At 54.9% G+C, this 542,318-nt stretch overlaps 29 protein-coding genes and 1 long non-coding RNA gene across 95 annotated transcripts in view; 21 read left to right on the forward strand and 9 right to left on the reverse strand.

Moving 5' to 3' along the window:
- Nucleotides 1-1,072: 1,072 nt before the first annotated feature.
- Nucleotides 1,073-17,896, reverse strand: SBK1 (SH3 domain binding kinase 1). 2 transcript variants are annotated; one of them, XM_088174605.1, is made up of 4 exons: nucleotides 17,222-17,896; nucleotides 4,536-4,738; nucleotides 4,243-4,445; nucleotides 1,073-3,630 (listed from the first exon to the last, which is right to left on the reverse strand). In XM_088174605.1, exons 1-4 carry the CDS (start codon nucleotides 17,359-17,361, stop codon nucleotides 2,848-2,850), a joined length of 1,329 nt encoding a protein of 442 aa, XP_088030731.1. In that variant the 5' UTR covers nucleotides 17,362-17,896; the 3' UTR covers nucleotides 1,073-2,847. The 2 variants fall into 2 exon arrangements, with proteins under 2 accessions (XP_088030731.1, XP_014744024.1); XM_014888538.2 differs by lacking the exon at nucleotides 17,222-17,896 and adding an exon at nucleotides 9,470-10,350.
- Nucleotides 17,897-25,593: 7,697 nt separating this feature from the next.
- XPO6 (exportin 6) lies at nucleotides 25,594-82,897 on the forward strand. Of its 2 annotated transcripts, none has more exons than XM_088174607.1 (24): nucleotides 25,594-25,838; nucleotides 41,201-41,291; nucleotides 42,899-43,011; nucleotides 45,757-45,954; nucleotides 48,344-48,503; nucleotides 48,882-48,959; nucleotides 55,027-55,480; nucleotides 58,572-58,698; nucleotides 59,757-59,866; nucleotides 62,072-62,180; nucleotides 63,492-63,581; nucleotides 65,536-65,605; nucleotides 67,031-67,190; nucleotides 69,848-69,940; nucleotides 71,144-71,288; nucleotides 71,951-72,097; nucleotides 73,230-73,419; nucleotides 74,045-74,200; nucleotides 75,357-75,471; nucleotides 76,022-76,193; nucleotides 76,689-76,850; nucleotides 79,395-79,493; nucleotides 80,728-80,958; nucleotides 82,220-82,897. In XM_088174607.1, the coding sequence occupies exons 1-24, from the start codon at nucleotides 25,836-25,838 to the stop codon at nucleotides 82,319-82,321; spliced, it is 3,375 nt and encodes a 1,124-aa protein (XP_088030733.1). In that variant the 5' UTR covers nucleotides 25,594-25,835; the 3' UTR covers nucleotides 82,322-82,897. The 2 variants fall into 2 exon arrangements, with proteins under 2 accessions (XP_088030733.1, XP_088030732.1); XM_088174606.1 differs by having other exon boundaries at nucleotides 25,600-25,838; nucleotides 63,489-63,581.
- A 2,540-nt stretch (nucleotides 82,898-85,437) lies between these two features.
- Nucleotides 85,438-87,405, forward strand: LOC106860623 (nucleoside diphosphate kinase D, mitochondrial-like). Its single transcript, XM_014888536.2, has 5 exons — nucleotides 85,438-85,540; nucleotides 86,669-86,799; nucleotides 86,894-86,995; nucleotides 87,067-87,167; nucleotides 87,231-87,405. Exons 1-5 carry the CDS (start codon nucleotides 85,453-85,455, stop codon nucleotides 87,349-87,351), a joined length of 543 nt encoding a protein of 180 aa, XP_014744022.1. The 5' UTR covers nucleotides 85,438-85,452; the 3' UTR covers nucleotides 87,352-87,405.
- A 1,068-nt stretch (nucleotides 87,406-88,473) lies between these two features.
- Nucleotides 88,474-94,694, forward strand: DECR2 (2,4-dienoyl-CoA reductase 2). 2 transcript variants are annotated; one of them, XM_014888489.2, is made up of 9 exons: nucleotides 88,474-88,595; nucleotides 88,671-88,739; nucleotides 89,111-89,162; nucleotides 90,170-90,305; nucleotides 90,611-90,735; nucleotides 91,231-91,324; nucleotides 91,578-91,682; nucleotides 92,624-92,812; nucleotides 93,687-94,694. In XM_014888489.2, exons 1-9 carry the CDS (start codon nucleotides 88,498-88,500, stop codon nucleotides 93,719-93,721), a joined length of 903 nt encoding a protein of 300 aa, XP_014743975.1. In that variant the 5' UTR covers nucleotides 88,474-88,497; the 3' UTR covers nucleotides 93,722-94,694. The 2 variants fall into 2 exon arrangements, with proteins under 2 accessions (XP_014743975.1, XP_088030784.1); XM_088174658.1 differs by having other exon boundaries at nucleotides 88,479-88,595; nucleotides 92,624-92,841.
- A 2,237-nt stretch (nucleotides 94,695-96,931) lies between these two features.
- RAB11FIP3 (RAB11 family interacting protein 3) lies at nucleotides 96,932-173,068 on the forward strand. Of its 4 annotated transcripts, XM_088174644.1 has the most exons (15): nucleotides 96,932-97,441; nucleotides 116,924-117,017; nucleotides 133,423-133,514; nucleotides 145,738-145,925; nucleotides 150,627-150,800; nucleotides 155,015-155,149; nucleotides 158,667-158,702; nucleotides 161,521-161,614; nucleotides 163,040-163,143; nucleotides 165,209-165,349; nucleotides 166,186-166,267; nucleotides 167,924-168,061; nucleotides 169,522-169,677; nucleotides 170,002-170,142; nucleotides 170,857-173,068. In XM_088174644.1, exons 1-15 carry the CDS (start codon nucleotides 96,947-96,949, stop codon nucleotides 170,968-170,970), a joined length of 2,184 nt encoding a protein of 727 aa, XP_088030770.1. In that variant the 5' UTR covers nucleotides 96,932-96,946; the 3' UTR covers nucleotides 170,971-173,068. The 4 variants fall into 4 exon arrangements, with proteins under 4 accessions (XP_088030770.1, XP_014744006.2, XP_088030773.1 ...); XM_014888520.2 differs by lacking the exon at nucleotides 155,015-155,149; XM_088174647.1 differs by lacking the exons at nucleotides 96,932-97,441; nucleotides 116,924-117,017 and adding an exon at nucleotides 132,988-133,318.
- Nucleotides 173,069-176,464: 3,396 nt separating this feature from the next.
- On the forward strand, nucleotides 176,465-187,395 carry SEPTIN12 (septin 12). The gene is made up of 11 exons (XM_014888490.2): nucleotides 176,465-176,567; nucleotides 178,871-179,854; nucleotides 184,514-184,720; nucleotides 185,243-185,371; nucleotides 185,527-185,608; nucleotides 185,704-185,841; nucleotides 186,177-186,294; nucleotides 186,372-186,467; nucleotides 186,590-186,686; nucleotides 186,886-186,937; nucleotides 187,042-187,395. The coding sequence occupies exons 1-11, from the start codon at nucleotides 176,465-176,467 to the stop codon at nucleotides 187,184-187,186; spliced, it is 2,151 nt and encodes a 716-aa protein (XP_014743976.2). The 3' UTR covers nucleotides 187,187-187,395.
- Nucleotides 187,396-187,539: 144 nt separating this feature from the next.
- Nucleotides 187,540-189,272, forward strand: LOC106860618 (myeloid-associated differentiation marker-like). Of its 2 annotated transcripts, XM_088174659.1 has the most exons (2): nucleotides 187,540-188,692; nucleotides 188,864-189,272. In XM_088174659.1, exons 1-2 carry the CDS (start codon nucleotides 188,151-188,153, stop codon nucleotides 189,015-189,017), a joined length of 696 nt encoding a protein of 231 aa, XP_088030785.1. In that variant the 5' UTR covers nucleotides 187,540-188,150; the 3' UTR covers nucleotides 189,018-189,272. The 2 variants fall into 2 exon arrangements, with proteins under 2 accessions (XP_088030785.1, XP_014744016.1); XM_014888530.2 differs by having other exon boundaries at nucleotides 188,025-189,272.
- Nucleotides 189,273-192,355: 3,083 nt separating this feature from the next.
- LOC106860616 (cytoplasmic phosphatidylinositol transfer protein 1-like) lies at nucleotides 192,356-198,095 on the forward strand. 2 transcript variants are annotated; one of them, XM_014888527.2, is made up of 9 exons: nucleotides 192,356-192,501; nucleotides 193,464-193,612; nucleotides 195,185-195,273; nucleotides 195,439-195,446; nucleotides 195,741-195,812; nucleotides 195,892-195,987; nucleotides 196,073-196,228; nucleotides 196,303-196,366; nucleotides 197,232-198,095. In XM_014888527.2, the coding sequence occupies exons 1-9, from the start codon at nucleotides 192,454-192,456 to the stop codon at nucleotides 197,495-197,497; spliced, it is 948 nt and encodes a 315-aa protein (XP_014744013.1). In that variant the 5' UTR covers nucleotides 192,356-192,453; the 3' UTR covers nucleotides 197,498-198,095. The 2 variants fall into 2 exon arrangements, with proteins under 2 accessions (XP_014744013.1, XP_014744014.1); XM_014888528.2 differs by lacking the exon at nucleotides 197,232-198,095 and adding an exon at nucleotides 196,774-197,109.
- MSS51 (MSS51 mitochondrial translational activator) lies at nucleotides 198,061-200,984 on the reverse strand. Its single transcript, XM_014888523.2, has 6 exons — nucleotides 200,692-200,984; nucleotides 200,248-200,403; nucleotides 199,895-200,019; nucleotides 199,183-199,746; nucleotides 198,619-198,712; nucleotides 198,061-198,545 (listed from the first exon to the last, which is right to left on the reverse strand). Exons 1-6 carry the CDS (start codon nucleotides 200,982-200,984, stop codon nucleotides 198,272-198,274), a joined length of 1,506 nt encoding a protein of 501 aa, XP_014744009.2. The 3' UTR covers nucleotides 198,061-198,271.
- A 719-nt stretch (nucleotides 200,985-201,703) lies between these two features.
- Nucleotides 201,704-226,316, forward strand: CFAP70 (cilia and flagella associated protein 70). 5 transcript variants are annotated; one of them, XM_088174639.1, is made up of 27 exons: nucleotides 201,704-201,830; nucleotides 202,632-202,746; nucleotides 204,981-205,167; nucleotides 205,464-205,559; nucleotides 205,886-205,965; nucleotides 207,003-207,176; nucleotides 207,575-207,757; nucleotides 208,168-208,259; nucleotides 209,296-209,395; nucleotides 210,421-210,555; nucleotides 212,385-212,519; nucleotides 213,583-213,674; nucleotides 215,311-215,371; nucleotides 216,573-216,752; nucleotides 217,344-217,475; nucleotides 218,296-218,421; nucleotides 218,931-219,064; nucleotides 219,162-219,277; nucleotides 219,411-219,572; nucleotides 220,428-220,517; nucleotides 221,190-221,278; nucleotides 222,184-222,339; nucleotides 223,668-223,829; nucleotides 224,001-224,090; nucleotides 225,070-225,171; nucleotides 225,955-226,002; nucleotides 226,203-226,316. In XM_088174639.1, exons 2-27 carry the CDS (start codon nucleotides 202,636-202,638, stop codon nucleotides 226,281-226,283), a joined length of 3,114 nt encoding a protein of 1,037 aa, XP_088030765.1. In that variant the 5' UTR covers nucleotides 201,704-201,830; nucleotides 202,632-202,635; the 3' UTR covers nucleotides 226,284-226,316. The 5 variants fall into 5 exon arrangements, with proteins under 5 accessions (XP_088030765.1, XP_088030767.1, XP_088030768.1 ...); XM_088174641.1 differs by having other exon boundaries at nucleotides 213,586-213,674; XM_088174640.1 differs by having other exon boundaries at nucleotides 201,765-201,876.
- Nucleotides 226,317-226,458: 142 nt separating this feature from the next.
- Nucleotides 226,459-259,076, forward strand: WDR90 (WD repeat domain 90). Of its 13 annotated transcripts, none has more exons than XR_015807269.1 (42): nucleotides 226,973-227,099; nucleotides 227,835-227,926; nucleotides 228,010-228,186; nucleotides 228,464-228,581; nucleotides 229,756-229,926; nucleotides 231,103-231,226; nucleotides 231,545-231,612; nucleotides 231,707-231,816; nucleotides 232,896-233,126; nucleotides 233,775-233,843; nucleotides 234,791-234,901; nucleotides 234,982-235,127; nucleotides 235,380-235,437; nucleotides 236,615-236,733; nucleotides 237,122-237,283; nucleotides 237,962-238,089; nucleotides 239,359-239,475; nucleotides 239,977-240,212; nucleotides 240,601-240,740; nucleotides 241,240-241,370; nucleotides 242,988-243,118; nucleotides 243,497-243,664; nucleotides 243,938-244,066; nucleotides 244,569-244,718; nucleotides 244,801-244,838; nucleotides 245,224-245,339; nucleotides 245,737-245,916; nucleotides 246,883-246,983; nucleotides 247,874-247,976; nucleotides 248,592-248,713; nucleotides 249,462-249,621; nucleotides 250,836-251,026; nucleotides 251,269-251,437; nucleotides 251,865-251,976; nucleotides 252,839-253,010; nucleotides 254,333-254,455; nucleotides 254,542-254,728; nucleotides 255,162-255,292; nucleotides 256,242-256,385; nucleotides 257,452-257,571; nucleotides 258,025-258,480; nucleotides 258,533-258,639. XR_015807269.1 is itself a non-coding variant. In XM_088174633.1 (42 exons), exons 1-42 carry the CDS (start codon nucleotides 227,018-227,020, stop codon nucleotides 258,850-258,852), a joined length of 5,580 nt encoding a protein of 1,859 aa, XP_088030759.1. In that variant the 5' UTR covers nucleotides 226,974-227,017; the 3' UTR covers nucleotides 258,853-259,076. The 13 variants fall into 13 exon arrangements, 11 of the variants coding, with proteins under 11 accessions (XP_088030760.1, XP_088030758.1, XP_088030764.1 ...); XM_088174633.1 differs by lacking the exon at nucleotides 258,533-258,639 and adding an exon at nucleotides 258,695-259,076 and having other exon boundaries at nucleotides 226,974-227,099; nucleotides 258,025-258,109; XM_088174634.1 differs by lacking the exon at nucleotides 226,973-227,099 and adding an exon at nucleotides 226,459-226,496 and having other exon boundaries at nucleotides 258,025-258,661.
- Nucleotides 259,077-259,165: 89 nt separating this feature from the next.
- On the forward strand, nucleotides 259,166-272,313 carry RHOT2 (ras homolog family member T2). Of its 3 annotated transcripts, none has more exons than XM_014888516.2 (19): nucleotides 259,166-259,237; nucleotides 259,539-259,597; nucleotides 260,475-260,556; nucleotides 260,642-260,685; nucleotides 261,908-261,961; nucleotides 262,317-262,369; nucleotides 263,034-263,142; nucleotides 263,528-263,629; nucleotides 264,228-264,326; nucleotides 264,725-264,833; nucleotides 265,099-265,219; nucleotides 266,248-266,332; nucleotides 267,382-267,527; nucleotides 267,608-267,708; nucleotides 267,780-267,910; nucleotides 268,316-268,396; nucleotides 268,550-268,672; nucleotides 268,820-269,022; nucleotides 270,588-272,313. In XM_014888516.2, the coding sequence occupies exons 1-19, from the start codon at nucleotides 259,201-259,203 to the stop codon at nucleotides 270,703-270,705; spliced, it is 1,857 nt and encodes a 618-aa protein (XP_014744002.1). In that variant the 5' UTR covers nucleotides 259,166-259,200; the 3' UTR covers nucleotides 270,706-272,313. The 3 variants fall into 3 exon arrangements, with proteins under 3 accessions (XP_014744002.1, XP_088030735.1, XP_088030736.1); XM_088174609.1 differs by having other exon boundaries at nucleotides 259,168-259,237; nucleotides 259,544-259,597; XM_088174610.1 differs by lacking the exon at nucleotides 262,317-262,369 and having other exon boundaries at nucleotides 259,170-259,237.
- A 2,219-nt stretch (nucleotides 272,314-274,532) lies between these two features.
- On the forward strand, nucleotides 274,533-279,935 carry RHBDL1 (rhomboid like 1). 2 transcript variants are annotated; one of them, XM_088174611.1, is made up of 8 exons: nucleotides 274,533-274,628; nucleotides 276,581-276,739; nucleotides 276,985-277,209; nucleotides 277,622-277,770; nucleotides 277,858-277,970; nucleotides 278,192-278,292; nucleotides 278,703-278,916; nucleotides 278,994-279,935. In XM_088174611.1, the coding sequence occupies exons 1-8, from the start codon at nucleotides 274,590-274,592 to the stop codon at nucleotides 279,263-279,265; spliced, it is 1,272 nt and encodes a 423-aa protein (XP_088030737.1). In that variant the 5' UTR covers nucleotides 274,533-274,589; the 3' UTR covers nucleotides 279,266-279,935. The 2 variants fall into 2 exon arrangements, with proteins under 2 accessions (XP_088030737.1, XP_014744010.1); XM_014888524.2 differs by having other exon boundaries at nucleotides 278,856-278,916.
- Nucleotides 279,936-280,798: 863 nt separating this feature from the next.
- On the forward strand, nucleotides 280,799-284,737 carry STUB1 (STIP1 homology and U-box containing protein 1). The gene is made up of 7 exons (XM_014888529.2): nucleotides 280,799-281,045; nucleotides 281,986-282,184; nucleotides 282,292-282,457; nucleotides 282,592-282,682; nucleotides 283,171-283,227; nucleotides 283,344-283,460; nucleotides 283,826-284,737. The coding sequence occupies exons 1-7, from the start codon at nucleotides 280,860-280,862 to the stop codon at nucleotides 283,949-283,951; spliced, it is 942 nt and encodes a 313-aa protein (XP_014744015.1). The 5' UTR covers nucleotides 280,799-280,859; the 3' UTR covers nucleotides 283,952-284,737.
- A 105-nt stretch (nucleotides 284,738-284,842) lies between these two features.
- On the reverse strand, nucleotides 284,843-286,735 carry JMJD8 (jumonji domain containing 8). 2 transcript variants are annotated; one of them, XM_088174618.1, is made up of 9 exons: nucleotides 286,606-286,735; nucleotides 286,446-286,529; nucleotides 286,129-286,177; nucleotides 285,933-286,029; nucleotides 285,795-285,863; nucleotides 285,607-285,726; nucleotides 285,449-285,516; nucleotides 285,157-285,291; nucleotides 284,843-285,083 (listed from the first exon to the last, which is right to left on the reverse strand). In XM_088174618.1, the coding sequence occupies exons 1-9, from the start codon at nucleotides 286,704-286,706 to the stop codon at nucleotides 285,003-285,005; spliced, it is 804 nt and encodes a 267-aa protein (XP_088030744.1). In that variant the 5' UTR covers nucleotides 286,707-286,735; the 3' UTR covers nucleotides 284,843-285,002. The 2 variants fall into 2 exon arrangements, with proteins under 2 accessions (XP_088030744.1, XP_088030745.1); XM_088174619.1 differs by lacking the exons at nucleotides 286,446-286,529; nucleotides 286,606-286,735 and having other exon boundaries at nucleotides 285,157-285,359; nucleotides 286,129-286,294.
- Nucleotides 286,736-286,956: 221 nt separating this feature from the next.
- WDR24 (WD repeat domain 24) lies at nucleotides 286,957-294,925 on the reverse strand. 6 transcript variants are annotated; one of them, XM_088174617.1, is made up of 10 exons: nucleotides 294,814-294,925; nucleotides 293,251-294,056; nucleotides 292,719-292,896; nucleotides 291,284-291,959; nucleotides 291,095-291,210; nucleotides 289,184-289,305; nucleotides 288,778-288,882; nucleotides 288,365-288,702; nucleotides 287,467-287,651; nucleotides 286,957-287,349 (listed from the first exon to the last, which is right to left on the reverse strand). In XM_088174617.1, exons 2-10 carry the CDS (start codon nucleotides 293,729-293,731, stop codon nucleotides 287,181-287,183), a joined length of 2,370 nt encoding a protein of 789 aa, XP_088030743.1. In that variant the 5' UTR covers nucleotides 293,732-294,056; nucleotides 294,814-294,925; the 3' UTR covers nucleotides 286,957-287,180. The 6 variants fall into 6 exon arrangements, with proteins under 6 accessions (XP_088030743.1, XP_088030740.1, XP_088030742.1 ...); XM_088174614.1 differs by having other exon boundaries at nucleotides 293,251-294,172; nucleotides 294,814-294,921; XM_088174616.1 differs by having other exon boundaries at nucleotides 293,251-294,106; nucleotides 294,814-294,911.
- Nucleotides 294,926-296,444: 1,519 nt separating this feature from the next.
- On the reverse strand, nucleotides 296,445-310,121 carry FBXL16 (F-box and leucine rich repeat protein 16). Of its 2 annotated transcripts, none has more exons than XM_088174620.1 (6): nucleotides 309,986-310,121; nucleotides 300,943-301,653; nucleotides 299,642-299,988; nucleotides 299,234-299,318; nucleotides 298,617-298,680; nucleotides 296,445-297,848 (listed from the first exon to the last, which is right to left on the reverse strand). In XM_088174620.1, exons 2-6 carry the CDS (start codon nucleotides 301,636-301,638, stop codon nucleotides 297,700-297,702), a joined length of 1,341 nt encoding a protein of 446 aa, XP_088030746.1. In that variant the 5' UTR covers nucleotides 301,639-301,653; nucleotides 309,986-310,121; the 3' UTR covers nucleotides 296,445-297,699. The 2 variants fall into 2 exon arrangements, with proteins under 2 accessions (XP_088030746.1, XP_014744003.1); XM_014888517.2 differs by having other exon boundaries at nucleotides 299,642-300,150.
- A 6,713-nt stretch (nucleotides 310,122-316,834) lies between these two features.
- On the forward strand, nucleotides 316,835-321,316 carry METRN (meteorin, glial cell differentiation regulator). Its single transcript, XM_014888531.2, has 4 exons — nucleotides 316,835-316,964; nucleotides 317,985-318,406; nucleotides 318,525-318,584; nucleotides 319,120-321,316. The coding sequence occupies exons 1-4, from the start codon at nucleotides 316,879-316,881 to the stop codon at nucleotides 319,434-319,436; spliced, it is 885 nt and encodes a 294-aa protein (XP_014744017.1). The 5' UTR covers nucleotides 316,835-316,878; the 3' UTR covers nucleotides 319,437-321,316.
- Nucleotides 321,317-326,746: 5,430 nt separating this feature from the next.
- Nucleotides 326,747-329,366, forward strand: ANTKMT (adenine nucleotide translocase lysine methyltransferase). The gene is made up of 5 exons (XM_014888532.2): nucleotides 326,747-326,942; nucleotides 327,016-327,120; nucleotides 327,673-327,813; nucleotides 328,291-328,341; nucleotides 328,901-329,366. The coding sequence occupies exons 1-5, from the start codon at nucleotides 326,769-326,771 to the stop codon at nucleotides 329,087-329,089; spliced, it is 660 nt and encodes a 219-aa protein (XP_014744018.1). The 5' UTR covers nucleotides 326,747-326,768; the 3' UTR covers nucleotides 329,090-329,366.
- On the reverse strand, nucleotides 329,253-344,169 carry CCDC78 (coiled-coil domain containing 78). 12 transcript variants are annotated; one of them, XR_015807267.1, is made up of 16 exons: nucleotides 344,013-344,169; nucleotides 343,650-343,778; nucleotides 343,396-343,482; nucleotides 343,001-343,180; nucleotides 338,990-339,133; nucleotides 338,860-338,913; nucleotides 338,110-338,198; nucleotides 337,333-337,411; nucleotides 336,777-336,902; nucleotides 335,854-336,065; nucleotides 335,158-335,329; nucleotides 334,243-334,286; nucleotides 332,577-332,643; nucleotides 331,195-331,295; nucleotides 330,103-330,251; nucleotides 329,304-329,472 (listed from the first exon to the last, which is right to left on the reverse strand). XR_015807267.1 is itself a non-coding variant. In XM_088174622.1 (15 exons), exons 1-15 carry the CDS (start codon nucleotides 344,043-344,045, stop codon nucleotides 329,253-329,255), a joined length of 1,734 nt encoding a protein of 577 aa, XP_088030748.1. In that variant the 5' UTR covers nucleotides 344,046-344,169. The 12 variants fall into 12 exon arrangements, 9 of the variants coding, with proteins under 9 accessions (XP_088030748.1, XP_088030747.1, XP_088030749.1 ...); XR_015807266.1 differs by having other exon boundaries at nucleotides 329,304-330,010; XM_088174622.1 differs by lacking the exon at nucleotides 330,103-330,251 and having other exon boundaries at nucleotides 329,253-329,472; nucleotides 338,860-338,910.
- A 6,315-nt stretch (nucleotides 344,170-350,484) lies between these two features.
- On the forward strand, nucleotides 350,485-353,337 carry IGFALS (insulin like growth factor binding protein acid labile subunit). Its single transcript, XM_014888494.2, has 2 exons — nucleotides 350,485-350,500; nucleotides 351,032-353,337. The coding sequence occupies exons 1-2, from the start codon at nucleotides 350,485-350,487 to the stop codon at nucleotides 352,840-352,842; spliced, it is 1,827 nt and encodes a 608-aa protein (XP_014743980.1). The 3' UTR covers nucleotides 352,843-353,337.
- An 884-nt stretch (nucleotides 353,338-354,221) lies between these two features.
- On the reverse strand, nucleotides 354,222-359,162 carry NUBP2 (NUBP iron-sulfur cluster assembly factor 2, cytosolic). Its single transcript, XM_088174660.1, has 7 exons — nucleotides 359,031-359,162; nucleotides 357,608-357,726; nucleotides 356,524-356,722; nucleotides 356,137-356,291; nucleotides 355,863-355,973; nucleotides 355,491-355,560; nucleotides 354,222-354,927 (listed from the first exon to the last, which is right to left on the reverse strand). Exons 1-7 carry the CDS (start codon nucleotides 359,062-359,064, stop codon nucleotides 354,785-354,787), a joined length of 831 nt encoding a protein of 276 aa, XP_088030786.1. The 5' UTR covers nucleotides 359,065-359,162; the 3' UTR covers nucleotides 354,222-354,784.
- Nucleotides 359,163-359,347: 185 nt separating this feature from the next.
- SPSB3 (splA/ryanodine receptor domain and SOCS box containing 3) lies at nucleotides 359,348-369,689 on the forward strand. 9 transcript variants are annotated; one of them, XM_088174648.1, is made up of 8 exons: nucleotides 359,419-359,484; nucleotides 359,616-359,811; nucleotides 361,547-361,680; nucleotides 363,700-363,877; nucleotides 364,494-364,681; nucleotides 367,242-367,344; nucleotides 368,285-368,410; nucleotides 368,647-369,689. In XM_088174648.1, exons 1-8 carry the CDS (start codon nucleotides 359,428-359,430, stop codon nucleotides 368,991-368,993), a joined length of 1,329 nt encoding a protein of 442 aa, XP_088030774.1. In that variant the 5' UTR covers nucleotides 359,419-359,427; the 3' UTR covers nucleotides 368,994-369,689. The 9 variants fall into 9 exon arrangements, with proteins under 9 accessions (XP_088030775.1, XP_088030776.1, XP_088030778.1 ...); XM_088174654.1 differs by lacking the exon at nucleotides 359,616-359,811 and adding an exon at nucleotides 361,204-361,285 and having other exon boundaries at nucleotides 359,424-359,449; XM_088174656.1 differs by having other exon boundaries at nucleotides 359,425-359,484; nucleotides 363,697-363,877.
- An 8,069-nt stretch (nucleotides 369,690-377,758) lies between these two features.
- NME3 (NME/NM23 nucleoside diphosphate kinase 3) lies at nucleotides 377,759-382,864 on the forward strand. The gene is made up of 5 exons (XM_014888533.2): nucleotides 377,759-377,881; nucleotides 378,193-378,323; nucleotides 378,722-378,823; nucleotides 379,283-379,395; nucleotides 380,780-382,864. The coding sequence occupies exons 1-5, from the start codon at nucleotides 377,773-377,775 to the stop codon at nucleotides 380,895-380,897; spliced, it is 573 nt and encodes a 190-aa protein (XP_014744019.2). The 5' UTR covers nucleotides 377,759-377,772; the 3' UTR covers nucleotides 380,898-382,864.
- Nucleotides 382,865-385,694: 2,830 nt separating this feature from the next.
- Nucleotides 385,695-419,426, forward strand: UBN1 (ubinuclein 1). Of its 9 annotated transcripts, XR_015807271.1 has the most exons (19): nucleotides 385,695-385,773; nucleotides 386,286-386,701; nucleotides 388,311-388,397; nucleotides 389,270-389,365; nucleotides 389,906-390,040; nucleotides 390,477-390,580; nucleotides 391,695-392,133; nucleotides 395,201-395,271; nucleotides 397,201-397,330; nucleotides 397,474-397,592; nucleotides 398,052-398,174; nucleotides 399,037-399,180; nucleotides 401,953-402,003; nucleotides 403,289-403,331; nucleotides 403,647-404,873; nucleotides 406,635-406,887; nucleotides 407,191-407,280; nucleotides 418,218-418,352; nucleotides 419,306-419,426. XR_015807271.1 is itself a non-coding variant. In XM_088174665.1 (18 exons), exons 2-18 carry the CDS (start codon nucleotides 386,462-386,464, stop codon nucleotides 418,244-418,246), a joined length of 3,381 nt encoding a protein of 1,126 aa, XP_088030791.1. In that variant the 5' UTR covers nucleotides 385,695-385,773; nucleotides 386,286-386,461; the 3' UTR covers nucleotides 418,247-418,648. The 9 variants fall into 9 exon arrangements, 8 of the variants coding, with proteins under 8 accessions (XP_088030791.1, XP_088030789.1, XP_088030793.1 ...); XM_088174665.1 differs by lacking the exon at nucleotides 419,306-419,426 and having other exon boundaries at nucleotides 418,218-418,648; XM_088174663.1 differs by lacking the exons at nucleotides 418,218-418,352; nucleotides 419,306-419,426 and adding an exon at nucleotides 410,255-412,658.
- On the reverse strand, nucleotides 413,344-440,261 carry PPL (periplakin). The gene is made up of 22 exons (XM_014888506.2): nucleotides 440,173-440,261; nucleotides 430,656-430,755; nucleotides 429,872-430,026; nucleotides 429,284-429,404; nucleotides 428,667-428,792; nucleotides 428,329-428,370; nucleotides 428,053-428,214; nucleotides 427,540-427,647; nucleotides 426,947-427,042; nucleotides 425,861-425,983; nucleotides 424,833-424,979; nucleotides 423,962-424,113; nucleotides 423,339-423,436; nucleotides 422,924-423,081; nucleotides 421,872-422,050; nucleotides 421,631-421,769; nucleotides 420,139-420,332; nucleotides 419,696-419,846; nucleotides 419,325-419,408; nucleotides 418,641-418,757; nucleotides 417,951-418,043; nucleotides 413,344-416,885 (listed from the first exon to the last, which is right to left on the reverse strand). Exons 1-22 carry the CDS (start codon nucleotides 440,232-440,234, stop codon nucleotides 414,201-414,203), a joined length of 5,292 nt encoding a protein of 1,763 aa, XP_014743992.1. The 5' UTR covers nucleotides 440,235-440,261; the 3' UTR covers nucleotides 413,344-414,200.
- LOC148221926 (uncharacterized) lies at nucleotides 425,951-435,507 on the forward strand. The gene is made up of 5 exons (XR_015807272.1): nucleotides 425,951-427,003; nucleotides 427,630-427,661; nucleotides 427,774-427,865; nucleotides 432,579-432,735; nucleotides 433,274-435,507. It is a non-coding gene; the product is annotated as an uncharacterized LOC148221926 (long non-coding RNA).
- Nucleotides 440,262-447,900: 7,639 nt separating the features above from the next.
- On the forward strand, nucleotides 447,901-494,065 carry LOC106860604 (syntaxin-binding protein 4-like). Of its 2 annotated transcripts, none has more exons than XM_014888505.2 (23): nucleotides 447,901-447,968; nucleotides 457,778-457,851; nucleotides 463,177-463,272; nucleotides 464,058-464,127; nucleotides 465,117-465,191; nucleotides 473,393-473,478; nucleotides 474,197-474,299; nucleotides 476,801-476,815; nucleotides 476,959-477,100; nucleotides 477,290-477,396; nucleotides 478,150-478,303; nucleotides 479,856-479,928; nucleotides 482,776-482,873; nucleotides 484,488-484,584; nucleotides 486,545-486,672; nucleotides 487,163-487,255; nucleotides 487,746-487,811; nucleotides 487,907-488,095; nucleotides 488,545-488,661; nucleotides 489,764-489,813; nucleotides 490,642-490,772; nucleotides 492,030-492,087; nucleotides 492,849-494,065. In XM_014888505.2, the coding sequence occupies exons 1-23, from the start codon at nucleotides 447,901-447,903 to the stop codon at nucleotides 492,949-492,951; spliced, it is 2,193 nt and encodes a 730-aa protein (XP_014743991.1). In that variant the 3' UTR covers nucleotides 492,952-494,065. The 2 variants fall into 2 exon arrangements, with proteins under 2 accessions (XP_014743991.1, XP_088030251.1); XM_088174125.1 differs by lacking the exon at nucleotides 447,901-447,968 and adding an exon at nucleotides 456,167-456,228.
- Nucleotides 494,066-499,787: 5,722 nt separating this feature from the next.
- SEC14L5 (SEC14 like lipid binding 5) lies at nucleotides 499,788-539,143 on the forward strand. Of its 4 annotated transcripts, XM_088174671.1 has the most exons (18): nucleotides 499,819-499,850; nucleotides 503,237-503,314; nucleotides 503,577-503,682; nucleotides 505,487-505,562; nucleotides 519,233-519,382; nucleotides 519,482-519,613; nucleotides 521,699-521,827; nucleotides 522,572-522,782; nucleotides 524,408-524,520; nucleotides 528,973-529,162; nucleotides 529,430-529,518; nucleotides 529,916-529,986; nucleotides 530,591-530,762; nucleotides 531,410-531,544; nucleotides 531,920-532,057; nucleotides 532,776-533,021; nucleotides 533,882-534,060; nucleotides 535,055-539,143. In XM_088174671.1, exons 4-18 carry the CDS (start codon nucleotides 505,500-505,502, stop codon nucleotides 535,158-535,160), a joined length of 2,124 nt encoding a protein of 707 aa, XP_088030797.1. In that variant the 5' UTR covers nucleotides 499,819-499,850; nucleotides 503,237-503,314; nucleotides 503,577-503,682; nucleotides 505,487-505,499; the 3' UTR covers nucleotides 535,161-539,143. The 4 variants fall into 4 exon arrangements, with proteins under 4 accessions (XP_088030798.1, XP_014744042.2, XP_088030797.1 ...); XM_014888556.2 differs by lacking the exon at nucleotides 503,237-503,314 and having other exon boundaries at nucleotides 499,790-499,850; XM_088174670.1 differs by lacking the exon at nucleotides 499,819-499,850 and having other exon boundaries at nucleotides 500,364-503,314.
- Nucleotides 539,144-539,449: 306 nt separating this feature from the next.
- NAGPA (N-acetylglucosamine-1-phosphodiester alpha-N-acetylglucosaminidase) overlaps nucleotides 539,450-542,318 on the reverse strand; it is a 10,192-nt gene continuing 7,323 nt past the window's right edge. Inside the window, exons 9-11 of the mRNA XM_088174673.1 lie at nucleotides 541,621-541,752; nucleotides 541,410-541,464; nucleotides 539,450-540,879 (exon numbers count right to left, since the gene is read on the reverse strand). Coding sequence (XP_088030799.1) covers nucleotides 540,627-540,879; nucleotides 541,410-541,464; nucleotides 541,621-541,752 — 440 coding nt within the window. The 3' untranslated portion in view covers nucleotides 539,450-540,626. The remainder of the gene's footprint in view (nucleotides 540,880-541,409; nucleotides 541,465-541,620; nucleotides 541,753-542,318) is intronic.

The following is a 542,318-nucleotide window of genomic DNA, read 5'->3' on the forward strand; positions in this document are numbered from 1 at the left end:
CAGGTGACACCTTTGCCGGGCAGGTGACACCTCTGCCCTGCGGGTGGTGGCTTGGCAAACTTTAGCTCCGCTTTTTGTGGCTGAAGCTTTTGCCTGGAGACAAGCAGCTCCTGCCCCTCCGGCGCTGCCGGGCTCGCAGCATCCCGACCTTGCCGGGATAAAATTAGCCCCGTTTCACTTTGGATTAAAGGCAGCTCCGCTGGAGCCGCGCGAACGCTTCGGCTCGGAGACGTCAAATGGCAGCGATCCCTTTTTTGTCTGGATCGGGGAGGGGAGAGTCCTGCCAGCCAGCGCCTGGTGACAATGACATTGATTTCCTAGACCTCTCGGGGTGGCCAAATCTGTATTTTTAGCCGGGGAAGAGAAAAATACGAATCACGTGTCAGAGCAATGCTTTCCCTGTCGTGGTGGGAAGGAAGGAGCCGGGAGCCGTCGCTGCTGGAGCAGGGGATGAGCAGGACTCGCTGCCCGGTCCCCGGAGCGGGGCTGGGGATGCACCAGGGCTGCTGCACTGCCTGGGCTTCATCCATCCCCGCCCTGCCCCAGCCGTGCCCCGCACAGCCCTGGCCTCCTGCAGTGGGGTCCCCACTCCCAAAGGATCCCGTCCATCCCCTCCGCATCCCCTGGGGCCATTTATCTTCCGGGGCAGGCGCTGCCTTCATCTCTGCTTCCCTGCCACCGCCGCCTCCTCCTCCTCGCTCTCCCCCACCCTGCTCTCATTTCCCCAAGAAGACTTTAATGAAATCTGCCCTTAATTAAATCCACATTCATTTGCATAATTACCAGGAAATTGAAATTAGCCTGCGGACGTGGCTGGAATACATTCGGCATCAGGCAGCCCTGGCTGTTCGGAGGGGGCTGCACCGAGGGCTGCTGGGTGCCCCCCACCCATGAGTGCTGCTCCCCACATCCCTTCTCTCCCTTTCCCGGGATGGCCATGGTGACAGGGGGAAAGTGGAGGGACAGCCACTCCCGAGGCCACGGCAGGGCAGAGGCCGCGCCCTCCACCCCCGCACGAGCAGCATCACGTTTCCTTCAGTTAATAATTAAAAAAAAAAAGTCGTCACCGCCATTGAGAAATTTTTTGTTGCTTTTATAACTATGTATTTTGTATTTTTTTATGGTTTCAGTTGTGGTTTTTTTAAATCCTTTTCAACAGTGACAAACTGAGGTAACGTCTGTGACACTACAGCCTCTCCTACGGGAAGAAGGTCCGAAACCCGACAGCTGAGGGAACTGGAAATAAAAACCTGACAACCTACGGACACAGCGACCTCGACGGGGACAGAAATCACACCGAGCACCCCCTGGGACACACCCCGGGCGGTGCCACCGAGCCCTCCCGGGGCACCCGGGATCCCTTATCTACATTATTGCACGAAAGATCGAGGACATCGAGGGACCTAAGGCAAAGAGGAGTAAAACCGGTGCCTAGCTCTCTACGTGGGGCAATGCTACGTCTAACGCCGGGCCCGGGGGGTGCCGGGGACGGGGGCACGGCGGGGGCTGGGGGCGGCCCCTGCTCTGTAAACTGCTGCTGCTGCTGCTGGAAAGCGTTATAGCCCTTTGTGGGGAATTGGGGCACCGGGGCGGCCCCACGGCACCCACCCCGTGGGAGGGAAGCCCGAACCACAGCAGGGTGCTCCTGCCTTGGGGTGCCCCCACAGCTTCCCCACCGCCGCGGTGGGGTGAGCTCCCCGCTCTGCTGGGTGCCCAGATCCAGGAGGGAAGGTGGGACCTCCACACACACCCGAGGACCTTGTCACTAAGGGGCCACCAGTGGCTGCTGCCACCACGCCGCAGCCAGCCCCGGCAGGGTCTATCCCGCTGCCGCTTCCCCGGCAGCCCCAGGGGAGGGTGACAGCTTTGGGGAAGGGGTGACAGCAAGGAGGGGTGATGGGGACAGCACAGAGAAGCGGGCGGGCCCGCGGGAGGCCACTCGGAGCTCCCTGCCCTGCTCCCGGGCTGTGCAGGCCAGCCTGGGGGGCACCGCTGCCACCTCCTCCCGTCCCTGGGTACAAAGGGGCTGCAGGGGGACCACGGGGACGCCAGCACGGCAGAGCCAGCCCGGCCCCGAGCATCCAACCTGCGGGATGGCGGCACCGCGCCCGCCGGGCACAGCCCCGAGCGCAGCTCCGACCAGAGGGACCCATTCCTGGCAGGGCCTGAGCCGGGCGGGACAGGGGGACAGGGGCTGCCAGTGGCAGTGGCTGGGACACACAGACACACAGACAGGGACACTTGCTACATCAATGGCTGCCAGCACCTCCCACGGCAGGGAGGCAGCCGGGGCTGCCGGGGGTCCGGGGCTGCCGGCAACCCCCCGGCTCCCCGTCACCCACCTCCCCATCCCCTCCCGGTCCCCAGCAGTGCGGCAGGGACCAGAGGAAGAGGGCAAATCACCACCCACCCAAACCTCCCCAAAGGCCTCCTCCACGGTGCAGGGTCATCGGCCTTCCCGCTCCCCGGACAGGGGTGGAGCAGGGGGTGGGGGCAGAGCCAGTGGGGCACCCACCACCCATTGCCCCCGACTTTTCCTCCCCGTACTGGGAGAGCCCTCCCCGTACGGCCACGCTGGGGAGAGCCTGGGGGGAGCAGCACAGCCGTGGCAGGGCTGTGGGTGCCCCTGGCCTCGCCCAGGAGGGACGGGGGGGATCGGCATCCTCGGCGCTACAGAGCGCAACCAGTTCTGTCCTTTTCCTCTTCGATTGTGTTTCTTTTCCTTTTTCTTTTTTTTTTTCTTCTTTCGGAAACCCAGAGCCCGGTCCCGACTCGTGCCACCACCAGGATGCGCTCCCCCATCCCTGTCCCCGGGGCGGGGGCTCGGGGCGGGTCGCGCAGCCGCCGTCACACGCAGATCTCTATTGCTGTGGCCAGGACCATCTGCCCCTTGCCCTTGTCCTGCCGTCCGTCTGTCCTGCTCGCCGTGCCCGGGGCGGCTGCGCCGGGCTCGGGGCCGCGGGCTCCGCTCCCCTCGGTCAGGACGGTCCTCTTGAGCGGGGCGGGGGTGCAGGAGCCGCCGGGCTCGTGGCAGTGGGGCCCGGCCGGGAGCTTGTCCCTGGCGTGCTTGCGGGAGCGGTAGGAGGGCCGGCACCGCACCTCGGCCATGAGGTCGCACTTGATGAAGTAGAAAACGTCCTTGACGGGGCAGCGCTTCTCGGGGTCGAGGGCCAGCAGGCGCTGGAACATGCGCAGGGCGCTGTCCGTGAAGCGCCGCCACTGCGAGGGCAGCCCCGCCAGCCGCCCCTTCTGCCACCGCACGAACTCCTCGAAGAAGGCGTCGGACGCCACCGCCGCCTCCCAGGGGAAGTTCCCGGTGAGGACGCAGAAGATGAGCACCCCGAAAGCCCAGACGTCGATGCTGGTGTCCACGGCGAAGCCCTCGGCGCGGCCGGCCTGGCACACCTCGGGCGCCGTGTAGGGGATGGTGCCGCTGATGCGCTTGACCCGGCAGCCCACCTTGCGGGTCATGCCGAAATCCGCCAGCTTGACGCGGCGGCAATCGCGGTCGAAGAGCAGCACGTTCTCCGGTTTGATGTCCCGGTGCACCAGGCTCTTGCTGTGCATGTAGTCGAGGGCCAGGCCCAGCTGCTGCACGCAGCGCTTCACCAGCTCCTCGGGGAGCCCCACCTGCGGGGGGACACGGTGTCAGTCACCTGCCGTGAGCCCTGTGGGGTACACCCAGCCCTGTGGGGTACACCCAGCCCTGTGGGGTGCACCCAGCCCTGTGGGGTACCACCAGCCCGGGCACCCACATCTCTGGTCTGAAGGTCATGGGTGCTTTTATTAGGTAAGTAGGGGATGGTGGTGGGTCCTGAGCCACCCAAGGGATGAGTGGTGGGTGTCAGGCTCCCCACAGGATGATTTGGGTTGGAAGGGACCTTAAGGATTGTCCAGTTCCAACCCCCGCCCTGGGCAGGGACATCTCCCACTGTCCCAGGCTGCTCCAAGCCCCATCCAACCTGACTCTGGACACTTCCAGGGATGGGGCAGCCACAACTTCCCCAGAAGAAGGGTGATGGGTCTGAGCAGATCCTAAAGACAGGTGATGGATCTTAGGCCACCCAGGGGAAGGGTGATGGGTCCCACACCTGTTTGCAGGTGCTTGTGGTCAAGCTCAGCCCAGACAGAGGTGCCCAGTCCCTGCACCTGCACCCCCTCCCACATGGGCACAAAGCATTCCCAGCACCCCCTGAGCCCTCACATCCCACAGAGGCTCCCAGGGAGCTGCTGGGGTCCCACCTGAGGCGGGATGATGTCGAAGAGGTCCCCACCAGGGGCGTACTCCTGAGCGAAGACGTAGCAGTCCTCGGTCTCGAAGACCACGTCGAAGACCTTGATGATGAAGGGGCTGGAGGAGAGCGTGTTGGTGATGCTGAATTCCCGCAGGAAGTTCTTCAGCTTCGTCTTGCTCTTGTTGACGAACTTCAGGGCCATCTTGGTGCCTGTGGAGGGCAGGGAACAGGAGTGAGCCCGGGGCGGGGACAGAGCGGGTCCCCCGCTCCCAGCACCGCTCCCAGCCCCGCTCCCCTCACCTGTGCTTTTGTGGGACACCAGGTCCACCTTGCCGTAGGTGCCCTTGCCGAGCTCACGGATGAGGTCATAGTGCTTGGTGATGTCGGTGCCCGAGAGGGTGCGGATGGCCAGGGACTGCATGTCCTCGGTGATCAGGGGCACCCCGCAGCAGCCCAGCTTGCGCGACGGCTCCTGCTCAATCGAGCCCGCGCTCATGGTGGCGCTGCAAGGCAGAGGTGGCACTGCTTCCGTGGGGGCTGCAGAGCCATTGTGTCCCATCCCATCCCATCCCATCCCATCCCATCCCATCCCATCCCATCCCCAGGGCTGCAACCACGGCTCCTGAGCAGCCCCCACCCCTCTATACCCCGGGGCCACCAACCCCAGTGGCTCTGGAGGGGATGCTCCAGCCTCCGTGGGGGATGTTTGGGGTAAAAGGGAGGGCTTCAGGCATGGCAGAGACAGGGACAGGAGAAAGGGACACGGACACACAGGGACACACACATGGACACATTTTCTCGGGCCTGGTGTGTTCACAGCCACAGTGCAGGACAGGAGCTAAGGCCTTTTGGGGTCCCCTCTGCTGCTGTGTCCCCAGTGGGGACCTCAAGAGCCAGCCCTGTCCAGTCCTGAGCCCCTCCAGAGCTGAACCTCACAGCAACCAGGGCTGCCTGATGTATTCTAGCTCCAGAGCAGAACCAGGGCCGTGCCCAGGCACCAGAGGGGACACAATGGCTCTGCAGCAAACCCCTCCCTCACATCTCTCCCAACATCCAAGTCCCATCCAACCTGGCCTTGGACACTGCCAGGGATCCAGGGGCAGCCACAGCTTCTCTGGGCACCCTGTGCAGGGCCTGCCCACCCTCCCAGGGAACAATTCCTTCCCAATATCCCATCCAGCCCTGTCCTCTGACAGTGGAAGCCATTCCCTGTGTCCTTTCATTCCAGATCCTTGTCCCAAGTCCTTCTACAGCTCTCCTGGAGCCCCTTTAGACACTGAAACGAGCTTTAAGGTCTCCCCAGTCTTCTCTTTTCCAGGCTGTGCAATCCAAATTCTCTCAGCTTTTTCTCACAGCAGAGGTGTTCCATCCCAATAATCATCACTGTGGCCTCCTCTGGACTTGTTCCAACATATCCATGTCTTTCCTGTGCTGAGGACCAACAGCTGGATGCAGCATTCCTGGTGGGATCTCACCAAAGCAGAGCAGAGGCAGGCCCAGCCAGCACCAACATTCCTCACTCCCAACAAACCAGGGATGGTTTTCTCCTCACTCTGACCATTCCCACGAGAAGATCCAAGCTCGGAGTCGCCCACCACACCACCACAGCAGTGAAACCACCCCAGCATCTCCTCTGATGTCTTCAGGGCACTGCCTCACCCTCCATCACTGCACAAGCACAAACCCTGGGCAGGCAGGGACGTGGAGGGCTGCAGGTGGGTGAGGATGGACAGAGAGAGCTCAGGTGGTGCCCATGGGCTCAGACCCACACAGGAGCTGTGACAGCAACCCCAAATGGTGCCAGACACCCCACAAAGGACCTGCAGCACCCCACGGTCAGGATCCCACACAAGGATCCTCCCAGCCCCTTCCCAATAAGGCTGAGTTGGATCTCCAACTTTTCCTTCCTTCCTTCCTTCCTTCCTTCCTTCCTTCCTTCCTTCCTTCCTTCCTTCCTTCCTTCCTTCCTTCCTTCCTTCCTTCCTTCCTTCCTTCCTTCCTTCCTTCCTTCCTTCCTTCCTTCCTTCCTTCCTTCCTTCCTTCCTTCCTTCCTTCCTTCCTTCCTTCCTTCCTTCCTTCCTTCCTTCCTTCCTTCCTTCCTTCCTTCCTTCCCCCCACCGTGCTGCCTGTCATCCCAAACCAAAGCTCAGCTTCTTCACTTATTATAGTTATATTTTTTCCCTGGGAAGTTGGGGAAAAAATAGAAAAGGAACTTCAACATCATGATGTTCCAAAAATGTAACAGTTTGACTCATAAGATCTCCGAAGCAGCTCATCTCCATAGTGTTTCATTGGCCCCTTGGCAGAGGAGCACCATCTCAGTGTCTGGGTGCTGGAGGTGGAGGTGGATCAGCAGCAGCTCGCTGGGAACAGCCCCCAGCATCCTGCACGAAGAATTCCGGCTACGCTTGGATTTACGATTGCGCTCATCAATGTCCCTTAATTAACCGGCGTTGAAATGCAATTATTCAAGTTGGGAAGGCTGGGTTTGAGGAAAAACCCCGCTGGTTGGATGGGAGAGAGGAGAGGGAGGACTGGCAGCTTGTGGAAGTGCTCTCCAAGTCAAGGGCTGTTTGTTTTTCCCCTTGGCTCAGCCTGTTGGGGTTTCCAGGTGTCTCCTTCCCAAGCAGCAACCGAGGAACATCACGGGAAGCAGGGGTGCCAAGTCAGGTCCCGTGCTGCGGCGTGGGCTGGCACAGCTGGCACCGGGATGTGCTGCCAGGGATTGGGATGTGCTGGGATCCTGCCGCAGTGCCACGGCCAGCTCCGAGCAACAATCCTGCCTCGTCAGGGCTGGCGGGAACACGGGGCCACCACCGATCCCAGGAGAAGCCAAACAGCAGCAGCGACCGAAATACCGACGTGCCGAGGCCAAGGAAAGTGTAAACGCAGAAGTTTTCATTAAAAATTGAAAGGCTTTTGAAAACATGTTGGGTTTGACGTGAGCAGCGAAGCGGGGCAGCAGCAGGAGGCAGCGAGAGCTCGGTTCCAGCTCCGTGCACTCCCAGGGACAGCAGGGATGGGGAACAGCAGGACATGGAGGGATGGCAGTGCCAGTGTGGCAGCAGATGCCACCAGCTTGGCCTGGCCGGGGTTGAGGTCCCACATCCTTCTGCAGCCGGGCCAGTGACACCGAGGAGCACCTGGGCAGCCACATCAGGTCACTCCAGAGCCAGAACGGGGCTTTTTCCCAGCACCCCAACTCCTCTCCCGCCCCAAAACCCTGGCAGAGTCAGCACCATGTCCGAAGGAACACAAACACACCATTCCAGCTCAGTTCCAGGCGTTGCTGAAGGAGCTTTCCCAAGCAGGGAGGGAGGATGAGCATCCCATCCGAGTCCCGGCAAAGCCCCCCCGGGCTCAGGATCCCGGAGTTGCTGTGGCTGCTGCTGCCACGTGGCCCCGGGACCTGCCGCTCGCCACAGGCGGTTCCTGCCGTCATCTCCGCATCCCGAGCCATTTCTCCTACTATTCAGACTAAAATTGTTCTGTGTTTAAGCTTCAGAACCGTTTATCTCATTGAGTGAGGAGGATAATCCACCCACCTCTTCCTTGCTCCCTGGCAGGTATTTATAGGCAGCCGCTCGTCTCCCGTCGGCAGCTGCCGCTCCTCTTCCCAAACCTGCCGGCTCCATCCCCAGCGCCGTGGAGCACATCCCGGAAGGACATTATCCCATTTCCACAGCCCAGCATCCTGCCAGGAGCCGAGGCTGGCACCGACAATCCTGCCCCAGCGCCGTTCCCTGCTGGAGGATGCTTTGCCCTGCTCTGCATCCCGCTCCGCCGCACGCCCAGCCCTGGGCACATCGGCTCTGCCGATAACTAATTGCAAACTCATTAGGAGCTCATTGAGAGGAGCAGAGGCCGCCCGGGAGAGTTGCCCCAGGCTCCCGCAGAGGAGGCTGCTGGAGCAGCGGCTGCTTGGAAATTAAGAGGGAAAAAGGGGAAAAAAAAATCCCTCTGGCCACATCAGAGTCTGACAGAAAAACAACCCGGTTATTGAGGGAGGCTACAGGAAAAGGGTTTGGGCTGAGCCTGATGCACGGGTGAGCACCAGGGGCTGCGACTCGCACCATGGGCTGTTCTGAGGCAAGGAATTTGGAAAATTAAGGGAAAATCTACGCAGGGCAGGGTTCTGCAAAACCCAGATTCCTCTTTAAAGAGGGGAGCAATGTGAAATGCAGCAGTGGGATGGGCACAGGCCCACACTGCTCTGTCCCTGCACTTGGCAGAGCTTTGATCTTTCTCCATTCCCATCCCCAAACCTGCAGTTATGAGCAGGTAACACCGACTCCCACCCGAGCCCAGCAGGCTGGAGGCCAGGACATCCCTCAGGAGGGACCTCCCTCCCTCCACACCCCAACCAGCTTCCAAACCTGCCCTGTTTCCCCTAAACAACACACTGAGCCAGCAAAGTCACGCCCTGGGCCCTGCCAGAGCCGTCCCCTCTCCCAGTTCTCCACATGCCAGCACCACCCTGGTGTCACTGGAACGAGGGGCCAGTGGTGCCTTGGCCATGCCTCACGTTGAGCTGCTGCCTCGCAGGGCCCCACTCCATTTCCAGCCCCTGCCACCTCCATTCCTGCCTGACCCCATTCCAGGGACATCCTCTCCTCTTCCGTGCCGCTGGGACCCGCACACCAGATATGAGCTGTGCTTCCCAGGGGCTGTGGCACGCTGGAGCCCAGGGAGGGCTCGCAAAGGCACCTTGGCCTAACGAGGACAACGTGGCTGTGGGGGCAGGACAGGAATCGCACCAAGGCTCGGAGCCACCAGCACCCACCATGGCCAGGCAGCCTCCAGCCAGGCCGGCCACCACCTCCCACCTCACCCAAAGCAGCAGAACAGGCACAGGGAAAGGGCTCCTGCATCCACGTGCCACCCCAGGACCATCCAAAGGCACTCAGGACAAGCCCAGTGTGTCCAGGAGGTGGCTGGTCACACATGGCACAGGGACATCGGCTGCTGGCAGTGCTTTGGGGACAGCCCCTCTGCCAGCATCCTGCAGCCCAGGAGGAGCAGCCACCTCAAAGAGGCCATGAGTGGGGCACATCTCCACGTCCAGCTGGCTCCACAGCAGTGGGACAGCGCTGGGAAACGCTGGAGCACCACGGACACCACCGGAACCAGCACCAAACCTCCACCGAAGCACCCGCAGCAACTGGGACTCCCCAGTGCCCCCAGTTTAGGACTGAATTGGCACTGAATTCCAAGTTATCCAGCAATTCTCATACCAGCTCCTTGCCTAGACCAGAGCAGCCTGCTCGGCAGCAGGATTGTCTTCGGCAAAGCCAATGAGCGCCCAGCCAGGCACGGGCTCCCAGTCGCAGGAGCTGCTCTCCCAGTGCAGATGTTCCAGCTGTAGGGCAGGTCAGGCCCTGTCACACCCATCCGTGGTGTCCCCCGCTGCCCGATCCATCTCCCATGCCGCCCAGCAGCCTGTGACAAGCTTCCTTGGTCCCAGGATTCAGGTTTCACAGACCAATTCGGAAAGAGCAAACAAAGCAGTGCCAGGAGTCTCCCCGGGGAGGCACCGCTCCTCCTTCCTGCCACCGCTCCCTGTGCCCTCCGCACTGTTCTCCCGGCGCTGCCAGCAGGATTTTCCCTGCCCTCATCCGCACGGGGCTGTCTCTGTCCATCGGCCCCAGTGACAGGACCTTGGCTGCCTTTCAGTGCTTCGGCCTCCCGGGGTTTTGCAGCCGAGCAGGATGGCTTCGTTAGGACCTCAGCTCCTCCAGCGTGCAGCTCCTCCCGCCTTCGCCGCCAGCACCGGGGATTTATGATTACTTCATTGTTTGATTGGTTTCATCAGCCTGTCATCATCTCCCTCCCAAAACTCTTCCGCCAGCGCCGGCAGCACTGCACGGTTGGGATCTGCAAAGACAAACGCCCCGAGCGGCACCTGCCCGAGCCCACGGCCCCGCTCGCTCCTGGCGACAACAGGGACACGTCCCTCTGCCACAAAACCCAGTCCTGACTCCACTCCAAGGGCTTTATGTGCCCCGTGCAGCCCGGGCATCGCCCCTGCCGACTGGGATGCTCCCAGGAAGGAGGATGCTCCCAGCTCTGCCATGGTCTCCTCCCGCAGACCCCGGGCTCGGTGACACGGTGACACGGTGACACCGGGCGGGTCGGGAGCTTGGCACACGGACACCCAGCTCTGACCTCCGCCTCCCGTGGGTCCAGGGCAGAGCGGTGCCGAGGCCGGGCCACCCTGTCCCCGGTCCCCGAGCTGTGCTGGGGCTCCTGGCTGGCGTCGCCCGCCCGCGGCCACGGCGGCAGCGAGGCCGGAGCTGCAGGAAAGTGGGTCACGCTCCCCCTTCCCCGCTGCACCGGGGACACGCCGGGGTGCGATGGAGACCGGCCCCGCAGCCGCGGCCAGGGGACAGCAGGGGACAGCAGGAGACAGCAAGGCAGGTGAAAGGGGAGATAGGAGAGGTGATGAGGGGACACAAGGAGACAGGAGGTGAAAGGATGCGAGGGGAGACAAGGAGAGATGACGAGGGGAGATGACACGGGGAGATGACGAGGGGACAAGAGAGGACACGATGAGGAGAGACAATGAGGGGAAGCGAGGGGAGATGATGGACGGGGCATGAGGGGAGATGACAAGAGGACATGAGGGAACATGAGGAGAGGTAATAGGGAATACAGGAAGCTGGGTAATAGGGAATACAGGGGGTGAGGCAGCATGAGGGGAAGCAAGGGGAGATGAGATGGGGAGGCGATGAGGGAACACGAGGGGACACAATGAGGGGACACGAGGGGACATGGCCTGAGCTGCCCCCGAGGCCGCCTCTCCCTGCTCTCCCCTTCCCCTGTTCCCAGGTCAGCGCACCCTTCCAGACACCCCCAAACCCGCCGGGAGCTCCCAGGGACCAGCCCCGCGGCCCCAGCAGCGCTCGGTGTCACTCACGCCCCACTGTCCCTGTCCCTCCCCCTCGCTCCCCCGCCGTACCGGGGCCGCCCGGGGCGCAGGTGCCACCGGCCGCAGGAGAGACCCGGGGCGGGGAGGCCGATCCCGGGGGCAGCGCCCGCACCGCGCGGTGCCCACCCCGCTCCATTCATCCCGGAGCGCCGCTGCTACCGGGATGGGGGTTTTGTCCCCTCCCCGCGCCGTGCGGGCAAACAAAGGGCGGCCTCGGTACCGGGCGGGCAGCGCCTCCCGCATGCCCATCCCCGCACCCCCATCCACGTATCCTCATCCCCGCACCCCCATCCCCGCACCGCTGCCTTACCGGAGGGGCGAGCCGCCGCCGCGCCCCGTCCCCGGCGGGAGAGGAGCCGCCGCCGCCGCCGCCGCCGCCGCGCTCCGCCCGCCCCGCCGGGCTCCTCATGCCGCGGCCCCGCCGCCGCCGGAGGAGCGGAGGGAGCGGAGGGAGCGGAGGGAGCGGAGGGAGCGGAGCGCGGCGCCCCCCGCAGCCCCCGGCAGCGCCCGCCCCGCGCCGCGCTCCGCCCGCACCGGCACCGGCGCCGCCCCGGGGAGGGAGCGCGGAGCGGGAGGAGCGGGAGGAGAGGGGGGGCTCCGCCGCCGGCCCCGCGGGGATGGGGGGATGCGGAATGAGCGATGCGGGATGCGGGGCGCTGCTTGTCCCCACCCTCCCGATGTAGCCGGGGGGAGTCGGTGCGGGAGCAGCCCAGGAAAAAGGCGGGTCGGGGTTGAGCATCCCCCTCCCTGCCCGGTGCGGAGCTCCGGTACCGCGGGTTCGGCTCGGAGCAGATCAAGGCGCTGGGGACAATGGGGATGGGAACGGTGCCCTGCAGGGGGTGGTGGCTTCACACCCTACCCCACCCGAGGACCCCGACTTGGAGCATCCGGGGGTCACCAGCACTGTGCAGCCGGAATGCCAAAGCACAGGTCCCTGTCCTGCTGCTTCCCTGGGCCCTGCTGTCCTTGAGCCCTTCGAGACTCTGCTCCCGCTCCTTTGGCACAAGTGATGCCCCCGTGGTGTGGATGATGCCCACCCTAGGTCAAGAAATGGTTTGGGTTAGAAGGGACCTTCAGGATAATCTTGTTCCAACCTCCGGCATGGGACACCTTCCACCATCCCAGGCTGCTCGAAGCCCCATCCAACACGGATGTCCTGGACATGTCCAGGGATGGGGCAGCCACAGCTTCTCTGGGCAACCTGAGCCACCATGGCACAGGTGATGGCCACCATGGCACAGACAGCCCCCCAAAATGCTGCTCCTCAATGTATGCAGGACATGTGTCTTCCTTTGTGGCTCATGAATGGTGGGAACATCCAGGCCAAGCCAGGGAATGCCAGATGAAACAAAGACATCACAGGGGCTTCCCTTCAGGTGCCTTAAATTTGGCAACACTTTCAGCAAGTGATGCCAGAGCTGGGCACCAGGAGCTCTCAGGCACCTCCGGCCTGGGGCACAGTGACAGCTCTCCCGGAGGAAGGTAAGGGGTTGGTCGGCACCGTGCTCCCTCGTGGAGCATCCCTGGGCACACCTCGTCTTCCCGGATTTTCTTCTGTGCCCACCAAGGCCAAACAGGGATGTTTTACACAGGCCAGGATTTGCTTGGGGACTTCCTTGTCTCTCAGCTGGGTGCCAGGTCCCTTCGCTCCCGCGATGTCACTTTAAGAGGACCCACAGTCCTGGGGCTGCCCCACCCTCCGAGGGGGACAACGGGCTGTTCCCACACACCAGCTGTGCCCACTCCGCTGGGACCGCGGCCGTCCCACTGCCCCTGCGGCCCCACAGAGCGGGGAGGGCCGGGGAGCCATCGGCACTGACTCACGGATGGCTCCGCTGCGCTCGCACTGAGGATGCGGAGCAATTAAATCTTTTCATGAATGACTTTAAGGCAAGAGGCTGAATCACACTCCGACACTCCGCTTCAATTTGTGCCGGCATCGGCTGTGCCACTGTCACCCTCCTCCCGCCCGGCAGCCCCCGGAGGGGCGGCTGCGGCTCCCGGGGCCGGTCCCCTCCATCCCCCCCGGTTCCTGCCACAGCTCCCGGCTCCTAAGGCTGGGATGCTCCAAGTATGGCTGATTCCCACCGGGGTGGAGGCATCGGAATGAGACTGGGAGGAGAAATGCTGGAGAGCGCAGTGACCCGGCCGGCCGGGGTGGGCTGGGTGGGGCTGGCGGTGCTCGGAGAGGGGGCTGGGGCAGGGCAGGAGAGCATCTGAGGCGTGAAGGCGAAAGAGGAAAACCATGGGAGACGGGCAGAGCTGGGGCCTCTCTGTGTCACTGCAGCAGCAGACAGGGGCCAGGGAAAGCCGCAGCCGCTCCATGGGCCGCTAGGGATGTGGTGGCTCCAGCCTCGCCCCTTCCCGAGGCCACTCGCCCCCGTGTCCCCTGCTTGTCCTTGCGGTGCCATCCTGGCTCCCGCAGCTCCTGCTCGCCGCGTTCCGAGCGGCTCCTCCGAGCTCTCTGTCAACTCTCTCCCTATTTATAGCTCGGGGCTGTTTCTAGGTCAGGCGGGAGGTGCTGCTGCCCGGGGAGCCGGCCCAGGAACCACGGGGGGGGCTGCAGGGACAGTGTCACACGCCCCACACCTGGGTCAGCTCCCTGTGTCACCATCTTGGTGCTGTGCACAGGGACTGAGCTGGCACTGGGACCAGCTGGGCCTGGCAAGGCTTCGTGGGGCTCAGCAGGGCTGTGTGGGGCTCCTTGGGGCTCTGTGGACTCCATGGGACTGTGTGGGGCTCCATGGGACTGTGTGGGGCTCCATGGGGGCTCAGCGGGGCTGTGTGGGGTTCCATGGGGCTGTGTGGGGTTCCATGGGTCTCCATGGGGCTCAGCAGGGCTCCCTGAGCTTTTGTGGAAGCCCACGTGGCTCTTTGGGGATCTGTGGGGCTCCCTAAGGATCTGTGGGGCTCCTCAGAGCTTGTCAGGCCTCCGTGGGGCTCAGCAGAGTTCCGTGTGACTCCCGGGGGTTCCATGGGGCTCCGTGGGGTCCCTCTGGGGCATCCCTGCCCCTCGGTGGCACGTGGGTGACACGCACACTGAGCCATAGTAACACCAGTTGTACCAGGGAGAGCCTGCACTGAGCTCGTGGTCTTCAAAGCACTCCCGGAATATTAATAACTAATTAAGATTAACGAGATGAAAGGAGCCAGATCAAACATGTTTATCACCTCGTGCAATCCCAAACCGTGCGAAGAGCCCCCGCCTCCCCGAGGGACCACGAGTGTCCCTGGGATTTGTGCTCGGAAAGGGAATATCCGGCTCGTGCCTTGGGATGCGCTTGGACAGCGTGGGCAGCGGGAAATGACCTGGAAATCCCCAAACATTCCCAGCGTGCCAAATCCCCTCGGCATGGAGCGAGAAGGTCGCTTGTCCCTTCGCCACCGCATGGTCAGAGCGGGAGCCGAGGGGCTGAGCCCCACACGGGCCGGGGTCCCACGGCCACCCGCGCCTGTGGCGCTCGGGTGACAGGAGCCAAACCTGCCGGGGATGCTGCGGGGATGCTGGGAAGGAGCAGCGCTGGGAAGGAGGGAGGGAAGGCGGGAGCGGAGCACGCCGGGAGCCGCAGCACGGGCGGAGGGGACCCGCTCCCCCCGGGGGGCTCCGGCGTGTCCCGCCTGCGGGGCCAGCACCCCCGGGGCAGCCCGGGGAACACAGCCCTCGTCCCCTCGGTCCCTGGGGACAGAGCCCATCCCCAGGGGATGGCGATTCCCAGGGGAAGGGGTGGTGGGAGCTGGTTCCCGGAGAGCGGGGCGAGGGGCTCAGACCCCCCCCAGCTCGGTGTCCCCCCCGTGCCCCTGCTGCCATCGCGAGCGGTGACAGCTGGCAAGAGATTCCCAGTATTCACAGAATTCACAGAATTCCCGGTGGCTGCTCTCAAGGTCAGGAAGGGGAGGACCCGGGAGCCGCGGGACAGCCCCGCTGGTGATGGACACACACCGAGCCCCGCCAGCGACCCTCGGGGGCTGCCCCGGCCCAGAGCCCGTCCCGGGCTCCCGGGGCTGGCAGGGACCGAGCAGCCCGGCGGGGACACAGCGCCCCAAGGGATGAATCCCCTGGCCGGGACTGGGGCAGCACCGGCCGCGTTCGGGATCTTGGGAATGGTGCTGAGCCTGGAGCACAATGAGGCTGTTCAGGCACTGGGATGGAACGGGACAGGAGCGGGCTCTTTGGGATGGGCTGCTTGGGAAAAGAAGCAGAACGGGTTTCTTCGAGGGGAAGGAGAGACTGAACTGGGGGCACGGGGAGAGCCACGGGGCCCGCCCTGGCACCCCGGTACCCCAAGAGCAGCCGGCACCGCCCGCCCGCCGCCTCCGCTCGCTGCCCGTTCTCCTGGCACCATCTAGAGGCTGCGGGGACGGGCATGGGGTGACAGAGAGACACGGGGGGACAGACGCGGGGGGACGGGGACAGACACGGGCGGACTGACATAGCGGGAAAGACGCGAGGACAGACAAGAGGGGACAGAGAGGGGAGAGACACGGGGAGCAGATGTTGGGGGGGCAAACATGAAGGGACAAACACATCGGGACAGACATGGGGGACAGACACACTGCCACAGCGCCCACGCGTGCTGGCACAGGGGGCAGGACCAGGGCCGGGAGCCAGGGCGGTGACAGAGCAGGGAGCAGTTCTGGCAGCACCTCCCGTCACCCCGACGAGCCCCTCCGGTGGGGCTGTGCTGGAGGTGACAGGCGATGGCAGCTGCGTCCCCACGGTATGGGGACAGACTGAGGGACAAGCTGGTGACAACAGGGGGGCGTTCAGGGACCGGACACACACACCCACACACACTCCAGTGCAGCCCACCTTGAAGTAGGGCAGGACAGGGAGAAGCCTCTGGGCACAAGCCATGGCTGTCCGTCCCTCGCCGTCCCCCGAGCAGGGAGGCGGGACCCTGGGCCACCACACTGCCACCCCGGGTGCTCCCCCCCGGCTGAAAATGCCAAACGATGCCACCTGTGGCTTGACAGAGGCTGGATGCCACTGGCCAGCTCCGAGCCCGGGCTGGGCTGTGGGACAGGAGCCCTGGGAATTCTGTGTGCCTCCCCAGCCACCAGCACCCACACCCAGGCCCTCTCCATCCCTGGTACCCCCGTTCCCCCACCTGAGCACTGATTCGAGGGAACTGAGGCTCCAAAAACTCGTAATTTACACCAAAACAATTCTTACATCTTCCTGCAACCCAGGTGGAAGGACAGACTGCCCGGATTGATCCAGCTGATGGCCCTGAGGCCCCCCAGACCTCGCTGGGGACAGTCAGAGCCTGGAGGGCTCCTGGCTGGGGCAGGCAGGGGCTCTGCTGGGGGCTGGCAGCGTGGAACAGGAGCCGGCAGTGGCTCAGTGCCACGGAGGAGCAGTTGGGCACAACATGTGCCAGCATTCACACCTCGCATCCTGCCGGCTGCCCGGCTAATTCCGGCACCGCCACATTCTCCTTGGCTGTCGCTCAGCAGCGCCGATGGGAGAGGAGATTTCGGGAAAGGGGGAGCCGAGTGCCGGTGCTGCTGCCCAGGGGGACAGGCCTCGGGGACCCTCGTGGCTCTCCTTGTGGACCCCCCAACTGCACTGGGCCCCCGGCCCCAGCCAGGCAGCGAGGAGCAAAGACTGCCCAGGACCCTGCTCAGGTGAGCAGGGATGGGTGGGATGGCTCCAGGATGGACCGGGGGTGGTTCTGGGATGGCTTCGGGGGGGCCGTGGGCGCACACGCTGCTGCCCACTGCTCCTATGGGCACAGCAGCAGCGCTGAGCTGGCACTGCACGGCACGGCACGGCACGGCACGGCATGCCCAGCGGGTTCCCTGGAGAGCTGCTGCCAGGGAAGCACATCCCGGCAGGACACACGTGCTGTGCTCTGCGCGCAGCTCTCCCGGCACAGCACCGGGCTCCAGACTCCCCTGGATGCGCCTGCTCCCAAGGAAACTTTGGCACGGCCCGTGCCCGCACTGTCCCCCAGCCCGGCTCGGTGTCCCGCTCCCGGTCCGTGCCCTCCCGGGGACTCATGGCGTGTCCCCACCAGCGCTCTGCCCCCACCGGGGCTGTCCCGAGTTGTGGCACTGACCTGTGCAGGTGCAGGGGCTGCAGCTCCTCTTTCTGGAAGCAGACGAAGCAGAAGGAATCCATCGCTCAGGTCCGGTGGCCACCGCGCCCGGGCGAGGGCGACCGCAGGGCAGGCAGTGCCGGAGGGATGTTGGCATCTTCCTCGCCAGTGCCGGCGGTGGCCGGAGGCTCACGCTGGCCCTGCCGGGGCCATGGTGTCGGGGAGCCCGTCACACGGCCGGCACCGGCCGCTGCCCGGGCACGGAGGCAGCTCCGGGCTGTGCCATGTCCCGCGTCCCCCTCTCGCCGGGGCCAGCGATGCCCGGTGCCACCCCGGCACCCATCGTGCTGCCCGGCCGGTGGCACTGCCAGTCCTCAGGGGTTGCGAGCAGCGACCTGGGATGGCATCACCAGCACCGGGGGTCCGGCAGGGCGGGCCGAGGCACCGGCCAGGCCCCGCGATGCTTCAGAGGCCGTGGGGAGCGGCTGCCCCGGGGCACCGGACAGTGCCAATGCCGCGGTGACCGAAAGTGTCCCCTGCAGCAGGTGGGGTCTGACAGCATCCAGCGCGGTCTGGCAGGGTCTGCAGGGCTCCGGCAGGGTCCGGCAGCCCAACACACCACGGAGGGGGAAAGTTGTGCCGTCGTGGAGCGGCGGCTCCGCGGGGCTCGTCTCACCGGCAGAGCAGCCGCTCGCTCTGACAGCTAAAGCAGCGTGCGAGTATTAATAGCTGCCGACTCCCGCGGCGAGGCTGCGAGTTAACTCCTCCAATGCCGCCTGCCCGGCCTCCAGCACCGCTGCCCGCTGCTGCCTCCGGGCTCGCCAGCACGGGCTGAGACCGAGCAAACTCAGCCCGCCCGCCCGGGACACCGCGAGTCAGCGAGGAGCCCGTGCTCTGTCCCCCAGGGCTCTGTCCCACATGCCCAGGCTCTGGTCAGCCTTGGCACAGGGGACATGGCACAGTTAGGGGGGAATCTCTTAGCCTGGGTGCTCGTGGGTGGCCCGTGGCTGTGGAGGAGGTGGCGTCGGAGCCATGCCCTCTGCATGGGCACGGTGGGACAGGGCACGGGACAGGAGCACCACGGTGACCTCTGAGGGGTGTCCGTGCCCCACCGCATTATCCCTGCCCCACAGCATTGTCCCTTTGCCCCTTGATGAGTGTCCCTGCCCCACAGCAGTGTCCCTTTGCCCCTTGATGGACCATTGCTGCAGGCAATGTCCAGCTGCACCAGGGGGACAGGGAGGCCACGCTGGGTCAGGAGCTCCCAAATTCACATGGCCCTGACATGTCACTGTTCCCCATTGGGACCGGCTCAGGGACCAACACGCGTCCCCCAGGTCCTTGGGACTGAACTCTGGTCCTGCACCCAGTGTCCTGGGACAGGAGCAAAAGCCTTGTCCTTGGGGAGCTGGAGCAGAACAGGGAGAGGTTTCCCCAGCCTGTCCTTGGGCTTCGTCATCTCTCGCCCTGAATTATTCAGTGAGTGGCTCTGCCTGTGGCGTCTGCTCCGGCCACACCCCCGCTAATGGCAGAAATCGATGGCTTTTTAATTCCTCATGGCCAGAAAGCTCCTGGCTGTGCTGCTTTGGGTCCTGTCCCCCCAGGAGACTCTGATGATCCCAATTTTATCTCACAGAATCTTGGAATTCCAGAACGGTTTGGGTTGGAAGAAACTTTAAAACACATTTTGTTCCATCCCCTGCCATGGGCAGGGACACCTCCCACTGTCCCAGGCTGCTCCAAGCCCTGTCCAGCCTGGCCTTGGACACTGCCAGGGATCCAGGGGCAGCCACAGCTTCTCTGGGCACCCTGTGCCAGGGCCTGCCCACCCTCCCAGGGAACAATTCCTTCCCAATATCCCATCCATCCCTGCCCTCTGGCAGTGGGAAGCCATTCCCTGTGTCCTGTTCCTCCATCCCTTGCCCCCAGTCCCTCTGCAGCTCTCCTGGAGCCCCTTTAGGCCCTGGAAGGGGCTCTGAGGTGTCCCTGGAGCCTTCTCTTCTCCAGGTGAGCACCCCCAGCTCTCCCAGCCTGGCTCCGCTGGGGCTGTGCAGGGTGTTTGCAATGATCCTCTTTCCATGCTGGTCCTTGGGTGCTGGGAGAAGAAGCATCAGCATCCCCCAGGCCTGGCACTGAGGGAGGCCATGTGATCAGGTCCCCCAGATCCCCTGGTCCCCTGGCATCCACCCAGGCACCCACTCACCAGAAACATGCTGCAGGAGCAACAAAAATGTTAAAATTTAATGCCTTGGCTAATGGGCTGAGCAGAGTGGAGCAGAAACCTGGAGGAAAAGGGAAGAGGATGAGAGTGCCCAGGCCTGGAGAGCCCCTAAAGGCTTCCCCTCCACCCTCTGTGTCCTGGGAAAAGAGGACACCTGGCTTGGCTTATGGGATCCTCCTGCCTCACTAAATAAAATCCCACCACAATACTGGACCAAGTTGCCAGTCACAAATCCCTGTGAGTCCTGGTGGATCCCCACAGGATCTCCTGGTGAGGGACAGGGCCCTCAGGATGAGAGCTTGCCCATGGGAACCCAGGTTCCATCATCATCCTCCTCCAGCACCACCTGCACCTCTGCTGGTATCCCACCAAACCATGGGATACTGAGAGCAGGGAGAGGCACAGAAGGGCAGGGCAGGACATCCTGCTGTGCTCTGGGTGGATCTGAGATCTGGGAGGAAGGTTGGGACAGACTGAACTTTGTGTAAATTCAAAAGAAGCCACAGCCTGAACAAGTCTTTTCTCCCTGCCTGCAAGAGAGGGGAGAGAGAGAACTGTCCTGGCTTCCTCCTGCTCCTCTGGCTCTGGAGCTCTTGGAAGAGGTGGTTGGGACACTGGGATGAATTTCTGGGGGTCCCTTTCAAACACTCTCCACACATCAGCCCCACGAGGCCTGGCTGAAGCTTGGCCTTGCTGTGCTCCCCATCCAGGTGTCCTTTGGAGATCTTCTCCTGTCCCATGGGCTCCTTCAGCCCCAGGCTGGGAGCAGCCACTCTTCAAAGGGAATTGGGAAGCCATTCCCAAGGGTATAATCAGTGCCAAAATCCCAGCATGAATCACAGTCCCAGATGAATCCCAGTGGGGTGTGGAGCAGAGCAGGAGTGGAGGCAGGGAGACCTGGCCAGGACCAGTGGTGGCCACAAAGCCACAAAGGTCCCTCACCCACCACGGGCACCCTGGATGGCCCTGCCCAGCCCGCCCAGCACAGGGATGTGGGATGGGGTGGGATTCCAGCCCAGCTAAACACCCCTCACCCCTGGGACACCAGGCTGGGGGTGCCTGTGTGCCCCCCACACCAAGGCAGGACACAGACCCATTCCAGGGAAGAGCTCCCTGCCCCCAGGCTCTGCTGGGTTTATTTCATTAATTATCCACATTTGTACTTTCCTCAGGAATTTGTACTCAGGAATTTTTACCTGCTGGGTTTTTACAGCTTGCTAAATAAGCAAATTCCTTGCCAAGGAACTTGGGAGACGTGGGGAGCGGTGGGGCTTTGTGGACAAAACTTTTCCAAGCTGCTTTATTGGACTTATAAAACACAGTTTAACCCTTTTCATCAAATTGCTTTGCATGAGGTGGCAGGGCAGTAAAATGCTCATTTCTCCATGGCATTCCCAATGAGTTACAGCTCGGTTTGTGGCAGGAACAATAAAGGAGATGGGAACAGAGGGGAGGGATGTGAGGGAAGCACAGCCAGCTGCTGGGTTGGCGTGAGGCTCAGACTCACCCTGAGGGCAAAACCCAAAAGCTGCAAAACGGGAATAAAGCAATTAAATGTGATGAATATTTGAATGTGGGATTGAAGGGGCTGGAATCAAGGCTGGAGCAGTGCAGGAGGCTTGGAGAACAGGCATTTCAGTGCCTGCTTGTAATAAAAATTGAGAGATAAACCATGTGGTAACAAATTATTTTCACAAATCCTGTTCCCTTCATCTCCCCAAACAGCTGTTCAGTTCCATGGCATTTCCATTCCTTTTTTTTTTTTTTTAAACATAAAGTTACTAAATAATTTTTTTAAGAAAGGGGATAGATGGCTCCTCCTACCTGGGGTTGGCCCAAGCACAGTCCAAGCACTGCTGTTCCCTCTCTAGGGATGGAGGAGCCCCAAATTGAAATGAGAGCTGGCACAGTCACTGGTTTGGGGAATTGTTGATTTTTTTTAAGAAACAGCACTTCCAACAATGGGATAAAACAGGCCTGGGGCCTGGCATGGCCACATTCCCAGGACAGGCTCCTCCTCATGCTCCAGTGATGCTGGAGGCTAGTGTGGAATTCCCACTTGGGTTTTTCATGGATCAGTAACAACAGGAGGTCCCTGATGGGGCTGTGTGAGGCCTGGTGTTTGCTGTGTGAGGCACAAGGACGCTGGGGACACCTTGATGTGTCTGCAGGGGACCAGGAAGGAAGATGGGCACAGACCTTTTATAAAGGCCTGGAGGGACAGGACACAGGGAATGGCTTCCCACTGCCAGAGGGCAGGGCTGGATGGGATATTGGGAAGGAATTGTTCCCTGGGAGGGTGGGCAGGCCCTGGCACAGGGTGCCCAGAGAAGCTGTGGCTGCCCCTGGATCCCTGGCAGTGTCCAAGGCCAGGCTGGACAGGGCTTGGAGCAGCCTGGGACAGGGGAAGGTGTCCATGGACATGGCAGGGGTGGCACTGGATGGGCTTTAAGGTCTTTCTGCTCCAAACCATTCCACGCTTTATGATTCCTTTACCTTGGGACAGATGTTTCTAAAGCAAAGGTTTGCAAAACTCAGCCTCACATCCCTGAAAGCTGTTCCACATCCTTGGCCTTTGCAGGGAAGGTGGAATAAAGGAGAATTTCCCTGTAGGGACCCAGCATTTTGGCATCTTTAGGTTCCCATCAGCTGCTCCGTGCCTGTGGATCTCTCCCTCCTCATCCCACAGACCTGGAGCCGCTTTTCTTTTGGAAACCCCAAAAAAGCCCACCCAACCCCCCCAGTGGTGGAAGCAGCAGGTCCCCTGGCTGGGGAGGCTCAGAGATCCCTGTCCCCACTGTCCCTGCTCCTCGAGCACGTGTCTGCACACAGCCCTGCCGGGATGACAAACGGTGCTAATGAGATTATCCTTTTAATGATCACCATGGTAACGAGCCCGGCAGCGGCACATCCCACTGGGAGCCCTGCTGAGGTGCTGAATCCAGCCTGGGATCAGCACAGACACCCCTCGGCTCAGCAGGACAGGGTGGAGAGGGCTTGGAGTGGCTTTGGAGCAGTCAGAGGAGTTTTGGAGAAGCCGGAGGAGTTCTGGAAGTGTGAAAGAGATTTTGGATGTATTAGAGAGGTTTTGGAGGTGTTGGAGTGGTTTTGGAGGCACCTGAGGGTTTAGGTGCTATTGGCAATACTGGGGAAGTTTTGGAGGGGGTTTGGTGCAGTCAGAGGAGTTTTGGAAAAGCCAGAGGAGTTCTGGAGGTGTTGGAAAGGTTTTGGAGACATCGGAGGATTTTGGTGGTGTTGGGAACATTGAGGAAGTTTTGGAGGAGGTTTAGAGGTGGCAGAGGAGTTTTGGAGAAGCCAGAGGAATTCTGGAGGTGTTGGAGAGATTTTGGAAGTGTTTGAGAGGTTTTGGAGGCACCTGAGGATTTAGGTGCTATTGGGAATATTGGGGAAGTTTTGGAGAGGGTTTGGAGCAATCAGAGGAGTTTTGGAGAAGCCAGAGGAGTTCTGGAGGTGTTGGAGAGGTTTTAGAGGTGTTGGAGAGGTCTTGGAGGCATCTGAGTGTTTTGGTGGTGTAGGAAACATTGCAGAAATTTTGAAGAGGTTCTGGAGATGCTGGAGTGGGTTTTGGGAGGATTTTGGAGATTTTGAGAGGTGTTTGAGGGGTTTTGGAGATGTTGGGGACGTTGAAGGGGGTTTGGAGAGGTTCTGGAGACGTTGAGGAGACTTTGGGGAGTTTTCAGGGATTTTGGAGGTGTCAGAGGGATTTTGGAGGTGTCAGAGGGATTTTGGAAGTGTTAAAGGGATTTTCAAAAAGTTCTGGAGGAGTCAGAGGGGTTTGAAGGAGTTGGAGGGGTTTTGTAGGCAATAGAAGGTTTTTGGGTGTGGTGGAAATTCTGCAGAAGTCTGGAGGTGTTGGAGAAGTTTGGAAGGTGCTGAAGATATTTTGGAAATGTTGGAAGATATTTGGAGGTGTTTGCAAGATTTGGAAGGTGAGAGATTTTAGAGGCATTGGAGGGGTTTGGAGGGTGTTGGATGGATTTGGGAAGTTCCAGTGAGGTTTTAGAGATCTTGGAGTGATTTGGGGAAGGCTGGAGAGGTTTTGCAGGTGCTCAAGGGGTTTTGAAGGTCTTGAGACCTGAGATTTTGAGGGTGTTGGAGGGTTTTGGAGGAGTCAGAGAAGTTTTGGAGGCATTGGAATGGTTAAAAATATTGGAGAGATTTTGGAGAGGTACTGGAGATGTCAGAGAGATTTTGGGGAGTTTGGAGAGGGTTTGAAGGTGTTAGAGAAGCTTTGGAGACATTTTGGAGAGTTTGCGGGGGTTTTGGAGAGGTTTTGGAGGTGATGGAGAGGTTTGGGAGTAGATGGAGAGGTTCTGGAGGGGTTGGCATGTGTTGCAGGGCATTTTGGAGGTTTTGGGGAGGTTTGGAGGTTTGGGGGATGTTTGGAGGTTTTGGGGAGGTTTTGGGGTGATGCAGAGGCAGGTTTTGGAGATGTTTGGAGGTTTTAGGGAGGTTTGGAGGTTTTGGGGAGGTTTGGAGGTTTTGGAGATCTTTGGAGGTTTTGGAGATCTTTGGAGGTTTTTGGGAGGTTTGGAGGTTTTGGAGATGTTTGGAGGTTTGGAGGTTTTGAGGAGGTTTGGTAGTTTTGGGGAGGTTTGGAGGTTTGGGGGATGTTTGGAGGTTTTGGGGAGGTTTGGAGGTTTGGGGGATGTTTGGAGGTTTTGGGGAGGTTTGGAGGTTTGGGGGATGTTTGGAGGTTTTGGGGAGGTTTGGAGGTTTTGGGGATGTTTGGAGGTTTTGGGGATGTTTGGGGGTGATGCAAAGGCAGGTTTTGGAGCCGGGGTTTTCCCTGATCCATTGGCACATCCAGGCCGTGTCTCCTCACCTGCTCCTCCCTGGGCACTTGCACCACCCTGCCTGGCCCAGGAGCAGCATTTTCCCTGGAGGGATGAGCAGGACTGGGGCCAGCTGGGGTCAGTGCTCTGCTGAGAGCGTGGAAATAAAATCCTCCGTGACGGAAAATCCTCCTGGAGACCCCACGGGGCCGCTCAGCCCTAAGCTCCTAGTGGAGCCCTGGGGACAGCTCCAGCCCCACAGATGGTTTATTCCCCCTCCTCCCGGTGTTTAATCCTCTAAAGGAAGTGCCAGCCTTTGCAATGTCCCCACAGGGCTGTTGTCCCCTCTAAAGCTCGTTAAGCTGCCAGGCTGAGTCACCTCTCGTCACTGCAGGTGCCACAGGAATTTGGGAACCATGAGGCATACTCTGATCTGTATCAGCCTCACTGGTTTGGAGTTCCAGTGGTTCCCAGCTTCTTGATTTTTTGAGGGGGCACCTAGGAACTGGATTTCAGTTTTCAGTTCTCCTAACATTAATCCCCTGGATTAATGGATCTGGATCTCCCCACTAATGTCTTTGCTCCTGGCCAGGTCAGGCAATGGAAAACTGATGGCCACAAAGAGCTCCAGGCTGAGGCAAACCCGGGACATGGCAATAGCCAAAGGATTCCATGCCAAGAAGCTTTGTCGTCCCTGCTGAGGAGGGCTGGATGGGCTGGGGATTTGCCTTGTCCTGGCTCATTTAATTACTAAATTAAAAAAAGCCAGGACCCACACCCGGAGCCCTGGTAACTCTTCAGGGGGCAGGAGCCAGGAGGCAGCACCGGCAGCACCAGGGTCGAAGCCCAGGGCCAGATCCAGGGCCAGCTTCGGCTCCAGCTGCAGGCTCAGGTCCGGGCCACGGCCCAGGCCTGGGTCCCAGCCCTTTCCCTTTCCCTTTCCCTTTCCCTTTCCCTTTCCCTTTCCCTTTCCCTTTCCCTTTCCCTCCCTTCCCCCGGATCCCATCCCAAGCCACACCCACAAGGGGGCGTATCCATCAGTAGCCACGCCCACAAAGGCACAGCCCAATCACCTCCCATTTCCTGCCGCGCGGGAAAACGCCTCCTGCGCATGCGCAGTGCTGTGGGGCGGGGCCAGGCGCAGCTCCTGCCGTGCCCTTCCCTCAGCGCCCCGCGAGGTGCCGCGCCCTTCTCCAAGATGGCGGCGGGCAGCGCGCTGTGCCGAGCTGCGCATGCGCGGAAGACGCTGCCCCGGCTCTGATTGGCTGCGGACGCCGGTGAGCGCTTCCGGTGGGAGGGCGGGGCGGGCCCGGGATGCGCCTGGCGTAGCCCCGGCACCGACACCGGCCCTGGACCCGCGCGGGCCGCGCCGCCCGCCGCTCCTGCCCCTCCTCCACCCGTCCTCCCGCGGCCCTGCCCAGCGCCCCGGGGCTCCCCGTCCCGCCGGCCGGGGGAGGCCCGGGGGCTGGGTGCCGGTAGCTCTCCGGTGTCGGTGGCTTCGCGGCCGGCGGGGCTCGCCGGTGCATGGGCGGGGAGGCCCCGCCGGGCACCGCCGGCCATGAGATGAGCACAGCGTGGCGCCCTGCCTAGAGCCGCCCCGGGGCTGCCGCGGCCATGGTGAGTTGGGGAGCCGGCGGGGACGGCAGGGATGGAAGGAAGGGGGATTGTCCCTCGGGGCCCGGGACACCGGAGCCTGGGGAACTGCGGGGTGAGGGGGCCGCTGCATCCCCCGAGCCACCGCAGTCACAGGATGTGAAAAGCCGGGAAGGCACAAATTCCTCCTGGGAGCGTTGGTGCCGGGGGGTGTCGGGAATTACAGGTTAATGGCGTTACAAGCGGCGAGGGTGCTGAGGGGGTGCCCAGAGAAGCTGTGGCTGCCCCTGGAAGTGTGCAAGGCCAGCTTGGACCGGGCTTGGAGCAGCCTGGGACAGTGGAAGGTGTTCCTGGACGTGGCAGGGGGTGGAACGGGATGAACTTCAAGGTCCCTTTTAACGCAAACCATTTCGTGATTAAGATTCCCCGGAGCCAGCTGTGGGCTTGCCCCCACGGCCTCCAGTTGTGCCTTGGATAAGCTGTAGGAATGACCTGGATTCTTTTCTGTGCTGGAGAGAGACATCGGCCTTCAGCTGCCTCCCCGCAGTGCCATCCGGGGCCACCGGCACACACGGGGACAGGGACAGCCCGCTCTGATTTGCACAATCCCCTCCTCCTCTCGATAGAAGCCGGAGGAGAGGTCTCTGATCCCTTGGGTGCCTGCAGAGCCGGGCTGGCAGGGCTGGGAGGTGGGAATTGCCTCCAGGGGACCGGGGTGCCGCTCACTGTCACCATCCCAGAAATGCTGTTCTTGTTTTCCCCTTCTACCCACAGGGAGACCTTGTATCCCAATATTTCTTGGGATAACAAAGGGAAGTCACAAACGTGACCTTTGCAGGTGGGCAGGGAGTGGGGACACGCTTCCAGCAGTCCTGGATCTGCTCCTGGGACTGTCACCCAGAGTCCCACTGAGCACGGGCTGGAGTTTCTGGCCTAGTTCTCACCTCTTTCTATCTTAGCCTGCCTTAGGTGATGTAGGATCAGGCTTTGCACCCTTTTTCTCCCAGAATTTGGGATTCTAGTTGTGAATTTCTACACCCAAGAGCTGAGATAATCACATCTGCTCACTGTGTGATGTGCTCCTTGGTGTTTTATTGAAACTTTGCTCTCTGTAGCCCCTTTGTTGAGCTTCATTAGTCCCTTGGAGAGGCTTTGCTGCTCCATCTGGGATGTGCTGGGGTGGGACATGGTCTCCTCAGTAAATATTGGTAGTATTTTATGGCAGGTGTGTGGCTGGGGGTGCTCAGGGTGGGCTCCTGATGTGTCTGCCACGTGTCCCAGCTCTTTGTGGGTTTGGCTTCAGGCAAAGGGTGACACTTTTGAGGTGGATTCTTCTTAGTGAACACCCCAGGTTCAAAAAGGTGAATAAATGGTTTGCAGGATTTGGTCGGCCAAGGTGTGCACTTCACATTGCTGGTCGCAAAAGGGACTCGTTCATTCTTCCCTGTGGACACACACACATTTATCCTCCTCAATCACCTCTTGTTTTCTTCTTCTTTTCCCTTGGGCATTCACTGTTTGGCTCAGCCACAAATCCTGCCTGTGGAAGTTGAGAAGCAGTCCCTGGGCTGTGCTGCAGGATTTACTGTTGTAACTCATCATGTGACTCCTGTGCAAGATTTTCCTTCTGTTCCATTTCCCTGGAGCCTGCAGATGGGCATGTTCTGCTGCTAGTGCACCCTCCTTCCCGGAAACAGTTGGGAAAGTGTGAAGATGGGCTGCTGGAAGGCACACAGGGAACAAATAAAACATAATTAAACTCTGCTCCAGAATAACAGGCTGCTGAGAGCAGATTTTCCTTAGTGGGGTTGTATTGGGTTGATATGGAAAGGAATGAGCAGGGATGAATTAGAGCTTGATTAACTGGGCAGGAATTTTGGGAGGAAGTTGGGATGGCAGGAGGGAATGCAGTGATGCACAGTGAGATCAGGCACTGCAAATGTTGTAGAACAAGTGTAGAAGTGGGCTTAGTTACCACTCATGGCTCAGAAATCTTAATGCCACTCAAAAATTGGGTTCAGAGGAAGCTTTAGTCATTCTTTGCTTTCAGAGGTGTTTGCAGAGAGCTCTGTGTGGTGGTTCTTGGGGCTGCTCTGCTGTGTGTCAGTAGTGCTTGTGCAGTGTCCACTTTGGGGCTTGCTGAGGGAAAGGTGGTGGGCATGCTGTGGTGTCTCTGTAGGGAAATCAGGATATTGCAAAATCCAGGTGGGTTTCTGTGGAGTTCATCTCTAAACACACAGAGCACATCCAGCTTCAAGCTTTTCTTCCACAGACCATAAATTATTACATTATTTCCTCCTCACCTTTTAGGATCCTTTTAGAGGATTTTATGAACACCTTCCAAGTAAATATTGATCATAGAGCTGTCCTTGAAGGGATTTATTTTCTGTCCAAGTAAGCCGTGTCTCTGTCTCATCACTCTTTCCTTCACCTTTGTTCCTTGCATAGTGAAGATGAACCATCTTTGGAGCCCTGAGAGCTCAGCTGGGACCTCCTGAGCAAACCACTCACCTGGGAATTGCGTTTGCAGCTTCCATATGAGGCTGGAATTTCAGTGATTGCCTCCTAGGAAATACATTCTTCAGTTATGTGGGATTTGTGTCCTGCCAACAACTAAAACAGCCTAGGAACAGGGACTTCCAGGAAATGCTGCTGTGTGAGGTTTGGGATGCAGGGATGCTGAAGAACTGCAGCCAAGCTTCTCCCAGAACAAATCACACTTCCCTCAGGTTATCCCTGGGCTCCCAGGCGAGCAGACAATGGAAGTGGCAGGCCAGCTCCAGGGAGTCTCGTGTCCCTGTTGTGTGTGAGGCACAGGGAGCTGCTGAAATGGGAGCAGGCAGTGGGCGTCTGCAGCTTGGATGTTTCTGACTTTCCCACAGCAGCATCCTGCCTTTTATTCCATAGCCTCTCTCAGCACCTTCCTGTTTTGTAGCAGTAAGTGCTGTCGTTTTCTTGTGCCTGAAGCTGCCTGCTGATGGTTGAAGCCTTTCATCCAGGAAGGAGTGCACAGTGTGTGTGGATTGCAGCAGGTCCTGCCAGGTAGGGCTGGTGAGCCCTGGGTTATCCTGGTGCTCGTGGTTGCCAAGGAGCTCCTGCTCAATTACCAGAATAGCTCCTGTTTATTCTGTGTCAGCCTTGCTGAGCTGCTGGCCCTGACGCTGGGAGCCAGAGCCGCTTTGGGGAGCGTTCCTGCTGTGTGCAGGTGACCTAGGACATTGTGACAGGAGGGAGCAGCAGCTTCGTGCTCCTGCAGAGCCCATTGGCCTGGCTGTCCCATCACCCTGGGGACACTCGGGCCTCATGCAGGCTGTGCTGCCTGTCCCTGGCACAGGGGAGCCCATGGGTGCTGTGCTGCTGTCCCTGGCACAGGGGAGCCCAGGGGTGCTGTGCTGCCTGTCCCTGGCACAGGGGAGCTCAGGGGTGCAGTGCTGGGAGGAGATGGGGAGGCTGCTGCTGCTGCCCAGGCAGGAAGTGCTGGCACTGGTGAGGTGGGCTCAGCTTCACAGCAGGGTTTTGGGATGAAGAGGGAGCTGAGGGTGTTGTCCCCTCCCTGTGTCCCCCAGCAGTGCCAGCTGAGGTGCAGCATCAAAACTACACCCCTAAGGCTGAGGTTCTGTCTGCTCTCAGTGCATCCCCTTCATGTGCAGTTAAAATAAAAGCAAACCCTTTGTAGAACCCTCCTGACTCAATCAGCTGCTGAGCAGAGAAACCAGAGAGTAGGAACTCGGAAGTTCCGGCCTCAGCTCCAACATCTGGCTTCCTTTTTTGGCCAGCAAGTCATATTGTGACTTTGTGTGCCCCCCAGTTATGTCCCTTCTATTAAATCATCAAACTGGAGATGGTGATTAATGCTGGGGAACTTTCCTATCTCTGCAGCAAGGCCTGGGTAGCTCTGGAGATGAATCAGGAATGGGAACTGTGGCAGGAGAGCTGATCTCTGCTCGGATGCTTCCTCCAAAAGCAGAGCTTTTTCTCAGAAGAAAACAGCTCATTTAGCATAATGGTTGCACATGATCCCTTTCAGGACCTATAATAATTCCAATACATCCATATTTCAAAGACCTGGGTAGCTAAATGTAGGCTGCAGAAGGACTAAAAGCTATCAAGACAAAATTGTTGAGCCTCCAGGTTCACTAAACGAGCTTGAAAGGCTCATTTGCACTGGCTGTTGCTGATGGATGGGTGCTGCTGGTTGTAATTATTTCAGCAGAAAAGCATTAAAATCTGGCAGGTACCACAAAGCTCCTGCCATGGGGTTCAGTGCTGTGCAGAGATCACTCCAAGCACGGAGACCCAAAAACTCCAAGAACTTTGGGTTCAGTTGGGTGAATTAATTGCACATTGTTAGGTGGTGTCATTTAGGAACTAAGTAGCTGCTGTTAGTGTGGCATTTATACATTATTGTATGCAAAGTGGAAGGAAATGTAGCTTTGAGGTGTATGGGCTGATAGCTGTGTGGTAGAATGTGCCCTAAAATCCTTCCAAATCATTATCCTCTATCAGACAGCAGATATTTCCTCCTAGGAACTATAATTGTATTTGGGTCACTGCTGCTTTCTCTGCATCCCAGGTGTCAACATGACAACCTTCTTTGAGAGAAAGAAAAGGTGTTTGCTGCTTTGTTTTATCAAAAGAAAATGTTTAGACTCCCTTTTATATAGAATAATTTTTGGAATCCCATTTCCAACATTTATGAAGTATGCAGCATGTGCCTGTTCTCCGTTGAAGGCCTCATTGTTCCAACCAAAATGTAAATATTAATATTTTGGTAGAGAAAAAGCAATTGGATTTTTCCCTTCTGATTCTGATGGTCAAGGACTTTCCTACTCATCCAGGCACCCCCTGGGGTTTATTTGTGGGTTCTGTGTCCTCTGGAATTTTGGGATGATGCAGCTTCTCCTGGCCTAAGAAGCACCTACACCTTAGGGTGAAGCAATTCTTTTCCAGTCTTACCTTCCCTCCACACACATTTGATTTCTTTCTCTATCCTCTCTTTTCTGTTTACATTCAGGATACTTTCACTCCACCAGAGCTATTCCAGGCTCTTCTAGCAACACCACAAATTCCTTATGTTTTTTCCCCCCTGACCTTTCTCCTATGTGGATCATGCCCAGAATTCCATTTCTTCTCCCATTTCCAATCCTTTGCATTCATGCTCTAAATTATCTTTTATTTGTTCCAGCATCTCCAAGCTTGTGGCTGGATCTCTGTGTGTATTTTTAGCATTTTGACTTAATATTTTATTAGGGCTTTAATTGCAGTGTGGAGTTCTGCCCAAGAGGGACTGTCCTGGTTCCTTTTTGTCCCCTCTTTGGAGAAAGGAGTGTGCTCATCTGTTTTGTGTGCTGGCTTGTCAGGATGCCAAAGCCAGCACTGGATGCAGCTTTGCAGAGGGGAATGGAGGGTTTTTTTCCCTTTGGAGAGATGTTTTGCCTGAAAAATCTGTGTTGTGCTCAGCTGGTTCCCTGCTGCTTCATTGAGTAAGAACAGAGCAGGTTTCTTCTGCATTGCAATTCCACCTTTTCTATGGGATGAAGAGCAGTTTTTTCCATGCAAATTGGGCTCAGTGGTTTCCCTGGTGTTTAAAATCAGGGTCTGGAGAGGATACAGCAAAGCCAGCTACCTGGCATGGCTGCATTTGTAGTTCCTCATCCCATCCCTAATCCTATGGATATGGGGGATAAAACTGTGTTTTCTACAGTTCCTTGGCTTTCTTTTTGCAAGTGTGAAGGAAACCAAGGGAAAGACAAAGTGATCCATGACCTGTAGCCTGTGATGTAGAAATGTGAGGTCAGTGCTCAGGAGGCAATTCCTGCTGCCAGTCATGGCTGGGGGCTGCACCTGCCATTCCTCTGATCCCAGGAGGGGAGGATTGCTGGCTTTGGGATTGGGGAAAAGGCAGCTTTGGCTTTCAAAAGCTGCTTTTTCCTGTTTTCTGCTGGTGCTTGATGGAGCTGGTTGGGTCATGGTGACCCTTTGGGTCCTTCAGGGCAAATATCCCCACACTGAGCAGAGCCCCCTGTTGTGGGCAGGGAGCCTGGAACCTTCCCAGGGATTGGACACCCTGGGTGTTCCAGAGCTGCAGGGTGAGCAGCAAAATGCAGTTGTGAAATCCCCCAAAGTGCAGAAACATTGCAGATGTCAACATCTTGTTTTTCTTTAATTGGACTGGATGTTCTCCCTGCGTGAGCTGTCCTTTGAAAAACATTTTAATTACCAAAAATCTTAGTTACTCCCATGGTGTTGCCCATAGGAGTTCCATTACACACTCTTAAATGCCCAACACAAGCTCTGATGCTCTTGCCAGGAATAAAATTTAGAGTATCACAATCTTTATTTTATTTTCTTTGACAAGGGATGAGGGTCTGAAAATTCCATATTTTCGTGTAGTATAGTCACACCTCCTTGGAAACCAGGCCTGGCTGCTGTAATGTATTGGATAAGGTGCAATCCTGCCCCCAAGTTTGCCCTAAACCTTGCACTTTGTGTAGCCAGGTGTTGGGACAGTTTTTCCCCATGGTAATGGGCTTAATCCTGCCAAGCAGAAGTGAATGTTGGAGAAAAGTCAGCAGCATTTCCTTGCTGGAGCTGCATCTGAGTAGAGGTGCCCCTTTGAGAAATATGCTGAATAATTGTTTTTTTTCTTACATTTACTTTCTTTTTTTGCTTGCCCTGGTGCTTCCCATTTCCAGCTCTGCATATGTGCATAAATCCAGAGACTCCTTCACTTGGGGCTACAAACAACTGTGATTCAGAGCCTTTCCTGGGTATTATTGGGACTTGTCTGGAGGCTGAGATAAATAAGGGTTTATTTGCAGCTCTGCTGACAGTGAAGGATTTGAGAAGTGTTTTTAAAAATCTCTTCATGCATCTTGGACTCCTTAGAGCTGCTACACAACCATGCCAGGTTCTTCACTATTGTCACCGGGGCATTTTCTTTCCTTGTCTTCTCTCTGGTCAAAGGAGCTGCTGCGTTTGTACAAGGGGGAGGAACAAGGGTTTGGCATTTTTAGGTCACATTTTCACTTGTAAGAGCATGGAGAGTGTCCTCTGTAGGAAGAGTCATTATAACCACAGGATGTGGAGCTGCTGGAGAGAGCCCAGGGGAGCCCATGGAGATGTCCCAAGGGCTGGAGCCCCTCTGCTCTGGAGCCAGGCTGGGAGAGCTGGGGGTGCTCACCTGGAGAAGAGAAGGCTCCAGGGACACCTCAGAGCCCCTTCCAGGGCCTAAAGGGACTCCAGGAGAGCTGCAGAGGGACTGGGGACAAGGGATGGAGGGACAGGACACAGGGAATGTCTTCCCAGTGCCAGAGGGCAGGGCTGGATGGGATATTGGGAAGGAATTGTTCCCTGGCAGGGTGGGCAGGCCCTGGCACAGGGTGCCCAGAGAAGCTGTGGCTGTCCCTGGACCCCTGGCAGTGCCCAAGGCCAGGCTGGACAGGGATTGGAGCAGCCTGGGACAGTGGGAGGCGTCCCTGCCCGTGGCTGGGGTGGCACTGGATGAGCTTTAAGGTCTTTCTGCTCCAAACCACTCCATGACTCTGTGATAGGTGTGGGGTTTTTAAACATAGTTCAGCTAAGGAGGCTGCACTGGGTACAGTGTAAGTTCATTTACTCTGCTGCTCATCTCTTGATTTCTGGACCATTGGGGTAAGATGATGGTGTTTCTCTTAAAATCTTTTACAAATACTTTTTATAAGGATTTTTTTTATTCCCTTCACAAATACTTTCCTCACCAACATAGTCATTTCCAAAGGATTCATTGGGATCTGTTTTCCACCTGCCTGTTTGGAATTTGGGTTACTTCACCTAAACCTCTGGCAAAAGTGTTGTCTCCGAGTGAGTGAAGCTGCATTTGGGGCAGTCCTGGTTTGTTTATGTAGAGAAAAGGGAAGAGATTTGTTCCTTGTGCCCTGGTCCTGAGGCTCCTGCACAATCATTGCCTTTCAGGGAAGGGTGGGATCTCCCTGCAAGGGGTCACAGGCTGGTTTGGAGTGTGGGGCATCCTGGGCAAAGGGAGAGTGAAGTGAAAGGAATAATGCAGCTTCAGAGCAGTGAGTTTCTAGACTTCACTGAGGGAATTTAAGTTAATTCTGAACTGAGACAAGCAGAGTCACCAAGCACGGTTTTAACTTCTGGAAGCAGCTCCTGCCCAGCACCCTTGGCAGATGCTCAGCTGTGTCTGTCTGAAGAGCAGATTTTGTTTGGCTGGTTTTGCTGATAACTTTTCATTTTGTAGGTTATCGTCGATGGCTTAAAAAGTGGTGGTCAGCAGCTGAGAACTGACTGAGCCAAGTGTCGCTGAGAAAAGTCTGACATTTGTGGCTGAATGGTCAGGTTTAAGTTGCAAGTCCAAAGAGTGACTCCAGAGCCAGCTCTGCCTGCTGTGCTTTAGTGATTGGCAGGATATTGATGTTGAGAAATCTGCTTTAGGTGCTTCTGTGCTTCTCAGCTGTGTATTGTTATTTTAGCAACCGCTTGTTTGGGAAAATACTGTGTTGCTGAGCCCTTTCCAGCAGCTAAACCACAAGAAATCAATTAGGAAGTCAGCAGCACGTGAGCTGCTCCTTTCCTGGGCGTCAGGGACCCAGAAATTGCTCTTGGGCTCATCTTCAGCAAGCGTGCCTTGAAACACCACTGTGCCTAAATCACCCTTTGTTTATTCCAGCCTGCTGGGATTGTTTTATTCCTTTGCCGCGTTTCTAAGAGAATTCCGAGGTGCTGAAGCCACTTGGAACTGCTGGGTGGAGGACACACTGCCTGCTGGGCTTGGTTATGTGGGTTAAGAGTTACTGGGTTAGAAAGAATCACACTCAGACACTTGAGCCTGTTAATCAAAGTTCAACCTTCAAACCTGATGCCTGGTTAACTGAATCTGCCTGTCCAAGAGGGTTTAAGAAATCAGATCCCTTGGGTATTGAAAAAGGTGCTGATTACTCGTGGAGCAGGCAGTGTTCCAGGTAAGATGATCTCCGGTGCAGAAATCAGGTTGGCACTGCTGGCTCTCCATGGCCTGTTCCACACAGCACTGCTCAGCCTGTGTCCTACCGAGTCCTTAGCTGGTATTTAAATTAAACACTGATTCCTGAAGGGGCAACTTATCCAGGCAGGAGGGCTTTGAGCAGCTCTGGAGCTGGCCCTGACCCCAGGGACGTGGAGAGGAGCGAGGTGCCTTTGCTCCTCTGCTGGTTGCCTTGAGGCACAACAGCAATCCGTGGCTTTTATCCCACAATTGAAGCAAAAAAATCCACTGTAACGAGCTTGCAAAATCTCCGTGGTGTTCGTGTTGTGCTGGAGTCGCGGTCTCTGAAATGAGCGAGCCAGGAGAGGGCTCAGCTCTGCAGCCAGAGCTGTTCTGCCATGGCCCCGGGAGCTGAGCTGTGCTGGGAGCACCGGGGGCCCCAGTCTGCTTTCGGTTCTTGAAACCACAAAAACAGCTCTGAAGTGCAAGAAGGAAACTGAGAATGAAGGCCGAGGCCTGTCCTGATAGCATCAGCACAGCACTGCTGGGGAGCACGGATGCTGTGGCTCCTCGTGTCACAGCTCTGGTAAGGGACCCTGGCAATGAGGGTGACCCCCACATTCTACACTTATTGGTGGAAAGGATTCAATATAATGAGTAACTCTGCTTTGGAGCTCCCAGCTCTGCCTCCCTTTAGTATTTGCTTATCTTTTCTGGAGGATGTGTTGGGTGTCCTACAACTTTTTTTAAAAACACATCATAATTCTGCTTTTCTTGTTAAAAACAATAGTGCACTCCTTCCGTGAATTTTACTGCCCTGAGTAACCCAGGGCTGTCCCAGGGGTTCTTCAGGTTTTTGTGACCCACAAGCTTTCTGAGAGGGTGATTTGTAATTTACCTGTTCATTACCATGTTGTGTTAGAGCTGGGCAGGGAGGGGCTCTGAAAGACGCCCTGCTAATCCTTCAGTGAGTAAATTACTACCTCAGTACATGGAGATGTTAGTGTTGTTAATACTCACAGTACATATGTGCATCATTAAGTTAGGCTTGACTATAAATAATCGAGAAAGAAGAAAATTCAGCAGCTGGAGTGGAGTTGTTTGTATTTTTAGGTGTGTGACTGTGCTGTTAATTAATTGCACAACACTGGAAGCAGAAGGCTCCGAGGTGGAAGAGGCTGGGACATAGCAATTAGCAACGACAGGGTGATGATGAGTTATTTTATACAGGTGCTGTGGATTTCTTGTTTCTTGTCTGTTTTTTTTAACCCTGTGCACTGGCTTGTTGGTGGCATTGTAGCAATTCCAGCTGGGAATTTTTCCATCAGCCAAGATTTTCGTCGTGTGCTCCCCTGCAGTCCCCCCTCTCCTGGAAGAGCTGGTAGACATAGCTGGTAGTGATTTTAACAGATAAATGTGATAAAATCGGAATGCTGATAACTGGGAGGAGGCTGGGCTGTGCTGGGCTGTGTGTCTTGCACTGGCAATGGCAGGAGAGGGGAGTGGGTGGGATTGGGATGAGGATGGAGAGGCAGGCTCCAGAAAGTGAGGAAGCTGCAGAGGGATCTGTGCTTGCTGTCAGTGCAGGGTGTGGGGGCTCAGTGTGCTGGGAGGTGTTAAACACAGCAGCAGCAGGGGCTGCACAGGGACTGCAGGCAGGGATGGACCGGGTGGGCGTTCAATTCCAACCAGGATGGGTGCAGGGGGTGGGAACAGCTCCCCAGCACAACTCCTGTCTTTAAATAAAGAGTAGAGATGCACAAGGCAGGGTTTGATCCGCTGTGAGGGGTGCAGCAGAGCCAGGGCTTTTCCTCCCTGCCCCTGGAGGAGGTGTTGGGAGCTTGTGTGGTGTAAAATCCATCTTTCCACATCAGGAACGTGCTCCAGCGCTGCCTGAAGGATGAAGTCACCTCTGTAACATTGCAGCTGCAATTAACATCTTACTAAAAAAAGCTCTGGAGAGGGAATGCCTTAAATTTGTCTTGGAGTGATATCCATTTGCAAACACATTAGGGAAAAGCTGAACCTAACCCTTCTCTTAGTTGTCATCAGCCCGAGTTGCAGTATTTAGAGCATTGTTTGTGTGATGGATGCTCTAAAGGCAAACACTACAAAGTTAACAGCTTGTGTTTTTATGGCAAAGCAGTAGAGAAAAGCTCTCCCCTCAACAAAACAATCCCTTCGGAGAGCATATAATGAAATTAAAAAAAAGAGGAAGTGAACTCTAAATGAAAGCACTTGTGGAGAAAATGGCTTTAGAAAGCACTTCCATGTCTTGCAGAATGAGCAGGTGCTTTTTTAAAGGCTGTGGTTGTGTTTGGTGATATGCAAACTAAAATTAGCACTGTATCTGCTCTTCAAGTGCATGTGCAGTGTCTAAACTGCAGCCCAAGGATCGCTGCTCTGTTGTTTGCTGGAGCTGGATGAGTAACTCGTTCTACCCCAGTGCTTTAGTCACAGTCTGCATCTGAGCTTGTCATGGAGTCAGCAGCAGGGTACAAAGATTTTGCTTCTCCAGAGCCTCACTGAAGTGCAGCTGCAATATTGAACAGCCTGAAATGCAGGAGCTTGGCAGCTTTTTTTTTTTTTTCTCCTAATCAGCAGAAATCAGTTAATGACTCATATGGTTTAAAATAACTGGAGGATAGCCCTGAAATCAGCTGGGGGGGGGTGGGTCCTTCTCGCGGTGATTTGATGGATGGAGAATGTTGTTGGAAGTGCAGGTTCTTGGTAGCAAATCTTGTGTTTTCTGTCAGGAAAAGGAGCTGTTGGAGCTCATTTTCCTGGTTGGAGGAGGGCACAGAGGGTTGGAGTCCAGAGATAACTGGAATGAGTAAGCAGCTCCACCCCTTATCTGATAGTGGTGTGAAACACCTTTAGCAAACTGCTGAGGGGACACACGATGGGAAGGACACAGGTTGACAGTGGCTCTCTCCCACCCTGACCCACAGCAAGATCAGATGGGGCAGTTCCAGGAGGAGCAGAGCTGGAGCTGAGCTGCTGCTTGCCTGCTCTGTGTGCTGTGGACACAGCTCAGCACTTAGAGACACCTATTTTGGGGACAGTCACCTGTGCCACCCCTCCCAGAGATGCTATTCTGACCCAAAATTCCAGCTCAAAGTATGGATGTGCTGCTGGACCACGGGAATCTGCAGCTGTGGCTGTGTTAGATTTAGCCCTGCTTGCTTTCACCTCTCACTGCCTTGTTCCCCTAAGGGAGCTGTGACAAGGACATCACCTTTGGCCACAGGATCTGCTGAATTTGGCAGGCAGGACCCTCCCTGTGGGTCAGAGCTCAGCCAGGGTGTTGAGGCGGTGGAGCAGGAGTGGATGGTGACGTGGCACATCTTATCTCCTCTGCTTTTTGTGAGCTGCAGAGTTTTCACGGGGAAAAGCTCATGTTACCTGCTCTGCAAGCAGGACTTGAAGAACTGAATAGATTTTCTTCTAATGGATGGCAGAGGAGAGAAATGGTATTTTCTGATGTTTGATCTAGCCCTGGGAGGCGCTAGGGGTGAGAGGGGTCAGGTTTGACTTCTGAAAGAAAGTGGGAAGTGTTTCTGTTTCAGTAGTTGCATATTTGGTAATGCCTCATGGAGATGAGGCAAACTGCCAGCCCTGACACAGAAAACTGGGATGGATTCTGTTACTGATGGCCCACACTTTCCTTGAAATCCTTGGAATATAAAATCTGTGCACGAGCCAGAATTTCAGACCAGAACCTGAACTCAGCACTGCTGTTCCTGCCTGTCCTTCTCCTCAATGCAGAGTAAGCAGGGAGCCCTAAAAGAAAGCAAACTGCTTGTTACCATGAGACTAACACTAGGAAATATTCCAGGTGTTCCAAACAGCTGGATTTTTATTGGAGTCTCACTAACCAACTTCCCAGGTGTGTGGGTCCAGGTGCAGCTCTGCAGAGCATGTGACCTCCTTGTCTCAGTGCCACCTTACCAGAGCCTTGCTGGGCAGCTGGGGGATGACCACGTGCCCCCAGGATCTGGGGAACTTGAGCAATACCCAAAGGCAGCAGCAAATGCAGGTCCTTGGTGAATCCAGCCTGGAGTTAGAAGGGGATCCTGAACTGGGCTTTGGTTACCTCACACAATTTTTCCTTTGGCCAAACCTCCCAAAGAGCCACAAGAAGTCAAACGAGGAGAGCACAATCTTGGAGGTCCCACTTGAGTGGCCTTGAGTGCTCTCCAGCCTGGGCTTTTTTTTTTTGTTTTTTTGGAAGAAATCCTCGTGTTGTGCTCTCTGGTTTCTTTTCTTTCCTGCTTTTCACATGTTGAGCATCGTGATCATGGTGTTCTGCTTTGGAAGATTAACTTTGGAAGATTAACTAAGGAATAGGATCTTCCAAATCTCAGTGCTGAAGTCAGTGGAGGACAAGGCAGATGCTCAAGATTTATAAGAACTCCATAATTTATTTCCAGAAGCAGGACATAAATCTTGAATCTTGGAAGAAATGTATTTATGTCAACTGCTCTTGCTGAAGAAGGATTGAATTAAGTATCCAAAGATGTCTGAGCCCCTCCACCCTATGAAGGACCAAGAGTTTTCCATGGATTGAGGTGATCTTGGTATTGGATGGTAGAAGGTGGAGTGGGAGAGCAATGCTGCTCTTGGAGGAATTTGCATCAAATTGAAATTGGAAACTCATCTTTGGGGGTTTGGCATCAGAAACTGCTGCTGAGACTCACTCTGTGTTGAGCAGCAGAGAAGGAAAGTGCAAGGATTCAGGAAAATCCTGGATTTGTATGTGTGGGTCTACTTGGGAGGAGCTTAGGAAAACTTAGCTCCCACAAATAGCAGTGTGGCCCTATCCTAAGTGATGAAGGACTCCACTTTGTCAGATATTTCTTTTTAAAGTGAGGCTTTTATCCACAGAGGTGCTGTTATCTGGGAATGGAGACTGGCAGGAGGCTGGTCTGTGGCTGAAGGGAAGTTTGCAGCCCAAGCAGAAATGGATTAAAGCTGGAAACTTGAGCTGCAAATGTGGCTCTGCTTGAATTATTGGTTGTTTTAAGCCAATTTCCCACTACCAATATCTCTTGCTAAAATTGTCCTTGATTTCTAGAGGAGGGCTTTAAAAAGCAAGGAGAAAAGGAAAAAGCAGGGCAGGAAGAGGAAAGGTAGGATGGAATCCAGTATTCCTTTGTAAATGGAAATGTTTGGTGTCCTGCAGAGCATCCATTCCCAGCTGCTGGACAGCAGAGCCCTCAGTGTGGAGCTGTTGGTGTTCTGGGGCTTTATCCCTGAGGAGGGGCTCCTGCTGCCTGGCCCTTGGGAAAACTGCAGTGCATGGCAATGGGGATTAGCAGAAATCTGGAGTGTTCCTGCAGGATTTCTCTCATGCTCTTCTCTGCAGGAGACTGCCAGGCACAGCTTTTGTTTCTGCTTTAGGGTTTTTGTTGTGGCAGAAATTTCAGTTTTTTTAAATGTTTACTTTGTTCCTGTGCTTGAAGGTCTGGGCTTGAATCTTGATGCATTTATTATTGATAGCATGGGTTGAAAACATTGGAGACACAGCTATGGCATGGTCTGTGCTGCAGGAGGGCTGCTTCCAAGGCTGTTACCTTGCCAGAATAAAATCATCCCAACTCCAGAGCACTCCAGAACTACAGCTGGATGCTAATCTTGATCATTTCTTTAGGACTTAAAACTATAACTAATGATTTCCAAAAATAAAACCTAAATTTGGGGGGACAGGGGGAGGGGTGCTGTTCTTCTCAAATCAGAATTGCTGAATACTGGTATATTGCTTTTTAGAGTGTTGGAAATTCCTTAATTTTTCAAACTTCCTGAGCAGCTGGATGGCACCAAAGCAAAGACAGGAAGAGGTGTCAGGGGTCACAGGATCATGGAATTGAGGTTGGGAAAGACCTCCAGGAGCACCAAATCCAACCTGTGACTGATCCCCAGCCCAGAGCACTGGGTGCCACATCCAGCTCCTCCTTGGACACCTCCAGGGATGGGGACTCTGCCACCCACCTGAGCAGCCCATGGCAATATCTGATCACCTTTCTGGGAAGAAATTCCTCCTGATGGCCAGGAGAAATCCTCCCAAAGCTTCCCATGATAAGATATTTATGATCTCTAAACATCTGGCAACATCTTTACTCGAACTTGCTGTCTTTGTGAGAATTATTTACTGCCTTAAAATTCCTGAATGCCATCCAAATAAAGGAATTTTGTTGTGTTCTTGTCCTTATTAATGGAGCTGAGAAAATGGTCCTTCATGCCCAAAGCTTTCACTTGCAGTGGACAAATCCTGCTGCTCCTTGACACCAGTGAGCAATTTGAGTTCCCAGTTGCTTGCCCTGCTCATGTTGGATTTTGGTGCATCTGTGATGTTCTAATGCCACCCTCCTGTGTCAGAGTGGCAATGAGTTTTATCTCTTTCCTTCCTTGTCATTCCCAGGCATCAGAAGAGGCCTCACTGCGGGCTCTGGAGAGTCTGATGACAGAGTTCTTCCACAATTGCACAACAAATGAGAGGAAACGTGAGATAGGTGAGTTCCTGCTCCTTCCAGGGCTGCCCTGGGTGCTGGGGACTGGTTGTGTTCTGGCTGTGCCTGCACTGAACTGGATCTTCCCCTCTCCTGCTTAGGTGGGAACTGGAAGGAAAAGTTTCCATAGCTGGGGTTCCAGGGAATCAGTGCTGCTCCTGTGGATGATAAACCAGTGCATTTTCCTCTGTTCACTGTTGGGTTTTATGTCCTGGGAAACCTGTGCCTGGAGATGGAGCACAACTTCAGCATTAGGAATGCAGGGCAAGGCTGTCCCAGTTCTTGTGGAATGACAAGCAGGAATAACAGCAATTCCCTTTGGGTGGGGTGATTAAATATGTCCTGAAAGGCAGCAGAGGTGCTGCCAGGTGCTCTGGGAGAGCTGCTTGTGCTGGTAGTGATTGTCAAGAGGCAGATTCCTTTTATTCCCAAACAGCCACAGGGATGCTCTGAGGGCTGGAGCCCCTCTGGAGCCAGGCTGGGAGAGCTGGGGGTGCTCACCTGGAGAAGGCTCCAGGGACACCTTGGAGACCCTTCCAGGGCCTAAAGGGGCTCCAGGAGAGCTGGAGAGGGACTGGGGACAAGGGATGGAGGGACAGGACACAAGGAATGGCTTCCCACTGCCAGAGGGCAGGGCTGGATGGGATATTGGGAAGGAATTGTTCCCTGGAGGGTGGGCAGGCCCTGGCACAGGGTGCCCAGAGAAGCTGTGGCTGTCCCTGGATCCCTGGCAGTGTCCAAGGCCAGGCTGGACAGGGCTTGGAGCAGCCTGGGACAGTGGGAGGTGTCCCTGCCCATGGCTGGGGTGAGTTGGGTTAAGCTTTAGGGTCTCTTCCAACCCCAGACTATTCTGGGGTTGTTCTGTTTCTACCATCTCGTGCCAAAAGTGTGATCAGCATGAAAGACTTGTCCCAGAAATCCTGTAAAAGACACAACACAAGGTTTTTGTTGTATTTTCTGATGGTGATCTCCTGCTGTGGAAAAGGTATCCCTCATTTTCCTGCTTGAATTGCAGGAAAGAAAACAACTGATTAAGTCTTAAATTTGCTTAGCCTGTGAAGCAGCCCTTGTGGCTTTTCTCTTTGTCACATTGTCACCTCTTGAGAGATGACCAGATCCTGCCCTGAGCATTCAGGGGGGTTTGTGACACCCTGAACTTCCACCACGTCAGCAGCTCTTGGAGCTGCATTGAAAGCAGGTGGGTTTAGAACCCTGTGATCTGAGTGCTCCTCTTCTCACAGTGACCTGAAATCCCAACATAGATAAAATAACAATGCTCATAATGCAATTGCTGTGTGATTTGCTTTAATATTCACCTCTTATCTGCTGCAGTATTTATGTCAAAACTGATTCTAAAATGACACATCTGTTTTGTTTGCATTAAAGCCTGTTGTTACATTGCTTTAAACACTGTAGAATGGGATTTTATTATATTTTTTGCCCTCCTCCAGGTTGAGTCATTCCCTGAACACAGGGTCTCTTCCCTGCTCAGTTGCTGTGCTATCACTATACATTGTTATGGCTTTGTTTACAGCTAATATTTTACATCAAAATCAAATTAAAACTGAACTACATTTTAAAGTAATAATTTCCTTTTATGTTTTTTGCAGAGGAGCTTTTAAATAACTTTGCCCAGCAGATAGGAGCCTGGAGATTCTGCCTGTACTTCCTGTCCAGCACAAGGAATGATTATGTGATGATGTACAGCCTGACAGTGTTTGAGGTGAGGGCTGAGCTCAGTGCATTCTCTGCCTGCTGCAGTTTTATCTGGCAATCGATTTTTTGGGGGGGAAATGTTTGTCTGAAATGGAATCCCTGGTAAGTACAGTGATAAAGGATGCTTTTATTGCTCTCTGCCAGAGAGGTTGCTTAATGGCAGGCACAGAGTGGGAGAATATGAATCTTTGTACACAAATTGAAGAATTCATTTCCTGGCATCTCTAAGCACAAATTACCTCCAGTTTCAGAGGCAGCTTGAGTTTCTGCACGATGCTTTTAAGGGTGTTATTGCTTTTATGCTGTTTTTATGATCAGAAATATGGGGGTGATTACCTGCTCCTGGCTCCTGCAGGCTCTGAGTGCTGAGAGGAAAGGCAAACTTGCTTTTATTTTTCAGATATTTTGTAGTTGTGGTTGGTGCTCTTGAGCTAAATCCTGCCAACTTGTGCTGGTTGGAGCAGTGAGGTCTCTCTTAGCCACATCCCACTCTTCACCTACTTATCAAAACAAAATTTGGGTTAAAAGCCTTGATATTGATCTGTGTGTCTGCTGGAATAAGCAGAAGTGTTCTGTGCACATCTCTGTTGTGTCCCTGATTTCTCAGTGAGCAGTGTCTGTCCCTGAGGGTGTGCTGGGCTGTGGTCGATGTCACACCTCAGTCTGGGCCATTGGTGGCCTCTGTGTTCTGTTCTTGGCTGGGTGGGCACTGAGCTGTACCCCTAAATCAGAGGGGGTTTAGCCTTCACACTGAGCCACTTTGTGGATAAAATGCATGTTTAGATAAAAACTCTGCTCTTAAAGTTGTGTTGTTTTTACAAAGTATCCACATCATCATTGATTTCTTCTCTCAAATATTCATTTTACTTATTAAGAATTGCAGAGGACTCCATCTGCAAATTGAATCTGATTTACCTTCCCCTCAAAAAGGGGTGACCATGGCAAGTGGCATGGGAATTTTTCCTGCTCAGGGGATGGTGTCCCACTGATTTTCCTGACAAGCAAAACAAGTGCAGGGCCAGGAGGTGGTTTCAGTGATCCTTGGGATCAATCTGTGTGGGTCCTCCTAGCTCAGGACATTTTATTTGGAGTAATAAATATTTTATTAATTCAGGAGTTTGGTTACTGAGCCTTTACTTCCCTGGAGGGGGAAAAAGTGGCACTGAAAAACGTAATTATGGCCAGAATAAAGAAATCACTGTGCAAGTGCAGAGGGAAGGACAGGAGTCCCCAGCCCAGCTGGGAGATGAGGATCTCTCCATGGAGGAGCTTGAGTTCCCAAAATTAACTGGTCCTCAGTTAACTGTCCCAGTCTGCAGCTTCCCCACCTATCCCTGGGTGCTGGATCAGTCCAGGGGGTGAGCACAGGGATCATTCCCCAAACTGCCCAAGGACATGGATTTCCCAAACTGCTTAGGAAGTTAGCAGTGGATTTAGAATAAAACTTCTGACCCCCTTCCAGATGAATTGTTTTCACCTCCTGCTTTTTGAAAAAGAAAAAATCTTCCCAAAAGCATTTATAGGGAGAAAGCTGCTACTGGCAGGTGGGAGAACAAAACACAGTGGGCATGAAGAGATGGATGTTAAAGCTAAAATATCTTCCAGTTTTATTGGGATTCTGGACTTGCATCAAGGAACCCTCAGCTGGTTGGGCCATTGTTTCCAAGCAGTACTTGTGGATTTTCTCTGCTAGAAAACACCAAAAACAACTTCTCTGAGGAATTTCTGTATAAATATCCTTGTGTAGCTCTTCACTGGGAGCTGGTGTCTCTGTGCAGTACACCCTACTGTGGATTGCATCTCTTTGACCATACATCATCTTCCAGTTTTGGATGTTTGAGGTTTCTTCCAAGCCAAGCCAGGCTATGATTGTGATCTCCAGCATTCTCTTTCTCCAGGCTGAGTCCTGCAGATGGGCACAGACATTGCCTCAGCCTCCTCTCTGGGCTATCCCAAGAGATTCAGCTCCTAATGCTCCAGAGCCCTAAATGGGATCAGGGCAGGGCAGCAATTTGCAACTCTGCTTTCTTTTGGATTTTGTCTGACTTTAAGTGGACTAAAAGCTTTCTGTGCAAGTGGTGCCTTGTCACTGCCAGGCAGTGCCTGCTCCAGTGACCTTCCAGCTCAGCTTCAGGAGACCTGGGCGCCATCAGAGGCAGGGAAAACCAAACCAAACCTCCTCCCCTGCTTTTCTTTTCCTGCTTCATCCAAGGCTGTGCTTCCCCCTTTAGAGGGGAAATCCTCAGTGCCCAGGGTTAAAAGGTAGAGGAAAGGGTTCTGTGCCTGCCACTGTAGTTCTGCTTAACCCAAAACCAGTTAAACCAGTAACTTCTGCTCCATTGTGGCACTGCCAGTCCTGGGCCATGAGATGCAGCAGCTCTGCCAGATACTCTGTCCCTGCTTTATGTTGTTCAGCCTAAAGGGGCTCCAGGAGAGCTGCAGAGGGACTGGGGACAAGGGATGGAGGGACAGGACACAGGGAATGGCTTCCCAGTGCCAGAGGGCAGGGCTGGATGGGATATTGGGAAGGAATTGTTCCCTGGCAGGGTGGGCAGGCCCTGGATCCCTGGCAGTGTCCAGGGCCAGCTTGGATGGGACTTGGAGTAGCTTGGGACAGTGGGAGGTGTCCCTGACCAGAGCAAGGGGTTGGAACAGGATGATTTTTAAGGTCCCTTCCCACCCAAACCACTCTGAGATTCCAGATTCTCTGTGTCCAAGATGAGCTCATTTGGGATGTCCATTGCTTTTCCAGAACCTGATCAATAAGATGTGGCTGGGGGTCCCATCCCAGGACAAGATGGAGATCAGGAGCTGCCTGCCCAAGCTGCTGCTGGCTCACCACAAAACTCTGCCTTACTTCATCAGGAACAAACTCTGCAAAGTCATCGTGGACATCGGCCGCCAAGACTGGCCCATGTTCTACCACGACTTCTTCACCAACATCCTGCAGGTGAGAAGTCTGTCCATGAATGAAGCCAGGTTTTCCCTTAAAAACATTATTTTCTTTCCTTGAGTAGGGATTTCTTTTGAGGAAGATTAAATTGTAAGTGTTGCTTTGTAAATTCCTTTTTAATTTTGTCATAACTCTCAACTTTTTCCATGTGACGTTTTCTCTCAAAGTGTTTTGAGGAATGAACAATACTGTGCCACAAGTACTCACTTTGAATTTAAAATATTATGGGCTAGCCCTTGAAAATACAAGGAGTATGGGTTGTTCTTGAAACAAAAAAGAAGTCAATAAATTATGGATGTGTCACTGATTCTCAAAAGGGCAGTTTTTCAATGGAGGATGTTGCAGGTTTTTTACCCAACGACCAAAGACACCCCAAAATCTCTGGTACCTCATCAATAGGGTCACTAATGGGATGTTGTTGGGGTGTTTAGGAGGGCTCCTGCTGGAAAGCTCAGCTGTGAACTGAGGATCCTGACTTAATCCATGTTATTAGCTGGAATGTTGGTTGCAACTCAGCATCCTTAGAGGGAATCCTGAGCTGGTGCAAACCTCTTTTTGTTGGAGTATTTTGTCTCCAGTTCCCTTTAAATTGTTCCTAATTGGCTTAAAGAGGCTGAGTGTAAACTGAAGTGCTGCACAGGCTTTTTCTGCTGACATAATTACATGATTTGAATGCAGCAAAGCCCACGGCCAAGCCACAAGGCAGTTATTTAAATCCAAGTCCCCGAGTGGCAGGAGTTTATTTGTTAAGGCAAATGGATCTAGTATTAATTGCAAAATTTAAAAAAATCCTATCTTGGCTTCAGAGCTCATCACTTGGCTGGTGTAATCACTTTTCTGACTGTTCTGGAGTGGGACATGCTGCAGGTTTTGCCTCAGTTATCAATTTGATAAGAAATATTTGGAAATAACTCATGTGGAGTTTTGCCTCTCATTTCACCTGGATCTGAGCTGAAAGGCAGCCTGAGCTCTTCTGGCCTTTCTTGCACTCTGGGGTTATCTTAAGGGATTGCAGAGCTCACTTGAGGAATCTATTTTCTCTTAAGCCTCTCCTTGTGAGCTCAGCAGTGGAAGAAAACGTTTCCATAAATTAATTTATGTGGCAGACACATTCCTAAAATGTTCAGAGAAAGTGGAAGAAAAACAGTAATGCTGAATTCCAGGGCCTCAACAGAAGGAAGAGAAGCACAGGAGCAGAATGATTTGCTGTTAGAATTGCAGATGAGCTCTGTCTCAGGACTTTTTTCTGAGATCATTTGCAGCATGTTCTTTGTTCTTCAGCATTAAATTGTATCCCAGTAGTATGAGTAGTCTCTAAACCTTTTACTGAACCACTGGAGGGGTGGAGAAGAAAGGTAAATTGGGATATTATATTGTCATTATGCAAAGCCAGTAACTCTACATAAAGTACTGCTTCCTTAGAGGTATAAAATTTGTTTAGCCTGACTGAGGTACCAGTGGCTGGTATTGTTAAAACTCCCTGGGTTTGTCAGAAAATACCCTGAGAGATGATTTTTCAGTCCCTTCACAATTTACCAGCAAGTTGGGTGTTTCATTGAGCTCTTTGCCATCTGCTCCTGTGTCTGGGACTTCCTTTACAGAAGCAAAGATAAGAGCTTTTGGATGGGCTATTTTCTCCCAAAATATTTCAGCAAACTCTGTGTTTTTAGCAGTGTTAACTCAGCCCGGCTCTCCTTTGGAGGGTCAGGGGATCAGTAGCAAAGTCAGCCTGCATTACAGAATTATGGCTTCAAGGATTACTTGTAGCAACTGGGATTGGCTTTGGACATTTTTCTCCCAGAGGGGGCAGAGCATAAATCACTTTGGATGTGTCTGGGCAGCAGGGAAGAGCAGTGCTGTCCTTCAGCTGGAAACAAAACTTTGTCCCACTCGAAGAAGTCTTCAATATCCCAGTGGCTGGTGAAGGCACAAGTCAGCTTTTTGTCCAGTCCTGTTCCAGCATGGGGCAGAAGTTCCTCTTTTTGGGGGAAATGCAATTTCCAGTGTGAGATCCAGTACAGGTGCAAGGGGAGGTCACATCCCTCAGCTATGGCCTGGTGGCTCCTGGCTGCAGCCTTTGGGCCATGTGGGATTTTTGGGGAAGCTGCTGGGCTGAGGTGCTGAGGTGGTCCTGGGCAGGGCTGAGGGCAGAGGATGCAGCAAACAGAAGGGACAGGCTGTTCCTGTGACCGTGCAAGGACATTATGAAACCCCGAGGATTCCCATGGGGCCCGAGCTGTTGCGACACCAGAGATTCACGTCTGGGGAAACGGAACCTATTTGTGGGAACTCCTCGGCGGGGAGGTTGTTGTAAACTGTGAGTGGTGTTGCTAATCCCTGTGTGTCAGTGAATGTTGTCATCACTCTGCTCTCCTGTCCCCCTCAGCTGATCCAGTCTCCTGTGACCACTCCCCTGGGGCTCATCATGCTGAAGACCACGTCGGAGGAGCTGGCGTGTCCCCGCGAGGACCTGAGCGTGGCGCGCAAGGAGGAGCTGCGCAAGCTGCTGCTGGACCAGGTGCAGACCGTGCTGGGGCTCCTCACAGGTACGAGTCACACTGTGCCACCCTTGTGTCACTGCCAGCGCTGTGTCCCCTCACCAGCCACAGCTGCTGCTGGGCTGCCACTCCTGGCACTCAGTGGAGCAAAATGGGGATAATGGGGTGGGAGCACTCAGCTCTGCCCTGCAGCATTTGGGTTAAGTTAATATGAACCGACTGGTGGAGCAGAGCAGCTGCTGAGCTGCCTCCATGAAGAGGGGTGGAAATTGTCTTCTCTTAGTGACCAAAGCCATTATGGAGTGTTTCTGCCCCTCTCAGAGCACTCGAGGTCTGTTCTGCCAAAGTTCTCCTGCAGTCTGTGCTGTGTTTGTTGGATCAGTGTGGCTTTGAGAAGGCACTTCTGAAAGGTCTCTCTTTGGCCAGGTATTTTGGAGAGCATCTGGGATAAGCACAGTGCTACTGCTGCCACTCCACCACCGTCCCCGACCTCAGGAGAAAGTGGTAAGGAAAAGCTACAAGATGGATTTCCATGTGCTTAAACCTGCAGTATCAAACACAGATTCCTTCCTTTACTGTCTTAACCTCTCCTAATAGCCCTTTCCCAGAGCTTTTCACAGGCCAACAAATTCCTGATTGGAAAGAAAAACCCTACATGAAGAAACAAATTCCAATGTGGGGACACCCCACTGCAAATGTCATTAAATTGTAGCCATAGAGCTCCTTGTTGTCCTCAGATGGCAGAAACCTCCCTGAAGTTTCAGTGCAAAATCCTCTAATGACAGTGAATTAAAATCATGGCATTGTTAAGGTTGGAAGATCTCACTGAAGTCATCAAGTCCAGCTGTTATTCCAACACTGCCAAGGCCACCACTAACCCGTGTCCCCAGCTGCCACATATGCAAGGCTTTGAAATCCTCTCAGGGATGGTGACCCCACCATGCCCTGGGCAGCTGTGCCAGGGCCTGACCACCCTTGTATGAAAATTTTTTCCAAATACCCAACCTAAACCTCTCCTGGCACAGCTCGAGGCCATTTCCTGTCCCTGTTCCCTGGAGCAGAGTCCGACCCCCCGGCTGTCCCCTCCTGTCAGGGAGTTGTGCAGAGCCAGAAGGTTCCCCCTGAGCCTCCTTTTCTCCAGACTGAGCCCCTTTCCCAGCTCCCTCAGCCTGTCCTGGTGCTCCAGCCCCTTCCCCAGCTCTGGTCCCTTCCCTGGACACGCTCCAGCCCCTCAGTGTTGTGAGTAGCTCAGAACTGGACACAGGACTGGAGGTGCCTCAGCAGTGACAGCACAGGGGACAGTCCCTGTCCTGGTCCTGCTGTCACCCCAGTGCTGCTCCAGGCCAGGTGCCATTGCCCTCTTGCCCACCTGGGCACACGTTTCCTCTGAGCAACTTTTCAACCCCTCTTCCCCAAGCCTGTGGCCTTGCATGGGGTTGGCATTGTCTCCTGAATTCAGCTGTTGGCACATCAAAGCCAGTGGAGCAAAACTGAATCCTAGCTGGGAAAAAGAAAATAAAGGTAGCCAAGTCTCTGTGAAATGGAACAGGGTGCCCAGAGCAGCTGTGGCTGCTCCTGGATCCCTGGAAGTGTCCAAGGCCAGGCTGGAGAGGGCTTGGAGCCACCTGGAATAGTGGAAGGTGTCCCTGCCCATGGCAGGGGTGGAACTGGATGAGCTCTAAGGTCCCTTCCAACCCAAACTGTTCTGTGATTATGAAAGTTTGTTTTCTATCTATTCCTGCTAGACTTCTGTGTGAGTGCTTGGCTGATGTTAACCCATTTACATCTCTTTCTTAGCTGCCTCTGAAATGGAGAACAGTTTTCTGTCCTTGTCCTTGGCACACATTTCCTTGTCCCTGGGACCTTGAACAGTTCCCTGAGAGCTGCAGATCATTTCCTTGTGGCCAGATTGCACCAGGCAGCTCCAGACTGCTGCCTCTGATAAGCTGTTGGCAGTGTTTTGCTTAGTGCTAAACCTTTCACATTGAAGTTTGAGCAGCACTTCCAAGTGCTCCTTTCCTGTCATAGAAGAGCTTAAGATACTTCTGTATTTATATACAAACCACAGAGTTTAATGGGAAGAAATATTCCTTTGGGTTGGCAGGGGGAGAGTGGATTTTGCTGTAGCTGGGAAGAGTTTGGACAGGAAATATTTACAGAAAAGATCAAAGCTTCTGGTGTCAATTGTCAAGGATGGTGCTGGGGGAGGGCACTGGTGGAACAAATTCTGGGCTGGCTGTCGTGGAAGCCTCTTGGGTGTCCTCAGTCCCCTGGGGCTTGTGCTGAGGCAGCTTTCGTCCACCTGTGTGCTCACCTCGTGACTTGGGATCATATTTCCCAAACTGGAAGTCAGCTGCAATTCTGTGCTGGGCTTTTCCTTTCTCCCCTTTCAGGGAAAACAAACAAACTTCACACAGTGTTTTTTCAAGATAATTGCTAAGAACCAGGACCACACCAGCAGTGCCTTTAGAAGTTTCATTTTGCCTGTGCAAACTTGTTTGTGTGAAACTCTCTCAGTTTTATTTTTCTATGCTGTGTCTTTACTGTCTCCATGTTAAAACCAGCTGTGCTTCCACTTCTTGAAGTCACAGAATCACTAAGGTTGGAAAAGACTTTGAGATTGAGTGCAGCCATTAACCAGCACTGCCAGAGGCACACTAAACCATGTCCCCAAGTGCCACATCCACGTGGCTTTTGGACATTTCCAGACATGGTAATTCCACCACTTCCAAATGGAGCACCAGGTGCTTTCCTCTGATCCACTGCTTGCTCATTTTGTGTTCCCTGAGATTCAGTTCCTGTGTACTGGAGATGTACTTGAATGTTTTCATTGCTTAAGTGAGGCCACCACCCTTTACTCTTTGCATTCAGGTGAGATTAAAGGTGTTCCAAGAGGCAAAACAAGCTCCTGAGTCTCCATAAATGTTTAATATCCTCCATCAGAGCCCAAATCTCTTTAGAAACTTGGAAAACCTCTGCTTCCTATTTTTCATTTGCACAGGGAAGTGGAGTGAAATGGTTACTTGCAAGTCTTGCATAGATTTTAAATAGTACTTGAAGACAACATTAAACTAATTTCTCATATCACTAAAGCAAAGGAACTCTGATAATGTCCCAGGCTGGACAACATTAGAGTTATTGCCGTGGTGTAGGATTTACTCAGCAACAGTGTCAGTCTCCAAATGTTGTCTTTGCACGATTTATAGCACATTTCCTGATGAATCCCTTCCTAGGAATATTCACTCACCTATGGCAAACAAATGAGTGGTAGAATTATTAGTGGCTGCTCTCCTGCTGCAGAGCCAGTCACTGGGAGTTTTCTCCTTTGCCATGAATGCAGCTGATGCTGGAAATTTGTCACCTGTTTGCAAAGACACTGAAAATCCCTGAACCTCAGAGCTTCAGTGATTGAACTGCGTGCAGAGCACTTGAACAAACTGCTGTGAGTTACAGGAATGTAATTGAGAGTTTCTGGTGTGGATGGATTAAAAGATGAGAATCTTTAATTCTCATTGATTTTTGTGGAGTTGGCTGAACTGAATGTTTAAAAGAATAACAATAGTTGGGGTTGGAAGGGATCTTAAAGCCCATCCAGTTCCAACCCCCCTGCCACGGGCAGGGACACCTTCCACTGTCCCAGGCTGCTCCAAGCCCTGTCCAGCCTGGCCTTGGGCACTGCCAGGGATCCAGGGGCAGCCACAGCTTCTCTGGGCACCCTGTGCCAGGGCCTGCCCACCCTCCCAGGGAACAATTCCTGCCCAATATCCCATCCAGCCCTGCCCTCTGCCAGTGGAAGCCATTCCCTGTGTCCTGTCCCTCCATCCCTTGTCCCCAGTCCCTCTGCAGCTCTCCTGGAGTCCCTTTAGGCCCTGGAAGGGGCTCTGAGGTGTCCCTGGAGCCTTCTCTTCTCCAGGTGAGCACCCCCAGCTCTCCCAGCCTGGCTCCAGAGGGGCTCCAGCCCTTGGAGCATCTCCATGGGCTCCTCCAGACTCTCTCCAGCAGCTCCACGTCCTTCCCGTGCTGGGCCCCAGGGCTGGGGCAGCTCTGCAGGTGAGGTCTCACCTGAGGGGGCAGAGGGGCAGAATCCCCCCCTCCTGCTGCCCACCCTGGGGCTCAGCCCAGCACAGGGGGGGTTCTGGGTGCTCACAGCCAGGCCATGTCCAGCTGTCACCCCCAACACCCCAAATCTTCCCTCAGAGCTGCTCTCAGTCTATTCCCTGCCCAGCCTGGACTGGTGCTTGGGATTGCCCCGGTGCACTTGACCTTGTTGAGCTTCAGGGGGTCTGTTAAAGCACAGTCTGAGCTGTCCAGGTGTGAATGTCCCCTCAGGGGGTTCAGTGCTAAGAATGAAGGGCAGGATTGTCTTGCTCAGCCATAGCCACGTGATGCCTTCAGTTTCTAGAGTGCAGGAGAAAGAAGCAATGATAAGACTTGGCAGGGAATTATGAATTTAGTGATGTAAGACATCAATCTTGGTAAAAAATGAAGCCTTAGGAGGGATGTGTTCATCACTCAGGCTCTTGTGTACATTGGAAGTAGCTCAGTAAATCATAGCTGTTATTTTGGCACTGCTGGTGTGTCAGGATGTTACACTTCCATAAAAAAATCACTCAGATTCTCCAAGAACTTCAGATTCTGTAGCACAGCAAGTGCCAGATTTTTAAAGGTGAAGAGGTTATTAAAGATGAAGAGAAGTGCATTGCACAACCTGGGGAAGGTGAATGGTTTTGCAGCAGGTGGAAGCCTGGGGATTGTGGGCAGCATCTGTGGGAAAGGCAGCCTGGCTGGGGCTGGCCCTTGGGTTCCAGAAGCTTTTGAGGAAGCAAAGACCATCAGGGTTAAGGGAGTCCCCGGGTTGTTGGTGGCTTGGTTAGGGGTGGGAGATGAAAGGTGAGTGCATGTGGTCCCCTCTTGCTGTGCGTTCACCCTGGACTAGGCAGGATTAACTTTAGAGCTTCTCCACATCATTGGAATTCACAGCAGCAGCAGTCAGCAATAATTCCCTGCTGTGCTGCTCTGGGGAGCCAAGGCTCACCTGCACCTTGAGTGGTGGCTGCAGTTCTGCTCTCTCACTGTCAGTGGGTGCAGAGGAGCAATGAAAGCTTTGTAGAAGGGCACTAAAGGTGATGGAGGGATGTGAATGGCTTCCCTGTAAGTAACAACTGAAGTAAAACCTTTCTGTCAAAGAAAGTGAGCAGGAGCTGTGTTAGAAGCCTGACATAAAGAAAGTGAAAGCAGGGTTTATTTCCGTTCCCTGTTTGGGTAGAAAGTGAAACCAGGAGCTGGCATACCCCAAACAAAGCAGCTTCATGGGGAAGCTGTGGAACTCTGTCACGAGATATTGCAAATATTAACTTTATATTGCTTTGGTTGGAGGCTGGAGAAGGTCATGGAAGATAAATCCTGAGGCTGTGTCAGATTTTTTAGACTCCACCTTTCTTGGGAAGCCTTTGTTGTGTGGTTGGGAGCCTGGGGGATGTGATCTGTGCCTGCCATGGCATTTCTCCCTGGGAAGTGGTGCTGCCCTGAGTGAGCTCTTTGGTGTGACTGGGAGCATCATCAGAAGTGTCACAGGCCAGCAGAAGACTGCCACCTTCAGCATAACAGGGATGTGCCAAGATTACATCAAGGATGCTCAGTCTTGTGGGGGGATGAATTTTATAATAAATTCCTAAAATACACCCCATGCTATTGTATTTTCTGAAATACCAGGAGAACCCTGCCTGGTCAGGCCAGAAGGGTTGTGTGAGGCTAATTCCTGAGTACAGAAATCACCAGTTCCTCTCACACAAATAACCTGCTGAATCACAGGATGTTCTGAGTTGGAAGGGATCCACAAGGATGGTCAGAGTCCAGCTGGGCTGGGCAGCTGGGGGTTCATGCCCTGCCTTGTTGGATCCCACGAACCTTGGGCTTTTGAGCTTTCTGTGCTTTCTGGCACTGACCCCCTGGAGAACACTGCTTTTGACCTGAGGCCTTGGAGAAGGCTTCTAAATATGAGTGGTGAATTTAAAATCACAGGTGTGTAGTTAAATAGAAGTGTGTGATTTCACATGGTAAAGGGTTTTAAATTTGAGGTTTTTATAGTATGGTAATAGGTATGGGACAAGATGGAGGGTTTTTGGGTGGTGTCTCTTTCAATGTTCATCTTCCTTCTTCATGGGTTTCAGGCAGTAGTTTCTGGTTGGTCAGTCAGTGTCACAGTGAGGGTCATGGGAACTTAGTTATTGGGTTAAAAGGATAAATAATAGAGGTGTTAATTCTCTATTGGGCTGTTTAGCTTTAAGACACCTTGTAGCAGCTGGATTCATCTCCATTTTGCTCACTTCTGGCTGGTAGCTAGAAGTGCTGCTGAAGATAAGATTTAACAAACAACCAAGCCCGAACACGAGAAAATCCATTTCCTTTGTGTATTTGTTAATGCTGGCTCTGAGTGAAGGCAGAGGAGACAAAGCACTGATTAATGGTGCAAACTCCCCTCGCTGTCACACCGCTGTCACACCGCTGTCACACCGCTGTCACACCGCTGTCACACCGCTGTCACACCGCCTGACCCCCCTCTCTCCCCCAGGTGACCTCTTGAGTAGCCTCCTGCAGAGCCCCAGCGCAGCCAAGCTGCTGAACCAGCCCATCCCCATCCTGGACACAGACAGTGAATACATCTGCTCCCTGGCTCTGGAGTGCCTGGCACACCTGTTCAGCTGGATCCCCCTGTCCACCAGCATCACCCCGTCCCTGCTCACCACCATCTTCCACTTCGCGCGCTTCGGCTGCGACACCCGCGCCCGCAAGATGTCATCGGTGAACGGCAGCAGCCACACGGCACTGCTGGGCCAGGAGCGGGGCCGCCTGGGGGTGCTGGCCATGGCCTGCATCAACGAACTCATGTCCAAGAACTGTGTGCCCATGGAGTTCGAGGAGTACCTGCTCCGCATGTTCCAGCAGACTTTCTACCTCCTGCAGAAGATCACCAAGGAGAACAACGCGCACACGGTCAAGAGCCGGCTCGAGGAGCTGGATGAGAGGTGGGGAATCCTTCAGGCTTCCTCTGAAGGGATCTGGGTTTGTTTTGGGGTCGTGCATGGTGTGTCTGGTGGCCTTTTTATTTCAGAGTACTGAGGAGGGCAGCCAGGCACAGAGGTGGGTGTGCCCAGGTAAGGGCTCGGTGCTGGCCCAGGTTTGTGCTCCTCGCTGTCCCTTCCCTCCCCTGTCCCTGTTTGTTGCTGTTTGACTGCAGGTCTGAGGTGGCACCAGAGCTGAACCTATTGTCACAGAAGGCACTGCAGTGTCCCCTCTGGTCAGTATCCGAGAGTGGGGACACAACCTGTGAGTCATGACTTGGGAGAAAATAGCAGAAAACAACTGAAACAGAGAAAACGGCTTCCTACCCTTCATTGAGCCATGGCCATTTCTGATTTTTTTATTTTTTTTTTTTTAAATTTATTTTTAAACAGTACCCAGCATAGCTTGGGGAGCTCTCTTCAGTGGTGAATGGCTCCACTTCCAAGGCTCTCCATAAGCTTGGCTGAAGGCAGCAGGGAAGCAGCAGCACCTTGGGAAGCTGTGTATTCTCATTTTCCAGGGTGTTAGTGCCACCTTTTGTTCCCTAGGACAGCTCCACCCTCTTATGTCAGATATTCCTACTTGCAGGGGACAAAGTGAGACTCCTCTTGGTGTTTTGTTGAGTGGCTAAGCCTGGGTGTTGGCAGGGTGGTGACTTGGTGCTGCCTCATGTCACAGGGCTGCTGACAGTGGCAGAGAGGTTGTAACTGTGTGAAAGTGCTGAGTATTTACTATGGGTACACAAGGGTGGAAATCAATTTCCACTCAGGAGAAAAAAACACGTAGCAAAAAAGCTGTGGGTCCATTTGTAGAATTCTGATGCAGAATTCTCCTTTTCTATATCCTTTGATAAAGGTGTAGCTTTGGGGTGGTAAATCCAGACTCACAGGGAATTCTACTGCTTATTTTTTGCTAGCTCTGACTTGTGTTACTCTAGAAATGAGATGTGTGAGAATGTGCCACCTTTGCCTACAAGGCACAGAGAGCCAGGAGTTCCCCTCTGGATTTCAGAAAAGCTCTCCTGGAAACCCACAATCCCAATCCCTTATTGAACTGTTCTTTCTTTTATGGACAAAATCAAGCAGCCTTTGGGACCAGCCTTCAGTGGAGGCTCTGGAGCTGTGCTGGCCTGGGCAGAGGTGGAGTTGCCATTCCATGACACTCCTCAGACCTGTTATCCACAGGGACTGTTGGTGTCTGGAGTTGGGAGACCCCCCCTTTCTTCATTACTAAGGTCTGAAATAGGGATGGAACCAAGATCTCCTGGAGACTGGAGAAGTCCAGCTGGCTTCTGGGGGAGTGGAGCTTTCTTTTCTCCTTGTCTTCTCTGTGGAAAAGGCCATGAGGATTTTCCTTTTGTCACTTAAGGGCACAGCTGTACTTTTTGTGTCCAAAACTAAAGGACTTAGTGCATGGAAGTGTCATCCTGGCTTTCCTGAAGGAAAGGGGCACTGAAGGAATCCCCTTCAGTAGCTGGGTGTGCTCAGAACCTGCAGGCCCTGAAGTCCTTCCTTGCCTTCCTCTTGTGCTGCTGGTTATTTTTGTTCTGTTAAAAATCAGTCTGAACATTTTGAAACTGCCAGACTAGTCCAAGAAAGAGTAATTTCAAATTGCCTTTTGCTTCTTTTGTGTCTGGCTTTGAAGATCCCAAAATATGGGAAGGATGGTGAGGGTCCAGGCAGTGGCTCAGTAGTTGGAGAAGGGGGCTGGGGGCCAAGGAAGAATTTCACTGGTCTCAGGTCAAAGCCTATTTAGAAAATAAAAATTAAAAGGATGGAGGTGTTTGAATCTGGACTTATTTTTAAAATTTTTTTCACCTGGCTTTGATTTTGAAGTGTTTGATCTGTGCTCAGGTGTGCTCAGTGATCTCCTGTCAAGTAGGCAGTGCCAAATAAAGAAGGAACTTCATCTTTTTTGCATGTTCAAAGCAGTGTGTGGTTTTGAAGGCTCACAACAGCCCCCAGTGCTGCAGCTCTGACAGCTGGCAGTGCTGCTGGTCGTGAGGGAGTTCTTGTTAGAAAGAGTGGGGATTCCCAAAAAAACCCCCACAAATCCCCAGAGTTTGTAGCAGTGCAGGGCAGGCAGTACAGTAAAACCAGGCTGCTCATGCTTGTCTGAAACTCTGCTGAGCCCAACTTTTTATTCAAAATACAAACTTTCAGTGGTTTGGTGCATTTCAGAGCTCTGGGCGTGGGGGAAGGCTGGAATTGCCTGTGTGTGATGTGTGTGTGGTGCTGCCACCCCTCCTGTGGCTGATGGAGTGTTTAACTCTTGCTGCACAGATGGAGCTGGAGATGGTTTTTAACCCTGCAGAAGCTCGTGCTGTGCTTGTGTTCCCCAGTAAATCTCACCCCACTGGGGGTTTTTTTGCCATTTTCCCCTCAAGAACTGTCCCTGCTGCACCAAGGTCGTGCTGTGGCTGCAGTCCCTGAAGATTTGGTGGCAGGCTCCTTTTGGGAACTACACTTTGTACATTCCCTGAGGAGCCCCATGCTTTGTAGGAAAATTTCTCTTTCATTTCCCAGTCAGTCCCTGGGCTCAGCTCAGAATGGAGCTGATCTCCACTGCAGGAGGAATTTTCCTTTCCAGCTCTCAGCTCCCTGGCTCTCCCACCCCCTCCTGTAAGTGTAACCCCTCTGTTGCTGATTCCTGAGTTCACTTCTTGCTTCCAGCTGAATTCCTCGGGGGCACAGTTCATTTCACTAATCCTGTCTCCATCAGTACAGTGACCTTTGCTATCAAATTATTTCTCCAGGGTGGAGGGGGTTGTGTTTATTTGCAGGCCTGGTTGAACTCGATATTTGTCTGAATATTGAAGTTGCTTTTGACTAGATTGTCTTTTCTGCTGTTTCAGGTGTTAATGGAGTGAAGGGTTGCCCATCCTGTAGGTAATCATTGCAGGGCTTTATATTTTAATTATTCTACTGATGGTTAATTGTAACTTTGCTTTGAATGAGAAGATTTAGAGTGGCTTTTATCACTATTTCACTGAAATTGCTTTGCCTTGGGGCACTTTTCCTGTTTTTTCTCAGTGTTTTCTCCTTTCCCTTGTAGCTACATTGAGAAATTCACAGATTTCCTCCGTCTCTTTGTGAGTGTCCACCTACGAAGGATCGAGTCCTACTCCCAGTTCCCCGTGGTTGAATTCCTGGCCCTGTTGTTCAAATACACTTTTCATCAGGTACAGCTCCACATCCTCGTTTTTCCCAATCTGTTCTGTTGTTCTTGTTTGCCCCAGTCAACCCAAAAAAAAGAGCATTTAACTGGATCTTACTGGCACTTCCCACTGGTGCTGGGGACTTGGAAATGGCTTCATGTGCTCTTGGATTTAGCTGGAGCCAGAGGTCACAGGTGGTTACCCTGCAACAACAACTTATCTGATGTTTCACTTTGCTTCTGCTTTAATTTTTTTTTTCTAGTCCTTGGAATGGACAATGTGTGGAAATGTCTCTCAGACTTGCTTGGTTTGTGCTTGGGGATGCTGTTCTTTGTCCTCAATCTGTGGCTTTCTTGTAGCTTTTAGTTTTTGTATTAAAAAGCCCAAGCCCTGTGGCTTTAGGTTGGTTTTACCTTGCTGTAGAAGCTGTCAGTGCAACTCAGCCCCAGCAACACAGGAATAATGACAAGGAAACAGCTTTTTATTATCATAGATAGAATCATGGAATGGTTTGGATTGGAAGGAAACTTGAAGATCATTTCATTCCAACCCCCTGCCATGGGCAGGGACACCTCCCACTGTCCCAGGCTGCTCCAAGCCCTGTCCAGCCTGGCCTTGGACACTGCCAGGGATCCAGGGGCAGCCACAGCTTCTCTGGGCACCCTGTGCCAGGGCCTGCCCACCCTGCCAGGGAACAATTCCTTCCCAATATCCCATCCATCCCTGCCCTCTGGCAGTGGGAAGCCATTCCCTGTGTCCTGTCCCTCCATCCCTTGTCCCCAGTCCCTCTCCAGCTCTCCTGGAGCTCCTTTAGGCCCTGGAATGCTCTAAGCTGGTGTAGCAAGCCATGAGATGGGTTAATGCTGAGACCAACCTCATAATTCCTGGGTTCCTGCCCTTGTACAAAAGCTCTTGCTCATCTTTTGGCAGCTCTGAATCTCTCCAGTGACATCCTAGAACTGTTTCAGTAAAGCAAGCAGCTCTTCCCATGGATTAAAGTGGATGTTACCTCCTGTTTTCAGTGTGTGAAATCCATCTTGCCATAGCTTGTGGTACTCATTGGGAATTTTGGTGTTTTTCAGCCTACACATGAAGGTTACTTTTCTTGCTTGGACATCTGGACACTCTTCTTGGACTATCTGACCAGCAAAATCAAAAGTCGCCTGGCAGACAAAGAAGCAGTGCTCAACAGGTGAGGGCTGGGGTGGGACAGCCTGGAACCATGGAATGGGTTGGGGTGGATGGACCTTAAAACTCATCTCATCTCACCCCTGCCATGTCCAGGGTCACCTCCCACTGTCCCAGGCTGCTCCAAGCCCTGTCCAGCCTGGCCTTGGACACTGCCAGGGATCCAGGGGCAGCCACAGCTTCTCTGGGCACCCTGTGCCAGGGCCTGCCCACCCTCCCAGGGAAGAATTTTTTTCCTATAGCAGCAAAGAGACTTTGTGGTCAACTTGGAAGAGCTGTGAGAAATAAGCTACTGTTTACAGCAGCTTCATGTGTGGTTGAGTCCTTTGTTTTTCTAAAATCATGAAGTATAAAAAGCATAAAGCTCAGTGTTTCACACTGATTCACAAGAATTCAGGCTGAGCAGGTTTGGGTAGACAAACTGTCACTTACATATGTTGTGTGTGAACCTTGCAGGCAGAGGAAGGAAGCTTTGTAGTCTAAAATAGAACTGAAGCACATTTTAGCACAAATTAGAGGAGGAAACTACAACCCAAGTTGCTTACTTAGTGCTCACATAGCTCATACAACTAATTAATGAATTAGGAAACAAAGTTTATTTAATTAGGATTTTAAATTTCCTCTTTAAATAGAGAGTGTAATTCTGAGAAACACAGATGAGACTGGAAGTCAAAAGTTGCACTTGGTTACTGCTGTGTTTATTAGTTACAACAGTGGTTGGCAGCTCTTCCTTGGCAGATGCTGACCCTAAAGGGGTGGATTTTGTTTCAGAAAAGTCTCTTTGCTGCCACTTTAAAAATCTGCTGAATATCCTGGTGAGTTGTTTGGGTTTTTGAGGTTTAAAAGCACCATGGTTTGTGTATTATCTAGTTTTTCTAAAAGTGCAGACTGAATATTCTTTCCCTTCAGCACCATGAAAAGCTGCAGTTGGTTTTTAAAAGCCATCCTGGCATCATAACCACAAGGAAAAGTGGAACTACTGTAGAGCAGACAGCTCCTCCTTTCAGCATGGGAACTGTGGGGTTTGAATTTCTCAAGAAGTAGATTTTTTGGGTTGGAACTTCATTATTTGCTCCCGTGCCTGTCTAACACACGTGTGGTCTTGGTGGAGAAAATTGTAACAAAAAGTTGTCTCTAGGTCTGTCAGACTACAAAATCATCAATAAAGCTCGTGAGTGGTTGGGGCTGTGCTGTTTTCAGAGCTGCCTGTCCTCAGTGGCAGCTCTGACATCTCCAGGTCCCTGCACACCCTGAGCCGTGGGAACTCTGAGCTGGGCAGTCTGGGGGTGGTTACATCACAGGGGCACCGATGACATTTCCTGTTCTGTGGTTCAGAAACTCTGCATTTTGTACATAATGCCACTTTTATCACTGGAGAAGTTGCCAAATCCAAGGTTACACCACCTTGCCCAGAGCTTGCAGCTGTCCTGGCTGGTGGCACAGCTGACTGTCACATCTGACACTTGGCTTGCGTCAAGCTCTGCGTCTGTTACTCTTTTTGGTTTTTTTTGCCTGTTTTTCCAACCTGATTTTCCCTAGAAAAAAACAGGATTTTTTAATGAGACCCCAACTGTTTTGAGAAGGTTTTTCAAGGAAAAATCAGACTAACCCTGCTGGAAATTGCTGAAGTTTGGTGCTGTGGCAGCAGGAGTGATTGTTCTGCTGAGTTTGCAGCTTGGCATTATTTCTGTGGTGTGCTCTGTGCCAGCTCCCTGGCTCCCAGAGGTGCAGGGATATTTCAGTGACACACCTTCAGTGTTACAATGAGAGCAGGAAAGGGGCTGGCTTTGTTTCAGGGGAGAAGGGCCTGAATTTCAGTGTGGGGAAGGAGAGAGCAGCACAGACAGGCTCAGGGTCCCACCTGGGACAGCAACGACTGCCCTGGTTCCTCTGTTCCTCATTCAGTGCCCAGGCTCCAAGAGGCTCTTGGTGCCTCCTGTTTGTGGATACCTGGTTTTGTTCCTGGCAAGCTGCTCCTGCTTTTCCTGTTTTGAACTTTGGGGCTGTTTCTGGTGCTGACAATCCTCCCTTTCCCTTCCAGGGGCAGAGTATTGGGTATTGCCAAGGCTGTTTCCTTACAGGTACCTCGTGACCTGAAATGAGCTGATACCTTGAATGCCAGGAGCTGCTTGGTGCAACTGTTGTGTTTTAGATTTCCTTTGCTGGAAGGGTTTTACCCAGCTCTTTGTGTGTGTTCTGGTGGCTGCAGGTACGAAGATGCCTTGGTTCTGTTGCTGACAGAGGTGTTGAACCGGATCCAGTTCAGGTATAACCAGGCACAGCTGGAGGAGCTGGATGACGAGACCCTGGATGATGATGTAAGGAGCAGAGCTGGGCAGCACAGCTTGCACTGCTGACACCTGGAGTGGCTTTTCCAGAGCTTGAACTTGGGAGTATGGGCTAAACAGCTGCTTCTCCCCTCCCTTCTGTGGGGGGTCTGAGCTGTAAAACAGCTTCAGATGCTTTTCACAAAAAGCCACACTGAAGATCTAACCTTTGGGTTGAACTTGGTTCTTACTGGGGGGAAAATTTATATCCTTATGTTCTGATTGTCAGAGGTATTAAGTGTCCATGTCATTCCTTTGGAATTGAAAGTGTTTAATTAGTTTGGAATTAATTTGCTGGTCACTTGGGAATTTTAATGCTAAAATATCTCTGAAGCAAAAGGTTGAAGCTGTGTATTGTTGGTACTTGTGTTTAAGTTTATTTCTCCTAAGTTGGCATTGCTAAAAATCATCTTGAAGCTGATAAATGTCGAAGTGGAGTAAGTGGCCAAAATGGGTGGGGCCAGAGCTCTGGAAGGACAGGTCAGCTGTCAGGGGGTAGGTGAAGGAGCAGAGGGAATTTCACCACGAATGGGATCAGACAGATTTTTAAATTCTGGGGTGTTGAGGTCTGGTCACATCACAGCTTCTGAGCTTGACAGCAGCACCATTTCATAAGCAAAATTAATTATTTTCTTGATTCATTTGACACTTGTGTCATCTGGATAATTAGCTGTCATACCTCTGTAAAGACCGTGTTGGTGTTTGGATGCCTTTCCATGGTGATAGTAATGTCACAAATAAGGATATAAATTTTCTAAAGCAGTCCTGATGAAGTTATTCTTATGCTTCCAAAACAGGGTGGCAGATGATAATGATACTTGCAAGACTTTAAGCTTTTGGTATAAAACTTGAAAAGAGTTTTAGTTCATGATTTAAGGACAAAATTAAGTCAGGATATGGTGCTGTTGATTCTGTTGCTGTGTGTATTTCTTGTTCTATTTTTACCTTGTCATATTAATGGCAGGTTTGGGCTGTGATGGTAACAGGCAGCTTCTTTCTCAGTCACCTGTGTAGCTGAGCATGGAGTCTTTTAGTGTTAAAATAATTGTTTAATTCATCTATCAAGTTATTGCCACTCTTTCCCCTCCCTTCTCCTGCGCTGTCCCCCCAGTTTTATCAATTCTGTATGAAAACAGAATGAATCCTATATAAAAACAAATCCGAGTGGAATGTTCCAAGTTCCATTTCTCTAAGGTGCTGCTTTGGGGGGTGGTTTTCTCCCTCCTTTCCCAGTGTCCCAAAAGCTGTGTGCTCCCCTGGGAAGGGCTGTGCTCACCCCAGTGTCCCCTTGGTTTGCAGCAGCAGACGGAGTGGCAGCGGTACTTACGCCAGAGCCTGGAAGTGGTGGCCAAAGTCATGGAGCTCCTGCCAACTCACGCCTTCTCCACACTTGTAAGTCCTTCCCCAGCCCCAAATGCCACGTGGAATGAGCAGCAACTGCTGAAGACTTTTTTTTTAATAGATGCCCCAGTGCCAAAAAGAAGTAGGGAAATTTGGGGTTGGATGCAAAACTTGGCAAGGGGAGATGAGAAATTGAAGAGAAAAAATTGGTTTTTTGGCTTCGTTGCATTTCTTGGTGTGTTTTGGAGAGAGTGCTTCTGTCCAGCTTGGTGGACACTCTTGAGAAATTCCCACATCTCAAAGTGTAAACATTTGGCAGCAACCCCTCTGTGCAGTTTGTCTTGGCCTTTATCTCGGAGGCAGGGCTGTGAATTGGGCAGATAAGTGTCATTATTAGGGCTTTAAAGAGAGTAGAATCTTTATTTTAATTAGAGGCTAGATAAAAATGCTGGAAAGAGGCCTTGGGCTTTTGGGAAGCAGATTTGACCTGGATAAGTGCTTCTCTTCAGCTGTTGTCACTGCCTTTGGGGGTGTAAAAGTTGTCCGGATTTGTAGCATCATAACAATTTTGGGGAGGAGATCTTGAGGATAGAAATGTAGCCCAGAATTCAGAGCAGTCCAGGTGGGGTTTTCCTGGGTGAGGAAGCAGAGAAAGAACAGCAGTGGATTAATCCTACTGGGAACACTGCACACCTCGACCTCTGGATTGTATTCCCAAGAAGCAGAGAAAACTGGGCTGCTGCAGAGGCAGAAGATGCCTGACCTGAAGTGCATTTGCAATTGCTATTTTTCCTGAAGCAGAGAAGCAGAAGCCTGTCACTAGAAGGAGGGAACAAAAGCAGAGGCTGCTGTGCAGCTTTGGTGTGAGTCAGCAGGAGGCACCAAGGAGTGGAGCAGTGTTTCAGGGAGCAGATGGATCAGATGGAGCAGAGCATGTGGCTTCCTTGGAGTAACACATTCCCATGAGGAAGGCTCTGTGGTTTTTTAAACTCCCCTCAGGCAGTTATGCAAAGACACTGCACTGTTAATTAGGCACAGCATGTTGGATGCAGAGTAGGGAGTGTTTTCCTGAGCTCTGCATTGTTCCTTCTTGTGGACTGGGGAATGTGGGAGGCTCTCAAGCAGTTCCCTGTGCTTTTCCCAGTGGCTGCAGGGCTGGTGGGTGCAGTGGTTAGTTTAGGAGTTTTAGCAGTGGCAAATAATGAAAGCAGTGGGCAGCAGCTGCCATTGCTCCATCCCAGGCTGGGCAAGGAAAGGCTACAGCTCCTTAAGCTCATGGGTGAGAGAACTTCCATAAAACCAACCACCAATTTCAACCATTTTCCCCAAAAGAAATTAAACAGAGCTGTGCCAGGCTGATTGGGTTGAGGAATATTCCTCAGCTGAAGGATGAGCAGGAGCTGGCATGTTTGCTGTCACTGCTGAGTGATGGAGCTGGGCTGACACTCTGCTCCCACACTGGGGTGCATGAGGACTGTGGTGTTTATTCCTTTGGCTGTTTTCCCCATGGAATTTTAGCTGCTGCAGCCTACAGCTTGCTGGCAGAGTGCTGCATTGCTTCCCTTCTGTACCCTGGTAGAGGCACTGAAGCAACTTTCTGGTTAAATAATATTTTGGGAGATTTTTAAGTATCACCTTTTGAGAAGGTGAGGGGGGTGAGCACAGATCTCCTGCACTTCAGACTCTGCCACTCCTCTGCTCCTTGGCCTGGGCTGTACCTCCAGCTGTGCCCCCATTTCCACTGCCAGACCATTCTCTTGTCAGGCTGATTGCTGGGGTTAGAGGCAGAGGAGAGCTGCCACAGGGAAGTGATTTTTGTTTTCCTGACAGCTGTCAGGACCTGGGAAGTTGTGGGATGCAGGATCAGCCCAGAGCCCATCCTGCCCTTCCTCCAAATGTCTGTCTGAAGGCAGTGGGGAGAAATGAGAGAACTCTGCTCTGGCAGAGCAGTCAGTAGTTGGGTCTGCCAAGCCCCAGGATCACAATCAGTTTTTCTCTCTTGCAGTTTCCCGTTCTGCAGGATAACCTGGAAGTGTATCTGGGGCTCCAGCAGTTCGTGGTCACTTCAGGAACAGGTAATAAGCACCCCCTACCACTGCTCCTCCCTCTGTCATCACTGCAAAACCTCTCTAGATGTGCTTTGGTATTGATTTTTCTATATTCAGTTGATCAGAACCTGTGTGGTGTCTTATGGCTCAGGAGTTAAACTCCAGCAGCAGACAAATCTTATAATGTGATTTATTCTTACTGGCTTGGTTCTCCCCTTGTTCTGGTGTTTGAAATGAAGATACCAGAAGTGTTAAGACAGGTGTGCAGCACCAAATGCTACAGCTCCTTCCTGAGAAACAAGGGAAGCAATAATAGGGAGATCTGCCTGAGGGGAGGTTGTGGTAATACTGAAATTCCCTGATGTGACCAGGAAAGCAATCTGTCACATTTGCAACACTGCTGGACATGGCAGAATGGTGACTGTTGTATAGCCAGTTCTAGAAAAAATATTCCCAGTTTCAGGATCATTTCAGCCCTAGGATAAGCAATGTGTAGAGGTTTAGTGCAGTGGCACCAGCCTGTGTTAGGAGCTGTCCTGGGGGCTGGATCAGCAGCTCAGCTGCAGCTCTGGATTGAGCCCTGGGTGGTGGCACAGAATCCCAGAATGGATTGGGTTGGAAGAGACCAGGAGTGAGCCTCTGATCCAACTTCCTGCCCATCCCAGAGCACGTGGCACAGGATGGTGTGTTTGTATTGATGGCACAAAATGGAGAGGTTGTTGCTGAAAGCTTGAGCTGAGATGAAATACAGTCAGTGGAAAGAAAATCTGATTTTCTTCAAAAGGTGGTGTTGCAGAACATACTTGCTTTTTTAGTAGAAGCTCTGGAATGTTTGAGCCTAGGTATCCACACCTGAGCAGCAGGAGGATTGTGTGGGGCTGGAAAATCTCCTTAGCAGATTGTTTCTTGTGCCTGAGAAATACAGAAGTGCACAACACACCTCACATCAGAAGTGAAGTCACAAATTCTCTGTCCCAAATCTGCTGCTGGATCACTGGAACTGTAGCCAGCAGAGGGAGTGTGGAAAACTGCCTTCTCCATGTGGAAAACCACCTTCTCCAGAGCTGGGAATGCTCCTGATGGCAGCAGAAAACAGAAGGGCTTCTGTTTGTGCAGGAATTACACCATGCAGAAGGAAATAAAGGTGTAGAAGGCTGAAATAGTCACTGACATCTTCATCAACCTTTGCAGTGTTGTCAGAAGAGCTGAGATTTCTTTCCAGGCTCGAGTGCTGCCATCTGACCTGTGACCCAGTGCCAAGCTAATTTCAGAATTCTTGTCATGTAATTAGAATAAACTTTACATTTCCTGTCACTTTGTCACAGGCTTCCCATCCCCAAGAGCTGCAGGGATCCATCAGAGCTGGGGAGTTTTTCCCTTGCACGAGCAGGAATTCCCAGCTCTGGGGGCAGCTGCAGAGAAAACTGATGTGTGGCTGTGGTGTCACTGCAGGTCACAGGCTGAACATCACAGCAGAGAATGACTGCAGGAGGCTGCACTGCTCCCTGAGGGACCTGAGCTCGCTGCTGCAGGCCGTGGGCCGCCTGGCCGAGTACTTCACTGGGGACGTGTTTGCTGCCAGGTTCAACGATGCCCTCACCGTGGTGGAGAGGTGGGTACTGGACTGGCACAGCTCTGTCCAGGCAGACTGGACTGGCATCACCACCAGCTCTTTATTAGAAAGCTTTTCATGCCTTCTTTCAGTGGCCTTCTGACAACTCTGACTCCTTCTCCACACAGCTCTGACTCCTCCTCTCCTCTCTGCATGACTGACTAAACCCCAGCCTGTCCCTTTCCTGTCCCCCTTACCCTGACTGTCCCTCACACAACCACATGTCCCTTCCTCCTCACAGCACAGCCAGCACACTCCATCCCAAACTACAGCAGACTCTCAAGCCCCAACACAAACTACAACCTGTGGCCAGCTACCCCAAATAGCACCCAAACTCATTGGGCAGGCACAGATGTTTCCACTCCTCAGCAATCAGTATAGGTGTAATTCATCAAGAGAATTACCTCCTGTACTATCCTTTCAGCCTGTCTTCCCACAGGGTACAGCTGTATTAGCAACTCCAAATATTAGTGCTTATGTTCTTTTTTCTTCTGCCTTCACTCAGAGTCAGGATTGAAGCATGAGAGATGGATTTTTGTGTTGGGACTCAGTTGTTTATTAGTTCTTATCTATAGTACAGAGAGTTTTACAGCACTTCTAGCTAACAAGCTAAAAGCAAGAAAATGTCAGTGTATCTCACTAGTTACAAGGCCTTTTAAAGGCTAACTATCCAATTAAAAGCTAACAACATCTATGTTATTTATACTTTTGCCTCAATGACCAAACACCTGTGACCAGCACTGCAGTACCTTCAATCCAATTTACAAAGTTCCACCTAAAACTAAGATGAAGAAGGAACAAAAAGGAAGAAGAGACAATATCCCAGAACCTCCAGCTTGTCCCATGCCTATTACTGTGTTCTAAAACCCCAAATTCCAAACCTTTCACCATGTGATATTCACACTTCTAATTCAAACTACACCCAGTGATTCTAACTCCATCACCCAATTTTGGAAGCCTTCTCCAAGGCCTCAAGTCAAAAGCAGTGTTCTTTTGAGGGTCAGTGTCAGAAAGCACAGGAAGTTCAAAACTCCCAACCTTCAGGGTTCCAACACAGCTGATGCCTTAAGTTTTACATTTCATATTTTCTAGATTCTGTACTGCATTGGTGTGTGACTCTGAACTTCATATAAAGTGTTAGCAATTTCCCTCACAGTTCAGGCACACAAAACAATCCTTTTCCAGCCCCAGAATCAAGGCCACGCTGCAGTTTCAGCCCCAAAAATGCAAACAGCAGCGAATTGAGGAGAGAATCTGGGAGGATGGGACTGCAGAACCTGGAGCTGGGACTGGGCAAGGAACTCCAATATGGAAATGGATCAAAACTTAGAAAAGTGTGAAAACCATTTTAGGTCCATCTTGGGTGTAGCCACAGCAGGCTCCTGTGCTGCCCAAGGTGTATCCTTTAAAGGCCTTTTCATAAATCCCTGCTTCATTCCTTTAACACTGTCCAGCCTCTGTTCCAGGGAGCCTCTTTAGGCATCACAGCTGCTGTCACCTCTGCAGGCACAGTGACAAACAGGGCTTCTTTCTGCCTCCCCTTGGCCTGAGGACATTGAGGTGTAAGGAATTTGATGGCCAAAATGTGGATTATAAAGCCAACAGTGTGTGCTGGGCCGAGCCCCAGTGTGGGCACCAGGAGTTGGGGTTCTGCCCCCTGCACCTCTGCTCAGGTGAGACCTCACCTGCACAGCTGCCCCAGCCCTGGGGCCCAGCACAGGAAGGATGTGGAGCTGCTGGAGAGAGTCTGGAGGAGCCCATGGAGATGCTCCAAGGGCTGGAGCCCCTCTGTTCTAGAGCCAGGCTGGGATTTGGATTGTTTCAACCTGGAAAAGAAACAGCTCAGGGGTGACTTGATTACCCCTTCCAGTAACTGAAGGAGCCATCAGGAAAGATGGAGAGAGACCATTTACAATGGTCTGGAGTGCCAGGACAGGGGAAGTGGCTTCCCACTGGCAGAGGGCAGGGCTGGATGGGATATTGGGAAGGAATTGTTCCCTGGGAGGGTGGGCAGGCCCTGGCACAGGGTGCCCAGAGAAGCTGTGGCTGCCCCTGGATCCCTGGCAGTGTCCAAGGCCAGGCTGGACAGGGCTTGGAGCAGCCTGGGACAGTAGGAGGTGTCCCTGCCCATGGCAGGGGTGGAATGAGATAAATTCAATCACTTGAAAACATTGAGGGACTTGTGTTCCAGCATCTGCATTTGTGAGGCAATTAAATAACACATAGAGTTTGACTGGAGTTGTATCTTTCAAAACACTAAATCACCAAAAGCTCCTTTGACTTTGTGATCTTCAAGGTCTTTTCCAGCCTGGATAACTCCATGATTCTTCTCTTAAATGAAAATACCTGTAAAAGCTGAAAGGGCAAACATTTTATTCTTCCTCTCCAAGATACTTAATTAGCACATGGTTACAAATGGCAGAATTTCAGGCCTTTACCTAGGTTTTGTGTTTTCATTTCTGTGCAGGGCCATCTGACTTGCTCCATTTTATCCCAAACAGTACAGTAGGCTCTGAATTATTTCAAGCTGAATGGTCAAAATCTCATTTGTGTATTAGCTAAATATTGACCTAGACTGGGGAAGAGCTGCACTAGACCAGATGCTGGAGCAGATTTGTACAATCTCTTTGCACTGCCACGTGGTTTTGCCCCTCCAGGTTGGTGAAGGTGACGTTGTATGGATCCCAAATCAAACTGTACAACATCGAGACTGCCGTCCCCTCCGTGCTGAAACCCGACCTCATCGATGTGTGAGTGTGGGGTGCCCCAAACTGGGCACTCCCAGGGTGGGGAAGGCTTGGATCTCCTGCATCTGCTGCTCAGACCCCTCCTTGGCACATATTGAGAAACAGCCTCTCCAGCTGTTGGCAGCTCCCCAAGAAAACACCTTTTTTCAGCTGATGAAAGTCATGGCTGCTGCCAGTATTTTAGATCAGTCTTTCCTCTAATGGAAGTACCCAAGTCATTTATGGGAAAACATGTTTGTGCTGAAAAGGAAAAATGTCCCTTAAATCAGCTCTGAGAGCAAACTGGGATTGTGCCCTGTGCTGGTGGCTGTAAAAGCAGGGTAATTAATGAGGAAATAAGTGTTACAACAGTGATATTTTAAAGAAATGGATCCACTGTGGAGTGTGTAGTTTATTTATAAATCCAATTGATGGATTTTTTGCTACCGAAGGCAGATCTGTGCCTCAGGTAAAAGAGGTTTTTCCCAGTTGAGGGTTTCAAATCCTTGTCTTCCAAGACAAACATAAGCCTGGCAGCTGTGCAAGTCATTTCTGGGACAAACAACTGCCTGCCATCCAGGCACTGACATTGTGTGAAATCTTGGTGCTGCTGGTCACACATCACCTCTGGGACAGATTTTAAGGGACCCTCCCTTGCTGAGGCTGTGCAGCACAAACCTGTTCCCAGTTCTGTGAGCAGAATTTAAGGTTTGAACACTTGTTCTGGTTTGGAATTGCACCTTCAGCAGGTCCTTGAAGACACCCTCTAGATTTTATCATATCACTGTTTAACTAATGGGATTTCTCCTATCAGTCCCAAGTTAATGGCGCTGAAATTTGTGCAGGTGATGTTTTAATGGTTTTTCTGGTTTACAGTAATTGGGGAGGTGTTTTCCATGATCTGTCAGCAAGGATTCACCCTTTTCCCTGTCCCTGAAGAAACCTGTGATCCATTTTCTAATGCTTGCCTGAGAAAGCAACACTGTCACACATTTGGGGGACACCTGAAATGTCCTGGCTCAATCTTCACGTGATAAAAGTGTGATTATGAAGTGTGGTTACAGTCAAGCACCAGCTGGTGATAACTTGGCTTTATCAATTCACACCTTTATCTTGGTGGGTCCCAAAAAGCAGTGGGGATTTTTAACAAACCACGCTGCCAGATTTGCCCAAAACACCACTCCTGTGTGCCATTATGGTGCTGACTGTGTCCCCTGCTGTCCCCAGGCACGCCCAGTCGCTGGCAGCCCTGCAGGCCTACGCTCACTGGCTGGCCCAGTTCTACAGCGAGGTGCACCGGCAGAACCCCGAGCAGTTCATCTCCCTGGTGTCCACGGCGCTGGAGGCCATCACCCCCCTCATCAGCTCCAAGGTACTGCCCCCCTGGCTCCCCTGGGGGCTGGGGGCTGCACTCTGCTCAGCTGGGACAGGCTGGGAGCTGGGGCTGCATCCCAGATCCACGGGAAGTGTCCTGACAGTACTGGGGCTCAGGCTAAGCATAAGCAGCTGAAAGGCTTTTAAACCCAGACTAATGCTTTTATGGCTTGAAAGCAGGGGAGTCTCTCTCATGGTATTAAGGGAATTCAGCTATTTGGTTGACAAATAAATCATAGAATTGTTTAGGAAAAGCTCTGTAAGATTGAGTCCAATCATTCCTCCAGTACTGCCAAGGCCACCACTGACCCATGTCCCCAAATGCCATATTTCCACAGCTTTTAGACCCCTCCAGAGATGGGGACTCCACCACTGCCTGACCACTCTTCCCATGAAGAACTTTTCTCAAAATCCAATCTAAACCTCCCCTGTCCCAGCTTGAGGCCGTTTCCTCATCCTGTCCCTTTTCCCTGGGAGCAGAGCCTGACCCCCCCCGGCTACACCTCCCCAGGTCCTGGCAGCTCAGTGAACTGTCCCTGGCTGTGTGTGCAGAGCCTGACCCCCTCTGGGTGCAGCCCCAGGTCCTGGCAGCTCAGTGAGCTGACCCTGGCTGTGTGTGCTGGTGGGACTGGGCAGCCTGACCTCCCCTCTGTGTCTCAGGTGCAGGAGAAGTTGCTGCTCTCTGCGTGCCACCTGCTGGTGTCCCTGGCCACCACGGTGCGCCCAGTGTTCCTGATCAGCATCCCAGCCGTGCAGAAAGTGTTCAACAGGATCACTGACACCTCTGCCCAGCGCCTCCCCGACAAGGTCAGTGGGCCCAGAGCTGTCTCACCTGGCAATCAGCTGTCCTTGGGTGCCTCAGGTGGTGAGGGGTAACCTCAACAATCGAGTGGAGAGGCAGCAATCATCTTTGTATTGTGGATATCCACAAATTACAGTGATACTGTTTGTAATTAATGATCTGTTTCGAGGAAAAAACACAATTGCACCTCTTAGATCTGATGAGTTTCTCATTTGTTGACACCGTCCCCAGTTCTGCATCATCTTTGCAGTACAGGCACGTTGATTCTGACCTACACAAAGAGTTTTTTGTGAAACTCAAGTGTTTATGTTGCAGAAGCAATGTAAATAATATAAATACTTTCCATTTATAGCACTAAAAGCCACAGTGCTGGGATATGATTGTGTTGTGTGCTGGCAGGGAAGCACAAAGTGCTGCACAAGGGCAGAAGCTCAGGGTGTAAACCAGACAAGGAGTAATGAAAGTAAAATCGTCTTTGTTTTTATAAACACCAGAGATTTACTGCTGCAAGGAAGAGCTGACAGAGCTGGGAGCTGCTTCCAGGCCTTAAATCCTGGAGCTTTGCTTCTCTCTCTCTTTGCAGAGCTGTAGTTTTCACTTGAGCTCGTGTTCTGCAGTTGAACAGTGAGCACTGTTGGTGTCTTGGACGGCCATAAAATGTCACTTCACTCCAGGCTTGTGCTCTAGCAAAAATTCACTCAGAAAAAAAGTTAAAACTTTGTCTCTGCTTAATGTTGCCCAGAGAAGCTATAGCTGCCCCATCCCTAGAAGTGTCCAAGGCCAGGCTGGACTGATCTGCTGGAAGCCTATGGCAGGGAGTTGGAACTATGTGACCTTTAGAGTCCCTTCAACCCAAACCATTCCAAGCTTCAATGGTTCTGCTGTCAGTCCAGCCCTGGTGCTCTGTGGGCCCTTGTAGGTGGCTTTCTGTTCCCATATCTCATAGTGGGTACCAGGAGCTCAGGTGTTGGGTGTTTTGGGAGCTGCAATCCATCCTCAGTGTGCAAGCAGCTCTGCAGAGCCCATCCAGAGCCTCTGACACATCAGAGATGTGCGGTACACCATGAGCTTTAACCTCCCTTCCCACCCAAGCCATCCCATGACTCTTCCCATGGCTGTGATTCCTGTCCCTCCCAGGCCCAGGTGCTGGTGTGCAGGGCTCTGTCCAACGTGCTGCTGCTGCCCTGGCCCAACCTGCCCGAGAGTGAGCAGCAGTGGGCCGTGCGCTCCACCAACCACGCCAGCCTCGTGTCCGCCCTCACCAGGGACTACCGCCAGCTCAAGGCCACGGCCAGCCTGCCCCAGAGGAAGGTGCAGCTGGAGGACAGTAAGTGCCAGTGTCCTGCTCACTCCTGCTGCTCTGGGAGTGTCATTCAGCTGATCTGCCAGTAATTATTTTGGCCGAGAAACCGTTTTGCGTACGGGGAGAAAGGAGCAGGTTGTGTTTTCCTTCTGTTTTTTAGAGGCTTTGCTGCTCTGTACAGGGCACTCTCATCCCAGGTCACCTGTAAACTCTTCCATTAAAGTGCTGTCTTCCTAAGGAAGGTGGGATCAGGGTTGGGATAACAAGGATTGCATTGGGAATACTGAACAGCCTCGTGGTGTAGTAGTAGAAATACTGGCTGGAAGCAGCGTTAATGAAGATTGTGGTTGTAAAAAATGAAGGGGGAAAATCAGAATTCATTCCAGACTTGGGAAGTATTGGGGAGGGTTTGTTTATATAGGAGGAATGCAAGGAAACTCTTTGCAGGGTAACTGCTGTATATGCTTTGGGCCTGGTGTTGGGTGATTTTTTTTTTTTTTCATTGAGGATCACTTTAGAAATCATTCAGAAATCTGCAATGTCATACATCAGTTGTTTTAATTACTCTGTGTGTGAGCTTAATTCCTCTTCCTCTTACCTGTGAGCAGTTTTGATACATGCAAGAAGCATCACTCCTCTTGTTTTGCAGCCAAAGTGATCATCCACCAGACACTGAGCGTTCTGGAAGACATTGTAGAAAGTGTCTCTGGAGAATCCACCAAGTCCCGGCAGATCTGTTATCAGTCGCTGCAAGAATCCGTGCAGGTCTCACTAGCCCTCTTCCCAGCTTTCATTCATCAGTCAGGTATAACCTCAGGCCAGGGGTCATGCTGTGAGTAGCTTTCTGAGCTCCTGGTAACACCCAGAGCAGCAGCACAGAGTTGTGGTGTGGGTGTGGAGTGTGTGGGTTTGCTGGGAGAGCTGGGCTGAACCACAGCAGGGAAGGGACATCCCTGCCAGCCAGGATCCAGGCAGGATTGTCTCGGTTTCAAAGAGCAGCTGGTCCTGAGCACAAAAAAAAAAAAAAGCTTTAACATAGCCTCTCTGGCTGTATTCGCCATTTACATTCTCTGCAGAAGCTTGAAGACTAAGAGGAATAGTTGTCATCAGATTGGGTCAAATGATGTGAGATTTGGGGATTTTTTTCCCTGAGATGGAACCAGGACTGCCACTTGGCAGCCTTGTGACCAGCAGCTTGTATTTTGGGTCACATCAGGGTGCTTCCTCTTGTGCCACTTGGAGCTGGATGGGATTTTCTCAGTGTTGGGGGTTGAGGGGAGACAAAAGCAGTGAAATGCAGAGGATCCAAGCAGCAGCAAAGGTGCTGTGACTCTAGGGAGCTGTTGTGCTCAGAACAGGCTGGCAGCCTCATCAATAGCAATTTTTTGGCTATCAAAGGCTGTGTGATGAGGGAAGAGTTGAGCAGCTCCAGCTTGGTTATCCAGTCTTTATTGGCATGGAGGAAGGATCAGCTGGGTGCTGATCAGCTCACTGCATCACCACGTGCTCACTTCTGAAGATAGAAGGGTCTTCTCAGTTCCTGCCAAGAAAACAAGCTGGATTCTGTCTCCTCCACCCCGAGCTGTGTGGGTGTTTTGGATTTCCTGGCGTTTCCTGTTAACCCTGTGTGAGCAGTGAGAACTGGAGATGGGCCTGGAGCTGCCCCTGAGCTTTCTCCCAGCACTCTGAGCACACTGAGGCTCTGCTGGCAGGACTGTGGTTGTTCTGAGGGGTTGGGTGCTTGTCACCCCTGGCAGGTTTTGGAAGGGGATGAACAATCTTGAAGCCCTGTAGGAACCAGCTGATGGTTTCAGTCTCTCAGACAACCCTGTTGGTAAATTCCCAAGAGTAAATGGAGTTCCCTGAACAGGAGGAGCAAACTTCAGACTGAAACATAAAAGACTTACTGATGCACTTGGATGTTTCCTTAACATGTTCTTTTTGCTTTTCTTTTCTCTTAGATGTGACAGATGAGATGCTGAGCTTCTTCCTCACCCTGTTCCAAGGCCTGAGGGTGCAGATGGGAGTGCCTTTCACTGAGCAGATCATACAGACCTTCCTGAACATGTTCACCAGGTACTGCCCAGCACTGGTCACTTCTTTCTTACCCCTCAGGATGGTTTATTTTAGGAGCTGCTCAGCCAGTTGGTCCTTGTCCCTAAAGTGGGCTGTTTCCAGCCTTTGTGGCCAGACTTTTGTCACATCCCAGGGCTGAATCTGAGGAAAACACTTCCAAGTCTAGAGAGCCCCAGTGCATGCTCATCAGTCGTACCTGCCATTGTGAATTCCAGCTCTCCCACAGACTTTCTGGCTGTGTGAGGTGTTGAACTGGACTCTCCCATTCCCTCTTAGCTCCTGCCCAAGGGCTGAGAGTGTCCCCTCACTCATCTTTTGTTGGTGAGGGGGATCTGTCAACCCTCAGTCACAACCTCTATGAAGCCTTCTGTGGCTTCATGTACTTTGCCAGCATTAACTGAGCATTTTAGAGGCATCACCTATTTTCCAGTAAACCAGGTGAGCCCTTTGGATCTCTGGGAATGTTCCTGATGCCTTTTTGTGTCCTGAGGAGCAGCTGGCAGAGCCTTTGGATCTCTGGGAATGTTCCTAATGTCTGTTTGTGTTCCAGGGAGCAGCTGGCAGAGAGCATCCTCCACGAGGGCAGCACTGGCTGCCGGGTGGTGGAGAAGTTCCTGAAGATCCTGCAGGTGGTGGTGCAGGAGCCAGGCCAGGTGTTCAAACCCTTCCTGCCCAGTGTGATCTCGCTGTGCATGGAGCAGGTGTACCCCATCATTGCAGAGGTAGGGCAGCTCTCCAAGGGGAAGGGAAAAGGAAAGGAAACAGGAAAGGATAGGATTGCTGGGGAGGTGGCAGCAGTGAAGCTTTGACTTTCCAAGAGCTGCAAGTGTGGAGGGTAAACACTCTGTGAGGGAGTTGTCAGTGGGATTGGAAGCAGGGTAGGTGGAGGATTTTGTCAGGGATTTCAAGAGAAGCTAAGATTAGGGAGGTGGTCACAGCAGGAGGTACAACTCAGAGTCAGTGATGTGATTTCAGCACAACCCTACAGCTGCTGGGTCTGGTGCTGCCTTAGAAGTGCTTTGATGTTTGGCTGCAAAGCAGTGGATGGGTGGGACCCAGGGTTTGGGGTGGGATCCCAGCAGAGGAGCCTGCCCTGGGCCTGCTCTGGGCCTGCCCTGGGCCTGACCTGAGCCTGCCCTGGGCCTGCTCTGGGCCTGACCTGAGCCTGCCCTGGGCCTACTTTGGGCCTGCCCTGAGCTCTGTCCCCTCTCCTGCAGCGCTCATCCCCTGATGTGAAAGCAGAGCTGTTTGAGCTGCTCTTCCGGGTCCTGCACCACAACTGGAGGTACTTCTTCAAATCCAGTGTGCTGGCCAGTGTCCAGAGGGGAGTGGCAGAGGAGCAGATGGAGAATGAAGCCCAGTTCAGTGCCATCATGCAGGTAACTCACCCCTTCCCACCATTGCCCAGAACCTGTCCTGCAGGGGAGCTCATGCTGCTTGGGGCAGTGTGTTAAACATGGAATCACAGAATCATCCAGGCTGGAAAGGCCCTGTGAGATTGGGTCCAATCATTCCCCCAGCACTGCCAAGGCCACCACTAAAACATGTCTCCAAGTGCCACATCCACATGGCTTTTAAATCCCTGCAGGGATGGGGATCCCACCACTGCCCTGGGCAGCTGTGTCAGTGCCTGACCACCTTTCCCATGAAGAAATTTTCCCAATATCCAATCTGTCTTGGCACAATTTGAGGCTGTTCCCTCTCATCCTGTCCCTGTTCCCTGGGAGCAGAGCCCGACCCCCCCGGCTGCCCCCTCCTGTCAGGGAGTTGTGCAGAGCCAGAAGGTTCCCCCTGAGCCTCCTTTTCTCCAGGCTGAGCCCCTTTCCCAGCTCCCTCAGCCTCTCCTGGTGCTCCAGCCCCTTCCCCAGCTCTGTTCCATTCCCTGGACACGCTCCAGCCCCTCAGTGTTTTTATTCTTGAGGATCCCACATGGGCACATGTGGGTGATGGGTTTAGATGAGTCTTGAGTGAGGTTTTCCCTCCCAAAACAGATGAAAATGAGAGTTGCTGAGGAGTGACCCAGCTGCTGAGCTCACAAGGCACAGAGCCATGCAGGCATGAGGAAGGAATGTTAATTCCTTGGCAAGCCTTATCCTGCAATAAAAATACATTTACTGCCACTGACCCTTTTAATTCTGAGTGTTGTGATTGGCACTGGGGAGAGCTGCCAGTGCAGGGAAGTTTTCCTGAGTGTCTTTTGCTTTCCCTGGACTTGTTGGGTGCTGTACCACTGGCCCTGGGAAGGGAAGGGTCAGTGGGGTAACACCTGACAAACTTTGGCCTGGAGAATAGAGAATCATGGAATGGTTTGGGTTGAAGGGACCTGAAAACCCATCTAGTTCCACCCCTGCCATGTCCAGGGACACCTCCCACTGTCCCAGGCTGCTCCAAGCCCTGTCCAGCCTGGCCTTGGACACTGCCAGGGATCCAGGGGCAGCCACAGCTTCTCTGGGCACCCTGTGCCAGGGCCTGCCCACCCTCCCAGGGAACAATTCCTTCCCAATATCCCATCCAGCCCTGCCCTCTGGCAGTGGGAAGCCATTCCCTGTGTCCTGTCCCTCCATCCCTTGTCCCCAGTCCCTCTCCAGCTCTCCTGGAGCCCCTTTAGGCCCTGGAAGGCAGGGACAGCGTGTGCACAGAGCCAGCTCCAACCTTCCCAGGTTGAGACATTGGAATTTTTAAGAATGACTGTGTTCCATGTGTTACCTCAGTCAGAACTGGCCAGATGAGTTCCCTTGCAATTCCTAGATCACCTTAAACTGCAGGTGAGAGGACTTTGGGAGAGTTTCCCCATTGTGGAGTGCCTGGAGAAACTGGGTCCCCTATGGTGCACATGTGGAGAGGGAACTCTTGCACTGACATCAAGTGGGTCATGTTCCTCTCTGGCCTTGCCTTTTGGTGTGAATGAAGCCCAGGCTGGTTCCTGTGCAGGGCTGTCCAAGCATCTCTCTCACCTGTAGCTGTGTAACACTTCCAAATTCTTGAATGCCTCATTCTGGAAGATGTTGATGTTATAATCTCAGTTCAGGCTGGGTGACAATAATGCACTGCTTGTTTTACTCCTTGGCTCTTGTTGCTCTGATACAAAACTCTTATTTCATGTTCTGTAAGTGTTCCCACAGTCAGTTCTTTGTGTGAGTGATATTAATAGTTTGTATGCTGATTTCCACCTGAGATCTAAGGCCAGAACTGACTCAGTCTTGATGGGATCTGGGTCATTTTTGTCCATTTGACAATAAATGGGTCATGTGGGAGAATAAACTCTTCTGTTCACAATGCCTTGAAGGGGAACTGTTAAAATCCTGCTGCCTGTCTCTGTACAGAGCTGACCTCATCCACTTTCATCCCCTGTACAGTGTTTTGGAGGTGTTCAGGGTGGAAAAGATGTTTGATCACACACTGTGCAGCCCTGCCAGAGCAGCTCAGGCTCCAGCAGGTTTTGTTCTGGGCTCTTCACTGCACAGGCTCCCAGGGCCCATCTCCAAATCCTAGATCAGGGCAGTGACCTTGGGCCCCTGGCTGAGGCTGAGGGCCCACGCTGGGGTGTGTCCTGTCTGTTCCCCCTTGCTGTGGTGCTTTAGGTGACATCCCTGAGGAGCAGCCCTGCCCTTCCTGAGCAGCCTGCCTGCCCAGGGAGCTGGGCTCAGCATCCCTGGCCCTCTCCAGTGCCAGCTTGCTCTGCCTGTTCTCAGTGCACCCAGCTTAGCAGCTGCTCTGCAGGAATATGCCCATGTTCCCACCAAAATGTCATTGCCATGGATCTGGTGGCAGCACAGATTTGAACAACTGCCTGTCTCGTTATCTTGCTGCACTGAGGCTCCCAGGGGTTTGTGCTGGTGTCAGGCTGAAGATGCTGCTGTTCTGCCTGGCAGGTCTGAGGTTTGTGGTGGTCTCCATCCCCTTCCACTGTGCTTTGTTCCCAGGCATTTGGCCAGTCTTTCCTGCAGCCTGACATTCACCTGTTCAAGCAGAACCTCTTCTACCTGGAGACACTGAACACGAAGCAGAAGCTGTACCACAAGGTGAGTCCTGCCTGAGCCTGTGCTCTCTGTGCATGGGAAGAGCTGGGAGCTGTCCTGGGACTGGTTTTAAACTACTCAGAAGCCCAGGTCAGGATATGGGGGTTTTGTGCCACAGCCTTTGGGTGGTTGCCTTGCTCCAGGTGGTTGAAATGGAGTTACCACCCCCCTGATACTGGGAACTGGGAATGGGAGGGATCCTAGCTCCAGTCAAACAAAGCCTGGATGTGTTCCCTTTTCTGACAGTGAGGGAAAGCACAGAACACACAGTGGCAGTGAGGTGAGTCTGGGGAAGCAGGAATTTGGATCATCAGGGGGACAGTGAGTGCCTCCAGCATTCCCACCTGGGCAGCTGCAGGTATCTGCTGTTCCCAGCTCACTGCCACCTGGGAGTCTCCATCTCTCTTTGAACCCATCCCCCAGGCCCTGTAACCTACCCTTGAAGGATTAAATCTGGAACCCAGGGAATCTGGTCAGCCTGGGAAGGCAGAGCTTTCAGTTTCTCACCTGTGGTCACACCTGAAGGGCAGCCCTTTGTGTTCACAGGTGCCTGGGACAGACTTCTGGCCACATTCCCTGGTTCCCAAGAGCACTGTGCAGGGTACACCTGGCTGGAATTGGGGTGGGACTTGATGCTAGTGGCTTTGCCAATGCTTAAAACTTGGGTCAGAGCATGGAATCAAGGAATGATTTGGGCTGGATGGGACTGGAAAGCTGATTTTTACCCCCCTGCCATGGGCAGGGACACCTTCTCCTATCCCAGGCTGTTCCAAGCCCCATCCAACCTGGCCTTGGACACTCCCAGGGATCCAGGGGCAGCCACAGCTGCTGTGGGCACCCTGTGCCAGGGCCTGCCCACCCTCCCAGGGAACAATTCCTTCCCAGGAACCCTGCCCTCTGGCAATGGAAGCCATTCCCTGTGTCCTGTCCCTCCATCCCTTGTCCCAGGTCCCTCTCCAGCTCTCTATGAGCCCCTTTAGGCCCTGGAAGGGGCTCTGAGGTGTCCCTGAAACTCCAAACCATGAGGTAAGGGTGGCCAAGTTCAATGTTAACTTTCAAGCTGATACTAACTGAGCTTATTTTAGCAATTTTTGATCTGCCTTGGCTTAGAAAATCATCTCAGTGCTCAGCAGAGTTTGCAGATGCCGCTGAAGCTTTGGCTGCTCTGTCCTTGCTGGATCTGTGTTCCTGTGGAAGGAGTGAGGTCCCCTAACCCTGTGCCCCTCTCCCTGTGCAGAAGATCTTCAGGACCACGATGCTGTTCCAGTTTGTGAACGTGCTGCTGCAGGTGCTGGTGCACAAGTCCCACGACCTGCTGCAGGAGGAGATCGGCATTGCCACCTACAACATGGCCTCGGTGGACTTCGATGGCTTCTACTCCGCCTTCCTGCCCGAGTTCCTGGCCAGCTGTGATGGTGTGGACTCCAACCAGAAGAACGTGCTGGGGAGGAATTTCAAAATGGACAGGGTAAGGAGGGGACCTGCAGCATTGTGGTGCTCTCAGGATGCTCAGTGCTCCCCCAGAGCAGGCTGGCAGGCAGCTGGGAATGTCTCCACAGTGCCTTTTGTTCCCAACACTTCCCTGCTCAGCAATCCCCAGCCAGGGATTCCTCACTGCAGGTAGCAGAGCTGCTGTCTCACCCCTCAGGCTGCAGGATGCTGGGGCAGTCAGGGAATGTTTCCTGGAGGAAGTTTTCCTTGGAGTGAAAACACTGCCATTGTTTTCCCGTGTAGGATACTCGGGTGCTTGGTTAAATCTCACTCCAGCTGATGGCCAGATGTTCTTGAGGGTTACAGTAAGGACAACAGCAGAGTACCTGCAAAGGCTCACAATTCCTGCAAACCCCTCGTGTATGGGAAGGAAATTTGTGGAATATCTGGCTTCCATTTACTGAGGGTTGTCCATTGAGTGCTCCCTGTCCTGAGGATAGGGATGGGAATTTGAGACCAAGAGTGAGGAGCGGAATGGAACCCTGGGGGAATTAGGAATTACTTGGCTCTAGAAGGCAACTGCTCTTCAGGAATATCAGCCCTTGTTAGGAATTGTGTGACACCCAGGAACCTTGGCAGGAGGACAGCAAGGAAATAGTGCTGCATCTGACCATGGAGCCAGGCTGGGAGAGCTGGGAGTGCTCACCGGGAGGAGAGAGAGATCCAGGGACACCTCAGAGCCCCTTCCAGGGCCTAAAGGAGCTCCAGGAGAGCTGCAGAGGGACTGGGGACAAGGGATGGAGGGACAGGACACAGGGAATGGCTTCCCACTGCCAGAGGGCAGGGATAGATGGGATATTGGGAAGGAATTGTTCCCTGGGAGGGTGGGCAGGCCCTGGCACAGGGTGCCCAGAGAAGCTGTGGCTGCCCCTGGATCCCTGGCAGTGTCCAAGGCCAGGTTGGACAGGGCTTGGAGCAGCCTGGGACAGTGGAAGGTGTCCCTGCCCATGGCAGGAAGTCGAACTGCATGAGTTTTAAGGCCCTTCCCAACCCAGATCATTCCATGATTCCATGGCCATTCCTCTTGGGCCTCACTGCACAATGAGAAGCTGGAGATGGGAGCAGAGCCTGGATCACTGCAGTCAGCTCAGAATCCATCTCTGCCCCAGAAACTGCAGTTCCCTGTGCTCAGACCGAGTCAGGATGGATCTGTTGATGTGTGAACCCCCTCTGGGTGCGTGCCCCTCTCTGTCACCCCCGTGTGAGGCCGTTCCCAGCTGTTGTTGTCTCCCTTGCAGGACCTGCCCTCGTTCACACAGAACGTGCACAGGCTGGTGAACGACCTGCGCTATTACAGACTGTGCAACGACAGCCTGCCCCCGGGCACTGTGAAGTTGTAGTGACTGCCCTGGGCTCCTGCTGCCCCTCGGCAGGGAGCACAGCCGTGTTTCGGTTTGCCACCGCCCCCTGTCCCCCCGGGCCGGGTCCTGCCCTGGATTCACCGCTCCACCGCTTCCTTTGAGTTCTCCCTGCCCAGCCCGAGGCCGCAGCTGGAGCCAGCAGGATGTGTCTTAATGCCCACCCCGGGCATCCCGACTGCTGGGAAATCCCTCTCCCGGGGCTTTCCCTCTGCTCCTGTAGCACTTTGTTGCATCTGGAGGTGTCTGGAGAGATCATGTCCGTATCAAACACGAGGCAGAAGCGCCAAAGACCACTTCAGACATTCGTACCTTCGTGTCATTCCACCTTCCTGCCCCGCCCAGCTCTCGGAGGAGGAGTCTCCTGACGTTGGGACTGGTTTGGCACTTCTGTCACTCCCTTTGTTTTTAAATTGCCTTGAAAACCTCCCCGATGTTGGCGGGGATTTAGAGACTTTTTTTGGGGTTTTTTTTTTAAACGTTTTCTCATCATTCCATTGTGATACTAAAACAACATGCTTAATGGGAATAAAGTGCTTACTTTGTTGTTTTAAATAACTCGGGGCTGGGTTAGTTTCCCTCTAGGTCGTTCTGTAAATGAACACGCAGTGATCCACAGCTTTTCCCAGGATCAGGAATGAGGAGCAGTCAACAAGGATCCCAGCAAGTCCAGCAGCTCCTGGAAAGTGCAGATCAATGGTGGCTGTTTCTTCTGCTGTCTCCTCATTGTTTTCCTCATATATTTTCTGTCACATGTTGTGGTGATCCATTGGTTCCCTCCAGCACACTTATCTGAATCGATCATGAAGTGCCTGCAGGAAGAAATCCCCCATTCCCAGGGAGCCTGGAGCTGAAGTTCACCCTCTGACCAGTGACCCAATAGTGGCACCAGACACCAGGCAGGCAGGACCAGACTGTGTGGGGCTTGTGGATCTCTGATCCTGCAGCTGGGAAGGATTTCTTTTCCCTGAGGTCTCTGGTCAGGAAGCAGTATTAAATCAGTCTTAATTTTTATATAGATCAAATTTGAGAGAAACTTCTTACAAGGGCATGGAGTGACAGGAAAGGGGCAAATGGCCTTAGGCTGAATGAAGTCAGGGCTGGATGGGATATTGAGAAGGAATTGTTTCCTGGAGGGTGGGCAGGCCCTGGCACAGGGTGCTCAGAGAAGCTGTGGCTGCCCCTGGATCCCTGGCAGTGTCCAAGGCCAGGTTGGACAGGGCTTGGAGCAGCCTGGGATGGTGGAAGGTGTCCCTGCCCCTGGCAGGGGGTGGAATGCTTCCTTTAAGGTCCCTTCTAACCCAAACCATTCCATGGTTCTGTGAAATCAGTCTTAATTCCCTGTGGTTAAGTGGGCAGCTGAAATGGCAGGAACAACACCAGGCACTGGGAAGGGAACACTCCTGGAGATGTTCTAGGAATGTTTGGAGATGTGGGTGTGATGTGGCTGCACCTGGACAGCTGGGAGGTGTCAGGGGTAAGCTGGAGTGTGGCAGCACTCACTCTATGGTTCCTTGGATTCAGTTTTGTGGACAAGGCCCCTCGCTGTGCACGTTTGTCACTGGGGGATGACAGATGCTGTTTGGATAATCTGTGCAATCCCTGCATCCAGGCTCTGACTGCGGTTGGATGTTTGGGCTCCCTGCCCTGGAGCAGAGTCCAAATGCCCAGGATCTGCCTCACCTGCTCCAGCCCATGCAGGAGAAGGAAGGTGAAGGAAGAGGGGAAGGAGGTGGGTGATGATCTGTGCCCAGCCTTCCTGGAATAACACTTGGAGTGCCACTGTCTGCACATGACACTGGGACTCTTTATTGTTCCTGCTGGTAACTGGGTGCATGAACAGCCAGTGCAGGGTCCAGACCTGGTCCTGCAGCCTGGCCCTGCTCCTGAGCACTGTCAGCAGCTCTGCCCTGCCCTGAGCTGCCCTGGGGGACACTGGAAGCTGGCAGCCACCTCCTCCACCAGTTCCCTGTCTGTGGCTCCCTTTGGAGCTGGGCTGAAGGGATTTCATCCCAGCACAGCTTTCCAGGCTCATACTTCTCTTTCTTTGCTTGACAGAAGGTGAAAATCCAAGTTTTCCCCTTGGTCAGTGCAGCTGCCAGATGCCTGAAGTCCAGGCTCCAATCTGCTACCCCTTGTCCTAAAACCTCTTTCCCCTTTGCCACCCTTCTGTCCCATTCCCTCTGGCCTGGCAGACCCTGGAAAGGGGCCTTTCCCCAGTCCCTTGTTTGGGGGCACAAAATCTCTTTTCCACCACCTGTTGAATCCATTTGCCCTGGGCTGTTTTTTGCCATGATGCTGAGCACAGCAGGTCCCCAGAGCCCCCAGGCTCTGGCAGGTGTTCTGTGCCCTGCACTCCCTGTGCCTTGGGAAAGCAGGGTGGTAACAGGGAGAGTGGAATCAAACCCAGCCCTCAGTTTCTTCCTGTGTGTGCCTTAGGATACTCCTCAGTCCTTCAAATCAGCACAGATTTGGGAAACAGACTCAAAGTAACCAGGGTCTTCCATGAACTTGTCAAGCTGCTCTCCCACGAGGTGTCTCTGAGTGCATGGGAAGCCCAGGAAAGAGTGATTTCCCAGCCTGGGGTCTGGAATGGAGCTTGGAGAAGTGATCAGAGGTGCTCCCACCTGGGCAGTTCCTCTGCCCCAAGGGTCTTGCAGCCCTTCCCCAGCACCTGCTGTGTCCAGGGCAGGTCTGTGCCCCACAGGGGACACTGCCCTGGCTGCTCCCGGGGCTGGGGATTCCCTTGTGCCCAGCTCAGCCTGGCATGGACTGACCCGGCCTCTCCCTGCCTGGTGAATCGAGGGCAAAGCACGAGGCAGGTTTTGGCTCCTGGCAGGGCCTGGCTCCCCTCGGGATGGGTGTGGGCTGTGCTCCCACCCTGGCAGGGCTTGGGAATCCAAAGTGGGATGTTCGGTGTCAGGATGCTCCATGCTGGAATGCTCTGGATGGGGAGGATGCTCCATCCCGGCATATCCCGAGCAGGCGCGGCCCGGCCCGGCCCCAGCAGCTACTTTAAGGGGAGGGACGGAGCCTGAGCCGTCCCCGGGCTCGGCCGGGCCCTTAAAGCCTCCGCAGACCGAGCGAGCCCGGTACGACCCGCCGGGGCCGCCATGGGCTCCCTGGGGCGCTGCCTGGCCCGGAGCCTCCCGCGGGGGCAGCCGGGCCTGAGCCCCCCCGGGCCCCGCTGCTACGGCTCCGGTGAGACACGGCCCCGTCCCTGTCCTGCCCCTGGGGACCCTGTCCCCTCCCTCGTCCTGCCCCTAGGGACCCTGTCCCCACCCCTGCTCCGGAGAACCCGGTCCCCATCCCTGGGATCCTTCAGCCCCTTCCCCGTCCTGCCCCTGGGGACCCTTTCCCCATCCCGTCCCAGTCCCCTGCTTGTGCTGTCCCTCAGAGCTGCTGTTCCCATCCTGTCCCCGCGGTGCCTCATCCCCTCGCAGTGTCCCCGTCCCTCCATCCCGGGGGGTGGCGGCTCACGGGCTCCTGTCACCCTTTGCGGAGGGAGTCGGTGCCAGGCTCTGCTGTCCCGGGATGGGACAGGGGCCGGCGCTGCCGCTCCCTGAAGGTCCCAAGGGGTTCAGTGTCCCCAGGACTGTGGCGGGGGGACCCGGGTGCTGTCCAGGGAGGACAGGGCATGACCCTGGCAAAGCCGAGCCGTGTTCAGCAGTGCCCGGGGACGCGGGTGAGCTCATGGGCTCGGTTTATCCGGCTCTGTCCCCGCCAGCTCTGGGGCCACCCGGCCTCGCAGCCCGGGACGGGTCCCCGAAGCCTGGGATTGCAGTGAAGTGTCCTCCCTCTTCCTTCCCTTCCTTCCTGTCCCCTCTGTCCCTGCAGCGGACGGGATGCGCTGTCCCTTGGGGGCTTCTGTCCCCTCCTGCGGCGCAGCCGTGGCGGGCTGGGACCCTGCTGTCCCCGGGGTGACAGCGGGGCCGGACCCTGCGTCCATGGCCATGGATTTTCCTCTCCAGCAGCGGAGAGCTGTGCCCGGGACCCTCGGGCGGCGGGAAGAGTCCCCAGCACCAGGACACGGCACAGACATCCCTGGCTTATTAAAGGCTCTTTCCTGGCCACGGACATGTCCCCAACACCCACCAGGGCTTTGTGGCACGTCCCTTGGGACGCCACCAGCCTGAGAGGCACAGCTTGTCCAGGGAACAGGGGATGGGATGGGGACAGGGCTGGGGACAGCGATGGGAACGGGTTCCCATGGGCAGCCTCGGGGCCGTGGTGCCGCGGGGACAGCCCGGGGCTCTCCTGGCGCCGTGCCCGTGTGTGGCGGGGTCCTGTGTCCCGCGGCGGTGACAGTGACCCGCGGGCCCCGCGCAGCGCCCCCGGCCCTGCAGGAGAAGACGCTGGTGGTGGCCAAGCCGGACGCGCTGCAGCGGCGGCTGCTGGGGGACATCATCCAGCGCTTCGAGCGCCGCGGCTTCAAACTGGTGGCCATGAAGCTGCTCCAGGTACCGGGCCCGGCGGGGAACGGGGAGCCGGGAGCGGGGGTGGGCGGGGGACACTGCCCGGGTGTCACTGTCACTGTCACCACTGCTGCCTCAGGCGGACCGGAGGCTCGTGGACCAGCACTACGAGCAGCTGCGGCTGAAGCCCTTCTACCCCGCGCTCGTCGCGTACATGACCTCGGGGCCGGTGGTGGCCATGGTGAGGGGACAGTTCGGGGGTCCCGGGGGGATCGCGGGGGCGCAGGGGACTCAGCCGTCCCTGTTCCGCAGGTGTGGGAGGGATACAACGTGGTGCGGTGCATACGGGCCATGGTCGGGGACAGCAGCACTGTGGGGACCATCCGGGGAGACCTCAGCGTGCACATCACCAGGTAGGGCCGCGTGGGGCGGGACCCCAGGGCCGTGGCACTGTCCCCATCCCTGTCCCCTCACAGGAACCTGGTCCATGCCAGTGACTCCGTGGAGACGGCCCAGCGAGAGATTGGCTTCTGGTTCCAGCGGGATGAGCTGGTGGCCTGGGACAGCAGGGACAGGGACAACATCTACGGGCTCTAGGGTCGGAGCCCGGCCAGGGGCACCCCCCGACCCCAATAAACCCGGGTACCTCCAGCTCTGACTCTGGTCTCCTCCCTTGGATGTCACCAGCAAGTGCTGGGGGCTCTGGGAAGCACTGGGATGTCCCCAGAGGTCACTGGGGTGGTGCTGGGGGCTCTGGGTGGCACTGGGATGGTACTGAGCAGCCCTAGAAGGCACCGGGCTGTCCCTGGGGTGTACTGGGGCTGTATTGGGAAGCTCTAGGATGTTACTGGTACATCCGTGGAAGGTACTGGTTAGTACTGGGAAGCTCTGTGAGGCACTGGGATGTCCCTGGGAGCACTGGGGTAGTACTGGGAGACTCTGAGAAGCTCTGGGTGTCCATGGACTGTTTCTGGGGGGGCACTGGATCGGTACTGGGAAGCTCTGCGAGAAACTGGGATAGTACTGGGAAGCTCTGGGATGAACTGGGATGCCTCTAGGAGCACTGAGGCAGTGCTGGGAAGCTCGGGAAGACCCTGGGATGTCCCTGGGAGCACTGGGACAGCACTGGGAGCACTGGGACAGCACTGGGCTGTGCCTGCGGGGGCTCTACAGGTGACTGGAAGAGACCAGGGTGGGATCTGAGCTGTAAAACTGGGGGCTCCGTGCGACACTGGGACACCGCTGGGTGGCACTGGGACACCACTGAGAGGCAGTGAGATGCCACTGTGAAGCACTGAGACACCACTGGGTGGCACTGGGGGCTGTGGGACACTACGGAAGGCCCTGGGACGCCACTGGCACAGTGGATATCACTGGTATAATCACTGGGACAACACTGGTATATCACTGGAAGCACCGGGACAGCTCTGGGACAGTACTGGGACAGTACTGGGAGCGCTGGGACAGCACTGGGACAGCATTGGGAGCACTGAGACAGCTCTGAGACAGTACTGGGAGCTCCGGGACAGTACTGGGAGCGCTGGAAGCACGGGGAGAGCACTGGGACAGCGCTGGGAGATCACTGGGAGCACTGGGACAGCTCTGGGATCTCCAGACAGCTCCAGCCGCCCCCGCTGCAGTTCCCGCCGTGGCCGCTCAGTGTCGCTGTGTCCCGGGGCGCTCCCGTTGCCAGGTGACGGCGGCGTTGCCCGCGCAGGCGCAGTGAGCAGCGCCCGCCCCGCCATGGCCGAGGCCGCCATGGCCGCGCGGGTGCCCCCGGACGAGGACGGGGATGAGTGTCTGCCCCAGTACCGGCACCTGCTCAGCCCCGACCTGCTCGCGTGAGTCCCGGCGCTCCAGGGTCCAGCCGGGTCGCCTCCCCGGGGCCCGGCTCTGACCGTGTCTCTGTCCCACAGGGGCCAGGTGGCCTTCATCACCGGCGGCGGCTCCGGCATCGGCTTCCGCATCGCCGAGATCTTCATGAGGTGCGGGAGCCCCTGCGCTGGGACAGACCCTTCCTTCCCTTTTTCTTTCCCCCGTTCCCTTCTTCTCTTCCCTTCTTTTCCCTCCCTTCTCTTCTTTTCCCACACTTTCCTCCTCTTCACCCTCCTTCTCTTCTCTTTCCCACCGTCCCATCCCTTTCCCCGCTGCGGTGCCAGGCCCTGGAAGAGCCGGGATGTGCAGCCGAGGGCGGCAGAGCCCTCAGGGAGGCTCCGGGCAGGGCTCTGGCTCTCCCCGTCCGCGTCCTGCGGGCTTGGAGCCGCAGCAATTCCTGCAAGGAACCCCCGAACTCCTCCTGGTGATCCCGAGGTGCTGCTGAGGAGCCCGGCCCTTCTCACCTGCCCCTTCCCTGCAGGCACGGCTGCCGGACCGTCATTGCCAGCAGGAACCTGCAGCGAGTGTCCGAGGTGAGTCCGGACAGCTGCGAGCCCCGAAATCCTTCTGCTCTCTCCCGGTGGAACTGGGAGCCCTGGGAATAGTGCAGTAGGTGGAATGGCTTCCCAGTGCTTCCCAGCCCTGGGCACTCCGGCAGGGTGGGTGTGGGTTTGGAGGGCTGCACCCACAGCAACTCTAGCATGGCTCAGTTAACCTGGAACGTGCTTTGTGGGGGCTGTTCCACCATCATCATGGCTTTTTGTGGGGGAGGGAGACAGAAATGAGGGAGGTTTGTCAGCAGGGCAGAGCCCAAGGTTGGACTGAAACCTCAGCGTGCAGTAGGAGCTGAGCCCAGGGGCTGTGTGGCTTGAGGTTGGTTGCACAAGTACCCTGTGTGTGTTTTGGGGCAGAGGCGAGGGTGCAGGTGTGCTTGGCTGCCATTTCCCACTCCCTCATGCTCACGTGCCAGAAGAAGCTGCAATGCTCAGCAGGTTTTTAGTCCTCAGGGGTCAGAGTCTTCTGAGGCCACAGAATCTGCAGTCCAGGCTCTAGCTGCTCATGCACCCGTGTGTTGTTGGGGTTCAAAACCTCTCACAAAGCCCAAAACAAAAGCTGGAGCAGCTCTGAGTGTTGTGTGGAGTTGCTCCTGAGCTCGTGTGTCCCCTGTGCTTAATTCCTTGGGGAAAATCTTACTCTTAATGAGCCATAGGGGTGGCTTGTGACAAACCCTGATCTGCAGAGCTGGTCTGTCTCACAGCCTGACACCCGGCTTCTCTTTCTTTGCCCTTTTGCCCACTGACTTTTTGGATCTAAAGGGCAATTATGCCTGGGGTCATGCCAAAAATGCCTTGCTGGGGTCCAACCTTTGTACTTGCCCTGCAGAGATGTTGCCTGGGATGTGCTGTGTCCATGGCAGCCCGTGCAGGTGACTGGGCTGAGCCAGCTGTGGCTGAGATACAGCATGCAGGAGCTTTCCTTGGCTACCCCAGGGATAGTAGGCTGCACCCAGGCTCTCTCAAGTCTCTTTTTGCTCCTTCAGGCTTCGAAAAAGCTGGTGGCAGCCACGGGGCAGCAGTGCCTGCCCCTGTCCATGGATGTCCGGCAGCCCCAGACCATCGTGGCCGCGGTGGATGAGGCGCTGAAGGAGTTCAAGAGGATTGACATCCTCATTAATGGTGAGGATGGAGAGGGCAGGGCAGGGTTTGGGCTCACTGCTGGGCAGGGTGTGTTCCTGCACAGGCATCCCTGGGGGCACAGAGGGAGCAGAGGTCTGTGTGTGATCCGTGGCCATCCCTGTTTGCCTGGGTGTGCATCATCCCTGCTCCCCTTATGCTGCAGGGCACCCAGAGCCACCAGTTTATCCCTTACCAGGCCTGTGTCCATGTGCTCTCTGGCATGCAGACATTATCCCTCACCCTCCTTGGCACAGAAGGGCCCTGACATCTCTCCCAGCCCTGTCCTGCCTGTCTCTGTGGTTCAGGTGCTGCAGGGAACTTCCTGTGCCCAGCCAGTGCCCTGTCCTTCAACGCCTTCAAGACAGTGATAGACATCGACACCATGGGCACCTTCAACACCTCCAAAGTCCTTTTTGAGAAATATTTCCGGGTAAGTGGCATGGAGCCAGGGGACTCTGAGGAGAGGGTCTGGTGAGCAGGGGGTAGTGTCAAACCACACTGTGCTCCTGGGCAAATCAGGGAAGTGCAAGGACCCAGAGCCTCCCTGCACAGATCCACTCTGTTCCCTTCCAGGGATCCCAGCCCTGAACTGGGGATCCTCCTGTCCCTTGCCCTGGGGCTTTGTGCTGTTGCAGCACCTTTCCATGCTCTGCCACCTGGAGAAGCTGTGATCTCCTGCCCCTTTCCCAGCTCTGCCACTTTGCCTTGGCCTTTCCTTCTGCCCTGCATGTCCCACCTCTCCAGCAGGACCCCGCTGACTGCCCCCCCTCTGAGATTCAGTGGGTAGAGCTGCCCCAGTGATGGCTTGGCAGTGCCCATGGGTGTCTGTCCCTCCAAGCCCAGCTCTCCTGTCCCTCAGAGCCCTCTGTGTCCGTTTGTGCTGCTCCCTGCCTAACTCCACATCTCCTTTCCTTTCCTTCCCCAGGACCACGGTGGGGTCATCGTTAACATCACGGCGACCCTGAGCTACCGAGGGCAGGCCCTGCAGGTGCATGCTGGAGCTGCCAAGGCTGCCATAGGTACCTCAACACACCCTGCTGGGGCCAGGAAAGAAGCCAGTTCTTCCTAAATACTGGGATGAGAAGATGCCTTGTGGGGGGGGCAAGCGTGAATCAGTGTGTTACTGCATGCCTGGGTTTGGGATGAGGCTCTTCTCCCCTCCAGGGCCCTTTGCTCTCAGCCAGACTGTTCTGCAGCATTTTTTCCCCCTCAGAAGAAGTTGCTGGGATGGCTCTGCTCCCGTTTCTCACTGCTGTTACAATCTCTCCCCAGATGCCATGACCCGTCACCTCGCAGTGGAGTGGGGACCCAACAACATCCGTGTGAACAGCCTGGCCCCCGGCCCCATCACGGGCACCGAGGGCTTCCGACGCCTGGGTGAGGCAGCCTGGGCTCCCTGCCATGGCACTGCCCTGCTGCCATTCCCTGGGAGGGGACTGGGAGGGACCCCCAGTGCCACACAGCTCCTGGGGGGTGGCTGCTGGACACGGCTGTGCTGTGGCTTGGCTGGCCCAGCACTGTGGGAACATTCCCACATCCCTGGTAGCTCCCAGGGCTCTGTTTTGGCGTCAGGTTAGGCTCTCTGATGCCATGATGGAATGTGCTCCCCCAAAACACAGCCCTGCCTGAGGGGTTGGCTCCTGTAGTCCATCAGCAGAGTTCTGCTGCAGCTGCAGAGGATGGGAAAGAGCTGGAGCTCTTAGAGTGGGTCCAGAAGCCATGGAGATACTCCAAGGGCTGGAGCCCCTCTGCTCTGGAGCCACAGAGACCTCAGAGCCCCTTCCAGGGACTAAAGGGGCTCCCTTGGGATAAGGGATGGAGGGACAGGACACAGGGAATGGCCTCCCACCACCAGAGGGCAGCGCTAAATGGGATATTGGGAAGGAATTCCTGGTTGTGAGGGTGGGCAGGCCCTGGCACAGGGTGCCCAGAGAAGCTGTGGCTGCCCCTGGATCCCTGGGAGTGCCCAGGGCCAGATTGGACAGGACTTAGAGCAGCCTGGGCTAGTGGAAGGTGTCCCTGTCCATGGCAGGGGAGTAGAAGGAGAGATCCCTTCCAAACCTAAGCATTCCATAATTCCATGGTTCTAAAGTTATTGAGGTCCTGTCTGAGCTTGCTATGTAAATACAAAATCCCTGCTGGGCTTGAGCTCCCTTCCTTTAAATCTTCCCAGGTTTTTATCACAGGGCTGTGCCAGGATCTCATCCCAGTTTCCTGGAGCACTCAGCCAGCCCCATGGCAGTGCTGCAGTGCCTGGCCGGCCATGGTGGTGGACAGTCCTCCCATGGTCCAAACTGACTCTTTCCTGCTCCTTTTAGGTGGGAGATTTGCCGAGAAATCCGACCAGTTCTCCGTGATCCCGCTGCAGCGCGCGGGGAACAAGACGGAGATCGCGCACAGCACCCTGTACCTGGCCAGCCCCCTCTCGTCCTACGTCACCGGCACCACCCTGGTCGTGGATGGTGGGAGCTGGCTCACCTCCCCCAACAGCTTCTCTGCCTTGCTGGGTATTGCCTCCTCCTCTGCTAAACTCTAGGTGACTGCATTTCCCCCTCGTGGGATGGAAGCAGGGCTTCTCAGGGAAACTTTGCTTTTTCCGGGGGCACAGGGCACAGGTCCCATGAGGAGCAGCTGAGGGAGCTGGGGAAGGGGCTCAGCCTGGAGAAAAGGAGGCTCAGGGGGAACCTTCTGGCTCTGCACAACTCCCTGACAGGAGGGGACAGCCGGGGGGGATCGGGCACTGCTCCCAGGGAACAGGGACAGGACAAGGAGAAACTGCCTCAAGTTGTGCCAGGGGAGGTTTAGGTTGGGTCTTGGGGAAATTTCTTCACAGAAAGGGTGGTCAGGCCCTGGCACAGCTGCCCAGGGCAGTGATGGAGTCACCATCTCTGGGAGGATTTAAAAGTCGTGTGGATGTGGCACTTGGGGACATGGGTTAGTGGTGGCCTTGGCAGTGCTGTTGAGCAGTTGGGTTTGATGGTCTTAGAGGGCTTTTCCAACTTCAATAATGATTCTTAGCCATAATTCTCCTGGGGCATGGCATGGACATGTCCGTGTGGACAGTCCTGGGGATCAATTGGGACGAGCAGAACTTGCTGGATTTTCCCTTGGAGCCTGGCTTGTGACATGGTGTCTTTTGGATGCTTGTCCAGACACCTCTGAGATTCCCCCAAAGCAGCATGATGCCCATTTTCTGTGCCCCAGCAGCAGGATTGAGCACAAAGAATGCCAAGAGCCTCTTCCTTTCATGAATTCCTGCAGCCTGGCAGGGGAAGGGCTCTCCTGCCTTCCTCTCCTCCCTGCCCGTGTCCCACCTGGCAGCCTCCATGAGCTGGGCAGGTCCCAGCAGGGCTCTGTCCCCACCTCCTCCCTCTCTTGCAGATGTCTGGGCTGCAGGAGCAAACCAACCCCAGTGATGGACAGCGTGGGACTGACCAATGGACAGATGTGACCTGGGACAATGAGGGGGACATCTCCCAGAGCCAGTGCTCACAGCCACAGCCTCTCCTCGGCCAGTGGTGGCAGTGGTGACACTACCAGCCCCCTGTTTGCCTGGGGGACACAGCTCTGGGGGTGCCCACCCCCAGCCTATGCCATTGCTGCCTTCTGAGCTGGTGTGGCTGTGGGTGCAGAGACAGCATGGAGGGCTGAGATGGTCAGTGTCTCTTTGTGGCTCCCTCCAAGCTGCTCTTGTGGCCTCTCCCAAGCCTCAAGCAGTTCCACCAATGGATACCCATCCTCTTAGTCCCCTCTCCCCTATCTGAGCCTGAGAACTGCCCAGGACCCCCAGCAGCAGCTCCTTTTGGGGAGGGGGAGCAGCTCAGCCCACCTGGGGTCGGGGTCACCCAGTATGATGGTCCCAGATCTGCCTTGGCAACTTTTGGAGGGGAATCTCTGGCAGCGGGAGGTGGCTGTGTCCCCAAGGGGTCCTGGGTGGGACAGAAGTCCTGAGAGGCTGCCAGGGCTGTAGCTGGGATGCCCCTCTCCAGGGAGCAGAGGGGGTGTGAGGACCACAGCACTGCAGGTGTCCAGTGGTCTGTGCACACCCATCTGTCTGTCACAGCAGTGTCACACTGCCTCCTTGCAGGCACTCTAGCTGAGGGTAAGAGAAGGGCTAGAACTGGAATCCAGTCCTTGCCTCCTGCTGGGCTGCAGGAGCCACAGTGGGGCTGCTCGGATGGTGCTGCTGGAGCCAGCTCTGTCCCTGGTGCTGGTGCCCCAGGGGACATAGGCTGCTCCTGTGCACCCTCTCTCTGCTGCTGGTAGCTTTTAGGCTCACCATGGATGCCATGAAGCTTGTTCTCCTACTTAATTGTATTTCCTACTTGATTGTAGATTTGCCAGGTTTTGCTCCTTCCTCCAGGCCACAAATAAAGAACTTGCCCCTGAGCAGTGATGCCTCTCTCTGCTGCATGAGCACCAGTGCCAAGCTCAGCAGACTGGTCCTGGTGGTCCAAACTGGGCCCTGAGGGAGGGGGGAGAGCCACTGCTCCCACTGCCAGAGCCTCGTGTGGCTCCAGTCCCTAGCTTTGTGGTGCCCCAGTGCTCCCGGCCCACGGGGCTTGGGGACCTGCCAGCTCCTCAGCCCCAGTGGCTCTGGGGAGGTGCTGAGGGCTCTGGTGAGAGACTCAGGCCTTAAGAGGGATGGGGATGTGGGACTTGGGCTGGGATCTGGGTACTGTCCTGGGGCTCCTGGGATTTGGCTCCTGGCACAATTCCTGGGTTACAGGGTGTGTTTTCTCCTGGAGAAGGTGCTTGTGTGATGTGTGTTAGCCCTTGTCTCTAACCTGCATCCCTGTTCTGGGAGGCTCCACGGATTTCACAGTTCAACCATGACCAGGTGGCTTGGGCTCTGTGGCCACTGCAGGACGAGGGAGCTGAGCTTGGCCATGTGCTTCCAGCACCAGGGGAAGGACAGAGCTCCGGGCCCAGCCTTGGCATGGCCTGGAGCTGCAGGAACCCATCCAGGGGCACAGAGCTGCCCCTCACAGCACCAGGCTGGCACCTCCAGCCCTGCAGGCACCTTGTTGTCCTGCCAGTGCCATCCACGCAGGACCCCTGGCTGCCTGAGCTGTCTGGAAAGTGGGAACTGTATTGCCCAGGGGATTTTGCAGGGAATGGTTTGGGCAATGTCACCGTGCAGCTGTGCTTCCCCTGTGGGACTGACAAGTCCCTGCTCACCTTGAGGAATGGCTGTGATGAGGATTTGGAGCAGAGGTTTCCATCCTTCCCAGCGCTGGACTGGCTGGACAGGGGTGACATCCTCTCTGGGATGCTGAGTGTGCTGGGGACACACTGTGGCCCAACCAGGCAGATCCTGAGATGTCACACACATCCATGGCCTGGGCAGGGTCACTGGGGCCAGGGATGCTCTTGCTCATCAAATTTGCTGCTAATTATACCCAGGGGCTGTAATTCCACCCGCTGGGCCAGCTCATGGGTGTGCTAGCAGGGTCATCCCAGTGCTGCAGCAGAAACTGCAGGTGCACCGAGCCTGCAGGGCCCCAAACACGGGCATTAATTATTTCATTGACGTGGTCCCAGGGGTGTCCTGGTGCTCAGTTCCCCCCTGGAGCAGCCCCACTAGGATTGGGGGTCCTGGAACACAGCTCATCTCCTGAAGGGGATTTGGGGTTCCACTGCACAGTTTATACCTGGAGCAGCTGGGTGGTCCTGTTGCACAGCTCCCCTCCACAGGGGGTTGGGATCCCAGAGTGTGGTTTGGGCTCCCAGAGCACAATTTGGGTTTGGGATGCTGGAGTATGGTTTGGGATTCTAGAGCACAGTTTGGGGTCCCAGAGCACGGTTTGGGTTTTGATCCTGGAGCATGGTTTGGGACGCTGGAGCATGGTTTGGGTTTAGGATGCTGGAGCATGGTTTGGGTTTGGGCTCCCAGACCACGGTTTGGGATCCTGGAGCACAGTTTGGGTTTGGGACCCTGGAGCATAGTTTGGGTTTAGGATGCCGGAGCATGGTTTGGGTTTGGGGTCCCGGAGCACGGTTTGGGTTTGGGGTCCCGGAGCACGGTTTGGGTTTGGGATGCCGGAGCATGGTTTGGGTTTGGGGTCCCGGAGCACGGTTTGGGTTTGGGGTCCCGGAGCACGGTTTCTCAGCAGGAGTTTTGGGGTTCCCATTCACGGTGCCCCCTGGTCCCACGTGCTCGCGCTCCGCCCGGCCCCGCCGGCCCCGCCCCCGCCGCGCGCGAGCCGGGAGGGGGCGTGGCCTCGGACGGGCTCGCGCCGCGGAGGGGCGGGGCAAACCGAACGGGCAGGCGAGTGACGTCACCGCCCCGGCTACTGCGGCGGCGGCCGGGCTGGATCTGCCGGTTCTCCGCGGGCAGCCCCGGAGCGGCGGCGCGGGCGGGCGGCCGGCGGGGTTGTATCTCGGCACCGCCGCTGTCTCCTCCATCCCCGGTCCCGGCAGGACCCGCGGCCCCGGCGCTCGCAGCCGCCGCTCCCCGGGCGGGGCGGGACCGGCGGGGCCGCCCCCGGTGTCGGCGGGCGGGGCCGGAGCTCCTCGCACAAAGCCGTGAGTGCCGCGGGGACCGCACCGGCACCGGCACCGCCCCGATGTGAGCGGGGCATGGCCGCGGGGCATGGCCCGGGGCGGGCGGCAGCGGGCGCGGAGCGCCGGCGGTGAAGATGGAGCCGCGTCCGCCTGGGACCGAGCCCCCGCTGCCCCGGGGGCCGGGACCGGGGCCCGAGCCAGAGCTGGAACCGGAGCCGGAGCTGGACCTAGAACCGGAACCGGAGCCAGAGCTGGAACCAGAACCAAAGCTGGAACGGGAGCCGGACCTGGAACGGGAGCCGGACCTGGAACCGGAGCCGGACCTGGAACAGGAGCCGGAGCAGGAACCGGAGCTGGATCTGGAACAGGAGGCGGACCTGGACCCCGAGCCGGAGCCGGAGCTGGATCTGGAGCTCTGGGCACTTGAGGCCGCCGCTCCCGGCGCGGAGCCGCCGCCCTGGTGCCCGGGGGAGGCCGCGGACAGCCCGGGCCCGGGGGGCCCCGCCGAGCCCCCGGCGGAGGAGGAGCCGCGCCTCCGCCCGGTCTTCGACGCCCTGGACCGCGACGGCGATGGCTTCGTGCGCGTGGAGGAGTTCGTGCAGTTCGCCACGGCCTACGGCGCCGAGCAGGTGAGTGCCGGGCACCGGGCACGGACACCGCACCTGCCCACCGCTGCTGGCTCCGGGCCCGGCCACCGCGGGCGGCGGCACCGCTTGGTGTCCGGTGATGGACCCGCCCGAGGGTGATGGGGATGGTGGCTCCTGTCCGGGTCCGGTCCTTTGACAGCGGCAGTGTCCCCAAGGACAGCGCTGGCATCGCCGTGGCCCCGGGTGAAGGGCACGGGCGGCCCGAGCGGCTCCCCCCGCCCCGGGAGGAACCGGAGCCGCCGCGTTCGGGGCAGCAGCACCGCGGCGGTGCCGCCGGGAGCCGGCGGCTCTTTGTTCTCCATCGCTGCCGCCTCGGGGTTTGCTGAGCAGCGGGGACATCCCGGGCTGTGCCGCTGCGCCGTGCACCCCTTGCTGGCACCGAACTGGCCGTGGGTCACCTCCAGAACGGGGAGCATCCCTGCCATGGCAGGGGTTTGGAATGAGGTGATCCATAAGGGCCTTTCCATCCCAGACCATTCCCTGGTTCTCTGCTACCTCGCTTATCAGGGTTTGACAGTCTGAACGGGTATTTTTTCCCCCCTTTCTGCTGCTGTTCCCTGGCGAGCCGGTGTTCCCCTGCAGCAGATCAGAGGCGATGTAATTTGAAGCTTCCTGGGCTGACCCAAAATGGAGCAAGCTCCGGCAGCGCTCGCCAGGGGATGGAGATGAATTTGTTGGTGTTTCATGCATTGACCTGGGCTGGCATCGCTACCAGGAAAAGAAGATTTCTTTTTTTAAGGCGTGCAGGTATTGCTGTGAAGTTTCCCTGTGCCTGCCCAGATCTGCTCTCGTTCTCCATCCGTGGCTGCTGCCCGGGTATTTAAGTGCCATGACAAAGCAAATCATGTGTGAAGGAGGCTTTTGGTGGAGGAGGGCTTTTTATCCCTATCCTCGTGCTAGAAACACCCCTCAAAGATAAAAGAAAGGTATTTATTGTAGAAAAATAGCCCTGCAAAGTGGAGCCAGAGAACTTCTTTGTGTTGCTGGTGAGGGCACTGTGTGTGCTGAGGGTCTCAAGGTGTGAGCACAGGTACCTCGGCTGCACCTGCCTGTGCCACAGAGAGGCTTTATTCCTGAATCCTCTGTTCTGCCTGTCCTGCTGTGGGCCAGGCTCCCTGTGCCACCGCCGTGTCCCCCCGCTGTCCCCAGCAGGAGCAGGCGGTCCAGGGCGGCTCCTGGCTCCTGCACACGGTGCCACCTCCCCGGGGGACGCTTTGCCTTCGTGTCCCCTGGCGTGGAGCAGCCCAAGGACGTGGGAAATGGGGACAGGAGGTGGCGTGTGCATGGCAGGGGACGTGGCAGGTGGCTCTGGGCTGGGTGGCTCAGCCCAGCAGCGCCCGGTGCTGGCGTGGGGATGGTGCCAGAGCTCCAGAGGGGCCTCACTGAGCCTGGAAAACACTCTGAGACCTTGGCCTGGGCACTGGCTGTGGGCTGTTAAGGTCACTCCAAAGCTCAGGAGAGGTTCCCTGGAGGTTTTGTGCCCCTGGATAGCGTCTGTCTGTCTGTATGGATCCATCTGGGAAGGATCCCTGTTCCATCCTGCTGAGCACAGCTAATGCTGCCTGTGCTGCCATAAATGATGCTTTGAAAACCCATTTCTCTTCAGCAAGAGGCTGGTACAGGCAGCTCTTGGCATGCAGGACAGCTGGGTGCTGGTACAGCACCTTGGGGAGGTTGGTGTGGCAGTGCCCGAGCCAACAGCCCTGGGCAGTCCAGGGGACTGGCAGAGGAGGAAAGGTGATGTGTGTGTGTGCAAGAGGACCTGGTGTGAGTCTGCAGCTGAGAAAAGACCAGGGCACATGGAGGGAGGAGGAGAAGGGGTTGGTGATTGGGTCTGTAAGCTCCTGGCAGATCATGGAATCACAGAATATCCTGAATGGGACGGGTCCCACAAGGATCGTCCAGTCCAACTCATGTTCCTGCACAGACACCCCAACAATCCCACCCTGGGCATCCCTGGCAGCGCTGTCCAAACACTCCTGGAGCTCTGGCAGCCTCGGGCCATGCCCATTCCCATTCCCAGCACCCTCTGGGGAAGAATCTTTCCCTGATATCCGACCTAAATCCCCCCGATGTGTGGAGTAATAAAGGGAGGAGTTCTGGGGAAGTTCCTTGACCTATTTTGTGTGAAGCAGCTGGAACTTTTGGAAAGCAGTGATCCAGCTCAGGTGGAAGTTACAGGGGAGGAACAGCCCTGGTGGGTAAAACAGTGACTAAATGAGACCCTCAAGGTGTAAATAAAGGCTGTGCCACAACCAGAACTAGGCTGCTCTGAGAGAGGGGTCGAGGTTTGATGGCTGGCTGGATAATCAAAAAGGGCATTTAATGAGGAACAAATTCCAGCCCTCTTGCTGGAGGTACCTGCTTCCTTTTTTCCTCCCCTCCTGCCTGCTGTCCACAGGGGTGGGTTCATAGTGGTGGAACAAATGGCTAAATTTAAGCATGACAAGCAGCTGATTCCTGGGGCTGGAGAGGGCTGAAGGGTTAAGGAGAGCCTGTGTGTGTGTGTGTGTATCCACATGGATGAGGAGCTGGAGAGCAGCAAGTGTTGTCTTTAGCGCTCAGTCAAACACCAGAGGCATTCATGGGCTGCTGAGTGAGCGCTGTCAGCTCGTTTGGCTGCAACAATTATTAGCTAAATGTCACAGGGAAGGCACCAGCTGGCATTTATTCCATAAACACCATGGGATTGTGGATTTCTAGTCGGATGAATTGGGTATTTTTCTCTCCGTGGGGGGATAAAAAATGGGATTGGGACGGGGTTTTTCTTAGAGCAGCTTGGGGTGTTGGAAGGCTGACTGGGAGAGCTCTGTGGTTGTGGTGCTGGCATGAGGAAGAGATCAAGGCCAAGATAAAGGCAGTGTGATTTGATCTGCAGTGATAACAATTGATAAGGATTGAGGCTCTTGCCTGAACCTTCATCTTCCAAGGGGTGATGAGGGGATGGTGCTGGGGGTGACACTGAGCCAGGCACAGCTTTGGGATGGTCCTGTCAGTCTCTCCCGGGAGGATGTTTGTCCAACGTGGATTGTTTTGCCACTTGAAAGGCTCCCATGGGCCCCGATATGCTCCATGGATTTACAAACAAGATGTGGGACAGAAAGGTCTTGAGGACAGCCTGACTTTCCTTGAGAACAACTTGATTTTTCATCCAGGACCCCTGGACTGCTCCCAAACCACCTGGGAGGCAGCTGCCAGTGGTGTTGTGTTTTTATTGTCTCCTTCCTCCCCCTTTTCCCTGCATTTCTCTGGGCTCTGATGCTCCCTGGTGCCACTGGCTGGGACAGAAGGCTGGAGTAAGATTGGCTTAAATAGCGAGCAGGGAGGTGGGGACACACTTGATGTCACTTTATTGTCACCTTGTAAAGCAGGAGGGGCTGTGTCTTGCACTTCTGGGAGTTGCACAGAACCTAAGGCCATTGTGGAACCACTTTTGGTTTAAATTTTTATTTCAAAATTTATTTTTACATGTCTTGCCTGCTGTATCCTTGCGTTGTGGCTGTCTGGCTGAGGTGACAGAGCCCGAGGCTTTTCTCCCTGGATTCATTTCCAGCAGGCTCAGAGGAGAATGGATTGTTTGTAAGGCTGAGGACAAGCGTTCTGCTGGCACCTTGGGTTGTTTTTCCTTTTTTGTTTTGATCTAACAGACAATTGGAGAAGGAAGAGCCTCTTGCACCACATGATCTCACTGCCTTGGGTCAATTAAGAGAAATCCCAGAGTTTGTCTAACTCACTTCCAAAGGCTCCTGTTCTGAGGGATCTTCAGCCTTTTTTTCCCCTCTCGATGATCAGTTTGAGCTTCATTTCAGTGTCATTTGTTTTGCTTTCTTTAACATTTTTATCCCTCAATACCTGTCCTGCCACCACATTGGCTCATCCTCAGCTGAGCTCTCCATATTCAGTTTTTAGCTTTCCCTCTGGGCATGTTTTCTGAAGGTTTTTATCGGGTTTGTTGTACTTTTCCCAGCACTTTTTCAGCCTCTTGGAATGGGGTGCCCAGCCTGAGCTGAGAGCTGTGGAACAAATCCCATTTTGGGGCTGGCAGGGATCATTGCAGACAGCAGCTGCAAAGAATCCTGGAGTTGGTTTTTATTTTTGAGTAAAACAATCTGAAAATCTGACAGTCTCTGCAATGAAGTCTGGAGAGTGTCAAACTGCAGCTTTGTAGTGGTTCCCCGCTGTGGTGATGGCAGGCTGGCTTTTCCTGCTCCCCTCTGGTGGATCCCTTGGGGAGTGTGTACCTGGATCCAGGATCCTCCTCCTTCCATCTCCCTTGGTGATGCTGACCTTGCATCTGATTTTGGATGTTCTCCCTCTTCCCCTTGGTTTTCTCCACTTCCCTGTGAAATCTAATGATCTCTGTCATGAGGAAACCCAAATTTTATTTTTTTTCATTTTCTGATGGTTTTCCCCCAGTCTGAACAGAGGAGATGCTGGTTTTATGAAGAGATTTCTAAAATTATCTATCGTGGTTTCACAGGCGAGTGAGGCTTAAATTGTCTCCAACTGTGTTGCTGCTGCTGTACCTTCCAGAGGCTTTAATTGCTGCTTAACTTCATAGAATATCCTGGCTTGGAAGGATCATCAAGCCCAGCTCCTGGAATTTGGTTCCTGCTGTGGAGAGGGGCTGGGATGGCACTGGGGGATGCTCGGGGTGTGCAGGAGGTGCCCGTGGACATCCCTGTGTGCTTTGGAACAGCAACAAATCTGAAATATTTTGCTTGCTTTGACCAAAGGCCCAGTTTTTTCCCCCCAAATAAAACCATGGCAGGGAATATGTGGATTTTGGGAGATTGGGTGGGAGCCTTTTCCTCTCTTCCTCCCTCCTCTCCTCCCTCTTCAAAGGGCTTTTACCACCATCAATAAATAACAGTTCTGTGTGTTCCAGGAGCTCCAAGACAGGAGTTTTTCTTTCTCCCTCAGAGAGGAAAACGCTTCCAAGCCAACATATTTTGTGTAATTTTGGGCGAGGTAGTGGCTGGATTGCAAATTCCATTTTCAGCTCACTTGATTCACTTATAAATATCCCCAAAGACTCCAAGGAAGAGACGATTCCTGTGCTCCTGGGTTTGTTCAGCTGCTCCTGCTCAGGTTTGACTTTAAGCTCCTGGGAGGCCTCCTGGGAATGGTGGGGAGGGCTGGGAGCAGATCAGACCCGGGCAGAGCTCTCTGCTGATGTGTTTGTGGCTGGGATCACATGCATGGATGGCTTATCCCAGTGGGATGGAGCCTGGCAGGACTGTGAATGCTCAAAGGCAGGGTTTGTCTGTGTGGGCTGGGAGGAGGGTGGTGCTGGTAATTTTATCCCAGCTACCAGTTTATTAAATCAACCTTTTTATTCTGCCTTGCTCCTTCGGGTTAAGAGTGCAGTGAATGCAGAGTGGGATGTGGATTTTTGGGAGAGGGACTCTGGAAAAGGGCCTGGAGGGACAGGACACAGGGAATGGCTTCCCACTGCCAGAGGGCAGGGATGGATGGGATATTGGGAAGGAATTGTTCCCTGGGAGGGTGGGCAGGCCCTGGCACAGGGTGCCCAGAGAAGCTGTGGCTGCCCCTGGATCCCTGGCAGTGTCCAAGGTGATGTTGGAGCACTCTGGGACAGTGGGAGGTGTCCCTGCCCATGGCAGGGGTGGCACTGGATGGGATTTAGGGTCTCTTCCAATCCAAACCAGTCTGGGGTTCTGTGATTTGTTTTGGTCAAGGTTAGTTGTGTTCCTCTGGAATTTGAGTTCATTCCTGCAAATAAAGAGCCATTGGTTAGCAGGGAAGGCAGAAGCAGCAATCCCACCTGTCAGATGCTGTGGGTAGGGGAGCAAACCTGGGGTGTCCAGGCTGTGGGGGGTGGGTGCAGCACCAGTGAAGGGCTCAGCTGGTACTGGGTGGGCACTGCCCCAGGCGGGGACAGGAGCCCCAGCAGCAGAAAAGGGACATGTCGGGGCTGTCAGTGTTGGGGTGGAAAGACTTAAGCCCATCCCATTCCACCCCTGCCATGTCCAGGGACACCTCCCACTATTCCAGAATGCAGCAAACCCTGTCCAGCCTGGCCTTGGACACTGCCAGGGGCAGCCACAGCTTCTCTGGGCACCCTGTGCCAGGGCCTGCCCACCCTCCCAGGGCAGAATCTGTCCCTAATATCCAATGTAACTCTCTCTTTTCTGTTCAAACCCATTCCCCCTTGTCCTGTCACTGTCTGCCTGTGCAAAAGTCATTCTCCCTCTCTTTTTATAAACCCCCTTTAAATACTGAGAGAAGAAAGGTGGATTCACAAGAAGCTTCCTCTCAGGGCGAGGGTATTTCCTAGGGCTGTGATTGATTAAAATTGGATTGGGGTCATCGTAATTAACTGATTGGAGTATGATAGTGCACCAGAACACAGGGCTCATTTCGAGCTGCTCTTGCCCACTGAGCCCTCTCCCAAAGCATTCCCAAGCTGCTGATACCATTATGTAACTCAGCCCAGACAGTAATTGATAATCATTACAATTGCCCATAGAATTCCTCCCCACTTTATTCCTGTTTGACTTTCGTTTGCTGCTCATTGTCAGAGGAATGATCTGCTTGGAACCCAGGGGCTTTGAATTTTTAATTCCTGGCTTTGGAATTTTGCAAAACAAATGACTTCCTTTTAGGCTCAGCCTGCTTGGGCAGGGAGAGCTGCTTCTGCTGGGCCACCCTCAGCGTCCCCTCTGCCATAGGACCAACATTTTTCCAGCTCTGTGGAGCTGCTGGCAGTGAACCATGGCTTGCTTCTCCCTGTTCCTCATGCCTGGCTCCATTTCTTCATAATTCCTGCGTGGTTTCCTGGCCTGGCACCCCAGGGGGGAGCAGTGCTGGCCTTTCCCTCTGTGGTTGTGTAAATTCAGGCACCCGTGGAAAATGGAGGTACAAAGCTGCCAGACTGGTTCTGCTGGGCTGAGGATCAGGGAGGCACTGGGGTTGGAAAGGAGTTTGAGTCCAACTGTTCCAACATTGCCAAGGCCACCACTGAAACGTGTCCCCAAGTGCCACATCCACGTTTTTTGAGCACTTGCGGGGATGGGGACTCCACCCCTGCCCTGAGCAGCTGTGCTGGTGTCTGACCACCCTGGCTGTGAGCACTGGCTCTGGGAGATGTCCCCCGCATTGTCCCAGGTCACATCTGTCCATTGGTCAGTCCCACGCTGTCCATCACTGGGGTTGGTTTGCTCCTGCAGCCCAGACATCTGCAAGAGAGGGAGGAGGTGGGGACAGAGCCCTGCTGGGACCTGCCCAGCTCATGGAGGCTGCCAGGTGGGACACGGGCAGGGAGGAGAGGAAGGCAGGAGAGCCCTTCCCCTGCCAGGCTGCAGGAATTCATGAAAGGAAGAGGCTCTTGGCATTCTTTGTGCTCAATCCTGCTGCTGGGGCACAGAAAATGGGCATCATGCTGCTTTGGGGGAATCTCAGAGGTGTCTGGAGAAGCATCCAAAAGACACCATGTCACAAGCCAGGCTCCAAGGGAAAATCCAGCAAGTTCTGCTCGTCCCAATTGATCCCCAGGACTGTCCACACGGACATGTCCATGCCATGCCCCAGGAGAATCATGGTTAAGAATCATTATTGAAGTTGGAAAAGCCCTCTAAGACCATCAAACCCAACTGCTCAACAGCACTGCCAAGGCCACCACTAACCCATGTCCCCAAGTGCCACATCCACACGGCTTTTAAATCCTCCCAGAGATGGTGACTCCACCACTGCCCTGGGCAGCTGTGCCAGGGCCTGACCACCCTTTCTGTGAAGAAATTTCCCCAATACCCAACCTAAACCTCCCCTGGCACAACTTGAGGCAGTTTCTCCTTGTCCTGTCCCTGTTCCCTGGGAGCAGAGCCTGACCCCCACCACCTGTCCCCTCCTGTCAGGGAGTTGTGCAGATCCAGAAGGTTCCCCCTGAGCCTCCTTTTCTCCAGGCTGAGCCCCTTTCCCAGCTCCCTCAGCCTCTCCTGGTGCTCCAGCCCCTTCCCCAGCTCTGGTCCCTTCCCTCCAGCCCCTCAGGGTTTGTTTTGTTTTAGGGGTCCAGGCCTGGCCCTGCCCTGGGGGTGCCCCAGCGGGGGCTGATCCCAGGCCCTGCTCCCACGGTGGCAGCACAGAGAGGGAATCTGCCCCTGGGGAATTGTGCATTTTGTACCTGCAGTGCCAAAAGCATTCCCAGCTCCTGTCAGAGTGCAGTCCTTGCTCTCAGGGTGCACTGAGCTGCTCCTGATGAGGTTTTTTGGGCCATTGGAACCAGCCCAGTCTGCAGGGCACCAGCCACAGGGGGAGAAACACCAGGGGTCTCATCAGGCTGCTCTCAGAATCACTGGCTGTTCATATCCTTGTGTCTGTGCTTTGGATCTTCCAATACTTGGGTGGGAAGGGACCTAAAAGCCCATCCAGTGCCACCCCCTGCCATGTCCATGGACACCTCCCACTGTCCCAGGCTGCTCCAAGCCCTGTCCAGCCTGGCCTTGGACACTGCCAGGGATCCAGGGGCAGCCACAGCTTCTCTGGGCACCCTGTGCCAGGGCCTGCCCACCCTCCCAGGGAACAATTCCTTCCCAATATCCCATCCAGCCCTGCCCTCTGGCACTGGGAAGCCATTCCCTGTGTCCTGTCCCTCCATCCCTTGTCCCCAGTCCCTCTCCAGCTCTCCTGGAGCCCCTTTAGGCCCTGGAAGGGGCTCTGAGGTGTCCCTGGAGCCTTCTCTTCTCCAGGTGAGCACCCCCAGCTCTCCCAGCCTGGCTCCAGAGTGGCTCCAGCCCTTGGCACATCTCTATGGGCTCCCCTGGAATGACTCCAGCTCCACATCCTTATGTTGGAGACCCTTGATGTGCTTGGTAGCAGGAAGACACCTCCAGGCTGAAAGAGAGCTCTGTATTACCAGGGCAGTCACAGTTCCTATCAGTGGTACCTGGCATCAGCCTTGTTCTGGGATCCCAAAACTTCCAATTCCAAGGAATAGCCCTGAAGATGCCCTGGAGCAGTGGAAATGCCAGCCTGGGCTTTCTGCATGCCTCAGAGCTCTGCAGAAATGGTCTCTTCATCCCAAATTTTGGGTTGTGATGAGGCTTCCCTTTCCCTGCAGAGCTTTTGCTGGAGTTGGTGTGGGACAGAGTAAGTTATTAATTAGTTATTAATTAAAGTTGTGGGGGGAGGGAAGAGGAGGGGACCTGCCCAAGGAGAGCCATGGGGACAATTCCTCCCAAAATGTCACTAGTGCTGAGCTGGAGTGCTTGGTGTTGGCTCCATGGGGAGAGCAGCTGGAAAATCCCAAATCCCTGTGAGTGGGGGTGGAGCCTGCCCTGGCACACAGCTCTCCTGCTTTTGGGGCTGGACTGGGCTTTTCCTCCAGGGACCTGAGGATGTGAGAGCCTCAGTGGGTCAGGGATGGGGCTCCACCACTGCTGGCACGAGGCTTCCTTCTGGCTGTGGGGTTGGTCCAGGCACTTTATTCCTGATTTTGGTCAGGGTTTTATCCCTCTCTAGGGAGAAAACTGCTCTTAGAGCAGGGATTTGTGGAGGCTGCTGTGGAAAGAGGCTGCAGGCTGCTGGAACCATCCAGCTCCTTCCAGTGCAACAGCAAATCCCCTTTTCCTAGGAATGCCAGTGACTAAACTGCCTTTGCTCCCTGTTAGCACATTCTGTGATTCTGTTGAAGCTGAAGCACTCAGGGACGTGAGTCCCTGAATGATGGGAATTTGTTTTCTGGATGAAATGACATCAATTCCTGAGATCCTTTGTGTGTCCTGGCGTGTCCCAGCTCCACATGGCATGGGCTGGTGACAGCTCTGGGGTGTCCTGTGGAGCTGTCACTGTCCCAAGGGTGGGTACAGCTTTGTTCCCAGGCTGAATGTCCCTCTGTTTGACAACGGCCTCGAAGTGTCCCAATTTATTTCTTTTTAATAACACATTGTAGTTTTCCAGAGGAAAGAGCTCCTGCTCCCCCTGTGCCATGTCCTGTGGTGTTAGGTTGTGTTTGAGTCACTGCTGCTGCTGGAAGGGCTTTTCAGCTGCAGGCTGCTCCTGCTTCCTCCCCTGCCCTGAGGAGGAGGAGGAGGAGGAAAGCCAGAGGAGAGGACCTGGTGCTGGGAGCTGCGTCATCTGGCAAGGCTGACTGTGGAAAATCCATTTGCCAGAGTCCAATAGGAAGCTGGGCTCCAGCAAAATGTGCAGGAAGTCAAAAGAGCCCAAACCAACATTCTTTAGAGAGAAGAAGCTGTTGGGGACAGGAAGCAAAGGGTGAGGGCTGCTGTGGGCACAGGGCATGGAGCTGGGCTGGGAGCCACGTGGTGCTCCTCAGTCCCACATTCCCAAACAAATAGAGCAAGAAATGAGGGGCTGTGCTTGCAGAAGGTGGATCTGTCCTGAAAGTCTCCTAATGGGGAAATAACATTGAGTCTCACCTTGGCTTTAGAAGCTGATCAGGTTTTCATCACTGCCTGTGGCTGGGGAGGGATGGAGAGGCAGCTGTTGCCTCTCTTTTGCCTGGCCACATTCTTTATTTTTTCCAAGGGAGTGGCTGTTCTTCACCCTGCTCACTGTGTGTGCCTGAGGAGTTTACAGCTGGGAGGAAAAACACAATTTGGATATCCTTGTGGAATTTTTTCCCTGTGCTTGCTAAATGGATGCAGCAACCAGCTAATGCTCTCCTGGCTGCTTGGCACTCTGGGACTACTGTCCTGGCAGGAGCACTGCAGGGAGGATGCAAAGAGCAGAGGGAAGGTTTGTGGGGAATTTTGGAAGCTTTGAACAGGGGAGTGCTGGAGGTCTTGGTGTGGAATAGGAGCATTCTGGAGACCTTGGTTTGGAACAGGAGGGTTCTTGATGTGCACCAGGGAATTCTCTTGTACCCTGAGCTGCACCTGCAGGCTGTGTGGAGCATCCATCCCATGCTGGCCTGGTGGGTGACAGCCCAGAGCAGAGATGTGTGTCCCTGTGCAGGGCAGGGACTTGGCTGCCAGCCTGGCAGACACCTGCAGAGCCAGGGAGCAATTCCAGGCCTCTTGCTGCTCCCCTGCCTGGAGGAGGTGCTGAGGAGCATTGGGGTTCTTGGGCTGCTGTGGTGATGCCTTCATGCCCAGTGCTTACAGTCACTGAGGTTCTGGGCTTCCCAAACTATGCGTGGCATCTCAGCCTCTTCTCCCTTGCTCCAGGAATCTACCTCTGAGCCTTTGATCCGTTCTGGGCTCTTTTTCCCCCCTCTGGCATGTCTGCTCTCTGTCCTTCACACAAACAGCCCTTCTGGAGCTGCCTGAAGGGGTGCCAAAAGGAGGGGAATACCTTGAAGCAGCTCTAAAAAAATAAATAAGTCTTTATGCTTCTGGTCTCTGGTTCAGGCTTGTTTGTGTCTCAGTTTTGCCAGGGTGGCAGGCACGGTGGGGCTGGGCCAGGCAGGTTCCTTCTCTCCTGTTCAGCTGCTCGTGTTTGCCACTCCCCTGGACTTCACCTGTGCTGCCCCAGAAGCTCCTTGTGCCCACCAGATTCCCAGCATTTACCAGCTGAGAGTGCAGCGCTGTGCCCCCAGCACAGGAAGGATGTGGAGCTGGAGTCATTCCAGAGGAGCCCATGGAGAAGCTCCAGGGCTGGAGCCCCTCTGCTCTGGAGCCAGGCTGGGAGAGCTGGGGGTGCTCACCTGGAGAAGAGAAGGCTCCAGGGACACCTCAGAGCCCCTTCCAGGGCCTAAAGGGGCTCCAGGAGAGCTGGAGAGGGACTGGGGACAAGGCATGGAGGGACAGGACACAGGGAATGGCTTCCCAGTGCCAGAGGGCAGGGCTGGATGGGATATTGGGAAGGAATTGTTCCCTGGGAGGGTGGGCAGGCCCTGGCACAGGGTGCCCAGAGAAGCTGTGGCTGCCCCTGGATCCCTGGCAGTGCCCAAGGCCAGGCTGGACAGGGCTGGGAGCAGCCTGGGACAGTGGGAGGTGTCCATGGACATGGCAGGGGTGGCACTGGATGGACTTTCATGTCCTTTCCACCCAAACCACTCTGGGATTCTGTGACTCTAATCCTGTTGTAGGGGTTACAGCCTGTACACTGCTTTGGGGAGGCTGAGTGTGCCAAGCCAGTGAGAGGATTTCATCTGGGATGTGCCATGGAGGTTTTGCACTGCTTTCCAGCCTGGAGAGGGGAGCACAGGGAAGCAAACACCAAAATCCTGGATTTCTAAGCCTCTGTAACCACACAGCCCCAGCACACAAACGCCTGGCTTTGCTGCAGGGCACTTTGCACGGAGCCACACCAGCAAAACATTCAGCATCTTAAAATGCCAAATCCTTGGTATGTGACCTCCTGGTGTGTTTTATTGTGTTTTTTATTCAGATCAGCTCCAAAGCCTGGGAGGGTCCGTGTCCCTGTTCTGCAGGGCACAACCCGGGGTGGCTCAGTGGTGGCACCTGGCTCTTCCCCCAGGGTAGCCCCATCCTCCACCGAGCTGCGTGTTTTATCTAAGCAGGCACTAAACCTTTTTTTCTTTCTTGCTTTAACCCGGCCTCCTGCCACTGAGCTGTGTTTGGAAGGGTGAGAACAGGTTTCCCTTGTCATCAGCAGAACAAAAGCTAGAAACAAAAGCTTGGAGGGTGGAAGAAGAACCCTCTTCAAGTTCTTTAAACAAATAAATGTTTACAGTAGAGCATGGTGGCTGCTGAAGCCTTTGAGCACTTAGGGAGCAACAGGAAACCTGGAACACTTGAGCCAAACAATTAAATTTGGATTAAAACCATCTCAGCGTAACTTATATTCCTGTTAATGTTTCCAAACCATCCTTGAAGTTGTTTGTTTAAATATGTTTTTATGCTTCAGTGGCAACAATTGAGGGATAATTTGGAAATGTCACACTTGGCATTTGAGAACACACTTAAATACCACAAATTGAGGCTCCTGAAGCCCTGGTGAGCACAGAGATGTTCCTGCCTCCAGATATCCTCGGAGTTGGTGGGGTTAGTCCAAAAAGCTCCTGTACAGACCAGAGGAATTTCCACCAGCAGGTAAAATACCCCAAAATTCTGGATGTGAGTGATGCAGGTGATGATGTCAGCTCCACACTCGGCACCAGGGCCTGGCTGGATCTGTTTGTCCTGGTTTCTTGTGGCTGTGGGCAGGAAGGATGTGGGTCCTTGGGCTTTTTTGGCTGCCAACTCTTTAAAACATATTCTGGCTTTTTTTTTTTTTTTTTCTGCTTCCTGGTGAATTTTGAGTGTTTGAAGGAAAGTCTTTTCCTCTGCAGGTTCCTGATGTGTGGAGGGGATCTGGTCCTGAGCATCAGCTTTGGGCTGGTTCTGGTTCTTGGCTCACAGATGGTTTGGAGATCTCTTCCTTCCCCTTCCAAAAGGGGACAATGGGAGTTTGCTGGGGAGGGAATTCTCTCCTGTCCATTCTGTATTTACATCTCTGCCCTCCGGCATTTCCTGCAGAAGGAGCCTGGTGACCCTGGGAGGGTTTGGGTCAGAGTCAGGAGGGCAGGACTGCCCCAAGGAGGTGATGTACAGCAAAAGCTGTGGCAGGCTCAGAAGCTTTTCTCTTGGATTAACGGGAAAAGGAGGATTTGGGTAGGAAAGTGGGTATGTTACATGGCAAGGATCTGGTCTTCGTGGGAAAAAGATCTCTCTTCCCCTTGGGAACTTGCTCACTTTGTTCCTTCTCTGTGTTGCTTTGTGGGTGATCTCTCTCCCATTCCTCTGCTTTTAATACTTGCAGGCTTATCCTTACAATAATTCTTCTTTATTCCTCCTAAATACAGGAGGTTTATTCCCTTTTTACCTTAAACAGTGGCTTTGATTGTTTCTTCTGTGGCAGGAAAAGATGAGAACAAACCGGGCTGAGGCTTCCTTTGTCTCCTTCTCAGGAAAGTGTCTGGATCCTTAATTTCCAGTCCCAGGCTGGTCCCAGAGGCCGTGCAGTGCTGGAGCCTCGGGATGAAGGGAGGGGAGGGATGAGCTGATCTCTGGGCAAGATTAGGGAGGGATGTTGCAGAAAACATCTTTACCAGGGACCTTTAACTAGAGACCTGAGCAGGCAGGATCTGCCTGCTGAGCTCCTCCTGGAGCTTTGGGAAAGGCTGGGACAGCAAAATCCTGGCAGCAGCCCCGGGTCAGCGCTGCCACTTGTGAAATAAATAATGCAGTTCTTGCACTGCTTACTCACAATTGGCCAGGGCTGCTCCCTGTAATGAGATCCACCCCTCGGGGGTGTTTTAAAGGTTACTTAATTAGGTGTAATTGCAGCAGAATAGAAACCTGCTTTGAGGTTCTGAGCGCTTTGTGGAGTGCCAGCTCCTTCAGCAAGTTGGGGAGTGAGATGTTATAAACAGGGCTGGAGCCAGAGCGGTGCTGAGTTCTCATCCTGCCCTGGGCCTGCCTGTTTGTGGTGCTGGAGGCTGCTCCTGCCCCGGGCAATGGGGCAGCTGTGCTCCCTGTCCCAGCAGCAGCGTCAGGCTGTGCTCACATTGTTGGCTGGGAATGCTCTCTCAGCACCCAGCACGGGGGATGTGCTCTTAGCCCAGACAAACGCTGCATTAGCAGGGATCAGTTCGTTTCAGCTGATCCCACTGCAGCCCGTGGATTTAGGCAGAGTGGGGTCTAAAGGGAGCTCTCTGGGGGCAGCACGGCCCCTTGGGTTTGGCTGCAGCAGCTCCAACAGTTCCAGCACGTTTCCCAAAGGTGAAAAAAGGATACTCAGACTTCTGTCATCAGCATTTAAAAATATTAGACATTTTCCTTTGAAAGGATTGGTTTAGCCCTGAGAGGCAAGGTGGGTTTTTAGGGACAGGTGAGTGCTTTGGCTCATCCCCTTGTGTTAAACAGGGAGGGTGGAGGTGCTGCATCCACCTTTGTGGACCCATGGGAGGTTTTATCCAACGTGTTCTCACTGGGATGAATTCCTGTGGGCCACTCCAGGCCACACACCTGGCTAAGAGAGAGGAGAGCAGCTGCTGTGAGCCCTCCCTGCACTTCTAATTGCTAAAAAATCCCTCAGTTTGGCACTTCTGCCAATGTTGTGCTTGTCCTTCTCTCTGCTGAGTTCAGGGATTGTCTCACAATTCTGCTACCCCCAAACATACAGGAGCAGATCTGGGCTTCTGGCAGTCAGGAGAGAGTAATTAAAGTGACATGAGAGGTACTTGGATTTTCATGTCCCCTTTCAGACAAGCAGGATTCCTCCTTCCCCCTTTCCTTCCCCCTTTCCTTCTCCAGGAGTTCCTGGTGGGAACTGCAGCCCATTTGCTCAGGTATTTGGGGTCTTTATCAGGAGCATTTGTTTCTCCTCTTTGCCTCCTTTGGATTTGCCCCCAGAGTCTGTGTAGGGTTGATTTTATTCCCAGGGCAGGCCATGGAAGCACCATCCCTGTGAGATCCCACCTGATCTGATGATCTGAGCTCCACCAGCTCTTCTTGGGGGGGTCCCTGACTGCTGTGGCCACTAGAAATCTCCCACCCTCCTTCACCTTCCAAAGAATGGCTTTTTGGAAGCTGGTTCAGCCCTCAGAATATGAGGGAAAACTGCTGGAAGGCTCAGGGGTTGCAGGGGGTGTTGCCTGCCCAGCACAGCCCTGAATTCCTTCAGGGTCACACCTAAAACGTGCACTATGGATATTTTGTCCTGCTGAATCCATCTGCTGTGTGGTGGAGACGTGGAGCATCCATAAGGATAAAGAGGAGAGGCCTAGAGCTTCCTTTTCCTGCAACCTGCTGAGCAGGGAATTCACAGCTGGGGAATTCTTCACCTCTGTGGGAAACTTCTAGTGCAGGGCTGCCAAGCCTTTGTGTGTGAATTTGAGTTTGGAGCTGTCACTGTTGGACATTGCTGAGCTGAGTACAGTGCATCAAAGCAAAGAAATGATTTGTGCCCTGAGGAGCCCCCATGGCATCACAGTCTGGGGCTCTGGGGTGGTTTTGCTTTTTGGCAGCAAAATCGTTGGGTTTTGGAAGGTGAAACACCCTGGAGTGTGCAGAGGTCTTGGATACAGGGGATGTGGGAGTGGGGATGCTGCAAGGAGTTCTGGTTGTGTTGTTGAGGTGCCAGGTGACCTCCCCTCCTTGTCCCCATCTGTTCCAGGTCCTTTTTTCCAGGAGGAATCCCTTGGTCCTGGCGCTGTCCCTGGCACAGGGGTGCCCAGAGCTCCCTTGGCACTTGTCACCCCCAGCTGTGCTCCTGCTGCCCGTGGCTGTGCTCAGCTCCAGGCAGCCTGGCTGGCTTCAAGCAGTTTAAACCTCTCACTTTCCACCAGGATTTAAGTCAGCTACTTAAACCACGTCATCCTCTTTTCACTCTTTAATGCTCTGTGTTTCAGCTGCTTGGCTCCAAGGAGGGTTTGTAACCAGCCACAGACACACACAGGAAGCAAAACCTTTATTTTAAGTATTTCTTGCTGGCCAGAAGCAGGACTGTGGCTTCTATCTCGTGGGTTAAGCTTGGTGTTCAGTTTGCTGGAGTGTTCCTGTTTGGAGTTGTGCCAGCAGGAGTGTGGTGGGAGCTGCTGCACTCAGGCTTCAGCTAAAACCCTCAAATCTGTGACTTCAGAACTGCTCACATTTATTGGATGAACCTAAAGCACTTGGAGCCACAATGCTGGTGGTTTTCCCAGCTGCTCTGATAAGATACTGGGTTTAGCCCAGTCATCAAAGTGAAGAAAATGATCCCAGGCTGCTCCAAGCCCTGTCCAGCCTGGCCTTGGACACTGCCAGGGATCCAGGGGCAGCCACAGCTTCTCTGGGCACCCTGTGCCAGGGCCTGCCCACCCTGCCAGGGAACAATTCCTTCCCAATATCCCATCCAGCCCTGCCCTCTGGCAGTGGGAAGCCATTCCCTGTGTCCTGTCCCTCCATGCCTTGTCCCCAGTCCCTCTCCAGCTCTCCTGGAGCTCCTTTAGGCCCTGGAAGGGGCTCTGAGGTGTCCCTGGATCCTTCTCTTCTCCAGGTGAGCACCCCCAGCTCTCCCAGCCTGGCTGCAGAGGGGCTCCAGCTCCATTGCTGGGTCATGCTCGGTGAGAGGAGCAGTCCAGGGGCTGTGGGGACCAGGCAGGCACAGCAAATATTCTTATTTTCTGTACTGTGGGTTCTTCAGAGTGTCAGCAGCCACTCACACTCAGCCTGGTGGTGGTGTCTCAACTGGTGATGGTGATTTTAAGCCTGGACAGCAAATACAGACAGGTTTGGATCAGCTCAAACTCCTTCACAGTGTGGCTGCCATTGTTTGCATCCATAGTGTCTGGGTTGGGAAGTTTTCAGAACCATTTCCCCTCATCTCCCCCTGCCCACAGCCCAATTTAAATACAGAAATGGCTCTTTTGCATGGAGCAGATACTTCCCTGTGTGTCCTGCCCTAGCACTGGGGTGGGTGAGGTGCCCTGCTGTGGCATTGGCAAGAGGGTCTGCAGCCCTCTGTGGTCCTGAGGAGCTGAAAACCACAGAAACTGCAATTTAGAGTGTGTCATGCTAATCCCTTACAGGCTTATCAAGTCTGATTAAATGTCACTTGCCTTTCTGTTATCTCTGTACACAGATAACAAATTAAGTGACAGCTTTTGAACTCCAGGCAGCTGCCAGATGCATTAACTGGAACCGACACATTCCAAGAGTTGTTTTTATTAGTCTAAAATACCTTTGTTTAACATACAAGGAACCTGACTCACCCAAGATGATGAGTGTCATGTGAGTTTAGGAGGTTTGTCTGCCAAAAAAAGTGCTCTAGAAAACTGGAGAAGGTGCTTGTGTTGTCTTCTCCCATTCACAGAATCTCAGGTTAGCTTGGAAAAGAGCTCTGAGATCATCGAGTCCATCCTGTGACCCATCCCCAGCCCAGAGCAGAGTGCCACATCCAGGCTTTCCTTGGACACCTCCAGGGATGGGGACTCCAAACCTCTCTGGGCAGCCCCTGCCAATGCCTGACCATCCTTTCTGGGAAAAAATTCCTCCTGAGGTCCAGCTTGAGCTGGAGTCATGTGGCAGGTGGGCAAAGCTGTGTCCTGAGGGGGGTTTGGATTTCCTCCAGAGGCACAGCCTGGAATTCAGTGACAGGACCTGAGGGAACGGCTGGAGCTGTGCCAGGGGAGGTTTAGGATGGATTTTAGGAAAAGGTTCTTCCCCAGAGGGTGCTGGGCACAGCCCCGAGGCTGCCAGAGCTCCAGGAGTGTTTGGGCAGGGATGTCCAGGGTGGGATTTGGGGGTGTCTGTGCCAGGGCTTGGACTGGATGATCCTGGTGGGTCCCTTCCCACTCAGGATGTTTTGTGATTCCAAGGTTTTATGGTCTCAACCCTGTGGGTTCCTCCATGCCAGTGGAATTTTTGCTGCTCCTGTGGGCATATGGGATGAGCAAAGCACATGGACACACGGGTGAACAGCTCTAAGGGTGCTGTAGATGTGATTTTCCTGTAGAAACACACACCTGGCTTTTAGAAAACCAAACAGAGCTCAAACCAAGCCCCCAGTGCTGCTGCAGGGTGAGCAGGGCAGCTCTGAGCTCCATGGCTGGGCTGGGGGCTGAGTCTCCTTTGACACCTGAGCTTTCCTGCCATGAAAGGAGAGGTTTGGTGATTCACCAGCTCCTTCCCCAAGAACAAACTGAAACCCCAGTGAGTCAAAAGAGCTGCACAAATCCAGCCCTGGAGACTCCCTCCTGTGCATCAGGAACAGGAGGAGGAGGATGTATGGCAGGGTGAGGCAGCTTTGGAGTGTGGGGCTCACCCTGCAATTCCTCTCTCACCTCACCAGCTTCCTGCTGGGATTGTTCCCCAGCTGAAGGATGTGCAAAAATAGACAAAGGTGCCTCAAAAGCTCTTAAAAGGAAGGAGAAATGTCTGGTTGTCTGAGCTTGAGAAGCATCTGGTGTAAAGGATTTTCTGCTCGTGGCAGACTGGAAGGAAGGAACCAAAGGCACCTTTTTGAGACCCTTTGGGCTCTGTGTTTTTGCTCTGTTTCTTTTTGGAGATCCCAGAGCATCCTCAGCAGGTGTCAGAGTGCCCCTTGCTCCATGTGAGTGCTGCTCCAGCACCCCCAGCCCAACCCTGGCCAGCTGACGTGATTCCCTCCCCTTCAGGCATTGTCTAATTGGGAAAATGTTTCAATTATACAGCCTAAATGTGTAACATGGAGCAGTTCATTATCACTGAATCCCCTTAATTGGGCCCTCCTACCAGGCAGCCTATTACAGAGTTTCCCAATTAAGACAGGACCTCTTTAAAACCCATAAAAATAAACGAATCCCTGGCAAGGCAGGCTCATGTTACAGGAGATGCTGTCCAAAATGCTGCTTCAAGGCTAAGCAATAGTTTCAACACCAACCAAGTCCTAATTAACCCCTTTATATTGATGACTTATTCCCTTCAGGGAGAACAGACACAGTTTGGGGGCAGCTCAAGAAATTCACTGGTTTTTGCTCCAGTCTTTCTGATAAAGAGGAGGAAGTTGTTTCCAAGGTGTTTGTGTGCTGTTTCCTGCAAGGATTCCATAGGTAATGCTGCTTTTTTTTGGTTGCAGGTAAAGGACCTAACAAAATACCTGGATCCCAGTGGATTGGGAGTTATCAGCTTTGAAGATTTCCATCGGGGGATCAGAGCCATCAAAAATGGAGGTGAGTGTCCTGCTGTGCTCTGAGTGAGGATGGGGACAGGCCAAATTTTACACCACACTTGAGCTGAGAAGCTGCTTGGGGAAAATCATCTGGGTTTGGTTTTCTGAGAGTTATTGCTCTGTGCTCGTGGAGGGGAAGGGGGAGAGGTTGGGGGCATTTCATAAGGGTTGAAAAAGGTGCTACAGCAGTGCTGGTGGTGGTTCCATGTTTTGTTGTTTTGTTTATCAGGAAAGTTCTTTCCTACAAAGAAACATCACTGGGAAATCCCTTCTGCTCTGGTGTCTCCCACCTGTGTTTTTGGGGGTTGTTGCTCTGATGGAGTAGCTGCCATGCTGCTGGCTGAAACATCTTCCAAACACTGGCACTGAGCATGGAATCATGGAATGGTTTGGGTTGGAGGGGGCCTTGAACACTCATCTCATACCACCCCCTGCCATGGGAAGGGATGCCTTCCACTGGAATGGAAATCACCATGCATTTACCAATGTATTGATGAATTTACCAATGCATTTATAACCTTCACTCCAGCTGTTTGGAGGATCAACATGCTCAGATGGTTTTTAGCAAGCAGCACATTAAACCAGAACTTTGAACTCCCTGACTAGAGTCAGGATGATCAAACAGACCAGTGCCAGTCCCCACGTGGCCCCTGGGGGCTCCTTGCATGTGTTTCCAGAGCAGTAGCTTGGTGAAATGTGAAGTATCTTTCTGGCTGTTTTCCACCTCTTTGCTGCAGAAAAGGTGTTGTTTTTTCAGTTTGGGATTTCTCTCAGTGGCAGAGGGTCATTTTGGGCCAGGCATGTTGTTATGGGCAGGGTGTGAGAAATCTGGGAGGCTCCCTGCTGAGCTGCTGGAGTTCTCAGTGTGCAAATGTGAATTATCATCCTTGCACAATATCAGCTTTGCTCAGAGATGCTTATGTGGGATTTCAGCCCTGCTCAGTGTGCCCTGCACACAGAGTGTGCTGCAAAGATGGCAAAGAACCATCCTTCCCATACAAACCGTGCTGCTCCAGGAGTAAAAACCCCTCAAAGCAAGGTTTTCTCCTTTTCTTCTGTTACTTGTCCATCCCTCCTCCTTCTCCCCAGTTCCACCCCCACTTTATTTATTTATTTACCATGAGGCTGAGGAGCCAGAGAAGCTGTGGCTGCCCCTGGATCCCTGGCAGTGTCCAAGGCCAGGTTGGACAGGGCTTGGAGCAGCCTGGGATTGTGGGAGGTGTTGGGGTTGGAATGGGATCAGCTTTGAGCTCCCTTCCCACCCAAACCACTCCAGCATTATTTGAGCTCAGGACTGCAGTGTTTTATGGCAGCTCCCAAGTTTCCTGGTGTAGCCTGACCAATTCCCAGCTGCCAGGAAGCAGGAGGAACTGCAGCACACTATTAATTTGTAATAAATTGCCATTGGAGTAGAGCGTTTGTGAAAGCCCAGGCTCATGTTTCTCCTCAATAATTCATCACTTTGGTATTGTGTTCTATTAATTGAATGGGAAAAGCAGATCCAGGCAAAGCTTTTAGGGTCTCTATTTATTAAATTTGAAAGAGATTGATATGTGTTTATTACAGTGGTTAGGAAGGGCTGAGCTCTCTAACAACACATGGCATTAAATGGTTATAAAAGAAGCCCAGGACAGGGAGCAGAGGAGGTTCTTTGAGTCTCACAGCTGAGCATTGCTCACATTTGAAGGGATCTGAAGGATTTGCTGCTGCTCTTGAGACAGTCAATATTGATCATCCCTTTGTAACCAAAGCAGAGGTCATGCTGCTGCTGGGTGTCCCTTTTAACGTGGTTTGTTAATTAGCCAGGCCTATTTTTAGCCAGGGAACTCTCTGTTGGATTTCTTGGTGCTCTATAATTCTTGGGTCACTCACAGAAGTGAGAGCTGGTGTCAGCTTGGACCTTCTGGTGTGTGTGTTAAATGCAGGGTTTATTTCTGAGGATGTTCCACTCCTCTCCCTCTCCCCTCTCTGGAGAATTCCCTTAGGAGAGCAGCTGGGATTTACCTCGAGCCTGGCAAACCGAAGGTGCAGTTACAAGCCCAGCCCAAATTTCCTCCATCAGCTGCATTTCTCACAAGTGCTTTGGTGTCCACTTGGCCTTTCCATGCAGGATGCTGAGCTCCCTGTCCTGTCCCTGTGCCTTGTCCCCCTGCCTGAGGAACAGGCTGATCCTGGGCTCCTGGTGCTTGTTCTGCCTCCAGCGTGGAGCAAGAGCCACTGGAGCTCTCACACAAAGCCCCAGTGCCATGGGCCAGCTCTGCTCTGTGCCTGGCCACGTTGTGAGGGGCAGAGCAAAGCCATTTGGATTTGAGGCTTTAAGGAAAGGTTTTATGTTGGGAAAGATAAGGATTTGATAGGAAGGTTTTATAGATATGTATGTATAACAGAAAGATTTTTGAATGTAGAATTTGAAGAAGGAATAGAAATGAAAGTAAGGAAGAAAAGAATTGGTGAGCTAGTTTTACTGGATAGCTAAGAAGCTAAAGGGTAAAATGAGTTGGAAGGGATTTTTATGACTTAGAGCACAGGATAAATTTACCTCAAACAAAAGATGTTTTTACCAAGCAAAAAGATTTTCTTCACAAGCAAACAAGAAAGCCAATGTTGCAAGTAGAAAAAAGATCTCAAAATTTTCCACTGCAAGAAAACAGAAAAACAACTTCCAGCTTAAACTGTAACATACTAACCTTTTGTAATTAGAAAATAGTAGCATGAACATGGTAATGTTAGTAGTTATGATAGGCTATAGGTAATAGTAAAAGTATTGATCTGTTGCCATGTTTTAAGATGATCTGCAATGAAAAGTAAATAATGCATTGTAACCAGAACTAGAGTGGCTTCAGACGAACCCACAGCTGTGGCTGAGAGCTGTAGGTTAGGCTCTTGTCACCCATTGTCACCGTGAATTGCTGCATCATTTAGATACAATAAACAGCATTTTAAAGAGCCACCTGGAGCCCCACATCCCTCCTTTCAGCTCCTTACAGTTGTAGCCACTCGTGGCTGCCTTCTGCCCTCCCCATAGTGCAGGCTGGATGGGGAAGCGTGGTTCTCATGGATGGATTTCTGCCTGCAGTGTGCATGGCCAAGGAATGCTTCCAGAGGGTTTCCCTGCTGTGGGAAGTGCTGGCCTGTGGCTCTCAGGTGGCTGAGCTCTGCTCTCAGGCCTGGGGACTGTGGGGACAGAGGTGCTGCTGGGACAGGTTCAGCTCCTGCTGTGTCCCAGCCCTTCCTGCTCCTGGCTGCTGGGATCCCCTGCTCCACAAGGAGTGGCTTCCCTGCTTTTAAAATCCGTGTGAATGGTGCCTGAGTGACTGGCCAGTCTGCACAGCAAAGGGGGAAATGTGGATCCAACACTGGCAGCGTGTCAGGGGGCATAAATAACTCTGAAAAGTGAAATTTTACAGCCTTGGATTGTAAAACTTGAGAAACTGATAATGGAGGGAAGGCAGTAATGAAGGAGAGTATGATACTTGAAAAAGGTGGTTTTTGAGGCCTGGAGAATTCTTAGCCAGAGGAAGACCTGGTGCATCTGGCTCCCATCAGTGAGATCCAAGGGAAAAGAAACGGGGGGGAGCCAGTGTGAGTGCTGCAGCCATCACAGTGAGGAGGATCTCCTCAGGGAGAAACAGGAACCAGGGATTGCATCCCAGCCTTGGAAAGCTCAGGAGTGAGGAGCCTGTTTGGGTGGCAAGGAGCTGCCCTGGGATGGGGTCTGGAATCACAAGCTGAGGTGCCTGGACCAAGGAGCAGCTCTGCTCCTGTGTCCTGGATGCAGAACAGCTGCAGGGGGAGGTTGGTGGCAAACGTGGAGGATGGGCTGGATGAGCCACAGCTGGATGCAGGCACACAACCAGGCCTGTGCTCACGAGCAGATTCCTTCCCTTGTCATGGTATTAAAAGCCTTTTGAGCTTCATATTTTCTCTAGGGGTCTCTCAGCAGGACTGAGAGCAACTCACAAGGATTGGGAACAAGTTGTTCACACACATCCTTGGAGCTAAAACATCTGTAACATCTGTCTTCCAGGGAGCAGCCCGCTGGGAAGGGGCTCTGGGAGGTGCCCTTGCACACAGGGGGATTGCTGGAGGTGTCAGCCAGTTTAAGGGACCTCTGTGCCAGGCAGGGAAAGGTGCATTCCTGAACTCCCAGCTTCATCCACCCCTTCTGCCTCGGCTTCTGATCCCCGAACAAAGGAGCCCCTGTGCACTGAGAACAGACAGAGCATCCACTGAAGAGGGATGGATGTGTCCAGGAGCTCAGGGGAGGGCCCAAGGATGGAAATAGTAACTCTTTTTTTTATTATTGTTTATTTTTAAATGCTTCAACTAAAAGCCCTTTGGATTTGGGGAGGTGGAAAATTCAGTTTGAGAGTTAACACCCAAACCTGGAAGCTCTAAGAGAATTCCTGTTTGCAAGGATGAAGACCTGGGAGACCCCTGGCAGTGCCAGCTTTGGAGGAGCTGGATCAGGAATCCACTGTGCCAAAGGAAAGATGCTCCAGGGGCTGAATAAGAGGCTTGGAGCAGGAGGAGCACCTTCAGCTCCCCAGAGGCACTGGAGGCTGGCTGGAGGGAAAAGTGTGGAGCTGGGAAGCTGGAGCAGACAGGGCAGGATGCTGAATAGCAAATCCAGGGCTGGGAGGGTCAGGCTGTGGCTCTGCCCTGTGTGGGAGCAATACACCATTCCTAATTGGAACTGGCAGCAGTGGGAATTGCCATGGGGATGAGCCTTTGTGGGGCTGCAGCTCTGTGATCCCAGGAGCATCCCTGGGAGGATCTCAGGGGGTGTTTCCAGGGTGTGTCCAGAAAGGTTGGTGAGCTCCTGGCAGCTGAATGTCAGCTGGGAATTTCCTGAGATGAATCAGGAAAATCATACCCAGCCCTTGTCCAAATGGAGGATGTGAATTTTGTACCTTAAAGGCTTAGAGCCAGGACCAAAACCAGGTCTGAGGGGTTATCCCACGTGCAGGCTGGTTCCACATTCCCTGCTCCCACTGCTCTGGCTCAGATGCCACTCAGTGCCACTGCTGGGCAGCACGTGGTGGCTGGGATGGCCCTGGGAGAGCCAGGCTGGCTGTCCTGGTGACCTGGATCCCGCTGGCTCCACAGGGCATTCCAAGGTGTTGGATATCCCATCAGGTAACCCCCGTTTGCTTTGTATGGAGGCTTTTTCCCTCCTCTGTAGGATCTGCATTGCAGATGGCTTTTGCTACGCAAAAGGAAAGCTTCCCTTGCCCAGGGATAATTCCAGAAGCCAAAGCTTGCATTCCCTTCCTCTCCCAGCCCCGTGGTTATTTCTGGGGCTGGCTGTGTGCATCCTCAGCACTCTGTGCCCCACCTGGCTGCTGGAAATGCCGTGGGTTTGCACAGGCCACTGCTGACACCCGAGTGCTCCTCAGCGGGGGTGGCCAGGCCCTATTGAATATTCCAGGCGTTTGCTTTTGAAAAGGAAAGCCTTGCCCAAGGCTCAGCAGATGGAAGCAGAGCTCGTGTGCACGTTTGACTAAACTCGGTGAGTATCTGGCACCGCTCTGAGCTCTTCCTACGTTCCCCTCGGATCTGCTGATCCCTGGATTCGTGCAGCACTGCTGCAGTGGAGCCCTTCCCGCTGCTCCTGCCTGCTCCTGCCCCTGGGGGAACCATCATCCACAGGGACACAGCTCCTTGGATGGCTGGAGGTAGGACAGATGCCTCTTTGTGTACAGCTGGTGTGCAGGGAATGGGGGCTGCTGTGAATGGGAAATCAAGATTGATTCATGAGCGAGAATAAAACCCAAATTGCTCTCATTATGTCTTCTGCTTTTTTTTTTTTTTTTTTGCCTTTGCATCTTGCTCTGCTCTGGCAGATCCATATGGATGTGCTGTATATGCTGCTGGTGGGGATAAGGACTTTAGGAAGATGAGTGTTAATTCTGCCTCTGAAAGGAGTGGAGATTTAAATGGTTCTTTAAAATTTATGTGGATGCTTGAAAAAAATATAATCCCTGTGCTGTTCTTGGGAGCTCAGGGTTCTGCTCATGGGTTCTGTGGTGCAGGAGGATGATTGTAGCACCAGGATTGTGCTTGTCAAGTTTGGGGTCCATGTGCTTGTCTGTGCCCCCTTCTGCCAGGGACAGGAGCAGCCAAGGCTTTCTTGGAATTAATTTAGATTTTTTTTCCCTTGAAATAGTGGTGCTTGGAGGGTTGTATTGGAAACCACTGGGCCTGTCAATAAAAATTTGTGAGGGCTTTACTGGGGTTCTTTAGCCTGGAGAAAAGGAGGCTCAGGGGGAACCTTTTGGCTCTGCACAACTCCCTGACAGGGGGGTCAGCCAGGGTGGTCAGGCTCTGCTCCCAGGGACAGGATGAGAGGAAATGGCCTCAAGCTGTGCCAGGGGAGGTTTAGGTTGGACATCAGGAGGAATTCCCTCATGGAAATGGTGGCCAGGCATTGGAGGGGGCAGCTTAGGTGGGTGTTGTAGTCCCCATCTCTGGATGTGGCACTCAGTGCTCTGGGCTGGTGACAAGGTGGATGCTGGGCACAGATTTGACTTGATGATCTCAAAGTTCTTTCCAGACTCAGTGAATCTGGGATTCTGGGATTCTGTTGAGTCTGTGTAACTCTGTGCTCACAGGGAATGGGGAATTAGGAGCATGAGGGATGGAGCTGAGCTGCTTTGGGGGTGCTCTGTGGTCACAAGGACCTGGGGTCTGTCTCCAGCCCTCTCCTGACAGGAGGGTTGGGTGTACCCAGGGCACAGAGACCCCTCTGTGAGGGGCTGATCCCCTGTGTGGAGATGCAAACAGCAGGAGAACTAAGCAGGTGTGAATCCAGCCCAGCTGGAGGCTGTTCCAGGGAAGGGCAGGACACAGGTTCAGCCCCAGGGTGGAGGCACTGAGGTGGCCCAGTGTCCTTGGAGAAGAAAAGTCCATCTTCTGCTCCCAGGAGCCCCAAAAAGCTCCTGTGTGTGTGGAGAACTTTCTCTGCAGCTGTGCAGCCCCCAGGATCCAGCAGGTCCTGGCTGCAGACCTCTTCCCCATGGCAGTGTGAGCAGGGAGGCTTGGATGAGCAGGGGTCATTTTTTGTTCCCTTTGGAAGCTGGAACACAGATCCCACAGATCACACTGTTCTTGAGCTCTCTTAAGTCACTGTTTCTGCTGTAAAACAGACATGGAATCATTTAGGTTGGAAAAATCCTTTAGAATCATTGAATCCAACCATTAATGCACTCAATCTAATAACAATATACTCAATAGCAATAACAATATACTCAATATAATAATCTGATAACATTGGATGCTGATGGGGAGGGGCCACTTGTGGCTCAGCTGAGCAGTTTTCTCCCAGACATTTCTCTTTTGATTTCCATAAACACTTGTTTGTGTTGAATTGATCAATGTGGCAGCCGGGTGAAGGGTGACAAGGGGAGGGGAGAGGCTGCTCTGCTCCGGGTGCTCCGTGGCTCAGAGGGAGCTGTGCTTCCCAAAAGCAGCCTGGCAGATGACATACTGCATTGACCTACTTTTGGGAGAGGCACTGAAGTGTTGGGAGAGCTGTGTCTGTAGGCAGCTCCGGGATGAGAACAGCAAGGAATGGCTCAAACACGCTGCTGGAAAACTGCTGTGAAGGCTGCACAGCTCTGGGGAGTGGGAGATTGGCATGGGAATCTCTGCCGCTCTGAGAATTCCTTCTTTAGGAATATCTCCCCCCTGCTTTGGAGCAGGAATATACCAGTATACCTGAGAAATCTGGAGGAGTATGCCTGGGAAATCTGGCTGTGTCCAGTCACCGTCGTGGAGTGAAACAAGTCTGAAATGCTGAGGGAATTCTGGTTCAAAGCTGGGATTAAAGCTGGGATCAAATCCCCAGAGAATCACTGTTGGTTCAGCATTCCTTGGGAGGGAAAAGCATTGCTGTGCAGCCAGATCTCCTGGAAATCAAAGCTAATTCCAGAGCGCAGAGACTTCCATGTGTCGTGAAGTGAAGGAAACCTGTCGTGGCTTTTTGACCCACCTGATAAAGACAAATCTGATGCCCAAAAGAAAGGAAATTTTCGTGGGAAAGGAGGATAAAACCCACTACAGGGACTACCTGTTTTCCCAGGAAGATGAAAATAGGGAGCAGTGCTTTATTGGAGCTTTGGAGCAGTTCTTAGCATGCTATGATGACTAAAGAGAAAACAGAGGCAGGTTCTGTTAAATAACATTTCTCCTCTTCTATCTGCTGCTTCTGTTTTTCCATTGCAGGATTCCCTTTCTGGGCCGTGCTGTTTTCCTCCACATCTGGTGCTGGGAATGCTCTTTGGGCTTGACTGCGGTTTGGGGAGTGCGTGGGAGGAGGCTGGGCTGGGCTGGGCTGGTGGCTCCACGTGGGTGTGAGAGGTGTTTCTGTCTTGTTTCCATCTTGTTTCCTGCCTGTTGTGCTGTCTCAGGTTTGGATGTAGTCCACAGTGAGGGGTTGTCAATGCTTGCATCAGCCTGGGAAGGTGGGGAGTGTGTCCTTCCTCCTGAGCAGGAGCACCTGGACAGGGATCAGGAGATCCCTGCCCCAGCTTGGCTGAAGGAAAGTGGAGCCCAGCGCCCTGCAGAGCTGGCAGCTCGTTTCTCCTGAGGAATCCAGTCAATCCGGAGTTATTAACGAAGGGATAATTACTCACTGAGGACTTCTGCTCCTCCCTGGCGGCTCTGTCACAGCCTGGGGGCTGTTGACTGCACTGGGTGACCTGGCACCCCGGTGACGCTCTGACAGGTTGATGTTTTTCTCCAGAGCGTTTCCTTGGACAGGAGAGGCTGTGTGTGATGTGGATTTCCTGGGAAATCAGTGCTCATTGTGGTGGTTGAGCAGCAGGTGGGATGGTTCAAGTGGGCATGCACACATTGGGAAAAAACCAATTTTCCCAATTCTCTCGTGTTCTGGCTGAGCTCAGCTCACATTCTCTCACTCCCATTCTGCCTGTCCTGGGCTGCTCCATGTATCCCTCCATGTCTTCCTCCTTCACCATGGTCTTTTCAAGTTCTTACAGTCCAAACTGCTCCTGTAAATCACTGGGTACTTTATTCCTCCTTAGAACAGGAAGGACTTCTGCTCACGAGGCAATAGGAATTTTTATTAATGTAGTTAATAATTACAGAGAGCTCAGCAGAGATGATGTGACAGCTTCTAATAAAAACACCCGTGATGAGGAACTGGGCAATGGCTTGTTTGGACCTCGTTTCCATGTTTGGAATTGATGATCTTGGAGGTTTTCTCCAACCTGAGCCATTCTGTTTGTCACCTCTCAGCCCCTCAGTGCCTTCCTGAGCACTCCCCCTGCTCCTTCCCCTGCAGGGGAGTGGTCAGGCACAAATAATAGCTGGAAAAAGGATCAAAACCCAGTTTTACAGGATCCCCCTCCATGATTTTATTTTGGGTGGTGTTTCCTATCCAGAAGCCAGTTGGAGCAAAAGCACTTCAAAGAATGCATCTCCCCTCTCCTTCAGTGACAAGTGGGACATGGTTTGGCTCTGTTTCCGAGGGATTTTCTGGCAGTGTTGGAGTTAGGGGGACAAGCAGGGAAGGGGTTCAAATGTGCCATCAGGAGCATTTTCCTGCTACTCTGCATAGCTTTTAAGGGATTTTGGAGGACTGGGACTCCAAACTGCCCTAGTATGGCCAAGCAGCAGGAGGGCACAGGGGTTGCTCAACCCTCCCTGTAGCACACAGGACATCTTTGAGCAGCACAATCATCATTTCCAGGAGATGGCTCAGAACTGTGGAACACCACCTTGAGGACAATTCTTCCTGCAGATGTAGTTTAGTGCCTCTCTTCTTATGTATTTCCTGTCCCCAGTTTCCCCTGAACTCAGGCTGGGTTCTGGTTATGACCTAGAGGGCAAGTCTGTGATCAGAGGCTTTATAAATTACTTTATAAATAATTTCTATTGGTGATTTTGCAGCTCTGTTGTTGAGGTTGGAGCCTAGGCTGGAGCAGGGGGTGTCTGTAGTCCCTGCCCAGGCTCACAGCTCTCCTGTCCATCATGTCTTTTCCAGAGGCAGGTGGGTGGTTCTGATCCAAACCACTTCCCAGGGCTCAGTGACAGCTTTGGTCAGCTTTTGGTGTGGCTAGCGGAGGGCAGAAATGGCAAGTGAGACCTGACTGACAAATAGTAATGCCTGCATGTTGGTGGAAGTGCTATAATTGTTGAAAGTGTTTCCTTTAATCTCTGTGGGTCTGGAAGCTGTGCCTGGACCCACACAGGCATTGCTGTGATAATGAAATTCAGCCATAAGAACATCATGAACATTTCCTAGGCCTGGGCTGGAAATTGAGCTAGGGAGGGTTGAACTGGGTTTAGTCTTATCCTGATTTCTCCATGTGGGAGCTTTGAGCTGAAAGGCTGAAGCCTTCAGGGTGGGATGGTGGCAGCCACTGAGTCCCAGCCTGTGGAACTGCCTGGTTTCTGCCTCTGTTATTTGGGGTGTCACAACCTCTGGTCCATTTGAGCTCCTGAGTCAGGGCTCTCTTTAGTTTTATTTTGCTTGTGGGACAATCTTATCTAAAAGGTGCCACTCGTCCTCTGTGAACTCCGAGGTGTGGAGCATCTCAAGGAGTTTCTGCTTCAGGGTTCTCAAACCCTTGACAGGAGAGTGGCCACTGGGTGTCCCCAGGGCTGTGTCAGCACTGATGTGCTCCTGGAAGCTGACTTGGGACGTTCTGCTGGTTCATCATTCCATGAGCTCCTTCAAGAGGTGCTGCCTCAGTGTCTCCACAGACAGGGAGTTCAGGGACATGAGGTAATGCTGAGCTTTGCAGTGCTGGGTTAATGGTTGGACTCGATGATCTTGGAGCTTTTCCAGCATTAATGATTCTATGATCTCTGTCTAAAAAATACAGCTTAGTTTCCAGAAGTGCAGAGATTTGGAAGTAGAAGGAGTGAAGGGTCTGGAGGACATCAGGAGGTCTCCTCACCAGCAGCAAGTTTTGGAGGCTCAGTCTCTCCATCAGAAAGGAGCTGTAAGCCACTTTCTGGTGGCCATGGCCAGCACCTCGTTTTCCACACCTCCAGCAGCAAGCCTTTGTTCCTGCCTGGCACAAACCTGCAGGAGTCTGAGCTGGTCTTGGTGACTGGCACACACTGAAAAGACCACTCAGATTGCTGGGAATTAATAATGAGATCCCATGTATTAAACTCAGCACAAACTCCAGATGTTAAACTCAGCACAAACTCCAGGTGTTAAACTCGGCACAAACTCCAGATGTTAAACTGAGCACAAATTCCAGGTGTCAGTGGTGGCCTCCTGGTCCATCTCTGGGGCAGAGGCAGCGATGCTCAGGGCCTCTGAGATGAAGGGAAGGCAGCTGGATTTGTGCTTCCAAAGGGCTTGGATGCCATGAAGTGAATTCCTTTCCTGATGGTTTTCCATGTGTGTCTGAAGGAGGCTGCAGGGCCTGTGCCACAGGAAAGGGATCAAAGGAATGTGTGATGAGCCCCAGCCTGTGAGCAGTGATGCTCAGGAAATGAGGGACTGCTGAAGAGCATTAGCCAGGGTTGTGTAAGCAACCTTAATTCTGCCACTGCCTCTCTGGGAGCCTGGGCTGCTGCTTGCTCCATCCCCTGTGGCTTTTTGGGTTGGAAAATGATAGTTTTCAGTAAGTGCTCCTGCTCCTTTGGCCCATCTCTGGGGGAAGATGAGCTATGGAGAAAGCAGACAGCAGAAAGCTGCTGTTCTATGGAAGCATCAGATTATAAATGTACTCCTGGGCCACTTTGGGGAAGGAAAAGGTGGGTGAGTGGGATTGGGGCTGGCTTTACCCCACAGGGATCACACCACACGAGGCCCTGAGCTGCCTCTGGAAATATTGGATAGTGCCTTCCCCTGTGCAGGATCCTCCTGAATTCCTGCAACTTTTAAATACTTGGCTGTGTGTCTCTTGTTTTCCAGCAGCATTCCCAGTAAGGCAGCTGGGTTTATATCACTTGTTCTCCCTTAAGCCAACCAGAACTTTGTCCTGCTCATTTTTGGGGTCTATTTCATTCTGTGCCATTCAGGCAGGTTCCAAGCCTTATTCCCACACTGAAAAATGCAGGTCCCATAATCCATCCTGGTGGAATCACTCGGAGTTGGAGGCTCTGTGGCTTGCAGCAGTGTGTACAGTGTGTTGGCAGATGACTTCAATGCTCCTGAAAAGCTGTTTTTCTAGGTCACTCCTATATGAAGCTGATGAAACTGGCTCTGTGTGACCCATGTGCCACAGCCCTTCACTCAAGGTGCCTTTCCACAGCAATCCTGCCTTCTGGAAGCAGGTTTTAGAATCTATTTCAGGAGCTTTATCCCAGAACTGCTTTTCCTGAGGGTTCCTGGGAGAGCCCAGGTGACTCTGGCACACCTGAGAGCTCTGAAGCCTAACAAGATATGGGAGAGCCCATGGAATTATGTAGGTTGAGAGCAACCATTCCCCCAGCACTGCCAAGGCCACCACTGACCCATGTCCCCAAGTGCCACATCCACATGGCTTTTAAATGGTGGCTTCCAGTGACAGGACAAGAGGAAACAGCCTCGAGTTGTGCCAGGGGAGGTTTAGGTTGGATATTGGGAATATCCCTTCATGGGAAGGGTCAGGCCCTGGCACAGCTGCCCAGAGCAGTGGTGGAGTCACCATCTCTGCAGGGATTTTAAAACCATGTGGATGTGGCACCTGGGGACATGGGTTAGTGGTGGCCTTGGCAGTGCGGGGGGAGCAGTTGGATGTGATGACCTTAGAGGCTTTTCCAACCTGAATGATTCCATGATTCTGTGATGGTTTAGCAGTAAAGCTGCCTGGAAGGTCTCTCAGAGTCTGAGTTTTACCTTGAAGGTTTTTGTATGTTTATGGATGTGACTGGACTGGCAGTGGGAGTGATGGATAGAGCTGGAAGTGCAGGAGAAGCTGGTCATGGACACTCAGAGGACAAAAGGCAGTCCCTGGTGCCACCCCCAGCACTGGGCAAAAGCTTGGGTTTGAGCAGAGCAGGGCAGAGGTGACTGCAAGGGTTGTGACCACATCAGCTCTCAGTGAGGAAGAAGGAAAGAGAAATCAGGGATGGGTGTAAGCAAGGAAAGGCTGTTTGTGCTGTGAGGGGCAGGGAGAAGGGGATGTGAAGCAGAGCAGGGCTCAGCTGGGACTTGACTTTGATGTGCAGGGGGGAGAGCAGAGAACATGAGGGTCTGAGCTCAGCCTGTGCCATGGATTGGGGCTGTTCAGTGCTGCTGCTGGTGGCCCAAAGCCATGCCAGCTCTGCTCCTGCTATGGGGGGAGCAAACCTCTCCAGCTGTCACCACGTGGCTCCCTCTGCACCTGGGGACAGTGCTCTCCACATGGAGAGTGCCACTCCACACCTAAGGGCTTCGGGTTTTTGGCTCCCAGGTTTTTTTGGCTCTTTTGGCCAGGAATTTGCAAGCTTAATGCAGGCTATTGTGCTGGCAGACTTGCAGGCAGGCTCTCCATGGCAACTCTCCCTATACACAAAGCACCATATGGCTTTTTTTGGAGGAGGAGGGAATGAATCCAGCAGAAAAGTCAACCTTTGTTTGTGGTGCTGTTTGTCTTTGCTCTCTGTGACCATGGGGAGGTGGAAACATGGAATGCTGGCTCCTGGGCATGGCTTGTGCTGGCCATGCCACCACGAGGGTGCAGGTGACCTCTCAGATGGCCTTTCCTGGATTTTTACACTGGAATTTGCTGTGAAAATAAACCCATCATACACAGAGACCCCCCTCTCTGGGCCGGGCTCTCTGCACACGGATGGAGCAACAAGGATCCCCTTCATCCCCACCATGTTCATTTCCTGAAGGGCTGGGAAGGTTCCAGAGCCCTGGTTTGGGCAGGAGGCAGGTGATGGATGGCAGGAGCTGCCTGTGCCTGTGCTCTGCCCACACTCTATACCCCGATTCCAAAGAGAAGCTTTCACTTGCCTGCAAATCCTCCCTTTTCAAGCCCCTCTGGAAGGAATGAGAAGAATAAATATCTTTATCTGTGTCTGTAGAAGTGTAGGAAGTGTTTGTGTGTCTGCTTGGAGGGGGAGGAAAAGAAATGATGTCGGAATAAGAAGGGAGAAGCCTGTGCCTTTGGGATGTGGTTCCAGGGGCTGCTGTGGGTGCCAGCAGGATCACTGGAGATGGCCTGGAGCTGGCCACTGCCTGGCTGTGCTGGCTGGCAGGAGAGGTGGCTGCCTGTCCCCTCTGGGGGTGTGACACAAGTTGCCTTCCAGGAGCACTGTTTGGTTTTGGTTTTGCCCCCAGACGTGGCACTCACTGAGGTGAGCAGTCACTGTCCCCATCCCCTCCCTGCTGGCAGCCAGGAGTCTCAAATCCCAGATAAGTCTCAAATCCCTGCACCAGGGATAATTAGTGGGAAAACTCCTCCTGATTGTAGGCTCAGGCTCACAAATGGAGCTGTGCAGGTGGGGACAGAGGGACATTTGAGGAGAGGGACAATGCTATCTTCAGAATATAGGATCATAAAGGTTGGAAAAGACCTCCAGGGTCATCAAGATCCTCCTGTGCTCCCCCAATAGTCAGAGCAGGAGGTGGCCTTGCCCTGAGGGGGTGCCCAGGCAGCATTTCCAGGTGTATCCCAAAGCCCTGCTCTGGCTCAGCAGCTGGAAGAGAGCTCAGAGCAGCTCCACTGCTGGTGCCATAGTGGGACAGCAGTGGGATATTGAAGTCCTAAGCTGTGAGCAAGAGCACCTTCCCCCTGCTGGAGCAATTTGGGTCATTCCTGGGGTGGATTCACAGCCTGACCCAGGCCCAGGTGAGGGGAGGGATCATTTCTTGGTGCCACATGTTCAACTTCTCCCACCCCAGGGACCCCCTCTGGTTGGTGGCTGCAGCATCTCCTGGGTGCCCACCTGTGTCTGCATTTCATGGCCAGCTGAGAGGCCCTGGGGGTGGTGTTTGGGTGGGAGGTGTTGCTGCAGACCTGAGTCCTCAGTTCATCCTGTGGCCTAATTAGGGATTCTCAGAATGCTGTGGATTGGAGGAGACTGTAAAGTTCATCTCATTCCATGTCCAGGGTCACCTCCCACTGTCCCAGGCTGCTCCAAGCCCTGTCCAGCCTGGCCTTGGGCACTGCCAGGGATCCAGGGGCAGCCACAGCTTCTCTGGGCACCCTGTGCCAGGGCCTGCCCACCCTGCCAGGGAACAATTCCTTCCCAATATCCCATCCAGCCCTGTCCCCTGGCAGTGGGAAGCCATTCCCTGTGTCCTGTCCCTCCATCCCTTGTCCCCAGTCCCTCTGCAGCTCTCCTGGAGCCCCTTTAGGCCCTGGAAGGGGCTCTGAGGTGTCCCTGGAGCCTTCTCTTCTCCAGGTGAGCACCCCCAGTGCCTTGACCAACCCCTAATCCCTTGACCTTTTACCAGATGTAGGAAATTATCATAATGTGATTCCTTAATGAAAAATGGCCTTTCTTGATACCTGGAGAGGGCCCCAAAGCCGGAGCTCCCCAGTGCCTCTGGATGAGGCTGGCACTGTCCCATCTGGGCAGCTGCAGCAGGACAAACCTGTGCCGCTTTGGGGGGCTCTGAAGGGCACAGAAAGGTGTCACCTGTCTCTCCCCAAATCCTTGTGCATCCCCTGGGAGCACGGCCGGGTGTCTCCTGCTGCTCCCAGCCCGGTTCCCGGGCAGCAGGCAGGCCCGGTGCCGCAGCCATGGCAGCCCCATGGTGTGGGCTCGATGTTTATATCGGGCCTGCAGCAGCGCTCCTGGGCCCGTGCTTCCAGCCCGGGATCCGGATCGGGGATTCTCCCTTCCCTCAGGGAGCACAGGGAACTCCCGCTCCTCTCCTCGCTGGAAGGGCCGGGAGCGCTGCTGCAGCCGGGCTTTGGGTGGGAGGAGGAATTCATTTGGAGGAACTCTTGCTGCAAACCTCCTGTTTTTCACCCATGCTCCTGATGTGTGCGGCCAGGGGAGGAGCAGGCACTGAGGAGCTGCAGCCTGCCTGCCTTCCCCTTCCTTCCTTCCTTCCTTCCTTCCTTCCTTCCTTCCTGGAATCCTTCCTTCCTTCCTGGAATCCTTCCCCTTCCTTCCCCTGCCTTCCTTCCCCCGTTCCCATGGCACTTGGCTGTCACACACACATCCCCTGCATTCCCTGCCCACAGCGGGATTAAAGCCTTCTGGGAGAAGAATGAGAGGATGCAGAGAGCAGAGATAGGGAAGAAGCCGGGGAAAGGAATGGAGGGCGTGGAGGGGTAGGGATGATGGAGCAGCAAGGGGCCTTGTAGGATCTGTGGCAGATCAGGGAGAAGCTGCAGCCATTGCCTTCCAGCCCTGGAGCAAGGCCCTTCCTGAGGGCTGCAGGCACCAGTGTGTGCTCACACAAGTTCTGTCATGTCTCCCAAACCCACCCTTGGCCTGAGGGTGCAGATTTCCCTCTCAGTGATGGCAGCCTGTGTTTTTTCCCCCTGCAGACCCTGACAGCCAGCTGTATGATATGGGATATACCCCCGAGGAGGAAGCCCCAGCCTGCCCCGATGAGTTTGATGACTTCGTCACGTTTGAGGCAAGTATGAGCTCGGGTCATTCCCAGAAATGTTGGCTGCATGTGGAGTGGGATTTGGGCATGGAGGAGAGGGGAGTTTGCTGTGACTGGGCTCAGGGATGCTTAACATGTAAAGACAAATTCAGTGTCTGCCTGACACTGAACCTGCACCAAGCATTTGGTGCTGTTGAAGTTAAAATTGGTGTTGATAAAAGTGGAAGAGCAGAGCACAGTGCCCTGGGTGGAAAGGGAGCCCCTTTCTGTGGTGACACATCAGTGACACAGGAAGGGGACCTGCTGCTCTTGGGTTTGTCTTCTGCTGGAGTTTCTGAGCCTGGAAAACCTGAGCTTGGTTTTGAGACGTAGCCAGGAGCCTACCTGAGAGGCACAGCAGAGCAGTGGGATGTTGACATTTGCTGCTGGTAGGTCAGTAAAAGGCAGAGCAGAGGACAAAAAGGATAAAAATTTACATTTTCTCTCTATTCTTGGGCTTGAGGAAAGCTGTTTCTCGGATTTGGGTTGTTTTCCTGTAGTTAAAGCCTCCATGCCTTGGTTCCCTCCTGCATTCCTTACCACAAGAGCACGTTGCAGCAGTGATCCTGCTGTTCCCAGCTGGAAAGAGAGACCTCTTGTCTGTGTCTGGGTGTTTTGGGCTTGGCTTGGAAAGCTTCACCCATTCCTGCTCTGTGCCTTCCCGCCTGGAGCAGGACGTGCTGCAGGTGCCTTGGGAGCAAAAGGATGTCTGGGTTCCTGTCCCATGTGGGGTCTGAATCACTTCCCTCTGCTTTTTCTTTTCCAAACTTCCCTCTTCAGCACTGGGACACTTGTGTCTTGGTAGCCTGGATGTTTTCAGGGTTGTCCTGTGCAGGACCAGGAGTCAGGCTCTGATGCTTGTGGATCCCTTCCCACTCAGGATATTTATGATTCTCTGTGATTTTTATCACACTACTTGTTGCTGGCAATGAGACTCCCGAACTGCTTCGTATTTGCATGCAAATATTTTTATTCATATCTGTGTGTATTTTTGCTTGATATAGTCTGTAGTATATCACTTTGGCCTTGTGATTTCTTGATAAAAGGTTAATGATATCTTGGGTGTTGGGCAGCTGGTCCTAAAATCATGGGATGATTTGGGTTGAAGGGACCTTAAAGCTCATCCAGTGCCACCCCCTGCCGTGGGGTGACACCTTCCACTGTCCCACATCACTCCCAGCCCCATCCCACCTGGCCTTGGACACTTCGAGGGATAGGGCAGCCACAGCTTCTCCAGGCAAGGCTGAATATTGGTTTATTTTTCCTTATTAAAAGGTAGTTACAAGCCCCAGGAATAGCTGGGGAGAAGTGGGACAGGAGAGCAGGCAGGGAGATGGATTTCCATGTTTTTTAAGTGGTGCAGGGTCACAGATGTGCATTTTAACGCTGGACTGAGCAGTGTGGAGGCTGTGACAGGCAAAGGCTTTCACTTTTTGCTCCTCACACCTGTGTCAAGGGACCATCTTGCCTGAAATTCTGAGCGAGGATGTTTTCCAAGGGCTAATTTAACATAGATGAGCTCTGTCAGCGCTGGGAGCTATTCTGGGCACCAATACCAACAAGGCAGGTGTGTGCCCCTCTGGGATGAAATACGTCTGCTGCTGGGCCAGCCTTTCCTTGAAAAGACAAGGTGACCCAAAGGAAAAACGTGATGAGTTCTGAAATCTCCTTTTCCAAAAGATCTAAGTGGATTTTTATACTGAATTCAGTGTAGTCATCTAAAGGACAGCTCTGCGTTTAAATGCTGGGGAAGAATTATCCTTGTTGTCTTGGATACATGATTCGAAATAATTTCCAGCCTGCCAGGATTTCGTAGAGGTTCAGCAAATGAGAACATGCTCGAGAAATACCACTCAGCCTTGGGAGTGTAAAAATAAACTGGAGTCTTGGAGTGAGGGGGTTTTTGTTCTCTTCAGGCTGGAGCTGTGAGCTCCCAACGTGCCTTTTATCCCACACGTCCTGGAAAGCTGGAGCTGGCCCAGGGAGGGAGAAGCTGTGGTACAAAGCATCCTGCTGGGAGCAGCAAAGGTGTGTTCCTCACAGGAGCACTGGGAAAAGAGCTCCAGCAAACCCTTCTTCCTTAGGTGCAGCAGGATATCAACAAGGCAGAGAACAGAATAAACAGCCATTCCCAATATCTGTATTCCATCTTGCTTGGATTCTCCAGAAGAGATGAGGGGGGAAAAAAATCACTTTTCAAAGTGAAATGTGGAGGCTTGTGGAGACCCTTGAGCCTGTCAGGGGAATGCCCTGGAAAAGTCTGGCACAGGCTTCGAGAATGCCTCACTTGTCTGAAATGAGACAGAGGCTTCCCCCACGGTGCCCTACAGCACTACGTTAATTTTCCTCTATTCCCTGTAGGTCACTGCCCTTCTCCCTGTCCTTGTGCCACCCCTGTTCCCTCAGACCATTGGCCCCTGACCCCATACTTAACCTGGGACACTGCACTGATTTCTGTATTTTGTCCCTGGGCTTCTTCAGCGTGGCTTTGCAATAAACCTTGCTGGAACTCTATAGAAGAACCTTTCCATCTTTCTTTGCTGACCTGTCTGTGAATTTAGTGACTGTCTGTACATATCCAAGTGGCTTTTTCAGAAGATGCTGGGAGAGGCAGCAGCAATCACCATCCAGTTCCATGCTGCTACAGTGAAGACATCACCTTTCCTCAGGGTAAACCTCTCACTGCACCAAGCAGCAGTTTGGGCTCTGGGATATCCCTGTGTCAGGCCTGGGAAGATGCTGCACCAGGACACTTAGCTGAACACCCCCCAAAACACAACTGGGACACCTCAGGCACCTGGTGAGCCCCTCTGGCTGTGGCAGGGCCGTGGGGTGAAGTGGCACAGCTGGGATTTCTCCTCCCCTGTCACATCAGAGCAGAAGGAGTTGCTGCATTTGCAGAAGTGCTGGGAGCAGCTGTGGTTATTGGAGTGGAGCACTGGCTGTGGTCCCTCTTAAACAGCCCATAATCCCAGTGGCTGGAGTGCTCAGCTCTTCCAGGTGCTGGGGTCTGACAGGGGCTTTTCTCCTCAGTGTTTGTTCCAACAACTGTAAACAAGTGCTCTAAGCAGTGTCCAGGAAAATGTCTTATCTTTGTTAATGAGGTTACTCTGCTGATGACTCATGTCCTCTTGTGGTGACCTTCATCAGGAGAGCTCAGCATCCATGGGAAACCCTGAGAGCTCAGAACTGGGGACTTGCACCCAGTGTTTGCTCTCCAGAGAGAACCACCAACACCTGCTTCCTCCAGGAAAAGGGGACAAGGTGTGAACTCAGGAATTTGTAATGTTGGATACTCCCCCAGTCCAGCCTCTGGTGTGGCTCTGGGTGTGCCGTGGATCTCCTGGCTCCTGCTGCACCATTGCAGGGGTGTCCAGCAGGCAGGGCTGTCTGTTGAGGTGCTTCCAAAGGGGATTTCTGCTCCCATGGCTCCACTGGGACAGCAGCTTCTGCAGCCACGTGGCTTCTTGTGCTCCAGCTGAGTTTGCAGGGGACTCATCCCAATCCCTCCAGCTCTTGTGTCACACATTCAAGAGGAACCTCATCCCTGTGCACCCAGCAGGAAGCACAGCATCACCTGCTGGGATCACCTCCCATGTGTTCCTCCTGCCCCAGGGGGATGTGTGATGGTTGCTGGGTGAGAAGCCACCAGAAACTAATGACAGCCTTCCTGCTGTGTCAGAGTCACACTGAAGGGAGCTTGGAGCTTTTCCATCTGGACACCTGAGCCCTGTTTTCCCCCAGGCTGGGCTGGCACAGCTTGACTGCCTGGAAGGTGGGAGTTCTCCTTGCCTCCCTTGTGAGCTCCTGTGGAGCTCATGACTCAGTGCTGAGGCACAGGACTCGTTTGGAATGCTCTGGGGAGCATGGAGGGGAATTTGGAGTTAGTTTTTTTGGGATCATGGAATCATGAAAGCTGGAAAAGACCTCCAAGCTCAACCATCAGCCCAGCACCACTGGGATACCGGCTGTGCTAGGGTGAGGGCTCTGCCCCTCTGCTCTGCTCCTGGGGCAGGTGACCCCCTTGGGCAATACAGAGTAGGAAGGATGACTCTGAGAAAGGAAAACAAGGCATGAAAATGCTGGGATTAGGCTGGAATGTGCATGGAGAAGTAAAACATTAAGTGGGCTGGAGGAGAGGCAGATCCAGTGCTCTGTAAAAGATGCCTGAGAGCACCATAAATACCCCAAAAAGGGATTTTTAGCTCTGGGAATTGGTGTTTTGGGCCAGCAAGGTCAGAGGAAGGCTCTGGTTGAGCTCTGCAGGACAGGGTGGCCATAAATGCTGCGGATACAGTGCCTTGTGCAGGGCTGTTGCCATCTGCTGGGCAGCTGCTGTGGCTCCTCTTGGAAGCAGCCAGGGAAGCACATTCTGCACAGGCACAGGAGGGAATTTGGCTTTCCCTGGAAGCCTTCACCTGCCCAGGCACGTCCCCTCTGGCTATTTGTCTAGCAGGGAGGAGTGGGGAGGAAAATGGGAGTTGGGCAGGTCCCAAGTTTTGAGTATTTTGGGAGTAGGAGCTGCTCCTGGCTCTCCCAGCCTGCCTGCCTACAGGTGCAGCTGGGAGAGCTCCAGCCCAGAGTATTCTGTGACATTCTGTGCAACACTGAGCAGCAGCTTAAAGGCCAGCACATCACCTCTGTGAAACTTTAACTCTGTTAAAGCCATGCTGAGCAATTGAATTTAAGGCTTTTTTGAGAGCAGAAATCAGAGTGAGGCCATTGAAATCCACCTTGCTGGGTTTCTCCAGCTACTCAGAGCTTCTGCACAGGGGACCAGGGGCTTGCAGGGCCCCAGCTGTGTGTTATAACACAGGAGCACGTGGGGACCGGAGCTGGGCTGTGCTGGAGCTGCTCCCAGAGGTGTCACTGTCACTCCTCGTGCCTTGTGTTTGCAGGGAGCCCACGTGGGGTGGGTGTAGGAGGCTGCTGGAGGCTCCTTGTGTCCCCTCCTGGTAGCCCTGTGGACCTTCTGAGCTCTCCTTTCCTAGTACAGAATTCCCAGGAGGATACCTGCCTTCCCAAAGGCAGAGCTGAGCCTGGTGAGCTCAGAGCGTTTGGGAGGGCCTTGCTTTGCAATCTGTGGCATTTTAGATTATAGAAATGGAGTTTTAGATTATAGAAATGGGAAGTAGTGTTCCTGTTATAGGAATTGGAACCCTATTTCCTCCTCTGCCTCTCCCCACAGCACTGTTAGCACAAGGTGCATGTCTGGCAGAGGCCAGCCAGGCTGAAAGGATGGGGTTGAGCTTTGTAACTTCATCTGAGCTGTCCAAGGGGCTCAAAGCACCAGGACCCACCTGGGTTCAGCTGTTCCCTGGCTGTCCTAACCCAGGGGGGAAGGTCTGGTGGTTGGAATGGGGACATGAAGGTGAGAACTCAGGTTTTCTGTACCAGTGCCATTCTCACCTTCTGGAATGGCCTCAGGGGGCCTGTGGTCACAGGGCTGACCTGAAAACACCATGAATGAAATGGTCACAAATCCCTCTCCAGGGGCTGGCTGCTGGAATTGGGGATAATTCTGTCCTGAACAGCTGGTGGAGTTGAAATCCTGCAGGTGGCTGGAGCTGCAGGGCTGTGGAATGTCACAGATGCAGTGCAGTGTCTGTTCACCTGTCCTTGGGGAAGCACATGGAGCCCTGAGCAATGTCCCCATTGTCCCTAAAGCCTTTCTGCTCCCCTCCACCGAGAGACAAAGGGCCATGAGCCCTCTGGACAGTCCCATATTAGCCTTGTATTCACAGAATCCTGGAATGGTTTGGGTTAGAAGGGACATAAAAGCACATCCTATCCCATCCCACCCCTGCCATGGATAGGGACACCTCCCACTGTCCCAGGCTGCTCCAAGCCCTGTCCAGCCTGGCCTTGGGCACTGCCAGGGATCCAGGGGCAGCCACAGCTTCTCTGGGCACCCTGTGCCAGGGCCTGCCCACCCTCCCAGGGAACAATTCCTTCCCAATATCCCATCCATCCCTGCCTTCTGGCACTGGGAAGCCATTCCCTGTGTCCTGTCCCTCCATTCCTTGTCCCCAGTCCCTCTCCAGCTCTCCTGGAGCCCCTTTAGGCCCTGGAAGGGCTCTGAGGTGTCCCTGGAGCCTTCTCTTCTCCAGGTGAGCACCCCCAGCTCTCCCAGCCTGGCTCCAGAGCAGAGGGGCTCCAACTCTCTCAAATCAGTGATAATTTGATATCTTAAAGCCAGAAAATAATAAGGAAATTAATTTATTGTGTTGACTCCAAACTGTGTAGAGGGAAGGATGGGTGTGTAATGGGACAGGGATGTCACTGAAGGCAGGACCCAAGTGCAGGGCTACAGTGAGAAATTTCTCTTGCTGGTCAGAAAAAATCTGAGTTGAAGTGTTTGCCCTGTAGGAAATAAGCTGGAAGGAGTTTGGAAAACAAAGTCCTTGGAGCCTTATCTTGAACCACAAGCACTGGGAACATGGGAAATGGGCTGTGGGACACCAGGAAGGACCAGGAGGGGAGGGGGGCAGCAGTGCAAGCAGAGCTGTCTCAATAAGAGTTTGAGAAGTAAAATTGGCGTTTGGGGTTTCCTAATTAGTTTTAGTGTCTGCTTTTGGGCTCTCCTGGGAATTTCAGATGCTCTCTGAGGTTTTGAGGCACAAGCAGAGGAGCAGAAGGGCTGTGACCTGCTCTGAGGAGGAGCAGATGCAGGCAGAGCTCGGGTTAAAGCATAACTCCTTCCTGCCGTGCTCCGAGCAGGAATCTGGGCTGGCCTGGCTCGGCTCGGGAGGTCAGTGCTTATCGAGGACAGGACACTTCAGGCAGTGCTGCTGAGCAGTGGCTTCTGCTCACAGCTCTGCACGGCAGCAAGGACAACCCAGAGGAAAGGGAAAAACCTGCTTTGGGAAGGTAATGGAAGGAAATCAGCGTGTTTATGCTGGGTAGGCAGGGCTGAGGGAGCTTGAAATACATGAGGTTTCTGCGGAGAGGAGACAGAAAACCAGACGAACCCTCAAAACCTGGGGGTGTGAGTGGTGCCGAGGGCTGCCATGGGGAAGGGAAAATCCCATGGATCAGCTCTGCTGGGCTGCTGTCTGCAGGGCTGAGAGCTCACAGGGTGCCATTGGGGTGTTTGTAAACCTTCTTTGGGGTCAATATTGTCACTGCCTGCCAGAGATCACCCTCTGAGTCACCAAATTGCTTCTGACCTGCCCCTGGTGTGCAATCCAAGCTTTATTCATCCCTCTGTTTCTGGCTATAAGGAAGGAATTTGTCATTTAACGCTTAATTATTCACCAGAAGCACCAGGAAGGCTGAGATAAACCTCGCCAGGTCGACTTCGGATTCAGCCTTTTTATTTGGGGATGGATTCTTGGGAATCGTGAGCACCTGGAGCGGGACTGGGGCTCCCAGGACGTGCTTTTATTTTGGAATTCAGGGGAGCGGGAGGAGGCTGCGGTCACACGGCAGGGAAGTGTGCGGAGCTCCTGCTCCTTATCGGGAACAAAAGGAGCTCTGTTGGGACTCAGCAGATCTCTCCTTAAGCCTCCCCTGGACTTTGCTTCCCTCCTGCCTCACAGAAGCAGCTCCCGGAGCTGGATCTGCCTCTGGACAGGATGTCTCCACAGGTGGGTTTTTGACATAAAACAAAGGATTGGATTTCCAGAGGGATCGTGTTCAGCCCTGGAGGTGCCGGCAAGGGGCAGCTTGGGAATTCACCTGACTTTTACATGGGCAGATCCACCTGGTTTTTTACGTGAGAATGGTTTAGATTAAAAGAGGAGAGATTTAGATGGGATATTGGGAAGGAATTGTTCCCTGGGAGGGTGGGCAGGCCCTGGCACAGGGTGCCCAGAGAAGCTGTGGCTGCCCCTGGATCCCTGGCAGTGTCCAAGGCCAGGCTGGACAGGGCTTGGAGCAGCCTGGGACAGTGGAATGTGTCCCTGCCCATGGCAGGGGGGTTGGAACTGGGTGAAATTTTAATGTCCCTTCTAACCCAAACCATTCCAAGATTCTGTGATTCCATGGGCTGTGGTGTAACTTCACTCTGCTCTCTGCCTGGGGGAGTTGGCTCAGCAGGAACAATGCCTGCTGGTTTTTGGGGTGCTGGGGACAGTGTGCATGGTGTGGTGTTTTGTGAGTTGGTTTTGGGTTTGTTTTTTGGGCCGGGTGAGTGTTTTCAGATTGCCCCAAGAGGTGCAGCACGTTTCTCTTGCCCAGCCTTGAGAGGGGTGATGGTGACAACCCGAACTGTAGGAGCTGAGTTGTGGAAGTCACCTTCACCCAGGGCTGAGCTCCCTGGCTTCCCTGAAAAGCTGCCATTGCTATGTGGGAAGAGGGCAATACTGGGACACAGAGGTGGCAGTCCCCAAAGTGGCATTCCAGAGGCTGAGCTGCCCTGGGGTGTTCCAGGGCTTTGGGGGCAGCTGCATTAATGTGGGACTACAAACACAGCTGTGTCCCTTCTCCCTGGCTCCCAGCCTGGCACTGTCACCAGGGTGTCCTTTGGAGGGGGATTTTTGTAGCTGATCTGTCTCCATCCTGTGCACAGTCAGGGCTGGATTCTTCAGAAACAGGCTGACACTGCTGAGAAAACAGAGTTGTTTTTCCTTTTCCTTGTCACTCTCCTCCCCTCCTAACCTTCTGAGTGTTTGTGTTCAAGGACAGCAGAGCTTTGGGATGCCAGGACAGTTTCAGGGACAGCCCTGGCTGGAAGGAACCTCCCTGGGAGCCAGACTTTGCTCTCCTTTCCAAGGCAACGCCTTGGCAGAGCTTGTGCTGAAGCTTCTGTCCCTGGCAGATCAAAGCTGAGCCTGTCCCTGCCTGGGCCTTGCAGGTGATTCCCAAGAGTCCTTCTCCTCACACTGCAGCAGCTTTTTTTAAATCCATATGGTTTTATAGCACTTTAAAACATCCCATTAAGTAATCTTTACTCCCATATATCATCAGATGCCTGAATGGATGAGCTGCTGCTGCAAAAGGCTCCTAAGGCACCTCACCACCTCACCTGTCCCATCAGGGCATGTGACATCATCCCAGTGCTGATTGCACCATTGATTTCCTTTCAGAAGCAGGAGTGTTCACCTGAGCCCTCAAATCCCTGGAGTTTACCTGAGCAGCCAGAGGTGTCTCCAGGTGACCCCATGTCCTGTCAGCCAGGTGTGGCTCTGGGGAAATACCTGCTGCAGGAGCTGGATTTGGGATTGGGAACCTCCATCAAGCCCTGATCCTGTTCCAGCTCAGAACTCTGCGTGTGCCTGAGTCTCAGTTTGAATGTCTGAGGTTTGCCTGAAGCACCTCAGGGCGTGTTTTATTCCATAAAAATTTAAAATGCACTGATTATGGTGACACCAACCCCACTCTGAATGTGGCACAGATATTCCTGGCAAGTCCCCTGGGGTGATTGTAGCCCAGCCTGGCTATCCTGAGCTTATGGATGTTTTTAAGTGTATTTGGCTTTTTTTAAGCTGGAAAAAATGTTTACTCTCTGCTCACAGGAGGGCAAGGCTGGCTGAAGGAGAGCTGGGGCAGGGGGGTTTGAAGGGTCAGTGCACAAACCAGCTGCCCAAAAGGCCATAAATAAGAACTTTCTGTACCCACACACGTGCCCAGGGATAGAGATTTGGCTCTGATAGGCATTTGGCAATACCTGGACCCCCTTGGTTTGCCTATCTCCTCCTGGCATCTCTTCTTGAGGTTTAGTTACTGATTCTGTGATGAAATGTGCAGCAGAGTTCTCCACGCTCGTGCTCAGGAGGACTTTGTTACAGTTTCAGCTGCTTCTTAAATCATTGTCCACACAGGTTTCATTTTAATAGGGCTCTCTTGCTTTAGAAACCTCATCTAGGCTGGTATCACAAAGGAAAAATACAATTTTTAGATAATAAATTGATGCATCTATTTGGTGTGGCTGAAGGACAATGGTTGATGTGCTCCTACTCCAAAAGGATTGCTCCCAAATCCAGCCTGTCCATGCATGTATTTCCCATAAATAAAGTGTTTTGGAACAATTTGATGGAGAAATCATGGAATCATGGAATGATTTGGGTTGGAAGGGACCTTAAAGGTCCTCTTGTTCCAGTATCTGACTAAGGGCACTGTTCAGCTCCTGGTTTGCTTCATGTTGAGGGGGTCAGCAGTAACCACAGCAGGGTTTTTAATCAAATTACTTGTGAGTAATTTGGGAGCGTTTGGAGTTTTTTTGGCTGCTTTCAGTAGTTGTGTTTACTCTGTGCTTATTATAATACTTCAGTTTGCTCATTATAATACTTGAACATATGCTTAAACTAAGCTTTTCCAGTGAGAAACGGGAGGGGGTTGGTATTTTAAAAGCAGCCTTTATTTTGTAGTGTGCAAGCAAAATTCTTTCCAGTTTGGCATGAAATCTTTTACAATCAGGGAGGGGAATGTGCAGGTGGGGGTGGCTGCTGTCACCTTTTGGGCTCTCTCTGTGACCAAGCCAAGGCAGGTCAAGCCTCTGCTTCCCCTTGTCCCTCCTGCTGGAGCATTAATGGTGTTTCTAGAAAGTGCAGCATAAATCCAGTAAAGCACTTAAGGAAGTCCCAGCTTTAGGTGTGTAAGTGGTTTCGGTGGATTTGTGCTTTTTTAAGTGGGTGGGGGCTTTAGAGGCTTTTGTTTCTCTCTCTAAGACTGGCACAGGCTGTGCCCTGCTGGAGTTCACTGGAACAGCCCCTGCCTTCAGGCTCCAGCTCTGTGCAGGTTTGTGTTGTGTTTAACTTCGGGGTGGTGTCCTGGAGGTGCTGCTGTCCACAAGCCAGGAGGAAGCTGAGCCAAGAGGAGCTCCTGGGTCCATCCTGCTGAGTGTGGTGGGCACAGGGAGAGCAAGGCTGGGCTGGACTGAGTCACTTGGCTGCTCCCAGTGGCCATGTGGAGTGGGAATTGCTGTTATCAGCTCTCTCTCCATCCCTTCGAGGTTTTCTATCCCTTTTTGCCCCTGGAAGTGTCCAAGGCTGGGCTGGATGGGCCTTGGAGCAACCTGGGATAGTGTAATAGGCAGGGAGTGGAATGAGGGTTTTAAAGTCCCTTCCAACCCAAACCACTCTATGATTTTTCTGAATACAGTGCTTTGATAAGCATAATTTTCTCCAAAATCCTTGGGAAAAGCCCTGAAAGCTGTTCTGTGTACCCTGGCAGAAGAAAAGGGTTTTGCCTCAGTCGTGCCTGCGTTCACACTGCTGCTCTTTTGCTGTGCTGGAGGGGCAGCTGAGCACGTGGGAGCCCACCAGGTGACCTTCAGGGGGAGCAGATGGCTTTCCATGAGCAGCTCTTCACATGGAGGCCGGGCAGGAGGGCTCCCTCTCCTCTGCCCAACCCCTCTGGTGACAGGGGAGCAGCTGGAGCTCAGCATCAGCACTGGCAGATCCCAAAATTCCTTGATTTGCTCTAAGTCGTGCTGGGGAAATCCCCAAATCTTAGGAAAGGGGCTGGCACTGTGAGGGGTAACAAGAGCTTTGGCTTTTGGGGGGGGTTCTGCTGCTGCTCCCATGGTTCTCCAGACATCAGCATCAGAAGGGATTGATGTCCCTGCCCCTGTGTAGGAGCAAACAGGCAGGACTGAAGCTGAGCACCTGCCTGGGGGTGCAGAACTGTGAGGAAAACACAGTTCTTGCTCATATCACAGTCTCTTAAAACCCAAACCCTGCTGCTTTCCCAGAGCCTGCTCAGTGATGGATTTGAGATGCTGCTCCAGCTGAAGTGAGGAGATTTGAGTCTCTGCAAATCCAAAGCTGTGATGAAGATTTAGAAACAGTTTATTTGCTGTTGAGGGATGGAAGGTTTTACCAGACTGGGCAAAAAAAAGGTGCTCCAAGGGCTAATTGGGAGTTTTGAACGGTGTTTTTTGCAGGAAATTCAGATTAATAACATGTCCTCTTGGAATGGGGTGGAGGAAAGCAGCACTGATGGGAATTGCAGAGTCAGTGGTGGGTAATCCCTCCTGCCCATACCAAATCCATCCTGGCTCACAACAAAACCTCCCTCCAACTCTTATTTAGTCCCTATTTTTGTGATGTGCTTCCCAAGCCCTGCAAAGGCTGAGGTGCACCCCGTGGTGCCCAAGGAGCAGTACCTGGGGCTGGGGTGATTCCAGAGGTTGGATTTCTGTGCTCAGGAATACAACACAGCCAAAATTCCCTTCCTCATCCCTGTTTTGTCCCGCTCTGCCACGAATCCACGCAGCTGTAGGATCTTATTGCTTTGCTTCTTGTGATTTATTTTTTTTTTTAACCAGGCAAATGAGGTGACTGACAGTGCCTACATGGGCTCAGAGAGCACCTACAGTGAGTGTGAGACCTTCACAGATGAGGACACCAGCACCCTGGTCCAGCACGAGATGCACGACGAGGTGGAGACCGACAGCGCCATCGACTCCACCGTGCACTCGGAATTCACAGATCCCATCGAGGAGCCGGAGCATGGGTGAGTGGGAACAGCCAGGAGCAAACCCCCCATGCAGGGCAGGCAGTGAGGATTGAGGGACACACAGCCTGAGGGGTTCACATCCAGCGGGCTCGGTTTGTCTTGCTGGAACTTGGGTTGTTCTTTGTGTTTGTAACGTGCGAGACCAAAATAGCTCTTCTGGGGGAATAACGAGAATAATTAGGCTGGTTTGTGTAGGCTGGTTTGGAGCCCAGCCTGGCAATCTCTTTGAGTTAATCGTTGCTTGCCTTGGGAGATCTTCTGTACCCTCATTAGCATCTTTAACCTCTAAAATAACTTCTCAGGTGATCCAAACACCTGAAAGACTTGCAGTTTTTAATCTATCACTTAAGCCAGAAACACAACATATAATTTTCCAGTCAGGAGGGGAACTCGTTCTATTTTTGTTTTCCCTAAAAACATGCATGTGCCCTTTGATGTGCAACCACCTCCTGTAATAACTGGTTTGAAACCTCTGCCTGGAGCACAGAAATGTGAGCCAAGATCTCCTTCCTCGGGTCTGAACCGCTGCTGGCGAAACTGCTCCTGGGCCCACCCCATTTTTGGAGGAAAAGTGGGGTTTGGGGTGAAACTGGGATGCTGGCAGGCAGGAAGGCAGGGAAGACCTCCTTTAGGATCAGAATCCCAGAATGGTTTGGGCTGGAAGGGGTCTTAAAGCTCATCTCATTCCACCCTCTGCCATGGGCAGGGACACCTTCCACTATCCCAGGTTTCTCCAAGCCACAACCTGGACACATCCAGGACTGGGGCAGCCACAGCTTCCCTGGAAAATCCGTGCCAGTGCCAGGTTACTGCCCCAAGAACACCAATCTGCACCAAAACCTCTGGAATCATCTTTGCTTAAGGTCTGTAAGACACAGGATGAGTTTTGTCCCAAAGCACAAGGCCCGGGGTTGGTGCTCCAGGGAGTGCTTACAGCTCCCCCTGCTTTTTGGGAGCACCAGGCTTCCCTCCCACCCCAAAATCCCGTTGAGGATGTGGGAGAGGCAGCGAGCAGTGCTGCCCCCGGGGCTGAAAGGGTGCTGTGGATTAGAGCAGAAATGGGATTATCCAGCTCGGCTCTTCTCTCCCCAGCACGCCCAGCTCAGTGAGAGTTAAATTGGGAGATAATCAGCTGTGAGCTCCTGTCACCAGCACAGGGTCCCTGCAGGGGTCATGGCAGCCTGTGTGCCGCTGGGGACAGCAGCCTGCTTCGGATTCACCTGCCTGTAGGTACAGAACTCTGCGTGGGGAAATGGGGTTTGTGAGATCAGCTGGTTCCTGCTGCTTGCCAAGCGTGGGGTGAACAGGACAGGAAGGACAGGCTTGTTGGAAAGAGTTCAGAGGAAGCCATGGGGATGCTCCAAGGACTGGAGCCCCTCTGCTCTGGAAGAGCTGGGGGTGCTCACCTGGAGAAGAGAAGGCTCCAGGGACACCTCAGAGCCCCTTCCAGGGCCTAAAGGGGCTCCAGGAGAGCTGCAGAGGGACTGGGGGCAAGGGATGGAGGGACAGGACACAGGGAATGGCTTCCCAGTGCCAGAGGGCAGGGATGGATGGGATATTGGGAAGGAATTGTTCCCTGGGAGGGTGGGCAGGCCCTGGCACAGGGTGCCCAGAGAAGCTGTGGCTGCCCCTGGACCCCTGGCAGTGTCCAAGGCCAGGCTGGACAGGGCTTGGAGCAGCCTGGGACAGTGGGAGGTGTCCCTGTCCCTGGCAGGGGGTGGCACTGGATGGGCTTTAAGGCTTCCTTCCAACCCAAACCATCCTGGGATTCCCTGCTACCCCAGGTGTGGTCTTGGGAAGGTTGGATGTCCTTTGGCTTCTCTGTCCAAGCACAGTGGGGCCTGTTCCCAGATTGTTAAATGTGTGCAAATTCCAGGGAGCCAAAAACTTAATTTGATTTATACATTTGAAAGGTTTGAAATGGGAGCCTGTGGGAGTGCTGAGGGCTGGTTTTGGTACCATCAGACCCCACACACCTCTGGTGCCCAGGGACAGCCAGGGAGGGAGTACAGCTCCCTGAGAGCAGATGCTGGGCTGAATCAGCTTCAACATCACTTCTCAGGAGCTCTCAGAGCTCAACATAGCTGAAATGATTTGAGTTTTAAGGTTGTTTAGGCTATGTGTACTAAAGATTAGTTGGACTCTGGATCCTGAAACTGCCTGAGCCTCAGGATGGGAATAGGAAATAAAATTTACTGCCCGAAGCATCCAGGTTGAGGATTTCCAGGTGCCTGATCAGATCTGTTTCTGTACAGTGCTTATCAAACCACAGCCCCAAATTTAGAATTCTGGGCTTGGGTTCTGCTTCTGAATTAACAATTCCACCCCCTGGCTTCTATTCCTGGAGAGATTTCCGCTGCTTTTGGTGAGGGTCTGACTCACCACAGGGATGGACGGGTTCTGGTGGATCCCACTGTGGAATATTGGTGCTTCCCAAGGGCATGAGGGGGATGTGCAGATGTCCACAAGCTGGGCTGGATTTATTTGTGGTTAAATAGAGATCTGGAGGGCTGACATGTTTTTATTAGCGGGATAAGGGAAAATCCTTCAGATGGAGCAGGTTTTTGTCATAAATGGCTTATCTGTAATCTTTTTTTTCTTTCTGGTTTAGTCCAGCAATCTGCTCATACCCCATTTCCCTCTCCTAGCAAGTGCATGGAGATAAGGGCCTAGCCAATACCAATTTCTGTAATAAGGCAATGTATTATGATTTTTAATGTTGAATTAAGGAGAGCAGATCGTTGTTAAATCCCCTAAAACACAGCCCTGTGGCTCATGGCCCCCTGGCCACATTCACAGCCTGGTTGTGGCAAATCCCTCCTGCCTTTTCTCCAGCTTAATTTGAAAACTTCCAGAGTCCTGGGCAGGAAAGGGGGCTTGGCTTGGTGGGCAGGCCCTGGCACAGGGTGCCCAGAGAAGCTGTGGCTGCCCCTGGATCCCTGGCAGTGTCCAAGGCCAGGCTGGACAGGGCTTGGAGCAGCCTGGGATGGTGGGAGGTGTCCCTGCTATGGCAGGGGGTGGCACTGGACGGGCTTTGGGGTCTCTTCCAAGCCAGGCCATTCCAGGATTCTGTGGCTCCATGCCATGGAAAGACTCTTCCAGGGACAATGACTGCTGAGCTGTGTCCTCTCAGGAGCAAGGGACATCCCAGGAGTTGTGCTGGGTGTGTTCAGGCTTTGCACCAAGGCTTAACACACTTCTGGGTCTGGTGTTAAAAGCAGATGGAGCAGCATTCCTCACTCCAGGATTGTGACACACAGAGTTTTCCCAGCAGGAGCAGGGAAAGGGTTCCTTTGTCTTGCTGGGGGTCTGTCCCAGCTGCCTGAGCCCACCCCTCCCCACACCAATCCCCCCTGGGGTTATGGGGTTAAAGCCCAGGCCCTTGAGAGGATTAGGCAGCAGCAAGTGTGAGCCTGGCACGGGCTGCCATGGAACTCACAGCATTTAGGATGTGGCTGGGACATGCCCAACTCTTTCTCTGCCATGCCAATTACAGAAGTTGATATTTTAGTTGAGCAAGGGCTTGTCACCAACCCCAGGCACTGTCCTGCAAGTCTGAGTGCCCCCAAATCCTGTGTTGCAGCTGTCAATAGAAAAACTTGGTTTATTAGGGGAAAAGCATCACCATAAACTTCCCAGTGGTGCCTGGGCTGTTTCTGTCCTGTCCTGCTCTGCCAAAATGAAACACATCACCTGGTGGGGTGGGCTGGACACCAAGGAACCCATCCAGATGGACAGGAAAAGAGAATATAACAAAGAGTTCATGAGTTGAGATAAGGACAGGGAGAAATCACTCATCAAACACCATCACGGGCAAAACAGACTCGAAATGGAAATACTAATTGAATTTATCACTGACAAAATCAGAGCAGGATAATGAGAAGTAAAATCAGACCTTAAAAACACCTCCACCCCCCATCAGAGTCCTTCCCCTGCCCCAGTGTCTCCTTGCACAGGAGACAGCTCTCCATGAACCTCTCCCATGGGCAATGGGCAATGATTCTCCTGTGTGTCACTCTTCTGTGGGGTCACTCCTTCAGGCACAGCCTGGGGCCCCACTGGCTCACAAATCTCACCAGGACCCTGTCCCAGCATGGGCTCCTCTCTCCATGGATTCACAGACCCCTGCCAGACCCTGTCCCAGCACAGCTTCCCAGGGGCTCACAGCCCCTCTCAGGCACCCCTGGGCTCCTCCAGGGGCTGCAGGTGCATCTCTGCACCTCCCTGCCCTCCATGGGCTGCAGGGACACAGCTGCCTCCCCTCGGGCTTCCCCACAGAATCTCAGGGTCCTGCCAGGATCCTCGGGGCAGTCTCAGCTCTGGTGCCCAGAGCAGCTCTCACCCCTGCCCTGCCCTGTTCCTCCCCAGGGTTCTCACCCCACTCTTCTCTGCACTCAGTTCAGCTGCCCCATCACTTTTTGGTGTTTTCCCTCTCAAATCTGTTATCCCAGAGGTGCCCCCGCCATTCCTGATGGACCCAACCTCAGCCAGCAGCGAGTCCATTTTGGAGCTACCAGGGATGGGCTCTGCTGGACATGGGGGGCGCTTCCAGCAGCTTCTCACAGAGCCCAACACTCCCGTGCCAAGTGCTGGGCACACAAACCCAACGCTCCTGGCAGGAGGACGTCCAGGATGTCCAGGATGCAATGCAAGGCTGCTGTGGCTCCCCCCTCTAACATCTGCCTTCTGTTCCCACAGATCCCATCCCCACGAGCTGGCCCTGGGCTCGGAGCTCGGCCACTCCATCGTCACCGTCATCAGCGGGGAGGAGCATTTCGAGGATTACGGGGAGGGGAACGAGGCCGACCTGTTCCCAGACCCTTTGTGTAATGGGGAAAGCAGCTTTGGCAGCTCCTCCTTCCTCTCTCCCAGGTAATGCCCGGCCCTGGTGCTGCTTCATTCTCCTCTGTGGGGTTTCTCTGGGATTTGCCAGACATGGCACCTGGCAAGCTCTGCTTACAACGGGATAATGGGCTTGGAAGTGGAAGAGGAATTTCCCCCCGAGTGTTTCCTTTCCCTGGTCAGTGCCTGTGCTGCTGACACCCAGCAGGAGGTGGAAGAGCTGTCTGCATTTCCAGCATCACATTCCCACTGCTGTTAGGGATGAACCTCCCAGGAGAGAAAAACCACCTGCAGCTTTACTCCTGATCCTGCAGGATGACTCTTATCTTTTTTTCTCTTTTATTATTTTGGGCTTTGATGCAATGTTTGGTTGGATTTGCACGAGCTGCAGCAGCATTCCTTCTCTAGGGATGTGTAGAGCAGGAAGTAGGCTGTAGCATTTCCTCCTTGCTTTAGGGTCTGAAACCAGGAAAAAATCCATTTTCCAGCCTGAGCAGGGCGGGCTGAGGATCTGGTATGGTGGTACAAACCCCTTCAATACTTACTTTCTAAAGAAAATAAGTAAAAGCTGGAATATCATCCAGTGCTGCAGCCCACAAAGTGTCTGGGATGCCAGGGAACACTGGGAATGTGTTCCTGCATTGGAAGCAGATCTCTGCACAGGGCAGGAGTGATCCCTGCCAGCCACACACTCATGCTAAAGACAAAAATACATTTCTTTCTCTTTGGAATGACACATTTGTGCCTTTCTGCAGCCATATAAATTTCTTAAAACTTCTTTTTTTTCCTGTCTTCCTGCTTTCTCCCAGCTTCTCAAACCCTTCACAGAGTTTGGACAAATCTGGTTGCAGAAGAGCAGAAGAGCAGGTCAGGGCTCATATTTTTTTCGCCCGTGCAGCAGAAGTGTTGGAGGTGTTAATTGCAAATAGGAGAGTTGCTATAAAGAATTCCCAACGTTTTCCTTTAGGAAAGCTGCAGTGGGAAGGGCACAGTGTCTGATCCATGCTTGTCCTTGGCTTGCTCTGTGCAGGAGTGTAAGGCTGCCTGTGCTGCTGCTGTGGCATAGGAAGAACTCTGTGATTAAAAGCCAGCCTTGGTGTTCATTTTTCCTTGAGGATGAGCTGCCAGCCTCATCCAGAAGGCTCCTGGCAAGAAAATACCCAGCTAAAGGAGCTTTTCAATCACTTAAACTTTTTCTTTAACATCAGGCCAGAGCTCCCAGTTTGCCCACGCTCCCAGTGTTCCAACCTTGCTCTGCCAGGGCACCATCCCTCCTGCTCTGTCTCTGGACCTGATCCACCCCTTATCCCATCTTCCCTGTGCTGGGAGGGGCTCGTTGGGCACGTGGCCACACAGGTTGTGGTGCTTTGTGCTGGAGACTCTCTGCTGGGGCTTGCTGGGGAGGCAGGCTGGAGATAAACCCTGCAAACTGGAGTCAGGAATGTGGAGCTGTTGGAGCTGGAGGATTTCCTCATGCCTCTCACATCTAGCCTGCCCCTGGATGATTGCTCTGTGTGTGGAGTCCTTCCCTAAACATTCCCTGAGTCTGTGCAGCTCTTCTGACCTTGGATAGGAAGGGACAGGACACAGGGAATGGCTTCCCACTGCCAGAGGGCAGGGCTGGATGGGATATTGGGAAGGAATTGTTCCCTGGCAGGGTGGGCAGGCCCTGGCACAGGGTGCCCAGAGAAGCTGTGGCTGCCCCTGGATCCCTGGCAGTGTCCAAGGCCAGGCTGGACAGGGCTGGGAGCAGCCTGGGACAGTGGGAGGTGTCCCTGCCCATGGCAGGGGTGGGATGGGATGAGCTCTAATGTCCTTTCCCTCTCAAACCATTCCATGCCTGAGCAGCCCCAGTGTGTTTAAACAGACATGAAGGGGCCACAGGCTGTCCTGGTTCAGGCTGAATGGGTTTTTTGGTTGTATTTTGAATACAAAGAACTGCATCACTTGTAAAGGGCCCCATGCTACTCTAGTAGTAGAGTCTCTAAATGGAAATAATTTCTGGAAATTCTCCTGCCACAACTCCAGAAGATGAACATAAACCCCAAGAGCCTTCAGGGAACACTGTGGGGTGCAGTGCTTCCCTGCCCAGTCCTTGTCTGTTTGTTTGTGATCCCTCCTCTTGAGTCTTCCTTTGCATATCCATCCAGTAGGAAAAGCCTCTTTGCAGCTCTCAGTGGGAAATGAAAGGAAAAGCTCCTTGTGCCCATCCCAGCCACCAGGAAGCACCAAGGACCTGTGGAAGACAAACGTTGCTCCAGGAGATGCAGGGAGGCACAGGAAGACTCTGTGTTGTAGAAGCACAGAATCTGCTGAGCTGGAAGGGACCCATCAGGATCCTGGAGTGGGTGGGGACACCCCAGGGCTGAGTTCTCACCCACTCCATGGGCAGGGGGCCAGGGCAGCCACAGGCCCGGAGGATCTGCACACACCCCGGGAGCTGCCAGGCTGGCCTGGGGCTTTCCTCCACACTTCTCTTCTCATTTTGATTAATGCTGGTTAAATTTGGGTTCCCACCTGGCCCAGGCTGCACCACCTGGGAAGGGAATGCTCCCAAGAGCCCCAGAAAAGGGACATCCCTTCCCCCAGGTGCCACACAGCTGCTGTCACCTCCTCCTTGCACAAACCCTGAGCCACCGACCTGTCTGCTGCTGGGAAAAGATTATCCCGGGCCAGGCCTGCCCTGAGGGGTAGGGGGAATGGTTTTCAATTGATTTTTTTTTTTTTCCAGGAATGGGAAGAGATGATAATTTGGCGTTTGCTGGTGTCCAGCCTGTCTGAGGGGGCTGGGAAATACTGTACAGACAGCACAGCCCCCAGGCCTGACCCTGGGGTGGGGCTGAGCCAGGGGACCCTCGGGGTGTCCCAGCTCTGCACATGCCCCAGGCCAGGAGCTGCTGGTGGGTTTTTGTGTCCAGGGATTCTCTGCCCCTTCCAGTGCCTCTTGGGTTTATCTTGCTTGTGTTTGCTCACACCTTTACCTGTCTGTCTTATTGAACTGCTTGGGTTTTTCACTTTTTAACCTTTCTTTGATTCACGTCCGTGGCTTCCAGAAGCACATTTTCCTACAGGAAGGATTGGTGGAATCTGGCCCCAAATTAACACAGACGTTTTGTTGCTCAGAATCCCCTCTGTCCTGCCCAAGTGTCTCCCAGCTTCCCAAACTGTGAAAGTCCCACAGACCCCCATGCCCCTTCCCAAATTGCATTCCCTGCAGGAAATCAGCACTGCTGCTTTGCAGAAGAGAGGGGTTAAACTGTACCTGTCCATTTAATCTGGGTTTAAAAGCTGTTTGCAGTGAAAATCTGACTCTGTGTATTACCAAGGTGGGTCTGCAGCAGTACAGCTGCTCTACTTTTAAAGCATCCCATTGAAAAATGGGACACTGACCAAAGGATCACAGAATCCCCCAATATCCTGAGTGGGAATAGACCCATCAGGATCATCCATCCAGTCCATCCCCTGGCCCTGCACAGAAACCCCAACAATCCCATCCTGTGCACCCCTGGTGCCCAAACACTCCTGGAGCTCTGGCAGCCTCGGGGCTGTGCCCATTCTCTGGGGAGCCTGGGCAGTGCCCAGCACCCTCTGGGGAAGAACCTTTTGCTAAAATCCAGCCTAAACCCCCCCCTTAGATTCAGCCCTAGCTCACAGCTCCCAGTCCTGCAGTGTGCAAGTTCATTCTGCACTTGCTGAGGCAAACCAGGAGCCTCCTGGGACAGGTTGCCTGGAAAATTCTGTTGGAAAATGAACTTTGCAGTGGTGTAGGTTTGTGGGAAGCACTTACCTCACCTGCCCTGGGCTCTTGGGGATTGAGATTGGCTCAGGGGTTTGGAAATGTGGGCCAAGCTCAACTGCTGGGACTCTCTGGGAGTAAGGTGATGGAAGTGTTGCTAATTATCAACTATATAAATTCTATTGAGCTATTACAAATTATCAATTAACTACATATTGTTATAAACCATTCAAAATCAGAAATTATCCCTATATTATTAGAAATTCTATATCCACATATATTAGAAATTATCCATATATTATTATAAGCTACTCCACACTGGCTTTAATTTGACTTCAAAAATCATGGTGGGAGGCGACTCCAACCTGCCTTGCCTTTTTAATTCCAATTTCATACCTCCCACCAAAACTCCCCCTACCTTGAGGGGACCCTCAGCTTGTGGAAGCCACGGCTGCAGCTGCTCCCTGTGCATTCTGTGCTGCTGACATGACCCTTGTGATCTCTCTAGCACCAATCCGCTCGCTGCGAAACTGCACAGCATTCTCGCAGATGAAGCTTTTGAGTTTTACTGTAGCCAGTGCCACAAACAAATCAACCGCCTCGAGGATCTTTCTGCTCGCCTGAATGATCTTGAAATGAATAGGTAACCGTGTGCATGGCCAGGGCAGCCTGGGGATGATGTTCTGCCTGGGAAGGCTCTCCTTGTCTGGAACAGCTTTTCCCTGGTTCTGTGCTGCTGGAGAGAGGGTGGGGAGAGGGGATGAGTTTCACCCGGGAGCCTCTGCAGGTGCTCGAGGTGCTGGAAGGGTGAGCAGGAGGTGCCTTTAATGCAGGCCCTGTGTAACAGTGGTGGGATTTTGCACCATTAATCAGTGCTTTGTCTCTTCTGCCTTCACTCAGAGCCAGGATTAAAAAACACATGAAGGAAATGGATTTTCTCGTGTTCAGGCTTGGTTGTTTGTTAAATCTTATCAAAAGTACAGAAAGTTCAGCAGCACTTCTAACTACCAGCCAGAAGTGAGCAAAATGGAGATGAATCCAGCTGCTACAAGGTCTCTTGAAGCTAAACAGTCCAATAGAGAATTAACACCTCTATTATTTATCCTTTTAACCCAATAACTAAGTTCCCATGACCCTCACTGTGACACTGACTGACCAACCAGAAACTACTGCCTGAAACCCATGAAGAAGAAGATGAACACTGAAAGAGACACCACCCCAAATCCTCCATCTTGTCCCATACCTATTACCATACTATAAAAACCTCAAATTTAAAACCCTTTACCATGTGAAATCACACACTTCTATTTAACTACACACCTGTCATTTTAAATTCATCACTCAAATTTAGAAGCCTTCTCCAAGGCCTCAGGTCAAAAGCAGTGTTCTCCAGGGGGTCAGTGCCAGAAAGCACAGAAAGCTCAAAACCCCCAGGTTTGTGGGATCCAGCAGCACTGGGGGCTGGCAGGCAAGGAGAGCGTTCCCTGCCCTTTGCATGCCTGTGCATGGTGGGTTCCATGGGAGCTGTGTACAGTATTTCTGTCACCAAGGAAAGACTGGGAATGCTCTGGAAGGGCAGGAACAGCCTGAAGGCATCAGCCTGCTCCACAGGGCTTGGGAGCAGTAAAATGTTGTTTCACCCAGCTTCACCCACAGCCTGCCCACCTTGGTGTCACCATGGGCTGGGGAGATGTGACAGACACCAAGAATGTCAGGAGATTCTGAATGGCACTTTGGCACTTTGGAGGTCTCTGGATGTGTTGTCCGACAAGTGGGAGGATTTTTGCCTGTTGGTTTGTTCATTTAGAGCTGGTTGCAGCCCTCTAGGTGGAAGGATGGTGGCATTGGTGATAAATCTTTCTTCTCATGGCTGTTGTGGCTATTCAGACCTGGTTTTTGGTCATGCTCTTGGTCTCTGTCTGTCTATCCTTTGCAGGGACAGTGTGATCTGAGAGCTCTCCTGGTCTATGGGAGGAAAACTGGAAAACAAATAGGAGCTTGAATTTAATTATTTTTAATGAAAAAAAAAAGGTCTCTCCTTTTATTTTTCTTGGTTAAATAGTTGTCTTTGCTGTTGGAGGCTTTGAGGGTCAATGATGGGTCTCAGGTTATGCAGGCATTAAGGAGAACACTGGTTTTCCCTGGAAGCCCCACTCCATTTCAGGTTTTCTCCACCACATCTACCTGCACAGCTGACCTAAGCCCTCAGAGCCTCTGTGATGGGTGGGATCTCCTGTGGAGCTTCTCTGTCCTCTGGTCATGGTGGGAGTTCCATAGACTTTGATTTGCCCTTTGTGAGTAAGTGCAATTCCTCCATCTGAGTTCTGGGTTTCCCAAGTACAAATTTTCTGGGAATATGTTCCAAAGGCCTGTGTGGAAGGGGCAGTGCCCTCTCTCTGTGTGCTGTGGATGGGAGGTGTCCTGTGCAGCGTGTGGGACATGCAGGACCTGCTGCTCCTCCCTGCAGCACCACTGATGTGAGGCCTTCAGAGCAGGGGAGGAGTCCTGGAGCAGCAGGAACTGCACCAAAATCTGGGACAAGCCTGAAGACACCTCCTCCAGGGGATTCTGGCAGCTGGGATGAAGCCCAAAGCACCCCAGAACAGCCTCACTCATGAAAGCTGTGGGCACACAGTGTTTTATCCTTGGAATAAACTGGGGAGCTGCTCCCAGCATTGGGGTGCTGCTTCCTGAACCCACAGCATGGGAAAGCAGGGAAGAATCCTCCAGGAGTTTGGGGTGAAGTGTTTTGTGCCTCTGCTTTGTTCCAGTGCCCTTGCTGGTGTCTCAGCCTTTGGACACTGCAGGTGCCGTCGCTTCCCCAGGAGATTTTTCCAGAGGAAAATATTTTTCCCTGCAGTGCTGGGGCCATTGCTCACAATTCCTGGCAAACAGCAGGGCCTGACCTCCTCCCCTTGGGTGCTGAGCAGCCTTGAAGCCCAGCCAGCAGCAGCCCTTGTTCTCCCTGGAAATGTGGGATTTGAGGATGCACTTTGACCCGGGGCTGGTCATCCTGGCAACACCCCCAGTCAGGTTTGGGGGTTGCTTTACAAAGTAAATTGTCCTCAGCTATTTTTAATCCCTCCTTCGAAGAACTCATGTTGCAGCTTCAGGCAGGAGTGGACTTCCAGATGATTTTATTTGGTTTTTATTTTTCCTAAAACTGAGCTAAGCATCAGGGAATGCAGTTGCTGCTTCTTGGATTGGAGCTGTTCCTGCTGCCATCACTGAGTGAGGATTTGGTGTGGCCTGGTGGCATCTTGTGACACCAGCACGGGTGGAAGATGAGGAGTGACATCCAAGCCCTGCCACTTCCCCAGCACCAGTTACAACCAGAAGACTGGAAGGAGCATCTCGGCAAGGAGCTGGTTCTGGAAAAGTCTGATTTTTCTCAGCAGGGAGAGCCTGCAGCCTGTCCCCTGAGGGTGGGACACGGTGACACAGCCCTTGGCTGCTTATCCTGTGATGACACTGATCCCTGACCGCTGTGGTATGGTGGCAGCTGGCTCAGACATGGATCCAAGGAGTGATCTCCATCAGTTTTCAGTGAAGAGGAGAGAGAGCTCGTCCCCCTCCCCAGCCACTGCAGCAATGCTGTGCTCAAAATCCAGACAGGGACACCACCAACAGCTCCTAAAGCCTCTGAGCTCCCTGATCTGGAGCCCAGCTCTGGGATGGTGGCTGTGGAAGGGCAGAAGGATGGATTGATCCAGTGGGATCATGGTGGTGGCAAGGGCAGAGGGATGGCTGTGCCCGTGTGTCTGTGGGAGCTCTGGGGTGGCAGGGGAGGCCTGGGGTGCTGTGGGGTGCAGGACATGTGGCTCAGTCTGCCATCAGCACCGGGCTGGAGCCCCCCCAGCCTCCCTGCTATTCTTAGCTTTTTCCTTGGGGATCGGTTTTCAGGCAGGGATCAGCAGGAGAGCAGAGCGTGGCAGGGGGCAGTGAGCTCTCCTGCAGCTTCTTCCATGTGCTTTGTTATTCCTTGTTATTAAACACAGGAGTGGCCCCTCTCCTGCCCTTTCCAGGGGTTTGGGGGTGCATGCCAAGGGCGCTCCCTGCCACAGCAAAGGATGTGCCCTGGAGTCCCTGCAGTTTCCTGTTTCCCTGGCTCTCCACTGTCAGCTTTTCTAACTCTTTCCTGTTTTTTCTTCATTTTACAGCCCAAATAAAAGACTCTCCAGCAAGAAGGTGGCAAGGTAAGCTCATACTCCTGTTGTTGCTTGCTTGATCCGTGTGAGCTGCTGGCTCCGTGGAAGGAAAACTCAGAACAAGCTTGGGAGAGTTGCATTTCAGGATATATTCCCTAGTGCTGGGGAAAAGTGGGATTAATTCTGGTATCTTTATTCTGGATTGGGGATTTCTTGCTCGTGCCCACAGCTGGAGGCTGCTGGCAGCCTGATTCTTTCTAGGAAAAAATGGGGGGCTTTTGTCAGGCTCTGTCATGCCAGTGCCATAGCAGGGGCACATGGAGGAGGGAAGGAGTCTCCAGAAGGACATATCCCTCTGGGATGTCCTTTCCCAGTATCACCATGTCTGCAGAGTTCTACAGACCAGACCAGTCAGTATCCCCACCTGGAGGGATTCTCCAGCACCCCAAAAATTCCAGCTGCCTTAGACAGCTCTTGGTCCTGTTTTACTTTAACTCCGTGTCACCCTCAGCACTTGGCTTTGTGGGAGCAGCTCCCCCTGTTCAGTCAGGGGCTCTGGGATACCTGGGTGGGCTGCAGGTAACTCTGCTTGAATGGTTTAGCCCTGGTTTAAGCCCAGGTTTAATGCTGTGCTGCTCTGTCCTGCACAGTCACCTTTTCCGTGTGGGCATTGTGATCCCTGACTGCACAGGGATATTGGCTATATTGGATATATTGGATATATGGGCTATATTGGCTATATTGGATATATTGGATATATTTGCTGTATGGGATATATTGGATATATTGGCTATATTGGATATATCCGGGCAGTTTGCTGTGGATCTCTGGAGCAGAGGGTCCTTCCCTCCCCTCTCAATGTCACCCTTCTCTCCCAGCTCCCCCATCTCTCCTGTTCCCATGCCATCATGATTTTAAGGATAAAGTGACTCTTACCTACACTGTTCTGCCTCTGCCATGTTCAGGAGGGAGATTTCCCTCTCCACTTGTTGGATTTCTCCTTGCTGGTTTCCCAGCAGGACGGGGGCACTGGAGGAACAGGCAGCTCAGTTTGGGAATGTTCCTGTTCCTGACACTCTCTCTGCTCCCTGTGCTGACCAGAGCAGCTCCCCTGCACCTCTTCCTCCCACTGTGCTCTCACATCTTTCCTTTCTCCATTTTTCCTGCACTCAGCAATCTCCCCTGGCACAGTTCTCCCTCCTGGAAAGGAAGCAGATCCTTGATATTACATTTCCTACTTCCACTCATCTTACTTTCTAGAGCTTTGTTAAAAACACTGGCAGGAAGGAGGGCTGAGGGGAGCAGCCTGTCCCCAGGTTTCCTGTTTTAGGACTCACTTTTGTCCCGTGCCTGGCACAGATAATTTTGTGAGGATTTGAGTTGAACTTTTGGGAAAGGAGATAGATGCCTGTCTTATGGGGGACTGAGCTCTCCTGGGCCGTTGTTGTTCTGAGGCAGGGATGTGTGGGCTTGGGTAAATATTAGTTAATTCAAGAGCAGTCGGGTTTGGTTTGTGATAAGGAGGGAGATAACAGGGTTTTGCCGAGCCAGATCCTTAAACTCAGCCCAGAGCAAGTCCTTTATTGCAGATACTGTAATTAGTGAATAATCCCAAAACATTTGCTTTTAGAAAATTGATTTTATTTTGGTAAGGGCTCTTTCCTCATTTCTGTTACCCAGCTCGTGCCAAGAAATCTCAGCTGCTTAAGCCCTGTTGTGCTTGGCACGATTTAAATGACAAATGTGCCTGAGACTTTAAAATCTAAATATAAACTGAGGGTGAGGATGCAAAATCAGGCTGTGGTCTCTTGGTAAATGCCAGTTGTGCTTAGTGAGTCCTGGCATGAATACACTGTGTAGTGGGAGGAATTCGAGAGCCAATGGTACAAATTCCTCGGAAAAACTGAGGTTTAAAGTGACCTCTGTGCTTTTGTCATCCATCCCCTGCTCAAAGCAGCAGAGCAGAGTGTTCTCCTCCTGCCTGGGCTCCCAGGGCAGCTCCAGAGCTGATCCCAGCCCAGCTCAGCTCCAGCCCTTCCACCCAGCTCAGGGGCTGAGCACTGGGACAAACCTCGAGTCCTGGGGTCAGGTCTGGGCCCCTCGTGACAAAACAGACCCGGAGGGGCTGGAGCGTGTCCAGGGGAGGGACCAGAGCTGGGGAAGGGGCTGGAGCACCAGGAGAGGCTGAGGGAGCTGGGAAAGGGGCTCAGCCTGGAGAAAAGGAGGCTCAGGGGGAACCTTCTGGCTCTGCACAACTCCCTGACAGGAGGGGACAGCCGGGGGGATCGGGCTCTGCTCCCAGGGAACACACCCCCTCTCCAGAGCAGCTCCCAGCCGTGCCGAGGGTGAAGCCCCTGCCAGCGTGTCCTTTAACTTGTCACAAAGCCAGGACACCGCTGTCCCCAGGCCTCGTTAATGATTAGCTCACCCTGGGCCGGGGGCTCGCAGCAGCCTCAGGGGGCTTTGCCCCTTCCCTCCCTGACACCCCCACTTCTTGCCAGCCTTATCAGCCCCGGGAGTACTCTGGCCTTTGCTGGATAACCCACGGCCTTGGGACGGGGCTAAGGGAAGAAAGTGGGAAGAGGGAGCTCTTATCTCTTCCCATTCCAAAGAGCAAGAGCAATGATCCCGGTGTGAAGTCCCAGGAGCATGTCCACGTCTGCTGGCGCTCCGAGGATTTCCCGGGAGAGCTCTGCGGTGAGGGGACATGCGGCATTCCCGGTGCTGATCAACCCCTTTGGCAGAGGCCGAGGGGGGCGGGCGGTGTCACCTGGTGTCACCTGGTGTCACCTGGTGCCAGCATGGTGCCGGTGCTGGCGCTGATGCCGGTGCTGCTGTGGGTCGGGGTGGTTTGTCTCCGTTTCAGGCAGCTGCACCAGACGAGCTCGCTGGCAGTGGGGGTGATGGAGGAACCCTACAGGGACAGCCTGGACTGCACCGACGAGGACATCACCGACAAGGTGAGGGCTCCTTGCCTCCTTGCCTCGGCCTGGCCATCGGGATTAAGCTGATTTTGGCTGAGTTTTTTGAGATGTGGAGAGGAAAGGGTCACAGGGTGAGGTGGGAGCGGTGCTGTCTGTGTCACCCTGCAGGATCCAGTGCCTTGCAGTGCTCCCAGGCAGGATCAGGCTGAAGCTCCTCTCTGCAGATGGGACATGGGAATCTCTCCCCATGCAGGGGATGGAGGAGGAGAGCACTCCAGGTGCTGTGCAGGGTCAGGAGGTGACTCTGGATCCTCCTCTGGGAGCAGTGGCTTCCCCCAGAGTGCTGGGAGGAGGAATGGGCCGTTCACAAGCAGCATTTTCACTTCTCCTTCACACAAGAAGATGTTCTCAGGTTCTGCTTTTCTGAGCCAACCCACCCAATATGAAACAGAAACTTCCTCTCTTTGGCACACTCTCATGCAGTCAGAGCTGATTTTGTGCTGGTGCTGATGGTTTTTCCTGGGGTGTTACAAGAAAAAAGTTGTAGGATAAGATGGGAGCACAGGAAGGATTTTGTTTGAGTATCCCTAATTAAAAAACAGGGAGAAGAAACTATGGGAAAGAAGCTAAGATTGTATAAATGTCTACTGAAGTCCTGAAACCCCTTGGAAATGGCTTTTTAACTCTGGAATCAGAGAATGTCCTGAGGAGCTGTGTGTGAAAGAGAAATGTGTATGTGTGTGGCTGCACTTGGAAATAACTAGAATGCAGGGAAGACCTTTAAAAAAATAAATAAAAATCAACATGGAAGTTGAGTAAAATAGTTGGGTTCCTTAAGGCATTTGATTTGGGAAACCTTTGATGGAAAATGCACTGCTGGGAAAGGCCTTGTGTGTCTGTAGGGCATCTTTAATACTCCCATGTCTCCTGCTCTTCTCCCAGAGCCAGAGTTTGGCTTTTCCAGACATGGTCCTCATTTCTTCTCCCCCAGGATTATTTTATATGGAATTTGAATGAATTAAATGCAAATACAGCTGAAATAAACCCTGTACAGTTACGGGGAGAAAATCCTCAGCTCTGGTCCTTCCCTACCAGCTGGCACTGATCCCTCCATCTGTAAATTCAGGGTTCCCATCCTGTTCCAGGCAATGGGGAGTTCTCCAGCCTCAAGGCTGCACATGGAACTCTGGAGATCCACCAGGATCTTTCCCTCTAGACTCCCTTTAGGATGCCATCAGGAAAGGGTTGAAGAAAGGAAAGAGTGAAGTGTTTGACCCTAAACTGGTACATGGGAGTCACCAAAACCCGGGAAACTGGGGTGGAAAAGGATCTTTTAAAGGATGCTTTGAATCAAGGCATGACTTCCCAATTCCAGTGGAAGCTCTCCTTGTTTAGGGATGTTGTGGGGGGCTGCTCTGGGTTTGAGGATGCCCTGAGGCTGATCCCTGTCCCTGCTGGCAGGTGGTGTTCCTGGAGAAGCGGGTGACAGAGCTGGAGAAGGACACGGCTGCCAACGGGGAGCAGCACAGCCGCCTCCGGCAGGAGAACCTGCAGCTGGTGCACAGGTAAGGGCCTCACCTGGGCAGCCTCTGCCCCTCCACTGCTTCAGCTCCCTTCCCAAACCCAACCCACAGCCCTTACCAGGGATACTGACTCCATCCCAGCTGAGAACAGGACACAGTGACATGGAGATTTTATATTTTATGTGCTTCAGTTCTCTGGAGCTCCAGGACTTGTTTTTTTGGTGATTTTTATGTATGGGTTTTAATTGCTGGAGCTGTGCCAGGGGAGGTTTAGGTTGGATATCAGGAAAGGTTCTTCCCCAGAGGGTGCTGGGCACTGCCCAGGCTCCCCAGGGAATGGGCACGGCCCCGAGGCTGCCAGAGCTCCAGGAGTGTTTGGACATCAGGGATGCCCAGGATGGGATTGTTGAGGTGTCTTTGCAGGGCTGGGAGTTGAAATCCATGATCCTTGTGGCTCCCTTTCCATGGTTTGTTGTTGTTGTTGTTTGATTGTTTTGTTTTGTTTTGGTTTGTTTTTTAATGTGCTTCCTTGCTCCATGTGTGCCTCCCAAAAGGTCTCTGGAACTCTGGGTCTTGGCTTTTTAAAATATGTTTATATGTATATTTATTCTTATATTTTTTTTTGTGTTTACTATCTTTTCCTGCCCCATATGCCCCTTCCAAATGGCCTCTGGAGTTCCCAGGCTTCCCTCCTGCTGGATCCTGGCCAGGGTGCAGCCCTTTGGATCCCACATGATGTAATCCCTGTGTGTGCTAATCTGCCAGGCTCGTCTCTCCCAGCATATCTTTACCCTGAGCAGATAAACCCAGCACAGTTTATCTATAGGGCTGTAATACTGTTAAATAACAGTCCTGTCAGGGAACTGAGCCACTCAAACAAAGGTTTCCCTAAGCCCTGATAAACTTAGGAGCAAGGGAAATGTTTTCACTTCAGCAGCTTGGCCTGGAAGTGTCGCTGGCTCTGGGTGAGCTCAGTGCTGGGGGGGAGTGGGATCAGCTGGGAAAAACCTTCTCTGGGCAAAGGCATTGCATAAATTCCATCCCTGGAGTGCTCATGGCCAAGTTGGACAGGGCTTGGAGCAACCTGGGATAGTGGAGCCAGGCTGGGGGTGCTCACCTGGAGAAGAGAAGGCTCCAGGGACACCTCAGAGCCCTTCCAGGGCCTAAAGGGGCTCCAGGAGAACTGGAGAGGGACTGGGGACAAGGGATGGAGGGACAGGACACAGGAAATGGCTTCCCACTGCCAGAGGGCAGGGCTGGATGGGATATTGGGAAGGAATTGTTCCCTGGCAGGGTGGGCAGGCCCTGGCACAGGGTGCCCAGAGAAGCTGTGGCTGCCCCTGGATCCCTGGCAGTGTCCAAGGCCAGGCTGGACAGGGCTTGGAGCAGCCTGGGACAGTGGGAGGTGTCCCTGCCCATGGCAGGGCTGGAATGGGATGAGCTTTAAGGTCCTTCCCAGCCCAAACCATTGTGAGATTCTGTGATCTGCAGTTCTGCTGACACAGGGAAGGGTGACTTGCAGATCTCTTATTTTTTGTTGGGATCACAAGAGAATGAAAAGAAGGATTGAGGCTGTTGCCTTTTCTCTGAGCAATGAGACCAGTTCATGCTGGGAACAGCTAAAGGAGGATTTCTGTGCCATGGCCTCTGCAGGTGGAACCACAACCCTGGGATTTATGTTTGGATCAGATGTTCTTAAAAGTCTTTTCCAACCTCAGTGACTGAGATTTCCATTAAGAGATGTGTATGTGTGTGGCTACATTTGGAAATAATTCTAATGCATAGAAGACATTTAAAAATAATTTAAAATAATTAAAAATTAACTTCTTTCCCAAGCTGGAAATTGAATAACATGCTCATGTTCCTTAAGGCGTCTGACTTAGGAAACCTTTGATGGAAAAGATGCTGCTTCTCCCACTGGGATGCAGTGAAGCTGCTTGAGCTGGTGATTGGTGTATTTTCTTGTTCTATTTTACCATCTGCTTCTCCCAGCTCACCTGAGGAGTGGAAAAGGGACTGGGAAAAGTCTGGTCCCTCCCTGGGGATGGCAGCCTGCTCCTGTGGGCCTCAGGAAAGTTTCATCTCCTCTTTATTCTCCTCTCTGCAGAGCAAACGCGCTGGAGGAGCAGCTGAAGGAGCAGGAGCTGAGGGCTGACCAGACCCTGCTGGAGGAGATCAAGAAGCAGAGGGAGCTGCTCAGCAAAATGGAGAGGGAGAAGAGCATTGAGATTGAGAACCTGCAGGCCAGGTGGGGCTGGGGGTGGCAGCTGTCCTGGAGCCACCCCAGAGTCTGTGCACAGGCAGCCTTGGGGGGACACAGGGAGGCAGGCAGGGAGTTTTTAATTGATGCAAAGTGTGACTAAAGTCATCACAAACCCTGAGTTTTGGTTATTTCCACCTTTGGCTCACAGACCTAATCTTGGATTCTTTATTTGAGCTGCTCTGATGCATTTTAAGTTCAGCTTCCATCCTTTATCCATGTGCCTGCCCTGCAGCATGGGTGAAGAGTGGATTTATTAATTTTATTAATGCTTCTTCCCATAAATGACTCCTTGGAGTACTTTTAATGCCCAAATGTTTTCCACCTTGATGGAAACGGGCAAATACCTGGGAAAGAAGAATCCTCCAGAAAGGCAGAGTGTCCCAACCAGGGTGTTTTGTGCTGCTGTTGGGTTCCAAAGGAACAGGTGGGCTGGGAGAGGTGTCAGTTATTTGACAGGGTTTTTCCATTTTCCAGCTTTCCCAGAATTTTTGCTGTTGTTCATCCCTTGCAGTCCATGGAAGATGATAACAGTGGGGTTATACCTGGGAATGCAAAGCCAAAGCCCTCTCTGACCCCCTGTTCTGTTGTCTCTGCTGCTGAGGCTTGTCCAGGGACTGGAAAGACCCCTGGAATAAGGAATAGCACTGATGGATGTCAGGATTGGGTGGATGTCCCTCTGTTTCCCCTGGCAGCAGAAATATCTCAGGGTTTGCCTTGAACAGGTGAATCCCTGCTGGCTTCCCTTTGGTTTAATATTCCTGGGGATGTTTTCTCCCACTCGTGGGATGCTGGGATGAGCCTCACACCCATTCCCTTTGCAGGCTGCAGCAGCTGGATGATGAGAACAGCGAGCTGAGGTCCTGTGTGCCCTGTCTGAGAGCCAACATCGAGAGGCTTGAGGAGGTGAGGCCAGGGGGTGCCTGCTTTTGGGGTGAAATTCTGCCTTTGGGATGCATTTCCATGAACATGAGGTTCATTTAATGTAACAAACCAGTTGCTTCCACTTTCCAGTTGCTGCAGACCCCACCGTGGTCAGCACTATCCCACACAGTTATCCTTGCAGTTTCCCACCGTTCAGCCTGGAGGCTGGGAATAAACCCCCGATAAATCTCTCTGTGGCTGCTCCAGAGGGGACTCGTGCCCTCTTGTGGAAGCTGGTCCCTATCCCTGTCCCCATCCCTGTGGCCAGTCCAGTGCAGGGGAGGAGGAGGAGGAGCAGGGATGCTCCATCTCCATGTCCTGGGATTTGTGAGTTGGCTCTTCAAAGATCTGTGTCACCTCCCAGCCCCTCTCACTGTCACCCTGCTCGGGATCCAAGGCTCCTCCTCGGGGGCTCCCTGAGGGATGGGCAAGAGCCTCATCTTTAGGGATAGTGTGAGTTACAGGTGGGGCACCTGGAACAGGGGCTGCATTTTGTCTCTGCCAAGCTTGGGGCAGAATTAAGGTTAAAATTGAACTGAAATCAAACCTCCTTACCCAGCTGAAGGGCCTGAGGCATTTTATCCGTGTTTAATCCCACGGGAAAGCACTGCAGCTCCATCCCTCCTGATGTGGTTTTCAACTGCCAGGACCTTGTGAGCACAGCTGAGGCTGGGGGCAGGAAAACCCCAGTGGCTCTGAGGATAATTTCCCTGCCTTGGTGTCTTTCAGCCATGGGAAGTTGGTTTTGATCCATGCAGAGCCTTTCTCTTCTCCACAGTGAATGGGATGAAGGAGGAGCAAGAGGTGCAGTCACTGCCCCTCCCTGCCCAGGAGAAGCCTGGCTCATGAACTGCTCTCCTGTCCAGTGCCCAAAAATCAGGATTTTGTTGTCAATGTTGCCCTTCCTGCTGGTGTGGTGCCTTTGGTGCTGCTCCATGGAGCAGGAAACCCCTGAGGCAGCATCTGGAGCTCCCCCATGGAGCTGTTCCTCACCCCTGCGTGCCATGGGCCGTCCATCACCAGCACTGGAGGGGTCTTGTGGCATTTGTGGAGCTCTGAAAGCCAAACCCTTTGCCATGGGACTGGAAGCTGTGAGCCCAGGGCAGGGGAAGCTGGTCTCAGGCAGAAGGTGCTGCTCTAGGGGCTGTTGGCATCTTCACCTGCATCCCAAACACTGAGCCAAGGCTTTGGGGAGGAGAAGGGAACAGAGCTGGGCTGTGTGTTTTACATCCCAGCTTGAGCTGGTCTATTCCTTCTTGGATCAGCCCTCAATTAAAACCTTTCATATCCGAAACCAAGAGGGAGGTAAAGATCTCAGATTCAGGACTTTGCTGAAATCCACACATAAGGAGCTTTATGATTTAATGTCTCTCCTTGGCCTGGAGCCCCCGTGCTGGCCCCAGTCCCTCCCAGCCCATCCCATGCCAACATCATGCTTCCCAGAAAACGACAAAAACGTGGATATTGGTGTGGATTTACTCTGGAGCCATCCTGCCTCGCTCAGTGCTGCCAAAGCCCGGGCCTGGCACCCTGAGCAGATGAGATCCCAGCAGGCAGAGCCTCCTCGTGTGTCAGGACAGGAGCATTCCCTGCTGAGCCAGCCCTGGCCTCTCACTGTGGCTCCTCCTGTCCCTGCAGGAAAAGCAGAAGCTGCTGGATGAGATCGAGGACCTCACTGTGCAGCTCACAGAGGAGCAGGAGAAAAAGAGGAAGATGGGGGACAAGCTGAGTCAGGAGAGGCACCAGTTCCAAAAGGAGAAGGAGTCGACACAGGAGGTGAGTGGAGTCTGGGCTTGCCACAGCCCTGTCCCCAAAATGTGAGAATGTGGCCTTGGCAGCCTCTCCAGGAATGGGGGACTGGAGCAGTGAGTGCTGCCTGGGCCCAGCAGCTGAGCTGCAGCACCTCAGTCACTTCTGCTGCTCTGAAATTCATCCAGCATTGTCCCTGCAAGGGGGCTGTGCCACCCTGGCCCCTTCCCTTCCTGCCTGGAAGGAGCAGTGGCACATGGGGCCAGCAGGCAGGAGAGGGGGGGTGAGGCTGGGGGTGAGAGCTGAGTGCTTGGGAGCAGGATCACACCCTCCCAGTCCTCCCAGCATCTGTGCCTGCTGATTGCAGCTGGAGGCCCAAGCAGGGCTGGCTGTGGTGGCAGGAAAGGAGCCTTGGGCCCAAAGTGGAATCAGTTGTCACTATAGTGTCACTGAGGATGAGGAGGGGACCCAACCCTGCAGCCAGAGGGAGCTGGATGGGGAGGGCCCCACATTGCTGGGGGGTCTGTGCTGCTGCAGACCCAAACCCAGCATCTTTGGCCCTCCAGTAAGGTCCTTCCAGGGCTGTGCTCATGTATTGTAGCAGCTCCCCATCTCCTGCTTGCTGGAGGTGTGAGGGAGGAAGAGGAAACCAAGTGCCCCCCAGAAAGGAATTCAGTCATGGAATGCTTTGGGTTGGGAGGCACCTCAAAGCCCATCTCATTCCACCCCCTGCCATGGGCAGGTATTAGTGGTTTTCTTTTTTCCTCTGCCTTTAGTCAGAGACAGGATTGAAGCATGAGAGACAGATTTTCGTGATCAGACTCAGATGTTTATTAATTCTAATCTATAGTACAGTGAGTGCCACAGCAAACAAGACAAATACGACAAAACAGAGCTGTATCTTGCTTGTTACAAGGTCTTTTAAGGCCTAACTATCTAGTTAAAAGCTAGCATCTATATTATTTATACTTTTGACCCAGTGACCAAACACCTGTGTCCCACACTGTGGCACTTTCTAAGCAATTTTAAAAGTACCACCTAAAACTAAAAGAAGTAACAAAAAGGAAGAGACAATGCCCCAGAAAATCCATTTTGTCCCATAGCTATTACTGTAGTCTAAAACCCCAAATTCTAAACTCTTCACCATGTGACACTTCTATTCAAACTACACCCAGTGATTCTAACTCCATCACCCAAATTTGGAAGCCTTCTCCAAGACCTCAAGTCAAAAGCAGTGTTCCCCTGGGGATCAGTGCCTGACAGCACAGAAAGTTCAAAACTCCCAAGCTTCAGGGCTCCAACAGGCAGGGACCCCTTCCACTGTCCCAGATTGCTCCAAGCTCCATCCAGCCCAACCTTGGACACTTCCAGGGACAGGGCAGCCACTGCAGCAATCCTGGAGCTGCTCCCACAGCAGCCACATCCAGAGGATGCTGCTGGATCTGCGGGGCCTGTGGCACTCAGCTGTCCCCTTGCCTTCTCTGCAGCTCATCGAGGACCTCAGGAAGCAGCTGGAGCACCTGCAGCTCTTCAAGCTGGAGGCAGAGCAGCGCAGGGGCCGGAGCAGCAGCATGGGGCTGCAGGAATACAACAGCAGGACACGGGAGACAGAGCTGGAGCAGGAGATCAAGCAGCTCAAGCAGGTAAGGAGGGCTGGGCTGGCAGGGAAGCGATTCCCTGGCACCAAGGGAGGACCAGCAGGGTCCAGGGGCTCTCTCCCAAGGGATGGAGTGGATCCAGGAGCCCAGTGCTGTCTTGCTCTTCTGTCCTGTGCTGTGTCCCGTGGATCTTCCCAGTGTATCTCGTGCTTCCAGAGGTTCTCCAGGCTCTGCTGAGATGGAGGCAGCAGCCCATGTGCTGCTGTTCCAGCACTGTGTGAGCTGTGTTAGGATGAAAGCCCCTGTCTGCCTTGGCCAGGCTCTGAGCACCAGGTGCTCCAGCAGCGTGTGCTTTGTGTGTGTGAACAGGATAACAGGAACCTGAAGGAGCAGAACGATGAACTGAACGGGCAGATCATCAACCTGAGCATCCAGGGAGCCAAGAACCTGTTCTCAGCCTCCTTCTCCGAGTCCCTGGCAGCAGAGATCAGCTCTGTCTCCAGAGATGAGGTATGTACCATGAGGAGCTGCTGGTTCACACTGCACTTTCCTGTGTGCCTCCACCTGGCATGGCCTGGGAGCAGTTGATGTGCCATGTCTGTGGCCCAGCCCATGCCCAAAATTCCCGTGAAAGCTGGCAAGAGCAAGGAAATCCCCACACAATTATTTGTAGAGCTCTCAGGACTTACCCTGCCTCCCAGCCCTCCCTCCTGGGAACAGGGAAGCTGCTCCCTTCCCATTTGTTGATTCTGGCAGCTCTGCTTTGCCTGCCCTGGGACAGCCTTCCCCTTCCAGGACAGAGCAGCCAGCACAGGCTGTGTCCATCTGTCTGGAGCTGTCTTTAAACCCCTGGGAGCCAGGACATTCCCCCTGGAGATCCCAGCTCCTCCAGCACTTGTTCTCCCCGAGCACCAGCCACGGGTGGCTGAGCCTGCACAAGCACTGGAATTAAATCTTTAACACCTCAGGAAGTGGGGAAACACACCTGGATATTTTGGGGATCCCGTGGAGATGTGATGCTCCCTGCTCTCTCCATCAAGCTGAGAGCTTGAAGAAGGACAGGAGTGAGCAGAACCAGCTTTTCCCTGGCCACTTAAACAGGGTCGGGAATATCCCAGTGCAGAGTGAAGAACCAGGGAGACACCCGTGGATGCACAGAGCCATGGGAAGCCCTGGGCAGTGCCAGGCAGTGACCTCTCCCTCCCTTTCCTCCCTCTGCTGCAGCTCATGGAAGCAATCCAGAAGCAAGAGGAGATCAACTTCCGCCTGCAGGATTACATCGACAGGATCATCGTGGCCATCATGGAGACCAACCCCTCCATCCTGGAGGTCAAGTAACGGCAGCCAGGAGCTGCTCTTGTTGGGTGGATTTGGTGCTCTGAGAGGATGAAGAGGGACTCCAAACGTCTTTGCACTTGATGAAGGCACAAGGAAGCCTCAGGTCGGGGGGTGACTGAGCCACGGACCAGGGAAAAGGAAAACCAGCAGCCAGGCTTTGTTGTCTGACTCCGTTATTTTGAAGCCCTCCTGGCTGTGGAGGGGTGAAAGGGAACCTGGAGAAGGAGCTCAGGAAAGGGACACTGCAGGAAGTGCCTGTGGTGCTGGGGACTGTCCCAAAGGCACCGGGCCCCTCCGAGGGATGGAGATGGAATCGACAGCGCTGACTTTGCCCTGCTGCCCCGCCCAGCCCGAGCATCTGCTGTGCCAAAGTGTCCCTGACACACTCACTGGGCAGAGCTGGGAGCGAGGGAAGCGCCTCCCGGACTCGCACAGGGTTGGGGTTTGCTTTTGTTTTAGGGTTTTGGGGTTTTTTTAATTAACTTAATGCAAATGTCCGCATCCAGCTGGCTCAGCCCATCCTTGCCCCGTGCTCCTGCTGGGGCCGGCTGCGTGCAGAGCCCTCGGTGGCTGCAGGGGCAGCCCGGGGCTGTTGGGGACAGGGCGTGAGCACACTCGGTCACCCGCCTCCTTATTTATTTTTGCTGTCTGTGGCTCAGTACTGTCGGCTCGTCTCGGCATCCCGGCTCCACTCTCTCCTCCTCCCTCCTCCTCCTGCCGGGCTGTGCCGCTGAGGTGGCTCCTGGGGGAGCTGTCACTCTGTCACTCTGTCACTCGTCCCCAGCTGGGGACACGCACGCGGGCTCTGTCTGGCACCGGGACAAGGCTGCAGCTCCTCAGCCCGGTCCTGGCCTCTCCTCGTCCCAGCGTGGGACACGCAGCGTTTGGGAGCTGCAGAGGAGAGGCCTGAGCTCCTCACCTGACCTCCCGAAGTCCCTGGCCTGGGGACAGTGGCCTGTGCCATTCCCAGCCGGAGCAGGGCTCTGCTGGTGAAAGCTGCAGCCCTGGAGGGAGAGCCTGCCCGGCTGCCTGGGCTGGGGCAGGGGCTGCAGGAGCCCTGCTCATTCCTCATCCCTGGCACTGGCCCGGGCTGGGATCTCTGTGCTGGTGGGGAGAGGAGCTGGAGAACACCACGGCAGCTCCTGGGAAACAAAAGCCATGTTTACATCAGACAGCTCTGGGCTTGCTGGCACAGCGTGACCCCGGGAGTGGCCACTGTCCTCCCCCTGCTCCTCCGGGCTCCCGGGAGCAGCCAGCGGAATCCCAGGGATCCAGCGGTTCCTCTTCCTGCTTGGCAGGTTTTGGGAATGCCAGAACGGCCTGCAAGCAGAAGCCACAGCAATCCCGGGGGGTGCCTGCTCCTCCCCAAGCCCCTTCCAGCCCTCGGGGTGACCCTGCCCGGGGACACACGGCCGCTGTCACCGCCTTATCCCGGGGGACACGGCCACGTCACCTCTGGGTGCTCATCCCTGCGGGCAGCAGGGTCGGGGTGAGCCCCAAACCAGCTCCTGCACCCCAGCCCTCCCTGCCTCCCTCCCTGCCCCGAGGCCGCAGGAAGAAGCCACGTTCTGTACATTTCCAGAGAAGCTTTGGGTGTAAATCAGTGTATACTTGGAGAGGGAAAATTTTTCTATCTTGTAGAGTAGGTATTTTTATAGAATGAAGGTTGATCCATTTTTTTAATACTTTAAAAGAAGAGAGAAATGTATCTGTGTATACACAAAAGCATATATATATATATATGTATAAATATATAAATATTGGAGATCTGCCTTTCTCGACTTGGGATCCCGGATCCCCAGGTCTCAAACAATCGTTTGTTTTTTCCTGTCGCTCTCACAGAGGTACTGTAACTGTAAATAAGCACCGGGAAAAAAAAAAAAGTTTTAAGCAAACAAAAAGCACTGACTTGCACATTCACCATGCTTTAAAGTCCCTATGGAGAGAGAAAAACAAAAACAAAACTAAAACTGTACATCCTGAAAATGTTCCTCTTTCCCGACCGGTATGTGAAGGAAGTCCCCCAAAAAAGAGGCAAAAATGGTATTGTCTTAACTGATGTATCAATTCTTGTCGGATTAAAAGCTGTTACTATTCCTGTCAGGGTGATGGAGACTTTTTTTCCACAGAGCAGCATCCTGAGCATCCGAGTGCTGGATTGGGCATCCCAAAAAGCCAAGGACTGGATGGAGTGGAAATGCTCCTGCACCAAGGAGTGCCCTGATTTTGGGAGGATGATGAGGATGAGGGAGGCTGGACTTGGCTGAAATGTCCTGATTTTGGGAGGATGAAGATGAGGGCGAGGGAGGCTGGACCCCGCTGATTCCAGAGGGATCCAAAACCTCCCGAGCCAGCCAAGCTGTGTGGGTGGGAATGGGGGAATTCCCCCATTCACCTTCCTGGAGGATGCAGGTGGGGTGAGGGACCCTCGGAGCTGCCCAGGGACGGGGCAGGCTGGGACAGGGGCTCCTGAGTCTGCTCCAGGCAGGAACACGGAGCTTTCCCTTCCCTCTGCACCGGGACAACCCCCTCGGAGCACTCGGCTGTTCTGAACTGCTCCAAAAATCCCTTAAACGCCATCACCTCCCTGCTAAGCTGCTCCCCACCCCTCTAAGCCTCCTCCACCCCTCCCCGCCCCTTTAAGCTGCCCCAAAGGCTCTGAACGTGCAAAATCCCCTCCCAGCTCCTGCCGTGCCTCCGGATGGCTCCAGACTGTTCCTCTGAACTGCTCCGAGCAGCCCTGGAGCTGCAGCAAAGAGCTGGGGAAAGGCTCTGACACACCCTGAGAGATCTGAAACCCCCCAGATTGCTTCACACTGCTCAGAGCAGCACTGAGGCTCCAAAACATCCCCAGAGCTGCTCCAAAACATCTCAGAGCTGTCCCAAAACCTCCCTGACATGGTCCAAAATGTCCCTGATATGCTCTAAGCATCCCTGAGCTGCATAAAACGTCCCAGAGGTGCCTAAAAACATTCCAGAGCTCCTCCAAAACATCCCTGACATGCTCTAAAACTGTCCCTGAGTTGCCCTAAACTGTCCCTGAGCTGCTGCAAACCATCCCTGAGCATCTGTAAATCATCTCTGTAGCATTCCCAATTGCTCTACACCCTCCAAGCAGCTCTACAGTGCACCAAAAATTTCCCTAAATACCTCTAAGACATCCTTTTAAAAATTCCTCTGAAATCTCAACCTCCAACATCTCGAAACTGCTCTAGAAATGGGATAAGTAAATAGCTCTGGGGTATTTCTGTGGTGCTGGGTTGCTTCAAGGAGCTGTAAATCACCTTTGAGCAGCTCAGGCTCTGGAAGGACAGAGCTCTGGCCATTACTGAACCACTTGAACTGCTCAAACAGCTCTTGTGCTCCTCCAACCAGCCCTGAAAGGCACCAAGATGCTCAAACTGCCTCAAAGTAGCACTTGAAGTCCTCTAAACTCTTCTAAAACTCCTCGAAACAGCTGAAAACGGATCATAGAAAAGATCTCGTGGCACCTCTGAAGCTCTCCAAGCCTCCTCTGTGCAGCTGTGAAACTCCTCGAGTGCCCCAACAGCCTCCAAAAAGCCCTTGAAACCCCTCTGGACCTTCCTCATGTGCTTCTCAACAGGTTTAAAAGTTTTTAATAACATCTCTAAACTCAGTTTGCAACCAGCCTAAACCCCCTCTGAATGACATCAGGGGGGCACAGGCAACCCTAAAACAACTCCAAAGCTTCTCGAAAACTCATAGAAAATTAATCAGAGCTGCTCCAAAGCACTCCAGCTCCTCTGCACCTCCTCTGAAAAGGGCTCTGAATGGCTTAAAACCTTTTCCAGCCTTTTCAAAACTGCTCCAGAAAACTCCTAAATCTCTGATGGTCTCTGCATTCTTCAGAGCAGCTCCAGAGCTGATCCCAGCCCAGCTCAGCTCCCAACTCAGGGACTGAGCACTGGGACAAACCTCGAGTCCTGGGGTCAGGTCTGGGCCCCTCGTGACAAAACAGACCCGGAGGGGCTGGAGCGTGTCCAGGGGAGGGACCAGAGCTGGGGAAGGGGCTGGAGCACCAGGAGAGGCTGAGGGAGCTGGGAAGGGGGCTCAGCCTGGAGAAAAGGAGGCTCAGGGGGAACCTTCTGGCTCTGCACAACTCCCTGACAGGAGGGGACAGCCGGGGGGATCGGGCTCTGCTCCCAGGGAACAGGGACAGGATGAGAGGGAACGGCCTCAAGTTGCATCAGGGGAGGTTCACGTTCAATATTGGCAAAATATCTTCACAGAAAGAGTGGTCAGGCCCTGGCACAGCTTCAGACCCCACCCCACCCCTTGGAGGGGTCTAAAGATGTGGATGTGGCACATGAGGACATGGATCAGTGCTGGCCTTGGCAGTGCTGAGGGACAGCTGGACTTGATGATCTCAGAAGGTTTTTCCAACCACAATAATTCTGCAATTCTATGAGCCAGTGGGCACTTCTGAGTGCCCCGAAGCCTGGCCATGACCAAGGCCACCACCATGATGTCCCACATGCCCCGGTCCGTGTCCTGTGGCTCCACAGCAGGGCTGGATCCAGCAGGACTCCGTGGCCACGTCCCTCTGCCCCATCCATGGCAGGAATGTGCTCCAGCCCACGCGTGGGGCAGGCCTTCTCCCTAGTGGAGAAGGGATTTCCAGCTCCTTCCCTTCTCCATCTGCTGCCGATCCCGGGCCGGGGCTGGGATGGGGTTAACCCTTGGCAGCCGGGCTGGGCGGGAGGAGGGCCCGAGCCCTGGGCTAGGGGGAGCAGCCTCAGTGCAGCCCTCGCTCCTGGGCCACCCTGTGGAACTTGCCGTGGGCAGAGCAGCCGGGATGCTCGGTCCCCAGGGATGCTCCAGGCGCTCCAGCATGGGACACAAGCCCTGGCAGGGACACATCGGAGGGTGGTGACACCCCAGCAGAGACCCCAAACCCAGCCGGGAGACGGCGACAGCAGCCCTGCCTGTTCCAGACCATTTTCCTCCTCTTGCTTCAAGCTGGAAATTCCTGGGTGATGAAGAACTGGGGGAGGATAGTCTGCTTGAAATCCCCTGCCACTGGAGCCTGGCAGGGCACCCCAGCCTGCCTGGGACCCCCCAGCCTGCCTGGGACCCCCCAGCCTGGCCAGGCTTCCTCCCCGCTTCTCCGGCACCTCCAGCCTGCCCGGTATCCCCCAGCCTTCCCGAGAGCCCTCCAGTCTGGCCAGGAACTCCCCCCCACTCTCTCTGGGACCCCCAGCCTGCCTGGGACCCCCAGTCGGGGGCTGCAGCATCCCCAGTGCCCCGGGATGGGGCGGGCCCGGCGGAGCTGCGGGGGCCGGCCCGGGGGAGGCGGGGGGGTCTCGGGCGGGGCGGGGGCGCAGTCAGGACCTCCCCCTCCCCTCCCCTTCCCCTCCCCTCCCCCGGCCGGTCCCCTCCTCCTTCCCCTCCCGCCGAGGGCAGCCGGCGCCGGCCCGTCCCGTCCCGGGGCTCGGTGGGCTCCGCTGCGCTCCCCCGGCGCTGCCCGCTCCGCATGCGGGGGTCCCGGGTGGGCGGCAGCCCCGGCCCCCCCCGCCCCGCCATGGCCCGGCTCTCGGTCAAGGACCACCTGGACGGGATCCTCTCCGACTTCGAAGGTGCGGCCGGGGCCGCGGGGCCCCTCCGCGGGGACCCCCCCTCGGGGCTGGGAGAAACGGGGGGTGTCCCTGGAGGGGGGGAATGCTGCTGCCTGGGCGTCTTGGGGGACGGGGGTGCCCCCCAAGGGCTCAGCATCGTGGGGGGCTGCACTCCCCCCTCCCGGAATTTTGGGGGCGATGCTGCTGGCCGGGCTTTTTGGGGGGGCTGGGGTTCCCCCCAAGTGGGGAGCACCGGGCACTGGGTTTCGGTCCGAGGGTTTTGCTGGGCTGGGCTGGGGGTCTTGGGGTGGGCTGAGCATCGTGGGGGCTGCACTCCCCGCAGGGGGCTCGGTTTGGGGGGGATGCTGAGCTGGGCATCTTGGGGGGCCTGGGGATTTCCCCGGGATCTCAGCGTCGTAGGGGGCTGCGCTCCCCTGCGGGGGCGGGTATTGGGGGCGGGGGGTGATGCCCCCTGGGGCTGCACATGGGGGGGGCACAGGACCCCCAGCCCGAGCAGATCCAGGGGGGCCCTCGGGGGGCGCGGCCGTGGGGTGGGCAAGAGGGGCTACCAAGGCTGCAGGGAGGGGGGAAGGTGTGAGACCCCCCGTGCTCGCGGGGTCCCTGTGCGCGCTCCCGCGTGTGCGCGCTCTCAGCTTCGGGCCGGGGGCTGCGGGGGGCGGGGGGGGCCGGGGCCGGGCCGGGGGCGGGAGGCGAAACCCGACCCCGGGGCTGCTGCTGCCCTCGCCGGGGAGGAATGTGTGCACCTACCCCGGGCATCTTAACCCCGCCGCTGCCGGCTGACACCCCTCAACCCCCGCCAAAGCCCCCCATTCCCCCGCCATCCCCCCCAAACCCCCGGCTGAACCTCCTGCCGCCACTCCTCTACCTCCCACCACCCCTCGAGCACCCTACCACCGCTCTAAATTTCCTGCCACCCCATCTCAACATCTCCCCCTTCACCGCCTGACACCCCACATTCATCCCCTGCCATTCCCCCCACTCCCCAATCCGTCCTAAACCTCCTGCACCCCCCCTTCCCCCTCTGCCACCCTCCAAGCGCCTGCCACCCCCACCTTGCCCTGCATCCCCTCGTTACTTCGCCCTGCCCATCACTCTGGGCAACATCTGGAGCCTGGATGAGGCTGGGTCAGGGGCCAGAGGCAGGTTTGAGGTAAATGGAGGCATTTTGGGCGGTAATAAAGCAGAGACATGGATGTGGGGAGGGGGTCGCGGGCCCCGTGACCCCGTGGCCCCCGGCAGCCCCGCCGGTGGGGCAGGGCTTGACCGGCCGCAGAATTACCTGCCCTGGGGAGAGCTGTGATTGGCAGCGCCCACACCCCGGCCTCTGACCCCTGCCCTGCCCCGGGCACTGGGGCACCAGGGGAGGGGCTGGGATGGGACCCTCAGCACCCCCTGCCCCGGCACCGTGGCTGAGGAAGAGGAAGGTGAGGGCGGGCTGGTGCCAGCGGGTAGGTGCCGGGACAGGCTGGCACACGTGGGCCGCCCCCACGGAGCCCCCCGGGGGGACGCAGCCTCTCGGTGCTTGGCAGCGAGGGCGAGGGAGGCTCCGGGGGGAGCCTGGGCCCGCCGCGCTCTCCCCGGGGCCGCGGACCCGGTGCCGGCAGCGCCGGCAGGAGCGCAGCTCCCGGGGAGGCTCCTGCGGGGCTGGGGGAAGGAGGGGGCGGCTGCACCGTGGAGACTTCACGGGGGTCCCACCATGCGTGACACACGGTCCCCACATCCTCTGCCAAGCGCTGGAGGTGATGATGCAGGAGCTGTGCAGCGGGGCCGTGCCCCTGGGGAGCTGACGGGTCCGTGTGTGGGCACGTTGGCACCCAGGGCTGTGCCGTGGGCTCGTGGCTGCTGTGGAGCCGCGTGGGAGGCGGAGCAGCAGCCACCAGAACGGGCTGTGACAGTCCCTGAGCCTGGCGACAGCGCTGGCCCGTCTGCCACCAATGGACTCAGGGTTAAGGCCCGGGAAAGGGCAGGAATCCTCCCCGCCGGCTGCCTGGATGGATGCAGGGGGAGAGGGTCAGGCGGGGATCCGGTTACTCGGCCGGATCCTTTTCAGGGGGAATAAAGCGGGCAGTGTGCTGCGAGGGGAGCCGGCGGCACCGGCCGGATAAAGCGGGGAACAATGATAAAACCCGCGGGGACAGCGCCGCGGGGCTGGGGAGGAGCTGGCGCCGGGCTGGGATCCTCGGTGGGACGGGCTCACAAGCGGGGGGCACCTCAGGGTGATGGGGGGACCCACATGGGGCTGGCGAGGGGACGTGTGCCATCGGGTACCACTCTCATGCCACCATCTCTCTCTGTGTCTCCAGCGCTCAAGAAGTCATTTGAGGCAGAAGATGGGGACGAGGCACTGTCCCCACTGTCCCCGCTGTCCCCAGGCACCGGCGAGAGCCACCAGCCACTGCAGTCCGGCCACCCGCCCCGCCTGGGCAGCGTCTCCGGCCCCAGCCCGGCGCCCAGCCCCGTGCTGCGGACCCGACTCGGCACCGGCCCGGCCACCGGTATCGCCCGCGCCGCCTCCTTCCAGAGCCGCCAGGCCTTCGCCACGGGGCCGGGCAGTGACGGGGAGAGCCAGCGCAGCTCATCCTCCAGCCTGGAGAGCCCCGCGCCCACCGGGCCTCCCCAGGCACCGGGCAGCCCCCCGGCCGCCAGCCCCGGCTTGAAGAAGGTCCCGTCCCATGGCAGTGTCTTCCCGGTGGAGCTGGATCATCCTCTCCGTGGGGCCGCCGCCAGCCACGGCTCTCTGCCAGCGCTGGACCTGCACATCGCCGAGGAACCGGGCCTGGGGACGCCGTGGGGCACCCTGAGCTCTGCACCTCAGCCTCGCACCCACCAGCTTTCCTCCTCATCCTCCTCTTCCTCCTTCCTGCCCCCATCCCATGGCGCAGAGACAGCCCCGGGGCTGCCCCCGCTCCCCGAGGGGCCGGGAGGGTGGGACATGGCCCCCCGCACGGTGTCGCGGATGGTCACCCTCAGCGCCAGCCCCATCCCGTCCCGCCGGCCCCCTCCTCAGCCCTGGGGACAGGGCCAGGGGGAGGCAGCCCCGGTTGAGGGGAGGCCCGAGGGGCTGCCACCACTGCCAGCCCCCCAAGCCGCCACCTTCAGGCTGGTGTCGCAGCCGCAGACGGTGCAAGTGAGCTCCCAGCCCGCCTTCCTCGGGGGGCTGGTGCTGATGCCGGCCCTGGGGACCCCCTCGAGCGCCGGCCTGATGGGACCACGGGGACCCTGCGTGGTGGCAGCGGCTCCCGGCGAGGCTGCGGCCGGCAGCGGGGCAGCGGTGACGCCAGAGCACGGTAGGATTTGTTCTTATCCCCGTCCCCTCTCTCCATCGGGCCTCCTCGGTGGGCGCAGCGCTACCAAAACCCCGCATGAGCTGATGCCGGGAGGAGCGTGGGATGACAGTGACTTTGGGGACAGCAGCCCCGCCAGCTCGCTGCTCCCCCGTGCCGGGGCCCGCGGGGCGCGTTGGCTGCGGGGGGGCTGAAGGAGCCGAGCTGGCAGCGCTCCCGGCCCGCCCGTCCCCGCGGTGCCTGGCGAGCTGCCCGCTCCGCCCCGGCGCTAATTGTTTTTCCCGGCGCGGGGAGACAGGTCGGGACTCATGTGCCCCATCGCGCCGGGCCCCGCGCGTGCCGCCTATCGCCGCGATCTTGTCCCGCGTCCAGCGCTTTCTTCCCCTCTCATCCCTCCTTGCTTGGCACGGGGCTGGATCCTGTTCCTCCCTTCCCGTGGGGCGCGGCAGGTGGCGGGGGGCCAGGTGTGCCGGGGCGTGCTCGGCGTGCGCCGAGTGCCGCGGGGAGCGCTGCCCGGCTCCCCTGCACGGCCGTGCCCTCGGCTTCAGAGTGGGCATCGCCAAGCCCTGCCCGTCCCCAAGCATGGGGAGAGGGTAGCCAAGTGTCCCCCTTCTCAGCGGCCGCTCCAGGAGGGTGCTGAGGTGGCCGGGAGGCGACCGCCACCGCCGCTGCTCCCTGGCTGGGTGCTTGGGGCTCTTTGCCCGTCTCGCTGGGCTGTCGTGGAGCCGCCGTCGCCGGGCCATAAGTACTGACGCGGCGAAGGCATCCATACATCTGCTCCGGGCCGCGGTGAATCATCCCCCAGCAATGCCCGTGGCCGTGCTGCCCAGCCAGCCCGGCTGCCCCGCTGCCCGCGGCTCCCCGGGATGGGGATGAGGTTGGGGACAAGCCCTGGTCATGAGGACACGGGGAAACAGAGCTTGCGGCTGAGCCAGAGAGATGGGGACACTGAGGGACAGTGCTCAGGGCTGAGACGGGTGATGGGGACAAGGATGTGGTGTTCAGGGCTGAGTCAGAAATGATGGGGACACAAAGGGACAACAGTTGGGGCGGCACCAAGGTGACAGGGATATGGGAACATGGTACTTGGGTGATGGGGGCACAAAAGGAAAGTGCTCAGAGCTGGGGCGAGGTGACAGGGACACAGTGCTCAGGACCAAGCTGCGGTGATGCAGTTGTGAGGTCGTGGGGACGCGGTGCTTGGGGCCAAGCCAAGGTCACAAGGGACAGTGCTCAGGGCTGTGACAGGGACACGGTGCTCAAGAGCAGGCTGGGGAGACGGGGAAATGGGGACAAGGAGCTCGGGATGCAGCCGGGGTCACGAGGGGACAGTGCTCAGGACAGAGGCGTGTCGGTGGCCGGCAGCCGAGCGCGGCGTGCCCAGGCTGGGGGGACACATGAGCCAGCGGGCAGCGGGTGGCACCGGCTGCCCTGCAGATGGCAGGGGGCTGGCAGACACTGCTCGGGCACAGCGGTTTCTCTGCCAGGAAGAGGTGGGAACATGATGTTTCCTCTCCCGGGAGGCCACCCTGGCCCCCAGCTGCTGACACCCATGGATGGCCTCGGGGGTTCCGTGGTTCGGTGGGTCCCACACCCCGCAGGAGGAAGCTCTGAGTGAGCCGCCGGCCGCCGCATTTCACTTCCACGCCGGGTCGCCCACGCAGGGCCCGGGGCGAGGAGGAGGAGGAGGAGCGGAGGAGGAGCCGTGGGCCGCAGCCGCCCTCTGCCTTGCACCCCAGGAGCCATTTGGCCCCGGTGACCAGCTCTCGGCGGCAGCAGCCCCGGCTCCGGCCGGCTCGCCCAGGTAGGGATGGCGTGGTGGCAGCGGGCAGGGCGGTGTGCGGGCAGGGGGTGCTGCCACCGGGGTTGGGTGACTGTCCCCTGTCCCCAGCAGTGCTGCAGGCGCAGGGTTTCGCTCGAAGGTTCACTTCTGCTTCTGCTCACCGATGGTCCCCAGCCACCTCTACCCCGTCCCATGGCTCCCACGGCCAGACGGACGGGCTGGCTCCGAGTCCAGCTGCAGATGGGGACTGTCACCACTGTCCCCTTAGGTCGTGTTTTGCACTGGGAGAGGCGCTGGTGTTTCTGGGTCAGATCAGCTGGGCAGATAGAGCTGTTTGGGTGCATCCCCAAAACCTCCATCCCTCTGCCAGAGGGGTCAGCTCCCTTGTGCTGGACCTAGAGCCAGGCTCTCTCCATCCTATGCCCGGCTGCTCGGTTTGGAGCAGTGGTGAGCAGCCGGACAGGGAGCTCCTGTCCCAGCTCATCCTCTCCCAGCACCCTCCACCCTTGAAGCTTTATTACAGGCTTCTCGGGGAACTGGCCAATTAACCCTGCATCGGTAATTAAATCCACGGAGGAGACCACGGACCCGGGATTACTTGTCCCTGTCTGGAAAATAAGAGCATCCGTGATGAGTGCTGGAACAGGTCTGGCTGCAGGAGCCATTTGCCCCGGAGCTCCGTGGGGATGCCAGAGAGCTTCCACGTGGCCACCCGGCTGCTGGCCATTACCAGCGGGGCTTTTTGGCAGTGAGGGCAGGGACAGGGGGCTCTGGACCTGTGGGAAGTGGCAGCGGTGGGCGCAGCACGCAGCGTCACCCTGGACGTGCCCTCTGGCTGTGGGTGTCTCCTTGGCGTTGCCGCTGGCAGGGCACAGGGCAGTGGCTGAGCCCCTGCGTGGGAGCTGCACCCTGGGGACCGCTGCTCCCTGCCTGCAGTGCCCAGCCACCCTGCATGGCTCCAGCAGCTGCACCACTCGGTTCTGGATCTGTCCTGGCAACTGCCAGGGCTGGCAGGGACTGGGAAGGGAGGCCAGGGTGGGGGGCCGATGTCCCCCCGGGAGGAGGGTGGCAGTAGTTTTCGGGGTCCTCTCCCTGAGCGGACCTCCTATCCCACGTCCCTGCCAGCCTGTGGAGCACCCTGTTGGGACGGACGGTGCTGGGTGGGTGGATCCCCGGCGGAGTGGACATCCTGCCCTCCCCCAGCCCCCCCAGACGGGTGTCACCGCTGCCACCAGGAAATCCGCGGCCGTTTCACCACTTCCGAGGAACCTCTCGACCTAGGGGGCGCAGGGGGAGCTGGGACAAGCGATACTGCCATCCCTAAACCTGCCATCACTCTGGCACCCAGTGGGTGCTGGGTTCCGGGATGGCGTTGCCATGGCAATGGGGGTGCTCATCTCCATCATCTGGTACCCCAGGCTGGCTCAGGCCGGCCCCTGCCCGCATGCTCCTTGTCCCCTGGCTGCGTGGCACATGGACACGGTCTCAGCAGGTCCCTCACAGCCTGGGCCATCGCAAGCTGCCGCTCCAGCCTCGCCGGTGCCAAGCGCCGGCTGGCACATACGGGGGAGGCTGCGGCGTGGGGGGACGCAAGCGCCGTGGGGCACTGCGGCAGTGGGGCGGGTGGCTCCCCCACAAGGACAAGGGGCCACCATCCCTTGTCCCACCCCGCCGTGCCGGGGCTGGGCACAGGTGCTGCTGGCGAGGGCGGGGGGCACAGTGCAGGGTGGTCCTCGGTGCCCGTGGGTGCCAGTGGGGGTCGTACCCACAGCCAAGCACCCCCACTCCCATTCAGTGCCAGCGCAGCCACTCACGGGGGTGATGGGGGACAAAGTGAGGAGTGGGGGTGTCCTGTGCCATGCGAGGGGCTCCCATCCGTGCTGGCCTGGCTGGGAGGCTGAGCAGTGCCATATGCTGGGTGGGCACAGCCGGCTTGGCACAGCCCTCCCCGCCCACCAATCAATCGGCAAACGGGGCGCAGGGGCTTGGCTGCGGTGGGGAGGGGGCTGCGGGGGGCGGATATTGCCATGCTGGTCATGCGTGGGAGCCGCAGGCTCGGCGGAGCCGGGTTGGTGCCAGCCGGGAGCTGGCGGAGGAAAGGGGCCGGGCTGCGGCGCCGCCGGGGATGGGGGTGCGGATGGCGCCCAGGGGACCCCCCCGCCCGTAGCGGGGTGCTGAGCGAGGGCACCGCGGCGGGGAGGTAGGACCTGAACAATGGCCGTGCTGGGAAGGAGGAGGAGGAGGAGGAAGAAAGGGATTTGGGGCTGCCGCACAAAGGGCTGGGGCGGGCACGGGGCTCCGGTGGCCCCCGGGCTGGGCCATGCTCCGGGCACGGTCCCCCGGGCAAACTCCGCGCGTACCTGGGGGCTCGGGGTTGTGCCGGTGATTGCGCTGCACCCCCGGCACCTCCGGTGCCCCTCGCCCAGCGGTGCCCAGTGCCTGGGTACAGTGTGGGTGCACTGGGGGGGTGGCACGTCCTGCCCTGGGGCCCCTCGGGTGTGGCGGGGCCGGAGTGGTGCTGCAGGAGGTGACCCGGCGTGGGTGACCATGTGGGCTGGGCAGAGGTTGCTGGCCGTGGCCGCCGTGCCCGATGATCGCAGAGCAGCCGGTGCCACCGTGGGGTCCGGTGGCACGACCGCTCCAAAGATGCTCCTGGCACATCCAGGGACCCTTCTGCGCGGCGGGGGGGTGGCGTGCCCGTGGTTGCCATGCCGAGCCTCACCGGCTCCCAGGAATGTGCCGGGGGCTGCGTGCCCGCCGGCACGGCCGCTGCCGGGGCAACGCAGGGGTGGGCACCGAGGGGTGGGCACCGAGGGTGGGCACCGAGGGTGGGCACCGAGGGGTCCAGGGTCACCGCCTTTGCCCACCCCGCGGTGCAGGGAGCAGCCTGGAGCCCGAGGAGCGCAGCATGGAGCCGCCGGCCGTGCCGGAGGAGGAGGAGGAGGAGGAGGGGGCGGTGCCCCTCTCCATGGCGCCCGGCCCCGTGGGATGCCAGCTCTTTGGATACGTGGGAATCGAAGCTGTGCTCGACCAGATGAAAATCAAAACCATGAAGACAGGCTTTGAGTTCAACATCATGGTTGTGGGTGAGCGCTGCGCGTGGGATTTGCTCCTGGTTGGGGTGGGAACACTGGCTCCGATTCCACCATGCCAGGGGAAATCATACTTTTAAAGGATTTTAAGGAAATTTAAGTGATTTAAACTGATTTAAGTAGCTAACAGAAAAGGAGTAATACCCCATACTCTGTAGCATAGTAATGCTGATAGGTGAGCTCATCCCAACCTCTGAGATGCTCCCAAATGGAGATTAAGGGGCTATTGCCTTGGGGAATAAATTTGTTTCGAAGATAAACCAGACTGGCCTAATCTGGGATGCTCCCAGATCTGTACCAGGGGTTTTGATTTCGGGGAGCAAATTTGTTCCTGGGATAAAATGGACAACCCCAACCTCTGGGATGCTCCCAAGTGGATACCAAGGGGTTACTGCCTTGGGGAAGAAATTTATTTGGGGATAAACCAGAGTCATCCCAACCTCTGGGTTGCTCCCATGTGGATATCAAGATGTTATTGCCCTGGGGGATAAACCGGAGTTGCTGATGTCCCCTCAGGACAGAGTGGGCTGGGGAAGTCCACCATGGTGAACACCCTCTTCAAGTCCAAGGTGAGCCGGAAATCCTCACAGCCTGGCCAGGAGGAACGTATTCCCAAAACAGTGCAGCTCCAGTCCATCACCCATGGTAAGGTCACCACCATGGGCTCGTGTCCCACCAGCCCCTGGGAGAAGCAGGGGGCTGGGGTGGGGGTTTGAAGCTGCGTTCACAGCCTCAAAACATACCCCATGCCTGGTTCCCTGCTTTTCCCCAATGCTCCCTCCCCCCTGACTGCCCCACAGTCATCGAGGAGAAGGGGGTGAGGATGAAGCTGACGGTGACCGACACACCAGGCTTCGGGGACCAGATCAACAATGAGAACTGGTAGGACACAAGGGGGTGCAGGAGCCCAGCTCTGTAGGTGGCCGTTTGGGGTAGGGGCTGAACTCAGGTGCTGTCCCTCAACTCCTCATCCTCAGCTGGGACCCCATCATCAAATACATCAATGAGCAGTACGAGAGATACCTGCGGGAGGAAATCCTCATCACCCGCAAGAGGAAGATCCCGGACACTCGGGTCCATGGATGTGTCTACTTTGTGCCTCCCACAGGCCACTGGTGAGTCCCCACTCACAGCACCCCTAGGTGATGGGGTCACTATGGGGTGGTTGTGTCACCATGGGATGATGGTGGTGGGGTCACCCTGCGATGATGATGGTGGGGTCACTGTGAAGTGGTGGTGGTGGAGTCGGGTGATAATGGTGGGGTGACCCTGGAGTGGTGTAGTGGTGTGATCACCCCCTGATGACAGTAGTGGCTCACTATGGGATGGTTGCATCACTCTGGGATGATGGCCCTGGGGTCACCTCAGAGTGACTCTGGGGTGGTAGTGGTGGGGTGACCCCCCAGTGACTGAGGTAGGGACACCCTGGAGTGACAGCAGTCCTTGTCAGGCTGCGCCCGCTGGACCTAGAGTTCATGCGGCGGCTCAGCAAGATCGTCAACGTGGTGCCGGTGATCGCCAAAGCTGACACCCTCACCCTGGAGGAACGGGCAGAATTCAAGCAGCGGGTGAGGACAGATCCCCGAGAGGCTCCTGGGCTGCCCCATGTGCCCCCCAGCCCCGGCTCAAGCCCTGTATCCCACAGATCCAGGAGAACCTGAAGACCCACGCCATCAGTGTGTACCCACAGGAGGACTTCGACCAGGACTCCGAAGACAGGGCACTGAACGACAGGATTCGTGTGAGTGCTGGGATGCTGGGATGGAGGGGCAGCCCTGGGGAGCATGGTGGGGGACAGGGACCCTGGGGAGCCGAGCAGGTACCCTGGGGACCCCGGGATGAGCACAGCTTCTGTGCCGGCAGGAGAAGATTCCCTTTGCTGTGGTGGGGGCAGACCAGGAGCACCAGGTGAACGGCAAACGGGTGCTGGGCCGCAAGACCAAGTGGGGCATCATTGAAGGTGAGCAGAGCCCTTCACACCCCCAGCCCTTCACAGATGCAGGGAGCAGCACCTACAGTGTGTCCTTGCCTGGGTGGGTGCCAAGCTGTGCCATGTGGCATGGAGCTGTGGTACCCAGAGCGTGCCAGAGTGCACTACCCGGGCATCCCAACACCACTGAGCTCTCCTGCCAATCCTGCCCTTCTGCCTTGCTTTGCAGTGGAGAACCCAGCACACTGTGAGTTCCCCCTCCTGCAGGACCTGCTGATCCGGTGAGCGGGGGACAGGGTAGGGAGTGCTGGAACCCCAAGGGGTGACAGCAGGGTGGGAGGGGACAGTGACATGATGCCCTTCCTTCCCCTGCCACCCCGGGCAGGTCACACCTGCAGGACCTGAAGGACATCACCCACAACGTCCACTACGAAAGTTACCGCGTGCGGCGGCTGAACGAGAGCAACCAGCTGGGGCTGAGCCCCCTCAATGGGCTGCCAGGCAAGGGCGAGGCCAGCAGCCACCTCTGAGTCACCTTGTGCCCCCCAGATCACCACTGAACCCCATGGCAGTACCCACCCCTGCCCACCATGGCTGTGCCAGGTACCTGCCTGGGGTGAAGAGCCCCCCCCACAAGAGTGCCCAGCTGCCCTGATATGGGTCCCTCATCCCCAAGCTCTGCCATGGGCACAGACCCCCTGGACCCTGTGTGACATTAAAGGTTAATCCAGAGCCTTCAGCCTTCACCCTCCTGCTGGACTCCCAACTTTAGATGTGCCACCTCCCTCCTGTGCTGCTGTGGCTGCTGGGCACCCCCAGGCATGCTGCGGAAGTGGAATGGGGTGTGACCAGGGTGCAGATGCCCTGCCCACGGTCACCCCACCCACTCTGCCCAGTGAGGCAGCTGGCACAGCTGGACTTTGAGCCGCTTATCAAGTGGTGGAGGTGCCAGGAGTGGAGCGGAGGTGCCGGAGGGGTGTGGAGGTGTCGCCCGCAAGGGTGTGAAGGGGCTACACCCAGCTGTGGCACCCCCCTGTCAGGAGCACTGTGCTGAGTGCAGCCCCTAAACCCCTCAGGGGGACCCAGTGGGTTCTGCCCCACTGGCTGCCAAGTCCTGGTACTTGCCAAGGTGTCGAGGTGCCCCCCCGGTACTCTAGGGGTGCATGAAAGGCGCTTTTGTACCTCCTGCCGTGGGCAGGGCTGGGGCTCCCTGCCAGGACGGTGGCACTTGGTGGCCTCCTGCCCGCCCCGGCCCCACCGCGGGGCTCTGCGTCACCGCCCTTTGCCCAGCCCCGCGTTAATCATCCACCCGCCCCCAGCAGCCACCCGGCGTGGTGGCAGTGCCAGCAGAGCCGGGGGTCCTTGGCACGGGCGGCTCGGGAGGGCTGGCGGCTCCCTGTCCTGCGCCCCACCCCTCTTCCCCAGCGCCCAGATAAGAGTGGCCGCGGGCAGCGCCCACTGCCCAGCGCGGCGCGGACACAGAGCGGCCGGACCATGCCCGTGGCCACCACGAACCTGCGCGCCCTGACCTCCTGGGTGGGCATCGCCCGGCTCTCGGCCATCGTGCTGTCCTGCCTCGCCTTCAGCCTGGTGGCCTCCACCGGGCTCTTTACGGGTCCCTACGGGACGTGGTGCATGTTCACCTGGTGCTTCTGCTTCACCGTGACACTGCTGGTGCTGCTGCTGGAGCTGCTGGAGCTCTACCCCCTGCTGCCTCTCTCCTGGGATGACTTCACCGCGGCTTTCTCCATGCTGGCGGCTCTGATGGTCTTCACCTCCTCGGTGGTCTACCCTGCCACCTTCATCAGCAGCCCCTGCAGCAGCAGCCAGTGTGCCCGGCAGGCCGTGGCCAGCACCGCCTCCTGCCTCTGCTTCCTCGCCTACGCCGTCGAGGTGTCGCTGACCCGCGCCAAGCCAGGGGACATCAGCAGCTTCCTCTCCACCGTGCCTGGGCTCCTCAAGGTCTTCGAAGCCTACGTGGCTTGCCTGATCTTCTCCTTGCTGGATGCATACAGTGGGGAACCTGGCCTCATGTGGTGCGTGGCTGTCTACTCCCTCTGCTTCATCTTCACCCTCCTCATCATCATCTTCACCATCGGCCGCTGCCTCACCTACATTCCCTGCCCGCTGGAGAAGGTGCTAGTGGGCTACAACTTCCTGGCCCTGCTGATGTACCTCACTGCCACCATCCTCTGGCCTCTCTACAGCTTCCGGGGACAGAGCCGCCCCCATTCCTGCGGCCCGGACTGCTCGTGGAACAAGCACCTGGGGATCACCTTCCTCACCATCTTCAACCTCATCGCCTACTTGGTGGACCTGGTCTATTCCACCAGGATGGTCTTTTTCAGGGCACCTCCCTAAGGGCTCGGGGTGGGGTGAGGGGTGGTGGGACATGGCTGGGTGCCGGTGGCAGTGCCGGTGGAGCTGAGGAAGAGGCCGGATGTCTTGGAAAGCTCCTTGTCCCCGTGCTGGAGCAGGGAGCCAGGGGTGCTCCCAGGGGTGCGCTCAGCCCGGGGCCCCACGGGCTGCACAGACAGGGGGGCTGGGGGGGCCACGAGGGGCTCCTGAAACTCCAGAGCTTGAGGGGGCTTTGGGATTAAACTGGGTCGTTTTTCATTTGTTTCTGCCTCCTCTTTCTTCCCCTTCCTAACTTTCTGCAGGATCCCTGCTGGTAGGTGAGAAACTGGGGGGCACCGTTAGCACTGGGTGACTTTGGGGGGCACCAGCAGCACTGTGGGGGCACCAGGCTCCAGAAAATCCTTTCTACTCCTTGTTGACTCAGCACTGGAGTGAAGCAGGGCATGACCAGGAAAAGCCCAACCCGGATGCCTTTTCCTTGGCACCTGCACAGGGCCCTGCCAAACAGGTTCAGGAGGAATGCAGCTGTTGGGGGGGCTGAGGGCCCGCCAGGTACTTGTCACCAGCATGGCCGGGTCCTTGTCACCACTACAGTCACCCCAGTGGGACTCCTGCTGGGTTTGGCCCCAGCCATGTAGGGCCTGGGGGCCCCCTTTGGGGGCTGTTGTGGGGAAATGGGGGGGTGGGGAAGGGGTGGAGGTGGCTGCTGTCCAGTGCCACCAGAGCTGGGGATGCTGACACACATCACGGGGGGACAGTGACACCACAGGCTGGTGTTTGGGACGAAGGCAGCAGTGCAGGGCAGGCAGGGGAAGGTGTGCCTGCAGGCAGAGCTCCTGGCACCATGCTCCCGGATGTGGGATGGGTGCCCGTGGGGCACCCTGGCGGGCTTTGGGGCCACTGTCCCTATGCTGCTCCTTCTGCCACTGCTTGTCCTGGCCACAGCCTAGGGCCATCCCTGCAGCCCTGGGGCTGCCAGGGCCATATCGGGGCACATCACCACTGCCCTGAGGCTCACAGGGTGACACAAAGTGGGGTCCCCACCACCAGGAGATGGCACAGACTGGCAATCACAAAAGAGCCCACGGGCGCCCCAGTGCAGGTGAGACTTCTATGGCCGGTGCCAGTGTCATTGCAGTGCTGGGTCCAGCAGTGCCAGTGATGGCAACACCACAGGGTGGCCTGGTGGGCGTCCCCTCTGCCCCATCCCTGTCCCCATAGTGGCCATCACCCTGGCACTGATGGGCTACTCCCCTGCACCCCAGGCAGCAGGGCTGGAGGGAATGGCAGAATTTTGTGAGGTAATAACAGGAAAATGACAGTGGCAATGCACAGCCTGGTACAGCACCAGGGCACTGGGTATTGACAGTGTCCAGGATGATGGAAATTAGAGGAGGAAGGACAGGAGGTGCAGGGAGTGACAGCGGTGTCACTGGTGATGGGCTGTGCTGGTAACGTGGCTGTGGGTGGCACGTGGGCAGTGCCAGCACATGGGGTGCACTGGGGCTGGGGGAACAGGGGCCAGGCGGGCAGCGGGGTGCAGGTGAGTGGCTGGAGGAGCTTTGGGGGTTCCCGGGGGGGCCCAACCCAGAAGCCACATCGGGGCATCTCCCAGCTGGGACACACGGCGGTGCTGGGGGTCGCTGGGACCCTGAAACCTGGTGGGTGCGAGAAGCCCTGGTGCCGGTCCGTGCCGTGCCAGGGGTGCCGTGGTGCCGGTGTCGCTGTCACTGCGGTGCGGTGCCGGGGCTGGTGCCCGTGTGTCCATGGCGGTGCCGCTGTCACTGCGGTGCGATGCGGTGCGGGTCCGGGTGCGGTGCCTGTGCCTGTGCCTGTGCCTGTGCCTGTGCCTGTGCCTGTGCCTGTGCCTGTGCCTGTGCCTGTGCCGGTCCGGGTGCCGGTGCCGGTGCGATGCCGGTTCAGGTGCGATGCCGGTCCGGGTGCAGTGCCGGTGGGGTGACGGTGCCTGTGGGGGTCCGGGTGCCGGTGCCGGTGCGGTGCCGGTGCATTCCTCCCCCTAGGGGTCGGTGTGCCGCGGCGCGGGAGGCGGTGCGGGGGGCGGCTCGCTCCTGCGCACGGCCCGGGACGGCCGGGGCACGGCGGCGGCGGCGGCGGCGGTGGGAGCGGGCACCGCCGCGGGCCGGTGAGTGCGGGCAGCGGGGGGCGGCGGGGCCCGGCCCGGGGGGATGCGGCCGCGGACAGCGGTGGGGAAGGGGCGGCTGAGCCCGGCCGAGGGGCTCCTCCTTTTCCAGCCGGCGGGGGCCGGTCTGAGCTGCTGGGATGGGGAGGAGAATGCCGTGCCCTGCAGTGCTCCGGGGAGTTCCCGGGGTGTCACCTCCCTCTGCCCCCGGTATTGGGGTCCCTGCAACCTGGCACCTGCACCTAGCCCTCTGCCCCGTCAGCAGGGTGTCCCTGTGTCCCCCAGGGATGCCCCTGTAGCCTCAAATGGCTTTGTGGCGCCAGGGACACTCCTGTGTTCCCCGGTGCCCCCAAAGATGCCCTTGTGTCCTGCTGTGACCCTGTACCCCCAAAGGATGTCCCTACGTCCCCAGCTGGACAACTTGCCTCCAGACAAAACCCTATGTGAGCCCCCATCTGCCCTTCCAAGGCTTGATTCCCCATCTAGGGTAACTTTCAGGAGGGCCCATATCCCCTCCCTTCTCTGTGGGGCTGGGGGGCACGTCCAGGAGCCCCCTGAGCTGTCCTGAGCACCCTCACTCTGGGCATCTCCAGCCCTGGCTGGAGAGGGAGTGTGACAGCCTGGCAGTGCCATGGCTGGGGTGGGTGCTGGGGGGCAGCCCTAGGGTGGGTGCTGGCTGGAACAGCTGCTGAGGGAAGCCTTGGGGAAGGGGGGTCCAGCTCCTGCCCAGGGAAGGGATATCCTACATCAGGAACACGATCCTCTGCTCCCGGGGAGCACCCCTCAGGACAGGAGAGTGGGGGTGCCCAGAGGTGGGTCTCCAGGACTGTCGGGCAGGTCTGATCCCATCCTCATGTCCCTGCAACCCTCTTGCCGCACTTGCTACCACGGCTGGGTGGGGATGTGGCACCCCGAAGGGATGGCACCCTATTTTGGGGGGACACGTGTGCTCCGAGGCAGCTGCGTAGGGGCGCGTTCGCGTGCCTGGCAGGGAAGGGGTTAAGGCCGGGAGGGTTTTGGGGTGCCGGGATGTCCCCAGCAGGGTACACCCAGGCTGCTCCTCGCACGGGTGACCTCACGCCACTGCCATGGCAACGGCTCGTGAAGTCACGGCGAGCGGGGCGGCTGCTGCGAGCGCGGGGTGCTGGGATGGGAGCGTGGGAGGCAGCGCCGCGTCCCCCCCGCTCCGGCTCCCCCACAATGAGCTGTGTCCCCGGCAGCGCCGACGCCTCCGCCTGACCCCCCGTGCTGCCCGCCGTGCCCGTGTCACCCTGCCCGTGTCACCCCGCCCGTGTCACCATGCTCGTCAAGGAGTACCGCATCTGCATGCCGCTCACCACCGAGGAGGTGAGCGCGGGGCAGCGGGAACCGGCAGTGCCGCGGCTGTCAGGGACACCCCCGTGGGGGGGTTGTGGGTGGGGGTCTCACAGCAGCGCCAGGGGATCGGTTCCTGCCCTGAGAGGGACACGGTGACCCCTTTGCTGCGTCTTCGTGGCACGGACCGGGATGTGCTGGGCTCGGGGTGTTCCGTGCAAGGGCTGAGCTGCACTTTGGGGTGCAGGGGGGGGACATCCCGTCCCTGGGCACGGCGACCTTGGGGCACAGAGTCCGACGGCAGCACCGGGGCACAGCAGGACCAGGGGATGGGCCAACAGGCGAAGGGCACGGGGGGTTTAGATGTCCGTGGCACGGCAGAGCCCATAAACTCCATCCCTGCTCCGGCAGGAAGCCTGAATCGGCACACAGAACTGACAGCGGGCAGCACCCCTGAGCAAAGGTCTCTGGTTTTGGGGAGCAGGGACCTACAGTGGTCCCCACCCTGGGCGGTGCCATCCCTCCTTTGGTGGCACCTGGGGAAGGTTTTAATTTAGGCAGAGTGGAGTGATAAAATCTTGCTGGCGATTGCGGTGGTGGATGGGATCTTCAGCAGAATAGTCAAACCTGTACTGCACAGCTGCATCACCAAAGACACATATACATCCTTTTGGTTATATATCTGACAGACACATCCCTATATATCATATAAATATACATTTTTCCCTGACTCCCATGTAGTTTGCCAAGCAGAAAACCTCCAGGCATTCTGCAAGGCACTGGGAAAGCATAGGGAGAGTAGGATCCAGCCCTGGCCTGGGAGTTGAGGCTGCCTAGGGACCGGGAGGTCACTCAGGGTGCTCCAGAAGCCCCCTGCCTGCCGCACGGCTCAGGGTCTGCTCCGTGCCTCAGTTTCCCCTCTCAGCAGCGTGGTCAGCCCGCAGGCTGTGCCGGGTGATCACCGGTGGCACTGAGGGCGGGCACTGTGGTTACAGTACCGCGTGGGGCAGCTCTACACCATCAGCAAGCACAGCCATCAGGAGAGCGAGAAGGGCGAGGGCGTGGAGGTGGTGAAGAACGAGCCCCACGAGGACCCCGTCCACGGCCCCGGCCAGTTCACTGAGAAGCGTGTCCACCTCTCCAGGTGAGCCTGTGTCACCTCTCCGGTGACGGGTGCTGGGTGGGCACTGCGGTGGGGGGGCATGGGCAGGTATCGGGGTGGCCCCAGCTCTTCCTCCAAAATTCCCGGGGAAGCTCCTTCCTGGGTCCTGGACATGCTGCAGTGTGGCTGATTCCCAGGATTAGCCCCATCATTTCCTGGGCTGCCTCCGTCATTTCCCGGAGGTGCCCCCATCTCTTGGAGTGCACTGATCTGGGGGAGCTGCACCCAGCTATGGGGGCTGCACCCATCTGTCAGATGCACCCTTCTCCTGGGGTGCACTGATCTTGGGGGGCTGCACCCATCTCTCAGGCACCCATCCACTTGAAGGGCTGTGTGTGTGTCTCCCAGTGGGGTCCCCAAGTCCTGGGGTGCACCAATCTTGGGGTCTGCATCCAATTTTGGAAGCTGCCCTTATGTCTCAGGGTGCACCCATCTCCTGGAGTGCTCTGATCCTGGGGGCCTGCCCTGATCTTGGGGGGCTGCAGCTATCTCCAGAGGTGGGTGCACTTGTCTTCAGGGGCTGCACCCATCTTTGGGAGCTATGTCCCAGGGTTCACCCCCTCTCTGGGGGGCTGCCCTCTTCTCATGGGATGCACCCAGCTCAGGACATGCACCCACCTCGCAGGGGTGCACTCACCCCTCTCTGGGTGCCTGAGGGAGCTCGGCAATGCCCTGGGGGTGTCACCGTGGGGCAGTCGCTGGCCCCAGCACCACTGTCCCCATGTCCCCTCAGCTGCCTGCGGGCACGGGCTGCTCCCCACCAGGAACTGCTGGAGTGAGACGGGTTATTTTTAGCTGCAGCACTCACGATTCCCCTCTAGCCTGAAATTTATTTATAACGCCTGAAAATTAATCAAAACCCACCTCCCGACTATGCAGGGGGACCGATCCTGCCGGGGTGCTGGGAGGGAACAGGAGCACCCGGAGGGACTCAGCCCTGGGGAAGGGGTGAGGGTCCAGGATGGAGGGTGGGTGTTTCTTGGGGAGGGGTCAGGGTTTTTGGGGACGAGGTGGGGAACCTAAGGAGAGGATGGGGGCACTGGGGTGGAGATGAGGAGTTGGCACAGAGCCCTGGGTACAGATGAAGGTGCTGGGGAGGTGGCAGGGGTCTCTAGTGGGGGAATGCTGGGGCACTGAGGAGGGTCCTGGGGAAGCAACAGGGGTCCCTGAGAGTTTTGTGAGGTGCAGATGAGGGTCCTGAGGTACAGGTGAAGATCCCTGGAGGCATCCTGGAGTGGAGGGGCAGGATGCCTGGTGGGGAGCTGGGGCAGGGGTCAGGACCATGGGGAGGTGACAGGGGTCCCTGGGGGTGTCCCGAGGTGCACATGACAGTATTGGAATGCAGGTGTGGGGGAGGTGGCAGTGGCTCCTGGGAGAGGTGCAGGTGAGGGTCCCTGTGGGCATCCTGGGATGGTGGTGAGAGTCCTAGGTAGCAAGTGGGGCTCCTAGGGTGGGAATATGGGGTCCCAGAGCCAGGTTGTGTTTGGCAGTGCAGGGCTGGGTGGCACCAGCCATGGCCTGTCCTGAGGGGGTCCCCTGACATGGTCCCCACAGCAAACTGCCAAGCTGGGCACGGGCAGTGACCCCCCGCATCTTCTACATCACTGAGAAGGCTTGGAACTACTACCCCTACACCATCACAGGTGAGCCACGGGCAGGGCGTGGCACGGGCACCCCCGGGCACCCTGTCCCTGCCCAGCGGTGGGGGGGCTGCAGGAGCTGCCCCCGGGCTCACTGCTCCCTCTCTCCCCTGTCATATCACCCGGTGATGCCACCCTGTGATGCCATGTGCCACGGTGTCCCTGCAGAGTACACGGTAAGGAGGTGGCATGGTACAGGTGGACAGGATGACCTGTCCCCTTCCCCAACAGCTGGCTGGGGAGGAGGTGCTGGAGGGGCATTTCTGGGGGTGGGTGTCCTTTGGGGCAGGCATCCTTTAGGGGTAGGTGTCCTTCAGGGTGGGTGTCACCATGGTGGGTGGCCCTTGGTTGGGTGTCCCCTAGGGCTCGGATTTCCTTGGGGGTGGGCGTCCCTCAGGGTGGGCATCCCTGGGAGTGGGGTCCCTCAGGACAGATGTCCCTGGGGCCCAGCTGACAGCCATTCCCTGCAGTGCTCCTTCCTGCCCAAGTTCTCCATCTACATCGAGACCAAGTACGAGGACAACTGCGGGGACAGCGAGAATGTGAGTGTGCACTGCAGCTGAGATCTGGCAAACTTCGTGACTCGTGGTCCATGTCACTCACCCTCCCTGCCCTCCCCAGATCTTCCACAGTGACAAAATCCTGGGCGACCACGAGGTCTCTTTCTTGGACATTGCCTTTGACGAGATCCCTGAGCGCTACTACCGCAGCCTGGAGGTACCACCGGGGGATCCCTGAGGCCACCCCCTTGTCTCCTGTCCCAAGGGAGGACTCATGACCCTGATCTTCCCCATCCCCCCAGGACCCCCGTTTCTTCAGCTCTGCCAAAACAGGCCGGGGGCCGCTGCGAGAGGGCTGGCGCCAGCACACCAAGCCCATCATGTGCTCCTACAAACTGGTGAGCGTCAAGTTCGAGGTGTGGGGGCTGCAGACACGGGTGGAGCAGTTTGTGCACAAGGTGAGGGGGCCCCAAGGGGGGTTGGGGGACACCGAGGGGGCAGTGACAGGATGCTGACCCCCGTGGCGTTGCAGGTGATCCGGGACATCCTGCTGATCGGGCACCGGCAGGCTTTCGCCTGGGTGGACGAGTGGTGCGGTGAGTCCGTGGGGTCACCCGGCGCTGTGGGGAGGGAGGCACACGGTGCCCATGGACAGGGGGCTGCAGGTCTAACTGCTAATGCCACTGACCCCATCACAGCTCCTGCTCTTCCTCTGCCTGCACTGCCTGCATTGCCTGCCTTGCCTGTGCTGCCTGCACTGCCCACGCTGCCTGGGCTGCCTGCATTGCCTGCTCCGCCCTGCCTGCAAACCTGCATGCTGCATGCTCCCCTGCACGCTCGAGGGGACAGGGAGAGGGGTCCCAGCACCCTGCCTGTGCTGCCTGCACCCTTGTTCCAGCAGGGACACGCGCTGCAGGTGGCTGCCACGAGCGGGGATGGGAGCCCCGGGTTTGGTGACAGCTGGGTGCCAGGCCATCCGGGTGAGCGGCTCTCTGCCTTCCAGACATGTCCCTGGAAGAGGTCCGGGCCTTCGAGACTCAGATGCAAGTGGCCACAAACCAAAAGCTGGGGAGCCAGCATCCCTAAGCCCCTCTGCCTGCCGGGGATGGACACCCCGGACCCCGCCTTGCTGCCTGGGGGTGGGTGCAGGCAGGGGGACTTGTGCCCCCCCAGCACCCCGCGGCGGAGTGTCCCCTGTCCCAGCTGCCCTCCCTGCGTGTCCCCTGCCTGCGCTGCCTGTCCACCCCTTCCCCTCTGCTGCCTGGGCTGGCGCTGGAGTTGGGGAGCTGGCTGTGCTGCCCAGCATCCCCTTCCCTGCCCGTCCCCCTGTCCCCAGTGCCTGTCCCCTTCCTGTCCCCCAGCTCGGTGGGGAGCCGGGGCGCGGGGCGCAGGCTGCCTCGGGATGAGGGGGTGCCGGACGCGGCCGTGCCGAGCTGGCCCAAGCCCGGCTGTGCTCGGCAGGGATGACGATGGAGGAGGTGCGGCGCTACGAGCAGGAGACGCAGGAGGCCACCAACGAGCTCATCGGCTTGGTGGCACCGGCCATCTCGGTCAGCGAGGTGGGACAGCCCACGGCCACGCACTCGGCCCCTGCCAGCGCCCCCTCCACCCCCCTCAGCGACGAGGCCCCCGAGTTCCTGGCTCCCCCCAAGACTCGCCCGCGGAAGAAGTCGGCGCCGGAGACCCTGACTCTGCCCGCGCTGCGGGAACGCGCTGGCGCCGAGTGACGCCGGCAGTGCCGCTCCGTGCTGGACTGTGCCAGCTCTGCCGCCCACCCCGGCCCCGCCGCCAGGCGCACAGCCCAGAGAGGGACCCGGACCCTCTGTCAGGGCGCTGGCAGCCCTGGGGCGTGCTGGCCTCCCTGAGCCACCGTGGGTGCCCACACGGGTCAGTGCCATCGCTGCCATGCCAGACCCGCTGGCCGCACCAGGAGGCGACGCCAGGCCAGCGAGGGTCCCCGGCAGCGTCGGGCGATGCTGCGGGAGCTGATTCCCTCGACTCCACCCGCCCCGGTGTCTGCAAGGGCCACCGAGGCTGGTGAGCAGTTGGGAGGTGCCAGGCTGGAGCAGTGCCCTGCAGGGTAGGCACCAGCGTGGGGGTCACAGTGAGGGTGACAGTGGCAGGGACAGCCAAGCGCTGAGCTGGGGCTCCCCACCGGACCCCAAGGGGCTGCACAGCCCCGTGCATGGCTGGTCCTGCAGTCGGGGTCCCCTTCGCTGTCCCTCCAGAGGCCGTGGCTGCTCGAGGGGGGCTGGGGTGGGCTCAGCCCCTTGTTTTCTTTAGGAAAACAAAGGCCTTTTTGGAAATAAAGCTCGAGACACGGCAGCTGGTTTGCTGTAGTGATTTATTTGGTGCTGTGGAAGAGTGCCATGCTTGTGCTGAGGTGCTGCATCCCCCAGGCCTGCATGTGTGCAGTAAGGGATTTCTGGATCGCTGATCCCAAGATGAGGAGATGGGTCCTGGATGGGCATCAAGACTCTGGGGGTCAGGGCAGGCAGGAATCAGCCCAGCCCTGGGGCAATGCCCCCAGCCACAGCAGCAGCAGCACTGGGCTCTCCTCCCTGCCAGCCATCATCATCCTCCAGCTCCTCAGCCCCTGGCACAGCCTCTGCTCCCAGCAGGGCGATGTAGTGGGAGCTGCAGTAGACGGGCGGCTTGTTGGGGCTCGAGTACACCTGCTCAGGCCGCAGAGAGGCAAAGGGGTTGCTGGCATAACCCACAATGTGCATCTCCAGCTCCACAAGGATCTGCAGGGAGGCCTTCAGCTCCTGCTCACTGCCAGGAGAGAGGACAGGCACCGTCAGTGGGTGTTTGTGCCAGCTCACCGGGACCCTGGGGCTGTGCTCACCTGTACACAGTGAAGAGCACGGGCAGGCGATAGTCCCGCAGCAGCAGCAGGGTGGGCAGCCAGCCTGCCAGCAGGTCTGGGCAGGCATGGAAACCTGTGGGGACACAGCCGTGAGGGTTCCACCTCTTTCCCATCCCACCCTGGCCCCAGGGAAAGCTGGCTCCAACTGCACCCATTCTGTGCTGGACACCCCAGAATATGCAATGAGCTTGGCAGTTCTCAGCAAGGTGGGGTCTGGCTCCTCACCAGCATATAGGGCACCCCGAACTCTAGGTCCTGGGCTAAGCCACAGCACTGAGACCTGAAGGGAAGGATCCATTTCACCTGCAGGTGGGTGACAGGCAGGACAGAGAAGGGAGACAAGGCAGCCATGTCCCAGGGAGTCCTCCTAGCTGCCTGTTGTGCCTTGGTGCAAAGCCCTGGGCATATCCTAGGCCACCTTCAGGCTCAGTCCCAGGTGCTGCCAGGGTGCTCAGGGCAGTCCCTAAGCCTATGTGCCCTGTGGATGCCCCATCCTGGCAGTGGGGTGTGAGGGTCCGATTCTACCATGGTGCAGGCACTTACCCGGGTGAAAGCCCACCACCAGGTCAGGAGGGGCGGCCAGCTTGGTTTCCACGTGGCTTTCCCAGAAGTCGTGGTAGAGCCCCTTGTAGCTGCTGAGATAGACACTTCCCCGGGGCGCCAGCGTGGTCAGGGGTGGCCTCATGATGGGTCCGTCCACCACGTCCACCCCCACCATCACCATCTCCACGCCCTGGTGGCCTGGGAACATCCGTGTCAGCTCGTCGTAGTCCGTCAGGCGCGTGTTGAGGGTCTCCACGTGGGAAGCCCCCACCACGTGCACGGTGAGGGGCCTGATGAGGGGGTCGATGCCGAAAAGCCGCAGTCCCAGGCCGATGGTGAGCGGGCGCGAGTGGAAGTCGGTGACCAGGCGCCGGATGGATTCCCGCAGCTCCGCGTCCTCCGGCCGGGGCTTCCCGGCGTTGGCCCAGAGCAGGGTCATGTATCGCCCGGCCACAATGGCACCCAGCTTCTCCTCCAGCTGCTCCTGCATGGAGAACCAGTCCTCCCAGCCCTTCACGTCCCAGGCAGGTTTCGTCCAGGTGTCCGTGGGAAATGGGATGTCTCCTGAGGAGTCAGGAGGAGGTTGGGGGTACAGTGGTGGTTGTCTGTCCCACCTGAACTGTGGGGCTGCAGAATGGACACTGCATCCCACCCCAGGACCTGTGCAGCCCGAGATGGGGGTCAGGCAGGCCCGAGGGGACACATGCCCCACCTGTGAAGATGAGCCACTCCACCAGCCGGTCCAGGGCCACCAGCTTCAGCTTCTTGCAGAACTTCTTGTGCAGCGGCCAGTTGGCACGCTGGCATGCCACGCCGCAGTAGTACACATTTTGGCACCTGGGCAGACAGGCAGCATGCCCAGCCATGGGGAGGGGGGGCACAATCCAGCCCACCAAGCTTGGCTCCCTGCCACCTCCTCTCAGGGCTATGTCACTGTTCTGGGGGTGCCCTGTAGCTGGAGGTGGGCACTCCAGGAAACACACATCCCTCACTTCATGTCAGCCACCAGGCTGGAAGTGAGGGATGGATCCATCCCTGGGCCACCAGACCATCTCCCCACCTTACCTCTTGCAACGCCGGAGGCTTTTGGGGTCTGGGAGGGCATCAGGGAGCTTCTTGCACTCAACACAAAACTTGAAGGTGTCCTCCATCTTCTGGAACATGTCAAAATACGTCCGGATGCCAAAATCGCTGCCGCTCTTCCTCCCGTCCATGGCAGACCTGCAGATGTCAGAGGGTGAGCAGAATCCAGCCCACTGCCACATCGCTGGGGCTGACTCTCTGAGGCTTGCCAAGATTTTTAACTCCAGCCAGGAGCATCCTGGCCTGGGTGAGGACAGGGAGCCAGGCACCCTGGAGGGGTCCACCCAGGAGCCCATCAGAGTTTCTGGTGGGCTGAACCGTGATGGTGGGATGAGCCATGGGAGCTGCTCCAGCTGCCGGGAGACACATGGGATGTTCTTCCCGGGAGAGGGGGTCGGGAATAAGCACCCATAGGTGCTCACTCACTTGTAGTCCTCGTAGCTTTTCATGTTGAGCTTTTGCAGGATGACGTGGGACAGCCCCGGCACGTTGCGGTCCATGGCCTGGAAGCCCAGCGAGTCCACGTCCGGAGCCCTCGCCGCTGGCTCCTCCGGGGCCTTCTTGGAGCGGCCGGTTTTGGGAGCAGCACCTGCGTTTGGCTGGGCCGTGGTGACTGCAGGAGAGAGGGGTGCGGGCGAGGAGGCCGGTCCGGGGGTCTCCGGGTGCTGCCGGGGTCCCCCGCGCCGCCCGCCACCCCCACGGCGCCTCCCGCCCGCCATCCCACTCCTGTCCCGGTAGTGCCGGGAAATCCCAGGCAGTCCCGGCGCCCTTCCCGTCCCGTCCCGTCCCGTCCCCGGCTGGGCTCAAATGTCAGCCCCCAGGAGCCGGCGGTGCAGACGGCCGTGGCCCCTCGGAATCGGATAACGGAGCTATTCTGGGCATCTCCTCCCCGGGAACGGGCCAACCCGCTCCGGGGGTCCGGCTCCCGCCCCAAAAGCCGCGCTGGTAGTACTGGGGTGCCCCGAGACCCTGTGGCGTGCCACACAGCAAGCCTGTGGGGAGCTCGGGGGGCCGCCCAAGCCTCTGGGACCCCTCTGTTACCATATGGACACAAAGTCACTGCCCCACCGCTCCGCCATAAGGTCCCCAACCCAGCCCAGCCCAGCCTGCGGGGACCCCTCAGGGGCCCCACTTGGGGTGTGAGGGAGTGCCTGGGTGGGCACCACGGCCTGTGCCAGCAGGGGCGGAGGCCAACAGCGGGCTCCGTCAACAGCCGGGCACACCAGGCTGCAAAGAGGGCCACGGTGGCCATGCAGCACCGCCAGTCCACACGGGACAGCTCGCAGGAACCTCCGCCCCACCGGGGCCTGCTTAGGGCTGCCCACACCCATCATGGCGGCGGCCGCGGCCTCACGGGCACGCCCCCAACACGCGGGGCTGGGCCGGGGTCCCGCGAGGTTTCGGGGTCCTGCGGGAGCGGCTCCGTCGCTGTGGTGACGGGACGCGAGCCCTCCGCCGAGTCGGGGAAGCCGCAGGTTCGAGCCCCGGTGCCGCACAGTGCCCCGGCGGGCTGCGGTGAGGGGCTGCAGGATCCCCCCGGAGCGGGAGGGCCTCCAGAACTGTCGGTGAGGGGCTGCAGGACCATTCTGGGGAAGGAGAGCTTCCAGGCCCGTGAGTGAGGGGCTGCAGGAGCCCTCGGGTCAGCAGAGCACTTAGGCCGATGGTCAGGGTCTGTAGGTGCGCCCCAGGTCGGGAAGATCCCCGGGACTGTCGGTGAGGGGCTGCAGGGCCATTCTGGGGCAGGAGAACCGCCAGGCCCGTGGGTGAGGGGCTGCAGGGCCATTCTGGGGCAGGAGAACCGCCAGGCCCGTGGGTGAGGGGCTGCAGGAGACCCCCGGGTTGGGAAGACCCCCGGGACCGTCGGTGAGCGGCTGCAGGAGCACAGCAGGGTGAGAGGAGCCCCGAGCTCATCAATGCTGCCCTGAGGGGGCTGTGGGGTCCCTGGGGAGCCCTGAGGGATTCACGAACCACTGGAGCAGATGGAGCCAGGCCCCACGGAATTTGGGAGCCATGAAGGCTGATGGGCGCTGGCTTTTGGCCCATGGGTTCACCATTAACTTAAAAAGGGAGTAAAAGAGAGCCAGGGATGTACTGAGAGCTGAGAATAGCCTGGCACAACAAACCTTTCCTAGGAGTTGCAGCTGGGTGAAGCTTACAGAAATGGATAATTTTCACATTACATTTTTCCCAGTCCTCCCCCTGCACCTCGTGAGAGATTCGTCACTGCCAAAGCCCTGTGCTTTCAATGGTGTTTTGACAGCCAAGCCCTGAATAGCGCTTGCAACCAGCACTGCTGTGTCCTGCAGAGGTATCTGGGAGAGGAATGGAGCAGTTTCATGTTTCTTTCCTCATTCTTTCTCCTGCAGAGCCATGGAGGTCCCTGCGGGGCTGACTAGTGGGAAGGAGCCTGCTGCTGCAGCTCTTCCCAGTGTGTCACTGCCAATACCAGTACAGATCACAGTTGTGGATGCACTGAACTTGGTAAATTTCTGAAAATATCTCTGCTAATTTAATGAACAAGGCCAGAACTATTCTGTGTGCACAGGGATCCCCTGTGAGAGCAGGTGGGGGATGATAAGACTAAAGGAAGGAGTGGTGGGAGTATCTGAAGTTCAGCAATGCCACACTGTGGCTTCCTCCTCCCTGCTGAGGAGTCCACACAGAGGAAAAATCTTGTGAGGCGCATGAATTGGGGAACACACCTCCCTAGCAGTAGGCCAGAGATACTGGGGTGAAATGTACCTCTCTGCCTCCTCTAAATGTATGGAAGTGGCAGGTTTTTTAAGCAGAACACAGCAAAAATGTGATCAATGAGACAAAAACCTACGAAAGAACCTCACCTTGCTTGTAAAGCCAGATTTTCATCTCATCTCCAGCTGTTTAAATCATATTGAAAGCAATAGAGTGGCTCTGGTTTTATAAAGGCAGTGGATCTAGTTCAAGGCTATGAGCTGATGCCAATCAAACCACTACTGCTGTGATTTCCATGTGATGCACCCAGCTGTCCTTAAAGTCTTCTAGAGGAACTGGCATTTGGGAGGGAATGTGGAGGAAAAGCTCAGCTCCTGCTACAAGCAGAAAAAATGCAAATCCCTGCTTCTACTCCAGCAGCAGACAGAAAAAGCAATCCAAAAGCACCTGTTTGGGGCTTTCACATTGTAGTATTGAAGTACTTCTTACACTGATGGATTCAGCAAAAGCAGCTTAGGTGAGGTATGAGGTGAGAGGAGGATAAACAATGCTGGAAAGAAAAGACTCCTAGATTGATTGCATCTGGAATGTTGCTTTGTGGTTCTGATTGCTCCACCGTGAGAAAGGGCTGTACAAAAGGGAGGGGGGTTACAAAAGGGCAATAATCACAGCAACAATATGAAAAAAATCTGTCTGTAAGAATGTGGAGTCCACTTCTAGCTGTAAGTGTGGAATCTGCTTAATTAGAGGCAATGTGGAGAAAGATGAGAGAGGAGTCTTGGATAATTAATGGTACAGGGAAAGGTTAATTGGATTCTTCTGTTTAGCCATTCATGGGATGTATCCTCAAGGAGACAGTGAGAAGGGCTGAAAATTAAAACCAAGTGAAAGAGATCTCTTTTTGTGTAAGAACCAGCATGGAACTAATTACCCCAGTGACAGGGAGAGAGGGAGCTGAGGGCGGGTTAGGCAACCCTGTGGCTCAGCACTATGGAAAAGCTGGGTTTGGGGACAATGGTCCTTGTGTTCAGCCACTTGTCTGTGCATTGAGAGCTAAACTGTGTTTCTGCTGCAGGGAGCCCTTTGGTACTTGCTGCCCAGCACTTCCTCTGCTGTGCAGGTGCCCGATGCTGCCCGTGTGGGTCCCCACTGCCATGTGCTGTGCCCTCACTGTCCCTCTCCAGCTTAAACAAAGCCCCTCTGTTTAGACATTTGAAATTCTAAGTAAAATCAGAATCTCCTCATCTCTGATTAAAGCAAGTGCTATGAAGGTGATGTAACAACAAATTGCAGAGCTCCCAAAGAGCTTGCTGCAGCCCTTCCTTTGATTTCACAGAATCATGGAATCATTTAGGTTGGAAAAGGCTTCTAAGACCAACCTTTAACCCAGCACTACCAAGGACACCACTAAAACATGTTCCCAAGTGCCACATGCACGTGTCTTTTGAGCACTTGCAGGGATGGAAACTCCCCCACTTCCCTGGGGAAGCTGTGCCAGTGCCTGATTGCCTTTACAGTAAAGAAATTTTCCTTCATATTCAACCTAAACTTCCCCTGGCACAACTTGAGGCTGTTTTCTCTTGTCCATTTCAGGACATTCTCTACAATGTGACATCCACAGGTGTCCCGTGAGCTCATCTCTGTAGCTCAGGAGCTGCTTTCTTAGGAGACAGCAAAGGTCTCAAGCTTCCTGGAAGTGCAAAAATATCAGTGGAGTATTTTGGGATTTGTTTTAGATGTGTCTTTCCTGAGGTGAAGCCTGAACCTCTCTATCTCCCTTGCCACATCTCCTGACAATCTTTGGGGCATCACGGCATGGTGGAACAGGAAATTTCCCTCCTAAAGACAGAGAATGGTGAGGTCTCAGTGTGGCCAAGCTCTGCTCCTCTTCCCCATTCATGTGGTGGAATAGGCCCCCACAAGTGAGCCCTGTCCTGGTCACTGACCCAAGCTGATGCCAGAGGAACTCTGATCCTGGGATGCTGCCACAGAGCCAGCTGCTCACTGAGCTCTTTTTTTGACAGAGAGCTCTCAAAAGCAATGTGCTGTTTACGTTGGTGCGTGTGGAGTACAACGGAGCAGTCCTGGGAGACTCTCCCAAGACTCATGTCCTGCCAGATGGGTCAGCAGAATATGACTTCAGCACCAGCTTTGAGTGCAGCCCTGATGGGCCCAACTCCTTGGATGTCCTTGTGCAGAAACCACTGCTCTGTAAGTAGCTGGTACCAGTTCTCCCTCCTTGGAGCTGGGTGCTGTCGCTGCAGGAGTCACTGGTTCAGGAATAGCACTTCAGAAGCAGTGATGGGAGGCTCTCAGCCCTTCTTGTCCATCTCTGCCAGCTGGAAGAATCCCCTTTCACATTGGCCCGTGCTCCTTTGGCTTTGCTGTGCTTGTCAGCCTTGGGAGGTGAAGAGGAGCTTTTGCCAGAGCTCACAAAGACCTTCACAGGTCTGCTGGACCTGCTGGTCCAAGGAATTCTGCCAGCTCCTCTCTTTTTATCTCCCTAGTGACAGTGCTAAATGTGGTGCCAAAGGAGAAGAAAAAACCAGAGAAAATCACTCCTCTTGGCCAAGCTGTGGTGGACCTTCTACCTCTGCTGCAAGGTACAACACAGTTTCACAGCCTCCATGACCACTCCTTGCTCCCTGGCACTTTCTGATCTCTGCTTATGGACTCCTGACTACAATTTATCCCCTTTGGATAAATTGACCTTCATAGCTCTGCAAAATCTGACTTGGGGGGAGAGAAGGTATCTCAGCATTCAGAAAGAATTAGGCCATGATTTTGTCTCATGTAAGGTGTCCCTGCCCATGGAAAGGGGCTGGAACAAGATGATCTTTAAGGTCCCTTCCAACCCAAATAATTCCATGAGTGTGATTCTTTGCAGAGGGTCTCACTTCATGCTGTTCTCACTCCTGTTTCTTCCCAGGAGTGCGTTCACTGAAGGTCTTTGCTCCTTTGTATGCAGTGCCTGCCTCCCCATCAGAGATGCTTCACCCTGAGGCCACGGTATGTGGAATTTGGAACTGTTCCTTCCCTCATTCAGCTCTCTGCTGCTTTTTAATGGGAGGGAGAACATGACTCAGCTGCCTGGCTCATCACGGATGTGGTACAGCCCTATATGTTACAGGCTTAGAGGCCTTTCCCGCTCCCTCTGACGTCTGTCCCTACTTCCCTCTGATAGGTGAGGTCGTGCTGGGAAATGTTAATGTGTGCAGCTGCCCAATTGCTCTGCAAAAAATAACAAAGATGGAAAGCACAGTGCTGAAAAGCCCCAGAAAGGCAACGGCAGGGTCACCTGCCCAGCTTTATTAGCCTTCCTGTCTGCAGATAAAATGTCTGAGTCCATTATTATACAAACTCTGACTGCCTTTCCTGCAAGGTCCTTATTCATTCAGCAGGTTGCAAAGTACCCAGTGACTAAAACAGGGAATGAAGTATGAGGCTGGGAAAATGTGTCCAGTGTTGCTCCTGAGCCTGCCCACAGCGAGCACCGGGAGCGAACTGGAGGGGTGGATATCCCATTAACAGCTCTGTGTTTAAGAGGAGTTCACAGTGAGCAGGGTGGGGGGGCACTCATTAGAGAGGACAGGTAATAAATGCTGACCAGCTGGTTTTCCCTTACACACCATCCATCCAGGGCTGGGACAGGTAATTAAAGGCTGCACACAGAGCATGGAGATAGGGCAGAGGCAAAGATGCGGCTCTCTGAGTCACCAGGGGAAAAGCAGCATTTTCCACCCTTGATGTTCTTTCTCTGTGGCTCCTTTCATGAGACCCTGCCCCTTTCTCCACAACTCATTTTATGAGACCCTTGGGGCGTGTGCCATACCTCAGCCAGGCTGTGATTTAAACAAACAAATACCACAATTGAGCCAAATGGGTCCTGAAATTCCTTTCCTGTACTGGGCTGTTTTCTTTTACATCCGAGATGAGGCACAAGATAACATTATATGTTCTGGCCTTGGGTTTCTGCTTGCTTCTCCCTAAGAGCAGGAAAGTTGTAATTGTCTGTTTGCTGGCTCCACTTTATCTTTGTCTCACAGAGTGGCCTTGAAGTGATGGTGAGCACCAAAGAGCTCCTGCTCTCTGCCACCCAGTTCTCAAGTGGGAACCTCTTGAGCATCACGCTGGAGGCAGCTTATTCCGTCCCTGAAGCCTTTACCTCTGACGCCCAGCAAAACTACATGGCTTGCTTGCAAATACCAGCAGCTGGCGAGGTGAGAATGGTCCAGGCACAGTTACAGGGCGTTTGGCTGGGTTTGGGTTGTTCTCCCACCCCATGGAACAAGTGTCCAGGCACTGGGGTGCACAGCTTCCGTGCTTGTGCACCAACAGCCTTTGTTGGGAGGGCTCAGAGTCTCTGTGGTGTGATGTGTTTCTTTAACACAAACAAAGGTCAGTTTGGAAAGATTTGGATTCAAACTGGCAGGGTTTTTTCCCATGTGGCTCTTTATTTTTATTCCATTCTTTGTATGCATGTGGTGGAGTGCATTTTCCAAGCCAGGCACCCTGTACTGTTGCTTTGCTTTGTTATCCCAGCTTGGAGCAGCTGGCTCTGGCTCTTGCTCCTGCTCCTGTCAGAAATGCAAATCCTTCGTTTCTCATGTCTCTGTAGAAAGAATTGCCATTGCTCTTCAAGAATGGCATCCTGAAGGCTGGTGGTGATAAAGAACCATTGCCTCGGCCCAAAATCTGGCCCCTTGGCCCCATCCTGGCCCCTGGTGCTCTGAACATACCTGACTCCTTCATTGTTGGTGGGCGCTATGAGGATGAGGATGGAGAGCTCACCAAAAGCGAGGTGAGGAAGGACTGGCAAGTTTGGAAGAGAACCAGGAGGGGCTGAGAAACTTAATATGAGAGGGAGGTGGGTGACCACTGTGCAGTGCCCAGCACAGAGGTGGTTCCCCTGGGACAGCAGACATGCTGACTCACTGCTGGAGACATCCCAAGGGAGAATGTGGCAGGTCTGGTCCCAGAAAACAGCCACACCGAGCTGCTGGGCTGGGAGCTGTGTTATCTCCCCTGAGCCAGGCACTTAACACTGATGTTGTCTGCAGGAAAGGCTGTTGGCCTCTCTGCGGGGCTGGCCTGGCTATGGGCACTTGGATACTTCTGTCTGACTCACATTCTCTCCTGGGGACACTTCTGGGGATGATGCAGGCTGTGGAGCTTGCTGTCCTGGCTTTGACTGCACGCTCTTTGTCACAGGACAGGGAATTCAGGATGCAGGCCGAGAGCACGAAGAGAATCGTGTGGGACACGGAAAGGCGCTGTCTCCTGGACGCTGCTGCAGTGGCTGTGTAAGGGACCTGAGCCACCAACCCCAGAACATGCTCAGAATAACCTGAGGCAAGGAGCTGCAACATGCAGGTGCCCTTGGACCACTCAGGGGTCAAACTGTGGCTGTGCCTCATCTCCCATGGCTGCTGTGGCTGTCTCTTGGCCACAAGTGTTCACCTGAGCAAGGGCACAGCTCTTGAAGTGCCTTGAGCTGCTGGCAGCAGCTTTATTCCGCTGTGCTGGGAGAAGGTGAATTGGCTGGAGCTGCTGTCTCCAGGCCACAAATGCTCTCTCCTGCTGCCAGCAGCTGGGGCTTCCTCCATAGTCTGAAGGAAGGGGCAGCAGTTATGGTGAGCAGATACGGAGTAGGGTGGCGTCCACAGCTCTCCTCTGAGCTGCTAATTAAGTTTTCACTGCATCCGAAATACGTTCAAACCTTTCACTCCATGTGGGCACTCTTCATTTGCTTTTCTATTGGATAAGTGTTGCCTTTAGCAACTCCAGATATGCTCAAGATCAGGATGAGTGTTGCATTTATCTTTGAATCCTGCTATTTTTTGTCCTCAGCTGCATCATGGCTGTGCATTTCACAGCCAAATTACTCCTTGTGTGGAAATACTCACTTCTATCTTACTTGATTTTTGAAATTCTTTTCCCTACACATCCATCCACCTGCTGCTGGTGTCAGAGTCACCAGCCACACTGAATGCAAGCTCAGGATCCACTTGCTCTGTACAATTCAGGTTTTATACTAAAGTTAATTACATTCTTTCTTACTTATTTCTGAAGTAACTGGGGGAGAGAGAAAACCCACTGTGTTGCTCTCACAGTTGTTTTAAAGCTGACAGTGCCATAAATGTACCTGGCAGCGGGTAGAGGAGAAAATGTACCCAGCCTGCCCCAAATCACAGTGTTGCCATGGGCTGAGGGTGTTTGCTGAGGGAATAGGGTGAAGCAAACCCAAGAGGAGCTGCTGGAGCCCCAAGGAGAGTGGTGGGACTCTCCAGGTGGGTTTCTGCATCTCCTCAGTGCATCCTGCATGTGCTTTGTGCCCAGCCTGCAGAAGCGCATTGCTGAGTGCCGCTACTGGCCCGTGGAGCTCTGCAGGATGTCCATGACCTCAGCTGGCAAAGGGAAAACCAACAAAATTGACAAGGTAAAAGTGGGGTCTGGCTTGTGCAGTAGCATTGCATTATCTGGCATTTTCCTCTTGAGGCCTTTGTGATACCAAAATCAGCCTTGAAGCTGCCAAAGTGAGTCAGAGAGCAGGAGGGTTTGTGAAAAATCAGCTTGATAGGGCTGTTAAATAGATACAGGGTCATATTTTTTCCTTATAGCTCTCCTGATGGTCTGTGGTTGCTCACTGGAAAAGGAACAGGGAGAGGATGGCTTTTAGAATCACAAAATAGTTTGGGTTGGAAGGGACCCTGGACTCCATCTCCTTCCAATCCCCTGCCATGGGCGAGGACACTTTCCAGAGTGGCTCAGAGGCTTGTCCAGTCTGGCTTTGAAGAGAATTAAAAGTAATTTACTGAGCTGATCTTTGGCCAGTGGGGTTTTGGAACAGCTTGAAGAAGTTCATGCATTCTTTTTCAGGCTGCAGGTAAGTTATGCTTTTGCACGTAAACCAGGGTGGTTTAACAGAGAAACAACCCCTTAGAGAATGGTTCTGCTCCTGGCAGCTGGTTATGTGAGAGCTCCTAATGTATCCCAGGGCAAAGCCATATAAGTTGGTGTAAATCCCTTTCGGCACTCAACAGTGCCAGGATTTTGCAGCTCTGATGATGATCCTTCTAGCCAGGCCTCCCACACCTGCTAAGCCACTTGGTTTCTGTCCAGCCTGAGATGCACAACTCTGGTAGGATCACCTGGATTTCTAACTACACAGCTGATAATCTTCCAGCTGTATCTCAACAAGACCTTCCTGAAGAACAGCAGAGTGCAGGAATTAGAGAAAAAAAGCTGTCCCATGGGGATTGGGATAAAATTAATATTCTACATATGGAAAGACTCCAGTGTATTCATCCAGGTTGTCTCGGCTGCACGCCAGTGACAGAACCATGGGCTCATCAGGTGCATCAGTTTGCTGTGTGGCCTCCCCTTAATGAGATTGGCGACCTTGTTCCCTTAAGGAGAATAACAGCCTGTTCAGGATCTCAGTCCCTTGCTCTGTGTTTCCAGGGAGATGAGGACAAGCAGATTGCCTTCCATGGCGTGGCATATGTCAACATGGCGCATTTGCTGTGCCCTGGGGTGAAGCAGATCCGAGGGGCCTTCCGTGTCTTTAACTACGAGGAGAGCGAGGTGTTTGAGAAGGTGAGAGCAGCAGGCTCTGCTCCAGCTCTGCAGCTGGGTTTGCACTGAGGGGCTGGGAGCAGGGACAGTGGGCGAGGGGTGTTTGGGAGAAGGCAGTGGGTATTTAGAAGCAGGCAGTGTGGGCAGTGGGTATTTAGGAGCAGGCAGTGTGGGCAGTGGGTATTTAGGAGCAGGCAGTGGGTGTTTAGGAGCAGGCAGTGTGGGCAGTGGGTATTTAGGAGCAGGCAGTGGGTGTTTGGGAGCAGGCAGTGTGGACAGTGGGTATTTAGGAGCAGGCAGTGGGTGTTTAGGAGCAGGCAGTGTGGACAGTGGGTATTTAGGAGCAGGCAGTGGGTGTTTAGGAGCAGGCAGTGTGGACAGTGGGTGTTTGGGAGCAGGCAGTGGGTGTTTAGGAGCAGGCAGTGTGAACAGTGGGTGTTTGGGAGCAGGCAGTGGGTATTTAGGAGCAGGCAGTGTGGGCAGTGGGTGTTTAGGAGCAGGCAGTGGGTGTTTGGGAGCAGGCAGTGTGGACAGTGTGCTGGTTGTAGCTGTATCTGAACCTTGAGTGCCCTTCTGGTGATGGAGAAAAAGAATGATATAAGCTTTTAGGTGCAGATTTCTCCAAGGCAGGGGATTTGGGGGGGGAGTGGGCAGGTCTGGGGGCTGACAGAGGCTTTGAATCTCACTCCACTCCACTCTCCCCAGTCTGGAACATGGGCAAGGGAACTGTGTTGCTGGGAAGAGCAAACAGTGGCTTTAAAAGGATCGCGTTACCCCCGGCAACCACCAAAAAAGCTGTCACTGGAGCTCTTTCAGCTCTAACTCACCGAGGTTTATTTGTCTTTGCGTTTTTCCCTCTCTGTTACTAAGAGTGACAATTACATCTCCATTTTCCCACAGTCTGTGCCTCCTGGAACAGACCTGGGCTTGTTTCAGGAGGGCAGATGTACAGTCTGGTTTTACTACCCGTGTCCCCTGTGGGGCTGTGGTCCAGTGCAGGGCCAGGTGAATTCCAGCCCTTCTCCTGCTCCCTGTTCCCACTGCTTGTTGCAGAGCTGGGCTGGGCATGAGTGTGTCTGCTGGGCTCTGCTTCTCTGCCATGAATAATGACCCCTTGGCTGCATGGTGCTGCTTGTCCTGTGCCATTTATCTGTCACAAGTGAAGTCCTTCTCATTCCCCAGATGATTTGGGTTGCCTCTTGGTCTAAGGAGCTGCTCCATCCTCTCCCCAGGATCCCCATAACTCTTGCTAGCCCAATTCCTGTAACCAGGATGTGTGGGAGGGAACAGCCTGTCTAGGTGGTCAAACACTGTGTAAACACACAGTCTGACAAACCTGTTCCTTGCAATTCCCTGCCATGTGTCAGCAGAAAATGAGCTGGAAGCCAGGAGCATGTCAGGCAGGTGGGGACACCCAAAAATGTGTGAAGCAGGCCTGGTGAGAGTAGCCAGATTCATCCAGCAGCCCGCATCACCAGGCAAGTCCATAGCTGTGAGGCACATCTAGGATCCCACCAGGAATTCAGGATCATGGATCTGGGTTCCAGCATGTTCACCACATATCTCAGACAAGGATCAAGGGCCAGTCCTCAGTGAAAACACAGCTCTTTGAGGGAAGATGGAAAGACCCTCACTAAGCCTCATAGTCTAACCTGAGGCTTCACAGCTCCACAGGATCAGAACTGGTCTGGAGCACCAGCAGCTGAATTCTAGGAGGAGAGAATGAGGTTACAAAACTTCTTAATGCATTTAAGACCCTGACAGTGTGTTTTGTGATGAGAGAGGTTAAGGCAAAGGAGTGAGGAAGCCTGCTTTGTCCTTTGATTCTCTCTATTCCCTCTATTTTTCAGACTAAAATCCAGCACAGTATTTTCCGGGATCTCAGGTCACAGCTCAGTCTGGTCAAGGAAGGGCTGGGGAACTCTCCTGTTTCCAAAGCTGCTCCCAATAAGGCTCAGAAGGAGGAAAAAGAGTGCAGTGTAATGGTAAGGTCTAAGGAGGCTCATGCCACCATGGGTGTTCTGTTTCTGTGTCACAGAAGTTAGGACATGCAGGAGCCAGGGATGGATGCTGTGTTGCCTCAGCCAACTGAGAGATGCTCATTATCCTAGAGTCATAGAATCTCCTCAACATGAAGGGATCTGCAAGGATCATGAGTCCAACTCCTGGCCCTGCACAGACATCCCAACAATCCCACCCTGTGCCTGACAGTGTTGTTCAAACACTCCTGGAGCTCTGGTAGCCTTGGGGTCGTGACAGTGCCCAACCACCCTCTGGGGGAAGAATCTTTCCCTGACATCCAGCCTAATCCACCCAGCTCCAGCCATTCCCTCAGGTCGTGTCACTGGTGACAGACAGCAGAGATTGGAGCTGCTCCTTGTAAGGAAGCTACAGCTTTCCCTTATCTGAAATCTTAGGACTTGCTGCTTGAAAAAAGTTACCATATCACACCCTGAACTTGCAAAAAGATTCGAGATTTATTGAGTCTGAAACAAGAGACATCTTTTCCTTTTCCTAATAGTTACTCAACCCATCCAAAATCCAGTTGTCAGATGGAGAATCTGAAAATGTCACAAATCTCAGCCTTGAAGGCCAAGTAGTTATGTCTCTCCAAAGAGAAGGAGAGGCTGTAGAGCATCACTGTGCTGGTGTCTCACACCTTTCACAAAATTAAATTCCTCAAGAGTGAGTTGGACAAGGGATGTTTTACGTAGATGCTGTCCCAGAGTTCTTCCAGTGACGTCCACCTGGAGAGCAGACTGGCACTGGGCTAGGAGGTCTCTGTAAATTGTCAGGCATTTATTTAAATTATCTCTTCATATTTTGGCTTCTTCCTCTGGAATGCACATTCATTCTGCAGGCAGATTGATTATCTGGGCTCTCTCCTTTTCCCTAGCCTGGGTTCTTGAGCTGGATTTTGCTGCTGTAACTCATTCTGAGGGCGGGTTATAAAACAAGCTGGATCTCTGTGGCTGTGTGCTCAGTATTTCACTGTGCCAGCAGTGGCTGCAGACAGCACGACACAGGGAGCAATGTTTATCTCCACAGCAGTACAGCGAGGCAGGAACATTCCTGGTGATGGAGATAAAGCTGGACAGGCCCTTGGTCCCAAAGCGGCTGCGGGAGGAGCTCATCCGGCGGTGCGTAAGGACGGGCTGTGGGGCTGACAGCTCCTCTCTGCAGGCTGGAGAGAGGCTGGTACAGCAAACCCCCCTTGGAGTACAACCAAAAAGAGGGCCTGAGACAAAGCCCACAGGAATCAGGGGGAGGATTTGGCCAGACTGCTTTAGATGTGGCATCTGGTGTGTTGGGAAAACACTTGTTCATCCCAGCTGGCATCTCCCTGCCATTCCTCTCAAAACAAGAGACACCAGAGCAGTACAGCAGTGTCTGTGTTCCTGTCAGGGCTTTGTTTCCCTCTAATCCCCATGTGCTTGCCTCTTGCATGTGATGTTCAGTGGCTTGGTCAGTCCTGGCCACCAGCATGGACTGCCCTGGGTAGTGCTGCTGTTGCTTCACCAGAGCATTCTCTCATTTTTAGCTTTCCAGAAGTTTTCTCACAATGTTTTACCCATTCCTCAGCTTTTATGTAACTTTTCATGTCGGTCTGCTGCAGAGCTGCTCTTTCATCTCTGCTGCTTTGAGACTTCCAGTTCCTGTCCAGTGGCAGCCCTGCTGTGTCATGGGTTAGAAAGGCATAAAACATCTAATTTATAGAATAACAAAATAGAAAATGCAGCAGATTAATAAGGCGTAAGAGGTGCAGGTTTGTGTCTCTCTCAAACAGAAATATCATGCATTCATTGAAGGTATGTGTGTTGTCCTCACTGCTCCCTGCTGTCTTCCAGGAGGAACAAGCTGAGGAAAATGTACCCATCTTAGAACAGACCTTTTCCTGGCCTATTTTATACATTTCTACTCTTCTGCAATGTGTGTGGATTCAGTGGAACTCCTCCTTGTTCACCTGCTTGTGTGCACCTGAACGAGGCCTGTTGTACCTTGGCTTGGTGGGATGGATTGTGTTCTGAGGACTGAGGGTGTTCTGGTATCCAGCAAGCAGGAAATGCTGAAAAAAAATTAATTAATTAAGGCTGGTTTGGCACCACAGATCTTAATTCCAGAATCCCAAAATGATTCCGTTTGCAAGGGACCCCTGAAGGTCACTTAGACCAAGGTTCATGTTCAAGCAGGGTTCCCCAGAGCACCTTACTCTGTGTTCAGATGGTTTTTGAATATATCCAGGGAAGGAGACTCCACAGAGAATCCTGCTCCAGTCCTCAGCCACCCTCACCTTAATAAAATCTTAATTAAAAATATGCTAATCCTAATGAAAGTTCATTGTAGCTCCAACAGAGGCCCAGGCAGGGCTGTGTGGTGTCTGGGGGTCTGGGGTTGGTGTCTGTGGGTGCCACAGCCAAACCGAGTGACATTGGAACTGATGATTTGAATGGTCTGGGCTGTTTAGTGACCCAATTCTACAGAGCTTTCCTCAGGCTGCTTCCTTCCTTTCACCTGTTCTGCAGAGCCAGGAGCTCCAAGATACAGCTCTGCTGCTCCAGGAGAGCAGTTTGGCTTAGCAATAAATGTTAACCCTGTCATGACAAAGCTACAATCATCAGTTGTAGGGATCTGCTCACTCTCGGTCTGAGATTTCAGCTTTCCCCAGGTGCCTGTGAAGTGTCTCACTGACACGATGGCAGGGTGGAGCCCTCACACCACACAAGCCAAGATCCCTGGCAGTGGATCTGCTGATCTCTCCTCTGCTCTCACTGACAGGGTCAAGGAGCTGATTCCTCCCCGCCCTGCGCTGCAACCCCGGACAGAAGGAGCCAGGAAGGTACGTGTGAGAGCCTGTGGCCTTGCCATCATCCTGCCAGCCCACCCTGCCCTCATCCCTCTACACAACAGCCTTCATTCTCAGCCCACAGCAACATGGGGATGAGGTTTGAAGAGGATAAGGTTGCAGGGCCACAGAGATAGTGAAGGGTCTAGAAGGGAATAGGGCAAGGAGTGGTGAGGTCATTTGGAATGTTTAGCCTGAAGAAGAGAGACTGAGAGTAGAGCTCGTTGGGATCTGCAGCTTCCTCACAAGGAGCAGCTGCAATCTCTGCTGTCTGTGACCAGTGACAGTACCCGAGGGAACAGCTGGAGCTGTGTCAGGAAGGTTTTAGTGGATATTAGGAAAAGAGTGGTGTGGCTGGGCACTGCCCAGGCTCCCCGAGGCTGCCAGAGCTCCAGGAGTGTTTGGACAGCACTGCCAAGGATGCACAGGGTGGGATTGTTGGGGTGTCTGTGCAGGGCCAGGAGTTGGACTCAATCCTTGTGGATCCCTTCCAATTCAACATATTCTATGAAATACACAGAAAAGTGTATTCTTCTGTACGTATTATCTCCACAGCAATGTGCTTTGGGAACCCATTCTAGACAAAACATCACTCGTGTTCACATCCCATTCAGAGGGAAGTGGTGAAGAGCTGGAGCAAAGGGAGGGAAGTCTTGCATCCAGCCTTGCAGGGATGTTTGGAAGGAAATGGGATGCTGGGAAAAAAGAGGCTACCAGAACCTTACATTTATATTCTGGGCAGTCCCAACAGTTTCTTGTCTCAGATCAGCCCCTGTGCTTCCTCAGGCTCAGACAAACCTGAACAGAATCAGCCCTACCTTTCTCAGGTCACCAAGAATTTTTGAGGATCAAGATTATGGAGATTATAGATTCTGCTCAAGAGGGCTGGCCATGGGTTTCAACACTCCCCAGTAAATGAGATATATTTTACTCACAGCCAGTTATATTGCTATAGGAGAGATAGCAGTGACTGGAATGCTGGGTTGTGATGGAAAATCCTAGCAGGAAGGAGCTCTTTTGTGTTTACCTGCAGATATTTTTTCAGCCCTCAGGCGTGGACAGGAAAGGATGTGTGACAGACTAATTGAGACTTGAGTCAGGTGGAGTTAATGGGAGGCGTGGGCTGTGGCAAATCAAATACATATCAAGGTTGATTGCATAAGTGGCTTGTGAAATTTATTTATTTCTTGCCTAGGTGGTGGAAGATTATCACAAACGTGTCACCAGTGTTGCTGTTAACATCCTGAGGGAATACCACAAGCTTTTTGGGAAGCAGCAGGCCATGGACCATGAAACCCTGGAGGAACAAAAGCGTCAGCTCAACTACGAACTCAACACCTCTGGGAAATATTTTGCTTTTAAAGAACAGCTTAAGGTGAAGATTCCTTTGTGTTTTTTGCTTCCCTACTTGTTTTGTCCTGACAGTTTCTCAGTGAGGAGCTGCTGCTCCATGGTAGTAACTCAGGATGATGTGGTGCTCTGGAATCCTTTCGTGCCACCTGGAGCTGTTGCAGTGGGCACTGAGGGGACAGGATTTCTCTCTAACAGAGCATGCACCAAGCTGCTTTGGTCCCACACCAAGAGAACACTTCCTATCAATGGGAGCTACTCACATCCATTTGCCCCATGCTCATAACCTGAGAAAGGCAAAGCTGGCTGCTCTCACATTCCCAGTCAGCCCCAGCAGGGACAGGAGGTTCCACTCTCTCAGCTGCTCAGCCTCAGCCACACTTTTCCTAGACACCATCTCTCTGTCCTGAGATGAGCCATCCACATGCTGTCCCTAAAGGCTGTGTCAGGGAGGTGGGAAAGGAAATCCCCCTTGCTTGTTTTTTTTTGCTTTTATCAGTGGTGGGCTGGATTTATTTCTCAGAACTAAGCTGGAGCTTCAGACTCTGTCTGATTACAGAGCTGATGGGGGGCACGGGAGGGAACCTGCCTTGTCCAATGTACCTTGCCTCCACAGTATTCTGTGGTGAAGATTGTGAGGGAGAAATACCTGAAGACCACAGCATTTGAGACCAAGGAGCAGCTCCAGGCATTCCTCAGTGAGCTCTATGTGTACCTCGTGGACCACATGCACATTGCCCTGAACAAGGTAGGGAGAAATCTGAGTGACTTGGGCCATGGCCTCACTGTGGGTCCAAGGCAGGTGAAGGTCTTCTGCCTTCTAGACAAAAGCAAGCCCATGCTTTCATCTGCTGGATTTGTCACATGTGGACCATGAGCCACACTCGAGGCAGGGATCCAGTGCCTTTGTATCCCACTGCTCAAAATCCTGACAGTGGGGTAGCTGTGAGATGCCACTCGTAAAGCTTCTGTAGCTGGCACGTGGTAAGGGTGGCTGGGCAAAGCAGGAGCTGGGGTCACTTCACCCCACTGAAGTCTGTCATCACCTTGATCTAGGGAATGCTGTGCATAATCATAGAATCACAGACAGGTTTGGGTTGAAGGGACCTTAAAGCTCATCTCATTCCACCCCTGCCATGGGCAGGGACACCTCCCACTGTCCCAGGCTGCTCCAAGCCCTGTCCAACCTGGCCTTGGACACTGCCAGGGATCCAGGGGCAGCCACAGCTTCTCTGGGCACCCTGTGCCAGGGCCTGCCCACCCTCCCAGGGAACAATTCCTTTCCAATATCCCATCTATCTAACCCTGCCCTCTGGCACTGGGAAGCCATTCCCTGTGTCCTGTCACTCCATGTCCTTGTAAAAATTGATATTGCCCTGTGCCTGTGTGGCAGAGGTATCTGGGAATGATGGGAATGTGTCCCACCACAGAGCAGCTTGCCCTTCCCAGTGCTCAGCCCCAGCCATGCTGGTCTGTACCGTGTGCAGTGCTGGTGTGGGACCTGCTGCCATACTGGGATCACACGAACTACTCTTCCCCAGAGCTAACACTGTCTCCTTCCCTGCCAGTTCCTGTCTGGGGAAGATGTTTCTCCTGCCCCTCCATCCTGCGCGACCATGGAGCAGCTCTGGCTCTTTGCTCGAGAAGCTGAAGCCAACAAGGACTTAAAACTGGCCTCTCTCTTCTACAAGCAGGTAAGGGAGACCCAGTTCTTTCCTGCCATCACCTGTGTGGACTGGCACAGCACAGCATCACAGTGGGGCCACTGCTCACAGCTCAGCCAGCCCCGACTGTGGTGGAGGGAGGAAGGAGCTGAGCGTCACCAGGATACTCAAGCTCAATGGGAGGCGTTTCCCAGGGAGATGCTGCTCTCTGCAGGATGTGAGACTATCACTGGCCAGGTCACCGGGGACTCCAGCCTCAAGGCCAGGGGAAATGAGATGTGCTGGGGCAGTTCTGAGGACACTGGGCCCGAGGAGGCATCAGCTGGAGCTGGAGGACACGTGTTAGGTGGAGAAGACTTAAAGGAAGTGGGCTTCCAGCATGATCCCATTGAGGGGACACCATTGCATGTGATAGATAAAGGCTTGATTCCTGCTCAGCTGGGCTGGGGTGGCCAGGGAAGCCGTGCTCGTTCCAGAATTCCCTTCCCAGTCCATGGCATGTGCTGAGCCTGACTCCAGTGATGATCTCTGTTGTCCAGAGAATAGCTCGGGACCAGCGCAGCATCCAGTCCTGGGTAGACTATGGAGCCTTCTGCCTCCTGTACGAGGACGCCACCAAAGCCCAGGAATGCTTCCAGCAGGCCGTTTCCCTGGACCCCCAGAACATCCAAAGGTCCTGAGTGCTCCTGGTGGGTGGGTGGGGAGGGTGTGGAGTGTATCCCCCACACCACTGCTGGGGCTGCAAGGCTGACTGCTCTGCTCTGTCCCAGCTTGCTGCTCTGTGGGATTGCAGCTGTCAAGCTGCAGCACTACAAAGAGGCAGAGATTTTCTTTGAGGATGCCTGCTGCTTGGAGCCATCCAGCATCATAGCCTGGACTCTCTCAGGTACAAAACCAAGCCAGTCTGGTGCTCAAGGTATTCCTGCTCCAATTCTCTTCTCCCTGCTTCAAGCTGAGGGCTAAGGGAAGGATTTTGCTTCCTTCGGGTGTCTGCTGATGCTGCTCTGTGTCTCCCACAGGTCTGTTTTATGAGACACAGAATAATTATATTCAGGCAGAAAGGAATTTCCGTGAGGCTAAGAAGCTCCTGCGAGCACAGTTTGAGGAGGAGGAGCAGGGGAGAATCCTTGAGGCTGCTGAGGGAGAAGGGAAAAAGCCCAGTTCTCCCAGCACAGACCCAGGTAACAGGCAAACCCAGGAGGTGCTCTGACACCAGCAAGGAGGGGCTTGGAGCTGTGTGGTGAACAGTGGAAGGAGAGGAGAGTTTTTAAGAGGAGAAGTACAAAGGGTAGAAGATGTGGACTGTGAGCTAGAACAGAATTCCATGGAAGCTGTCACTGTGAGTTCCCAACACAGCTCGGAAAGCTCTGCCTCACCAAACCAGCTGCTTGCCAGTGACCCTGAGGCCAAGGCTTCCTTTGGAACCCCCCTGAGTCCAGCCTGAGCTGAGACTGTCTGTCCTGAGTTCCAAACATTTGGCCAGGCTGCAGGAAATTCTGACAGGCTTTATTTTTAACATTATCACCACTCATGCACAGTGCCTCAGGCAGGCAGGCTCGTGACACGTGGGTTTTTGTCCCTTCTGATTATGAGGAAAGGGATATTCATAGAATCATGGCATGACTAAGGCTAGAAAGGACCTCTGAGATCAAGTCCAACTGTAAACCCAGCAGTGCTGTGTTCATCACTAGCCCATGTCCCCAGCTGTCACATCTACACAGCTTTTGAACATTTCCAGGGATGGGGACTCCACCACTGCCCTGGGCAGCCTGTTCCAATGCCTGATCACCCTTTCTTGCTATCACTGAACATAGACCTCTCTGGTGCAACTTGAGGCTGTTTCCTCTCATCCTGCCTCATTTATGCCTGTTTCTGGCTTCACATGGTAATCTTGTGCTCAAAACCCTAGCCCCAGGTATTGCCACCAGCAAAGAACATCTTTGAAAACTTGGTAGATTTTTTTTCCTGTGGACTCATGTTCTAAATGGAGAAGTTTATGGCTTTCCACCTAATGGTTGGTGGGGCTTTCATTCCAGAGAAGATTCCAGATGGCTCAGCTGACAAACAACCAGTGGAGAGTGTGACATCCAAGGAAGAGGCTACAGCACTGCAGGAAGCCCCAGAAGGTTTGGGAATGGGGATGTGGAGAGCTGGGAGATGGTCCTGTGGGAATGGTGGGGAGCAATGTGGGAGCAATGAGCCATGGCCCCCATAATGCCAAGGCCTGTTGTCTCTCCTGAGCCAGGAACTCTGCAGGCAAAGCAGGTTCACTCTGATTTTCAGAGCAGCACATCTCAGGATGGACAGCCAGCAGGTGAATGCAGCTGTCTCCTTCATGTCACTGCAACCTGCACCTTCCTTTTCTTCCTCCTGAGATGCCAGCTCTTAAAGTGTCCCTAGGGATCCCCTATGTGTGGTGTGGGATTGCCTCCTCCACAGCCCCAGTGGTGGTGGAAATGGCAGTGCTGGGTACCTCAGGGCCCTCTGGTTGGTTTGGGGAGGCAGGAGCCTCATTGTAGTTGTCTCTGACAAGCATCATTCATAAATTTCCACCTTTTTTCCTCTGGGTTTGGACTGGAAAATTAGTGGGTGAAGAGCATAAATTCAGATCTCCTACAAAACTTAAGCCCTTCAGAAAGAAATGCTGAGTTAATCTCTGCTTCAGTTTCCCCTGCCACCTCCTGGGTTTTGCTCCATGTTGCAGGGATTTTTCTGTCTCCACTGGGATGTCAGGTGCTGCTTTGGCTCCAGAAATAAAAACCCTACTTTGGGACTGACAGAGACACATTTTCTTGCAGCACCACGTCCTGCTTCAGAACCTCAGCAACCTCCCTGCACAATCTTCATGAAGACAGTTCCTTTCCTGATGAAATTCAATGCTATCCGGGTCAGTCTAACAGGGAGTGGGGGAGTGGGAAGGGAGGTTGGTTTATTTCTAAAGAGTTCCAGCCAGTCCCTTTCTTGGTCTCAGGGAATGAGCCATGGCTACTCCAGAGGCCGAGCACAAGAGGGAGCAAAGCCACCACTGCCCAGAGATGCAAAAGTGTGGCCAGGCAGAGTACTGAGCCCACAGTGCTGCCTGCTGCACAGGGAACAGCCAGCTCAGAAATAGTACAGGGTGCTCTTCTCTGTGCATTCACATATTGTGATGCTTTCAAGATGCCTGAACTCCTTTGATTCATACACTTGTGTATGTTGGAGTGATTTTTGTATCGACTGTGGAATGTGCCTGTCCCTCCAAGTCATCTCTGGGAGCTCTCTGGACATTGTGCTGCCTGCCTAAATTTGACATGGCACAAAGAGTTGCTTAAAGCAAAACACAACTAAATGGAATCCTGGAATGGTTTGGTTTGGAAGGGAACTGGAAGTTCACCTCATTTCAACCCCCTGCTACAGGCAGAGGCACCTTCCACTAGACCGGGGACACCTTCCACTAGACCAACATTCAAAAGAGAGGAAAAAAGAAATTTCCTTTGTGTTTTCTGTTCATGGAAGCCAGAGAGGTGTCAGTCAACTCTCCTGCCCTGTCCTGCTGGGGTGTCCACTGCTCTCTTTGTTATCCCATTGTCACAGCCTCTTGTCACTCCCTGCACAGGCAGGCAGCATCTCAGAGCCTGTCTCTGCTTTTCCCTCTGTAGCATCTGCTTTTGTTTTCTCTCTCAATAGGTATATCCTGATCCTCTCTCTCTGGGTGGGGGAGAGTGGTTCTGTTTCATGACAGACAAGGTTGCTATTGAGCTCTTTACAAGGAAGGTGGCTCGCCTAACCACCACCTGTGCTGTTCCTCCTCAGTTTGTTCACAAGGCACTGGCCCACGAGCTGCTGCTGAGCCTTCAGGGAGGCCCCACCTGTGCCTACTACCTGGCACTGGCCTGGACCTACATGCTGCAGGAAGACTTCCCCAGATGTGAGGAATGTCTGTGCGAGGCCATTCGGATCGACCCCGTGGTAATTCCTGTGCAGTTCCAGTGTGTGTGAGCCCAGGGCCCCAGAGCTTCATTTCCACTTTGCCATTCCAGTGCTAGTCCAGAGCATTTCAGTGGGAGGGCAGGCACACCAGGCTGTCGCTGCAGCACTGCTCTCTTTGTTATCCCATTGTCACAGCCTCTTGTCACTCCCTGCACAGGCAGGCAGCATCTCAGAGCCTGTCTCTGCTTTTCCCTCTGCAGCATCTGCTTTTGTTTTCTCTCTCAATAGGTATATCCTGATCCTCTCTCTCTGGGTGGGGGAGAGCGGTTCTGTTTCATGACAGACAAGGTTGCTATTGAGCTCTTTACAAGGAAGGTGGCTTTGGGGAGGCAGCTTGAAAGGAAGGCAGGGGGAAGGTGACACCTGGGAATGCTGTGTGCAGGCAGGACACTGGGCAGGGAGCTGGAGGGGGATGCTATTGCTGGTGTCCTGCAGGCAGCCCACTGACCTTAACTCTCTCCATAAAATCTGCCCTGATATCACAGAATCATGGAATTGTTTTACTTGGAAAAGCCCTCTAAGAGCATCAAACCAACCATTCCCCAACACCACCATGTTCACAATTAAATAATGTCCCCAAGTGCCACATCATATGGCTTTTAGATCCCTCCAGGGATGGTGACTCCACCACTGCCCCAGGCAGCTGTGCCAGTGCCTGATCACCCTTTCTGTGAAGACATTTTCTCAATATCCAATCTAAACCTCCCCTGGCACAGCTCGAGGCCATTCCCTCTCATCCTGTCCCTGTTCCCTGGGAGCAGAGCTCGACCCCCCTGGCCGTCCCCTCCTGTCAGGAGTTGTGCAGAGCCAGAAGGTTCCCCCTGAGCCTCCTTTTCTCCAGGCTGAGCCCCCTTCCCAGCTCCCTCAACTTCTCCTCATGCTCCACACCCTTCCCCAGCTCCCTTCCCTTCCCTGCACCCGCTCCAGCCCCTCAATGTCCTCCCACAACTGAGGGCCCACAACTGGACACGGCACCCGAGCTGTGGCCTCACCAGTGCCCAGCACAGGGCCACAAGCAATGCCCTGCTCCTGCTCATGCCATGGCTGGCACAGGCCAGGGGCCATTGGCCTTCCTGCCCACCTGGACACATCTGGCCGAGGTTCAGCCACAGTCCACCAGCATCCCCAGGTCCTTCCTTTCCCACCAGGCAGCTTCCAGTCACACTATGCTCAGCCTCCACTGCACAGGGAGTTGTGATAATACAATTAAACACTGCTCAGCTCCTCCTTTCTGCTGTTTGCAGTGTCCCAGCCCCCCCCCAGGTGTTTCTTCCATCCATGTCTCACTCCTGGTTTTTGGTGCACAGAATCCAAATGTCTGGGCTCAGAAAGGGCACCTGTGCTACCTGCAGAAAGACTTGGTCAATGCAAAGGATTGTTACGAGCGAGTCATCAGCTTTGTAGAGGATGCTGTGGATTTGCACTTTGTCTACCTGCGCCTGGGCTCCATCTACCTTGAAGAAAAAGAGGTGAGGAGCCAGCAGGGCTGTGCAGGGGAAGTTACCACAAAACAAATCACTCCTGCAGCAGCACTGGGCACAGTGGCTGTGTGAGCCCCATGCAAACAGGGTGTTTGGCAAACCCCTGTGTGTGGAGTGATGTGATGATGCAGAGGGATGTGTCTGTCTCTCTCCTGGCAGTATGGCCGGGCCAAGCAGATCTACCTGCTCGCCTGTGACAACTCTGCTTCCTGTCTCACCTGGCTGGGCGTGGGCATTGCTTGCTACAGGGTAAGTGCAGCTGCTTTCATGTCCTCTGGGCTTCATTTGGTGGCACGGGACACAGGGCTGGCTTTTGCAGGATCCCCTTGTTTAGAGCAACTCTTGGCTGCCTCTGAGCCAGTGCCCCTAAAGGCCATCGTGTCCTGAGTGCTGTGACAGCCCCAGCGTGGCACCCTGATGGTGTCACCTTCAGCCCTGCTCTAGGAACACCCAGACAATGTCACCTTCAGCCCCTGCTCTGGGAACAGCCATCCTTTCCCCTCATCCCAGCTCCTGCCAGCACCTCCTTCCCAAGGGTGTCATGGCAAACAATCTGGGCTCTGCTCCGAGTTCCTGCCTGCACATGACCGGCATGTCACCACCAAGGCACTGAGTGGGATGTCAGCAGGGAGGAATCTCAGTGCTTTCCCTGTCCAAGGGAATCCAGCACTTCTGAAGGGCTGCCAAGGACACCCAGCCACCAGCAGCATGCTGGGACACCTTGCCAGGTTCCTCCAAGGAAGTTTGGCTGAGGAAGCAATCAGGGAACGAATCTGAACTTCTGTTTCCCCCTTGGCCAAATGTTTACCTCCTGTGGAATCGGGTCAGGGAGGTAAGTGGCCTGGGCATCAGATACCCCTTCCTGCCCAGAGCTGCTGCAAGCAGGAATAGGGAGCAGGAGCACAGCCATGTTTCCTCATGGAGCTGGATCACTCATTTCCTGGAGGTGAAGGGGTTTGTGCTGCTTTCCTTACAGCTAGAGGCTAATTTAGAAATAGTGTGTGATCCCATGGGGGTCAGCAGTGGGAAGCTGCTGCTCCAGACTGGAGATCTGGATGCTCTGGCACTGAGGATAACTCCTTGCCTGTGCCCTAAGTCCTTTCCCCCTCATTTCTGTCAGGGAAGCCCTCTTAGGATCTTGTGTGGCACTGATTTTTTTCTGTTCATTTGGGAAATCCTTTCTGCCTGCTTTTTGTCATCTGTCCATCCTCTCCTTCTCTCCCTCAAGCTGGAAGAGATGCTGGAAGCAGAAGATGCTCTCTCTGAAGCAAATGCCCTAAATAACACCAACGCTGAAGTGTGGGGATATCTCGCCCTCATCTGCCTGCAGGCGAGTGCCCAGCCCCTGCCAGCCTGATGGAGTGGGGCTTCATGGGAAGGTTTATGGGGCTGGGGGGAGGGTGTTGGCATCCAGTCATGAAGAGCTGACGTAGAGCTTCGTGATAAAAACTTTGGGGGCTGTGCTCTGGGAAAGTGCGTGCTTGGATGGCAAAAGCAGCACCCTGAGGCACTGAGTGCCCCACGGCATGTCCTCCCCACTGAGCTTCTTACAAAGGTCATTTCACAGAGATCCCATGTCTGTCCACTGCTGAGGCACCCTAAATCTTGGGGTCAGTACTGGGCCCCTTCAGGACAAGACACACACTGAGGGGCTGGAGTATCTGAGAAGAGAGAAGGGACCAGAGCTGGGGAAGGGGCTGGAGCACCAGGAGAGGCTGAGGGAGCTGCGAAAGGGGCTCAGCCTGGAGAAAAGGAGGCTTAGGGGGAACCTTCTGGCTCTGCACAACTCCCTGACAGGAGGGGACAGCTGAGGAGATCGGGCTCTGCTCCCAGGGAACAGGGACAAGACAGGGGAAATGACCTCAAGTTGTGCCAGGGGACGTTTAGATTGGATATTGGGAAAATGTCTTCACAGAAAGGGTGATCAGGCCCTGGCACAGCTGCCCAGGGCAGTGGTGGGGATGCCTGGGGGCATTTAAAAGCCACGTGGATGTGGCACCTGGGGACATGAGTTAGTGGTGGCCTTGGCAGTGCTGAGGGAATGGGTGAATTTGATGGTCTCAGGGGTCTTTTCCTGCCTAACCCACCGCATGATTTACTCCCTGTGTTGCAGGGCGGGCGGCAGCTGGAGGCAGAGCAGTGCTACAAATACACCGTCAAGGTTCGTGTCCGTGCCCTGCGGGGCGGGCGGGGCTGGGGGCAGCACGAACCGCTCACCCTGCTCCCTTCCGAGTTGGGTGTGCGGCAGCGCCACGGGATGATCCCTGTCCCGCCGGTGTCGCAGCCGAGCCACCGAACAGCCCCTTATGTCGTGGGCAGCCCCGCGCAGCCCGGCCCTGACCCCGCTCCCCTCTCCCGCAGCTCGGCCTGCAGAACGAGGCGCTGCTGCGGGAGATCCGCGCCGCCCAGCACCACTTCGGCTTCGGCGACCCTTCGCTCTGAGCCCCCGGGCACATAAAATCACCTGGCCCCGAACGCGCGTGCCCGGAGATCTGTCGCGATCGAGTCGCGACCGCGGGGAGGGGCAGGGGGCGCGGTCAGAGCGCGGGGGCGGAGCTGAGGGCGGGGTCTAGTCACGTGACAGGCGATAGCGCGCCGTTGATTGGCTGCGGCCGCGCGGGACGGTTGAGCCGGCGGCGCGCGCCATGGCGGCAGGTGGGGGGGCGGGAGCGCGCGGCGGCCGGGGGCGACAGCGGGGATTGGAGGGGGGACACGGGGTAATGGGGGGACGTGACTGAGCATGGGGGGACACGGGGTAATGGGGGTGTGAGCGGGGATGGGAGGGGACATGACTGAGTATGGGGGGACACGGGGTAATGGGGGTGTGAGCGGGGATGGGAGGGGACATGACTGAGTATGGGGGGACACGGGGTAATGGGGGTGTGAGCGGGGATGGGAGGGGACATGACTGAGTATGGGGGGACACGGGGTAATGGGAGTGTGAGCGGGGATGGGGGGACATGACTGAACATGGGGGGGACACGGGGTAATGGGACGACATGACTGAGCATGGGAGGGACACGGGCTAATGGTGTGAGCGAGAATGGGGGGGACATGACTGAGAGTGGGGGAGGCATGGCATAATCACGGGGCTGCCGGGCATGGGGGGGACGCGGAGCGTCAGTGGGGATGGGGGAACCGAGGCATCACCGGCTGTGAGAGTTCGGAGCGCGGGGATGCCGGGAGTGTCACCACGGATGGGGCAGTTCTGGAGGGGTTCGGGGCACACGGGTAACGGGGGCATCACCGGGAGGAGAGGTGGGCTCCGGGCACGGGGTTACTGGGGGCTGAGGGATTTGTGGCGTGGTGATAACAGGGATGTCAGTCGTGCTGGGGTTGGTTGGAGGTGGGGCTCAGAGCATGGCAGTAACAGGGTTATCACTGGGGCTCGGGGCACTGTCACCAGGCATGGGGGATTCGGAGTATGGGGGTACTGGGGGTGTCACCGGGCCCAGGCGCGTCGCTGGATCTGAGGGGCTGCATACACTGAGAGACAAGGGTGTCACTGGGCATGGGGTGCTCTGCACATTGGGTTAATGGGGTGCCACCAGGGCTGGGGAGGCTTGGAACATGGAGACACTGGGCTGTCAGCAGGGTGGGAGGACCTGGAACATGGGGTTACCAGGTCTGTCACCATGCTCGGGGCACAGAGACATCACCGGGGCTGCAGGGTCAGGGGTGTGGAGGTGGTGGGGATGTCATTGGGACTGGAGGATCTCAGGGCTTGGAGGTTCCAGGGGCATTCCTGGAGCTGGAGGAGGGGAGTAATGGGATCCTCAGCAGGGCACTGGGGCTTGGGGGTATCACTATGGCTGGGGAGAATTGGGGTAAAGTGATAATGGGGGCATCACCGGGCTTGCATCATGAGGAGGAGACTCAGGACATGCAGATAGTGGGGTGCTAGTGGGGCAGGGGACCTCGGGGCATACAGGGGGTAGTGGGGGGGGGGTCCAGGCTGGGGTTCTGTCCCCCCGATGATCCTGGTGCTGGCAGCCTGGCAGCGTCCCTACCTGAACATCTTCAAGCACTTCCGTGTGGAGGAATGGAAGCGCTCTGCCAAGGAGGGGGATGTGGCCGCCCTCACGGTAACGGGGGCACCGTGGGGAGGGGAGGCACTGCCAAGGCTGGGCAGTGCTGACCCAACCCCATCTTTCCCTGGTTTCCAAAGGACACGAGGCTGAAGGGAACAATCTACCGGATCCGAGGCTCCAACCCGGCCAGCAGCTACCTGCAGCTGCCACGAGCAGGGACACAGTCCCTGGGGCTCACAGGACGCTACCTCTACCTGCTCTTCAGGCCCCTGCCCCGCAAGCACTTCCTCGTGCACCTGGATGTCACCACCGAGGTCCGTGACGCAGGGTGGCCTCTTTAACTGCCATCGTGGCTGGTTGAAGGAGCGGGGATGGCACTGGTGGGCTTTGGGGCTGCAGGATGTGGCTGCTCTTTGCTGCTGGTGGGTCACTCCAGGCTGGAGATAGTTTCCGTCCTGGTGGCATCTCTGCTGGGGCCAGGGGATGTGGAGGGGACTGGAGATAGGGCCACATGCCTTCTTTTCTGCAGCACTTCCCTGCCGAAGCCACCAGGGTGACTAAAGCTCCGTGTGTGTGTGTGTGTCTTCCCAGGAAAACCAGGTGGTTCGCATCTCCTTCTCCAGCCTCTTCAAGGAATTCAAATCCACGGCCACCTGGCTCCAGTTTCCCTTTGTCTGCGGAGCAGCCAGCGAGGGCACGGCCCGGCGGGGTGAGGAGCTGGGGCTGGGCTGGCACATCACCACCAAAATAAATTGTTCAAAAGTAAATTGAGTTCTCAAGTTGGCTCGATGTGTTTGAAGAGAAGCTGTGGCTGCCTCATCCCTGGCAGTGTCCAAGGCCGGGTTGGGTGAGGCGTGGAGCAACCTGGGACAGTGGCAGGCGTCCCTGCCCGTGGCAGGGAGTGGAATGAGGTGGGTTTTAAGGTTATCCCTCCCAGCCCAAAGCATTGCAGCATTTTTATGATAAGAGTGGTGGGCCTGAGCAGCCCCACCTGATCTCTGCAGCCAGATCAGAGCTGTAGCTCCTGGCTAGGCTGTCCCCTATCCCTGTTTTCCCAAACAGTGGGGTGCAGTGTCAAGCCAGGCATGAGTCCATGGAGGTGGTGGGATGCCTGTCTGTCCTTCCCCACCCATGAGCCTACAAGACTTGTTTTCCCATCTCCCACTTGGCACAGGCCTGGTGGGAATGTTGCCTGGTAAATACTTTGTACTGAACCCTGTGAACCTTGTGTCTCCTGTCCAGCAAGATCCATTGCTTAGGCTTTAGTCTTCTTTTTTTCTTTTATGCCAGAGTTGGGATTAAAAGGTTGAGAGATGGAATTTCGTGTTTGGACTCAGATGTTTGTTAATTCTTATCTATGTTACAGTGAGTGCTACAGCACTTCAAGCTAACAAGCTAAAAATGGCAAAATGGTGATCTGTCTTTCTTGTTACAAGGTCTTTTAAGCCCAAGCTGTCCAGTTAAGAACTAACATCTAAATTATTTTTACTTTCCACCCAATAACGAAACACCTGTGACCCACAATGCGGATTTTTCTATCGAATTAAACTTAAGTTCCCACCTAGACCCATGAAGAAGAAACTTCCACCCCAAAACCTCCATCTTGCCCTCTATACACCACTATATTCTAAAACCTCAAATTCCAAATTTTCCACCATGTGACATTACATGCTTCTATTCAAACTACACACCTGTGATCTTAGTTCTATCATTTAATTTTGGAAGCTTTCTCCAAGGCCTCAGGTCAAAAGCAGTTTTTTATTGAGGGTCAGTGCCTGTCAGCACAGAAAGTCTAAAACCCTCAGTTTCAGGGGTTCCAACGAAGATCCATGTCTGTATCCTCTTTCCCACCATCCTTTTCCCACCTGTCCTCTCCTCCCCAGGTGCCCCTGGAGCAGCCCCGGCTGACGTGCGCTGGACGTGCCTGGTGCTGGACCTGCCCTCCATCCTGGCCCTGTACCTGAGCCGCAGGTACAGCCACCTCAGGGGGGTCAAACTCTGCTGCAACCTGCTCGTGAAAAACCTCTGCACCAGCGACCTGCTCTTTGAGCCAGGTGAGGAGCCCAGAGCTCAGGCTGGCCCCTGCTTTCTCCTGAGACCAGCCCAGCCTGGGGGGACCCCATGGGGGTTCAGAGCTGAGTTTGTAGCCCTGGCAGAGCACTGGGCTGCTGGTGCTCTGTGATACCAACAGGAAAAGTACTTGGTACTGCATTAAATTTCTATGCAGGCAGGGACACCTTCCACTGTCCCAGGCTGCTCCAAGCCCTGTCCAACCTGGCCTTGGACACTGCCAGGGATCCAGGGGCAGCCACAGCTTCTCTGGGCACCCTGTGGCAGGGCCTGCCCACCCTCCCAGGGAACAATTCCTTCCCAATATCCCATCCATCCCTGCCCTCTGGCAATGGGAAGCCATTCCCTGTGTCCTGTCCCTCCATGTCCTTGTCCAAAATCCCTCCCCGTCTCTCTTGGCACTGGAAGGAAATCTGGAATGGAATACAGTCTCCCAAACTCTGGAGGAAAGTATCCTCTCATATCTAGCTGTAAATGTGAATGAAAAGAGCAAAGTTAAATATCTTTCTAAGGTTAGAAATTTTTTCAGGGGTAAAAATGAAAGGTGTGATGAAGCCTCAGTTCTGCAAGACTTGTGCTTTTATCTGCTGGAAGTGCATGTGCTTTCTTTGTGTCAAAAATCTTCCAACCTGCTTTTTTTATCCACCTGCTCAGTGTGGCAGAGGTACTTTGGTCAAATCCTTTGTTTTCTGTCTTTCCTTTTTCGTGCTGGAATTCTGTCTGAACTGCCTGGCCTGCTGGGAAGCATCAGTAAGGAAGAAGTTATAAGGGCTGCTTTGAAATTCCTGAAACTTATTGTATCTTTCCTGAAACCTTTCCTGTTTCACTTTCCTAAGTTTAAAAATACATGGAGGAGATAAGACAAGAAAATGGCCAATGAGCCTTAAGAGAAATCATGTGAAACTGCTGAATCAGTGAACAGAAATGACATGAAGCTTGAGCCTGGGGGTTTATAACTGGAATCCAAGGGTTTATGCTCTGGGCTCTTCTTTGGAGGTTGGGAGTTACAGGAATACACCTGTGCAAGGTGGGTTTGTTACAAACCTCAGCCTTTGTTTCTCAGGTGGGAAGTGCTTTGTGCCTGTGTCCCACAGGGAATGTGATTTCAGGCAGCTCCCTGGGCTTGGAGAGCTCACAGGTGTGTGTCCCTGTCCTGCCAGGTGTGACATTGGCTGAGGCCCGGCTCAGTGACCTGTCCTGCCGTGGGGCTGCTCCCATGCCCCGGGAATTGGCCTTCCCTGTACCCAAGGGGGAGAAGTGGCACAACCTCTATGACTACATCAGGTATGGCTGCTCTGATCCCCCTGCAGCTCCCAGACCTCCCCACGCCCCTGGGAAGGGCAGCATGGGCAGTGCAACTTAAGGAATGACAGATCCAGGTGAACCTGGGCTTGGGTAGGTCCCCCCACCTCCTGCATTTAGGTGTTGTTAACAAAGACACCTTAGTGTCATCTGCCTTTGGTACCCCTCTATTTGGAGGACCGTGAGGCAAAAGGGGAGAGATCTTGCAGGAGACAGTGAAGAGGCCTCTGTGCCAGGCTGAGGTACCAAGTGCCAATGCAATATCCCAATGACACGGTGCCTTCCTCTGGTTCTGCTCAGGTTCCCATCTGAGGGGGCTAAACTGCTGCAGAACTCCATCCAGAAGAGTTTCCCAAGTCCTGTGGCAGGTGGGAATGCTGGAGACAATAGGCAAGGCTGTGCCACCCCAGTTGGGTGCCCTGGGTTTCCAAAAGAGCTCGACCTGCTCCTTGTGTTGCCCAGGTGACCAAGTCCTGGAGGAGCCCGGCCGCCCGCAGACCCAGCTGGTGACACTGTCCAGACCAGTCTGTGACCGCCTGTCCCTCATCCCACAGATAACCAGTCCCAAAGCTGTAAGTGTACCTTGGAGGAGGCTGCAGCTCCTTCCTTCCTGCTTCCCATAGAGCTTTTCCTTGCGTCTGTGTCTTAATTTAAGGTGTAGAAGCTGCTTGTTGTCGTTGGCAGCTGTTCCAGGCACTGTCTGGTGACCAGAGCCCTGCAGTTTGGGGGTTCAGTTCAGCAGCACAGAGACAGGAGATGTGCCAAGTATCTCGAAATCTCCAGACATCCGTCTTCCCTGTCTCTGTGGAGGCAGCAGATCGGTGTGTCTTCAAATCATAGATAAGGAAGTGAGGTCTGGAGACTAAGGAATGTGATCAGTGCCCTCAGGGAGCAGAGCAGTGTGTGGAGCTGGGATTGCTGGGGCTGCAGGCAGCTGCCCTCATCTTGGTTTCCCCTTCCCCACTGGGGGTGATGTGGGAGCTGGTGTCCAGACTGGCTTGCCAGAGTGGTGGAGAGTGTTGGGAGAGGGACTGGGGGAAGCCATCCTCATGCTGTGGAGAGAGAGAAACTGAGGAGCACAACCTCTCTTATTAGAAGGTGTCCAAAGGATGGCTGTGAGGATGGTGAAGGGTCTAGAGGGGAAGACTGAGAGGTGCAGCAGTCACTTGGTTTAATCAGATGGAGAGAAAGAGACTGAGGTCAGACCTTGTCAGGGGCTACAGCTCTGATCTCTGCTCTCTGTGACAGGGATAGGAACCAGGGAACAGCTGGAGCTGTGTCAGGGGAGGTTTTAATGGATATTAGATAAAGGTTCTTCCCTCAAAGGGTGGTCAGGCACTGACCAGTCTCCCCAGGGCAGTGGCAGGCCTGCCAGAGCTCCTCGAGTATTTAGACAAGGCTCTGGTTTGCTGTCTGGAGGTGGTGAGCTGTGCACAGACAATACTGGGAGCATAAGGAGAGCAGCTGGTTAACGACCTGGCCAAGCCAGGTACTCACGGGGCTGCTCTCCCTCCACATCTTTTCGTCCTTGTTTGTGTTGCTGTGAAGAGCCCTCAGGACAGACGTGGGTGCCTCCCTGTCCCTGCCCCTGTGCAGGTGGAGGGCACTGGCAGGAGAACTGAGCTCTGTCTGAGGCTTTCCTCATTCTCAGGTGCCACATCGGTGTCCTGTGGTCACGAAAAGCATCCCTGAGCTTCACCTGGCAGTGCCAGGGCCTCCGAGAGCTGTGCCTGCTGGAGACCCCATGCTGGACGAGAAGCAGAGGCTGCACAGTGCAGGGGACATGGGGCAGCCAGTGCCACTCAGTGATGGTGGCATCCACGTCTACGCTCATCAGAGGGGGAGGAGACAGACAACCCGACCTGTCCCTGGCTCAGAGGAGGTGCGTGAGGTCTGCAGGGTCACAAGGTGGCTTTGGGGTGTTTATTTCTAATGAAGGGAGAGAGGGAACACAAGCTTCACACTGGTGTTTCAGTTCAACTTACAGAATCCAAAATACCTTTTTCTGATGAGCAGTTCTTCCCACCAGCACCCTACTTGCCTTGACAGAGGGACCCTGAGTTCAAATGTGCTGACCTTAAGCCACAGGTTTGCCCAGGTGTATACAGGAAGGGCTCTGGGCCTTATGCCATCCCACAGGTGAGCCCCAGCCTGTATGACAGCCCTGGAAGTGTCCAAGGCCAGGTTAGACAGGGCTTGGAGCAGCCTGGGCTATTAGAAGGTGTCCCTGTCTGTGGCCAGAGGGGTGGAAGTGGATGGACTTTAGGGTTCCTTCCAACCCAGACCAATCTGGGATTCTCAGAGTGACTCCAGGTCTCTGGGCATCACTGGGGCTAGGTGGGAGAGCTCCTTAACTCAGAAACCCCAGCTCCTCCTGCTGCCAGCTTTGACTCTGCTGGGTTAAATGCTTAAAGTTGTCCCTTCTGACAGGAGAAACCCAGAGGTGCCTCTGTGCTTCAGAGAGAGCCCCATGGAGGAGGACCCCAGCTTGGTTCTAAGCATGATGGTGCTGTCTGGTTTTCTTTTCCAGGGGCTTGTACCAGATCCCATCCTGAAGCTGAGAACAATTATTGGTTTTGGAGGATGCAGCACCAAATGGGTCAGTGGCTTGGATGATCTGGGGAGTTGATCTGTCATTGTGTGGCCAGGATATGGATGTTTTGGAAGTGTGAAATGCAGCTGAGTGTGGCACTGCCTGATGTGGAAAATGATCCCAACGTGGGTGGGCCTGAGCATCTGTGGCAGCTGTTCTGCTGTTAGGATGGTGAATTTAAAATTATGGGGCCCATTAGGCAGAATCATAGGATTGAAAACTCTCTAAAGACATCAATTCCAGTTGGTTTTCCCAGGATTCCCAGGCCCACCACTGACCCATGTCCTCAAGTGCCACATCTACATGTCTTTCAAATCCCTCCAGGGATGGTGACTCCACCACTGCCCTGGGCAGCTGTGCCAGTGCCTGACCACTGTTTCTGTGAAGAAGTTTTCCCAGTATCCAGCCTAAACCTTCCCTGGCACTTGAGGCCATTTCCTCTTGTCCTGTCCCTGTTCCTTGGGAACAGAGCCTGACCCTCACCTGGCTGCTTCCTCCTGTCAGGGAGTTGTGCAGAGCCAGAAGGTCCAGGCTGAGGCCCCTAAGCTGCTTCTCATCAGACCTGTGCTCCAGACCACTCACTAAATTTCATATCTTTTTAACACATTAAAACTGGTGCTGCTTGGTGGAGGCTGGAAAGGAAGGGGCTGTGTTTTGGATTGTTTCTATGGCACACTGGGCCTTGCTTGTGGTCTGTGTTAGGGTAAAGGAAGGCTTGTTTTGGTTCAGTCAGTTCAAGGCTCTGCCAGCAATGTTTTCCTTGGATCTGCTGTTCAATGGGAAGAGACCTTGAAGTCCATCCCATTCCATCCTCTGCCATAGGCTCCCACTAGCCCAGGTTGTTCCAAACCCCATCCAGCCTGGCCTTGAACCCTTGCAGGGCTGGGGAAGCACTCTGTGCCTGGGCTGTGGGGCAGTTCTGGAGCTGTGTCCCCCCTGTCTGGGTGCTGCAGGCTCTGTGGACACAGGACAGCACGGCCGTGGTGTACCCCTGCCACGCCGTCATCGTCGCCCTGCTCCTCAAGACTGGCGAGCAGAGGTTCTTCCTTGGCCACACAGACAAGGTGAGTGTAGCCCTTGGTGCCCTGGTGCCAGCCCTGTCGTGGCACCCCGGAGCCAGCTCCTCTCTCGGTGCTTCCCGCAGGTGTCGGCGCTGGCGTTCAGCGGGAGCGGCGCCTTGCTGGCCTCGGCACAGGCCGGGCCCCGCAGCGTGGGGCGCCTCTGGGACTTCCCCACGGCATCCTGCCTCTGCCTCTTCAAAACCTACCTGCAGTCCCTGGTGTCCCTCAGGTGTGTGCTCAGCACTGCAGCACAGCAGCTTTTCCGTGCTATTGCTGCGTGATAAAGCAGGGATGAATTACGGCTGCCTGTGTTGTCACCAACCCTGCTGGCAGCTGGCCTGGATGTGCTGCCAGCTCTCTGCTGAGCTTATCCCTCAGGTCTTGCTGTCTCCCCATCCTCACAACTTGTCCCCTTTTATGCCCTGTGAGGATGAACCCAGGGTACAAGGAGCTGTTTTTCACCAGGTCTCTCTTCTTGCAGCTTTTCCCACAGTGGAGCTGTTCTGTGTGGTGTTGGGAAGGATGTGCACAGCAAAACGGTGAGAGCTGACCCTGGGGCTGGGAGGTTTCCCTGAGAGAGCTGTTCTCCCAGATTCTGTAGTTATTTTCCAGGCAAACCTCTGCTCTTGGCTTTCCTAGGCATGTTCTTGGGGGACATAATTTTCTCTGCCCAGAGACTACTTCCCCTCTGCCTGATGCTTGTGGGTGTTCCTCAGCTGCAAGTGAACAAATCCTTTTGGAAGTAGCTGGAGAGACCTGCTGGGGTTGTGCTTTGGGGCTGTTGTATCCCTGGAGTGGTCCCAGCTAGGACCCAGGCAGGGTGATGGGGTTATACCTTTATTTTAATAGCATTTAGGGCAAGATGTGAGGTGAAATCTTCCAGCTCCAGGCATCACTGTGGGAAGGGATGCCGGGCAGTGGAGCTGCTGCCCAGCTTTGTAGCTGGGGATGACGCAGATCCCACGTGTAGCAGTCAAAAAATAAACTTGTTCCATGGGACTGGAGGTTTTGTTTTGTCAGTGGAACTGTTTTTCATCCACTGTTTTCATCCTTTAGTGACGACCATCAGCAATTAGCTGTGCCATCACTAAGTGAAGGAAAAACCACACAGTGCTCTGTGTTTCTCCCAGCGTGTGGCAGTGTGGGAGCTGGGGAGGTGGGATCAATGGGGTGAAAGCACGGTGGGAGAATGGGGGTGCTGGGGGAATACCTGTCCCAGGATGATGCCTCAGCCCATCCCAGCCTCTGAGGTGATGCTGGGTTTGGTTTTAACACTGTGCTGGAATGCAGAGCACCCGCCCCTTTGCTTTAGGTAGAGGGTTTGACTCTTGCCCCTGGTGATGGGCACTGAGGGCACACAGGCCTGCACTGAGCAGTGGACACGAGCTGCCTCCCACCCCCTCAGCCCTGGGACAGCTCCTGTATCCCAGCAGGCAGAGTTCCCACTGCTCTGTGGATTTTCTTTCCAAGTCTGAACCCTGTTGCCAGGCAGCCCTGGGATTTAGAATCTCTAATTATGGATTGCAGACAAGGATATTGCCATGAAGCTTTACAAAGCTGTTGGACTCTCCTAAGCCCTCTGTGCAATGGGTTTTATTTCCCTGCATCAGCTCTGTTATCAATACTTCATGCCCAGCTCTGGAGCAGCTGCTGGAGGAAAAGCTCGTGTGCTGCCAAGGTTTTGAGCAGCTCTCCCATTGTATTTTCTTGCTTCAGATGGTGGTGGTGTGGAACACTGCTCAGGTGACCCGTGGTGGAGGTGTGACTGTGCTGGCCAAAGCACACACAGATGTGGACATCCAGGCCATGAAGATTGCTTTCTTTGATGATACCAGGTAGTGTGCCAGGAAAAGAAATTGAAAATATTGATTCTTAGATATTGGGAAGAAATTGTTCCCTGTGAGGGTGGGGCACAGGGTACCCAGAGAAGCTGTGGCTGTCCCATATCTGGAAGTCTCCAAGGCCAGGTTGGTCAGGGCTTGGAACAATCTGGGATAGTGGAAAGCGTCCCTACTCATGACACGAGATGAGCTTTTAAGGTCTCTACATCCCAAACCACTTTTATTCGATAACTCTGGCATGGCTGGGGGGATTTGTGGTGCTGCAGCCATCTGGTTGTTATTGCTGTTCTCAGTCCTTGCTGTCAGCAGCCCTTGGGACACTGCCCGTCCCTCAGGGGCTGGGGAGCTGTGCCCTGGTGCTCAGGCCGTGTCTCTGGGACAGGATGGTGTCGTGTGGCCGGGACAACATCAGGCTGTGGCGAGTGCGGAGCGGGGCCCTGCGCTCGTGTCCCGTCACGCTGGGCGAGTACCATTCCCTGGACTTTACCGACCTGGCCTTCCAGGAGGGGCCTGGGCCCGAGCAGGAGCCGGAGAACCGCGTGCTGTAAGGGCCTGGAACTGTCCCTATCCCTGTCCCCTGTCCCGGGCAGCCCAGCAGGAGGGAGCTCTGCACCTCTCCCTGCTTAGCATTCACCTTCCCCTCAACCACGGAGCTTTGCTGAGCTTCTCCCTCAAAATGCAGCTGCCTTCTGGAGCTGGGAGAGGCTCTCCCCACTCAGTACGTGTCACCTCCCAAAAGAGATTTGGTTCCTTGCAGAGCAGCCTCTTTCCTCTTGTCATGCTGCTGTTCTGCCATATTTAGTGACTCTCTCCCCACCTGAAGCTCTGCTGGATTCCTGGGTCAGCAGGAGGAGCCTGGTACACATCCTCTTGCATACAGACACACTTTGTTGTTTTATTTTAATCATCAAAGCCAGACCTTTGTTGCCACCCCATGCTGTCCCACAAAGGCAGAGCTGTCAGCTCAGCCAGCCTATGGCAGAGGGAGGCTCCTTTTGGAGTTTATGGCAAGCTTTTCTCTCTTTTGCTAATTTCTGTTCCTAAGGGTCAGGAAACCAAATAAGAAATTCTGACTTCTTTGGGGGTGTGTGGAAAACTTGGACACCTTGTTGACCTCTTATACTACTTGTGAGCCAGGATTGCTTTACACAAACCAGTTGAACCAAGGTAAACCAAGGTAGATTTTTACTAAAAGAAGGCTCTCCTGTTTTGATTTTTACAGCTTTGTGTGCAGCAGGAGTGGCCACGTGCTGGAGGTGGACTACAAGAATGTTTGTGTGCGGAGTGCACGGCGCCTGCTGCCTGCACAGCCCCGGGGGGACGGGGAGGAGCAGGCAGGGAGCAGCTCAGGTGAGAGCAGGAGCAGGCAGGGAAGAGCTCAGGTGGGAGCACCTGCAGGCAGGGAGCAGCTCAGGTGAGAGCAGGAGCAGGCAGGGAGAGGGGGAAAACAACCAGAGACCACCTCCACCACCGTTGGGGGTCAGAAATCTGCTCAAACCAACTAGTTCTTTACCTACTGCTGAAGGATTATTTTGGGGTTGATTAGATCATTGCTATTTGCCTCTTAAGGACTGCAAATAATCTTCCTTAGTACAGCAAAGTATCGTTTTAAGAAAGATTTTAGCATTTTAAATGCTGATTGCACTTTCAGAGAAACACTACTTTTAGAAACATGAGACAAGGTCTTCATTTGCTGATGGGAGGCTTAATGGAGAGATGGAAAAAGAACTAAGATTAACGAAGAAGATGAATTTGGGGATTTTTTCATTATTCAGCTGGTGCAGAGCGTTCGGGGAATCTTTGTTGCTCTACATTAAGTAGACCAACTTTCAGCTCTTCCATTAACTTGAACAGCAGGAAGAATTCACTTTCAAGTGTGATTGCTCTGATATCTTAAAACTTAGTGCATAGTTTGCTTTGCAAATTGAGCTAATTAATCTATAATGTGGCCTTTGAGTTCTTTGCAGTTCTCACTTCAGGGGCAAGAAAGGGCCCAAAAGGAGATTAAACAAATCCTTCGTGCCTCCTGGTCTCAGTGCTAGCTCTAACTTATGGCCTTTATACCTAAATTTAGGTTAGATATTGGGGAAAAATTCTTGACTGGAAGTGTGATAAGGCATTGGAACAAGCTGCCCATTCTATCCCTGGAAATGTTCAAAAAGCCTGTGGATGGGCACTTGGGGACATGGGCTGGTGGTGAGACAATGAGGTTTTCCAACCTTAATGATTCTGTGAATCAAAAACTCCCAGTTTGTGGATCTGTATCTCCCTTCTGCAGAGAGGCTTTGGGACATGGCAGTGAAAGGGTTTGTACCTCAGGCAGTTAATCTGGGATAGCCTTTGCTATAGGATCCTGTTTGAGGCAAAATATGACAGGGGTAGGAATTTTCTGTGCCTGGCAAGAGTTTCACAATGGTAAAGAGGAGTTTGGAGCCCTCGGAAGGGCTGGCTGGGACCCTTCAGCCTGTTCTGCCAGTCACTGTGGGGCTGCTGCATCCTCCTCAGGCTCCAGCTGGGAGTGGGTGGACTACCAGACTCAGCTATTGGATGGGCCCCCCCTCTCAGGTTGAGTTTTCTTGTTTCACCTGTATAAGGAGGTGTTGTTTTTCGGGTTTCCAGGCCCTGGCATTGCTATAAACAGTATCAGCATGTCCTTGACCTTTTGTGCCACTGGATCAGAGGATGGCTACATGAGGCTGTGGCTACTTGACTTCTCAGCTGCTGTCTTAGAAGCAGGTGAGTAGAAGTGGGAGTGGTGCTTCTGAGTTCCACATCTCCTGCTGCAGATCCAGAGCTCCACAGCTCCCACAGCAATCCTCAGCAGTGAGGGCTGTGTTGTGTGTGCTGCCTCCAGGGCTGGCTGGCTTGCAAGTCTTCAGTGGCAATTATTCATGTTTATTGTTGTAACTCATAGGAGAAAGGCAGGATCTCCTGGGAGAGAACAGACTTTCCATCTTGATTTCTGTGCCCTTCTAGCCACAGCTCATCTGTCCATGAAAAATTAGGGAAGAAGTTGAGCAGTTCTTGATTGTTTTTGAAACAATCACCATTGCAGCAGAGCCCGGGGATGTTAGGAAGGGCAGACACTAATCTCTCTAATCTGTCACTAAACTCACACCTGCAAGCATTCAGTCTTCAGATCGTGGGCTGCTCATTGCTTTCCTAAATGTGGATCTGCAGCTATGTTCCAGCTTCTGCTTTCCCAGAGGATTTGCTGACTTCTGTGTCTTTCCCCAGAGCATGAGGCTTCAGTGAGTTCTGTCTGTATCAGCCCAGACAGCCGCAAAGTCCTGTCCACGACAGCTTCGGGGAATCTGGGCTACCTGGATATCCAGGCCCAGGACTACAACACGCTGATGCGCTCTCACAAGGACTCTGTGCTGGGGTTTTCAGTGGAAGGGAAGTGGAAGCAGATAGCAACAGTGTCCCAGGACAACACCATCCGAGTGTGGGACCTCGCCTCCAGGCAGCAGGTGGGTGAGACAAGAGGCAGGTGGTGTCTCCTGTTTATTAAGAGTCTCTGTTTGATCCAATTATCAAAGCCCCACAGTTCAGGAGCCCTTCCTGAAGCATGAGGGATACTGTGGGCAAGAGTCCTTTTGGAAGTACAGAGTTCTGAGGTATTGTTAGACAAAACTATTTCCTTTTCCTGTATCTTTTGAAGGCTGCTTTTTAGCACAAACATAACACCTAAGGGCTTTATCTAAATGCCCAAAGACCCAGGACCTCACTGGACTTTAGATCCATCCAGGCAGGAGCAGGGACATGCTCATGGTGAAGATGTGAGGCTGAGCAGTTGTTGGGTCCAGCTGCAGCTCCAGTCTTCTCCAGCTTCATGCCCATGGTGTCTCTTCCCTGCAGCTGTATGACTTTTCAGCTGCAGAGGAAACTCCATGTACTGTGGCCTTCCACCCTTTCTGGAAGATCCTGGCCTGTGGCTTCGACAGCGGGGTGGTGCGGACCTTCAGCCTGGCTGCCTCTGATCTCCTGCTGGAGCTCAGGTGAGTGAAGTGGGAGCTACACAGGGTCTAACTGGGTGTCCTGGTGATGAGACAGAGCCACAGTGACAATCATGGAGCTCCACCAGCCTCAGGTGCCAGCTGGATGGGCTTGGGGCAGATCTTGCTGTGCCGAGGCTCTGGGTGGTGAAAGCCTTAGGGCTTTGTGACCTCTCAGTGGACAGGAGTAGGAAAGAGCTTGTCCTAGAGAGCAGCTGGGCAGGGAGCCCTTGTGAGCCTCAGTGTGGGATTTGGAGGATGCTCCAAAGGGAGAGGGAGCAGTTCCATGCAGGCTGCAGCACTGCACTTGCTGCTCAGTTTTCTGACAAGTTGGAGTGTTGGCTGGGCTGCCACAGAGGTGAGCACAGTGGAGTCCTGCTGTCTTCCTGGTTAATTCATTCTCTTGGGTTCTTCACCATGTTACATTCAACATCACCACTGTTCCCTCTGTCTGTGATTCCTTTTTCTCTTCCCTTTTTCCATGTTTTCTGCCCTCTTTCAGGCAGCACCGCACTGCGATCACTGGGCTGACTTTCTCTCCAGATGGCAATTTGATGTTCAGCTCCTCCTTGCAGGGAACTCTGGCTCTGTACAGCTTGGCAGCACGGAAAACCCAGGTTCTGAGAGTTCTGGGTAAGACTCTAGGCTTGGGGTTTTCTTTCTTCTTTTTTTGAATTAGCACAGACATCCTGACACCAAACCAACCCAAACTCAGCCTGTTTGGAGTGGTATTTCCCAATGAACCTTCTGAGCTTTGTTCTTTCCCCCTGCACTGGGCATTGCTGAGGCTCCTCCAGTCCTGGGGTCAGTTCTGGACCCTCACAACACTGAGGGGCTGGAGCGTGTCCAGGGAAGGGAACAGAGCTGGGGAAGGGGCTGGAGCACCAGGACAGGCTGAGAGAGCTGGGAAAGGGGCTCAGCCTGGAGAAAAGGAGACTCGGGGGGGAACCTTCTGGATCTGCACAACTCCCTGACAGGAGGGGACAGCTGTGGGGGATGAACTCTGCTCCCAGGGAACAGGGACAGGACAAGGGGAAATGGCCTCAAGTGCAGGGGAGGCTTAGATTTGATCATGGGAAAATTTCTTCATGGCAAGGGTGGTCAGGCCCTGGCACAGCTGCCCAGGGCAGTGGTGGAGTCACCATCCCTGGAAGGATTTGAAAGACATGTGGATGTGGCACCTGGGGACATGGGTTAGTGGACTTGATGATCTTAGAGGACTTTCCCAGCCTTAATGATTCTGTGATTTCTGTTTGTACTTTCTGTGTGAGCAAACCCCAGTGACTGCCAGCACTTCCGTACCTGTCCTGGTTCAAACCCTCTCATCCTGCTGGTGTCATGATTTCATGAATGTGCTGGGGTCACAGAGATTTATTCATGCCTAAGCCCTGACTCTTTCCATTCTGTGCATGTGCAGTTTAATTTGTTTGAAGTGGATTGTTGCCCTAATCCTGCCTGCAGCAGAGTTGCTCTGTGCTGGTGAATGGAGCTGGTGGAGAGCTGGAGGCAGGGCAAGGGCAAGGCAGTTTGAAAAATTAGTGTCACATTTATTGTACACTTTGGAAATGAGTTGTGACAGCACAAGCTTGGGCAGGGAAAGGGAACTTTGATTTTTTATACAGTGCAATATTGCACAAAGAGGAGGAACCTGCCCCAGGAAGTGTGCAGGAGAAGGAACAGGGGTTGGAGGAATCGGGGAATTCATCCAAAATCAGCCAGGTTTGGTGTCAGTGCTGCAGCTGGACCTTCACGTGGTGACTCTGCTCTGAAACTGTGTTTGCTGCCTGGTCACGTTCCAGGGACAAAACAGTGGAATTATGGTCATGGAATAAATACAGAGAATTGCTGTAATTTCTGTCATTTTCAGACCTCTGGGTCTCTCTGCCCTCTGGACTGACATCAGTGTGGTGGTGACCTCATTCTGCTCTGGGTTCAGACATCCAGGCTGCAGCCGAGATCTTGCAGAGTTCCTCTTCTAACACTAAAAAATAAGCCCTAAAATCAATTTTATTCCTTTGACTTTGTTCTGCTCTCCTTGAAAATGCTGCTTGTTCACTCAGGCAGCAAGCTGTGCATCTCAACCTTATTTTGAGGTGGTTCACTGCACATTGGGTGTATAAGTAAAATTTGTAGCATCTCCTACAGTACAGGTTGCTTTTTTCTCAGGCTGCTGGAGAAGCTGCAGCTGCTGCTCAGCAGCACCATCAGAGTGGGCTTTGCTCCTCCTCACTTTCTTGCTGTGTCCCCCAGGCAATGTGGTGGCCAGGGATGCTGGCAGTGGTGTGAACACTCTGGTGGTCAGTGGGGACAGTCGCCTGCTGGCCTTTGTGGGGCCCTCCAAGTACGTCGTGACAGTGATGGAGGCCTGCTCACTCGATGAGGTACCCAGCAGACTCCTCTTGCTCCTTCCAGGGATGTCCCCTGGAAGCTCCACAGGCAGCATCCAGAGAGGTGGATCAGGGCATGGGGCCTGCTGACAGTGAGCTCCCTGTTTTCCCTTCTGTGAGACTGAAATAACAAATTCAAGGTTTCTTCTCCTCTGGTTTCATTCCCCTCTAGAAAGATAATTTGGAGAGGTGCTGTGGAGACTGTCAGCTCTCAGCTCTCTCTTGATCTGCTCTCCTGGGCATCACCTGGACCTGCAGCCCCTCGTTAAGTGGGAAGGGAAGGGTCCAGGGGACTCCACAGCCTCGTGTTAGGAGCACGGGAGCAATCCTGAGGCTCCTGCAGTGGTTGTTGAGTGGCTCTTTGTTCCACAGCTGCTGAGGGTGGACATCAGCGTCCTCGACCTGCACAGCACCTGCACTGTGTTGGACTCTGCAGTGAAGGTCTGCTTTGGCCCTATGCTTCAGGGTGAGCTCCTGGTATCCACTTCTTCCAATAAAATCCTTGTGCTTGATGCAAAAACCGGACGACTGGTGCGAGAGGTAGGACACTGAAATTCATCTATGAGGTCTCTCGTGGGGGCTGGGCACTTCATGTCTCTGGGGGAGGTTAAAGGAGAGAAGAACTCCTGGAGCTCACAGGCTTCAGAGAAACACAGGTGGGAAGCCTGCAGCTGTCCCAGTGTGCTTGTGCTCAGGGTGAGCCTGAGCTTGTCCTTGTTTTCTGCACTGTCACACTGCTGTTCTCTTGCTGACGTGTAAATAAGGATATGAACCGGCTCAGCTAAGGCTCCTGGTGCCATTTCTTGTCCTCAGGTGTCCCCTGTGCACAAGCTGACCTGTTCCTCCTTGGCACTGAGCAAGGATGGCCAGTACCTGCTCACTGCTGGTGACAAGGTCATCAAAGTGTGGGACTATCGGATGCGCTTCAACATCAACTTCCAGGTACTGCCCACACAGAGAGGGCAGGGGGTGGTGCTGCACTGCTGAATCCCCAGAGAAGAGAGCAGCAAGTGGGCTCTGTATGACTTTGCTCAGTGTGCCCAGTCCCAGTTTGCCCAGCAGAGAAATGCATCTGTGATCCCACATTGTTACAATGCCTGGCAGTGGGCACAGGCTGGGGCTGCCAGAACACCCCAGTGAGACCCTCTACAAAGGATAGAGATAAGTGATAGCTCTGTGTTAGGGACAGGGCCACGTGGAGAGGAAAATGGCTCACCCAAAACTTCAGAGGCAGGATAAGACTTTGGACTCTTCAGCTTTTGCTTCCGTCCCCAAATGAGTGTGTTGGAGGTTGGCCCCAAGTTGATCAGCCCATAGGTGTGAGAAGTGTAGGTGTGATAGATCCTCTTCTAAACCTTCTGCTGAGGCCTGTAGACCCTGGCTGTGCAGGACAGGGAGTGAGTAACCCCATCCTGCCAGGACAGGAGGTGATGGGGGATTCAAGGCTTGTGCTCTCCCAGGTGTTCATTGGCCACTCAGAGCCCGTGCACCAGGTCGCCTTCACCCCAGACCAAGAGCATGTTATCAGCGTTGGGGATGCCATCTTCCTCTGGGATTTCCTGGCTCCACCTCCAGTCAGGTCATCCCCAGGCAGGTAATGGTGCTGAGCAGTACCTTCCCTGTGTCCCCTTTCCGTGCCCCATCCCTGTGTGACTCCAGTCTCCTCACCTTCCCAGGGCTCATTCCCACACGTCCACTCTGCTGCTGAGGTCAGGTGAGTTTGCCTCTTCCCATGAGTTGTGCTGGCAGCTTTTCCAGAGGGTAGGGATTTGTGGGGGTGAGGGCGTCATGTAGTGGGGGACAAACCAGCTAATTAGCCTTGAAGGACAATCTCAAATTAATTGGCACCCCTCAGTCTGCCTAGGTGGGGCAGCAGCCACTCTGGGCTTTCTGGTAGATTTTCAACTTTTGCCTTCTGTCTTTCTCTGCCTTCCTCTCCTCTGTCTTCTTTCTCCCTCATTGTCCCTGTCTTTCTTAAAACACAGAGAAGTGGCTTCTATGGAAGCTGGAAAACTGAGCTTGGAGGTGTCACCATCCAGAAGGATGAGAGGAGCATGGGGTGCAGGAAATGACACCAGGCCTTTTCCTTTCCCAGACAGCTGCTCTGAGGAGCCCAAGGATGTCCCTGACACCCCTCGGCAGACAGTGCCTGTTCCATCACTGTCCTCCCCTCCGTGTTTGGATACCAGCTCTGTCCACCCAGCAGGATTTCAGAGTAAGAGGAACTGCTTGTGGGAAACGGGAAAATTAACCTCGTTTTAGGAAAAACTTGCCTAGTTCAGCAGCATCCTTGGAGCTGTCCCTACTTGTGATGCCTTCTGGCAGCCTGACAGACCAGTCTGCAATTCCTTCCCCTGAGCTGGGCAAAGCCCAGCGGTGCTGGGGTTCAGCACCCCTTTATCCTCTGCTCTCCTCCACATACTGAGCTGCTGGCACAGCTTCTCTGTGCTGAAAACCTTGTTGGTCATTCCTAATAGGAATTGTCTGCTTTGCCCTCCACCCTAACAGCTGGGCAGGGGAATGCCAGTGCCAGAAGTCAAGGTGTCAGGCACATCTGAAGTGGTCCTGAAGGACATGGATGGCTCTGTCTTCCCACTGATTTTTCTCCCCAGGTACTTTCTCTGAGTCGGACAGGGAGGAGGAAGCAGATCTGCCAGGCAGCAGTGGGAAGGTGGAAAATGGGAACAAAGATGTCTCAGTCCTTGTGGTGGAATCAGATGAGAATGAGGAGCCTGTTGTGAGGCCCAAAGTGAGGCAGGAGAGCCCGAGGTCTCCTGAAAAACCAGCAAACGGTAAATCAGGGGTATTGCCAGTTTGTTTGTACAGAGCTGCGTGGCAGCTTGGTCTATCCCCCAAAACCAATGAAAGATCATTATTGTTACGGGGCAGAGAGACCCAGACATGAGCTCTGAGCTGTGAGGTGAAAGGCAACATGTTCCAACCTTAGGAGTTTTCCCTTGGGCATGACCTTGCAGGGGAAGTCAGTATTGAGGGAAGCTCACATTGATCCCTAAAACTACTCGTTTTTCTGGCTGTTTCCCTGCTGCTGCCTCTGGGCACACCAGAAGCCTCTCTTCAGCCTGGAGCTAGTATCATCTCTGAGTGGCACGTCCCATTAAATCCAGCTGCAATTAAAGCTCCCAATGGCTCTATTAATAGCTGCACAGCCTGGGAGCTGCAGCGGTGTGTGGCGACCTGCCAGGAGCAGGCAGCTGCCAGCGCTCAGCCCCGGCAGGACTTGTTGGAAAGCCTCAGGATAAAACTGCCCTCAGTGCTCCTGCTACAGTCCTGGAGCTGTGGGGCCCGTGGGTTCACAGGGATGCCAGGAGCATGAGGTGTGGGTGTCCCTAGGCTGCTTGCAGTGTGGTGGGGCTGAGTGGGGAAGGAATTGACCCAGAGAATGGCTGGAGCTGTGACAAGGAGGCTCAGGCTGGATATCAGGAAAAGGTTCTTCCCCCAGAGGGTATTGGGCATTGAACAGGCTCCCCAGGGAATGGGCATGGCTGCCAGAGCTCCAGGAACACTTGGATGATGCTCTGAGGCACAGGGCGGGATTGCTGGGCTGTCTGTGCAGGGCCGGGGTTGGACTCATGGTCCTTGTGGGTCCCTTCCCACTTGGGATATGCCACATGTGACACTGCAGTTTGATTTTTGCCTTGTGTGTGTTCACACATGCACAGCACCTGAATATAAGCAAGCCATAGCCTGGGTGCTGCTCCCAAACCCTTCCCAGGACTGTTTTCTCCTTTGTGTGGCAGAACCCAGGAGAGGGACCAAACCTCCCAAGTCCCAGTGGTCCATCCGCCCGGATTCCTACCGGCATTTCACTCCTCGCTTCAAGGCATCAGTGCTCCCCCAGGTGAGAGTTGTGCTGGTTACCAGGTGGAGAACAGGCATTTTGGGGCTGGGGTAGGTGGATTTTCCAAATTCTTTCAATTTTGTTCTCTGTTGGAAAGCAATTTGGGAAATAAACCCCTGGGCTGATGTTCAGTGAGAAATCCTAACATTAATTCCCTGTTCTCCTCTACACGTAACTCTTCACAGACTAGTAAAAAGTGAGTTGTGCACAACTCCTTTGGTATTGCCCAAATTTGCATACATTTTTATTCAAAAGGCATGGAAATGGCATGTGCTATTGAGAGTGAAAGACGAGTGAGCAATGGAGTGATTCATTGTGCTCCCATATTTGCGAGCAGCTGCATTGGCAGAGCAGGCTGGGGAAGGCAAATCCATGGAGTGTAGTGAGGAGAGACACGGCACAGCTCCTGCTCTGTTAATAAACACAGCAGCAATAAAACAGAAACTTAACTCAGCCCTTCCCTAAGCTCTGCTGCTAGTGCTGGGAGAACAGCTACATCCAGATTGCACCCCCAATCCTCTCTTCCGTCCCTCCACCTGGCAGCATTTTTCTCCCAGTTCCCTTCCTATTGAAATATCTGCATCTCCAGTCAGCCAAACCCATGGAACTCTTTCCCAGCGGGATTAGCAGCTGCTCCTCGGCTGGGCATTTGCTGCCAGCCTGTTTTGTGCCCCATCTGAAAGCATCTGTGCCTGGCTGTGCTGGGGCAGTGTCTCTTTTGTTATGGAATATTATTTGTCTCTTCCGTTATGGAATTGTGTGAGCGTTGGCATGGATCTGTGTGGGATGTGTGTTTGAGGACAGTCACTTTTTCCTGTGTGGGTGTTGATGCACCTGACCAGACCATTCTTCCAGAGATTATTTTAAGCCTGTGTCTGTTTTTCTTGCAGAGTTTCTTGTCTCCTCCAGCAGGCAGTGAGGTGCTGAAGCTGAAAGCAGTGATTGGCTACAATGGGAATGGCAGAGGGAATATGGTGTGGAACCCAGATACAGGTACACTAAGAATGCTCTGGAGTGGTGGGATGTGTTGCCAGAGAAGCTGTGGCTGACCCTGTATCCCTGGCAGTGTCCAAGGCCAGGTTGGACAGGACTTGGAGCAGCCTGGGACAGTGGGAGGTGTTCCTGACCATGGCAGGGTTGGAATAAGATGAGTTTTAAGGTCCCTTCCAACCCAGCCCATGAATGATTCTATTCTGTGATTCTAGGGGTACTGAGTGAAGTTATGATCTTCTGACTGTGGGATTGAGATCTTTGCTTGAACACAGGGGTTCTTTGTGTTGGTAAAATCCAGTAGCTCTTTGTTCTTGGCTAGTTTTAGTTGGTGGGGCATACTCAGGCTCCAGTTGTTGAGTGGACAGAGCAGGAGGGAAACTCACAAAGCCCATCCTGCCTCCTTTCTCCAGCTGAAATTATGCCCAGCAGCTCTGCTTTACTCAGGTTAAGGAAAGTGAGATTTCACCCTGCTCCCAACCTGCTGCTGCTGAGCTGCATCAAAGAGTCAGCTTTTACGTATTAATGAATCATAGAATTTTCCACGTGGGCTGTGGTGGGGGCTGTATGTGCAGCCTTTCCATGAAAACATCCCCTCTCCTCCCCCTCCTCTGCCAGGCTTCTTCGCCTACTCCTGTGGCTGCGTCATCGTGGTTGAAGACTTGCACTCGGGGTCCCAGAACCACTGGCTGGGCCACGCCCAGGAGATCTCCACACTCACCCTCAGCCACCATGCCCAGGTAGGAGAGGCTGCTGCTGCCCCAGGTCAGGGCTTGTCCCTGTCACTTTGCAATCCCACAGCCTAAAATCCCGTTTGTCTGTTCCTCCTTCTGCCTGGAGGCTATGGAAGTTATTTTGGAGTCAGCTATCTGTTGTGCTGTCTCAGTGTGGGCTGGAGAATGTCCAGAGAAAGGAACAGAGCTGGGGAAGGGGCTGGAGCACAAGTCTGATGAGGAGCAGCTGGGACAAGGCTCAACCTGGAGAGAAGGAGGCTCAGGTGGGACCTTCTGGGTCTCCACAACTCCCTGACAGGAGGGGGCAGCTGGTGGGGGTCAGGCTCTGCTCCCAGGGAACAGGGACTGTTCAAGTGTTCAAGCTGTGCTAGGGGAGGTTGAGGTTGAACATCAGGAAGAATTTCTCCATGGAAAGGGTTGTCAGGCATTGGAAGAAGCTGCCCAGGAGTGTTGGAATCCCCATCCGTGAAGGTGTCCGAGGAGGAGCTGGATGTGGCATTCAGTGTTCTGGGCTGGGGATCAATCACAGGTTGGACTCGATGATCTTGGAGATCTTTTCCAACTTCAGTGTTTCTGTGATTCTGTAAAGGCTGTTCTCTTCCTCTGGGTGATGCTGCCTTTCCCTTCTGCCATCAGCTGAATGGTTGTTTCTCAGTGAATTCTCCATTTGCCAACCACATCCCTTTAATTTGGGACTGAAAAAACTGTTAAGGCTAACGAGCTTTGTCTAATTACTTACACATTGTTCTGTTAGGTTCTTGCCTCTGCCTCAGGGAAGAAGGATGGAGACTCTCACTGTCAGATCTGCATCTGGAGAACCCAGGATGGGGCCTGCACAGCAGAGCTGTTCCACCATGAGACACAAGTGCAAGCCATGGCATTCTCCTGGGATAACAAGTTCCTTGTCACCATAGGTGAGCATTCCTGTAACAGCAGCTGTAGGTGCAGGAGTGTACCCCAGAGCAGACAGCTCATGGCAGGAGGGTGCAGGAGAGTGCTGTGAGCATCAAATACCTGCCAGATGTGCAGCAGACTCATGAGTAGGAAGCTGTTCCGTGGTATCCTTGGGACAGCAGGGAATGCAGCAGTTACAGCTTTCTTCTCCTGACTCACTGGTGTCCTTAAACCCCTGTAAATGGTTTGTGGTTACTATTTATAGTGTGCAAAGGGAAAAGCCTTCTTCGGGACTTGTTATTGCTGCCTAGATGGACTTGGACAGAAGTAGCCAGGCTCCCAACTGTGAGCCTCCTGCCAGGCAGCCATGCCAGTACAGGATGGATGCTCAAGCTGTCTGTTTTGTTCAGGCAGGGGACATTTAAAGGACAACATGCAATTAGGAAGCTCTTGTTTTGCATGAGAGGGGACCTGTGGAGCAGGCAATACACTCACTCCAGGCTGGTGAGGCTGCCTTTGGGAAGAAGAGCAGGCTTTGCTGGAGAGAAAGGGAGCTTTGTGCTCTTCAGGGAGCAGTGTGGGAGAGAAGCTCTCTTCCTCCAGCTCTGCTCTGGGCTGCAGGGGAAGGAAACGCTGAAAGTCTCCACAGAGCTTGTGGAGCCTGGAAAAGGCAGCAGGAGAGCACTGTCCTCCTGAGATCTCTGGAAGCTTGGGAATTTTGCCATCACTGAGGCCAATGCCTTCTGCTCCCACCCAGCTGTGGTGGCTTCCATGGAGGTCAGCTACCCCCAGCTGGGACCTTGGCAAAGATGACATCCTATTCTTTGTCAAGACAGGGTTAGTCCTGAGTGCCAGTGTCACTGGAGAGTTTGTATGGGGCATTCCCCAAGGTGTGCAGTTACTCCTAAAGATGGAGGAACAGCAGGAAAACTTCTCTGCCTGCTGCAATCCCAGCTTTGGCTGCTCCAAATGACTCCACTGCCAGGACAGGTTGTCCATTGTGAAGGGCTGGGCCAGTTCTGTCTGTCCTTAACTTGGGCAAGCAACTCTCATGTCATGCAGCTTGTGCTGAGCACAGAAGGAGTTGTGTCCATGCCTGGAATGGTGTTTGGGACAGTTGTCTCCCAACAGCTGGATGAGGGAGTGACACAGTTGATGTATGTGTGCTGTGTGGATGCTTGTGAGCATCCTGAGGCAGCAGAATTCTTCCTCCTGTCTTTCCCATTCTCCTTAGGGGACTACAGTGACCAGACCATGGCTCTGTGGAGCACCCACACCTATGAGCTCCTGCTTTCCACTTGTATCTCAGAGCCCCTCCATGATGTGGCCTTTAGCCCTGTCTCTCACCAAGGCCTGGCCTGTGTGGGGAGGGGAGCTGTGATGTTCTGGCTGTTGGAGCAGCAGGGAGCTGCTGTCAGACCCAAGGTAAACCTTTCTTTTACCTTTTAAGGTTTATTTTCAGCATCTCTGACTTGTTTTCTAAGTCCCTGGGGAGGAGTCTGTGATGATTTTTCTCAGTGAGGTGATACTGACTGTGTACAAGCAGCTTTTGGTTGTATTTGGGGCATTAACTGCAGGAATTGAGAGGAGGAGGATGTTTTCTTTTCTCCTGATGCATCTAAGCATGTTTATTCCCTTTGACATTCCTGGTTTGTGTGCTCTGGCAGGTTCATCGAGTCCCTGCCCCAGATGTGCTGGGGCTGGTGGAGCTGACATCCCTCTGTTATGGTGCTGACACTCTCCTTTACACTGGGACCAACTCAGGCCAGATCTGTGTGTGGGACACAGAGACCAATTCCTGCTTCATGACATGGGAGGCTGATGAGGGCGAGATCGGTGGGTGCAGTGTCAGGGCTGTTACAGGGAATGTGTTGGGAAAGAAGCCATGAGCTTGCAGACTTCCCATTTCAGCTGTGCTTGGAAAACCAGTTTGCTGTGTTGGATGCAAGATGTGTGGGGTGGCAATGGATCTGTGACCTGGGTTTCCTGGGGACTTCATAGAACCATTAAGGTTGGACAAGGTCTCTAAGATCATCAGGTCCAACTAACCCAGCACTGCCAGGTCCAGCATTAATCCATGTCAAACATCCACAAGCATCTTTCAGGGATGGTGAGTCCACCACTGATCTGGGCAGCCTGTGCCAAAGCACCTACAGACCTCTAGCTTGTAAAACAGTGTTGGGCTGTAGAACCCTCCCACTTTCCTGCCCAAGTGTCTGTGGGGAGCACCCTTGGAATGCTGACAGGTGCCCTTCCTCCCCAGGTGTGCTGGTGTGTCAGCACAACCGGCTGGTGAGCGGCAGCAACACCAAGCGCATCCGCCTGTGGTCCGTGGCCACCGTGCAGGAGCTGAGGCTGAAAGGGCCCAGTGCCAGGTAGGAGCTCATGGCCCCTCACCTGGCAGCCCCCAGGACCTGTCTGAGAGTGGCTTTTCACAGACAGACACCACATGCAACCACGCTGCTCCTGCTACTCTTCATCCTTAGCTTTTTCTCTCCATCCTGTGATTGCTGATTCTTTCTGTCTGGATCTTTTGACTGATTTTTTGCACTGGCAGCTGAACTCTCTTAATAGTGGAAGTGGATATTTATCGTGCCTGAAGTTTGTGTCAGTGACTTTTAGGAATTCCTTTAGGAGAATTAGGGGGAATGCATTGCTTTTGTTTCTTCTCTCATGCTATTGCATGCCCTGTTTTTTTTTTTCTCTTCCCTGTAAAAAGATGAAGTGCAAATCACAGAATCATGGAATGGTTTGGGTGGGAAGGAACCTTCAAGACCATCCCATTCCAACCCTCCCTGCCATGGGTGGAGACACTTTTCACTATCCTAGGTTGCTCCAAGCTCTATCCAACCTGGTCTTGGACACTTCCAAGGATGGAGCAGCCACAGCTTCTGTGGGCAACCTGTGTCAGCGCCTCTCCACCCTCATGGAAAGAATTCCTTCCCCAGATCCCATCCAACCCTGCCCCCTGGAAGTGGGAAGCCTCTCTCCCTTGTCCTGTCACTGCAGGCACTTGTCCCAAGTCCCTCTCCAGCTCCCCTGGAACCCCTTGAGGCCCTGGAAGGGGTTCTGAGATGTCCCTGGATGAACAACCTCAGCTCTCCCAGTCGCTGTTCCATGGACAGGAGCCCCTCGTTGAACTGGTTCATTACAAAGTTGGATTTAAAGCCGACATCTGACTGGCATCTGATGCTCAGGCATCTGAGCCAGTCCCTCTCCCACCCTGCCTTCCTCTAGGTGTGGCTCAGTCCTGATGGAGCACGAGATCACCCTGGATGGGACAATTGTGAGCGCAGCCTTTGATGACTCCCTGGAAATGGGAATTGTGGGCACCACAGCAGGGACCCTGTGGTACATCAACTGGGTGGAGAGCACCAGCATCCGACTCATCAGTGGCCACAAGAACAAGGTCAGAGGGGCTGGGCCTGCTTTGAGTTTTGCTGTTGCTTCAGGGTATCTTTCTGCTACAGAAAAAAAGGTTCAGATGGTAGAAGGTATTTTATGACAACTTGCAATGCACCTTGCCTGGCCCTACTTCTGTGGTTAGGTTTACTGTGCACAGTGCCTGGTCCTGCTCTGGAGCTGGGTTTACTCTTTCTCATGATGGATAAGGTTGGAAAAGACCTTTAAGATCATCAAGTCCAAGCACTGACCCAGCATCACCATGACGTTCATCATTAAACCATGTCCCCAGGTGCCACATCCACACATTTTTTGAACACTCTTGGGTATGGTGACTCCACCACTGCCCTGAGCAGCCTGTGCCAGTGCTTTACTAGCCTTTCTGTGAAGAAATGCTTCCTAATTTTCAATCTAAATCTTCTTTGGTGCAAGTTGAGGACATTTCCTCTTGTCCTGTTAGCCCAAAAGCAAAGCTCTGTACCTTCATTTATGTTCCCTCTTGTCTTAGAGTGACTTTATAATGCTTGTATATCCCCAATGGTCTGTTCTGTTAGTGTTAAATATTAAGTTCTGCAGCTTTTTAAGACTGGTTTCAGAAGTAAAAAGAGAAAAAAAAAAGTGCAAAGTTTGTTATCAGAGACTGTCCTTGCTTCCCCCCCCCCATCCTTCACACAAACTGTGTTGTCTGCAGTGGACAGCAGAAAAAAGCTCTCCTTTGCTTTTGGTTAGTTTTTCTAGCTAGCTGAGGCAAAAAGTTCCCTAAACTTTGGAGGTTTTGGTGGGGTTTTTGTTTGTTTGGTTGGTTGGTTTGGTTTGATTTTTTTTTGTTGTTGTTGGGGTTTTTTTGGTTTTGTTTTTTGTTTTTATTTTTCTTAAAATTGTTCAATTCTGCTCTAAACTAAAAACCCAAAAAACCAACAAAAACTCACACCTGTAACCTACCAAACCTAGCCTGGGCCACGGCATTTCCCAGCGCTGGGGGAATTAATAACAAACTAAATAAACCAAGCTGCAACCCACAAAAAGAACTCTTCTAAATTTGTCATCTCTTCAAAGCAGCAGAAGGTCTTACTGTTTAGTATTGTTCATTTTTGTATACTAGAAAGTACTTTACCTGTTAAATAAATAGGTTTTTTTCCACTTCTATCCGAAAAAATATTTCCCCAAACCAGTTAAAAAAAACCAAACCTATTCAAGACCATTCCTCCCAAATTTACCCTAAACCAAAATACCTTTCATCTGGTGTCTCCCATGAGCAGAATCCTGGGGATGAAGGGGCAGGGCAGCTGATGTGCACCCACAGAGCTCTGTGCCTTTTCCCCGGAGCAGGTGACCGAGGTGTGCTTTAGTCCCAGTGAGAGTCACTGTGCCACGTGTGGGGAGGATGGCAGCGTGAGGATCTGGGCTCTGGGCAGCACAGAGCTGGTGGTGCAGTTCCAGGTGCTCAACCAGGTACGTGTTTGTGGCACTTCAGTCCCTTCCTCTTGGCTCAGGGAAGTGTCCCCTGTGTCACCAGGTCTCTGGCGATTTCCTTGCAGAGCTGCCAGTGCCTGGCCTGGAAGCCTCGTCCCGTTGGGGTTTGGCCTTGTCCTGGTGAGAGCCAGCACGTGGTGGCAGGGTACAGTGATGGCACTGTCCGTGTGTTCAGTGTTTCCAGGACAGAGATGGAGCTGAAAATGCACCCCCACGCTGCTGCACTGACAGCAATCACCTACTCCACTGATGGTGAGGCTGCCTGAGGTGACAGTGGGGACGTGTGACCTCGGGGAACGTGGCTTGATGCTGCCTGGGTTTACCCTGACCTCCAGCTGCTCTGTGTCCTGGCCACCTGCCCAAAACCCCAGGGCCAGGTAGAGCCACAGAACTTGTCTCAGGGAGCTCTGGTGACTCTGCCAGCTGAGCACATGGTGGGTGGGACATGGGAGGTGCATTGGCTCTGGGATAGCCAAGGGATTTGGGTACAACAAACACCTTTGTTTTATGATCTTCTGTGGCTCTTCTTCAGTGTGGAGGTTTAATGGGTGTCTCTGAGACACCTCCATACCCAGCCCTTGACTGGGATGTTCCCAGCCTTGCACTGTTTCAGGACACTGGCATCCCATTGTCTTGGACCTTTCTCTTCCTACAAGAAGTATTCCATTTTTTCCTCTGCCAACAGGGGAAATGATCTTATCAGGGGGCAAGGATGGGATAGTGGCTATCAGCAGCCCTCGCACTGGGATGACCATCCATGTCCTGGCTGACCACAGAGGCTCCCCCATCACGGTTCTGCAGTGCACCAGGAAGCAGGTGAGACCTGGGAGCAAGTCCAGGTGTCACTGCACAGCTCTGGGAAGCAGCATGGTCAGCGAGTCTGCTTTGGTGTCCTTCACTTTTCTTCTTTGGAAATCTTCCTCCATTCCCTCCAGCAACTTCTGATCAGTTTTTTTCAGAGCTATATTCAGTGGAATAAAGCTCCACGTGTAGCAGGTGCAGCCCGAGTGAGGCTGCGCCTGCAGGGGGACCTTTGGTGGCAGTTGTTGACACCCTACACACAGGTGTGACATGAGCCTCTGCCACAGGCTCTTGGAGAGCAGCACCACTCAGGAGCAGCCCAGGCTGTGAGCTTGCAGCCCCTGTGCCCCCAAAAAGGCTCTTTGGCAGCCTGTACCAATCCTCTGTGGAGCTGGGAAGACTTGGCTGTGCAGCAGTGGATTGGTTTGAGTACCTCCTTTGTCCTCCTCTTCATGGAGAGTTTTGTTCCTTTGCACAGCAGAAATGGGAATAGTTTTCCCAAAGCTCTCAGGCTTTAAGATCATCTACACTGCAAGGCTGTGTTTCCTGGTAATCTGAGACTGAGGAAATCCTCCTTGATTTGAGATGAAGGACATTGTTAGGGGACAATGGTATAGGAAATAACTCCCTTAGGAGATACGCAGATCCAGAGGGTGTCGCAGGGAAGAGAATTGTGTCATTCAGACCAGGATTTGGGTTGGAAAAGTCCCTAAAAAATCATCAATTTCCAGCCCCCTGCCATGGACAGGGACCCCTCTCACTAGAACAGGTTGCTCCAAGCCCTGTCCAGTCTGGCTTTGGACACTTCCAGGGATGGGGCAGCCACAAACAGAGGTTAATCCTGGCTTTGTTCCCCTAGACACAAGCCCCATGTTCCCATGAGTTCCTGTCCCACTCTTTACTGTCCCCTTTCTTCAAAGCCTCTGTGCCCCCAGAATGACAGGGTTGAGTTTCTGCTCCACAGTACCACGACTTGGGGATGGAAGGAGGGGAGCTCTGGCTGGCCAGCAGCTCCGACCGCCGAGTCAGCGTCTGGGCCTCCGACTGGCTCCAGGACAAGTGTGAGCTCCTGGACTGGCTCAGCTTCCCAGCTCCTGCTGGCCCTGAGGTGAGTGTGGCACCTGCCAGGCCCTGCCTGCTCCTGGAATGAGGCTGGACACCAGCAGAGATGGAGGAGGGAGGCACAGGGCTCTGAGAGATGAGTGTGTGCTTAGGAAAGGCCTCTCTGTTCGTCCAGGTCACAGACTGTCTTGCCAATGCACCTTTTTGGGTGTGGAAAGAAAGTGTAGCAGTGCCAGACTGCCCTGGAGCACTGACTTTTAAGCATGAGGAGCCCTAAACTGCACCTGCAAAGAGCTGACAGCCCTGTGCCAGCAAAGCAGAGCCCGGGCAGCAGTGAGCACGGTGTGCAGGAGGGAGAGCTAATTATGAGCGTACTGCTGATTCTGACACTCCCGAGGAGTGTGAATATTCTGAGCCAGGAGCACGGTGATGGCTTCCCAGAGCCAAGTACTCAGCCCTGTGTGTCTTTGCTGCTTGGCAGAAGCCTCTGGCTCCAGCCCAGGGCTAAGGTTTGGGCAGCAGGACACCTGCTAGAAAAGCAGGAGGATCTGTGTTGGAGAGGATGATGTTCCCTGGTCCAGGTGACATTGGCAGACAAAAGGGAGCTGGGTGTTTTTGGGGGGCAAGAAGCAGTGGGCTCATACAGCAGCTGGGTTCTGTCAACAATTCTTCAGTTTATTAAAAAAAAAAAAAAGGATTTCCTCTAGAAAGAAGCTCACTACAGCTCTTCCTACAGTGTGAAGGTTTGATCTTGCATCCACTGCTCAAGATCTGCTTCCTGGACCTGGTTTTTTCATGTTAAACTAATCCATAACCAAATCTCAGCTTCAAGCCCATGCAGAAATAATATCTCAGTGGGTATTCAACCTGCTGGACTCTCATGGGACTTGCTCCTACAACACTAAACTATTTGCTTCAGGTTTCCATGGCAGGGTGTGGTTGTTTTTTGCTTTCCCTGAGCCTGAGATGGGAATGCAAGAGGGAGGAAGCAGTATCCACCATACTCATGTCCTACTGCTCAAACACTCACAGCCCTGGTGTTCCTCTGTGTTCTCTTTTCTCTCATAAGACAATCCAGCCTCAGTTTTGTTGCCTTTGGTTTTCCTCACCAGGGTCTGGACAGCCTCCCACCCAGCCTGGCTGCCTTCTGCCCTTGGGAACACGGTGTCCTGGTCTACGTGGGCTTTGGGCTGCAGAAGGAAGCGTTGTTCTACAGCCTGAGGAAGAAACAGGTACCTGTCACCTGCCATGGGCTGTGGGGACAGTGGGGCTGGCAGAGCTGCCCTGTGTGTTACCCTGGGTCACAGGGGTGGGGACAGTGGGGGTGGCAGAGCTGCACTGTGTATGACCCGAGGTCAAAGGGATGGGGTGGGCTCTGGCAACTGCTCAGGGAAGAGATTTTCATCTTGGAAACTCCCGAGTGTGGCCCAGGTGAGCAGCAGAGCCCTGCTTCTGCCTCAGGCTGCATCCAGGCAGGCAGCCAGCCAGTCCCTGATCCCACTGGAGGGGAAAGCAGCTGCTTCCAGAGCATTAACACTCTCCCCATTGTCTCCTGGATGCCCGGGGCAGTTTTTGGAGCTATGCACCCTCAGCATCCCCATTACCATCCCCAGGGCTGTGGCTGCACAGCTCTGGGCGCTGCCTTCCCCCTTTGAGCTGCTGGTGTTTCTCTTGCTGGGCTGCAGGTGCTCAGGAAGATCTCCCTGCCAGCCTTTGCCACCTCCCTCAGCCTGTCCCCATCTGCACCTTTCATGGCCATTGGCTTCAGTGGTGAGTGCTGCGGGTGCCTGGGCCCCTCCTTCTTCTGCCAGAGGGGAAACAAGTGTCCTTATTCCTCCAAACAAGAGACATGTCCTCAAACTGGGAGCTATGGTCCAGGGCAAGGAGAAACCTCCAGGAGACTTCCTGGGTCAGAAATGAGATGCATGAGGTCAATCCTGCTTGCCCACGGGCAGGGTTTGTCACTGGAATGACTTCTGGGATTCTGGGCAGTCTCCATTCTGTGGCTGCAGCCTCTGAGGCAGCAGGGACCTTCCCACAGCGTGGGGACAGGCAGGGCTGTCTGGCCTGTGTCACCCAGCTCAGTGACTCAACTTCCAGTTCAGCAGTGGGGAGAGAGCCTGGGGGTGACTGGAAAGAAGGCTTCTGGCAGGGAAAAGACGTGGAGAAGGACTGGGGATGACTGGAAAGAAGGCTTCTGGCAGGGAAAAGACGTGGAAAGAGGGTGGGAGGTGACCATGAACGGTGCTTCTGTCAGGCCTAATGACAGCGAAGAGTGCCCCAGGGCGCGGGTCTGGAGGGTGATGGGGCCAGCCAGAGCCTCCTGGCGCAGCCCTGAGCCGCTCCTCTCCCCAGACCGGCTGCTGCGGCTGCAGCCCTGCCCCGCCGGGGACCCGCAGGACTACGCCGGCCATGACGACACCGTGCACCTCTGCCGCTTCGCGCCCTCCGGCCGCCGCCTCCTCACGGCCTCCCACAGCGCCGTGTTCGTGTGGGAGCTCACGGGCGCCTGAGCCGGGCTGGCCCTGGACCAGCGCTGCTTCTCCAGCGGGGCCCGCCCCCGGACAGGCCCCGGCTCCGGCCGCAACCAGGCCCGAACCTCCGCCCCCACGGCTGCAGGGGCCGGCGGCGGCGGCTGGCCCGCCTGCGGCCCCGCCCGGCCCTGGAATGTGTTTCACGGCCCCGTTCGTTGCCGTTAAATGTTCCGTTTTCATTAATAAACCATCGAAAGACGAACGCTGGAGGTCTCGGTGTGCTTGCCCCGCTAGGGGGCGCCGCGCCGCTCTGCCCCGCTCTGCGCCGCCGCTCGGTGGTGCGGCCGGAAGTGGGGGGGGGAGGGCCGGGGAGGCGGTGGCGCCGCCATGAAACGGGACGTGCGGATCCTCCTGCTCGGGGAGGGTGAGGGGCGCGGGGGGCACGGGGGAGGGGGAGGCTCCTCCAGCTCGGGAAGGGAGAGGGAGCACGGGGATGCCGGGGGAGAGAGTTCTCCTGCGGGAGAGGGGCGAGGGCAGGTGGGGACCAGGTGGGCCCCCCCCCGTCACTGGCAGGACGAGGGGAGAGACCAGGCCCGTCCGTGGCCCCGTGCCCCGTGGGTGTCATTGCCAGCAGCCCTGGCTTCGGTCGTGGCTCCCACCTGCCGCTGTCCCCTCAAGCTCTGCCATGCCGGTGCCAATGTCAACGTCCTCCCTTTATTTCCTAGCCCAGGTGGGGAAGACGTCCCTGATCATGGCTCTGGTGGGAGAGGAGTTTCCTGAAGAGGTGAGTGTGGAGGAGACGCGCACACCGCCAGCCCGGGGCCCCTCGCTGCGTGGGACAGCTCTGTCCCCAGTGTCCCCGCTGGAGATGGGGGTGGCTGGGAGGTGCTTACAGCTCCTGAGGCTGTGACAGCCGCGGGACTGGTTCAGATGAGGTCAGTGAGGACCTCACGGAGCTCCAGCTGAGGTGGTGTTTTCCTCAGTTTGTGCTCTGATTCCGACTTGGGAGCTGATCCTGCCTAGCAGCTCTTTCTGCCCTGAGGAGGGTGTTGGTACCTCCTAGGGCCCCACTTGCTGCTGATGGGGGTCTCTGTCACCAGCACTGGTGACACCACAGAGCCCTTGGAAGGGGACAGGCCCCATTCCCTGCCTGTTGTACCCTCTGGAGATGGCTCTCGTGCTCCAAGCCAGGCCAGCTGTGAGCAGCAGCATCCAGCCAGCCTGTGTCCCTCCACAGCTTGCTGTCCCAGCACAGTTTGGATAGGGAAATGGCATCAGTCTGTCCAGGCACATTTCCCTGTGCCTCAGATGGTTTCTCCTGCTGCCCATGAGCAGCTGGTGCCCTCCATGGTGATGGGCATCGAGCTCCTTCCCTGCTCCTAGCCCAGCCCAGACAATCAACTCAGCGCTGCTCCCAGAGGAGCCCAGGGAGTGCCCTGGACTTATCTCCATCGGGATCAGGAGATTGTGTGAGGGAGGCAGGTGGAAGTTCCACCTCGAGGACGCTGCCTGTGCAGGGGTCTGCTGCAGCCTGGTGGGCCAAGAGCGATCTGTGATCCACAGCTCATCCTGCCCTGGCAGCAGCCATGTTGGGATCTGAAGTCCCTTGTCACCTGTCCTGCTGGCTGCCTGTGGCTGGATGGGGTTTGCTGGCTTTACAGGTGCCCCCCCGGGCGGAGGAGATCACGATCCCGGCCGATGTCACTCCTGAGAAGGTCCCCACACACATAGTGGACTACTCAGGTAGGGCCCTTCCCTGCCTGGCTGAGGAGATTAGGAAGGGGTGCCCCTGCCTGGGCAGGTGGTGATGGCTTCATTCCCCTTCCAGAGTCAGAGCAGACGGAGGAGGAGCTGCAGGAGGAGATCGCCAAGGTGAGCAAGGCTGGCCAGGATGGGAACAGGACACTGTGGTCCCCAAGGGATACATGGCTGCTCCCTCCCCTCCCCTTTAGCCACCCAGAGAGGCACAGGCAGTTGGTTATCCACGGATTAATGCTCCTGGTTTGTTTAGAGGCTTGTTTAATCCTGCTCTGTTTGTAAGCTGTTGTGTGTGGCTTGTCCAAGCCCTCCGGGGAGCCTCCAGAAGGCGAGCAGCGGGGGGCAGCTCTCTGCCCACGGGAGGTGGAGGAGGCTGTGGAGCAGATGTTATGCTCTGAGCCTCAGGACATTCCCCACAGACTCAGAAGAGGGAAAAGCAGTTTCTGGGTTTGGGCAAGACCCCTGCTCCCTGCATTAAAACCCCTGTGGCTGTCTGATGAAGCGGAGGCACAGAGGAGTTAATTTGGGAGCTGGAGCCCCTGGCGAGCACTGAGCAGGGAGGGATGAGGGGAGCCCTCAGAGCAGCCATGGAGGAATAATTAAGTTGTCTGTCTGGGGTGGATCCAGCTGCTCTTTGCCCTGGGATTAACCTTGACTGTGCAGACATAAGGACCTTTTAATTATGTATAATAAAACCATCTCTCTCACTTGAGCAAAGCTATTTAATCTCCCAACCCTGGTGGCTCACGGCTGAGGAGGTGGGCATGGGGGTCCTGCTCCCTCCACCCAGACAGCAGGAGTACACAGAAGCTTTAAATGGCTCCAGGAAATCCTGCCTAAACCCTTGTGTGTCCTCGGATTAGCATTAAACTCTCTCCTGAAAGGACCAGTGATCCCTCCTGTCTGCTTCCGACAAAGCCTCGGTGCTGGCCCTATCTGCACGGGGTCAGGAGGGGAGGAGGGCTGGGACAAGGGTGGTGTGGGAGGGGGATCCTGAGGCAGAGGAGCTGCTCCAGCAGCTCGTGGGCTCGTGCAGAGGGCGACCCAGCCAGGGGCTGTGTACGTGTCCGTGCTCACGTGCACTCGGCCGCTGTGTTTCCCTGGCAGCTCAGGCGGCATTCCCTGCTACCAAACATCCCCTGCTGCCACGGCATTCCCTGCTACCAAACATCCCCTGCTGCCACGGCATTCCCTGCTACCAAACATCCCCTGCTGTCAAACATCCCCTGCTGCCACGGCATCCCCTGCTACCGAACATCCCCTGCTGCCACGGCATCCTTTGCTGCCATGAGTGTGGCAGGGACCCCTTCATCACTCTCTGCTGCTTCTCTTGCAGGCCAACGTGGTCTGCATGGTGTATGATGTCACCAAGGAGGCCACCATTGACAAGGTAATGGGTCCCTATCATGGCCCCGCTCCAGCAGCAGGGTCAGAGGGGGTTGCCAGTGCTGGGGTTTCAGTGCTGCCCTGTGGTGTGGGCACGTACTGATGGCCCCCAGCTCTGTGGGATTTTGGGTCAGACTCTGGCAAGCAGAAGCTGAGCTCTGCCCAAGGTTGCTCCCTCACAACAGGACAAGAGGCTTGTTGCATCCTGGTGCATCCAGCATCTCTGGGCCTTCTCTGCCTGCTGGTGTGAGGGAATGCCAGGGAGCAGATGGCTGCAGGACCCTGGTCCTGCCTGCCTGGGAGCTGCCTCTCCCTCCCCACCCTGTGCTGAGAGCCCTTTCCCTCTGCTCACCTTCCAGATTCGCACAAAGTGGATCCCCATGGTGAACGGGGGAATAGAAAAGGGATCCAGGTACTGTGTGGGGTGTGATCTGTGGGTGCAGAATTGGGGCATTCTGGGGGCTGTGGGGTGCCCCTCACCCTCACCTCCTTCTCAGGGTGCTGAGAGCAAACCAGCTTTGTGATTTGGTCCAGGCCAGGTTGAATGGGACTTGGAGCTGTGGTCTAATGGGGATGTCCCTGCTCATGGCAGGACATGGGATGAGATGAGCTTTAAGGTCCCTCCCGACCAAAGCCATTCCAGGACGGTGGCTTGTGGCCAGACCACTTAGAGAAGAAGCACATGGGGACTTTTCTACACCAGAGATCAGTTGAGGCAGGGGGTCACTGAGGAGGGATCCTTCTCCCCCCTTGATCTCTTCTCAGCCAGACAGGGAGAGGCAGCTGCCAGGGGGATCTGGGAGCACAGAAGCTTCAGTCTGTGTGTGGATCTCTTGGACAGAAGGTTGTGCTGGATTAAAGGCAGCAACATATTGTTGCTGGGTGAAAGCATAAGCAGGATCAGGCAGGCTCTTTCTCCAGATGGATGCTCCCGGCTATGGGAGGCAGGAAAGCTGCTCTGGACCTTGCAGAGGAGACTTGGGGCCTCCCTGACCTGCCCATGGGAGCACCAATGGCTGGGATAGTGCTGGGACCAGGAGAGGGGTGGCCTCACTTGTGCTCTGTCTATTTCCTAGAATCCCCATTATTTTGGTGGGAAACAAGTCTGACCTGCAGATGGGCAGCTCCATGGAGGTCATCCTGCCCATCATGAACCAGTTCTCGGAGATTGAGACCTGTGTGGAGGTGAGGGAGCTGAAGGGGATGTGCAGAGCCTCCCTGAGGGGTTGGAGTGCTGGTCTGGTGGGAGTCAGGGAGCCTCTGTGCTCCTGGAGAGCTGCCCTGGTGATGTTGCTGTGCACAGATCCCCGTGTCCAGGGGTTGAGAGCCTGTCCTTTGGGTTTTCTGTCCTTTACCCCTTGCAAGGAGCAGCTTTCTGTGTCTGCCCTCTGTGGCTCTCCACACTGGCCCTGTTGGTTCCGGGGCTGTGGAATGGGCACAGCAAAGCCAGAGCAAAACCCAGGAGATTGTCCCTTTTGATTTTTCCTCATGGTGGACAAATGTTGCTCTGGGCTTTGAGGCACAGCTCCTGCCCTTTTCATCAGGGCTGTCTCTTCCTCTGAATCCCTAGTGCTCTGCCAAGAACCTCAAGAACATCTCTGAGCTCTTCTACTACGCCCAGAAAGCTGTGCTGCACCCCACTGCCCCGCTCTATGACCCAGAGGAGAAGCAGGTGGGCTCTTGGACGAGTCTCCTTCCCAGCACACTGCTCTGGGCTGGAGTTTTTGGAATGGAAGTGGAGAGTTGGGGCTGGCACAGACAGGCCAAGGGAGCAGTGCCCATCTCCTGTGCCCAGTACAGCCAGCTGGGCACACAGACACCTGCAAAGACTCGGGTGTGTTGGGGCAGAAGCCATCATGCTCCAGGCTGTGTGTTGGTTCTGAAGGGAAGGTCTGGAAGAAAAATTCCCCATGGATTGTCCTCTCTGACTTCAGATTGGATATTAGGAAAAATTTCTTCATGGTAAGACTGGTCAGGGACTGACACAGGTGGAATGGTGGAGTCACCATTCCTGGAAGGATTTGAAAGCTCTGTGTATGTGGCACTTGGGGACATGGGCTAGTGGTGGCCTTGGCAGTGCTGGGGGAACAGCTGGATTCAGATCTTGGAGCAGTTTTCCAACCTTAATAATTCCATGATTCCCACCTCCGAGGTGGCTATGGTACTGGTCTAGAAGTGCAGGAAGGGAACCCACTGTGTGTGGGGCTGCAGGAGGAAGGCCCAGGCTGTGGCTGATGTCCTGCCATTGTCACCATGGTTGGTCCTTGCAGCTCAAACCCGCCTGTGCTCGAGCACTGACCCGGATCTTCAACCTGTCAGACCAGGACAACAACCAGGTCCTCAGTGATGATGAGCTCAACTACTTCCAGGTAGGGTGGCTGCAGAGCTGAAGAGTTCCCCAGGGCCTGGGATTCCCTTTCCAGCAGGCATCTGCCCCTCTCCTGGCACAGCCATCCCGTACCTGTTTGGTGTTTCTGTGGCACAGCTAAAGCACCACAGGGTGCATCTCTGAGCATGTAGGGTTCCATCTTTCTAAGTTTGCTCTGCCATGGGAAGACCAGGAGGCTCTGGAGATGCTGAGAGTCCTAAATTATTTGGATGCTGAAGAACAGAGGTTTGGTCAAGGCCTCAGGTAGAAATCCGTGATCTGGGTGGATTTTCCCTCCCTGAAACCCCATTCTTTGCCAGGGGAGAGGGAATCTGGTGAGACAGGATTGTGCTCTCTGAGTGCTTTGCTGACAGTGGTCTTCATTCTCTTGGGAGGCAGAAGTCTTGTTTTGGAAACCCCCTGGCCCCCCAGGCCCTGGAGGATGTGAAGATGGTTGTGTGGAAGAACACGACGGATGGGGTGCAGGACAACGGCCTCACCTTGAACGGTAACAGCCCGAGGGCTCCCTGCTCCTTTCCGGGGATGGGGGGGACCCAGCTCCTTCAGCACATCCCAGGGGGCCCTGTCCTTGGCCTGAGCCTCCTGGCTCTCATTCCAAGCCTAATTAGTCCCTCTTATTAAAACAAGCCTGCTGTGGCTGCTAGATCTCTCTGTCCCAGTAGTCTGCTTTCCCAGGGAAAGCATGGCTGAGAAGTGGATCCCTGAGGCTGAACTGACTGCGCTGTGGCTGAGCCCCCTGATCTCTCCTGCAGGCTTCCTCTTCCTCAACACCCTCTTCATCCAGCGGGGCCGGCACGAAACCACCTGGACCATCCTGCGCCGCTTCGGCTACGACGATGAGCTGGAGCTGACAGATGATTACCTGCACCCACAGTGCGTGTCCAGGGCTGGGCAGGGGGCACATTCCCCCCCGCAAGGCTCAGCATCCCCAGCACCTTGGCTGGGTCCTTCGTGCACCCAGGAGCTGCTGTGGGCCCTTAGGTCAGGGTCAGGTTCGCAGTCCTCGCCTTCCCCTCGGGCAGGAGCTGACACGTGGGAGTGGGGACAAGTACAGCAGGCCTTGGGCCTGCTGATTTAGGCCGACAGGAAGGTGGGGAATGAAATCCCAGTCTTGCCTTGACATCAGCAAAGGGTTCTTGTAGGCTGCTCTGTCCCTGGCTGAGCGAGGCAGAACGGCTCTGTCGGGAGCAGTGAGCTGTCAGCACGGCCCTCACGGCTGATTGTGCAGCTGCTGTCTCTTCTCTGCTCCCTGCCACTCTGAAGATGGGGAGCTGGCAGGAATGGAAGAGTTTGGCTTGGGAGCTGCCTCCTCCTCTTCCCAGAGAGTAGGCTGCAGGGAGGTGACAGGGACATACTGGTGGATGGCACCCTGGGGCACTGCTGTGCTCTACTGAAGCCCTGGGCATGAGGCAGAGCAAGGGCACAGCATCTTCTGGGCTGCTGGGGATGTGCCAAGGAAAGGCCACTGTGCATCCTCAGGGGATTCTCCCCAAAATGAGGGGGCTGTGTCAAGGAATAACCAGGCCTGGAGGCAACTGCTGACCTTGAGCAGGGAGGGAGTGGGAAGCTGTGTCCTCTGAGTGAGATGTGCTCACACACTGCCCTTTGTTCTGGGCTTGAGGAGGCCGATTTGAGTGTCTGAACTGGAGAATAAGGTATGAAAGATAAAAGAGAGGTTTAGGTTGGGTAGTAGGAAAAATTTATTTGCTGAAAGGGTGGTCAGGCACTGGCACAGCTGCCCAAGGCAGTGGTGGAGTCCCCCCATCCCTGGAGGGATTTAAAGCCATGTAGATGTGGCACTTGGGGACATGGGTCAGCAGTGGTCTTGACAGTGTTGGAACAGTCGGACTCGATCATAGAGGGGTTTTCCAACCTAAACCATTCCATGATTTCCCCAACAGGTTCCGTGTGCCCCCTGGCTGCTCCACAGAGCTCAACCACTTGGGATACCAGTTCCTGCAGAGGCTCTTTGAGAAGCACGACAAGGTGGGCAGCAGGGGAGGAGCTCCAGGGGAGTGGATGCTCTTCTGGGCCTGCACACGTGGGCACAGGTGCTCTCCTGACCACCTCTCTGTGCCAGGGAGCCCACAGAGCACTGGGGAAGGGCTTTCCTCGGCCACAGCATTCCCCCTTTGGAGGTTTTGGGAGCAGAAAGTGGCCACAGTGAGCTGGAGGTAGTCTAATGGCCTATCAGGGATGTGGGGTTGTGGTCACTGCTCTTGACCAGAGGGCAGTTTAGACTTCGGGGTCTGAGTTGGCATCAGGCTGGCACGGCCCTTGTAGTGCCTGGCTGCAGCAAGCAGGGAAGCAGGGAGGAAAGTGGGCAGGGAGGCAGGAAAGCGGGCACAGCTGCTGGCCAGCAGCCATGGACCAGCATCTGCCAGCCTGGTGGAGGGCTGCCAGGCTGGAGAGAGGGAGAGAAAGCAACACATTTGTGCCAAACTCAGGCTCTTGGAGAGGGGGAGAAGGGATGTATTGGATCTGCATGCACCTGCTCGGACTGGCTATTCAGATGTTGATGTGCATCTGGGTATGGCAGCTCTGTGACAATGGGGAGTGGCTCAGGAATGGCAGCAGAGAGTGGACACACGTCCCTGTGTATCCAGGTCAGCTCTGTGGCCATGGGGAATGGCAGAACTGGATGGATGTGCATCCCTGGGTGCCCAGCTGCCAGCAGGTTCCCTTCAGGCACAGCAGCCTGAGTGCTGAGTTGGCCTCTGGAAGGCCACGCTGGACTGATGCGGGCTGCTGTGGGACAGCTGGCTCCAGGAATGCCAGGAACAGCAGCTCAGGGCTGTGGGGTGGGCACGGACAGGTCGTGCCTGGTTGCAGCTGCAATCCCAAAACATGTTTGTTGTTGTGCAGTGCTGGCAGTCCCTGAGGCACAGGCTCTGTGAGCTCGCCCAGCTCCGGCCTTGCTGCGGTCGATCGATTCCTGCCATTGGCAGCATCCCTGTGATGTTCCACAGCAGGGAGGTGGCTGCTGTGGCAGGGCTGGCTCCTGCCTCCCCTGGTGACTCCCTGTATTTTGGCAGGACCAGGATGGAGCCCTGTCGCACACAGAGCTGCAGAACTTCTTCAGTGTGTTCCCCTGCGTGCCCTGGGGCCCCGAGCTCTACAACACGGTATGCACCACTGATAAAGGCCTGCTTTCCCTGCATGGATTCCTCTGCCAGTGGACGTAAGCTCAGTCCCTCTCCCTGGCCCTTGGTCACATCCCTCAGCCCTTGCTCACCCTGCTGGCCTGCTCTGTCTCTCCAGGCTCGTGGCTTACCTGGACATACGGCACTGCCTGGAGTGTCTGGGCTACTTGGGCTACCCCATCCTCTCGGAGCAGGACTCCCAGACACAAGCCCTCACAGGTACAGCCATGCCCTCCCCTTCTGTCACAGCTCAGGTCCCTCCTGGCTCTCACTAGCCTCTCTCCTGCCAGTGACCCGGGAGAAGAGGATTGACCTGGAGAAAGGGCAGACCCAGAGGAATGTCTTCCTGTGCAAGGTGCTGGGAGCACGGGGCGCAGGCAAGTCCGCCTTCCTGCAGGCCTTCCTCGGCAGGAGCCTGGCGGTGAGTGGCTGTTCCCTGGCTGGCCATGCTCCTAGGGTGGAGCAGGAGGCACAGCTGGGGCTCCTGGAGCGATCTGTCCCCTGGTGGCACCTCCCTGCCTGTGGCCAGGCCCCCTCCCTGCGCATGCTTCTCACCCCCTCTGTGCTGGTGGTGTCGGTGTCCTTCATCCTGGCTGATGCAGTGGGGCTGCTCCCTCTGCTTGTCCCGAGGGGCTGTGTCTTTCTCCAGTCTGACCACAGCAATGCTGACTTTCCCTGCCTGTAGGAGCAGCCCCACATCTCATGACAGGCCCTGGCTGCCCTTCAGGTAGCTGTCAGGCCAGGAGGGCTTGGGGCAGTGAAACACTGTCCCTCACGCAGCACTGCTCGTGTCTCCACTACCTGAGACTGTTTTCCTTGGTGACAGGCCCAGAGGGAGAACCCAGGACAGCCATCCCTCCACACCATCAACACAGTGCAGGTCAATGGCCAGGAGAAGTACCTCATAGTAAGTGTGGGAGAGCAGGGAATTGTGCCGTGTCCCCATATCCTGGCACACGGGGCTGGGCTGTGGCTGTGCTGGCACTGTCCATGTGCTGATTGAGGAACAGCTGAGCCCCTGGGACGCTGCTGTACCACACCCCTGTCCCCTCTGCTCCAGCTGTGTGAGGTCAGTGCTGACACCACGTTCACGAAGCCGTCGGACACAGCCTGTGACGTCGCCTGCTTCATCTACAGCCTGAGCGACCCCAAATCCTTCAGCTACTGTGCCAGCATCTATAAGGTAGCTGGCAGGGACCCTGGGGGACTTTACAGGAGTCCTGGGTGACCTCAGGCTTCCTATTTGACTTCACCAGGGGAGTGGGGGACATCAGCCTTGGCGGCAGGGGTTGGTCCTGATCCCCTGGCTGGGGTTTCCCTGTCTCTGCAGCAACACTACCTGGACAGCCAGATCCCCTGTGTCTTCGTGGCCTCCAAGACAGACCTGCCAGAAGCCAGCCAGCAGCCAGGCCTCTTCCCAGCCGAGTTCTGCTACAAGCACTGCCTCCCTCCACCCTTCCTCTTCTCCTGCCACAGCCAGGGACCACCCAGCACTGCTGTCTACACCAAACTGGCCACTGCTGCCACCTTCCCGTTAGTATCCTTCCCATGGAGGGGCTCTGCTGGGAGCACAGCCTGGGGAGGGGCCTGTGTCCCAGCCCTACCTCTGCCACATTGCTTTTGCTTTCGTTTCTTTGCAGCTTTTGTTGTCATCAAGTGATCTTGGTGTCATCTAGGGCATGCAGTGACAGGACAAGGGGGGATGGCTTTAAGTTGAAGGAGGACAGGATATTATGGGATATTGGAAAGGAATTGTTCCCTGTGAAGGGTGGGGGGTGGCTGGCACAGGGTGCCCAGAGAAGCTCTGGGTGCCCCTGGATCCCTGGAAATGTCCAAGGCCAGGCTGGACAGGGCTTGGAGCAACCTGGAATAGTGGAAGATGTCCCTGCCCATGGCAGGGGGATGGGATAGGACAGGCTTTAAGGTTCCTTTCCAATCAAACCATTCCAGGATTCTGTGATTCTGTGATCTGCTTATACAAATAATTGAAACAGAAAAGCCACTTCTTCCTCTAATTGCAAAGGGGGGAGGTTTTCTTCTGCCTGTGTGTATATCTCTGGCAGATTTAGTAGATAGATCCTGCCACAGGAGTGTTTATTTTTGAAGCCTAAGATAAAAAATGCTGAAGAGGAGTAGCCAGCTTAGTTTGCCAAGGCCCACGGGGGGGGTGGCAGCTATTTTCTCCCGATGAGATGGATCAGACTGAAAAAGAGGTCAGTGAAGCGAGACCTCTGTCACACAGCCTCCCTTTGGGAGGAACTGCCCCCCAGAGGGCCTGGAAACAGCACCAGGCTGGTCACAGGGGGTGAGGGGGGCTGTGGGCAGGGAGGAGGATCCCTGTGAGTGGAATTGCTGTGCTCCAGGGCTGGGAAGGGCGAGCACAGCTCCAGGGGCTGAGCCCTGGCGAGGAGAACGTGTGGGAGCATTGGGAGGCAGGATGGGATTACTAGTGAGTAGTTTTCCCTCCAGCTTCTTTTCAATAAACAACTTTATTTTTAGAGCTGACGCTTTTTTTTTCCCTCCCCTCTGCAGTATTAAAATTTAAATATTCTTAATATATCTTAGGGTATGTGGTATAAATAAATAACAGCGTAATGGAGGGCTGGGGATTGGCTGTGCTCCCCCGATGTAGTGGGGAATGAATTATGGATGGAAGGAGAGAGAGGAGCACATTAGTGCAGGACAGCACGTGTTTGGGAAGGGAATGTGTACGCTGGGGCAGCACCGGGCCCTGTCCCTCGCTGCCCTTTGGTCTCTGTCACCGGTGTCCCTGTGGTGGCATCCCGGCTTTCCGTGCACTGGGAGTTGGAAAGGCAGCTTGACCTAGAAAGGCAGATAACCTGTCTAATTATTTAGGTGTTGGAGAGCTGTTTCCAGGGCAGGGGAGGGGACAGGCACATCCGTCCCACAGCCCTTCCTGGGCTTGATGGTGACGTGGGGTGATGAGTGCTCCACCTGCAGGGACAGGGGAATCTCTCCGATTCTCCCTGGGCTGTTTCCCCCAGTGCTGGGCTCACCCCCTGGCACCCCCAGCCTCCCTGTGTGGGGTAGGAGCAGGGATAGCCACACTCACCGGCCTCTCCTGTGTTTCCTTGCAGCCACCTGAACGCCTTGGAGCTGGGAGTTGCGTCCTTCTGGCTGCGGGTGGCGCTGGGGGCGGCGGTGACAGCGCTGGTGGGCTTCACCCTCTACCGGCTACTGGCCAAGAACAAATGAGAGCCACCCTCCACCCCGTCCTCCCTGTGATACCAGCTCCCCATCCCCAGCGACGCCCAGTGAGGGGCCTGTCTCAAGCTGGCCCTTGGTAGGAAATCCTCCTTTGCCCCCGGCTTGGATTGCAGGACCAGTGAAGCCAGACCTCCCAGCACCAGCAGGATCCATCCCTGGCACTGGCCAGCCTCAGCCTGTGGCCTCCTGGCCCCTGTGGCCACAGGGCAGGCAGCTTTGCCAGGAGGGCTCTGCCTCACCAGCAGCTGGAGGATCGCCCTCATCTTTTATTTTTTCCAGTTTTTTTTAACGCTTGTTTTTAAGCTCAAACGTGAGTGTTTTGGTGTCTGTTGGACTGGGCACATCCCCTCCCCAGAGGGCTGTGCTGGTGCCCTCAATTCTGCCTCTGGGAGCTCCAGCAGCAGCTGAGCTGTCAAATGAGCTCATGGCTGCAGCTCCCTGGGGCACATCTCCATCTCCTGTCCTGGTTTCCCTCAGCCAGTGCTGGGAAAGGCAGCCAGGGAGGGAGGGCCAGGCACTGACACCCCCAGGCCCAGTGTTTGGCCCCTGATGCTGGGACACAGTGGCTGCTGTCCCGGGCTGAGTGGGGACAGTGACAACCAGGGTTTGTCCTGAGCTCCTTTCTGCTGTTTCTACACAAAAATCTTGTGAGTCCTGTAGCATGCCAGGCTGTGGGTCCATCCACTCTCCTTTCCTGCCTCCTGTATGGCCCGTCCCCTCCCCACCCCTGGCCACCAGTATTCATGGCCACCAGTATTTGCAGGGCTCTGGGAGCCCTGGTAAGGACTGGGAGGGTGTTGGATGCCCATTGTGTGCCCAGTCTTTCCCTGGCAGCGCTATCACTGAGCTGATGCCACACTGTGCCCTAGGCCTTGTGTCCTGCTGTCCTCTCTGTGGGGCTCTATCCAGAGAGCGAGGCTCTGGGCATTGCATCTCCTGGCTTCACTGGAAGCTCCTTCCTGTCCTGTCTCCTGTCCCCTGCCCACACCTGAGCTGGTTTCAGCTGCTGAGGCTGAGCTCAGCTCCCGTTGGGGACAAAGCCCCACAGTGTCCCTGTCTGCAGGTTCCAAAGAGCAAGACCAGCACCCATCCCTGAGTTCCTGTCCTCCCTGGATCAGCCCCTGGCTGTGTCACCAGCCTGGCCTTCCCCAGCACGCTCAGGGTTGGTCTCTTTGCTTGCAGCTGTGGGGGCAGCTCCTAGGTAGCACCCAGAGCTGCTTTTTCTGTGTTTTGTCTATTTAAATGTTTTATCATGCTCTGGAGCCAGTGAGGGGGTGGAGAAATCACTGAGCAGGACCAGTGTCTCTCCCAGGGACAGCCCCAGAGGGTGGTGTCCCCATCCTACTGTCCCTAGGGCTGGCCGGGTGTCCCTGCCTGTGCTGGAGCTCCTCTGCTAGTCGGGCACCCACTCACGGTTGGCCCCTGGTCCCTGGCACTGCCAGGGCCTCATCCCTCGTGTTTCACGTCCCTCTCTGTGCCCACTGTGCGTGGCTCTGCCAGCTGGGCCCATGCCTGGTGTCTCCCTGCTCCACATCTGCTGGAGCTCTAATGTTTTAGATTTGTTCTCTACAGCAAAATAAATTTTTACACACCTTGCGCTTGCACACAGTGCCCTGTGTCACGTGGGGAGCAGGAGCCTCATCCCAGCCCGGGCTGCACAGAGCCTGGGGCCTCTGTGGGCTGCAGTGGGAGCAGGGCCACCCCCAGAGCCTGGGCTGCCCCGTTTGAGGGCACTTACAGGGATTTAGGGCAGGAGCAGAAGCCTGGTGTGGTGGGACGAGGCTTGGGGCTGGCCAGGGCTCCTTGGTGCTTGGGGACACAGATCCTTGTGCAACAAGTGCCAGCCAGGGCGAAAACACAGGCAAGGAGGTGATGGATGCCGTGGCTCTGTGCCCGGGGTCCATGGGACGTGGGAGGCTTTGGCTGCCCTGGAATCTGTGGATCTCTGTGCCCATCCCCGTGTGGGGTTTGGGGCTCCCCACTTCCCCTACAGACACTTTCCCCCTGCTCCCACCTCTCCCAGGGCTGTGCCACCTCCCCTCCCTGCTCCTGTTTTCCCATGGCAGCTTTTCCCTCAGCTATTTCTGTCTCTGCAGCCTCAGCCACGGGCGCTGGGCACAGGGGAGGTGGGCGCAGCCAGAGAAAAGGGTTTTCCAGAGCCTCTGCACTGACACTGAGTGGGGTGGAACTGCTCCCACATGTGAGGGATCCCTCTGGGCTGTGGGGTCGAGAGGAGACCCTTCCCACACGGCCAGTCAGGGGACAGGGATGGGGGGACACAGTTGGTGCTGCCGTGCCGGGCAGAGAAGGCGATTCCAAGGCAGGCGGGACACGCGGTCCTCCCTGGTGACTCCAAACCAGGCTGGATCCCACGGGAGTGTGGGCCCACGTGCCCTGATGTGTATTAATAGCACATTGTGCTGGGACAGACACGGGCGTGGGGCAGGGGTCACGCGTGGCAGGGCCATGGCCACACACAGTCCCCAGGGAAGGAGCCTGGGAGGGCCGGGAAGCCCAGAGCTCCCTGGGCACCCTCAGTGGGGCTGAGCCGTGGCTCTGGGAAGTGAGGACAGTACCAGGGATGGGTCCTAGGGACACCCCTGCCCTGCCTGGGGAGCCAGGGGAGCCTGACCTGGATGACACTGGGCATGTCACATAAAGCGACCCAGTGCCAGGCTGTTCCATGAGCACTGCGCTGGGGCAGGGCACAGCAGTGGAGGCTCTGTGGCCCCTGTGCCATGGGGGACTGTGCTGGCCTGTGGGTGCAGGGGCAGGATGGAGGGAATGTTTGCAGTCATCTGTGCCAGATTCAGCAGGTACCTGATGCTGGCATGCTGGTGCCCATTCTGGGATGATGGTGTCGATTCTGGGATGATGGTGCCCATTCTGGGATGCTGGTGCCCATTCTGGGATGCAGGTACTGTACCAGGATATGGATTCCTCTAGAAGGGTGCAGCTGCAAAACCATGTACTAGGATGTGGGTACTGGAATACATGTACCTGTATTGAGATGCAGTACTGGAAATGGAATACAGGTTCCCATTCCAAGATGCAGATCCTGTACTGGGTGCAGGGATCACACCAGGATCCAGGTCGCATACCAGGGTGTGAGTGCTGAGACATGGGGAGCAGGATGCAGGTATCCACACCAGGATACACAGAGCTGTTCTGGGATGCAGGTACTGGGCCAGGATGTGGAGACCAGTACTGGGATGTGGGTACCAATACTGGGATGTAGATACCACACTGGGATGCAGGTATCACGCCAGGATGTAGTTACCATATTGGGAGTGGGTACCAGTACCAGGATGCCCACAGCTGGACCGGAATGCAGGTTCCCATACTGGGATGCAGGTTCCTGTACTGGGATGCTGGTTTTTGTACTGGCATGAAGGTTTTTGTATTGGGATGCAGGTTCCCATACCGAGATGCAGGTACCTGTACCGGGATGCGCGCAGCCGTACCGGGCTGCCGCCACCATCCCATGCTGCGAGCGCCAGGTGCCGGCTCCCTGCCCGTGCCCTGGGCCGTGTCCCGGCGCTGCCGGCGGGGCGGGGCGGGGCGGGGCGGGTCCCGGTTCCCCGCGCGGCGGCGGCGGCGGCGGGGGGTGCGGGGAGGGGGGGGCGCTGCGCCGCGCGCTGCGGCGGGGGCGGCTCCGCTCGGCTCCGCTCCCGCCCCCGCCGCCGCCGTCGCCCCGCTGCCATCGGCGGCTCCCGGCGCCGCCGCTCGCCGCTCGCTCCCGGGCCCGCCGCAACGCGGGGCTGGCGGGGAGAGCCGCCCCCGCCGCCGCCCCCGCCGCCCGCGCCGCTCCCCTGCCCGGCTCGCCGGCCCCGGGCGCGGGGGAGCGGCGGAGCCCTCCGCCCGCCGGGTGCATGGACAGGAGCTCCCTGCTGCAGCTCATCCAGGAGCAGGTGAGGCCGCCCTGGGGGCACCGGGCACGGGGCTGCGCTCGGGGGGGGCCGCCGGACACCGGCCATCGCTACCGGGGCGGGGATGCTCGCACGCACCGGGCACGGCTGGCGCGCAGCAGGCAGCGCTGCCCACCCAGGGCGGCCAGCGCGGCCGTGCCACTCCTCGCCAGCGTCCCTCGGTGCCCCTCATCACCGGCCTGGGGGACCGACCCCCACCTCGTGCCGCTGAGAACGCGCCACTCATCTCACTTGTGGCCTCTCCCTCCGTCAGCGCCGGGTCGGATCCTGCCCGGTGCGCCCTCAAGGACGAGGGGTGCTGGGCACGGAGCCCCAGCGCGGCCGGCGGGGTCTGGGTGCCGGGTGGAGCCCCGGGGCTGCCGTGGGCTCGGTCCCGCCGGCGAGGCGGGGGTCTGCACCCACCCCCGTGACCTGATTGCGGGATGAGGCCGTGGAGCATCAACGCTGCCTGGCGTGGGGCTCTGCTCGCGGCGCGATGGAGCCTCGAGAGGTTTCCAGGCGCTGCGCCCCGGCCCCCACCAGTCCCCGCTGAGCTCCATCGCCTCGTCCCTCCATCCCCAGCCAGCCCTGGCCCAGCTGGCGGCTCTCCCCTGGGCTTGGGGAAGGAATTTCTTGGGGGTCAGGAAAATTAACTGTTCCCCCACTCGCCCCCCGCTGTTCCCATGACCTTGGCTGAGTCCCCCAGCCCGGGAGCTGCGATGCTGTCCCCCGTGTCACCGCACCCTCGGGCACAGGGACTCCATGTGAACCCGAGCTCTTCGGGAATGAGCGGCGTCTTCCCCGGGAATGAGCAGTGCTGCAAGGGCTGGGGGCTGGGGATTGGGCCCTCCCCGGGGGTTCGTAGGGTGCCAGTGAGGTTGAGGTTGGGGGAGATGCACCCCAAAAGCAGAGAGGGGCTCCCTGGCTGCTGACAGAGCTCCTGGCGCTCTTGGGGCCGGTGGCTCAGCGTGGGGACAGCGTGTGCCAGGTCCCGGCGTGACCACACACACGTGGAGCCCGTGGGGTGACGGGTGTGGGGCAGGGAGACCGGTGACACCGGGGTGCTCCCGCCCCTATGGCTGGGGCTGGCGGCTGCTGAGAGATTGCAAGTAATGCCTGCACCCTGCAGCCTGCACCCCTCATCCCACCCTACACCGGCTCGGGGCACCCAAAGTCCCTCGGGAAAGACTCTGCGGCTGTTTCCTGCCGGGGGAACAGGGAGGGACAGGGTGCCACCCGGGTGGGGACACGACCCCATGTCCCAACACTCCCTTTCCTGCCCATCCCACGAGGATGAGGCTTCTCTCCGGCATTTCCCACCCTGCAGAAGCAAGGAGCAAACCCCACAGTACTTCAGGGTGATTCAGGGGTTGTGCTCTGGCCGTGGGTGCCCTCTCCCCATCTCCACCTTCCTGTGCCATCCTGGGCTCCCTGTCCCCATCAGCGGTCCCATGTCAGGTACCTGGTGGCTCTGGGTGCCCGTGGGGCGCTGTCCCTGGAGAGCTCAGGGTGCTCAGCCCGCCCTGGGAGCCCGGAGGATGGCACAGGGTGCCCCGGCACCGGGCGCGTTGGATCCCAGCGGCCGGCGGCAAGGGCGGCGGGAGGAGCGGGAGGAGGAGGAGGAGGAGAAGAGGAGGAGGAGGAGGAGGCTGGTGCCAGGGCTGCGCGTGTGTTTAGCTTGGTGGCTTCCTGGCTGGCAGGCTGCTGGCGGCGAGAAATAACTGAGTGGGAGAGTGTTGGCTGCGCCGCGGGGAGACGGGGACACCGGCACGGCACGGGGCACCCCACGGGGAACGATCCAGGGGGGCTGCAGGCTGCGGTGTCCCTCGCAGAGGCAGGGACAGGTGTCAAGGAGCCGGGCGTGAGGCACCAGGGGCACCAGGAGGTGTCCCCAGCCGGGCCGGGAGCCGCAGCCCGGGCTTCACCCCGGTGATGCTCCGTGCCGTGCCCCGCAGCTCGATCCCGAAAACACCGGCTTCATCGGGGTGGACACGTTCGCCAGTCTGGTGCACAGCCATGAGCTGCCCCTGGACCCCGCCAAGCTCGACATGCTGGTGGCCCTGGCACAGGGCAATGACGAGGGGCAGGTCTGCTATCAGGAGCTGGTAGACCTGGTCAGTGCCGGGCGGCCGCAGGGACGGGGTGGGTGCCACCCCGGGGTGGGCACCGGGCACCTCCCTGTGCCCCTGGGGAGGGGGGCAGACACCGGCGGTCCCCAGGGACTGTCCTGACGTGGGATGGCGGCGTGGCCTCGGGATTGCTCGTCCGCGGCGCAGGGGGTGGCTGGGCAGGGGGTGGCCCCAGGCCGTGCGTCCCGAGCTGCCCCCGCCGCCCCCGCGGGCACGGCCTCTCTCCGCAGATCAGCAGCAAGCGCTCCAGCAGCTTCAAGCGCGCCATCGCCAACGGGCAGCGGGCGCTGCCCCGCGACGTCCTGCTGGACGAGACCGGCCTCGGCATCTACAAACGCTTCGTCCGCTACGTGGCCTACGAGATCCTGCCCTGCGAGATGGACCGGCGCTGGTACTTCTACCAGCACCGCACCTGCCCGCCCCCCGTCTTCATGGCAGCCGTCACCCTCACCCAGGTACGGGGCACGGGCGGGCCGTGCCCAGCTCGTCCTGCTGGAGTGTCCTGGAGACCTCGGCAGGGATCAGACAGGATGGATGAGCCTGGTTCTGAGCTCCTGGTGCACACAGGGGGGCTCAGAGCTGACACGAAGGGATGTGTGACCCTGGATGTGACATCTCTGTGCCCACGTGGGTGACTCAGACCTGGCGCAGTGGGGTTGGGTGACCCCAGTCGTGATATTCTGGTGCCCACAGAGGGACTCAAATATGGGGTGAAGGGTTGGGTGCTCCCTGTTGTGATGTCCTGGTGTCCATGGTGGGACTCAGACCCAGGGCAGTGGGGATGGGTGACCTCAGGTGACATCCTGGAGCCCTTGTAGGGCTCAGATGTGGGGTAAAGCGGGGTGACAGCCACGGGGTTTGTCGCAGATCATCGTGTTCCTGTGCTACGGGGCCCGGCTGAACAAGTGGGTGCTGCAGACCTACCACCCTGAGTACATGAAGAGCCCCCTGGTCTATCACCCCGGGCACCGGGCACGCGCCTGGCGCTTCCTCACCTACATGTTCATGCACGTGGGGTAGGTCCTGCCGGGGGGGGGAACACCGGGGACACCCCGGGGGCTGTGCAGGCTGAACCCTGCCTGTCTCCTCCTGTGCCCGGGCAGGCTGGAGCAGCTGGGGTTCAACGCCCTCCTGCAGCTGATGATCGGGGTGCCCCTGGAGATGGTGCACGGCATCCTGCGCATCAGCTTCCTCTACCTGGCCGGGGTCCTGGCAGGTGGGTGCTCCCCTGGGGGGGCTGTCCCCATCCCCCCGTGGGTCCCTGTCACCAGCCCAAGGGGGGCACGGGGAGGTGCATGCTGAGTTTGATGGGGATGCTGGGCTCTGCTGGCTGCCACCCTGCAGAGCTGGCATCACAGGGGCTGGGGGGCAATGCAGGCTGTAATTAATTAATGTAGACAATAATTAATTAATGCTGAGCCCTATCTATGCCCCCAGGATCCCTCACCGTCTCCATCACGGACATGAGGGCCCCCCTGGTCGGGGGCTCAGGGGGCGTCTACGCCCTCTGCTCTGCTCACCTCGCCAACGTTGTCATGGTCAGCCAGGGGACAAGGGGACACGGGGGGGACAGGGGGTGGATGGCTTTATAGGGGGGACAGCACGGTGGGGAATGCCATGGGGTGACAACGGAGTGGGAGCTATCTGCATGTTGGGCAAGGTGGTGGGACATGAGTGAGGGATGCCATGGGGTGGCTGGCACTGTGGGGTGGGCAGCCATGTGTGGCATTGGGGGGGATGCTGTGGCACTGTGGGGTGCGTTGACACTCTGGTGTAGGCAACATTTGTGGGGGATACTGTGGGTTGGCATTAGGGGTGGCACCACCTTGGGTGGCATCATGGGGTGGTTGTGCATGGAGAGGAGCAGGGACCTAAGGGGGCTTCATGGGGCACTCCAGGGGCTATGGCAGCAGCCCCCTCCTCGGTGCTGGAGCATTGCTGGTGCCAGCCCATCATCCGTCCATCCATCCATCCATCCATCCATCCATCCATCCATCCATCCATCCATCATCCACCCATCCACCCATCATCCATCCATCATCCGTCCATCCATCCATCATCCATCCATCCATCCATCCACCCATCCATCCCCTTCCCGCAGAACTGGGCCGGGATGCGCTGTCCCTACAAGCTGCTGCGGATGGTGTTGGCGCTGGTGTGCAGTGAGTACCCGTGCCCCGATCCCTCCGGCCGTGCGGGGCCCCGGGGCGGGCTCAGCACCTCCCTCTCTGTCCCGCAGTGAGCTCCGAGGTCGGTCGCGCCGTCTGGCTCCGCTTCTCGCCGCCGCTGCCGGCCTCGGGCCCGCAGCCCAGCTTCATGGCGCACCTGGCGGGGGCCATCGTGGGCATCAGCATGGGGCTGACCATCCTGCGCAGCTACGAGGAGAGCCTGCAGGACCAGTGCGGCTGGTGGGTGCTGCTGCTGTCCTACGGCACCTTCCTGCTCTTCGCCGTCTTCTGGAACATCTTCGCCTACGACCTGCTGGGGGCACAGATCCCGCCCCCGCCGTAGCCGCCCCCCGCCCCGCCCCTGCGGTTGGTTTGTTTTCCAAGCCCGGTGGAGGGGCCGGGGGGTCCCCGCGCGTGACATGGGGACAGGCCACCGCCCGCCCGCCTGCCCCCTCGGTGCTAGCGAACGCGCCGCCCCCCGCCCCCTCGAATGTCCCCTGCGACCCCCCCCCGCCCCGCTGTAGCCCCGTCCCCAAAGGATGCTTAGCCCTGCCCCGGCATCGCCAACCCCCCCGGGGTGCCCGCAGGACTCGGAACCTGCCCCTCGGGAAGGAGCCGAATGAGGGGAACCCCCGCTGGCTCCCGTACCCCTTTTCCAGGGTGGGGGCCGCTTCGTTGCCCCCCAGGACCTGCACTTTCACACGAAGGACTGGTGCCAAAAGAGGAGCGATTTATTTTTCTATGCCAAAATAAATATAAATAGAAGAAAGAGGAATAAAAAGAAAGAGAAGGACATGGGGAGAGCCCGGCAGGAATCAGCTGAGACCGGCACAACTTATTTTGGCAGTGCCCTCGGCGGCACAGCCCCCCCTCCCCGCGCCCCGGCCCCCCCCGCTTTGCTGCCAGCCGCCCTCCCGGGACAGGGGCTGGCCTCGGGATGGGGGCGCGGGGGATCCCCGCTCTGATCTCCCTCCCAGACCTTTTTGGAGTATAAATAAATATTTTGCACACTGCGGGCTCTTGTGTCTCTGTCGGGGGTTCTGGGAGTGCCCCCCATCCCTGCTGAGAGGCAGTGCGGGTGCCGGGGCTGGCTGGCCTGGGGAGCACAGCCGGGGTCGGGACTTACTGGAGCAGAAAACTCCGGGATAAGTGGAGCGGCACCCGGCTGAGCCCCGCGGGGCTGGCAGCGCGGGGGGCACATGGGTGCGGGGAGGGCTGGCAGCACGGCCGGGCACTGAGACCCCATCCAGCCCCGCCCGCTACAGCGCGCCCAGCGCTGGCTCCACGCAGCCGAACCTCCCCCCACTCACACCCAGCCCCCATCAGCCCCATGTCCTCTCCTCCCTGGCCTCTCACACCCCTTCACACCCCTATCCCCTCCAGCCAGCCCCTCAGCCATCCTCCCGCGCCTTTCTGTACGCACTCCTCCCATCAAACCCCACCCCAATCCCATCATCCGTCCGTCCGTCCGTCCCTCCGTCCCTCCGTCCGTCCGTCCGTCCGTCCGTCCGTCCGTCCCTCCGTCCATCCATCCATCCATCCATCATCCATCCCCGTAAACACACTGAGGCCACGCCCACCACATAAACCACGCCCACTTCTCACGTACCACGCCCCCAGCGCCCTCCCCTCCTTAGCCCCGCCCTACGTCGGCGGTCTCCGTCCCCACCCTCTGACAGCCAGGCCACACCCCTCAAAGACCACGCCCCTTCAACCATTAGCCCCGCCCCTCCACGCACCCCGCCCCTCCCTGTAGGCCCCGCCCATCACCCCCCGCCCCTCCAAACAGACCCCGCCCATTCATTTGTCCCCGCCCCCGGCCGGCCCCGCCCCGGAAGCGGCGCTGTCGCAGTGCGCGGCCGGAGCGGCGGAGCCGGAGCCGCCGGGGCTGCCCGAGCCATTGGAGCCGCGGCCCCAGGGCCGGCCCGGGCCGCGCCATGAAGGGCAAGGAGGAGCGCGAGGGCGGCGCGGCGGGACCCGGTGCGGCCGGCCCGGGCGCGGGGGGCGCGGGCGGCGGCAGCCCCGAGAAGAGCCACAGCGCGCAGGAGCACAAGGAGCAGGGCAACCGGCTCTTCGGCGGCCGCAAGTACCCCGAGGCCGCCGCCTGCTACGGCCGCGCCATCGTGAGTCCCAGCGGCGCCCCTGGCCCGCGCGGGACCGGCCCCCGGGACGGGAGCACCGGGGAGGGGACACCCGCACCGCCGTCCCCAAGGGCCTGGCCTGGGTACCCTCGGGACGGGACTCCCTAGGGACGGGACATACCAGCCTCCCTCCTGGCCTCGATGAGCCCAGGCTGGAACCTCCCCCTTGGCCTGGACAGGCCCGGACGTGGCCTGGCCAACCCTGGGATGGGATCCCCTGGGATGGGACACCCCCATCACGCACCTGGCCTTGACTCCGGCAGGATGGGCCTGCCCCTAGCCTGGACATCTCCCGAGCCCTGGCCTGGATATCACCAGGAGAGAATCTCCTTGGGCTGGGCACTGTTATTCCTCAGGGCCTGGCCAAGATACCCCTGAGATGGGACCCTTTTAATCTGGACTGTGTTCCCTCACTGGGCCTGGCTCCTCCTGGGAACACAGCTCTGGACCTCCTGGGCCTGGACTACCACCCCCAGGCCTGGCCTAGGCAACCCCCTGGCCCTGGTCCCCCCTCTGGTCTTGGACACCCCCAGCCCATCCTCTCCCCCACCCAACTCCAAGCTAGACTGCCCTACAGCCCCCCCCCTCCCCAGAGTGCCCCCACCCTGAGCCTGTTTTCCCATAATCCTGCACTGTCCCTGGGCTGCCCTGGGTAGGGCAGACCCACCCTGGCACAGTCAGGGTGCCAGGGGTGACAGTCCCCTCTGTGGGCAGGGACATTGGCTGCCCTATAGGGACCAGCCCCAGCCTGTCCCCAATCCATCCCAGCACCTCCCCACGAGGTGCACGCCCCGCTGGCACTGCTGGCTCTCCCTGCCCAGGGTGACAGCACTGTGCCGCTGGCTCACCGAGTCACCCGGCTGTCACCCAGCCACCAGCACGTCCTGGCCCTGCCGCCACCAACATGGGCCTGTCCCCGCAGAACCGGAACCCCTTGGTGGCCGTGTACTACACCAATCGGGCCCTGTGCTACCTGAAGATGCAGCAGCACGACAAGGCGCTGGCCGACTGCAAGCGGGCGCTGGAGCTGGACGGGCAGTCCGTGAAGGCTCACTTCTTCCTGGGCCAGTGCCAGATGGAGATGGAAAACTACGACGAGGCCATCGCCAACCTGCAGAGAGGTGAGCGGGCATGCTGCCATTGTCCCCTGCTCCTGTCTGCTGGGAAAGGGCCAGGCATGGCGACAGGGACGCTGCCGCTGGCACTGAGGTGCCCTTTCTCTCCTCAGCCTACAACCTGGCCAAGGAACAGCGGCTGAATTTCGGGGACGACATTCCCAGCGCGCTGCGCATCGCCAAGAAGAAACGCTGGAACAGCATCGAGGAGAAGAGGATCAACCAGGAGAACGAGCTGCACTCCCACCTGACCAAGCTGATCGTGGCCGAGAAGGAGAGGTAATGCGGCACCTGGAAGGCTTTTTTAGTGCCACCAGGCTGTCACAGCTCTGTGAGGTGCCTCTGCAGAGTCCTGCAGTGAGGAAGGGAGTGACAATGTTCCCCCATCCTCCTGATCTCCCACTGTGTCCTAGGGAGCTGGCAGAGTGCCGAAAGACTCAGCAGGAGGAAAACACGGACGAGAGCCGGGGCCGTGTTCAGCTGGCCAGCATCGAGGCCAAACACGTGAGTGGGGGCTGGGGCTTCCTCATCCCATCCTCATCCCCATCCCCATCCTCATGCTCTGCTGCAGCCAGGGAAGTTGTGCAGGTGAAAGCTGGGAGGTCTTGGGACACAGCACAGTAGCCTTAATTCTATAGCTCGACCCACCACTGCAGGGCTGTTGTGTCCCCCCATGACTTCTTCCCCTGCTCTGTCACCTCTTGCCCAGCCTGGCAGCAGTGATACCTGCTGTGCCTGTTGTTCACTGAGGAAACACAAGTGGCTCTCGGCCACATGTGGGTCTGGGTGCTGGTTACTAATCCCAGATAAATATAGGCCCACAAAGGAAGGTTATTTTTAAGCTGGATCACCCTTGCCAGGTTTAGCCAGGAGCTGCATAGGCAGAGGTGCCACCGAGGACCTGCCACAACATCCGTGGGTGGGAGTCTTTGTGGCTCTCCCTGGGGACCTGTGGACCCTGCACACCTTGTCCTCAAGGGCTTCTCTTTCAGGACAAGTACCTGGCAGACATGGACGAGCTCTTCTCCCAAGTGGATGAGAAGAGGAAGGTGAGTGTGGCCCAACCTGTGCTCCTGTAAACCTGCTGTGTACCCTACTCCCTTCTCTGAGCCAGCACCACCTCCCAGCCCTCTTTCCTGACCCAGCTTTGCCTCTCTTGAGCCAGAAGCGGGACATCCCTGACTACCTGTGTGGGAAGATCAGTTTTGAGCTGATGAGAGAGCCCTGCATCACGCCCAGTGGGATCACCTACGACAGGAAGGACATTGAGGAGCATCTCCAGGTACTGCCGGGCAGGAGCAGGGGATTTTCCCACGATATTGTCTGGGTGGGAAGGCATCTTTTTGCTCAACTCAGGGCTCTGTAGGCTCCTTGGATTTGGTCCCAGTTACCTGCCCGGGCAGCTCCCTGTGGAGCAGGTGCTGCCAGGCCCTGCCCAAAGCGGGGGTGGCTCTTGGCAGGGGTCTTGCACCTTGACCTGCCCTCATCGTGCTGGAAAGCACCTCGGAGGGGCTCTCCCTCTTCCCACGGGCAGGTGCCCGGTTGCTGGGGCAGATGCCACATGGCTCTGGCCTCACAGCCACCTGCACCTCGGAGCTGAGCCCGGGCACGTGGAGTAACCGGTTCCCCCGCGCCTCCTCCCTGCAGCGCGTGGGTCATTTCGACCCGGTGACGCGGAGTCCCCTGACCCAGGACCAGCTGATCCCCAACCTCGCCATGAAGGAGGTGATAGACGCGTTCATCTCAGAGAACGGCTGGGTGGAGGATTACTGAGGGGCCGGGGGCAGCGCTGGGTGCCCTGGCACAGCTGGCTCTCCCTGGGCTGGCACCATGCCTTACTCGCTCTCCGGCTGTTCCCCCTCCGCCCCAGCTGCCCCGGGCTTGGCGCTGGGCAAGGGCACGTCACCATGTCCCCTTCCCGAGGAGCTGCAGCGGCTGGGCGGGCACCACGGCTCCCTGGCTCCCCTCTCCGGCTCCAAGAGAGCCTGGGGGTTGGAATGCTGGCTCCTCGGCAGTGGCCTCACCATCATGTCCATCACCCCCTCAGCCAGGGCAGCCACAGTCCCCAAAGAGCACGTCCTGCTCCAGGGATTGCCACAGGGAGCTTGCTGGGATGAGCACCCAGAGCCCCATCCTTCCCTGTGTTTAGAGTTGTCTCCTCCTCCTCCTTCCACCTCCTGCCTGGCCAGGGTTGGGTCCTCTTCCCAGTAAACAGCCACTTGCTGGGATGCTGATGCACCCTCTGGCTTTTCCTGAGAAACAACTGCCCCAGGGCTGGAAGAGGCTGCTTCCCACCTCTCCTTCCCCACTGGGACTGTGGCTCCCTAAGAACAACCACCTGGGTTAAAGTTCTTGTTCCTTTTAATGAAATCCCTTAAAAACCCCACAAAAAATAACCAACAGATTTGCATCCAACTGAGATTCCAGCGTTTCGGTTGGCCGATGGCCTGCCTGGCTTTTGAGCGCCCTCTGGAAGTTTGCCAATGTCCATTTAAAAAAAAAAAAATATATATATATATAAAAAGAATAAAAAAAATCAGCAATAAACATGGAAAAGGATCTGGAGTGGTTCACGGCAGCCATTTCTGGGGATATCCTGGCTTGAGGATCAGTGCCATCCCATGAGGACCAGGTTTGCTCCAGGAACATAGCAACACACTGTGCTTCAGTAGAACAACTTTAATCCAAGGGGGAGGGTAAAGACCAGTCAAAACCAGAGCTTTCTCAGGCAGTTGGTCCCAGTACCAGTTGCCTTTCCCTGAGGGTGGCAGGAGCTCCAGCTCCTGGCTGCCATGGTGGTGACGTGTCCTTGTCCCTGCCAGCCCTAGCCCAGGAAGGTGGAGATGAAGACGCTGGTGTCCAGGTTGAGTGTGGCATGCCACCAGCGGTCAGGGAAGTACAGGACCTGCAGGAAACAGCAGTGGGGTCCCGTGGCTCTGGCTGGGAAGCCTGGGGTCCCCTGCAGCCCCTGGACTCACCTCCCCGGGGTACAGGGTGCACTCCAGCGGGCGCTGGGCTGGTGGCAGGGTGGGATAGGTGTGCTGGAGCCAGGCCAGCGTCGTCTCGTTGGGGTGGAAGTGTGGGGTTTTATCCGGCGGGTACAGAAACCAGCGCTGGAAAACACCGGGGGCACATCCCCTCCCAATTCCCCTCCGGCCCCTCGGGCTCAGCCCCAGGGGGCCTTCCCCATACCCAGGAACACCTGTTAGGGGCTTGTTTCTCTCCCGTCTCCCCTCTCCCCATATCCTTCCTCTAGGGCTCAGTTCTCACCTTCCTGCCGAAAATCACCTCGGAAAAACCAGGGCCGTGCCAGTGGAAGGGAACGCCAGAGCCTGAGCCTGCAGTGGGAGCGGGGCGGGGGCTTGGTGCTGGGGAGAGCCCCCAGTCCCGGCCCAGTCCCATCCCGCGGGTTCCCATCCCACACCCACCTGCGATCCCAAAGCTGTAGGCGGGGCTGGTGCCCGGGATTCGGAAGGGAGGGGGCACGTAGTGCTGGAAGAGGGGGCCCCACTCGGTGAAGTTGTTGTCCCCGAAGAAGTAGAGGGTGTCTGGGGGAACACGGGAGCTGAGCCCGGCGAGGGGACAGGGCTGCGGGGGAAGGGACAGCGCTACCCACCGCTGCCCAGACGGGCCGGGTCCTGCGGCTTCAGCAGGTGCTCCACGTACTCTTGGAATGGCACATCCACTGCAAGAACGGAGGGATAAGCGGGGGAAAAACGGCACCCCCGCAGCCGGGCACGGCCACCGCGCTCACCTTTGCGGTACGAGTAGGTGTTGGCCGTGCTGAGCCGCACCGGGAAGGGCCCGAAGGCCGCCAGCAGCTTCTCCCGGGTGCAGAGGGCTCGGAACGCCTGCGGGATGGAGAGCAGGGTGCCGGGATGCTGCCGCCGCTCCCGAGGCACCGGGAGGTGTGTCCCACCCAGAAACCTCTGTCCCCACTCGGTACTCACCGAATTGTCCGTGACCCCACCGAGGATCACTGGCCGGGAGAAGGCGAACCTGGGGGCAGCATCCAGCGGGGTCCGGCGAGGGCGGAGCACGGGGAGCAGCAGTGACCCACCCCGGGACATCGGGACTGGCTCCAAACCACCCCCGGGGCATCGGGATCGGTCCCGACCACCTTCCCGCAGGTTCTCCCCCGCGACTCCAGGGTCTGCCCCCCCAGTTCCTCCCGCCCCTCCCCGTTAGCCCGCCCGGTGCACCGGAACTGTCCCCCGGCCCCTGTCTCAGTTCCACAGGCGCCGGGACCGTGCCGGGTCCCCCGTACCGCTGCAGGAAGAGGGAGTAGGTGAGGGATGCATCGGCTCTCTCCACGGTGCAGCGTGGCTCCTCCGGCACGGTGCCCGCCAGCCTGCAACGGGAGACTCCGCACGCTCCGGCACCAGGACCGGAACAGACACCGGTCCCGGGGCAGCCCCTGCCCTTACCAGCCGCCGTCCAGAGGGTCGGTGCAGGCGCCGGGCCGGACCCAGCCCAGCGACAGCAGCAGCAGCAGCAGCGGCAGCAGCCGCGCCGCCGCCGCCGCCATCGGGACCGGCGCCGGAGACACTGGGAACTACGATTCCCGGCATGCACCACCAACACATGGTACATGCGATCATTGGGTGGGCGCGTCGCTACGGGTCCCGATAAGGGCCATAATTTAAAGGGGCAGCGGAAAGCGGGCCGCACCTCACGGCTTAAAGTGGCCTCCCGGCACAAGGGGACAACGCATGGGAACACCGGGGACACCGCAGGGCCTGGATGCAGCCAGGCGAAGCAAAGACAGGAGTCATGGCTCGATTCAACTGCTGGTTTGTTTTAATCCAGTAAAAAACGGCCGGGCAGGGGGTGCACCCCCAGCCCTTATTTACACAAATAAATACATAGAGGGCGGTGCCAGGGGTATGGGGCAGGGCACGCTGCCTGCCCTGCTCCCCCCCGCCCCACCCCGCTGCCAACTCCACCGCGGGCGCGGGGCTGAGGTGTACTCTCAGGGGGCTCAGGTGCACTCTCAGGGGGCTCAGGTGTACTCGCAGAGGTGGCCACAGCCGGCGGGGCAGTGGGAGCTGGTCTCCAGCCACTTCATGATGTGCTGCAGGTGGCCACCGTGGCTGCAGCCCTGGCACCAGACGAAGAGTCCCTTCACCACGTGGTGACACACGGCACACATGCTGGCACACTGCCGACACCTGCACGGGGAAATTCGGGTGGGCGTGGGCAGGGAGAGCCCTCGGGGGGACAACAAGAGGGAACAGAGGCACCCACTCCATCCTCCTGTCCCCACAAGCCCCTCTGGGCCCCCTCACCTGTCGCAGATCCAGCCCCTGTTGCTCATGGGCCGCTTGCAGTTGCTGCAGTTGACGTGCAGGGTGGTGGAAGCCTGGTTGAGGCAGTTGATGGCACGGCAGGTGCTCAGCTTGATCACTTCGTTGGAGATGTTCCAGAGCTGGAAGCGCTGCAGCAGGTCGATGTAGGATGTGTACCAGTGCTCCTGGGGACAGCCACAGACAGCTGAGCCTCCACAATCACCTTGAAACCTCCTCAGTACCCCAACCCTGCATCCCAAAGGCAAGATTCCCCTGGGGGGCTCAGCCTGGAGGAAAGGAGGCTCAGGGGGGGCCTTCTCACTCTACAACTCCCTGACAGGAAGGGGACAGGGAACAAGGGACAGGACAAGAGGAAATGGTCTCGAGTTGTGCCAGAGGAGGTTTAGTTTGGATATTAGGGAGAATTTCTTTATGGAAAGGGTGGTCAAGCACTGGCACAGGCTGCCCATTGCAGTGGTGGAGTCACCATCCTTTGTGGGGGGATCTAAAATCTGTGTGGATGTGGCACTTGGGGATATGGTTTAGTGGTGGCCTTGGCAGTGCTGGGGGACTCGATCTTAGAGGGCTTTTCCAACGTAAAGGATTCTGTGATTCTCTGATCCCTGCAGTGGGAGAATGGCTCTGCAATGCTGGGGAACAGCATCCTTCCCAATATCAACAAGGCAAGGTCACCTCCCCATCCTGGCCCTGCAGAGTCCACCTCAAGTCCCTGTCTGGACTGGTGGTAGGGCAGGTACCAGAACCCTGGAGCTGCTCACGCTGGCTTAGACAGGGACTGGAGAAGGGACATGCCCCAGTCCCAGGCAGGATCCCATCCCATTGGGATACACCCCTGTGGGTCCCAGCAAGGCACGGTCCTTCCCCCCCCGGGCTGTACCTGCGTCTGCTCGTCGATCTCCTTGCGGATGCGCTCTCCCAGCACGATGAGCACGGACACAGCTGTCTGCACGTCGCCCTGCTCGGCGTAGAAGAGCAACGTGTCCCTCACGATGGGGTTGAAGAAGTCGGAGGGCAGGCGGTTCTCATAGAGAGAGTGGGAGATGGAGATGAGTGAGAAGGACTCCACAGGGGTCAGCGACACCGTCTCGGCCTCGTTGCCACTGACGTGAGGGGAGTCGGCCTTGTCCTGCAGGTGGTCCAAGGCTGATGGGTTGTCCACGATTTCATGGCGCAGGGGGAAGGCTTCCTGGGGAAGGCTGTATTCCTGCTCTTCAGCTGAGAGGAGAAGAGCAGGAATGAGCAGGAGAAAATCCAGCTGGGACAGACAACACCTCCCCTCTGTGCGCTCACCGTGCGGGTTCTCGTGGTCCATCATGTACAGGTCATCCTCATCTGCCTCCACATCTCCCAGCAGATAATCCGCAGGGACGTCGCTGCCCTCTGTCTCCTCATTGTCTGAGCGCCCAGGGAAAGAGAAATCAGCTCATCACACCACTGGATCCACCTCCCAGTGTCCTGCCCCAGCATGCCAGGCTGTGCCTGAGCCACACAGCTCAGTTCCCCACCACTGTCACTATCGCCCCAGGTCATGGGGGAAAATTGACCTTCTGCAGTGCCCTGGGGCTCGGTGTCCTTCACCCTGGGGCTGCAGCATGTCCAGCCACCCCAATTCACAGGCAAAATGCTCCAGTTTATCCCAGTTTATCTATGGCTGAGGAGGAAGAGCTTTGGGACTGTGCCCAGCCAGGAACGTTACCCTCGTTGTTGATGAGGGTGGAGGAGGAATCCATGAGGATGTTTTCTGTGCGGCTTTCTCCTTTGCTGCGGTCCAGTCTGGACTCGCTGCCCAGTCCAGCAGGGATATCTTTCAGGTTAAAGCTGGGAAAAAAGCGCCAAATTTAACAGTCAGAGGAATATAAAGTTTCCATTTCAGCCAGCAAACAGCCTGGATACAGGTGTCCAGTTGCAATTTGAATGGTGCAACACGAGATACGGTGATATCCCTTTGTGGGCAGAAGTCACTAGCCTCTGCTGTGTGACTTAAAGACACATCGTGACTGTGATCACAGCCCTTCCTCCAAGCCTGGTGGCACTGCACATGCACTGCAAAGGTCCCCCTGAAGAATTCCAGTGCTAAGCAGGCTCTTGGCTCCATCTTCTTCCCCTCAGAGGCAGGTGAACAGGAGCTGCCTCGCTCCAAGGCTGTTTGTTATGCATCACCACGCTTGGCCTTCACCGAGATGGAAAAGGGAAGGGATGGGGTTGGAGCAGAGCCCAGCTCCCCAGGCTGCTGCATGCCGTGTCTCAGACAGCAGCACAGCCACCCGGCTGGAAGCACAGCTTGGTCAAGGACAGTGCTTATTTCCTTTGGTGTTATTTGAGGATCTCTCATTCCCTGTGAGGTCTGACAGCTCATTTGGAGTCCTCACCCCTCACGTTTGTGTCATTGAGAAGAGGAAAAACAAGTTTTCCTGCTTCATCAGCCCACACCGGGCTCTCCACGCTAGTGAGCTGCTAGCAGAACTGGGCTGTGCTCTCCCTTGGGAAGGCTCCAGAAGAAAACCTCTGCTCACTGGCAGTTGCAGCTCCAGCCATGAAACACCACCTCCATCCCAGCCCTTGGTCACCATCACTGCCCTGGGCACTGCTGAGGCCTCACCTCAGATCCTGGGGTCACTTTTGGGGCCCTCATGACAGCACAGGCATTGACGGGCTGGAGCATGTCCAGGGAAGGGAACAGAGCTGGAGAAGGGGCTGGAGCACCAGGAGAGGCTGAGGGAGCTGGGAAAGGGGCTCAGCCTGGAGAGAAGGAAGCTCAGGGGGAGCCTCCCTCAGCCAAGGGAGTCAGACTCTGCTCCCAGGGAAAAGGGACAGGAGAAGAGGAAATGACCTCAAATTGTGCCAAAGGAGGTTTAGATTGGATCTTGGGAAAATTTCTTCATGGACAGGGTGGTCAGGCACTGGCACAGCTGCCCAGGGCAGTGGTGGAGTCACCACCCCTGGAGATGTTCAACATGTAGATGTGGTGCTTAGGGACATGGTTTAATAGTGGCTTTGGCAGTGCTACTGGGGGAATGATCTCAGAGAACTTTTCCAACGTTAGAGATTCTGTGATTCATGAATTCAATAACTGCAAAGCTGGTCCCAGCCCCATGCCCCACCACAGCCAAACTTTGGTTGAAGGAGGGAAGGGAGCAGTGTCTGAGGCTGCACAGCTCAAGGCCAGGCTGGACACTCACTTCCCACACCGACATGGGAAATGGCTGTGTTCAAACAATACCAGCACACAAACCAGCACAGCCTGAGGCTGAGGGAGAGCTGTCCCTGCTTACTCCCTGTGTCTGGGGCAGGTTAGTTATTAAGTAGAAATTGTTTCCTGGGAGGGTGGGGAGGCCCTGGCACAGGGTGCCCAGAGAAGTTGTGGCTGCCCCTGGGTCTCTAGAAATGTCCAAGGCTAGGTTGGATGGGGCTTGGAGCAACCTGGGCTAGTGGAAGGTGTCCCTGCTCATGGCAGGGGATGGGATGAGCTTTAAGGCCCCTTTCAACCCAAACCATTCTGGTATTTCTTGATATGATTCTATAACCCCATCCCAGTCAAGGAGCTATTTCTACACCCCCTCATGGAGTTATCCCACTCATCACTCCCTGCAGCTCTGACGCCCCATACCTGTTCATGAGTGGGAGGGCAGTGCTGCCTTTCCCCATGCTGTGGTTGAGGTTTGTGGACGCCACAGTGCCAAGGCTGGAATAGATAATCCTCAGCATCGTCCACGTCTGAGCCACCTGTGTGGAACACAATCCCTGTCAGACCTTTCCAGGCTACCACCCCCTCAGCAGCAGCCATCCCTCAGCTCACCTGGTTGCGGTCCAGCCCCTTGGCCACCTTGGCATTGTGGTCACAGAGCTCGGCCAGCGGCCGGCCGGCCAGCGCGTACTGCTTGGCCGTGTGCACAAACCAGTCCATGCTGCCGCTCTCCACATCCGTCTCAAACACGCTCAGGGCGCTGGAGGACGAGATGTACTCGAACTGCTCCGTGGGGTCCAGCTTGCGCTTGAAGAAGATGGGGTGGCGCCGGTCCCCGATGTAGGGCTTGCGGTTGGAGTCGGAGGAGATGAGGCTCTCCTTGGCGGCGAAGGCCAGGTCTCCGTAGAGGCTGTAGCACAGCCCCTCGGGGTTGGCGCGGTCAATGGGCTGGCTGGCGTCCTTGAAGATGTGCTGGTAGAGGGTGCTGTCCTTGGAGCCCGAGAGGAGGAAGTAGGGGTCGTGGAGGTGCCGCCACACGATGCCCGTGGTGACATCCTTGTGCTCCTCGAACATGGCGGAGGGGATGAAGGGGCGGCGCACGTCCCACACGTAGATGTTGTGGTCCACCATCATGGAGCAGGTGGCGATGTGGTGCTTGCACTCGGGGCGCCACTTCACCCGTGCCACCGAGGCAATGGTCTGCACGCAGTAGATCTCCTTGGCCCGCGTCGTGTTCATGTCCCACACCTTCACCATCTTGTCACGGCCACCTGTGGCCAGCCAGCCCCTGGGACGAGGATGTGGGACAACAGTGTTCACCTCTCTGTTCCCACCGTGGCACAGAAATGCTCACAGCACAGGTGTGATCACATCCATGCTGCAGGAAGGCAGCTGGGCTGCAATCCCCTCCTCCCATGAGCTCCCCTGACACCTCTGCTCTGCAACAACCAGGTCAGGCAACACTCTCCTTCCCACCCCCAGTTAAGGCCCTGTGCCTCCAGAGCCACATCCCAGTCAGACCAGTTCCCTCTGGCTCTGCTTTCCACTGGCCAGGCCCAGCAGAGAGGAAGAGGCCATTCTGAACATATTTCAGTGCCTCTCTAAGATCACGAGCAGCGGCAGCACTGCAGGAGGGTCCTGCACGCTGTAACAGCTGCTTCCAGATCCTTCCCAGCACCCTCCCAGGAAAGGCAGACGGGAAACATGACTGAACACAAGTGAGCTGTATCCCAGAGCAGCCAAATAGTGCCTTCCTCGGGCTGAGCACTGGAGCAAGAGGCTGCTGTGACACTGCTATACCCAATCATAAGACACTCAATGCCTCAAAACCTCCTAATTTATCAAAGAATAAACCCCAAACACTCTTACACCACCCCAAATGTTCAAAGTAACAATCACTCCTATCTTCCAGCAACATCCCAGCCCCAGACACAAAGGGACAGCATATCACAGACCATGCTTTCCCCTACAAAATCCCAATCCTGTTTTTAGGGTCTCTCATGTCCTGCAAGGCCAGGTGGCTGGCAGGGCCCGGCCCCACACTCACCTGTCCTCTGGGTGCCAGTCACAGCAGAAGACAGGCCCGTTGTGGGCCGTGAACATCCTCTCGTAGCGGTCGGGCCGGCGGATGTCCCACAGCTGCACGTTCCCGTTCTCAAAGGTGGCGGCAAAGGTGAAATAGTCCCGGATGCTGAACTGGACGTCACGTACACTCTCCGACTGGCCTGGGAGGGGACATAAGTTGAGAGCTCCAGCAAAGCTAAAAATCCCACTGGAAGAGCTGTGGGGATCCCTGGTGCAGAGAGAAGGGGTAGCAAGGAATGCTGTGACTGTCTTCTATCTCCCACACAGACCCAGCTACTACTAAGAGGCAAAAAAAGGCACCAGAATGCTTCTCAGCTCCTTCTTTCCCTTCTCTGGGCATCACACCCTGAGCAAACCCTCCTCCTGGGCAAGGGGAAGGGCGAAGCTCCCAACCCCTGCCTCTGCTAAGGGTGAGGGGACAAGCAAGGAAAGGACAAAGCTCCCAAACTCTGCTTCCCCACTAGAAAACAGGACAACAATAGCCTCATTTGTACCAGAGAAGGTGCTGACAGAGTCCTTCTTGCGCAGGTCAAAGCACTTCATGTAGCCGTCCTGGGAGCCGCTGAGCAGCATGTACACCTCGGTGGGGTGGAAGCACACCTTGTTGACAGTGCGCTTGTGCTCCGTGAACAGCTGGTCCTGCTTGTTGCGGGATGGCTTGCCCAGGTTCCAGGTGACAACCACGCCGTTGGTGGCGGCTGTGGCCAGCAGATTCTCGTCCATCTGGTGCCACACCACGTCGGCGCAGCTGAAGTTCAGGGAAGGTTTGCGGCCCACGCGGAGGTTCAGCTTCTCCACAAACTGCTCCTCCTCGATGGAGTAGATCTTGAAGATGTTGCGGCCGGCCACCACCACCTGGGCAGCGTCGCGGCACACGCTGATGGCGTTGGCAGGGGCGTCCAGGTGGCAGAACATGGTGCGGCCAGTCAGCGCGTTGCCCCCCAGGGCAGTGGTGACCCTGGCCATCTTCTCCATGGCTGTCCTCGGCGTGCTGTCCCCTCCCCAGCAGGCTGCCTGCACACCCACACGGCTGCCCTGCTCCACCTCAGCCAGAGCTGGCCAGGGACAGGCTGGGCTCCCGTGGCTCCTGCCGGGCCCCGGTGGCTCCGACCGCGGCTTTTTGTGGCTGCATCAATGGGCCGTGGAGGTGAGAGGCCACAGAGCTGCCTGTGGGAGGGAGATACAGCCCCACTCCGTGTTCTCCTCCTGCCGCTTTCTGTGGCTCCCGTTCAGAGAGTTCCTGAAAACCTTCTTTGGGTTCCTTCTTCCTTCTTCGGCCACACCCTGAGATGTTTTGTTGCTGTTGATAATATAGGTCAAGTACAGTGCTGTGGCTGAAATGAGCAGCGTCTGCAGCACGAAGTGAGGTTAAGTGAGGCCACGGTCACTTCCGTGGGGCTCTCAGAACCCCAAAGCCTGCAAGAACCAGGGGATGACCTTCTTTCTCTAGCAGAGGGGGGACAGCAGCTACTCCAGGCTTCCTGAAGGGATCACAGGGTCCCACGGGCTGTGTCCTCCAGAGCCAGGCTGAGCTCCTGCCACAGCACTGCCCTCCCCAGCCCCTGTGCCCGTCCCTTACCAGGATCCACAGATCCCTCATACCTCACACTGCACCCCCTCAGGGCCCCTTCCCACCCTCAGAGCACTCTTAGGGTCCCTTCCTACCCCTGAAGCCAGCCCCCAGCCCCTCATATCCCACACTCCCACCCCATCAGGGCCCTGTCCTGACCCACAGCCCTCGCATACTCCACATCCTCCTCCTCCTGACCCACAGTCCCCCAGGACCCCTCAGACCCCTCATACCCCACACTTCCCCCACTGCAGGACCCGTTCCTGACCCAGAGCCCCTTCAGGGCCCCCTCCAGCCCTTCAGAGCCCACTCAGCGCTCCCTCAGAGGCCTCCCCCCACCCTATACCCTCCATAGGGCCCATTCCCACCCTTCAGAGCCCCCGGGGCCCCTTCACAACCCCCTCCCGCCTCACAGAATCCCCTGTCGCTGCCACCTGGTCACGGATCTCCTCCGTGCGAGCCCTCAGTGCTGTTCCCAAAGCCGTACCCGATGCCGGTTGCCCCGCCGGCAGCTCGGGCCGAGCAGGCCCCGCCGCCGCCACCGCGGAACTCCCGCCAGGCCGCGCCTCCTTCCGTGGCCACCGGGCCACGCCTCCTTCCGCCATCGGGACCCGCCCCTGCCGCTAGACCACGCCCCTTCTAGTGACCGGCTTTACTCTGCCTCCAGGCCACGCCCCTTCCTATGGCAGGAGCTACCCTGCCTCTAGGCCACGCCCCCTTATCACGTCCAGACCCGCCCGCCTTGGGTTGACCACGCCCCCTCTGCCACCCTCGCCGTTCAGCTCCTCCCCGCGGTGGCAGAGCCACGCCCCCTCCCACAGTTAGACCACGCCACCGTTGTAGACCGTGCCCCGTTCCCATCCCCGGACCACCCCCTGCAACAGACCACGCCCCTTTTCCACCCCGGGATCCATCAGGCCCCGCCCATTCCATAGCGCTCAATAGGCCCCGCCCCTGCGGGCGAGGCCCCGCCCACAACCCAGGCCTCGCCCCCTCGCGGAGCGAGGCTTGCTGGGGGCGGGGGGACAAGGCGGGCATTGAGCCTTGGGGATTCGGGATAATGCGGGGTCTGGGGGTGCCAGAGGGATGTGGGGTGCAGTAGGAATAGGGGTGCAAGGGGATAAATGAGTATTGGAGGACATAGGGTGCCTTGGCGGGGGGATGCTGGAGGGACGCGTGGTGCACTGGGAGTAGGGGTTCGCTGGGATGAAGGGGGTGCTGGAGGGATAGGAAGTGCTGGGGACTGGGGGTGCAGGAGGAGAAAAAGAGTATCAGGAGGTAACGGGATGTATCGGGTGAGAGTGTCAGGGAGATCGGGGATGCCACAGGTGCATCCCAGAGTGACTGAGAGTGCAGGAGAACATGGGGTTTGGGGAGATGTGGGGTGTATTAGGGGTCAGAGTGGGAAATGGGGGTGCCGAAGGTGCGTATGGGGTACACTGGAGGCGTAGGAGTGAACTGGAGCGTTATAGGGGTGCCTAAGGATGTGTGGGTGCACTGGGGGGCATGGGGGCACACTGCCATGGGGGGCTGTGACAGGTGGTACGGTGTGCATTGAGGGGGTGCCGGCGAGCTGTGAGGGTGCCAGAGGAATATGGATGCAGGAGAGATGGGGAAGGAGGGGGATAAATGGAGGTCAGGGGTCTATGGGTGCTTTGTGGGTCAGGCTGCAGGGTGGGAAATGAGAGTGCCGAGAGGATATGGGGTGCATCGGTGGTATATAGATGCACTGGAGGGATATAGGGGTGCATAGTGAAGTAGGGGTGCAGAGGGTATGGGAGCCACCCATAGGGGGTGCAGAGGAGGGAATGGGGGCTGTCAGTGTAACCTGGAACCAGCGCAGGGCTACGGCACCCCAAAACTGCTGCTGTCACCTGCAGGGGTGGGGAGACCCTCTAGTGCTACGGTCCTGCCTGGCCCCCGTGTCCAGGGACACTGCTGGGTTTGGGGGTGCAGGCAGCCCCCCACCCCCGTGCCAGGGTGGTCCGGGCCCCAGCAGTGCCACCCTGTCCCGCAGCCCCGGGGACTCCCAAGCCCCGTTCCAGAGCCAGGAGGGCCTTTGTGCCGTTTTGGGGTCAGAAAGGGGCGTTTCGGACAAAGGAGGGAGCGGAGGCGGCGGTTGGTGCAGCAGTTCCTTCCCGGCCGGTACAAAGGCAAAACAAACCGAAAGCGTGTCTGTGTCCGTGTCCGTGTCCGTGCCCATCCCGTGTCCGTGCCCACGTCCAGATCCATGCCCACACTCCTCCCACGGCTGGCGTGGCGCGGGCAATGCCCTGGGGGCGGCCACCGAGCCCCTCCTGCGCTGGGTCCCCGTGGGCACCCCAGCCCCGCGCCGACTCAGTCCCATCCCGGCTCAACCCAGAGGTCCCCCCGGTTCCCCGCTTGCCGCTGGCATCGGGGCGATGGCTTTTCAGCTGGAAGAGCGGTGGCGGTGGCAGTGTGTCCTAGATGCCACCTCCTGTCGTCTCTCTGTGCTGCCGCTGTCGCCGTGGTGGCTCAGACCTGGCCCTGGTCCCCCGGGATGTCCCATCCCAGACGGATGGGTCGCTCCTCGGCGTTGGCAACACCCCACAGCCCCACGGGGTACAGGGGGGTCCCCAGGGCTACGGGGGATGCTCGCCAGGAGAGCCCGGCTTCCGGGGCAGGATCCGGCCGGGGCGAAGCCGCGTGGAGGGGCTCAGTGGGGGCTGTCACTTGTCACTGTCCCCCGGGGTACCCCGAAACCTGCCGTAGCACGAGACTGAAGCAAGCGAGCATGCGAGGGCGGCGGGCGGGCGGAGAGGGACATCCTATTCACCGGGAGAAAGTGCCCCAAAGGCAGGGCTGGGGGCTGGAGGGGACACGCAGCACGGGGGTGGGGGGGTGTGTGAGCTCAGTGACCCGCTCCGGGGGCGTGAAGGGACCCATCCAGCCTCCGCCGCCACCCAAAAATAAGCATCCTTCTCTCGCCCATCCCTGGGAGCATCCTTTGGTCCCCAGGAGCATCCTTGGTGGCGGGGCCGTGTTCCCGCTCGGTTCCGGGGCGGGGGGAGCAGGATGCGGCCGGAGGGGGTCACACAGCGTCGCCTTCCCACTTTGGGCTTCCATGATGTTCATTCGTCTGTCCGGAAGGGATTGGCAGGACACCGGGAGGAGCACGGGCGATGGCGGCGGCGTGGGGGGAATTTACATGGTACCCGGGGGAGCTCCGGCCAGGGGCGACGCCTTCCCCCATCTCCCCCCGGAGCCCCGCGTCCCTCGGGGGTGTCGATGCGGGGGATGTCCGGTCTCAGTTGGAAATGGGGGCGTCTCTCGAATCCCCCAGCAGCCGGAGGGAGATGGGGTGGGCGATGGCGGCCGGGGTGGGCGCGGGAGCGGGCGGCCGGGTCCGGCGCTACTCGATCACCATGCAGCACGGGAGGTGCTGGGAGAAGTACTTGAAGAGCTCCGGGGTGGCCCCGGGGCAGTTGGTGAGTTCCAGCTCCTCCAGCTCCTGCAGCTGCACCAGCCCCGACAGCCCCGTGGTGGTCAGCAAGGGGCAGCCTGCAAGGAGACAGACAGGGTGCACTGTCAGCTCAGAACACAGCGCCCCCCAAAAATTAGCATCCCAAAAAAATAGCATCTCAAAGGCACCAGCGTCCCAAAACACCAAAATCCCTCCAAACAGGACCAAAGGATCAGGACCTCAAAATCCCAGCACCTCAAAACTCACCACACCCAAAAGAACCAGCGTGCTAAAAAAAGGTACCCCAAAAACCCCAACACTCCAACAAAACCTCCAAAACGTCAGCGTCCAAAAAATCCAGCACTCAAAAATGTACACAAAAAGCAGTACCTTAAAGCACCAACACTCCAAAATACCAAGACCATCAAAGTTAGTACCGAAAAAAAACACCAGAACCCAGAAAACCAGCATGCTAAAGAATAGTGCTCCAAAACACCAACACTCCAAAAAGCAACACCCAAAACACCTGCACCCCAAGGTCAGCCTAAAATCCTAGCATCTCAAAGCACCAATATTAAAAAAAAACCAAGCACTCCAATAAAGAGTGCCCTCCAGAACAGCTCCTCAAAAACCAAGACCCCAAAAAACCCGAATCCCAAAAACATAGCTCCCAAAACACCACCACCCCAAAAAAACCCAGCATCCCAAGAGCCCAGCTGTGGATCTTTCCACACAGGCTCGGCTGTGTGCAGGTGCCTGCTGGCTTGGGGGGATGCTTGCTGTCCCCAGGGCCCTCTGTCCCCATGCCCTGTGCCTCCCCAGCCCCATGGGCTCTCTGGTCCCTGGTAGCAGCCTGAGGGTCTCACCTGCCAGCGAGAGGAGGCGCAGGCTGCCCATGCCCAGGAGGTGCTTCAGGCCAAAATCCTGCACCTGGAAGAGAAGATGGGATGTGGATGAGGCGGGGACAGTGGGGACAACCACAGCACCAGGGCTCAGCACTGCTGAGCTGGGGTAGGGCTGGGAACCTGAAGCAGGGTGCAGGATGCTGGGGCAGTGTGCTCGCTCTGGGTGCCGGGGCAGGGAACTGAGATGGGGCAGGGCGCAGGGAGCTGGGTGCTGGGGAGGGGAGCTTGAGCAGGATGTGGGGTATTGCAGCAAGATGCTGGGGCTGGATTGTGGGTGCAGGGCCGGGCTACTGGATCTGGATTGTGCAACAGGGAGCAGGGAGCCAGGGCAGGGAGTCTGGTGCTGCAGCGGGATACTGGGTCTGGGGTACTGTGCTGGGGCAAGGATGCAGGGTCAGAGTGCCAGGGCTGAGTCCTGCTGAGCTCACAGGAACTCTCTGCTTCCTGGCACCAAGTCTTGGGGTCTTCAGCCAGCCCCAGGAGCCCACCCTGAGCTCATGGCCCATCCCCAGGGAGATGCCACCATGCCCTCTCTGCCGCGCCGAGCCAGGATGGGCACAGCCATGTTCCACACCTACCTGGCAGCACCAGCGCAGGTAGAGGCTCCGCAGGGATGACATGGTGGACAGGTAGCTGAGGCCGGTGTCGGTGATCCGCACGCACCTGCCAGGACACGGGGTGTCAGAGCCAGCTGGTCACCCATGGGTGTCCCCAAACCATGGCCCCCATGCTGCACCCTCTGCTTCCAGCGTGGCTCAGCATGGCATGGCTTGGCACGGCATGGTTTGTCATGGGGTGATGTGGCACAGCACAGCTTGGCATAGCCTGGCATGGCATGGCATACATGGCATGGCATAGCTCAGCATGGTATGGCATGACTTGGCATGGCTTGGCATAGCTTAGCATGGCATGGCATGGCCTGACATGGCTCAACATGGCATGGCATAGCTTGGCATGGCACAGCTCGGCTCAGCACAGCCCTTTACCTGTCGAGCACCAGCTCCTCCAGCTTGTGCAGGTCACAGGCGATGTACTCCAGGGCCATGTCGGTGATGCGGGGGCACCAGGACAGGTCGAGGCTGCGCAGCTTCCGCAGGTTCTCGGCCACCAGCTCCACACCGTCATCCGTCACCTTGGAGCAGCCCGAGAGGCTGAGGACGCTCAGGTTGGGCAGGCTGTGCACCATGTTGACCACGCCGTGGTTGGTGATCTCCCAGCAGGAGTTGAGGCGCAGGGTGTGGGTGGTGTAGCCCTGCTTGGCGGTGAAGTAGGCGAGCGCCGTGTCCGTCACGTGGTAGGCTTGCAGGTTGAGCTCGGTGAGGTTGGGCAGGAGCTGCGAGATGGCGGCGATGGCGTCGTCGGCCACGTTGATGCAGTCGCTGACGCTCAGCGCCGTGATGCGGGCGTTGAGGCTGGACCACAGCCCGGCCTCTGTGAAATCGTTGCAGCCTGACAGCTCCAGCCGCACCACGCCCTGCATCTGCTCCAGCATCACCTGCCGAGGGGCAGGGGGTCAGGCCATGCTGGGCACTGCCACCCACCCTTGTGCATCCCTGTGCCCCCACCGCGGCTCCCTCTGAGCCCCCCGTGGCTCTTCCCACTGCTCCCAGTCTTGCCTGGGTCCAGTCTTCTCCCTGGGACTTCCCTGGCATGGGTTCAATGCCTGCCTTAGGACATGCCAGCACCAGTGGGAAATGGGAGGGGACAGGCAGGGACCCTTGGGTGCAGCCCCAGCATTGTTCCGGGTGCTGCTGGCAGGGTCGGGATTGATGCCTGCTCCCAGCACAGAAACTCCCCGGGAGCTGAACTCACAAATATGCCCATGGAGCAGCTGGTGCTGTGTTTGGCCATGGCACAGGGCAAGGGTCTCAGTGAGGACCTTGCCTTGCCCCCTGAATTGCCCCATCTCTATCTGACCCTCAGCTCCTTGCTGGGGAGCAGCCAGCCAAGCAGGAATGTCCCATTCCCAGAGCCCTGCTTGTCACCCACTGTCACATCACTGCCCAGCACGGCCACCTCACCTGGCTCTGCCTTCCTGGAAGCACCCACAGGCAGCAGGGAGCCCTGACGGCCTCCTGATCCTGCACAGGCTGCACCCATCCCACTGCCCAGAGCACAGGCAGGGCCTCCCAGTGCTGCCAGCACCTGTGGGATGGCCACGCCACCTGCCTGCTCCTTCCCTGTGACCAGTGAAAGCTCTGCCCAAGTGTGTGTCCCCAAGGCCACCAGGACCGACCTGCCACCGGCACATCTCAGCCACCCCAGTCACTTCAGCAGGGTCACCTACCTCCAACCCCGCATCTGTGATGGTCGACCTCTTAAGGCTCATGGACTTGACCCCCTTCTTGGAGAGGGGGTAGTTGTCAATGAACTCACAAATGTCCAGGTCGGAGACACCCACGAGGCAGAAGCCGTCGAAGCCGCGGACGGCGAAGCCCTGCAGGCTGACGAACTCCTTCTCTCCACCGGGCAGGACGTTGTAGAGCTCTTTGGTGTGCAGGACGGGCGTCAAGCCCACCCAGAACTTGGGCTGGTAGAGCACCCGCCGCCATGCCTTGCACACCTGCGCCAGCACGCACTTCTCGCACGCTGAAAAGTACCAGAACAGGCGGTTGAGGATCTTCTCGTCCACTGCCAGCTGCCTCTCCGAGGGCGAGCCTGGCAGCCGCTCCGGAGAGGGCTGCTCCGAGCCTTCGCTCGCGTTCAGTCCCACCAAGGAAGCGCCGGGAGGGGAGGAGACGCTGGCCAGAGTGGCCAAGGAGAGCGGGGAGGCCAGGCTGGGGATGGGCAGGTCGCTGCGGTGGGCTAAGGCCGGGCTGAGGATGGCAGGCACGGAGGAAGGCTGGCACAGGCGGTTTTTCACGGCAGGGGTGCCTTTGGTGATGCTGGCGGAGCCGAGGCCGTTGGGTTGCGTGGGGATCTTCACCAGTCCATTGCGGGGCAAACATGGGGGCTTGGTGTCGCCGTTTCTCGGGCTCGACATCTTCCACGGGTCTCTCTGTAACACAGGGGTGTGGGATGAGGGGCTGTGGGTCTGATAGTGAGGGTGGAGGAGGTGGAGGCTGGGGGAGGTGGTGGCAGCAGTGAGGGGGGAGGTCCTGGGGGCCCCTGAACAGGGTGGCATGTGGGACCAGGTGGTGCAGGGCTGTTGGGCACAGCCACAGAGGGGGACATATCTGGGACACAGAGCAGGGTCCTCCCAGAAGCTGCATGGCTCTGGCATCCCCCTGTGCTGAGCGAGAGATGGGGATTTGTCCCTGGACATTCACATCTCTCTCTGAGCCTAGAATCCAGCATGGCTAATGGGAGACAGAGAAGGATCCACTGACTGTGTTGGAGGGGAAGGGACCTCAAAGCCCATCTCATTCCACATCCACACCATGGGCAGAGACACCTCCCACTAGCCCAGGTTGCTCCAACCTGGCCTTGGATACTTCCAGGGATCCAGGGGCAGCCACAGCTTCTCTGGGCAACCTGTACCAGGGCCTTCCCACCCTCCCAGGGAACAATTCCTTCCCAATATCCCATCCAGCCCTGCCCTATGGCAGTGTAAAGACATTTCCCCTTGTCATCTCCCTCCATGCCTTGTCCCCAGTCCCTCTCCAGCTCTCCTGGAGTCCCTTTAGGCCCTGGAAGAGGCTCTGAGATCTCCCTGGAGCCTTCTCCAGGTGAGCACCCTCAGCTCTCCCAGTCTGGCTCCAGAGCAGAGGGACTCCAGCCCCCAGTGCATTTTTGTGGAGGGTAGCGGGCAGAGCTGCCTGTGCCCTCCATGCCAGCCAAGCCCTCAGCACTGAGCCTGTGCCGCTGATCCTCGTGGAGCCTCGAGGCAGCCGGGCAGCACCCGGCAGACCTGGCCAATAAATATTGCAGTGGCAGCAAGGCCAGCTTCCCAAGGGCCCCGCCGCACTCGCCATCCATTATTCAAGGCATTTCCCTCTATAAATATGGAAGTGAATTATTGATGGGGCTCAGCCCCCTCCCCCTGCCCAGCCAGGGCCTGGCACAGGGCCCTGCCTGACTGCTGCCTGCCCTGCCTGCACCCCGTGTGCCAATGCCACGCCAAACCCTGCCAAAAAGCTGATCCTGGAATCTGCTGATGGGACAAGGAGCTGAAGCATGGGAATGCAGTTTACAGTGCACAGAGCAGGGGACAGGGACGTGGCCCTGAAGCCCCAAGGGGTGATTGGCACATCCACCCATCAGTGAACAGAAACTGAGGGGTTTCTTGCCTGCCAGCTCCTCTCAGACCCAAGATTAAAGCAAGGAAATTATAGCTGCTTGATTTGGGATGGAGAAAGTCAAGCCCGATGGAGGGGCACTGAGGGAAGAGCATCCTGCTCATGGCCAAGCTCTGTGGCCCCTGAGGGTGCTCCATGCAATCTAGATCCCCTGCTGCCCCAGCCCATCCCTTTCACCCTCACAGCATCCCTGGCCTCATCCAGCTCTCCTGGAGCACCCGGGGGGGGGGGGGGGGGGGGTTCAGCCATCCAAAAAAGAGCTCAGAAGCGCAGTCAGCTGCCCGTGGCACATCTGGAAAACGCACGGGATGCACGGCACATGGCATCTCCCGAGGACAGCGTTCCCAGCACAGCGGGGCCGTGGGACGGGGCTGGTGGGAGCTGCCGCAGCCGCTGCCGTGGTGCGAGCGGAGGTGCCAGCAGACAGCCCGGCTCGGTGGCAGCGTCCCGGCGAGATGCAGCCTCCGGGGACGAGCCCAGCCCTGTGCAGACAGTCTGGCGCCGCTCCCGGCTTGGATGCAGCCGCTGCTGCCTCCGCTCACGCTGCCCGACAGCGGAGCTGGGCCGCCGATGCTTGGACATGTGTTAAACTCGGTTGAAAGCAGGAGAAGGGGAGGGGAGAGAAGAGAGAAACTTGAAACCAGCGGCTCGATGCTTGGCAGCAATTAGGGAAGTAAACAGAACGTGCACCGGGCTGTCTCACAGCCACAGAGTGCCAATCCAAAGAGATTATTACCAGGTGGCACGGGGAGACTGGCGCTGCGACACCGAGCCTGCTGGGCACGCTGGTTACCCCCAGAGAAGGGGCAGGTGGTGGCACAAGGACAGTCCCGGGCCTCGGGAGCCCAAGGGGACAGTCACAGGAGGAGACAGATGCTGACAAGTCGCCGGACTCACACGCAGCCAGCAGGAGATTTTGGCACCGCATCCAACCAGCTCAGTGCTCGGCAGGTCCCCTAGGCCGAGCCCAGGGGGCTCAGCAGCTTTGCCCCTCCTGCCTTGGAAAGCTGAGCCAGGTCTCTCCTGCCCAGAGCCCTCGGGTTGCCTGAACAGAACACAGAAATCCCGAACCTTGAGTGAGCTGGAAAGTCACTTCAAATAGAAAGATTGACAGAGATTCGAGCCTCTGAGCACAGGAGGATCCGGACAGCGCTGGGGGGAAGCCAGGCAGGCATTTCTCTCTGGGGAGATGAGCAGGCAAGAATTTGGGTGTTCCTACCACTCCCAGGCATGGAACTGTGCTTGAAGAAAGACCCTAGTGTGGAGAAGGTGTGCTGGGGGCACGGGCTGGAGAGGGGAATGGGTCCAATAGCCGCTGTCTCTGGCACTGAGGGGGCAGTGCTGGCATCTGCCCTCCTGTGCCATAGGAAAGCCCCAGCCTGCAGCTAGGCAGCCCCACAGTTCCTGCAGCCCAGGACTGAGCCCACATTGCTCTAATGTCGAAAGTGCAGCTCCCACAGTCCCTGGAGGTCACAGCTGCTGAGTGCAGGGACACCCAGAGCATGCCCTGCACCTCCCTGAGCCCTCCCAGGTCAGAAACAGCGGATGGACAGGTAAACACAAAGCTCGCCTTGGAGGTGTCACACTCTCCCCGATGTTCCAGCAGCTCCATGAACACCTCCATATGCTTTTTGGCCACTCCAAAGCAGCAGGAGAGCAGAGATTTGCCCTTTTCCCTTCTTCCTGTCATCTCACTGATTGCAGAACGCATGACTGGGCCAAGCACAACATCATCATCAGGATTGTTCAGCACTCGGTGCAATCCTCGCTCTGGGATCCCACAGGAAGGGCCCAGACTTGCAGCCCCCCCCTCCAGAGCCCCCCTTTGCTCTTTGGAAGTGTCTCCCAGCAGTAGAGAGCCAGCTCCCAGCCCAGTGGGAGAAAATCTGACAAAAACAAAGGTCGAAGTCCTTCAGTCTCCCGAATCCACTCCAGGGTGCACATTTCACACCATACGTCACTGCCAGAGAAGTGACTCCGTTCAGGAGGGGTTTGTCACCCACGGTAAGTGATGATGCAGTGGTGAGGGGTGGATTTGACGCAGGGAAAAAGAAGAAAGCCGGGGTCTAAGCGCCTGTCACCAAAACATTGCACAGACAATGAGGATGCTGGGATGAACAGGATGGAAACTGCCAGGAAGACAGAGCTTGTCCAACCTGTTGGCGAGTTTACTATCTCCACGTGGTAGTGACGAGGCATGAGGGCCTTAAGAGTCAGGCAGGGCCATCAGTCACCGTGTTAGTGCCTCCCTGCATGGGGATCCCTGGCTCCTGGATCACACAGTTATCCTGCTGCAGCAGGGATCGGGGGTGAGCTCTGGGACAGCCTATCGAGGGCTCCGTGTCAGCCGCACCGGAGGCCACTGGAAACCCCGGCGTGAGAGCCCCGAAACCCCGACCGTGCTGGGGTCAGCACCGGGGCCAGCGGCAGTGCCGGTCAGCACCGGGGCCAGCGGCCGTGCCGGTCAGCACCGCGGCCAGCGGCCGTGCCGGTCAGCACCGCGGCCAGCGACACCCGCAGGGACACCGCGCTCGATTCCCCGCCAGCCGGGCCCTGGGAGAGCCACCCCGCCACACCAGATCCTCGTAAGGGAACCTACACCACCCCGCCAGGGCCCTGCGAACATCCAGTATTGCTCCAACAGATCCTACTATAACCCAGCAGGCTCCTGTGCAGATCTGCTACTGCTCCACCTGATCCCTGAGAGAATGCATGATTGCCCCACAGACTCCCCGTGAGACCCTGCTATCCCCCCACAGGGTCCCTGCAGCCCCCGCCGCTGCCCCCCAGCTCGCCTCGGAGCTTTGTTATTGCTCTGCCAGGACCCAGAGCTGCTGCGGAGCGATCCCAGCGCCGCTCCGGTGGCAGAGCGAGCAGCCCTCGCTCCCGGCTGCCGGCACACACTCACACACTCGCTCACGGGGATGTGCAGACGGACACACGGACAAGCGCGGCCCCGCGGAGGGGGGGATGCCCGGCACAAGCCGATGCTCGCACACGCTCACACTCACACACAGCCGGAGCCGCCGCGTGCACGCGCGCCCGGGGTTGCATCAGCTGAATTCATTAGCCCGTCTATTTTTACTAATGCAGCAAATCAAGTTGCTCTACAGGCGGAGAAAACACACCCGACACGGAGTGCTGTGGCGGAGCACGCAGCCGAGGCTTTTGTCCAGCACTCCTGAGGGGATGAGCTTCCTGAGGCTCCCGGGGCTCTGCGCAGGGGCCCAGCCAGCAGCGAGGCTCCCGCCTGGGGGGCTGAACCTGCCTCCCGGAGCACACGGCGGCCATAAAGGCGTCCCGCTGCAGAGCTCCGTGCTGTGCAGCTGCATCCTGCTCTGATCCCACCGGATCAGAACACTGCCCGTGCTGTGAGCAGTGGCTGTGCCACCGCCGACCCCCGAGCCTGGGTCTCTTCAGAGGGCTTGGATCACCCCAGAAATGAGGACTCTGGAGGAGCCACTGGCTCCCCCGGAGATGGAGGGGCAGTGGCTGTGTTTGGGTAGGGAGATGCAGTACCCGTGTGTGTGTGTGTGTGTGTGTGTACAGGTGGATTTGTGTTCCCAGGCTTAGAACTCACACAGGTGAGCTGGGAGAGAGGCTCAGAGCACAACTCCAAACTCCTTGCTGCACAGTCCAGGAATTCACAGTAGGGAAGGGCCTTGCCTCTCCACCTGGCTCTGGAGACCGGCTGCTTGTGTGATGAGAGCTGGGAAACTCCCTCCTGGGGCTGCCCTGAGAGCTCCTGGGGAGACCCAAGGTCTGGGAGCAGCTTTCCCACTCCCTTGATGGCTTCCAACAACGCCAAGGATCTCATCCCCCCTTCCAGTGGACAAAGAGGCTTAGGAAGGGCTGGGAAGATGGCTGGTTTGAGTCCCATTGCTGGGGGCTGCTGGTGAATCCATTGCTGGGTCTTGCAGCTCATGGCCAAGCAGCAGAGCTGTCACAATAGGAACCCCCAGCACTGCAATCTCTAAGGTCAGGTTCAGGCTTTGCAGGGTCAGGCCCATGCCCAGGGAGTCAGGAAAAGCTGTCTGGGGTGCCAGCACCAGGCTCTGCTCAGGTCCCCACCACTTTGGGCTTTGCTGAGAGAACAGCTCCTGTCTGGGGGCGCTGCAGCTCCTGTCCCCCCAGCCCTCAGCATGGAGGAGTTGCAGGGAGAAGGCAGAGCTCCAGCCCCAAGTCTGGCTAAGCAAAACTTCCTCACAACAGGGTTCCCTCTGACCACCAAGTCCTCCTGCAGCAGCTTTCAGCTTCTATGCTGAAACCCCCAGTCTCCTAGAAACATCAAATTCTGACCTCTCTCATTTTTCCAGGCAGCCCCTTGTCCCCTTGGGAGGAATCCCACACCCAAAAGGAGCACGAGAGGGACAGATTCAGGGCAAAGCTGGACCTCTGGTCCCCTCCCCTCCAGCCTCCTCTGGAGATCTTGACTCTCACACCATGGAAGGATGCTCGTGCTTAAGCCAAGCTTCTCCCTGCTCCCCGCTGACCGAGGCAAGGAGAAGAGGGAGCCACTCCTCACGTGCTGGATCCTACCCAGCCTGGCCTCCTCTCCCTACAAGCCCAGCCAGAGCCCAGAGACAGCTCCCGGTGTGTCACAACCCTTCCCTCTGCCCCTCCTGGTCCCAGGAAGAGGAGAAATGCAAGATCCCATGAGGAGCCAGGGGAGTTGTCTCCAGCACAGGATGTGGATGCGCTCCTCAGGTGCTGCTGGGGTTTGTGCCTCCCCAAACCCTTCATCCCTCCACACACAGTGACAGCCACACAAGAACCGGTGTCCCTTTGCCCCTGGGCTCAGGGGTCAGGCTGGCAGCTGGGGTTGGGGTCAATCAGGGGCTGGTGGGACACCAGGGCAGGCAGTGTACAGCCATGGCACTCCTTGATGAAGTGGGCTGTGGATGCTAAATGTCAACACGGGTTCCAAAAGCCATCAGATGCCTCCTGGAAGCAAAGGCATCATTCTGATCGTGCTCCCACTTCCCCTGTCCAAGAGCTGGCATGGATCGTCCCTCCAGCAGGGAGAAACCCTGGAGAAACAGCTTCTGCTGAACTATGCCCTCCTCAAACACTCTCCTCTTCAGCCCTGAGCTCCTCCCGTGAGCCAGCAGCCCTGGAGCACCCAGCACACGTGGCTGGTCCCCGTGGCATGTGGGCAGAGGTTGGAAGGGGGTGGGATGCTGCCAAAGGAGCTCTGCTCGCCCGCGCACCCAATCCTGCTCCCTCCCACACCATCAGCACCCACTCGCCTCCCGAATTCCCTTTCCACTCTCTGGGTGCTGCTCGTTCTGCACAGGCACTGCTGGGGAGCAGTAGGAGATTGGAGATGGGCAAACAGCTACAGGCAGGATGATGTAGTTTTGCCATGGAGCTGCCAGAGCCTGAGCCAGGCACAGCTTAAATCTGCAGAGCAGAGGGGCAGGATCCAACCTCCAAACTCAAAGTGCTCCCATCCAGTTATCCTTCTGTCTGGCCACCTCCCCGTGGGATGGTCAACATGTCTGTGATCCCACTGGAGAGGACAAGGGAACCCTTTCCCCACTCTCGTCTTACCCTGGCCCAAGTGAGGGTCACTCCTTCCCCATAAGCAGGATTTGGGGAGGCATGAGGGTCCCACTGCCAGGGATGCTTGTCCTGCTGCTCCCCACTGCTGTGGAGCTGCTGGCACAGGGAGGGGAGCAGGCAAAGGGATCGATGTGGGGGAAGCCAGCTCGGGGAAAAATAGATATCTAGCTCATTAAAAATGGATGCTTGAGTGAGTCCTCCCCACTCCAAAGCCACCTCCCTCCCTCTTCCTGGTAGCCGGAGTGAAATCAGCACCCAGCTTCCAGAGGAGGGGAGATGCCAGCACGGCACGGTGCTCGCTCTGTGCCTGCTGCTCCCAGCCTGAGCCCCTCGGGTGCTGTGCAGGGGCCTCGAGACCCCCTAGACCCTGGGCAGAGGGTGGGCATGGAGAGGGTCTGCCAGGAGCTTCCCTGCTGCAGGGACTGCCACGCTCTGGCCTTCCCTGCCCAGGCACTGCCACATCCCACCACACCGGCAGATGCCCGAGAGGCAGAGCTCAGTGCCCCTGGCGCCCCTGGAACTCCACATGGCCAAGATCTTGGGGGTCTCTAGCTGGTTGCTGCCAGAACCCCGTGCCTCAGTTTCCCCCAGCCATGCTCAGCCCCAGCCATTCCATGGGGTCGAGCCTGCCTGGTTCCTAACCCCACACATTGATCCCTCTGCCCATCCCCATCCTCCACACCACCAAAACAAACTCCTTGTTTCCATCCTGGACTGATGGGAGATCCATGGCCCCATGCTGAGCTCTGCAGGACCCTGCTGTGGGGCTCAGCCCCCTCATCCCAGCTAGGGCCTTCCTCTTCCTCCATCCCCTGGACTCTGGGAATGGGGGGTGGCTGTCTCTGTCCCCCCATCCCTTGGCTGGTGTCACTTTGCATCCACAGAAAGCCGCATCGAGGTTTTGGGGTGTTCGAATGTTTGAGCGCAGCCTCGGGGATGCCAATGGTGCCACCAGGGAGGACAAGAGGAATTTTAGAGGCTGGCAGCAGAGGTGGAAGGGGGCAAACATCAACCCCACACTGGAGTAACCCTGTCCTTACAGCAATGTCTCCTTACACCTCCATCCCAGAGCAGCCCTGCATCCCGCGGGATCCACCTGATCTCCCCTTTTCCCTGCCTTTACCCACCCGGTGGTGCTCTGCCATGCTGGGGGGAGGACATAACACATCACCTCACCCCCCCCACATCCCCCCCTCCCCAAACCAAGGGGGCGGAGGGGGCAGCATCACTGGGGCGGGGGAGGGTCATACCGACCACCATCCTCTGCTGAGCTACCGGGAGGCGGGGGCGGAGGGGGGGCCACCGGACCGGGAGCCCCGGGGCCGGGCCGGCTCCGCCGCCGTTATATAACGCGGCTCCATGATGCGGGATGCGGCTGGGGGTGGTTGCGGTGCCGGTGCCGGTACCGGTATCGTTACCGGTAGAACAGGTACCGGCACCGACCCCGGCACCGGCACCGACCCCAGCATCGGCACCGACCCCGGCACCGGCTTTGTGTGGTAAAGGGTTTTCCCGAGCGGCTCTTACCTCCAGCCCTGTCTCCCGAAGCTCATGCCATGCCTTGTGCCCGTCTTCTTTCGGTTGCAGCAAAAAATCCCACCAGGAAGAAAACGGCGAATAATCCCCCCAAAAATCCCCGTTGGCAAAGGGGCCGGATCCCGCCCGGCCCCCGCCCCAACCCCGCGAAACAACAGGAAAAATAAGCGGGGAGTGGAGGGGGGGAATAGGGCCGGATCCGGATCCGGGGGGATGGAGAAGGGGGGCCCTGCTGCCAGCCAGCCCAGGGAGCTGGGAGCACACGCACACGCGCGTTTGCACACACGCACACGCGTGTCACCAGCGGAGGCTGTTAAAGGGACACGGTCACCGGCAGCGACAACGGAGCGCGCTGGGAAAGCACCGGCATCGGCACCGGGAGAGGCGAGGTGAGGGTGCGGGACACAAGGAATGATGCGGGGGGGTGCGGGCAGGGCTGGGCTGGCAGCTGGGTGTGCAGGGAGAGAGGGGTGGTGGGTGGGGGAATGCAGGGGTGGAAGGATGGGGGATGGAGGGGGGGATGGATCGAAGGAAGGATGAAAAATGGAGGGAAGAATGGAGAGAGGCTGGAGGGATGAAAGGATGAATGGAGAGGTTGAGGAATGGAAGGAAGAATGGAGAGATAAGGATGGAGGGGTTGGAGAGGATGGAGGAATGAAGAAATGGAGGGAAAATTGGAGAGAGGAAGGGATGGAGGGGTGGAGGAAGAAATGGAAGGATGGATGGATGGATGGATGGATGGATGGATGGATGGATGGATGGATGGATGGATAGATAGAGGGATTGGGGAAGGGATGGAGGGATGGGGTGAATGGAGAGATGAAGGGAGGGAGGGTTGGAAGGCTGAAATGGAAGATGGATGGAAGGCTGGATGGACAGATGGATGCTTGCTCTGGCTCTCTCCCCACCAGGGCATGGCAGGCTCGAGATCCTGGTGCAGATCCTGCTGCAGACCCTGCTCACCCCGGCAGCCACCTAAGGCTCTGCTGACAGCCCCTGGGGCACAGCGGTGACACTCGACCCCACGCCAGCCCCCCGGGGTGCAGCCCCACATGCTGAGGGGAATCACCTGCCCAAGCCACGTCTGGCACTGTGACCCGCTGGGGGTTGTCCCATTGCTGTCCCCCACGTCCCAGCACTCCCAGCTCAGCACCCACCCAGCGCCCCCAGTTTGGACCCAGCTCCACCACTGCTCCCCAAACTGGAGGGAACTGGTCAGCAGCCACATTTAAACCCGTCCCCTCTGCCTCCCCCCGGCACGGCTCCATGTGAGCAGCAGGTCCAGCTCGGCCTGGCTGGCCCTGGGGAGGCTGAGGGAGCTGCCTGAATCCGGCGCCTGGCTCCTGCTTCCATTATTTATAAGGCAGGTTAGGTTTCGCACTGGCAGCTGGGAGGGGGCTTGGGGGAGGAGACTGTGCACACACACACTCACACTCACACTCACACTCACACTCACACTCACACTCACACTCACACTCACACTCACACTCACACACTCACACTCACACTCACATCCTCATCACACCCTACCCAGTGGGTGACAAATGCAGGAGAAGGTGCTGGAGGGGACAGTGACTGCAGGGATGTGTGGATCCAGGTGCCACATGTTTTCCCCATCACCTGAGGAGTTGCAGGTCCTTCTCCCCACAGTCTCCTGTCCCCCCAGCAGTGCCCTGCCCTTCTCCCCACAGTCTCTTGTCCCCCCACAGCAGTGCCCTGTCCCCGGTGATGCCTGGTCCTCGAGGAGATGTTCCAGGGGAATCAGCCAGCAGCAGTCTGGGAGCAGGGGTTGTGTTCCAGCCCTTGGGGACACACTCTGCAGCCAGAGCAGGCCAAGTGCCATTGGGACTGGCAGGTACTGGCAGGCAGTGGGGCCGTGGATGGTCCTTGATGTCCCCTTGGTCCTGGTACACCTTGGTCCTGGCACAGGCCCATTGTCACTAACCCTTGCTACCTCCAGGACTCAAAGGGGACAAGTTGTTGTGGCCCCATGTCCTGGGGAAGCTTTCACGCCAAGAAGGCTGAAAACTCCTTCAACAGGAGGAGTCCCTGGGAAAGAGGAGACTCCATGTATGTGTATATCCCTGGGGAAGGGGACACAGCTGGGGTGCAGCCAGTCCAGGGGTACCCACACCCTGGGTTCCTGATGTGGAGTGCTGGTCACCCTACTTCTTCCTGCAGCCACAGGCCAACATCACAAGCCTCCTGAGCCCCCCGTTCCTCCTGAGCGCCAGGAGGGTGGTGGCCAGTGTCCCCACTCTCAGGCCAGGCTAGGTAGCAGCCGTGAGCCAAGCGACATCTCTGCTCCCCTCCCCTCCCAGCGCCCCGGGTGTGCTGGAGCTCGCCCCCAGCCTGTCCCCACGGCGCTGGGAGCCTGGCTCGAGCCTTCCCGGTGCAGCTGGAGCATCCCCGGCCGGGCCGGAGCGGCGGTGGCCGGGCTGGACCGCAGTGCGCCGGGGGGCCGTCGCCGCAGCAACCGCCGTCGCCTAGCGCCGCTGTCTCCCGGTAACCCGTCGCCTAGCAATGGGGGATTTTTCACAGCTCGGGATGAAGAGTTGAAAGTTATTTTTAGCCCGGGTTGCGAATCAATAGGCAGCTCCATTCGCTGCCCCGCAGGATGCAGCGCGGGGGCCCGGCTGCGCGGCCATGATGGGGGAGCAGGGGGGTCTGTCCGGCCCGGGGTCACCGCCCTGGAGCGACCGGGGGGACACCCGGGGCTCAGCCCCTTCTGTGCTGACCCCAGGGCTCTGAGCTCTTCCTTGCCGAGGATCTGATTCCCCCTCATGTTCTCCGCATCCAGGCCATGTGGGGGTGAGGGTGGCCGAGGACGCGGCGACTTTCAGGCTTCTGTGGGGCCCCTCACAGAGACACGGGGATGGTTACACTGCTGCAGGGACCATTGGACCCTTTCTCACTCTGGGGGACCCTCATCTTATTGTGGGGACTCTCTCCAGCTGCTGGGAGCCTCATCCTTTCATGGGAACCTTCTCCCGCTAGTGGACCTCCACCTGACCATGGTGACCCCACCTGGCCATGGGACCCTCTCCTTTCCATGCAGACCCCTGCTTTGATATGTGGACCCCATCTTTGCCTTGGGGACCCTTGCCCTGCCTTGAGGACCCTCACCTATGCATCCTCTCCTGAGAGGCTCCCTGAGCTCCCCAGGCCTTTCCAGGGCACATTCCCACTCTTAGGGACACCAGCCTGGGGGTCTGGATGAGAAGGGACACTGAGAGGTGACAGAGCCCTCTGGGTTCCATGGAGCGGAGGTCGGGTTATCCCTGCACGTCCCCAGGGATGGGCTGGTAGCTGAGCTGAGGCTCCTGAGCTATTTTTTAAAGACAAGGTGGGTGCCTCCCACAGCCGCAGCTCCTTCGGGTGCTCGTCTGGGCGGGAGAGCTCCCCACGCAGCCTGGGGGGATGGGAAGCTGGATGGGGACAGGCTGGAGACCCCCAGCCTCTGAGCAGCCCTCCAAGGTCCCAGCTGCCCCAAATCCCCCTTTTGCTTTTCCAGAAGGGTTTTTGCCCCTGGGCACAGCCTAGCCTGGAGCATCCCTGCCTATGGCACAGCGTGGAGGGTGCCCAGAGCCACCCCACAAGGACATTTTGCGGGCAGCGTGGATGCCCCAGGGACCTGCCAGAAACTCCGGGGAGGGAGCAGGGGGAAGAAATAACTTTGAGGTGGCCCAGCAGAAAGAGACAGGATCATCAAAATGCAATGGAAGCAGCCAGGGCCCTCCGGCCACGGAGCACGGAGCGCTCCGCTGAGAGGAAGATGGGTCTGGGATAGAGCAATCCCGAGTGAGTCAGAACGGATCCGGAGAGGACATGGAAACGGTCAGGGGGCTGGAAGAACCTGGCTTGTGGGGAAAGGCTGGGAGAGCTGGGACCATCCAGCCTGGAGGAAATCTGGCATCCTGGGGATACTTAACGGGATCTTGGAAGAGTGATAGAGGTTTTCTTCAGGAACTGTAGAGACAGAAGAAGGGGAGCAGTTTGCAGCTGGAAGAGGAGGCGTTCAGATTGGATAAAAGGAGGAAAGGTGTTGTGAGGGAGGCGGTGAGAAGCTGGAGGAGCTGTGGGTGCCCCACGGGGCTGGAGCAGCCCGGCCTGGTGTGAGATGTCCCTGCCCAGGGTAGGAGTGGCACCGGGCGCTCTCCGAAGGTCCTGTTGGATGAGTTGAAGTTCTGCTCCCCAGTGGGACGATTTTCCCCAGCCCCATCCGAGGCCCCCAGGTCCCCTGGCCCGGGGGTGGCTCTTCCGGGCCGCAGTGCCCGCGGTCACCAGAGGGCACTGCGAGCCCGAGCATCCCGGAGCGGCCCGAGGGCTCCAGGGCTAAGCGGGAGCCTGGAGCGGCTCCAGACCCCCAGCAGGGCTGGCGGCTTCGAGGAGCTCCCGCTCGGACAACCCGCAGTCCCACGGGGACAGCACCCCTGCACCAGCCAGGGACAAGGAGGGGTGGCCAAGGGACATTGCCACGCTGGGGACACAGTCAGGGGACGGCACCAGACAGAGCTCCGGGCATGGCTGGCTTCTCGCTGGGTCCCCAGAGGAGCTCGGCCCCATGGGCTGGTCCGGAGTCTGAGACGATTGCGGGGCGCTGCGGGAGCTGTGCCCGCTCCCGGCTCAGCTCCAGCTCCGGTGGCTGCTCCAGAGGGGCTCCGGGACCCCCGATGGCCGTGCCCTGAACACGGAGGTGTCCCATATCGTGTGCAGGGAAGCCAGGCTGGTGCCCCAGGTGGGGCCGAGGTTTCTCCAGTAACACCCAGTTAAGGTGGGTCGGGGGCTGTGGAGGGGGCCTGGGGTGCAGCCTCACCTCGGGGCGCTGGCATTAGGGCAGACACTGCCACGTGCCCGCGGGGACGGTGGCACCGTGTCCCACTTCCCTTCATCTTGGGATGTCCCAAGGGAACATCCCCGCAGGGTGCTGAGCACCCCACTGGGCCGGGGATCAGTCCTGGCGGGGAGAGGTCCTTGCGTGGGGACACCAGTGCCTGGTGTCACCCTGCCTCTGGTGCCTCCCCGGGTGCCGCCTCGCCCCTGGGCATCTGACCAAAGCCATTCGAGGGGTCCCTGTCTGGCTTCCCTGCCCAGCTCCGAGACCAGCCGGTTCCACTTCCTCACTGTGTCACCGGATCAGCCCTGGGCCCGTGTTCCCCCATGCCGGGGTCACTGTGACCCTCCGGAGCACAGCCCGTCCCTCCACTCAGCCACCCTCTGGCAAGCCCCACATGGCAACTGGTGGGGTCAGGACGAGGGCCAGCGGGCAGAGAGCTGCCCACCCCGACCCCCACTCCAGCCCCCCGACACCCCGACATCCCGACCCGCTCCACCTTAACCCACAGCCCCTCTGGCCCCTCATTTTCCACGGATTCCAGCAGCATGACTTCTTTCAGCATCATTTCATGGCCGGAGAGCTGTGAATCCTGCTCTCCCCCCCCGCCTCCCCCCTCCCCTTCCCTCCTTCCCCTTTTTCTTCCCACCATCCCAATTTACAATCCCTCATTTCCATTCCGCTCCACCCTCTGGCCAGGGACTTTGTTCCCGGCCTGTATCATCCCATCCCAATTGTTCTGTGTTTATTTCAAACATTTTGGCGGGCTGTCACTGGATGGAAACTTAATTAATGGTGGGGTCTCTAGTGGTGGCACAATTGCGGCTGCAAGGGAGGGGGTGGAAAGAAATCCCCAGGTTTGAAGGAGAGGAATTGGGGGTTCGGATGTGCGTGACCCCCGTGTCAGACCCGGCGCCACGTGCCTGGGCTCCCCCTGGTTAGAAAAGTGTCTCCGTGGGGAGGGGGACGCTGCTGGTGATAGGGAAAGGTTAAAAGGAGTTTGGGGAGGGTGTAACTTTCGGGGTACACAGTTCTGGGGGATGTAAACCAGGGGGCTGTAGTCTGGGGTGTGCATACTGTGGGGTGTGAGCAGCCTGGGTTGCGTGTAGTCTGAGGTGTGTATGTGTTGGGTTGTGCAAAGGTTGGGGTGGGCATAAGTTGGGATGTGCATAAATTGGGGTGTACAGAGCCTGGGGTGCAGAACTCAGGGTGCAGACAACCCGTGGTGTGTGTAACTCAGGGCTGGGGTGTGTGTAACTCTTGGGGTACACAGTTCTGGGGGAGGGGAGGTTATGTAAACCAGGGTGGCTGCAGTGTGGGGTGTGCAGAGATTGGGGTGTACCCAGCCTGGGGTGCCTGTAGCCCCACATGTGCATGGATTGGGGTGTACACGACCGTGTGTGTGCATATGTTGGCATGTAGCTGGCCTGGGGTGTGTGCAGGCCTTGGGGTGCACAGTTCTGGGGGATGCATAAACCAGAGAGGTGCAGTCTGGGATGTTCATAGCTTGGGTTACGCCTGTGGCCTGTGCATGGTTGGGGTGTCTATAGACAGAGCTGGCTGCAGCCTAGGGCATGCAAATTTGGGGTGTCCTGGCCTGGGGTGTCCATAGCCAGGGGTGCGCACAGTTTGGGATGTTCCCAGCCCGGGGTGCTGTAGCCGCGGCTGTGACCAGCCATGGCCCTACAGAATTCAGGGTGCACCCCCCGGGGCCGGATCTGTAACCGGGGGTACCCCAGCCCTGCTCCGGGTCCTGTCCCTTGGCTCAGCCGTGTGCCCTCCCGGTGTCCCCCCGTGCCGCGGGGTGCGCAGAAGCCCTCGGGGGGCTCCGGGGATGCCGCTGCGGTGGATGCCGGTGCCCCCGGCGGTAGGAGGGGGTTCTGGGGGCGGGTCCCGTGCCCGCCCCTCCGCCTCCATTGGCGGAAAGTTCGGGGCGCGACGCGGGGTGGTGGCCGCGCTCCCCGTCCCCGCCGCCCCGGCCCCGGTGCGGGCAGCGGTGCGGGCAGGGCCGGGCCGGGCCGGGCCGCCCGGGGCCGCCGCGGGCTCGGCCATGTGGGCGCTGCGGGCGCTGTGCCTGGCCGGGCTGGGGGCGGCCATCGGCGGCGGAGCGGCGGATCAGTGCAACTGGAGGGGCAGGTAGGCACTGGGAACGCGGAGACCGGGAACCCCGCACCGGGAACTCCGCACCGGGAACCCCGCACTGGGAACAGCGGCCTCGGGGGCAGCGCGCCGGGCGGGCGGGGGAGGCATACGCGGGTCTCCGGGTCGCAGCCCCCCGGGGAGCTCCCGCCGCCCAGGCAGGTTCATGGGGGAGGGGGAGTCTGCTCTCCCCGCCCCCCCCCCCCTTCCATCCTCAGGGCTGAACCCCCTCCCGCATCCGTGGGGAGGGTACGGGTGGGATGCTGGGAACCTGCGCCTGCCTCAGTTTCTTCACTCCTGGGTGCGGCTGCCCCCAGCTTTGAGGGATGCTGGTCCCCCCGCGGGGCTCCCCGCCTCTTCGGGACCCCTTCCCTGAGCTCGTCCACCCCTGAAACTCATCCCCATGGTCGGCGGGACCCCCAGCCCCCGGCAGGGCCCGAAGCATCGCCCGAAGGAGCCGGACTCCGAACAAAGAGCCGGGGCCCGCCAGGAGGGGCTGCCCCACGCGGGGGCCATGGGGGGACACGGGGGCCACGCAGCCACCAGCATCCTGTCAGGGACAAAGCAGCCCCCCGACTGTCCCCGCTGCCCCCAGGCTGCCGTCCAGGCGCGTCCCCCCCGCAGTGCCGCGGGAAAGAGGCGGCTCCAAGCATCCCGCGCCAGAGTGGGACCCCAGCATCCACTGGGGTTCCCCAAAGCGGGAACAGGTGACCCCAATGTTGGGGGCACTCTGGGGGTGGTTTGGGAGTCCACACTGGGTGTGAAGGGGGCTGTGCTGCTGCGCGCCCCTCCCCCCCTTAGCTCCTCCCAAAAGGTGCTGGGGGGACACAAGCACCCCAAAATTATGTGGTTGAACCCCAAGTTGAGGTCGATGGGGGTTTGGTGCTGTTTCTGCCTGTGGCCATCCCGCACACTTCTGTGGAGGGGCTGCTTGGGCCTGCAGGGTGCTGGGGGGCACACGGGCTGGGGGTCCCTGTCACCCAGGCGTCCCTGCTGACGAGGTGCTGTGCCCCACAGCGGGCTGTCACAGGAGGCTGGCAGCGTGGAGCAGCTGTCCCTGCACTGTGCCGAGGGCTCGCTGGAATGGCTGTACCCCACGGGAGCCCTTCGCCTCCGCCTGGCCCCCCGCCTGCCCCCCACCAGCGCCGCCGTCAAGGGCGGGAGCCCCCCGCACGTCACCGCCTGCATCAAACCCACCGGGACCTTCCGGGGGGCTCAGCTCTACCTGGAGAGGGAGGGGGTGCTGGAGCTGCTGCTGCCAGAAGCCCCCCGGCCCCGCGCCCGCTGCTTCAGCTGGCTGCCCCAGGAGAAGGTGGCTCTGTTCCTGCAGGCCACCCCGCACCCCGACATCAGCCGCCGCATCGCCGCCTTCCGCTACGAGCTGCGGGGGGACTGGCTGGCCCGGCCGGCACTGCCCGCCGCCAGCCTCAGCGCTGAAGGTGAGCCCCTCGCTCTGCCTCAGTTTCCCCTTCCCCTGCCCGGTGCCCGCAGGGCTGAGGAGGGGCTGGGTCGGGGTGTTGTTCCCTGGGGGGTGACAGGCTGTGCTTGGCCTCGCAGGTGCGTGCCGGCCGTGCAATGACACCGAGATCCTGATGGCCATTTGCACTAGTGACTTTGGTGAGTGCAGCCTCCGGGGCTCAGGAAGGGGGGAATGGCACCAAGAGTGGCACTGGGACACCTGGCAGGGCTGGCCTGGGCCGGCCTGGGCTGTGCAGAGCACTGCTAGGGAGGGGGATGGGGATGGGGATGGGGATGGGGATGGGGATGGGAATGGGAATGGAGATGGAGATGATGGAGGTGAAGATGATGGAGCTGGAGATGGAAACAAGGTTGGAGATCAGGATGGGACCGGAGATGGAGATAAAGATGGGGACTGGGATGGAGATGGGGATAGGAACAGGAGTGGGAGTGGAAATGGAGATGGAGAGGGCGATGAGGATGGGAATAAGAATGCAGGTGGGGACAGGGACTGGGATGGACATGAGAATGGGGATGGGAATGTGGATGGGACTGGAAATGGAGATGAGGATGGGAATGGTGATGGGAATGTGCGTGGGGACAATAATGGAGGTAGGGATGGGGACAAGAATCAGGATGTGGATGGCAATGGGGACAGGGCCATGCTGACACCCCTCCCTGCCTTTCCCCGCAGTGATCCGCGGCAGCATCCGGAGCGTCTCCAACGACGCAGAGCTGCAGGAATCCATCATCGGGGTGAGCGCCACCCGCATCCACCGCCAGAAATTCCCACTTTTCCAGGCAGGCGGGCGGTCGGGACGGCCGGTGGGCAGCATCCGCACCCCGCTGCGCTGCGGGGTCAAGCCGGGCCCCGGCACCTTCCTGTTCACGGGGTGGCTGCACTTCGGGGAGGCCTGGCTGAGCTGCGCGCCCCGGTACCGGGACTTCCAGCGCATCTACGAGGGGGCGCAGCGTACGCGCCAGAACCCCTGCGAGTTCCCCGTGGACTGAGCGGCTCCGGGAGCGCAGCCCGGCCCCGGGCACTGCGGGACCACGGTCCTGCCGTCACTGACAGCGTCTCCGGGGACACGGGAACGGTGCCTGGAGGGAGCGTGGCACGTCGGGCTTTGCCACGCAGCCGGGCTGTGGCAGCACCCGCCGGCGGGCTGGGGGTTCTGGAAAAATCCTGCTGGAAGGGAAGGGCTTTTCCCAGGGTGTGCCTGTCCAGGGTGCCCAGGGAGCTGCCTGGGTGAGGGGTACAGCAGCACGGGGTTGGGGCTCCCAGGGGACCGGGGTGCTGCATGCTCAGGGGATGCTGTGGGGCACAGTGGGTCTGGCTGCAGTGGGCAGCTGGACCCACGGACCCCAGCAGGGCTCGGGGGCGGGTGGCCATGATGTGGCCGGTCCAGGGACACGGTGGGCACAGAAGGGAGTGGAAGGGCCAGGAGATGGATCTGTAAGGTTGGGGGTGGAAGAGGGAGCAGGCAGCAGTGAACCTGGCCCTGGCATGGGCAGGAGCTGCGGGGCGGATGCCGAGGAAGAGGAGTAAGGCTGAAGGGAGCGAGGGAGTGGTGAGGTGGGAGGAAGGCTGGCGTGGGGAGCAGAAGTGTCCTTGGCACAGCCAGGGCAGGACCAAAGTGCTGACACAGGAAGGTGCCATGGGAGCAGGGAGAGGTCACCGTGCCACCCGCTGCTGCCAGCCCTCGGGTGTGAGGGGCAGGCTGTGCCAGCCGCGGGGAATTTTTGACCGTGGGGGTGGGGGGGGCATCGTATGTGCACTAAAGTTATAACGATACCAAATTTGTGACTTCTTTTTTATAAACTAAGCTGTATTTGTAGCGTGTGGCTCCTGTTTTTAGCAAGCTGAGCAGGACATTCACCGACAGGCACTGCAATATGTGCCACCTGCTTCCCCCTGTGCCAGCTCCAGCTGTGACCCTGCCTCACATGGGGCTGAAAAATTGGATATATCTCTGTATGGAGAGATTTACTGCTGTTTGCACATCCTGCATCCCAGTGATCCCCAGGATGGGTCACTTTGGGGTCCCCCTCCCTAGGTATCCCTGGGTGTGCAGGCCAGGGGCCCCGTGCTGGGTGGGTGACCCCGCTGGTGGAGCCGTTGTCAGGTCTGATTCTCATCAGAGCCAGCGGCCACAAGGCCTCATTGTGCCGGATTGTGCCGAGCCAGCATCCCAGCCCTGCCTCCTCCCACCCTGCTGCTGCCCCCACCACCAGCTCCTCTGACTGCCCTGGGAATGGTGAGGGAGACAGGACCTGCCCTGCTTCCCTGGGAATGGTGAGGGGACAGGACCTGCCCTGCTTCCCTGGGAATGGTGAGGGAGACAGGACCTGCCCTGCTTCCCTGGGAATGGTGAGGGGACAGGACCTGCCCTGCTTCCCTGGGAATGGTGAGGGAGACAGGACCTGCCCTGCTTCCCTGGGAATGGTGAAGGGGATGGGACCTCTGCACAGGGATGGGACATGGGAATCCTGGATGGGCACGGGGAACAGAACCCTCAAGGGTCCCTCAAGTAGGGGACATGGAATCCCCAGCCAGACATGGGACATGGGGCACCCAGCTGGGAATGGGGTACTGGACCCCCAACCAGGGACCTTTCCTCCTCACCTGTGATGCCACAGGGCTCTGCACAGGAAATCTCAGCCCCTCGAGTCCCCCAAACCACCCAAGCAAAGCTCCTGCCACATGTCTGCTTGTACTTAATACCTTTCCAATTTTGTTTCAATAACACCTTTTCAAATATCACCAGCCAGGATGAACTGAGTATTTGATGCCTCTGCTGACCACAATGTGCTTTTCCTTGCCAAAAAAAAAAAATAGTTTCCAAAGAATGCTGTGGGCTTTGGAGCATAATTAAATATAAATATCTATATGTGTGTGTATATAGAATGATCTGGCTGTGATAAGATCCTGGTGGGTTTGATATACAACACATGTTTTCCCTTGAGAAGAGTTTGCTGCTTACTCTGTGCTTTACTGCCAATTTTATACTTGGATATTTTGATTTTATCTTTTTTACTGTCCAATTTTGGGGCTGTGCTGGGCTCTGAGGACAGGATCTGGCCCTAGGGAGGCTGCTGCTCCACACTGGGCACTGGAAGATGCCAGCATCCCCCTGGATTTTGGCAGCAAGCAGGAGCCAAGCGAGGCAGGGGGAAGGGGGAAGGAGTGGGAAACCCAGCGGAGGAGGAAAAATGAAGCTGGAAAAGCAATAAATGAGGTGCAAAGGGAATTGTGCTGCCCACGGCATCCTCTGTATGCACGGGGGTAAATCACGGCCGCTCCGACCCCGCCGCAATCCAGCACATTCCTCTCGGCTCAATGACAGCGTTTAATGCACAAAGCATCCGGCACTTTTCTATCCAGCAGCAAAATCTCTTGTTTTTCTTCCAATCTGTTTATTTGGCCAAACCAGCTCACTGTGCTGCAGAGGAAAGGGCTGTTCCTCGGCTCCTTTTCTGCCACAGAGGTTTTTGGGCTGTTTTTGGTGCCCTCTGCCCCGTGTCAGGCTGGGTCGCCGCCCTTGCTTCCCCTGGCCGTCACTCCTGCAGCGCTGGGCCCCAGCCAGGGCACTAATGCTTCCTATGGGATCATCCCATGGGATAACCAGGCAACCCGTGCCTCAGTTTCCCCTCTGGGAGATGGGGCTAACAGCCCTTCCCTGTGGCTCAAGGGAACCAGATGGAATCCCACAACTCCAGCATCTCCATTGTTCCAGGACTGGCCATCCGAGCATTTCCCCGAAAGCAGAGTCCAGCCCTGGCCAAGCCAAATTCCTGCCCGGCCTCTTGGCACACAGCAAGGCCATGAAGGGTGAAAACACAATGAGACAAACTCCATCCCGGGGAATGTTTCCTCCACAGGATGGAAAATGTGGTGTGAGGCAGCGGGGTGCGGGGTGGGGACACAGAGGGGAGCAGGGGGTTCAGGAGGGGCTCAGAGAGGGGTGACCATGGTGAAGGGCTGTGGCAGCACCCTGGGGGCACAGGGAAGGGTGGCCCTGCCTGTGGGCGCCATGGTGCCCATCCAGCACAGCCTCCTGTGCATCCACGGGATGATCCAGCCAGACCTGCTCCAACAGCCCCCCGACCCACCAACCTGCCCCACGCGAGGTGGGGTTTGGGGAGCAGTGCCCCGAAACAGCCCCCTCGGTGCAGATGTGCCCAGGGAGGTGCCTGGGGCTCCTCATTCCATGGGCTCAGCCCCATTGTGGGGATCCATCCCACACACCCCAGATCGGGAACCTGCTGGGGACTGTGGAGCCCTTCAGTCACGCTGTGGGTGGGCAAAACACAGAGCGGTGGCAGTGCCGGGTGTGCCCGGTCCCTGTCCCCATCCCTGTCACACAAAGGCAGTCGCCGTTTCCCGCCATTTCCCCCCTCCAGCCCCTCTCCCCCCTCCTGCTCCCTTCGCCCTCCTCCTTCCCGGCTGCCGGATAAAAGCCTGAACGTGTGAACCGCGGGGCACAAAGGGGAGGCACAAAGGCAGCCGGGCCTGCTCAGCCCTCCCTGCGGCCCCCAGCACCGAGAGAGGACCACAGGGACCCCCGGGCAGCCTGCCCACCCCGCCTGCAGCACCCCAGAGCTGCCATGGGGCACAAAGGTGGCCCTGAGATCAGGGGATCCCCAGCAGGGTCAGGATGATATCCCTGGGGTTCAGGGATACCCTATAGGGTCAGGATGAGGTGCCGGGATTTGAGGATGCCCAATAGCGTTGGATGATGCCCCTGGGACCAGAGGAAGCCCCATAAACTCAGGATAAAACCGCTGGGGCTCAGGGATACCCTACGGGGTCAGGATGAAGCCTCTGGAGTTTGGGGATACCCCATAAGCTCAAGATTAAGCCCCTGGGGTCCACAGAGGGTCAGGATGAGGACCTTGGGGCCAGAGCAAGCTCTACCCCACAGCCCTCAGCAAGTGGAGAAGCAAAAACCTGACGAATCTGAGTTCAAACCCCCACCACCAGCGCTGCCACCCCTTGGGGAGCTGCACCCCAAATCCTGGCAACAGGTCCGCTTGTAGCCCCCATCGTTTGGCCCGGACAAAGCCGAGCCAGCATCGCCCCAGCGCGGGGAGGGATGCTGGGGCTGGAGCCGGACCCTGGGCCCCTCAGCCCAGGCTGCCGACAGCTGGTGGGAAGCGCCTTTCCCAGCACATAGCGACAAATTCCTGGCGGTCAGAGCTGCTTTGCAGCCGCCGCGGCCCCGGCGGGGGGAAGCTGCCCTGGAAAGAGGAGGATTAAAAGCTCTTTGGCTGCAGTGACACATCGCAACTGGTCCCCTCGCACGGCCACCTGCTCGTGCCGGCGCTCCGAGATGCTGCGGGCACCCCGGGGCTGGGGCAGGAGGGGATGGGGCACCCCCTGCTCCATCCCTGGGGCCCAGCGAGGAGGGCTCGGCCTGCCTGGGCATTGCTGCCTTAATTAATGTGCTCTGCAGCACCACAGGGGAGCTTGGGCTGCTCCAGGGACCGACTCATCCCCACGGACCAACCTCCTCCTCCTCCTCCCCCTGGCCCCCCTGTTCCCCCAGCTCCGATTTCCCTGGATTTTCTGCTCTAACCAGCTCCACCTGCCAGCAAGGAAAAGCAGAAACCAGAAAATCAGGGTGATCCCCGTGACCCCCGATTTGGCCACGCTGGGCCCTTTGGGGCAGCTGGGGAGGGAACAACCCTGGGATGTATTTTCGGGGCGGCTTCACCTCCCCATTGGAGCCCCATTGCTACTCTGGGGAATGTGATTAATGGGGTCTGGTTGTTGTTAAGTGCCTGAGCTGTGTGCTCGGGGGTGGGACACGTGTGTGGGTGGCTGTGCATCCTCATCCTGCCTGGTTCCCACAAATCAGGGAGAGGTGGGAACAGGAACACTCCTGCCTTTGGCAGCTCCACTCCTGGCTCCTCTGCAAAGAGGGGCTCTGGGGGGCTGCTGCTGGGCCTGTGCTGGCCCCAGCACTGAGGAGGGGGAATCCCACTCCCCAGTTCCAGTTCCCTGCACCCCAAAGCCATTCCCAGGATAGGACTGCGGTCTCTTCTCCACTGGCAATGGCCCCAGGGACACCGAGGCATGTGATGAGGTTGGTGGTCCTGTGACAAGGACATGGGGGCCACCAGACCTCTCAGGCTCTCAGGGGACACCCCAATATGGTGCTGGAGAGGGACCCCCAGCAAACCCCACAAATACTGACCCACAGGCTGAGGAGAGAGCAGGGGGAGGTGACAGCAGTGACACCCCTGGTGACATGTGGCCGCCCTGGCAGGGGGTTGCAGCCCTTTGTGCCCTTCTGAACGGGAGTTGTTCCTGCCTTTGGGCTGCTTTGGGGGGGTCACTAATTGGGGTGGGCAGGAGCTGCGGGGTCTGGCTGCCCCCCCGCATCCCAACGTCTGGAATTTTCCCACAGTCGCTGCTGCCTCGCAGCAGGAAAGCCCCGGGGCTGAGGCAGCACAGCCCACAACAACCCCACAGGGGTGTGCACAGCCCCTACAGCCCCACAGGGGTGTGCACAGTCACAGCCCCACATGGGTGTGCACAGCCCCCAACAGCCCCACACGGGCGTGCACAGCTGGTCACAACTGCACCCCAGCAGGCACAACCACACACAGCAGTGTGCACAAAAGCAGTAACCACACACAAATCCATGCACAGATAAGTAGGACTGCAGAGATCTGTGCAGGACCGTGCACAACTGCACACAACTGTGTACAGCCACAGCCACATCCAGCCCTGCTCCACTGCACAAAACCACACACAACCATCCTCACCTGTGCACAGCCACACAGAGGTGCACAAAACCCTGCACAGCCACACCTTGCACATAACCATGCACTAGTGCACAGCTGTGCACAGCTGCAGGTGGCTGTGCACACACAGCCGTGCAGAGACTGTTGTACACAGCTGGGCAGCACTGCACACAGCCCTGCTCACCCCTGCACATCAGCACACACCAGTCCTGAAGGACCAAATACAGCTGCAGAAACCTGTGCACAAGCACACAATCACTCACAGCCACACACAGCCCTGCACAGCAACACACACAGCTCCACACAGGCGTGTTCATCTGTTCACATGCAGCCACCACAATCCCTCACACGAGTGTGCACAGCCCTGCACAACCACACAGAACTGTGTAACAGTGCAGAGAGAGCTGTGTGTAACAGTGCACAACCACACAGAACCGTGTGTAAGTGCACAACCACACAGAACTGTGCAACAGTGCATAAAAATACAGATCTGTAACAGCGCACAGACACGCAGAACTATGTAACTGCACAAACACACAGACCTGTGTAACAGTGCAAAAACACAGATCTGTGTAATAGTGCACAACCACATAGAACTGTGTGTAACAGTGCATGAACACACAGCCAGGCACAGCTGTACCTGGCTGTGCACAACTGAACCGCTATTCACAGCTGCACACAGCCGTGCTGTCACACACAACTGCACACACCCCGCTGCAGTGACTCACAAGTTCACACAACCGGGCTCATCCAGGCAAACTGTGCACAACACACACAGCTACTCATACAGACACACAGAGCTGTTCTCACACACACAGAATTGTCATCACATACACACACACACACAGAGCTGTTATCACACTCACACACACAGAATTGTCATTACACGCACACATACACACACAGAGTTGTTCTCTCACACACACGCACACAGAGTTATTCTCACACACACAGAGTTATTCTCTCACACACACACACAGAGTTATTCTCACACACAGAGTTGTTCTCTCACACACACACACAGAGCTGTTCTCACACACACAGAGTTGCTCTCTCTCACACACACAGTTATTCTCTCTCTCACACACACAGAGTTATTCTCTCTCTCTCTCACACACACACACACACACAGAGCTGTTATCACACTCACACACAGAATTGTCATCACACGCACACATACACACAGAGAGCTGTTCTCTCACACACACACACACAGAGTTGTTCTCTCTCTCTCACACACACACACACACACAGAGTTGTTCTCTCTCTCACACACACACACAGAGTTGTTCTCACACCCGCTCACGCAGCGCCGGGGCGGAGCCAGCGCGGATCCCCAGAGCCGAGTCAGTCCCGTGACGGAGCCGTGTCCCTCCTGTCTCTCCTGTCCCCAGAGCCGTGTCCCTCCGTCCCCCCGTCCCTGCCCCGTTGCGGTGTCCCGGTGTCCCGGTGTCCCGGCGTCCCGGTGTCCCGGTGCCCCGGTGTCCCGGTGTCCCGGTGCCCCGGTGTCCCGGCGTCCCGGTGTCCCGGTGTCCCGGTGCCGCTCCCGGCGGAAGGCTCCGGCCGGGCTCCCCTCCCCTTCCGGCGGCCATGGAGCAGTGCTGGGAGCCGGGCGAGCCGGGGGAGCCGGGCTGGGCACGGCCCGGGGGCGAGCTGGGCGGCCGGGGGCTGCTGGCCTTGGCGGTGGCCAGCGGGGCGGCCGCTTGGGCTACCTGGGCTGTGCTGCTCATGCCCGGCTTCCGCCGCGTCCCCCTGCGCCTGCAGGTACCCCGCCTTCCTCCGGACCCCCCACCCCCGACCCCACAGCCTGGCCCCCTGACCCCCCTGTGCCCCCCAGGTGCCCTACCAGCCCTCCAGCCCACGGCAAGTGGCCAACGCCCTGGCCCTGCTGCGGGACCGCCCCGGGAAGACCGTGGATCTGGGATCCGGAGATGGACGGCTCGTAAGGGATGGGTCCGGGGGGGTTTGGGGTGTCCGAGGTGGGCGAAGGGCAGGGAGGGGGGAGGGGAGACCCCCGCCCGGCTGCTGTTCTGGGTGGCCCTCCTGGCTACGCTCCAGGACCATCCCAGGTGGTCCCAGAGGGTCCTTGATGGTCTTAGACAGCTGTAAGTTGGTTCTAGATTGCTCTAGGTGTCCCTAGATGTTCCTAGGTTGTCCTAGACTGTCCTAGGTGGTCCTAAGTGGTCCTAAATGATCCTAGGTGACCCAGCATGGTCCTAGGTGGCTCTAAACAGCCCCAGGTGGTTCTAGGCAGTCCTAGGTGGCCCAGGGTGGCTCTAGGTGGTCATAGGTTGTCCTTAGCCCTGAAAGACATCACATGCATGGAGCAGGGTGGGAATGGGGCTTTAGGTGGTGCTGAGCACTGAGGTCACCACCTGTGAGCCAGCAGGATGGGGTGAGTGGAACTGGGGAACAGCCCCTGCCCACCCAAATCCTGCCCCAGACTCACCACTGAGACGCTTTGGGTTTCAGCCCTCCCTCTCTCTCTCTGCAGGTGCTCGAGGCTCACAAGCAGGGGCTGAGGCCAGCCCTGGGCTATGAGCTCAACCCCTGGCTGCTGTGCCTGGCCAACTACCGTGCCTGGAAGGCTGGGTGCCACGGGAAGGTCTCCTTCCTGAAGAAGGATCTGTGGAAGGTAACAGCATCCCCAGGGTCTGGATGTGCTCAGGGCAGAGCAAGAACTCTTTTTGCATCTCCAGGATGGATTTGCTGGTGGCTGCTTGCTCCTTCCCCATCCCATGCTGCTCCTGGGAGGTGGAAAACCATCCTCCTTTCCAGGGGAATGGCAGCTGGGACAGCCCGTGGCCAGTTCTGCTGCTTGGAGCAGCTCTGAGGAGAGGTCTGACAGGGTCACCTGCAGAGATGAGCTTCTCAGGCTGACATAAGGTATTTGCAGCCTGACCAGAGAGAATCCACCAGGATATGTGGGTCTGCTGGAGGCAGGTGTTCCCCAAGATGTGCTGCTTTCACACCCACACTTCCCCATCCCACATGTTTTGTGGCATCTCTGCTCCCTCCAAGGTTCCAAAGATCACCCACAAGGTTTGGATGCTCCAGCAGTTGTCCCTGCTCTGCCTGTTGCTCGTTATTCTCCTTTTCCTTCTGTTTTAAGGTGAATCTTTCTGACTGCCACAACGTGATCGTGTTCCTGGCCCCCAGCGTGGTGAGTCAGTCCCTCATACCTTGAATTGTTCTGGGCCCGCTCCAGGGGGCTTTGCTTGGGAAAGAGGGGGGATCTGGGATGGAATAAGGAAAATTGGGCATCACTGTGGGTGAGTGGTTTGGTGCTACACAGCATTTGGATTTATAGAATCATGGAATCATTTAGGTTGGAAAATCCCTCTGGGATGGGGTCCTACCGTTCCTCTAGCACTGCCAAGGCCACCACTAACCCATGTCCCCAAGTGCCACATCCATGTCTGTTAAAGCCCTGCAGGGATGTGGACCCCACCACTGCTCTGGGCAGCTGTGCCAGTGCCTGACCCCCCTTCCCATGAAGGGATATTCCCAATATCCAACCTAAACCTCCCCTGGTGCAACTTGAGGCCATTTCTTCTTGTCCTGCTGCTCATCACTTGCTCCAAGTCCCAGCCTTACACAAGGCCATGCTTTGAAGGGTTTTTGCTTGATGCCCCAGAAGCTGCCCCAAGGTCCCTGGTGGCACTGCCACTGTGTGACTGTGTCCTAAGGCTGCCTGTCCCTGGATGTGTCTCTCTCCCCAGAAACCTCCCTTGGCCACCAAGCTGCTGGCAGAACTGCCCGACGACGCCCGGGTGGTGGCCGGACGCTTCCCCTTCCCCTGCTGGACCCCCAGCAGCTCCCTGGGGCAGGGGCTGGAGCAGGTCTGGGCCTATGACATGAAGGAGGTGCGGCGAGAAGCACAGGGCAGCGCCCAGGAAAGCCAGGTCTGACCCCAGCCTCGTTAAACCCGGTTTAACACCAGCCTCGTTAAGCCTGGCATTAAGGGTCAGAGCCACTCGAGCCCTTGGCTCAGCTTAGGACAGAAGTGCTTGGCCAGCATTTGTCCTGGGGACTTGCAGAGTGTGAGCAAAGCAAGAGAGGAGAAAATCAGACCTAGAAATCCTGGGTTAATGCAGGATTTAAGTGATAAAGCTCCAGTGCATCTTTTTGGATGATTGCTACTTTATTTCTGTTTAATTTTAAAAAATAAAGCTTTGGTTGATTGTTCCTCTGAGGTTTTTGCTTTGTCTTTGAGATGCTGGATGGTCCTGGAGCTGGAGCAGCTGTTGCTCCTGGACTTGGGCTTTGCTCCATCATCCTTCCCAGCTCACCTCTGTGAAGGATCAGTTTGGCCCTGCTCATATTCCATTTTCCACTCAAACACAGAGGAAAATGGGGTTTTCCCATCATAGACTCACAGAATCATGGAATGGGTTGGGTTGGGTTGGGTTGGAAGGGACCTTGAAGCTCCTCTTGTTCCACCCCCTACCATGGGCAGGGACACCTTTCCACTGTCCCAGGCTGCTCCCAGCCCCATCCAACCTAGCCTTGGGAACTGCCGGGGATCCAGGGGCAGCCACAGCTTCTCTGGGCAACCTTTCACCACCCTCACAGTAGAAGAGCAGCTCATCCCTTTGTCCAACCCCAGAACAGATCCTGGCCTGAGCCAGCCTTGGCTCTGTCTTGCAGGAGCTGTGAGGGGAGTGAGGCAGGAGCAGCCCTTGGTCCAGGTCCAGGTCTCATCCAGGAAAAATGTTACAGCAGGAGCAGGAACCTGTCCCCACACCCAGGAGTAAAGAGCTGCTTGGGAACCTGACCCTGTGCCCGAGGTGTGCTCAGGGAAGAGCAGAATTCCTGCAGCTGACAGATGGCTGGGGACAGACAGACACAGTTGTCTTGTCTCATTTTAGCCCTGTGAATTTAAGACCAGGGACACGCACGTGGTTTTGCTCGCTGTTCTCACCTCCCAGCCTGGGGAGGATCCTTGCCTGGCAGTCCATGAAGCACATGGACTCTGGGTGTTCCCCAGGCTGGGGCTGCTATGGCTTGTGGCTGGCACTCCTGGCACGGGGCACCTCAGCACTCCTCAGCTGGAGGATCTCCTGCTTGTACCTGCAGTGGAAGTGCCACTGTCACTGCCTGGCTACTCAGGGTCCCTGGGCAATGAGCCAGGCCAGGAGCTGAGCCTGGCACGTAGATCCCACAGCCTTTCCCAAAGAAAAGGGGTTCATGGGCTCTGCCAGGTAAGGGCAGAGCCTGACCCAAGCTCGCAGCAGGAGCAGGCGGATCATGCCCTGACACACCTGCCCTGCTTGTCCTCTCCCTTCCCTGCCCTTCCCTGCTGTTCTCCCTGCTCCAGAGCAGGATGAGCCAGGGAGAAGGGAGCATAGATCAGGGGCTGCTGAGGGACTTAGATTACAATCTGTGAAAAAAAGAACTCTAAAGGTTTTAGGCTTTAGATTAGACTTTAGATTTCAGGTTCCTGTGAAGGTTCCATGGAAACCTCAGAGCCCCTTGCAGGGCCTAAAGGGGCTCCAAGAGAGCAAGAGAGGGACTTTGGAAAATGGCATAGAGTGACAGGGCACAGGGAATGGCTTCCCACTGCCAGAGGGCAGGGCTGGATGGGATATTGGGAAGGAATTGTTCCCTGGGAGGGTGGGCAGGCCCTGGCACAGGGTGCCCAGAGAAGCTGTGGCTGCCCCTGGATCCCTGGCAGTGCCCAAGGCCAGGCTGGACAGAGTTTGGAGCCACCTGGGCTAGTGGAAGGTGCCCCTGCCCATGGCAGGGGAACTCGATGAACGTTTATATCGCTTCCAACCCAACCCATTTCCTGATTCTGATTCCTCCCAAGGATGGGTGAGCCTGCAGGGAAGGACACGTGTGGCAGGGCGTCTGTCCTGCTGCCCAGTGGGACAAAAGGTGGTGGCAGCTGCCTGCACAGCTGGAGAAGCAGTGGGACATCAGCTGTGCTGGCAGGGTCGGCAGTGGGCACAGGGATGTCACTGGCACCAAGCCTGGAGATGGAGCAGAGCACGGGGGGGATGCCCCCTCTCACCTGGCAAGGTGCTGATCTATGTACCCCTGCAGCTCTGACACCTGCTCCTCTGCCACCACGGCCCGAGTCAGCAGCTGGCTTCTCTCCTGCTCCAGGTCCTCCTGCAGGGGCAAAAAGCCGTGGAGAAAACACGGAAAAAAAGGGAATCTGTGCCATGGGAGTGACGTTGCTCAGCTCCTCTCTGCTATGTGAGTCCGACATTCCGACCACTTCCCCATCACTCCAGCCTCTCAGCCACAGCATCTCCCTTCTTGTGGCCACAGATACACCTGGTGCAGGTGCTGAGCTTTACATGCCCAGGAAATAGTGGAGCTCTCCCCCAGGTTGCTGTGGGTAGGGAAAATCCCTGCAGCCAGCAGGAACCAGACTGGGAAGCTGATTCAGGTTCAGACTAGACTTGAACCAGGTCGAATAGAATCAAAGAATTGTGAAATTATACAGATTAGAAAAGCCCACCAGAGTGTAGGTGTTAGCCTGGCACTACCAAGGTCGCCTCTAACCCATGTCCTCATGGTGCCACATCCACATGGCTTTTAAATGCCTCCAGGGATGGTGACCCCAGCACCACCCCAGACAGCTGTGCCAGTGCCTGACCACCCTTCCCATGAAGAAATTTTCCCAATATCCAACCTAAACCTCCCCTGGCACAGCTCGAGGTTGTTCCCTCTCATCCTGTCCCTGTTCCCTGGGAGCAGAGCTTGACCCCACCTGGCTGTCCCCTCCTGTCAGGGAGTTGTGCAGAGCCAGAAGATTCTACCTGAGCCCCTTTCCCAACTCCCTCAGCCTCTCCTGGTGCTCCAGCCCCTTCCCCAGTTCTGTTCCCTTCCCTGGACACGCTCCAGCCCATCAATGTCCTTCCATTCATGATGGGCCCAAAACTGCCCCCAGGACTGGAAATGTCCCAGCAGTGCCAGCAATGGGGAGCAATCAGCCTCAGTTTGTTACAGAGGTGCCAAAAGGTTGTTCTGAAACGTGGGCAGGAGTGACAAGGGCCTGCTCTCCTTCCTTTAGTAGCAGGGACAGAAGAGATTTGAGACAGCACCAGCCAGGACCTGCCAGCATTGCTCGGAGGGCTGAGGCCAAAGCCATGGAAAGTGATCCCCAGGGAATGGGCACGGCCCCGAGGCTGCCAGAGCTCCAGGAGTGTTTGGGCAGCGCTGCCAGGGATGCACAGGGTGGGATTGTTGGGGTGTCTGTGCAGGGCTGGAGGATCTTTGTGGGTCTTTCCCACTCAGGATATTCTGTGACTCCATGGAAGTTTCCCCCTCCAGCCTGGAGCAGCATTTCAGCCCCAGGGCAGGAGCTGAGGCAGCACATCTCTGCCATGTGGGTAAGATGTGAGAGATAAGCTCTGGCTCCAAAGGGCTGTCCCAGACCTTTACCTGGGTGTTGAGTGCGAATTCCTGGAGCTTCTTCCTCACCTCTGCCCAGCCCTCCTCATCCAGCTGCCTGGGACAGAAGAGCTCATTTGGATCATGCCCAGACATCAAACCCAGCCCCTGCACAGATCACACAGCTCCACACGACTGCTGCCCATCCCACCAGGAGCCCTGAACTGGAACCCTTCCTTTCCCAATGCCCAAACTTCCTCAGGGCGTGCAGCACCATCAGAGTCACAGCCCTTCTGCCAATCTGGGGCTCCCCACCCACAGCCTGGGTGCTCCAGAGCCACATCAACGCAGGAAGAGTCCTGAACCTGCCCCTGCAGGGCTGGATGTGATGGGAACAGGGAGCCATCAATGCCAAGGGCTGGCACTTGCCCTGTTGGGAGCAGGGAGCTGTTCTGTCAGCGAGCACCAGCAGAGGTGAGCTGTCTGCACAGCCCGGCGTGGGAAAACCCTTCCCACCCCGTCCCAGCCTCCGGGAGGGAAATACAGGTCACATCTGATGCTCGGGGAATTTGGGCAGTGTGGAGGCAGGAATGCATCGTGCTCCCTCCTGTTCCCTCCGCAGCTTCCCGGCAGAGCCCGGCGGCGCTTTCGTGGCAGCCCGAGGAGCAGGGAGCCATGAACAGGGAATGGTGCGGCTGGTGAAGCCCCCCAGCATGGGAGGTGGAAGGAGCTGGGCTTTAAGGTCCCTCCCAGCCCAACCTGTTCTCTGACAAAGGCGGGAAGCTGCGGGAATTGGAGCTGAAGTGCTGCGGGAACACCGGGACTCCTGTCCCTAGCTGGAGGAGCGGGGTCATAGCACGGATTAACCCGGCAGTGTGTGACGTGTTGGGGTCTATTGGCAGTTAAAAAACCCCCAAATGACGAGATGCATCACTGAAATTCAGGTTCTGGACTTTCCATGCCCTGCTCCTGTGGTGTCTGCCCAAATCCCTGCATTTACTCACGGACCATTGCTATTTTCAGTGTGCAGGACATGGCAGAGACTGGCTGAGGCTCGAGCTTGTGCCTGAGACACCTCTGCAGAGCCCAGGGGCTCTGGCACTCACCCACTCCTCAGTGCTGGCATCCAGTTAATGGAATATTTGACATGTTTTCTAAGTGACCACGTCTCTTAAAGGGCTGAAAAACCTCAGCTCAGGTTTCTGCTGCACTTTGTTCCACGCCTCCACAGCTATAGCTGGTTGAGTTTTAGCAGGATAATGGGGCAGGGAGAAGAGCCCCATCAAAATGTAGCAATTTCAGAGTTTGTTGGGAAGCCAGGGAAGCATCAGCACAGTGGCACCAAAGGGTTCCAGCCCAACTCCTGCACTGGGAAGGAGGAAAAACAGGACCATCCCAAACTGATGCTGTCTCATGAGTTGAGAGCCACCAAAGCACTTGGGCATATGCTTAGCTTCAGCTTTTAAAGAGGTCAGCGGGGCTAAAAACATGATTAAATCAAATATGTGCTTAAGAGCTTTCTTGGATCAAGGCCCAGTGACCAAGGCTCTTCCTGCAGGAAGCTGTGCTGAGGGGACAGCTGCCTCTTCTGCCCAGAGCAGGCCCCAGCAGCTCCCTTTCCCTGTTTATTGCTGCCTCCAGTCAGGCAAAAAAGATCCCTCAATCCATTCATGAGAATTTGGAATGATAGATGTCCCAAGAAACAAACAGCACTTACTTCTCTGGAGGCACTGGAAAGGCAGAGGCTCCTTTCAGGCTTTTCTGGAGGCAAAGGAAGAACAGAATTCCTGTAAAGACGAACCCATTGCAATCCCAGATCTGCCACTTTCAGAGAAATACTGTCATGGAATGGGTTAGGCTGGAAGTGATCTTAAGGGTGATCCCATTCCATTCCTTGTCAGGGGCAGGGACACATTCCACTGTCCCAGGCTGCTCCAAGCCCCATCCAGCCTGGCCTTGGGCACTGCCAGGGATCCAGGGGCAGCCACAGCTTCTCTGGGCACCCTGTGCCAGGGCCTGCCCACCCTCCCAGGGAGGAGGAATTCCTTCCTTACATCCAAGCTAAATCTCTCCTCTTTTAGTTTAAATCCATTCCCTTTGTCCTGTCACTATCTCCACATGTAAAAAGACATTCTCCCTTTTTTCCTGCAAGGCCCCTTGCAAGTGGCACAAGACATCCCAGCACTCCCACAGCCACCAGTGCCATGGCAAGGAAACGATGGGCTGTACAATCTGAAGGTTTCAGGTCTCCCATCCTCAGAATTTTTAAATCAATGCATCCAAGGCCAGGTTGGACAGGATGGTGGAAGGTGTCCCTGCCCATGGCAGGGGATGGAATGCAATGAGCTTTAAGGTCCCTTCCAACCCAACCCGTTCTAGGATTCCATGATTCTGTCACATGGAGATGACTGCTGTGTTCCCTGACTGTGCCACAGGCACAGCAAACCCTCAGGCAGAGCGTGGATGTGGCACTTGGGGACATGACTTAGTGGTGGCCTTGGCAGTGCTAGGGGATGGTTAGACTAGATGAACTGAGAGGGCTTTTCCAACCTAACCAATCCTATAAATGCCTTGAGGAAGGGGCTGAATCTACAGCTCATTAAACTCTTCCCACCAAGCCTCAGCTCCCGACCTTGTGCAGCTCCTGCAGCTGCATCTCCAGCTTGGCCTTTTCCTCCCGCAGGCGGTTCAGCTCCCGGGAGCTGTTTGTCAGCAGCTCTGGCTCTGTGATGCAGAAGTGAAGCTCAGCAGGGCCACAATCCACAGCTCTGCTCCCCAGGGACCGGATCTGCTCTCGCTGCAGCCTGCAATCAGCACAGGGGTCAGTTTTGGGGGACATCACTGAGCAGTTCTGCTGCTCCTGAAAGTGCCACTCACTGGGACCTGCTGGTTCTGGCCACCTGCAAAGGATAAGTGGGAGAGTTTCTGAAGGGAGCTTGTCCTAGAGCTATTTGTGGCTTTGATACCACAAGTATTTCTGCTGCTTCCCACAGCCCAAGCTGTGAGAGAGCTGAGAGCACTGCAGGGACGGGCTGGGAGGTGGAGCTATTTGTGGTACCTCTGCATTTCCACACCATCCACCGTGGGATCAATCTCTCACCCTGCATTTTAAGTGGGAGGAACATATGTGCAGAGCAGCTCCATGGGGTCCAGAGCACCCTGATATGCAGCTGGAGGCAGCTTGATCCTGGATTGCCAGGAGCAAGGAGATAAATGTGCATTCCAGATCCTCTGCTCCATCTGGGAGCCGTGTTTGCCTCCTCTAGGGCAGGGGATGGGTGCAATGGGGTTTTTCTCTTGGCCCTGAGGGAGGAGGTGGCTGAGTTACCCATATGCAATCAGCAGGTTCTCGTGCTTCCTGGCCAAGTCCTTCATGCGTTTCTTGTAGCCACGAGCTGCTCGAGCCAGCTGCTCTTCCCGGCACTTGTAGGAAGCCCGGATATCCCTGAGCATGCTGTCCACAAAGTTCTTCATGGCAGCTTGGCCAGCCGGGGCTTTGCTGTGTCCTGTCACACTGCTGGGCTTGCTGTCCATGTAGTTCTGTAAATGCACAGAGAGGGAAATCCAGGGGGAATGGCTTCCCACTGCCAGATGGGATATTGGGAAGGAATTGTACCCTGGGAGGGTGCCCAGAGAAGCTGTGGCTGCCCCTGGATCCCTAGAAGTGTCCAAGGCCAGGTTGGACAGGGATTGGAGGAACCTGGGCTAGTGGGAGGTGTCCCTGCCCATGACAGGGGTGGCACTGGATGGGCTTTAAAGTCCCTTCCAATCCATTCCATGATTCTATGGCAGTCCTCCCTGCACCCAGATTTCCTGTATTGCCATGCAAAATTATAGGTGAGCTTCTGCTGGGACTTTTCGTGGTCAGATTAAAGGGATTTAAAAACCCCTTTCTTTATGTATTTACTCTAATTTATTGGCAAGAGGAGGGTGCTAGTATGGAGAGACCTGAGGGAATGACAGGAGCTATGCCAGGAGAGGGTCAGGCTGGAGAGGTTCTTCCCCCAGAGGGTGCTGGGCACTGCCCAGGCTCCCCAGGGAATGGGCACGGCCCCGAGGCTGCCAGAGCTCCAGGAGTGTTTGGACAGCACTGCCAGGGATGCCCAGGGTGGGATTGTTGGGGTGTCTGTGCAGGGACAGGAGCTGGATCCATGATCTTTGTGCATCTTTTCCAGCTCAGGAAGGGATGTGACATCCATGATTCTGTGACATCTCCCCAGGCCAGGAGAGCCCCGGGCTGGGGGTACCCACCGCCACATCCCTGATGTACTGCCCCAGCCTGGAGCGATATTCCTCGTTCAGCTCCTTCAGCCGCAGCTGCAGCCGGGAGTTCTCTGCCTCCACCTCCTGGAGCTGGCCCTGGCATGTGAGCAGCACCTGGCACAGCAAACAAAAATCCTGCAAAAATCTCACTCCTCCAGCTGAGGAGTGAGAGCTGAGATGCTTCATAAGAGCTGAGGGTCTTCATTTCCAGATATTTGGCTTCAGAAGAGCTGGAAAGGTCCTGGATTTTCTGAGGAACTCACTGGAAATGTTTATAATCCCTATTCCCCTGCTACCTTCTGTCATTTGCCACCCCCCACCCCGGTGATTCCACCAACTCTTTCTGCAAACCAGCGAGCAAAATTCCTCCCACCAGCTTTGCAAGCAGCACTTCCACCACGTGCAGGAGGAAACTGCACGGGGAGAACCTTGGTGTGACAAACTCCCTGGAGAGGGAGAGGTGTTGGAGCACCTGGATCCAAGGCATGCCAGCCCTGCCGGCTCAGGAGGAGCTCAGGACGGGGAGGAGGGATTCTGTCCTCACCGCTGATTGCTCCACCAGCCTGCGCTGGCCGGCCCCGACCGCTCCCTTCGCCTCCTGCAGCTCCTGCCCCAGCGCCAGCCTGGACACACAGGAACAAACTGGGATTATTTTAACCACCCAAACTCCTTCTCCATCCCTGAAAGTGTTCAAGGCCAGGCTGGATGGGGCTTGAAACAACCCCCACCGGAAGGGGTGTCCCTGTGACCTTGCCCATGGCAGGGGATGGAGTGAGATGGGCATTAAGGTCCTTTCTAAAACAACCCTTTCTGGGATTCTGGGATTCTCCATAGGTCCAACACAGCCAGCCTGGGGAAGAAAATCACTTTGGAATGACAGAAATCTCCCAGCAGCAGCTGCCAGCCTCCAAAGGTGTGTCAACCAGTGCCACAAAATCTCTCCCCACTAAAGGTGAACACCCTCCACTGTAGCATCCCTGCTGGGGCAGCCTTTCCTGGGACATTAACCCATTCCAAGGTGATGGAAAACCCACTGTATGGATAAGGGCTGGGCTGGATTCATCTCTGGAATATCACACATTTGCTGTGTGTCACAGAGAGTGGATTTTCAAGGTGTCCCTGAACACCACCAACTTTTATCTGACAGCTCTGAAGAACCTTGAAAACACCAAGTTTTCCTTCCAGGCCTCACTTCTTCCAAGGGTGGATTGTAATTCCTTCCCTGTACCCCCCAGGGCAGACTGCCTCCTCTCCTGCTCCCATGGCTCAAATCCAGCTGCAACAATCCCACAAACACCTGGCCAAGCAGAGGGACACTCACACTCGCTCCTCCAGCTTCTGCTGCTGCTCATTGTGGGTTTTCTTCAGTTTTTCCATCTCCAGTTTTATGTGATCCTGGTTTCCAAGCAACTGAGGGACAAACGAAGAGAAAGATGAGGCAGAAGGCTGAGTGAAGAGAGGACAAAGTGAGGAGAACCTCGAGCTGAGCACTTGTCCAGCTGAGCAGTGACATGCTGAGGGAAGGACTGGTTAAACTGGGAGGGACTGGTGCCCTCTAGCAGGGCAGGAATGGTGTGTGATGCACAGCCAGGGCACGTGGAGGTGCACATGTGTCGCTCTCCCGAGGGAAACGCTCACATTGAGAGGCAGATTCCCAGCAGGAGCTGCTGGCAGAGCCCAAGCTGGTTCTGCAAGGGCTGCAGATGGGGAGGAGGCAGGAACCATCTCTGTGCTCTCAGTTTTGGGTGCTTCATCACCCCCAGATTTCTCAAGTGTGATAAAGGAGGAAAAAAAGTGTCTTCTGCACTTGCTGGCTTCTGAGCTCCTGCCTGTGTCCCCCCTGCCAGGGCACGGACCAAGCAATCACCTCTGCCCTCCTCAGCTCTGCCTGCACATCTGGAGTTATTCTCGTCTCATTTTGCAACTGCAGAGTTTAAAAAAAGGATTTAAAATGAATCAAGGCATCAGCTGATCCACAGAACTCAAGTTAGCAGCAGGAGGTGCCAGCCGCAGTTGGAATCAATCCCCCTCTGCTTCCCAAGGATCCAGCAGCAGACCCCCACACACTCACGTTTCCTTCCAGCTCCTGCTGCTCGTGTTCAGAGGCAGCTGCATCCTCGGGCTGCTTTGGGGAGAGAGAAGAAGGGGCCTGGTAGATCCTGTTCTCCCAGGGGCTGGTGGAAGGGCAGAGAGTCCCTTACCTTCCTCCTCCGAGCAGAGAGGGGATGTCCCCCTGCTCTCCCCCTTCCCAGCTCGGGGGAGGATTGATGGGTAGGGCCAGGGGGGTGGATGCTCTCTTTGGCCAGGGTGAGCAGCTCCTGGGTCAGCTCCTCATTCCTCATCACCTGCCAGGTCAAACAAGAAGGAAAGAACTTCTGGAATCCCCCTCTGGTCAGCACATCCCTGCTGCTCCTGGTGTGTGCTTCAGGCAGGCACACCCTCCCCTCCCCAGATCAAGTTTTAATTTTAGTTCTGCCTCCTATGTCCAAAGATAGTGGTGATGTTCTGGTTCTCATGGAAATGCATTGACAGGCAGCAGAGTTATTCCCGTGGAATGTTATCCCTCTGCACATCTCACACTCAAATCCAGATCCCAGTGCTAGCCCTGGGCACAGCTCTGCCACCAGCTCTGCAGGCCTGCAGCTCCCTCCTCACCCCCACCCTGCAGCCTCCCTGCAGCTTCCCAACATTTCAGGAATATCCTTCCCCATGGAATAGCTTTGAGCAGTGCTGGACTCCACAGCACAAGGAGAAGGGCCAAGTCTCCATCCATCCATCCATCCATCCATCCATCCATCATCCCTCCATCCATTATCCATCCATCCATCCATCCATCCATCCCATCCTCCGGGATGACATAATCCCAATTCCATTGGAATGCATCCCCCCAGCAGCACCAGCCCACAGCCCCGTGTAGGCAGCGAGATTCAAAGCGGTGCTGGTGTGAAGTGACACATTTCCAAAAGATAAAGAGGATCTGAATGAGAAAAGCTCTGTTACAGGTGATCTGGAAGGAACACTGGGGGAATTCATGTCTCCCAGGAGGGTTTCTGTGTAGATAACAAAGCTTTGATGGGGTTTATGACTGGGGACAAGCTTGAGTAATTGTTACCATGGCAGTGAATCGGGAGGATGGGAGGCAGAGGTCATCTGAGTCATCCGTGGAGAGAATAGCTTATCAAAAGATAGCACGGGGTGGGCTGGGGGAGAGCGGGGAGAAAGGAGGCTGACAAAGAGGTGAGATATACAGCTGTGAAACCTGACAGCTCGGCAGAGACAGCCCGCTTGTTCCCGGCCCGCAGCGATCCATCTGCAGCTGTCAGCCCTGACAATTTGATCGCAGGGGTCACAAGGACCGGTTTAGCCAAAAAAAAAAAAAAAAAAAAAAAAGGGGCATTCCCCGGCTTGAGTTGGGCTTCGCTGCCTTTCCTGAGCTCCCGAGCCTGGCGTGGCTCCAGGGAAAACCCCAGCCTGGAACCCAGAGCGCGTTTGGGTCCCCTCCGGGGCTGCCGCCGCAGCCGGCGCGAACCCGAGGGGACAAAAGGAGAAGGAAACGGAGAGCGAGGAAAGGTCAGAGCCTTGAAAAGGAAGAATTTACAGCGAGTCAGAAAACAGGCACCGAGTGCCTGCCTGGCATCTCCTGCGAGGCGCTTCCCAAGGGCTGGGCAAGGCCGCTCCTGGCCGGGACAGACACGGGCGATGTGTGAATCCCGCGGACAATGGAGCCGCGACAATTCAGAGGCTCCGACTGTTCCCGGACAGGGGGCCGTGAATGAGCTCGCCGAGCTGCTCCTGCGCCAAGCAGCCATGACAACATATTGGCAAGGTCACAAGTAGCACTTGTAATTGGGAATGTGTAAAAGGTTCATTGTCTCCCCCAGAAGAGCGCCAGGGAAGGGGAGGGGGCAGAACCGCAGGCTGCTTTTCCCATTTCCTTTGGGAAAGTCCGCACTGGGAAAATAATGAGCAAGAGGCCCATGTCGCGACAAGTCCCAGGCTGCCAAGTCGGAGCCTCTCTGGCTTCAGGCAGGGATTTTTGGGAGTCGGAGCCAAGGAACTGGGGTAAACTCCTCGGCACATGGAGGACATCCAAGGAATTCACCTCTGGCTTCTGGACCCACTTCACCACTTCTTGGAGCAGCCTGGTCTAGGGGAAGGTGTCCCGTGGCAGGGGGTGGAATAAGATGGGCTTTAAAGTCCCTTCCATCCCAAAGCATTCCATGACTCTGTGGTTCCTCAGGATGCTATCTGGCACAGAACTGAGTCCACGTCCTTTCACTCTCTGAAAGATTCCAGGATCCGTGTGAAAACAGTGTGCCATTACCCCTAACCTGCTAAACCCATCATTTAGAGATGTCAGCTGCCTGGAAATCCAGTTTTTGACAAACACATTGCACCCCCTTGGGGACAAGTAGCAGCTGAGAGTGCTGATAGCCGAGCTATTCTTCCCTGAGCCCGGCATAACCGGGAGCAGGGCGGCTCTGCCTCGTGTTCAGCGGGATCGTGGGGTGGGATCACCCCTGCAAGAGCTGCGTTCACCTCCTTGTGAGAAATTCCCATTTCTCAGCTTCTGGGAGACAAATGATCTCTCCACAAGGGTCACTAACTCACGGATGATCATTATCCTGCTCCGCCAGAGCCCATCCAGGCACACTGGACCAAAGGAACATTCCTGCTCCACATCTTCCCAGCACAGCTCGGCATGGAAAACCAGGTCATTGAGCAGAGGCAGCTCAACTATCTGCTGGGGGAGGGAGGGAGCAGGAGGGTGTCACTCATTCCATCCGATTCAAAAAGGAGAAGCAGGAAGGGGGAGAGGGAGGGGACAGAGGAAGGGCTATTGAAGTAGCCCAAAATACACAAATCTGAGTCCAAAAGGCTCTGGTTAATCATTGCTAAGCTAGCAGTCAGCGGGAAGGTGTCTGTCTTTTAAGGAACCATCACAAACTTGCTGGAATTCCGTGTTTTTACAAACTTGTCGACCTGAAAGCTGCCAGGCCCCTTCCCGCCGCCCGAAATGAGAGCGGCTCCAATCCCTTCACGTGCAGCCTGCGCAAGCCAAGCAGAAAAAAGGGAAACAAAGCCGCTGGCAGCGCGGAGGGAGCGGCCCCGGGCAGCCCCGCCGTGACCTCCGGGCAGCGCCGTGGGGCCGGGGGGAACGGGAGGGCTCTGCCCGCGGGGTGCCGGGAACAGCGGGTCAGCGTGGCCACAGCCCTGTCCCCAGCCCTGTCCCTATCCCTGTCCCCAGCCCTGTCCCTATCCCTGTCCCCAGCCCTGTCCCCAGCTCTGTCCCCTGCCCTGTCCCTACCCCTTGTCCCTATCCCTGCCCCCATCTCTTTCTCTATCCCTGTCCCCAGCCCTGTCCTCGCTGTGAGGGCAGGTCCCACACGCCCTCCTCTGTGTGTTACATCAAATACCTGGGGACAATCCCAGAGCCAGGCCCTGCTGTGTCACAGCTCAGAGGTTGGACATGTCCTGGCCGTGTGTGCTGGGACCCTGAACCCCCCCCTGTGCTGGGCTGAGCCCCAGGGTGGGCAGCAGGAGGGGGGGATTCTGCCCCTCTGCCCCCTCAGGTGAGACCTCACCTGCAGAGCTGCCCCAGCCCTGGGGCCCAGCACGGGAAGGACGTGGAGCTGCTGGAGAGAGTCTGGAGGAGCCCATGGAGATGCCCCAAGGGCTGGAGCCCCTCTAGAGCCAGGCTGGGAGAGCTGGGGGTGCTCACCTGGAGAAGAGAAGGCTCCAGGGACACCTCAGAGCCCCTTCCAGGGCCTAAAGGGGCTCCAGGAGAGCTGCAGAGGGACTGGGGACAAGGGGTGGAGGGACAGGACACAGGGAATGGCTTCCCACTGGCAGAGGGCAGGGATGGATGGGATATTGGGCAGGAATTGTTCCCTGGGAGGGTGCCCAGAGAAGCTGTGGCTACCCCTGGATCCCCGGGAGTGTCCAAGGCCAGGCTGGATAGGGCCTGGAGCAGCCTGGGACAGTGGAAAGTGTTGGGACAGGGGCAACTGGATGGTTTTTTTGGACTCAGTGTCCTTGGGAGGTCCCTTGAACAAGAACCTTTTTACAATTGTATGAGAAGCCTCCCTGGACCTGAGCTGTGACCAAAAGCCAAGCAAGGTACCTGCACAGCAGGGACACGTGAGGTGGAGCTGGGGTCTCTGGGATGAACCCTGGGATGAGCTCTGGGATGAACCCTAACCCTCTCTCACCTCCTGCTCCAGCTCTCTGCCCAGGGCCAGGTAATTGCTCTTCAGGATGATGAACTCCTGTGCCAGCTCCTGCCGGCTGCTCTCCAGGGCCCGCAGCCGCTCCCGCAGGGAATCTCGCTCCCCCGTGACCCTGGCACTGCCCAGCTCCAGCTCCTGCACCCGGCTCTCCAGGGCCTGGATCTGCACAGAGCAGGCAGCAGGGTTAGACGTGGCTCAGGCCAGCAGCAACAACAGGGAGGTGATTTCATGGGAGCTCCTTGGGATCTGGGAGGATTTCAGCTCCAGGTAAAGCCAGGAGAAGGTGCCAAGCAAAGTAAAGGTGGGTGTGTGAGGAGCTGCAGAGCTGCATGAAGGCATTGGAAGGGCTGAAATTGGCTATTCCCAAATGTGGGTACCTTGTTTTTCAGTTCAAAGTTCTCAATCTCATAATGCTCCTTCATTTTGTTTGTCTCGATCTGGAGCTCCACGAGGTCTTTGGAAATCTGGGAGAGAAAAAGTCAGTGAAGGCCCTGGATGGATTCTGAGGCCAATGTGCTGTTTGAACACAACACATCCCCCTCTAGAAGGAGGAATTTCCCCCCAGATTTCCCACTGTGACTGGCCCAAATCAGCTTCACAGCTCAGTTCTCTCCAGCTCCCAAAGTATTACCTTCAGCTTTTCCTCTTCACTGAGGACCATCCTGACTGGGAAGTCTGTCTTGGATCCAGGCAGCTTCCCCATCTCCTCCTGTGGGTCTCCAAGTTGGTGCATTTCCTGGTTCCTGTCCTCCAGATGCACCTGGAGGCACAGAGCAGCTCCAGCTGAGCCCTCCCCTGCCCTGCCACCCACCCACCCCTGCTGCTGGAAGAGCTCAGCATATCCAGCTCTTCAGAAGCTGAACAAATCCAGACAGGCTTTCCAGCTGCCATTTCTCCCCTGCAGGTAGGAGTGCTGGTTCCATGACCTGGGAAGGGGCTGCAGACCTTCATACCTGTATTTTCGGTCAGCAAGATGCCCTGTCAGAATACTCACATTCTCCTTCTCTGCAACAATTCCAAGATCCATGTGCTCAGGGGCCAGGATCTTTGCACAGTGTTGGGCAGGCAGTGCCTGAGAAGCCAAGGAAGGACTCGAGGATCTCTAAGGAATTTGTCCCAGGAGGTCCAGCACTGTTGCTACCAACTTTGGTTACCAGAGGGTGCGGCTTCCACTTTGATTTTTAAGGTGGCTCCAAATCTTACAGCCACCCTGGGAGCTGCTAGAGGGAAAGCAATGGCACTTCCCAGGAGGTTTCTGTATTCCCAGCTCAGCTTACAGTAGACACTGGAAAAAGCAGCTCAGGAACATCCTTAGGGCAGCAATATTACCAGTGAGGAGGTTATGGACTGTTCCCAAACCTGGCTGCAGGGATGGCCTCCATCTCCAGTGCAGGGATATTCCAGTGCTTTAGGGGCTAACAAGAGAGAGGGAGAGTGACTTTTTACATGGGCACACAGTGATAGAACAAAGGGGAGGATTTTAAAGGAATAGAGGGAAAATTTAGAATGAATAAAAAGCAGGGATAGATGGGATATTGGGAAGGAGTTGTTCCCTGGGACCACCTGAGAGGGTGGTGAAAGGTTGCCCAGAGAAGATGTGGCTGTTCCTGGATCCCTGGAAGTGTCCAAGGCCAGGTTGGATGTGGCTTGGAGCAACCTGGGATAGGGGAACGTGCCCCTGCCCATGGCAGGGGTGGGACTGGATGGGTTATAAGGTCCCTTCAACCCAAACCATTCCACGATTCCAATAATTAACCCACTAAACCAATTGAGCCCATCCCATGGTATCTCATTTTCTTCCAGACAACTTCCTCTTGCTCTCTGCAGTCCTTGAACCTCCTGTGCCAATGAGATGCCCAAAAGGTCCCAGGATCTCTGGGTGGCAGAAATGACCTTTCCCGACTCACCCCTTCACATCAGAGCTGCTGTGTGCAAAAAGATGTTTTAAAGCAAAGCATGCACTGGAACAAGCCTGGATTAGCCCAGAGAGTGCTAAATCTGGGTTGTGCTGGTCTGGGTGCTGCTGCTGGCTCTAAACTGGGGCCTGCCAGGCTGGAATGGGACAAATCCCACAACCAAAAGTATTTTGAGAATCTCCAGGGTCAGAGTGAGGGTAACAGGCAGTGCAGGGCAACGTGGATAACCCTGGAAAACCTTGAACAGAGATAAAATCAGATGGACTGGGAGACTTTTAAAGGTCCCTTCCAACTCAAACTCTTCCATGATTCTAAAATGAATTCCAGCTCTTAATCCCCTCATTTCAGGCTTATTATTGCTGCTATTTCTGTAGAGTGGGTGAGTTTAGGTAAGAATCTGTCTCCCACAGAAAAGAAGCTTTGACAATATAATGTTCAAAAAAGCCCAGAGCTCTGAATAACTCAGGATCTGTCAGATCTCAGCACATGAGAGAGAGAGGGGCCATCCTGGCAGAAGCTCCATGACAAGCAGAGCTCCTCACCTGTCCCAGGCTGCTGGAGGAGACCCCAGAGCCCCTCAGTGAAGGTGCACAGAGGCCAGAGCCAGGGGCTGAGCATTTCGGGGGGGTCAGGGGATGGAGAAGCGAGCAAACCGTGCAGTTAGGGCTTGTTTGTCTGCAAAAGAACTTAACAGACCTGAAGTAATTTTATTAAGGTAATGAAAGTGTTGATGAGAATTCACAGTCTTCACACCCAGCGCGGAGCCGAATTCACACCCTGCCCACGGCTCGGGAGCCTCGGAGGGGGCTCGGGCACACGGAGCTGAGCAGCACATGGACACCCCAAGGATGGGCACCTCCATCCCACAACCCCGGGATGCTCTCCCGGACGCCGAAACCCTGATGTGGGGGGGGGGGGGGGAACAGCCCCATCCGTCACTCGGATGCTCGCAGCGAGCCCGTCCCACCCGGCAGAGGACAATTAACAATTAACAGATGCAAACACGGTGTCATTTATGCAAACGCCCCTGTGTGGCAGGTGCCGTACCCGCACCAGGAATGACAGTGACTACTTTTCCCATGGGGTGGGAATATGAAGCCAATTTTGTCCCGAGCAACACCACAAAAAGCAGATTCGGGCTGAGAAATGCAGTCTTGGGGTGTCATTGCAGCTCGGAATCTCCACCACCATTCCGGACTAAACCACACAACAGCCCCACACCCAAATCGCAGCTCTGTCCTGAGGGCTTTTCACTCTTTTGGTCAGGTACACCTTAAACCAGCCCAGGGAATGCGGCTTTAAGAGATGGAACCGCTCCCAAATCCATGGGAATTCCACGGGGAGCTTTGGAGCCGCAGTGACAGGACCGAGACCGCGGTGACAGGACCGAGCCCGCGGTGGCCGGGCCGAGCCCGCTGTTTGTTGTCGCCTCTCCTCCAGCCCTGCCAGGGTCACACATGGCCCCGTGTCCCCAAGGGGACCCCCGAGCGGAGCGGGGGGAGCAGCCCCGAGCTCTGGGCAGAGCCGCACGGCGGTGGCGCAGTGACAGAATGCTGGCTCCATCTGGCTTCCAGCGCCAGCAAAGGGAATTTGCGTCCGCTCCCGGGTCTGGCAAATTCCTCCCGGGATGCCACTGGAGCACTCTGTCACCCGGGATGCCTGAGGTGCCCCAGGGATGGGGAATCCTCTGGGCACCTGGCTCCCACTGATCCTCCCCGGCACATTTGCTCTTTATATCCAACCTAAATCTACCCTCTTCCCTCTTTAAAATCACCACCCTTTCTCCTGGCTTGAGAAAAAGCTTTTCTCAAGCCCTCAGGCTGCTGCAAGGTCTTGTCCAGGCTGGACAGCCCCAGCTCTCTCAGCCTGGAAAAGGCAGAGGAGGAGGGAGCTGCAGCAGCTCTCTGAGCTCCCCCAGAAAGAACAGGAAAAGTTCTTCCAGCCCCCAACCATCTCAAGGGTCCCCTCTGGGTCTGCTCTGACCCATCCAGGTCTGCCCTGTCCCAGGATCCCAGGGGTGAATGTTTGTGTACTAGAGGGGGGTTGAGGGGGACAGTCATCTCCCTGTCCTGCTGAACACCCCTCCTGTGACAGAAGATGTTGGGTTTGTGGGTTGCCAGCACCTATTGCCACTCCATGTCCCATTTGTCACCCCCTGGCGTCTCCAGGTGCTTCCCCTCAGGGCTGGGAGGAGAGTTGGGATGGGGCAGGCAGGGAGGCCCTGGCTGTGGGGTGGAGTTGTGGCCTTGTGATCAGGGGCAGGAGGAAAGCTGTGCTCCCTCGGCCACACTCCCACCCCGTCCCTCCACCCAGGCTGCTCCCTCCATGTACAGGGACATGGGACATGTAAAACACCATTCCCCTCTCCCTGCCCACCCTGGCGCTGCCATCAGGGTGAGGTAGGCAAGCTGGCTGCCTCCCTTCCCTCTGCTCACTCCCCCAGTCCAGTTTCATTCTGGCAACCACTGCTCTCCTGCCATTCCCTGCCTTCGTGCACCTCCAGAACCCCGCTCCCAGGGCCCCTTCATTTCCCCACACCTCAGTGTTTGGGAATTTTCCCATCTTTGCCTACAGCAATGGCCCTGGTCACCCTGAGTCATATCTTGGGGATGTCCTCACCTCTCCCAGTCCAACCAGTCTGGCCAGGCTGGTACTGGTGACGCGGTTCCGTGTGGCCAGGTGGGCTCCAGGGCAGTAAGTGGCACCCCTGGGAGCTGCCAGGACATCAGGAACCTTTCTCAGCCCCCCGCAGGAGCCTCTGGAGCCGTGCAGGGCAGCAGGTGGCACTCAGAGATGCCCATGGGGACCTTTACCAGCAGCTGCCATCACTGCCCCGTCCCCATCTCCAGCAGCAGGGACCAGGATGACCAGAAACATGGGTGGTCAGTGAGCATCAGGCAAAGGGCCACTCCTGGGGCTTGGTCCCTGCTGGTGTCCCCAGGAGAGTGGCACAAGCCCTGTGGTGCTGGTGTCACCCCCTCCTCTTTATGGGCCACGTTTTCGGTCCTGAACAAGGAGCAGGAGCGCTGGTTACCCTGGCAACGCGAGATGCTCTCCTCCAGACAGGGACAATATTCGGCAAGATTTGCTAAAAATACTCCCTAACTTAGCTGTGACAACGCCACACGTGTCACCTCCCTGCTCCTCTCAGGGCTCATTGGGTGGCTGCTGCCCCTGCTGGTGTCCAGAGTGTCCCTGGTCACTCACCCTGGCCAGGGTCCCACAGCAGATGTGACCCAGCACTGTCCCCTCCCCAGCTCAGCCAGCCCAGGGACACAACAGGGACAACAGGGACAGCTGGTGGCCTGTCCCACCCAGCGGGACTGGGAAGCTCCGTGGGGAGGGACCTGCAGGCACAAGAGGACTGCTGGAAAAGGTAAATGATTCCTTAGAGTTTAAATAGGTTTAAAAACTACTTTTAAATGATTTTGCTGCTTTTCCTAATACCATTACAGCCTTCTCCATGGCAACCAGGGGAGGGGCTCAGACTTTGGTCCCAGCCCGGGAGTTTATCTGCTGGAGCTGATGGAGGGGATCAGACAGGGGGGTCCACTCTGGCCAGGAACACTCTGGGACAGGGACATCCAGGGTGGGGACCCACACCCAGGTCCCCACGGTGGCTGTGGAGCTCAGGTTGACTGGGAACATGGGGGGCTGCAGGGTCCCAGCATCTCCTGCCACAGGAGATGGGATACATCTGGAGGAGAGGCCAGGGGGGTTTAGAGATTGAGGCAGGCCTGGAGGAGATGCCTCAAGGATCTCTGAAGATGCATATGGGTCCAGCTCCTCCCTGCACCACAACCACACTGGGAAGGGATTTCCTTATTTACCCTCCTTATTTTCCCATTGCATCTCATTTGATATTTCCCCAGGGAGAGCTGCTGGAGGCAGGGATAAACCTGCTCCCAGCTGCAGGCAGGGCTTGTTTAAACTTCCCAACGAGGTTTTGTGGGTTTTGGCTGGCTGACCTGTGCTGGTTCAGCTCTTTTTAGCTTCCAGATTGATTACACCTTGTGTCAATATGTGCTCAGTGCCTATTAGTGGGTGCATGTATACCTATCCCTCATTTCTCCCTCCTGATCTATAAATTCCCAGAAGATAGGATTAAAATAGAGGGGGAGGAGAATTCCACTCGGGGCCAAAAGGGAAGAGAGAAAGCAGAGCCTGTGGGAAAGTTGGGTGGCAAGGCTGGAGCCTGGATGTCTCTCTGCAGCACCTCCTCTCATGGGCATGGCAATGCCCGGTGAGGGGCCCAGGTGTGCCCTGTGAGCTCGGGAAATGCCAGGCTCCCATGGGAAGGGGCAAGAGGGGAGCCTGGTGTGGGAGAGAATCCCTGCTCCACCTGCTGCTTGGGAGCCAGCCTGGGGGTAGCAGGGCTGGGAAGAGCAGCCCCAGGGCAGAGATCCCTGCTCCTGGAGCTGTGGGTGGGAGTGGTGCCCACCTGGTGCAGCTCCAGGGAGGAGTGGGGCTACCAGGACAGGGGACGTTTTAGCCATGTCTTTTCTATCTGGCAGCTGCTGGCCACAGGGCTCCTCTTGCAGGGGCTTTTTCTTTCTTTTTCTTTCCTGGAAACTGGTAAAAGATTCCACAGAACCTGTGTTGGAGCCTGGTGGGGAAATAACCTGGACACGGGATGAGGTCAGCGGCCTCCCCGGGGTGGTTTGATGAGCTGCCAGGGGCAGAGTGTGATCTGCCAGCCCTGGAGCATCACCCACCCTCATCCCACTGGAGGGGGGCTGGCAGAGGAGCAGGGGACCCCCACAGCCACCACCTCACCAGGGGGCCCTGGCTTTGCTCTCTGTTTCCCTTTGGGCACAGAAGCACTGGGCAGAGCAGGGTGTAGAGCTCCCAGCACCACCCCAGCCACAGGGCAAGACACGAGCGAAAATGGGAAAATGCCCAGGAGGGGCTGAGGGCTCCGCCCCGGAGGTTTTTAGTGCCACACTGGGAAGAGTTTTTCCTCGTTTCCCAACTCATTTCCCACTTGCATCACCATCAACCCTCCGGTGTTTCAGCCCATCTCGCACTAAGGCTGATCCCCAAACCTTTAATCCCCGTGTCCTATGGATGCTCCAAGCCCCGAGGCGTGATTTTTGTGTCCTGATGGAAAGTGAGGATGCACTGCCAGGGCTTATCCCAGGGCATCGCCGGCAGAGCAGGGCAGAGAAGGGTCGGTGCTGCTGCTCAGGACCCTCCAGGAGCCCAGGGCACGCTGGTGGGACACCCTGTGAGGTTGCCCTATTCCTCCCTCCACGCTCAAAGCGCACACAAACCCCATCTCCGGCAGGACCCCCATCAGTTTCCTGGACATCTCGCTCCATGCCCTTGTCCCGAGCTGCCCTAAAGGCGGTCCCAGAGCAGCGAGGAACCCGTCCCGGTGTCCCTGTCCCCGGCGCTCAGCAGGGCCCGGGCCAGCAGCAGTGGGGTTAAGCCCGGCCGGGCGGGCGGCTGGACAGGCGTCAAGGTGGTTGCTCCATCCATCCCTGCGCAGTCGGAGGGGCCGGAGAGCGGAGCGGCAGCGGGAGCAGGAGCCCTGCCCTGCCCGCCGCCATGAGCGCAGGCAAAGGTGAGGCTGGAGCTGGGGCTGGGACAGGCAGGGACTGGGGGGGACACGCTCAGACTCTGCCCGGGCTCAGTCACCCTTCACTCTGCTCCTCCTCCGCTGCTGACAGGACATTTTGGGGGTCCCCGAGCTGCCTGGGAGGGCTACAGGCAGAGCCCAAATGTGGATGGGGAGTGAAGGGATGGGCAGGGACCGCGGAACTGAGACCCTTCAGCGCTGAGGGACTCACAGGGGAGCTGGGGGGGGGGGGGGGGAGAGGGGTCTGGGAGCCTTTCCCCATGAAAGGGAGAAGCTGCCGCTGCAATACAGAAATGAATTTAGGGGCTCCCTGCACCCGAGGGCTCAGAGCTGTGGCAGGAGTGGGGGGCGATCTTGGACCGTTTCCCAAGGGATTCAGGCCCTGGAAACTCCCGTAGCTGCCCCGTGTGTGCAGCAGCCTCCACACCGAGCCCCAAGGGGTCCCAAGGCTGTCCCCTGCAGCAGCCACAGCCCTGCACTGCCACACTGATTGTGTCCCCTGTCCTCCACCCCCAGCAGGCATCCCCCTCCTGCTCCCCCTGGCCCTGCTGCTGGCTGCCGCCTCCCAGCCCCCCGGGGACCCCCCGAAGGAGCCGGGGGACGGGGACAGCCCGCGCTGCCCCAGCGCCTGCGCCTGCAACCTGGACGATTACAGCGAGGAGCTGAACGTGTTCTGCAGCGGCCGCAACCTGACACGGCTGCCCGAGGACGTGCCCCACAACGCCAAAGCCCTGTGGCTGGACGGCAACAACTTCACCCTGCTGCCGGCCGCTGCTTTCAGGAATTTATCGGCCCTGGACTTCCTGGACCTGCAGAGCAGCCAGCTGGGCTCCGTGGAGCAGCACGCCTTCCACGGGCTGCGCAGCCTCTACCACCTGCACCTGGAGCGCAACCGCCTCAAGCACCTGGCCCCGCACACCTTCCTGCACACCCAGAACCTCGTGTCCCTCAGCCTCAACAACAACCACTTCAGCAAGGTGGAGGAAGGGCTGTTTGCCGGGCTCTCCAACCTCTGGTACCTGAATCTAGGCTGGAACTCGCTGGTGGTGCTGCCTGACAAGGTGTTCCATGACCTGCCCAACTTGAGGGAGCTGATCCTGGCCGGGAACAAGCTGCCTTACCTGCAGCACCAGCTCTTCTGCAGCCTCACCGAGCTGAAGGAGCTGGACCTGAGCGGGAACGCGCTCAAGGGCATCAAGATCAACATCTTTGTCAAGCTGCAGAAGCTGCAGAAGCTGTACCTGAACCACAACCAGATCAACGCCATCGCGCCCCGCGCCTTCATGGGCATGAAGTCCCTGCGCTGGCTGGACCTGTCCCACAACCGCCTGGTCTCGCTCTACGAGGACACCTTCCTGGGCCTCCTGAGCCTGCACGTCCTGCGCCTGTCCACCAACTCCATCACCAGCCTGAGGCCCAGGACCTTCAAGGACCTGCAGTTCCTGGAGGAGCTGCAGCTGGGGCACAACCGGATCCGGAGCCTGGCAGAAAGGACCTTCGAGGGGCTGGGCCAGCTGGAGGTGCTCAGCCTCAACAACAACCAGCTGCAGGATATCAGGGCCGGGGCCTTCCTGGGGCTGCACAACGTGGCCGTGATGCACTTGTCTGCCAACTGCATCAAGGTCCTGCCTGACTTTGTCTTCAAGGGGGTCACCAAGCTGCACAGCCTCCACCTGGAGCACAGCTGCATGGGCAGGATCCGGGCCAACACCTTCTCCGGGCTCTCCAGCCTGCGGCGCCTCTTCCTGCAGCACAACAGCATCTCTGTCATCGAGGACCAGAGCTTCAGCGAACTGCACGAGCTCCTGGAGCTCGACCTGAAGCACAACAGGCTGAGCCACCTCTCACCCCGGCTCTTCATGGGCTTGAGCAACCTGGAGTACCTTTTCCTTTCCTATAACCAGCTCCTGGAGATCTCCCAGGACACCTTCAGCCCGCTCCAGAGACTCTTCTGGCTCGACCTCTCCCACAACCAGCTGGAGACACTGGACAACAGCATCATCTCCCCTCTGGCCAACCTGCGGTACCTCAGCCTGAGGAACAACTCCCTGGAGACCTTCTCGGTGGCATTCCTGCGCCCCCCCTTCACCCTGGAGCAGCTCTGGCTGGGGGGCAACAACTGGAACTGCAACTGCTCCCTGAAGGGGCTGCGGGACTTCTCCCTGCAGCACCCGGCGGTGCTGCCGCGCTTCGTGCAGTCGGTGGCCGAGGGGGACGACACCCACGTCCCCATCTACACCTACAACAACCTCACCTGCCTGCACCCCCCGAGCCTGGCGGGGCTGGACCTCCGTGACACTGCCGAGGAGAGCTTTGCTCACTGCTGAGCTGGGCTGGCCCTCAGGGACCCTCATCTGCCACCTCCCTGGCCCTGGCCCTGGCCCAGCCTCCCTGGGGCAGCAGCAGCAACAGCTGGGGCTCTGTGGCCACCCCAGATGAGCACAGATTTGCCAGCCTTGCTCAGAAGATGCTGGATGGGCACCAGCCCCCTGGGCTTCAAACTGAGTATTTCAGTCCTTTACTATTTAAATAGCAGCCCCCAGGGCAGAGCATGGCTGCTCCCAGCAGGAGAATCTCTGGATGGGGGAATGCTGCACCCCCAGCCCTGCAGCCCCGGCCAGGACTTTTATGAGACAAAACAAAGCATTTTCCTGCCATGGAGCAGTGGAGAAATCCTAAAAGGCCCCCAGAGTTTAGGGAAGGGGGCAGAGGACTTGCTGTAATGATTCCTTGCAGCAGCAGGTGCAGACAGGGCACAGAAAGCCACTCGTTGCTCACCTGATAAATGGCAGCAGACAAATAAACCTTTGGAGCTATTGCAACCCACCTTGTAAGTTATGTTTTTTCCAAAGCTCGTGCTGCCCCGGCCGGAATTTCTCCCCAGAGCCCCTCAGGGTGAGGGATTCAGGGAATTCAGAGGGATCCTGGGGGGCTCCCAGCATTTCCTGCAAGCCCGGGGTGGGTGGCACGTTCCCAGGGAGCGAGCAAGAAATGCCCTATCCCAAAGCTATCCCACAGAAGCCAACAGCCCTGACAGACTCCAGCGCTACTGCCCAGCTCTCCAAATCCCAGATAAGTGTCCAAAGGTCAGACAAAATTTTCCTGGAAAATTGCATGAGGGGAAAGCTGCATGGGTGTGGGTCCTTGTGCAGAGGGAGCAGGGCTGGATGCTCCTCCTGCTTTGCTCCAGGCAGGGCCTGCCTGCTGTAATCCAGTCTCATTAGTGAAATCCAGGATTTCCCTGTCTTCCCAAAACCTCAGTGAGGATGAGTCCCAAAGTAGAGAGGGAGGCAGGCAGGAGGGGCTCAGAGTCCAGGAGGGAGGGAGATGAGATACAAAGCCACCACGTTCTTTGCTTCCCAGCTTCACTCAAGCCTGCAAGAGGAGGGCAGGTCCCATGGGAGCAGCAGCCCATGGGAAGAGGTGCAGGAAACAGGACACTGGGAAGTGAATGAAGCAGGAACCACTTCGAGACACAGAGGAGCCCCAGTCTGGGGGGATGGAGAAAGCATCCCATGAAAGGCTGCCAGGGCTGGCTCACAGCAAGACAAGGGACAGGCTGGATTCTGATCTCCTGTTATAGGAGAGATTTAGCTGAATTCAGGCAAGGAAACCAGGGAAAAGCAGGAAGCACCTTGATGCACCTGAAGGGCCAAGACTGAGATACAGCAAGGCCTGAGGCCATGGAAAAACAGAAGTCGCAGACTTGCATTTTAAGAAAAGCTTTTACTGCTTGGAACCTTGAAAAATATTCCTGAGTCACACAAACCCGGCAGGCCTGAGGGCTCATTTCCAGCACGATGGGATGCAGCTCCCAGAAGCTCCTGAAGGCATTTCCTCACGCCCAGCCCACGCTGTGCCCTCACCAGCCCATCAGGAACCAGTGAGCCAAGAATTCCGAGCACAGGGGCCTGGCCTGGCTGCACATGGGAGCACCCAGCAGGACTCAGCCACTGAAGCAAGTCCTGTGTGATCGATCAGGTAGGGGCAGCAGGAGAAGGCAGCAGCACATGGAGCCATGATCCAGGTGATCAGAGCCATGTGGGAACGCTGAGGGAAGAGCAGCACTCGACACTGCAGCTCCAGAGTGTCTTTGAGTCTGAGGGGATGCAGCTACTTCCCTCTGGGACTGCCAGCTGCAGCAGGAATCTGTGCTCCCCCTCCCTCCCTCTCTCACACCTCAGTGAGCACTTGGAGTTAAACAGCTCCTGCATCTCCTTCCTGCTGCTGGGGCTGCCAGTCTGGCACCAGTCCAGCTCCACAGCCTCCTCAGGAGCTCCTCTGCGATGTATCCAAGATTTGCTGGGCAATGTGAGTCAAGGCAGGGAAGGCAGAGCTCTTGGGAAACTCTTGGATGAAGTCTTTGCCCTCTTCCAAGCTCTGGCTGAGCTGGGGGTCCAGGGGGACGCAGCCTGTGGGACAGGGAAGGAGACAGTGAGAGCTCGCTCCTTGCACGGCCAAGGTCTGCAGCCTGGGATAAAAACCACACTGCCACAGTCATCTCCAGGGAAAGTGGTAGAAAAGAGCTCCACTGCCCTCCCTGAGCTCTCCTGGAGATAATTCTCACCAGTAACCACTTCCTCTGGGTCCAAGACTCCACCCCACCCTGGTGCTTCATGAGAGAGGCTCTCCCACCTGACTCCAGCCCTGTCCAGGGACTGGGTTCAGCCCTCAGACCCCGTTTCTCAGGAAGGCTCTAGACATTCCAACATGATTCTCAAGGAGCCCCAGGCCTGTTTACATTGTCACCATGATGTCAGCAATTAGACAAGGCTGCTGGCATCACCATCTCTGCCCTAGCAGGGCCAGGACCCCACTATGATCAGTCTGGATGGCAGAGAAGCAAATATCAACCCAGGTGCCGGGGGCTCACAGTCCAGCCCACCTGCCCCTGTGAGGCTCCTTCTCTGTGCTCAGCCCTCCCAGAGCACCACGAGATCAGCCCTGAGCAGAGTTCTGCTCCAGAGCCACTCACCCAGGAAGGGCACCCCGGCATGCTTGGCCAGCTCCTCGCCTCCTCCTTTGGAAAAGATGTTTGTGCATTCCTAAAGGAGGAAGAGCAGTGAGTCAGGAAGGTCAGACCTCGTGTGACACAGCAGGAGCTGCCAGGCTCTGAGGAAGAGCCAGCTCCCCTCCACCCTCCAGCCCCAGGCATTCCCTGTGTCTCCACCCTCTCCCAGTGCTCCTCAGGAGAGCAGAGCCCAAAGCTGGCAGCGTTTCCTCTCCCTGGCTCACAGCATCACCCTCATGGCATTTCCCAATTCTCCACCCAAGGCTCAGCACCCCACTACCACAGGAAAGAGCCCACAACACCCCAAGGCTGGACAATAAGGTCAGGAGAGCTCACAGAGCAGTGGGGGCACACGAAGCCACTCATGTTCTCCACGATTCCGAGGATCCGCAATCCTGCCTTCCTACAGAACGTCAGCTCCCGCCTCACATCCCCCACGGACACGGCCTGAGGGGAACAGCAGCGATTGGGGATCCCTCTGGCCACGCTGACTGTGGCTCCAGAGCAGATGTGTAGAACAAGCATGCACAGACAGCCCTGTGCAAACCTGGGGCACATTTTCCCCCCTCCAAACCTGCTGTCTGCCAGGAATTCCAGCCCCGTGTCCTACCTGAGGTGTGGTGACCAGGACTGCTCCAAGCAGCTGGTGGGGCCTCAAGGCCTCCACAGTGGAGATGTGCTCGTCAGATGTGCCTGGTGGTGTGTCCACAATGAGGAAGTCCAGGTCCCCCCAGGCCACATCGGTGACAAATTGTTTGATCAAAGCTGTGGAAATAAAAGAGGCAGATAAAAAAACCCAAACCACAAGAGGTTTCAGCAGGTGGCTTGGGAGCTGTGGGACAAGGCCCTAGGGAAAGGGAACAAGGCTGTCTGCCAGCACATGTACGGCACTCTCCCCACCTGAGTGATTCCAACCCATCCTTGTGGAACAGGAGCTTTGTTCCCTCAAGGAATAACCTCTCCAGGAGAGCTCACCAGCAGCAAATCCCAGTGTTACCGTTTTTCTTGGGTCCCCTCCACACCACGGCGTCGTCTGGCCTCTCCAGCAGGAAGCCAATGGACATGAGGGCGATGGCCTTGTCCTGGCCCACGAAAACGGGGACCCAGCCACTGTCACACTGGTGCACGGCGCTGTCCTGCACCCTCAGCATGCGGGGGATGCTGGGGCCACACAGGTCCACGTCCAGGATTCCCACCTGGGGACAGGCACAGCCTTAAAATCTGCACTAAAACACCAAACCTGCAAAATTCCAAGGATTCCTGGGAAAAACGTTGGGAAAAACCCAGGAAAAATTCAGCCTAAAAAACCAGAAAAATCCCTAAAAATTCGCACTAAGAAATGCAAAAATGTTCCAAAAATCTCGCTAAAAATGGCCCAAAAAGTCCTAAAATTTGCACTAAAAAAACCCAAAAATGGCCCCAAGCTGCAGTGAGATTCTGGGGATTTCTGAGGGAAAAAAAAAAAACCCAAAACGGGAAAACGGGTGGGAAAAGGCCCAGCAGGGTGGGCTCAGGAACCCCCGACCACCCAAATTTGGGCTGCTCATAGCACTTCCACAACAGCCTCTGCAGCTCAGCAGCCACATTTGAAACACAAATGCTTTAAATTTCATATCCCTCCTGACCTCCTTCTCCCCAAGGTGCATCTCCTGAGTGTTTCAAGTGCTTTATGCCAGAACCCAAGTGGCACTGGCTGCACAGAGCCTTTAAAAAGACCCTCAGGGAATTCAGTCTGTCTCCTGCCCACACATATCCTTTTTACCCCCATTTTAGGAGTCTCTGAGCTCACCCACTACACCCCACAGAAGGAGTGAGGGTGACACCACAAAGTAGCAAAGTCATGTCCCAGTGTCAATTTCAACAATAAATACTAGATGATTTAATAAAATAGATAAAAGAGAAATGAACTGCAGTATCTGATCCAGTTACCTGAACTCGATTACACTATCACAAATTCCATTTTCACAGAGAATCCACACGCTGCCCACCGAGGACACCCACATGAAAAAGGTGGACAAAATCTAGTCCAGCTGAAGGCTGGAAGGGAAAGGCCAGAGCTCAGCACCCCAAACCTCACTCACCCTCTTGCCAGCGCTGCGCAGCGCCAGGGCCAGCTCGGTGGACAGGGTGCTCTTCCCAACGCCGCCCTTCCCGGACAGCACGAGCAGGATGTGCCGCACCCCGGCCAGGTTGGTTCTCTCTGCAAGCAGATCACAGAACCATGGAATATCCTGAGTGGGAAGGGACCCACAGGGATCGTCCAGTCCATCCCCTGGCCCTGCACAGACACCCCAACAATCCCACCCTGGGCATCCCTGGCAGTGCTGTCCAAACACTCCTGGAGCTCTGGCAGCCTCAGGGCCGTGCCCATTCCCTGGGGAGCCTGGGCAGTGCCCAGCACCCTCTGGGGAAGAACCTTTCCCTGATATCCGACCTAAACCTCCCCTGGCACAGCTCCAGCCGTTCCCTGGGTCCTGTCCCTGTCACAGGGAGCAGAGATCAGAGCTGCCGCTCGGGCAGAGCTGCAACCTTCGTGAGTTCTGACCTCAGTGTAAGGCAGCGGGAAAGAAGAGGTGGATGTGCCACAGCCTTTTTATCATCAGAAAAGGGACAATGAGAACAATGGCAATAAACACTGCGTGTGGGGAGCAAAGGCTTGTCCTGATGACCTCAGTGGCAATTGGGCAGCAGAGCAATAAACACGCTCTGGGCTCGTGAGGCTTAACCCGGGCATGGCCGGAGGCTGATGGTGAGCTCAGGCCCTTGGCGTTTCCTTCCTCCATGCCACAACAGTCGCTTCCTGCCAGTCCTCTCCAGCCTTTTCCATTCCCTGCTGAGCTGTCAGCGCTCCCGGCTCTGCTTTGGGCTGAGCTCCCCAGAGCAGGGAGCGCTCGGGCCCGGGGCAGCACAGGGGGCAGCGGGGAGCTCCAGCCACAGCCGGCAAACGCCACTCGCCCACCCGGGGCCGCGTTCCGGGCGCCCCGACACGACCGGGCACGGAGTCACCGCGGGGGCTGGCCCGGCAGCACAGCGACACCGGCGGCATGGAGCCCGCACGCACCATGGCAGAGCTCATCAGCACCTCCGCTGACGGTAAAGGCCACGGGCCCCACAACGGGGAGGGGGTGAGAAGGGGCCCGGGGAGGGGCGAGACGGGGCCCCAGAGCGAGGTGGTCCCGGGATACGGCCCGGTGACAGCGGCAGCCCCGCACCGGGCCCGGTTACTCGGCGTTGTCTGCCGCGGGAGCCGGGCCCGGGCCTCTAGCAAGGCTCAGCATCACCTCCCGGTAAGCGGTACCCACCGCCTATGTGAGCTCGGCACGGCCCGGAGCTCCCCTCACCGCGAGTCAGGCCGAACACCGCGGCACCCGCTCCGCCCGAGCACCGCGGAACTCCGCGGAACTGGGTCCTGACCCCCCTCTAGGCCCGGCCATTCCGGATGGGATATCCCCCACGAGGCGGGTAAGGTTCCCCCCAAGCCACCATCGCCTCCCCGCCGCTCACCGCCGGCCGTCTCCTCCATGTTGCCTCGCTGCATCTCCCGCTTCCGTCTTCCGCCGGCCTGCGGCTCCGCCCCCTCACACTGACAGGTGCTGTGCCCAATAGAAGGCCGCGCTCTCACCCGGAGACCCGCCCTCCCAGGGCTTTGCTGCCAATCCACTCCTCGAGCTCCCTCGCATCAGCCAATGGACTTAGTGCTTTCCCTTCGCAAGCGGCCGCCCAATGGCGCCGCTCTCTGGCGATTGGCACACGGAATAGCCAATAGTACCGGGCTGCCTCAGACCCCACCCCCTCCGTCCCCCTCCGCCTGTGAGTGACAGAGCGCTCAGCCAACAGCCAACGGGCACCGCGTGGCCACAGCCAATGGGCGCCTGGGGGCGGTGGCGCCAGCGGATTGTTTATGTCCCGGGAGGGGAAAATAGGTCAGAGCGCCGCGGGGCCGGGCCGGGCTGGGCAGGTGGGCCGGGGGCTCGGGGGACGGGCCGGAGGTGGGATTCGAGGGTTGGGGTTTGGCTCTGGCTCAGGGCGGGCCAGGGTTAGGCGACCCAAGCGCGGTGGCCTAACCTGGTCCTGTCCGGCTGGCCTCAGCTGCCGGGACAGCCACGGCTCCAGTGCCCGCCCCCGGTGGAGTTGCTGCTTCCGCGGACGGAGAGCAGGGCCGGGCCCCTCGCTGTGGTCCCCCCGCGCCGTTCCGTCCTGGGGAAGCGCTGGGGCTGTGTGGGTCACGCCGCAGCATCGCCTCGGGCCCCCGGACAGGCCTCAGCGAGCCCAGGGCCCCGCAGGGGTAAGCGGCCTTTTGTAGCAGCTCTGCCGGGACAGCAGGAGCGGGACAGTGGCCGTCCCCTCTGCTGGCGCTGCTGAGGTATCTCCAATCCTAGGGGTAGCTCTGGTCAGGAAGGACACTGAGGGGCTGGAGCGTGTCCAGGGAAGGGAACAGAGCTGGGGAAGGGGCTGGAGCACCAGGAGAGGCTGAGAGAGCTGGGAAAGGGACTCAGCCTGGAGAAAAGGAGGCTCAGGGGGAACCTTCTGGCTCTGCACAACTCCCTGACAGGAGGGGACAGCCAGGGGGGATCAGGCTCTGCTCCCGGGGAACAGGGACAAGACAAAGGGAAATGGTCTCAAGTTGTGCCAGAGGAGGTTTAGATTGGATATTGGGAAAATGTCTTCATGGAAAGGGTGGTCGGGCCCTGGCAGAGCTGTGCAGGGCAGTGGTGGGGTCCCCAGGGAGGTTCAAAAGCCATGTGGATGTGGCACCTGGGGACATGGGTTAGTGGTGGCCTTGGCAGTGTTGGGGGAATGATTTGAATCTCATTGATCCAAGAGATCTTTTCCAGCCATGATGATTCCATGACTGACTCTGCCATCAGTGCTGGATCATCTGCTAGGATCTCTGTGCTGACTCTGAGCTGCAGCCTTAGAGAGGGCACTGCTGGGCTGCCAGGGGTGCTCAGCAAAGCTGGAGAAAGGGTTTCTGCTATGGTTTTAGGTGCTTTCCCAGCATGGCTGTGCAAGGCCTTGTGATTTCAGCAGGTGGGATTTCCAGAGCCCATCAAAGCATCCAGCTAGCTGGGGCTTGGTGTGTTCTGCTTTTCCAGGAGCTGCAGTTCCACTGGGGATGGAGGAACAGGGCCAGGTGTTTTATGGCAGGCTCTGGCTTGGGGCTGAGCTGAGGGAGAGGGTTCAAGGGTTACAGCCCTGAGGGTGCCTCTTGGTGGGGAGTTGAATCCTGCAAAGATAAACTTCAGGCAGATGAGATTGGAAGCTGAGGTTTCCCTGTCACATCCAGTGCAGTGGTTCTGTGTGGGAGCTGGGAGCTGGTGTGGTCTGTCAGGCTGTGCACAGGGAAGGAGCCTCAGGAAATCTGTCTCTAAACCCCCCTGTTGGACTGGGAGACAGGCAGTTGCTTCCCTTCTGCCTGTTGTCCTTGAGGCAAGCTGGGACAAGTCTGTCACAAGCCTGGTTTCCCTCCAGTGAGCAGGAAAGTGGTTTCTCTTCCTGTCCAAACACTGAGAGCTAAGTCTTCCATCAGAGGGCAGTTGCAGGTGGATACCCTTCCCTGGAGACAGACGGGCTGCAGGGGGGCTGGGGCCAGGACAGCTGCTGGAGGGTCACTGGGTACCAGGGAGGCTGTCTTGGAGCAGCCTGGTCTAGTGAAAGGTGTCCTTGCCCATGGCAGGGGGTGGAATGAGATGAGCTTGAAGGTGCTTCCAACCCAAAGGACTCTGTGATTCTGACAGCCCTGAAGCTCCCCAGCCCAGGTGAGATCCTGCTGGATCCAGTTCCTGCAGAGGGACAGCTGCTGCCAGCACTGCTGGATATGGGGAGCATTTCTAGGGGCCACTTGAACACCTGGCTCAGGGAGAAGTTGACCCTGGGTGGGGCAAGAGGTTGAAGTTTGCAGAGGCTCTTGGTGCAGATAGAACTTCTATGCATCAGCTGATCTTGTGCTCGTCCCGCTGGGAGGTGGTCTGGTGACCCAGGGACATGGCAGAAGTGTAACCTCGTGTTTCTTTCCCCAGCCTACCTGTCAGGGGCCAGCATGGCACGGCGCCCCCGGAGCAGCCGGGCCTGGCACTTTGTCCTGAGCGGGGTGCGGCGCGAGGCCGACGGCCGGGCCGGAGCGCGGGGCTGGGGCTACGACTCCGATGGGCAGGTAGGCTGGGCTCGGGGGCTCTGGCTGCCACAGATCCCTTCCCTGATACCAGGTCTGAACTGGCCAAAAGCAGAAAGGATTTAGTAATGGTCGATATTGATACTAAGCTAAATGCTTTTATAAGCATAGAACGGGTTGGCATACATAAAGTACATGAGATACTTGAAAATATTTTTTTGGAAGTAGAGCTCTAGATAAGTGTCTGAAGTGGATCATTTCACTAATCTGGCTTGCTGAGCTCCCTCCTGGGCTGCGAGTGGCTTGGAGATGGTGGTGGAGATTGTGGGGCAGAGTCTTCAGTCTGAAATTTCTTCACATTTCCTGTTCTGCAATATGAGCCTCACTTCTGAACCTGGTTCACGTGTGCTGGAGATGGGAACACAGCAGGGGAGAGCAAAAGTAAAAGAGTGCAAGGAGTGACTGATTTGCCTCTGCCATCCTTCCCTATCTCCCTAATTCTTGTGTGAGTGTGTGAGTTGAGTTCCCTGTGCAGTGGTAGGAACACAAGGAGCTGCTCCAGGAGCTTCAAAGCTACACTGAAGCTAGGAGACTCTGCCAGAGCACAGTGTCCAAACCCAGGCACTGTGCTCCCAGAAAATGAGCAGTTTTCTGTCCCTGCAGTCACAGGAATGACAGGATTTCTAGGTAGCAGCACTTGGGAAAGTTAGAAGTTAGGAAAGACAGAACCCAAGCTCTTGGGTCTGCAGCCCAAAGAAGGAGGCCTCGGCAGTAAGTATGTAAGCCCAAGTAGTTTGAATTCTCTGTATTACACAGCTGCAAAAACATGAGTTGAAAGGATTTTTGTCATTAAATACCCCTGACCATGGGGGTGAATAACAAGCAGGTACACCTGAGCAGCACACAAACCTAGAGTAACTCTGCAGCCAGTGATAAGAGAATCCTTTAGGCAACACCATAACACGGGAGTGAAACCGGGCTGTGAGACTCACAGTGTCCAGTCCAGGATCATTTTGATCTCTTGGCACTGGGGAACAGTAAATCAGGTTTTTGTGTTCATGAAAGTAAACAAAAGCTCTTTCATCCTGCCCTGGGTACCCCCTGGGCCTGTCTGCAGCGCTGGCCTGAGGAGCTGCAGCCGTGCTGCTCAACTGGCTCCCTTTGTTCTGCTCCCTCTCCCTTCTCCTCCTCATGCCTCCCAGCCTCTTCACACCTTCCAGAGCAGTGCTTGGCTCTGCTGATGGCTGGAACCTGCCTGGTGGAGGCCAAAGCTTTAGCACAGAATTTCCTTGAAAATGTGTGTGTTCCAGACTCGGGCTGTCACCCTGCTGTGACAGCTCCATGTCCCTTGCAGGCACAAAGAACATACCTGCAGCACAGAGTGCTGAGAGGTCCCTGCAGCGCAGCAGGCACTATCCATGTCCCAAAGCAGGGTAATTCCATAGGCACAGCCTCCCTGTGTGACAGGCCAGACCATGACAGGAGCCTGGTGTCAGGAAATTTAATCCACAAACACCAGAGGTTTATGTCCAAAAAGGAGACTGAGGAGTCCTGTAACTTTATTTGAATAAAGGGAGAGGCCATGGGGCATTTCCCCTGGGGTTTCTAAAATTTTTGGAGGACGCAGCCTCCTTTTCATCATATTTTTCTGGCCACATTTCCTTCTCTCTTTCCCCATTGGCTGAAGTACTTGAGAGGTACAGACTTCTCAGAATGCCTGATACCTAAGATTCCCCTCTAAGGTATAACCCTCCTTTTTAGTTTAATTCTCATAGAATTCATGTTTTTTCCCCATTGCTTCTTTCATCTTTCAATATCCAGTTTAATTTATCAGCAAACCTACAGTTTGTTTGTAAAGGCAAATATCTTTCTCCATTCATCAATCAGTGGAATCCATCCCATTGTTTCTTTAATCTCTCAAGGCTAGTCTTATCTATCAGCAGACCCACAGCTTGTTTGTAAAGACAAATCCAACATTCCTCTCAATGGGGATGTCCCAGCAGAGCCCCCAGAGCTCTGCCAGCCCAGCAGTGAGCATTCATTCCCTGTTCTCCCCAGCAGCACAGCGACTCGGATTCAGAGCCGGAGTTTTCCTCCCTGTCTCCCTCCATCCCGAGCGCCATCCCTGTGACTGGAGAGTCCTACTGCAACTGTGAGAACCAGAGTGAAGCACCCTACTGCTCCAGCCTGCACGCCCTGCACCGTGTCCGTGACTGCCTCTGCGGCGAGGAGGACGAGTGTAAGGGGCTCCCCTGGGGCTGGGGGGACCCCTGCAGTGTCCTGTTCCTGTCCCAGCATTTCTGTGTTTACATCCTGAGGCTGTAGGAGGATTACCAGCCCGTGCCTGCTGTCGTGTTTCCGGGCTCAGGGCTGATGCTGTTAGGGCGTCAGCTCTCACCTCTGGGACCTGCTTTCCGATCTGGCTTACGCCCCAGTGAAACAGAGCTGATGCTTAGGGCCCTCCTGATCCCTGCAGAGGCTGGCAGGGTGCCTGGCTCAGAGCACAGGGTGGGCTTGGGCTGGGGGGAGAGCCTGTGGCATGGCAGAGCCACCCCTTGATCCCACGAGGAGTGTGGGGAGAAGGGAGGCTCTGCCGTTGTCAGCCAAAATTTGTCCTGGTGAATGCTGACAGCTTTGGAGCACTGATCCTTCCCTGGTGGGGCACTGCAGAGTAGTTCAGGTCTCGAGCAGTTCTCTGATTTGCACAGCTTAAGATTTATCCTCTTAAATAATAACGGAAATAAAAACAAACCCACCAACAGGCTTTCAAAACAAACATCTACGTGTGCTTTGGCTTGGGGCTCGTTTCATGAGGGTCTTTGCCCATACTTGTCCCCTCTGTGCTACCTCAACAGATTTTGACTGGGTATGGGATGACCTGAACAAGTCAACGGCCACGCTGCTGACGTGTGACAACCGCAAGGTGAACTTCCACATGGAGTACAGCTGTGGCACGGCCGCCATCCGCGGCAACAAGGAACTGGCAGACGGGCAGCACTTCTGGGAGATCAAAATGACCTCCCCGGTGTATGGCACTGACATGGTACGTGTGGGGCACACAGAAACGCTCAGGACTTTGGGCAGGGTCTGGCAGGATGAGGTTCCACCATGGCAGATGAGGTTTGAGGCTGTCTGGAAGTGCACAAATCCATGGGGACCTGATGAGATGCATCTCTGGGATTGGAGGGAGCTGGTGGATGAAGTGGTTTAGCCACTGTCCATCATATTGGAGAAGCTGTGGCAGTCTGGTGAAGTTCTCAGTGACTGGAAAAGAGAAAATATAGCCCCCATTTTTAGAAAGGGAAATAAGGAAGATCTGGGCTGACCAGTCTCACCTCTGGGCTAGACACAGGGCATCAAATTTAGGTTATTTCTCTGGTGCTTAGGTTACCATTTGTTGGGTTGAGGTTGCTCTTTTTAAAGAGCCAAACTACTATTAGTTGTTATGAAGTTGTTCATTGCAAAGGCACGTTAGTCTTGAAAGGCAAAGAGTCACAAGCATTAAAGTCCATGCTAAAGGTTTTGGTATAGAGTCTTAAATAGGCAAAGTTGTAATCAGAGGCAGAAGCTGCTCTCGGAGGTCCTGGCAGAGCCGATGTTGCTGTGGCAGCTCTTATTTTCTTTGGACAATGATGATGGCAGTGAGGAGAGCAGGAACTAAAGCAAAAGGCAAGAAAGTGCATCTTTTCCCTATGTATAGATTCTTCTATACAAACCTCTTAACAAACTAAAGACACAAACTTGAACCACTATTTCTTAACCTATTAGAATTCTAGTTTTTTAGCACGCCAAGTTACGTATCAACTACGCATATGGTCTGTCTTCTTCTATCTGAAAAATGTAAGCAATATTCTTACTATAGTTTTATTATGTCTAAGACTATGTTCCTGGAGCCTCTGCAGAAACACAATTATCTAGGACTGTGTTTTTCAACCTTCACTAGAACTCGCACTTCTGCGCTGGTATCTGAGAGCTTTATTCTCTAAAAGCACTTAAAACTTATTCTCACTTAATTACTTGCTTGCTTGTTCTACAACTTAAACTTACACCTCTGCTTCATATGTGAGTGGCTTAATAGACTTCAATCCATACAAAGGTTTTAATTCAATCCCTGCATTCTAATTTCTCTCAGAAAAATTCTGAGAGACTCCAACAGACAATCATAGAGCAGATCCTTTTGGAAAGGCACATGGAAAAAGTGGATGTGACTGATGACATCCATCATGGCTTCACTGAGGGATTCAGTGGCTTTCTGTGATGGGGTTGCAGTGCTGGTGGAGGAGGGAAGAGGAACTGATCTCATCTACCTGAATTTGTGCAAAGCATTTATTTCTGCCTTGAATGGCATCCTTGTCTCTAACCTGGAGAGACATGGATTTGACAGAGGGACCACTTGGTGGATATGGAATTGTCTGAACGGTCACATGCAGAGTTGGGAGTCAACAGAGACTAGTGACAAGTGACATTGCTCAGGGGCTGGCATTGGGACCAGTATTGCTTCACATCTCTGCTGGGGACATGGACAGTGGGATCAGGGTGCCCTTGGCCAGACTGGAGCTGACACCCTGGAGGGGAGGGATGGGGCATCCAGAGAGACCTGCACAGGCTGGGGAGGTGGAAAATGGGGAAAAAAGTTGAACAAGGCCCAAGTACTGGTGCTGCACCTGGGTCAAGGCAATCCCAAGCACCAGTCCAGGCTGGGCAGAGATTGGAACAAGAGCAGCTCTGGGGGAAGGACATGAAGTGTTGGAGGATGAGAAATGGACATGGTCTGGCCATGAGCACCCAGAACCCCCCCATACCCTGGGCTGATCCACCAGTGTGGACAGAAGGGGAGGGGGAGGATTCTGCCCCTCAGGTGAGACCTCACCTGCAGAGCTGCCCCAGGGGCCCAACAGCAAAAGAACATGGAACTGCTGGATAGAGTCCAGGGGAGGCCACAGAGATGCTCCAAGAGCTGGAGCCCCTCTGCTCTGGAGCCAGGCTGGGAGAGCTGGGGGTGCTCACCTGGAGAAGAGAAGGCTCCAGGGACACCTCAGAGCCCCTTCTAGGGCCTAAAGGGGCTCCAGGAGAGCTTCAGAGGGACTGGGGACAGGGGATGGAGGGACAGGACTGGGAACAGGGAATGGCTTCCCACTGCCAGAGGGCAGGGCTGGATGGGATATTGGGCAGGAATTGTTCCCTGGGAGGGTGGGCAGGCCCTGGCACAGGGTGCCCAGAGAAGCTGTGGCTGCCCCTGGATCCCTGGCAGTGCCCAAGGCCAGGCTGAACGGGACTTGGAGCAGTCTGGGCCGTGGAAGGTGTCCCTGGACATGGCAGGAGATGGAACGAGATGAGCTTTAAGGTTCGTTCCAACTCAAACCATTCTGTGACTCTGTGAACAGCACAGTGACCTCCAGCAGTTTAGTGGGCCTCCTCACTTAGGAAAGGAAATTGGAACTGAGAGCCTTCAGTTCCACCTCTGACTTGGCTTCACCAACCCCTCTTGAGTGTTCTGGGCTGAGCCAAGAAGAGGAGGGAAGAACTAGGGGTGGAATTTTGGTTGTGTTTTGTTGTTTGAAAGACACTAGGCTTGTGTTCTGACCCCCTGCTTTGCCTCCCAGATGGTGGGGATTGGGACGTCGGATGTGAACCTGGACAAGTACCGCCACACCTTCTGCAGCCTGCTGGGCAAGGACGAGGACAGCTGGGGACTCTCCTACACAGGTAACATGGGCAGGGTGGCTGGGTGGGCAGCAGTGGCACAGGAGTGTGGGAAGATAGGTTGTGAGCATAGTGCAGGAGGGCAGTCTTTCCCAATAAATTACAGCAGTGTTGATTACTGAGGAGTAGAAACAGCCTTGCCTGCCCAGTGAGGTTGGGTGTTATAAAAGAGTGGGCTAGCTGGCCACAAGTTATAGTTGTAGTTGGAGCTTGAGACCCAGAGTCTGCTGCAGTTTGGGGTGGACTCTGCTGGCTGTGCTCTGAGGAGGAAGGAACATGTGGTTGTGTAAGGGACAGATCAGGTGTGGTGCTGTCTGAGGGACAGACAGGGTTTGGTGGCTGGGTAAGGGACAGCTTGGGGTTTAGCCAGTCATGCAGAAGGAAGAGAGAAGCTTGCAGACAGGATAGAAGGAGTCAGTGCTGTGTGGAGCTGCCTGTGAAGAAAAGGAGTCAGTACTGTGTGAAGCTGCCTATGAGGGAAGGAGTCAGAGGTGCCTGAAAGAAGGCACATGAAGTTTTTAATAAAAGACTGGTGTTGGTGCCAGTCGCGTCCATCTTGACATAATTACTACACAAGAAGTGCCACCAGACCTCTGAATCCCCTTGTTAAGGACACCAGAGCAGCTGCTGGCAGCTCACAGCCCTTGGAGCATCTCTCCTGGCATTCTTTTTGCAGAGCCCTTAGACCTGGTGTGGGACCCTGCCCCAGGGCACCAGGGTACTACTGTCACATGGGGTTTCAGTGCTGCTACCTGTGCTCTGGAGTTGTAAAACCTCAACTTTCCCCTTTCCAGCAGCCACTCTGGGATGGGAGGGCCAGGGTCAGAAATGCAGGGATGTTTTTGGCATTGAGCAAGGCTGTACCAGCAACATCATGGGAGTTGGGGTGAATTCCTGGAGTGCAGGTTTTCCACAGAATGCCATTTTTTGGGTGTGTTTTCAGGACTTCTGCATCACAAGGGCGACAAAACAAACTTCTCCTCGAGGTTTGGCCAAGGCTCCATTATTGGGGTGCATCTGGACACATGGCACGGGACTCTCACCTTCTTCAAGAACCGCAAGTGCATAGGTGAGAGCCAGGGATGGGGTGGGAGGAACTCGAGTCTGGCTGCAGCAGAAAACACTGGGAAAGCAGAAGACCAAGGTGTGAAGTGAAGGGAGGAAGCTCACATTTGTTGTTTAATAGATGGGGATTTTGGAAAGCTTTTCCCAACAGCTTTGCAGTTGATGGGTTCAGGGTAGGTGGGAGGGGGGAGAGCCCTCTATCTAAATTAACGTGCCCTTCCTGGTGCTGTGCCCTGGCAGGGGTGGCAGCCACAAAGCTGCAGAACAAGAAGTTTTACCCCATGGTGTGCTCGACGGCGGCCAAGAGCAGCATGAAGGTGATCCGGTCCTGCGCCAGCCGCACGTCCCTGCAGTACCTGTGCTGCTTCCGCCTGCGCCAGCTCCTGCCCCACTGCGTGGACACGCTGGAGGTGCTGCCCCTGCCCCCAGGACTCAAGCAGGTGCTGCACAACAAACTGGGCTGGGTGTTGAGCATGAACTATAGCACGTCAAAGCCTTCCTCCTCCTCTTCCTCGGGGAGCGACTCGGACAGCTCGTGCGGCTCGGATGCGGAGGCCTGCCAAAGGAAGAGGTGCAGGAGGACATAATGGCTCTGCACACCACATGGGTGGGGGTTTGTTGTGTTGTCAGTCAAGCCTGATGCACCTCTTCCTTCTGGGGACATCCATTTCTACGTGTTGGCAAAGATTTCTCCAGTGCTGTGGAAATCTTTGGCCTCGACATCCATCACAGGCTTTTACAAGAGTTGCTGGCTCGAAGAGATGCCAGTTCTGACACAAGAAACTTGTGGTGAAATATCTGAGCTTCATCTCCTGACTTGCTATTGGAAGCACCTCTTTCTGAAGGATCTTTCTTCTCCCTGTTGACACAGACAATGTTTAAGAAATTTGACTTGATGACAGGAGTTGGACTTGATAATCTTCATGGCTCCCTTCCCACTCAGGATGTTCTGTGATGATTAAGGCAGTCTCCTGGTTGGAGTGTACTGGATTGCAGCCAGGTAACAGACCTGACTCATGAGACACAATCCCAGGCCAGTCCTCTCCTCTCTGTGTGTGTAGATTTGGTGTCTGCCATGACCTCGTCCTGCTCTGGGGCACGACGGAGCAGCAGCTGCAGGGAAAGGGCCCCCAGAGGCACTGCTGGGAGCAGGTACAGGAGCTGAGCTGTGGATGGTCTGCCTCGAGCCCCTGGGGACTTCTGATTGCTTTGCATGTTGGTTCCTGCTGCTTCTTCTCTGTCCAAGACTGTGTTAAACTGTAACAATAAAAGTAGAAGCTGTCTGTTGTTCCTCTTAGGGTCCTTGAATGCAGGAGGCTGCAGGTGCTTGTCACAAATAGCCTGGGTGGCAGAGTGGAGGGGAGGTTTTGGCTGCAGCAGTTGTGTGTCAGAGCTGGAGGAGGTGAAGGCAGCAGAGGTGCCCTTGTCTCTGCCCTGTGCAGGGCTCTTGTGCTTCCCACTGAAGCAGAAGTGTGGCTGGGGTGATGTTCGGTGGAGCCAGGCTGATGCCTGTGGCTGTGCACTGGAAGGAAGCTGCAGGGTTTATAGTGCCTGTCCTCTGGCAGGTCACAATGGGACAAACACCCCAAACCCCCACTCCAGAGCCTGGCAACAGAGCAGCCCTTCCAAGACTTTATGGTCCTGCTGAGGGGAAATGCTGGATTAGGATCTGGACGAGTGACTCATTGTGCAGAGCCTCATGCCACTGCTAGGGAATGGGCTCTGTGCTCCCACAGGACTGGTGCCAACCTAGGCCAGTCCTTGCAGGACCTGTGGTCAGCCCATGGGGCTTTTCCCCAGCCTTTGAGCTCTCCTCTGCAGGACACCTTAGGAGTCAAGGCTGAGCTGGTACTGTCAGCCTTGCAAAGGGCATTGGAAAGTGGAACAGGGCTGAGATATGGATGGGAAATGGCTTTTAACCAGTTCTCTCTGTTGGGGTTTCCTCCCAACACGTTCCAGTTGCTGCCTTTTCCTCTGCTCCCATCACAGACCCCCACAGGCTCAGGTAAAACTTCTTGTACCATGTGCACTTATTCACTGCTGAGCTCATTCCCAAATCCTGAAGCAAAGATGGCTCTTGCTGCTCTGGGGCCAGGCTTTGAACAAGAACCTTACTGCACCAGGTCAGGCTCTGTCCCTGCCTTGCTGCTTTGCTCTTCCCCAGGAACTGACTCAAACAGCAGCAGCTGGAGGCAGAGGAATCCCTGGCAGGGAGGAATGGGGTTTGGAGGGGTCCTCATGGGTGCTCCAGGGCTGTGGGAAGAAGTTCAGGGGTTCTGTGTCTCTGTGGAAAGCCCCAGTGAACAATCCCAAACCTCAGCAAGGCACTGGGGGAGCCCTGACCCACCCCCATCCTGGCTGTGGCTATTTCTGAGTAATAATGGAGCATTTGCTTTGGGAAAAGAGAATGCCATCCTAACCCACCATTTCCCATGGATTTTCTGGTGCTTATTCAGCATTTTCTCGTGTTGGGAGTTCAGTGAACAAGCTCCCCTGCCCTGAGCTGTGTTACCCCAAGGAAGTGGTTCCTCTCCTCTCAGCTGGTTTTGACAGCTGGCAGGTGTTTTCCAAAGTGACTCAAACAGGACCCATCTGTCCCTGGAAGCCACAGCAGGATCTATAGTAACAGATGCCACAAAGAGCTAGAGCAGGACATGGAAGGTCAGGACACACTGAAGAAAATGCATGGCTTGTCCAGCACCTCACCTGCAAGGACAGAACTACACCCAGCCTCTGTTCCAACATTCCTTAGCTCTCACAGGAGACAGCAGCTTTCCAGCCAGTGGGATAGAAAGCTGGGGAAGCTAAAAGAGGAAATGAGAGCCAAGAGGCTGAAGAAAGCATCTGTAACAAGACATTTATTGATGTGCAGTCTCTGTTCTGAAGGAGAATCAGCTGCTTCCCCTGGCCAGGCTCCCAGCTGCAGCTCAGCCACAGCCAAGCATTGGCAGATACAAGGAGTGACCAACACCTCCCACCCAAGTGCATAAAAAAACATTAAAAGACACCTACATAACAATTAACTAAGTAAAAAATCCTTATAGCAAGTAAAAAACTTTACTTTAAATTTTCAAAAAAAAAAAAAAATTAAAAAGTAAAAAATAGTTCATCAAAAACCAAAACAATATAAAATGCCTAACACTTACTGTACTTGCAAAAATTAAAAAAAAACCAAACTACAAACAGGGTGAGGGGTACAAAGCTAGCAATAATAAGTAATAAATCTAAAACCCTAAACCAACAAAAAACCTACAAATTAATAATAAATGCACTCCATGTAGCTCAGAATAATGAGTGGTGTTGGTGTTGAGGTGGTGGGTGGTGTTGAGGGCTCACCTGTAGCAGGGAAGGGGTTGCTTCTACTGTAGCTGCTGCTGGATTTGACACCTGCCAGAATCCTGGGTTGTCCTTCTCCTCTTGCATCCCCTGACCCTGGAAGGGCAGGAAGGAAACTCCTGCAGCTCCACCTGTGTCCTGCAGAAAGAGCTGGGAGCAAGGCCTGAGGCTGGTGTGTGCCCAAACCCCAGGCTTTGCAGCCCTCCTCTGGCATTAAGCTCTGGGCTTCTTCTGAAACCTCTTTCTGCTAAGGGCTAATTTTTTTTTTCCACTGAATCTTCTTTCCCTTCCTGGACATCTCCAGAGCATGGAGGTGAAAAGATTTTCCTAAGGTCATATTCCTTCCTTCCCTAGTGCTGAGTCACCACTGCATTCACCACGGGAACAGATTTTCATCTGCAGAGACTCAAAAGGATCTTGAGACACACAAATAATGTGGGCCTTCCACTGACAGCATCAAGGACAGGCTGGCAGCCACAGACAAACATTTCTGTAACTTTCACTGAGGTTTCCCAAAGCTCTGGGCTTGGAGTGTGAGAAAGTGAGGGACTCAGTTGTCCAGGTTTTGTTGTTGCCTTTGTCAGAGAGGTGCTGGCCAAATTCCTACCCCACGTCTGGGGACAGCACTGTGGTGTTACCCCACTGCTGCAGCACCCAGAGGAGAAGTGACAGAGGTGAAACATGCAACACACACACACCAAAGCTTAAGTGAGCTAGGATAACCCGAGGTTCTCACCCTCCTCATCCCTTCTAGCGCTGGTGTCACCAAAGTCACCTGAGCAGGGCAGAGCTGGAGTCACCATCCCTGCGAGTGGCCAAAAAAATAGTGGGTGTGGTACTCCCGATATGGCTTAGCGGGCACGGTGGTGTTTGGTCAAAGGTTGGACTTGATCCTGGAGGTCTTTTCCAGCCTTAATGATTCTCTGAAAGCACACGGGTTGGACACTTTCCTGGGCAGGATGAGGCCGGGCTGGCAGGGCAGAGAGCCGGGAGGGCAGGGGGAGGGAGACGGGAGGGCAGGGGGAGGGAGCCAGGAGGGCAGGGGGAGGGAGCCAGAAGGGCAGGGGGAGGGAGCCAGGAGGACAGGAGGAGGGAGCCGGGCTGCCCAGAGCTATTTACTCAGCTACAGCAAAGCTGCTCATCTTTCTTAGCTCTCTCTAAGCCATGAGTCCTAACCCCCTTCGGGGCACATTCAGGCAGGGCAGGAATTTAGTTTAAGGGATATCAAGTCAGGGTTTAGATGGTGTTTGACCTAGTTTGTGACTGCTGTGGCATCTAAAGGAGCACTGCTGGGGGGACAGGCTCTGCAAGACAGGGAACTGAGGGAGAACCAGCAGCCCTTTTCACAGCTGAGCAGCTGTGGTGGATTTGGAGAGGCGAGGCTGCGTTCAGACCCCTCTGAACAAGGGTCCTAAGAACAAGGGGATCAAACAGCTCCTCAAAGTTTGCAGTCCCTCCTCGATCCCACTGCCAGCCAGAGTGAAGGTGTAAGCAAGTGGATGCAACCTGATCCAAGCCAGCCACCACCTCGGTGGCAAAGCATTCCTTCACAACACTCACACACGTGGGACTTTGCCATCAGCTCAATCCAAATGACAAAAAACTTCAAGGACTAAAAGTTTTACCTTCAGTATCTCCTCAGGAGGCAAAGGAAGCTTCCTGGGAGCTGTGGCTCCGCATTGCCAGGCTCAGGGGCTGCTGCCTGCCCTGCTCTGGGCACAGGAATCATGCAGGAGCCCCACACAGTCACACCCCAGGGCTGCTGTCTGTAAAGAGGGAAAGGTCAGGCTTAGCCTCACATCTGCCTCAGGGCTGAAGATAAAGGTGTGGCAGCAGCTCCCCTGTGAGTGAAAGGAAACCCCAAACCATGGTAAGACCCATGGCTGCCTCTGCTGGCAGAACTCCATAGGCCACAGCTGGGTTTTTATACAAAAAAATTTATCTTTGCAGGCTCAAGTGAGAAGGAGCTGAGGAGGGAGTGAGACAGGGGCTGTCCCTGAGAAATTATCCCTGATGCTCCAAGGGCTGGAGCCCCTCTGCTCTGGGCCAGGCTATGAGAGCTGGGGGTGCTCACCTGGAGAAGAGAAGGCTCCAGGGACACCTCAGAGCCCCTTCCAGGGCCTAAAGGGGCTCCAGGAGAGCTGCAGAGGGACTGGGGACAAGGGATGGAGGGACAGGACACAGGGAATGGCTTCCCACTGCCAGAGGGCAGGGATGGATGGGATATTGGGCAGGAATTGTTCCCTGGGAGGGTGGGCAGGCCCTGGCACAGGGTGCCCAGAGAAGCTGTGGCTGCTCCTGGATCCCTGGCAGTGTCCAAGGCCAGATTGGACAGGGCTTGGAGCAGCCTGGGACAGTGGGAGGTGTTCCTGCCCATGGCAGGGGGTGGAATGAGATGAGCTTTGAGGTCTCTTGCAACCCAAACCATGCTGGGATTCTATGAGATACTCCAGACAGACCAAGCTACTGCAGCTGCATCTGTGCAGGAGTTTTAGGTGTGAGCTCACCATCAGCACAGAGGAGACTCCTGTGCTGTGCACCTACAAGGACAGGAAGGAGCCAGGACTGGGAGCAGCACACAAGTGACACACTCAGAGCACACGACAAGGGCTCCAGGCTGTGAACATCTCTCAGGGCACTGAACAGCAGCCAATGTCCTGCTGCCCTCCTGGCTCACCCCCAAAGCACCAGCACCCATCTCCTCACTGGCACTGCCTATTCCAGCCTGTCCTTCTCTAGTCTTGGATGGGACTGGATGGACTGGGAATTTCTCAGGGAAGAAGCACAGGCTGCCCTCACAGGTATAAATAAAATGCTGTAGCACTGCACAGAAGTGAGAACTAACACAAACCTCTGCTTCAAAGTGCAAGTGTTTCCCTGGGCTGTGTACCCTGAGTGTTTCTTTCAAGGAAATCTTTTATGGATTCCACGAGAATGGAAAAACCAAATGCAAGGAAAGGCAAGTCTGGCCTGAGCCATTTCCTCTGAGGAAGCAGCACCTGTCCTAGGGTTAAAGGTGTATCCCTGGAGACCTGCTGCTGTACTCACACAGCTACTCCCAGTTTTCAGACCACCACTCTCTGTATCAGAGCTTTGTTCCAGGGTGGAGCAGTGGCAGTTTGGAATTGATCCTCTTGTTTGTTCCACGTTTCCTTGGAAAGTGACCTTGCTGTGGAGCACTTTGTGTAGCTCTGGCTCTGACATCTGTATCCCCTGAATCCAGCAAAAGGAAATCTTCTGGCTCTACCAACCCCTCTTTATCATAAAGATAAAATATTTCCAGCAGGATCAGTGGGTCCAGTATGAAAGTAGACAGGTCTGCACCTGTGCACAGCTCACACTGTGAGAGGCACCAACACTCCAGGCTGTGCCAATGCTACACTGCTACACTGAAAGATGAAAATCCTCACTAAACAAGCAAAAAGGTGGAAAAAGAGCCCGAGAAGGAAGGCAGTGCCAACTGCAGAAGTTTCTAAGTGTGATGAAAGGAGACAAAAAGCCTTTGTCTGCACTGCACAGTGTTGGATGGCCATGTTATCTGCACCTACATGCTCTGGAGTCTCTTACATAACCACAGGATCTGCAATGTTTCATCCAGCAGGAGCAAAAATAGAGTTCTGCCTCCGCCTGAAATTCCTGCAGTGGGGGTGAGCACGGGAACAGCCCCTCCCCAGCCTCCCCTGCCACACTGGGATCCTTCCACACTGAACTTCCCACTGAAATGAGAAGGTATTTGGTGCTAGCAGGTACCTGGCCTTTCAGGTTCCCAGTGAGGGGGTCAAAAAGTGATCACTGGGCTTTCCAAATGAGGCAGAAAATTTGTTCAGCCCCTTCCAGATGTGTAGCTGTTACCTGTGACACCATTCTGTGCACACATCTGGGCTGGGAATGTTGAGCACCCAAGTGAAAGCTCTGTAGGAAGGATTTGTGGTCTCATTCTTGCTTACTGGAGCTTCCTGTGCTCGCCCTAGATACACATCTGCCTAAAACTGTGTCTAAAAGACATTGGCTCAAGAATAATTTGCCTGGGAATCAGGCCCAGCTCTGTTTCCCAAGCTACCTGGTCACCAGTAATCTGCATTTCTGGGGCTCCTAGAGAGGAAAGTCAAAGCTTTCTCCCCACAGCACATAATTGCCAGAGAAGATGAGGACTCACCCAAGTGGAGAGTGTCTGACATGTTTCTCCTCCAAGTTCTGCTGCAGGGAACTGCCTGAGGCTCAAAACAACGTTTACAGTCCAAGGAAATTAAAACCTTCACCCAAATACCTGCACTGGGATCTTTGAGGAGACCTGTGGAGAATAACAGAACAAACCTGGCATGAGAAATTGAGGTGTTTCATCAGCATTAATAAACAACAAAAATAAAATGAGTGTGAAATGAGGGATTCTGCCTGTATGGAAGTCTGGCTGCTGCAGCACAGACAGGTGCTGGCTGGGCTGGGGTCTGAGCTATTGACTTCATCACTGACACCTCTGCAGGCGCCTTGAAAAGTGTCCTAGAATAAATCTTATTAAATTGACAGAAACATCATCATTTTTGAACTAGCCCTCTATGAAAGAAGACTGAGGTTCCATCAGACTGGATTAGGAGGCTGGGTTTCAACACCTGCCACGCTCCCTCCAGCCTCACTCCCACTGCTGCACTCCAGGCTGGACACACACAGATGTCACCGGCAGCACATGGAGAATGTGCTCTTAATTAGCGGCTCTGTGAGCAGCTAATGAGAGCTGACACCATCTATTAGACACCTTCCTCAGAGCTCTCTGCTCTGCACCTTTCCAAACCGTGTGAGGGCTGTTTCCTTTCACAGACACCTGCTCCAGACGGGATTTGTTTGAGATCTTCCGACAAAACAGCCCGGCTGTCCCTAAGAACACAAGGGAGGGCTGACAACACGCTGCTCGTGCACCTTAAAATTCCAGCTTTGTTTTAGGGGAGTCCCGCAGCGGGGCTGCCCGGGACGGGACGGGGCTGCCGGGGGCTGGCAGCTCCTCCGCGGTGCCTGCGCTCCCTCTGCCGGCACCAGAGCTCCGGGAACGGCGGGGAAAGCCTCGCCCTCAGCCCCCGGGCCGTGCCCACCGCTCCACGACGGACGGTGTTTATCCTACAAAGGCTTTTCCGCGGGCAGAATAATAACCACCACAGCACGGCTGTGATGGAGCAAACTTGGTCAACTTCCCCCAGGCTCTGGACCTCCAGGATACAACCACTAATTATGTATTGGCACAAACGCGGGAATAATTTACTCAAAACTATGTTGGATAAAGCAGCTGGATCCTTGCTGTTGGGAGACGGATCCCTGCTTGTCCCAGCCAAGACGTGAACAGAGGAGAGGGAGCAGGACACCGTCTCTGAACAAGAGAAGCAGGATGGAAGCAGACCCAGCATTCCGTGAGGCACCTGAACAGCTCTGGGAGCAAATCCAGCCCTCCACAGGGCACCTGGAGAAGGTATTTCATGTGCTGGTATTCCCAGAGGCTGAACTTGGAGGAAACTGAGCGGAGAGGTGAGTTCCTGAGAGCAGGAAATGGAGCCCTGGAGTTCTACCTATCCCTTCCTAACTGAGGCTGAAAGCACGTTAACAGCCGGGGTTTTACACCCCAAAATTAAATCAGCAACATGTACTCTGTACAGAGGAGCTCCCCAGCCCTGCAGGGCTCTTGCAGCACGGCCCGGGGGAGCTCAGAGCTCCTCTTCCTGAGGTCCCAGCGTGGGCCTGCCCGAGCTAGAGGAGCTGGTCAGTACCACAACAGCTGCCCCATAACCGGGCTAGCGTAACCACGAGTGGTGTGCAGTCACGACCGCAATGGCGGAGATAACGAAGGCAAAACAGTGTCATAAACACGAGGGACACTGTGGCACAGGGGAGCTCAGAGGCGGCAGCAAGGAGGCCGCGGCTGGGCCACCTCGCACGGGAGGAGCCTGGTGTCCCCCCGGGCCCGGCGGGCTCCGGGCCCGCCGTCGCCATGGGAACGGGCCGTTCCCGGTGCACCGTGTTTCGGCCCCGCCGCTCCGCGCCCCCGGCACGATGGTTCCGCTGAGGGCGGTGACAGCGCGGGGACAGCGCGTCCCCTTTAAGAGCGGCGCCGCCATGATCTGCCTGGTGCTGGGTCTCTTCGCCGGCCTCTTCCACAGTGGTACGGAACGGGACGGGACCCTCGGTTCTGGGTGTGAGGACCAGGGACCCCCACTCTCTTTACGCCTGAGAGCCAGGGACGTTCCCTTCCTCGGGAGACACCCCGCGGCTGCAGGCCCGGGCCTGGGTTCCCCTGTCCCTGTGCCCTCTGCGCCCGACGGCCGCCGGCAGGACCGCCCTGCCCCTCTCTGCGGGAACCTGGGAACCCCCCTATGTCCCCACGGCTGAGGGCCTGCGACCCCCCTGTGCCCGCTTGGCTGGAGGCCCACAGGAGTCTCATCCCCCCCTCAGACCTCTGTCCTCTCCCTGCAGCCTTCAGCGGGGTCAATGAACGGACCTTCGTGGCCATCAAACCGGACGGGGTCCAGCGGCGCCTAGTCGGGGAGATCATCCGGCGCTTCGAGAGGAAGGGGCTGCAGCTGGTGGGGATGAAGCTGCTGCAGGTGAGCGGCCGGGCCCACCCAGGCTGGGGGTCCCTGGAGCCGAGGAGCCCCTGCAGCCCCCCAAGCCCTGGCTGTGCCGGTAACTGCTGGGAATGCTGCCTGTCATCCGGCCTGTACAGACTGCTGGTGTGATTTCAGCACCAAATCTCACAGCTCAGAGGAGAGTTGGCACTGGGAGGGGTGATTCTAACTATGGGGAGCATTTCTGCCCTTGACTGTGCCCATACTCCAGGGCTGTCACTGTAAGCTGGCAGCTGGAAATTCCTGTCTGTGTCAGGCTCCTGCTGTTTCACTCCTGGAACTGAGCATCTGTGCAAGAGCTTAATTATCTTAATTTCCTGCAGCCCTTGCTCAGATCCCCCCATGTGGGAGTAGACTAAGCTGTGTGCTCTGTGCAGGCCTCGGAGGAGCTGCTGAAGGAACACTACATCTCCCTCCGGGACCGCCCCTTCTACAGCCGCCTGGTGAAGTACATGAGCTCCGGGCCCATCGTGGCCATGGTGAGTGCTGGCCAGGGCCCCTGCACCAAGGGACAGGGACAAAGTGCAAGGTGTCAGCAGCAGTGGCTGTTGGCACAGTGGAAGTAAGGTGGTATGTCCCTTCAGAGGGTCTCTTGAAGCTGTACTGAACCGCAGGGATGTTTTCTGTTGTAAATTCAATCATAGAATGGTTTGGGTTTGAAGGGACCTTAAAGGCTTGTCCACCCCCTGCCATAGGCAGAGACACCTTCCACTATCCCAGGCTGCTCCAAACCCCATGCAGCCTGGCCTTGAGCGCTTCCAGAGATGGGGAGAAATCCACAGATAATTTGGATTATTTTCCAAAATCAACATTGGAAGAATAATTTGGAGAGACCTTTTCCTGTCTCTCACCTGGGTGGATCCGGTGGGGAATTCAGAGGGCAGATGTGACCTGCTGGAGCAGTTGTGGAAACTGATCCTGGCTTTGCTCTCCTGTAGGTCTGGCAGGGCCTGGATGTGGTGAAGACAGTTCGCACCATGATTGGGGAGACCAATCCAGCTGAATCCAGGCCTGGCACCATCCGAGGAGACTTCTGTGTTGAAGTTGGCAAGTGAGAGCTTTGACTTCTTCTTCCCTCAGTGCTTCAGAGCATCCTGTCCAGGCATTCCTGTGCCAGGCCTGCCTGAGCCACATGAGTCTGCATTCCCAGAGCAGAAGTTCTCCCTTTTGTGCTCAGACCAGAGCTGAGCTCTGCTTCCCAGGGCTGGCTTTAGTAGGAGGAAGAGCCTGGGTTGTGTCTTTCCTTCCTCCTGAGTCCTCTGTTGAAAGCAGGTGGGGTTTGCCTGTTTTCCTCTGGCAATTGGGACTGTCAGGCTGTGAAGAGGAAGGGAGGCTCCCACTCTGTCCTTTCGTGGGAGCAGGTGAATATCCATGGGTGGTGACCTTGGGTGGCCCCAGCCTGGCTTGTGGTAGACACAGCTCTTACTGAACCATCCTGGCTTAGATCTGTTTCCTGTTGTCTGATACCAAACCTGCTTTGATGGAAGGGGGAATATCTGGAGGCACAGCTGGAATCACTGACATAAAAATTGCAAATCCCAGAGCTACAGCCACTTGCAGCTCCTCCTGTAGCAAACAAATGGTTCCTCAGCATAGGAGGAGGGAGTGCTGGGAACTGCTGGAAGGATAGGATGAGGGGTGTGTGATAGGAAGGGATATTGTGGGATAGGACTGGCTCCATTGCTTTAATGAAATTGGTCAAGGGGGCATTTTCCAGGCTGCAGCATCCCTCTGCCACTGTTGGGAAGGATAAGGATTTGACAGGAAGGTCTTACAGCTATATATGTATAATAGAAAGATTTTTGAATGTAGAATTTGAAGAAGGAATAGAAATGATAGCAAGTTTTGATGTAGAAGAAAAGAATTGGTGAGTCAGTTTTACTAGATAACTAAGAAGCTAAAGAGTAAAATGAGTTGGAAGGGGTTTTTATGACTCAGAGCAAAAGATAAATTCACTTCAAACAAAGTACGTTTTTACTAAGCAAAAAGATTTTTACAGGCAAACAAAAATGCCATGTTGCAAGCAGAAAGAAAAACTTCAAAATTTTCTACTGTAAGAAAACTGAAAAACAACTTTTAGCTTAAACTGTAACATACTAACTTTCTGTGATTGAAAAATAGTAACATGAACATGGTAATGTTAGTAGTTATGATAGGCTATAGGTAATAGTAAAAGTATTGATCTGTTGCCATGTTTTAAGATTCTCTGCAATGAAAAGTAAATAATGCATTGTAACCAGAACTAGAGTGGCTTCAGACGAACCCACAGCTGTGGCTGAAAAGGCTGTGGGCTGGGCTCTTGTCACCCACAACCCGTGAATTGCTGGATCATTTAGAAACAATAAACAGCATTTTAAAAAACCACCTGAAGTCCTGCATCCCTCGTTTCCCTTTCTGAGCTTGGTTAGAGCTGCTCCCTTTGTCCTTGCCCACAGGAACGTGATCCACGGCAGTGACTCGGTGGAGAGTGCCCAGCAGGAGATCTCGCTCTGGTTCCGCCCGGAGGAGCTGCCGTGCTGGGAGGACACAGCTGCACGCTGGATCTACGAGTGAGGAGCAATCCCAAGGGAAGTTCATCTTCCTGCTGGGACACAGGACATTTCCATCCATTTCATGGCAGCTGCTGGGGCTGCCTGCAGATCCTCTGTGGGATTCCTCTTCTGCCTGGGGGATCCTGGGAGCTGGGCTGTGTGTGGAACTCTGTGGTTCAGCTCCCACCAAGGGGAGCTGTTTCTTTTTCTCTCTTTGCTCTAGTAAGTAGTTGGTACTGTTTCTCTGTTTGCTGCAGCATCTTAAATCCTAAGTAGCTCAAGCTGATTTGCTGAAGTAAAACATGGGCTCTTGGCCCATTCCTGGGTGTTCTCATTCCTGCCTAGAACAGGAGAATGCATTTTTCCTTGCTGCTGGTCACAAGGTGATGGGCTTGACAGTTTACCTGCATTTCTAGAAGGCTTTTCACCAAAGGCTTTTAAAGAATTGGGCTGCTATAGGATAAGGGAGCAAATTCTCATTTTGGAGTTCATTCCAAGACAAGGAATGAAGGATGGGACAATTCTCTCTCCCTTGGTGTGCTGGGGCTGGCACAAGCCCACCCAGTTTCACACATGATGAGTGAGTCCATGGAAGGAAGATTCTCCAAATGCTGTTAAACGCACAATCCCTCAGGCTCTGGTTCCTGGGCTGTGGCTGCTGGGAGTGGGAAGCTCCTCCAGATCTGCTCTGCTTCTCTGGGGCTGCATGGCCCTGACCCAGCCTGACACCAGACTGTCCCTCCATGGTCACTGATGTGAAGCAGCAGCACTGGGGCAGCCACAGGAAGAGAAGGGGGAGAGGGAGGCAGGGAAGGATTTGTGGATCTGGGGCTCAGGAAGGATGGCTTAGGGGAGTATTTTGTTCTCTCTTGTGCACAGCACAGGCTGTGTAGTCCTGGCACTGAGCTGTGGCAGAGCCCAAGATCTTCCTTGTCCTCCCGAGAGCTTGCAGTGGAGATTTCCTGCTGGGAGGGTATCTGGAAACCAGTTTGTAATGGGCTGGACACCACCTGTGAGCTGTTCCTGGGCCACCTAGCTCCTCACAGTTGTGCTGTGTCTGAGCTCCCTGTGCAGCCCCACCAGAGCATAAGGACAGGAACAGTGACATGGAATCCTGCCATGGAACAGGGACACAGTTAAACCGAGGGAATGAGATCCCCAGGGCATCCTGTGTGCAGGATGAGTCTGACAGTGCCCTCAAAGCCTGTCCATCTGGGTCCTCAGCTTTGTAGGTGCTGGGGAGTGAGGGCAGCTCTTGGGGGGCAGAGTGAAGTCACCCCCACTCCTGCTCTGTGCTGGCCCCAGGGTGGTAGGGCTGGGAGGTCTCCCTCTAGTGAGTGGGGCTGTCCAGCTGCCTCAGCCAAGGCTCTTCCTGCCTTGGGGCCTTCTCCAGGCACCTGTGTCCAGCTCTAAATACTTGACAGATCCTGTTTGTTCCTGGATCTTGTCCACTTGGCTGAACTTGGAGTCTGGCTGCAGCAGGGCTGCAGAAGATGCTGGTGCAGACAGAGGCATGAACTGAGTGGGAGGAAGGCCACATCTGTTGTTTAAAAGATGGAGAGAGAAGAGCTGTTGACACCAAGAGCTGCTAGCTCTGACACAGAAAAGCTGCCCAAATACCCGAGCTTCATCTCCTGCCATTGCCTGTTCCTGTAGGATCCCTCTTCTCCCTGTCTACATGTCAAAGCCCACTGAACTCCAGTCAGGTAACAGACCTGACTCATGAGACACAATCCCAGGCCAGTCCTCTCCTCTCTGTGTGTGTAGATTTGGTGTCTGCCATGACCTCGTCCCGCTCTGGGGCACGACGGAGCAGCAGCTGCAGGGAAAGGGCCCCCAGAGGCACTGCTGGGAGCAGGTACAGGAGCTGAGCTGTGGATGGTCTGCCTCGAGCCCCTGGGGACTTCTGATTGCTTTGCATGTTGGTTCCTGCTGCTTCTTCTCTGTCCAAGACTGTGTTAAACTGTAACAATAAAAGTAGAAGCTGTCTGTTGTTCCTCTTAGGGTCCTTGAATGCAGGAGGCTGCAGGTGCTTGTCACAAATAGCCTGGGTGGCAGAGTGGAGGGGAGGTTTTGGCTGCAGCAGTTGTGTGTCGGAGCTGGAGGAGGTGAAGGCAGCAGAGATCCTGTTGTCTCTGCTCCCCATATCTTTGCCTGAGAGCCCCTTAATTCCAAAATTATACTAATTCAGAGGGAGGGATTTATTGTCTCCATTTCGAGGGAAGGCCCTGCTCTTCCTTAGCACACACCTGTCTTTTTCGAAAGCAAAACACCTGTGCAGGGCTCTTGTGCTTTCCACCAAACCAGTGGATGGGGTTAAGTGAAGCCAGGCTGCTGCTGCAGCACCACATGGTCATGGCAGCAGACCCAGCAGGCTCTGCTCCTGCAGGACTCACAAAATCCCAGAATAATTTGGGTTGGAAAGGACCTCTGGAGAACATTCAGTTCCCTGTCAGAGCAGGGTCATGTGGAGCAGCTGTCACAGGAATGTGTCCAGGTGGGTTTGGAATGCCCTCCCTGCCACCCTCAGTGGCAAGGTGCTTTGCCATTCTCAGTGTTAAGAAATTCTTCCTCACATTGAGGGGGGACTTCTTGTGTTTCAGTTTCTGGCTGTTGTTCCTCCTCCTGTTGCTGGGCACCCTGGAGGAACCCTGCACCGTCCTCTTGGCTGGATGCCGACCCCCTGTCACACCTGGTTTCTGCTCCTGGGGCATTTCCCTGCATTTAGAGCATTGCAAGGAGTTAGGTCTGAGCTGGTGCTGTCAGCCAAACACAAACACGGAGTATTGGAAAATGAAAGAGTGTTAAAAATGTTTTGGGATGGGAAATGGCTTTTGAGATGTTGTCTCCATAGTTTCCAGAACCGTTAGTGGGAACACAGAGCTCCAGCCCAGTGCTGAGCAGGACAGTCCCTGAGCTGAGCTGAGCTGTAGCCCAGGACAGAGCTGGCTCTTTTGGCTGCACTGATGGCTCTTGTTGAAGTCGCCATTAACCCCCAGGTCTGTTTGCTGGGCTGCTCTCCAGCCTCTCATCCCCCACAGTGTGTGTACAGCCCTGTCCCAGGTGCAGAGTCCAGCACTGCTGCTCTTGAATTTCACACAGGTTGTGACTGCCCTCTAAGGGCCCTTTGGGGCCTCCACAGCCCCTTCCAGTTCATTGTTGTTGGCAAACCTACCTAATGTACATTAAATTCCTGAATCTGGATCATTTATAGAAACATTCAAGAGCCCCAGCCCTCAAATAGAGCCCTGCATAACCCCACTGCTGACTGTCCTGGTCTGACCCCAGTTATTGTAACCCTTTCAGCTTGACCTGGCACTGGCTGCTCACCCGTGTAAAGGGGAACTTGTAGAGCTGTGTAAGGGACAGTTTATCCAAGAGAGTGTTAGAGATGGTATTAAAAGCTTTGCTAACCACCACATCTACTGTCTTCCTTTGGTCAACACAAAGATGACTGATGCAGGGCTGGGAGGAGTGGATGATACCTCAGAGGTTGTGTGGCCCTTCAGAGGGACCTTGACAATGGGAGAGGGCAGAGAGGAACCTTCTGGAATCCAGCACAGGCCAGAGCAGAGTCCTGCATCTGGGGAGGAACAACTCCAGGCACCAGCCTGAGCTGGGGCTGCATCTCTGTGAAGAGGGTGACACTGACTGTTCCTGACGAGCCCTGGGGCCAAGGTGGGGGTTCCTGGGGGGTGAGAGGGAGGGGATCCTGCCCATCTGCTCAGCCTGTGAGGCACATCTGGAATGTCTTGTGAGGACAGGAGGGACATGGAGCTCCTGGAGCAGGTCTGCTGGAGGCTGTGATGATGCTGAAGGTACTGGAGCATCTCTTTGTGTGAAAAGGCTGAGGGAGCTGGGGCTGTTCGGCCTGGAGAGGAGCCCCAGCTGAGAAGGGCCCTCAGCCCTGGGTGTCCCTGTGTGCAGGGAGGGGCAGAGCAGGGCCCAGCAATGGCACCAGAACAATGGGAAGGGACTGAGCCCAAGAAGTTCTAAACGAGCACGACGAAAAACTTTCTTGTACACTGGAACAGGCTGCCCAGAAAGGGAGTGGAGTGTCTATAACTGGAAATATTTCCCAATTGTCTGGACACAGCACTGTGCCCTGGGCTGACCCTGCCTGAGCAGGCAGCTGGGACCAGATGAGCCACTGCGGTCCGTTTCAGCCTGAAACATTCTGTGACTCTAGGCAGGCAGTGCTTGAGCTTCTCACAAATGAAGCAGATTTGGCAGGAGCTTCCCCATGTGAACCCACACTGGCTGTGACCACTGACTGCCTTGTCTCTCAAGGGTTTTTTTTCAGCAATTCTCTAAATAACCTCCAGCATTTTAACAGATCCTGAAGTGGGACTGTTTAGATATATTACTTTGTTGCCCCTTATCGTTACACACATTCCCTAAGTTGCATTTCATTCTGTGGAAGAAACCTGAGCTTGTTTAAGGCTCACGAGGGGCACGACGAACGCAGCTTCCTGGAGGCTTCACACCACTGATTCCTAGGAGGCTCCACCAAACGCTGCTCAGTGAGTGAAGAGGGCGCGGGCAGCCCCTCCGAGAGCACCCCGCCGGACCACCGCCGCTCCCTCAGGGACCGCCGCCATCTTGGCGCCCCTCCCGCCACCGCGCGCGGGGCGCCGGGACGGGGCGGTGCCGGCAGCGGGGATTGGTCCGCCCCGATCACGTGGTCAGGGGCAGCCGTCCGCGAGCCGCTCCCGCGAGGCGTGGCCGTTGGGGCGGACGCTGATTGGCCGCGGTGCGAGGCGTGGCCGTTAGGGCGGTCGCTGATTGGCCGCGGCGCGCGCGGCTCAGCGCGAGGGCAGCACCGCCCACGTGACGCGGGCGCGGGGCCGGAGCGGGCCCGGAGCGGCGGCGGCGGCGGCGGTTGAGTCCCGCCGGCGGTGAGTGAGGGCGGGCGGGCCCGCCGCCCCGGCACCACGGCCTCGGGCCTCCCCTCAGCCCCGCGGGCCGCACTCCCTCCGGCGGCGCTGCCACCCCGGGCCCCGCTCAGACCCGAGTCCCGCTCAGTCCCCAAGACCCGCTCAGTCCCCGCTAGGGCCGCTTTCCCAGGGACAGTGGTGTCCAGGCCTCCGTGCAGCGGGAGATCAGGCGGCCGGAGCGCAGCCCCGGCCCGGGAGGCGTTGTGCCATCCTGAGAGGTGCAGTCTCATCCCGGGACGTGCAGCCTCAGCCCGGTGTTTGTGCCCAGGGCTCCTGGGCCGCGTCAAAGCGAGTCTGGCGGGCTCGTTTTGTTTCCCCGGCAGCTGGATTTCCTTCATCCCTTACAAATGGAGCTGTGTGGTGTGAGGAGAGAGACCTGCAATGGACTGGAGGGATAGCGGGGAGCTTCCAGTGTTGGAGGGAAGACTGGTACAAGGACTGACTTCTTTCTTTCTTCTCTCTAATGATTGCAGCAAGCGCTCACAGCACGGCCCTTTGTCACTTCCCGAGAAACCTCCAAAAGCAAAGCACTTATTCTACTGCCAACATCCTCAGTTATCCTTGGTGAAATTCGTCAGTGCAGCCCGACAGATCTTTCCTAATGCAATGGGAACGATGCCGTGAGGCCTGGTAAGATTTGGCCATAGCCATGACAGAGCCCCACAGGGTTTCGTTCACCACTCTGCACGGGCCACTGAGCAGTAGCTTCCTGAAGAGGTCTCGGAAGGACGATGGAGAGCAGCCCCCGGAGGCGGAGCCGGCGGCCACGGCTGTGCGGATCACCCTGACCCTCTTCGAGCCCGACCACAAACGCTGCCCGGAGTTCTTCTACCCAGATCTCCTCAAGAGCTGTCGAGGGAAAGTAAAAGCGAGTTCTTCAGGTGACAAGGTGAGTGTCCCTGGGGGCCTGTGGGAACCTGTGTTGTAGCTGAAGGTCTCAAAGGCTGTCTCAGCATTGCTGTTTTGAGGGTTGGGTCTGTGTTTGCTGTGAGGTGCTGCAAGGTAGGAGGGGGGTGAGTGGACATCCTGCAGGCAGGAGAGCTGACCCCTGGCTGGGGTTCTTGTTGTCAGGCCACACTGTGTCACTCCAGCCCTGCCTGGAATTTGGTGTTGGGAGGGTGTTGTGCTGGTGGCAGATGTGGGATGTGATGCTCGTTTAGTTTGGAATGGCTGGATCTAAAGTGAGTTCTGGTACCTGGGTGGCTGGCAGTGATAAGGAGCTGTTTTCCAAAAGCACTGAAGGAGACATGAATGAAAACTCCTGTAGCATTTAAACTTTCAATTAGGAGTGTTTGTCTCTAAAAAGAAACTTACTGGATGCTATTCCTTTTACTGTTTGCCTTCAGGACTGTTAGCAGTCAGTTATGTTTTATGCCACTTGATTTTTGGGGCATATTTTTTTGTGGGTTGGGAGAATCAGAGGCAGGTGCAAAACTAGCTGAGAGAGCACCCAAACCACAGAGACACTCTCAGAATCCCACCATAGTTCGGCTTGGAAACGACCTTAAAGCCCATCCCATTCCACTTCCTGCCATGTCCAGGGACACCTTCCACTGTCCCAGGCTGCTCCAAGCCCTGTCCAGCCTGGCCTTGGACACTCCCAGGAATCCAGGGGCAGCCACAGCTTCTCTGGGCACCCTGTGCCAGGGCCTGCCCACCCTCCCAGGGAACAATTCCTTCCTAATATCCCATCTATCCCTGTCCTCTGGCAGTGGGAAGCCATTCCCTGTGTCCTGTCCCTCCATCCCTTGTCCCCAGTCCCTCTGCAGCTCTCCTGGAGCCCCTTTAGGCCCTGGAAGGGGCTCTGAGGTGTCCCTGGAGCCTTCTCTTCTCCAGGTGAGCACCCCCAGCTCTCCCAGCCTGGCTCCAGAGGGGCTCCAGCCCTTGGGGCATCTCCATGGGCTCCTCCAGACTCTCTCCAGCAGCTCCACGTCCTTCCCGTGCTGGGCCCCAGGGCTGGGGCAGCTCTGCAGGTGAGGTCTCACCTGAGGGGGCAGAGGGGCAGAATCGCCCCCTCCTGCTGCCCACCCTGGGGCTCAGCCCAGCACAGGGCGGGTTCTGGGTGCTCATGACTGGGGCAAGTCCAGCTGTCACCCACCAACACCTCAAATCCTTCCCCCAGGGCTGCTCTAAATCCCTTCATCTCCCAGCCTGGATTGATCCTGTCTGTTCCAGGTGCAGCACCAGCATTTGGCTTTGCTGAACCTTGTGAGGCTCCCATGGTCCCAGCTCTTCAACCTGTCCAGGTCCCTCTGGGTGGTCTCCCATCCCTCAGGTGTGTCAACCACACCACACGGCTGGGTGGCTTCTCCAGACATGCTGAGGGTACCCTGATCCCATTGTCCATGTCACTGATGAGGATGTTGATCAGCACTGTCCTAAAGGTTGACTTATCTGAGCTTCTGCCCAGCTGTTCCAGTCAGGATGTGTTTAATGCATGTGGTTTTGGTGGCAGTGTGGCTGGATTGACTGGCATGGTTTTAACCCTGTTTCTACAGAAGAAAGACCCGGCTGATCCCTTCAATGATGAGGAAAAGGAAAGGCATAAAGTGGAGGCTCTTGCTAGGAAGTTCGAAGAAAAATATGTAAGTGTTTCTTCTTTAAACTGTGTTATTCTTTGGGCTGGGCAGTGCTGTCCAGCTCTCAGGCAGTGCTTTTAATGCTCACTGGCTCTCGAGTTCCTGTTCTCCCCCAGTCCTTTATCCTGGCTGCCACGTGCTGGTTTTTATGTTCTTTTTCTGTCTCAGGGCTGTAAAAATAGTTCAGATTCATTCTTCAATCAGATGAGTCTGATTAAAGCAAATGACATGAACTAAAGCGAGTGGCAAATCACTTACTGTGATTGATAACATTGAATTTCCTTAAGTAAAAATTAATTTCTAGGTCTTGTTGCTATGGCAGGATGGAATGTGCCAAGTCCCTGAGCATGGGGCTGTGTTGAGTCCACTGCCCTCAGGACATTGCTGCATGGATCTGTCTTACCTGTTCCTCTCTGGTCTTCCTTTTGCATTATTTCTCTGGTTGGCAATAAAACCACGCTGTGGTTTTTATAGTCTTTGGCACTTGGGGGTAGCAAGTTGTGTGTTATTTTGTGATACAGATTTGGTCCATGGGTCACTCTGACACACTCTGTGTGTGTTTGATGTCTGTAGTACTGAGTCTGTACCACTGGAGCACTTAGGGAAGAGCAAGCCCTGTGGAAGAGAGCCCTGGCAGGAATGTTGAAGGGATGCAGACCCAGTTCAGTTTGGAGTCTGGCTAGTAGTTTTTCATTTGGCTGCACTATTTTGTTTCTCTATGGATTTACCACACCCTGTGAGTACAGTGTGATGAGAGCCAGCCCTGGTTTGGTGCTGTAGCTTTTCTGTCCTGGCGCCAGTGTTGGTGTCCTGTGTCAGGGTATCTCTGTGGTACTGGGAAAGAAAAGTGATCACAGTGTCCATGTTTCCTTGTTCAGGGTGGCAAGAGGCGCAGGAAGGACCGGATTCAGGATTTGATTGATATGGGGTATGGCTATGATGAGTCCGACTCCTTCATCGACAACTCGGAAGCTGTGAGTGCTGGGGGTGTGAGAGTGGCTAAAGGTGGCCTGGGAGGCTGAACCTGGACTGGGAGTAAGGCAGGAGGGTGCCAGGGCCAGGGAATGAGAGCTCCTGGGGCATCTGCAGGGCAGGAGATGCTGGTAGGCATTCCAGTGTGCTCTTGGGGGAGCACAGTCTCCTCAGTCTCGTGCCCAGGGACAGGACTTGAGGAAATGGCTGGAGCTGAGTCAGGGAGCTTTAGGTGGGATATCAGGAAAGGGTTCTTCCCCTAGGGCATGGTCAGGCACTGCAATAACTTTCTCAGGAGAGTAGCCACAGCACCAAGCCTGTGTGAGCTCAGAAAGCATTTGGACAATGCTCTCAGGGATGCACAGGTTGGGATTGTTGGGGTGTCTGTGCAGGGCCAGGAGTTGGACTCCATCCTGATGTGTCCCTTCCAACTCAGTATATTTTGTGAATCCATGAATCCCACTGAATCTTCCAAGCAGCTGAGCTATGGAATGAAGAAACCAAGCTCCCAGTGCCAATGAACTGTTCTCTGTTATTTCCAGTACGATGAGCTGGTTCCTGCCTCTCTCACCACGAAGTATGGAGGGTTTTACATCAACTCAGGAACGCTGCAGTTCCGGCAGGCCTCTGAGTCTGAGGATGACTATGTCAAAGAGAAGAAGAAGAAGTGTCCCAAGGTCAGCAAGAAAGCTTTCTCAATTATTCCTTCTGTTACAGCTCAAAGCTTGCTGCATAAACGTGTGTTAACGTCCGGAGTGGGAAAGATTTGTGACTTGGTGTGGACAGAATAGGGATAAGCACTTGAAATCTCATTGTATCCTAGAATTTCTCAGTAAAATGAAGCGTGTCTGGCATGGATAAGACTCTGGTGGGGTTACCTGGTTCCTAGAGCAGAGGTGACAGCAGCTCCCCGTCACCCTGGAAGTCACAGCATTATGGGGATGCTATCAAATGCTGAAGGCAACATGTACCAGAACCGTGGTGAAGGATGTAGGGGGGTTGGATTAATGAGTTCTGTGTTTTCACGTTCTTGGGAGAGGTCCCAGAGTGGCTCTGGGAGTGCTGGTAATGTGGAAAACTCTTTGATTGTGACTCGTTTTTAACCCTCTGCAGAAGCGGAAGTTGAAAGATGGGAGTGAAAAAATAAAAAAGAAGAAGAAGGATGATTCTTATGACAAGGAAAAGAAATCGAAGAAGTCCAAGTTTCCAAAAGCTGGGTAAGGAGGGGAGGAAAGAATTTTTGCTGCTCAGCACCTTGTTTCAGGGATTTAAGTGGCTGCAGTAGGAACCTCTTGCAGTGTGGGATGACTCAAATGCACATTGCAAACACCAGCAGGAAAAGCCCTGTTGCTTCCAAAGTGGGAAAGAAAGGCAAGGGATGATCAGGGAAGGAGCACAGCTCCACAGCAGCAGTGTGTGAGCAGAGGGCACAGCTGGCTGCAGGAGTGGTGTTTTTATAGGCACTGAAGTGGGAACAGATATGGAGAGTAGAGAGAAAGATAAAGATATGGGATGGAGCTGTGTGAGGAAAGGCAGGTGGGAAGGGCTTGGGTCGAGGCTGTACGAGTCGAGCTGGCAGGGAGGGAGACGTTACAAGGGAGGCTGTGTTACTGCTCTCTCTGGGTAGTCCTTTGTACTCCTGCCCAAAGTATTTCTTGGATGAGTGCTCAGCTCTTTTATAGCTTTTGGGCTGTAAAATGGACTGGTTTTTCTTTCTGTTCTGAGTCATCTTGTGCTATAGCTCTGCCCTTGCTTTGGTCTGCCTTGCCTTTCTCTTTCAGTATCTGTATCTGTTGCTTTTCACTCATTTTCTAAGTTTTTTCCTTCTTCCTTTAACTATTCTTTGTAATTCATCTTTTCCTGCATGGATCTGCTTTTGGGCAACAGCAACCCATGTGTCTGATGTGGTATCATGAGTGTATGATTCCTTCAAAGTGAGCAAGGAAAGGAATTTGCTCTTCTGGTTTTAACACAGCAGAAAGCTTCATACTAACTGTGTCCTGCCTCAGTTCCTCTGTACTTATAGTGCATTTCCCAACCATCCTTGCTGGAATAACAATAATATCATGTTGCTAAATGGAAGCAGAGCTCTGTGGAGGTGGTTTAAGCCTCAGCACCTCTCTGCAATGAGTCAGGACAGCCTTCTCTGAGCTGAGATGAGCAGCCAGAACATTAAGACTTTTAGGAGCTGTAAAATACTTTTTCTGGTGTAATTGTTTGATGGGCTAAGACTTTCCAGGGAATTGTGCATGAAGTGAACTGGGAGGAAAGGGACCCCCTCTGCTCCTTGATCTTGTATTCAGTTCCCTTTTCTTTTGGCTTTGCTTGCAGCTTCACAGCATTAAATGCAAGTAAAGAGAAGAAGAAGAAGAAATACTCTGGAGCTCTCAGTGTCAAGGAGATGCTGAAGAAGTTTCAGAAGGAGAAGGATGCTCAGAAGAAAAAAGATGAAGAGCAGAAAGTGGTGACTCCTTGCCCAGCAGACCCTGCAGCCCCAAGGGAGGCAGAGGCCATGGCCGACCCTCTGCTCTCGCTCTTTGGCCACGCCAGTGACAGTGACCTGCTCCAAGCAGCCACAGCCATGGACTCTCTGAGTGAGCTGGACCTGGAGAGGCTCCTGAGCGAGTCCCCAGAGGGCAGTCCCTGCCCCGAGGTGGAGGATGGCAGTGACCCTGGTGGCACAGGCTTGGAGCAGGAATTCAAGCAGCCCCCATCCCTCCCAGAAGGGCTGCCAGCCCCCCTGGAGAAACGGATCAAGGAACTGGCTCAGGTACAGCAGCTCCTGGGGGCAGTGGGGCTGCTGGGTACTGGAGGGGTACAGCTGTGCTGGGTGTGGGTGGTAGCACCCAGGGGCAGAGCACATCCCAGTGGGGGAGTTTCTCAAATCCACTGGGATCACACCTTTGTGTCACCTGGTTTCCTCTAAGTCATTTTCTTGAAGGCCCAGATGTCAAGAATGTCCAAGTGCTCAACCATGTTGGCTACTGAATGTAACATTAGAGATCACACCTGATCAGGATTCCTTCTTTACCCCTCTTGGCAAAGTATGCACCTGATGCAAGAAATAATTTCCAAAGTCAGTTTGACATGAATGATCTGGAATGTGGATTACTGAGGCTGGAGGGCTGGTTTGAGCTGGGATAGAGGTAATTTTCCCCACAGTGGCTGTTTTGGGGCTGTTTTGAATTGTGTTGTAAGGAGAGCTGATAACCCAGGGATGTTTTTGTTATTGCGGAGCAGGGAGGGCTCAGCCAGTGCCAAGGCCTTTGCTGCTCCTCACCCCACACTGCCAGTGTGGGGCCTGGGGACACGAGGAGCTGGGAGGGCACACAGCCAGGACAGCTGATCCCAACAGGGATATCCCAGACCAAGCTCGGAATATAAAGCTGGGGGAAGAAGAAGGAAGAAGGAGATGTTTGGAGTGATGACATTTGTTTTCCCGAGGAACAACATGTTACATGTGATGGAACCCTGCTGTCCTGGGGATGGCTGAACACCTGTCTGTCCATGGGAAGTGGGGAATGAATTCCTTGTTTTGCTTGGATGGCTTTTGCTTTCCCTGTTACACTGCCTAACTCAGGCCATGAGTTTTCTCACTTTTACCCTTGTGATTTCCTGCCCCATCTCGCTTGGATGGAGGAGCAAGCAACTGTGTGGGGCCGAGTTGCAGGCTGGGGTTAAACCATGACAAGGACAAATTCCACCATAATATTTTTAATGTGCTGTGCTGGTCAGGACAGTGAAGGGTTGCACAGTGCTCTGTGTGTAAAGTAAGGGTGCAGCTGGAAAGCATTGCCACTGTTCTGCACTGGGAGAAGGCCTGGAAAGCCCTGTAGGTGGGGCTTGAGGATTTGCTAGAACCATTTCCATGTCACAGGCAGATCTTTTAAGGAGCTGAAGCTTGGGTACCACTGGAACTGCAGCAATTTGGCAGTTTGATTCCTTTTGTCATTTTTAGCATCTCATTGTTGGGATACCATGTAGGGAGTGGAATATATTAATGTCTGGAAGGAAGATCCTTTGTGTTTCTCCTACAGCTGGACTCTTGGGGGACTCACCCATCTTCTCCAAAATGTGGTGTGCTCTGGGAAACTCCAGCCTGTTTTGGAGAAAGAAAACATTGAGTGCTGGTGAGGGATCCCTTCCTGGCATGTCAAAATGTGCTTTCAGCCTTATGGTGTGAGGGCTGTCACCATCAGCCTGTCAACAAGTGCTGGGAGGTTTTGTTCCTGCTGCTGGTGTGGTTTTAAACATTGATTTTAAGTCATAAACATGCCCTTGGAGCTCTGTGGTGGTTCTGCCTCCTAGGGCACTTCAGTTTAGAGCACCTCTTACTTAAGTGAAAGATGCTGAGTAACTCCTGTTACTGAAGATAAGCTGCTCTTAGAGAACTGTTCTGCTGAGTTGTGCAGTGGGGGAGAGCAGATGGGAGGGGAGGAGGAACTGAAGCAAGAATTGCCACAGCTGATAAAAATAATGGGCTCTTGGTGGATGTTCCTGTTTCAGAAAGCACCAAAATAGATATTTCTGACTCTGTCTGAGTTAAAGGAGAATATTTTGCAAGTTCCACGGTATCAGGTTAATTGTCTGCTGTTGTGAAACAGTTTAATAGCAGAGTCCCCACTGATTTTCCTGCTTAGATTTTCTTGCTCTTGTGTCTTTTGTTGCTGGATTGTGGATGTTAAGAAAAGAAACAAGCTGAAACCTGTGGCTCAGCTGGGACTTTGGGACATGAACTCAGGTGGGAATTAAGAGGTGCTGAGAGCCAAGTCTCTTCATCCTAGAGGTGGGAGCATCTCCTGAGTTAAATGGAGCCTCCAGGCATTTCCTCTCCTACTTGAACAGATTTGACTTTAACTCTCTCCTTCCTAAGTACTTTTCCTGTTGAGGATTCTCCTTAGCATTGAGCCTTCTCCTTTGATATCATCTGCTGCTGGCAGGGAGGAATGTTCACCCTCTGGGTATAAATTAATTGCTTGCCTGCCTCAACTTTGGAGTGGTAAATCATGGGATTTCAAAATCCTCTCCTGGTCTCCTTTCCAGAGCAAGGAATCACTAACTCATTGTGGTGTCTTGTGCCAATTCCCAGTTTTGTTTATATCCCCACTCAAAAAAACTGAAAGCTCTTGGAAATTTACTACTATCTCATTGATCTCTTGGAATTATTTTCCTGCTGGACATATTTTTCATGGGTGTGATGTTTTTGGGCAGCGCTTTGTGAGCTGCAGTCATAGCTCAGGAAGATTCCTGAACAGGAGCTTTTTTTTTTTGTTTCCATGGTGTTGACTGGGAGTAACACATCCCCTGTGGCTGTGACTCTTCTCTGTTGGAGTCTTGGCTTAGTTTCCAGATTGATCTGGAAAACTTTGTCATGTCTCCTCAGCCTTCCTCAGATGTGATTAGGATGAGCTTTCCGGTCCAGGGACAAGCTCTGTGCTCGTATTCCTTAGTCTTAGCTTAGAGAAGTTAAAACCCTGCCCTGAAGCTGTTGCTATCCCCATGGCAAGTTTGCCAAAGAAGCCACCAAGCCACCTCTTCTGTCCCACAAAGCAGAGGAATCTCCACTCCAGGGTGGTAACTGCAGTGCATCTGGAGAGGAGAATCCAGACTGGGAAGGTCAGCAGGTGTGCAGGACATGGAGTCACCAGCTCAGGCAGGCTTGGACTTGAACTGGGCAGGTGTGAGAGGACAGGGCACCACCTCACTTCTGCTGTGACAGAGTTTGTGTAATAAAACTGTGCCTTGTTTTGCAGTAGTTCTCTGGTGGTTTTGAAGGCTCTTGGTTGCTTGTGCCAGCTGTGAACTGCTGATGGTTTGTGTTATTTCCTGACTTCCAGGCTGCCAGAGCTGCCGAGGGAGAAGGCAAGCAGAGATTCTTCACTCAGGACATCAACAACATCATACTGGAGTAAGTGCTGCCAGCAGAGAGGTGTGGGAAAGGAGAGCATTAGGCAGAGCATTTTTGATAAATTCAGGAGCAGGTTCAGCAGGAATTGTGGAGTTGTACAGGTCTTCCAGGCAGAACATGCCCAGAATAACATGGAAGTTTTCTAGAAATGGTTTTCATTTGAAATATGATGAGGTAGGAGAGTGTTGGAGGGGATATATCCAGGCCTCCTGTTCTCAAGATGCTGCCTGATATTTATGTGCCTAAATTTGGTCACTTGACCTGAGTTTAGCTTGATACCAGTAAATCTCTCCCTGTGAGAGATGTCAGGCATGTTTTTGCTACTTAACTTACATGTTATGTAGAATTGTTTATAACTGGGATAAGGCTGCTGTGTTCAACTGGTTCTCTGGGAAAACTGGAGGAATTCCATTCCTGCTCTGTGTTTTGAGGCCCCAAATTACAGAGTGCCAGTGTTGCTCAGGCAGCTGCAGATAATGGCTTCATTCTTCTGCCAGAGCCTGGAGAGGGCTGATGAATGCACAGGGCTTTGTGATCAGTGCAATAATACTGACACCCAGGCTTTAATTTCATTAAGGTTTATCCAGGCACTTGCAGGGAACTGCCAAGGGGAGGTTTGGGACTCTGTTTCCCTCTCATTTCCAGGGCTGATTACCACCTTCCAGCATTCCAGTGCTGGCTGCACAAACAGTCCTTGTCTGGTGTCAAACTGATCACTTCAAACTCGTTCAGAGGAGATTTAGACAGATTATTAGAATTTTGCTGTACGATTTGTATGAGGGCAACCCCAGAGGTGGATATAGACTGGGAGAAGAACTCACTGTGAGCAGCCCTGGGAGAAGGATGTGGGGTGTCAGTGGGTGAGAGGCTGGACATGCTCCCCTCTGTGTGCACCCAAAACCCCCAGAATGGGGAGAAGGGAAGGGGGGGATTCTGCCCCCTCAGGTGAGACCTCACCTGCAGAGCTGCCTCCAGATCTGAGGCCCAACAACAGCAGAACATGGAGCTACAGGAGAGAGTCCAGGGGAGGCCACGGAGATGCTCCAAGGATGGAGCCCCTCTGCTCTGGAGCCAGGCTGGGAGATCTGGGAATGTTCACCTGGAGAAGAGAAGGCTCCAGGGACACCTCAGAGCCCCTTCCAGGGCCTAAAGGGGCTCCAGGAGAGCTGCAGAGGGATTGGGGTCAAGAGATGGAGGGACAGGACACAAGGAATGGCTTCCCACTGCCAGAGGGCAGGGCTGGATGGGATATTGGGAAGGAATTGTTCCCTGGGAGGGTGGGCAGGCCCTGGCACAGGGTGCCCAGAGAAGCTGTGGCTGTCCCTGGATCCCTGGCAGTGTCCAAGGCCAGGCTGGACAGGGCTTGGAGCAGCCTGGGATAGTGGGAGGTGTCCCTGCCATGGCAGGAGTGGGATGGGATGGTATTTAAGGTTCTTCCAATTCAAAGTATTCTGTGACTTTGATGATGGTGATGATGAATCACTTGGCGTTTTTTACACTTTAAAAATCCAGGCTCCTAATTTCTGTTTAAGTATGTAGATGTGTTTGGCACACACTGATCTCTCATCTACTCACTTGGAAGTTGAAACCCAAGGGATAAAGTTTGATTTTTTTATTGTCCTGAATTCCACTGCTACAGCATCTGACATAACCATTGCCTTACCCTCCTGCATGCAGCTGCCAGGGAGAGCTGCAGAACAGATGAGATTGCTGACTTGCATTTCTTCCTTCTCCAGCTACTCCCAAACCAAATTCAAAGCATAGCTTGGGATAAAATCTGTTGATTCTAGAATCCAAAAAACCTTCACACAGAGTTTGCCTTGTCCTTTGTTGCTCTGTCCCTGCCCACAGCTCCCCTCAGGGTGGCCCTGGCTCTCAGGGTGGCCCTGGCTCTCAGGGGTCCGTGCTAACGCTGTGTTTTCCCTGCAGCATCGAGCTGCAGACTCGGGAGCTGAGCAGCCAGGTGCGCTCGGGGGTCTACGCTCACCTGGCCGCCTTCTTCCCCTGCAGCAAGGACACGCTGCTGAAGCGAGCCCGCAGGCTCTACCTCTACGAGCAGGTGAGGCAAGTGGCCAGCACAGGCCTGTGTGTGCTAGCCCTGCTGGGCACAGCGTGGATGCTGTCCCCACACAGGCTGTGTCCTCCATGGGGATTGTGGTGTCCCAGCCCTGTGGAGCTTCAGGTTGTTCTGTCTCACTGCAGGGTGGCCGATTGAAGGAGCCTCTGCAGAAGCTGAAGGAAGCCATTGGAAGGGCCATGCCAGAGCAGGTGGCCAAGTACCAGGAGGAATGCCAAGCCCATACTCAGGCCAAGTTTGCCAAGTAAGCTCCTTGGTTGCTCATTCCTCATCTGTAGCTTTTCCCAGCAGACTCTCTGTGGTCTGGAGGCTGCTCTCAAAGTTTGCCACCTCTTTTTGTTCCATAGGCTAAATTTGCTGATGGGAATTGATTGGCCTAATTAAGCTGTGTGTGTTCTTTGTGCTGTCTGTGGTGATGCCAGCTGCAGCAGCACTGATGGGACCAGAGCTTGGCTGAAGGGTTTTGTGTGTGCAGGCGTGTTCTTAGGAACATGGCAGCCTGGGAACAGTCAGGTTGGATTAATTCCATCATCTCTATTACAAAATATTGGGAGGTTTCTTAACCTTGAGCCCATAGCTCAGCTTGCACCCTAAGCCAGAGGTTGCTGATATTGAGACCTCTGTCCAGTGCCATTCAGAGATACTTAATCCTCCCCTTGAACCTGCAGGATGATAACTTTCACATTTCCTGTCTTCATTTTAGGATGCTGGAAGAGGAAAAAGACAAAGAACAGCGAGTTTGTTCTGATGATGATGAGGATGAAGACAAGGGAGGGAAGCGCCTTGCAGGCCCACGGAAGAAATTCCAGTGGAATGATGAAATCAGGTTTGAATAACTCAGATATTAAGCAGACTCATGACCTGTCTTACTCTTTGCAGTTGGCAGTGAAGCATTTTGGTGTCTGTGTCTTGTTTACAGAGCAGTGCTGATCTCCTGTAGGAACAGTCAGCTTGGAGGTTTGTGGCACATGGTGCTGTGTATGGAAGCCACTACTGCATTTATTACATCTCACTTGAAACTTGATTTCAGGCCCAGGCTAGCCCTGAGAGAAGTGCTGAGAAGCCTCTGTGCAGAGTTCAAAAGAGAGAGTCAGGTCTTTGGGAACAGAAGGGATTCAGCTGAATTGCTGACATCCTAGAGACCAGCCTCTTGACATGCCCAGGTTCTGTTGTGGAAGCAGTTGAAGCTGTTGGGTTTTGCTGCCCGTGGCACTCGGGGGGCTGACAGAGAGGGGAGTGCTGAGAACAGGGAAGAGTGACAAAGGTTAAAAGGAAAATCAGTCCTGCTGTCTTTTTCTTCTTATTCTGGAACAAACTGATTTGTTTGTGCTGCTGATCCATGTAGGACATAGCCAGCTTTGCTTCCTGACTTCTCCTTGCTGAGAGGTTCAGTTCTGTGGTTGTTACTGGTGCCTGTGGCTCTGGCACTGGTTTGCTACCTCAGCTGTTTCAGGAGATTTCACTGGGAAGGGCTAACAAGACTTTTCTCCCTGATGCATCCATGTGTGTGCACACACAAAGCAAGGAATGTGCCTTTCCCTTCCCCTTTCCTGAAGAGGCAGTGCAGGGTTGTATTAGCAAGAGCCAGATCTGTCTTGGTGTATTTATCCAGCCTGGATAAAGAGAATGATCTCCAAATGGGAAAGGTCAATCTGCATAACTGTATCTAAAATCTTCCTGTTCCTCAGGGAGCTGCTTTGCCACTTGGTGAAGATTAAGTTGGATGGTTATGACCTTGACAAGAATAAGGCTCAGTCTCTAGAGGATTATGTGAAGACCTTCCTAGAAGGAGAGGTGAAGCCCCTTTGGCCAAAAGGCTGGATGCAGGCCAGGTGAGCAAGACTCAAGGAATTCCTTGTCCCAAGGGACCTGGGAAGGTCATTAGTCCTGCCCTTGCTCAGGGAATGGCTGGCTTCAGAGTTAGATCAGAGTGCTCAGGGCTTTGGCATGTGGAATTTTGGAAATTCCCAAGGATGAAGATTACCACAGCATCTCTGGGCTCCTGTTCTGGTACTTGATCACTCTTCATGAAATCTTTTCTCCTTATTTCCAACAAGAATTCTCCTTGCTCCACTGAACTGAATATTCCCTGCTTTTGTTTTTTACTGTGCACCTTTGAGAAAGGTCTGGCTCCATCTTGTTCCTGTCCTCACCACTCTTTACGTGGTGGAAAACTGCCATTAGACTCCTCCTGGGTCTTCTCCCTTTCCAGGCTGAGCAAACCCAGTTCCCTCCACCTCTCCTTGGCTGTCATGTGTCCCTGTTCCTGAGGATGTGTCCAGATTGTTGGCATCTCTCTTGTATTGTGGGGGTCCTGAAACTGGATCTGTGTCCAGATGTGTCCTCCCAGGTGCTGAGCAGGGGATAGTTTGCTCTCAAAGGATACCTCTGCAGCAGTGGCTTCCCTTCAGCTTGACCCCCAGGACCCCCAGGCCCTTTCCTGCAGGGCTGCTGCCCAGTCCTTTATCCCAGCTGCAGGACTTGGTGCTGGATTTCACTGAGCTTCACAAGGTTTGTGTTGGTCCCTTTCTCCAGCCTGGGAAGGGCCCTGTGAATGGCAGCCCTGCCCTCCAGCATATTCTCCCCCCTCCCTCTGTCCCTTTTCACAAATTCCTGAGTGCAGCCAGGACTGTGAATGGCAGTGCTGAGTAGCCTTGGTACTGTGTTGATGTCACACAGGTGCCACTGGCAGGTAGAACTGGCACTGAGGTCAGGCCCACAGGCCAGTCTGTGCTTTCTTGGCTCTGTATTACAAAAGATCACTTTATAATCACAAAGGATACATTTTTCAGACACTTTGGGAAGTCTTCTCTGGAGTATCCCCAGGAGAAGGCCAAGTAGAAAAGTTTTAGAGGCTTATTAGAGTCAGTAGAATTTGGTGTGGTTTCTGTACCCTCACTGCTGTTTCCTGCTCTTTCCCACTCTCCATCATCCCTGCCCTTGAGCTGGCAGTAGCAGAGAGCCACACAAATGGCAGAGTTCCTCTGCTGGGACTGTCATCACCCTCTGGCCTGCTTTGTTTTGCTCAGTACTTTTAAAGAAAGGACAACTCTGCAGTCTTACTTCTGGAGTCTTTCAGGTTCCTTCCAACCCAGGCTGTTCCTTGATCTGTCTCTTTGCATTCCACGAGCTGGGCAGTGCTGTCTTCTCTGCTGAATTTGCTTTCTGGGTGTTGGGGGATAAAGGAAGAGGTAGGTAGCAGTTCCTAAGAGCAATAAGTATGAGTGGCACATCACAGATCCACTTGGAAAAGTCCATGGCTGTCTGTTGCAGTTGCATGTGCACAGGAAGCTCAGTGCTGAGCATGGTTGTAGTGTGGTGGTGCAGGAGCTGAAAGATGGCATTAGGAGGTGGAGGAAACATTCCTGCTTGGTTAATGAAGATATACCCAGCCTGAGGGGCTCAGCTGGCCAAGTTTTAAAATCTTTTCTTTGACAAAAAGGAAATTAAAATCTTGAAGTTTGATGGTGAAACTGTTGTTGGGCACTCAGATGTTCACCCAAGTATTGAAGGCACTTCCCGTGGAATTAAGTACAATAAGTAATGCCTCAATGAAAGTTAATTTCCTGGTTGCTTTCCAATGGCTCAAGGACAATGGTTTCTCCTGCTGGAACTTGGAGTTGGGCTTGATCTTTCTGGATCCCATCCGACTCAAGATATTGTCTCACTTGGTGCTTTAAAGATGCAGGGTAGAGTGACAGCCAAGGGGAGGGAATTGGTGTCTCTAGAAAAACTGTAACAATTTTATGGATAAGTCAGCTTGATTCATTGTCATCATGATCTTAGAAGTTCATCTGTAAGAGGAACCTGAAGGTGGACAGAGCAGCAATTTCATGGATGAATTAGACAGGCCCTGCCATGAGTCTGTTTCCTCCATTAACACTAAGAGATGATTAACAGAATGTTAGGTTAACATAAGCTTGCTTTTTAAGAGGCAAATGATGACAAAAATCTGTTTTGTCCATCCAGGAATCACATTCCACGTGCCAGTACTCAAGGGATGTTTATAACTCCTCCCTGACATGTAAGAGGGCAGCTGAGAGGCAGCTGGTTTGGGTCAGAGAGTGTTTGTGGGAGGCTGTTTTACCCTCAGTAGTGCAGGGCTTTGGATGAAGCTCAGTCTATTCCTGTGCTCAGTCAGTCCTTCCAGAAAGGGTTGTGATGTACAGAGTCACCTCAGCTCTTGGCTGGGGACACAAAGGCAGCACAGACCCTTCTCTCCTTCATTGCTGTGTGAGAGACACAGGAACTTTCTCCCTGGAAGCTGAAGAGCTCTTGGATGATCTCTGGCAGCAGGAAGGCCCCGAGTGATGATCCTGCCTCTGCAGTTGGCTTTTTAAGCTGGTAGAGCTTTTTCCTTAGGCATTGTCCAACCACTGCCTTCATGGTCTTTCCAGTGCCTACAGGCATTGCTCCCCAGAGAGAGAATTGTGTGGGGCAGCTCAGGATGATCTTCCTGGAAAAGGGCTGAATATTGGTTTGCTCTCTGTGGTTTCAGTTTCACTAAGTCCCCTGCTGTACTGTGCAGCTCTGTCTCCAGTGATCCCAGCTGCTCTACTGGGTCTTGCTGGATATCACTTCTCATTGCTCTCTTCCCTTCTTAGGACACTGTTTAAGGAGAGCAGGCGTGTACACGGACACCTCACATCAGTCCTGTGAGTATCACAGCATTCCTTTGGAGTGAAAACTGGTGCTCTCCATTCCCTGGGGCCTGGGGGGATCATGCAGCAGCACCTGAGCTTGCTTGGCTCCCCCCACATGGATCACTGCTGCTTCCTTTGGGGAGGTCTAGGGTGAGCAGCTGTTTGTGTGTGACATCTCCCAACACTTTCTGAGGTGCTTTAGCCTTCAGTAAGCTCAAAAAATAAGAACTTTAAAGCCAGGTTGCCTCTGGTTCAACAGCCTGAGGTCAGGCCTCTGTGCTGGGCCTGGGAGGCTCAGGGAGGTAAAGTGGAGTGTGATAAGTGCAGCCTGTTCAGTTGGTCCTGGCTGGATTGTGGATTGCCTCTTTCTTGTTGTCTAGTTCCAGGAGAGTCACAATGAGCTCAGACTAGTGAAGGTAGGTGCAACAGGCTGGTGGGTGGCAAACCAGGAGCCATCAGAATCCAGCTGAGCAGGGCCTTTAATCCAAAGGGTCTCATGGATCTTGCTGGTGGCTGATAATAGACGAGGACATGGATTTAGGCTGGTGTCAGTTTGGCAGACAGTCCTGTTCTTGGCACTGGATGAGTGAGGGGAAGTGCAATCGGGTGTAGAGTCATCCTTCCCTCAGCCACACCACCCAGCAGCTCAGGGATGTCTTGTACCAGAGATTGCATCAGACCAGATCTGTTCTCTGGGAGTTTGGCAGATGCTTTTCCATCCTTGGCTTCTTCTGGGAACCCAAAAGAAAGGTGTAACTTCTGCAGAACACTCTCTGTGCCAGTTTCTCTCTGGGCATTGCTGTAGAAGGGCAGCAGTGGGGTCCTGCAGCTGATGCAGGATGGGGGGGGGGGGGGGGGGGGTCCTGCAGCTGATGCAGGATGTGTCTGTGTGTGTGGGGGGGGGTCCTGCAGCTGATGCAGGATGTGTGTGTGTGTGTGTGTGTGTGGGGTCCTGCAGCTGATGCAGGATGTGGGGGGGGGGGGTCCTGCAGCTGATGCAGGATGTGTGTGTGTGTGTGTGTGTGGGGTCCTGCAGCTGATACAGGATATGTGTGGGGGTGTTTCACTGCTCTGCTGCCATTCCAAGACTCTGCTCCACTCCGTATGTGGGGGTTGAGGCTTCCAAGAGCAGCAACCAAATGTCATGTGGTTTTGAATCCTAGCAACCTGAGATGCTGCCTCTGTTCCCTGCAAAGACTCAGTGGATCATCACTAACATGCCCAGATGTGCTCCCTAGCTGGCTCCTTCCCTGGGGGCACTCACTGAGCCATGTTTTTCTTGTCTTCCTCCAAACAGGGCAAAGAAGAAAGTTATAGCTCCCACTAAGGTGAAAATAAAGGTGAGTTCTGTTTTCTGGCTCTCATGGTTGGTATGTGCCAAAAGTCAAGTGTCTGCCATCCTAAACCCTGTGTTTGAACTTTGTACCTGTACATCAGCTACTGTGAAATGCTCTGCTCAGTATTTGGCTTGGAAAAAACAACTGGAGCCACAGCTAAAAATGATGGCAGTGGCAGCTGGGAGGGAAGTGGGGGCTCGGGGGCACAGAATATGTGTATCTTGCCTTTTATCCCCAAATTGTGAACCTTCCCTCCCTTTTTCAGTAGTAAACCCTGTCTCTCTTCTGACTGTGCCTTCTCCTGTGATGTTGTTCCAGGACTCTTCCTGCAAGCCAGACAAGAAGCTGTTGGTGTCTGTCCCTTCTCTGCACTCGAGCAGCACCTTGGCAATGTCTTCAGAGTCCCAGGGAGGAGCCCTGGGCATCAGTGCCCAAACCAGGGAACTCTTGTCCCTCGGGACAGCCCAAGCTGCCAGCAGCACTGCCACTCCTGCCACCTTCAAGGATGACTCCTTGGATGAGGACTTGATTCACAACCCCACCTCCTCCCTGGAAGCAGTGTCCAAGGAACTGGCTGTGCTGAACAGCAGGGCAGCAGCGAGCCCTGACTTTACTCTTCCTGCAGCTCCAAAAGCTCCACCAGAGAAAATCCCAACTCTTGCATCCTCAGAGGAGAAGAGGACATTTCCAAAGCCCAACCCTTCCCCTACATCTTCCTCTGCTTCCCTCCAGTCTCCTCTAAACTTCCTAGCTGAGCAGGCCCTGGCGTTGGGCCAGTCTTCTCAAGACAAGAAGACAGAGAACTCAAATTACAAAGAGCATTCCTGCCAAGCCTCCCCCAGCAAAATCCTTCCTGATGCTCACCAGGCTAAACAGAAGCACCACAGCCTGGTCAGGCCAGGCCAGGGGCCCCCAGCCTCAGGGCCGGTGCCGGGCTCTCAGGTGAAGGTGTTCCACCCTGGTGCTCAGCTCCAGAAAACCTTCACCTCCCCAGCTCCCTTTGTCAAACTGCAGAACCCCAAGTCCTCCACCCCTGTGCCCCAGCGCTCCCTCCTCCAGCAGGTCAAGTCATCAACCAAAGCTCAGAGCTTCCATTCCTCCACGTCCCCAAGCAGCACCCAAAACTCCAGCAGCTCCCACAAGAGCCAAGGCTTGTCCTCATCATCTCTCAGCTATGCTGGCAAGCACTCGAGCAGCTCTGGCTCTTCAGGACAGTCTTACAAATCGCCTTTTGTCGCTGGGTCCCTGTCCAAGCACGGGGCTTCTTCCAGCAGCTCCTCCTCTGGAGCTTCTGCCAACCAGGGCAGTTCCTCTGGGACTTTGCTCCCCAGTGTTCCAGCCCCTTCCCCAAGCTCGGCCTCCAGCCGCCCGGCCTCGGGCTCCTCGGTGAAGAAAACTCCCGTTTCCCAGAAGCTCACCCTGGTGGCACCTCCTGGAGGCTCCAACGGAGATTCCAGCGGGGGCACCCAGGGGGTGGCCAAGCTGCTGACCTCGTCCCTAAAGCCAGCTGTGGTCAGCAGCACCACAGCCTCTACCTCTGTGCCGGTAAGGGGGCTGTGCTGGGAGCTCCTGCCTTGCTCACGCTGCCCGTACGGGGGCACTTCAAAAGCAGTTGCTGAAGTTCTTGAATGACTGTCTGGATTTTAGCTGCTTTAGACTAAAAAGTTGTGGCCTTTGCCCTGGGCTTGCCCTTCAGAATTCCAGCTTTCAATTTTAGCTTAAATAACCACTAAGCTGAATACTGTGCTGCCTTCCAAAGGGCAGTTTTTGCCCAGGCTTGTGTTATGGTCCTGCCCTGGCTCTGCGAGTTATGGGGACAGTGGGGCTCCCATTTGGATTAAGAGAAAGTGCAGTAAGGTAATTTATTACAAGAGATAAAATTCATTGCATAAACTAAAAGTATAATGATGAATTTGTTATTAATTAGATCTTAGCCTTCTTTAAATTATTCCAGGTCATTATAGTAATGTAGCCGTGGAAAGGGGTTTTAACCCTTTAAGTGCAGTGGAAATAAGATGCACAGCTACATGGTCGTTTTTCATGACAGGAAGAAAGAGACAAGTTTATTCAGATACACACTTGGTTTTATAGCATGACTTGCAACTCCAAGAGTAGAGAAAAGGTGATTGGTTCAGAGACAAGACACCCCATTGCCAGGGCCTGGTCATGTACCACAACAGGTGTTCTATCTTGTTATTAATTCCTTTTTATTTTGATCAAATTATCACCCTGGGAGTCTCCCTAGCCTTGAGCTGGACCAGCTTATGGGCTGGGAACAGAACTGAGAAGCTCCAGCCTGGAATATTTTTCAGGCTGTAATTTTCTTACTTTCTTAATATGTGTCCCCCATAGTATTATTGCCACTTTTGTCATGGCTGGCCCGTAGAATAAATAACCTGTGGTTATAGAATCATCCAGGTTGGAAAAGCCCTCTAAGAACATGGAGTCAAACCATTCCCCCAGCACTGCCAAGGCCACCTCTAACCTATGTCCCCAAGTGTCACATCCACATGGCCTTTAAATTCCCCCAGGGATGGGGACTCCACCACTGCCCTAGGCAGCAGTGCCAGTGCCTGACCACCCTTTCCATGAAGAATTTTTCCCAGTGTTTTTTGGGATAGGGCATTTCAGGAAGGACTTCTGGGTTGTCAGTACAGACTTGTGTTATTACAATATTGTATTACTTCATGGTATAAGGGGCTTGGTTTTTATCTATAGCAAAAAAGTAATAGTTCGTAATGTTGCATTCATTTGCTGTTGGCTGCTCATCCCTGCCTTCCTTTGTGCCCCATGGAAAGAGCTGAGAAATACAAGGAGTGTATTTAATTGGAAAGCATGTACTGCTCAGCTTATGTAGCTTGTCTGTTCCTGAGACAGAGAGCTGGGAAGCACTCCCAGGTGGTGAGATCTGTCCATGAGACAGATCCTAAATAACATCCCGGGTGCCTTGGGTGTCAGACCTCAGTGCCTGGAGTTGTCAGCAGTGTGTGCTGCCATAAGTGAGTAGGAAGCATACCCCTGGAACTCACAGGCAGTGTGGAAACCTTTCCTCTGCCTAATGGAAGCACAGTTCCAGAGCAAGGGAGTCATGGAGGCAATTCCAGTGTGGCCACATTCAGTAGAGCTGCCTTGCCAATGTCCATCTGCAAATGGCCTCAAGTGTTGGCATTTCTTGGGCCCAGGCTGGGAGGGTGCTTTTTCCAAGGGGGAATTCTTGAACATTCCATGTTTTGCAGATCTGTAAGTATGAATGATGCTGTGCCTTGGTTCTCCCTCTCCTGACTGACCTTTTCCATTGCTTTGCAGAAAGGAACTAGTGGAGCTGTGCTGCTAACGAGTTCTTCCTCCTTAAGTGTACTGGCTCCATCCTACAAGTCCAACAACCCAAAGCTGCCAGCTGCCCTGAGCTCCACCCCGTTAGGTATTATCTCTCCTATTCATTCTTTCCCTCTCCATGTCATCTCCTTCAGTTCCGACTCCTCCCCAAAAGCAGGAGTTTCCAAGGATGCAATAGTTACAGGACCTGCTCCGGGAACTTTCCACCACGGCCTCGGGCACAGTGAGTATCCTGCTGGTCCCTGTGTGTCCCTTGTGCCTGTGCTGTCACATACAACATCAGTGCTCTGCTGGGCTGGCCCAATGCACACCAGCCCATCTCTCTGGCTGTTGCTTCATGCTGTGGTCCCTGCTTTTGTATCTCCAGCAGTTGCATTTGGAGAACCTTGGGCATATCCCTAGAGCTGGCCCAGAAGTGCCAATAACTGGAAGCTGACTTCTGCTAACTGCTGCAGCTCTGCTCATTTCTGTCTTGGATGTGTATTTGTTCCTTTTTTCCCTCTCCTCTCTTTGTTTTTCTCTCTAGGTCTTCTGGCTGGTTTGCACTCCAGCCCCCACCATGCAGCGCCACTCCCACACTCTGCCCTGTCCACTCATTTACCACAGAGTTTGCCAGGTAACTTGTCAGATGCTCGTGTTTGTCTTCTACCTCGTGAGTCTCCCTCTGTCTCAGCAGATCCTTCCTTCAGGGCTGGAGCCAAAGGGGTTGTCCATGTTTCCCAGCTGTGGGGTTGTCACCAAAGCCCCTCTGAGGTACAGAGTGAGGGACTGGGAGCAACCTGGTCTGGGGAAAGCTGTCCCTGCCCATGGCACTGGGTGGAACAGGATGGGTTTTAAGGTCCCTTCCAACCCAAACCATTCCATGATTAGGAAGAAATTCTTGTCTGTGAGGGAGGTGAGGTCCTGGCACAGGGTGCCCAGGATAATCAAAGAAGCTGTGGCTGCCCCTGGATCCCTGGAAGTGTCCAAGGCCAGGCTGGACAGGGCTTGGAGCAGCTTGGGACAGTGGAAGGTGTCCCTGCCCATGGCAGGAGGTGGAATGGGATGAGCTTTAAGGTCCCTTCCAATCAAACCATCCTGGGATTCTGTGATTTCTGGAATGATGAATCCTCAGTGCTTACAGCAAGTGTTGGTTCCTGGAGATACTCAGAATTATCCTGCCAGGATGAAAGCTGTGCCTGTTTGTGCACAGCCTTCCAGGATTGCCCTGGAATGAATATTCCAGCTCTGTGGAGTTTTGTTCCTGGTGACCTACATAAAATGTGTCAGACCAGACTGTCTTGTGTCTGTGCACTGAGTTAATTGCCAGCATCTCCTTCACGACAAGTTTGTAGTGTAAATGCAAATTGCTGCACTTGCTGCTCACAATGGGAGGATTTGGCAGTTAAGCCTGTTCCTGCCCCAGTTTGATGCCTGCAGAAGTGATGCATAAAACAAGAGTTTTCCAAAGAAGGAGAGAAGTAAGGAAAATTGAAATTCCGTGCCAGCAGATCATGCTTACCTGCTTCAGGGAGCTGCTTACTCCCCAGGTAACTCCTATTTCTGCCTTCTCAGGTGTGTTCTTTAGCACTTCAGTGCAGTTCAGTGCCATTGTCTTAGTACCTGCTCCTGTTGGGATGGTCTTCCTGGTCTAAATGAGGCTGATTTAGGAGTGCTAACCTGTTCCTGTGGCTGTGTGCATGGATAACCATTTAGCTTCCTGGAAGAGTCATGGAATAAAAGGCCCTTGACTGCTGAGCACGGTGCTTGTTTGCTGAAGAAAGAAGAGTGCATTGTGCACTCGTGAAAATGCAAAGAAGTGGTTGAGTTTGCTTCCTTTGCTGAAGTTTTGAGGTGGGCTGTGCCATGCTGGTGTGGTAGAGCTGAAGAAGGTCCTAGCAGTGATCACTGATGTGGCAGATCCTTCCTTTCTGTTTGTAAATCACACTTCCTGGAATGAGATCAGGGATCACACCTTGAACATGGTTTGTGGAATATATTCTGTGTCGCTGAGAAGGAGCTTTTTGTCCCTTTAGTTGGGGAAATTCAGAGTGATCATTTCACTGTTGTATAAGGCTTATAACAGAAGAATTTTTGATGGACTCTTCAGCAGGATGTAGGGCCAGAAGACAAAAGACCACTGGGAATAAGTGAAGGAAAACTGACCATGGATAGAGCTTCAGCAAGGACCTGCTTTCTCACTTGGTGTTTTCACTTCAAGATTGGGGATGGAGCCTGGTGCTGCCATCTCTTGGAACATTCCCAGTTCTGGTGTTTTGTAGAAGAGCACAGTAGATGTTTAAGTGACCCCCATAACCTTAAAATGAATTCCTGTGTTTTGTGGCACAAGCTGTGTTTGGTTGTGCCAACATCTGTCCACAGCTGCATTGCTGTGTCTGAACGTGGGAGGTTGCTGCAAATCAAGGGAATGTTGGTGCCCTAAATAAAAGTGCTTTTATATCCATGTTCATCCAAAAGCCTCTAAGCAAAGAGCATCCAGTGCTTGCCTGTGTGTGGTCAGTGCTGCTGTTGCTGGTGGAGGTGCCTTGTGCTGGGGCTGGGAATGTGGAAATGGGAATGTGGCAATGGGATATGCTGGGCTGAGCTCTTGCATGCAAGGAGCTGTTCTTGGCCTGCAGGAGAAGCTGCTGCTGCACTGCTGGGTGCCACTGCTGCTTAGCTGCACGTCTCAGTACTCCCGTTGTTCATCAGTGTCTGAAGTAGTTTTAATTGCTCCTGGAAAACTTTTGCTTCCTTAAACTTCCTTCCTTTTCCCCTCTTCAGTGCATTTTCTCTTTTTCTCCTCATCCATTCCTTTCTGTTCCATCACTGGTGAGATTCCTATGGATCCTGTTGCTATCAGTGGGCACCTAAGCCTTAATTTAAAAGGCACCTAATTAAAGAATTTAAAAAATAATTGCTAAAGCAGCTAAAGCCCTACCTGAAAGGAGTTAGTAGGTGAGAGGTTGGCCTCTTCTCCCACACAACCAGTGACAGGATAAGAGGAAACAGCCTGAAGCTGTGCTAGGGGAAGTTTAGGTTGGACATCAGGAGGAGTTTCTGCATGGAAATGGTGGTCAGGCATTGGCAGGGGCTGCCCAGGGAGGTTTGGAGCCTTCATCCCTGGAGGTGTCCAAGGAAGGCCTGGACATGGCAGCCAGTGCTCTGGGCTGGGGATAGGTCACAGGTTGGACTCCGTGGTCTTGGAGGTCTTTTCCAACCTCAATTGATTCTGAGATTACAACAGCAAAAATGTACAACAGCTTACTTCCAACCACACCATGTATTTTGGGATTCCTGGAGGGGGAGGTGTGGCAGGGTAGATTTAGAGAAGGACACAGGCTAAGGAGTTCCCTGGCAGCTGGAATTGTGCTACAGGGTTCTTCTGGGAGCCCACAGGGGACCCTCAGTTCTTCCCTTGTCCCTTCCTCAGGGGCTGGGCTGCTCCCAGTGGAGAGATGTCTCCAAGCACATCCTCTTCTTCCTGAGTCTTTGATGCTGGGAGGGAAGAGTAGATCTTTCCCTCTGTGCAGAGGCCTGGCTGTCCCATCTGCCCACCCCGCATGGGCTGGTGCTGAACCCCCTTCCCAGCTGGTTTTATTTTCTTTCAGATGCTTCTCAGCTCCACGGCAAAGGGTCCAATGCACAGCAGCGCAAGTTGTGACGCCTGCAAGGAGGGGAGCTCCAACACCCATAGGATAAAACCCAGAGGAACAGGTCATGGACTTTGGATACCAGCTGTATTTTGATTATTATTTTGATTTTTTTTCTATTTCTTTTTTTTACGACAACTGGAGAGACTAAACTGCACCGAGGAACTCATTGGGGCATCTGCTCAGAGGCTTTTGGAGCTGAGCCCCACACATGGGGCCACCTTGAGCCATGCCCTGATGAGAGGAGCCTTTTGTAGCACTGTTTTATTGCTGCTGCCCTTCTTGCATTCCCTGGCACTGGCAGGAGCTGGAACTCACAGGGAGGCTCAGTGGATTCCCACCCACCTGTGTCTGTAGCTGCCAAGTACCTCCAAGTCCAGTTACCTCCTTGGTCTCCCCGTGGAGGGTATGAAAGGTGCTTCTTTCTTCTGCTTTGGATTTACTTGGATAATTCTAGCACTGCCAGTGCTTTCTTGAAGACATTTGAGTAACTTTCCAATTGTACTATAAAACTGTGCTACACTTCATTGGAGGATTTAACATTTCCTGTGTGGTGAATCTGAGGAACCACCTGATGTTCCCCTCTGGAAGAGAAGGAAGACTCTTTAGAGATTAAAGACATTTTTAGATGCAGTCATTGACTTTTAGAATTCTACTTCTTTTGAGGTTTTGGATTTTTTCCCTCCAAAGGGATGCTTTTTTCCTGTTCAGTTTTATCCTCATTGCCATTGAATGCATTGGATTGAATGGGACACTTCTTAGCATGTCACATGGATCGGAAGACATAATTCCAGTGCCTTTTATGGTGGAGCAAGAATGGACTAGTGACACACATTTCAGCCCTATTTTGTGTGCTCCTCAACCCTTTTTTAATCATTCTGTATTTAAAATGTATTCTGGTTTATTTAATAGAGCTTTTTATGGTTGCACATCAGAAAAACAAAAAAAAAGGTGAAAAAAAAAAAAGCTGCACTGTCTGGACTTCAGTGGTGACCTGGTGACTGAGCACAGTCCCAAATCCAGCAGGAGCACCAGTTCTCATCCCAGTATGTGCAGGCGGGTTCCAGGCCCTCCCCTAAAGCCATTCTTTCCTAGGGTTGTGAGTTAGGATCAGTTTGGTGGGCAGAGGGAATGAGTGAGATGAGCCAAGGTCACGACCTGTCAAAGGAATTCCAGAGAAAAACCCTGCTCTCCTCAATGGTACCTGCACCAGGATCATGTGCTCAGCACAGCTGCAGGAACAGGGACCATCTACAGTTGGGGAGTGTCTTTTCTTGTTCATTTTTTTAACTTTTAGACCTAAATACTCCTCCTGCACACCCCCTTTCAGGCTAAGGGCAGGCTGAGGCTCCACCTGAGCTTTCTGAGGTTTGGTTTCCTGCTCTGCCCAGTCTGTCTCCTCTCAGGCCCCCACAGCCATGTCCCAGCTGTGCAGTGGTAGCGCTGATCTACGTAGACTTTATTGGTATTCCCAGGAAAAGCTTGTAGCTTCCTCCTTGAGCTTTGGGGAAGGATGCGGAGCCCAGGATACCAGCAAATGTCTGCTTTAGTTTCCTCTGGTTTTTGTTAAGATCCAGGAAAGACTGTTTTCAATTTGAGGTGATACATAACTGCCCAAGATCAGCGAGTTGATTGTATTTCAAACTAATGGATGCAGCTCAGATTTCAAGTGTGTTTACAGAAAATACCTAGGTTGTAGCAAAAGAGCCAAAGACAGAACTCGTGTGGGTAAAACGAAGCACAGCATTTCTTGGTGGACTGAGCAGTGGATGTCGTGTGGTTCCTGGTGAAGGCCTCATCCTGAGGGGTGCTTGGCACCTTCACCTTCCCCTGGGAGCTGAAAGCTTGGCACACCTGGCAGGACAGGGGCTCTCAGTGAGTGACTCGAGGTACTGGTTCTCCTCCTTCTCTTTGCTTTCACTTGAACGCTTCTGCTGGGATCCCCCGTGTGCAGAATGCCCTCCTTCTAGGAATTTAGCGAAGCCTCTTGCCTCAGGGAAATGTTTATGTGGTGGAAATTCTGTGGGATATTTTTTTCTTTACATGCTATAATGAATGAGTGAATGGTGTGGAGCAGAGTGGCAGCAAGGCAGGCCCACGCAGAGCAGCTGATGGGGAGCCAGGCTGGCACCTCTGCCTTGGTGAGGCAACTTGCAGTGCTTCCAGGATGGAATGGGGGGGGATAGGCTCCCATGGCACTTACCTGGGGATGGCAGTTCCTTTTTGGGTGTAAAAGCTGCAGTTTACTATTCTATTTTTTTTTATGTGTGTTGGCACTGTCTTGCTGAAGATGGTGGGGGTGATATGAAAACTGTTAATCTTGTACAGAACAACTCAATAAATTGTTTCAAACTTTCCAAAACGCTTTTATCCCCCCATCTCCTTACCTCTAGTTCCCTGACTTTGTTTCCAAGAACTTCTCTTGCAGCTTGAATGCTCATCTGTGTCTTGAGTGAGTAATGAATTACTGATTGTTTTCAAGTCTCCTGTGTGGTGAGTGAATGGCAGCTGTGTTACAGATGTTGTAGGGGTAGGAATGTTTCTTTTCATTCCCTGTGCTCCTACTGGTGCTTGAAGTTGGCCTCTGCTGGAAAGGACTTGTGGGGCTCAGACCCCAGAGCACCGGTGTGATCCTCCCTGATCCCTTCATTCACAAAGATAAAATAGTGGTGTTAATCCGCAGTGCTAGGAAGGATAAGGAATGCTTTTGTGGACATCAGAGCTCCCTGGGGTTTGGGTATTAGCTGAAATTTGGGGAAAAGGGAGTGAATGGGCTCTGGTGCCATCCCAGTGTAATCCACTGTTCTCCTGCACCTGCAGTCAGTCCCATTCTTTAGTGCACTTCACTCCCATCTAATGTTAATTATTATCTTAGGTGCACTTCACTCCCAGCTCCAATGCTGCTCCAGCAATTTTCCCCCTTGAAAAAGAGCCAACAGCTGAAGTGAATAATCTTAGTGTTTTAGTTCTGACTCCTAAATGGCAACTTCTTGTATAGCCAAAGATCAGCAGGCTGCCATAATTAATAAAGACCAAACACCTTCTGATTGGGGCCACTGCATTTTTATTTTGTACTATAAATAGAATTCCCCTCTAGTCCCCATTACACGAGTAAATGAAACATGTTAGCTGCATGTAACTCCATCCAGGAAAACACCAGCACTAACAGCTTTAACCACGAGGGAAGGAGCTGTCTGTGGGAGGCCCTCTGCATTGGGTTCCCTTGCATGCTGTGCACAACCCTTTGTGTCTGGTGGTTCTGCCATCTCTTCATGTCCTTTTCCTTGACCTCTGGGGTGTGTGAATGCTCCTCCTGGATCAATGGCTGGTGCCATCAAAGTACACCTTCACTCTTCTTCAGCAGCACAGGCACAGAGGTGAACGAATAGTGGTGGTGGGTCTTGATGTGGTGATTGTGGACTGAAACCTTGGCTTCCACAGAGCTGGTTTTCTCAGAGGACGAGCCCATCATTGAGTCAGTTGTCCACAGTGGGACTGTCTGGCTTATCAACATGCAGCTGACATAACCAGCTCCTGCTGGTCACCTCGGAGTCACCTGGACCTTCAGTCTCTCTCCTGACACGGCTTCGTACACGATTATGTGAGTAGGAGTTGAGGGAACTGCAGGTTCTACTGAGTCTTGGGACTTGAGGCACTTCACTGTCCTAAGGCTTTCTCTTGTTTTCTGGTAGGCAAGGAGGAAGAGGGGGAGAAGGTTTGGCAGATGTTTTCCACTACTGGTGGTGTTTTCTGCAGTATGTGACAGCAAGCAGTGTGGCTGCATAGCATGGCCGGGGCAGAGGCTGTAGCAGTTTGGAAGACGCGAAGGAGGGCGGGGCTTTGCAGTGATCTGGATGTCTGCAAGGTGCTGCAGCTCTGACTGGCTGCTCTTGAAGTGAAGTTTCTAAAGTGGAGCGAGCGCTGTGTAATTGCTTCCGGACACCAGGACTGCCAGCTCCTGGATAGACATCTCCTTGTTGAGGTAACTGTCGTACTGGGCTGGGGTCAGCCTCCCGCTCTTCAGGGCGTCCTCGATGGAGAACTCCCTGCCAGACTTTCTGTCGAGGATCACAGATGATTCTCCATTGGGACCCTTTATTGAGATCTCCTCCCAGTCACATTCCTGGCTCTTCAGTTTGACAAACAGGCTCCATTCAATGAGGCCAAACACGTGAGCTTCCTCTGGAGACATCTCTTTTCCTGTATCGGGGTCAATGACCACGATGGAGCGCCTCAGGTGGTTCTCTCTTTGCTCTCTCTTGATAGCCACCGTCTTCAGGCGATTCTGGAGTTGCTCAATCTCTGCATCTTTTTCTCTGGATAACTGCTTCAGATCCTCTAACTCCCTTTCCAAAGCTTGGAACCTGGAGTCCAGGTTTATTCCACTGTCCACGTGGGTCATGTTTCTCAAATCCTGAGCTTCCGTTGCAGTGAGTTCAATCTCTGACTGCAGTCTCCTTGTTTCCATCAGCAGGTTCTGTTTCTCGAGGTGGAGCTTGTGGTTTTCCTCCCTTAACAAGTCTAGTTCCTTTGATGACTTGGAGTTGTTGAATTCTACCTCGGACAGCCTGGTTTCCAGGCGGTTGATATCTGCATCCAGCTCCCTCTTGCGCCTACTTTCTTCCTCCAGGTTGCTCTTCAGCTTTTGAATTTCATATTCCGTGTCTCCTTTGTCCACCTGGACGCTCTCTGAAAAGACCACTTTCTCCTTGACCTCCATTTTCTCCAAAGAAAGGAGCTTCTTTCTCAGGGCTTCTAGTTCAGTTTGCAGGACTTGCCTGCGGTGTTTCTCTTCTTCTAACTCCAGCTTGAGGAGGGAGTGCTCCTTCTCCTGCTGGGGATCTTGCTGAAGGATCACTTTCTGTTTCACAGTCACTCGTTCTGTCGTTTCTCTTTCCTGTTCTTCCAGCTCGTTCAGCCGGATCCTGAGCCTCTGCACCTCCAGCTCAGCCTCCCTGCGGGCCTGTCTCTCCTTCTCCAGCTCCTCCAGCTGCCGCTCCAGCTCGGAGCGTCTCCTCTGCAGCTTGCGCAGCTCCTCGCGGAGCCCATCGATCTGCTTCAGCTCGCTCTCGAGGCTCTGGGAGAAGGAGTTCACCTCAGCTTTCAAGGCAGGATCCTGCTCATACTTCACCACTTCCTGCTGGACCACTTTCTCCTTCACCTGGGAAAGTTCTTCCTCCTTCTGTCTTACTTTTTCTTCTTGGAGAAGTCGCTCCCTCTCCAGGTCAATGTGCTTCATTTGCTCATCTGCCAGCTGCACTCGCAGCGACTCTACCTCCTCTCTAGTCTTGGGGTCTTCCCGAAACTGGAGGATTTCTTGAACAACTTCCTTCATTTGCACTTGAGGTTTGGTGTCTTTCAAAGCTTGTATCTCTTGTTTCAGTTGGTAGATCTCCAGGTCAGCTCTTTCAATAGCTCCGGTCCTCTCTATGATTTCCTCCCGGAGTCGCTGGAGCTCCTTTTCAGTTTCTGGATCATTCTTGTATTTAATGACCTCCTTAATGACTTCTTTGACTTCTACCAGGGGCCCTCTGTTCTTCAGAGCAGCCAGCTCGTTCTGGCAGCTCTTGAGCTGCTCGTCCCCACCGTGGCACCTCCTCTCCTGCTCTACCAGCTCCAAGCGAAGGTTGGCAACTTCATTCTCAGCCTTGGGGTCTGGGCGCACGATCTCACGCACCTTCTCCTGAACAACCACCTTGGAGTTCTCCTCCTCCAGCAGCTGGATCTTCCTGAGCAGCTCAGCCTTTTCCCGCTCGCTGGAACGGCCCTTGGACTTCTCATCTTCATACTGGCGCCGGAGCTCATTTACCTCCCTCTCAATGGCCAGGTCTTTCTCCACCTTCAGCACCTCCTTGACGGTGATTTTGCCCTCGGCGATGGCCCGTTCCTTCTCCAGACGCCTGAGCTTCTCCTGGAGGAAGATGAGCTCCTCCTCGTGCTTCTGCCGAAGGGCGCTCTCCCTCTCCTTGGTCTCCTGCAACATCCGGAATTCCATCTCCAGCTGGGGATCGTTCTGCAGCTTCAGCACCTCCTTCTCTGTGACCTTCTCCTGCTCTTTGTTCTTCTCGCTGGACAGCACAGCGATTTGTTGGCGTAAGAGGATCACTTCACTCTCCCTGGTCCCTTCCTGCCTCCTGAGCTCTTCCAGTTCCTCTTTGAGCTTCAGGATTTCAGCAGCTTGAGCCTTATCTTGTTCAATCCTCAGCACCTCTTTCACGATGTACTCCTGCCCTCCTTCCCTCTTCTCGTGCTCTAGGACACGCAGCCGGATTTTAAGAGCCTCCAGCTCGTCCTGGAGCACCTGGTTCTTGCGCTGCTCTTCTGCCAGGTTTTGCTGCAGTCTGTGGAAGCTCTCCTCCAGCTGGGGGTCAGGCACCTTCTTCACCAGTTCTTTCTTCACCACAGTTTCTTGGGGCTTCTGGTTTTGCAGGTGGACAATGTTGTTCTGAATGGCTTCAATCTCTGCCTCGAGCTGTTGCCGGCGCTGAGTCTCATCCTCAAGCTCTTTCTTCAGCTTCCAGACTTCTTCCACAGGCCGTACAGACTTTTTGGTCTGGGCAAAGTCTTGTGTCACCTGACTCTCTGGCTGCTGTTGTTGGCAAAAGGATCCAAAAAAATGAGTAAAAAAAATCCAGTTAATCACTCTTTTGGTGCTTATCATCACAGAACCGCAGAATCGTTAAGGTTGGAAAAAGCCTCCAAGATAATCGAGTCCAACCTGTGACTGATCCCCACCTTGTCACCCAGCCCAGAGCATGGGGTGGCACGTCCAGTCATTCCTTGGACACCTCCAGGAATGGTGGAACACATCCACCACCTCCCTGGGCAGCCCCTGCCAAGGCCTGACCACCCTCTCAAGTGAAGAAACTTCTGATGTTTAACCAGACCCTCCCACGGCACAACTCGAGGTCATTTCCCCTTGTCCTGTCCCTGTTCCCTGGGAGCAGAACCTGACCCCTCCTGGCTGCCCTCTGCTGTCAGGGAGTTGTGCAGAGCCAAGTTCCCCCCTGAGCCTCCTTTTCTCCAGGCTGAGCCCCTTTCCCAGCTCCCTCAGCCTCTCCTGGTGCTCCAGCCCCTTCCCCAGCTCTGTTCCCTTCCCTGGAATGCTCCAGCCCCTCAATGTACTTTTTGTCATGAGGGGCTCAGAACTGGACACAGAACTCAAGGTGCCTCAACAGTGCCAACACAGAGGGGCAATCACTGCCCTGGCCCTGATGGCCACACGATTCCTGACCCAGGCCAGGATCTCGGTGCCTCCAGCAAAGCAACAGGAGGGAGTTGATCTGTGGCAAGCTCTGAGCAGGGAGCATTTGGAAATGGACTTCTCTGCAGGTTCCCAGCCTGAGAAATCCTTTCTGCAATGCCTGCTGCTGTCAGAACAAAGCTTTGAGCCACAAGGGTCACTAATTCTGCATCACAATGGCAAAAGGAGAGTTAAAAATTATATGGAGCTTCCTAGGATGAGTGAGAAATGGGACTGGGAGGTGGTCTGTCCAACTGAAGTGTCTGCTGATTCATGATTTAGGGGACAAGACACCAGCTAGACTTGTTCCCAGTTCAGCTTGTATTGACAGAGCCCCACATGTGCCATTCACAGTGCCCTTGGGCCCAACACGTGGCCCTTCAGTGTCACCTTGCTCCTGTGGTCACTCACCTGCCGCAGGAGGCTCTGGGCGAACTCCAGGTTCTGCAGCCTCTGCTTGTTCACAGCATTCACTTCTGTGTACTTGGCTGCCAGAAGAGCTTCCTGCAGAGCAAAAATGTGTTGGGAAGAGCTTGAGAAGGCCAGAAACGAGGCCCTAAAGACGATATGGGTGCTCCTCTAAAAACCTACAGCAGTGAACTGCTGAGTTTTTGGGGAGAGAGAGTGATTCTCATGTACAGACACATTCATGGTCATACTGTAATTTTTCTTCTCAAGCAAAAACAGGTGCAGTAAGGACCAGGTGAGGAAGCACCAGGTGGACACTTCTGCCTGCCTCTATAGGCAGGATGAGTTCGAGGCAGGTAGCAAACAGATCTTGCATAAATAAGCAGCTTGTACCCTCATCTCACTGTAAGTATTTCTATCTTTGGTGGTGAAATCTCTCTGAAAGTCTAGAGAAGGGAAAAGCTCCCAGATTTTCAGCTTTTCTCCTCCTTTTTCCCTTCCAAAAGTGTTAAATCCAGCATTTTCCCTCCCTCATTCTGGCCAGGCCAGTTCAAAGAAATGATGAAAAATCCCTTCCTCTTGATTCCCTGCCCTTCCCTGTGGTCCCCACAGTCAATGCAGGTGTTTGCACACCCCCAATGGCCCCGTGAGCTGCCCTCTGCTTTAGTTCTCCTGTGGCCACCCCTCCCTTACCTCCTCCTTCACTTTGGCAGCTGGGGACTGCAGCCTGGGCTTCTTGCTTGTGTAGCCATTCCGGCCGTTCTCCAGGTCCAGGATGGACCGCAGCTTCTCAGCTTCCAGCTCGTAGTCCTGTGGGAGGACATTCCCAGGAGAAATGGGAAATTCCTGGGTCCCCTTCACGCTCAGGCTCCTCCTAATCTGCCCAGGCTTTAACAACTTCAACTCTTGACCTGTTTTTTGGGAAGGCCACAAAACCCCACCCTCTGCTCTGGAGCCAGGCTGGGAGAGCTGGGGGTGCTCACCTGGAGAAGAGAAGGCTCCAGGGACACCTCGGAGACCCTTCCAGGGCCTAAAGGGACTTCAGGAGAGCTGCAGAGGGACTGGGGACAAGGGATGGAGGGACAGGACACAGGGAATGGCTTCCCACTGCCAGAGGGCAGGGCTGGATGGGATATTGGGAAGGAATTGTTCCCTGGGAGGGTGGGCAGGCCCTGGCACAGGGTGCCCAGAGCAGCTGTGGCTGCTCCTGGATCCCTGGCAGTGTCCAAGGCCAGGCTGGACAGGGCTTGGAGCAGCCTGGGACAATGGGAGGTGTCCCTGCCCATGGCAGGAGTGGAATGAGATGGGCTTTAGGGTCTCTTCTAACCCAAATCCTCTGTTTCTTTGTTCTCTCACAGGCAGAACTTAAGTCCTTACCTTCACTGCCTGCTGGTACTGCTGGGCTGTGGCAGAGACCTTTTGCACCTCCTGTTCCTTGCTTGCAATGTCACTGAGCAGTGCCTGGGTGCACAGACATACAGGTCAGAGGGAACACAACATCCAAATGCATCCTTCAGCCTTTTTGGGGGTTACCATTAAAATCACAACCCTGAGAAATCCAACCTCCTTGAGCAGCCCTGCTTTGTGCAAACAAGGCACAGGAGGATAGTGGGACCTTAGAGCACAAAAAGAAATCTAATAAATATTTATATTTTTCTATTTGATGTTCAGGAGCTACCTAAGTTCTGTTTCTTGCAGTATTGTTCCCTGTCCTGTCCCTGTGGAGCCCGGGGTGCTCTGGGAATTACCGCTTGGCTCTTGAGCTTCATCTCCACTTGCTGGATGTTGTCAGTCTCCTGGGGCTCGTAGTTGGGGATGTTGCACAGGAACTGGTTCACCTTGTCGTAGTTGGTGCGGTAGTTGGAGTAGGCACTTTTTGCTTTCTGCAAGGTCTGCGTTCTGTGGGGGAAATCAGCTCACCTTCAGTCCTGTCCCATCTCCTGTGCCTGCTGCAGACACCTCTTAACCCATCCCATTTCCCCTGCTCCCTAAAGACGTGGATTTGAGCCAAAGTTGTTCTCTTGGCACCTCTGCTGCAAGAGAATTCAATCCTTGTTTACCCAGCTAGCACATACCAGTAACCTCTTCCTCCTCAGACCTCCCTGGAAGCCCTTCTGCAACTCCTCCTCCAATCCCAGCGTGGTTCCAACCCCACAGCCAATATCTTGGCTGTCCTGCCCTACAGCATCACCTGTGGTCGATCTGCTTGCTGAGGTTGTTGAAACGCTGGTTGAGCTTGTAGAGTTCTGCCTCCTGGCGCTCGATGTCAGGGCAGTGCTCCTGGAACTTGCTGGCCAGGGTGTTGGAGCATGTCTTGGTCCTCTGCAGGTTCTGCTCAGCTTCACTGAGCAGGAACTTCTTGGACTGGAGCTCGATGCCCATGGCCTGTGGGGGAAAAAAACAGGAGAGGGAGATTCACACAAGGCAGACTCTTGTCACATCAACTACAGCAACTGCACTGGAGCTGAAGGGCTGAGCTGCAGCAGTGCCACCAGCTGTGGAAAAATCCAAGTTCAAGGCTTACATGGTAAGCAGAACCACATGGTAAACCTGACAGGGAGAAAAGCTACCTGCTGACCTTTAAAAGTAACAGTGCAATGTGCAAAACAGCTCTTGCTCCTCATGCAAGGCTTAGATCCTGTTCTTGCCAGGGCAGCAAATGTGGAAGGAACAGTGAAAGCTCTTCCATGTTAGTGTGAACGTGGGATTTCATGGAAAGCTGAAGGAGCACAGAAAATTCTGGACTAGCCAGTTCTTGGTCTTTCTATAGCAGAAGAATTGCCAGTTTGGGTAGTTTTACCAAACAATAACTGTTCTCAAAGCCTTGCCAAGCCCATCTTTCCAGTATCAGGCCACTGTGTTGCTTTCTCAGATAATTTTATCCTTCATTTATCTCAAAATCACAGAAGGTTTTAGTTTGGAAAAAGCTTAAAGCTTGTCTCATTCCACCCCTACCATGCACAAGGACACCTTCCACTGTCCCAGGCTGCTCCAAGCCCTGTCCAACCTGGCCTTGGACACTTCCAGAGATCCAGGGGCAGCCACAGCTTCTCTGGGCACCCTGTGCCAGGGCCTGCCCACCCTCACAGAGGAGAATTTCTTCCTAACATCTAATTTAAATCTTTTCTCTTTTAGTTTAAAACCCTTCCTCTTGTCCTGTCAGTATCTGCCTATGTAAAAAGTCTCTCTCTCCCTCTTTTCCATAAGCCTCCTTTAGGCCCTGGAAGGGGCTCTGAGGTGTCCCTGGAGCCTTCTCTTCTCCAGGTGAGCACCCCCAGCTCTCCCAGCCTGGCTCCAGAGCAGAGGGGCTCCAGCCCTTGGAGTGTTTTCTCTGGACCTGCTCCAACAGGTCCATGTCTTTCTTGAGCTGAGGACTCCAGACTTGGACACAGCAGTGCTGTGGGAGGCTGTCACAAGGGCAGAGTATAGAGGGAATCAGTCTGCATTGGTCCTTTTGTCAAATCACAATACTCCAAGTGGCATTTGATTTGATTTGAGGATGGGAGGTGTTTGTGTCTTATCTGAAGTAGGTGGGGATCACTGCAGTCAATGTGAGCTCTCACGCCCAGCTGGGGAGAGCCACCCTGTCACCAACAGATCCAGCATGTGAGTTGAGCAAGAGTCACCACAGCTTTTGGAAAATGATTTTGCATGTGCAGCATGAGAACAGGACAGGAACTCACCAGCAGCTCTTCCTTCTTCCTATCCACCACCCTCAAGTCCTCTGGCACTGTGTCATCTATGACCAGCTTGTTCTCATAGCTTGACAGCAGGTCTCGGCCCTGCTGCAGGCTCCTCTCCAGGTTTGTGGCCACCTCAACTCTGCAGGGACACGAGAGGAAGGTGTTTAAGCACACCTGCACCCTCCTCCTGCAGGATCCTGCATTAGGCTGGGCTCAAGCTGGGATTTAAGCCATGACTTACTTCTCCTGGGCAGCGCTGAGCAGCTGCACCACGCGCTCGTACTTCTTGTTGGTGTTGTCCACCTTGTTCCTCACCAGGGTCGCGCTGCCCGTGTTGGGCACGGATTCGATGAAGGCCTCGCACTCCTGGACCTTCCTGCTTTTCTCAGGCTCGATCCGACGCACCTCGTTGGTGATGTTCTGCAGGAGAACAAAGCCTTTAGAGCAGCTGAGCCAGGACCTGCTGCCTACAGAGCAGCCACACTTGGCTGTCTGGGGTGAGGAAGGACGTCAGGATTTGTGAGGAGGAAGGTGCCTTTCAACCCTGCAGGGCACAGAAGGGTATTTTTGGCCGATTTTCTTTTGACCTGTCTCTCTTTAGCAAGGAAACTCCATCTGGGGAGTGGTTCCCAGTTGCTCCAGCTCTGTCAGGGACATGCTGGATCCGTTGGGCTCTGATGGATGAATCCTTGCCTGGACATCAAAGTGCTGCAGGCAGCTGGGGCAATTTCCTTTCTACTGTGGTGGCACCTGGCTTTTGACACAGCCCTGGGCAAGTGATGTAACCAGGACCTGAACTTCCTCCTAAACCAAAGGAGGTTTGTGGCACAGAGCCTGGCTTAATTAGGGGTCTGAAAAAGAGGAAAGGAGCTGGATGCTATTGCCACTGGAGCCTGGAGGAGCAGGTCCACAAGGAGAAACTGCCTCAGACCACAAGGGTTTTCCTGTTCCTCTCTGAGCTGGTGATAGTGGTGGCAAAGTTAATTGTGCTCAGATGATGGGCAGGATCAGACCCTGAGGGCTCCCCTCTCATCCTCACAGCCACCACATGCAGCCATCACCTTTTTCCCATTGAACTGAGCTGGGCTGGAAGCAGGGTAAAGGTTTTGGGCTTCTGAGACTGCTCATAGGGCTGCTCCCCACCTCTACTAGAGGAAGCTGTGAGCATCACTCCACACCCCATTTCCAGGGCTCAGGGAGCACTTTAAGCACCCTGGTTGTTGAGAACCCCTCTGGAGACCCTTTGGGAGCAGGGTCTCTGTGAGGCACCATCCCCCGGCTCCACAGCCCCACCTTGAGGTCCTTGGAGCGCTCGGTGCTGTCCTGCACTGCCCGGCTCTGCTCCAGCGGTGGCCGCAGGTTTGCTGTTATTGCTTTCTCCTGCTTGTCCAGGTCACTGTTGACTTTCTCCAGCCCTGCCAAGAGCTGGCGTCCCCGAACAGATGCAGCATCTGGAAACCAAGAGGAGACCAGATTAAAGCTGCTCGGAAGCTGGATGTGGGCTCAGTCCCACTGAAGGTTTGAGTGCCAAACCTTCATCCTGCTGCACTCCCCGAGCCATGCACTGACCACAGCCTGGCTGCTCTGCCCCCCACCCATCCTGCACTGTTGTCCCCAAGATCCTCAGGAGATGGGAACATCCCCATAAGATGCTCCACCACCTAAGGTGAAGGCTTTTTGTACCCCAGGCTGCCCTCCCGCCCCACACCTCCGATGCTGTCTGCCTTCAGCCCCTCATAGCGCTGCTGGAGGATGTTCTTGCAGTTGTTGGTCTTCTCCTTCACGGTCACATAGTGCTTGGCAATTCTGCAAAACGGGACAGCAGGAGGTCAATCAGACCCTCAGCCTTTCCATCACCCCATCACCATCCCAGTGCTGCTCCAGGAAGGAGCTGCAGCTCTGCAGAGGTTGTGAGGGCTGCGTCCTCAAGGCAGCCATGGAGCAGGTGGGGGGAAAAGCACCTTCACCCCATATTGGGGTACAGCAATGTCTTCATTAGAACAGGTGAGAGGCAGCCAGGCAGATACCTGCCTGCTGAGGGAGGGGTGGGCAGCTCCTCTGCCATAATGGCCCCCCAGAGCAGGGGGATGGCTCAGGATGGCTCTGAGCCGCCCCCGTTTGCCAGATGGGATCTTGTGGGCAAGCAGGAAGGGGCAGGAATCCCTTCGGGAGGAAGCCTGAGGCTTCGAGAAGGCAGGGCTTTGCTGTGGGAACTGGGGCAGGAGCCCTGGGGCGTCAGACAGAGGCGCAGGGCCCGGGGCAGGGCCCGGGGCAGGCGATGGCCGGAGGGGCAGCGGGACGGTCCTGCCGGTCCAAGGCCGGGGCACGTACTGCTCTGCCAGGGCTATCGCTTCGGGGTCGGGCGGGGGGATCATGAAGCAGACCCCGGGGGCGCTGATGGTGTCTCCTGCGCTGTCGGCCACTTCCCAAAGGTCTCCGTTGTTCCTCTGCAGGGTGTAGTGGGCTCCGCGGCTGATCTGGCCCTGGGGGACAGGAACGTGTCACAGCAACACGGCCGGAGCGGCAGGAGGACACAGCCCCAAGCCCCAAGCCCCGCTCCCAGCTTCTCCAGCAGTCTGCCCCTCGCCAGAAACTCGTGTGCCTGCTCCTCCCTCCCCGCAGCCTGCAGGCACCGAGCCATGCCTCTTGCGACAGCCGCGGCAAGACAATTCCCACTCGGGCAGAGATGAGGAGGCGTTCCCAGCGCTGGGCTCTGGCTTTCCTTTCCGGAGAAGCCGCAGCTGAGTTAGCTGGAGCTGCTGGCCCCTGTCCCACCCCTGCCACTGCCGTGGTGGCTGCCGGCTCTGCTGTCCCATGCCCTTGTCCAGCTCCCCAGCTCTCAGACTGACACGGTGCTGAGGATGAGGGGTGCGGACTGGGCACGCCGCTGGTGCTGGGGCGTTCCTTCGGTCAGGAACCACCCGGGACATCTGCTCAGGGAGCGTGGGAATGTGACACAGCTGTGCTGTCGCAACGTCCCGAGGGTGTGTGAGAGGCAGCGAGACCCCTCCTGCTCCTCCGCTGCAAAACCTGCTCTTCCCACTGGGGCGAGGGCGACCTTTGCCTTGTTCCCCTTGCAGGAGCCACCACCACTGCTTGGAAAAACCTACTCCTTCCCCCAGTGCCGCTTCCATTGCCGTGTCCCCTGAGGTGCCACAGCAGCCCTGCCCCGCTCCCGGGCCGGGGATGGCGGTCCCGGTACCTGCTCGCCCTCGTACTCGCAGAGAGCCTCCACGGGGATGGGCTGCGGCGGCGGCTGCCGGCGGTACCGCAGCGGCAGGACCTGCTGGCTGCGCTCCTGCAGCGACTTCACCACGGCCTCGTACTTGTCCAAGGCCTTCTCCTGGTCCTGGCACGGGGCAACAACAAGAACCAGTAGGAAAACCGGGGAAAAAGGAACTCCTGAGCTCTCACGGCCAGGGAGGAGCTCATTCCCACGCAGCCGGGACAGAGACTGTGCCTTCTCCTATGCTGAAGGCACCTCCTGCACGTGTGTTCCTGTTCCAAATGCTCCTGCACTCTCCTGCTTCCTTCTACAGCCAGGCTGAGCACTGGGACTGTGCCCAGGGGCTGCCGTGCCAGCGGGCAGTGACAGGGTGACAGAGTGACAGGGTGACACAGTTCCCTGGTGCCCCACACCTGCGTGACTGTGTGCTAGTGCATAGTCCCACTCCCAGCTCTGATTCCAGCCCTGTCACCAGGCTCTCCAGCAGTTACTCTACTTCCAGCCCTGCAGGTGGAGATGCTGGGATGTTGAGTGGGATGGAGCATGCAGGAGAAAAGGGGACAACTCTTGGGAAGAGCTGTCAGCTGTCCCGGGACACCTGCACCAGCTGGGCCTGCTGCAGCATGCTTGGGCTTGGATTTAGGCTTAGGCTTAGGCTCAGACTCAGCACAGCCCTTCCCAAGTGGGCGATCTTCAGCCTAGCTCACTGCAGCACAGCGAGTTCCACAACCTCCTCTGGCAGCAGGTCTAATTATGCTCCCACCCTTAACGAGTGCTAACTCAATGAGAGAACAAATAAAAACCAGCCCAGTGAGCAATTACGTTGCTAGGGGAGAGGCAATCTCTAGCCAGGGGGGAAGGAAGAGCTGGGGGAAGGCCGGGCACCGGGAGGCAGCAGCACGGCCCCATGGAGAAAGCTGGGCCAGGTGCCCACACGGCGGGGACGTCCCTGTGCCAGTGCCATGGGGACACTGCGGCTGCCTCCCCTGCCTGCAGACACTCACATCCAGCTCCCGGAGGAGAGACTCCAGCTGGTATCTGTCCTTGAACTCCGGGCTGAACTTTTGGTCCAGGTCCGTATCCACCTTCTTCAAAAGCTCCTGAGCATCCTTGGCGTCCTTCTGAAACTGCAGAGAGGGAAAGTTCCTTGTGAGAGAGGATCCTGCTGAAACATGGAGCAGACCCTCCGTGGTCTTCATACAGCCACCAGGAGCTACTCTGGACACCCAGAATATGTGGAGAAAGGCAAGGGATCACTATTTCCCTTGCTCAGGACATCAGCTCAAAGGAAACAACAACCAGGAGCAGTTTATTCCATGCAGAGGTGCTAAGCCCCACCTTTCCCTGCCCTTAGCTTTGATTCACTGGGACAGCATCACCACGGTGTGTGGTGCCACCAGTGCCAGCGCCAGGAGAAGGGAGAGCCAAGCCCTTCCACACACAAACCATCCCCTGGGGCAGCTGTTCTGGCAGATCCCCACAAAAGGCACTGCCTGGGCTGGGCAGCACAGCTCAGCTTTGGCAGGAGACTCATGGGGTGGTGAGCACGCCCAGGCTGTGGGAAAGGAATCCAGCCCGACCTGCTCCCCTGCAGAGCCTCCCTGGCTGTCAGATTCCATTTATCCAGCAGACATCTGTCTGCCCAGCTCCAGCTCTGCTGGGACACTCAGCCCTTGTGCCAGGCTCCTCGGGGGCAGCTTTGCCTGTGCCAGCTGGGATTTCCTACACGGAGCCTTCTGCTTCCCAGTGGAGCATGCAAGCTCTCCCCACGCTGTGTTCGGGTGAGAGATCTCTGCTGTCCTGGGGACAAGGAAACTGACCCCGACCATGACTCATGAAACTCAGTGCTGGAAGCTTTCTATAAGTCATGCTTTGGCCAAGCAATCACTGATCTTTAGTGCCTGAGCGATTATCATTTGAGTTCTACCAGCTCAAGGTGCTCTCCTAGCCTTAAAAATCCTGGTTTTAGAGCACTCCATCTCTTCTACCCAATTTGCAGAACAGCAGGAATTTTTGTATTCTAGGATTTTCTGCCACCCAGCACCTGCTCTCCAGGCTCCAACAAGTCACTGCCCCCAGGGATGTGGTACCTTGTGGAAGTCCTCCATGAACTTCAGGTGGCTCTCCTCGCAGATCAGCAGGTTCAGGTATTCCTTCCAGTCAGCGTGCACGGCCTCGATGTGAGCCTGCAACACAGGGTGGGAGGGGACATCAGTGGGATCCCTGGGGCAGGGGGAAGCCTGAACTGCCCACTAGGAAGTCCCAGTTGCCATCCTGGGTGAGCAGCTCTTGGGCTGCCTCTGGAGCCACCCAGATGCTCTCAGGGGGAACCTGGGATGGGAATATCCAAGGCTGGGATGATCCCGTGGGAACATAGGGTGGCAAATCCTTGTGGCCATACTCCCACCAAAGAGGGAAGGGTTCCATCATAGTTTATTCTCTCTAGGTGGGCCCAGAGTAATTGCCACAGGAATGAGGAAGATGGGAAGAGCTCCTTAGGTTTATCTTTGCTCCTCCTATGGTGTTTACACACCTGCCAGTGAAGGAGGTTTTTTCCCCCTTGGCATCTCAGGAACTAAAGTCACGAGTGGTGTTGGCACTGTGTCTCACCCTGGAGAAGGGCTGGGTGAGTCCCCCGTGCTGCAGGGTGGGTGGGGAGCTGGGACCCATCCCTGGTGCTCACCTCGATGGCATTCTTCCCGGGGTGGTTCTGGGCCAGCAGCTGATCTCCATCAGCGTGCAGCTTGTTGATGGCCTCCTCCTTCTCCTCCAGCTTCCGGTGGATGAAGTTCTGGATGGAGAAAGGTGAGATATTGATCCCCACGCAAAGGGAGGGGACCTTGCCTGCAATCTGAGCAGCTCCACAAGACAGTGTGCTGTTCTCCCACTGCAGCTTTCACTTTTCCTTCCCTAGCAGATATTGCTAAAGATGTGGCTGTTGCCAAGTCAGAGCTAAGATAAAGGACAGGAGGTCAGGGAGCTGTCCCCATCACGTTATCTTTGGCAGAGGTAAGGAATAACCTCATCACCCCTGTACTATCAGCTGCACATCTCAGAGCCCTCCACGATGGGCTGGGGGAGACTGAGGCAGGGGGAGGGAACATTCCTGCTCCCGCCCAGCTCCCCTGGAGCCATGCCCAGCTCTCTTTTGCCCAGCAGCAGCCGGAGCAGGGCCAGGCTGCCGGAGCACACAGACCTCGTACAGGCGGCGCCGGCTGGGGTAGTCCAGGTTGTGGTCGCTCCAGTCGTAATGGGTCCTGTCCTTGGCCTGCTGATCCAGCCAGTAGAGCTTGTTGGTGCAGCGCTGCATGTAATCCTGCAGCGAGTTCAGGTCCTGCTGCCGCTGCTGCGAGCCAGCCTGCAGAGGGGCACAGACACGGCTCAGCCCAAAGCTCCTCTCTCTGGGTCCCCCAGGGGTGCCTGGCCACCCCAACAAGGGGGATTCTTCCCCCAGGATCCCAGAGGCTCTTACCAGCAGCTTCTGGTATTTGGTTTGGAAGTCGCTCAAGTTTTCCTGGAGAAGAAGCAAGGCAAGAGTTAGGAGCGGTGTCTGGAGAGAGGTGGCCTGACAGTGGCTCGAGGGTGCAGAGGGATGTGGGTTTAGGCTGGAAGGGGTTTATGGGATTTGCCTCATTGTAAAGCCAGAGCTGGTGTGTGATACTGGGTTCTCAGGCTGGGAGGGGATCTGGGCACCCACCCAAACCTGCTCCAGGCTGTAGCACCCTGGGTGGTGGGACACCCTCCCTTCATCCACAGCTCAGGGCAGGGCTGACCCTGCAGGGCAGCAGGGAGAGGGGCAGCAGAGCTCACCTTGCTTCCTTCCTTGACGATGTGTGGCCCGATGGCCATGACCTCGTTGTGGAAGATGTTGTGCTCCTCTACTTGGCTGTTGACCAGCGGCAGGTCAGTCCCAAAGCCTTTGCTGCTCAGTGCATCCTGGGGAGCACAGGACTTGGGGTTAGCAGTGGGGGAATGGGATGAGGCTGCCAAGACCTAGGGAACTCCTCTTGGAGGTGGCCATGGAGCTGGGCTTGGATGGGCTCTGGTGGCTGCAGTGTGTGGATGCCCCAGGAGTGTGGGTGAAATCAGCTGTGCTGCAGGGCAGCCATGGGAAAAACAGTCTGGGGGGGTTAAACCCTTCTCTGGCTGGAACAGTGTAGGGAGTGGGATAAAATGAAAAATAAGGGCTGGTGGAGTGGAACCTGAAGCAGAACCTGAGGCCAGGACCAGTGCCACCTCAAGCACTGACTGCTGGTGCCACAGCAGTCAGCCTCGTCCCACCACCTCTGCCCCTGCCCTGCTGCCCAGCTGTTTGCTGCTCCCAGGATGGAGCTGCCCAGAAGTTTTCCAAAATCCAGTGTCTCTGTGGGGAGCTGCAGTAGCTGGTGCTACTGGCCAGGCAGTGACACTGGTGGCCCCCTCGGTACCTGTTTCTCCTCGATCACTGTTGACCAGTTGACCTGGGGCTCAATGTGCTGCAGGGGGAAGTTGTAGATCTGGTCGTGTTTCACACGCAGGTTTGCCACGCGTTCCTTCAGCTGTCGGATGCTGCGGGAAGGGAAAGGTGAGGGTGGCATGCAGGATGTGGGCATGGGCTGGCATTAGCACTGGTGGATGTAGATGATCCTCTCCCAGGGCCCCGGGGATGGCGGGCTGTCCTTAGGGGAGAGCCCAGCTGGGCTGGCAGCAGCTGTGCTGAGCAATGGCTGGGCAGGGAGAGGCCAGAGGTTCCTGTGCTCTGCCCTCTGCCAGGGGCTGCTCCGTGGCTGTGAGCTCAGGGCAGGCTGGACCTGGGGCAGAGCATGGGGCACAGTGGGCAGGTGCCACCCTGCCACACTGCCATCATCTCACGCTCCATGTGCCCGGGATGGTGTGGGTCACACACCCTAATGGGAGTTGGGATGCAGAGGGGCCCGTGGTGACCCCCCCACTGCAGGCAGCAGCTGAGCAGAGCCCCTGGAGAGGTTTTCCCCTCCTCCAAGGGCTCTGGGGACAGGTGTCTCCGTGGCACTCACTCTTCTGTGATCATGTCCCCCTGGGGGTGCTTCATGTGCCGGGCCACGGCCGCATCCCCATCCAGCACATAGAGCAGCTTGTCAGACTCGGAGAGTTTCTGTGCTGTCAGCTCCTTGTACTGTGCCAGCTGGCACGCCTTGATCTTGTGCAGGTCCTGCAGTGGGCACAGGAGAAAGGGTCACCTCTTTGTACCCGGGAGGTCATGGCAGCCCACTCTCCCTTGGCACTGGAGAGGGGCAAGAGCTCTGCTGGCTCCCCTCCACCTGGGATGTATTTTACTTTCCCCTTTCCTGTCACAGGATCATGGAATGGTTTGGGTTGGAAGGGACCTTAAAGACCATGCAGCTCCAACTCCTTGACATGGGCAGGGACACCTTCCACTTGATGGGGTTGCTCAAAGTCCCATCCAATCTCCTCTGCTGGAGAAGGGCTGGGGAGCTGCATCACCTTGGGATGCATCCTTGGGGATGAGGAGGCCTTTCCTCTCTACCCCAGCTCCCTGCTGGGATGTACATCCCCACTCTGCACACTCCTGCCCCTCTGGGTAGGGGAGAATTTCAGGGCCTTGTTGCCTGGAACACCCTCCCATCCTCTTCCCACGAGGAGGGGACCCCACTAACCCCTCAATGACCCTTTACAGATCATCACAATCCAGGTAGCAATGCAGGGCTGGACAGCCACCCACATGTGCCACAGGAGAGGAGGGGAGAGCCCAGGAAGTGCTGGGGGCTGGGGCAGGGGGCAGAGGGAGCAGCCTGGAGTGTGGGACCGTGCCCTGCTTACATTCTGCATTCGGGAGTCGGTCTCCACGATGTTTTTCTCCACCTGGTCAGCATTTTTCTGCAGGCGCTCGATGAGCTCGGTCAGCTCCTTGCTGGAGATGCTGGGGAGAGAACAGGGGGCTCGTCACCCCCCAAAGCCGGCCACAGCTCCCGGGGGTGCCGTGACCCCGGGGGTGGCCGGGGGCCAGCCCAGCCTGCCAGGCACTGCAGCTGTGTGTGACTCACTGCTGCCTTCCAACACTTTCCAAAATACTCAGCCAGTGGGCCAGGAGGGGGTGGAGGATGGCTGGAAATGGGAGTGATGCCTGAGCCTCCCTCAGCTTCGGAGCAGGAAAGGAAAGAGCAAACAGCAGGGAAAGGATCACAGAATATCCTCAGCTGGAAGGGGCTCACGAGGATCATCAGCTCCTGGCCCTGCACACACACCCCAACAATCCCATCTTGTGCCTGACAAGGGTGGTCCAGTGTGGAAACAGAGGAGCTGGAGCAGCAGGGAGGCCCTGGCCCCCACGCCCACAGGGCAGGTGGCCCCTTTGAGGCTGTTTTCCCTCCCTGCCCGCAGCCCTGCTCTGCCCCTCTGTGCCATGCTCAGGGCTTCCTTCTCTGTAAGGAGTTATTCACACTTCAAACGCAGGAAAGGGATGGGATCACACACATTGCATCTCTTCCAGTGCCTTCTCCCGTGCTGGGCACTGGTTTTGCTCCCAGGGTGACGCTGGCCAGGCTGGCAGGGTGCAGGGCCAGCCCAAATATTCCCATCCAAGTGCAGGGACGGCAGAGCTGGAGCAGAGGCAGAACAACCCGTGACGCAGCTTCTGCATTGCTGGGGTTATTTTAAACATTTCATCTCATTGCTGTCACTTTGGCTGCAAGGAGAGGCTGCAGCATGCCAGGGCCAGCTCCAGGGGTGTGTGCCAGGCACTGCCCGCAGCTCTGCTATCCCTGACCAAGGCAGGAGCAGGGTGTGCTCCCCAAATCCCTGCAGCTGCAGGGAGCTGAGGCTGCTGGCAAGGCTGGGCTGTCCCAGCTGTGCTGCTTTGCCATCTGGGCTTAAACCAAAGGCTGGCTCAGTCCAGTCCCAACCACCTTAATATGAGCCTTAATGACCTCGTTATGTGGTGGCAGAATTAATCTTTATAAGGCACTTGGAAGTGTCAACTTCTGCTGGAGCAGCTGGAAAAGACAAGCACCAGCATCCCAGCACTGCTGGCTCCTGGCACAGAGAGTTCCTGCATCCTCAGGTAGAATAATGGAATTGTAAAGGCTGGGAAACCTTCAGAGTACACCGAGTGCAATCATTCTCCCAGCATAGCCAAGGCCACCATGTCCCCAGGTGCCAGATCCACATAGCTTTTAAATCCCTTCAGGAATGGTGACCTCACCACTGCCCTGGGCAATGCCAGTGTCTGACCACCCTTCTCATGAAGAAATTTTCCCAGTATCCAACCTAAACCTCCCCTGGCACAACTTGTCCGAGCCCGACCTCCCTGGCTGTCCCCTCCTGTCAGGGAGTTGTGCAGAGCCAGAAGGTTCCCCCTGAGTCTCCTTTTCTCCAGGCTGAGCCCCTTTCCCAGCTCCCTCAGCCCCTCCTGGGGCTCCAGCCCCTTCCCCAGCTCTGTTCCCTTTCCTGGACACACTCCAGCCCCTCAGTGTTGTGAGGGCCCAGAACTGACCCCAGGATTGGTGCTGCAGCTCCCCCAGGACTCTGGTGCAGAGTTTCAGGACCTGTTCCTGCCTGCCCCATGTGCTGTTGCTTCAGTGCAGCAGAACAAACCAAACCCCAGCTCTGGGCTTGTTCCTCCCTACCTCAAGCCTGCCCCAGGCTGCAGGAGCCTTGTGGCATCCAACAGCTCCAGGAAAGTTCACACTTCCCTGGGAAGTTCTGGTATGGGCATGGTTTACACTGATTTTTTTCTTTTTATAGAAGCTGCATCATCAGGATGGTACTCGGAGGTTTGTGCCCGTCCCTGTGCTTGCTGCCTGGCACCTACTGCATCAGCAGCAATGAACCCAGTGGGCATTCCTGGGCAGAGGAGACAAGGAAGGGGTCACTGGGAGTTGTGGTTGCAATAATTCCAAGGGTGATTGTCATTCTGTGTTCAATAATCACAGCTGGAGGGTGCAGGATGCAGTGAGAGATGGGATGTGGGTGGCTGGGTCCTGCTCCAGTGGTAGAAGCAGCTCCTCAAAATCCACTTTGGGGTTTCTTCCAACCTTCATCATCCCAGGACAAAAGTCATGTGGAATCAGTGGTTTGGGGTGGGTGTCTTCAGGTGATGGTTGTTCAGAGCTGGCATCTCCTGCATCCTGGCAGAGCTTGTGGCCACCAAGGAGCCTTGGTGGCTTCCTCACCTCCCACCCATGAACTGGAGGGTGAGAGGTTCATTATCCAGGTGGGAGCTTGGGATGCTTTGCTGTGAGGGCTGGGAGCTGGGGACGAGCTGGAAGCTGCTGCTGGCTCCTCTCCTTGGGCCCTGCCTTGGTCTCAGTGACTCCAGCAAGTCCAAGGGTTTCAGGGTTTCAGTGGATCTGCAGCATGGATGGGAAAACCATCCTAAAACCCAGAAGAAGTCTGAGGTTTTTCTAGTTCTAGTTTTGACTGAAACCTCTGAATTGCAGGGAGGAAATCAACCTAAGCCAGGGAATTTTTGGATCCATGGCTGTGGTTCAGGCTGCTGACCTGGAGACCTGTCTGACAGAGCTGACCCTGGAGCCTCAGCCCAGCCTTTGTGCTCAATTTGCATCCGGAAAACTGAGCTCAGGTGCTGGAAGCAGCAGGTGCAACACCCCAGCCCTGACCCTGTCCCTCAGGTACCGGCTTTGTGAGCCAGTTTGGGATGAAGATGTTGTGTCTGAGCAAGGATGAGCCCCTTGTCCCCTTCTCTCTGCTCCTCTCTCAGGCTGGAGCCACAAGCTCTCCACATCTCTGTTATCACCTGAGCCCTGCCAGCCCCTTCCCAAGCTGGGAGTTCTGCCCCTGGACACCCTCCCCTCCTCCTGCCCTCAATGACTCTGAGAACCCAGGGCCAGGCAGAGCCACCCTCCAGCCCTGTGGCACTTGGGGACAGAGACATCCCTTCTGCATCACTGCAGGACTGGGAGCAGGTGAGGGGGCTGGGGAAAGGGAGGGCAGAGAATCCCCTGTGTTGGAGGGGATGGTTTGCCTGGTGAACCAGAAACTGCTGCTTCCATCTGCAGTGTCTGGGTGACCAGGACAAAGCAATGCAGCCTTGCTCAGAGCAAGCAAGAACATGCTGGGATGTGATGTGGGCATGGCTCGGCCCTCCTGACACACCAGAGAAGCTGTTTGCTCTCTCCACCTCTGTGGTTTATGTGAGAGTCACCAGCTGAGGCTGTGGACAGGGAACTCTCATAAAAACTCCCATGGGAGCTGCACCTCAAAGCTGCAGCGTCGGGAGCTGCTCCTGTGTGTGCTCAGTGTGTGCTCTGCTCATCCCACTGCTGCTGGAAATGCAGGGAGAACAAGTGTGCAGGAATAAACAGAGAAATTAGAGAGAATGGGAGCCTCTCATGTGAGATCTCTCTTATTTGTGTATTTATTTCTCCATACTTGTCACTTTGGTACCACTTCATCAACCAGCTTGGACATCACTGATGTGAGAACATCAGGCCTGTTAATTCCCCACCTGTCCCCTCCACAGCTGGGGCTGTGTGGATAAACCAGAGGAGGAGCACAGTCCCTGCATCCAGCTGGATGTCAAACAGGGAAAGCTGAAGCCTGGCTGAGATCTCCATGCCAGGGATGGAGGAGTTTGGCTTCCCTGTGCCCTTCATCTGCTGTGAGGGGGAAGATGCTGGAGTGCCAGGAAAGGAGGAATGGCTTCCCACTGCCAGAGGGCAGGGCTGGATGGGATATTGGGAAGGAATTGTTCCCTGGGAGGGTGGGCAGGCCCTGGCACAGGGTACCCAGAGAAGCTGTGGCTGCCCCTGGATCCCTGGCAGTGTCCAAGGCCAGGCTGGACAGGGCTTGGAGCAGCCTGGGATGGTGGAAGATGTCCCTGCCCATGGAAGGGAGTGGGATGGGATGAGCTTAAAGCTCCCTTGCAATGCAACTCACTCCATGATTCTGTGCAGGAGAAGCACAAACTGATGGGCAAAGCAGGCAGGAAGCCTTGGCTGTCCCAGGAAAAAATGTGTGGATGGGACTGTTAGGAGGTGGCTCTCTTGGGAAGCTGCTGGGAAGAGCCATGGATGCATCCAGGCTTTAGAGCAGAGCTGCTGGCAGGGTAAGACAAAGGGATATCAGGGCCAAAAAACAGGCTGGGGGGGATGGCTGGAGCATGGAGCAGAGCTGGGGAGGGAGAAGAGCAGGATTTGGCCAGAGCCCAGCTGGGATGGGCAGCACACACAAGACTGAGCAGAGCCAGGAGCGAAGGTGCCCAGGGCATGGCCCCTGTGGGGCTGCAGCAGAGGGGGGAAATGCAGAGCTGTTCTGCTGGAATAGATAAGGCTTTGTTTGAGAGATGAAAAAAAAATAAATAAAACCCTGGAAAAACTAGCTTTGCCATTTCTGGAGAACTTTAACATTCTCTGGTCAGGAAGGAAAAAATGATCTTTCTCGTGGAAAGCTGTGCTCGGCAGAAGAGTTGTTTTTTTGTCAATGCCATTGCCTGGCTGGGGTGAAGGACCCCAGGTCATTCCCATGGGGAATGGAAGCAAATTTTGAGGTTTCTCCCAGCTGAGGGACCAGGAGGAAGCAGCTGTGCCATGGCAGACAGCACTTCATCCATGTGCCACAATTCTGACCTCAAGACCTTGGTTTCAGAGGGGTTCGGGTATTTCTGAGAGCTTAGGGGGGAGGTTTAGGGTTTAGGTTTTTCTTTCTTCTGTTTTCTTAGGGGTTTGGTGATTTTTCTTAGTATTTTAGTTGTGATTTGTTGGGGTATTTTTATTGAGAGAGATTCTCAATAGACAAATATGAAAATTTTGCTGCTAAAAACTGGACTTTTTGTCCTCTATTCTTTTTTCTTTCTCTCTTCTCATTAGATTGCACCCTCACTGGTAAGAGCAGTTTTTGGAGCAAACCTGCCTGAAATCAGTTTCTCCAGGATGTGCAAAGATCTTGTGCTTGCTGGCAGGTGGTAGAAAATCCCTTTGATTTCTCAAGTTTCCTTTTTTCCAAACAAGGAGGCTGTTTCCTTAATCCTTCCAAGGGAGGATGCTCAGACACTCCCGAACTTTGACCATTCCAGCTGAGTTCCCTGGGAAGGCTCCTGCTGGGAATTTGTCCCCCGAGTTTGATCTTTGCTGGGAGGGTTAATGGGAAGGGCTCTGTCCTGCTCAGGGATGCTGCTCTCCTGTCAGGAAACCTTCCCATCCCAGAGGCTTCTCCTGCTGGGATGGCAGGGACAGGGACAGGGACAGGGACAGGGACAGGGACAGGGACAGGGACAGGGACAGGGACAGGGACGGGGGGGTTGGGTGAGGATGGGATCTGAGCAGGGATCCTGATCCCACCACTGGGATGGACAACCAGCACAGCAGGCAGTGACCACCCACTGCTGCTCCCAGTTCCATCCCCATTCAATGCCCATTTATAAGATTTCATAAGAAGCTCTCCCATGTCAGCCCTGCTGCTGAAGGCCAGACTTCAGGAGGGATTAAACTGAAGGAATCCTCCAGGAGGCCACAGCACGGAGCTCTAAATGTCCTTAAAGATCCCTGAGCCACAGCTCCCACTGCACGAAATTCTCTCGTGCTGCTTTTAATGACACTGGAGTGAAACTGTGGCAGGGTAGAGGGCACAAGGGCTGGGTTCTGGCTGTGGTAATTCAGGTTTGGGAGAGATTAGGATCTGGCTGAAAACTCGGAGCAGAGTTCTGTCAAGCTGCCCACGTCAGGGTGTAGCTGGACAGCAGGGTTGCTGTGCTCAGCCCAGCCTGTTCCAGTTGCGTTTATCTTCCCTCGTAGGAATGGTGATATTTTATTGTAATCTGCATGGAAATGAGAGCAGGAATAGGGCGGGCGATGGGAGGCTCGCTCCGCCCTCAGCACTGAGCAGCTCCTGACTCACCTGTCTGGGCCTCCTGCTGACTCCAGCCCTTCAAACAGCCTCTGGAAATGGTGCCAGCCCTGCGGGCAGAGCTGTGCCAGTGCCTGCGCCCCCTCTTACCTGGGGAGTGACACTGCTGAGGGTCTCCAGGGCTGGGAGCACTCCTGAATGGATGGTCTCACCCCAAGGACCCCAAGGATGACCAATTTTCCTGCTGCCAGGAGGGAGATTTTCAGCAGCAACTGTGAAGGTTGAACTGGTTTTTATCATAAAATTATCAGATGGTTTGAAGTAGATGGGCAGGGACACCTTCCACTATCCCAAGCTGCTCCAGGTCTCGTCCAACCTGGCCTTGGACACTTCCAGGGATCCAGGGGCAGCCACAGCTGCTCTGGGCACCCGGTGCCAGGGCCTCACCTCCCTCACTGTTTTCTACCTGCCAAGCCTGGACTATCCAAAGAAGAAGCCAAGCTGCTGTTTCCTAAGCATGGCAAGTGTTTGAGGAACATGATGTGGATGGAGGCTGATGATTTTCCCCACAGTGTGGCTCTGTTCAAGGCTTGTGCCTTCCCTTCCGGGGACACATATCCAATGCAGTGGTCACGGCTGAATTCCCAGGGCCTGACCATACTCAGGGATGAGAGCAGAATAAAGCAACCAAGTCCATGAGACAAGAGAAATGTCACCATCATCTTCCAGGATCCCCAGCCAAGGCAGGGAGATGCCCAGGACTGGATGGGGATGGCTACTGAGCCTGAGACCTCGAGCCCAGGCAGATCACAAGCTCTGCAGCAGATATTCCTAAGGAGAGACTTGGACCCTGGTGCTGCTGATGGGAGCTTGAGGGCCACTTTGGGGTTGGGACAGGGCGGCTGTCACATCCAGGAGACAAGGAATTGTTCATGGGGAGGTTGCAGCACCTGCCTTGGGTGCCAGTGCTGTTCATGGAGATGTTCCCATCCTGGGCAGGCTTTGTCCCGAGGCTGAGGAAGCCACCAAGGCTCCCGTGGCTCCTTTCCAGGCTCTGTCCTGCTGCTGCACGATATTCCTCGGGCAGCCCCTGCCTCCCTCAGCTGAGCTCTGGCTCCGGGCCCGGCAGGACACGCTCCAGTGCCCCTCACTCTTGCCAAACAGGTGCTGGGCTCTTGCCCTGTCCCTCGGTGCTTTAAGGGCTCCTGGCACCGAGCCCTGCCCGAGGTGCAGCCCCGGCGCAGGATGAGGCCGGGCTCAGCGGTGTCGAAATCTCGGTCCCTGCTGCCGGCGGGGGCGGGCGGTTGATTTTAGGAGTGTTGCTCTGTTTTCCTGGCAGCAGAGCTGGGCGGGAGCCGCCTGGGAGCCTGGCAGTGCCTGGAGCAGGGGACGGGGCAGGAGCTCCTCACTTCTTCGCAATCCTCCTCCAGCAAGTTGTTCAACCGGTCGGGCACAGGCTTCCCCACCTTGATGGTGGGGCTGTTTCCACACGGTGGGAGTGTTCCCTGGATTCACAGATGTTTGTAAACTCCAAGGCAGGAATTAACAAATTGGGGCTAATAAGCACAGCTCTCCCCGAGGTTTGCACGGACAGCCGGAGAGCAGGGAGGGAGGGAGGGAGAGTGGCCCCGGGCACAGCCCTGCGCTGCTTCCTCAGCCACCACCAGCCAGAAAAACAGAGGTTTCAGCCCGGCCCGCAGCCTCCGGAGGTGCTTTGGCACCTGCCCAGGGCCGCTGGGCTCCAGGCAGGGCGGCGGAGGGAGGCTTCTTCCTTCCTGAGCCCATCCGCCGGCGGATGGCGAGAGCGCGGGGTACCCGGGGCTGGCAGCGCTCGGAGCCACAGCCCCAGGGTGGGCACCCCGCACAATGCAGGTCTGTCTCCTCGTGCTTCACAGCATCCTGATGCTCTCGGGGTACTGTGCTGCCAGCCCAGGTGCGGGGTTCCTCTTTTCCAATCCACTCACTAATTCCCCCGAAGCTCAGAAATGCGCCTGGGGATCGGAACCATCCTTCACCCATGGGAACGCCGGGGCCACCAGGGAGGTGCGGAGCCTCCGAGGGCTCCGTGCCACCCCCGGCTCCTCCTGCAGGCAGCAGAGCGTGCCCCGGGCTTCGGGAGCCGGAGCCTGGGCGGCCCTGCCGAGCCAGCCGGGCTGCCGGGGGAACCTTGCCCGGGGCGGGAGCCGGAGCCTCAGCCCCAAGAGAGGGAGCTCAGCAAATGCCCTGTGCCAGGGCAGCAGCGGGCACAGGCTCCCCTGGCTGGGAGCGCCCTCCCACCGCCACAGCCCCGCTCCCGTGGGCAGGGAGCAGCCGGGGGCTCCCGCTCCCTTGCTTGGGAAGGGTCGGCGCCTTCTGGGCTGACCGGTCCCGTTCTGGGCCCTCGCAGGCACCTCAGCCTCTGCAGCAGCTCCCCAGCTTCCTTCCCAAAGGAAGATTTTGGGGAGAGGGCGGCTGCTCCACGAGCACTGGGCCACTGCTCCACGAGTCCACGAGCCACTGGGCCGATGGAAAAGAATGGAAGGAGATGAACAAGCCACGGACTTGGATCATGAATCCTTGAATCACTCGGAATCCTGGAGCACTCCACATGCTCCAGAGCCCCTGCAGCTCCTCTGGGAAACACAGGACACGCTCCTGAATTAATCCCAACCTCTTTGGGAAAACATCCAGGTGCAGGCAGGGGCTGGGGACTGTCCACCGTCCAGCCCAGAGAGGCTGAGCCTCCCTGGGAAGGGATTTTTACACCTTTTCCCTTTTATCAGTGACCTTTCACAGGGCACATTCAACACGCTGCTTTTTTTTTGCTTTTTTTTTTTTTTTTTTTTTTTTAACCAACCAATACAACCGAAAGGCGTCCCCACCCCATCAGAGAAAGCCGAGGAAACGACGATGGACCAAATCCGTGGTCCTGAGGGAACAGGGGGCGAAAGTGGAGAACAACCAGACTATTCTTATTTTCCCCTAAGATCTAACCCAGCACACACCTGGGAAGCGAAGGAACCTGCTCGCTGGAGCTGCTGCTCCTGCGATGAAAGGGGAGAAGCAACCTCTGTGCCCACAGCCGGCGCAGGAGATGCGGACCCAGCTCGGGGAGGAGCCGACACTTCAGAGGGAGCCAAACATCGGAGTTCCCACACGGCAGGGGCTTTACCACCACTCGTAGAGTGCCTACACCTCGAGGATGTCACGCTTCAGGGTTCCCCACCTCGGGAATGCCCACTCCTCGGCAATGCCCACTCCTCGGCAATGCCCACTCCTCGGGGGGTGCCCACACTTAAGGGTGTCCACATCTCGGTGGTGCCCACACATCCAGAGGTACCAACTCCTCGGGAGGTGCCGACAGCTCGAGGTTTTACAACTCGGGAGATTCCCACTCCTCGGGAGGGCTCCCACACCTTTGGGGGGGGGGGGGGGGGCGGATCAGCTCCGTCGAGCCCCGGCGCGGAGTGGGGGCGATGCCGCGGGACGGAATCCCCGGGACGGCGGCTCTGCTCGTCCCGGGAGGACCGGAACTGCCCGGGACCGGGTCACTCACCTCTTCTTCTGCACGGAGGGGCTGTATTTCCCTTTGTTGCGTTTCCTGAAGAGCGAGTGCATCGCGTCCCCGCACGGCGCCCGCCGCGCTCCTCCTGCCCGTCCCCGCCGCCGCCCGCAGCCTCTGCGCCGCCACCGGGCCGGGCCCCGCCGGGAGGCGGGACGGGGCTGCACCGCCTCTGCCTCCTCCTGCCTCCTCCTGCCTCCTGCCCGCCCCTCCCCTCCTCTCCCCACCCCACAGCATCCTCCCTGGGTAGCCCCGCGTTCCCGGCTCCAGCCCTGCCTGAAAGGGCCCCCGGCAGATGTTGGACCCTCCAGATGTGCAGGGTCAGCCTGACACCCCCCAGGAGGCAGGGCACGGGTGGGGAGCAGCTCGAGGGGTTCCTGGCCTCAGTGGGGCCGTGATGGGCACAGAGGGGCAGTCACGGGGGGGCTGCGGCTCCTCCCGGGGGGTCTCTGTCTTTGGGGATGAGCGGTACCTGGAGCATCACTGCTCCTGTGAGGTGCATCGGCACTGCCGGGACACCTCCAGTCCTGAGGACGGCTCTGGACCTTTCACAAGAAACACACTGAGGGTCTGGAGCGTGTCCAGAGAAGGGACCAGAGCTGGGGAAGGGGCTGGAGCACCAGGAGAGGCTGAGAGAGCTGGGAAAGGGGCTCAGCCTGGAGAAAAGGAGGCTCAGGGGGAACCTTCTGGCTCTGCACAACTCCCTGACAGGAGGGGACAGCCGGGGGGGATCGGGCACTGCTCCCAGGGAACAGGGACAGGACAAAGGGAAATGGCCTCAAGTTGTGCCAGGGGAGGTTTAGGTTGGATATTGGGATATTCTTCACGGAAAGGGTGGTCAGGCATTGGCACAGTAGTGGGGTCCCTATCCTTGAGGGGATTCAAAAGCCGTGTGGATGTGGTACTCGGGGACATGGGCTAGTGGTGAATACGATGGTGGTGGGGGAGTGCTCGGACTCGATGATCTTACAGATCTATTCCGACTTGAAGGACTCCATAGGGCACCGGGATGCCTCCCCCAGGCCCCCCGCAGCCTAAGAGGTTTTGCTCACACATGCACACAGCAGTCAGCAATTAGGACCAGCTCTGGCCTTTTTATCCTGGGATTTTGTGCCCATGCGGGATTAAAGTCCTGATTGTAGCCTCCCCACCAGCCCCAAATCCTCTGCTGATTTTCGTTCTGGGGGCAAGTCAGTGCACGCTGTGACCTATTGATCCCGATCCCTGCGTGTGCCGGATCTCCTGCGCTCCGGGGCGCCCTTAAAGAGCGCTGAGCGCTGCGGCCGCCCGGACATTCCCGCCTGGGTCCGGGGAGGCTGCGGGTCCCGGCAGCGACAGCGCAAGGCAAGTGTGTGATTGTGTCTGTGTGTGTGTGTGTGTGTCTGTGTGTGTGTGTGTGTGTGTCTGTGTGTGTCTGTGTGTGTGTCTGTCTGTGTGTTCCTCTCTGTCTGTCCATCTGTCCTTGTTTCTCTGTGTGTGTGTGTGAGTTTCCTCCATCCCAGTTCCATGGTTTGTCCTCCTGGATCCTTTTAGGGGGTGAGGCCGTTTCCCTGCAGGAGCTGAGCGTGCCCAGGGCTCTGGTGCTGGGGTGGCCTGGCTGTGCTGCCCAGCTGTGCCAGCCCCTTCTGGGCAATAAGATGAGCCCACAGACCCACAGAGCCTGGAACCCACTCGGGGCTGGGCTGTCACCCCACAAACAGCAGCACTCTGTGTGCCCGTGGCCTCATCCAGCCAAGCACCTTGGAGCCTTCGGTGAGTGGGGATGGATTTAAAACCCTCCTGGGAGCCCAAGGGAGTGCTGAAGGTGGATCTGGTGGGGGTGGGGGGACCAGATCGTGCTGGGATTGAGTCCCAGGGATGTAACTTGGGCCCTGTTAGCTGCTGAGCGTGGTGGTGCAAGGCTGGAGCAGCCCAGCAGCCCTCAGACAGCCAGAACCAGGGCTGGGGCCTCTCCCTGCTCGGGCTGGGGCCATCTCTGGGCTCTCCCTGTCACCAGCCATGGCACCAGCTTCCATTCTGCCTTCTGAATAGGTTGTGAGGATCCCCTGGGTAGGAAGGGTTCATCTGATCCCCAGGACCCGTGGATCCCTGTGGGACCCCTGGCAGCCCTGGAGCCTGGCACACTCCCTGCCATGGCCATCAGTGCCAGGCTCCTGCCCGTGCTGAGGAGCACACCAGTGTTCCCCTGTTTTTTTAGGAGGAGGATTTTGCAGATGCTGTGATCTTTTTGGAGGCTGTGAGCATCCTCATCCAACCTGCCCAGGCAGCACCTGCATCCCCATCCTCCCTCCAATCCTGACACAAGGGGAGGTGAAGAGGGAGAAACCCAGCCCCACTACTTTTATTTCACTGCGTGAAATTCTGCACGTCTTTATTCAGCACTAGAAACGCTTTCTGGTTTTTGTGCTTTTGGATCCTCCCCGTCTCTAGCAGCAACATGTTCTGGATGCTCAAAGGACTGGTTGCTCCTCTTTCAGTTTCCAGAACCATCCCAGAGCCCCCCTCCTTAAACCCTGTATGAAGGTGAGCAGAGGTTTAGGGATGAAATGCCTCTGCCTACCAGAGGGGTTTGCTTTCCATCTCCTCCTGTGCCAGTTCTGCAGCCTTAATCCTCCTAATCTCCCCACATCTCTGGCGTGGCTCATTTTTGTGTGCAAATGCCCTTGAGAGCAGCAAAATTGCAGCTGCTGGGTGAAACACCAGGCGGAGAGAAACTCCAGTGTAGTGGAAAACTCTGTCTTATGTAAACTGCCCAGGTATCCTGCCTTTACCTTGGCTTGGGATCAGAGGCACTGCACAAAGCCTCCGTATACAGGGTGGTTTTGGGGACCTGGGGGCCTGTGGTTTGGGGGTGCTGGCAGCTTTTGTTCAGGCTCTGGTGCCTGCCCAAAGCACCACACGCCCCGTGCTGAGGTTCCCTCCTCGGCTGGGCTCTGCCAGGGTTGGTTTTGCAGCATTTATTTTGCAAATGAGCCTTTTGGTGGCTTTACCGATGCAGCTGGTCCCTGCTGTGCTCCGTGCCCTCCCGTTGCATCCCGTGCCGCTATCAGCCCCGGTGCCAGCGGCTCCTTGGAGCCTCCTGAGCACGGAGAAGCGGAGCTGTCCTGCCAGCCAAGAGCCCTCCGTGCCCTGTGAGGAGCAGGTGTGGGGCCCCTGTGGGGCAGCAGGAGCTCGTGGGAGGATGCAGTGTGCTGCACCCAGCCAGATGTGTTCCCTTGGCTCCTTCCCAGCCCTTAAAACACCCACGGAGCTCCTTCCACGGGGCCACCGAGCGCCTCGACAGAGGCAGCAATGTGGCAATATTGACTTAACCTGGGTAAGAAGCTCTTGAGCTGCTGCTGCTGCGGGAGGGGAGCGGGAGAGGATCACGTTTTATGCAACGAGATGACATTTTCCTGGCAAGCCCTTCTCTGGCATCCCAAGCCCTGCTCCACCCTGTGCCAGCCCCAGCGGCCCGGCCGAGGCTGACCCCACTGCCGAGGGAGCAGGATGGGCAGGATGGGCAGGATGGGCTCCAGGGGTCTCATTCCCTGCTGACACCTGAGCCGTGGGCTTGGCCATCCCACCCCACACAGCCCATTGTAATTCGGGACGGCACCAGGGTTGGGTGGGTCAAGCCAGCAGCGGGGTGGTGGCATCCCCTTCCCCACGAGCCCCAAAAGGCACCGTGGCAGTGCCGAGGGGTTTGGGGGACCCATCAGAGCAGAGGAGCCAGGCATGGAGAGGATCAGCCCTGGCAGCTGCTCAGCAATGTTCCTCAATGAAGAATTTTTGGATTTGACTTCTGATGGAGGGGGGGTTGAGGCAAAACAACTTGGAAATCTCTTCCAAAAACTCGAAGGAACACAAACAGCAGTAGATGAGTCAAAATCTCATTTATTTTCTGGGTGGGGACTTTTTGACAGCCCCTGAAGGGCCCAGCTGAGCTGCTGGCCCCCGTGGCAGGGGTTTGGGGTGGGAAGGGAGTTCCTGCTCGCACGGCAGGAAAGCAGGGCACTGAAACACCTCCGTGCTGCCGCTTCCTCCTGGCGGCTCCCACGTGCCCAGGAATGCGGCCGTGCTCGTTCCTAACTGGTCCTGAGCCGGGCGAAACCTCCCCCAGCTCCGTTTGGGGCTGCTTTTGCTCTGGAATCAGCAGCCAGCGTGGCTACCCCGGCCCCATCCTGCAGCCCCCGCCAGCCTCCATGACTTTAGATGGCTCTGGTGGGATGTGGTGGCTCAAAGGACCAAGCTCAGGGTTCCTCAAACTGTAGGGAATAAGTAGAATAAAACAAGTGCATCGCTCCTGATGCCGAAGGATGGGAAAGCTCCTGTCCCGGCAGGGAAGTGGCTTTTTCTGCTGCAGTTGCTGGTTTGAGCACAAGTGCCATCAAGGGACTTCATATTGAACAAACACCAAGCGAAAGCGGGTGCAGGCAGCCAAGCAAAACAAAGGCTGAGAGAGGCCGGTGCTCTGACTCATTTGGCATGAAAATGCAGCACGGAATAAATTAAGTTTGGCTCTTCCTCATCCTCCCGGCACGGTACGGAGCAGGAGAGCTGCGTCGTCACCGGCTCTGGGGTGGCTTTGGGGACAGGCATGGGGACATCTGCACCAAACTGAGGGGGGAAGGGGGAGAGGGGCAACCGGCGGGACACACCCACCCTGGCAAGTCCCTGTCCTGTGTCCCCAGCCATGTCTTTTGGAATGGCACTGAACAATGTACAGCTGGGCTGGATGTTAAGATCAGGATGTGCATCCGAGACAGCAGCAGCTTCTCTTGGTCCTTATTCTCCTGTCTCATGAAGAAGTTGGGTCCCAGACCCTCAGTGGGGACACACAGGTGTCGTCATCATCATCATAATCATCATAGAATTGTCACAGCGTGGTTTGGGCTGGAAGGGACTTCAAGTTCATCTAGTCCTCCTCTGTCAAGGCAGAGACATCTTCCACAAGCCCCATCCAACCTGGCCCTGAACATTTCCAGGGGCATCCACAGCTCCTCTGTGTCCCTGTGCCCCTCAGTGGCACGGTGCTGCAGCCCTGAGCACCCGTGCAGGAGCGCTGCTCCTGGCTAGGACATCCCATGGCTGGGACCACTCTGTCACAGTGGCCCAGAACACATCGAGAGCAAGAAAAAGGTCAGGGCTTCAGCGCAGGCTTTGGCCTGTGATGTAAAGACAGGGAATTTCCGGGGTGTAATGTTTGCATCTCTATTAATATGCAGCTGGAGCGCACCCGGGGGCAGCTGCCTGAGATGGGCGAGGGAGATAATGCCCCGCTTCCGCCAGCGCGGAAACTCGCGGGGGGAAAGGGCAAGGCAGCGCCTGGCCCCGCAGCACGTCGCTGTGATTCAGCCCAGAGCCCGCCTCGGGGGATGCTGTGACCCCCAGGGCTGTGGGACACAGGGGGACACATCCATGGGGCTCCCGGCAGCTGCAGGGAGGGCGGTGGAAGTGATGGAAATGGTGGAAATGATGGAAATGGTGGAAATGATGTCCCAGCGCCCCGGGTGCCTCAGCAGAGCTGCACCAGCGGCAGCAAGGCAGGCTCAGGGTGGCCCCGCCGTCCCCGCGGCTGCCGGGTGCTGTCCTGCCCCAGAGCGGGGTGACACTGCCTTAGACAATCCCGACTGGTGAGACTGGGAGAGGCCGGCCCGGCACCCCGCGCCCGCCCGCTCCCCGCGGTTTCGGCAAACCCAGTGCCCGTCCTCTCCCGGCGGCACAAACCAGTCCCGGGACTCACACCCAGCACCGCCCGGCCCGCGTTGCGACAGCGCTGCGAGCGGGCGGCTCTCCCCGCACCAGCCCCCCTCGGCATGGCTGCGCTGGGGAGGGCGCGCACCCCAAACGCACCCCAAAAGCGTCACGGGGTGCCCCTATGGATGGGGGTCCTGGGCTGGGTGCCCTGCAGGGCCGGCCCCTAAAGCAGAGACGCGCACAAGAGGGGATCGGGACAAGGTGGTGGCGGCTGTCCTGGGCGGAGGACTGTGGCTCCTCAGGGGACCTGTCACCGGACTGGGAGGCGACAGGTGAAAAGGATTTTGGCACCGGCACATCCTGCACAGTCACTCGCAAAGGATGCCGAGCGGGATCAGCCTTAATTCCCCGCCTGTCCCAGCAGCAGCGCCCCCGGGCAGCACCCCGGGCACAGCCCGGCCCTCCCTGCTCTTCGTCACAGCCTGGGTGACAGGGCTGGGGCGGCTGCTCTCACCCCAGGGGTCCAGGTGTCCTGATTCCTGTCACACGGGTGCTTCGGCTGGAGATGCCACCAGTCACCACTGAGGTCCCAGCCCTGCCAGGCCCAGCACTGCACGATGCCCCAGATGTGGGACAGGTCACACTCGCCTCTGCTGCTCAGTGCTTTCCTCAGCTGGTCCCCAAGTGTCCCATCCTGAAGCAATGACATGAAGCTGTGCCAGGGGAGGTTTAGGTTGGATATCAGGAAAGGTTCTTCCCCAGAGGGTGCTGGGCACTGCCCAGGCTCCCCAGGGAATGGGCATGGCCCCGAGGCTGCCAGAGCTCCAGGACTGTTTGGGCACCAGGGATGAACAGGGTGAGATTGTTGGGGTGTCTGAGCTGGACTGGAAGATCCCAATGGACGCTTCCCACTCAGGATATTCCATGATTTCATGTCCCTGCATTACCTGGAGCTGGGAGGAGCGATGGGCACAGGACTGGCCCTGGTGAGGCCGGTGGCAGACACAGACAGATTCATTTCATAATCCCCAGGTCCCGGCTACCCCTGGCTGCTGCCCTGGGATCATAACTGATGGAAAAAGGGAGAAATTAAATACACAAAATGCAGTGGGTCGATACTCATCTGGAACTTTTTCATCACCCCGAATCAGGGCCTGTCTGTCCATCCTGCTGTCCATCCATCCCACCCACAGCTGGACATGAACAAACACGGCTGGGCTGGCTGTGGCCTCCTTGCTCTGGAATAATTCCCATTCCAGGATAATGCTCCACTTCAAACAGTTTCTGTCTGCCCACCAGCACTCACTCCTAGGGATTTGCTAATAGTCTAAAGGATAGTTTGGTTGCTGGGGTAGGATCAGAAAACCTTAAACAGTGGTGAAAAATACCCAAATGCAAGACTTGTTCCCCATAGTAAATTATATATATATATATATATATAATATATAGAATACTATCCTGCAGTGGCCAGGGGGGAGGGAAGCCTGAGTGCTTCCACAGCCCAGGCTTAATGCAGGTCAAAGACACCTACAATTGCTTTTAAATAATTTGTGGTGGGAGGTTAACCATGGATTATAACCATCATTAATGATTATAACCATTATTAGCAGCCACTGCAAGTGCAGGGGGAAGGAGGGGCTCGCTGGTAGGGGGCTGAAGGGATCCTTGTGCCAAAATAAATGTTTGCTTTATTGGACCAGGGCCGTGGTGGATCGGGACAGTGGCACGGTGGCACCCGGGTGATGGGACACTTCGCTGGCTGCCGTGGGGGTCCCGTGGCCGCCGTGGCTCCCAGCCCCGGTGTGGCTCAGCCCTGCTGGTTGGAAGCAGGCGCAGGCGGGTCCCGGCCCCGCAGGGTTTATCTGGGGGGCCGGCAGAGGGGCGATCACATGCTCGCCCGCCCGGGATTAGGTGCAGCCGCTGCGGCGGGGAGCCGTGCCAGGGAGCCGTGCCGGGCAGCCCCGCCAGCCGCCGGCACTCGGAGCCCATGGCCCGGGCCAGCAGGAGCCGGCCGGGGCAGCCCTGAGGGCTCGGTGGGGCCGGATGATGTCCTACCTGCAGCCCCCTGGCCGGCCCCTGGAGCGCTTCGATGGGCTCTCCCTCATCTACTGGTGAGCGGGGCGGGATGGTGCCACACCGGGAACGGGATCGGGCATCCCTCGGAGCATTGGATGCGTTCTCCAGGGGTGGCGTCAGGGAGGATGTGTTCCGTGATTTTTGTGTCCTGTGGCTTTTGGCGAGGTTCAATTTGGGTCATTTTGGTGGCCCCTCTGCTGGGGCAGGGTCTGATACGGGTCCCACGGCACCTGGAGGGGCCACGCGCAGGTGAGGCCGGTATTTATCAGCCAGGGCTGCGAAAGGGGATTTATTTTCCAGGCAGCAACTGGGGAAGAACCTGCAGCCTCTAATAGCAGCTGTGTGTGCTCCTGCTGCAGTGCTGGGCTCTCCCCATTGGCAAAACCTCCCCAAAGGGACCTTGTCCCCTCCTTGCCGGTGCCCGGGGAGCGGGGTGGGTGCGGGGAGGGGACGGGAGGTGACAGGAGGTGACAGAAGGTGATGTCTATGTAGGGCAGAGAGAGCCGGCGGGAGCGCGGCTGTGCCCGGGGCCAGGGTTCAGAGCGTGCGGCTTTAGCCGATTAGCTGGGGGTCAGTGGGCCGGAGCCAGAGCCGGCCTGGGCCCCGCCGGGGTTCCGGACCACCCCGAGGTTTGGCCGAGGCTTTCCCGGGCTGGCCACACCTGGGCTTCTCCCCAGGCGAGACCGGGAGGCGAGGGCACGCTGAAGGCAGCCGGGGCCGCGATCCTGCCGTGCTGGGCCATGCTCCATCTCCGGCTGAAGTAGGTCATTGGGGCTGGGGGGGCTGGCAGGGTGGCGAGGGCAGCACCCCGGGGTCACTGCGACCCACACGGTGGCTTGAGTCGCTGCGTGGATGCTGCTCTGCTGCTTTTGGGTGCAGAAAAGGCAGAACCGGTGGCAGGGAGGTGGTGCAGGACAGGCGTGACCCGTGGCTGTGTTTGGGGCAGAGCTGCCGGCTGGGTGCTGATGCTGTGGGGCCGTGGGGAGTGGATGGCAGCAGCCCCATCAGCTCATTGGGGACCCCTGGGCATCCTTGGCTCCACGGGGCTGCCAAGTCCTGGTGCCCTGCCCCTGCGAGGCAAAAATTCTCAAACCCCATTTTCTACCACACAAATCTGCTGGTATGCTGGAATTTTGGGTCGAATTTGCAGCTCCCTCAGCTTTGTCCTCTGGGTTGTATTTGGTGTTGAAGGAGGGGGTGGTCAGGGGTCCCCCACATGTGGCGGCTGCCAGATGTGCTGGCTGGTGTCCGGCTGTCACCGGCTCCGTTGGGACGCGGCGGAGGATGGCGAGCAGATGGCGGGGAGATAACACCTCCCCGGCACTCCGATAAGGATGACCCCGCTCTGCCGCTGATTAAAAGATTAATTTTGGAGTTTGAAATAGGAATTTGATAAATAAACGCGAGCCGTCAGCAGAACCTCACCCGGCAGTATCGGGGCGGGGGGCGGTGACTGCCGTGGCTCATCCCCGGTTCCTCCCGGTGGCGATGCCGCCGTGACCCCGCGGGGCTCTCCTGGACAGCGGCTGCTGGAAGCTCTAAGCGAGTTTTTTTGCAGTGGTGGCTTCTGTGCAGGAGCTTTGCCAGAGCCGGTAGGAAATAAAAGAGCCCTGAAGGCACCATCGGAGCCGGGCAGGTCCGTGGTCAGATCATGCTCTGTGTGCTCCGAGGGGTTTGGATCCGCTGCCGGCTCCTCTCCAGGCGTGGCCGGGTGCAAGACTGACCTGGCACTTCCACCAATCCTCTTGGAATTATTCTTGCTGCCAGTTTATGGCTTGGGCAGGGGTCTGGATTGGAGCATGGGGGTGCTTGCAGCTCAAGGATGGGTCAAAGCTCTTCCCAAGAGCTGCACTTCCAGTTCAGCAACATGTTCTGAAATCTTTCCCAAAAATATGTGAATTTCTCATCTTTCCGTACCCAGCCATTTCCCTCACCTCTCTCTTTCCATCTCTATTTTAATGGATTCACGTGGGTGAATTTCCTGCTGTGGTTCTCAGGTTTTCTCCCAGTGATGTGAGGTGGATGGGGGGGGGCAGGCCGGCAGAGCAGGTCCTGCAGCCCCCACCAGCCCCTGTTAATAAGTTTATGACCAGTCCAATCCCACAGCCCAGGGGATTTAGGCAGGCAGGGAGATTCATAATCCTGTTAACCCTTCACAGCAGTTGACACCCAAGCTGGGGCCACGGGACCAGTCCCCAGGCAGAGCAGCAGATCCACCTGATGGGAAGGGGAGGAGGAGGAAGGAGAGAGTCTCCCTTCTGGGAGAGATGTTACCACACCTTGGAGCTGCTGTGGTGGAAATGAAGGCGCCTGTTTGGGCTTTCCCATGTGATTGTGTTTGTGTTAATCCCCATCTCAGGATCCAAGGTACATCCAAGGGTTGGGCTGGAGCAGATGTTGGGGGAAGTCCAGCTCAGCTGGGCTCTGGCATAAATGCCTTTCCTAAAAACTTCTGACAGACCAAGCCTGACCTCCCTTCTACCTTAAACAGTCTCTCCTAATTACTGCAAGACAGGCTCATTGAAGAGGTTCATTTTGCCTTTTCACCAACCAAAACCTTTTGGAACAGCACAGGAAGAGCTGTGTGTTGATGTAAATTGGAAAAGTCCTGTAGCCCCTTGTTGTGGTTTAACTTCTCCAAGCCCCAGCAGTTTCTGAGAGCAGCTCTGCCAGGCAGGTGCCCATGGACTGACCATCTTCTCCCTGGGCAAGAAGAACCTCCAGAAAGTGATCCACCACTTTTGATGCATAATTGTCAGGTGGTATCAGCATCCTTCTGTGAGCCCCTCCCTACCTGGGGTGAAGATGATGGGCAGCAGAGATCTGACTTTCAGACATCAAAAGTTCATTGGGATGAACCCCCCGTGCTGGAAAAATCCACTGGCTGAGAGGGACGTTGGAAATAGGGATGAAGTTTGGAGGAGGGTTATAAAAGGGGTTGAAGAACAGAAAAGCCTGGCCAGCAGTGAGAGGTGACATCTCCACCTGCCCAAAGTCTTGGTGGCCATGCTGCTGCAGATGTCCTGGGAGAAGGGCCTTCCTCCCTGAGGAGTGAGAATGTGCATCAGCCTCAGGTGGAGACCCCCTCCTCCAGGAATAGGAGGGAACAAGCACTGGGAAACTGCCCAGCCATCAAATACTCCTCCCCTCTCCATCTTCAGGCTCGGCTCAGGGGGGAGTGAGGGGTGCTGCAGCAGCAGCAGGAGTGGGGAGGGTGAAACCCTCCCCAGGAGCTGCTCTGTGGCCTCTGCAGCTGGAGGGGTCAGAGGAAGGGATTGAAGGATACTGGGGCCCACATGGTCCTTGGGAGGAGGAAAGTGTCCATGGGGTGTGGGGACAGGGATGTGGGATGGTTGGCAGCCCTGCCCGTGGGGATGAGGAGCAGTGTCACCCCTCCAGGGCTGGCTGCACCTCCTGCCACCCTCTGCCCAGGGAGATGCTGAGCCCAGGGCTGGGATGGGAGCACAGGATTGCCCATCCCTGAGTGCTTCCTGTAGGACCTACCTGCTTCCTTCACCAGTAATTTTGGCACTGTGGTTCCTTTGGGTGCAAGGTGCACCTGGAGTGTTCCAGCTGGACACAAGAGGAAAACTTTTCATAATGGGAACAGTCAGTCTTTGGAATCACCTCCCCAGGGAAGGGATGCATCCCCCAGTGTTGGACACTTTCAAGGTTCAGCTGGGCTGGCTTGTCTAGACCGTACTTTTGACAAGAAAGGTTGTACCAAGTGCTCCTTGAGGTCCCTTCCCACCTGGTATTCCATGACTGTTTGTTCCTTCTTCTGTTCAGACTTGTCTGTGAGCATCTCTGATCTCCTGAGCTCATCTGGAGTGACTCCATGGGTGTTATTATGAGAATACCGTGGGCAGCATGGGGACTGTGGGCAGCTCCTTCCCAGCTTCAGAGCTGATTGATTTTTTGATTTATCCCCAACGCTTTGTAGCTGATCCTGCAAGCAGCACAGTTGCATTTTTCCATTTTCTAATCAGATGTAAAAACCTCTGCAGCCTACACTAATGTTGTTGTATCACGAAATGAACTCCCTCAGTAATGATCCAATGTTCCTGCTGATGCCTGGGCAGCCCGTGGCTGCCAGAGTCAGTGGGAGGATGGCAGAGACTGTGACCCAGTGCCCTGCTGGGGTGAGCCCTCCCACCTCCAACCTCCTTAATGCTGCTTTCCGGAGCCCAAAGGCCTCAGACAGATCTCACTTCCACTGCAGGATGTCTTCCACCTCTAATTCCCACCCACACAAACCTGCTTGGACTCTGCTCAGTCTGACACACAAGCTCCCTGCAGGCTTGGGGGTGCTGGTCAGCATAACCCCTTCCCTTCCCCTCCCTGTCCCTTTTTGGGATGATGTGGTCCTGCCTGGATCACCCAGGGCTGCTGCTGTTGGATCTGGCCAGGGTGGGCTCAGCTGTTCCCCACTCCTGGATCGTGGGTTTAGCCTGGATGTTGGGGCTGCAGTAACTGAGGAGATGATGGTTCCATTTCTGGTATGGTCTTAACATGGCCTGGAGATGACCCCATGTCTTGGTTCAAGACCACAAGTTCTGGGCACAGGAGATATGGAATACAATGACACTTTGGGCTGCCCAGGATACCCCACCTGAGCAGCCAGGCTGTGAAGGGCTGTTTGGCTGGGGGAGAACTCACTGACCCCCGGTTTCAAAGGGAAGTGTGTTTCATGAGAGATGAGCCTTGAGTGGTGTCTTCCCGTGGGATTTTTGCATTTGCTGCTGGTCATGTTGACTGTGTGATGCCAACAGTGCCATTAAACCCATCACTCCCCTCCTGCTCCAGCTGCTCCCAGCTCTGTTTGCTTCTTGGGTAGGAAGGACAAGGGCAGCCCTGAATTATCTTTGCTCACAACTTCACTATTGGTTGTAGCTGTTTCAGCCATTCTCTTCCCCTCTTTCGTTCCTGAAGCCCAAACCATCACCACCACCTTCTCCACTGCTTCCTCCTGGCAGTAGTTTCTGTGCCTCTCCCCAGCACTCCCAGTTTCACTCTCCCACACTTTCCTCTTCATGCACTCTCAAAAAAAATAAAAAATATACTGGAAATGCGCCTGACTCGTGCTGACCCAGCATTTTTAACTCTATGCTCTTGCTCCAAGTCTTATTTGGATTCTATTTACAGTTTCACCCATCCCTGCTTATAAATTGTAGTGTTAAGTAAAACTGACTTATACAGTTTCCCTCAACTTCTATTAAAAATATTTTTTCAGGCAAAAATAATTTTTCCATTGGGAAAAAATAAATCATTTTTCAATGAGTTTTAAACTCATTTTTCTAGCAGTCAATGAAAAAGTGGACAAACAAGTGAAACATGTTTGTCTGCTGTCCAGCCCAGTGGAGTTACTTTGTTTTAATTCACGCTCCTTCTATTCTCTCGTTTATTAAATAAGCTGAAGTCTCACTAGCAGCTCCCTGGGATAAGAATCCTGGATTATCTTGGAGTTGCTCAGCTGGGTCTCAGCTCCCTGAGGATCCTGAGCACCGAGCACAGGCCCTTTGCCAATGGGATGTTTGTTTTCCACACAGGTTATACAGATTAGACCTGGGATCCCTGGGCAGATCATAGGGTGCTTATAAATCCTTCCTGAATGTGATTACAACTTTTAAACCACTGAAAATCCTCGGAATTGTTTCTGTTAAAGTTTCCTCTGATAAGAGACATGTTAATGAACGGGAGCAGCAGCAGTGTCTGATGCTTTTGCCAGGGTTGGTGTGTGTTTTGGAGGATGGAATTGAGGATCTCAGTGTTTGGAGAGAAAGTTGGAAGCTGAGCACTGCTCCTCTTCCCTGAGGGCCTCTTGGATTTGGTTTTCATTTATTTTACCAGCTTGTGGACACGTGTGTGGTTTATTGCAACATCCCACCCAGTGGGAAGGACCAGGAATCCCAGCCTGGGGCAGGTGAAGGACTTCACGTGTGGTGCTGAGCCCCAAACACATCTGTTTAACCCTGAGATGCAGAAATCAGGGTGGGTGAATTACTGAAGTGCCAGGCAGGAAAATGTTCCCATTTTCCTGCAAATTTTAGATTAGCCTAACTCTAGAGAGCTTTCCTGCAGCCCTTGTGAAACTGGTCAAAGAGGTCACAAAGTTGGAAAGGACCTTAAAGATAATCTCATTCCACTCCCTGCCATGGGGATGCATCCCTGGCCTTGGAGATTTCCAGGGATGGGGCAGCCACAGCTTCTCTGGGCAACCTGAGCCAGTGCTTCAACTTTATCCTTTTGCCATTGCCTCTGGTGCCTGTGCAATCCCTTCCCTTCAGCATCTCTGATTTATTCCAGCCAAGACTCTGACCCGTGGATCAAGGCAGAAATTGTGTGATTAGTGGTGTGACAGTGCATTAGCAGAGTCCCAGAGCATCTAGGAAGGTGGTTCGTGGTACTTTGGTGGTGGGATGGAAACATCTCTTCCTCTGACCAGGATGGTTATTGGAGGACTTGGAGTGGGACCCTGAGTGTGGCTGCTGGGTGAGGGGTGCCCAGAAGGGTCACACCAAGCTGGGCATGGTGCCAGGACCCTCCTGCCCCTCGGGGAGCTGTGCCCTGGTGTGGAACAGGCACAGAGGGAGGGTTCCACACCACAGCACTGAATTTTTGTGCTTGTTCTGCCACAAAACCTCCTGGCCAGCCTTGAACGAGTCACTGAGAGCCAGAGCTGGTGGTCAGCAGGTGATGGAACCTCCTGCCTTAATTTTTTGGCTCTCCACACCCTGATTATTTTCTGTGGGATGGCAGGAGAAAAAGTATCCCCCTGCTGTGGGATTCTGAGGGGATGGGCACGTTTGTGAGGCTCTTGAAGGCTGCAGCATGCAACAGATTTGGAGATGGGCCCGGGTACCACCCCTCGTGTTTAGTCTGGTTCAGCCAAAGCCTTGAACCAGGTGTGGGCACATCTTGCTGTGCAGGGGTGTGCACGATGTATCCACCAGCAGATACATCTGTGTTTGTCTAGTTGGCATCACTTACCCCAATTTTCGTTTTTTTTAGCTAGATAATTTAAATTTTAGGAAAGTTTTGGCCACCTGAAGACAAACTACTCAGATTTTATATGTCATGTGAATGTCCTCAAATGAAAGCAATTTAAAAAAAAATGCAGGACGACTTTTCCAATTTGTCATTGTTCTGAAGCACCTTGCACCTGCCCATAGAGGCCATAGGGGAAGCTCCAGCTGGTAAAATCAGTTGTTCACACATGGGAACAGCAATACCCAGCAGCTTGGGCTCAAGGAATGGTTTGGCAAGGAGTGGCAGTGCCAGGCAGGCACGTCCACAGCGCTGCAGCCACTGCTCTGCTAACGAGGCCAAGGGCCACTAATGGGGCCTGGCCAGGAGCCTGTGGAGACGCCGTGGGAACAGCACGAGGAGGACACCAGTGCTGGAGTCAGGGCCAGGAGCTTCCCTGTGACCTCAGATGTCCTCCAGAGCTGGTTGGGATGCAGGACTCGTGTCCTCCTGCAGGTCCAGGGGAGGATGTTTCCCTTCTCAGGAAAGGTCACCAGATCTTTTCCCCCAGGATCACAGCCCTGCTCCTGCCAAGCTCCAGGGTGGGCAGTTCTGGTCTATTCCCATCCCCTGGCAAACCTTGGATAATCTTTTTTTTCATCCCCCATCCCACAAGACGGGGGTCCTGCTGTTTCTCCAGCTGGATGATGCCACCAAGATAGGGATGGAAGAGGCTCAAAGGCAAATCAGGCTTCTGACCTCCCAGCAGACAGGGGGACAGCTGAACTTGTTCTGCATTAAAAAGGAAATACTGTGGGCTGGAAAAGATGCTAAAAGAAAAAAAATCAACATCAACCCTAAACCCCCTAAGTGCCACAGTCTGTTACTGCTTCCAAAGCTTTGCTGTGGATTTTAATCCTTTAGGGATGGTGACTGCACACGTCCCACACCGAGCGCTGCCCTCCATCCCTGGAGGGGCCATTCCAAGTAATTCCCGTGCCGTGCTGGGGATGGGGCCGGCCCTGCTGGGGCTTTGGGAAGGCGCTCGGACGGGCGGCGCTGGCTCCGGCTTGCGTAAGCTTTAATCTAAAGTTGGAGATGTTTGGAGCTGATCTGTGTTAATGTTGGGTGGAATTAACATGCATACGGGGAGACCACGTGATGCCCTCCGACCTCCCCCTGGGTTGGTTTGGGGTTTTTTTTCCCATTTTTTTTTCCTTCTCCATCACTTTAACGGATTCCTGCCAAATCCCAGTGGCTGGTGCCTGGCACCGCCGGTAAGATGCCCGCGGTGTCTGTCCTTTACAAGGGAGCCATCATCATCAGCAGGTAAGCAACCTCCCCCGGCTGGGGTGGGACTGGGGAGGGGCCCGGGGGTCCCGCGTCTTGCACTTCCAGCCAAGGTTCTTCCCTGTGGGTTCCCCAGGAGCAGGGATTGCGGGGAGAGCACAGGACACTGTCGCTGGTTGGGTTTTCAGCGCTGGTGGCATTGGCAGAGCTCGGGGCTGCGGGGCGGAGTGCGGGTGATGATAAGGGCTGATCGCAGGAGGATGATGATGATGATGATGATGGTGATGATGATGGTGATGATAAGGGTTGATCGTATTTGCTGGGCTGTAACTCCATCCGTGTGGTGCCTCCAGCCCTCCCTGAGCGCCCGCGGCTCGTCCCGGGAATTTCCTCAGCGGTTTGCTCAAAATACGCTGAAAATCCTGGAAGGGCGTTGAAGCAGCCTGGGCCCAAGGCTGCTCTGCCTTCCGGGATGCCTTCGAGCTCCATTTTTCAATAGCCAGATGTGGCCAGTTGTTTGCTCAGTCTTCGGTACAGTGCAAGGATAGCAAGGAGGGGCATTTTTTAACAGGGAGAAAACATTTCCAGTCCAAATCTTGGAGGTGGAAGTTACTGGCTTTGCCAGTTTGATATTTTAGATATTTTGAGCTTTATTTTGGATTCCTGGTAAGTCCCTGCAGGTTATTCTTATCCTGCACCCCGCTGGATTTGGAGTAGCTTCTTGTTTCCCACGGTGTTGTTCCTCCTCATCTGTGTTCAGATCTGGGAGCTGATATCGATTGGGAAATGCCTTTTCTCTTGTGACTGAAATGCTGGGAAGTGTTTTGGTACCTCCTCACCCCTGGTTTCCCACCTGGCACATCTGGGTCGGGGTTTCTCAGATCAGGGTTCATCCATCCTGAGGAGCCCAAGGAGAAATGCTGGTGGTCCCAAATTTGGAGTCTGGCATCTGTGGTTGTGGCAGGGTGTTTCTGGGGTCGTTCATTTGGGACCTTGCCTATGGGTGTTTAGGGGAGACTCTGGGATGTTTTGGAGAGTTACTTGGCTCGGGGGAGTCTCAGGTGTGTGATGCTCTTCCACCTGCTCTAGCTTGTGATGAGAAGCTCCCACCAGAGCAGCAGGACTTGGAGCAGCTCTTGCATCCCCTTTTCTAGACCCTCTGCCTCCGCTAAAAACCTTGAGAGTGGATTGTGTCTGGCTGTCTTCATTACAGGCTGCCTGTGTTTGTGAAACTGCTTTATTCCCAGAACACGGCTCCGAGCTCTGATCTCATTTCCCGGGAGCTGCACAGCTGTCCAGCCCCGATAATCTGGGGTAATGAATCACAGACAGGTCCATCAGATTTGCTGGGTGGGGAGGATGATGTTCAGCCCTGCACATATTCTCTCATTTATCTCTGTAAATCTCGGGGGGGCTGCCTGGGGGCTGGGCTTTGCCCGTGTGGGAGCAGTGGTGGGGCTGTTCCTCCCCTGGTGCCTGCAGTGTCCAGGCTGGAAGGGACAATGTGCCTCTGTGTGTGCTGGCTGGCCACCTGTGCCTCTGTCCTCTGTGGCCCGTGACAGAAAGCTGCTCCTCTTGTCTCCCCCAGGACACTCATGGGACCATATGGGATGGATCGAACCGTGCATTCCTTCGACTTCTACGAGTGTGCAAACGGGCTGGGTGAGTAGCAGGGACAGCAGCGTGGGCTGGGACACCTCACACGTCCCCCCAGTCCCCAGAGCTGTGTCAAGATGTGCCTCCTTGTGTGAAGTCTGGTGTCTCACTGCTTCTCTCGTGTCTTGCACCTGCCTGTGTCGAGCATCCTTTGCACCTTTTGCAGCTGGGACATTAAAGAAATGTCAAAATCCCATCTAATTCCATGGAGATGCTGAGCAGCTGCTGCTGGGAGCTGTGCAGGAGCCACAACCTCTCCCCTGAGCAGGATGAGGGGGAGGGGCCTGTCAGAATTTTCTGGATTAAATCAATTTAAATGCTAAATAAAGAAATAAATAGAACCCCCAGCACTTCCCTGCCCCTCTGCCATCCCAATGGGTGATGGAAGGTGTTTCCTGCAGAGCTCCTGGGGACTGGGATGCATGAGCTGGGCTTGGAAAGTTTGGCCCACAGGGAAGGGAATGAGCACTGAGTGAGTCAGGTGTCCTTCCACAGAGCTCTGAACTTCAAAGCATGGAAGAGAAGGGAAAAGAGAAGCTCCCATCCATTAGAATGTGAGAAAGTCCCAGGTTCAGGACACTCAGCCCAGAGAGATCCAGCACAGCATTTCTTCTGAGCTCTGTGTATTCAGTGGTGCTCTGTCATGGACTTTATAAATATCTGTGATCCTGCATCAGGATTTCACAGTCTGTCCCTAACCTTAATTGTGAGTGCAGCCCACCCTCCCACAGAGCAGCTGGGGAGCTCTTGGTGAGACCCCTGAATGACCATTTGGGACAACTCCTGAGGAGCCACCAGAGAAACAAGTTCAAGTTTCCTGAGCCCTGAGGTTAATTATGGATTAATTATTGTCTGTTTCCAGCTCTGGGGTAACAGGATTTTCTGCCATGGGGGGATGTCTTTGCTGACTCTTCCCCCAGCCATGAGGTTCACAGTAGCTCAGAGAAATGTCTTTATTTGGTGAATATGATATTTTAATCTCCAGAGGCAGATTTGGTTGACTTGATGGGATTTCAGGTGCTGGTTAGATTAGCTCATTAAAGGAAAAGCCTGATGGGGCCATCACTGACCTCTGGAAGATGTGACAGATGTGGCAGTCCTTTGTGAGCCACTCACTGCATTCCAGTTCCTCTCCTTTCCCTCCAGTCTGTGACCAGAGGGTCTTTGCAGGGTCTAGCAGAACTTCTACAGCAAATTGAGATGTACCAGAGGAAGCTACAAAAACGTGGATTTCCTAGTGCCATCAACAGCTGGCTTCATCCTCTCCTGTGAGGCCTGAAGCACTCAGGACAAGTAATCATCCTCCAGTAATCATGGAATGGTTTGGCTTGGAAGGGACCTTGAAGCTCATGTCACTGCACCCCCCTGCCATGGGCAGGGACACCTTCCGCCATCCCAGGCTGCTCCAAGCCCTGTCCAGCCTGGCCTTGGACACTGCCAGGGATCCAGGGGCAGCCACAGCTTCTCTGGGCACCCTGTGCCAGGGCCTGCCCACCCTCCCAGGGAACAATTCCTTCCCAATATCCCATCCAGCCCTGCCCCCTGGCAGCTTAATCATCCCTCTCTGATCAGTGGTGCTGACAGAACCCCTGTGTCTGCCAGAGGTGTAGCTGCTCAGAGTAAGTTTATTTGAGAAAAGAAAGTGTCTCCATGAGTTTCTCGGGCTGGATGCAGGTGTTATCCCAGGATGCAGGTATTATCCCAGCAGTTTTCCAGGTAGGATCAGGTGTTATCCCAACAGTTTTCCAGGCAGGATGCAGATGTTATCCCAGCAGTCTCTCAGGTAGGATCAGGTGTTATCCCAGCAGTTTCCCAGGCAGTTTGCAGGCATTATTCCAGCAGTTCCTCTAGAGCAGCAGCGCTGCTCGGTGCCAGGTCAGCGTTTGGCCGCGGGTCTGTTGCTCTGTGGCTTTCGGTGGAAACCCACATGTGAACCTCAGCAGAAGTTCAAAGGGGTTACCTGGCAGCTCCTCAAACCTGAACCTCGAATTAAAGAATAGCCATCAAAGGGAAGTGCTGATTAAGGAGCATTTCTCAGAAACACTGAGATCCCATTATCTTGACCTTCATCTGCTTAGGACAGGGCAGCGAGTGATTCACCTGCAATCTGTCCCTTCCTCCAGACAGAAAAAGCTGGCGGGGGCTGCAAGATCAACAGAGGGATTAAGGGAAATGTAATTGAACATTGCCAGCTTAGGCACGGAGCTGGGCCCCTCTCTGTGCCCGGCCTGGCAGCCAGTGGGGTCAGGATGCACCCGGGATGATCCCAGTTGGACTAAACAACCAGATTAGCCAGGACACCCCCTGACCTGTGGGACACGGATCCAGGAGCAGGTGAGATTATAGCCTGAGAACTGCGACTCTGGCATTAGTGGGAGGGGGATTAGAGGCACCAGAGAAGCTTGAGGGTCTTGGAGAAATTTATAGGATGGTTAAGAGCCTAAAGAAAACACAGGCTTGGCCAGTCTTACCTCTGAGCCCATCTGGAGTTTTCCTTGCAAACTTTGTTCTGCAAAAGAGAAAAAAACAGGGACGTGGGCATCAGCTCCAGGACCTTTGCCAGAAAGGAAAGATTAAATAGAGGGATCCAAAATAGGCTAGATTATCTGGCCCTAAGTATGACTTAATAAGCATTATACTGGGACTTTGATGAGGTGATAATTAAGGAGCCGTAATTTACCTACACTAGGTCCCAAATAGAAATTTGATGGAAGTAAATGTTTATAAAATATGTTAAAAAATATCATGCCAGGAATGGTGCCACCACAGCCCTGGGCGATTCAGGTTTGCTGCCATCGGTCACCTGCTGTCCTCTGGTGTGGTCTGAGCCCTGGAAGGGGTGAGCCCTCCCTCCTCCTCCTCCCTGCCCTTGTGGGGACTCTCCAGCGGATTTTGGGGGGCAGGACTGGCACCCAGAGCACCTTCTTGGTGAGGTGATGGGTGTGAGTAGTGGGCAGAGCTCAGCAGCATCCAACTGCTTTCCCAACGTGGGAGTTAAGACTCAGAGATGTTTCCTCCCCCCATCCAAGTTTGAGTGTGTCTGGAGCAATACTGTGAGTAATCACCGATTTTAATAACAAGATCGGATTTTCTCATGACATCGTCGGGGATAAAGGAGGATTTGGAGATCCTTCAGCCATGTTAAGGCATTATTACAATTGATTTGCAGACACAAAAGGGAAATGAGTCGTTATTGGTTTGATACCTCGGCACGGGTGCCTGTCCCACGCTGGGCTGCTGGGGGATGCTGCAGCTGAGCCTCTGCAAGGTGCAGATTTTTTATTATTTGTCTGATGTGCTTCATCGTTCCTAAGTCCTTTGTGTTACGGTGTGAAGGAAGATGGAGGATGAGCTCCTGAGTCATCCCCTTGCCTTGGAAGGACTTCCAGTCTCCTCCCCATGCAGGGGAACCCATGGGGCTTTGCAGGACCCCTCATGCCAAGGTTTCTCAAGCCCGTCCTGGGGTGCCCTTGTTCCCTGGGGTGTCTCTGCAGAGCCCAGCAGAGGGATCCCCTGGCTCCAGAGGGAGCAGGGAAATTTCCAGCTGAGCATCCCTGGCCATGAGCAGGTTTTACCATGGGCCCACAGCTGCAGCATCTCCTCCCCACTTTAGTGCCCAGGTGCCTGACCTGACCCACACCTGGGTGAGGCTGTGCTGCTTAGAGATATTTTTCTTGGGCAATATTTCCAATTCGAGTGAATTTCTTTCATAATGCAATGGAGAAAATATTAGGGCCCATTCCTGAGGTGTTCTGCTCTGAGTTCCCTGTTCCAGCAGTAAAACAGCTCCTCACAAGTGCCTGGTTAATGCATTAAGCCCAGGGAATAAACTCCAGCACTCAGACAGGGCTGGGATTTGGAGCTTGGGAAAAGCAGCAATTGGTGCATAAAGAAATGAACTGGGAAAAATGTAATAATTTAGTTTTAATCTAATTTAATATGAAAGTGACTTGAGAAATGATGAAAACTGTGTGGGGCCTGAGAGCAGAGCTTGGGCTACAAAAGGAAGGAAAACAGGGATGGAAATGGTGCTGTGTCCTGAGTAATCCCCATCCAGGATCCTCTTCCCTCCTGCCTGGTTCAGAAAGGTTTCCCACGTTTGGGGAAGCAGCTGTGCCCTGTTTCCTGCAGGGAGGTGTTTTCTGCAGCCAGGACCCCTCCAGGGCTTAGAGCAGCCAGGACAGAGCTGGCCTGGCACTGGCCATGGCCTCAGTGCCTGTCCCCAGCCTGTCCCCAGCCTGCCCTCCTGTGCAGAGCAGCAAAATGCCTGACTGGCAGCTCTGGGGAGAGATTTGTTAATTAAAGCCAGGCTCTTTAATCCTTCTGTCCACAGCCTGGATCTTCGAAGTAGGACTTAACAAGCCCTGGATAAATAAGTCTCTCGGACCTTTTCCTGCCAGCCAGCTTACACTGGCCACAGGGACAGCCCCGTGGCCAGAGGGGTGGCTGTGAGGGGCTGTCCCTGTGCCAAGGGGCTGCTGGGTGTGCTGGTCAATGGGGGTGGCTCAGAGACAAACCAGGGGTCACCTCCCTGTCCTGCCTCAGCTGCTCCCCCCAGGCCCAGCTCTGACAGAAGTGGCCACTCCTGGAGTGTGGCTCTGCCATCGGTGGCTGTGTCAAGGCTGGGGGGTCTGGCAGGGGAGCAGAGATGTCCTCAGCACTGTGGGACACTGGAGCTTGTCCAGATGTGCACAGGGAAGGAATCTCCTGTGGGAAACACTGTCACCAGGAGTGTTTTGATCTGCGGCAGGAGCAGATCCTTTCCCATCAGGGATGAACTTGGAGCTGCTGGAGCAACTCCAGGGGAGCCCATGGAGATGCCCCAAGGACTGGAGCCCCTCTGGAGCCAGGCTGGGAGAGCTGGGGGTGCTCACCTGGAGAAGAGAAGGCTCCAGGGACACCTCAGAGCCCCTTCCAGGGCCTAAAGGGGCTCCAGGAGAGCTGGAGAGGGACTGGGGACAAGGGATGGAGGGACAGGACACAGGGAATGGCTTCCCATTGCCAGAAGACAGGGATGGATGGGACATTGGGAAGGAATTGTTCCCTGGCAGGGTGGGGAGGCCCTGGCACAGGGTGCCCAGAGAAGCTGTGGCTGCCCCTGGATCCCTGGCAGTGTCCAAGGCCAGGCTGGACAGGGCTTGGAGCAGCCTGGGACAGTGGAAGGTGTCCCTGCCCCTGGCAGGGGTGGAATGGAATAAGCTTTAAGGTCCCTTCCCACCCAAACCATTCTAGGATTCTGTGAATTTTGGGTTGGGGCTGCATCCCTCAGACATGGCCTGTGCAAGCTCTGACTCTCCTGCCATTGTGACATGGGCTGTGTTTTCCCTGCAGGCATTAAGGTCATTGGAGGCATCAAGGAGCTCACTGGAGAGGAATATGGAGTTTATGTCAAGAGGATCCTTCCAGGGGGTGTTGCTTATGCAGACGGTGAGTGAAACACAGGGCAGAATGCCATGAGGTCTGAGACCAGCCCAGATCCAGGGAATTTATTTCACACTTTTTTTCATCCCTTATTAGATATTTTGGGTGCTTGCTTGGAGATTTTCCAGTGGTTGGGGGTACTTTTTAGTGTGGTAGTTCTAATGGTGACAGCAGCCTTGGACTGGCTCCTCAGCATCTGTACAATTGTTTTGTGTGTGTAGAGCACGACTCATCTCTGCCACACAAAAACCTTCCTGTCCTTTCCCACCTCCCTGTGGTCCCAAAATGACCAGAGATCCTTTTGCAAACTCAGCTCTGCTCTGGGTCATTGATTTCATTCTGAATATGTTCAACTAAGTAGGTATTAGGGGTCTGCAGAGCTAACCTTTTACAACTTCAGCTGAAAAGATTTTTTTTTCCCCAGCTGTTACATCATTTTTCCATCCAATAAAGGAAAGTAAATCCAGAACAGGTGGAAGTGCCTCTCGTGGTTTTCTCCCTGACCTCGAGCTGAACTGCTTGACCTCAAAGTGAATTAAGCAAAAGCTTTATTGCAGTTTTCAGTATTTACTTTTGCAACTTCCTCGAGCAGAGGAAGTGCTGGGACTTTGGCACAGGTTTGTTCCGGGAGGTTGCAGAAACTTCATTTATGGACATCTGGAAAAACAGGTTGGACGAGCATCTCCGGAACAACCATCCTGTCTCTGGGCACAGGGAAGAACTGCCCAGCCTCTCCCAGTCCCTTCAAGCTGTATTTTCCACAGTTTCTATCCATTAGTTTTCTTTTCTAGGGCGCCTGCAGCCAGGAGACCAGATCCTGGAGGTCAATGGCGATTCCCTAATTGGGGTCACAAGCGAGAGGTACCATATCCAAATGGAAATGTTCCATTCCTGCTGCTTTTGTGTGATTCTGTGAAGTGGCTTAGGCTGTGGCTTGTGTGGAGGACACCAGGGCATCACTCTGTGTGCTGTTCCCAAGAAGCAGCTCAGAAATTATCAGACAGAAAGATTCAATATAAAAATAGACCAGTGAGCCCAAATTGTGTCTGAGATACTCAGACATTTCCCTGAAATGCTGGGTTTTGAACAGCTCCTGGCACCTCCACTCCATCTGCTGCAGCTTCCCAGCACATCCTGCAGTTCCCAGCTGGTGCCTGAGCCTGACAGTGCTGCTCCTCTTCTGGAGCTGCAATCCAGCCCCTCAGCTCCCCACCAAGAGAATAATTAACAGCTCCACAGGAGCACCAGCACTCTGGGGGCTCTCCTTTCCCATTTAATTCGGTGCTATCCTATTACCTGCCTTGCATTCCTGCAAGGGGTGCCGAGCCTGGATGGGAAGCAGCACGAGGAGCTGGTCCTGATGCCAAAGCCCCACAGCAGCTGGGTTTGGGGATGTCCATGAGAACATCTCTGTGGCTGTTGGAGGCTGTGCCTGGCTCCCAGCAACTGCCCTGGCTGCCAGGGGTACTTGTATTTTGACCCAGAAAATGGCTGTCCCTGGGATGGAAACTTCCCCAGGCTGGGAATTACAGAATCATGGAATGGTGTGGGTTGGAGGGATGTTAAAGATCACCTCATTCCAGTGCCCTGCCATGGGCTGTGCAGGAGGATTTGCTCACCACCACAGGCATCTTCTGGGTTTTGCTATCAGGGACTTCTCACTTACTGCAGAAGGGGGAAAACCAGGACAAGGCTTGGCTGCCCTCGGCCTCACTGCCAGGGCTGCTCCACAAACATCCAGCAAAGCCTTGGCTGCTGCCAGGGTCTGCCCAGCTTTGAGACAAGCAGGGTGAGAGCAGTGGAGCATCACTGGGAGCTGGGGTTGATGTGTCGTGGTCCTTGTGTTCCAGGGCCGTGGACATCCTGAGGACGGCGTCGGCCACCAGCCACATGCGCCTTCTGATAGCCCGCGATGACGACGCCAGGTCAGGGGACACGGTACACTGGGAAGGGGATTGTGACACTCCTGGGCACCACAGCTGGAGAGCCTTGGGCCAAACCAGGCTCAAACCCACGGGGAAGGCAGAGGTGGCCACGGGTCTTTGATAACTGTGGGAATTCAATGGAGCTGTAATGGAAGGGAAGCAAAGCTCCAGCCCCGCCTGTGTGGGGTCTGTGGGACATCCCAAAGCTGGTGGCTCCCAGCTCCAGCCCTGCCTGTGCCAGGTCTGTGGGACATCCCACCACTGAGCAGATTTCCAGAGGTGTTTCCCCTGGAAGGACCAGGGCTGCTCCAGTCTTGGCTGTAGGGTGGCACTGCTCCCTCTGCTCTGCTGTGTGGTGTTTTAGCACATCCTGCACAGAGCTCTGGATGAAGATGCACAGGCACAGCAGGATCTTCCCTTTCCTTCCAGGGTGGACACATTGACTTAAGGTCTTCCTTCCCTAGAGGTTTCCTCCTTCTCAGGGAGGATGAGAAGTTTCTCCCTGAAACCTGTCCCCTTGTTGCTCCCTGGAACACCTTGCTGACTCTGGAGGGACTCAGAGGGTTTGGAAGGAGAAGGAAAGAGTTCAGGCTTGTCTTGACTGGATTTAAGCTGTGTGGGACAATGATGGTGCCATGAGAGAGGGCAGAGCTGTGGGAACCAAGGTATGGATTAGTGGGGTCTTTGCTCCCACGGGAGATCTGGCACAATGTGCTGACACATCCTCTCCCTTGATAGGAGCAGGGGTTGGGAAAGCTGAGGGGCTGCAGGAACCAGAGGGAGGAGGGTGGGATTTGGCAGGGTGTGGCTGTGGGCAGGCAGGTTCCTGTGCTGGGGCTTTGCTCTGCCCGTGGGTGGCTGAAGGACAGAGTCCCTTGCTCAGTGCACCCACATCCCGTTAGTGTGGGAGATGATGGATGCACTCATTCCTTATCCATCAGCTGCTGTGCAGCGTTCCTGCCCTGGCAGAGCAGTGAGAGTGCTGTAATGACAGGCTGGGACTAATTCTGACACAGCAATACACTGCTGGAAGAATTATTTGCTATTAATGACTGGCTGCTTTTAGCCACCTTCTTCCAGGGGAAATAGCATCTCCTATTATTACACTAAGTGCAAGTCCTTCAGCAGCTCTGAGGAAGTGCTGGGTGAAGCAAGTAGGTCACCAGAGATCCCTTAGTCCAAGCAGGGATGCTCAGGATGCAGTTTTGGATCACAGCAGCCCCCTTGGTGGGGCAAAGTGCCCGTGGGCATCTCAGCCTTTGCCAGCCGGAGGGATGGGATCCCACAGCTCAGCTGGGATCCTGTGTCCAGCGGCAGCAGGAAACACTTCATTTCTCAGCCAAAGCCCCCAGTGCAGGTTTTCTGCCTCCACCCTGATATGTTTCAAGCTGTTCATGACTCGATGTGGTTCCTAATATCCCAAATTGCAGCAGATGTTTCCCGAAGCACACACAGCCGTGGCTCCAGTCCCCCCTGCTGTCGGCAGTCCCGAGTCCCCTGCAGGGAGCCGGGCCAGGCAGGCAGGGCAATGAAACTTTAAGCAATTTATTTGGCCTCCGTTCACTGTTGGTTATCTGTTAAATCTGCAAAAGGTTAGCCAGAGGGAGAGGGGGGAAGTAATCAGTTTATTTATTTTTTTTTTCCAAAAGATTTGCGGAGATTTCACTTACATAATCATCTCACAAACTGTTTAATACATGAATACATATCTCCAGGATTAAGGGCTGTGGGAACATGGGGAAGGATTTTTCTGCTCTCCACTTGTTTTTCCACTTAGTTCTGTCTTTTATTGATGCCCTCTTATCTTTTAAGTCTGTCCTTGAGCGTGGGTGAGCAGCCAGCTGGGTGGAAAAGGGCATCAGCTCTGGGGTGATGCCTGTGGAGGTGCCATGCCATGAGCTGGGGGCAGCTTCCACCTTCTCCCTGCCCAGCAAAGCAGCTCCTGAGAGCTGAGGAGGACACGGGGCAGAGAAAATTCAGTTTCTTTTCAGATCCCACCTCACCCAGAGCACTCGAGGCACACTGGAGGAGGGAACGTCATGGCTCTGGGTTTGGATCCAGCCCTCCTGCCAATTTTCCCAATGACTCAGCTGAGTAGCATTTTGTTGTGGTTGCCCTCGGGTGAATTTGAGTCATAAACGCTATTATTTGTCCCTGGAGTTAATTATAGGCCCAAATTACCTGTGCTTTTCATGGCACTCAGTCTCTGGCGTGTATCAGATGCATGTTTTGGGCCTGTCGCATCAGCTGGGCTGCAGAGAGCAGCAGTAATGCCAGGGCTTAAAGCAGAGAATTCAGATTTGGAGCTGGACTCACCAGGTTTAGGTGATGCTTAAATCTGATTTTCGTCTGTGCTCACCTTCAGCTAATGAGGATAATTTTATTGCATAGTCATAATTATTGTTTATTCATTCTCAGCCTGAAAGTTACAATAGTTCCTTGTTTCTCTGCCTTGCACAGATATCAGCCTAGTCTGTCAGGTTTATCTCTGGGAGGAGCCAGTTTGTGCTGCACCTCTGAGACCTGCCATGATAAAATACTAAATTCATTGTGTCTCCACACGAGATGCAAGCCCAGCATCCCAGGAGCAGGGGCTGTTGAGTGAGCAGGGCTCACACAAGCAGCAGCAAGGAAAGGGCAGGGCACTGCTCCTCTGCAAGGGTCCCAGCAGTGTGGGACAGAAGCACAGACTCACAGCATCACTGAGGTGGGAAAGATCTTCAAGGTCCAGTCCAGCCTGTGACTGATGTCCCAGCCCAGAGCACTGAGAGCCATGTCCAGCTGTTCCTTGGACACCTCAAGGGCTGGGGACTCCACCACTGCTCTGAGCAGTCCTTTCCAAGGCCTGACCACCTTTTCCATGAAAAAATTCCTCTTGATGTCCAACCTGACCCCCCCATGGCACTACTTGGGGCCATTCCCTCTCATCCTGTCCCTGTTCCCCGGCTGTCCCCTCCTGTCAAGGAGTTGTGCAGAGCCAGAAGGTTCCCCCTGAGCCTCCTTTTCTCCAGGCTGAGCCCCTTTCCCAGCTCCCTCAGCCTCTCCTGGTGCTCCAGCCCCTTCCCCAGCTCTGGTCCCTTCCCTGGACACGCTCCAGCCCCTCCAGATCTCTCTTGTGAGGGCCCAGACCTGACCCCAGGTCCTGAGGTCCAGGCCCAAATAAATCAGTCCCAGGTCATTCTGCCCATGCTGTTTTCCCAGCAGAGGGGCTGTGGCTGGAGCTCCTGGTGTACATGGTGGACAGTCCCTCCTGTGCTGCCACCCCTGTGTGTGACAGTGACAGCTCAGTCCACGGTGTTGCTGCTCTGAGCACTTGGTGTTAAACTGGCTGGGAGGGCTGGGGCTGACTCCAGCAAGCCTGGGTGTGCCAGGGACAAAAGCTGAGCTTTGGGAAAAGCAGTCAGCCTTTCACAGAGTGGTGAGATGCACCTGTGCCAGGCACTGCTTGCATCCCACCCAGAGAGAGGGAAAGGATTGAATGGTTTGGGTTGGAAGGGACCTCAAATCTCATCCCATTCCACCCCTGCCATGTCCAGGGACACCTTCCACTGTCCCAGGCTGCTCCAAGCCCTGTCCAGCCTGGCCTTGGACACTGCCAGGGATCCAGGGGCAGCCACAGCTTCTCTGGGCACCCTGTGCCAGGGCCTGCCCACCCTCCCAGGGAACAATTCCTTCCCAATATCCCATCCAGCCCTGCCCTCTGGCAGTGGGAAGCCATTCCCTGTGTCCTGTCCCTCCATCCCTTGTCCCCAGTCCCTCTCCAGCTCTCCTGGAGCCCCTTTAGGCCCTGGAAGGGGCTCTGAGGTGTCCCTGGAGCCTTCTCTTCTCCAGGTGAGCACCCCCAGCTCTCCCAGCCTGGCTCCAGAGGGGCTCCAGCCCTTGGGGCATCTCCATGGGCTCCTCCAGACTCTCTCCAGCAGCTCCACGTCCTTCCCGTGCTGGGCCCCAGGGCTGGGGCAGCTCTGCAGGTGAGGTCTCACCTGAGGGGGCAGAGGGGCAGAATCCCCCCCTCCTGCTGCCCACCCTGGGGCTCAGCCCAGCACAAGAGAGGTTCTGGGTGCTCACAGCCAGGCCATGTCCAGCTGTCACCCACCAGCACCCCAAATTCTTCTCCCAGGGTTGCTCTCAGTCTATTCCCAGCCCAGCCTGGATTGGTGCTTGGGATTGCCCTGACCCAGGTACTTGGCCTCGTTGTGCTTTATGAATTTTCCACGGTTCCACCTCTCCAGCCTGCCCAGGTCTCTCTGGATGCCCCATCCCTCCCCTCCAGGGTGTCTCCTCCCCACATAGCTGGGTGTCAGCTCCAGGCTGGCTGTGGGTGCCCTGATTCCACTGGAGCTGTGGGTGAGAAAATCTGCCTTTGTGATGCTTTTGGAGTGCTCTGGGTTCATGGCTCCCACTCACCTGCAGGTTTGTTTTTTTTTTTTTTGAGACAAACCAGTAATTTCTGATGTCACAGGCTTCACTTTCTCTCCCAGCTGTGGTGCAAAGCTGAGGTTTCCAGACGCTGTGTAACCTTTGATGTAGGATTCACCCTTTGTTCTCCCAGGAACAAAAGGGCAGGACAAAGAGGCATTATGAGATAAAACAACAATTTTCTGCAGGGAGATTGACCCCCTGCTGCTTAATCTGTAGCAAAGTCATCCTGGAGCTGGCTGCTCTGGCAGACCCCCCATCCCACCCTGGGGCTGGCTGAAGGCTGTCCAGGGCCAAGCTCTATTGCAAGCATCCTCCAGACCTCAAATGTTTGCATCCTAATGAAAAAAAACTGGAGAAGGGCTTGTTAAAATGAACTTTCCACCTCATACAACGCCATGGTTGTTGTTTTTTAATAAAGCTGGGCATTTTAGTCCTGCAGGCACCTGACAATTCACAATGTTTTAGTAAGGGTCAAATTTTAAATATTAAAGACATCTTCTGAAGCCTCTTGGTGTCTGAAAGCACAAAGCAAGGGCTGCTGGCATTCCTTGTGTGCACTCGTTCATTAATCAGTGATGTTTGGGCATTGTCTGCCCACGTCAAACTCCTCCAAACACAGCACTGAGCACAAAATTAATTCCCAGGAGCTGGCACCAGAAAGTGTTTTACTTTCTCCTGGGATAAGCGTGTGCCTCAAGTTAGTCATGTGTTTGTGTCCCTGGTGGAACTGGGGCTGGCAGGACTGACCAACAAAGCAGGAGTTGGGATGGTGGCATTTGGTCACATTGTCCCTGGGCTGGACCCAGTCTCAGCTCATCCAGGCTCCTGAGCAAATAATGATAAACCTCCTTTGTGGATGAATTTCAGGACACAAAATAAACAACAACAAGGAATGCTGAGCCCATGCATGTCCTCACTTATGACAGAGTTTGGTTGGTCATGGGGTTTGCAGGGTCACAGAGCTGCTGCACCAGTTGCATTTGCATTGACTAAGAGTATTTCAGCCATTGTTTGGCTTTATAACCTCCTCTGTGCTCTGCTGGATTATTATCTGAGCAAAATGGAACAATAGATGACCACAGAAATACCCAGCCCAAAACAAAACCTAGGAGCTGGTGGCTTGGTAACCACTGGCAATAATATGTGAGATTCCATTGTGTTGGACCTGTCCCTGCAGGGGTCAGGGAGGGGTGAGGCCATGGCTGTGTGAGCTGCCAGTGAAACTGGTGTGAATCAGCTGCAGGAACACAGAGGCTTTACTGGGAAATTGGAATCATTCTGCTGAGACCCACCCAAGGCTCAGCTCAGGGATCCACGGATCAGCAAGCCAGGGGCTGACTTGTCCTTCTGCTTCCCCAGTGCTTGTGGAATCATTTAGGTTGGAAAACCCTCTGAGACCCTCGAGTCCAACCCTTAACCTACCACTGCCAAGGCTGTCATTAAATCATGTCCTCAAGTGTCACATCCACACGTTTTTTGAACGCCTCTAGGGATTCCACCAGCTCCCTGGGCAGCCTGTTCCAGTGCCTGATATCCTTTCAGTGGAGAAATTTTCCTAATATTTTACATCATTTTTGGTCCTTTACATTATGAAACTGCCTCCCCTCTACGTACAGCAAGTGCAGGTCACACAGGGCTGGCCCCACACAGCTGTCCCTTGGTGGGCCACCAAATGCCTGCACTGATCCAATAAAGAATTCCAGTGCTTGGAGAATGGCTTTGAGCATCCCCTTTACTCTTTTATCACCCCAGTGACTGGGAGGTCACAGCATCTTCTGGATCTCCTGGTGGCATCTTGGCTGTTCCTGGGAAGTTTGTGCCCAAGAGGTGAAAGCCAAAAGAGCTTTGTGGGACGTGGGGGTTCTGAACAAAGTCGTGGTCTTTTTTAAGGTAAATGGGTTTGGTTGATAAAGACAGTAGTATGGATGCAGATATTGGGATTCACCAAGGCATGTCACTGAGCATTGTGTGACACTTGGGTTTTAAATTAGCATTAAATGGAATGAATAAGGCATACATTTGATGGCAATATTAGATAAGGCATGGGCTGGTCTTTGAAGTTTGTTAATGAGCTGCTTGTGACTGGGAAGATGTAAATTACTGAGAGCATTTCCAGCAGGAACCCGAGGAGCTGATGATTCATTCATCATTTAATATTGTTGACTCTAATCTAGCCAATAACACCCAACATCTGTCCCTGTGAGGAACGCAGGTGACGCAGCGTCTGCGAGTGTGTCACTGCAGTCTCCCTGCTCAGGGAACTTTGCTGTGGCTGGGTTCCTACAGCTTCACCTCTTGAGCTTGTCTGACTGTCAAGCCTGAGAGGGAGCCACTCATAGCCAGGCTTTTCCTGGGGCTATGGCATCAGGAAGGCACCTTCCCATGGGGATTCCCTCCTGCCTTCAAAGACCACATCTAATGGTGTTGCTGTGGCCACTGAAACAACATCTTCAGGGTCTCTCCCACTGCCTGGATGCTTATTAACTGGCATGTGTAAGAAATTAGTCATCCTTGAGGATCTCTCTGCCAAAAGGTCAGATCCCTCAGGTGAGGTTGGGTTATGAAGGGAGAGAACACCCCCACTGCAGAGGGACAACACGAGAGCAAAGAGCCAGCGTGGCAGGGGTGGGTCAGAAGGCTGCTAAACATGAACATGAACATGAACATGAAAATGATTAAGATGTCATTCCTTTCCACACCTCCTCATTTGAAAGGATGTGAGGGGCTCACAGCAACTCAAAGAAAGGTTGCAGAAATGAGCAGGAGCTAGTAACTGTCAACAATGGTAGCTCTTAATGGAGTTGAAAAACTCAGGATGTCACACTCAGCAAAAAAAAAGGTCATGAAGCAAATCACCTGTGGTGTACAGGGAGTTCCAGCTCATCAGGGGCTCAGCACACATTGGTCAAACTCAACCTGGAGCAAAGCTTCTGGTGCTTGGGCATGGAGATCGCTTTCTAGGGGATTTTGGGGATGAGACTGCATGCAGGTCTTTGTTGAGGTGTCATGCTCCAAGGGTTTAGCTTGTGATATTCATGGAGGACATCATCATGGATGGATTGGGAGAGTGGGCTGATGCTTCTGCAGGTGCTCCAAAAGCCATCCCTCTCTTTACTCCAGCAAGAGCTACAGGATCTACTTTCTGTCCAGGAAAAGAGGAGAAAAAACAGAGAATAACCTATATTTTACTGTCCTAGAAGGAGTCACAAATAGGCCAAGAATTTTTTTGTTATGTTTGCACAATTACAGCTCCTTCTGGCAGGATTTAATTTGTGTGGATTTAATTTGCAAAACTTTTGAGCTGTATAGCTGGGGGTGAAAACATTTCCAGGAAGGTCCATGAGGTGGGGTGCAAGGCAGGATGCAAGGCAGGGCTCCAGTATTCATCTGCCCTTTCTCAGGAATGACAGTTCTCAGCACAGAGCCTGTCCATAGAATCATAGGATCATAAAGATTGAAAAAGACCTTTAAGGATACGTCCCTTCCCAGCTCCCCTTGCACTGAACACACTCCAGGGCAGGGAAGGAATATTCTGGAGCTCCAGCCAACCACAGGAAAGCTGCACTGCCATGAGATTGATTATAGACCTGAAGCCTTGCACAAACTCTTGAAACCAGAGTGTTCCCCTTGTGCATGAGGAAGCTTTGTCTGCTCCCCACAGCTGGAGAGCCCCAGCCCTGCAGCCTTGGCAGCCAGTCCCTGCCACCAGAGGCTCTGTGGCCATAGAATCACGTGGGGGGAGTTCTGAGCAGCAGCTGACTGCAGCATGGTTTTGTTTGCAGGAGGGAGTTCTCTGAGCTGCTGGAGAAGTTCGGCTCCCAGAGCAACACGGGCTCAGCGCGGAGCTCTCCGGTCCTGCACGGCGGCAGTGAGTAGCTCAGCAGGGAGCTGGAAGCCCCTCCCTCTGCAGACAGAGTTTCCTTTATCCCAGTGCCATTCTAAAGGAGCTGTGCTTGGATTTGAGTAGGTGTTGGGGTGGAGTTTTGAAGGAAGCTCATCCTTATTGCAGACCCTTGGTGCATGCCCAGCACGTGGCCATTGCTGCCATGGGGTGACCAAGTGAGACTGGAACTGGGGCCATAACCACTCCCCTGATCCCCAGATTCTGCCTAACCGTTGTGCTGGGCAGGTGACTCCATCAGGAAGGGATCTCAAGGCCTTTCAGCAATAATTCATTCAAAGATCATTACTTTTCATTTGCAAATGGGAAATGTTTAATGAGATGCAACAAGGTTGACCTAAGCAAGATGCCAGCACACAGAGCCTTGTGTGCCTGGGGAAGGAAGCTTTCCTTACACCTTGGCATCCCACCAGACAGCTGCTGGCCCTTCACTTATGGCAGAGGTGTGTAGGGTTGGCAGAGGTGTGTAGGGTTGGCAGAGGGGTGACACTCCCACGCTGGAGTTGTGCCAAGGAGGCTGAATGTTTCCTCTCCCTCAGCTCTATCCTGATGTCTTTAACCACCATGTGGCTCTCCCCAAAAATCTAGGAGTGCAGCATGAGCTGCCAGCAGCAGAGCAGGGGGAGGGTGGTGCTGGGGTGTCTGTGTGTCCTGGCCTGACTGTGACTGTGCCTTTGCTGTTCAGGTCGGTACCTGGAGAGCACATCCTCGGGCTCGTCCTCACGCTCCCAGAGCCCGCTGCTGCTGAGCCCTGCCGCCCCGCACGGCCCCGCCATCGGCACCCTGCAGTACGTACACACCACCAGCCTGGCCTGCTGCCTCACACGAGAGCAGCAAATGGCACAGCCTACACCCAGGAAATCATCCCAGTGCTGCTTGAGCAGTTTTGTTCATCCTTATGTCTTTTTGTCCTGGTTTAGAGCAAATTTAGGGTGAAAACCTCTGAATGGGGTTCTTTTAGGAAACAGATTCAAGCAGTCCCTTCCCCACCTGGTTTGGGGAAATATTTTCCCAGAGAGAAGTGGAAAAAAATCTGTTTATTTAACAGGCAAAGCACTTCTCAATACAAAAATGAACAGTACTAAACAGCAAAACTTCTCATCACTCCGAAGAGATGACAAAATCAGAAGAGTTTTTTTGTGGGTTGCAGCCCGGCTACTCTTCTATCACCACAATTGTTCAGAGGCCACAGCATCTTCTGGATGTGCTGGTGGAATCTTGGCTGTTTCTGGGAAGTTTGTTCCCAAGGGGTGAAAAGCTTCCCAGTTGAGACCATCAATATATCTGCACCATGGTCACCATGCAGCAGCTCCTCTTCCTCCCCTCTGAATCCCAGGGAGGGGCCATGGTTTACAGCCAGCTGAGAGGGCCCTGCACATCACCTTATAAACCACGAGAAGAGTGTTCCTGCAAGGCTGCTGCTGCTTTCAGGAGGTGTTTTTGGAGCTTGTTTCCTATTGCCCTGCTCCTGGCACTTTGACTCCATGCTCCAAGAGCATCAGCAGCACTCCATGCAAACATCCCTGATGCCCTTTGCCCTTTCCATCAGCCTGCAGTCACTGCACCCTTTGGTGGCCAGAGCATCTCCCAGAGTGTGTTTTCATGTGGCCATCTGCCCTTGCACGTTCTGCAGGCTCAGGGGTTTGGACAGGCAGAGCTGTTATTTCTGCAGAGTCTCCAGGGTCCTTCTCCAGAGGGACAGCTCGGAGGGTGTTCACAGCTGTGGAATGGGGACCATTTGTCCCCAGGGCTCACAGCTCCCCTCCTTTGTCAGCACAAACAAGCCAAGTCACTGGTAAAGAGAATCAGCCCTCACTGCAGAACCAGTAAATCCTCTTGCTAAATACCAGCTTATGAGGGATTTGCAGAGGACAAATATTTGGCACCAGAGGTTTAAGCTGCTTGCATGGAGTGAGACACCCACACAGAGGAGACACCAGATCATCTACTTGGCAGCTGGTTTGGACAAGCCATCCTTCCTGTGCTGTTAATTCTCTCTGGGCTGAGATATAGAATCCAGAATGGGTTGGGTGGGATGGAACCCAGAGATCATCTCATTCCAATTCCCTGGGCATTTAGGCTGGAGAGGCCTGTCTTGGTGGCCTCCTTGCCATGCTGTGCCATGTTCTGCTTGTCTCCGTGCTGGTGCCAGGCCCCAGTGGTCTTCCTCTGGAATCACAGACCACTGGTTTCAGCTGAGCATTGGTGATCAGCTGTGAGATGTAATTTGGGCTTGGTCTTTCCATGCATGTGGCTGCCACCCCTACTGCTCCCCAGAGATTGTCCCCAGGCTGTGACTTCTCATCACCTAAGGTCCTGCCATGCCACTGAGCAATGGGAGTTGGATGCAATGCAATGTCACCACACTGAGTGTCTGAGATTTTGGGTTGAACAGAGCATTTTAATGCTGTATTTCATGACATCATTTCCCTAAGATCATTCACCTTAAAGCAATGTTTTTTCATAAGCTTAAGGCATATGCACCCCTTCCACTGGGGTGTGTGACCACCAGGGATGGCATTGCTTGGGAACATGTGCACAGCTGCTGTTGTATCTGAAGCTGTAACACGAGGAGCCAGTGCAGACTCTTTGGTCAGTGGCTGCTGTGGAAATAAACTGAAAAGCGAAAGGCCAGCTGCACCCACAGCTGCACCCATCCCATTTAGAGGAAAAGGCTTGCTGATCCTTATATACCACCAAATCCTCCCCCAAACCTCCTCTGTTGCAGTGCTGCCCATGGGAGCTCAGTGAAATCTCTGCTCCCACAGCTCTGTTACTGCCAGACCTCCCTGCTGCCACAGGGCCACTGCTATGGCCAGGCCTTGGTGTCCTGTTGAGTCCTGTCCAGCAGCTCCTGGAGGGAAGGCTCCAGACTATTTGCTGCTCCTTTTCATCCTTGACTGGGCAAGCCACTTGCCACAGCAGCAACTCAGAGTGTGGTGGTGTTGCTATTAAGGATGCCCATTTCTTAGGGCATCTTGCATGATTTTTGAGTCCAAACCCTAGTTAAGATACACCCAGCTGTGTATCCTGAGCTTCACTCTGATGTTTGCCAAGAGCTGCTTGATAGCTGATCCATCTCTAAGTTGCTGTCTGGTGATTCAGTTGGATTCAAGCCACAACTGTGTTGATCATTTGTGTGCTTTTTGCTCTAAAACCAGGAATGCCAAATATATTCTGGTTAAATCTTTCATTTCTTCTCTAAACGAGTATTGTCCTATTTGGTATTTGGGGAATCAGTCACCTTCATAACACTGAATAATGTCTGCCAAAGAGCAGGAGCCCTCAGCTCCCCTTTCCAACAGTGGGTGGAAGAAAGGATGCAAATAAAAGGCTGGGAGAAGGTAGAAGGATCACGCATGGAAAAAAATCCAGGCAGTTTGTTCAGTGATATGAGAAGATAACCCAGATCACCCTGAGTCACCTACTGACTTCTCTCCCTTGCAGCTACTCCATGGACTCAGGAATCCAGAGCATTTCTATAGCAAACTCCTCTGGCTTGGGGCTGGCAATCAGTGGCGGATCCAACAGGCCTGATGGGCCCATGATTTATGTCCAGGAGCTTTTGCCAGATGGGGACTGTTACAAAGTAAGTCAGCATGGAGACCCTCAGGAGCTCTGCCATGGGAACCTTTCCTAGAGGCTGTGGCTGTTCTGAAGCAGCTTTTCTAAGGCTAGATGGATAATTGCATGGACTAATGAGGATTTGTGTTGCAGGAGATATCCCTGGGCAGAGATATCCCTTCTCAATGCTGTGTCTTTCTCCCTGTTTGTTTAGGATGGTCGGCTCCGACCTGGAGACCAGCTCATCGCTATCAATAGAGATTCTCTGGTGGGCAGCACACATGAGGAGGCCAGAAAAATAATTGAAAAAGCCAAATTCAGGTAGGCATAGAAAGTATTTCCTGTCATCATCAGGTGCTGTTGAGTCTTAGGCAGAACACACCAAGATTTGTCTTCAAGGGCACTATTAGTCTTAAATGATGCTTTAAGGTGGTCACCTAAGGAAATCCTGAAGGCATGGATCATCCTGAAGTGTAATCCAGACCTTCCTGATCCTCTGGGCCTCATGAGTATCTCCTATCACTGCCCAGCAGGGCTTTGAAACAGAACTGAAGTTTAAAAAAGGGGGAAAAAGGATACTCAGGAGAGACCTTATGGATCTGTACGGGACGGTGGAGCCAGGTGGGGATTGGGCTTTTCTCCCAATTAACAAGTGACAAGACAAGAGGAAACAGCCTCAAGTAGTGCCAAGGAATGTTTAGATTGGATATTAGGAACAGCTTGTGCATGGAAAGGCTTGTAAAGCCCTTGGCACAGGCTGACCAGGGCAGGGCTGGAATCACCATTCCTAGATGTGTGCATAAACCATGGAGATGTGACACTTGGGGACATGGATCAGTGACAGCCTTGGCAGTACCTGGGAAATGGGTGGACTCAGTGATCTCAGGGGTCTTCCCAACCTTAACCATTCCATGACTCAATGGAATGCAACTGGTGGAGATCCAGCTGCACTGGTGCAGGCTGCTCAGGCTTAGGTGAGCTTATCCTGGAGACAGAGCCACAAGCATGGGAGCTCTGCAAATTTGTGCCTTTTGTTTTGTTAAGAAGATGTTCTGTGTTTGTTGTTTGCTGAAGACATGAGGGAAGCACAGAAGTGGCCTTTATTCCTGGGAGGGGACGGTTACATCCCGGACTGTCAGTTCCCAACAACATCCCATCCCTGCCTCCAAAGGCTGTGGGCAATGGCCTGAGCTCCTGCAGGCTGAAGGTCCACGTGAGGTCCCCAGAGGTAGGTGGAAGTTCATGTCTAACAGATATCAGTCCTGGCATCTTTCCTTGATCAGAGAACTCTCCTTTAGGGAGACCCTGGTAATACTCTGGAAACCCAGTGGAAAGTCTGCACTGTTGATGTATTTACCTGCAGGCAGATGTTTTAAATGTGAAATAATTTCTTCTCTCTTGAGTTTGAGACAGAGATAGATCTGTGGAGGTAATGACAGGAGTTTCATCTCCAGGGCCTGCATTCAGACCTGTTTCAAGAGTCTCAGGTTTAAAAAAAACCAAAGCTGTTCTGAGGATAGCAACCTGCATCTCATTCAGCACCAGTCATAGGGCTGGAAGGGATCTCTGGAGTCAGTTTGATCTAGGCTCCTAGCCAAAGGCAGGCACAACTCTTTATTCTTCAGGACCTCTGATGAGGAAGAATCCCCAGCATTCCTGCACAGCCCATTCCTGCTCCTGACTGCTCTAATGATAAGCCAGACTCATTCCTGCAAAGCCAAGCTCCACATTGTGTTTGCAGAGAAGTGCTTGAGCTGTGAAAGGCTGGACAGGGTTTATCCACACAACCCTCAGGGTCTGTGGCTCCATTCTGTGCATTTGTCACTCACCTCCTGGTATGCCATGCTGGGTGTCCTTCCTGCCCTCTTCCACACGAATTTTCTTCAAGAGGGGCTGGCTGGATGCTCCTTTCACACAAGACCATTCACAAAACATCTTGCTTCCCAGCCCTGTGGGGACACAGACTGCATGAATGTCACATATGTGCTGCCTTTGGGTGCACAGGCTGGAGATGTGCCCTAGAAAGGCACCAGAGCCCCTGGAGCTGTGGCTGAGTGCTGTGGTTGGATCCCTCACACCCAGCTTGTGTGATGCTGTGCACTGGTATGAAATCACACCATTGGCTGGACTGACATGGCTCCTTTCCTCACTTTGCTGCTGAAAGATGGAACTTCTAATGAGGTCTGGACTTGCACACCAGGGAAAGAGTGTCCAGGCAGGCGTGCTGCCTGTCTGTGTGTCCTCACACCTGGCCTCTGCCCCTCTTGGCACCCAAGTCCCCAGCTGTGTCACAGCTGTCTTGGTAGTGCTCACCCTCAGATTATTTTTCCCTCTTCCTTGTGCTTCCAGCCGTGATGTAGCACACAAGAAAGGGTGTGAACTGATCTCGGCTTCCTGCCCTGTTCACGGGGATAATTATGGGTTTGGGGTCAATGTTACACCTGGCTGTGGTCAGATTTGGGACCTCCCTGCTGGGTTGGATGCAGAGCTTCAGGGAGAACTTCTGTGGAGAAACCAGGCAAGGTCAAAACCAGCCTCAGCACTCAAGCACAGTTACAGTAAGGACAGAGCCCTTTGTGTGTGACCAAAGGTTTTGGGTTGGCTCAGCCTGTGCCAGGTGCTCCCAGAGAAAGCCCTGGAATCCCTTTAGGCCCACCTGCACAAGAAATGAATGTGGTGCCCTCATGGCTCTGCCTTGAGCTCCTCTATCTCCTGCTCATTATTTACACCAACAGATTCTTTTTAGCAACTGTCGGTGCCATTTTGTCTTGTTTTTCTAGAACAGACGTGAAAATCCTTTTCCTGTGCCTTCTTTGTCACCGGACATTTGTCCACCAGAGCTTACAGTCTCAGGTGAGTCCTGCTCAGCCATTCTCTTTGTGTGGGTGACAAACAGCTGTGGTTCCTCAGAGCTGAGGATCGTGAAGTTATAGAACCACAGAATCACAGGATTGGCTTGGAAGGGACCTTAAAGCTCATCCCATCCCACCCCTGCCATGTCCAGGGACACCTTCCACTGTCCCAGGCTGCTCCCAGCCCTGTCCAGCCTGGCCTTGGACACTGCCAGGGATCCAGGGGCAGCCACAGCTTCTCTGGGCACCCTGTGCCAGGGCCTGCCCACCCTCCCAGGGAACAATTCCTTCCCAATATCCCATCCATCCCTGCCCTCTGGCCTTGGGTAGCCATTCCCCCTTGTCCTATCACCACATTTTTTAGCAATGTTTATACTGCTGGAGTGGAATTTAATGGGGTGATAATGACACTCAGACTATTCAGAGAGAGGGCAGGCAGCAGCTTGGTTTACTCAACGAGTAGTAATTATGTCCATGTTTGCCCATAGTAGCAAAACTCTTTACTAAGGCATTCAAGGACTGAGGTATTCACGGGAAAGAAATTCCTCCACTCTCAGCCTGTGGTTCATTTGCAGCAGGGGCTTTGCCCACTTCAGACGTGCAGCAGGTTCTCCACAGGCCACATTCCCTTCTGGTGGGAATGGGGGCCCTTGGACACACAGCATAAAAGCAGTCAGGTAATGGTAATTGGGATGTACACAGCAGCCCTGGGCTCTGAACAGGCTTTGATGCCCTCAATTGGCCAAATTGGGAAATGGCTTAGAGATGTTAAATAAATCAGATTTCTCTCTACATCCAACCTTCAATTTTTGTTTATTTTTCCATTCTGTCTTTCATCTCCATGCTCTAGGTCTCCTGAGCTCTTACCTTTTGTGGAGACACCCACTCTGTTCATCCAACAGAGGATGAACCTGAATCATCTTGCAGCTTCCCAACTCCCTTAATACTATTGAGGAAACCTCAATAATCCCCAGAGCCCAGGGAGACAATCTCTACCAGGGTACCCCACAGCCCTGTGATAGGAAGGTTACTCCTGCCCCGAGGGAAAGATGGACTTTCCCAACAAACCCTGAACCAGTGCTGCTCACCATTCTTGCAGCCTCAAACCCACCAGCCCTTCCTTCCCTGGACATTGGCTCTGCTTACAAATCCCTGTGCCTTGCTGTGATTCCCTTCTGGAAGGCTCAGAGCAAGCACTGGAGGTAAACTGTGTTTAGTCCATACGTGGGATCAGCAGGAGATGGAGCAGCTGCTCCCAGGGATGCCTGGCTCACCTTGGGCAAGCTCAGCAGCTTCAGCTCTGCCTTCCATGCTCCCCTGGAGAGGCCCTGGGACAGGGATGAGCTCTGTCCTCCCTGCCCTGAGCACCTTGCAGATGCCAGGGACACTCTCAGGTGGCCACCATGGGCAGCCAGTCCTGGTGATGGGGACAGAGCAACCCAGCACCAGCAGTGACCCACCCACGACCTGACTTAGCTGGGGAATTTTATTACTCCAGGATTTGGGATACCAAGGAGGCTTTGTATCAGTGTTGTGATCCATGGAGACAGAACTGGCCAGGCTGGGTGCCTGGGCCAGGCAGTGCCTCTCTCTGGGTGCCTGATGGATGCCCTGGATATGGCTGTGTCCAGAGCTGACAGCAAAGCCACATGGAGCTAATCCTGATTAGCCATGGCTCTGCCCTTGAACTGGGAGAGGGAAGTGCTGGTGGCTGATCCAGAAAACACATTTGCTACCTCTTGCTGCTTCCCAGCTGCTGGCCTTAGCAGAGCAGATGGATGCCTGGATTAGCAGGCTTATGCAGCACCTCTGCTGCTCCTCACTGCTTCTCCTGGCACCCCGATGGACAGCAGGGTGAGGGGAGAAGAGCTGCAGGGATTCCAGAGGAGCTGTGCTGCTTGGCAAACCAGGGCTTCCCATGATGTTCACCAGATCCTGAGCAGGCAAAAGGAATTGCTCCCTGGGCAAATCTCATGACTGGCACGAGAAGGAATTTTGTCACCTGGGCTGATGGTTTGAGTGTGGGCAGGGGCAGGCACAGCAACCCTGCACCTTTCTGGAGTCTGCTTGGGTTCTTTGGGAGCAGCTAAATCCTTCTCCAGCCCTTTTCCCAGGGAGTACCATGGTTCCTTACAGGCAAGGGTTTATCATCATGGAAAAGGTGGGGTTCCCTCCAGGATGGAGGAGCAGGGCTTGTGCTCTGGACCTTTTGAGCTGTGCAGCAGTGCTGGCCATGCTGAGCCAGCTGTTGGCAGCTGGATCCTCCAGCTCATGACAGCTTTTCACCAGCACAGCAGCTGCTGCCTCACAACACATGTGGCTCCTTCTACCAAAAAGAAACCTGCCCACCCAGCTGAGGGGAAAAGAGTTCAAGGCTTCCTGCAGTCTTGGGGAGGGAAAAAATCTCAGAGTGCTGCTTTTCCACATCACTTTTAATCTGTTCATTCCCATGGGTATCTGGAATTCTTTCCATTTTGCTTAATCAGAGTGGACAAGAACTAGGCAGATTTTAATTAATTTTTCTCACAGTTCACCATCACTTCAAGACTCCACAAAACTCTGTGACTGGAAATTTCCAAAGTGCTATTTTTGCAGTCCTTTGTCCCTGGATGAAACATCTCATTTTAAACCATGCAGAAGCCCAGTTTCAGAAGGATTTGCCCCAGTATCCAGTCTTTCCAAGAGAGGCCTAGTTCAGCCTTCCAGAGCTGGTTTTAGCAAATCCTGGACTTGGATTTTTCCCCTGCTGCACACACTTTATATTTCACACAACAAGAGACCTGAATTTTGTTTTGCAGACACCTCTACCCAAATGCTTCCCCATTAACATTTATTTCTGATTTTTCAGCACCTGCTTCAGCTTCTAACTACAAATCAGCTTCAGGCATCAAACCTAAAGTAGCACTGGATCCCCATATCCGGCTCAAGGATGGAAAATTGGATCTGGTAAGTGACAGGGTCCCTCTCCCCAAAGCAAGGTGTCCTCCTTATGCACTGTGCTGGAAATTGCCCATCTTCAGGTGCATTTGCTGGAGGTTGAGTCCAGCCTCTGAAAGTAAAGAGGGTGAAACAACCTGACTGTGCCCAAAGGGGCATTTAAACATCCCTTGGCTCATCTTGGCTATTTCTTGGTGCTCCAGGAAGCTCCAGAAGTGTTTTCCTGGCAGCTGCACCTCCCTAGGACATCATGCCATTGGCTAAGGTTGTGCCCTCCAGACTTTTGGCGCTGCTGTTACTGCTAGGGAAGGAGGGAAGGCTGAGATAGGAGATGTCTCATGGAGGAGCCACCTAGAACCGCTGATTCTTCCATCATTTGATGGAAAACACATTCCAGGGCATGGAGCAGAGCTGCCCATCTGCTCATTGAGACCATGGTGAGGGGAGGGTGCTTTGGGGACCAGTCCCAGTCTGGCCCCTTGGGTTCTCCCGGCTTTTGGTGGCGGGGGATGTGGGGACAGAGCCCTTGGTGCGGGGCTGGGGACACCACGGAGGCCCCGATGTGACGAACATCTGCTGCCACCCGACGGCAGCGCAGCGGAGCCGCTGTGCTGAGCCTGCGGAATTCTCCTAAAGCGGGATCCGGGATGGCATTTGCACAGCGACCTCTGCTCCTCACGGGGACTGAGCGGCTCCTCTCGGCTGGCACGAGCGCTGAGCTGCACTTTTAAAAGCGGTGCTAGGCTGCAGCGGTGACAGGGTGGGGGGTGACACCGACTGCCACAACATGAGGTGGTTTTGGGATGGCCAACCCTGCCAACATCCTAAAAAGTGTCACTTTAATCATCCTATAGTGCCTGCAGCACTGCCTCGCACAGGGGTGGTGGGCAGAGGAGCAGGAATGGGACTCGAACGGGACAGCAGATGGATCCCAGGGACTGCTGGGGCTGGGAAGGTGAGGGGGATCCCTCGCAGCCCCTTCCCAGGGAATTTCCAGGAGATGCTGTGGGTGCAGCCTGGCACAGGTGAATGTTTTATTCAGGCGCTTTCCCACAGTCTGCTGAGCTCGGCTTTGTCTTTTAAAAGCTTTTTGCTGCCAGCAGGGAAGTGGGGCTTGCACAGGTTTATCTGCTTCTGTGTGCTGCCCTGAGGTTGAACTGATAAATATCAGTAGAAGTTAAGGCATCAGGAATAATGAGAGAGCAAAACATGCAGTGGAGGAGCAAAATGTTTGAATGTCTCCTCTCTCCATGAGAAATACTCTGTTAATAGCTTTTATCTTCGTGGTCCCAAACACAATTTCTGGGCAGCAAGAGAAAGGAGAGGCTGAGCTCTTGCCAGCTGACTCTTGCTAAAACTCCACTGGCTTTGGATAAAAGTCCTGAAAACTCATCAGAGCTGCAAATCTGATTTCAGATAAAATATTCTTGAAGGGATGTGAACCTGTGTTCAGGAACAGACATTTCTGTACATGTGCAGCAAAGGAGAGACTGGAATTCCAATTCAATTCCTTTGGGAGATGCTGCCTAGAGAAACCCAGCACCAAGTGTCTTCCCAGTGCTTATGCCAAAGAGTTGCTTTTCCAATATTTTTCTTTTGAAAGGCTCCTTGTTTCTGCTCCAGGTTCTGCAGTATCTTGGTCTGGCTGTGACTGAGGAGAAGAAGAGGCAGCTCCGGCAAAGCCTGACCACGGACTCGCAGGGGACTGTGGCCTATGGAGGTGAGCAGGAGCTCTGCCAACGGGGGTCTGACATTTCTCTGTAGCTTCACTGGCAGCTAAAAAGGGACAGAAGTGAAGGGTAGGTATGGAGCCTATAAAGAGGGAAAGTCACAAACACAAAAGAAGGCATGCTGTAGAATCATGGAATCCTGGAATGGTTTGGGTTGGAAGGGACCTCAAAATTCATCTCATTCCACCAGACACCTTCCACTATGCCAGGTTGTTCCAAGCCCTGTCCAAGAGGACACTTCCAGGGATGGATCAGCCACAGCTTCACTGTGAAACTTGTGCTAGGGCCTCACTGACCTCAAAGGGAAGAATTTCTTCCTAACATCTAATCCAAACCTACTCCCTGCCAGTTTAAAGCCATTCCCATTGTCCTATCATAGGTAAATTCAGAGTAAAAGAAAGTTGGTGCAAGGGCTTACTTTCCTAAAAATCCAAGCTTTCCTAGCAGGAGCTGGCCAGAGGAGACAGAGAAAATAAAAGCCGGTTCTGCTTTCTGTGGCCTTCCAAAGCATGGCTGGCCCACAGTGTCTGCTTTCAGCAAAAATCCAAAAGTATCAGCAATATAACCAGCAGAGAGAACAGTCACAAGGCATCTGGGTCAATGTTTTGTGCAGAGTGAGGGATGGGACACAGAACCACGGCCCTATCCTACAAGTGACTGGTGTTGTAGTTTGTGGTAACAGAAATAAGGATGGTTGGGGGTGTTTAGCAAATGTGCTGCTTTTGCAGAGAGACTCTGGCTCCTGCTGCAGCCCAGAGACTGAGCACCATCCAGGACAGGCTTCAGGGTGGGACCATGTGAACCTCATGAAGTTCAACAAGGTCAAGTGCATGTTCTGCACCTGGCTCGGGGCAGTCACAAACACAAATCCAGGCTGGGTACAGAAGGGAGGGAGAGCAGCCCTGGGGGAAGGATTTGGGGTGTTGGAGGATGAGAGCTGGCCATGGCCTGGCTGTGAGCACCCAGAAACGCCCCCTGTACTGGAGCCCCAGGGTGGGCAGCAGGAGGGGGCATTCTGCCCCCTCAGGTGAGACCCCACCTGCAGAGCTGCCTCCAGCTTGGGAAAACCTCAGAGCCCTTTCCAGGGCCTAAAGGGGCTTCAGGAGAGCTGGAGAGGGACTGGGGACAAGGGATGGAGGGACAGGACACAGGGAATGGCTTCCCACTGGCAGAGGGCAGGGATGGATGGGATATTGGGAAGGAATTGTTCCCTGGGAGGGTGGGCAGGCCCTGGCACAGGGTGCCCAGAGAAGCTGTGGCTGCCCCTGGATCCCTGGCAGTGCCCAAGGCCAGGCTGGACAGGGCTGGGAGCAGCCTGGGACAGGGGGAGGTGTCCCTGCCCATGGCAGGGGATGGAATCAGATGATCTTTATGGTCCCTTTGTGCCCAAACCATTCCATGATCTGTGACTCTGTGACTGGAAGCTCTGGGACCCTGGTGCCACCTCCCTGATGGCTCCCACGTGTCCCATGCAGCCCCTTTTGCTGTGCTTGCCTTCATGTCTGAAAGCAAAATGAATGTGGATTCTCAGACTTGTTGATTTATCACTTTTCCTACGTGCTGAACTTACTGAGCTGTCTTTTTGTTTAAATCAGCAACATGAGAAAGAGCAGCAGGTGCCTTTTGTCAGGGAAATGCGGGTTTAGCTTAAAATTTTAAAACTTTCAGAACCACAGTTGTGAAAACTCCCCTGTGAAAATACCTGGGTTTTCTGGGTTTTAAAAATGTAGGTTTTTTCAGATGGAAAAGAAACAGGAGTCTGATAAAGATTGTCAGCAACTCATTTAAGCTTGATGGGATTGCTGACAAACCCAGGATTATTAGAGAAACATGTCTGGCATCTCTAAAACCTGCTCAGCACCAGTGGATGGCCCCAAAATCAGTGGCATTTTCTCCTACCACACAGCAATTTTCTCTTTTAGCCTGGTAAAACCTGCTTGTTTCTCACAGATGTTCTCCAAGCACTCAGGGATGTGATGCAGGAGGAGCTGGACGAGGCTGGTCTGGATTCCAGCTCCATGCTCTTCACTCAGCATGAAGTGGCCAATTTGTTGGATACATCAGCTTTTCACTCCCTGGTCAGTCACCCCAAAACTCTTCTACATTGAATCCATGGATCTTCTACATGAAATCCATGGAATTCTGAGATGGGAAAAGCTAAAGTACCATTTACTGATTGTTCTAGAGTTAGAAAGACAAGGCAGAACTATTCATTAATCATTTTTTAATAGGAAATTCTATAGAAGACCTCAAACTTCTCATTTTTAATAAGGAAATAACAGTATCTATGGGATAATATGAGGAAGCAGCCTGGCAGTTATGCAGAAGGGAAAATAGCCATAATTAATCAATTCTAAGTAATTTCATTTGGTTCACGAAGTGAAAATTCACTCTAGCTCAGCTATTTCAGCAATGATGGGGATCAAAGAGTGAAATTCTGTGGGGCAAAATGAACCATCCTGGAGCTGAATTATTGAATGTGCCTTTTGATCTATTGCATAAAAATGCTGTCTCCTTTTTGAGGTGATTTTGATTCAATGTGTGATGAGTGTGTCCCTCTCCTTGCAGACCTTTGACTCTCTGAACTGCAATGGCAACGAGGACCTGGAGCAGCTGCAGCTGGAGATGAGGGATCTGAGGCACGAAGTCCGCAGGCTGAAGGTGGAGCCTCCCCTCAGAGCACATTTCTTGGCTGGGGTGTTCTGCTGTAGCTCTCCATGGGGGTAATGGGGTGGCCTGTCCCTCTGGAGAAGTCACCAGTTTGCACTCTGTGCATTCCTCGTCACACAGGAGCCTCTCACCCTCCACTCTCCTTAATTGCCTCTTTCTCGCTCTCAGCCTCAAAGGAAATCTTATTTGTACTCAAAGCATGCAGTCCCTTCCCAGCAGGGAGTTAATATCTTTAAAAAGCAGCTCTCATTAAGAATTCCAGTGTGTGATTAACAGAAGCAGCACCTGCCCTCTCACCCTCACCTGGCTGTCAGCACCTCGGCAGTGTTCAGGTGGCATTCTGCAGGTCACAGCCATAAAAGATCTCCCTGTGTGTGGCAAAGTGCACAGAACTTCTGTAATAACATTCTGGTGGGTTGGGGCAGTCTAGAAAATGTCCTGTCATTTGTTGCTTCTAATCTGGTGAAAATATTTCCCACAGTCTCTTCTGAGAGAAGTGGAGAGCAGCAAGAAGTCGATGGAGGATGAGCTTCAGAGGCTGAACCAAGTTAGTGAAGAGATTTCTGGGCTGCTTGGGGTGGGTTTGGGGCTTGGCAGCCGAGGGGACGGGCTGTGTTCATCACGAGTTCTGGGTGCTTGCAGAAGGCGCTGGGCTTCCTGTCGGAGAACCGGACCCTGCAGAGCAAACTGCAGATGGCTGAGGTGGTGCAGAGACAGGCTCAGAGTGCCGAGCAGGATTATGAGGAAGTGATCCACCTGCTGGAGGCTGAGATTGCAGAACTGAAGATGCAGCTGGCGGGGAAAAAAGCAAAGCACGTCTCTGAAATAGAGGTAACACAACCCCTCAGTCTGGGGAAAAGCCCACGACCCTTCAGGCTCTTCTTCTGTGGGTTCATAAAATCATGGGATGATTTGGGCCGAAAGGGACCAAAAAGCTCATTCCAGCCCCTGCCGTGGGCAGGGACACCTTCCACTATCCCAGGTTGTTCCAAGCCCCATCCAACCTGGCTTTGGACACTTCCAGGGATGGGGCAGCCACAGCTAAGGTTACCCTCTTTCTATTTACAAGGAGAAAATGAAATAGCACACAGATCATTTGCTGTGTGGGATCACAAGACCAACACAGTCTCTAGATCTGTGTAATAATTTGTATAACTTCCACTGTCCCTTCCCGAAGGACATTGCTTTTGCTTGTAGCAAATGTCACAAACTGTTGTTTCCAAAAGCCAAGGCTGGAGTATCACCACCAGCTCTCTCCTCCTCCTGTGTCCCTGCCTCAGGAGGACATCCTGGAGCTGAAGAGGCAGCTGTCCCTGGCTGATGGGCAGCTACGAAAATCTGAAGTCTCACGGAAGCGCCTGGAGATCTGCAATAGGAAACTGCTCCTGTTTGTGCAGGTGAGGTGTGCAACTGCAGCATCACCACGGCCTCTTCCCTTCAGGGTGGTTTTGCAAGTCCAATCAACTTCCTGCTTCATAAGCAAGAGGGTTATTTTTTTTTGCTGTCTCACCCGAAAAAGCCCCTGTCTGTCGGTTAGGAGGAAGCAGGGAATGAACTGAGCTCTCCTCATATCTCTGGGAGCGATGCAAACTCCGTGGTGCAGGTTTTGTTGGTGGCTCTGCTCTTCCTGCCTCCCTGTGCTGAGGCTGCTCCAGGAGCTCTGCTGTCAAAATCACCCGTGCTCACCTTCTCTTGCTATAGCTGAGGGTTGCTTCTCTATAAATAGGAACCTGCAGAGTGGCTTTGCTCTTCCAGTGCTTCCCCCCCGGATTGCCTGCAAAGTCTCACAGTTTAGTCTTTCAATTGGCAGTTTTTCCACTTCATTCCCTACACTGGGAGCACCAGTATATGTAACTGGTCAGCACGGGAAGCATCAGTATTCAGTGTATCTGCTATGGCTACTGCTGGCTGTCCCAAGAACTCTTGAAATCAAGCAGAAACAGTGGAGCAAAAGGAAATGTAGCTGCTGTGAAGCTCCAGAGCTTCAGCACTGTGTGCTAGAGCCTGTGAAGTTTGGGGTCAGACTTTGGAAATATATCTCATTTGACCCCAGGGTCAAACATCACAGGATTTTGAGCACTGGACCAAAAGATCTTCCTTTTTCCCCCACCCCTCAGTGGTGTTGGAGAAGTGCATGGTAATGAGAGCTTCCACATGCAGGTCCAACCCAGGAGCCAGGAGTTCCTGGCAGCAATGATCACTGAAATGCAGCCTGCAAAATTATTCCTTGGAAGAGGATTTTTGTGTTGCATGTCATATATTTTAGCACTGGTAGTAAAATGCAGAATTCAGATGTGTCTGTAGATTCATTAATGCTGCCTGAGCTGCAAAAGGCCTTGAGATATTTGCTTCAAGGGCAATGAATAAGCAGAAGCTGATTACTGTCATATTAAATCTGATCATCAGGAAAAACCCATGGGGTTTGTTCTCTGGAATTATTCATTCCTACAAGTTTGAAACCCTTTTTAATTTTTTTTTTCTGTTGTTGTTGCATGGCAGAACATTTACAAGGTCCTGAGCACACACAGTCGTTTACCAGATGAGAAAAGGTAGGAGATGGCTTCTGGGAATGGTGAACAGCAACATGAAATGTCCTTTTCTAACCTTTCTCAGGGGAAGGTGCTTCACACGTAACCTACCCAGAGTTTCTAAACATAATTTCACTTTGGAAGTGAAACCATGGGAGAAAGATGATCTGGAGGCTGCTGGTGGGTTGGTGCTGGGGGATTTTGGCCTCTGTTCAGGCTTTTTTGGGGAGTTAGTAGCTGAAACTCTGCTTGGGTTAAATTGCTCTTGTCAGCAGAGACCCTAAGCAGGTTGTCTCAGAGCAGCAGAGTTTTGACCCACCTGCTTTTCCAAACATAAATCAAGTTTTGGGCCCAGGACCACATCCTTTTTTATCAGCAGTTAGAGTAGATAGAGTGTAAGCAAGGAGCTCTCAAGACTTTCAGCTGCATGAATGGCTGCAGAAATAGAGCTCAGGCTTCAGGAGCCTATCTCCTATCACTTGGGTATAAATGTATCACAACTCCATATGTGTTTTTAACTGATTAAATCATTGAAAAATCACTGTCCCATCAATGATGACTGGCTTTAAAAGCCAGTTTTTAAGAGGAATGGAAATCAGTTTTTAAGTTTATAAGTTGGTTATTTCTAATATAATGTGGGGGAGATAGTTTTGACAAATTCTAAAGAATGCTCTGCTATTTGTCTGTAACAAAGCAATGCAAGGGTGTCTAATAGACACTTGAATGCAGAGGGATGGAGATGCAACCCCCCAAACACAGAATTTATGTTGCACATCCTTCCTGGCTGGCCAGGATTGTCAATGACCATTCTCTGACAGAAGTATTGATGGCACTTTCCGTATTTATAAGCGTCAACCATGAAACAGAAGAGGATAAAACAGACGCAGTCTCAGACACATCTCTTCCATCTTCAGATCTTGTTGACCTTTTGCTATCAGAAGCTAAAGAACTGCTAGCTCCAATCCTCTCCAACAAGGACGGTAAGCACTCAATTAACTGGAGAAAGCTGAATCCCAGCGAGTCTCAGGGATCTCTGTCAGTGTTATTGACAGCTTCCAGCACCTTCCATATTTTTCCATACCAGTTGAGCCTCCCTGATTCTCTCATGCTCACTGAGATGTAATTGCCCTCCCTATATCCATGTGATTCATCTTTGAATCTGCAATGCAGACTGGCAGGGTATGGAGTCAAAGACTTGTGCCCAGGGCCAGAGGAAAGGCATTTATCCAGGAAAAAAATCCTAAGAGGCAGGAGGATGGTTTCACAGAATCACTGAAATGCTGGTTGAAAGGGATGCTGGAGATCAGATCATCTGCTCCAGGTAGGGCCATCCCAGTAGAGGGGACCTGCAGTGGGTTTAGGCAGCCAGGATGGAGATTCACAGCCTTCCTGATGGTGTTCCCTCACTGCTCTGTGATAAAAATCTTCCCAGCACCCAGCCCGAGCTCCCCCAGGGGCAGCCTGTGGCCACTGCCCCCAGTTACACCGGCTGCACTGCCAGGAACAGCTTGGCTCCAGCATCCTTTAATTGCCTCTGAAGTAGCAGTGGGGGCTGTGAAGTTGCCTCTCAGCCTCCTCTTTGTCAGGCTAAACAAGCCCAGCTCCCTCAGCCCTCCCCAGCCTCTTCCTCCTGGGGCTTCCCTTGCTGGACCCTGTCCAGTTTCCCAACAGCTTTAAACCCAGGATCCAAACTTTCCTTACACCACCCAGCTACAACTCCAGCAATGCTGAGTGGAAGGAAACAGTCACCTCCACATTTCCTTGGAGTAAAAACCAGCCATGCTCCCTTTTCCTCACATCTGTGGGAAAATCAGGGAACAAGCATCCAGCTCCATGGGAGTGTGGATTAACTCTCCCAGTCTTGGACTCTGAGCTGGTCCATGAGCCATAAACATTTCTTGGTGGCAATTATTTGATCCTGCTTGTCTCTTGCCACACAAAATGAGTGTCTGACTTCTTCAGTGTCACGTCCAGGTGAATGAACAGCCCCAAACTGGTGCCCAGTCCTTGCTCTTTGATGCTATTCACCAGCTCAGCGTGGCCATGGCCCAGCACTGGCTTTGTCTCAAAGTACAAGACACAAAGGAAATAATTGCAGCCTTTCAGGAGCACCTCTGGTTTATGAGCACTGTCAGCATTTTCTGAGCTCCTGCCCCATTTAAATGTGCATTATCATAATGCAGCAGCATCGGGCATGTTCTCTGCACTAACACTTGGCTCTGTGCTTCCATCTGCAGCTCTTCCATGGGACAGGAACCAGTGCCTGCCTGCTGAAGGAATCCCAAATTACAAGGAGTAGGTGTCAAAACTGCTGTGGTCTGTAATTTGGACAACACAGATACTAAAAATTCCTGTTTGTTTTGTTGGGGTTTTTTAACCGAAACTGTTGCTTGACAACTTTTGATCAGTCTAGGAGAGGCCTCCAGATGGCCATTTCAGAGAAATACTGTGAAATTCCTAGACAGAAAGAGACTTCCCACCCTGCACGGTGTGAATTCCTGGATTTCTCTTTTGCTTTATAAAATGCTAGATTTCCTTCAGGCCAGATGGGAATTTGTGGTTCTGTGGCTTGTCTAGCTGGCATTTTTACAGTGTGCTCCATGTAAGGGAAAAAGCATCACTGAAATGTTAATCCTTTATGCTGTGATATCGAGATGCTGTGAAGCTCCAGACAAGGAGAGAAGGATGACGTGGCTTTGTTTGGACCTTAAGCTGTTAAATTTCCCTGAAACCTCTTAAATGGCTTTTATTTAACAGAGCCATTTCCTAAAGTGATCTGAAAGGGCACTTTGAGACCTAAATATCTCCTACCACTTTCTTAGCTTAACCCAACCTGAAGATCTGCCAGCACAGTTTTTTGTTTGGGTACAAAGTACCCATTTGCAAATGATCATTTCAAGGTTATGAAAAGCATTTTCAGACAAAACAGGCAACCTGCACAGTCTAACCAGGCAAGCTCAGTGGCTTCCTCGTCTTTCCTAAATAATGAGTGCTGTCTTCACATTATCCTCTGTGTCCTTCTCCCAAACTACCTAAGGCATATTTCTCCTTTCCAGCCACCTTCATCAGAAGACCACATGGCCCCCTCCTGCAGGCCAGACCAAGAGTGACCAACCACAGCCACCAAGCCCAACGGAACTGCCTGAGAAGCCAACATAAATATCCCATGGCTTGGTGGTGCCCTGAACCACGGCCATCCACCCCATGGGAGATGGGAGAGACACCCCCAGGCACCTCAGCATCCAGGCCAAGCAGTCTGAGAACAAGCTTTCTGACACAAGACTAATTCTTCCTAACTATCCAAGACTTTTTCAGCAACCTCCCCTGCGTGTCTACCTCCGAGTTATCATACAAGGCTTTTTGCTCACGGTTTTGCAGCTTTATAGGAAAAATATTCTCAAGAGGCCACAGAGGCCTGGATTTCAGTGGCAGCCTTTTAGAGCTTGTATTCTGGGTAGCATGAATGTACCCGAGGGACTCAGGGGTCTCCAACAGATCCCTTTTGGTATTTCAGATGAAAAACCAAAGTCTATTTAGTGACTGTAATCAAAGCAGCTTAATCTGTAGTGTCCTAGATGTCTTGGGATAGGTGCTTCTCTTTTTATTATTTTTATATAGCTTATCCCAGCTGCAGTGCTTGAAGTGGGAAGCAGCACCTCAGGCAGTTGTTGGCCAGTGTAGGGCAGCCAGCAGGGTGCTCCGGTCACAGCCTGGACACCGAGCCCTCCCTGGAATGTGGGGCAGGACACACATAGTGAACATAGCTCAGTAAAGGTCCCTGGTGTCACTGGGAAATGATATCCACATGATGCAAGACTGAGCCAGCAATGATCTGAGATGGGCAGAGGTCTGGAAAATAAAATGGAAACACTCCTCACAAGGAGTTTTCTCTCTGGGTTCTGATTGCAGCTGCTGCATTCAGCGTCTCACAGACAAAGACACAGCCTGAGAACATTCTTCCTCCCTCTTATTTTGGCAGCTCCTGGGGAGATGCATTGAGAAGTTGCAGGAAAATGGGGTACAATCTGGCTTTTACAAATAATTTGTTAAGATTACTTCAAATCTTCTTTGTGGGGGTTCAAAGCATGTGGATCCTTTATTGTCTAAATTAAAGGCTTAGGAAAAATCATGACCCTCATCAGTATCTCCTGCACACGAGGTATCACTGCACTGCTAAACCAGCAACTGTGTGGTGGAATATATTGCATAAATAACCAGTCTGAAATTTTGGGTAAGCTTAATTTCATAGCTTGGGGTAAATTAAATCTTGGGAGTGCGTACCTCAGAATATAAATTAAAGGACTTCTTTTAGAAAGAGACATAATCCTTTGGACTGCTTACAAGGAATATTCCCAGGAAGGAGAAAATATTCATCTTGGGATACCCTGTGTTTAATAGCTCATTCCCCAGTGCTCTCTGCTGTGATGGAATGATAGCAAATCCTGGTGTTACCTGTGAGTTTGGCCCTAGAGCTTTGTTCTCATCTCCTGTGTTACACAGACAGGTAAGAGGTACACACAGCAAAATCCAGTCTCACCAGTCTAGTGTACCCTGGCTCTGGAAAAACACCTCCAGTTCCCTTGGGGTTAACTAGCAGATCCCAGTCTGCTCCTGGCAGGGTCTCTCCAAAAGCATTTGGCTGGAGGTGGCATCCTAGGGAGACATCTCCAGCCACTGCTTGTCACACTTGTCAGGGAACAGCACAAACAGGATTTTGGGAAGGAGCAGGTCTTGGGCTGTGCTGTGTTATTTTATATACCCAATGCCAACCTCACACCTGGGAGAGAAGGGGAAAGTCATGGGGAAAACACACTTGTTTAGGCTGCACTTAATCAGCTAGAAAATCAACAATCTGTTGAGGAAATCAGCAGAAGTTTCAATACCACCTCTGACAATCATGGAATACTTTTCTCAAAATACAAGTATTGAACTCTACCTCCCTGAGTGCTGGAAAGGCACAGAGCAGTCCCAGCAGGGACCAGTTACATGGTCTGAAATCCTTGATGCTGGTTCCACAGTCTGTATTATTCCATAGATCTCTATTTTAAGGTCCCAAGAAAGAATATTTTGTATTAAAGCATCACAGTGGGTGAGGGTTTGGACAAAAGAAGCATTGTGCAGTTGGTGCTGGCACCTGGCAAGGGATGGAAACAAGGGGATGCTGCCCCAAGGCCGCTGTATTTGTGGTCTCCTGAGCTGTCTGTTTCCAAAAGAGTTGTGAAGTTCTTAACCTCTTAAACAGCCCCAACAGCTCTGTGCTCTGAGCTTACGGGCAGCCCCCTCTGGAGAGGAATCCTCCGTGTTCCCATCAGCCACTGGAGAGCCTCACGTCAAACAAGGATGAAGCATTGCATGCTTCCCAAAGCTTTCATGTTTCTCAGCTGGTTCCCAGTATTTCCTTTGAATTTCCCATATTCCTTTTACCTTTGCTCTGAGCTCAGCAGACTTCCCTCTCTGCTAACCCTGCTGTTCCTACCACCCCCTCTGCAGAGCAGTGCTCAGAGCTACGGCTGACAGAGCTGTGCTGCTGCAGGTGACGCTGGTTTTGGTGACCCGGAATAATAAACCTGTGTCAGCCTTTACTCCAGGCAAAGGGAGTCAGGCAGAACTCAGCAAGGCACGGGGTGACATCTCACAGAACTAGCAAGAGGCAAAAGGGGAAATGCATAAAGGAACAAACAGCACAGAAAAAAGAAGTTATTTAAATAGGATGTTCTTCAGTCACACAGAGCTTGTCTAACACTCTACAAGAGAGCTGAATTCTGCATTAATTTGCAATACTTTTGGCTTGCTTGTAAGGTTATGGAGATGTGCTGCTGTTGCAACGTGCTATGTTGGTCTCAGAGAATCTGCCTTGGAGGGTCCCAGAATGACTGCATAGAAATGAGAAGGAGCATTTGTGATAAAAATGAGACCTGAATGGTATTAGATCTTCCTGAGTGGCTCTCTCGATCCTGAAGGGATCCTATAGGAAAGATGGAGGGGGAGTTTTTATAAGAGCATGTAGTAACAGACAAAAGAGAATTCTTCACACTGACAGAGAGTAGGTTTAGATTAGATATCAGGAAAAACTTCCCTGTGAGAGTGGTGAGGCCCTGGCACAGAGAGCTGTGCATCTCTAGAAGTGTCCAAGGCCAGGTTGGATGGGGCTTGGAACAAACTGGGATAATGGAAGGTGTCCCTGCCCACGGCAGGGGGTGGGATGAGATGAGCTTTAAGGTCCCTTCCAACCCCAACCATTCTGTGTTTCCATGATTCTATGATTGGCTGGAATATGGCAAATATTTTATGAGCCAAAACGCAGACAGACCCCCTTAAACAGAGCATGTCAACACACTGCAGGTGATAAACTTAAAAAATGCTTTTAAAGAACATTAGCAGGATCAGCTGTTGAGCTGGAAGCTTTGGGGGTTAAATATCACTGATGGGATGGGTTTGTTTTGTATTTCTCTTATGTAAAGCAAAAATTCAGTTCTTAGCTGCTGGTGGGTCAGAGGGTAGGAGACCCCTCTGACTCACAGAACAAACCAAACCAGGATTGAGAATCTATTTTAAAAGCTGCAGAAGCAGGGAAGGCGGGGCAGGCAGCCACCTCGGCATTATCCTGGAAGGTGAATGTAGCAGAGCCATTAGCACTCTGCTCATCTGCAGTCCCACGGGGAAAGGAACCCAATCTCAGTCTGCTGCTCTCAGGTTTCATCCCTGCCAGTGATCTCTGCCACCTCGCTGGGTGACCTTGGGCAGCACATTTCACCTCCATTCTGCACCAAAAAACAAATGGGACTGAGAGTGACACAAAGCCCTAGGGATCCACGGGATGTGGGGCCAACCTCCTGGCACAAGAGGGTCTGCAAGTGCTGTGGGGTTGGGTACTGCTGGTCTGTTTTCAGTGAGAAAAGCCTCAATATTTCAATGTTTCCTGGCTCTCAGAACAGCAGATCCAGCTTTTGCTCAGCTCTGGTGAAACAGAGTGAGATGAAGTGCTTAAAAGGTGTCTTTACATTACATTTACAGAGGTGTGGAGGTAGCAGAGGTGAGCTCCAGCCCAGCATGGTGCAGTGGTTAGGCTGGTGTGTCTATCCCAGCACTGGAGCCTGTGTGTGGAGCCTCTTCTTTCTCTCAGCTCCACCCAGTGACACCTGGACTGAAGCCCAGGTTTAGAGAGTGGAATACACCTCCACACTGCTTTAACTGGGGCTCTGAAAGGCAGGTGAACTTTACTGCTGAATTTTTAAAGCAAGCCTTTAAAGTCTAAACAGTGCTGATTTTCTAAGGATTGTTGAACATGTGTGGCAGATGGCTGGACAGCACCTCCTCAGTGTGACACTGCAGAAAGGGCAGCTTCACACCTCCAGCCCAGCCCTTTCTGCATTCTCTTTCCCTTCCCCTTTCTTTTTCCCTTTCCCTCAGGCATCTAGGGGGATCCTTCCCTTGCTCAGGGCCGAGTCTACCCCAGTACCTCCATGACAAACCACTGAATTTTCTGGCCTCCCTGACTGCAGCTTTGCCACAAATCTCCTTTGCAGCTTCTTTCAACTGCTTTCATAATAAGGTAAATAGGAATAACAATACCATGAATACCCCTACAAGCTTTTTCCTGCGTGCCAATGCTGTTGTGACTTGAATTGCTGTTGAGTTTTTTTAAGATGAGGCATAGAAGTTGAGACAAAAGCAGAATTTGAAGTGAAATACCCTTGTAATGGGAGAAGTGGAGGCTGAATGATATCTTCAGACCAGATGTCCTTCCAGGAAGACTTCTCCTTTCTAACTGCAGGAGTTCCTAGGCCAGGCTGCTGAGGAGTGAAAATTTCTTTCTGAGGATCTCCCATGAGAAAAAACCTGAGGGCCAGTGCCACCCCTTGAGGCAAACAGCCAGTCCTGGTAGGTGGAAGGACAGCCAGGGCCCTTGGGAATGCCCTGGAGAGCTGGCCCTGTGTCAGGGGAAAAGGCAGCCCACTGACACTGGAAAATGCCAAGGTGACCTTCTGGCAGCAGGAGAAAACAAGTGTTGGAAAATGGAAATTATAGTCAGGGCTGCACAGCAGAAAACAGGATGTGTTGGGACTCACCAAAATCTCACCCAGTTTTTCTGACCTGAACAAGAGGGAAACCACCACAATTAGGGCACAAAGTAGTTATAGGCTGGTGTAAATTCTGTAGCAAGAAGATGGAAATCGTGCTTTATTTTTTCTTCTGTTTTCTCTGAGGAAATTTAGCAGTAAATGAGGAACAACAGGAAAGAAATACAACTTCTTTGGAAAAGAAAGTTGCATTGTGATGGGAAATTCAGAATATTTATTTATAAATACATTTTGTTTTTATTCTGAATACATACTTACAAAGCAGATGTTGCAGGCCTTGAGTAATTTTGTGGCTTTTGATGCTGTTAAGGTCTTCAGGAAAAGTGTTCTGACTCCACGGGCTGCAGCCTTGGGAGCTCTGACATTTCATGGGCTCGGGTGGGTTGGTTTTGAGCAGTGTTAGGCTGGTCTCCTCAGTCTGAGATAGCAGAACATTTCAGGAAATATTGCTGATCAGAAATAGCACTGCAGCTTCCTGAAATACATGCCCAGATAAGGGGACACTCCACAGCTGAAGTGATAAGGAGACAGGAAAAGACAAAGTAGAAGTGATGTTACTTCAAAAGCAGCAGGCAAGAGGGCAGCTGGTCCTTAGAGAGAACCTGAAAGGAGGCTCTGAAGGTGCAAAACATTCCCCAGCTGGTCTCCCTCATCCCTCTCCTCCAGCATTCTTGGTACCACATGCCCCTCCTGCCCCAGAACCAGCTGCTCAGCCACTCTTTGACACCCAAAGTCGGGCAGTGTTGGCATCATTTCCTCCACAGAGCCACGGCCTCAAGGACTGTCACCAGATGGTGACAATTCCCCAGCACATGGCCTGGCAAACAGAGCCCACTCACCCTGAGCTGCAAAGCCCCTCAAGATTCACCAAACACCGCACAGATGTTCAGAGCTGGTGGAGAGGGGGAAGCTGAGAGGGGAGGATGCCTCCCAGTGTCCTCAGTGTCGCTTGGCTGGGTGATCCCCTTGTACCTCAGTAGAAGTGTTTGGGGAATATTTGCTCAAGGTGTGGTTCACAGGTGTGTAATAAGTCATGTAATAAATCAAACAATACAGTGCAGTGATAAAGGGCTGAAGTGAGCAGGTCCCTCTGCTCATGAAGGGTTGATCCAGCCTGGGATGAGCAGGGTTCTATTGTGTTTGGAGCTGGGGCTCTGCCTCCTGCACCCCGAACGAGAGGGCTCCTGCTCCTCAAGGGCAAGTGCCAGTTTGGGGAGAGTCATAGAAACATGGAATATCCTGAGCTGAAAGGGTCCCATCAGGATCATCAGGTCCAACTCCTGACCCAGCACAGACACTCCAACAATCCCACCCTGTGCATCCCTGACAGGATTGTCCAAATGCTCCTGGAGCTCCGGCAGGGCTGTCGCTGTGTTGTTGTGGGATGGGGTGTGCTCATCTCCACACTCACCCCTCTTTATTCTCCCTTTCTGCTCACATGAGACCCCACCTGGAGATGTGCCCTGCTCTGGAGTCCTCAGCAAAGGAAGGTCATGGAGCTGCTGGACCAAGTCCAGAGGAGGCAGCAAGATGGTCAGAGGGATGGAGCAGCTCTACTGTGGGGACAGCCTGAGAGAGCTGGGGTTGTTCACCTGGAGTCCGCGGAGACTTTAAAGTCCCTTCCAGTGCCAAAAAGGGCTCCAGGAGAGCTGAAGAGGGACTTGGGACAAGGAGTGGAACGACAGACCAAAGGGGAATGGCTTCCCCGTGCCAGAGCGCAGCTTTAGGGGGGATATCGAGCACGGATCTGCCCCTCACGGCCCACCCGTCCCTCAGCGAGATGGCGGCGGGAGCGCGCGGGGGGGCCGCACGTGCGGGGGGCGGGGCCTGCCCGCGCCCCCCCCGCAGCACAATGGACAGCGCCCTGCGGGGGGCGGGGCCGGGGGCGGGGGCGGGGCCGCTGGAGGGGCGGGGCCGCCGCAGCCGCGGGAGCCGCCGAGAGCGGGATGGGTCCGGCCGGGCTGTGCCGCTACCGCGGTGAGGGGGAGCGGGACGGGCGGGAGGGGAGCAGGGATGTGGGATCGGGAAGATGGGAGCGGGATACGGGAGGCGGCCGCGGTGGGCAGCGCTCTCCGGGGATCCCTCGGGGCTGCCGTGTGAGGCAGGGGCGGGGGGCGTGAGGATTTTGCTGTTTCGTGTGCCCGGGCCCGTGGTGAGGCGGCAGAGCGGGGGCGCTGGGTGGGTGTGGGGGCGCCGGGAGCCGCTATCCTTCAGCCACGGGAAGCCGAGAGGGAAATTTTAGTCATAATCTTGTGGGATCGGGGGGAAGCCGGTGAAGACCCGGGCAATGGGCTCAGGGTGGCCGGGGATCCCTTCAGGTCTAAGGACAAAATCCAGCGGTTCTGAAGTTGCCGGGTTTGTGTCGTGTCTGGCGGCAGTGGCACGGGCGAGGTTCGCTCCAGGTGGGCTGAGCCATGGAGGGGCTGCGAGCGGGACCCCAGCACCAGCCCGGGCGGCTCCGGGGCTCGGGGTTCAACAAATCTACCCTGAAACTCGCCCTGAAATATTCATAAATTCAGCGGGTGACCCTGATCAATGGCTGTTAAATGCATTGATGAATTTAACAAGTTGCCCAGAGAAGCTGTGGCTGCACCATCCCGGGAAGTGTCCAGGCTGGATGGGGTTTGGAGCAGCCTGGGACAGTGGGGCTAGAACTAGCCCATGGAAGGGGCTAGAACGAGACTGGCTTTAACGTCCCTTCCAAAGCAATCTGTGATTCCATGTTTTCAAGTCAGCTTCTAGGTGAACCAAGTATATTCTCTGGATCACTTGGCTTAACTCCTCCAAGCAGTAAAATTGATCTGTAGATTGTGAGAAGATGCTTGTGTTTATGGTGGGGCTGATGACAGCTAGCCTCTGTTCAAAGAAAATACCGCTGCAAGCTTCACTCAAGGCAGACCGAAACAGTTTGTTGGTGCTTTGTTGTACTGTCCAGTGAGCTGCTGCCTGGGACTGCTCTTGATTTACGTGTTAAACTGAAGCATGGGGTCCTTGGCAGAAGAAGGATTGAACTTGTTGAAGTGGGTCCAGAGCCCCTTCTGCTCTGGAGGAGCCAGGAGGAACAGAGGAGCCCCTCTGCTCTGGAGCCAGGCTGGGAGAGCTGGGGGTGCTCACCTGGAGAAGAGAAGGCTCCAGGGACACCTCAGAGCCCCTTCCAGGGCCTAAAGGGGCTCCAGGAGAGCTGGAGAGGGACTGGGGACAAAGGCTGTGAGGGTGCTGAGGCCCTGGCACAGGGTGCCCAGAGAAGTTGTGGTTTCCCCATCCTTGGAAATGTTCAAGGCCAGGTTGGACAGGGCTTGGAGAAGCCTGGGATAGAGGGAGGTGTCCCTACCCATGGCAGGGGGGGAAACAGGATTGACTGTAGGGTCCTTTCGAACCCACACCACTCCAGGATTGTGTGTCTCCTGTTCTTAAATTGTATTTGAGAATTGAACTATTTCCTACACTGGATAAATGGATGTGGTATGACTTCCTGTGGAGTAGTAAGGAGGAATGAGGGGGTTTACTTCAGAAATGCTTATCTCCTGCTGCAGGCTGGCAAATATCAGGGAGTTAATGTATTGCTGTGCATAAAAGTTTCATGGTGATTCTTCAGTGAGAAAATTACCTTTATGAGATGGATGTGTGGAAATACTGGGTATGGAGCTTGTTGTGATACACACATGGAAGAGAAACAGCTCTGAGAGCAGAGTGCTGGATACTTGTTCACTTCCTTCTTCCCCTCAGCCAAAAAGACTGTTCCCATTGTGTGGTCAGGAATGTGTAAATGTTGTTGTTTGGGTGTTTGTGTTGCTTGTCTTTGGTTTTGATCCACGCCAGGACTCCAGGTACCTCTGCCAGGTGTAGGAGCAGTGCTCAGGCTCCACCTCAGCACAGTGACCTGCACCCTCCATGCTGCTTCACCTGCTCCAGAGGTGTTTCTCAGGGGGCACCTGCCTGAGCAGATGTCTGCTTCTAAAAAATGGTGAAAGTTTATTCTGGCACCATTCTGCCTTGAGGCTTCCTTACATCAAGCTTCAAAAGATTTGTTCTTAAGTTCTTAGGTGAAAAAGCTCTAATAAATATCCTACAGCTTGGCACTGTGTTATTATTCTGTGTGTAATGCATCAATTGCAATATCTCCCTAAGTGAAAGGCCCCCCAGGCACAGGAAATGTCACACACCTTTCTCTCCAGCTTTTTCTAGAAGGCAGGAGGAAAGTGCAGCCCTGTGGAGTCCCCCTTTTCTAACTGGAAATATCAGCTTAGCTGGGTGCCACAGCTGGCTTTCACGTGGTGTAATGGTATTTGAGGAAGTCAAGAATCCTGCTATTTTCAGCAGTTCTTTGTCAAAAACAAAACAAAAAAACCTGCTTAGTTCTCTTCAAGATGAAAAGCAGCCACCACAGGTGGGAGAAGTTAATAAAGTCACTTGCTGCCAGTTCCACATCCAGCAGGCAGCTCCAGTGTGGAGGGAGATGATGAGTTCTGTGCCTGGGTGAGAAGCAGGGCTGGGGGTTTCCATTCAGGGGTTTCTGGGTATTTAATCTATACACTCAGTTTCTGATTTCCCACTATCTGGCTGTATTCTGTCGAGTAAGCTGCTCCTACAAATAATAGAATAGAAGTCAAGCATATGGAAAATCCCTCAGGTGCACAGTGGCTGTTGTAGATGAGAAGGAAACACACAGCTAATGTCACTGCCTGTCCCTTTGCTGTGTGTAGTGATGTGTGTTCCCCACAGGAGCCATCACAGGCCTGGCTCCTGTGTTGGGGGAGTTTTGTACACTGGGGCTGCACCACTGCTTCTTCAGAATCCAGATCTCTGGAATGCTTCCAGAGTTACAGCAAGTGCCATCAGGGGTCCATATCCCTCCTCTTCCCACCTCCTTCCCTGGAGCACCCAGCAGGTGAATTTGGAGTTTGTAATGAGCTCTCTCTGTTTGGTTCATGGAAGAGTTGCTGTGTGGGCTGGAGCAAAAGGGAGGCCCAGGGAGCTGAGGCTCTCAGGGCTCAGGGTTGTTGGCTGAGTGTGCCACAGGTTGCTTTGAAATGTGGTGGCTGCTGTTGTTTTCTGTGTGTTCAGGTGTGCAAGAATTGAAATACTTAAATATCTACTTGGGGTGATTAGGGTTGTTATTATTGGAGTGGTTGTTAGTAGCTAGATTTGTTGCTTCAGTGCATTGACAGCTCCAACCTCTGAGCTTTTATCAACTCCTGTGGGCTTGGGCAGCTGGAATTGAGCCTATTTCCAGGTGTTTCCCCACGGATGCTCCAGGTGTGCCTCCACCTGTGGACTGGGGTTTCTAAGTGGTCATGCTGCAGTTCAGTGGGTCACTGCTCTTCACCTGAGTTGTCTTCCCTAATATGCTTTTTTTTATCTAGATGGAAATAGGAAGCTGAGCAGGAAGCCTGGCCCACTGTAGAGCTGGAAGGATGTTTGAGGAGCAGACATACTCTCAGGTTGGGTGGTTTCTTACTGGTGGTTGAACATAGCTGTTTATAATTGGAGTGGAACACGAGGTGACCTTAAAAGCACATCTGTCTTTGGTGCTAAAGCCCTGGGAAGATGCATGTGTTGAGCTACTCTGGCCCAGGTGCCCAATGGTAACACCTGAGACTCTGTCCTTATCAGTGGTAATCACTGCTAATCATCATCTTCAGCCGGGGTGCCAAGTAGCCACCTTTCACTGCCTTTTCTGATGTTTTTTTCCTTTTGTTCCAGGACTTCTAGCAGGAGTCCCTGTTGCTTTGGGAAGCACAATGACCATCTCACAGCTCTGTTTGGAAGAGAGGGTATAGAAGGTCTGCTGCCACTGCACTCTCCTGAGGTATGAAAGATTTCTAGGGCAGGTGTGAGATACCAGCTGTCATTTTCCCACAGCTTCCCAGTGGGTGTAATATCACTGGCTCTTTCTTCCAGCCTTCCCTCAGCTGGAGAAGCACAGAAGCAATAAACCTGTGGCAGTCGGGTCCAGCAGCTGCCAGGGAGCAGCAGGTCTGCCCAAACAGCGTAGTTAAGGCTGCTTGTATCATCCCACTGTTCTGTGGCTCATGCCTCTGTTTCTGGACTCTGGGTGATTGTAGACTCGTCTGTCCTGAGCCTTATCCTGCAAAGGAGCAGGAATTCCTGGCGTGGGAGGTGAGGTCAGAATAAGTAACATCGCAGCTTGACAAGGCTTCTGGTGCTCTCTGCACTCACGGGGAGGGTCCCGCCCAGCCTCATCCTGTTACAGGTCGTGTTCCAAGGTGCCCTGTGCCTCTTGGCTCAGGTGTCCGATATCTGAGAGCAGCCCGGCCTTCCTGGGCTGTGCTTGTTCTGCTCCTCTCGCTGCACTCTGGCTTGGATGCTCTGCTGGGAGGTTCTCTCTGCATGGACTGGCTTGGTGTGGACTGGCTTTCAGCACCAGTGAGACTGAGAGATCCAGGGGGTCCTGTCCTTTGCTCCTTGGCTAATGTGACCCTCTGCAGAGGAACTGATCGCTGCATCCTATTTCTCCAAAAATCCCCCATTCTCAGGCTTCAAACTTTGGAAGTCCTTTTCCCCTTGCTTAGATTTTACAGTGTGATGGCATTTTGCAGCAGTTTTTGAGGGAGATCTATTGCCTATTCATGTTTCACCTCCAGTTTTGGGCTGGAAATGTCAGGGATAAGTTATCTGAGTGCTCTGACTGTTGAGTTCAGCGCTTCACTGCGTCATGTTGCCAAGGGCTGTGTCTGCTCAGCAGTGGAATTTGAGTGGGGTGGAATGAGCACAGTGCCTCCAACCAGCCGTCCAGCCTTTTGTGTCCTGATGTTCCTGGATGGAATTAGCAGGAGCAGCACAAAGGAATTCCTAAAGGAATTGCAGAAAGCAACCTAATAACGCTTTTAAAAATCATTTGTGTACTTCCCTTGAGATGCTGGTTACTGATGCATGTTTGAGTGGTAAAACCCAGGCAGGAGAGTCTGAGGGAGGAATCCTGATGAGGACAGTGAGAGGTGGATGGGAGCAGGGAAATGCTGAGGACGGGATTGTTCCCATTGCCTGCAGTTCTTGCCTCAGTTCAGCTGGAACAGTGGGCATCCAGGCAGTGGGATGTGATTGCCAGCTTAGCATCAGGCATGTTCTTTTAGCATGCTGCTTCTTTTTGCTTCCTTTCAGTGAGCTGCACCGGGTCCTACTTCGTGCACAAAAGCATTTAAAACACCAAAGTATGGGAAGCTGTGGAAGCTTTCAATGAGAACGATTTTGCCCTAATGATTGCAGATATAATGTAGGGAAGGGGGAAGAATTGCCGTGTAGATTCTGTAAGGCTCCTGAGACAGGCTCCTTCTCCAGACAAGACTCTTCATTGTGAGAGTCTCCACTCTTCATTGTGGCTTTACATCTCTGTATTGTGCTTTAATTATTGTGAGTTTTGTTGGAACTCCAAGTTGAATTTACTGCAATAGTGCTGGGAAGCAGCACTGGACTGGGACTGCAAAGACTTGCCTCTGTCTCTGCCACTTACTAGGCAAGGTATTCTACCTAATAAATCTCTGTATTTATAAGAAAGAGTTACAGCTTCTAGTAAGGTCTGTAAAAATCACCTAGAATGTATTTCAGTGCTTAGTGTGGAGGATCTAAAATGTTCCAATTTCTCTCTATTACAGGTGTGTGGTAAAAATGGTGCAGAAATACCAGTCCCCAGTTCGAGTCTACAAATACCCCTTTGAGCTCGTCATGGCAGTGAGTAACACTCAGCACTTCCCCTGCTCCTGAGGGCCATTGGGAGGTGGGGGACTGCAGGTTTGGCTGGGTGTCTGTGACAGTCCTACTGTAGAGCAGAGCCTCAGCTCCCCTCCTTCCATTCTCCAAGAAAAATAAGGATCAGTATCTCAGCATTAAGAATGGCAGCTTAGTTGTTAGAAGGGAAAAAAAAAAGAAAATCCAACCTTCTGCAATTATTCTTTGACAAGGAAGGAAAAAAAAATTGACATTGTTAGGCAGGGTCAGCTTGTGGCCACCTTCTTTGCCATATCAATAAATGCCACTCAGTTCAAAATCTGTCCAGATGTGATCCCAATCAGCACTGTATGGATGTATCTACAACTGGATTCTGAATAATACTGAGCTTTTTGATTTGGCTAAAGGCTAGAAGTCCTTGGAAAAAGTCTTCTGTATTGTTCTTCTCTGTCCACTCTGTGATGGGACTGTCAGGAGATCTCTCTCCAAATCTTGTGATTTCCACAAGGGGCTTGAGGGCTGTTGTGGAAATTCATTCCCTGGGGATGCAGAAGGCTGGTGTTGATCATGGGAGCTCCTTTAGGCAGAGTTTCTTTGTGATATTCTGGATTTTGTCACGATTAGGTGTGAGTCAAATACCCTTCTCAAAAGCTTCCTGTTGCATTTCAAGGGCAGCATTTGTGCATTGTTAGAGGAGCTTGCTCATGGAGTCTTGCAAGGTTTTGTTTTGTAATCTGGGCATTTCAGTCAGCTGGAGGGATCCCTAGGCTTGGTATTTGCCACTTTCAGCCTGCTGCTTCCTCCATTGCCCATTCCCAGTTCCTTTAGTTGATGGGAGCCCAGAATGAAGATGGGAAGCTGCAGCCCTTGCAGGCAGCTGATATGATTCCCATGAATGGAAGGGAGAGCCTCTATTGAGTTCCTCTTGACAATATGGCCTCTTCAAGATTCCTGAGAAATACATACCTAAAGATTTGTTTTATCCAAAACAGCCTCCAAAAAATCTTTTATTTCAACAGTTCAAACTGGAGGCACCAGTTTGTTCCTCATTGTGAAGAAGGGAACTCAAAGGTAGCAGCAGAGAGTGGTTGCTGCTCACTTTGCTCTCTGATCATCAGATGAACACTGCTTTTGCTGACAGTTGAGCTCCCACCCAAACCCACCTCTTTTTTTCCCAGTCTTACCCAGATTTGCTGTGTCTGTTCACAGCTAAACCAGTAACGTGCCGCAGAATTGCCCTGACCACTCTGGGGCTGATGTTTGTGAAGCTTTCCTGGCTGTGCTCTTTGCACTCTCAGTGCATCCCGTGTGACAATAAGGCACCGGTACCAGTGATGAAGATCCTGGGAGCCTTTGCTCTATGCACACCTCTCCTGTTGTTTCTATTAGCAGGGTAAAGCTACCACCAGATGCTCCTCAGTCGACTGGCTGCTAATTGAGGAGGGCTGCCTTGAGACAAATCCTTTGTAAGCTTGTTAGCACATGCCTAAAGGCCAGGGGCTGGTGGGCTTAATTTTGAAGTGGTTTCGTTTTATTTAGCTTTCAGTTTTTCGACGGAATTTAAAATTCCCTAAGAACTGAAGACTGGGGTTGTAAATGTCATCCTTTAGCTGTTCAGCAAATCTTAGCAAAGGTGTTAGACCTCTTTCTTAGGAACAAGTTCCTTTTCCAGGGTCACGCAGCAGACTGTGCTGAATACAGACCCCTTAGCCTCTCCCCTCCCCCGATGTGCTGTGAAAACCCTGCGCTCCCGGCAGGATCTGCTGTTGTGGAGCAGCATTTCAGCCTTGTGCTGGTCCCTGCAGGCTGAGCTGGATGCAGACTTGGTTCCCACTGTTGTCTGTTCAGACGGAGGCTCCCGTTGGTGTGGGGGCAGCGTGGATCTCAGATCTCACAGAGCTGTCAGGTACCAGCTGTCAGTTGCTGGAAGTTTTGCAGGGAAGAGTGGGTGTGCAGTGAAGCTGTTTTGCTCCTCAGCACGTGGCATTGCTGTTAATCTCCTTCACCATAAATCTGACAGCAGCTTCCTCAGCACTGAGATTCAGCTGCTTTCATCTTTTCCCCTCAAATTCTGTGTGGGAACCTTTGGAGTGCCAAGGTCTCAGGCTGTGGTAGGAAGGCAGAGGTTGCAGGGGTGACCCCAAGACACCCCCATGTTTTACAGATCTCTGGGCACCCTTCAGCCTGATACACTTGTGCTTAATTCCTCATTGGGGAGGGTCATCCTTCACAACACAGCCTTAACAGAACACACGAAGTAAGTTGGGAAAAGTATTTTTCCCTCAGGACCTCCAGTGTTTGGACCCTACTATAGAAAGCAGTGGGTGTGCTTTGCTCACATAGGACAGTTTGAGAGCTAGGGTTGTTACAGCCAAATTTAGCAAACAATTCCTTGCTTCTTGGCCTGGCTCACACAGGTGGTGTTTCCCAGGCCCTCTGTGGAGCCCACTCTCAGGAACAGGAATTCTCCTTGGACTTGTGCAGAGGCCATGTGTGTGCCTGAGGCTGTGCTCCAGGGATGAGCTGGGGCTTCTCCTGCTGATACCTTTGTGTGTCAGGGTCGTTGTCTCTGGATTTACACTCTGCCTTCTGCTAATGCTCCTGCAGTTTGGGTTGAGCATTTGCAGGCAGGAGATTTGAAGTGTAATCCAAGCCCTTGGAAGGACATTCCCCTCCTTGTTCTCTTTGATAGTCCTGTGCATCTGAGGAAGTAAAAAGGAATCAGCTTAACATGTCTTTTCTTGTCATTTGGGAATTCTGAATTTTTCTTTTTTCTTGTCTTTCCTTCTAAAAAAGATTTAAGCAAAGAGTGTTTTTTCCAATCTGTCCAAGGTCACTGTAGTCATTTCCACCTGCTTTGTTCCTAACTTGGATTCATGTTAATGGATCAAAAGTATTATGCTCTTCAAACACATATTCAGTGTCTGACACCTTTATCCCTTATACTTGAAAAGTACCTTGACTTCTGTTATGCTTTGCTATCTTGTAATATTTTTCCTTTCTATTTTATCTTTTTTGTCTGTGTCCTCTTTTAAATGGAGCTGTTCCTCCAATGGATTGTCCACACCTCTCTGGGCCTCATCTTGTCTTCAATTAGAGCAGCAGATTTGACATTGCATGTCCTCTAATTTTATCTTACAGCCAAGACAATTCCCAAGTATAAACTTGCTTTTCATCTTCTTTCTGTTGCAGTTGGAAAGCTAAAAGGGATTTTTAAAAATGTTATAAAGAACGAAGAATCCAGAAGGAGAGGTACCTGAGCCATATATGAGTGATGCAAATATTTGTGAGCCTTCTGTGATGTATTGGGGATGAGGATTTGGTTTGAGTGAGCGAGTCCAACATGCAGGAAACAGCTGAGAGAGATATATTGCATATTTAATGTTATTTGCAATGAATTATTAGATTAGATGAGATAGCTGTAGCTGGAGGGTTTCATCTTTGAACGTGCTAGGGAGTTGTGTTCCTGGTATTTTTAGTAGTGCCTCAGCCCTTCGTGCTCACAGTTGACATTGGCCATTTTCACACACTTTAGAGGATTTATAGGATTAGGTCCCTAAAGCTACAGGTTGGGAATAACCCCTCAGAGACCTTACAGGGTCTTCTGTATGGGTGGATAATTTCAGTTGCTGCATTACTGGTGCAGATGAGAAATCTCTGACAGCACTTGTCAATGATTTGCTCCTCTTGCCACAGTGCACTTCATGTTCAGCTCTCACTAAGAGCAGTTTATGGTTTCTGCTGCAAGAGAGGGATCTTTCTGCACTACTATATGAAAATAAGTCGTGATTTTGGGAAAAAAAGAACAAAGATCAGCTGTTGGGAGGTTTGCAGGAGCATCAGCTCCCATTGCCTTTTTATGCAGTTTTATTTTGTGCTTGAGACAAAACTGCTGTGGAGCCCCACATGTGCCTGATGTGAGTCAGTGCTGCTTTCTGCTTGACCTCGTTTCTTGGTGCTGCCCAGGGCATGTGCTGACACATATCTGTGCAGCTGGGAGCCCAGCACACACATGGAGAGCCTTGGTGTGTGTCTGTGCTGGCTGAGTGCTGCTCATCAGGCCAGGGCAGTTCAGCTCCAGCAGCAAGAATTTGGGTGGGGGTGTCTCCTCTGAGGGTGCCTGTTTGCTGTGGGGTTTTTCTCATGTCCAGCATCCCTCAGAGTCTCTGATAGACCTGTGGCAGCTCATGAGTCCCCTGCCTGCTCTGCAAGTGAAAGCTGCAACATCTGAGATCCTGGCCAGCCCTTCTGAGCAACTCCCTGACTCTTCTGGTGGCAATTCAGTGTTCTTTGAATCACAGAACAGTTTGGGTTGAAGGGACCTTAAAGCCCATCTCATCCCACCCTCTGCCATGGGCAGGGACACCTTCCCCTAGCCCAGATTGCTCCAAGCTCTGTCCAGCCTGGCCTTGGACACTGCCAGGGATCCAGGGCAGCCACAGCTTCTCTGGGCACCCTGTGCCAGGGCCTGCCCACCCTCCCAGGGAGCAATTCCATCCCAATATCCCATCTAACCCTGCCCTGTGGCAGGGTGAAATCATTCCCTTTGTCCTGTCACTCCATCTATCATCCAAAGTCCATCTCCAGATTTGTAGGTCTCCAATGTTCTTTACATTTAGTTGATCTGCAGTTTTTTATTTCACAGATAAGACAAAGTAGGAAATTAACAGTGGATGGTTCAGCTTCAGCTCAGTTTGAGTGTCAGAGGTTCTAATGAGCTGAGTGACAAATTTAATTCGGGCTGCAAATGCTGCAAGTTTATTTAAAGTCAGAACTTACTTCTCGTGGAGTAAGCAGCAGCAGAAATATTCCTTCTCCATCATCTTTACTCTCTCATTCTGTACACAGGGTCATACCAATGAAAAGCAAACATCCATGGTCCCAAAGTGAGCTGTCTTTCTCTTGTTTCTCAATGATTGTCCCTGGGTTTGGCAGTGGTCCTCACTGCTGTCCCTCAGTCATCAGCCTTCTCTACACTGACAAAGCTTTTGTTCCTTTCCAACAGCTGAGGATCTGTCTCAGGGTTACATGCAAGAGTCACCACACAGGACAACTAAAATCAAAATGCATCACTCTTTTCACAACCATCCCAACATTCTTCTGTGTCACTAGTGTTAGGTTTGTAGATGTAGATAATTGAAAACAGCTCCTTGCTGTTTTGGCTGTCAGGCTTAGCTGCAGGAGAAGAAACTCTGAATGCTGGAGGTCAGGTCCTGACAGGTAGAACAGCTTTCCATACACTTTTTCAACCTTATTTTCCTCTTCAACATCAACATGCATTGTGTTGAAGTTCTTAGATTTTAAGTAGCTTTATTTAATGACTTTTTCTGTTGCCTTTAGCAGGTTGAATGTATAAAGAGACAGCTTAAATCCTGGTGTGCTGGGTGTGCTCTCCTCCCTAATGCTGTGGTGTCTGAAAGGGTTTGATATTTCACTGTCTGATGAAGTGATGCTCCTGCAACAGAACCTTGAGACCCCTTTTGCTACTTAACACCCAAACAGCTCAGGGTGTGCTGGTGACAGAGAAATGGTGTGAGAGCTGTACAGTGCACAAGCATTGATGTCTAGCAGGGCTCACATCAGCTCTGTGGGCTTGTTCACAGTGACAGCTCAATGTGTGTTCACAGCCCAGCCAGGCCTCAAAGGCTGCTGCTGTCTTGCTTCCTAAGTGCTGCAGATTGTTTGTCAGGTCACCTACAGTGCCACGGCACTGATGCACCACAGAGGACACTTTGGGGGGTTCCTGAATGCAGAGTTGTAATTACAGACTGGAATACTCCATCTGGAGCTCCAGGTTGTTGTCACTATAATGGTATACAGTCACAGCCTGGCTTTAAATAAAGAAAAGTAGAATCGTAACTGAAATATTTGACACTGGCTCATAGCCTCTGCTTTCAAGTGTGAGCTCTGGAAGCAGCAGAGCACTTGCTGCAGGGAAGCAGAGCAGTTCCTGGCAGCTGGAATCCTCAGAAGCAGCAGTGAAGGCACAGAGGGCTGTGTGGAGCAGCCAGGGAGGTTGGATTGGAGCTCTCAGCGCAGCAGCTGCCAGGGGAGAGGATCCTTCTGCCCTCTGTGACCCTGGGTGGCTGCAGGTGACACAGGGAAGAGCTTTGCAGCGTGTCCAGTGCTTGGAAGCTCCTTTGCAGCTGCTGTGAAGCAGATAATGGCACAGCTTTTAGGTACTGCCTGAAATGGTATTGCTGGGTGGCAGGACCCTGCAGATGGATAGAGAATCGATGTGCAAGGGGGAAAAGTGCCTCAAAACAGATGTTCCTTGGTGATCAACCTGTGCCACATATGACATGAAATGTCTTGATAATAACCTAAGCAGTCGTTAAGAAATCCGTGCAAAACAGGATCTGCTTTGTTTCTTATTGATTGTTGTATATGTTACAGATTTTTATCGATATATAGATTGTTTGGTATATAAAACTTGGCAGTTTCTCCTTGGATGTGGTTGGTCTGCCTGCACCCGTGGGCTGTGCCAGGTGTTGTAAAGAAGGCAGCTTCCCTTGTCCCTGCTTTTTGCCATGTTTGGAGGTGAGTTTGCTGTGACTGCCAGAAGCTACTGGGTTAACATTTTATGCACTTAGAGATAATCTAGTGTTGACTCAAGACATGATGCTTCAGTGTGACTTGAAGGCTTGATAGCTGTCAAGATACACTAAAAATATCCCCACATCTTCCTGCTGAGCAGCATTTGGCACCAGGAGCCTGGGAATGATGCTGTGTGTGTCAGCTGGGCTGGCTCTGCCCTGGGGTGCTCAGCCCTGAGCCCTGCCCCCTCCTCCCTTGGCATGAAGCAGGTTGGGAGTGAGCAATAGTTGGGAAAGAGCTGACATTTCTCCTGGGATCGTGGTGTGGGATGGTTCCCCTCAAGCCAGTAGAGAATGTTTGGTGAGTGCTGTTTGTCACAGCTACTTTCTGGGAGGCACTGATGGAAGAGCTGCTTATTCACTGGGAGCTGTGGAGAACTGCTGGCAACATCTGCACATCAGTGTGTCCTGTGGGGATGACAGAGGTCTCAGAGCTTTGCTTTGCCCCTGCTCAGACTCCATTTGCTGGGCAGGATGGTGCTGGCACCATGTGTGGACTGAGAGGGTTTACTCTCATTCCAAGGGTCTGTATGGGTTTCCTCACCTTCTCCAGCTGCAGCATGGAGGTTATTTCCTTGAAGGATGGGTTGTGTCTCAGGCTTAATCTAGTGGCTGCTGGCTGGTGCAGGGATGGCTGAGCTCTGAAGGGAGCTGCAGTTCAGAGGCACAGCATGAGGAGACACCTCCAGCTGTGCTCTATCACCTTCATCTCATCCTCCAGCAGTGACAAAAAGACCCTTCTCTACTGAACATGTAGGCGCAGAAGACAGATTGTAAACTCTTCAGCAGGGACTAAAAGAAGTGGTAAAATTTAGAGTCATAATTAATTCTTACATCTCAACCAGTATGGGCTTGTTTAAACTGCTAAGCACAGTGACCTGACCAAGCCTGACCCTGAATCATGGCCAATTTGTATAAATTCTCACAGCAGCTTCTGGCAATGACAGAGTGTCCTTCCAAGTAGCCATTAGTTTGTAAGCCAGCCTGTTTGATTTTGGGGTGAATCATCAAGCAGTAAATGTGTGATATGACACTTGACTGCTGTGTTTTGCTCTTTCAGGTGTTAGTCACACGAGATCTCTGCTTCCTTGACTTCCCGTTTTGGTTTCTCTCTCTCCACACTGGGCTGTGGCAAGCAGTGGTTCCTGGATCAGGTGTCACTTCCATAGTTTCTTGTGAAGGCCAAAGCCTTGTGCTGTTGGTGACCTCAACTGCTCCACACAGAGTTCCTTCTCCCAGCAGAGCAAAGAGAAGGCTGCAGCAGGACAGCTTGAATGGGATATTGTTCTTTCTCAGACAGGAGGTCAGGCACGTTGGTGGCTTCCTGGGAGGGCTTTGTGCCTGTATTGCATTAGATGCTGCTGCTCCCTGAATTGTTGCTTTCACCAGAATCTGAAGGAATGAAGCCAATTATTGGCTGTAGTCCAGGCAGAGATAACACTGGGTCAATGTTTGTAGCCTGGCTGCTGTTGTCCCATGCACTTCTCACTGGCAAATCTTTTTCCTCTGGCCAGCAGAAGTGTTTCTTTTTTCCTCTCGGGCCCCAAAGACTGGCTGTGCATACTCTGCACCTCCTTGGAATGAAGTTCTCTTTTCCCTGAATCAGTGCCTTTCTGTATGCTAAATATGCTTTTGGTCCCTCCCACATTGTTCCTTGTATATTTTATCTTGTGGCTAGTGGGAAGCTGGTATCTGATCTGTTCAAAGCACGTGGATTATTGTGTCTGGTGTGTGCAGACTCTGTGGTTCCCTTCAGCACTGAGACCAAGCAGTGGGAGGGACTGCAGGATGAAGTTCTTTTTTTCCTAGAAGGCCTCAATCTGCAGAGGAATATTTATGTATCATTAGAGCTGCTCAAAAGCTGCTCCAAATGCATCCTCTTCCTACTTAAAAGTGATGAGGTGTCTTCATCTTGCTTCTCATTATCTCTTTTCAAAGGGATGATGATCTGGGCATCTTCAGCTCAAAATCTGATATTGTACCTCCTCCTCACTTCCCTTCCTCTGAATACAGGGGTTCCTTTTTCCTGGCAACCTGCACATGGCTGTAACATGGCCTTGAGGGATCTCATTAATTAATACAGATTTAAACATTGTCTGATCATGAAAATTTGAAGTGTTTTAGCACAAGGATGAAGTCTTCTCCTTGTCACATATTTGTGTAATATTGACTATAAATTCTGTCTACATTCTGTGCTTCACAATTAAGTTTCTTTGTGCTCCACACAATGCAATGTCTCCCCCACACTTTTGTGCTCTTGGAGGTCCAGAAGCTGCCTCTGGAGGCACATGGAAAGCACTCAGGACCCAGCAGGCTGGAGGGAACTGCCTGGAGGTGTGCAGGAGGTTTGGCTGCTGAGGTGTTTTGTTTCCTGCAGTAATTCAGTGGTTACACATCCCTGTTGTTGTGCATTCCTGAGGCCTCTGTGGTGTAATTGATTTCAAGGTCACTTCCTAGAAAACCCTGCCAAGGAGAAACAGGAGTAGCTGTTAGAAAGATCCTGCCTGCTGGCCATGTCCTGTGTGGCTGCAGGGACAGCTCCTCAAGTGGAGGGGCAGGAGCAGTGGCACTGTGAGCATCTCTGAGCTGGCAATGTGCAGGACTTGCAGAGGGCCCTGCTCTGCAGGGGAAGGGGCTGAGCAGGTGGAATAGGGAGTGCAGAGGAGGGTGATTTCCTCTTTTCTCTGTGGCTCTGAGGCTTTAGAATGTCACTTGTGGGGTTTGACACTTGTGGTTTTGTATCATTTGTCCTTGTTTGGCATCTGGCTGACCTTTGGAGTACTCTCTTCTCCCAGGTATAGGGTTTGTGCTGGTTACTGAGTATTTGGCCAACAGTTTAGAGCACTTCCAGGCATGGCTTCTTGCATTGTTCTTAAGCCCTCTTCCCACAAGCTGATTTTCACTTTTCACACATAATCCATTTGGGATGGATATTTATCAGACCAAGTAAAACCACTTGGATGCATTTCCCAGGAGATCACAGGACAAAAGCTTGGGCAGAGCACTCTGCTGATTTCACAGTCAGCCATGTCATTGCTAATGGTAATGATTGCTCCTTGTAATTAATCATTTGTCAGCTTCAGTGGCACTAAGGGGTCCTTGCTGGGGTGCAGAGGTCACTGTAACCAGTTGGAAATGCCCTTATCCTAGTTTGGGCTCCCTTCAGTGTGAAAGGAAAATCTGACAGTATTGAACCTTTGAGATCTTTGACTTTCCTGCATGTTTTAACTTTTCCAGCTAGAAATTGTTTCACTTGTAGTTTATTTCTTTTCATTTAATTTCTTTGTTGAATTTTTTCACTTCAGTGAACTGCATCTGAATGCTTCTTTTTTCTTTACGTTTAGGTGCACCCAATAGTTCTGAGCAAAAGATCTTGATAAGTTCAGATTCCTGGTCCCTCTGTCTTTACTCAGCCCTCTTGTGAAATTTAATATATAATTTCAGTTTCAGGACTGCACAGATGTAAATGGCTATTTGAATTGTTGGGCACAGTCCACTACAACAAAAGCACTGATTTTTGCAGCAATTCATTTGTCAGAAAGCTGGGGAAAACCACCTTGATTTAGAGAAGGACAGTGGTGGGTCTGAGCCAGCAGCTCTTGTGGAATGATTGTGGTTTGGGTTTGGGTTTGAGGTGTTAATCCCTGTGGGGTTTAGAGGAAGGGAAGGAGCAGCTTTTTGGCACCATTAATTTTATTATACATAGATTAAAAAAAAAATTTAAAAAATATGTATCTAATCCTGTTGGAGACTTTAGTCATCCCAGTGTCTGTCTGAAGTGCAGACCCACAGTAGAGCTTTAACACCCAGTGCTGGCACAACACTGCTGTTGTTCCTTCTGAGAAAGGAGAGGCACAGAAGGGAGAGACCAATCCCAGTTCCTGTATCCTGCTCAGGGCAGAGCTCCTGGAGGAAGGAGCTGAAAGAGCAAGAGCAGGCAGCCAGGGCATTAAAACAATTAATACTAAATATTCTGTGCCTTTCATTTCTCTGGGATGTTCTGTTGCCCACCTTGGACTCTGCAGGATCCCAGAGGAGAAGACATAACAGCCTTGTGATGGCTTGAAAAAAATGAAGTATTTCTCTGTGTTTATAACCTCCCTCCGTTTTCCTGTTGGAGGAGCAATGGGCTGTTGCACAGAGATGATGATTTGGATAAGAGGGTGCTGGGTGCAGAAATAGGCTGCTCTCCTGCTCAGCTCAATCTGCAGGGATGGAAGGTCTGGGTGCTCTGGGACAGCTTTGCTGTGACTGCAGCGTGGGGTTCAGCTGTCCTTCATGTGATCTCAGGCATCTTCCCTGCTGTATTTTTAGAGCTGTTGTGCAAAGAAGATTAGCAAAGGACTTAATATCGATGTGGATATGGATTCTTTCTCAAATATGGCAATGTTCCCCTGTTTAGGCAATGTGTTTGGGCTCATGTCACAGTTATATCACCGGGCTGTGCACTGCCATGTGCCTCTGCCCTGGCCTCTCTTCCTGCTCCAGATGTTGTTTAGCTGACTGAAAAGGTGGCTGCACTCTTAGTCCTGGTCTTAGTTTTGCTGGATCTAATGTCAGTTTATTAGGGGACATGTTTCCAGGTGGATCAAGTCCATAGTTAGTGGAGAAGGAAGCAGCTGGAAGTTGAGATCCAGTGTTTTACCCTCAGATGGGAGCCACAGGCACCTGGATTCAGTGGTGGTTTCAGATTGGCTTTTGTGGTCTCTCCGGGGTGAGGGAGCACTTAGAGGTGAAGCTGTTCAAGTGAGGCCTTTGGAGGGTCCTGGTCTCACTAGAACAGCTCCTGTTTATCTGGAAACTCCCTCAAATGTTCCTGGCACAGCTGCACCCCTGAAAGAGCAGAATCATGGAATGATTTGTGTGGAAAGAGACCGTAAAAGCCCATCCAGTGCCACCCCCTGCCATGGGCAGGGGCACCTTCCACTGTCCCAGGTTGCTCCAAGTCCTGTCCAACGTGGCCTTGGACACTCCCAGGGATCCAAAAGCAGCCACAGCTTCCCTGGGCACCTTGTGTTAGGGCCTCACAGGGAAGAATTTCTTCCTAAGGTCTGATTAAAGTGTGTCCTCTTTTGGTTTAAGACCCTTTCCCATTGCCCTATCAAACTGTCCACCCTTGTTCTGGAGTTCATTGGGGCAGCCTTCTCTCAGGGAGCAGCTTTCAGTGATACCTTTTGCAAGTGTGTTAAGGGCACATGTACAGAATGACATGGGACAAACTGCTCAAAAACGGTTCCTAAATATTCTGGTATCCCAGTGGCCTCTGAAGGTGTTCCCAGCATGTACTGTCCAGCTTGGGACTCCAGTAACTTAGAATGGGTGGCCTGAAGGGATACATTTGGTATGTGCTGGAACAGAAGAGACCAGCAAAGTGAAGGCTTTGGCCTCAGGATAGCCCTGGATGGTGGTTTGGAGTCTGGAGGGTTGGGAGAGGGCAGGTGGAACACAAATAGGAAGTGTTGGCTCTGCCTGAGCAGATGAATGGGCTGGCAAGTGCAGAGAGGAGAGCAGGTAGAGTTGTGTAGCCCTCCTGGGGCAAAGGGCACTGGAAAGAATGGCTGGGAGTGTCCTGTGGCAGTGCCTGACACAGATCCATGAAATCCCATCCTAACAAATTAAACTGCTTAAAGCAGTGAGTGTGCTTCTTTTGGCTCTAGCCAGGTGGATCTGTGTTGGAAACAGTCGCTTACCATGGGAATTTTGGATTTATCTAGACTGATTTTGATATTCCTGTGGTGAGGAGTGAAAAGCACAGGTAGAAGAACATGGGAAAAGTTCTCTGAGAAGTGTGGCAGAGCGAGCAGGACGTTGCTGAGGGAGTGGGAGAGCAGAGTTTCAAACCTGCGTGCTTTGTTCTGGCCAGGACTCCAGCTGGCAGCTGCCTGCACTTCCCTCCTGATACTGGAGAAACATGATGATCTGAAAAAACTTCTTTCCCGTCCAGAGGTCCGGGAGCAGGAGATATGGAATGTGTCCTTAAGTGCCTGGGCTATTTTGGGAGCAGGGGACATGAGTCTGTGCAGGGGCATCCAGGCTTTGCATTTCTGTGCTAATGGGGAGCTGACAGCCCAGCTCCAGCATCAGCACATCAACGTTTGCTTTTGGGGCAGAGAACTCATGAATATTTTTATTTTTCTGTGCTGTATAAAATGGTGGTGTCTTCTGAAGATGGGAAGATGACAGGAGTTCCTAGAGGAATTGCCTTGGAATGATGGCAAAAGCATCTTCTGATGGAAATGTGGAGCTCTGAGAGTCCAGTGGAAGAGCACAGGTTCTCTTCCTGGAACAGCTTCACTGGAATTCTGGGCAGATTGTGCAGCTACCACATGTTTGCAACAGCAGTACAACATGCAAGGGGTTTTTCAGGAATCCAAGGAAAATGTTCCATCCTGCAAACATCTTAGAATATAATAAGAGATGAAGAAGTTAGGGAAGGAGCAGCAGCTGTAGGTACTGCTTATGCAAGTTAACTCCACTGTAAGTGCCAGGGAAAACTGGATTTCTGCTAGAGCTGCTAATGAAGCTTTGGAGAAAGAGCTTCTCAGAGGGATGTGCTATTTAGAACAGGGAAGTTTTCAGAGCCAGGGCAGAGTTGCTTTAGAAATGGCTAAATTGAGGCAAAGTGAGTAGCCAATAATTGGTGGTCTTACCCTTGATAGTTTAGGGCAACCAGAACTGTTTGGCACATCACATTTGAAGGTTTCATACAGACAGTATTGACCCAGAGATTAGAAAATTCAAGTCTTTAGCCAACAGAAATCAGCAGAGCCGTGTTTGTTTTTGCTAGTTAGGAGCTTCCTGATGTTGAAGTGATGATTCCCTTCCTAGTATTCTTCAACAATAGGATTCTGTTTCTGCTTCACGTGTGAAGGAAAAGTTCTGCTAGGACATGCTTGGCTGGTGACTGACATGGTGCTGTCCCTCTACTTTAACTTCACTTCTGTGAAAACTGAGGCCAGCTCAGAGGTTCAGGGGCCTCTGTTCCGTTGGACTTTCACTGTAAGGTAATTAATTAATTCTGAAAGAGTTAAAATTGATTTATCCAGAAGCTGAAATATACTTCATTTTCACTTCCAGGCCTATGAGAAGCGCTTTCCGACATGCCCAGAGATCCCAGTGTTCCTGGGGAGTGAAATCCTGCACGAATCCAGGAGTGAGGATGGAGCCATCCATGTCATTGAGAGGAGCTGCAAGCTGAATGTGGATGCTCCGAGGCTGCTGAAGAAGGCAGGTGGAACCTTGGGAGCAGAGAGGCCTGGATTTTGTTGGTGGGCTCAGATAGATGAAGTTACACTTTTCTCTCTGTGTTTCCCCCCTCCTCCTCAGATTGCAGGGGTAGATTATGTCTTCTTCATCCAGAAGAACACAGTGAACTGGAGAGAGAGAACCCTGCGCATCGAAGCCCACAACGAGACCTTTGCCAACCGTGTGGTGGTCAGGGAGACCTGCAGCTACTCAGTGAGAGCTCTGCTGTGGCTGGCTGTGCTGGGAGAGGGGAACTGTGCACTCACACACAGGGGAAGGTGCCTGAATGGGTTTGAGCACCCCTGCAGCACTGGGCTGGCATTAGAGACTCGGGGGCTGGAAAGGCTCTCGGGTCCTGGGTGTTGTTCAGTTGCTTTGGAGGAAGGGCCTGGAGAGATAAGACAAGGAGAAATGGCTTCCCACAGACAAACTGGACACTGGGAAGGAATTCTTCCCTGTGAGAGTGGTGAGCCTCTAGTATAGGTTGCCCCTGGATCCCTGGCAGTGTCCAAGGCCAGGCTGGACAGGGCTTGGAGCAACCTGTGACAGGGGAAGGTGTCCCTGCCCAAGGCGGGGGGTGGAATGAGATGGGCTTTAAGGTCTCAGTAATCTTAAAGGTCTCTTCCAGCCTTGTGATTCTGTGTGTGTTTCTGTGTGTCCATCCAAACCTATGTGATTTCATAGGGCTTGAGAAACTTCTTCAGGTTGATTGTGTTTCCCTGCTTGGAGTGAAAGTGGAAAACAGAATTGGTGTTCCAGAACTGCTGGGATTCCTTCAGTTTCTTTTTGAATGGAATTCAGGCTAACAAAAACATCTAGAGTTTGGGCATGTCTATAAATCTGGATATCTAGAATTAAACCCTTACTATTCATTATGATAAGGGCCTGAGTGAAGTCTGGCAATTAATTTTGCCCACGAATAAGTGAAAGTTTTAGCACCTTGTTTGTCGTTATTTTCATGCTCTCAAGATTTGGGGAAAGGACTAGAACTTTATTTGTGGCCTGGGTTGTCTCCCCTCGTGGCTGTTTCTGTGCTGTCTCACTGTAATGGTGCTCTGAGGACCCAGTCACCATAACCTCAGCTGTTTCTGGAAGCAGTCAGATCCTGCTTGTTGTTCCTTACACAAATGTCCAGATCCTGTTACTTACCTGCCCTTTTGGCAACTGGACAGCTTCTTGGGAGTAAGCAGGCTGTAAGGAGCTTCAGGTAAGAGGAGGAGTGGAAAAGCTGTGAACATTTTGGATGGTGAGGTTGCTCGTGACCTAGAGATCCCTTGGTGGGTGCATGAGGCTTCCTAAGAACTGCTGTAAATCAAACTTCCATCATTGTCAAAGGCACTGACAGGTCTGAAATGCTCCCAGGTCAACTCGGAGATTGTTACACTTGCTGATTTTGGCTGTGTCCTTAGGAAGGAAACGTCAGCATCTGGGCTTTGAGGGGAACAGGGTGGGAGCTGCTGGCTGCATCCTCAAGATGGTTCCCTGCTCTATTTTTACCAGTTCCCTTTTCCCTGCCAGAGTGCACCGGAAGCAGGTTTATTCTCATCTTTCCTTTTCTGCAGTGTTCTCTGAGGCGACTTGGAGAAATATGATCCTGCTCCTGCAGTTACCTAATATCTCCCCAGTGAATTTGTCTTTTACAGTATCTTTGTGTGGGGGCTGGAGTTGTTTTTCTTGCCTGTCAGTTTGTGAACAGCAGCACCTGCAGAGAGAAGGCAGAGCCTTCTCAGGAAAGGGTTAAGTTTAAAAGAGGAAAAGATTCTACCATATATAGAGGAACAGGGGGAAATAAGGGAAAGGTGTGTGTTGAGCTGAGGAGTGGGGAAACTCTCTGCTCTGCCATGTCCCCAGTGTTTTGGGGAGAAGGCTGATGTTAGTGGTTGAGTCTCTCATCCCAAACTAAGACAAGAAACCCGGTTTGCATTTTTCTTCTTTGCAGGTGTAGGAGTTTTAATTTCATGTTCCACAAGGCCATCCCTCTCTTTCCATAAAGAGACCTTGACACCATGGTTTGAAGTTGGGCAGTTCCACTGCTATTTTTGTGCAGCTTTTGCTACTACAGTTCAGGTCTGCTGGAGCAGGGATGGGTTATATCTTGATTTCCTTGTGCATGTGAAGAATGCTGGGTTAGCAAAAGTCTGGATGTCCAGTTCACGATGGGTTCTCCCAATGGGAATGAACCTGGCTGTCAATCCAGGTGTGGCAGTGCCTCCTCTGCCCCTCTCTGTAGCTGTGGAGGTTGAACAGCCAGTGTGGTGCCAGGGCCATGAGCCACCTGTGTGTGTTCCCTGGCTGCAGGTTCACCCTGACAACGAGGAGTGGACGTGCTTTGAGCAGTCGGCCTCTCTCGACATCAAATCCTTTTTTGGCTTTGAAAGCACCGTGGAGAAAATTGCCATGAAGCAGTACACATCCAACATCAAACGGGTAAGGTGGGCTTCCCTGGCTGCCAGGACTGCCCAGCTCCTCTGTTTACCTTGTGTAAACACACCCAGTGTAGTCTGTGCCCTTCCTTATGGCTCTGAAATCCCTCACTTAGGCCAAGCCGGTGTGCAAAGAGCACAGAAGGATCTGCTGGCTGCAGTGGGGCTGTGCAGGGGTGGAGCAGGCTGTGGCCGGGCAGGATGGCAGTGGGGGCTGTGGCCGGGCAGGATGGCAGTGGGGGCTGTGGCAGGGCAGGATGGCAGTGGGGGCTGTGGCCGGGCAGGATGGCAGTGGGGGCTGTGGCCGGGCAGGATGGCAGCGGGGGCTGTGGCCGGGCAGGATGGCACTGGGGGCTGGGGGTGCCAGGCTCCTCAGACACTGAGGACACTCCACTTGTGCAAGAAGGGAAAGTTCTGGCTGAAAATCACCCCCTGTGTCTCCAGAGCTTGGGCTTGGGTCAGTGGCTCTGGGCTGCAGAGGAACTGGGCAGCTGATTAGGTTTGGGAGCAGGAGGATGGTAAAAATTTTAGAAAGGCAGCTGCAGACTGGGACTTACCTGGCCATTATTGGAATTCATCATTTACAGGGGGCTTTCATACTGGAGGTTTTTTGACAGGATCATGGGGATGGAAGGAGAGATTTCCCCTCTGTTTATCCTTAGCAGCATTAATCATCTGTCCTGAGGAAACTGCTGTGCCTTGCTGGCTCTGGAGGAGGCGCTTTCCTAATGAGAGTTTTCCCCTTCAGGGCAAGGAGGTGATTGAGCACTACCTGAAGGAGCTGATCTCCCAGGGGATCACGTTCATCCCTCGCTGGAGCCCTCCCGCGGCCAAGGATGAGCGAGCCCCGGCTGTGGGACGGGCCCCTGGTGACATCGTGCCGGACTCTGGGGCTGCTGGCGCCAGCAGGGAGCCGGCTGCCAGCCCCTGCCCTCCCCCAGAGCCTGCCAGCCCTGACGGTAGGCACTGCCCAGGCAGTAGCACTGACCAAGAAGCTTATTTTCATTTCTCTTGGCATCAGATTTTTCATCTGGAGTGTGGGGGAGGAGGAGGGAAAGCTATTTTCTTTTTTTCAAGAAAAATAAACAATGGAACTTTTTTTTCCTTAGAACAGAAAAGCTGTGCAGGCAGTATGTTTTGGAGCTTAGAAGAAACTTAGGTTTGATCAGCCCTCTAAGGTATTTTATACTTTAAACTGGAGAAGGTGTCTTCAGTATGCTGGAATGAAATATTTTATCTGTTCCAAAATTAATATTCTTGGGGACAGGTTTGGATGGGTTTTGGTCCTGTATCAGGCCAAGATAAACTTGAGGAATGTCTCCTAAAATGCCTGAAAATGCCTGAATCAAACTTTATCTTTCCGTGTGTTGATCTGATGATATCTTCTAGACTAAATAAAATACTTCTCTGGCAAAAGAAATAGGAGGGAACCTTTGAATCCAGAGCTGTTGCAAGAGAAACAGTTGTTGTCATTCCTGAGAATGAAAGGCAGCACTTGTTTTGCTGAGTGTTACTAGGGAAAAGAGCTTGGAATTTGAAAATATCTGTAGCTCTGCTCTCACCTGACACAGTCTGGGAGCTTTTCTGGAAAAAGATGGGAATCCACAGAGAAGCTGATTAGGAGAAATGATTAGGACTGATGTTGACCTCAGAGTGGTGGGTCCCATCTAGCAGAAGAGGAGAGCAGCCCTTATTTTTCTGCCCATATTCCTGTTCAGGACAGGATTAGCTTCCCTGGGCCTGCTCCCCAGGGGTTCCATGGGATGTCTCACTTCCCAATGCAATTTCTGTGTTACCCTGCTTATCCTCTGAGTGTCCAGGCCACCCCCTGTAGGTGATGGCATCTACTGAGAGCCTTGTGCCTGACAAAAGAGCCGGCTCTGAGGTGTCCCCAGCGCTGCTCCCTGTGTCTTCCACCCCAGCTGCTGCCTGGGCTGCTCCCCCAGCCCCGTCCTGCTGGCTGACAGCTGCCAGCCCTGGGTGACACATCCCTGTGTCCCTCGGGGCTGGCACATCCCTGTGTCCCTCAGTGCTGGCACTCACCAACCCCTTGTCCTTTGTCTCTGAGCTGGAGGAGCCTTGAGCTGCTTGGTGTGCACCGGACTTCTCCTCCTGCCAAAAGTCTCCCTGGCTGTCAGAAATGTGTTGTTGTTCTCCCTTTGTCTCTGGTGTCCCTGGGCAGAATAATGGCTTGGTTTTCCAGCAAGCCTCTTGTCACTGCAGTTGTGCATGAGATTTAGGACATGTGGAGATGGAAGTGCCCAGGTCGTGGAGCGGGTTGGTGAGCTGAGTGCCAGAGCTCATGAATAGATCTTTTTAAAGGTCCTGCCAGAGCAATTCAGGGCTGAATGGAATATTGGTGTTCCCAGAGACAGGTGGAGTGATCCAGCTGTGATACAGCACATGCTGCCTGTGGCCTCATGCCCCAGTCACCAGGAGCGTGTCCCTCCCTCCCTCCTGCTGCTGGAGTGAGGCTTCTGAGCAAATCCCCTGCAAATCATAGGGATCCCAATGTGTAGCAGTAACTGCTCAGCTCCCTGCTGGCTGTGCCAGGCTGCTCTGAGTTGCTGTTTCCTCCCTCCAGCCGACAAACTGGATGCTGATTACATCGAGCGCTACCTGGGCCAGCTCAGCCCCATGCAGGAGAGCTGCCTGATCCGCCTGCGCCAGTGGCTCCAGGAGACCCACAAGGGAAAGGTGGGACACAGGGGCATCCCCAGCTGGGATGGGAAACCTGCATGCACAAACACACTGGGCAATGACAGGCTGCAGTGTGACAGCACAGGAAGGGACCTGGGGGTCCTGCTCGATGTTGAGCTGAACGTGAGTCAGCCCTGGCAGCCCAAAGGGTCACCATGTCCTGCAGGCACTGTCCTGCTCTGCTCTGTGCCAGAGTGGCCTCACCTCTGCTCCTGGACACCACAATGTCAGAAAGTGTCCAAAGGAGGGACACAAGGATGGGGAAGGGTCTTGAGGGGAAGCCATAGGAGCAGCAGCTGAGAGCACTTGGTTTGTTCAGCTGGAGAAGAGGAGATGGAGCACAGAGCTCACCTGGGCTGCAGCTCCTCCAGAGGGGCAGCTCCAATCTCTGTTCCCTGGGACAGGGGAGGTTTAGGTTGGATATCAGGAAAGGTTCTTCCCCAGAGGGTGCTGGGCACTGCCCAGGCTCCCCAGGGAATGGGCACGGCCCCGAGGCTGCCAGAGCTCCAGGAGTGTTGGGACTGCCAGGGATGCCCAGGGTGGGATTGTTGGGGTGTCTGTGCAGGGACAGGGACTGGACTGGGTGATCCTTGTGGGTCAAGGAAATTCTGTGGTTCTCTGATTTTTCCCTGAGAAGCAGCACAGGCACTGAGGGACAGGTGTGTCTCTGCTCTGCTGGAATGTCCAGAAGCTACCTGGGCTCCTTTTGGTTAAAGGGAAGTCTGCCAGACCAGTAGAGTAACTGGTATGGGACTGGGAAAAGAAAGGGTCTAGAGCAGCTTGAATGCCTTAAGAGGGGTTTAACTCCAGATTTCCTGATGGAGAGGGATTAGGAGGGAAGGAAAGAAGGACCAAGGATAGCACCAGAGAGAGTAATTGGGTGGGCTTCGTAGATAAAGGGTGCTTAGGAAGAAGAGCAACTTATCCCCCTTGGAAGGAAAGAACAGCTGGATGTGCTTTCGACAAGAAAACTTTCCTGACTTAGAAGGAATCAGCTCAGTCAGTCAGGATGAGCTAGGTGAGGTACTTTGCATTTCTGGGTTTGGGAAGATTTTAATTCTTTTTTCTTTACCTGGCCTTTCCAAAAGAAACTGCTGTTTACCAGTCCTGCATGCTGTGCTGTAGGTCTCAGACCTGAGCATGTCTCTCTGAGCACAGGGAGCCTGAACATGATTTAGAATGCTGTTTTTTCTTAGAAAAGTGAATGTGAATCACCTCTGTAGAAAGAAAATGTAACAAAGATTTAGTGCTATTGTTCTGCTGCTGTTAACTCCTGAAGTTCCCTTGTGTGTGAGCAACCATGTGGGTTTTGTTGCTACCCAGGAGTGTGGATGGAGAAACAGCTCCCAGAAAACCTCAGTCTGAAGAGAACAGGAGGTGTTGGGGCAGTGTGAGAGGCTCCCAGCAGCTGATGAGCTCCAGACACCAACAGTGCTGTTGAATTATAAGAGCTGATGAATTCCCACCACCAAATATCTGCCAAAGCTGGCCAAGGCCACTGGTGTAGAGTGGCATCAGCAGCAGGTTGGATAACTTGCACCAGAAGGGTGGTGGCTGCTGGAGGCAGGTAGAGATTACAGGAATAAATGTATGATATAGAATACATGGTGTGTGTATATACACACCTGATGTAGCAAAGGGCCCCTTGAAGGGCTGTGACACCTCCCTGGCAGCTGCTCTGTGACACTGTGACACTCTGCTCCTGAGGAAGGAGCTGGGGCTGGGCTCCCAGGCAGCCAAGGGGTGCTGAGTGAGCTGTGGGAGCAGGAACAGCTTCACCAAGCACAGGGGCTCTGCTGGGAGCTGCTTTTGATGTGTGTCTGCTGGGATTCAGCCTCTGCTCAGATGAGAGGCACTGGACAGGTGGACAGGCAGGGATCAGTCCCCAGGTGTAACTGTGCTCTGAGACAGAGGACAGGAGGCTTGGCATGGAGACCTGACCAGTGAAGGGGTGTGGGCTCCGTTGGGGTAGGAGAGGTCTCACCTAGTGGGTCCTGGGTGGAAGGACATCCCAAAATATAAACAGGGAGGCTTTGTGCCTGGTGTGACCTAAAAGGATCCTGCTTTCAGCTGCAACAGGCACCACCTAAACCTTTTGTTTAGATCAAAAAGTATCAACCCACAGGTTGGTTTTCCCCCCTCCATATCAGAGGCTGGGGAATGGGCGCTGGAGAAGGAAAAAGTGAGAGTGCATGAGCAAAATGTGGAACAGCTGCCCCTTGGGTGCTTGGATCTGGGCAGGGAGTGGCAGCTCTTGTCCCCTGTGCTGTACTGGGAGCCTTGGGAAGCTGCAGCTGAATCCTGAGCTCCAGGGACAGCAGGAGCTGCCTCGGGCCTTTGGGTGGCCTTGGTGGGCCTTGTCCCCAGGGGGACGTGGGCACACAGGGAGGGAGGTGCTGGCTACTGAAACTTCATCTTGAACCCCCTGACTGCCTGGCTGTTTGCTTCTCCTGATTCCCTGACTGACAGAGAGGCCAAGATCAGGAGCTTATCCTGCAAGGCTGGGGTTTTCCCTGGAGAACTTCTTACCTTGCTGTGACAATCTGTTCTTTTAATTCAGAGCAGGGATGGCCTTATTCTTCTTCTAGAAATTATCAAGAAATAGATCTCCTGTTTCTTGGAAAATGGCCCTTCTTATTTTTGTCCTCTGTCCTATTTCCCTATCCCTTCCCTGTTCCTTCCAAAGCAGACGTTACCTTTACAATCAGATATGTTGTTGCTTAAAAAATCTGAGGGGTTGAAGGAACAAACTGCAAATGGTGTTAAATTGCAGCAACTTGAAGCTCTGTTCAAGGCTTTGTACCATGCAGGAGAGTGCAGCCGTTTCACCAGTGAATGCAAAAGCAGGCTGGAGTTAAACCTTCATTTTCTGCTTTGGTTGGACAAGGATAAAAGAGTGATTCCAGTGTGGAATTTAAGTCTTCTTGGAGCTTCCTGCCTTTGCTCCAAACAGAAGTGCTGGATTTGCCTCTTGGTGCACAGGGGAGGTTTGAAACATGAAAAGTGTCAAACCTTCCACCAGCCATGCCCTGTCCTGCAGAGATCCAGGGGCTGCTCTGGGTGTCTGGGCTGGCTGTGATGAGTGACAGCTGCCTCTGAGCAGCAGGAACACAAACCTGAATTATCTGATGAATGCTCTGCTGGCTTTAAACTTGCTGTGATACTGAATTCCTCCAAATACTCCCGAGATCATCTTTGGGAAGTCTGCTCTCTCCTTTCCAGGACACACAGATGCAGTGTTAGAACCAGTGTTAATCTTCTCTCTGCTCCTAAGGTGCTTTAGGGTTGGTTTAGGCTGCCTGAACTCTGCCTCTTCTTTAGGTGAGTCAATTCTTAGCATCTCTTGCTTGTGAATCTGAGATTGCTCCCTCCTGACACAGCTGCCAGCCTTGCTTTCTGCCCAGCTTTGTGTATCCCTGAGCATGGCAGTGGACAAACAAAGGAGCTTTGACTCCTGAACATGGCAGTTTGTGTCCCAGCAGAGCTGGGAGTGCTTGGATTGTGCTAGCACATCGTGGATGCCCTGGAAGAGATGACCCCTGCTTCTTATGGAAACTTGTAGAGAATGAGGCCAAGCACTTTTGGGGAAGTTGGAGTGAGGGTCTGGGATCCAGCAGCACATGCAACTTTAATCCAGTTGGATTTGCAGCTGACAGGCTGTTAGTCAGATTTGGCACTTCTGTGGAATCCCTCAGGTTCGTTGTTAATTCCTGCTGCTTGACGTTCCTGGCAAGTTTTTTTTGATTCTTCAGCTAAAGAGAACATGGCTGATCTGGAAGGAGATTGGAATAAGCCATTCTGCAGACTTGCTTTGGAAAGCTTTTGTGCCTGTGATATTAGGATTACTGCTGGTGCTGGGGTGAGTGATGGGGAAAAATTTTGGTTGTAGTTTTGGTTGATTTGGAGCAAGAGTTATTGTGGTGTGCTGGGGCAGGGCAGCTTTTGGAAGCACTCAGCAGCTTTCCTGTTCAAACACCAGCAGCAGGGCCTGGAATTGGTGCTGGTGGCATCATTGAGACTGCACGGTTGTGATTCCCCTCCTGTGCCTGCTGTGATCAATGTGTTACCTGTGGCTGTTTATTACCTGTTGCCATCCTGTGCTGATTTGCCCTGGGCAGTGGACTTGCAGCTCCCAGACTTTCATACAGTATTTTGGAGGGTCCTCGTGGATAACCAGCCAAGGGAAACATCAGCCAGGGTTTGCTGGGGCTCCTGGGAATTGCACTGGGGAAGAGCTGCCCACAGTCGGTGAGTTGGTGCTTTCTTTTGTACTCCTGGCACCCTCTGCTGCCTCCAGCTGGGTTAGCGACAGAGAGAGGGAGGCAGAAGGGAAGTTTGATGATTGCTGTCTTAGTTTTAAGATATAAAAGGCGGTGTAAACTGTGCAGCCTCCTCTGCAGGCCAAATGGGACATTGCAGTGCTGCTCCTGAGCCTTTCTCTTCTGGCAGATCCCCAAGGACGAGCACATCCTGCGCTTCCTGCGCGCCCGCGACTTCAACATCGACAAAGCGCGGGAGATGCTGTGCCAGTCGCTGGCCTGGCGCAAGCAGTACCAGGTGGATTTCATCCTGCAGTCCTGGAGACCCCCAGCCCTGCTGCAGGAGTACTACACGGGGGGGTGGCACTACCAGGACAAAGGTGAGCAGCTGCCCCTGACACGTTGAAGAAAGCTGTATTGATGTTTTTAAAGCAGTTCAGTGCCTGTGAGTAGCCACTCTGCTTCCCTGGAATTGTATTTCCTCTGCACAGATCAGGCAGTGCAAAGCAATTTCTCTGAAAAGGTTGCTTTTGGCAGTGATTTTTATCCTTTTCAAATATTTAATGTGGCTTTTAAAACTGGGATGAGAGTGATAGCCTGGGAGGCTGAAGTGCTGCCCTCTCTAAACCCTTTGTTATGTTTTGAAGATGGGCGGCCACTCTACATCCTGCGCCTTGGCCAGATGGACACCAAAGGTTTGGTGAAGGCCCTGGGAGAGGAATCCCTGCTGAGACACGTGAGTTGTGTCTTTGTGTGTCACCTGTTCCCCTTGGAGTGTTGGGGAGTCTTGTCATGGTGCATCAGGGATCCTGGAATGGTTTGGGTGGGAAGGGACTTTAAAGCTCATCCCATTCCACTCCTGCCATGGGCAGGGACACCTCCCACTGTCCCAGGTTGCTCCCAGCCCTGTCCAGCCTGGCCTTGGACACTGCCAGGGATCCAGGGGCAGCCACAGCTTCTCTGGGCACCCTGTGCCAGGGCCTGCCCACCCTCCCAGGGAACAATTCCTTCCTAATATCCCATCTAACCCTACCCTCTGCTTTCTGGATTTTTAAAAATAAGATCTCCAGGCCACCTGGTTATTCAGCCATACTGGGGTTAATCCCTGTCTGTGTTGTCTTTGATTATTCCAGGTTCTGTCCATTAATGAGGAAGGACAGAAGAGATGTGAGGAAAACACCAACATCTTTGGCCGCCCCATCACGTCAGTATAATTGGCTTTCCTTGCAGACTCTCCCTGCCATGGTGAAGGATGCTGCTGTGCTTTGGGGTGATGTCCTTAGGGCTGCAGTGCAGACAGCAGTGTCTGTATGGGGACCATATATATATATATAAATTTGTTGGACTTAAATGCAGACAAATCCTGCAGTTTCATTGCAAAGCAAGTATTGATCCTTCCTTACATAATTTTCATATTGCATCTCAGATTAATTTAATCTTCCTGTCTTGGTGATTTTAATCCACATCTTTGAAATTCTGGGTTTTTTAATACAGAAGCCTGTCTGCCATATTCCACCTTCATTTCAAATGCATTTTTATATTATTTTTAGCAATAGGCCTGCATACCTTCACCTTCTTCCAGAGTGACAGATATTCTTGCCCTTGGGGGTGGGTGTCTGTGTTACCTGGAGCTCACCTGGACTCAGGTGTGTGCTGCCCAAGTGGAGATGTGCTTTTATTGCAACTGCTCATGTCCCTTGTTGGCTTCCCTGATCCTTCAAAGGCTGTGGGGTTACTGTGGATCCTAAACTGAGCTAAACTAAACACTCCAAAGTTCTGACAGGTCTTTTTCTGCCTGATTATTTTAGATCCTGGACATGCTTGGTGGACTTGGAAGGGCTCAATATGAGGCACCTCTGGCGGCCTGGGGTCAAGGCTCTGCTCAGGATCATTGAGGTGGTGGAGGACAACTACCCTGAGACCCTGGGGAGGCTCCTGATTGTGAGAGCACCACGGGTCTTTCCCGTGCTCTGGACCCTGGTGGGTGAAACCTGGGTTCTGCAGGATCACTGGCACTTGTGCAGGTTCACAAATAGCTGTGTCAGCAGAGGCAGGGTGGGAAAATCTCCAGGCAACTTGTGGTGAGCTCCTGAAGAGGCCACAGCAGTGCCAGGTCATGGGGGGCCTGCAGCTCACTGGGTTCTGGTTCTGCCATCCTCCAGGACAGGATGAGAAACCTGAATCCGAATTCGCCATTCCACCCAAACTTCATATAGGGCTTTCACATAGATGGGAAAAGACAGATACCTTTTAATCTCATGCTGTAGGACACTGAAGGGTAATAGGTAGTAAATAAATCTGGTTCTGCCTGTGCCTGCTGACTGCTCTGGCAACGTGAGAATGTGGGTGTTACATTTCTTCTTGTGATGTTTGTAGGTGAGGCAGTGACTGCAGACTTCCTTTACATGAAGCAGAAAGTGTTGTGAGATGATGATACAGAGAGAGAGAGAGAGAGAACATTTTCTGTTTGTTATCCCTCTCTTTGGGAAGTGCCTCAGAGCTGCGAAACTCTGCACACTGCTGAGACATTCCAGGCTAGAGCCCAGGACATCATGGCGAGATGGCTCAGACGGTGTCTCCAGCTGCCCTCAGTGACAGCCATGTCTTGTGTGCCCTTTGCCTTTCAGGTCAGTCCCTTTATCAATGAGAACACACGGCAGAAGTTCCTCATCTACAGTGGCAATAACTACCAGGGCTCAGGAGGGCTGGTGGACTATGTGGACAAGGATGTGATCCCAGACTTCCTGGGAGGAGACTGCATGGTGGGTTTTCTTTCCTCTTGTGCAGGTGCAATCTGGAACTGATTCCCTCTTCCTCACCACCCTGGCCTTCCACTGCCTTCTGGAAGGGGTTAAGTCTCTGCTGGCCAGTATCCCCCTGCTCTGGGCACAGGGCAGTTCATTTGGGCACAGGGGGCTGCCCCTGCAGTGGTGGTGCTGCCCTGGGGGTCCTGGAGCAGGGTCAGAGCTCTCTACAGGGAACTCGCATAAACCTCGGGAGTTCCAGTGAACTCTGAGCCACTCAGGGTACGATTCTGGCTCAGCTGAGGGGTCAGCCCGTGTCTGACAGGCAACAAATGCTCCTGGTTCCTGCTGGAACCTCCTAACCCCTCCTGTTGGTCTGTGTGGCCCTTGCAGTGCACTGTTTCTGAAGGGGGACTCGTCCCCAAGTCCCTTTACCAAAGCGAGGACGAGTCGGAGAACTCGGATCACATCCGGCTGTGGACAGAAACCATCTACCACTCTGCCAGTGTCCTCAAAGGAGCCCCACACGAGGTACAGGGCACAGCTGGAGCTGCTGGGCTGGGACACTGACTTGTCCCCTCTGCTGGGGCTGACTGGAGCAGCCAAGGGTTCCCACAGAGGGAGCAGGGAGGGCTTGGCAGCAGCTGCTGTTCCTGGAAGAAGGGAAGAGCTGGAAGTGTGGGATTTAGGAACAGCAGTTCGAGCAACAGTGTCTCTTGTCTCTACTATGGCCTGATCTTCTGTGAGGTCCAGTCTCTTACTCCTCCCCCTCCTCCTGGGAGAAGTAAAGGCCACTCAGTTTCCCCTCTGATAGTTCAGCTCCCATTCCCAGCTGCAGCAGTAATGGGGGTGATAAAGGAAGGTGTGTGCTGGGAACTGCTTGATGGGAGTCACCAGGAAACAGGATCTCCCAAAAAGGAGCAACTAAGTGTCACATCAGTCTTCTGGCCTCTCTGATGGGGAGTGACTCTGATTTGGCTCTTTGCTGTGTCCTGCTTTGTGCCTCAGTTCCACTGAGGTTTTCCTAGAACAAGCAACTCTGATACGGGGAGAAAAGGTAAAAACCCCTGAGTGGGTGGACTGTGTTAGGGCTGGGAGTGGGAATCGTGTGTATCCCCCTCGGGAATTGAGACCCTCAGCCAGCTGAAGGATTGTGGAGCAAAGTGTGTTTGCCCCAGAGTGGGAAGGAGCACACTGCTGCCACCTGAGCACTGACCCTGCAAGGGCTTTGTTCTGTTCCTTTTCTTAGATACTTGTGGAGATCCTGGAAGGGGAATCTGTCATCACCTGGGACTTTGACATCCTGAAGGGAGATGTGGTGTTCAGCCTCTTTCACTCCAAACGAGCTCCTGAGCCAAGTCACAAGGAAGCCACAAGCCCAAGTCCTTCTCCTGCAGGGGACAATGTGCAGCTCATCGACAGGACCTGGGTGCTGGGGGTGGATTACAGCAGGGTGGAGTCTCCTCTGGTCTGCAGGGAAGGAGAGAGCATCCAGGTCAGAGAGGTTTGGCTCCTGCCTCGGGTTCAGAGTCCTGCAAACTCCAAAGTTTGGGTGGTAGGGAGGGAATTGATGGTGTGGGAAATCAGGTACTGCTAGAAATGGGGGCTGTGGTCATTCCCAGAGCAGAGAAGGGGGAATTTTGTCCCACTTAGGTGAGACCCCACCTGCAGAGCTGCCTCCAGATCTGGGGACCAACAGCAGCAGGACATGGAGCTTCTGGAGAGAGCCAGAGGAAGCCACAGAGATTCTCTGAGGGTTAGGAGAGCTGGGGGTGCTCACCTGGAGAAGAGAAGGCTCCAGGGACACCTCGGAGCCCCTTCCAGGGCCTAAAGGGGCTCCAGGAGAGCTGGAGAGGGACTGGGGGCAAGGGATGGAGGGACAGGACACAGGGAATGGCTTCCCACTGCCAGAGGGCACGGATGGATGGGATATTGGGAAGGAATTGTTCCCTGGGAGGGTGGGCAGGCCCTGGCACAGGGTGCCCAGAGAAGCTGTGGCTGCCCCTGGATCCCTGGCAGTGTCCAAAGCCAGGCTGGACAGGGCTTGGAGCAGCCTGGGATAGTGGAAGAGGGTGGAATGGGATGAACTTGAAGATCCATTCCCACCCAAACCATTCTGTGATCATTTTCTGGATACCCTGTGAAAGTGAGAAATCCTAATTTAGAGTGAGTCATTGGAAAGAGATTCCAAGCTAAAATTCTAATGGAAAGTAAGCTAAATAAGCTTTTTGTTTGTTTGTTTTTTTCCTACTGGTACTACAGGGCTGTGTCTCAGGCAGGTGAATGACCTGTGCTGGGTCCTTCAACCATTCCCCAAGACACCCATGGTCACCTGCTGTCCCTCCCTCTCTGCAGGGCTCCCATGTCACACGCTGGCCTGGCTTTTACATCCTGCAGTGGAGGATGCACGGGCCCCTGCCCTGCTCCAGCTCCAGCCTCCCACGTGTGGATGATGTCCTGGCCTCCCTGCAGGGCTCCAGCCACAAGTGCAAGCTCATCTACTACTACGAGGTGCTGGCCTCCAAGGACTTCAGGTAAGGCATTTGCAAGGGGTTTACTACGAATTGCACTGAGTGTGAGTGAAACACTTGGGTATCAGAGGCCCCCACAGGGGATGTGTTTCACTGACAAGTGATGGGCACAGAATTGGTGGTATTGGTGGCATTTTGTGCATCCAATCTCCTCTGGTGCTGTAGGTATTTAAAAATTCTCTGGACTCTGTGTCCACCAGTGGAATTTATGCTTTGGTTCTTGCTTGCAGCTTCCTGAATAGCAGGAGGTTTTTGATTCAGGAGGGTTTTTATCTTAGTTGGGAATATTTTGAGAAGCTGCTTTTGGAGTAATTTAAATATCAGCTGGGCTATTTCCCAGATGGTTTTGTTTGGCACTTGAGAAGGATGAGCACTTCTAAGCAGGTGAACAGCCAGCCTTGGCAGGGTGGGCCTGGCCTCCTCCTTCAATGCCAGCAGCACTTCCCCATCTCCTGTTAGTGTGAGCTCTGTGCAAGTCCTGGAGCCTTCCCTAGAGCTGGAGGAGGCATTGGGCAGAACAGACTTGAAGGTGGTGAGCTTGAGGTGTGACCTGGCCGGGTCCTGTGGGGTCAGAGCAGCAGAAATGCCTCACACCAGTCATGCTTGTTCCTTAGGGCTCTTCCTGAGCCCAGCCTGCTTTTGGCAGGAGGAGCTGGAGATGCTGAGTTGAGACTCTGGTGTGCAGCAACCTGGAGTCCTTGGGTTCACAAGACTGCATTTGGAGTGCTCTGGAGCTTTCCTTTCTCCTCAGGGACAGCTCCCAGAGGCTCCAGCTGCATCCCCTTCCCCAGAACAACAGTCAGAGACAAGCAATAATATCTTATTGTCTGACTGATGAATTTTTCATCATGACACAGAGATTCTTAGAGAGCAGGTGGGAAATAATGAGCCAAAAAGCACTTGTGCAAGTGCTAGAGAGGGGAACTGTTGTGTGGGAGGAGTAGTTATCCCTTCATTGCTGCCTTCCTAAGAGCACATCTGTTCTGTCCCATCCCAGGGGATCCATGTCGAGCCTGGAATCCTGCAACAGCGGCTTTTCCCAGCTGAGTGGAGTCACCACATCTTCCAGCCAGTCCCAGAGCAGTTCCCACCTCTCCAGATAGCAGAGCCAGGGCTACAGCAGCAGGGAGACCCCGGGGCTGCTCCAGCCCCAAACCAAAGAGCTCCAGGGCTGAGCCGTGGGGCAGTCACACCCATTTGGACACAGAGAGGCCTCTGGGAGCTGCCTCAGCCACAACAACTGAAATTCCAAGGGCAGGTTCAGGAGTTTGGGGTCAGCTGCCTGCTTCCAGCAGCCTCCTTCACCACCTGTGGATTTTGGGTGCCTGTGAGTTTGCAGGAATCCATTCCACCCCTCTGCAAAGGGCTCCTCCCATCGCTCCTTTTCCCACAGAGGAGGCTGATGTTGCCTTACCTGTTGGACCTTCAGATAATTGCTGGGTGGCAGAACCAGGGGAATGTCCTGGGTGCCCACAGGGTACTGGTTCCACACTGGACAGCCAAGTGGGCATTGCAGGGGCAGGGCCTTGGAAGGAACTGCCAGCACCTGGGTACAGGTAGAACGGTTCAGAAATCACTTCCAGGCCAAACCAAAAACCTCTTCTGGTCTGGCAGGATGCTCTGGGAAATGTGTTGGATTTTTTTAACCCTGCTGAGAAACAAAGTCAAAATGGATTTTTTTTAATTTTTTTTTTTTAGAAATTCCAGGCATTGAACCTGCCTGCAGTGAGTGGCATCTTCCAAACTATTGTTTCTTTTTACTCAGGTTTACAGCAATAATGAGTAGGTCTGTCCCATTCCCGAGTGGATGGGAACTGAATCCAATCCTAAAGGGCTAAGAAAAGCAATATTTGATTTCCTGAAGGCACAAGATTTTCTGGCAGTATTACAGAACTTGCTTCTTTTAAACATGATCTCACTTGAAATCTTTCAGAGAGGCATGTATGTATGTAAGCACTTATTGAAGCCTATTTATTCTATACTAGCTTATTTAAAATTAATTTTTAACTTATTTATAATGTCAGCAATGATTATTTATTAAATACAGTCACCTTTTTTAATGGAATGAACTTTGATTTAGAAAGGAATAACTGATTGTCTTTAATCCCAAGCAATCTTTCTGCTTGGGTCCTGATCTTTGTGATCACTGGGTGTTCTTGCAAAAGGGCTGCATTGGAGTAAGGGCTGTGTCACCTTCCTTACAAGGAAAGGTGAGAGTCCAGTGCTTTTTTAGGCTGTTTTTTAGAATTAAGAAACAAGGATTGAGTTCAGGAGTTGTCATGAAGATGCACTGTTTTCCTACACACCAAAAATGCCATGTTTGTCCCTAATCTCTGATTGTTCCTGTAGTCAGGTTGGGGAGCAAAATTATCCATGTTCTTGTCCAGGTAAAAAAAAATGAGAGAGGGTGTCAAATATTCACCAAGTTTTTATTGAGGAATCTGTGAAGTTGTTCCTTCCCACCCTGCTTTTTTTAATCACTGGTTTTGAAGCACCAAAGGAGAAAAGAGCCAAAATATTTGGGACAATGGGAGACAAAGAACTTGACATGGTTTTGAGATGTTTGGTGGGTTTTTTTAAGGATTGGAGCCAGGGGAATCACTGTGCAACCTTGCATCTCTCCCTTTGAATAGGTAATTTGGTTATGTAGAGCTCAGGGAAGTTCTGATTTCCAGTTCTCAGTTGTTCCATAGGCTTTAATGTTTCTTCCAGACAAATGAAACTTCTGTCTCTGGCATTTCAGCATAACTGCAGTCAGGAAAGTCAGGAATTCTGGAAACAAAAGTTCATGTGTGTATCCCTCATGGAAAATCCTTGACTCAGAATAAAATCTGATTCTAGAAACAGTTTTAGATTCCCAAAGCCCCAGAAGCAAAGCCAGCCCTGTTCCCCCTGTGCTGTTTCAGGATTTTACTTCCCTTTCTCACATGGTTGCTCACATCCTACAGTGGCAACATTCCTGGGTTTGCTCCGGGTAAGAATCTATTCCTTTGCCCTGGATTTTTTTTTTTTTATTTTATTTTGAAATGTGGGATATGCTGTTTGCTGCCCACCAGAAGTTTTGGGTGTTTAACTTCTTTCAGTGAAGCACCTGGAACTTGGCAGATCTCTGAAGGGTGAGGTCAAGGGCTAGTTCCACAGAGTGTTCCAGGCTCTGGGGATATCCCAATCTTAGTTTTAACTCTTGTCCCTTGGCACTACCACTCCTCTGCCCATCAGAGATCATGGCACAGGTCTGTGAAGCAGCACGTGACCTCTCCTTGCAAGGCTGCCTGGTTTATCCCACCTGACAATTTACTTTAAAACCAATTTAAATAATTCAGTATTTTTTTCCTTTTTCTCCTGAATGTTAACAGGAGAAAGGGAGCAACAGCCTGGGTGCTGTGCTGTGCTTTTTAAACCTGACCTTGTGAACTGCAGATACCAGAGACACAAAATTCGTCTACATCACCATTTTCTCCCTCAAATGACATCAATGTCCTTTAGAAAATAAACTCAGTTTTCTTCACAGTGAGCTGAATCTGGGAGGTTCTGGGTCCTCAGAAATCTCCTAAACCAGAACCTTGGCAATGGTTTTGGGTGATGCAGCCAAGCCCTTCTCCCTCCCCAGCAGCTGCTCTGCAGCTCAGGCTGTGTGCAGAGAATGAGCTGCTAATTAAAAACTGGCTCCCAGTAAATTGGGGCTGTCCGTGGTTCAGACATTCCCTATGCAAACACAACACCTACCTCAGAGCTGGGGCCGTGTCTGCTGGGTGGAGGGGGAGTGCAAGGTGCCAGGGGCTGTGCCACGGTTTGCAAACACGGCCAGATGTGACACCTTCATTCCCTGGGACTTCTCCAGCTTTGCCCCATTCCCTGGCTCTGTGCCAGGGCTGGGAAGGGCAAACACAGAGCATGAGGGTGGATGTTGGATGTTCAGGGCACAGTCCTGAGAGCCGTGTTTTGCTGCTCTCCGGTGTGAAAAGGGCTTTGTTCCCGCCCCGCGGGGCACCGGGGCGCGGCTGAGTCCCTGGGGCACCGGGGTGGCTCCAGCCCCGCCGGTGTCACCGGGGCACGGCTGAGTCCCTGGGGCACCGGGGTGGCTCCAGCCCCGCCGGTGTCACCGGGGCACGGCTGAGTCCCTGGGGCACCGGGGTGGCTCCAGCCCCGCCGGTGTCACCGGGGCACGGCTGAGTCCCTGGGGCACCGGGGTGGCTCCAGCCCCGCCGGTGTCACCGGGGCACGGCTGAGTCCCTGGGGCACCGGGGTGGCTCCAGCCCCGCCGGTGCCGCCGCTCCGGAGCCAGGGCAGCGCTCACAGGGAGGCACCGGAGCAGCTCAGCCGTTCCTCGGCTCCTGTACTCACTGCTGGGAGCAGAATTCCCGACGGGCACCAGTTCAGGGAGGCCCGAGTGACTGAACCCGTGTTCCTCTGCACAGCCAGTTCGGGAACTGTGAACAACAACTTGGAATCCTAGTTTGGTTTATTGGCAAGATTTTGAAAATGCCATAATGCACTGGCACTTCCCAGTAGGAAGGGGCGAGCCCAGCTGGCCACACTGGGCTGGGAAGCTGCTGGGGCTGAGGCCAGCCCTGCTCCAAGCAGGGGATCCCTCATTTCAAGAGGCATTTTATGAGCCCACACTGCTTTAATATCCCAAATGTTTGTACTGTGAGCAATTAATTCAAGGAACAGCTATTAGAGACTTACTTGATAGCAGCTGTCAAAGATTCCTGCATGCAAATAGCTTTAATAATCCTCCAACATGTTTGTGATGCTCCTTACATCTGATTAATTCTCTCTTGGAAGGTGAAATTGTAGTCAAGTCACTTTGCTGGCTTTTAATGACACCAACACCCACTTCCAAGCTTTCAGTTACATGGAAGCTAAATGGGCATTAATTAGTTTTTTAGCAGCACTTACTTTCTCTCCTTTGCAGCTGACTTTGGTTTTATACACTGAAATCCTCATTTTTCTCAGCCAAAACCCTCCTGTAAGAGCCCACTGCAGGGCACTGAAATAACAGATATCCTCCAGTGATGGTGTCTGTGGGTCCTGGTAGAGCTGTACTTTTGGGTATGTGGGAAATAAAACATCTCTGAGAACATGTGGAATTGTTTGATTCAACTGTTGAAATTGCAGGGCAATGAAAATTCAAAACTGTGTACTGTTCTCTTTGCCCCCAGAAGCAGAGGTAAGGCTTGTATTCACTTTTTCCTGCTTTTTAACTAAAATGTTTGGGCTTCTTTCTACAGAACAAGCATCTTTTGTTTAGTTTCCTAGCACAGAAGTGGGCTGGAACAATACATCCTGCAGTGTGGGTGTTATTAAAAATAAAAGCCCCTGGGGTTGCACTGGGTGGCTGAGGTTAACTGGGAAAGGATCAGCTCCTTCAGCAGCTGCACATCAGGAATTTTGAGTTTCAGACAGGTAGCACTAATAGGCTTTATTCAAGTTTCAAATAATCTTCTGTAAATCATAGAAAAATAGAGTCTCTTGGTTACAGGCTCATTGGATGCCAACACTGGCACAGAAATTACACATCCTTTACTTGGAGAGGTAAAAAGGGAGTGAGTGCATAAAGATGTGTGGGGCTCAGACAGGCTCTCAACCCTCTCTGCAGCATCCAAGGGGCTCATGCAAGGCTGCGTTTCCCTCATGGGAAGCCAACTCCAACACTTTTCATGTAACTGTGCAAGGATGTGTTCCACGTTTCCAGAGGAGGTGCTTGGGATCCTGGCTGGGTTGGAGCCCTTGCTGGTCCCTCTGAGGAGTGCCCAGTCTGTGTCATGCCAACCATGCCACGCTCTCCCTGTGTGTGCCCTCCCCCACAGGGACAGCTCCAGGCTGTGTCACTGCCAGGGTCCCTCAGCCCACAGAGCCAGGCAGAGCCTTTGGCTCCTGGAGCTGGGGAGATGCACACGTGGAACCTGGGAGCTGACAGGGCTTTTTGTGGTGCTGTGCTGCAGAAGCTGCCCCAAAACACAGCACTCATCACCCTCTGTGGCTGCTCTGGCTTGAGGATTGGTCAGAAAACACTCCAGCCCTGCCCAGGGCTGTCATCCCTGCATGTCACCCCTGAGCCACCACCGTGGCTGGGAGAGGAGGGCTCTGCTGGCACTGGGTGCTGCACCTGCTTCAACATTTTAGAACAAACTTTTTGTCACTTTGATTAAAATCTGAGCTTAGCAAGGAAGGGCAGTCATTGACTGTAATACCCTTAAGCCCAGCTTTGTACTAGAGGCAGTTTAACTTGCATCTTAAAAAGCACTGCTCAGGTGAGCAGGGATCTTTCTGAGGTGCCTGTAACTTGCATCCCTCACCTGTTTCCCTCAGGTTTTGGAAGGAACCAGCCCATCTCCTTTCCTGCTGCAGCTGTGGAATTCCCTCACCCAAGGGATGTCCTGCATCCCCTAATGCTGCAGTCCTAGGTGCTGGGGCAGCAGAGGAAAGGAAACCACGGCCTCAACAGGGCAGTTCTTGGGCTGAGGCTCCTCAGGCAGCAGTTTAAGGTTCTCAGTGGGAACAACCCCAGTGCTGTTGGTGCTGAGGAGCAATACAGGGTGAAATACCTCATCCCATCCGTGACTCTAAAGGAACTCTTGGTTTGGCTCCTGAGTGTCCTCGGGCTTCTGAGTGTCCTCAAGCTCCTGGATCTCCTCCTGGTCCCAGGCAGCAGAGGTAGGGCAGTGAGGGGCGTCACCGTTGATGTCCCTCAGGGGGAGGTAGCGATAGTCGCGCTCCCGGTGCCGCTGCCGCCCCTGCAGCACCAGCCCCACGTTCCCCAGGGCACTCAGCACGAGCAGCACGGCCAAGGCACAGCTCAGGGACAGCCACGAGCTTCTGGGGGCACACAAATCACATCACCAACAGCTCACCTGTGGCACATGGGCCCAGTGTGCAGAGGCTTGTCCTCCCTTCTCTGTGTTCCCAAGCTTGTGGGCTACTCTCAGACAGGAGAGAACCTGGGAATCCTTTAGGCTGGAAAAGCCCTCCAAGATCATTGAGTTCAACCATTCCCCCAGCACTGCCAAGGCCACCACTGAACCATGTCCCCAGCTGCCACATCCACACAGCTTCTAAATCTCTCCAGGGATGGGGACTCCACCACCTCCCTGGGCACCCTGTGCCACTGTCTGACCACCCTTTCTGTGAAGGAATTTCCTCAACATCCAAACTAAACCTCCCTTGGCCATTTCTCCTTGTCCTGTCCCTGTTCCTTGGGAGCAGAGCCCGACCCCCCTGACTGTCCTCTCCCGTCAGGGAGTTGTGGACAATGAGAAGGTCACCCCTGAGCCTCCTTCTCTGCAGACTGAACACCCCTCATGCTCTGTGACAGCCTCGGAGATGCACAGTGAGCACCACACACTTACTCTGACAGAGAGAATTTTTCTTTGCTCTCTTTCTGGGAAGCCAAACACTGTCCAGCTGGAAAACAAAGAGGGAAGAAAGGTGGGTCAGGGTGTAAAATTCCACTAAAAAAGAGCAAAGTTAAGCAGAGCTGGTGACTAAGCAAACACCAATATGCACTAAAGCTGCTCCTCCAACATTTTTTTCAAGCTGCACCCCCCTGCAGTCAGGTACCTCTGTGTAGGTGGTCCTGCAGTGCCCCGTGGTGGGTGATGTTGCAGCTTCCTGTCTCGGGGTCACAGGGACACAAGTGGTCACACGCACAGCGGCTCTGGCAGCTCGGCCCAAACCAGCCCAGGGGACACTCTGGGGATGGGATCACAAAGGGATTGGTCATTGCCAAAGCTCCACCTGCTCTGAGACCAGCCAGGCTGTGGCTGCAGCTCCCTCAGCTGAGCCTGCAGCAACCTGGGAGCACCATGCTGGGAGTTCAGGGCTGCTCTTCGGTGTGCCTCAGAGGGGTGTTTGTGTAAAACTGGGATCACAGAGTCATGGAATGGTTTGAGTTGGAAGGGACTTTAAAGCTCATCTTGCTCCAACCCCCTGCCATCGGCAGGGACACCTTCCACTATCCCAGGTTCTTCCAAGCCCTGTCCAACCTGGCCTTGGACACTGCCAGGGATCATGGGGCAGCCACAGCTTCTCTGGGATGGGCTGAATGTTCCCAGGCTGGAACAGAGCATCACTGACAGAATCAGACACCCAGGAAGTTCACACTCAACTGTAATTAACTGGTTCACTCAGATACAGGGGGACCTGGAGTGGTTACAGGAGGCAGGACAGGGCCAGCTCCATTAGCACTGGCACAAGGAGTGTGAGGGTGGGATGGCAGGACAGCCCTCTGGAGCATTCCACAGGCACTGATCTGCATC

Source organism: Sturnus vulgaris, chromosome 16 (assembly GCF_052056855.1).
Source record: "Sturnus vulgaris isolate bStuVul1 chromosome 16, bStuVul1.hap1, whole genome shotgun sequence".
Lineage (NCBI taxonomy): Eukaryota > Metazoa > Chordata > Aves > Passeriformes > Sturnidae > Sturnus > Sturnus vulgaris.

Bases quoted from the DNA above. Each gene is read 5' to 3' on its own strand.
- LOC106860616 (XM_014888527.2), top strand. From the start codon at position 192,454: ATGCTCGTCAAGGAGTACCGCATCTGCATGCCGCTCACCACCGAGGAG. The intron at 193,613-195,184 runs GTGAGCCTGTGT...TGGTCCCCACAG, and splicing joins AAGCGTGTCCACCTCTCCAG to CAAACTGCCAAGCTGGGCAC. The intron at 196,367-197,231 runs GTGAGTCCGTGG...TGTGCTCGGCAG, and splicing joins CTGGGTGGACGAGTGGTGCG to GGATGACGATGGAGGAGGTG.
- CFAP70 (XM_088174639.1), top strand. From the start codon at position 202,636: ATGGAGGTCCCTGCGGGGCTGACTAGTGGGAAGGAGCCTGCTGCTGCA. The intron at 208,260-209,295 runs GTAAGGGACCTG...CTTTGTGCCCAG, and splicing joins GACGCTGCTGCAGTGGCTGT to CCTGCAGAAGCGCATTGCTG. The intron at 222,340-223,667 runs GTAATTCCTGTG...TTTGGTGCACAG, and splicing joins CCATTCGGATCGACCCCGTG to AATCCAAATGTCTGGGCTCA.
- XPO6 (XM_088174606.1), top strand. The intron at 58,699-59,756 runs GTACAGCTCCAC...GGTGTTTTTCAG, and splicing joins TCAAATACACTTTTCATCAG to CCTACACATGAAGGTTACTT. The intron at 73,420-74,044 runs GTAAGTGCCAGT...CTTGTTTTGCAG, and splicing joins GAAGGTGCAGCTGGAGGACA to CCAAAGTGATCATCCACCAG.
- LOC106860604 (XM_014888505.2), top strand. From the start codon at position 447,901: ATGATGTCCTACCTGCAGCCCCCTGGCCGGCCCCTGGAGCGCTTCGAT. The intron at 478,304-479,855 runs GTAGGTGGAAGT...TTGTTTTTCTAG, and splicing joins TCCACGTGAGGTCCCCAGAG to AACAGACGTGAAAATCCTTT. The intron at 482,874-484,487 runs GTAAGTGACAGG...TTTCTGCTCCAG, and splicing joins AGGATGGAAAATTGGATCTG to GTTCTGCAGTATCTTGGTCT.
- SEPTIN12 (XM_014888490.2), top strand. From the start codon at position 176,465: ATGCGGGGGTCCCGGGTGGGCGGCAGCCCCGGCCCCCCCCGCCCCGCC. The intron at 184,721-185,242 runs GTGAGCGCTGCG...ATGTCCCCTCAG, and splicing joins GTTCAACATCATGGTTGTGG to GACAGAGTGGGCTGGGGAAG. The intron at 185,842-186,176 runs GTGAGTCCCCAC...AGTCCTTGTCAG, and splicing joins GTGCCTCCCACAGGCCACTG to GCTGCGCCCGCTGGACCTAG.
- DECR2 (XM_014888489.2), top strand. From the start codon at position 88,498: ATGGCCGAGGCCGCCATGGCCGCGCGGGTGCCCCCGGACGAGGACGGG. The intron at 90,306-90,610 runs GTGAGGATGGAG...TCTGTGGTTCAG, and splicing joins GATTGACATCCTCATTAATG to GTGCTGCAGGGAACTTCCTG. The intron at 90,736-91,230 runs GTAAGTGGCATG...TTCCTTCCCCAG, and splicing joins TTTTTGAGAAATATTTCCGG to GACCACGGTGGGGTCATCGT.
- RHBDL1 (XM_088174611.1), top strand. From the start codon at position 274,590: ATGGACAGGAGCTCCCTGCTGCAGCTCATCCAGGAGCAG. The intron at 278,293-278,702 runs GTCAGCCAGGGG...TGCTGGTGCCAG, and splicing joins ACCTCGCCAACGTTGTCATG to CCCATCATCCGTCCATCCAT. The intron at 278,917-278,993 runs GTGAGTACCCGT...TCTGTCCCGCAG, and splicing joins GGTGTTGGCGCTGGTGTGCA to TGAGCTCCGAGGTCGGTCGC.
- WDR90 (XM_088174632.1), top strand. From the start codon at position 226,943: ATGGGGGGGACGCGGAGCGTCAGTGGGGATGGGGGAACCGAGGCATCA. The intron at 251,438-251,864 runs GTGGGTGCAGTG...CTTCCTCCCCAG, and splicing joins GGCTGATGAGGGCGAGATCG to GTGTGCTGGTGTGTCAGCAC. The intron at 257,572-258,024 runs GTACCTGTCACC...GCTGGGCTGCAG, and splicing joins ACAGCCTGAGGAAGAAACAG to GTGCTCAGGAAGATCTCCCT.
- NME3 (XM_014888533.2), top strand. From the start codon at position 377,773: ATGGTTCCGCTGAGGGCGGTGACAGCGCGGGGACAGCGCGTCCCCTTT. The intron at 377,882-378,192 runs GTACGGAACGGG...CTCTCCCTGCAG, and splicing joins CGCCGGCCTCTTCCACAGTG to CCTTCAGCGGGGTCAATGAA. The intron at 378,324-378,721 runs GTGAGCGGCCGG...TGCTCTGTGCAG, and splicing joins TGGGGATGAAGCTGCTGCAG to GCCTCGGAGGAGCTGCTGAA.
- PPL (XM_014888506.2), bottom strand. From the start codon at position 440,234: ATGCACTCGCTCTTCAGGAAACGCAACAAAGGGAAATACAGCCCCTCC. The intron at 428,371-428,666 runs GTGAGCTCTGCT...CTTCTTCTCCAG, and splicing joins TCGTCAAGGAAGGAAGCAAG to GAAAACTTGAGCGACTTCCA. The intron at 427,648-428,052 runs GTCTGTGTGCTC...TTCTCCATCCAG, and splicing joins GCCGGCGCCGCCTGTACGAG to AACTTCATCCACCGGAAGCT.
- LOC106860623 (XM_014888536.2), top strand. From the start codon at position 85,453: ATGGGCTCCCTGGGGCGCTGCCTGGCCCGGAGCCTCCCGCGGGGGCAG. The intron at 85,541-86,668 runs GTGAGACACGGC...GGCCCCGCGCAG, and splicing joins GCCCCGCTGCTACGGCTCCG to CGCCCCCGGCCCTGCAGGAG. The intron at 87,168-87,230 runs GTAGGGCCGCGT...GTCCCCTCACAG, and splicing joins CTCAGCGTGCACATCACCAG to GAACCTGGTCCATGCCAGTG.
- ANTKMT (XM_014888532.2), top strand. From the start codon at position 326,769: ATGGAGCAGTGCTGGGAGCCGGGCGAGCCGGGGGAGCCGGGCTGGGCA. The intron at 327,121-327,672 runs GTAAGGGATGGG...CTCTCTCTGCAG, and splicing joins GATCCGGAGATGGACGGCTC to GTGCTCGAGGCTCACAAGCA. The intron at 327,814-328,290 runs GTAACAGCATCC...TTCTGTTTTAAG, and splicing joins TGAAGAAGGATCTGTGGAAG to GTGAATCTTTCTGACTGCCA.
- RAB11FIP3 (XM_088174644.1), top strand. From the start codon at position 96,947: ATGGAGCCGCGTCCGCCTGGGACCGAGCCCCCGCTGCCCCGGGGGCCG. The intron at 168,062-169,521 runs GTGAGTGGAGTC...CCTTCTCTGCAG, and splicing joins AGAAGGAGTCGACACAGGAG to CTCATCGAGGACCTCAGGAA. The intron at 170,143-170,856 runs GTATGTACCATG...CCTCTGCTGCAG, and splicing joins GCTCTGTCTCCAGAGATGAG to CTCATGGAAGCAATCCAGAA.
- FBXL16 (XM_014888517.2), bottom strand. From the start codon at position 301,638: ATGTCGAGCCCGAGAAACGGCGACACCAAGCCCCCATGTTTGCCCCGC. The intron at 300,151-300,942 runs GTAGGTGACCCT...GCCCCTCGGCAG, and splicing joins TCACAGATGCGGGGTTGGAG to GTGATGCTGGAGCAGATGCA. The intron at 299,319-299,641 runs GTAAAGGGCTGT...GTGTCCTGGCAG, and splicing joins GAGGAGCTGGTGCTCGACAG to GTGCGTGCGGATCACCGACA.
- CCDC78 (XM_088174621.1), bottom strand. From the start codon at position 344,045: ATGGATCTTGGAATTGTTGCAGAGAAGGAGAAT. The intron at 343,181-343,395 runs GTACCCACATTT...TGCTCTGTGCAG, and splicing joins ACTTTGAACTGAAAAACAAG to ATCCAGGCCCTGGAGAGCCG. The intron at 336,903-337,332 runs GTGAGGACAGAA...TTGCTGTGCCAG, and splicing joins GGCTGGTGGAGCAATCAGCG to GTGCTGCTCACATGCCAGGG.
- JMJD8 (XM_088174618.1), bottom strand. From the start codon at position 286,706: ATGGCGGCGGCGGCGGCGCGGCTGCTGCCGCTGCTGCTGCTGCTGCTG. The intron at 286,030-286,128 runs GTGAGTACCGAG...TCCATCCCGCAG, and splicing joins GTGGGGTCACGGACAATTCG to GCGTTCCGAGCCCTCTGCAC. The intron at 285,084-285,156 runs GTGAGTCCAGGG...TGTTTCCTGCAG, and splicing joins GCACCCTGTACCCCGGGGAG to GTCCTGTACTTCCCTGACCG.
- NUBP2 (XM_088174660.1), bottom strand. From the start codon at position 359,064: ATGCAGCGAGGCAACATGGAGGAGACGGCCGGCG. The intron at 357,727-359,030 runs GTGAGCGGCGGG...ATCTGCTTGCAG, and splicing joins CATGGAGGAGACGGCCGGCG to AGAGAACCAACCTGGCCGGG. The intron at 355,974-356,136 runs GTAGGACACGGG...TGTTCCCCTCAG, and splicing joins TCCTGGTCACCACACCTCAG to GCCGTGTCCGTGGGGGATGT.
- SPSB3 (XM_088174656.1), top strand. From the start codon at position 359,428: ATGTCCCGGGAGGGGAAAATAGGTCAGAGCGCCGCGGGGCCGGGCCGG. The intron at 361,681-363,696 runs GTAGGCTGGGCT...TGTTCTCCCCAG, and splicing joins GCTACGACTCCGATGGGCAG to CAGCACAGCGACTCGGATTC. The intron at 364,682-367,241 runs GTACGTGTGGGG...TTTGCCTCCCAG, and splicing joins CGGTGTATGGCACTGACATG to ATGGTGGGGATTGGGACGTC.
- WDR24 (XM_088174617.1), bottom strand. From the start codon at position 293,731: ATGGAGAAGATGGCCAGGGTCACCACTGCCCTGGGGGGCAACGCGCTG. The intron at 291,211-291,283 runs GTGAGCTGAGGG...TGTTCCACACAG, and splicing joins AGGGGCTGGACCGCAACCAG to GTGGCTCAGACGTGGACGAT. The intron at 289,306-291,094 runs GTATGGGGCGTC...CTTTTTTCCCAG, and splicing joins GCCCTCCCACTCATGAACAG to CTTTAACCTGAAAGATATCC.
- UBN1 (XM_088174662.1), top strand. From the start codon at position 386,462: ATGACAGAGCCCCACAGGGTTTCGTTCACCACTCTGCACGGGCCACTG. The intron at 390,041-390,476 runs GTCAGCAAGAAA...AACCCTCTGCAG, and splicing joins AGAAGAAGAAGTGTCCCAAG to AAGCGGAAGTTGAAAGATGG. The intron at 390,581-391,694 runs GTAAGGAGGGGA...CTTTGCTTGCAG, and splicing joins TCCAAGTTTCCAAAAGCTGG to CTTCACAGCATTAAATGCAA.
- MSS51 (XM_014888523.2), bottom strand. From the start codon at position 200,984: ATGGCGGGCGGGAGGCGCCGTGGGGGTGGCGGGCGGCGCGGGGGACCC. The intron at 200,020-200,247 runs GTAAGGTGGGGA...CTGTCTGCCCAG, and splicing joins AGCCTCCGGCGTTGCAAGAG to GTGCCAAAATGTGTACTACT. The intron at 198,546-198,618 runs GTGAGCACAGCC...CTCTCCTGGCAG, and splicing joins GTGCTCTTCACTGTGTACAG to TGAGCAGGAGCTGAAGGCCT.
- LOC106860618 (XM_014888530.2), top strand. From the start codon at position 188,151: ATGCCCGTGGCCACCACGAACCTGCGCGCCCTGACCTCCTGGGTGGGC.
- SBK1 (XM_088174605.1), bottom strand. From the start codon at position 17,361: ATGCCAACATCCCTCCGGCACTGCCTGCCCTGCGGTCGCCCTCGCCCG. The intron at 4,446-4,535 runs GTGAGGGGAGCG...TGCCCTCCACAG, and splicing joins GGTGTCCCACAAAAGCACAG to GCACCAAGATGGCCCTGAAG. The intron at 3,631-4,242 runs GTGGGACCCCAG...GTCCCCCCGCAG, and splicing joins TCGACATCATCCCGCCTCAG to GTGGGGCTCCCCGAGGAGCT.
- RHOT2 (XM_014888516.2), top strand. From the start codon at position 259,201: ATGAAACGGGACGTGCGGATCCTCCTGCTCGGGGAGG. The intron at 260,686-261,907 runs GTGAGCAAGGCT...CTTCTCTTGCAG, and splicing joins TGCAGGAGGAGATCGCCAAG to GCCAACGTGGTCTGCATGGT. The intron at 268,673-268,819 runs GTAGCTGGCAGG...CTGTCTCTGCAG, and splicing joins ACTGTGCCAGCATCTATAAG to CAACACTACCTGGACAGCCA.
- STUB1 (XM_014888529.2), top strand. From the start codon at position 280,860: ATGAAGGGCAAGGAGGAGCGCGAGGGCGGCGCGGCGGGACCCGGTGCG. The intron at 282,683-283,170 runs GTGAGTGGGGGC...CTTCTCTTTCAG, and splicing joins CCAGCATCGAGGCCAAACAC to GACAAGTACCTGGCAGACAT. The intron at 283,228-283,343 runs GTGAGTGTGGCC...CTCTTGAGCCAG, and splicing joins AAGTGGATGAGAAGAGGAAG to AAGCGGGACATCCCTGACTA.
- METRN (XM_014888531.2), top strand. From the start codon at position 316,879: ATGTGGGCGCTGCGGGCGCTGTGCCTGGCCGGGCTGGGGGCGGCCATC. The intron at 318,407-318,524 runs GTGAGCCCCTCG...TTGGCCTCGCAG, and splicing joins CGCCAGCCTCAGCGCTGAAG to GTGCGTGCCGGCCGTGCAAT. The intron at 318,585-319,119 runs GTGAGTGCAGCC...CTTTCCCCGCAG, and splicing joins CATTTGCACTAGTGACTTTG to TGATCCGCGGCAGCATCCGG.
- SEC14L5 (XM_014888556.2), top strand. From the start codon at position 505,500: ATGGTGCAGAAATACCAGTCCCCAGTTCGAGTCTACAAATACCCCTTT. The intron at 529,519-529,915 runs GTGAGTTGTGTC...TGATTATTCCAG, and splicing joins AGGAATCCCTGCTGAGACAC to GTTCTGTCCATTAATGAGGA. The intron at 533,022-533,881 runs GTCAGAGAGGTT...CCCTCTCTGCAG, and splicing joins GGGAAGGAGAGAGCATCCAG to GGCTCCCATGTCACACGCTG.